The sequence below is a fragment of the Gymnodraco acuticeps genome, unplaced genomic scaffold (genome assembly GCF_902827175.1).
Source record: "Gymnodraco acuticeps unplaced genomic scaffold, fGymAcu1.1, whole genome shotgun sequence".
Lineage (NCBI taxonomy): Eukaryota > Metazoa > Chordata > Actinopteri > Perciformes > Bathydraconidae > Gymnodraco > Gymnodraco acuticeps.
The window spans coordinates 659,193-1,235,908 of NW_022991451.1; the positions used below are offsets into that span (position 1 = coordinate 659,193).

Consider the following 576,716-nt stretch of genomic DNA (forward strand, 5'->3'; position numbering starts at 1 on the left):
ATATGGAGAATAAAAGTGGACCTAAAACAGAACCTTGGGGAACACCATTTGCAATGTTTAACCACTCAGAAGACAGCCCATCAAAGTGAACACATTGGGACCTTTCAGAGAGGTAGTTTACAAACCACCCCACTGCATGGCTGCACATGCCTATACTGGCTAGCCTCTGCTTTAAAATGTGATGATCGACGGTGTCAAACGCTTTTGAAAGGTCAATAAATAGAGCTGCACAATTCTGCTTATTATCTAAAATACTCGCCACATCATTCACCACTTTCATTGTGGCAGTGATGGTGCTTTGTTGCTTTCTGAAGCCTGACTGATGTTTAGACAGGATGTCATTTGTACATAAAAACACCTTTACCTGTTTACTCACTAAGCGTTCAAGAACCTTAGCCAGAACTGACAACTTAGAGATTGGCCTATAGTTATTTAATAAGGTGGCCTCCCCTCCTTTTAGCAAAGGCAGGACATACGCTGACTTCCACAATTTTGGAATTGTGTTGAGGGAGAGGTTAAAAAGAGTAGTGAGAGGTGGAGCAATAAAATCTGCAGCTATCTTTAAAAAGAAAGGTTCTACATTGACCGGGCCAGCCGGATTCTTCGGATCTAACTTGGTTAAAGCTTCACGAACAACATCAACAGTAAAAGGGGTAAAACTAAAAGGGTTTTCCAACACACGTTTTTCAGAGTCACATACTGTAGTGTTCACAGAAGCAGAGTTAGTAACAGAATCAAATAGAGAACCACAGGACACAAAATGCTCATTAAAGCAATGTAGCATGGTAGCCCTGTCCGATATAGAGCCAGATGCTGTGGTAATGCACGGAGGTAGCTCATTACGGATATCGCCGGTGGATAACGATTTAATGGCTTTCCAAAATTTTCCAGGATTATTCAGATTCTTTGTGGTTACTGACAGATAGTACTTTGATTTAGCACTTTTGATTTGCGATGTGAAGCTATTCCTTAGCTGCCTAAAACGCAGCCATTCTACCTCTGAGCCTGATTTCCTAGCCTTTGCCCAGGTCTTGTTTCTCTCATGAAGGAGACTGGACAGATTAGCAGAAAACCAAGGATTGTCTCGTCCCTTTACTCTAAATGTACGCAGGGGTGCATGTCTATCAATGATCTCCATAAAACCAAGATAAAAATAAGACCATGCGGTTTCTACATCAGCACACAGATCGATTTTACCCCAATCAAAATCAAACAGATCATGCACAAAACCCTGCTCCACAAAATGTTTTTTGTCTCTCTTAATGATAATGCGAGGTTTAACCTTTTGGACCTTAGTGTCCCTAATTGTGGCTACAACACAGTGATCACTCAGATCATTTGCAAATACTCCCACAGATGAATATTTATGGGGAACATTAGTTACAATGAGATCAATTAGGGAGGATTTATTAGGGGACTTAATGTTAGGGCGAGTAGGACTGTCCACAATCTGAGTAACATTTAAAGAGATACAAAGGTTTTTAAAATCCTCTGACACTGCAGTTAACCAGTCCCAGTTAAAATCTCCAAGTAGCACTAATTCCTTGTAGTCTAGTTGTGATAAAATATTTGCTAGTGAAGACAAGGAGTCTTTGACAACTGAGGGGGGGGGTCTGTCACAACTCACTACCATGACCTGTTGACCCTTTGCCACTTCTATATTTATGGCTAAAAATTCAAATTGCTTACTGATCGATTTGGAAACTAATGTGGTTACACTGAACTTGTTCTTAACATAAATGGCAACGCCACCACCTTTATTAGGCCGGTCGGTTCGATACACATTAAAACCATTTAAGGCAATGTCAGAGGCCAAAATAGATTTGTTTAGCCATGTTTCTGATAAAACAATGACGTCAGCGTCAGTTGAGCTCGCCCAGATACGGACAAAATCTAGTTTACCTAACAGACTGCGCACATTCAAGTGGATGAAACCCAACCCAGACCTAGCTTTAAAATCAGCAGGAGTAGCGATCTGACTACTACTACTGGGCGGACCAGGGTTAGGTTGTACATTTCCTGACAGTAATAACAACAAAAAAACCAGGCATCTTTTCCTCTTAAACGACACACATACATTGTCATCTAATTTAGAAACACCGGAAAAGTCTGTGAGAGTGTGATTTGAGCTTAAGAAGCAGTCCTGAAGAACCATCATCGCAGGAAAACAAAAAAGACAAACATATTTTGTCGAGCAGATTGTCTGTGACAAGGCAACCGGTAATTGTTTGAGCAACACATCCGAACCTTTGCAGGGCATGCCCACTGCGGGTGGCAGAACAGACCTGAATCCAGTAGACTTCTCAGAATGACTAGAGATCTTCTCATAGTCCAAAACAGTTAACAGGCACAGCAGAATCCCGATATGGGCCATTTTCCCAGACCAGCGCACACAGTATCCGCGATGTTCCTGGAGCAAAATCAGCACAGCAGCAAAGGACAGGCGAAAACAGCAGCGTGGAAGCGCTCCGGTCCCTCCGTGGTATCCCCGGGGTGAAAGCAGGCCTCTGCAACAGCAGAACCAGGACAGGTGGAAAGCAGGCCCCAGCGGTGGTAAAATCCTCCTCCGTACAGCAGCACACGCCCGGTGGAAGCAGGCCAAGCCCGAAGCGTGGATCCACTCTGTCTCTCCGCAACGACTCCGGGGTAAAACCCTCTCCAGTACAGCCGTATTCTGGTGGGAATAGGCCTCGGCAGATGTGGACCCTGCACGATTCACACAGGAGCTTCTGAAGATACCCATCCCAGAGGACCTGTGTTCCCAATATGAGCGACCTGACAGGGAGGAGGTCATCTCCGGGTATGCTACACGGTTCAATTTGACTGTCTGAACCCAACATAGACATTTCGCGGATCAGGAAACTTCCTGCGAATCCTGAGGACAACGCAGGCCGGAATCACCACTCTGATCCTGCGTCCAGGGAAGCCCCAGCACCAGCTCACAAAGCTTCTGTAGGCTAGATACCTGTGACGCCTGAAATCATTAAAAAATATATTTTGTGTCATTTATACAAAATACAAGTACATTTAGTTTTTTTTTATGGGTTCAAAGAACCGTTGAGTTTGACAATAAAGTTCCGAGTTGATATCAAATGTGTCGTGATTATTCATGTTTGGATGGGTAAAGAATATTCTGATTTCAAAAGCATAAGGTTGTGTGTGGACTTTTTTTGTCGTACACATGGGTGTGTTATGCCATTGCTGTGTAATAATATATATATATATATAATAGTACATGTACAATGAAAGATTGCACAAAGCCATATACACCAGTATTTATTTCCATTAACAATATTAGCATTCGTTTTACAATTTCAGTCAAAACAAACAAACCACTCACTGCTCTATTTGCCTCAACTGTAGTCCACCATGTTCAGCTCTGTAAATATTCAATGCATTCTGCAGGGAGAACACATTTAGGCACACAGGCTCCAATCCAGGATGGTCCACCATACAGGTTACAGAGTCCTCAAGTTCCTGCATCCGTCTTGACACCTAGTGTGATAAACATATATTGAATGACATGTGAAAAATGTATTCTCTAAACAGACAACTTAGTGAAGCTATCAAAAATGTTACCTGTGGTATCTCCATGCAGCACACATTCTCCGGTTCAGAAGGCATCGTGGCGCAATTTGCACATGTACACCTGTAGAAAGAAGTCAATAACTGAGCTTTTAAAAACACATGAAACTACACACATTGCTGACAACTGAGGTGTTGTTGGAGTTATACTTTTTTCACCCTAAGTTATTGAACTTTCCAACGGTTGTTGCACGATGTTCGAAGAAAAGGACTGTAAACTATTAAACGCAATGAGGCCATTGTATATATGCTGAAAATATGAATGTCTCCCTTTATAAATATATATATGTATTGCTATTTTTGCGTTACAAACTCTAAGTTACAAACTGTACACATTGCATTCTTGCTAATTAGCCAACATATGAACGGAATAAGTAGCAAGCATCGTAACAAACAGAGTAAAATAAATAGGGACAACAGCTTGTCAACTAACCATTCAGAAACGTCCTGCTGCAACCGAGATGTTTGCACCTCCACCAAAACCTCCGCTGCTTCAGGGTCAGTCTCTGGATCAAATTGATAATACGCTTGAACACATGCATTGCTCTGAGATGACATGTTTATTCCACACTCGTAATCACAGCAAGCATGGTAACGTGACTCTCGCCGGCTCATGCCCCGCTCTTCTGCAGGGGGGCGTGGTCAGCTGCTGCTCAGAATTTTCAAAGACAGGCTTGGAATAGAGCGAAAATGAGCGAAACGAGGCATGGCTAAAAAATGATCTGTTTGGTATTTTGAAAAATAAAATGTATAAATATACCTTATATAGGTATGGTCATACACTATATCATTTAAATGGGAGAAACCTCAGGGACGGACAGACGTGCAATAGATGCCGTGTGTAAATCGAAAAGATAATACATTTACAACATATGTAGACCAAATGTTTGGAAATGCATGTGTCTATAATAAGAAGATGAATCCACGAGGATGTCAGCAATCTTGTGGGAGCCATCAGGGAAGTAGTATGGTGAGAGTCAGGCAGGACCGCAGAGACAGGTTCAGCCACGACTCGAAGTCCAGGACTCAGATCTAGTACTCAGGATAGAGGATCCAGGACACACGACCACAGCAACAGGATTAGCCTCGACTCAGGATCCCGGCGCATATATGGACACAAAAAAGAGATTTTGGGGAAGCTGGGTTAATCGGAACATGAGAGAACACAGGTACAAACAGACAGAAAGACGGAGTAAGGTGCCCCCCCAACAGTCCAAGCCTATAGCAGCTAAACTAACGTGTCTACATACATCCACTGCCTTAGGATAGGTTGAGGGAAAAGTGTAGCAAGTAAGAAGTAGGAAACAGAGGTGGAGAGGCACACGCAGGGAGAAAGGTCCCCACTGGAACCTGAATTGGTTAGAGGTAAGGAGTAGGGGTAGGTCTGTGGCTACGTTCCACACTTCCGGGCCGGGCTAGGCCTTCTCTGCAACCTGTTACCCTCTAATAGAACCTCGAGAGGTCAGAGAGGGAGGTTTTGGATAAAGTTTTAAATATAAGTTTTTAGGATTTAAGTGAAAGAGTAAGAACTAAAATGTATAGGTGAAGAGGCACAACATATATAGGTCAATGCACTCTTATTAAATTATTTTATTTTATCACTATAAGCTTTATCAAAAAGGAAGGTCTTAAGCGCACTCTTAAAAACGGATATGGTGTCTGCCGCCCGAACACAAACTGGAAGCTGATTCCACAAATGTGGAGCTTGATAAGAAAAGGCTCTGGCTCCCATTGTACCTTTAGAGACTCTAGGAACAACCAACAACCGTGCATTCTTGGAACGCAATGCCCTAGTAGGACAGTAGGGTATAATGAGTTCTTTAAGGTAAGATGGCGCCTGCCTATTAAGGGCTTTGTAGGCGAGAAGAATAATTTTAAATTCTATCCTGTGTTCTATAGGGAGCCAGTGTAAGGCAGCCAGAACAGGAGTAATGTGGTCCCTTTTCCTAACTCTGGTTAGTACACGAGCTGCAGCATTTTGAATCAGCTGAAGCGACTTGACTGACTTCTTGGTACACCCTGATAATAAAGAGTTACAATAATCCAGCCTAGAAGTAACAAATGCATGGACTAGTTTCTCTGCATCGTTTTGAAGCAAGATATGCCTGATTTTTGCAATGTTACGTAGATGGAAGTAGGCGGTCCTTGAGATTGATTTTATGTGGGTGTTAAAGGATAAATCCTGATCAAATATAACACCAAGATTCCTTACAGTCTCACTGGAGGCCAAATTAATGCCATCCATAGTTAGTATATCTTTAGATAGTTTGTTTCGTAGATTCTTTGGGCCGTGTACAATAACTTCAGTTTTAGCCGTGTTTAACATCAAAAAGTTTAAGGTCATCCATGTTTTTAAGTCCTTGAGGCAGTCTTGAATTTTATTTAGATGATTAATTTCATCAGGCTTGATGGATAAATATAGTTGAGTATCATCCGCATAACAATGACAATGTACAGAATGATTCCTTATAATATTGCCTAACGGACGCATATATAATGTGAACAAAATAGGTCTAAGCACTGAGCCCTGTGGCACTCCATGGCTAACTTTGGTTTGCATGGAAGATTCATCGTTGACACGTACAAACTGAGAGCGTTCATATAGATAGGACCTAAACCAGCCTAAAGCAGTTCCCTGTATGCCAACTAAGTGCTCTAGTCTTTGCAATAAGATATCATGGTCGATAGTATCAAATGCAGCACAGAGATCGAGCAAAACAAGAATAGAGACAAGTCCCTTGTCTGAGGCTATTAGAATATCATTTGTGACTTTAACCAGAGCTGTCTCTGTGCTATGATGTGTTCTAAAGCCAGACTGAAAATCTTCAAATAAATCATTGTTTTTTAAGTAATCACACAACTGTTTTGCGACTGCTTTCTCAAGAATTTTTGAGAGGAATAGAAGATTAGAAATAGGTCTATAGTTGGCTAAAACCTCTGGATCGAGGTTGTGCTTTTTAAGAAGCGGTTGTATCACTGCTACTTTGAATGATTGTGGAACATAGCCTGATAATAAAGACATATTCATAATATTTAATAAAGAAGTGCTAATTTATGGAAAAACTTCCTTCAACAGCGTAGTTGGAATTGGGTCTAACATACACGTTGATGGTTTAGAAGGGAGAATCATTTAATTTAATTGTTCAAGGTTTATGGCTGAAAAGCATTCTAGTTTACTATCTAGTGTAATATTAGAACTTACGTTTCCGGGAGCTGTTGATAACACTATACTGGTCAAAGGCAAGAGGTCATTAATTTTGTTTCTAAGAGTAACAATTTTATCATTAAAAAAGCACATAAAATCATTGCTACTGAGTGCTATGGGAATAGAAGGCTCAATCGAGAAACGTTTTAATCTGATGTTCAAAGAACCTTTTTAGGATGTTTATTTTTTCAAATAATGTTCCTATAAGGTTTAAGGTTAACTAAGACATAACTTTTTAACTGCAACATTCAGAGGATGTTTTGAGGATGTTATTGAGGCCTGAGATGACAGAAAGTTTATTTATAAAACGTTCCTTTAATGTGATATGTTAACAAAGGTGGAACGTTTTCCTTGCAACATTCTAAGGATGTGTTTTGGACGTTGTTGGGTAACACATTAAAGATGTTCTTTATAAAACGTTCCCTCAATGTTACATGATAACAAATGAAGAACATTTTCAAAGCAACATTCTGAAAATGTTTTGAGGATGTTATTGAGGCCTGAGATGACAGAAAGTTTATTTATAAAACGTTCCTTTAATGTGATATGTTAACAAAGGTGGAACGTTTTCCTTGCAACATTCTAAGGATGTGTTTTGGACGTTGTTGGGGTAACACATTAAAGATGTTCTTTATAAAACGGTCCCTCAATGTTACATGATAACCAAAGAAGAACATTTTGAAAGCAACATTTGGATAATGTTTTCAGGAGGTTATTATTTTTTTATAAAATGTTCCTGTGATGCAAAATATTAACAGGGTCATGGTCAACGTCAGATGTATTTGTAGAGCGCTTTAAAAAACAAACTTGCTGCATTTCTTTGAAAAGGATGTACTTCTGAAAGGTAGGATAACGTTCTCTAAAAACATTCTTAAAATGTTTGGTGATAACCTTCTTCAAATGTTTTTGATAACATTGTTAGAACACAGTGTGCAACTCGATTTTGACAAGAAAGCTACTGGAGACTTCTAGAATTGTGTGAGTAACATTGTGTTTTTAGACTTATCTGTTTCAGTGTGTGTACTCTGTATCAATGCTCTGTAGTTGATCTGACTGGAATTGTGATTTCAAAACTCAAAACCGCTACAGTATCTGTCAGGCAGAAACTTGGGACAAGTCATTTGACTGAAACCTTAAAAGTGAACTAACTGACTGCTAGGGTTAACTTTGATTTAAACATTTGTAGAATACTAAGAGCTTTATTGAGTAGGTGTAACTGTATTAAGGGTTACACTCATAACTTTATAACTTAGGGTTTAATGTAATTGACTTAAAAGACAATAACACATCAGGAGGAAGCCAGTCTAGATTTCCTTTTGAGGGCCACCAGCTGCAGAGTTAACTAATTAAAGGGACGTTGCCCCACAGCTGTGAGAACTCAGCAATCAGGTGTCCATTTTAGGTAGCACTTTCCTGGAGCCTCAGACAGGCTAAGACTGGCAAAGACATTAGAGTCCTGTGGGAGTCAAAGACTGACAAAGACATTAAAGTCCTGTGGGAGTCACGAGGGAGGCAACTAGGAGGCAAATCCTACTTTGATTGAGTTAAGTATCGCTGGTGTTTTCTTTTATTATTTTATTTGGTTGTTTAGCCCCTCATGCTATAATCATGTGTATTTTCTCCATTCCTGTTCATGTGTCTTCTCGCAATTATCACTGGCCCCGTGTATCTCGTAATCGATATAACCGGCCTGCTCTCGTCTATCCCACATGCTCCACTGAGATCCAACATCTAGTTTCAGGTGGCCTGTGGAACTGCCAGTCAGCTGTTCCTAAGGCTGACTTCATCTCTGGCTACGCCTCCCTGCAGTCTCTGGATTTCCTTGCTCTCACTGAGACCTGGATTACTCCATCCAACACATCCACCCCAGCAGCTCTCTCCACTGCATATTCCTTCTCCCATACACCCAGACCAACTGGCAGAGGAGGTGGCACTGGTCTCCTGCTCTCTCCCAAATGGAGCTTTTCCCTCTTCAAACTACCTAACTTCACTCCTTCCACCTTGGAATTCCATGCCGTCACAGTAACCCATCCTATACAATTGACCATTGTTGTTCTCTACCGTCCACCAGGTGCCTTGGAGGAATTAGATAATCTCCTCTCACACATCCCTGAAACTGGCCCTCCCGCTGTACTTCTCGGAGACTTCAACCTCCAGACAGGGAAGATAGACGAACTAACATCTCTGTTAACCGCCTTTGCTTTCTCACTGTCTCCGTCCCCACCGACTCATAAAGCTGGCAATGTCCTTGATCTCATATTCTCAAGGAACTGCGCTACTTCTAACCTCTCTGTAAACCCGCTCCACACATCCGATCACTTCTTCATTTCATTCTCTCTACCCCTTTCCAAACATAACAAACTAATCTCTTCTCATCCTGCACTTGTCCGCCGTAACCTTCGCTCCCTCTCCCCCTCTACCTTTGCCTCATCGGTGCTCTCAGCCCTCCCTTCCTCTGACTCGTTCCAACTCCTGCCTCCAAACTCTGCTGCAGAAACTCTCCTCTCTACTCTCTCATCCACTCTGGACTCTCTCTGTCCTCTCACATCTCGGCAGGCTCGTCAGTCCCCTCCTGCTCCCTGGCTAAATGATGCACTGCGTGCTAATAGAACCGTCCTTAGGGCAGCAGAGCGGAAACGGTGGAAATCCAAACACCGTGACGACCTCCTAACCTATCAGGCTCTCCTCTCCTCTTTCTCTGCTTCGATCTCTCAGGCAAAAAGCACTTTCTTTCAAGATAAGATCCACTCTTCCTATTCCAATCCTAAAAAACTATTTTCCATCTTCTCCACCCTCTTGGACCCTCCAAAAGCCCCTCCCCCCTCCTCACTTCTGTCAAGCGACTTTGTTACCCACTTTGAAAAAAAGGTTGATGATATTCGCTCTTCTTTTTCTGACTCACCTTTACTCACCGCTGGGTCACCAGACCCTCCTTCCACCAACACACTAACCTCCTTTTCCCCTCTCTCTCCAAGTGAGGTTCTTACCCTCATTACCTCTGCCCGCCCTACCACCTGTCCTCTGGACCCTATCCCTTCAAACCTCCTTCAGACTATCGCTCCTGATATTCTACCGTTTCTCACCCATTTCATCAACACTTCTCTAACTTCTGGTCACTTTCCAAACAGTCTCAAGGAGGCAAGAGTAAACCCTCTCCTAAAGAAACCCACTCTCAACCCGTCTGATGTTATAAACTACAGGCCTGTCTCTCTCCTCCCGTTCCTGTCTAAATCACTTGAACGCGCTGTCTTTAAACAACTCTCCTGTTATCTCAATCAGAACAACCTTCTGGATCCGCACCAGTCTGGTTTCAAGGCAGGTCACTCCACAGAAACTGCTCTCATTGCTGTCACGGAGGAACTGCACACTGCCAAAACTGCATCCCTCTCCTCTGTCATCATCCTGTTGGACCTGTCTGCTGCATTCGACACGGTGAATCATCAGATCCTCCTTCGCACTCTCCAAAAACTTGGAGTTTCAGGCTCTGCACTTTCCCTCCTCACCTCATACCTGAAAGACCGTACCTACAGGGTGACTTGGAGAGGGTCTGAGTCCGACCCTTGTCAATTAACTACAGGGGTCCCTCAGGGCTCTGTTCTTGGTCCCCTCCTCTTCTCCCTGTACACAAACTCGCTCGGATCAGTCATTAGCCCGCATGGTTTTTCTTACCACTGCTACGCTGAAGACACCCAATTCATTCTGTCTTTTCCCCGCTCAGAGACCCAGGTCGTCGCACGCATCTCTGCTTGTCTAGCTGACATCTCTCAGTGGATGTCTGCTCATCACCTCAAGCTCAACCTTGACAAGACTGAGCTGCTCTTCCTTCCGGGAAAAGATTGTCCCACTCTTGACCTAACAATCAACATCGGCACCTCAGTTGTTTCCCCGACTCAGACTGCAAGGAATCTGGGTGTGACCCTAGATAACAACCTGTCCTTCACTGCAAACATCGCTGCTACAACCCGTTGCTGCAGATACACGCTTTACAACATCAGAAAGATACGTCCCCAGCTGACACAGAAAGCGACTCAGGTTCTGGTCCAGGCTCTCGTCATCTCACGCCTAAACTACTGCAACTCCCTCCTGGCTGGTCTACCTGCATGTGCCATCCGACCTCTGCAGCTCATCCAGAATGCAGCGGCTCGTCTGGTCTTCAACCTTCCTAAATTTTCCCACACCACTCCGCTCGAATCCACTTCAAGACACTGGTACTTGCTTACCATGCTGCGAATGGATCTGGCCCTTCCTACATCCAGGACATGGTTAAACCGTACACCCCAGCGCGTGCACTACGCTCTGCATCAGCCAAACGACTCGCTGCACCCTCGCTGCGAGGGGGACCCAAGTTCCCATCAGCAAAAACACGTGGGTTTGCTGTCCTGGCGCTCCAGGATGGTGGAATGAGCTCCCCATTGACATCAGGACGGCAGATAGCTTGCACATCTTCCGGCGCAAACTGAAAACTCATCTCTTTCAACTCCACTTCGAGCGATAGAACTATTAAAGAAGCACTTTTATACTAATAAAGGACTGGCTTATCTAAAGCCAGTTGAGTAGCACTTGAAATGTTTGGCTCTATGAAACCTGATGTACTTATATGATTCTGTTTTCTTCAAGTTTGTATTTTGTTGGTCGAACGCACTTATTGTAAGTCGCTTTGGATAAAAGCGTCAGCTAAATGCAATGTAATGTAATGTAATGTAATGTAACATTATGCCCTACTATAATTAAAACGTTTTCAGCGGGAGGTTTTATTTTGGTTTCCAGAATGTTCTTCTGAAAGGTAGGATAACGTTCTCTAAAAACATTCTTAAAATGTTTTTGCTAACATTGTTAGAACATTATGCCCTACTGTTCTTAAAACATTTTCAGCAGAAGCTTTTACTGTGGTTCCCAGAATGTTCCCAGCATATTTAGTGAAGTGAAGTATCAGCCGGGGTAAGACAAGACATTTTAATAATTAAGACAAGAGGAGATATATGATGAATAGGAGTGGACCCAGTACTGACCCAGTACTGACCCCTGTACTATTACTGTACTACAGTGGCGAGCCGTGACTTTTATACCTAGGCCCTCTGACTGAACAGGCAGATTCGAAGGATTTATTTCTTTGAAATATTATTTTAAAATACAATTAAATCAAGTTATTTTGGTAAAACTAATGAAAAATGTAACAACAACTAAATATTAAAAAATATATAAAAAATAATTTTTTTAATGTTTTTAAATATTATTTTTTAGAATATCTTAGGCCCTCACAGAGGGCCTAGAGGGCCCTGACGGCTCGCCACTGCTGTACTAATATCCACATGTCTACCCTACTTTTTCGAATCATAAATCTATCGATTAGATTCAACTTTTGAAACTACAGGACTTTTACAAAAAAGTCATAGAGATTTTTGTCCAGAAGGATAGGCAAATGGACTTCATCTTCAAGTCAAGGTAAGACCGCAATTTAATTGAAAATGGGATATTACTAAGAGAGAACAATTCAATATTTAAATGATAAAATTACATTTTTTGGGTATCCTTTTGTTGAACTGTTTGTTTAAAATTAATCGAAGCATCAGATAAAAAACGGTTTTGAAAATGATATATTTTGATTAAGAGTCAGTGCCTCACTAGCCATGAACCTCACTGCAGAAGCTTATATAGACATCTAAGTTTGTTGTGCCCCACCACTTTTGTACATATAAAAACGCCACTGCATACGGGGGCCATTTGTTTTTGTCAGACGGCTCCTCAACACGCTCTTAATGTGCTTCCAGCAGGCTGCTACCAGCTTTTCCCTCAAGGCAGAAATCCATCCTAATTATTCACATTTTGAAGTGAGCTCCATGGTGAAGACCTTCTCCCATGGTGCATCCAGCGTCACATACATCTTAATAACTCACCTCCCTGAAAACTGCAGCTGATCCGCCACACACCCCAAACAACTCTTCGTATATCCAGTACACACTGTGTGTGTGTGTGTGTGTGTGTGTGTGTGTGTGAGTGAGAGAGTGTGTGTGTGTAAGAGAGTGTGTGTGCATACATGCGTGCATGACAAACTGAATAACATGGTGGTACTCAAGTTCAATTCTGTTTATGCAAGAGTGACTGGGTAAGTGTGTGTATGAGTGTGTCTTGCCACATGTTTGAAGGGTTGTGCGAGCCATTATTCATGCTGAGCCTCTCACATACATCTCCCTCCCTGCTGCCCCATCCTGCACATGGTAGCTCTAGCAGCACTTCTGTTAGGTAATTTACCTGAATATACAAAACATTCAAAATACACTATGAAGTACAAACTATAACGCTGAATATTAACAATAATTAAGTTAAACTGTGGTGTGCTTTGTAGTTAAGTTGGTTTGTATTACTTTATTCACAAACCTTTGCTTAATCTACTGAAGCCTTAAAGAGACCCTAAAGGCTTTTTTGTGTTTTCCCTTTCCTGTGTGTTATATAGGTTTGTGTGCATGTAAATGGTCTGCAAAGGATAAAATCCTTGTGTTCCCTCCAGAGGGAGTTTCTCTCCCACACACTCCCCCCCCCATTGTGTGTGTGTGTGCATGTGTGCGTGTGTGTGTGTGTTCTGTTCATTCTTTCTGACTCTGGACTCCAGGTAATTTGTAGGAAGCTTGTCCAAAAGACTGGGCTCTGAATTATTCACTTTTTCTATCTGAAAAGGTTATTTTTTTCCCACTCCTGGCTTTTAGTGTCCAAATTGAATTCTCGGTGGGTGCACTTGATTTAACCGAGGGTTTATTTTTTATATTGACAACTCTATTTTAGGTAGTACTTGATTTGACAATAAGTGCAGTCAAATAAAATGAAAGGCAATGCAATATGATCCACTGTGCCAGAGCTTTGTGAGAAAGAGGAATGCAGTCAGACTCAGTCCTCTTCAAAGATACAGGATAACCAAGGCATCCTTAATTTAGCTCAGCTTCAAGTGACAGACTTTTCAATAAAATAAATGGAATCTTAAGTCTTACAAAATGTAAGATCCACCATACAGTACAAAGCATTGTATACTGCATACTAAAGGCTAAAATAGGCCTTACATTGTGGGGCTTTGTTGATGAAATGGTAGTGAAGGCTTCTTGATGTTTTTCAAATCCAGCAGCAGTCTATGTACTGGGTGGGTAGTACAGTGTGCAGGGTCAAAATAACTGCTTCTTAAGACAAAGACTACTTTAGGGAGTTTGTTTGCATTGTACTATGTACAGGGTTGCACATAACTGGTGCGCATGCGCACCCCCCGCCAAAAAAGGAGCACCGGATCATTTGAAAAAAGACGCATTTGTGCGCCAAGATTGAGAGAGAGAGAGAGAGAGAAAAAAGAGAGAAGAGAGAGATAGAAAAGAGAGAAGAGAGAGATATTTGCGAGTTGCATTAGAACTGGTAAGATAGCAGGGTTTCCCACACATAGACTTTACTTGGGCGGGCCGCCCAGGTATATTAACGGCCGCCAAAGTATAATTCGCGAGCCATTTAGGTTTAATTTTTTTAATCCGTCCGCGACCACGATGGCATCTGTGATCCCTCGCTCTACCCCTCGCTATCGCGTGAAGGGTCTGCTTTATGCGCTCTGCACAGTAACCCTGCTGCGAGGCACGGGCGAACAGTTCATGAGCGTCCTCACTAGCGCACCTAACTTCCTGTCAACAGCGTAAACTCGCCTTCAAAAATAAAAGCATCTAAATAGTCAAAGTCAAAAGTCAAAGTCAGCTTTATTGTCAAGAATTCTACACACTGAAAAAAGGTTTTCGAGCTGTACTCCATCCAATTTATAATTCTCCTTTCATTCAATTTAACATTATTTGTTTTATTTTTTCAAATAATAATTTGTTTTTCAATATTTTTTGAATGAAAATATTTTTAATTCAGAGCTCAACTAAGAAATATCCGTTTTGACCAATATACAATTTTAAGGTTACGCATAGGCCCGCACATGCGCATTAAACAGAAAGCTATAAAACAGGACCGTCTTCACACAACCCGGGCCGCCCAGGAAGAGAGCCATTTCTCAGCACGACAGATCTTTTCCTACACCGGAGAGACAGAGAGCAACCATTACATTGTGGTAAGTGAAAACAACAATTTAATTATGCTGCTGTATTTCGTAGCATACTGTTATTTCCATGCTATATATTTTGCCATTTCTCTGCAAACGTACTTGGTAACATTATTTGATGTCCACGTTGGTAAGTCTTAAACTTAGTTTAGTTTAACTTTACACTTGGTAACAATACGTGATGTCGACGTTGGTAAATGTTACATGAATTAACTCATTTTATCCGTAACTTATTTTACAGCGGTAACGTTAATTAGCTAGCTAGCAAGCAGCTAGCATACCACCATGTTATTAGCTGGCTAGCTAGCATACCATGCGTCCCGGCCCGCATGGTGGTTCTAATTCAACTTCAAGTTTTATTTTTCCGTGCTATATATTTTGCCATTTCTCTGCAAACGTACTTGGTAACATTATTTGATGTCGACATTGGTAAATGTTAAACTTATTTTAGTTTAACGTTACACTTGCTAACATTACGTGATGTCCATGTTGGTAAGTCTTAAACTTAGTTTAGTTTAACTATACACTTGGACTTGGTAACAATATGTGATGTCGACGTTGGTAAATCGTTACATAAATTAACTCATTTTATCCGTGACTTATTTTACAGTGGTAACGTTAATTAGCTATTAGCTAGCTAGCAAGCAAGCAGCTAGCATACCACCATGCGGTCCCGGCCCGGCCCGCATGGTGGTTCTAATTCAACTTCAAGTTTTATTTTTCAACCTCGCTTTTTGGACCTGCAGTGCATGTTTTTATCTTTTGGCATGCTGAGAGATTTTTTGTTTTGTTAATGGAAAATGTTTTGCAGTTGGTTCAAAGACTCCTGCATATAATGTAATTATCTTAATAAGATGCTGGGTGGTGTGATTTCCAATATAATACATCCTGAAAAATAAGTGCACAGTATGTTTTATTAATTTAATTTAGTGATAAACTTAGCGGTTACTCCTGAGTTTCATTTGTTTGGCACCCTGCAACAATCTGGGTTTCTCATTTTGCCCCCCAGGAAAAATAATTGCCCACCCTGCTAATAATATTAACAACTAAGATGGGAGGTGAGAAGAGTCTGCTCTGATCTGAGCATCTCAAAATGATAAAGACAATGGCGCACCCAGCAATTTGTAATGTAATGTCAATTTGACAAACAAGATATGAAATTTCCAATCGAAAAACACTGTTAAGTTAACCTTACTATAGGTGTGTACAATCGTAGATACAAAATATAGCTAGATGAACGCACACAAAGGTCTTCAACAACTATATTGATTGCATTAAAGTTAAATCATATTCTGCCATTGATTTGATCATTTATATTGGTGATGTTTTTGAAGACTATGAGTTAATCTCTCTTTTTTTCTCCCTCTTTCAGACTCCTCTCACTCCTATCTAGGATATTGATTTTCTCGAGTGGAAACATCTATATATTCAGCCTCAACCCTCTCATCGCTGCTGTTACGGTTGGACATACAGTAGAAACTTTTTGGGGATTTTTGCTTTTTTGGGGATTTCATTTTTCAATGGTGGTGGGGGGAGTTATTGGTTATTTGATGGATGTGGAGATGCAAGGACTGTGGCTATTCATGTACCAGAAGATCTGAACTGCTAAAACATTATAGACTAGATCATCAACATTATGGAAGGCACCATTCTTATCCCTGCCTATATGAAAACTGCCCATTTTCATGTAAAACATGGAATGCACTACTGAAGCATCTTTGTACACAACACCCTTCTCAGCCATCCTCAAGAGCAGATATCTCACATTTTAAGTGCCATCTTTGTGACGAAAATCAACTTACTACTGAAACAGACTTTTTTCACCACATTGGCCAACATTTGAAAAATAATGAATTAGTTCCTTGTATTTATGTTGATTGTTCATATCAAACCAACATATATGGAAGTTTCCACACTCATAAATGGAGAAAACACAAAGTGTGTACAGTTAGAGATTTAAAACCTGGAATAGTTCACAGATCACTCTTCAATCCTTCTGCTTTGGAGTCAGTTAACAGAGACACTGAGTTAAATGAGGATTTACAATTTGAAGAACCAACTTTTGAAGAACCTAGAGATTTGAGAAAAGATGTTGAGCTAAAATTAGCCTCAGTTTTACTGAAATTGGAACATAGCTACCTGGTGTCAAGTGCAGCTGTAAATATACTCCTTGAGGAACTGCAATATCTCATTGGGACTGTGTCTGTGCCGGTCACTCAGGAGACTATCACACAGTTTTTTGTGGATCATAACTGTCGGGTAGATGAATCACTTGTCCAGGAGTTAGCGACAGAACTCTGTACCTCACATCCTATTCAACTTGTTATTGGAAAAGAAGGCCCATTATCTACTGCATGGAGGCGCAACAAATATCATAAAAGTAAGTTCTGTGTAGTGGAACCAGTAGAATATGTAATTGACCGAAAGAACAGAAGGCCTTTTCAATATATTCCTGTACTAAAAACGTTGCAGCAGGTTTTGAATTGTGAGACTATCCTCAGCAATGCAGTTAATTTAAAAGAGAAACTTCAATCAGTGTCAAGTGAGAGGCAGGTATACAGATGTCTCTGGGATGGTGCGAACTTTAAAGAAAACAGTCTTTTATCAAATGAGTGTGCAGTTTCATTAATTCTGTACATAGATGATTTTGAGGTTTGTAATCCCCTTGGGACTTCGCGCAAAATACATAAAATCTGTGCCATATACTGGATTTTAGGCAATCTTCCACCTGGTTCACACTCTTCATTGTCATCAATCTACTTGGCTGCATTGATCAAAAGTGATGATGTAAAGTTGTATGGATACAAGGCAGTTCTTGAACCTTTGATTAATGACATCATTATTTTAGAGCAACATGGAATATTTGTGGCCAAGTTAGGAAAATGTGTAAAGGGAACAGTGCAATGTGTTGTTGCTGACAACCTAGGTGCTCATAGTCTTGCTGGTTTTGTGGAGAGTTTTTCGAGTGCTTATGTTTGTAGGTTTTGTACAGCTCGGAAATTAGATTTTCAAACGAGGGACGTAGGAAGTGGAGCATTCTCTTTGAGGACAGAGGAGGGTCACGCAAGACATCTTAAAACACTTGAGGAAGAATCATTGGCCAATTGTTTTGGTGTTAAGAGGAGGTGTGTTTTGTCGGAAAAACTTGCTCATTTTAATGTCACAACTGGCTTTCCTCCAGACATCGTTCATGATCTATTTGAAGGAATTGTTCCTCGTGAAATAGCTCTTTGTCTCTCTGTGTTCACCTCGAAGAAGTACTTTACTTTGGAATTTTTGAATGACTCTATAAAAACGTTCCCCTTCAAGTGGACAGATAAAACAAACTGTCCCCATCCTGTGCCTCTTACCTATGCAACAAGGAGAACAGTTGGTGGCAATTCTCACGAGAATTGGAGTTTGATCAGGTTTTTGCCGCTCCTCCTGGGACAGAAAGTGCCTGCTGATGAACCTGCCTGGAATCTCCTCACTGACTTGAAGGACATAGTTGACCTTGTTGTCACACCGGTGCACACTGACGAAACGATAGCTTATTTGAATTTCAAAATCTCTGAGCATAGAGTACGGTTTAAGGAGGTTTTCCCAGACTCCAACTTGCTTCCTAAGCATCACTTCTTGGAACACTACCCACAGCTAATCTATCAGTTTGGTCCTCTAGTTTCTCTCTGGACTTTAAGATTTGAAGCCAAGCATAGCTTTTTTAAGAGAGTTGTACGACACACTAGCTGCTTTAAAAACTTGTTGTTGTCCTTGGCAGAGAGACACCAGTTATCCATGGCACACCAGCTCTACTCATGTAGATTTCCTAAGCCTCTACTGGAAGTGAAAAAGTTCTCAACTGTTAGCATTGACGTCCTGAAAGATGATATTAAACAGGCTGTCAAACACAAGAACCCAAATGTGAAGGAAGTTTCTTTGGCCGAAAATGTCATCAATAACGGATTTAACTACAGACTTGGAATGATCCTTGCTCGTGGATCAATCAGAGGGATGCCTGCATTCACGGAAATCATCCAGATGGTGGTTCTCAAAAAGGAATTGGTCTTCATTGTTCGGAAACTAGGCTCTTGGTACATGGAACACTACAGAGCCTATCAACTCGAAATCTCGCCTTCAAAGGAGATTGAAGTTTTTGAGGCATCTCAACTGACCGATCCTTACCCCCTGGCAGACTACACAGTTGGGGCCATGCGGCTTATTACACTCAAGCGATATATTCAAGGTTAAGGTTAGCATAAAGTAATATCTGTTTGGGGTGGGTCAGAAGCAAAGTGGATGTGATGAATTATGCAGGTTAATTTTGTTTTCATTGTAATTAACATGAATGATCATATCATTTAAATTCAACAAAGCTAATGTTGCACGTAAAACTATTTGTTCATAGCACACAATCATTAGTCAACCATGAACAAAGCACATCTCTAATATCTCTTTCTCTCTCTCCAAACCCCACCCTGCTTTCTTTCCCTCCCACTCAGAGGATCTCCAAACATGGCGGGCGTCACGCGGCTCCTGGTGATTTTAGAAGAGGACAGTCGCATCAAGCTGGAGCTTCCTAATGGCATCCCCTCCTCGGTTGACGAAGTCATCCAAGAAATAAATAATTCCTGTGGTCTAACTAATGAAATACGGCTTCAATACAATGACCCTGATTTCGGAACTTGGGTTAACTTAACTTCAACTTCAGAACTCAAGCATCTTGCCACTTTGAAAGTTATTAATGTAGTACCCAGTGTGACTTTATTCTTAGAGCCAGTGGATAAGGCTAATTTTCAACGCCAAGATGATTCCAGTATGTCTTCATCTGCATGCTCGGGTGACACATTACCCGTAAGCAGCCCTTCTTCGGACACCTACAGAAAGGAGCAGTGGCCCAAGGTGTTCCTCATCCCTACTTTCTCTCATTCAACAGAAACACAACTTAGGGATGGAAATGCAGAGTACCAGAGAAGCCAGGTTAGACTCACTCCCAGCTCTAAAATGCTTTCCAACATACTGGAAACGCTCGCTGACAAAGTCTATTCATACAAATCCTATCCTAGCGATGCAGACTTCAGTGAAGTGGCAGAGGCACTCACACAGACACACCCCTGTCTGAAAGAACCTGGGTCCTTCAACCACAGTTACGGATGGAAACAGAGACTCAAGACGAAGATGTACAACTATCGCACATACCTGAAATCACACAGTTCATCATCTGACGAGCTGACTGTGAATACTCTGAAAAGAAAGTTGCTGACTGATGCCCACCCAGCAAAGAACATAAAGAAACCTAGGCGAGCTGAGTCTAACCATTACCCATCTCTGCCTTTCAACGAGACACCAGAGTCCATGGAGCAAGAGAGAGTGGCCCTCTTGTCTGAGGTAAAGAAAAGGAACAATGTCCAAACAATAAGACAGAAGATGGCTCGGACGTTCGCATTTCGGAGGCAAGAAATTGTCGACAAGAAAACATCTTTGCACGAAATGATCGAGAGATGGCCAGCACTCTTCGAAGTTCAAGAGGTACACTAACTTTACTCATAGTATGTATGTATGTATATGTGTGTGTAATCAAATGTACGTAAAGCTAAATCACATGCTTTTGCATGAGGCACATATCCTTTGTCTGTTTTTGATATATATATACCTATACTACCTATATTCCCTAGGTGAATGAAGAATTCATCAGAGTAACCACAATACCCCTTGAAGCAAGGTTCATGCAGAAACTTGACGAGAAGTGCAGTGAACTAATTCAAGTCGTCAGAAAGAAGGGTGGAGCTATCCGGGAGAAGACAAAGCTCCTGCCATTTGTGGAAACGGTATGTACAGATGTTTTTTACTTTACTGCTCACTTACATATGCCTCAATAACAATAGATATATCTTTCAATACATAATCAATTATTTATAGCATTGGTCACTGATCCGACACAGCAACCTTTTAGCCAGAGGTTTCATAGACTTGGCACATTCATTCTTCATGTTCATCTACATGTTTAGACATTCATTTTGGCGTAATGGGAATTCTTGGCTGTTTTTTCATGGCCTTAATATGGTTGACACACTAATTGACTGATATTGTAATCATTATTTTATCGACTGATATGAAAGTGTCCAGCCCTACCTTCACGCCAAACTATGCTCTTTTTTCATGTCTCTACTGTCTAAATGCATCCTTACTCATTTATCACCTAAAGCTCATTCCCATGCATTCATTCCTTCATACACTAGCTCTCAATCCCACATTAAGAAACCGTGGCACACTCGCACTGATTGAATGGACGAACTGAACAATTAACATTAATTATTGTGACTGTCTTCATGCAGGATACTGACACCACTACAAAGAGGGAGATTGCTCTCAAATGTCTCATCCTCAACATGGGAGAATCGGTGGAGGACCTGATCAAAGAATTCCTGGTGAGGCAAGATTACTGTTGAGGTGTTAAAATTCTAGCTAAGGCTGTCCATTTTATATGATGTGTGTTACATTTTACATAACATTTTAGTTATTTAGCAGGTGCTCTTATCCAGAGTGACTAACAACAAGTGTAATAGGAGTACAAGTCAAATTCACATGTCACCAACACAGCGAGTAACCAATAGGCAGTCCTAGTAGTGTTTAAAGACGTGCTCAGACAACACATCCTCACTCCCAGGTCGGCCTATGTTGACGTTATGTCAAGTCCCCTGCCGGCTTTTTCCAACGCAAGGGGGGGGCCCTTAGCGTCCATTTTCAACGCAAGGGGGGGGGCCCTTAGCGTCCATTTTCAACTTTCCGGGATGTCCATATGCTTCTATGGACGCTCATGGAAGCACGGCATTCGTTTGTGTCGACTGCCCTTAAAGGCAATGAGAGCGTCCATTCTCATTGGATAACGGAGAATTGTACACCCGGAAGTAAGTATTCCCCTTACTGTCGATTGATTTTACAGTGATATCTGCACTACTCGTCGACTAAAAAACACCAGATTATCCTTGTTAATTACACAACATTGATTGGTTTAAATTGTGTGCAATGCTTTTGTATTTTTCCCCTTCGATTCGGAGAAACATATCTTTTTTCGGAGTAAAGGATGGCAGAAGACACTACACTACCCAGAATCCCCAGCTATCGTTTGGACCCACGCCATGTGCTCTGTTTGACAAACCCCGTGATAGTCCTCAAGCTCTGTGATTGGAGAGTGTGCTCCGAGGGTTACCGAGCCTCGAACAGCACTTGAAATGGGATGGAACCACGGCAGACTGTTCAAAACTGGATTTGAACGGGTCCACCGCGTCCCCCCCTCCCCCACCCTGTCCCCAGAACTACAAATGCTGGCTATTCTGTTTCTCAACATGTTCTCTATATGGCACGTCTCTACTGGGAGTTGTAGTTTTAAAAGACGTTTTCGTATTTCCCATAATAAGAAGTTGCCAGTATTAAACTTAAGCTGATCAATGGCTACTGCCATATTTGCAAAATTTGCCTCTGAACCTTGACAAGTGCATGTTTCAGGCTTATCAATTAATGTAATGTAATGTAATGTAATGTAATGTTATCAATGAACAAGAGGAGGGGTCACAAACATAAGACCAGCTGTTAAATAAAGCTCTTCTGACCTTAGCTGGCATGTGTGTATATTAATGCTGCCCATTATGGGCACGAGCAATTTTCACCCATTTATTAATTATATGTTAAATGTGAGTGTTTCCTATCCCCTAAACCTCCAGGGATGTACACAGTTTAATACTGGCAACTTCTTATTATGGGAAATACGAAAACGTCTTTTAAAACTACAACTCCCAGTAGAGACGTGCCATAGATAGAGAACATGTTGCGAAACAGAATAGCCAGCATGTGTAGTTCTGGGGACTGGGTGGGGGAGGGGGGGACGCGGTGGACCCGTTCAAATCCAGTTTTGAACAGTCTGCCGTGGTTCCATCCCATTTCAAGTGCTGTTCGAGGCTCGGTAACCCTCGGAGCACACTCTCCAATCACAGAGCTTGAGGACTATCACGGGGTTTGTCAAACAGAGCACATGGCGTGGGTCCAAACGATAGCTGGGGATTCTGGGTAGTGTAGTGTCTTCTGCCATCCTTTACTCCGAAAAAAGATTTGTTTCTCCGAATCGAAGGGGAAAAATACAAAAGCATTGCACACAATTTAAACCAATCAATGTTGTGTAATTAACAAGGATAATCTGGTGTTTTTTAGTCGATGAGTAGTGCAGATATCACTGTAAAATCAATCGTCAGTAATGGGAATACTTACTTCCGGTTGTACAATTCTCCGTTATCCAATGAGAATGGACGCTCTCATTGCCTTTAAGGGCAGTCGACACAAACGAATGCCGTGCTTCCATGAGCGTCCATAGAAGCATATGGACATCCCGGAAAGTTGAAAATGGACGCTAAGGGCCCCCCCCTTGCGTTGAAAATGGACTCTAAGGCCCCCCCCTTGCGTTGGAAAAAGCCGACAGGGGACTTGACATAACGTCAACATAGGCCGACCTGGGAGTGAGGATGTGTTGGCTCAGACAATAGCTACAGACAAGAGCCAAAGCTATGCATCACGATACAATTCCTTCTTACAGCCAATTATGGCCTTCCAGGACGTCCACGATATGTCTTAACAGTTAGGCTATTCATCTGGGGGGAAACCCGAGCTATATTGATTTCAGATTCTTTTTTCCTAAATTATTTTCCAGGTGTCGGAGAAGGATGAGGCTGGACAAATTCTTCAGCGGGAAACCATCGCAATCTTCGTCATCAGAGATGCACAAGCCGCAACCGAAGACATTGGCATCATTCTTGAGGGACAAGAGGTTGTGAATAAGTTGGCGTCTGTTGCAAATGCTGTCGCCATTCTCCTGGGCTTCCTTTATGCTCTCAATCTGGAATATCCCAAGACATTAAAATTGACATTTGAATATATCCAGAAAGTCTTCATGGAGCTGGACCCGAAAGGCATGGCCACCAAGGTCAAGAAGCTCTATGACCAGCTCTACAATAGAGCTTAGTTCAGGTTTCCTACACGTCCAAGTTTTCCAGTAATGGAAAATTATAAAGACAATAACAAGTCACAGAAAACGTATGTGACTGTCCTGGAGAATGAAAAGGTTACACACCTGTTGTGTGACTAGTTATGGTTCGTCATTCTGAAGTTCAACTGTTTGAAAATATAAAAACTGTCATAGCAATTACCCTGTGGCACTGATGGGCTCTGCTCTGGCTGGTAGAGTACGCAAGTTGCGTACGCATTTGGTTTCAAAGGTCAATATGTTTGGCTGCCAGCTCTTCAAAGTTCCAATCTGACCCTTGAGAAACTTGACTGTTTTCTGGCAAGAATTATTTTTCATTTTTATGCCTTTAGGCATACAACTGCGGTGCAGTTTTTCTATGTATTTTAAATTGTTACATTTTATTTGAACAATGCAGATACCCTGTAAATTTGTTTGTTTTATAAGTAATAAACCCGTTATTAAATATCACAATGTGTAATGAGAATTATTGATGTAATCTATATATTTTTGGATTAGATTAAATGAGAAAATTATAGTTTAACAAAATGTATACATTTTTGATTGGATAAAACAAATAATATTTAGTTAATTTTAACGAGAAAAAACTGTTTGATAAAATCTATATTTGTTTGTTTGGATTAAATATAGAATTTAAATTAATTGACTTCCTTCAACAAGAAAATATACTTTGTGCCAAGTCTTATATAATAGTTTCCATGGACATAAGAAATATTGTTTGAGGCAAGTTATTTATTTTTCATTGGCTCAAGCTATAGAGTATAGATGTGAACCATTACCCTACATTTTTTAAATTGGTTGAATGAAATACTTTTATCAGTGCATGTTGTACATCCAGAAATATCGAAATATCGTTTCTCGAGGTCCTACAGTGTGACATATATACATCAAACAACAACAAAAACAAAAAGTGTGTGTGTGTGTGTGTGTTAGAGTCCAGGACCATTTGGGGCAGGGGAGAAAGGTCGGAGGCAGGGTGGAGAGTTCAGGGGAGAGATGTCAGAGGGGGGGAGAGAGGGAGGTAGGGAGGGGAGAGAGTTCAGCATCCTGACCGCCTGGTGGAGGAAGCTGTTCCCCAGCCAGACGGTGCCCGAGCTGAGGCTGCGGAACCTTCTTCCTGAAGGCAGGAGGCCGAAGAGGCTGTTGGAGGGGTGGGTGGAGTCACCCACAATGCTGAGTGCTTTGCGGGTGAGGCGGGTGTGGTATATGTCCTGTAGTGAGGGGAGCGAGGCACCGATGATCCTCTGGGCAGAGTTCACTATGCGCTGCAGGCTCTTGCGGTCGGCGGCGGTGCAGCTTCCGAACCACAGCGTGATACAGCTGCTGAGGATGCTCTCGGTGGCGCCTCGATAAAAGGACAGCACGATGGGGGGTGATGCTCCGGCCCGCTTGAGCTTCCGGATGAAGTACAGGCGCTGCTGGGCTTTCCTCGCAAGTGCGGTTGTGTTGATTTTCCAGGTGAGGTCATCAGTGATGGTCACCCCAAGGAATTTGGTGCTGGTCACCTGCTTCACAGCAGCACCGTTGATGGTCAGGGGGAGAGGGGGCCGACGGTGGGTTCTCCTGAAGTCAACAACTATCTCCTTTGTTTTCTCCAGGTTGAGGAAGAGGTTGTTATTTTGGCACCACAGGGCGAGCTGGTTCACTTCCTTCCTGTAGTTAGTCTCATCGTTGTTGCTGATGAGACCCACCACAGTAGTGTCGTCTGCAAACTTCACGATGTGGTTGGTGCTGAAGATGGGTTTGCAGTCGTGGGTCAGCAGAGTGAAGAGAAGGGGGCTGAGCACACATCCTTGGGGGGCCCCCGTACTCAGTATGAGGGTGTTTGAGGTGTTATTGTTGACCCGTACAGCTCTGTTAGGAAGTCCAGCAACCAGTTACAGAGAGAGGGGCTGAGTATATAACACAGGAAGTTAACCTAAATTACATTTAAGACATATTTACAACTGCAACGAAAGTAACAAAAACAATCTAATATCCTTTTCAGCTTCACAGAACACAAATTCGGTTATTTACTCTTGTATTGCACTAGGTAACAGCAACAATAGGTTGTAGCATTCAAATCTGCTCATGGACTTGCAGTGGTCCTCACTTTTTTTATGTCTCTCCAACGAGTTACGCAGGTGCTTCAAGTCTACATATCCATCCCTCATAAATGCACCTTTCTGGGCTGGGGAAATGTCTGCACATTTTACAGAAAATTGCGTGCCTACTTGCGCTGTATTCCACCCAGGGAAAATCTTCATACCACCTCAACCAGTTTTTACCGGAAATTAGTTCCGTTCAGAGGATAAAACACATACAACATTAATTCAACTCAATATTTGTTCACTTGAATTTCACTTTGAATGCTTGGATATTCTCAATGGGTGAATACAAAAATGTATAGTAATAATACAAAAATAAATAAAAATTACACCAAAGCTTTCTCAGGGCGGGCCAATGAGTAAACTGGGCGGGCCTGGGCCCTGGCCCTATGGTGGCTACGCCACTGCTTGGTAGGTTCTGACAAATCGGTTCCTCGCATAGTGAAAGAGTAACCTTTACATGTATCTGTCAACATGTAAACAGTCCTGTGTCCAAGGTTATTTTTCCACTTGAACCAAACATGGATGTATTTATTCTACTGTTGGAATAAAAGTCTGATTGTGACACTCAAAGCCGAAAACTCACTTTTACCCATCTACTATTCTCGAAATCTTCATAAAATACAAAGAGGTAGAGTAGGTTCCTGCAGCTGTGGTTGATTTGTGTTGCTGTCCAGTTTAAATAAAAGATCATGAATGATAGAGGGTTAAAGGAAAAATAAAATTGTAATTGATTTGCAGTGTAAATAAAAAGCCAGGCTTCAGAAGTTTTCTCTGTGCGTGTCTTTTTGAGAACTTTATCAAACATATTTACCCAGAATGCCACTAAAAGCAGAAGGAAACACTTAGACACTAGTCGCTGTGCTTGTGATTTGTAACTTATAGCAATGTCTTGCTTAGAAGATATCTGTTTGCATTTTCAGATGATCAATTTGACAGAAGCTAAATAAACAGATTGATTTAAGCCAGAGAGCGCAGACGCCGCACTGCACTGAGAAACTCCATCAATCAGCGGCACAATTGCTTTCTTTGGCTTGTTGCAGGTAAGACACACTCCATCACCTCCACAGAGAGAGCAGTCACACTACCAGTAGCAGGCTGCACCACACACACGCCTCACACTGCTACAAGATCTGTGCACCATCAAAGCAGACCCGGCGCCAGAACAAATCTACAGAGAGGGCATATGATTTTCATGGGAGGGCACACAAAACCGTCATGTGCAGCGGCCAGTGGTGGCGCCAGAGATTTTCTTTTGGGGGTGCTGTGGGGTAGCTTGACGTTTCATAGAGGGTGCTCAAACATGTAGGGTTTCCCATTAATGTACCGGGCGCTACAGTGGACAACACTTCCCACACGCACATACACAGTATACCCGCGACTGTTACAATGAAGGCTCGATAATCAGCTCACGGCATATAGGTGTAAGCAGGGGTAAAGTGCCATTTTTTAAAGTTGGGGGTGGACCTCACCTCTGCTAGGGGGGTCCGGGGGCATGCTCTCCATATGAAACAGAACTGTAAACAGATTTTCTTTTTCTTTATGGATATTTTACAAATCACTCTCCTTTTAAACTGTATTCTTATTTTACTGTCATATCGTATTTTATACCTGTTTTTCATGTATTACTCTTATATTACTATCTGACATCACATACATCCTAGCATTAAAGTTCACAGTTTATTTATAATTAAAAAAATAAATGTTTTATACATAAAACAAAACGTGTTTATTGGGGGAGGGCAGGAATGTCAAATGGCCCTCCCACGGCGCCGGGTCTGCATCAAATCAAAATGTACAATTGTATATTTGAATATCACTGAGACTTGACCATGGTAGGCTTGTTAAAATCGGGTATGATAATAGCAGGGTGATCTGATCCTTAGCAGTTTTGCTATTTTCGGGGTATTGTAATATTGGTTAACCAACAAGAAGGAAGTATCTCAGCAACTTATGAATTGATTGCTGTTAAGTTTTGGAAAAACATTCATCATAATGGTCCCTGCTGATCCCTTTACTTTTTCATCAAGCCCTGAAGTCATGTTATTGTACCACTGTACCAGTGCAGTGTCAGATCATTTCAAAATGCTAATTAAACATAAAATCAGATTTATTTATTTTTTAAATATGGTGATGGATAAAATGCACCAGTAGTTTAATCACTTGATTGGTAGAAAGAAGAACATACATTCTCCTGTATAAAAGTCAATGGAATGCCTATAGTTATCATCAATATAACCCAAGACGCTAATACTGTAGACGAAAACGCCTGGAAAACGCAACAATAAACTTGTTTATAGAGCAAAGAGTTTTCCTGCCGCGGTGAAACCAGCTCTTTTGTTCACAGTTCTCCTCCACCATCACTGGCTTTCAGACTGTAGAGGCATGTGGTGTCTAGACATTTATGTTAAGTTAATTCATTTAGTTCAGTCTTTTTGTCTTGTGAATTCCTGTTTTATTTTGGAGTAACCTTTCCCTCTCGTTTCAGAGCCATTCCTGCCCTTGTGTGTTTTTCCCTCCAGTGTGATTGTCAGCCCCTCCCTTAATTGTTGCCACCTGTGTCCCCTTACCTAGTGTGTATATATAGTCTGCGTCTCCCTTTGTCCTGTGCCAGTTTGTCTTGTCTCGTCAAGCCTGCCAGTCATTCCTTGAACTTGTTAAGTATATTTTGATAGACTCCTTTGGTTTCAATTTTGATAGTCCATGTCAGAGCCGGCCCGACCCATTAAGCGACATAAGCGGCCGCTTAGGGCCCCGCAGCCACTAAGAGGCCCCCTAGCAAAAAAAAAAAAAGTTTTTTTTTTTTTTTTAAATAAAAAAAAAAGAAATCTCAGTACACCGTCGCCGTGATATGTAGGTTTAATTAATTGTGTTAATATGCCTAGATTGCCTACTTTCAAAGTCATGTATTATATTATTGAGTCAATAATATAATACATTAACCGTGCTTTACCTGAACCTCATCATGACACTAGAGAGGACGGCAGGATTGTAATTTCCCGTGTTCAGTGAATGCAACAGAGGCAAGACACCAGACCAACCAGAGAGTTGAATGGAAATAAACATCTGATTTATTGGCTGACAGGTACCAATCCTGTGAGCTGTGACAATGTTTAAAATAAACTGTCAGTGGGACTCAGAGTTTTTGAAGATGGACATAAGAACACTTTTTCTTAAAAAAGACGACAATTCTCAAGTGGTGGCTCACACAACAACCCCAGAGCCACGACTTGAGCCAGGTAAACAAGGTATGTAAATGTCAGTAAACTTCCAAGTTATGCGAACATGTAAGCAAAGCATACATTACAGCTACGTTGACGTTACTTTGAATCGTGGGGGTAAGCTAAACCGTTAGCAAGTAGCTATAGCTAGCCAGATATATTAAATAAACACTGTCATACAATCTAAATGTAATGTTTTTTAGCGTTACCTGGTGATTTCAAAGAAAGCTCTCTGGGAAATATTGACTTACTGTTCGACATGAAGCTAGAAGCTACCTTACAGTACACAGTTGATCCTGAGTCCTGTAAGTTAAAGTGTTTCATAGTTAGCTTATCTAAGCATAAACCTAGCACTGAAATATATGGATGTTATGTGACAGTATTTCTGAGAAAAAGTCAGCTGAAATGGTGGCATAGTTGCCACTGCTTTACGTGTCAACAGCATGTTTGAACGTATTTCCAGCAGTAAATGTCGCAGTTTGGCCACTGACGTTGCCATAACAACACCTGAATTTAAATGTACAACCTCTTTTTGTGACAGATTTTTGCAAGAAATTATAATTCTTCTGAATGATATTCCTATTGACAGCTAGTTTCTATGTGAACATTATGAGATGGACAGCCAGAGAGAATAAATGAAAAACAGTTATGAAATACTATGACAAAACAAGAACACAGTTTAAGTGATTTGTAAAATATCCATAAAGAAAAATCTGTTTACAGTTCTGTTTCATATGGGTGTTGAGAGATGTATCCATAGATCTCTCAATTTTGCTCTCAAAGTGCACCAGATTGATGCTTTTAACATCAATATTTTAAAAACAATCTTCCCGGGGGAGCATGCCCCCTGACCCCCCTAGAGGAGGTTAGGTCCACAGTGTTTACATGCTTATTTATACAATATGTGTGCTTATGCTAACATCATAAGACAAAAGTTGGTTCCGTGTTGTGTGTGGTGAGAATGCGCTAGAGTGAGAAGCCAAAGCTCGCTTACGGCCCCCAAAAGTCTAGGGCCGGCCCTGGTCCATGTAGATGTTTTTGTTTAGAGTTTTTGATCCTCCTAGTGAGCGTTTTGTGTTTTGCCTTTATTAAAAGACCTTGTTAATCCTGACCTGTTTCTGGTGTTGTGCGTTTGGGTCCTGAGCCTTGTGACATTCTTAACAAGGCAGGCAGAAACACAGACGGTATAACCCTTGTTACACTGTTATGGAATATGTCTGTAGCTCTCACATCAAGCTTCTGGTGGTGCATTTCAATCCCTAAAACCTGCCCAGAAGGGTTGTCCATGCTTTTGTTGTGAATAGCAGGCTTGTGAAGTCATCACTAAACATCTGATCACCAGATACAACAACCCAGTTTCTTAATGGCAGTTTTTGGAGATTTCACAGGACTGTTGCCAACACCCTGACAAAGTTCAGATTTCAGACACCGCACCATAAGCTTATAGCTAACAGCTCCATCTCTGACCATAACCCGGTTCATTTCTTACCACAATGAAAGCCTTTTGTCCAGCAGTAATCATTGGGTCACAGTTTTGGAAGGAGGTTGGACCCAAACCGACAAAAAGAGGCTGATATATTTAGCAAAAAGTGAGCATTTAATTATCAAAAGCTGATGGTACAGTGTGCCTCGAAAACAGGGGAACCACGAAAGGTAAAACAAAACAACGGAAAAACTGAATGAGTACTGACAAGGAAGAGCATGAGGAACAAGGGCAGGAACACAGGGAATCACCACACATCAGGAACCAGACAGTAACAAAGACGACAGACAGAGAACACAAGGGAAGACATGCATATATGTATATATACACCGGACTAATCACAGACAAGACACAGCTGGAGAGAGCAGGCAAAACCACAAGGGCAGCAGGTGAAATCAGACAGTCAAACAGGGGGGGAAACACAGAGATAGGAAGTAAAAAAAGACAGACAGGATTAAATACATTTCAAAAATAAAACACTAGAATTAGACACATTAGCTGTATCCCATGTCGCTAAACTTGCACCCATATTTCCCTCACTTGCTTATTTCCCTTGCGTCTAAGTCCCTCCCACCAGAGATTCATGGAGAGATGCAAGGAGACCACTCGAGGGGGAAGAAGCAAGGAAATGTGTTTAAGAGCAATGGGACATCCTATGAGGGGCCGTGTAGGCCAAAATTCAAACTCACCTCACACACACACTACTGAAAATTAAGCCTCACACACACACTATTGAAATCCTCTCACATTCACTACTGAACACCTCACACACACACTACTGAAAACATCTGGCCTTGCACACATACTACTGAAATACTCTCACATTCACTACTGAACACCTCACACACACACTACTGAAAACATCTGGGGCCTCATTTATAACGCCGTGCCTAGGATTCACGTGGGAAGGTTGCTTACGTAGTAGAAATCCCAAAAATAGGTACATAAATGTTCCGACATTTTCCGATTCACCAAACATTGCGTACCGGCGAGGAAAGTGCGTACAGCACTTCCTACGCCGGTTTCCCTTTATAAATCACAACCGACTCGAAATGCGGTGCAGCTTTTGCGGGCTTCACGTAAAGCCCATATTTGCCTATAAATAGTCAAAGAAACGCCCATTCATTCATTCATTCTGACTGACTTTATGAAGAAGATCGCAGGAAATGACGACAGAACAGCTAAAAAAGACACACCGTGTCAGATTTTGGTTATTTTGTGGAGGTCGAGATAAATCATATTGTTTGGTGGATGCCGTTTGAACCAGAGTAGCAGCATGGAGGTCGGATCGTCACCAAAATAAATAAATAAGTGGTCCGAAAAAGGTTCATGACAAAAAAAATACACATAGCCTTCCTCAGGCAGTGTGTTTGTACCGGGGACAGGAGACCCCCCTTGATGAGAGACTGTAAGAAATGATCGGGGAATCCCTCCGGAGTGGAGTCATGACGACTGGATCTGAATTATGTTTTCGTATTTGGTGGTTTGTGTTCCAGCTGTCGATCAGCTGTGCGCAGCGTCTCCACTGCAGCAACTCTATATCCACCAGTTAAAGGAAATACAACTAATGTGTTGTGTTATATTAGCTGTACAATTGACCACATATGGTGTTCTTAGTTTCCATACCTCTTGTGTTTTATGAGCGACTTATCAAGTCTTAGCAAACGGCATAAAACAACCTATAGAAATGCAAAACCGCATCATTTATGAGAAAACATTTCATAACATTAACACAACATATTCGAGGTGGTTTTAAATAACATATCCGTATTTATTTATTTATCCAAGTATAATGAATGCAAATAAACTACTTCTACTAATAATAATAATAAATTCAATAATATAAATACTACATTATTTTATTATAATATAGTCAAGACAAAACATGCTTATGACATGCTCAAAAACTGATATTTCTTAAATCTGTATTCAAATGTAGTTCCCTCTGTCAGCAATGTATCAACAACTACACTAGGGCTGCACGGTATTGAAGAAAACTGACATCGCGGTTTCCCCCCCCCTGCGGTATATATCGCGTTTTTTTTAACCTGTTAAATCCCAAAGTCCCGGCGGGTACTTTACTTTTTTTTTTCACGACAGTGTCTCAGGGGATCGTAATATTTAAGAACCTATTAATGTGTTATACCAGATTAACGGAAATAATCTCAGCTAACTGACGATACAAACCATTTTATACCAAAACAAAACACAAGTCTCATAAGAAGCATCTAAATGACCCCTGAGCGAAAAATGCTAACGCACTTTGGCACAGAACTCAAAATAAAAGTACCCTTATTATTACTTATCATAGCTGCACTTACAAGATATCCGATTAAAGCTGAGGTTCCACAGAGTATTTAGGTATTATCATCACTGAGTGATCTGAACTCGGACAGGGGAAGCAAACACAGACATCACAACACTTACCTTTACGTAGCTTCGAGGGGAGATGTCTCACCGTAGCTGTCAATCTGATCAAAAGACGTGTTCAATGGCATTACAACGAGAAAGAAAAACGCGGCTGAATCGGTTAATCCATAGGTTTTTAACGTCTCTGTATAAAAAAACGATTTAATTTATAATCCATAATTCCATTTTAATGTAAATCAGGGTTGCCAACTTTGGGTACCTGGCTGGAGTGAGATTTTGATATCATGGGTTTAATTATACATATGCGCACGAAATGACTGCTATCGTGTCAGCAGCGGGACCATAGCATATATATACAATATATACAAATACACAATATTGGACACAGACTATAAAGGACACACAGTTTCATTCACACATGTTTGTTTCTACTGTTTTATTGTGTGCCTGTCGCGATAAGCAATTAATTGACTTATCGTACGATAAATAAAATGAACTCGATACATTTACATTTACATGAGGATGTGTCTAGCAGTTTGAAAGGATGTACTTGAATTATTATTATATATTATCATTATGTCAGTGGTCTAAAATGGTCATACAACGGTGCCGACAATATTATCGTTTATCGCAATAATTTCCGGGAAAATGTGTCCAACAAAATTAATTATCGTGAGAGGCCTATACATGAAACACACACACACACAAACAAATCTACAGACTTACTCCAAACTGCCAAACATATTAATTAACACACTCTCACTCTCATATACTCGTTGACTCTATTTTGGCCTAGTAGAACAATAAGCAGCAGACTTTTACTTTGTTATAATTTCTACTGGATCTTAGATCTGCGCATGCGCAATACATGTCGGCAGTTGCGAGAGAGTATTTGTGTTGGGTAATCTATGGTAGGGATAACCCATACAGTGGTGGGGCTCAAGTCAGTATTTGCAATGTAATTACATACACGCTCCCCTTGACAGTGAAACGCCACGCGTGAGGTTTAGATTATTTCCCTGTCTCAATCCAAATTGAACTGTATGAAATAAAAAGGCACATTTGTCTTGTAGTAAATAAAAAGGGCAACCTGGAGCCAATCCTGCAATTTCCCCACAGGTGAAAGAGTTGACGTGCTGAAAACCCAACCCCTGCAGGGGGGTCTGGGGGGATTCTCCCCCAGGAGATCTTTTGAAATACTAACATAAAATACACATTCTGGTGCTCTCTTGAGAAGAAAAATAAATAAATCTATTACTACACGACATATTTAAAAAAATGAATGCCATTTTAGTTTTTTCTTACTTTGTTCTGAGAGCTGAACCTGCTGCTCCTCACAGAGAGAAGAGGGAAGAGGCTGTGAATGACTTTACATTGTGGATAAGGGTGGATAGCCCCCATTGTTCTGTGTGTCAAAATGAAAGACAGCCCACACACCTATCAATCATCAAACCGTGGGGTCTTATTTCATTACGTGTTGATTTCTATCAACACGTAATGTTGTATCGATGTATAGAGATGTACTACAGCAAAAGTATTCTCCGTCGGGACTTCCTGCAGCAACACCACGCCGTTATCTTGATTCTGATTGGCCAGAAGACATTATCAAAGATGTTCTATTGAGAAGACGATCACTACCTGACAAAAGTTTTCAAAACCGTTTCTAGTCTTCGGTATTCTTGTTTTTGGCGTGATAATAGTTTGGGCAGCGTGAGAGCGTGAGATTGAGAGTGAAAGCGTGTGTCACACGCCAGATGCGTGAGAGTTGGCAACCCTGATGTAAATATCGCAGAGCAAAAGTTAGCTGCTAATGGTAGCCACCATAGTGGCTACTGCTTCCGGTCTTGGCAATGCGGAAGTCTCTCACACACACATTACCAAATAAGGACTGTGTGATTTCCCCTCGATTCCATTGGCTCTGACGGTCAGAAAGAGATGTCACATGTCAAAATCCAGCAAGGTGGGCCAGAGATATGGAAAATCCACCCAAATGGCCCCAAAAGAGGGTTGTTTGTGCTAAATCTGTCTAAAAAGGTCAAATATCAGGGGAAGTTCTACACACACCAACACATGAACAAATAAGGAGTGAGAGTGACGACGCGTAGCCAAAACCGGAAGCTGCATACCACCAAGGTGGCTACCATTAGCAGCTAACTTTTGTGATCCGATTTTTACATACAAATGGAATTATGGATTATAAACAATTGCTTCAAAGCCACAGATACATTATTAACCTATGGATCAACCGATTCAGCCGCGTTTTTTCTTTCTCGTTTTATGCCATTGAACACGTCTTTTGATCAGATTGACAGCTACGGTGAGACGATCTCCCGTAAAAGCTCCGTAAAAGGTACGTGTTGTGATGTCTGTGTTTGGTTCCCCTGTTGCGAGATCGGATCGCTAAAATACTATACTTAAATAATCTGTGGAGTCTCAGCTTTAATCGGATATATTGTATGTGCAGTTTCGATAAGTAATAAGGGTATCTTTATTTTGAATTCTGTGCTAAAGTGCGTTAGCATTTAAAAAAGAAGAAGAATAAAACCGCACGTCCCTGCGGTGTGAATACCGCGCATGCGCATACCGCGGTTATCGCCATGACACGGTATATCGTTCAGCCCTAAACTACACACACTTATATCAGTATTTCTCTGTGTGGTGGTTGACATGATGATGACTGTTAGCAGGGGAGAGGCTGAGCATCACCATGAAATGTGCAAATTGACATAAAAGGGGAACAAATGCTCCATGTTTTTTAGGCTGTAAACTTTAACTGTTATGTAAGCCAACTAGACAGACAGTTTATCACTCTTCCTCCTGTACATTAGCAGATAAAAGGCATCACATACTTGAATGAATGTTAAATAAAGAATGCTGGAAATAACTGCATCTCCATTAGCCTATATGCTATGCAGAGACCGCCTTCTTCATGTCGTGAATTGCAGCTGATGTTTTAATATGGCAATTGGCAATTTGACTTATACAACATTCGCAAGTTGTACATTTGACTCATACAATAACCCACCTTCGACTGATGCTCTAGTTTCTTCATGTTTTGTTTTTTTCCCCTCTTGGTGAAACTGTCTTTTCACCGACATCGTATCAAAGCCGTGATTGGTCAGATGTCGATTCATTGCAACGGTGTCGGGTTACAGACGTGCTCCCCTTGTCACCTCTCACTCTCGCGGGGGGTGTGCGGAGAACTGCACGGAGAACTGCGCACAGTAGCTGAGGCCCTCTGGGCGGGGCCCCCTGGGCAAGGCGGGGCCCCATGCAGCCTGCATGATTGACTTGTAGGGAGGGGCGGCCCTGAAACCAGCACAGTTACTGAAGCACAGCAATTGAGAATCATCATGAGCAACAACTGCGTCTGCGATTGTCCCTCATTTGGCTCTGGGTTCATAATGAGTTATGACCAGCAGAGATAAAAGTAATATGAGAATCCTGCCTGGGGTCAGAGCACGCGTATGCGGCTCTAAACCAGCAGGTAGCATGCACACACTGCGCTCCCCTCCCCTCGGGCGACAGGAAGCGGAGAGCGGACGCTCTTGCTGCTGCGGCCGAGGAGGACGATTGGCCCGTCCAGGCTTACGAGCCGCGGATGGGGCCTCGTGTCCCTGGGGCCGAGTGCCGGGCAGGAGTCCGAAGAAAAGCAACTCCTGCCCCGCCTCCCTCCACGGTTCACCGTGCGGTTCTCCCCTCCCTCCTCTCCTCCGGACGGAGGAGACAGAGTCGGAGCAGGGGGCCAGCTTGGCGGCCGAACATGCTTTCCCCCTCTCCGTCACCACAGCGCGGCGGCGAATAACATCGCGCTGCTCTACAACTCGGTGGTGACACTGGTAGAGCGGTCCACCACCGAGGCAGAGGAAATCAGCAAGGCGGCCAGCACGGCGCTCATTCTGTGCGTGTCCGTTGCTGTCTCCCAGGCGAGGATTTCCGCGTGGGTGACACAGGTCCAGCGCCACCTCTGGCGGAAGCAGGCGTCTGTTACGGAGACGGCCAGAAAAGTGCTACTGGACGCTCCAATCAGCCCGGACGGGCTGTTCGGACCCCAGTTCCACGCCATGGTGGAGTCCATGAAGACTCGCATTCGCCAGCATGTACAGCTGGCTCCAGCCTGCTGAGCGCCCACAGCGGCACCAACGCCCACAGCAGCTGCGGCATCCACGCCGGCCACAGGAGGCCGCAAGCGGAGAGACGCCCACAGCAACCGCCTCGGCATCAGACTCGCCCTTCGGCGGGTGCAGGGGCTCCGTCCCACGTCTCCGCTCCCCCACCACCCCAGAGACAGGGTCTCCCGGCGGCGAGTCAAAGGGGAGTGAGGCTCCCCCGCTCCTGGTCTGCTCCGCGAGAGCCTCCGAGGAAGCAGAGCCGGTAATTAAGCCAGCTGATACTAATCTGTTGATCATAATAACCCATGAGCGCCGTTATAACGCCTCATGTGGACAGCACTGTGCACACCTCCACTCATCCCCTGAGCGTGTACACGCCTCATGATGACAGCCGGAGTGAAACGCAGCGTGTGGAGGCTTCCTCGCAGTCCTTTCGCCTCAAGAAGCGCGAGCGGCGAGGGCGTGGCTCGTCACCATGACGACCATTACAGCATATCTCAGAGAAGCCTCTCCACCCGCAGTTCCATGGGATACAAGAAACACTCCTGTCATCCCAGGAACAGTGTCTTGCGCTCCATTCAGCGCTGCTGGAACTCCTGTTGAAAGAGGATATTTCAAGGGTTCCTCAAAGGGAAGAAAATCAGGGGTTTTCACTCCCGTTATTTTTCTAATCCCGAAAAAGACTGGGGCAATGACACATCCTCGATCTGTCAGTATTCCACATGCTGACGATCAAACAGGTGCTGGAATGTGTTCACCAGGACGACTGGTTCACTTCCACCTGAAGGATGCATACTTCCACATACCCATCATCCTGAAACACAGGAAATTCCTGCGTTTTCTCATTCAGGGAATATCAGACCAGACAATCGTCTGCCGTTCGGATATTCGGAACTGTTTACAGTTCTGTTTCATATGGATGTTGAGAGATGTATCCATAGATCTCTTCATTTTGCTCTCAAAGTGCACCAGATTGATGCTTTTAACTTCAATATTTTAAAAATAATCTTCCCGGGGGAGCATGCCCCCAGACCCTCCTAGAGGAGGTTAGGTCCACCCCCCACCTAAAACATGTTCACATGGATAGGATACTAAATACATTTGCACACTTTTCATATGGTGGCCTATGTCCATATGTTTCTGTTTTGGTGATCGTGCCACAACCGTGCATGCACAGGTCATAGGTGCGCTATAAAATAGCACTACACCCCTGCAATGTGTGTGAGAGACAATAGCTTTACAGCATGTTTTTTTAAATTGAAGTTGCGTTGGTGTTTGTGTATTGGTTGTTGACGGCAGTGTGTGCCCCCCCTTGGTAAATGATTGCCCCCCCATTTGATTTGTTCTAGAGCCGACCCTGCACAGGCATATGTCTCCTCTGGGGTGGAGCCCCCGGAGAACATCAATGCGCACTCCACCAGAGGAATTTCCTCCTCCACGGCGTTGCACGGAGGAATGTCATGGAAGATATTTGCACTGCTGCATGGTCTTCCCCCTGTTCATTTATTCATTTTTATTTGAGGGATTTCTCCCATTCCTCTCTGACACACCCTGTACTGGGTGTCCTGTCGGAGTGAGTGATGTCAGGGGGCCAGCTGTGCGCCTCTCTCCTGCCTCTCGGCACGCGGAGAGCGGCCCTTTTCCCCTCTTATAGGAGGGAGGTTCCTTTTTCTTCTGACACACTTTGTACGGAGTGCCTGGTCAGAGTGAGTGACGTCAGGGATCCAGCTGGGCGCTCTCCTACCTGTCTGACACGCAGAGAGCTGCTGTTCCCCCTCTATGATCGCTGGACAAGGTGGGACCTTCGTCTCTACTTTCTCACAGCGGCCGGTAGATAGGCATGTTTTGCTATGTTCCAGGGACGGTGATGCGCCATTACGCATGGCACAACAGGCAGGGGGTGTTATTGAGCAGGTGTGTCTGTGCTTCTCGTGCCGGGCGGACCCAGTGGGGTGCAGACTACATCATGCTTCGCCCTTAACCCAATAGCGATAGCCTTAGAGGGCGAAGCCATATACGAAATAGAACTAAGGTTACCTACTGTAACCCCAGCTTCTATGAGTAAATGGCGCAGCCCTCTAAGTGCTGGGCCCCACTGGCTCTACGAATAGCTGGAGAAAAGTTATTTTGTATGGGAGCAGATTGCCGGGCCTCCTTCCTATTTATACCGGAAGGAGGCCCGAGCGTGGGGCCCACCTTGCGGGTGGGCGTGGACTACAAGTTTTCAGTGCTGCGCGGGGGCGCAGGAGGATTACCCAATAGCGATAGCCTTAGAGGGCTTCGCCATTTACTCATAGAAGCTGGGGTTACAGTAGGTAACCTTAGTTACTAGTATTTATCATGTAAACAGGGAACATGAATAACCCGATCTCTCTGTGCTCATGCAAACACCATATCCCCAATATGATCATAACCGGGATAATACTCATAAACGGCTTACTGATGTTCATAGAGACGCAGTCAGTGTGTTTTACTGGAGCCTCAGTTCGATAAGAGATTATTTTCTGAGTTCTTTAACTTCGGTACTCTCTCTCAAAATGGTAATGTGCATTATGTTTTAATTATACTTCTTATCATTCAGAAGCTTTTTGTGTGTGTTTATGTTTTACTCAGTGCTTATAGGCAATGTCCATCCCAGTATTCAGTTAACTATTTATTTTCTGTGCACATTACATAGACTAGCTAATATTCTACCTACTGCTTGGGACTTTTGCCCCTTTCACACCAGCGCTTTTTCAGCTCCGGCTCGGAGCTGGAGCCTGAAAAGTGCCGGTTTTTCCTGTTCACACCGCAGCGGCGCCGGCTCTTAGCTCCGGAATCCGGTTCACTTCCAGCTCCAAAAAATTGTCGGTCTAGAGGCAAGAGCTTCGGAGCTAAGAGGTGGCGTCGCTTACGTCTCTCTTACATCGAGGCGTGCAGGAAACTAAACCCACCTCCCCTGAACATGGGTCGACTGTCATGCCTGCCTACAAGCAGTAGTGCTTATAAACACACTTTATAAAGTCAGGCAACACTAACCAGGCTTCGTGTGATTCTGTTTATTTGTACCTTACTTTGACCATCCGTTCACTGTTATTGATCATTGTGGAGAGAGGCAGACGTTTTGTTTTGTATTATAGCAGCTATCGGATGGAATCAATACATGGGCTGCACAGGTTGTCGTGTCCGACTATCACAAGTAGAATCATAATAAAAATACGCCGGTAAAATGTGCCTGTAGAAAACGGTTTATGCCACAATAGGATAGCAATAGCAAGTAGTCAGTTTAGCTTTGGTTGCTATGCTAACATCACCCATTTTATACCAGAGAAACTTTCATAACAGTGTATACCAAACAGCGTCAATTCAGACTGACACACATTCACTTAGGCTAAGGCGAACTGGGGATATGTATCAGCTGCTTGTGTGAGTCGGACAGTGAATACTTTAGAGCGGCCGCTGCAGTGTGAGCTAACCGGGAGCTAACGGAGGAGAATAAACTCCCGTGGAAGAGCAGCCAGCACTGCAGTGGTCGGTAAATGCTGCAGAAACACATTAATAAACAATGAACCACGGCACTGTGGAGAAAAGTATAAAGTTGGAGAAGTCGTTATTCAATTTATTCTGGCTTTGTGTGATTAAAAGCAACACGATCATCGACCCGACGCAGTTCCCCGTTGTTGTTGTTGTTGTTGTTGTTGTTGTTGTGAGCGCCGTAATGCCGTTGGGGAGCAAATCAGCGATGTAAACGGTGACGTCATGACGCAGCAGCGGCAGCACCAGTCGGGTGCTGGGCGGTGTGAACAGAGCGGGAGCAGAAAAGGGAAACCGGAGCTGAACCAGAAAAGCTCTAGCTCGGAGCTAGAAAGGGAAAAGCGCTGGTGTGAAAGCCGCATTTGAGTCTTCAAAATGTCCAATATCACAGACTGGGACTTACTTTAGAGTCAGTTGTATTTACATTCAGTATGACTTGTTATGATTCAATGTGAAAGAGTATACTGCTCAATAAATAATGATCACTTCACCACCTCTCTTGACATCTAGGCGCTTGAGAGTGAGTCAGAGGCAGAACACAGGGACAGTGGAGAGAGGTCCGTTGCTGAGGTGAGTGATGAAAGGGAAATGACAGTTTAGAGTAAATTGCGATGTGGAATTTTAAGGAAATCAGTGGGGATATTGAACAGGAAACATTTCAGTCAAGGGGCATCATATGACCAATATAGACAGAAGAGCAACATTTATTTGAACATTTAAGTCGATACCATTCCCAGGTGAACTTAAGATCTGTATGGAGTCAGATCAGTCTCAATATTAATAAAGGATTCACAAATGTATTTTGCGATTTATATATAAATGACTCTCCACAACAATATCTCTCAATGCACTCATAAATATTTATTGTTGTATATAAATGTACAAAAAATGGGCATTTAAACTGCTTTTCTTGTGAACCTTCGCATTTGTGTTTTGTTTTTTTGAAACTTCCCTGACGGAAATGACAAATGCATATTTTTTTAACAGGAAACTATGGAAATTATAACTAATTGTGGTTTTATTTTACATTACTTAAAACAATAAATATTTATATGTCAGAAATATACCAATATTTGTGAAACTTTTTTTATCTGTGGATTTTTTTACATTTACAGTGGGGCAAAAAAGTATTTAGTCAGCCACCAATTGTGCAAGTTCTCCCACTTAAAAAGATGAGAGGCCTGTAATTTTCATGTGATCATTATTTATTATTTATTGAGCAGTATACTCTTATCAATACTTTTTTACCCCACTGTATATACAACAATAAATATTTTTGTGTGCATTGGAAAATATTTTCGTGGAGAGAGTCATTTATATATAAATCCAGAAATACATTTGTGAATCCTTGTGTGCATTTATTAATATTGAGACTGATCTGACTTCATACATCATAGGCTATGCTCACTTTCAAACTGTAAATCCACAATGCACCCTCAAATCATTTTAATTTATTTACACACAATGGCAGAGAGTGTAGTCAAGTGCTTTGAAACACAGCCCGGCGTCAACATATGATACAAAATGCAAATATTATGTTTTAGAACATAAACTCAAGGTTTAGTATCCAGAATACCGGAAATCTATTTTTTTTTTTGTGGGAGAGGACCCCCACCCGTTAAAAATGTCCCCCCCACATTCAGGATGCTTCCTACGCCCATGAAATAACCCAACTTGTGTTCTGTGAAACTGAAAAGGATATAATATATTATTTTTAAGGCGAGTTGACAGGAAGTTGTTGTTCCTATGGAAACAACATTACGGAGAAAACGTAATATCTTCTACATATAAAGATGGAAAAAGTAAAGAACAAAGTCTGAAAATATCAGTACAGTATCATAGTACTTTAACATAATTATTTGTGTTACTTTCGTTGCAGTTGTATGTCTTAAATGTAATGTAAATGTTGCCTTCGTGCGAAATTCACAATTCCATATTCGTGTGTCCATCGGGTGTCAATTTCGGGACAGTGTGACAGGGGCTTTAAGGTGGCGCACCAGAACAATTTCTGATTAGAGCGAGGATTGAGGAGAGAGGAAATTACAAATAAGAGACTTGGCATGCAGCTATAGAGGGGCTGGGAGAACTGACTGAGCACACTGGTGAGGATATTGAGGTCTGGACACAGTGAACATCATGTTCTGAGATTCACCCATTCCTCTAACAGCATCCAGCCTCTGCTGTTAGGAGACAAGATCAGGCTTACCTCCACTTGCGTCCTGGATAACAGATGACCTGACTGGCAGGCTACAGATTGTAAGATTGTGCTACTGCGTGTCAGGAACTGTGATGAACAACAAGGCCCCCCCTCCCCCAGGGGACCTTCCTCTCCCCCTTCCTGTTTAATGTACACACCTCCGACTTCACGTTGCGTTCCCTTTACTTTGGAAGAATTTCTTTGATTGTCATTTCACAAGGTTACAAAAAAGCACTTGCTGTGACAGTTACATTAAAACAGAAAGATGGGATATTACTTTTCTGGATATTGCACAGTAGTAATGACTCCATATTCAAGTAATAAATAATAGTGGAATGAAAATGTAAAAAGTTATAAGTTGTGGTTTGAATATAAACATCTGTGTAACTCCGAGTAAAGTGGTGCTACATCTTTTCATCGACTCTGGGATAGGGTTGGGAACCGATTTTCTTTACAAACAATCAATCTTTCAATCAATCAACAATCATAAGAGGGAAGTCATTTTACTCCTATATCCTCATTCGGTTTTGTTGAGATCTCCATATTAGGTTGAATACTTAAACGAAAGTTAGTTATAATCAAATATAATCAATTATATTCTTGTATAACCCAAAATGAAAATGCTTCATATTTTATGATTTTCTATATTTACAGTATAAACAAAGTGGTTTGTTAAGTTGAGTGTAAGACCTATTATGATTTATGGGTGTCACTGATAAGGGAGGGGAGACAGTTTCTTCCCTCTTCCCTCACAGCAGTACACAGGGAGGGGGGCTCCTGACTTTTTGGAGAAAGACTGAGGCCCCAAAAAGGTCTTTCTGCGATAGCCGAGAATAATATTTTGCAAGTCCTGCACACTAGAGGCCATGCCCAGTTTCCACAAATATGGGTATGGAGGAGGTGTCTTTAGGTTTTTCTGTCCTGTTTCGAGCATACAAACACTGGCAGAGAGGGAGCAAACTCGAGGGGGGGGGGGGGGGGGGGGTTCCCCTGGTATGCTCTCTCCCTGGAGAGCTGGGTTTTCTCTCGGTAAGGTTCTCTCAAACTTGGTAAATATCGCTTGAATTTCTTTGTTGAAAGCTGAATGAATTGATGTGTGTTGAAAGTTTAGCACCCTGCCACCTGTGAGGAAAGGTCCTCCAAATTCATGCGGGACTAGATGTGTATACGAAATGATTTGTTGAATGCGGAATGAATTGATGTGTGTTGAAAGTTTAGCACCCTGCCACCTGTGAGGAAAGGTCCTGCGAATTCATGCGGGACTAGATGTGTATACGAAATGATTTGTTGAATGCGGAATGCATTGATGTGTGTTGAAAGTTTAGCACCCTGCCACCTGTGAGGGAAGTTCCTCAGAATCTTGCTGACGTTGGTGGATCTGAGCCAAGCAGTAAACTTACAGAGACTCAATAACTTCTGTTAGGTCAATTAGTAGGTCCAGGTAATTTGCCGGAATAAATTATCAGGCCCCCCAACTCCAACAGTTTACAAGAGGGTGGGATTCAATGAAATTTTTTTCTCAAACACCAAGATGATGTGAAGTTGAGGGCCTACACAACATGGCACGAGAAATGCATGAGTATATCTGACTGCATTTGAAAAATGAGTCAGAATGTGTGAATGCTGACTTGTATATGTAAAAGAGCTTTGAGCGATCCTAAAGACTGGAAAGCGCTATATATAAATGCACTCCAATTACCATTATTCCCAAATGGAGGCGGCTAATTAAGTGTTACAAATATCTGCTCCATCCATCTATGTAATGATTGTGGATGTCTTCGAAATGTTTTTTGAAATCATTTGGTTTCAATTCATTTGAATAACTATCAATTGAACATTTATAAATGTATGTCTATCATAAAGTGTTACTCACTTTCATTATGTTTCAAGCTTTAATTTGTCTTATCTGTGGCTAATTATTTCAGAGAACCAACCTGAACCACGAGGCAGTAAAGAATGAGGTGCACACTTTTTTATATAATATATAAAAAGAATCACTGCTCTTGTGGTTGCTTTTCACCAATTGTCTTAGTTTTCTGGTTACACAAAATTGACTTTGTGTTAATTTGCATTTCTGATGTGTGTCTTCCATGCAAGGTGTTTCCCCCGCAAGGTGATAGAAGTGTAACGCTGTTATAAATATTTGCTAGATGATGCACCTGCAAACTGCAACCATTCAAGGCTGCTCACTGGCAGGATTGATGGTAATGTTTCCATCCAGGCACATCTCAATGATTATGTTGTTTTGCTTTTCAAAAAAGACTGTAGTGTAGAGCTTGTAATTACCAACTTTATGGTGTTTAACTTCTACTACTGAAATCTATTAGCATTTTGAGCATGAATAGGTTTTTTATGCAGTCTGTAGTTTGTTTTCTTCATTTTTAATCTAACTGCTAAACTGTGTTGTGCAACTGAGAAGAGTTTACAGCTGTCAATCACAACATACATATCATTTGCCCTTCAGATATGTACAATCCTCCTGCAATAAATGTGTTGAATATGAGTGTCTGAAAACAAAACTGAATTTATTTCAGCTCAATAATGTTTCATGTAGCAACTGTCATGCATCAGTTGTCCCAGCCAGTCTCCATCTGCATTTAAACAGAATATTCCTGCCAATTAGAAGACAACTGGCATTTCTCCCTGCAGCTATCACTGTGAAACCACACTCCTTCCAAAAACTGAAAATATGTGAATGTTTCTTACATATAAACAGTGTTTCTCATCTATCAGAGGCCTATGAAATATAACAAAACTAGATAACATTTGAAAAAAATCCTTTCCTCACATTGCATGTTAGTCATTACTGATTGTTTTATTTTCTATCTTCGATTAAGATGAAGAAGAGTTAAACAATTCAAATGTACATCCAGGGGCTGTTTGCTTTTACCTGCAGCAAGTATAATTCACTTGAAATCTTTCTACTTACAGTATAATGTGACTTTGTTAAAAACTCGATTCTTATTGGTCAATTTGAACATTCCAAACAGACTGCTGCTAAGGAGGGGGCTCTGATCAAAGGACTACAGTATGTACTGTAGTCATATACTTCCACAAAATGAAGTCCGGACAAGCTAGCGTCAGCTGTGCACATTAAACATTAGTTTTCTCCATCAGAAACACCACTGAACACTTTTTAAAGATTATTTTTTATATTTGAGGAGAGCACACATGTTTGGATTCATGATGGCTAAACTGACCCCAGTAAAGAAAAGAAAAAGAGAACAAAAAGAGGTATGGACGTTACAGCATGGATGTATAATAAGAACTGGATACAGCGTGGGAGGCGGAGCCTCATTCATTCCTATGAGAGCTGCTCATTGGCGCCTGAAGATAAAATGGGCCAACTTTTGAGAGAGCGAAACGTCACAGATTACCCGTCATGCCTGAGAAATACCTGTATGTGCGCTCATAGAGCATGCGCAACTTTAACCACGCCCCCCTATTTCGGTGGTCTATAGATATTTAGGAACAGAGCTCGAGAGGAGCATTTCAGCTGAAGGGCCACATATTCAAAAGAAGCAAAGTTCCCATAAGATGTCTTCCTGCATTGAATGGAATCATTGAACAAAATAGCAACTCCACCCCCTTTCTTATGCATTCTTTCCTGACTCATAAAACTAAAGTTGGGAGGGGTTGATTCGATAAGAACAGCTGCACTGTTATTTTGTTCAATCCAAGTTTCCGTTAAAAACATAAAATCGAGATTGTGCTCAGTGATACAATCATTAATTAAAAATGTTTTTCCTGCCAAAGACCTGACATTTAATAAAGCTAGTTTAAGTTTGTTAGATACACTATCAGTAAGATTTTTTTGTGACAAGCTGTGGCTGACATGGAATCACTGCTAAATTTGATAAACTCACACAAACGCTTGAGCACTTCCTGTTTCTAAGCTGATTCACCGCTCTTAATCTATTACCTATCAACACAGATATCGGCAAAGCTACTGGCAGGCAGGGCCCCGGCATGTCCTGGAAAGAGTTGAGAGTGCCATACGCCCTTGAGCCTGGACCCAGCACATATCAGTTTGTTGCGTTTTGTACACTCACATCCTTATCAGGCTTCGGAGACTGCAGATGCTTTCTTGAAGGGAGGGGAGGTGGTTGACGTAGGCACGGTGATGAAGACGGGGGAGATGGTGCGTGTCTCTGCAGTGATTTTGGTGGGCGTCGTTGAGGAGCGGGGGTAAAGGACATGGTGCCAACCCTGCGTATCGCCTTAGTTTGGTCTTTGAACTCCAGGAAGGAATCGGTGCCAACCCTCTGTATCTCCTTTGTGTGTTCAGCGATCTCCAGGAGGGTGGGCGAGGGTGAAAGGGTGAACGGAGAGCTGTGGGGTGAAGGAAGAGTATCCTCAGAGGTGATAGGGCGGTGGAGACTCCTCCATTTGTCTCCCATAATCAAGACATTCCTCAGGCGGGTGCAGTGATAGATTTTCAAGGTTTTCTGAGCTATTTTTCTGAGACAAACTCCATTTTCCTTAAAAAGATGTCTGCGGTCCCAGAAAAAGTGTAAAGTTGTCAATAAAATTGACAAAATGGTCAATACAGACAGTTGAAAGCCACGTGTTCAGTGCAAACAATCTGCTGAATCTCTCCACTCCTCTTCTGACTGGCGGTAGAGGGCCACTGATGAACACCTCTGCATTTAGAGAGCTGACCGTTTCCAACAGACATTTAAAGTCTTTTTTCAGCACTTCTGACTGTTGTTTCACAACATAATTTGTTCCAAAGTGCAGTACCACATTCTTCACAGTCTGATGTTCAGCCCCAATATGCAGGATCTTCTCAGCCAAGTCAGAGACCACATCCTTGGGAAAACAAGTACTTTGGTGTTGTTCTTACTACACAGACTTTTTACATCTCTTGCAGCAGAGTCACCCACAATCAGAGTTTCAGGCCCAGTCGTTAGCTTTCCCTCTAGCCTTTTACTTTTGGAGTAGCTATTGGTCCTTACCCTGCTGTGTGAAGAGGACAGGTTATCCAGGTCATCAGAAAGAGATCTCCGGTTCTGGGCCAGTGGGTCGTATCTGTTCTGGATTGGCACACTTGGTGGTTTAGGAGGATTGTTTGTAATTCTCCCTTTAGCAGCTGTCCACTGCTGTTTCCTAGTAGGAACAGGGGTTGAAGAGGCGCTCTTCCTGGGTGATAACAATGCAGGCCAGCCGGTCGCATCACAGATTTCAGAGCGTTGGGCTCTGCCTGTTGTTCGTCCTCTGCCTGTTGTTCGTCCTCCCAAATCCCATGGAAATAAAAAAAAAACAGCATAAAAAAGTAAGCAGAGGCAAGAGCAAGCAGAAAAGCATCTGCACTGTAAGAAGGCTGCACTAGTCACCCTCTCTCTCTGGTCGATGAAATGGGGAATTGAAATTACGGGCCAAAAGTTGTATTTACAAGTATTAAAAGTAAGCATAGGACATCAAACCAACTGAGACCCGTCTGTCCGCCGCATCTACGCACTGTAATACACACACCTACAGCTCCTAAAGCATAATCAGGCTACAGCCGTTGTGTATTTTATTATGTGAAGCACTAAATGGTCTTAGAAAAATATCTACTCTTTGTTTGTAGTTATCTACTAAACTACAGCATAGAAATACAGAGTAATGTAGCCTGTTATACTGAGTGATGTATATTTCACACACTGCTCTGCTTTCTGCACGGACCTCACAGCTGTTCTCTCTGTAAACATTGCGTCGCGATGAAAGCAGTTACTAAAATAATATCCAGGGGATGCATGCAGAGCTGTCATTGGCTGAGATAAGTCCGGCCGTGCGTCACGCCTCCACCGTTCCCGGAAATGTATCCGCGGAGGAGCCGTGGAGGACCCATCAGTGTATCCTCGGTTATAGCTCCTCCAGAGAGCCTCCTCAATGCTCGGTTCTCGATGTGCATTTAGAGAAATTAGATGTACTTCAACATTGCGCGCTGAAATCCATTTCCGGGTCACTACCGGAGGACCGAGGAGTCGAGGAGTCGATGAGTCGAGGAGGGGAAATTAGAGTATTGAGAAGCCTCTACAGCAGTGGTTCTCAAATGGGGGTACGTGGACCCCTAGGGGTACGTTGGAGTACTGCAGGGAGTACGTGAGATTTATGTTAATGAAAAAACAACACAAGTAATACATTTAAACAAACTACTAATAGTAGATTAATTACTTTATTCAAAAGTTTACAGTAATTCTGGATAATAAAATGGGAAAAATAAACAGGGTGCTCTCTTTTCCTCTCTCTCTCTCCTGACAGCCCGTCAAGCCTGTCAATAGCTAAGTGTGTTAGGTCTTACTCTTATGCCCCTTTCACACCAGCGCTTTTTCAGCTCCGGCTCGGAGTGTAAAAAGATCAGTTCAATGCAACTAATGTCATCTTAGTGTTATTGCATGATGTTAAAATTGGTTTGCCATGAATTTAGTGATGGATTGTAAACATTTGAAATGTAGCATTTAAGTGTTTCTCAGTTACAAGGTTGTTGTTTTAATAAATCAGACACTGATGGTGCAGCACTGTACTGTACCTCTTTATATAGTGAAGTAAATTGAAGTAAAGTGTTACGGCAGAAAGTGTAATACAGCGTATTACAGGTAGATTCATTTTAATGTCACCTGATATATAAGAAGTGTGTTTTTATATATTCATGTGTGTACTTAATTACTTTGTATTTAATAGTAGCAGTTTGTATAAACAAGAAACTGGAGATATGAGAAGTGAAAACTTCCCTGTTAGGAGTAAGGGAGAGGGGAGAGATGAAATATCCTTATATGGATACAGCGTGGCAAACATATGGAAGATAGTAGAGTAGAATATGTGTGTGTTCCTTGCAGTAGCCATATATAGGCTGTATAAGAACTGCTCAATTATACCGGTGTTTGTGTTTTATTGATTTCTTTCTGTTTTATTCTTTCAGGTTGTGAGTACTAAATTGCCACAACATTGTGAAGTAGTTGGCTTAAATGTGCTTAATTACTCTGTGTGAAATAAGGAGCAGGTTTGCATGACAGGAGACTAGAAATGATGGGGGAGGGGGCCAGAGAGGGAATGTGTGTGTGTGGAGGCTTCCACCAGATAACGAGCTTGTTATTCAGAGCAGGTTCGTGCCGGACACCAAATGTGTCTGTTTTACCTCAAATGTTAAAAGACTCTTGTTCCCGGGTCCTCGGTTGGCTCGCGCTGATTCGCTACGAAAAAGCTCATAGTTTTTATATCACCCAATGAATGGACTCTATGGGAGGAGAATCCGGCACAACTCCTCCCCGTTCTTTTTGCATGTAAGTCTGTTGTGTCCTTAGATCGGTCTCTTTCCTCCTGCCGTCAAGATGATGGGATCTCCTGGCATTAGGACCAGGGCAGGGGTGGGCCTACCCCTTTTAAAAGTGTATTGTATTCTTACCTTTTATCATTAAAACAGATTATTGTTTAACCCTGTATCTGGTGCTTTGAATTCCTTCTTTTATGATCTGACCCAGCTCACCAAACGACACGCGGAGCCGAGGTGGGTTTCAGACCCCTCCCACTCTAACAATAGGCATTTTGTCCCTAACAAATCGTTTTTGCGCTGATCAGGGGGTACTTGGTTGACATTGTTTTTCAAAGGGGGTAAATTATTGAAAAAAGTTTGAGAACCACTGCTCTACAGTATGGGCTCTGGCCTGTGGCGGCTGGTGGAAATTATTTTAGGTGGGGCTATTGTAATGGTGAATAAACCACACGGGGAACATTTTGAGAAATGACCCCTTAAATTATGACTTCTGGTGATGTTAGAGATATGAGAAGACTGATCAATACCTCCATAATCTTCAGTGTGGTTAGCTATGAATCTTCCAAAACTTCCAAATACCTTGTCCTGGACATAGTTTCTACAGTAAACTGTGCAACAGTACAGTAGGCCCACACAAACTGCACAACACCGGTTCTTTGGGAACACTCAAATGATTTAATTCCCACTAAATACAAACATTATATGCAGACACAGACGTGGTTCAGAAACACAGAAATATTAGAAAACAGACCATTAAGGCAAAACATCTAGTTTGATGGATGCTGTCAAAACTCAACTATATACAATAATATGTGTGTGTGTTTATTTATCACGGGCACATAGTATCTGTCCCCGGCTGTTTGAAGAGCAAGCATGGGAAACAAAAGACAGCGTTTACCTGTTTGCATCCAGCTAGTCACACACACAGTTACAATCACACTCCCTGTAATTGACATAATTAATAGATAGTTTAGCTTCTCACCATAATTTGCTGTGGCCCACTGATGTTAACGATCGTAACTGAAAGGCTGCCTGTCAAACGTAAACATTCAGCCACGTGACTCGCAAACTCTCGCGAGAGTTTCACACAAGACGGATCCTTTCTAGTAGGGATGCACGATATTGGTTTTTTGAAACCGATACCGATAACTTCCTGCTTCTCAAGACCGATACCGATAACCGATAATAATATAATATATATTAAATGTACCTGTAGTTTTTGCACACCTGGTGGTAAAAAAAAGACTAGTAGTGGGCAAATTATATGACATCATGACTATGATGAAGTTAGAGATCGTTTTAGCCCTGGGGTCGTCTCTGGCAAACTTCTTGCCTTTTTCAAAAGCCTCGTCGATAGGTAAAAGTGCCTTTGCAGCTGGCTTTGGATTCGCCGCTAGTTTAGCAGCACAGGCGTCTTCGTACGCTTTTAACACACCATCGTAGCGATGGCGATGTTTCAGGTGACTAATCAGGTTGGAAGTATTATAGCTTTTTCCCTCCTCGTGGAACTTCTGCATTGCATTTGTTAATACAAATAGCAAGCGAACTATCTAACTCTGAAACTTTGAAATAGTCCCATACTACCGACGACATTTACGTCACAGCCAGGCATGAGTTCGGGAGCGCTGGATTTGTGAAAAAACTCCCCTCTTCCTAAACCACTAATACCACAGTACTGGCAAAACGGGAGGAGCCGAGTGAAAAACAAGCGCCCCTCATCCCAATCCACCCACACCGCAGTATTTTTTCTTTTTTTTTACCCAAAAAATATATTGTATAATATCGGGGCTATTAATACTTTTATCGGGTTTATCGGGATGACGTCATAATTCCTAATATCGGACCGATAATTATCGGCCCGATAATTATCGTGCACCACTACTTTCTAGCCATAACCCTGCAACGGGCGCTGACATTGGCGCCCGGTGATCATCAGATTTGACGACGCTGATTGGCTGAAATTATGTTTCGGAGGCATAGTTTACAGATAGCAACAGTCAGCTGCTAGTGGATGCTGCTGCACTGGTTGAGGGCTCCTCTCTTAGCACCCAGACGAGAGGGTAATGATACACGGGCAAGGCCAGGAAGGAAACATGTGACTTATCAGTAACTTTAGACATCGTAACACAATTGTAAATGAGATTTTATTGTAGAATATACATTTTATGATACCAATTATATAATATTTACCTTTTTCATTAAAAAAAAATATATATATATTTTTTTTGTAATGTGGAAAGAGGTGGGGCGGCGCCCCTAGCGCCCCTATGGGCCGGCCGCCACTGGCTCTGGCAATGTTTAAAGACTGGTTAATGGAAAAAGAAATGTGAACAGACTTGGACAGTTACAGAAAATCTCCATCAGTGCTGTCGCCGCAGTTCCAGACATTGGTATGCTGTGGAATAGACTGATTTTCTCAGTGGAAGCAAAACGAACATTTTTAAAACGGTAAAAAAACATTCTGAATCAATAATGTGGGTCAACTTGCTTATTTAGTATGTAACTGTGTAAAAAGCAGGATCAATCGCAGCGGGCAGTCATTAATGAAAAACAGAACACCGACAGGGTCAGAGTCAAAATCCTGATCACCCACTTGGTGTTCTTACACACGTCTGCTGCTGACATCCATAACATCCTTTCACAGATAGGACATATTAAGTATCAGCAAACAGTAAAGAGGCTTTGGAAAAAAGCGGCTAAGAATGCAAAATTATATTTCATTCAGTGAAAGATTGCAAATCATAGACACAAATTGAGATATGTAAAATGGTATACCATAAACTATGGTAAGTATGCTTTGCAACAGGGGTCCAGACACTAAACAGAAAGATTTAAAAATATGTCTTTACTACACGTCTAGAATTAGAAAGAGTTTGTGTATTATACATGAACATTTACAACCTTGAAAACACCAAACATTAACCAAACACCCTTCAAGTAAACTAATCTAACCCTAAGTACTAAATGGTTCCAAAATGTATTTCATCAATTTGGATATTGGTTTGCATAGGTAAATACTGTATATTAAACAGGGAAATATGACAAATAAAAAAAAATCATAATACAAATTACATTTATTTCAAAGTAGAACAACTTGTTTAGAAGTCTAACTATGGATACAGGATCATGTTTCTCGGGTCAACATCATGATGTGTTTTCGTGTTTCCGGTTATTACTTCCTATTGGGGGTTTGTATTTTAGTGTTGCCTCTGTGTTTAGTGTCCTGTCTGTCTGTAACTTTGTGTGGTAGTGTTACCACTGAACAGGTCTCTCTTGAAAATGAGACCTTGTGTCTCAATGAGATCTACACCTGTATAAATAAAGGCTAAAAAAAAAAAAAATTCCCGCCTGTTTGATTATCTGAATCTTTTCACCCAGTGCCCTTGTGTTTCTCCTCCCCAGCTGTGTCTTGTCCTTGTGATTAGTTCTGCATGCACAGTATTCAAGTTCAAGTGTTCTGTTAATGTTTGTCAGATTCTTGATTATTCTCCGTCTGAGAATTTTGCTTTGTTTTGGCCTGTCCCGTCTGGATTTAAACCTTGAATATTTGTTTATTTGTTTATTAGGATCCCTGTTACGTTCCCTATTGGGCTAGGGGGACCAAAGGGACACGACACGACCAGATTGGATTTGGTATATGTTACCGGTGGTTTATTTGTAACCCAAAACAATGAACACAATAATATACACACGAACAGCCTGGACCAACAACGGACCAAACTGTTACGGTTTAACAAAAGAAGACTCCAAAAGAGAGTTGCACAGTATGCTACAAAAGAAAGAAAGTACCTCACTTCGAAAGTGGAACGAAACACTAAACAAAAGGAGGCTGTGTGGGAACACAGCTGTTGCTGATCAACCGGTGCTAATCACCGGGGTCCAAGCAATACTTTCACCAATGCTGATCTACAGGCGCTAAGCTAACCTGGGTCTAAGCTGTTTCACAATGTCAATATCCTAAATGCGGTTCTACAGGAGCTAAGCAACCTGGATCTACGCAATACACACACACAAACCCTATATTAGACACAGAATACTACGACACACTGCTAATCAGTGTGCATGCACAGAACCCTACTGAACACACTGCTAGACAGTCTAAAGAAGCACAGAATACACACTGCTCGGCAGTCTAAGGAATCACAGAAAATGGCCTTGTCACAATGAGAGGGTTGAGGCGTCTGTCACACAATACAGAGCCTTCCGAATGGTGTCCGTGCCCGGCCTTTATACTCCTCCCCCGGATGACGTGGCAGAAGCGGGCGGGGATTGGGTGACGTCCGTCCAATCACCGCGGATGTTGCGAGGTCGGGACGGCCAATGACAGCAGAGGAACTGCACAGCTCATTTACATACCCACACACAAACAGAGTTAAGGGCACAAGGTAACAGCGGCTGTAACACCCTCCCCCTTAAGACACAAACCCCCCAGGGTTTTTGTGAACCATAACACACAATAACACCATGACCACAGAACACATCACTACAGTCTGGACAACGCATCTGCGAACACATTCTCTGAACCTTTCTTGTGGCGGATTTGCAGGTTGTAGTCCTGGACGATCAGAGCCCACCGCATGAGACGCTGGTTGTGATTGTACATGCGGGACAAAAAGACAATGGGGTTATGATCGGTAAACACTGCAACCGGCAAATAACTGGACCCGACATAAACCTCAAAGTGTTGGAGAGCTAACAAAACAAAACAAAAACAAGGGTCTCCTTTTCAATGGTAGAGTAGCGGACCTGGTGTTTGTTGAACTTGCGGGAGAAATAACAGACAGGATGATCAACTCCATCCGCATCCTCCTGCAGTAAAACAGCACCGGCCCCCACTGCACTGGCATCCACCTCGAGTTTAAAGGGTTTAGCAAGATCGGGAGCAGCGAGCACAGGAGCGTGACTTAAGAGTGTCTTTACACACTCAAATGCATGTTGGCACTCAGGGGTCCAAACATAGTCCACCTTGGGACTTATCAAATTAGTTAGGGGTTGGGCTACAGTGGAAAAGTTGCGGCAAAAACTGCAGTAGTAGCCTGCCATACCGAGGAAACGGCGGAGGTCACTCCTGGTGACGGGCACCGCACATTCAGCCACCGCAGTAACCTTAGCTTCCACTAGTCGGACTTGGCCTTGCCCAACCTGCTTCCCTAAATAGGTGACAGTAGCTTTACCAAACTCACATTTGGCCAGATTCAAAGTAAGCGACGCCTGTGCGAGCCGGGTGAATACCTGCCCCAGGATGTTCATATGCATCTCCCAGGTGGGCGTATACACAATAAGATCATCCAGATACGCGTTAAAATTACTTATCCCTAATAGGACGGTGTTCACCAATCTCTGGAACGTAGCAGGAGCATTACACATACCAAACGCCATGACTGTGTACTGCAGAAAACAGTCAGGCGTAGCGAAAGCGGAGGTTTTTGAGGCACAGTCCGTTAAAGGCACCTGCCAGTAACCTTTAAGTAGGTCCAATTTACTGACATATTTCGCAGAACCTAAATTGTCGATGCAATCCTCCATTCTCGGCAATGGGTAGCAATCTATCACCGTAACAGCGTTCACTTTACGGTAGTCCGTGATAAAGCGCGGAGAACCATCAGATTTAGCCTCTACAAGGCACGGAGAGCACCATGGGCTAGAGCTCTGTGTCGCCAGGCCATTTGATACAAGGTATTCAGCCTCCTGTGTCATAAGCGCGCGCTTGGTCGGATTGGCACGGTACGGATGTTGTTTAATCGGCCTCGCGCCCTTTACATCGATGTCATGCGTTATCACATTAGTTTGTGTCGGGACATCATGGAAAAGGCTTGGGAAACGATCCACCAACTGGGTTATATCATGCTGCTGTCCCTCCTGCAGATGACCTAACGTAGTTGGTAATGTCTTTACCATCTCCGAGTTACATAACCGAGCACCCGGCTGGTGATGTGAACGCATCACCAAACCGTCGTCAGATGGGCCGGAACTATCTGTAACTATTAATGCGGAAGCAGCTACTCTTTGATTAGCCAAGCCGGCCGGCGGACTATCAGTGGCAGTGCGTGAATAATAACGCTTCAACATGTTCACATGACAGATGCGCGTTTTACGTCGTCTCTCTGGAGTACCAATCACATAATCTGTGTCACTGAGACAATCACGGATTTCGTACGGGCCGAAGAATTTTGCTGAGAGCGCAGAGCCGGGGATAGGCAAGAGTGCGAGGACCTTGTCACCTATCTCAAAGTGCCTAGGGACAGCGGCACGGTCATAATTACGCTTCATGACAGCTTGTGAAGCGGATAGCGACTCTCTAGCGAGTGAATTTGCTCGGTGCAAACACTCACGAAACTGACTAACGTACTCCAGTACGTTCTTATCTGGAGGAATATCAGTCGAAAGAAACTCATCGTGAAGAATTTTAAGTGGACCGCGGGGCGTATGACCGAAAACGAGCTCCGCGGGACAGAATCCTAATGACTCCTGAACAGCTTCACGGGCTGCGAACAAAACGAAGGGAATTCCCTCATCCCAGTTTTTTTCTGTTTCCATACAGTATTTTCACAGCATGCTTTTTAAAGTCTGATGCCACCGTTCTAACGCCCCCTGCGACTCAGGATGATACGCACTGGATATAACATGTTTTACATGTAAGGTTTGAAGAACCTGTTTGAACAACTTCGATTTAAAGTTTGTCCCTTGGTCACTCTGGATTACTCGCGGAATTCCAAATGTAGAAAAGAACTTCGTCAAGGCCTTAACTACAGATGCGGAAGTAATGCTACGCAGCGGAATAGCTTCCGGGAAACGAGTCGACGTACACGTAATGGTGAGCAAATACTGTTGTCCCGTTTTTGTACGTGGTAAAGGGCCAACACAGTCTATCAACACCCGGTCAAAGGGCTCACCTATAGCAGGTATGGGATGTAACGGAGCTTGAGGAATTTTTTGGTTAGGTTTACCGACAACCTGACACACATGGCAGCAGCGGCAAAAGCTAGAGACATCCTTCTTTAAACCTGGCCCAAAATAAATGCTTGAGAATGATTTGATAAGTTTTAGTCACGCCCAAGTGTCCCGACCATTTGCTTTCATGCGCTACAGATAGTACATGTTGGCGGTATGGCGCCGGCACGACTACCTGATGCACTACACTCCAGTCAGCTTCAGCAGTAGCAGTGAGGGACCATTGGCGCACTAATACCTCCTTATCCAACACATAAGCTACCTTCTCACCCCCTGCTTTGTCATTACTCACCACCTGCTCGAAACACTTCGCAAGCGTCGGATCCGCCCTCTGCGCGGCGAGTAAACACTCTCGGGTTACCGGGAGTGTGGAATCGTCAACAGCTGGGCTTGCAGGTTGCGCTGGCGCAGCGGTCACAGCAGGGAAAGCGGAAATCACCACTGCTGGCTTTTCCGCCGGCATTTTGTCATCTGAAAACATGGTCCCAAACATAGTATCATGTAAAGACACCTCCGAGTCACTCTTACCCGCCTGCGCACGAGTGACAGCACAAATGGGAAAAATGTGAGCATTTGTTACCTCAGACAGTACAGTCTGAGGAGAATCCAATACTTCAAGTGCGGGAGTTACCTTACCTCCTGCGATGTCATTTCCCATTAAAAGGACTATAGGCCTACCCCGTATGGGTAATGCTGGGCACACAGCAACAGGGAAAAATCCAGTAATTAACTTAGATTGTATGTGTACATTGTGTACGGGACGGGGCACGTAACCCATTTCAATGCCACATAATATTGATCCATACCCCACACGCTGACTGGTCTGAGAATGGCAGAGCCGAGGCCACAATCACTGACTGTGAGCCTCCAGTGTCTCGTAGAATGCGGACGGGTCTCTGATCGTCTGACTCACCTGTTAATGATATCAACCCCTCGAACACAAAAGGCTTAAAACAGGGATCTATTTCCTCCTCGTTGTCAGATGCGGAAATACTGAGTGAGTTCGTGTTAATTAAGCCGATGCCCTTCGGCCTGGTCATGTTTGGTGGCTGCTCCTTCCGCTTAAGAATCATGCAGTTAGCAATAACATGTCCAGGCTGATGACAATAGTGACATTCTCTCTCCTCTTTGTTCCTCGTAAATACTCTCGCTGGCTGACCAACAGGTGCACCCGGCATGCGGCGAGAGTTCTCAGCAACAGCCGGAGAAAACACCGTTTTATGCGTTAGCACATATTCGTCTGCCAGTACAGCAGCTGCAGAGAGAGATTGCACTTTCTGGTCATTTATATGCCCTACAATACGGTCAGGCAATCCCCTCTTGAATTCCTCCATCAGCATTAATTATTTCAAGGCAGAATACTCTGCAGCGTCACATGAGTCAATCCACTTAGTGAGCAACATCCCTGGCATACTCGACATGTGTTTGATTAGCCCCCTTTCTGTGATTCCTAAACTTCTGCCGATAAGCTTCGGGAACTAGCTCGTACACCCTAAGTATGGCACACTTCACCAGGTCATAACTTAGGCTGTCCTCTATTGAAAGCGCAGCAACCGCCTCCTGGGCTCTCCCGTGAAGTTTACACTGGATTAACAGAGCCCAGGCCTCAGCCGGCCACTGTAACGCCGCTGCAATGCGCTCAAACGCACCGAAATACGCATCCACTTCATTCTCCCGGAAAATCGGCACTAACGAAATATTTTTACCTACATTGAAGGCAGGTGGGTGAGAATGAGGTGAGGAACTTCCTCCGACATGGCCAGAAGCACCGGAGGCGCGCAGCTCGGAGTCTAGCTCCAGCTGACGTATCCGCACTTCCTTGTCAATTTCTAACTTTCGGACTTCCTTGTCCATTTCCAACTTTCGTAGCTCCAGTTGTAACTGCCTGGCTTTCTCCCTGTCGTTAGCTTCCCACTGACGCTGCCTGTCCTTGGCTTCCAACTGGAGCCGGACGAGACGGACTTTGAGTTTAGTCCCCTCCCGGGAATCTGTACTACCAACAGGAGAGGGTGGACATCTGTGATGCGGCGTGAGCGGTGCCTCACACGGCTCGCCCCCCTCGCTGTCACTACCCCTTCCTTCAGTAAACATAAACTCTGCCTCAGTCCCCGGACGCAACAGGCCCTCAGTGGGAACATCGGACCCTGGGAGGCCAGCTGGTACAGCCGGTACAAGTACCTCTCTTCGCACCATCTCATCCACCACCAATGCCTTCAACTCCTTCTTTAACATTTGCCGATTCACCACAAGACTGAAGTGCCGCGCTATCTCCATTAAATCGTCCTTTTTACACCGATCCAGCTGCTCATAGCACGGCCAGACCAAGAACGCCTCTATATCGAACGATGCCATACCTGTTACAAGTTTTCAGCCACAAAAAAACACCTATAACCCCAGGAATTAATTTAAATGTCCCGGACGAGCCCCCACGTGTTATGTTCCCTATTTGGGCTAGGGTGACCAAAGGGACACGACACGACCGGATTGGATTTGGTACCGGTGGTTTATTTGTAACCCAAAACAATGAACACAATAATATACACACGAACAGCCTGGACCAACAACGGACCAAACTGTTACGGTTTAACAAAAGAAGACTCCAAAAGAGAGTTGCACAGTATGCTACAAAAGAAAGAAAGTACCTCACTTCGAAAGTGGAACGAAACACTAAACAAAAGGAGGCTGTGTGGGAACACAGCTGTTGCTGATCAACCGGTGCTAATCACCGGGGTCTAAGCAATACTTTCACCAATGCTGATCTACAGGCGCTAAGCTAACCTGGGTCTAAGCTGTTTCACAATGTCAATATCGTAAATGCGGTTTCTACAGGAGCTAAGCAACCTGGATCTACGCAATACACACACACGAACCCTATACTAGACACAGAATACTACGACACACTGCTAATCAGTGTGCACGCACAGAACCCTACTGAACACACTGCTAGGCAGTCTAAAGCAGTGATTCTCAAATGGGGGTACGCGGACCCCTGGGGGTACGTTGGGGTACTGCAGGGGGTACGTGAGATTTAAAAAAAAAAAAAGGTTAATTAAAAAAATAATCTTAGTAAAATAAGTTAAATAGAAAACGCAATTGTATATAAAACATTCTTAGAACCACCAAGGGGGTCCTCATATAAACATGTCAAATGTGTGTATTGTATTTTATAGTTTTTCACAATAACATATTACTTAAATTGAAAAACTCCTTGGAAAAATCTGTTTTATAAAAGTGTTATGTTATTTTTTTATTTCATGCATAAAATGAAAATATCCTTAGTTTGTTGTAATGCATACCACGAAGGAGTTAATACATCACACACTGAGGGAACATCACTATATTGTAATTATTTATATAGGCTTTTTCGATCAAAAATGTTCGGGATCGGTCAGGGGGTACTTGGCTGAGAACAAATTTCAAAGGGGGTACATTACTGAAAAAAGTTTGAGAAGCACTGGTCTAAAGAAGCACAGAATACACACTGCTCGGCAGTCTAAGGAATCACAGAAAATGGCCTTGTCACAATGAGAGGGTTGAGGCATCTGTCACACAATACAGAGCCTCCCGAATGGTGTCCGTGCCTGGCCTTTATACTCCTCCCCCGGATGACGTGGCAGAAGCGGGCGGGGATTGGGTGACGTCCGTCCAATCACCGCGGATGTTGCGAGGTCGGGACGGCCAATGACAGCAGAGGAACTGCACAGCTCATTTACATACCCACACACAAACAGAGTTAAGGGCACAAGGTAACAGCGGCTGTAACATTAGCTGGTGCATAACAACAGCTAATCTTCCTGGGGTCCACAAATAACATAAAACATGACATTCGACAGTACATTACAAGACAATGATACAAATCGTGTACGGCGTCAATTTTCCTTCAAACAGTGACTTTCATATCAACCATCACATACAGCTTATTTTCTGATTCCCCATTTCCTTGGAAAGAAAAAAAGAGAAAAGAATAATAATAACAGTGATTTTCCAAATGTCTCCCTTCGCTTCTTTTAGAGTAAAAACAAACTAAATAAATACAATCCTCATCATAACTGTGAAAGGCTGTGTGTGTGTCTATGTTAGCGAAAGTACCATATTCCTGCATGTGTTTAAAAAACCTATATGAATATGTGTGCTGCTGTATGTTTACCATAACCTGTCTGCCGCTTGTGTAATTTACAATCTTTGGGCTTCTCGATGCCTCTTCAATCGTCTTTTGAAGCTTGCTCTAGTTGTTTCTTTAGAAATCTGATCTGGCAGTGTGTTCCATGCAGCCATGGCTCTATACAGCACTGTGCTCTTCCTAGACTCTGTTTTGGCTTTAGGGATTTGATAGCAACCTCTTGTGGCATGTCTCGTTTTATATGTATGGATTTTAGAGCTAGGTGTAAGTTGCTTATATAGACAGGTTGGATGTTTCAGCTCATTTATGTTTCTCAAAAAGACAAGGAGTGATACCATCAGCCTCTCCGTGACTAATGTCCAGGAGAGCTTGACATGCATTTTGTTTACATTATGTCTTGGTGTACACCTAAGGGCAAGCCGAGCTACTCTGTTTTGAACCAGTTGCAGCTTTCCCAGGTCCCTCTTGTTTGCCCCTGACCAGATCATTGAGCAGTAGTCCAGTTGTGAAATGACTAGAGTCTCAATGACTTGTTTTGTCAGTTGCGATGGTAAAAACACTGAGCACCTCTTGATGACAGATATATTCCTCCCCATCTTTGCCACCACTGACTCTATGTGTTTCGTCCATGATAAATTGTTCACTAGGATGAGTCCCAGGAGCTTTGTTTCCTCCACCTGCTCAACCTCTACATTATTCAGCATCAGATTCAACTGCGGTTTAGACCTTAGTACGTAATTTGTGCCAAATACAATACTTTTTGTTTTTTGAATGTTGAGCACTAATTTGTTGCTGGTCACCCATTCCATTACTGTTTTCAGTTCTCACCGATTGTGGGAGCCTGTGTATATATTGTCGTGTCATCTGAGTACATAGAGACTTGTGCTTTTTCAAGAGCTAATGGAAAATCATTTGTAAAGATTGAGAAGAGTAAAGAACCTAGTGAACTTCCTTGTGGAATTCCACTTGCAACACATCTAGCACTAGAGATACTGCCATTAAAGTATACACTTTGAGTTCTGTTATATAGATAGCTTTCTAGCCATGATATCGCCTTTGGGGCAAAACCATAGCACTCCAATTTGTCAAGTAAAATGCTATGGTCTATCAAATCAAAGGCAGCGCTATAATCTAATAGTACTGCTCCCACCATTTTCTTCACATCAATCTCTTTCATCCATTGATCTGTCATTTGTGTTAATGCTGTGGCTGTTGAGTGACCCTCTCTATACGCATGTTGATACTCACTCATCAGACTGTGAACAGAAAAATAGCATTGTATTTGATTGAATACAATTGTTTCTAGTAGTTTGTTTAGAACAGGTGACAGGCTTATTGGTCTGCTGTTAGAGCCAGTGAAGGCATTCTTTGCATTTTTAGGGAGTGGAATAACTTTAGCTACTTTCCAGATTTGCGGGCATGTACCTTCCAGACTCATTTTAAAAATATGACAGATGGGTGCAGCAATGAACTTGGCTACATTCTTTAATAGCTGACCGTCTAAGTTATCAATACCTGGTGGTTTATCATTATTGATTGCCAACAATAACTTTTCCACCTCTTCTGTCCTAACTTTACCCAGCTCAAAGGTGCAATTTTTATTTTTCATAATACGTTCTCTAATATTAACATAGGACGACTCGCAGCTAGATTTTGGCATTCCCTGCCTTAGCTTCTCCACTTTATCAATGAAATAGTTATTAAAATAATTGGCAATATCTAGTGGTCTAGTGATGTATGCCCCCTCTGATTCTATAAAGGATGGTGTTGAGTTGTTTTTCCTACCCATGATGGTATTCAAGGTACCCCAGAGCTTTTTTCCATCATGCTTTATATCATTTATCTTAATCTCATAATACATTTTCTTCTTCTTTCTGTTCAGTTTTGTCACATTATTTCTTATTTTGCAATATAACTGCCACTCAGAATGATTGCCGGAATTCATTGCTGCCCTTTTTGTTTTGTCTCTATCAGCCATACATTTCTTTAGCTCCTCGTCAATCCATGGTGCCTTTACTGTTTTAACGGTTAACTTCTTAACAGGTGCATGTTTATCCATCACTGGTAACAACAATTTCATGAAAACATCCAGTGCCGCATTTGTGTCACTCTCTTTAAAAACATTAGACCAACATACTCCCTTAACATCCTCCACATATGAATCACAGCAAAACCCTTTATATGATCTCTTCAGTACTATTTTCGGTCCTGCTTTTGGGACTTTGGCTTTCCTACATATTGCTACAAGGTTATGATCGCTGAAGCCAATTGGTACTGATACCGCTTTTGAGCACAGTTCACTTGCGTTTGTGTATATGTGATCAATGCATTTGGATGATGTTACTCCAGAGCTATTGGTGATTACCCTGGTTGGTTGATTGATCATCTGATCTAGGTTACATGCACTTGTTACCGTCATCAATTTGTTTTTCAATGAACAGTCTGATGACAGAAAGTTAATATTCACGTCACCCAATAAATATATCTCCCTGTTTTCATCACATGCCTTCTCAATCATTTCACACAATTTATCTGGATAATTACTATCAGAGCTTGGTGGTCTATAGCAACATCCCAGCAACATAGGTTTTAAATGGGGCAGGTGAACCTGCAGCCATACCATCTCTACCTCACTTAACATCAAATCCTCCCTATACTTCACAGGAATGTGACTTTGTACATAAAAAGCCACTCCTCCCCCATTGCAGTTTCTATCCTTTCTGTAAAAATTGTACCCCTGTATTGATATTGCACCGTCCTCAAACGAGTCATCTAATGGCGCGTTTCCACTGCAGGCCTCGCTCGGCCTCGCTCGGTTTGGTTAGGCCTTATTAGGCCCGGCTCACTTTAATGCTGCGTTTCCATTACAGTTTAGGAACTGGGGCAGTTACTATAGTAACGCAGTGTAGGCGGAGCCGTGACGTCATCTTCAATGAGAGCCCCAGAAAAACAACACAGCCGTTAGCTCTTAGCACTCAGAGCTCACAGCTCCTCATATCTGTTCAGAAACTTGACAAAAGTTAAACAAGTACAAACCACAGACTGCCTGTGTCATGGCGAATACAGTCGCTGGTTTATTTATGTCTGTATAGGCCGTTGTTGTGAGTGTGGACGGTCGGAGCATATATAACGTTAGCTTAGCCAAGCTACATTTAGAAAACACGCATTTTAAAAGGGTTTTTCGCCTGCCGTCTGTCTGCAGACTTGTCAAAGCATTAATTCATGGTTTTTACTAACCGGTATCAGTATGTTGTTACTTCGGCATCATTTTGAAACGTGTATTACAATTAATTCACGGTCAAATATGTTCATCTTGTTGTAGTTGTAGCCCCTTTGCCAGCGATTCTCTCTCTAATTTAGCATACTCAGCCCGACTCAGCCTGGTTGTTCCTGGCCCTAGAACCACGATTTAGTCGGGCCAGAAAAAAGGTGAAAAAGTAGCCCCGGGCCAAAACTAGGCCAAGTGGAAACGCAACCAAAAACGGGCCCCGCACGGCTCGGCACGCTTAAAGCGAGCTACCCGCTGCAGTGGAAACGCGCCATTAGTGAGTTTCAGAGATGGCCAAAATATGAATATTATTTGATATCAACATATCCTGAACACACTGAACCTTATTTCTAAGGCTGCAGATATTCAAGTGAGCGATCTTTAGCCCTTTCTTAGGTAGTTTAGCATTCACTGACATAAATAGAGATAGACTAACAGAAAATTAAGCACAATGTCCATTACAGTTCTGATGCTAAAGTGCATGTTTGTGTGTGTGTATGTGTGCATCCCTTGTGTGTGCGTGTGTATATGCATGCACCAAGCTACGAACCCCTTCTGTCTCTTTAGTTCCTTTTCTCAGTCCTCTGAGATGAGTGGCGTGAGTCCGTTCTCTCAGCCCTTTGGGAGGGGGGGATCGGGGGATGGGTGGGGGTTTGCGGAGGATGAACAATTAGTCTGTCGTACCTAATGTAAGCAATGTTCCCTTTGCTCCTTTCGGCCTTCATGGCAGGGATGAGTTCCTTTCTCTTCTGGCATACCGCTTCAGGATAATCCTCGTTGAGGAAGATGTTCGTTCCTTTCAACCTGTTTCGTCTCCCCATCACAGCCGTCTTGTCCTTGAAACGCAGAAACTTCACAACAATCTGCCTAGGCTTGTCTGCGCCCCTGCCGTTTCCCATTCGATGTGCCCTTTCCACCTCGATCCTCTCCTCATCCATCTGTAGTTCTGTTCTGAGCAGCTCCCGGACCTTGTACTCCGATTCCTCCCAACTCTCCCCTGGAGACTCTGGGATTCCATCAATAATTTAATAATAAATAAGTTTTTGCGTTTCGATTGGCCCTCTAGATAGTCTGATTTTCCACTCATTGTCATAACAGATTCACGCACAGTACTAATGTCTGTGCGTGCATCTTGGCTCTTCTTCTTCAACTCCTTACAAGTCTCTTTTAGTTCATCCACTTCTTTTTGGGAGAACTGTAGACTGTTCTTAAGGTCCTGCTTTTCCTTCCGGGAAAAGATTGTCCCACTCTTGACCTAACAATCAACATTGGCACCTCTGTTGTTTCCCCGACTCAGACTGCAAGGAATCTGGGTGTGACCCTAGATAACAACCTGTCCTTCACTGCAAACATAGCTGCTACAACCCGCTGCTGCAGATACACGCTTTACGACATCAGGAGGATGCGTCCCCAGCTGACCCAGAAAGCGACGCAGGTTCTGGTCCAGGCTCTCGTCATCTCACGCCTAGACTACTGCAACTCCCTCCTGGCTGGTCTAACTGCATGTGCCATCCGACCTCTGCAGCTCATCCAGAATGCAGCGGCTTGTCTGGTCTTCAACCTTCCTAAATTCTCCCACACCACTCCGCTCCTCCGCTCCCTTCACTGGCTTCCGGTAACTGCTAGAATCCACTTCAAGACAATGGTACTTGCGTACCATGCTGCGAATGGATCTGGCCCTTCCTACATCCAGGACATGGTTAAACCGTACACCCCAGCACGTGCACTCCGCTCTGCATCAACCAAACGGCTCGCTGCACCCTCGCTGCGAAGGGGACCCAAGTTCCCATCAGCAAAAACACGTGGGTTTGCTATCCTGGCTCCAAAATGGTGGAATGAGCTCCCCATTGACATCAGGACAGCAGAAAGCTTACACACCTTCCGGCGCAGACTGAAAACTCATCTCTTTCGACTCCACTTCGAGCGATAGAACTATTAACAAAGCACTTATATACTAATAAAGGGCTGGCTTATCTAAAGCCAGTTGAGTAGCACTTGAAATGTTTTTGCTCTATGAAACCTGATGTACTTATATGATTCTATTTTCTTCAAGTTTGTATTTTGTTGGTCGAACGCACTTATTGTAAGTCGCTTTGGATAAAAGCGTCAGCTAAATGCAATGTAATGTTAATGTGGATGGAGAAGGGTAGCAGAGACCACCTGTGACATGCTGCTACTCCCCTCTTGCAACTGTGAGCAAGAAATGAAACAACCAACTGAATGCAGAGGCCAATATTCTGTCACTGCAGATACATTTTTGCTTGCTTCAAAAAAGGTCCCTGAAATTACACATTTCATATTTTCATTAACAGCACCCGTATATTTTGACATTCACAATTTGTTCATACTGTTGGACATACTTCAAGATTTTGACCTAAATGTATACTGGAAGTAAAACTACTGAACATCTCCTTTAATCAGTACAGTCAAAACACATTGAGGAATGTAAATGTTGTTATATTTCCACAACATCCATGCATGCTACTGTATGTAGCTCTATTAGAGGTGTATCTATCTATCTTTAAAATTGTCATTGAGCTTCGGTCAAATGTTTTGTGTATCTCTTACTGTGACATTTGTGTGTTTGTCTGTAACTCCAGCAGTTTGCTTTAGTCACGCTCTTTGTGCAGAGCAGCTGGGGAAGTCGAGTCAATTTCCCATAATGCTGTAATGCATCTAACCTTCATTTGACGGGGGATTTGCTGACTGCCAACTCAAAGGGTATTGTCACTGACTGATAGTTTGTAACTGAGTCTATCGTTATGTCAGTATAAAGATAACTGTGAAGGATTGATAAGTGTTTTATCAAAACAACACGTACCACCTTAGCTGAATGGAATTACACAAGGAAATATCTACAAAGAAAAATCGAATGTGTACCAGTGAACCTTTCAGGGTTAGAGTTCGGCTTATTATTCTGAGCTGGAGATATTTTTGGAAGTTTCATATAGTGGCTATTTCCAGAGAAAAATAAAGCCGTGGTTGTCATAATCATGAGAGGATAATCACAGGGTGACATGCTGTTCTCTTGTCAGAGGGAATTCTGGAGCAGTATGTGGCTAATTCTAACCTTTAAAAATACCCTATATAATAATAGTAAAATGAGAGGAATTAGGAAAGTATTAAATAGCAGACTAGTAGTCCAGGAAAGTGAAGGAAAAGAGGGAGCGATAAGGAGATCTGGACGATGTAGAACTGCCAAAGTGAAACAGTTAAGAGGTCATGTTTGTCCCTGCCAAATACGGGGGCAGACAGGGGCAAACATGCTTCAACTGCTGCAAAAAATGTACATTCTGAGAAACGTGCTACACTTGTAAACATATATAAAAAAGAATGTTCGAAAACACATGCTGTTAGTGCAATTAATGGCTCACCAACTTTAAATGTTAACACAGACACAGATATGGTTCAGATTAATTATTATTCAGTTGCGCAACAACAAATAACTAGAGAATGCAATTCCTGAAGAAATTGCTAGTGGGAATGCTTTATGCTGAAAAGCTGAAGCTGAATTGCTATTCTGAAATGTAATATGTGAGAAGAAAGTGAAGAATTTAGATTGAAATGATACATGAACACTGGGGGCTTGAATGTGTGATAAGAGAAGAAAAGAAAGTAAAAAAGCTTGGAAAAGCAGCAGAATATTTGAACTGCAAACTATTGAACTAACTTGATGACGAATGATCTGTAGCCATGGCAACGGTATTTGATGACACCCCATAATACGCTTAGATGTGTTGATGGCTGCATCGTTACCAAACCTGTGAAGTTTTGGGCCATTTGGAGCATTTTCACTGAAGTTATGAGAAAACCGTGTTTCATAGCGAGCATTGTGTTGCCATGGCAACGGCATTTGAAGAAAACTCACTAATGGCACATAGACATGTTGAGGGCTGGACCATTAACTGTCATCTGAAGTATGGTGGTGTTTTGACCATTTTCATATCAGTTAGGACAACATCGTGTTTTTTGGCGAGGGATGCATTTAGATGGAAACAGCCTATGGTGAGAGCTCAGATTTGGCGTAGAGCTGTTGAGGCATGGACTGGTGATATACAAACGAAGTTTGGGGATGATCGGACCGTGTCCATTGGAGTTACAGCGACATCGTGTTTCATGGCGAGGGATGCGTTTCCATGGAAACGGCATATGATGACACCCCATAATTGACATAGAGCTGTTGAGGGCCGGACCATTAACCATTATCTGAAGTCTGGTGCTGTTTTAGACCATTTGCATAGGTATCACAACAACATTGTGTGTTATGGCGAGGGATGCGTTTCCATGGCAACAGCCTATGGTGAGATCTCAGATTTGGCGTACAGCTGTTGAGGCATGGACCGGTGATATACAAGCGAAGTTTGGGGGACGATCGGACCGTGTCCATTGGAGGGATGCGTTTCCATGGAAACGGCATATGATGACACCCCATAATTGACGTAGAGCTGTGTTAACCATTATCTGAACTCTGCTGCTCTGAGCATGTCAGTTGGAGTTATGACATCATCATGTTCCATGACACAGGTGTTTATATTTGAGCTAATGACGTGTCCAGAGATCAAAGGTTTCCATGGTGATGTGCAGTAATCAGTGAGAGCAGAGCATTTGCATTGTTCTTACATGTGAACGTTTTATTGAAGAACCGTAACAGATATCGGTGAAATTTCAAAGTGTGAAGCATGCCAAGGAACTTGAGCATCTGAAGTGTACTTTTTGTGTACTTTCGGGTTAATAATGTGGCCTTTTTGTGTACTTAACCCGAAAGTACACAAAATGTACACTTCAGATGCTCAAGTTCCTTACTAAAGGTGTGCGGCTGCTGTGGTGGGGAAAGATGAGGCTGAACTTACAATGGGGTTTAATGTTGAAAGTTTGTGTCACTTCATGTCCTCAAGAGGCATTTTTATTTTTCAAGCTACGAGATGTTTTCCTACGTTTCTCATGAAAAATTATGTCTCAGGAATGTAGGGTTTGAGAATTATGGCAGGTTTAAAAGAAAATATGAAGGCAAAATTAAATCTGTCCTCCACTCTAGCTGTGACATCACACACTCTAAAATCTGAAGAAGGCCTCTTTACCAAGGTCTGAACAATGTTTAATATCTCTAAAAGTACGAATCAGATTTAAAAGTTGTGTTACACGAATAATGTCAGAAAGATGTGTAACATTTTAAAGTTGGAATGAGGTTTCTGAGTGACAGTATGAAGGAGCAGTTAGCAGTTGAAGTTGCATGAAGATTGTTCAAGTCTGAAGTTTCTTCATTGACTTCCATGTTAAAAAAATTGATGAATTATGGGATGTATCTCTGGAATTATGAAAGTTATGAATAAGAAAAGTAATAGCCAATGATTCCCGACCGAGCTGAAAGTTTTGATATTTGAACAGAGTTTCTGCGATGTGGAATGTGGCAGAAGAAGAGGTGCAAAATAACCCGGCGGAATAATACAGAATTTGGTGCGTCGCATAACAGATAGTTGGAATGCTGTATCAGCATTCCCACTAAATAATGGAGTACATCACCTTGCTTCAACAGAAACCAATCGCAGAAATCCCCCAGAGTAGAAGTTTCACACAGGCATATATAGCTACTGTAATTCATATCTTGTCAGAATATAAATCACCTAACTAACAAACTAACTGTATTTAAACTAATCAGGGCCTCTTTGTACTTCCTCTGACCTTGGCGTCAGCTACCTTTAAGTGAATAATTAGCAAAGAGACGATGAGCCTCTCTAAATCTGGAAACTGTAATTCAATAACATACAGTTATTATATTGACTAGGTAAGACTGATATAACAATGCAGAAGAAGAAACATCTTCACCAACTTGCCGAAACATGAGCAGCATTAACTAATAGCACTGCATAAACAAAACCCTGCCACTAAAAAACGCTGCACATATGGCGGCAGCGGCGAATAATCTGGTTGGGCGTGTCGCTGATTACTCCTCAGCAGGACGCCCTCGCCTCTCCATCTCAGGATCGGAGTGATTATTTGGACCGCAGCATCGGGCAGATGAATAATCTGATTCATGGTGTGGCCGCCGCAGCTGGCCGTGTAATGTCCCTGGCCGCAGTGGGATCACGCCACGTCTGTCTGGGACTCACGGCTCTCTCCAGTAAGGACCGTGATGATCTCCTAGGGCAGGGGTATTCAACAAAAATTCAACGAGGTCCAGTTAGAGAAAATGTCCCCATGCAAAGGTCCGGAACTTCAAAATGTCTAACTTGCTTTATGAATTAGTGTGATATATATTGAAGTAGCTGCAGCTTTATCAACGTCTGCATGTAATCAACAACTGACTGCCAATCAAATAAAGAAAGTACAATTCAAAAACAACAATATGTATTGTCTATTAACATTGAACTATACAGATATACAGTAAATACTGTGGATATGTGTAATGTTCCTCTCGGGCTGCATTTCAAAATAAAATAGAGAAAAAAGATAAAATTGCTTTTGAAAATATGTGCATCTTAAAGTGCTTAATTTTAGATAAATAAAATAAAGTGTAGCAGCAGCTTGAGTTTCCCTTTTTCTTTGTTAACCGTTTCACATCATGACTTAACTGTTTCAGACGATTATAGAACAATATCAGTCTTTACACATCATAACAATTGAACAGTTTTAAAGTTTCTCTTTCTTTCCCTCTTATATTGCAGTCCCTCACTCACTTTTTTTAAATTCAGTGCGAGAATTGAGCTTGTCCTGCCAGGAGTTTGTAAATCTGGGCTGAAATGGTGTCAGGGCTGTATTCTCATACACATGCAGGTGCTCATTGGTTACAGTGATGCAAACATAGATATGGTGAAAAAAGAGAGAACTATTCGAAGCAGGAAAAAAACAGCGTAATATACCATCTGACAAAGGCCTGTGCTATAATGCTTCAATTAACTGGCTATTCTTTATAATATACTCAGATCAATAGGAGACAGAGATGTTAAGTTATAAATCAAGGGTTTTTATTATTATTTACAGCAGGGGTGGGGAACCTTTTTCCTTTAAATTTTTACAACATCCTCCGAGGGTCGTACAAATTATTGAACTCAACCTCTGCTTAAAAAAACTAAACTCACAGCCCATTCATTTGGCCTTTCTTGCATGCTGCGCAAAGAAAAAGCAACCAATCCAGATATCTCACCATGACTCACGTATGCATGCGGTGCACGGTGTGGCATGACCACCAAAACAGAAAGATATGGACACAAGATGTGTGCAAATGTATTTAGTATCCTATCCATGTGAACATGATTTAAGTGGGGGGGGGGGGACCTAACCTCCTCTAGGGGGGCAAGTTCCCTCGGGAAGATTTTTTTTTAAATATTGAAGTTAAAAGCATCAATCTGGTGCACTTTGAGAGCAACATGAAGAGATCTATGGATACATCTCTCAACACCCATATGAAACAGAACTGTAAGCAGATTTTTCTTTTTGGATATTTTACAAATCACTCCCCTTTTAAACTCTATTCTTGTTGTTTTTAACAACTTTTTTGTTACTGTCATATAGTATTTTATACCTGTTTTTCATTTAGTCTCATTAATAACTATAATGATCATATCAAGGTGTGCCTTAACCTCACTGAGCTGAGGTTATTTGAGCCTCTCAGGAGAGAGCTCTCTTCCACCTGGTTGTAGAAAAGCTCTTTAAATTCGTTAGCATAGCTAGCTAACCAGATGCTAATAACAACAGATCGCCACTGTGCTTACAACTAAAGACACAGCCACGCAAACACTGCGGCATGTGGACGGCTCCTTATGGGTACTGCAATATTTGAAGGGCTGGAGCGGCGTTCCGGTGCTCTCTGTCAGCACTCCTTTCAGACGAGACATATACCAGGTGAAGACACGTTACGCTCGTGTTGTATTCAAGTAACCTGTCCTTGGCCAGGAAAAACAGGTACTCGCTTGTTTAATTATTTTTGCGGTCTAGATTTCTTCTTTTTTGAAGTGAGAAGTTGTCCATCAGTCGGACTGACTCCCCACCCCCAACACGAAAACTCTTCGGTTCTCTACGAATTACACAAGTCACCCAAATCATCGTTAAAAAAGCGGGAGGTGCCGAAAAATCACTGCGGTCAAGCCAGCCGTCTTTCACTTCTGCGTGGTCAAACCAGCCGCCCCTGTATTTCGAGTGCGCGATTAGTTACAGGTTTACGGTAATGCAATAAAAACAACCCTGGCTGGGAAATTTCTAGTGCCCGGCCGTACACTTCTCCCGTTTCGTATGTGCAGTATTATATATTCGACCACTTTAAAGCTACAGAAAATCCCACCGAGGAACACTTCCGGTGAGGATTTCTAAGTAAAGGATGGCATGTGGTTCATTTATATTATTTGCGATTGAGGAACAGGGTAATTTATGAGAATAATGTTAGGATTTATTGCTTCATAAACTTGTTGCACAAATACTATGAACTACTTTTACTGTGTACTTTTTGAGAATGGCAAAATTCCCTCCAGAGAACAAGAATGAGCATTTTTGTCAAATTTAATGTGGGATAACAAACATTTCTTTCATAAGTAGTTTATGAAACTGCCATGTTTGTACTTAGTACTTCTAGTACTGCTTGCAAAAATAATATGAACTACTTTTACTGTGTACTTTTGAGTAATTTGAGTTTCAAAGTCCTCTCCAGAGAACAAGAATGAACATTTTTGTCAACTTTATTGTGGGATAAAAAACATTTCTTCCATAAGTAGTTTCTGAAACTGCCATGTTTGTACTTAGTACTTCTAGTACTACTTGCAAAAATAATATGAACTACTTTTACTGTGTACTTTTGAGTAATTTGAGTTTCAAAGTCCTCTCCAGAGAACAAGAATGAGCATTTTTGTCAACTTTAATGTGGGATAAAAAACCTTTTTTCCATAAGTAGTTTCTGAAACTGCCATGTTTGTACTTAGTACTTCTAGTACTACTTGCAAAAATAATATGAACTACTTTTACTGTGTACGTTTGAGTAATTTGAGTTTCAAAGTCCTCTCCAGAGAACAAGAATGAACATTTTTGTCAACTTTATTGTGGGATAAAAAACATTTCTTCCATAAGTAGTTTCTGAAACTGCCATGTTTGTACTTAGTACTTCTAGTACTACTTGCAAAAATAATATGAACTACTTTTACTGTGTACTTTTGAGTAAACTAAACCCCCCCCCCACAGTGTGTGGGCTATTTTGCCACCTAGAACCACTGGTGTCTTTAACTCTGCCAAACAACTCTCCACAGAGGCAGGGGCAAGCACATCTGTTATTATGGACGCTGCTTTTGTACGACCACATGACATTTTCTTTACTATCTCAGAGTCTGGAAAAATGGTCGGCGCTAGCTTGTTACCACAGTCATTTGACCGGTATGATTGGGAGTGTTGCACTGTATGGTAAACACTGGTTATTTCTGCTGCTGTTACCTTGTCTGAGTGGCCATCATTTTTTGGTTTGAGTAGGAATGTCTCCATAGAGTGGGATGTCTCTTTTTGAGCGACACGTTTCTTGTGAGAATCGCATTCTCTGTGTCTTTTGACGTCGTATTCACCGCCATGTGAAATTGTAAAAATTGCTCTTGCAAAGATTGCAAAAAACTCTCTCTGAGAGTCGCCCTGCACTGGCTTCACCCACGGGTAAGTGTCTTCCCAGTCTTTCTTGTATGTGCATCTTCTTTTGTTCTTAGCTGTAGTTTCAGTTTCCTCCATTTTCCATAACCTGCTGCGTCGCCTGCATTATTGACTGACCCCTAGTTTTCACTGGGTCCGTCTGCGGCGCGTTGCGGTTGCGCCGCAGCGTCCGCAAGGATCGCGGCCACTCTAGTCAATGGGTGCTATTCCACCAGACGCGCCGCGTTACGGCTCAGAGGCGTCCCAGAAGCGTCTCGCCGCTGGGCTCCGCTCGAAATAGCACTTGACCAGCACCCGCCGTGTGTTACAGATTGATTGACAGCAAACACACCCCCGTGATGATAGCCTTCCCTGCTTTCTCAACAGCCATTGGATAAATCTGATGTTAGAAAAGCATTTTAGCCAATCAAAATGAAATATGCGGGACATCGTCTCAATTTGTGGGACGCACCAAAAGTCGTGAAAATGCTGTGCAGTCCCGCGCAAAGCGGGACATCTGGTCACCCTAGCCGTATGCTGCCGCTGGCTCTTCCTCAAAGAGGAGTCACGGTGAGAAGGAGGGAAAGGCGCCAGTTTAGAGCACCCATGGCTCAAGTTGGGGGTTTGGTATTCAGACCAATTAGGCTCTACCTAGCCAGGCCCGGTTCTACGGGGGTGCATAAGGGTGCATTGCACCCTCAGTTGAGTTGTTATGTACCCTCATTTGAAAAATTAAAAGTGAAAAAAATAAATAATTAAAAGTGCAAAATATTACATATATAACAACAATTAAAACTGCGGTCGCACTTGTGCGCGCAGTGATGAGCGGGCCCTCGCGTCCGTGCGCCTGTTGGGGAGGGCAGCCGGTCCTCCCGGCGTCAAGCAGATGCGCGCGAGTCCTGGGAAATGAGCCGTTTCTCATTTCTATAATTTTCGCGTCCAAGACTCCCAGGTCCTCCGGCAGCAACCCGGAAACGGATGTCTGCGCGCCGTCTCGAAGGAAAACAAATTTCTCTAAAGGCTCGTCGAGGATCGATTATCGAGGAGGCTGTCTGGAGGAGCCGTAACCAAGGATACACTGATTTAGAGGAGAGAGGAGAGAGGAGTGTCTCTAGAGGAGCTATAACCGAGGGTACACTGAAGTATTCTCCTGAGACGATTTCAGCCAACAGTGATGTTTAAAAGAGGTGTGACGCATGGCTGGACTTCTGTCAACGAAGCACAGCTCTGCAAAGTGTTCCCGTTGTGATTATAAGTTATTTGAGATGATCAAATGTGCATCAGACTTTCTGCCCTTTACCGTTTGTTTACTCACTAATCACATCTCCCCTGGATGTTAGGCTATTTTTTTTCCCGATACAACTGCTTTCATTGTGACGCGATGTTTACAGTGAGAAAGCAGAACAGTGTGTATAATATATATCGCTCAATAATAAATGTAACAGGCCTACATTTCACACTTTATTTGTAGGCTTTAGGAGATATCTACAAATAAACAGTAGGGTTAGGGTTAGGGAATGCTCCGGTATTGGGACAAAATTAACATGGGATCACTCCGGTCATTGTACGTACTTCGTCTCACTGGAATATTAACGGTCAGATTGAATACAACATCGACCCAATTTCACTTTGAAAGTGACAAAACACTGTTTTCACACATTTAAAAACACTTAAACAATTAAACAATGTTTACCCAGGATTCAGGCACCTTCCCTGGCTTGTAAAATGTGGTGATGCGCCCTGGAGGTATCAGACTATTTAAAACATGTATACCCAGGATTCAATCACTTTTCCTGGCTTGCAAAGTGCTGTGAAGCAGCCTATTCTCTGGGTGTGCATGGAGGGGTTTAGTCCGAGTGAGGAGTGCTCAAGTGTGGGAGGATGTGTAAGGCAGAGGAGGGTAAAAAAAAAAGTTAAAGTGTGAACCTCCAGCAGGGCAGGTGGTGCTGTGAATAAGGCCGAATATGGATGCTGGTGGGCGGACAGTAAAGCACCGCAAAATCCACCACCTTTAAGTGTCACCAGGGGCATGAGGTTCTGGAGGGTGTGAACATCTGGGTTTAGTCCGTGGGGGAGTGCTTAAGTCCTTAAGGTTCCCAGGGGTTGATACAGTGCCAGGTATCAGACTATTTAAACAAAGTTTACCCAGGATTCAGACACCTTCCCTGGCTTGTAAAATGTGGTGATGCGCCCTGGAGGTATCAGACTATTTTAAACAACTGTTCCCCGCCTTTGAAACACTTATTCCTGGCTTTTAGCCTGTCATTTTTCAAGATATGATTTAACATTGAAGCTCTCCTGAAAATTGACATATTCCGTCCATCTCCAGGAGAGCTTCAATGTTAAATGATATCTTGCAAAATGACAGGCTAAAAATCTCTTCCAAACATTTAAAAACACTTTCCCCGACAATTTAAACATTATTTCTGGCTTGTAAAGTGCAGTGGTAGTATCAGACTATTTAAAGGATTACCAGGGCGATGAGAACATCCTCCACAGGAGGGTGGGTGGTGCTGTGAATAAGGACGAATATGGATGCCGATGGGCGGACGATAAAGCACCGCAAAATCCACCACCTTTAAGTGTTACCAGGGCCATGAGAACATCCTCCACAGGAGGGTGGGTGGTGCTGTGAATAAGGACGAATATGGATGCCGATGGGCGGACGATAAAGCGCCGCAAAATCCACCACCTTTAAGTGTTACCAGGGCCATGAGAACATCCTCCACAGGAGGGTGAGTGGTGCTGCTGTGAATAAGGACGAATATGGATGTCGATGGGTGGACGATAAAGCACCGCAAAATCCACCACCTTTAAGTGTTACCAGGGCCATGAGAACATCCTCCACAGGAGGGTGGGTGGTGCTGTGAATAAAGACGAATATGGATGCCGATGGGCGGACGATAAAGCACCGCAAACTCCACCCCCCCTTTAAGGTTCCCAGGGGCACGAAGTTCTTGAGGGTGTGATCATCTGGGTTTAGTCCGTGGGGGAGTGCTTAAGTTCGGGGGCCCGGGGACCCAAGGTGCGCGAGGTTATGGAAGTACGCATGTCAGGGAGAGATGCTGGAGCTGCTTAGTCCGTCATTTGGGGGTCTTGGAGCGGCCACAGAGGTGCTTTTCGCGCTCTGTCTCCTGGTAGTGTAAAATAGCCTGTTTGCTCATGTGAGGGAGCGATGCTGGAGCTGCTTAGTCCGTCATTTGGGGGTCTTGGAGCGGCCACAGAGAGGTGGTTTTCGCGCTCTGTCTCCTGGCAGTGTAAAATAGCCTGTTTGCTCATGTGAGGGAGCGATGCTGGAGCTGCTTAGTCCGTCATTTGGGGGTCTTGGAGCGGCCACAGAGAGGTGGTTTTCGCGCTCTGTCTCCTGGTAGTGTAAAATAGCCTGTTTGCTCATGTGAGGGAGCGATGCTGGAGCTGCTTAGTCCGTCATTTGGGGGTCTTGGAGCGGCCATAGAGAGGTGGTTTTCGCGCTCTGTCTCCTGGCAGTGTAAAATAGCCTGTTTGCTCATGTGAGGGAGCGATGCTGGAGCTGCTTAGTCCGTCATTTGGGGGTCTTGGAGCGGCCACAGAGAGGTGCATTTCCCGGTGTATTTCATGGAAGTCTGACATAGCCTGTTTGCTCATGTAAGGAAAAGGTCTGCCTTATGGACAGAGTTAACATGGGACTTGTCCTTCAAATGTACACATGTCCGCACAATGGAAATGTAATGTCAACTTTCAATGCAAAGTCCCTGCCACCGGCAGGACACATTTTACCAACTGTAAACCAACACTTGGGGGTGCTCTATGCATGTGTCTGAGGGTAAAATAATCATCATTCTGTATATAAATATGTTTGTCAATATCATGGACATTTCCTTTTAAATTGGGGTCCACGAAGCTGACACAAGATACCCGCAGATAAGCACTCATCTCGGACTAAAATCCTCAATATATAGCAGTTTTAATGGCATTTTTGTTATTCAGTGTTACCAGGGGCACGCACTTCTGACCGGTGTTCCCTCTTGGTTTAGTCCGTGGGGGAGTGCTTAAGTGTGGGTACACAGGTTCGCCTGGTGCACAAGGTTATGGAGGTGGGGGTCTTGCTGGTGCTCAAGTGTCCATATACGTCACTCCATACTCTACCCGCCTTAAGAGACACTATTTTGGGATACAATTTCTCAATTTTCACCCCTTTTCTCTGGTTCTTCCAAAAGTTAACTTAGACTTTTTCTGACCCATGTGCATCACCCTGGATCTCTGCCTATGTACCTGCGAAATGCCTGTGAAATGCTGCTCTCTCCCTCTGTTCACATCACTTTTACCCAGCTTTCACACACTTATTCCTGGGTAATTAAACCAGTTTAATGCACTTTTTAACACTGACATACCCAGGATTTAAGCTTCTTTCCTGGGTTACATAGTGCTGTGAAGCAGCCTATCCTCTGGGTGGGAGAGCGAGGTGCTGGAAGGAGCTGCTCCCTCCCCCCCCTGTATTCACATAACTTTTACCCAGCTTTCACACACTTATTGCTGGGTAAGAAAGCCATGTGCATGACCCTGGATCTCTGCCTGTGTGAGTGTGGGACCCTGCTTACAGTCCGTCGTTTGGGGCTCTGTCACTTTGGGTAACCGCACCACTGTCAGACGTCTCCTGAGAATGGACATCCATTCTCTCTAAATAGGGTGGGAGAGCGAGGTGCTGGAAGGAGCTGCTCTCTGGGTCACAGCCTGCCGCTGCTCTCTCCCCCCCTGTATTCACATAACTTTTACCCAGCTTTCACACACTTATTGCTGGGTAAGAAAATCATGTGCATGACCCTGGATCTCTGCCTGTGTGAGTGTGGGACCCTGCTTACAGTCCGTCGTTTGGGGCTCTGTCACTTTGGGTAACCGCACCACTGTCAGACGTCTCCTGAGAATGGACGTCCATTCTCTCTAAATAGGGTTAGGGTTAGGGAGTGTATAGGTGTCTGTTGTAATGAATATGCCGCCAGCAAAGGGCGTTGTTGGACTAACAGTAGGTCTGTGTGCGTGCGTGTGTGTGTGTGTGTGTGTTTGTTTGTGTGTCTGTTGGTGTGTGTGAGAGTTGATGTGGCAGGCAGACAGGCAGGTCTCAGTAGCTTATCTGACATATAATTGGTCAAAAATTGTACATTCTCCGTTAGCCTAGGAGCTCCCCGTTTGAGCGAAGGACTATTCCTTCTCAATGTAGGATCCGGAGTCATGGATGATCCTGCGCTCCTCTGTCCTGGATCTTGAGTCGTGGCTGTGGTCCTGGATCATAGGTCCCGGATGGATATCCTCGTGGATTCATCTTCCTATTATACACACATGCATTTCCAAACATTTGGACTACCTATGTTGCAAATGTATTATCTTTTCAATTTACACACGGCATCTATTGCACGTCTGTCCGTCCTGGGAGAGGGATCCCTCCTCTGTTGCTCTCCCTGAGGTTTCTCCCATTTTTCCCTTTAAACTGTGGGTTTTCTTCGGAAGTTTTTCCTTGTACGATGTGAGGGTCTAAGGACAGAGGGTGTCGTATTGTCATACTGATATTTTGTACAAACTGTAAAGTCCACTGAGACAAATGTAACATTTGTGATATTGGGCTATATAAATAAACATTGATTGATTGATTGATTGATTGACATTGGCCAGGGGCTGAACCTGTCCTGCATTGGAATTTTTCCGATCATTCCCCTAGGAGGAGTGCGCAAGAATGTGCTGAAAATGCATGAAAAACGCACATTTTTCCAAATGGCCGACTTTCTGGGGGGCAAGGCTAATGGAAGGCAATTTCAAATATGTGTGCAATCATAATATCAATATGTATACAGCGTTTCGTGAATATCGGAATAACTATATCCGAGTAGTTTGGAGTAATTTGCGACATGTAAATCGTCAAAAATGGTGTATTCGCTGTTAGCTCAATCGTGGAGGTCGTAAGCTATCAAAAATGTTCTTCTCAATTTAGCATCATATTGGATAGGGGCTGAACGTGTCCTGGATTGGAATTGTTCCGACCATTCCCCTAGGAGGAGTTCGCAAGAATGTGCTTAAAATGCATGAAAAACGCACATATTTCAAAATGGCTTACTTTTTGAGGGGCGGGGCTAATGGAAGCCAATCACAAATATGTCCGCAATTCCATGACGAATGTCTGTGCCAAAATTCGTGAAGTTCTGAGAAACTATATGTGACTATCACACAATAGGGGGCGCTAGTGAGCAGTTTTTTAGAAACATTACGGGTTTTTTTACATTCTCGAAAAGGTCGTGGGCTCTGACGTGTGTCCCAAGTTTTGCGTCCGAAGCTCATTTTATGCTATCGCAATTAAAAATATATATATAGGCCACGCCCATATTCTGAATTTGTTGCGACACTTTAAATCTGAGTTTGTAGTTACCCCGAGAGTATGTGTAAAAAAAATAAAATAAAATGTGTCCATCCGCTCTTGAGTTATAAATTGGTGGTGTTTTTGGTGCCCCCTATAGTCCAAAATGGAAATGCTTTGGTGTGCCTATTCCCCAAAACAGACTGAACCTATCTACGAAAATATGTGATGTTTGGATACATTGTTGATGAGTTATGAGCATTTCTTTCTAAGCCCCGCCTTTTTGCGAGTACGTTTTGTTTGACGGCGGCAATATTTATCGTCCTAACAAGCTCATTTTCCTCAAGCTCTCAAAAACAGGTCGAAAGCGCAGAAAAATAATAAGAAGAATTCCTCCAATAACAATAGGTTCCTCGCACTTCGTGCTAGGACGCAGTTGGGTCCTTGCGCTCCGTGCTCGGGCCCTAATAATAATAATAATAATAAGAAGAAGAATATAGTTGAAATAAAATAAATTGTAATTGTGGTTAAATAACATTGTCTGCTGCATTTATTTGGTCAATTTGAACGGTAAGTAACGTTATTATGTCAGGCGCGCGTTCGTCATCTGCAAGGTGCTTACACAGCACTCAATGATGGACATCAGAAAATGGTTAAAACAACCAGCCCTTATCGCCAGCAGTAACACTGCATCTACTGTCTGCAGGCAATAACAGTTCAGATCATGGACATTACGTTACCCGCGGCTACTGTCGTGGACACTAACGTCCTCCTGCCCGACTCGCTGGCTTTGCCCGCCTCGCCCACGGAGGTGGAACAGCCGCAGCCGTCTTCGTTGCCCCAAACACCGCCACCCCTCAGCGGCCCGCATGTGCCAGAGGACCTCGGCAGAACAGAGCCTGCCCAGGTATATTTAAAAAAGTACCCAACTTGCCTGTAAAGTGGGGTAAGGCGCTTATTTTGCAGCTCATGGTTTCAAAACAGAGATTGGCTGGAATATTCATGTAAAAAAGATGCCATCTTCTGCTATGCTTGTAGACATTTCGGTTCAAGTACGTCAGATGCCTTCACCACAACTGGCTACAACAACTGGCGCCATGCTCTTGTACGTGATAAGGGACTGGGAAGGCATGAATCAAGCAAAGAGCACATGAAGTCAGTGGCTTTGTGGAAGGAGAGGTTCTGAAACAGTTCTGTTTCATATGGGTGTTGAGATGTATCCATAGATCTCTTCATTTTGATGTCAAAGTGCATCAGATTGATGCTTTCAACTTTAACCGGGGGCATGCCGGGAGCATGCCCCCGGACCCCCCTAGAGGAGGTGAGGACCCCCCTAGAGGGTGTTAGGTCCACTCCCCACTTATACAAATAGCACTTTACCACTGCACCCTCTCTAATCTCAGATGCACCCTGAGTCATTTTGCTCTGGAACCAGGCCTGTACCCAGCCAAGTAAGCTGCGGCCCCGACTTCTACACGGTCTCAACCGGGTGATAGGAAGTTGTGGTGCGGTGGCTGTTAGCCAAAGGCCGGTCAGGGGCAGTGTGGTGGGTCAATGTTGTGGGACGACAGGGCGTTTATCCATCGGGGCTTGTGCCTGTGTGAGATAGAACGGTGGGTTACGTATTGTAACCCTAGTTCTATAAGCACAGGTGGATCCCTCTACCTAGGGGCCCTGTCTTTCCTATGCTGCTCGCTGAAGAGGGTGTAGGATGACAGTCAGGAGGCGTAGCAGCCTTATATACTGTGAGCTGCGCGCGCATTCACGTGGGCTCACTCTGATTGGCCGGCTACGTTTATACAACTTCAGTGTGTGAACGCTCGCGTATCATTGATGAGAGTAGTACCCATAGGGTCTAGAGGGCTCTGCCTGTGCTTATAGAACTAGGGTTACAATACGTAACCCACCGTTTTGGCACATTTCAGTTTTTTAAACTTCAGCACGTTCCTCCCAATGCAAGTGTTTCGGGCCGTTGTAGCGCATTTGCAAATGAAAAAGCCAAGTCATATTTCTTTAATAATGCTATGAGTAATATTATATATTCATTCACTGTGTGTAAGGCCTACACACATAAACATATTTATAAAATGCCGAACAAAAAACAACAACGATGAAAGAAATCAATTATATAAACAGAATTTATATTAAAAATAAATAGAAGATTTTAGATTTGGCTAAAAATACACTAATTAGTAAATACCTTTTTGTACTCTGAGGTCTTTTGAGTACTTTTTCAAGTTTATCTTTTAATGAACACAGATTAGTTGTTAAGGGCGCTGCAGATTTCTTCGGGTTAGATCTACAATCTGAGTGACCAGGAGAATCCTCAGATATTGGTCTCCTCTTCCTCCTCTTCCTCCTGCTTCATCCCTCCCCTCACCTCCTCTGCCTGTTCACAGAAGGCCTGAATTAAACATGGCTTCATATAATGTAAGAGGCGATTGCACAGGCCGGTCGATAGGCTTTTAATCCGTCTCCTGCTCCCCTCTCATCCCCATTCTGCAGTTTTAGTCCTGCAGCTAAATACACAGTGGCTCTCATCTCAATGTCCTTCAAGCCTTTCCTTTAGCGGCTCAACACTTTGGCCGTCTAAACGCTTTCTCTCATTCTTCTCCAGCCTCGCCCTCTCTCTGCTGGGTGTCATCCTGTTCTCCTCCAGCAGACCCTTTGTAGTCACTGTTATTCTGCCTGTGTGTCTGTGTTGTATTTGGTTAAAGGGACAAGCTGACTAAGAGTGCTCGCTCTCAACCTACAGTCTGTGCATTTCCTAAACTACCGCACCGGACTCACTGCTTCAGATAACCTCACTGGTAGAAGCTAATAACTTAATGCTTAATGTTTTTTGAGATTCAAATGTTGATATGCACAGTAGTAGATGTGTTGGCCTATCAAGTAATCCATATGTCACGATCCGTCTGTGTTTTTTATGTTTCATTTTGGAATTTCATGATCTGTGTGTGTTTTTCGGTTTTATTTTGAAAAGTGTTCACCCCCTGTGTTTTTACTTCTTATCTGTGGTTTCCCTCCTGTTGACTACCTGATTATGGCCCAATTCCAAACCGCCCCCTACACACTACCCCTCCGTTGGCGAGGGTCCGCCACATTAAGTGCTTTTCCAAACCAATGAGTGAGGAGGGGGAGTGGGTTATCAAGCCCTCAAACAGCGAGTCTGTATCGGTCCTGACTTCACCTGCTGCACTACGGCCCAATTCCAAACCACACCCTACCCACTCCCACTCTGTGACGGAGTGAACTCGGTGGCGGAGTGACACTCGCAGCTAAATGAGGCTCCCTCCTGTCAGATGGAGGGTGTAAAAACAGCAGCAGCTTTGGGACAAACTCCCCTTTCAGTCAGAAACAGGAAATGCCTTAACTGTATGTAAAAAAATATGAGGTTATCATGAGTTAACATCGCAATTTATCAGTGAATGTTTGCAGGAACTGTTTGTAAACAGCTTGTTTCCTGACGGACACACACAGCGTTGAGTCCGGTCAGGTAGGACAGCAGGTGAAGTCAGGACCAATGCAGACTCGCTGTTTGAGGGCTGGATAACCCACTCCCCCTCCACACTTGTTGGTTTGGAACAGCACTTAATGTGGCGGACCCTCCGCGGGAACGCGCAAACGGAGGGGTAGTGCGTAGGGGTAGGGTGTAGGGCAGGGATCACCAACTACATTTGTCCAAGGGCCAAAATGTATGGAAGCAAACAAGAGACAGAAGTATTTGAATTGTATTAGACACCGAATTTATAGCATTGAAAATAATTACTTTGAAAATCATGTATCTAAATGTTTTTGCTCCAAATGTACCTATGTGAAATAAAAATGTAAAAATTCAAGTGAAAAAAATTCGAATGTTCAAATTTAGATCCCAAAAATTCGACGTCAAAAAATTCGATGTCAAAAAATTCGATGTCCAAAATTGCGATGCAGCATCATCCGGGCTACGCAGACAGGATAAGCAATCGAGCCCTAATGCAACTCCGACTTCTGGCCTATCAGAGCATGGCTTTGTCAGTCATGTGATCACAACAACCCGGGAGAAAAATGACGGAGAACAGTGGGGCTCGGGTAAGTAGTCAGTTTGTGCTCTTTATTTTACAAGCAGTGAGGGCTCGACAGCATTTGTATCTTACATTAGCTAGCTAAATGAGTGAAGTAGACTTGTGCCTTGCTGTTAGCAAGCTCCGTTACCATTAATTGAAGTGAATCACAACGTGTGTGTGTGTGTGTGTGTGTGTGTGTGTTGGTTGGTTGGGGGTGACGGTTTGCAAAGTAACGTAACGATCACTTCGGTTAGATAAGTCAAGTAGACCATGCTACACTATACGAAATACTCTCTTACAAAAGCCCTGCATTTAAACATGTTAATGTTACTTTAGTAAAAGTATGCTAGTATAATTAGGAAAGTGTTGTTAAAGTAGACACAAGTTATACTATTATATTATATAATTTGATTTATTGTTATTACCGATGCACGAGTTGACTTAACTGTTGTAGTTGGAGCTCATTTTGAACAATGAGCTAACTAATTATTACTTTCATAATGGTGTAATGTGCCAACTATTTTCTACATGAATAGATGAAGGTCTGGTTTGTTCAAACTCTCAAAATAGTAGGACCAGAGACTCTAGGGCTCTGAGTAGGACATGCTGTCATAATTAGTCCGAAGTGACACCTTTACAATGTTAAAGCTGTTAGATAAATGTAGTGACGTAAAAACTAAAGTATTCAAGATAGTGTAGTGGAAAAGAGATGTTTTTTTTTTTTTTAAACGTTACCAAAACAAAATCTCTTGTTTTGGACTGACAGTAATAATTCAAGAAATAGTAGATAAATAAATACACACATCAATTTGTTGTGGATGGAACACAACAAATGGTGCTCTTACCTGTGATGCCTCCTCCACACATTATAACCAGACTGTATCATTCAAACTATAAGTAACAGTTCTAGCTACTTGACTTCAGACAAACAATTCAAAAGACAAAATCAACACAATTTATTGAAAGACCAATCTTTATTTCTCTCCTTTTGTTTGTGTTCTTAAACCCTGTCAATCTAAAAAACTGAGCAACTCAACAGTTAACTTTATATTTCTTATTGTCCAAAGCATCTATTACACTATTTGTTCCCCTCTCATATTCACAGGATGGATGATTAGAGACTTTGGGGGAAACCTCAGCTTTATGAACTTCCTGTCTGTTGCTTTGGCCGGAGAGGGCTGAGGGTCTTTCCCTGCGAGGAGTCCTCCTCGCAGGGAAAGACGCTCTGAAGTGAGGCTCCACTACACTAAAAAATAAAAAGACAATTGGGCACAGTGTTAATAGCTTGCCACAGGCATAGCTCAGTTAAAATAAAGCACAACTATTGTGCAATACATTTGTATTGCATGTATATTTTTTATTTGTAACAATTTCAGTTAAAGCTGAAAAGAATAAAGATATTTTTGTTATCTAAACGTTTGACCTCTTTCTTTTACAATTTTGGAATCGAAACGGGGAATCGATAAGAACCGGAATTGATAAGCAGAACCGGAATCGGAATCGGAATCGATACATTTCAAACGATACCCATCCCTATGTGTAGGTGATCTAGTATTCACTCAGTCATGTTTAATGGCATGTATATCAGTGTATTAGAGTCATTACTTTATGCATTCTTTGCAAAGTATGAAAAAGGTGTACCTTGGAATCCGTGCTGAAGGTCTCTGCTGCTAGGAGTCCAGATCTGTCTCTCCTCCTTTGGTCCAGCCTGTCTGGATCACCTTAAGGACACTTTGAACAAACAGATGTAAAGTTACATGCGTGGGTTACAGACTTCTTTACATGCAAACTACTTTTTATCTTATTTTAAAAACAGGTCATAATCTTATTGTTATACTTAAGAAATTGCTGGATATCACAGTCCTTATACTGTATCAGTTTGATTGAGTATTATTGTGTAGGTCCTTTTTATGTTACTGTTACTTTGGATGAGGTTTTCATGAGTCAGTCAAATTAATCTGTTTTCATATGCAATATTCATATGTATCACACACGTAAGGGTAACACACAAACCTATTGAACAAATGCAATGGATAAGATTAATTTCCACTGAAGTCACAGATAACGTCATATCTAATATTTAAACAAATCATTTCCTTGTCACTAAAGCATTGACTACGCTATTCATCGTCCTTAAATGCAGGCATTAAGTTACATGTTCCGTTCTACAGCCACGATAAGGCTGTTTCTCAAGTGTGATGATAATACAATTAAAAGAGGCATTGGTAATAATATTAAAAACAACAATGTTTGGGTCGTTCGTCGGATAGGCGGCTAGCTGCAATAAATAACTCCAGTTCAACAAACCATATTACAATATCTAAGGGAGCGTTATTTCTGGACCATCTTGAAATGTGACGTTCATATTTTAAAGATACACACATTTCATTGTGAGGTTGATTTAATATACACTAAGCCTCTCTTCAACAATACGTTGAAGTTAGCTAGTCTATTTTATGCTATAGTAGAGCATAGCGAATTTAAATGAACCTTAACAATGCATACAGTAACCTAAATAGCAAACTAACTATCTAACGTACAAGGATGACCTTATTTTAGCAACCTCGCACAGAAGCCTTTTGGTATACAGTAGCATCCCACTTAATGTTTTACACTCTTGGATGCTACGCATAGCATCGTTAGCACAGATGGAGCTACGATTGCTCAAATGCTAACCCAACTCTAAACATTCATTAACGTTAGCTTAATAAAAACACCAGTAACATAACATAAAGTACGCAGGGTTGACTTACCGAAGAAACTGCATTCATGGACGGTCTGTTTCAACCGCAGATAAATCCTATATTTGCAGGACGAATAGTTCACCAGGAGCCAACACAACAAACACGGCCGAGTTCAAGTAGTGTTCTCCTCATGAGCTGAGCCGCTGTAGCATCACGGAGCTAACGGAGCTAGGAGCAGCAGTCCCGTTGTCATGAAGGGGGAATCTAACTATATACAGAATATGTTTTTGTAGATCCAGACTAGAAACATGTTCATTTTCTTATGTTAAGTTGGACATTTTAACATAGGGTCTACGGGAATTGCTCCCATCTGCATCCATCGCCTATAGTTTGCAGCATTGGGCTTCACCGCACTGTCCCGGGGTTTGCCGCTTGGCTCTGATAGGCCAGAAGTCGGGTTGATTGCATTAGGGCTCGATTGCTTATCCTGTCTGAGTAGCCCGGATGAGGCTGCATCGCAATTTTTGACGTCGAATTTTACACACCGAATTTTTTTACATCGAATTTTAAACACCAAAATATTTGACTTCGAATTTTTTTCACTTGAATTTTTGGGATCTGAATTTGAACATTTGAATTTTTTTAACTTGAAATTTAACATTTTTATTTCACATAGATAAATTCGGAGCAAAAAAAATTCAGATTCATGATTTTCAAAGTAGTTATGCTATAATGCTATAAATTCGGTGTCTAATACAATTCGAATACTTCTGTCTCTTGTTTGCTTCCATAAAAATGTATCCAATAGACACTATCGCGGGCCAGCGATTTGTGTCAGTGTTCTGTAATCAGTTACTGAATACTGAATACATGGCTCTGAAAGTAATCAGAATACAGTTACAGTTACGTGTCTTAAACGTTGGAATCGGGTCTACTTTAACGTATTCAGATTACTTTTAGAATACTTTTGGAATACTTTCTTTTTCCATAACAGATGGGTATGTTTTGGTGAACAAGAGACACGTATTTTACTGTTTTAATGGCTTATCAAGAACTCAAACACAACATCTTGGTGTCATTCTGGACAGCTCCCTCTCATCTGCACCACACATAAAAAACATCACCCGGACTGCATTATTTGTACTGTCTTAAAACCTTTCCTTAGAATATGTTATGAATTGTAAGGTGTCCTTGGGTGCTTTGAAAGGCGCCCCTAAATAGAATGAATTATCATAATTATTTATTTTCTGAAACGATGTTATAACTTTTCAAACTTTTTCCAGTCACTTGCCCCATGCATTCAGCAGCAGCAGGCCATTCACTTTGATTTGATCCCGTTATGAAATGTCATCATTTCGACAATAAATAAATTCTACATAAACGTTATCTTGCACATTTATTATCTAACCATCTCAGTTTCTAACTTTCAATATATTTTAAAAGAGATCTCTCTCTCATCTGCGTGCGGGGGCGGGGCCTCACAGACGCACTGCATCTCTCTCTCGCTCACAGACATGCTGCAGCGCCGTGCAGTGTGCACACAGCTCTATTACATTTTGTGAGGACATTTTTCCACCAATAATTCCAATAAGTAGTCCAAAATGTATTCACTTCAGGTTTATGAAAGTAACTGTAATCAGATTACTCGTTTTTCAAATGTAACGCCAACTGAATACAGTTAGCCTACTTGATTTTTGTATTCTGATTACGTAACGCCGTTACATGTATTCCGTTACAACCCAACCCTGCTTCTAGGCTACTGTCCCGCAGCTCCTGCCTCTCTGTTGGACTCTGTCGCAGCAGGGCTACTGCTGTGGTGCGGAGCGCATTAACCAGACTCTTCACAACGAAGGACCACTTCTTCTTCAAGTCAGGGAAGGTTTTGCAGTACGCAGTCTACTGTCCCGCAGCTGCTGCCTCTCTGTTGGACTCCGGTACTGCACACAGTAACCACGCCGCAGTCACCCCCGTCGTGCGGGCCGGATGAGAATGTCTGGCGGGCCGGATGTGGCCCGCGGGCCGCCAGTTGGTGGTCACTGGTGTAGGGGGTGATCGAGAGAGATGAGTTCGGACCGGAGGTAATTACAAACATCATATTAGCCCCGGTCTGTTGCGACGACCATCTCTCACCGGGTCAGAGAACAGACGTTGCCTCTTTGCAAGGGCAGTTTGCCGATGTGTTCTCCCCGCTGCCATGGCGGGTTACCCACCGCATAGAAACTCCCCCGGGCGTGGCAATTCGTTCACGGCCCTATCAGCTGCCCGAACACAAGAGAAAAAATGTTCAGGCGGAGCTTCAGGCCATGCTAGAGATGGGAGTGATAGAAGAGTCCACCAGTGACTGGTGTTTCCCCATCGTGCTGGTACGTAAGTCAGACGGGTTAATCCGGTTATGTGTGGACTACCGCAGGGTGAATGAGGTGTCCAAATTCGATGCTTATCCAATGCCCCGGGTCGACAAACTCCTGGATCGGCTAGGCACTGCTCGCTTTTACACGACACTGGATTTAACCAAGAGCTATTGGCAGATTCCCCTTTCTCCAGAGTATAAGGAAAAAACGGCCTTCTCCACTCCGTATGGTTTGTACCAATTTGTCACACTTCCTTTCGGGTTGTTCGGAGCTCCAGCCACCTTCCAGTGGCTCATGGACCGAGTCCTGTGTCCCCACTCTGCATATGCTGCTGAAAATCGCCCAATGCATCATCGGTGTCCCACTCCCTGTCATCGAGGACATACAAGGGGATACGGTGTCTGCAGAGGGCGCACAACATCTTTAAAGACACGTCTCAACCTGCAAACTATCTGTTTGTCCTCCTACCCTCGGGGAGGAGCCTCCGGTCCAAGACCAGCATGTTCAGGGTCAGCTTCTTCCCCAGGGCTGTTACCCTGCTAAACTCTGCTCCCTGATAGACTCAAGCCCATACCCACCACCCACCTGTTTATATATTTTACTGTCAATGCCGTTTACACTGTATATATTCATCTGTTTATAGCCTATTTATAATTATTCTATTTATAATAATTCCATTTATAAGTATTGTTATTATGTAGACTCCTGCACTGCTATTATGCACTTCTGGTCAGATGCCTAACTCACATTTTGTCACTAGGACATGTACTATGTAATGACAATAAAGTTGAATCTGAATCTGATACACTCCTAACTTCTCTCTCGAAGAGTGGGGTGAGGGTCGTTTTGTCCCAGCAGGTAGAGGGGCTCGACCGCCCCGTACTGTACATTAGCCGGAAGCTGGCGCAGCGTGGGGTGAACTACAGTGCGGTGGGGAAGGAGTGCCTTGCCACACGGTGGGCGGTCGGCGCCCTGCCTTACTACCTCCTGGGGCGCCCTTTCACCATCTGATCGGACCATGCCCCGCTCCACCGCATGAAGGATGCCAACGCCCGGATCACTCGCTGGTATCAATCAATCAATGTTTATTTATATAGCCCAATATCACAAATGTTACATTTGTCTCAGTGGTCTTCACAGTGTGTACAGAATATCAGTATGACAATACTGGTGTATTGTGTTACAGCCTTTTAACTTCAAGGTGGTCCACAGGCCGGGTAACCAGATGGTCGTGGCTGATTTCCTCTCTCGCTCGGTGGAGGGGAGTCAGCTTTCGGCCGGCGGGATCCCGGCCTGAGTCGGGCGGTGGGTGGCAGCGGGGTGTGGTTAGAGCGCCGGCTGCTGGAAAGATGGGAGTGGCTTGGCTGGACACCAGACAGCTGACCAGAATCAGGTAATCAGTCACTGAATAAAAGCATGTGGTAACCTGGTTCTGGGCTCTCTTGCAGTAGGCTGGGTCCTGGGAGGAAGTCCTGGCCGCATGAACGTACACGTTTAAGGCGACACCACGCCGTGTCTGTGGTCCTTTTGAGCTACGTATTCTGTTTGGAATAAAAACCCTGAACTGTCCACCTGACTCCTTCTCATTCTGTCCCCTTTTAAACCAGGGAGTGAGTGGAGGTGCTCACTCCCAATTGCGATTCATGTCGAAAAATACAAGTAGACAGAAGGGAGAGCATCAATTTAGTTTCACTTGCCATTCATTTTTTTAAATTCCCACCTTGGTAGTGAAGAGAAATATTATCAACTGTTGTCCGTATTTATAAAGCCCTAATGAAACAACATAATAAGAAGGCACAGGGAGAAATATAAGATGTTTTTAGTAATCCCTCCAATGAAAATGTTAGTTTTCCCATAGCAGACACACATCAGTAACGTCCATGCCAGTGTCAGTGCAGTCAGGTTTATTTAGCAAGGTGGTGATGAACTCTCTGTCACATCTTCCCTCCATTCAACCACAGCCTGAGGTTGCTTTTCAATTGTGCAGAAAACTTTATTAAGAAGCATCAGAACAAGTTGTATATCCTTTCTCACAGTCTTACACTCTCTTGCTCATGATGACCTCTTGATGAGCTCGCGGAGCAACTCTTTAACAGAGTCTCGCCCCACTTATTGGCATGGTGACTACATTAAGGGAAATATCCAGTCTCAGTTCACTCTAATCTGAAGAGGCAACGTGCAGAGCATTTCTAATTAGTGTCAGGGTCATCTAATTATAAATCTGCAGAAACCTTTGATTCCTCACAAATAAGCGAGAAGAGCAGGGGACAAATTAAGACAGGTAACACTGGTACCAGCATCTTTCTCTTTATGCCTTCTCTCTCCTTTCAACCTTTTCACACTTCTCTATTATCCCTCCTCTCTGATGCATCTCATCCCATGGCTGCTTGGTTTTGTCAGTCGGGGACAAAGCGGGCAGTGTGCTTGATCTGCTCTGGTATTTAGAAAGCTGACGTCAGAGGCATGGCGGTGGCCCTCTGTCTCATTAAGATGGAGCCGGCTGCTCCGCCTGAACCTCCTCTGGAGAGCACCGCAGTAATTGGTAATCAAAAAGGGACGGAGCAAGGCATTCCTGCTGTCTGCGCGACCTCTCCCTGATCCTGGATGCCAATGTATGTAGACTGCTGCACCTCGCTTCACAACATGAGGGAACCTTGTACCTGACAAGTGCCTGCACTGAAACTAAAGCTGCTGGATCTGGACGAGGTTTCAGCGCGGGCGGCTTTAAACAGTCTATACAAATCACTGGAAACCGTTTAATGTTTCTATAATAGATACAAAATGTATAATAAATAGAGGGCAGTAATACAAATATAGATAGCCTATCAAGACATTTCCATATTTTATGATATTTTTTTAGCGCACATTATACAGAGGGGAGTCACAGCGGCTCTCTGTGACAGAAGCTTTGTCAATGCTTTAGCTAAGTGTTGTGATATTCATGCCAATAATTGAGAAATCATCAAAATGTAGCTGAGATTTAGAGATGTGGTTAAAAACCCTCTCATTTATCTTAACAGTTTGTCATGCATTACTTTTTATACCACATTTGTTTTATCTCACCACAAAATACAAGAAAATACAAGTTTTTTTTAACTTAGATTTAAACATGATTAATCACACATATATATTGTTATTAACTTGATTCATTTTTTTCATAGACTTCACTACTACTTTAAAGATATTATTGATGCTTAGAGATCCGTAGTTTCTGACTTCTGTTTCAGTAATGCTGACTACAGAAGCAGCAGACCGTAAGATTCCAAGTGCAATACATTGTTAGTTTATTTCGATTTATTTCGATCTGTCTGTTATCAAACATTTTTTATTCAATCTGTTGTTCACCCATCTTCCTGTAACTGATTGTTTATGTTGATGTTGATGTTGTTGGATTATTTATTTTGTGTGTTGACATTTAAAGACAAATCAAATGTCACTATCTGAACCCACGTAATTGATGCTGAGTTGGGTGGAATTGAAGAAGTGAGCTATCGGAATTTTTTTTTCTTCGAAAACCTTCATAATGAAAGACATTATACCCAACCTTAAACATTCTTCAACATTTTATTTTCCATCAAAACAGTGACAAACAGTGGAAGACATAATTGAGCTGAAGGACTTCAAACGAAGGGAAAGAAAATAGCCCGGCCATTTCTGTTAGGAACGTGACTATAATACTTGGACTCAAATGCAAAACTCAAGACAAGGTTCAACATTTAAAAAACTCTTCACTTAAGAAAGAAACAACCAAAAATCCCTCATATAGAGGCATCACGTAGCAAACTAAAATCACTTGACTGGAAAATAACAACAAAGATTCTTGGCTTTCCTTCAAGCACTAAGTCTCTTGAGGACACAAGACACAAGACGAACTGGCACCGGACAAAGGGAGACGAGGACTATACAAGAGATAAGGGGACACAGGTGGAAACAATCAAGGGAGGGGCTGACGCGAATGATTTGAGTCGCAGGAGAAGACTGTTTGTGTCTCAGTGACTCATCAACTCTCAGAGCACCGTCTCTTTATCCGTTCACCTTTCTGATTTGCCTTTAATGAGAGTGTTGTTTTCCTGAAATGACAAGAACCAATCCCCCCCAACATATATTTGTTGTCTGCAATCAATGAAAAACATGTATTTCTATTTTTTCAGCTTTTTTTTTTCTTCACTCACATATCTGCGACCCACTCGAAACGGGTCCAGTTGAGAACCACTGATCTAGAGCAGTGGTTCCCAACCTTTTTCGAGCCCCCCCTAACCCGGTTCCAACCGATATTGGTAGAGTAAATTGTATATAGTTGTACAAACATTACATTTTCTCTGCTAATAATAACAAGACAAAAAGATCCAACTATCATTTTATATTTTATTATGGATGAACATGAACAAAAGTGCTTGTATTGGCAGATGATCCTGTGCCAAATAACGAGGCCTAATTGAAACAATTACAAATACGTTTTTATCGATCCGGTACTTTAACAGTTTTTTACCACTGGGATAATTGGGTCCCCTTTTAACATTTGCTCCCGTTTAGCATTATGGGCGTCATAGCCATAGACTATAAAAGTCTTACCCAAGGCTGAATCATAAACTAAACTGTATATATATACATATATAAAGGCGGTTACGTCCTTAGCTGGCTAATAAGCTATAACAAGCTAAGCTAACAAGCACACAAACACCTTCTAACATGTATAATATTATCATTTTACTCAACGAAAAAAGCTGAGAGTAGACTTCTTGGAAGTTCTGTTAGTACATTCAAGCGCACAGCACAACATTTTAATTATCTGGTATTTGTAACAACATTCCCTAAAAGGCACAATCACCACGAACACGGCTAAAGGGTCAAGTACAGTAACTACAACTAGCTAACGTTGTAGCCTAGCAGAGTGGACAAGTTGCTGTTAGCTGACAGTGAGGCACTACCTGTCCATCAAAGTGGCCACGCCCTAATTTATGCAAAAACTTTAAGACCTAATATAAATATATATATATATATTGTGGTGACACGTTATGGGACATAATTCACCGTTGACATTATTGTGTTGCAACCCGGACCTGTTAGTGAGGGTACTGGGGTTTGGTGTCATTCATGCTAGTTTGACATGCAGAGCAGCAAGTGTACTTACCTTGTCTTGATTATTAATGGATAATAAAGTATAGAGTTCCATACTGAACACCGCCTCTGACTCCCTTTCATCGGCTCTACAATATATAAATAAATATAAATAAAAGGGTCGCGTTATAAAACAATTCACTCAACAATTAATAATCATTAAGGTGGAATCTAACTATATCCCGAATAATTTGTATTGCATCCAGGGGTAGAAACATGTTTATTTCTGCTGAAAGTTGGGCATTTTAACATGGGGGTCTATGAACTTCCTCCTATCTGCAGTCATCGCCTATCGGCCAATAGATGAACTGCAGTTTGTGGCACTTCCTTATTGGCGTCCCGGATCTGCCCCAGAGTTTGCCGCTTGGGTTTAACACGATAAGGAAGTTGAAAACGGTGCATTTCTCCGTATGAATATGATGCCTTTTGGCCAGCTGATGGACAGATTGCTCGTGTTTCCGCGAAAATACTTATGGCGAATGAGCATTGACCACATCGAGCTCTCTAGATTGTCACTTTTGAACGCTCTGTTCTCCACCTGCGGATCTCTGTGTGCACGGCGCTGCAGCGGGTCTCTGAGCGAGCTGCCCCCCCCCGCCGCACAGAGAGAGAGAGAAAGAGAGAAAGAGAGAGAGACATCTCCCCACCGACCACGTTAGATGTCAAGGGAAATGTATGCCTCATCGTACTTTGTTGATTTGGGCATTATAGCTGAAAGGCTTGTCGTGGGTTCATCCACTTTTCTTTTAACCGGGTGTTTTTGAATGCAGAATGAAGACTTCCTTCTGCATTCAAAAACACAATTCAGAGCTCATCTAAACCCTCAAATTAATCGTAAATATTCAGAATCACTGAAGTGGGTATCTTCCACTAAGATAGACTTTGTAGTACAACATTCCCTTTTTTTAGTGACTATCCCTCTGAGATTTCCCCTACACAAAGAGCCAACATATATTTTAAGCTCAGGTGACAAATAGTGCAGTGCCTACTAATTTGACAGTCAAATTGCCATCATACAATGTTCTTTTTTCATTGCAATGTCCAATTTCCATTTTCTTTTTAATAATAACTTTAAAATGATCCTTAGGAACGTTAAGGCCGTCAAACAGCAAATTCATCATTGTGGTGCTTAATCTATTCAAACACTTGGGTATTGTGGGATGTAACAAACCCTGTACTCAATGGGGGACATGATTCTTATTCTATATACACACACAACTGACACCCCTCAATCTGCATTACAGAAAACCCACAAAATATCCAAAGTATCTGCGAGGCTCTGAACAGATGACAGTGAATTGCGGTGACATTGAGAAAGCCCTCGGAGAAGAAAGGCCCGGTTGTTTACCTCGGCGCTGGAGCGATTTGTATGGTCACTGAGTAGGCCTATTTGTTTCCTCACTGACGTTGGGGACGGTACGGTGTCGCCGCCAGTGGAGACGTGAGAGTCATCAGGAGTTTCCTGTTAGATGTCGGAACAGGCCCGACTCCAAGGACAGAGTGATGTTTACTTTATTGTGTGGGACACAACAGAAATTCACTCTTTATTTCAAATAAACATAGAAACAGGACAGGAAGTAGTTCTACCTTGTGCAGCAACATTCATAAATGTCACCATTTGAAGGGGACTGTGATGTTTAACTATAGGCAACAGAGAAGTGTAGTAAACAGCATGCATTCCATTATACACTAGCAGTGAAGGGTTCATTAAAAAAATGTATTTTCTTACAATTATTAGTTACATGAAAAAGAAAATGTAATCAGTGACCAAGATATTTTGTTTGAAAAAAGTGTCCTAGGCCTACAGAATAGTATAGTTAGTAGTACAAATGTTGTTTTAGCTTAATATTTAAATAAAAGCAAGTATTGTGGTTTAATAAATCAGTTATACAACTATTGCTTTTAAAAAATATATATTTAACATTTAGAAAAATGAAAGAGGCCTAAATTAAAACTCAGTGTGTCAACCTATTGATCTTTATTATAACGTGTATTGTAACATTGTTATCCTGCTAGTAATCCCCATATTAAGAACATGTCAAATGATCTGATAACACATTTTTGAAATGTTAGTGAAAGGGAAGGGGCAGTTACTTTTTTTTAAATCCTGTTTACATAATCCAGTAACATATAATCTGTTACTCCCCAAGTTTATACACCAGCTACAAGATCTGTATTACTTCTCCAAATGTACCTACAACAAACACACTGATGATGGATAGCTCTTTACCTGACCGTTCCCCAAATATGTGTTTATATATTAAATGTTGAACTGACCATCAGCACTGTGTATGTTACTGTTGAATTGATCTGACCTTTTTGAAGTAGCTCACTCAGAAAGAGCTGGAGCTGCTCTGTGTTTCCATCAGTATCTCCGTGTGAGTTGTGTGTTCGATGACGCAGCTTCAAAATAAGTGCAGTGATTCCCCGGACAAAGTAAGATCAGACTCAGATACTTCACGACCGTTTGGATAGCGAGCCTCGAATGTATATATTAATGTTTTTGCTATTAGTCGAAGATGTACTGTTTTTCAGTAGGCAGACAATAACGTATTCTCCTATAAGTTTGTGTAAATGAAAAAATGACAATGCATCAATGAAATTGTGACTCTGTAAAAATATATATGTTTATATAATAAAAAAAATATTTGAACAAAGAGTATTACCTTTTTATTGAATCCTTGGGGATTTAGAGTCAGGATCAGAAATCCTATATAATCCCACAGCGGGGACATTTACAATTTACAGTATCAGGTATCATCCAACATCTACATTTATTTAAAACTTTTATTGCAATTCTGTATTTATTTGTAACAAATCTGACTCCGTTCTAGTGGACCAGTACTGAGCCTGGTTTTGATCAGGTTCTCCTCTGCTTTGGATTCATCTCACCTCTATCTAGTTCAACTCAAAGCCCTATATTTCTTCTAGAATGGTCCTTCAGTGAATAAAGACTGAAGATCCCAGCTCCATTTGGACTGCTTACTTCATTAGGGCCTTGATTTGTTTTCTGAAACAGTAAATCACTCTAAACTAGTCTGTGGCAGAATGAAAGGCTGAATCAGAACGACTCGACTCTATAGAACTTCCAGCTGTGAGACATTTTAAAGCAATTATAAAAGCACTTTGACAGGGCGATGGACCAATTATGTGTGCGGCTGAATATATAAAAAATGACCCTTTTAAGTCTGACACTTGATGATTTTTACATATCAGGGTGTCAGCCCGAGAGAAGTGCATTGGTGACTGAAGCAGGGACGCTGCTGATCAGAGCTGGGCTGAAAACGCCTGAGTCCTCTCTGTCGCGCACACACACACACACACACACACACACACACACACACACACACACACACACACACACACACACACACACACACACACACACACACACACACACACACACACGCGCACACACACACACACGCACACACAAACACAAGTTACTCAAATCTTAAAGATATGGATGTTATATAAGATAAGAACAAAACAAAACAAGGCATTGCACATAAGTAGAAATAAATAATACTAGAATTTAAACATCTCAAATTCTAGTACATATGTTTCATTTATTGTAATTCCGTATTTATTTATCTAACAATTGGCTGAATAAACTGTTGGCAAGTTTAATTTAAAACAAAAAATCATATTTTCAAGTTGTATTTTATTTAATCATATGTATACTTTTGCCTGCTATTTCTTTCTGTCAATTTTTCCTTCAGCTGTATCAGCATAGTTTATACATGGAAAGAAAACATGGTTTACAAAGACACGGAAACACATTTGAAATGTTTTATGCAGAAATCCTCAAGTAACTACAGTGAAGCCATAACATACTGTAAATGTAAAGTTAAAAGTACAATATTTATATGTACAGTGTTTTGATAGTAAATGTATATTGTATCCTTTTCTTTCATCACTTTTCCTGTATTCATCACCAGGACAATGTGGGATCATTTTCAGTTTTTGAAGTATTTTCTTTATGTCTTCATGTATACAGTACATTTGAATAAGCTTTTCAGACGGCTCCTTAACTTCCTTTATATCATCTGCAGTGTCGCAGATCCTGAGGAGCACTGGTAGGTTTCTGTGTGAAACTGTTATATCATGACCTGCTGATCTCTCTCCCTGTCGCAGCTGTTTAAAATCCATTTACAGTAACAGTTACACATACAGGAAGTAACATGCACTTTATTGCAGCTTGACTGGATAGGGAAGAGTAGCTGGGCTATAATCAAAGAGATTGAAGAGTACAGTACACACAGAATGCAGCTTGTGTCAATGTCTCATTTACATGTATTTTGTTCTCAAAGCCATAGATAACACAACACCTGCATAAAGCATGAATTCAGTTTCATTTACATGTGGTCTCTTGATGTTTTGTAGTCTGTGAATGTTTTGTAATTCAGTCCCCAAATCAGTTTGGAATGTTGCAAATTGAGAGATTGAGGGATTTTAGGGTTATTTAAGGTTTTTGTTCATCATGGCATAAGATTGAAGATTCAGCTTATTGTCATTACGTAGTACAGGTACTATGTGACGAAACAGTTTCTCTGCATTTGACCCATCCTAGTGTTAGGAGCAGTGGGCTGCCATTATGTACGGCGCCCGGGGAGCAGTGTAGGGAACGGTGCCTTGCTCAGGGACACCTCGGTAGCACATGGTCTTTCCGGGACTTGAACTGGTGACCTTCCAGTTGTCAAGCCAAGTCCCTGTGGACTTCGTCACCATCACCCTAAAAAAAAAGCAGAGGACAAGAACTGTAGAAGAAGCAGAGCAATACCTGCAGGAATGGCACAAAAAAATGTGAATTCTCTGGGCAGGTCATATTACAAAATCCACATCAGGTAAACCTTATCTTATCTAGTTTTATCTTATTGAATTTTATTTATCTCATATGCAGGGATTCCAGCCCCCTTTATGTCTCGTGGATGAGAGTAGTAGAGGTTGTTGAATCACAGAGCTGTCATTGACTATTTATTTGTAGCCCCACAATTCAACTTTTCATGCAGCACACTGGGGGGGTGGTGGGTGGTGCTGGTGGTGTGTGGGGGGGGATCAAAGCTCCCTTTCATTACAGCTCCAGACTGTGGCTCATAGATCAGGCCTCCATTACTGCAGGGATGTGCTCCTTCAATGCGAAATTGTGTCCTGTGGCAGTAACTTGTGTCTGATGGCCTCCCTTTGTTCCCGTCATTCCTGATGCTGCCATCTGATTGGCCCGATATACTGACACAAACTGAGAGGAGTTTTCATTTTCAAAGAATTCTTATTTGAGTAATTATTCAGGTGAATCTGAGTGACTTGGCCAAGTCACTGCATTAAACATTAAAGATTACTTTAAGATAAGCTCTTCTTTTGAATGAGAAAAAAACGTTGGGGGTATCAACATATAAATATTAAGTCTGACAAAGTACTTAACGTCTAATATATTGCATAGTTTATTTTGGCACTTGACAATCACCTTCCCTGAATTTTACTCAGGTGTAACTAAAGTCTGGGTTGTTTATATTTCACATCATTAATCAGAATCTGCAAAGTAACTAAAATACATGTTGTGGAGTGGGCTAGACCCATTCGAGTCCAGTTTTGGATAATCTGCCGTGGATTAATTCCATTTCAAAGAGCTCGGCGTATCCTTGGTGCATCCAATCACAGAGCTTGAGGACTAATCACAGGGGTTTGTCAAGCAAAGCGGATGTTGTAGTCCCAAATGATAGCTGAGGATTATGGGTAGTGTAGTGTCTTCGGCCATGCTAAACTCTGAAAAAAACGATTTGTTTCTCCGAATCGAAGGTTAAAAACACAAAAGCATTGTACACCATTTAAACCAATCAATGTTGTGTAATTAACAAGGATAAACTGATGTTTTTTAGTGGATGAGTAATGCAGATATCACTGTGTAATCATTTGATAGTGAGGGGAATACTTCCGGTTTTATTATGAAAACTTAGAGACCGGAAAAATTGTTTTCACCCTGTGAGGGTTGACGCCAACTTTACATGGACGCCAAAGAAAGACATCAAACCTCAAATCCTCTTCGTAATATCCATCAAACTATAGATCCTATACATCTACTGGACGTGGATTCTAAAAGTACAATATACACTTCTCGCTAGAAATCAAATCAAAGAGCATTTTAATGGCCAAACTATCCTACAATTTGGGATTAGCCAGAGAGGGTTATTAGTGAATATACGACCCTCCGGAGCGTTTGCAATCAACGGGAGCATATGCCGCAAATTGTTGTTTCTTACACGACCACTAGAGGTGCTAAACTTTAAAACGTATAGGTCGTAATAAGCTGCTGAACAATCGACCTATTTGGTCGTTTTTCGGAGGAGGACAGGCTGGCGACCGCCTATGTCACCTATGCCACCTATGCCACCTATGCCACCTATGTCACCTATGCCACCTATGCCACCTATGCCAAAAACCGGCCCTGTCTGACTCCTCCCCCAACCACTAGCTAAAGCCTTATACCTGTGAGTAGTGGCACAACATTTAAATGAATCGTTTGTATGCAGTATGGTGAGCCATTTTTAACTTGTCATTTTACCTTTTTGGAGGTTCACTGTTAGCGTATAACTGTTTTGCTTGGAGTCATTTTGTTCAGCATTTCGCTTCTGTTTTGGATAGCATTTAGCTTTTGATTAGTTATTTAATTTAGCTTATTGATTTGCTTGATTCAGTCTTGCTTATACCTTTTGCTTTGCTTTGTTGACTACATCTGGTGAGTGTATACGGTAGCACCCTGGTTTCACTTACAGTAGCCTGCCACCCCATTTTATGGCCTCAGCCCACTTTAGTTTTGGTCTTCTTTTTAAAATTCATATCATTTGTAATATTAGATTTTAAATGTATATTTCAAACATATTTTGTCCGTTAATGATCTCAGCTTTGACCAGCAGCAGTTTATACAAACATGTATTGATACATTTGCTAAACACAAGTTATGTTTTTTGAAAGTTGTGTCGCTATCAACTTGGCAAGGTTTCTTATCAACGTAGCCCTCAGAAATGTGATGTACATTATTATACAATAATGTGTGTTCATTTACATAAGTTCCACCAAATACCTCGCCTCTGCTTACAGTTTTTAGCACTGACATAAAGCATGCTTTGTCGCTTTTCTAATGCTTTGACAAAAAATGTATTGTGGCATTGAATTAACTTATTGAAAGGTTCTGTAACAAATGCATACTGAGTTGCGTCCTGTGTACAATAGTTCAGACTCAGAAGAATGAATGGGTGATTGAGCAGATAAAGATCATTTAAAATACATTTTTATAAGCAACACTGTTCCACTGGGTTTACTCTCTGCTGCCTGTGAATGTCTCTTATCATCTGTAAACTGCAACATTCAGATAGCTGTCAATGATCATGTATTCAATTAGCATTATTTTGCAATTGCTTTAGACTCTTTAAAATGTTCTGCATGTAACCGTGTAAAGGTGTTTACAGTTAAACATGAGTTGTCCTTTAAGACAATGTGTTCATGGTCCTTTGTTTATGATTTGACAAGTGTAGTTAACTTAGGTACAGTAAATGACCAAACCCCTGGCAGTTGGTTATGTTGCATCATTATGACTTATTAAAACCTGCCAGACTCTAAAACTGCAAACCATAATGATAACTGTTGACTTGTTTTGCTTCTGACTACTAAATATGTAATATATTCAGCATCCACACTCAACACTTTTTTGCACACTTCATAAACTGTGTTTGAGAACTTTATTTAGTTTTTCACAAATAAAAAATAAACGCCATCCTGAACAATAACCCAGTCTGCCTAAAGAATTTAAATATATGCATGTTACTCCCCTGAGATTCATTTGCAAACCTGCAAACCTGCAGTAACATCCATTGGACTTCTCATAAATGCACATTAAACTGCATCCTGCTAACATTATGTCTACAATTCTATATTACAGGGGAGTGACGGCTGAATACGTTATGATATTATATCATTTAGTTATTTTGAACAAACACATGACAATTTATTCAGATTGCTGACATCTGTGTGAGACTCACCCATTAATGGACAGCACCACACTTTTACTCCCAACTACCACCTCTGTTTTAAAACTGTAAGGTCTGCATGCAATGTAACAGGGGAGGAACAATCCGCGGGTAAAGCAGTGTGATGAGCTTCAGTCCGACCTGACAACCAGTGTCCTCAGCCTGGCGAATCTGCAGCCTCCGTGCCGGTGAGTCCCCTGTCCGGTGTGCTTTAAGCAGTGCGTCCTGCCGTCCGACAGGAGGCGTGTCTCCCCTACGGCCGGAGCGCAGCAGCAGATGCAGAAGCGGGGGAAGCGGCGCGGCTCCTCCATAGAAACAAACCAACTTCTTGTGCTGCTCCGGTGACTCTCCGTGCTCCAGCTCTACCTCGGGTAAGTCCATTCCTTTCAAACTTCACATATCTTAACATACTGTTTCTGCCTTATGTGTGTGTTGTTTTCAGGAACTGTTATTTGGAAAAGCTGAGATTTGTACACTGCAGCGCGCAGAAAACACCGTTACGCACCTCACAGCCAGGTGTGAAGTTCATCCGCGAGTTCATAGAAGCAAATCCGACTTTAACCAGAGGACAATAACATAAACATGTGTGAGAAATAGCCTCCGACGAGTGGTTTAATATAGGCTTGGAGATGTGTGACCTCCCGCGTCTTTGGCCGCCCTCTATTTGGAGACGCTTGGCACCTTTTCGGGTTCCTCCTTCTGCATCCTCTCCTCCTCCCCGGGCTCAAGGCTTCGCTGCTAGGGGGTTATGAGGGTTGTTAAATGCCTTCAGTCAACCCCCCTTTATGAATGATCCGCAGATAACGGGGCTGGATGGGGAGCTCGCGGAGACGAGTCGCGCATTTAAATCCCACAGCTGATGAGCCCGCTTTAAATCAACTTTATAATCGCGCCGCGTTGCTGGGTGGAAGGACTCACCCCAGCCTGGTTTAAACCCCTTTCTTACATAGCTACTGAAGGGCATTTATTCTGCTGTTTTTCTATCTGTAGAAATAAATCAGACCGGCGCCTATATTGTTCTCACCTGCTCACCCCGCAGACCTGCGGCTTTGTCCTCTTATTTACCAGCTTCTCCCTCTTATAATGTGCGGATTTCGGCTACTCATTGCACGCGGGAAACAATCAAATCTCAGACACGTTTTTCTATTCTTCCATCAGTCACATATTGGCTCAGGCTCAGGAATCCAACTGACTACCTCCAAAATTAGCTGCTAAAAATATATTAACAGACGGAGAAATGAACTTCCACAAGTTCTTCTGCATGCTGTTCCAAGTGCAACTAATAATTATAATTATCATTCTTAAATTAACATAGGCCTATTTCCTTAAAATGTTAAGCAGTCAGCCTGGGTACTTATTTGGGTGTTGCCCATAAGACATGGTTAATGTGGAGGCTGGCGGAATAGTGATAATATTTAACCTTTAGGCATTAACTGTATCATCACATGGATTGGGTCCAAACACAATGCCCCGCTGCTAATTAATGAGGCAAACGAGCGGGGGGAGCTGACAGAAATGGGAACATAAGGGGCCGCGGAGCCGCTGTCTGTGCTGCTTGAACAGTAGAAGCACACACACACGCGCGCGCGTGCACACATGCGCACGCACACATACACACACTGATTTAAATAGAGTCTGTCCGTGGGGCTGAAAACCCCTCAAAGCTGAGACTGGTTTAAAGCAGATTCCATCAGCTGTGGCATAGCCGTTTATTTATTTAGAGACTCTCTTAAATATCAATAACAGAACTGACCATATTTCAGTCTCAATGTTTTCTAAAAACTCTGCTTATTTAATTTAGTGCAGCATGAGCTTGTCAATCTTTGAATTTGCTCCTTGTTTTAAATCAGCGTGACCTCTACAAACGCATACTCTCTATCCAGTCTAAATGTGGAAGTTTAATCAAGGAATATATAATATTTAGAAGTGATGCATCAGATTAAACAACCAGAATTTGACCAGAAACCCACGCATATATGTGCCGACCTTGAAAATAAAACGTGCTTCTGAATATAGGCCTCGCAAAACTAATGGTTATAAAATGGTTATGGAATTTAAAGATTTGTTTGAATAACAGCTCGGAGGCCACAGAATAATCTAGAGGAACAAGTTGACCATGACAGTAACATTTCTGCGCCTTTCAGTGCGTAATTCAACAGTCATAGAAAGGAGCGTATGCGATCACGATAAATTGAATTAAAATGTTCGGGGCTGTCTCTGATCTAACAGGCTGTACAGGGGGACTCGCAGGAAAAAGTATGAAATCAAAAAAAGTAATAATTGAGCAGACAGAACTGAAACAGTGCGGTCTGAGCGGCTATTCATCATGCTGAGTGTTCCCCGACAGCTCGGCTTCACATGAGTCCAAGCCTGAGTGACTCCGATCAAACGGGCGATGTTTTCACATTCATAGATCGGCTCGTACACGTCCGTGCACGGGCGGACAGTAACGGCCATTGGACCGGAACGAATGGGAAAATCAGTGCACGACATTGGGAAAAGAGGGGAAAGGGAGCGGGGATAGTGCATGAGCTGGTTTTCGGCTGGTGATATTGTGGTCAGCAGCAGGAACATGCCCGGTACCCCCTGTGCGCTCCCCCACCGGTGCGACGTCAGAGGAGTGTGTGCGGCAGTGCAGCAGGAGGAGCTCACACACACCGCCGCTCCGCTCTCACACACTCTCGCGCTGGATCTCACCCCCTCTCCAATCTCTGTCTTTCAGTAGATGGATTTCTTCAAGCTCTGCCCTGCCTAACATGGACGCCCAGCCACCTCCGCCGCCACCCCCTCCTCCATCCCCATCAGCTGAGTCGGAGGGCTGCTTCTCCTTGGCGCAGTGAGCTGGACACGCAGTGCTGTTTTTCTGCTGAATGGATGTTAGGGAGAGCGTTACTCTGCCCGCCGGTGGTGCCCAGTCGCCCTGCTTCACGTTAGAGAGAAAACACTTCTGGGGAATATACGGATTCAGGGAATAAAGCTCCCGCGCGACTCAGCAGCACCATGAAGACCACCTCCCTGCTCATCCTCACTGCGAGGGTCCGGAGCTCCGTCAGGCTGCTGCTGCTGCTGCACTCTGTGGGATTTTCTCATGGGATGCCACACGTCTTGAGATTTGGTGAGCTGCTTTTTTCCCCCTCCTCTGTAAAAGTTTGTGTTTTTATTACCATGAAGCTTGTTGCTCTCCCCCGACCTGTTGGAGACTCTTCCTCCATGTCCTCACGTGTGGGACACTTCTGACTCTTTATTTGCTCTGTAACAATGCATGTAAGGAGCAATAGCGCAAGAATCCAAAGAGTTAGTAAACACGTGTGTTGTGAAAAGCTGCCAGTGAGTGGAATCCATTGAAGGATGATACTAAAGTGACCTGTAACTTGTTGCTGTTTGGAAAGTTCCAAATATCAATGCTCCCCACACAGAACCATGCGTGTGTACAGTGTCAGCTGCTTGTGACCTAACATCGGTGTGTGTGTTAGTGTGTGTATTGTAGGTGTGTATGTGCAGTTATTCAATTATTCATATAGGATAGCTAATCTAAATGTTGAAGTGGTGTGTCCATAAGAATGTAAGAAGAAAAAACAAAGAAACACTTTTAATGTTCTTTTTTCAGTAAATTTACTTTTATAAAAAATATATATTGTTTTGTCAGAAATATGCTATAATGGAACTTTTTACATGACCCTTTAAACCACAATTCCCCCCTTTATTTGCTGCTATAAAGTAGGAAACATATATCTTATAATACAATGTGTTTGCTCCAACACATTGTAACGATATGACGCTTACAGGAAGCATTCCCCACCAGCTCCACACTTTAATAGTTGCGTCATTTTATCAAAGAGAAACATCTAGATGTGTTTTCATTTCATACACAAATGAAGGTATGTGGGTATGTGTGAAGCTGGGGGCAGCAGTCAGAGGTGAAAGCCTGCAGACCACCCTGAGCAGAACAGCAGAAAGAAGAGAATAACTACATTATTGTTAGATTTCATTTATCCTAAAAAGTCATGTAATTGAACCGTAATCACAAACCCTCACTGCAACCACAAAATAAAAAGATAGCCTACTTCTTTAAACCGCATGCTGACAGTTAGGTTGATTCATCCGATTGGAAGAAACAGCGCTCATCCTACAGTATCTAGAGGAATATCCTCAGTAATTAAATACACATTTCTTTCATTCAGATGAACGAGGTGCACAGAGATGTTTCTGCTCATGGAGCTGTAGGATCTAAATCAGAGTGGAGATGATAGAAAGGTGAATCCTGTGGTCCTGCAGGGCGTCAGCAGTCTCTCCACATCATGGAGACTGACTCCAGGTCTGTCATTGTGTCCATATGTAGAGGGGACAGTGTGTGGAGGGACGCTGTATCCTATTACTTCATCAGGCCTTCGTTACTCTGTTGAATAGGCAGCGTTTCTACACACCAGTAGAACGGTGCTTAATCTTTCTGTCGGACATTTCCTCTCTTCAGTAGCATTTCCTCAGCTAGCTAATGGCTAATAGCTAATAGCTAATAGCGCAGATCAAAGTGAAATCACCTCAGATCTTTTCAGATCTGAAAAGGTGATTTCACTTTGAATTGTGAAAACATTCAGCATTGATTGAACTGCAATAAGAAACATGGATCAGAATGTAAATACATCTGAATATTAAAAGTGCACTCCAGTTTAGTATTGCACTTTAACAAATGAGGGGTAACGTTTGAAATCTGAGCTACAGAGGCAGATCTTTTGATACTTGTAGAGTCAAGCTGCAAAACCCTGAATCTACATTTCCCATGATGCAACTCAATTGTGACTTACACTTGTCCCTTCCAGCCTTGGTACAGTAAATGCCAATGTTTCTCAAACTCCACACCCCCATTTTAACACTCAAAGATGTTTCAAAATGCAAATTGAAATTGGATTGAATGCTATAACCAGGACACAGCACGGCCCTCACAATATTAGCTACATGTTACACGTTTACTGCACGTCCACTTCCACTGACAAAGCTGCTTTATCTCTGCCAATTGAATTTGAACTTCCCAAATGGGATTTCCTCTGCTTCTGGAGCAGCTTTGACTAAAAAGGAGCTTGTAATATAGCAATAATCTCAACATTAACATCCGGGTGTCGCTTCACCATTTAGCCACTCTTCAAAATACTGTCAGAGCCTGCAAACGGTTGAACTCGTTCAGCCGTTTGAAGACTTATAGTGCAAGAGTGATGGATGGCTAAATTGGATTTCCATTTAGAAATTCAAGCAGAAGAAAAACAGCTCAGAGGAAGAATGCCAAAGCTGTTGTTTTCAATCAATCTGACCAGATCCTGTGATAAAAAACGATTTTATAGACTCTAATTGTGAAAGAGCTTCACAGCAGATACACTGTATATGGTGACGATTGTTTTTGAAACAGTTGTGCTGGCATTAAGGACATGAAAGCAGGGAAGAGCTCACATGGTGTGATTGTTCAGCAGTTTGAGAGAAAGAGGCTCATATATATGCTAAAAACCTCTGATGATAGAGAGCACATAACTGAATCTCCATTGAAAATAAAGCTGGATACAGACGACCTGCCGCTCTGCAACTCTGCCTGCAGCCGGCTCTGTTTCTGAGGATGTGTTGCAGACAGGTGAGGTCAGGAAATGGGATAACTCGTGTGAAGGAGAAGCCACATTCAGGGTCAGAATATGTTTCTCACCAGGGGCGGTTCTAGGGGGGGCAGGGGGGCCAGGAGGGGCCAGTGCCCCCCTAACACTGACCTCTGACCCCCCTAACAATGAAAAGTTTATTTTTTATTTTTTTTAAATGTATATTTTCTGGTACTCGGTTTGCCAAAAACCGCAGGATTTTGTTGCTGTAATGTGAGATTGTGCAGACACCCTTATGTAAAGTAGAGATGTAACTGTTCATTGCCTTTATTTTTATATAAATATGGTGTTAGTGCAAACATTGCACTATAACTTAAGCTGAAGCTAACAGTAATAACTATAAGATCTATCTGAAATAAATAAGTGTACTGAAACAAATACCAATAACTGTATTGCATTGTTTCCTTATGCGCAATTACTTCATACTGTCTAGTTCTCTTTTTCGTCCTGCATTTATTGTGCCCCCCTCAGAAAATAACTGCCCCCCCAGTGGCCCCCCCAGTCAAATTGGTCTAGAACCGCCACTGTTTCTCACACATGCTGCATGAGCGGCATCTGGGCAGCACATGCACTTTAGAAAAGTAGCATTGTCAAAAAAGTTGAGGTGAAGGAACCAGCAGACGGTACGGAAAGTCATTGATTTGATTCAACATCATTGGCAGGGAGTCATGGTTATTCCACGAGTTTCCTCACATCTAATCGAAGCAATTTAGTCTGTATATCTATAAATGCATCACTTTATATGTCTCTGGGATCTCGGCAGTGAAGGTTTTGATCAGGTGTTCCCCGTGGGTCGGCATTAGTGTGAAGGTCAGCATCTAATGGGGAGGATGGACTAAATGTTGCAGGTCGAAGGCAGAAAAACCCTCTTTAGAAAATAACTCTCTGTCAATAACTGAACAGAGAAGTTGACATTATCATCCCGGCTCTACCCCCCCTCACAGATGAATAGTAAAGAAGGGGATTTGCAGGGAAATCTGCGCTGCGTGGAAACAATGGGTGGCTAAGCGGATCATTGTGCAATGGAGAGCATTAGGTATGAAATGGGAGGTGATAATCACAGCATCCTTCAGGGAACAAGCTCATTTCCTTATTTGCTTTATCAATGTAGCTGAAGTAGTTTTGTGAGGAGACTGCTACTGTAGGAGATGTCACTGATTAGGTGACAAAAATGTGTATTAATCCACAACTAAATATAGTTCCTAATAAATGCATCATTTCAACCTCATTTAGTGATGTTACCAATAACTTTAAAGCTTTATTTGAAGAGGACATATTATTCTCATTTTCAGGTTCATATTTGTATTCTGTGTCTCTACTGTGACATGTCTCCATGCTTTAATGTTCAAGAAGCTCTTTATTTTTCTCATACTGCCTGTGCTGCAGCACCTCTTTTCACCCCCTGTCTGAAACCAGAGCTGCTCTGATTGGTTAGCTGGCCGGCTCTGTTGTGATTGGTCAACCACTTAGAGATGTCCCGCACCTTAGCCTATCAGATACAATGTGTTTGAGAAGGGATGCACTGAAAAATGTGAAACGTTGACTCTGATTAAATGTATTTTATCAACCGATTTCACATAACTGTATTAGGTAAGTTGAAATATCAAATTTGAATAAAAACAATATTGGGTTCAAACTTAATATTATATACAGTTATGTGAAATGTGTTGACATAATACATTTAATTAAAGTCAACGGTTCACATTTTTCAGTGCATCCCTTCTCCAACACATTGTACCTGATAGGCAATGTTTAGGTGTTTTCATTGTATCATTATGTTACTGAGTCCAATGAAGGCGTTTCAGGGCGGTGGGGAAGCTAGAAACTACCGGCTAACTGGTGGTGTTGTTCTTTACATGGGAAAGTAAAAGAGAGAAACAAATCAGCCTTGAACAGAGTCAAATCCATACCCTACTCCTAATGAAAAATGGCCTTCTTATACATTCTGTCACTACTTTACTGACCCATATCACCTTACTGCCATCCCACGGAGCTGTAATAATGGATATATTGCACATGTTTGCTGTAATTCATCATTTGTAAAATATTATACTACATGGGCTGTATGATGTAAATCTTGTACCGTAAATGTTGTATTAAATAAAGTTAATATTACCGACGTTAGATTAACGTCCCTGTAGCTTATTATTGCACTAAGAAGCTTATTGCACTATATATATATATATATATATATATATATATATACAGTACAATAATTATTTCATGCTAAATGAAGCTCTGTTGGATATCACTAGATCCTGTTACAGCGTAATATAAGTACATAACGATGTACATTAGCATAATTACTAGCTAGCCGCTAGCTGCTAACTGCCGCCTCGTTAATATCAAATCCATCATAATAACAAATCATTACCATACTGTCATGAACGCACGGTGCTGTTACGTGTACGCAAATTGACGTGCTTGATGTGAACGAGCATTTTGGTTAAAGTTGCGCATGCGCTATGAGCGCACATACGGGTACTTCTCAGGCATGCCGGGTAATCTGTGACGTTTCACTCTCTCAAAAGTTGGGCCATTTTATCATCATGCGCTAATGAGCAACTCTCATAGGAATGAATGAGGCCCCGCCTCCCACGCTGTATCCAGTTCTTATTATACATCCATGGTCTAATCCCTTCTCTTCGTGTGGCCGGTCTCTTTTCTTATTCGTGTTTGATTATTTGACAGATAAGAACCACACAACTGCATTAGCGGCCGCTGTCGCCCTCTGTCGGCCGTCAGCGCAACTTAAATGATGACGTTAAACTATTCTTTTAAAAGGGCCGGCCGGCCGTCAACGGCCCTTGACGACCGGCCGTTCTGTGGTTCTCCAGATTCTACAGATGGCCAGTCCGCCCCTGGTTGTAAGGCTGACATTTTGCAGTGGCGAACCCTGTCTATCACAAATGGACCTTCTGTAGACACACACACCCCCCGCCACCCCCCCACCCCCCTCCGCGGCATTATAATGTCCGTCTTTTCACTGAATTGTCGTCTTGAAAAGGGTACTTGCAACAATTCCGCAACAACTTCATATTCACCTGTTGCACTTGTCATTTCAACGTTAAAAACAATAAAACGGCATGAATTGCTTCGTCGCATTCATCTAGATCCGAGCCAGTGAACTAGCGGGCCTTCTAGAGTACCCTGGAACCGAGGGAAACTCTGAAAGAATACGCCCATTGGCTACAAATCAATATATGATTGGTTGATCAAACTGTCAGTCCAAACGTACGCTCTCATTCAGTGCAACGGCCAGGGCATTCGATCAAGGATGTAGAATACCTTGGTTGAAGGATATTCTACCCAGAGACCCAGAACAAGATCTGATTGGTTGCTTTCTTTTCTAACACAAAACCACTGAAATGCGTAGTGCATGGTCCGAGAAGGACAAACAAATCAACGTAACACTGTAATATATTACAGATCAACAACACGGATATGATTCTCATTTATTCATTTTATTACATTTTATTTATATAATTAAATCGATTTTTTGTTTGTTTTATCTGAGTGTTCCAGGGTATTCTCTGAATACCTTGAAGGCCCTGATGGTTCGCCACTGCATTTTAGGCTTGGAGGTCAGTCGATGGATAGGAATGTTTTGCACCTGCAATGTTTTTCTTGAGAGACTTGATGTATATTAGGCTAAAAGTTGAATTTGAGATAGTAAACACTATGAAACCACTGCGTTGAGGTTGCCATCATTACCCCACAGATGCTAATGCCAGTGCTGCAGATAGTTGATCATGTATAATACAGAATGATGCCACATCATCACATGGATCCATAGAAACAGCCCACTCTTTACAGCAAATTGAACCATGATCATTTGATTGTTATGTATATTAGACGTGTCAGTAGCAACGGTAGAGACTGTCTGTGGGCAGTCCTCTGTGCATAGACTCTGCAGTAACTGAGAACATTTAAATGCATATTGCATATTTTACACAAATTCAACATGTAATGCAACACATTTTACAACTGGGTTTTCTTTTTTTCAATCATTTTGTTTAAAATGCATTAATATTTTTTTCTTTGAAGCTACTGTGAGTCAGTAGACAGTGAAAGCACAGGGAGAACAATCTGCAGCAAGAGAGAGGCAATTATAAATTCCATGTTTAATATTTGAGCTGCCACACTTGCTGGATTATGTTTACTGCCTGTTTGGTCACACTTCCTACATGTATGGCCACATGGGAGCTGAAACTCTGCAATATCTCCTCCCTGTGTCTCCTCCTGTTGATACACTTTTTAGGCAGTGCTAAAAAGGAGAAGAGATGTAAGCATTCCGATTCTCTGCAGCGTGAGGGTGTGTGTGTGAGAGAGGGTTCAAATTGTTTTTTGGATTCAGCTGTTGGAGCGGTTCCCCCTCTGGGTGTATATTTCAGTGTTTCCAGTCAACTGCAGCCACATCACACTCGCTGGTAAAGTGAAACATTAAATCTTGAACATAATCAATACTCATGATGAAAGAACAAGAATCAAAAGAATAAAGAAAATAAGGTTTAGATTTGAAAAATGGAGCAGGTTATGGATTAGGAATTGCAGTCCAGTCACAGCGGCTTACATCAAAGGAGAATGTATAATTCATATACAGTATTTGGCAGTAAAGACTCTGTGGTTAAGCATATTCTGAATCCAAGCAGCATGTTAAAGATTCAGCGGGGACCAGGATAAAAACGCTCCGGGGTATTGAACAGAACCCAGCGGAGAGAAAACACACAATGCAGAAGATACATTGAGAATCAGTTCAACGTTTAGGGACATGTTGTTATTTGCTTTGTTTTTAGACATTTCAATGAGAATGTATGTACTGACAACAAGTGGAAGACAAGACAGAGACACACGAGCTGGAGACAGGACAGTTAGCCTAGCTTAGCATAGAGACCGGAACAGCCTGAATGAGAGAATGTACAATATGAGAATATACATAACAGCTGAATATCTTGTTTGTTTAATGGTGCTGATGAACATGAGTTTATCCATCAGCTGATCATATCTCTGATGCATGCTGACCACACACTCTATGGAATAAAACACATTCTAACCATAAATTGATCGTTGAATAATTTAATAATTATGTTTCACGATATGATTTGGTGGCACCTGATTAATTGATCGATCAAACAGCTTGCTGGATGATTTCCAGATCTGATTTTGCACCAGGAAAATGTGGTAGCTAACTGTAGTCTGGACTGAGACTGCTGTGATAAAAATAAAACGGAGCTCATAACAGACCATACTGTCTCCATCTTCAGCCATCTGTGGCTCCATATTCTGTTTTTCTTCCTGCTTTCCGTCCAAAATACAAATTGATAAAGTAATGCAGCCTTCCGTTCTCTTTTTTGTCATCATGGTCATCAAATTCAGACTACACTTTAGTATGATGAAAATAGTCTTATATTCAGCGTAATCACTCACAGTAAGGCTGGTGTATTGAACCATACAGTGTATGTGGTGATTTGGTGGTTTTGGAGATGTGTCTAGAGTTAATGTGAAGGACTACAATAAAAAGTCCAAAGTGAACCTGAACGCAACATGCATAAATCATTTCAAACATAGTCTAAAATAAACTTATGGACACTTCAAACCTCCACCCTGCTCTTGCTTGGGGTGCCTGATGAGCCACAGTTAGCCTGTGTTCAGGCTGAATGGTAATGGTACCCCTCCCACCATGATGACAAGACCCCTGGAAGCTAGGATTGTTATTTGATTTTCTTTGTAGGGGTGGTATGGTGGCCCTGAAGGTCAAAAATAAACCAACCTTTCAGAGAGAAACAGTTACAGAAATTGCTTAGCAGTTAACTCAGCTCTTTCATGTTCCAAAATGCAATGTGTAATTGTTGTTCATAATTTGCCCTTAGAGTGACTGGACCCTACACTCTTCCATAAGTGGGTCAAAAAGGACCTGTATTAGAATAGTATGTGTTTTTATGCCATTTTTGTCATTTTGGTTAAGAAAAATCACTTGTATAATATTTAGTATTATATTCTGGTTCACACTAGGAATATTTTATATTTAAGTTTTCACTATTTATAATTTTAGACATTTTTTTACATTTAGAAAAAAAAACGAAATCCCATAGAAAATGCATGCGGGTCATTTTTGACCCACTTATGGAAGCTTGGGGTAGTAATACAAAAACTACGATATTTTTTATTTAAAATGTGATTGGCATGATATCCAAAACATGTTTTTTGAGGAATAGCTGGAATATGAAATGATACAAAAATGTAATTACAAAGATACTCTAAGAAAACCACCTCACCGGGTCAAAAAAGACCCACTTATGCATCTAAGGGTTAATTGTGCATCAGTGTGCTCTGACTTTACCTAAGAGATGAGTAACTGCACATATCTGGCTGCGAGCGGTGTGAGAACAAGTGTGGGAGTCATGAGCACTGGGATGTTCAAAGGGCTTACCAGGTACATACTGGACATGTTCAAGATGTGTTCAAAAGAATGTGTCTGCTCCTTTAGATTCAGGTTCTGAATACAGTTACGCACAATGAAAATGTGTCTTTGGCACTGGGGAATAAGATAGAATACCACTCACCATACACAGTACAACATACCATTCATACACACAAAAAGAGGTCAATTGCATCTTAAAGTCACTAAATGGCAGTCTTGATAAAAGTGGTTTGTTCCGCCACTGGCTCGGGTCCATTCAAATATCAGTTGTAATATGGAGTTGGTCGCAAAATATCCAAAGAAGTATCTTGAGGTTGAAAAGGGGGCTTAATGTTGAGTCCAGGTTAACATTGATTGATTGATTGAAAAGTTTATTAACAGCTTGTATATTGGGTACAGTACAGTACAGCTCAAAACATACAATTGTTAAGGGGATGCAGACCAGAGAAAGACTTTCGTCTTGTTTACATCAGGGTCCCCCATTTCCAATTCATCAACATCTTCATTTTGAATCATAAAACAGCAAAGTTGACTTCTCAACCACTCATTAGTCAGCTCTATGCATGATGGGAGTTTAACAGAGGAAGTCTATTGTTTTTCTCTTGTGCTTTTGTGTAATGTGAAATGTTTACATTTTCTAAATGTCTTTGTGTTTAGCGACACTGCGTCACTTTGTTCTGAGCAATGTTGCATTATTTCATAGAAATATTTTGTGAAATTGCTGTATTTTTACCTGCAGGTGTCCTTTTTGTAACATGCTCATCTTTAAGCCAAGCTAGCAAAATACCATCTCCATCCTTACTTCCTCATATTCTGAACTATGTGTGAGAAATCAGCACAAATGTGAGCTGTCACAACAGAAACAACCATTGGTCTGTGTTCACCATCTCACAATCTCCATTCGTATTCAATCTGCTGCGGTGCTTTGCCAAATCGTCACACTCATTCAGCACTCACTCGCTGCAGCAGTCGTGCTGTATCCTCATGTTTAAAAGGCAGATTTTCTGCTAATTAGTTTACCAGCTCTACTGTACGTCTTCCCTACTTGAATGAGCAAGCTGAATTAGAAGAAGTGTTGGAAGTTAAGGTTATCTGGAGCTAGCAGAACACGATCATTTCAATTAGACGCATGCAGATTGAACTACATTTGACCTCAATCAGAGGAAGTCATTTTAAGGAGAATATATTTTTAATGAGAAGATACCTTTAAACAAGGAAATGCATTTCCTGCATTTTCTGAAAATGTGGGAAAAGCTATCTGTTGCTAGAGTTATCAGTGTAAGACTAAAGCGCATTGCCATTGTTGTAATTCAAGGCCATTTTAATGAAACATTAAATACAACCAGAATAAATTGGACAAAAGCAGAATATAATCTCCTAGCTTTGATATTTTTAAGAAATAACTCCTTTTGCTGTTGCAGATTAATGGGGGACTTTCCTATTTGATTTTTTCTCAGCTTCAAAGCTCAGACTTAACCTGAAAATAATTATCTTAGAGTACACTTTCTTGCAACCCTGTCTCACTGTATAATTACAGAGATTAGACTAAATCTGCTCTCACTTGTCAGTATACGAGAGAATATGCACCTATACAAAACCAATAATGCTGAGCATAGGTCTTTTATATATTTAGCCTGAAATTCAGTGCCGCTCTTCAAGTTCCTTTGTGTTCCATCAGCACTTCTTCCACCAGTAAGTGCTTTGCAAGACAGGTCTTTCACTCAAAAGTATTACTGCATTTGATTGTAAAACATGTATTCATTTCTCTTGAACTCGATTAACAGCAGGCAGTGTTGGGCACGGGCAGAGACTGCTTCATGACATTGGGACGAGGACATTTCTTATCTGATGCCAAATAATGTATCTAACATCTTTGGATGTCATCATGCAGAGATGGCAGGGTGATAAACCGGCTGTAAACCCAGCTCCAGCCCCAACAGCATCAATCTGAATTCCATCTGAAGAAAGGAAATGTTTGAGGACAGCTTTGGCCTTCATTCTTTCATCCATCCTTTGTTTCCAAGCCCTCTGATTGTCAGACTGCTTGTGTTTCTGCTTTCCCACCTCGGTACCGCAAGTAAATACCTCTAGTAAACCAAACCTGAAGTGCTTATGCTAACATGCAAAATTCTTCCTTTCCTCCTCTAATTGTAATGGCCAAGGGACAGGCGAAACAGGTGGGTTTTCAGTTTGTCAAGAAACATGAAGACTTTCTGCTGTCCTGATATCAATGGGGAGCTCATTCCACCATTTTGGAGACAGGATAGCAAACAGGTGTGTTTTTGTTGAGGGCTACATGAGTTCAAAATGCAGTGAGGGTGAAGCAAGCTGAAGGAGGTTGACCTGTTGGAGTGTCCTGGATGGTTTAACCATGTCCTGGATGAAGGAAGGACCAGATCCCTCACAGCATGGTGAGCCAGTACCAGGGTCTTGAGGTGGATTTGGGCAGACACTGGCAGCCAGTCAATACGGTTTTATAGTTAGTTATTAGGTTCAGAAGAGATCGCTGAAGGCATTTTGAGCCACGATGCAACTTTATTAACCTGAGGCAGCAAATGAAGCACGAGAAGACCCCAGAGTCTAGGCTTGGGGGTCGGTTGCGGGGGTCGAACTCTGAAACCCTAATCTTCGTAGTTCTTCAGGCCTCATTTAAAACAGAAAGTCTTGCTTTTCCATTGCTATCTACTCTTAACATTAGATAAAATACTGAATGCAATTGCTGTGAAGGTCAGAAGGTCACCAAACTTAAACTTTGTTATATCTGTCCTATGTATTTTCTTATATTAAACTATTCATTACACTGCACTCTACTGCTTCTTTTGCACTTCCGGATAGATGCTAACTGCATTTCTTTGTCTCAGTACTTGTACTCTGTGCAATGACATTAAAATTGAATCTATTCTAATGTAATACAAGTTCTGAGTTTGACTGAGAGCTGTGGAACCTGCGTTGTAGCCAAGTGTTGGATCAATGAATAAAGAAGAGTTGCTAAGATATTTACATTGATCTTGGACCAAAATCACAGACATCTCTAGGCACTGTTTACTGAGTGGCACACATGGTTGGTAGAAATGACCTAAATGTCAATGCCTTTGGGATAAAGACAGTGGGAGTATATTTTCTTAATACTTGAGAACCTGTTTTCAGCCAGTAGGCATGTTTGCTGAGACGGAAAGAAGTTCAGCGGTTTCGCAGAATGGCAACACTCATCGTATCATCCTTCATTGAGGGTAACTCAAGCATATGATGTGTCACTGACTCTTTTTAGGCCCTTGGCAGCAGAGCACACGGTATAACATTGCAGCACTTCCCCTTCACTTGTTCTTTCCGTTTATGATGATTTCCTACTAAGAGGTGCAGCTTTATTGGCCTTATTTAAACAGATGTACAGTTTTATAATGTTGAGGTTCCCCGTGCCTGTTCCCTGGCAGCCATATGTGATGGGTATGATGAAGATACCAACACCTGCTGCTTTCCTGTCACTGATCATAAGGGTGTTACGCTGGTATAAACCTCTAGTTTTATATTGTAATAAACAGATGTCATGTTTTAGTGTATTTAGAATACTGTAGAAGTAGAAACAGTTGGTGAAGTCATTCCCCAACAACACACATTTAAGGTAATAAGGTTTGCAGTCCACAACACATAAAGTGTTATTCAATGTGATGTGAGTGTGTTATCATTTGAAGTGTATTTGGTTGCAAAGATCATTTTGGGACTGTTAATCCGTTATCTATGATTATTACGTAGCTTGGTTGAATACTTGATTCTGATTGGTCAAGTTGGACATTCAGCGCTCTGGATAATGTGAATCATATCATTCCAGAGGAAGAAGTCACTTCACTTTAATATCAGCTGTGGCCACACCATGGTTTTCCTCCATCAGGAAACATAGTCAAATACTTTTGGAATATTAAATATTATATTTGTGGAGAGTATGAAACTTTGAATCATGATGGCCGAACTATCCTCAGTAAAGAAAAGAAAAACAATGAATGAGAAAAGAGCCCAGACAGGGCAATAAGACCCTTTGCTTAACCTTCGAAAGACAGTAGTCATTTGGAGAATCCAGTTTGACTTTTTATTAGGAAATGTAAACCATATCACCTTGTCTTCAATGAGCAGTTGGGTTTTATTAGATCACATCACATGGCCTTCATTAGGAATGGAATTTGCACAGCTGTCATGAAAATGGAGATGTTCAAACGTTGCACAAGAGTACGTTTGGAGGTGAACACATATTTATTTCAAAGGAGTTTTGAACACTACGTTTTAACATGTACCCATTTTGAACACTACGTTTGAATATATACAGTCTAACATGTGGATGGTTGGATATACAGTCTTCTAGTCCTTTTTCTTGGTAAAATCTGAACAAAAGTACATAATACTCAAAACTTCACGTATACTCGATAGTATATCGTCAGTTTCTAAGTGAAACCAGGCTTGTTCATGTCTGCCAACAACAAGGACAAGTCTAAAGCCAAAAGGCGCGTTCACACCAAGTACTTTTCCCACAAAGGTTAATCAGAACTCTTTAGTTCTCATGAACTAAGTACAGATCGCGTTCACACCGGAATAAGTCCCTGGGGGAGGATTAGGCAAATGAAGCCGCTGACGTCACTTCTTCTTCTTCTGCTTTGGGTTTACTGGCAGGCCACAAACCACTTCACGGCGTATACTGCCACCCAAAGTCCCCGGCCGGAAGTCTCTGGGGTTGGGGACTGGCTTCAGTAGAAGCTGCTGGGAGTCCCAGCAGCCTTCCGAGTAAATCACCAGAAGACCGACACCTCCTCATCTCCACCGCTCCCATGTCTTCTTTTGTGTTGTCATAAGTTAGTCTCTCTGCGTTTCTGCGCTGGGCTAATGCTAATAATGCAATGCGAGGATAATAAAATGGCGGCTTCACAAAAGTTTTTGGGAGTTTGACGGGGCGTGGTTTGAAATCCGCCCAGCCAATCAGACATAGGAACCTTTTTCTCCCACGAAAGTCCCTGCTCTCTAGCAGGAACTGAAAAGGGGGTAAAAAAGGTTCTCATGAACTAATTTAGTTCCTGGGGCTTTTTGGTGTGAACGCAAATAAATCGTAGTTCTCAGGAACCTTTGTGGGAAAAGTACTTGGTGTGAACGCGCCTATTGCCCATACTGTCTGTGTTTTTGAAAATGTACCCAATAGGAAGACGCGCTATAGAATAGGAAGTGATTTGCACTGGTCTGGTCGTTGTGTTCTCTCTGCCTTTCTCTCTCTCTATGCCTACTCATATCTGCATTATACTCCTTGCTATTTTTACAAAGCAACAGAAAATGAAATATTTTTCTTTAATGACTTTATTTGCCTTAGCGCTGCCAGTCTGAATTATCAGCTTTCTTAAATTGTGTTTAGCAGTGGTGGCTTTGTGAGCATTACACTGTGTCTTGGCCCACAGCCAGCACACTGCTGGTAAATATATTTAAATCAGTGCTAAGCTGCTTAAAATATTCATATTTCACTCATAGCTAGTTTATAGAAATTTGAAACTATCTCCGGCTGGCAAAATCAGTTACATGGATAAGATATATATATCATTTCACATTTTCAGGGAACAAAGAGCGCTGGTGAGTGGTGGCGAGGCGTTAAGCCCCGTGCACAGTGTGTGTTTTTCTGATACGGCTGGCTTTAGATGCTCTGTCTCTCCGGCTGAGAGGCAGAGGGCCGTGTTCCTCTCCGCCTCATGATACTGCCGTGCGTGGAGATGGTTAATGTGCCATGTGAAATGATTATTCTAAAAGCCGCTTCTCTGCATCCTTCCCTCGGATTGAAACAGAACTCTTGGTCCTGCCAAAGAGGGCATGTTTTGGCCAAAGAGGGCATGTTTTGGCCAAAGAGGGCAAAAGAGGGCATGTTTTGGGATGCAATTAGCTGAGTCTTAGATGCTGACTGGCTGAGCTGGAGGTAACTCACGGTGCAGACTCTCAGAGACGCTCTGTTCCTGCTGTACTGGAACACTCTGAGAACAGGAGTGACCAGATCCCTTCCCGGTATCACTCTGACCGTAATACGAACCAGGACATCTCACTGTGTCCTCTGCTCTGACTGGTCTATCCTTGTGGTTTGTCCTACACTTGATGCATGGCGTCCTTGGACCTGCATCCTGTTGCCATGATGACTGAGCACTTCAGGGTCATGGATTACATTTCCTTAATGCTTTGTTTCGCCTGATTCAGAGTGGCCTCTCCAAATTCTGACGTCTTAAAGTGCATTTAAATGATCTTAACCATATTCAGTGTGGTTTTATTAAAGGGACCCTTTTATGCTTTTGAGGGTTTCCCCTTTCCTGTAGTGTGTTATACAGGTTTTTGTGCATGTAAATGGTCTGTAAAGGCTAAAATCCCTGTGTTCTCTCCGAAACACCCCCCTTCCTGAAACGCCTTCATTGGACTACATCACTATGTAACATTTGTTCTGCTATTGGCTAGCGCTCCAACACATTGTACGTGATTTGCTAAGGGTATATATTGTAAGTGAAGGGCTTTGATTGTGAACGGCACAAGAGAAATCTCTCCAAGTCAATAACTCATTTGGAAAGGGTTTTGAATTAGAATGATCTTGCTAAGGGGAAGGTAAACTCCAGCAGCATCCCGCCTGGAGTCGCTGAAGAAACTGGAATAATAATCCTGCAGGAAAATCGATTAGTCGGAATGCAGTGCCACAGGGAGAAATACCGGCACCGTCTCCTTTCTGCACCATGCGACTCTTATCCGTCAATCGGCTGCATTTCTGCTGAAATGCCATAAATCCAATTCCTTAAAATGTCATATTAACATTTCAGGCCATTTAGATTGGCTTGTGGATGGAGAATGATGGCTTCCCTCTCCCAGGGGCTGGGATTATATGTCAATAATGTCCTCAGTGCCAGGGAGGTGCTTTCATTAGCTTGTATTCAGATTGAAGTGTCATCCATATTATAAGAGCCTGCTACTGCGTCTCGGTAGTGTGTGTGTGTTTCTGTGTGTGTGTGTGTGTGTTTCTGTGTGTGTGTGTGTGTGTGTGTGTGTGTGTGTGTGTGTGTGCGTGTGCGTGTGTGTTTCTGTGTGTGTGTGTGTGTGTTTTTGTGTATGTGTGAGTGTTTCTGTGTGTGTGTGTGTGTGTGTGTGTGTTTCTGTGTGTGTGTGTGTGTGTTTCTCTGTGTGTATGTGTGTGTGTTTGTTTGTGTGTTTGTTTGCTTGTACAACAGGCTGTCTCTCAGCTCTACACCCTAATAGAGTCGTCAGTATGATAAGTCAGCAGTGTGATGTGTTGGAGATACACAGTGTGTGGAGTGTGTTACAGTGTGAAGGTGACTGAGACCCCCCCCCCATATTTGGAAGTAAAAAGGTTTTGGTTCAGCCAATCCCCTGAAGTTGTATTATTATGTGAAATAAATCCACTCAAGAAGTAGGTTCAATTTAACGTCAGCTGTGCACAACACATATTCGTTTTCATCCATCAGAGAACACCATGGAATGCTTTTTTAATGTAAATTAAAACTGTCCCCAGAAAATAAAAGAAAAAGAGCTCAAGAGAAGGAAAGAGATTAAAATACAGACAGGAAGTAAACACTAAAGGGAACAGCAGAAGAAGACAGACAGGAAGTAAACACTAACAGACACATGGTATAGGCTCTGGCAGTGTTAAATGTGTTAATGGAAAAGAAAAGTGAACAGACTGGAACAGTTACAGAAAACCTTGATCAGTGCTGCCGTCATTTTACATCACGCTGCTGTCGCCGCAGTTCCAGTTGTTGGTACGCAGTGAAATAGAGCATTTTTTGTTAGCAGAAGCAAAACGATAAGTTTTAAATCAATGACATCCTTTTTAATCAATATTGAAAGTCAAGTCGTTGGTTTATTTAGTAGGTAGCCTTGTATTAACTGGGATCATCTGCAGCTATGCGATGGGATCCTGTTGTTTTTATGACCGCATAGCTGCACATTGTCCCTGACGTAGCATGATGAATGCAGCAGTTTGTTCAAACTGTATAATCATATCTCTAGCTATACTAGCTACAAGTCTGATCAATAACACAGTTTAGAAATGGTACAATGGTACTTTTCATAAAGAAAGATTATGTGCAATTTTGAATATCACATCTAGGTTTTTGTCTGTAAACCCATGCTTCATAGTGACTGCCAACGCTCAACTTCAAACATGACTGAAGTTGTTCAAGTGTTTGTGATCAGATATAGCATTTTAGAGCTGAAACTCTGGTGCAGTACTTGGCAGTAGACACTCCTTATTCTTCTTCTTGCCTCTCAGATGTAGTAATGTCGCTGCAGTCCAAGATCTCAGCCATTTCTCTGGTGAGCACAACATTATTTACATCTTTAGAACCCACCAACAGCATGTGTCGGTGCAGTTTGCTTTCAGTGATCACCTCACTAAGCAGCGTGGATGCTGTGCTGATGTTTGACTGCGTTAATAGAGTTACGGAGCTGCTGACTCTCTGCTGCTTCGCCCTCCAGCTGAAGCTCCCAACAACACACAGTGTGCTTCCTGGGTCAGTGGAGCGTTTGCCATATGTATCCCTCTGGGTTGCTCTCTCTGTTTGAGTCATATCTGGGTTACAGGTCGAGTGATTTAGGGACAACGTGGTCTGCCTTCAGGTGCTTCGGTGCTTGATCAGCCAGAACCTCCAAAGCAATGATTTGAGGATTTTCTCTGAAAAGAACACCTAGAACATTGTTGTTTTTTTTTTAAATCCTTCAGAATATCTCAATAAAGAACTCTTTCTAGACCCTCTGTATACAAACAAGCTGTTTGATCCTCTATAGCTTTATTTTCAGAAATAATGCGTGTTGATTCTTTCTAGATTTAAAGTGTTCTAATCTCTGAATAATGTGCTATCATAACCCATCACTTGACAAGTTTTCATTGCAGGCGGGTATGACATGCTACATGTCTGTTGCTATTAACAAACCAGAGGAATCATCACATCATTATATGGCCTCCAAGGCACTCTGAGTACATTAGTTTCAAACTATTATAGTAATGTTTCTTGTTTTAGCCCCCCACGGCATTTGAGTTGACTGACCTTTAGTAGCACTATGGAGCAATTTTGTTTTAATGCATCTCGGTTGTGTTTGTGTTGAATGAATCAAAACTTGCGGTATTCAAATGTTGTCCATGCAAATGTCGTTTGAAGGAGGAAATGCATTTAAGACGTTTTGTTAGAACTACATGCAACTACATTTTGTGACTACAAGGAGTATAATCACAGTTGGTGTTGGTTTACTAGAAACCTCCAATAGGGACCTTTCAGTGTCAACAAATCACATGCACTACATTTTGGGACCATTTTCCAAAGTTAGCCCAGCAGCAGGTTTCAAGCATCTCCAACCTTTCAGTGAGCCTTTGATTCAGAACATTTCAGATTGAGTCTGGTTAGTCCAGCTTCCAATATGTGCTTTGCAATGCTTGTAATGCAATCTCATTTAGCGGAATGTTGTTCCGTTACTCAATGACTGCACATACAGACGTTCCTGTTCCTTGGATTTAAGAGACGTATGCAGAGAAAGTTGCTCTCAGAGGAAGTCTCACACTCTGCTGACTGGAGAATAAAGAAACACTTCAGGCATTTCTTGGAAGTGCTGCGACAACACAACCAACAGATCACTGGTTGTGGGTGGGTACCTTATCTGCACTTCTACAGGCTGTGTGTGTGTGTGTGTGTGTGTGTGTGTGTGTGTGTGTGTGTGTGTGTGTGTGTCTGTGTGTGTGTGTGTGTGTGTGTGTGTTTGTGTGTGTGTGTGTGTGTTTCTCTTTAAAACTTTGTATGTGGGATCTTTTCTCATGTGTGTGTCCCCCCCCCCTATTTTGTCCGGTTCCCCCTGTTACACAGTGATTCTCCTGATGTGTACTTTACTTTGTAACTGAGGGCATATGTGTGCATCTCTAACATCAGCTCACTGTAACTTCTCATTGTCTGCTATGGTTCTGAGTTTCCACAAAGTGTGATTGTGCGTGTGTTTTCATGCGGGCTTGTATTCGTACAGTGGGAGTGGAGCCACTTTGATTTCCCAAGACGTGTCGGTCAGGCCTCATCGCTTTCAGACAGCAATCTCAACTTAAAGCGGAGAGAAGGGATGTTGGGAGGATCGAAAGAGCAGAGAAATGAGCGAGTGCTTCCTTGCGTGTGTGTGTTTGAGATGAAGGTGGGCGAGGATGTGATGAAGGTCAGTTGGGAAAACTTTGCAAAAATATGAAGACACTTTAGAGAGAAGGGAGCAAATAAATAAAGGATGTTTCTCCTGAATTAGACATGACTGTAAACGGCGGCAGGGATAGGGACCTCACACTTAGTTCTGGTCAACAAAGAACTACACTCCACGAGCCGGGTGGGACACTGCCTTTCTCTTATTTATCTAAAGTCACAATCTGTGTCTGATATCATGGCTGCTGTTAGTGAAGTGCACCTCATTAAGGATTCTCAAGGTTTAACACAATCAGGCTATTATTTCTGCAGATTATGCCACCAGGCCTGTTGGTAATAATGAAAATGACACTCGACAAGTTAATTACCAAGTTAATTAGTGAGAACTGGAAAATGGGAAACATTACAAACAAGGCAAGAACCACCAGCAGTCAGATAAACTGTTAAATTATTAAGTCTGATAAAGGAAGTTAACAATCATTGACAAAATAAATTATCGCTAAAAGTAAAAAATACAGCCATAAGACAGAATGACAATATGTAAAATTGGACACGCTATCTGAAGCTTAAAATGATTACTGACATGTTATTAACATAGCGTACTAATAGAGACTGTAGAGTCACATCTCACGCTCTGCATCCTCTTGGTGCTGTATTGCAATACTCATAATAATAATAACTTTCATTTATATAGCGCCTTTCATCAACCCAAGGTCGCTTAACAAAGAAACATATAAGGACAAGACATAAAACAGGGAGCAGAAATGGAAGTGTTACATTGCAGGAGGGGGGAAGAGTGAGTTAATGTTGGAAGGCTTTGTTGAACAGATGATCATGTGTCTTCGTGTTGTATGTATTGTCAGGTCTTTGTTTTCAACAACATTGATGCTAATTAGAACTTTAAAAATCACAGTACTTGCATCACTAGGTTCATGTTTTACCATTTGATGAATATTTTTCTACAATCTAATGAACTGTGTTCATTGAAATCAATCACATACCATTTAAGTGTGTTTGGCATACCAAGAACGTATACTAATTGAATAATACAGGGAACAATAAAACCTGTTTCTAATAAAGAAAGTTATCCTTAATGAGATTTATACTACATTAATTACATCCAAGTACATTTTTAACAAGGTTAAATCTTTTTGAGCAACTATTTAAAACAGGAATTAAATATGTTTAGTAAGCTATGATTCTTTAAATGCATAGGCATATTCTCTAGAGGCTGGATTGAAGACATTTAACCTGTAAAAGGGGACCTATCATGCAAAATGCACTTTTTGATGTATTTTATACATAAATATGTGTCCCCCGTGCGTCAGGGAACTCACACAACGTCAGAAAATAAAACTCTTTCTCTTTTCCTCCGTACCCACATCTTTTGAAAAACGGGGTACAACGAGCGGATACAGATTTGCTGCCGATATTACGTAATTTCGGATGGTGGACCCACAGAGAGTTGCTATCAGAAACAATGCCTGACGTGTTTTGGACGTAATCTCGTCTTTGTTTACATTAGCAAGCTTCGCTAACACTCAGAGCTAACCTCTACTGGAGAGCACATGTGTTTAAAAAGCAGGAAATAAAAAAAGGAACTCACCTTGTGATAAACCATTTGAGCTCCATACTGTTTCAGAAATAATCCTTGATGTGGTTTGGAACATGATGGCGTTTAATCACAGCAGAATTTAACTTTATCTCCGGTAGAATTCTGATCAGGCATTAGCTCCGCCTCCTCATATATTTTTTTCAAGCTAAGGACCCAAAATCAGCGTTTCTCTAAACAGGGCTGGAATAGAGGGGTATGAGGGATGTCTAAAATGCATGATCTGTTTGTATTTTGAGAAAAATACATCATAGACATGTTTTTATATATTTGTATATATCTGAGACCCATAATATATGCCTAAAAATAGCATGATAGGTGCACTTTAAGCCCTAAACCTGTTTTTCAGGTCTCAGGCTCGAAAATGACATTCCCAGAACAAATGACTATATCTTCACTTCTAAAAGGGGTAAATTCATAATTTTAGGAATCCAAAATATAACATGTAATAAATACCCTGTATCAAGAATGATGCAAAACAAGTGACATTTGACCTTTTTAGAGAGATTTAGCACAAAAAAACAAAACCCTCGGTCGATTTTGGTGATTGACACCACTTTTGAACTATTAGAGCCAATAGAATCGAGGGGGGGTTCCTAAATCCATCTAAACATTACCATTGGTGAATGAGAGTGATGCGCAGCCATTATGCCCAAAACCGGAAGCTGGGTTACACTCTATAGAAAACTACGTTTATTGCCATAAATATGATGATGGATTATCAGTAATCATTTCAAAGTGACACAGAGACATTGGATTAACCTTCAGCCGCGTTTATATGCGTTTTAATGCCCTTGAACACAACTTTGGATCAGAACATAGCAAAGGTAAAACGTATTTGCCGTTTTGGCCCCGTAAAGTGAAGTTGTGTGTTGTCTTTGCTGGCTTTCGCTGCCGTGGGTTTTGGTCGCACAGTGATGATACCATTGGTACCATGATACCATTGGAATCTGTAGAATCTCAGCTTTCATATGATATATAGTTTGTGCAGATTGCATAAAGTATAAAAGATCACTACCGTGAGTTATGTGCTAAGTGCGTTAGCACCCTTTCGCTTAGTGCTCATTCAGAGGCTCGGCGTTAGACTTGTGTTTTTCGTCAGTTAGCTGAGTTTCTTCCCGTTAAGTGGGTATGACAAATTAATAGGTTGTTAAATGTTAAGAAGCCCTGAGACACAGTTTCGTGAAAATAGTTTTGTTTGCCCCCACCGGCGGGGCTTTAAGAGATTGTTTCTTCGTGTGAAAATTGAAATACAAGCTCAGCTCACGGTGTGGTAACTACACAACTACATTTAGCAGTTGCACATCCTTTCCATCCTCTACCCCAGTCTGAGTCACAACCTGGAATAAAAGAGAGGCTGACTTAGACTGGGAGGAAATGTGTAATACTTGATCATAAGCATAATTTAATTTGAAGAGCATCTCTATTAGCCTTCCATAGCTTTATCATCAACAGTGTTCAGACACAAACATGGATTTGAATAGCTTTATTCACATCACGCAGCATTCTTTTGCACTGAATACTTCTGTGTCAAATGCTATTCCACATGTATCCTGTGTTACTATAGCGGAGGACAGCTCACCCCCCACCAGCATCACTTCAAAGGCTCCCCTCTCTCCTCAGAGCTGTTAGGGGCTGCAGAGGAAGTGCTGCAGGAAGTGCATTTCAATATCCTCGCTGCAGATCTGCACACACTTTGTCCATTTCCAGGCAGGCTTTAGTTCTCCTTCCTGTTGACGGATTGTTGGATGCATGTTCTGAGACAGCAATGTTACGGTCAACTGCACGTGCCGCATTCGCTGAAGTCGGGAAAATTAGTGAACCTCTAAATATAAATAGCATTAATTGGCAACATTCAGCATGCATCCAATGATTTGAATCAGGGAGGGTTGTTCAACAGTAAATGATATGGAAAAGGTCTATTTTAACAAGCAAGCAGGCCATTTCCCTGTGAGGGTTACAATTACCCTAATTGAAAAAGCTGCACATGGATTGAAACTGGCAGTCTAATTAATGGACTCATTTACAAGCTTCCATATAAAGCCCTGTTCAGTAAAATACTTACGCACATGGCTGGCTCCATGCTAGGTCTGTGTGTGTGTTACATACAGTATTTAGCTGGCATGTGTTGGTATCCGTCATATGGATTTTTAGTTTTTTTGAAGATACAAAGATTATGTGGATGTATGGAGCCTCAATCGTTAAGTATTAACTAAATGAATAATACAACATTCTGAAATCAACAATGATCACTTTGGGTAAAATAAGGAAATTGACCAATAAAACGTGGTATCTCCTAGCTCAAATTTAGGAGCATAAAACATATGATAATAATTTGACTATTCGTGTTGATTTTGTATTATTCCTTGAACAATTGCAGAGTTTGTTGTTCATGTATAATTCATTATTTGCATAATCTTTTTATTGAATAGGTGGTAGTTGTTTTTGAGGCCTTTTCATGAGCTCCTAGAACTGTTATCAATACGTGTAATTGGCTTCCCTGTTGTTTTTAATTTTTTTGTTATTTACTTTATTTTCTGGGTCTCTTCTGAATTGTTTTCCCAATGACAGCAAATTGATCAATCACAGGATCCTGCTGTTCCCTCAGCATTTCCTTCACCGCAACATGATTTTATGTGCAATATCAAATCATGCACATTCGGAATTAACCACATACAGTGCTTTACTTAAGATTTGATATCGCAGGCTTTTTCTCATACATATTTATGTGTGGCATTTGAGCTGGGACATAAAAGAAAACAACCTGAACTGGTAAACAAAATGTAGCGCAGGATACATTTTTACCAATAAAAAGGCCATACGTTTTGATGTCTGTTCCCTACATAAACTTTGCTGTTACAGCTCTTTTGGCAAACTTGTTAAACAATTTGTTGCCATTGCTAAATGAACTCTCCCTGCTCCTTCTCAAACACAGCGGCAGTGAATTATAGTCCTTGTTTAGTCTTTCATAGAGATGTTTAATCAATCTGGTGTGTGTGTGTATGTGTGTGCAGCTTTATTCTTCGAATACTCTTACATCAGCATTCAAGGAACAAAAGTGGGGGAATGTGTACTAGAAAAACTCCCTCTGGATGGAACACAGGAATTGTGGTCTTTGCAGCCCATTTACATGCACACAAATCTATAGAACACACTACGGGAGAGGGAAAAGCCCAGAAAAGCACAATAAGGCCTCTTTAAACCTCACACCTTCACTTTATGGCATCAGTTTCAGTCTTTACGCGTCTTGTACATGTGTCTCTTTTCCTGCTCAACAGTGAGAGTAAGACCACGAGTGAGTGAGCATTTACATATGTCTGTGACTAAGCTCATTGGCACATCACAGTGTGATGCAGGGCTGCTTGCTCACTGTGCCTGCTGTGAGTGTAGCTCTCTGTGTCCTGGTTGTAATCCTCAGCACTGTCCCTGGGGGAGAGCTGGCGATGCTAACAGCAGCCAAACTGCAGATTGCAGCTGGAGAGAACAACAGGTCAGTCTGTCCTTGCTTCCCCACAGGCTGCTTCAACACTCCAGCAGCACCACAGCACTCTAAGTGATGCACAGCGCTGAGGATATATGGATAAAAATGACCAGTTTATGAGTTAGACTGATGCGTTGGTTAGGTTAGAGGCTTGTATGGGTTCAGTGGAAGTGCTTGATGATTCAAAGAACATTAGGTACTGAGAAATACAGAATACACACAGTACATACAGAATGTTAAGAGTGGTAATGGTTTTGGCAAGTTTGTTTTCACATTACATTGCATGCAAGTGTCATTAATGATTAGCAATTTGGCTTCTAAATTACTAACAAGAATGCGAGAAATATAGCCGGTTTAAACTATAAGGTACTTAGGCACATTATCACTAAGTGGCAGTCTCTAAAGACTCTCATGCTGAAGTAAAAAAAACTCAACTTAAATTAAGAATTGAAGATTTATAATCCTCTTTTTATCGTCATTCGACACAAAATGTAAATCTGAATTTAACTCATACTAGTATTAAGGCAGAGTGGGCAACTATTACATATACTGTACACCGTAGAAGAGCAGTGTACCAGGCCAAACCAGGTCTGTATGAGGACATGAACTGGTGACTCTCCAGTTCCTAAGCTGAGTCCCTATAGGGACACAACTACAGCAAATACAAACATGTTACCCTGGTACAGAAAATGGTTTTGGAACTATAGCTAATGACCGGGGGTAATTTTTGTATTTAACCATTTTAATTCCACAAACCAGTAGATAGGTAGTTTCATCCCCAACTCCTTCAGCCTGTTGAAGTGCCGTTGAGTAATATACCATACATTGCTACTGATGGCTAGAAATGGTTGAGTGTTTGAGAAGGAGCATTAGATTAGATGATGAGTGGCTTCGTACCTTGATTAGCAGCCCTGCCATCAGTGTATGAATGGATGTTTTGGGGGAATTTTGTGTAAAATTACACCTTTTATCGTTTAAATGTATGCATATGGTTTTGATAGCTTTCGCATCAGTTTGTATCATGCTACGTGCTAGTGGCTAGCTGTGTGATCTTCTGTCGTCACCACGGCCTCAGCTCCACTGAAGACCCAACTCTTTGCATCTTTCATGATTAACTAGGAGTTAGCGGGAGTCGGCACTACCAAGCAGGCGAGTCCCCCGCATTAAGCCTCTCAATGGCTCTTGAGAAACCTATGGGGGATTTAACAGAGAACAGAAACATTCTCCCGTTATCTACAATCTGTTAATATTACAGATAAAGATATTAACTTAGCACTTGAAGTCAGGCTTGAACCGTCGACTCTCCTGTTCCTCAGTGTTGTCTCTTACAGCTCCATTGCACAGACCCCTGCCCTGTTCTGTCTCCAAATGAGTCAGACAGTGTAGTACTACACAGGTCACCACACAAGGGATCTTATCTTATTCATTAGGAACATGGACGACAATTGGAGAGTAAATTATTCATCCAAAATTGGCAAGTAGGAGACTCTCTGGCATCTTATTCACTGCCCAAGCCACTCAGTCCTGTTCAGAAAAGGTGATGAGTGATACACGTGACTCATGCTGCATGTACAATGTGAAGCAGCCTTGGGGATGCTGCAGGAGAAAAGGTGAAAATAGGCATTGTGGATCCGCTGAGAGGCAGGAGTGTTGTCAGGTGTCCCATATTGAAGAGTGTGAGACGACCCCATGCTGCATGGCATAGTGAAGGAACAAACACACAGGTTGGATGAGTACCTGCATAGTTCAGGGACTGAAATGTGATGGAGGTCATAGAGGAAGGTGAGAAGACACTAGACTAACTGGGAAAACCTTAGTGAAGAAAGCTCAAAATTGATTAACACTCGTCAATCCATTGTGATCACCAGTACATGACGGTCAGACATGGTATGACAACCCAGTCTCACGGCATTTCGTGTTATCACGACATGTAATCTATTGATTCGTGTTCACCAACACGATTTTCCCCTTTTTTTTCGTGTCACACAGAACGATTTTAAAAGCAATGTATTTCTATTGGTAGTATGCTTCGTGCCTGCAGCACGTATTTTTTTCCGTTCGGGTCTTGGAAGACCGGAAGCTGTGTGGTTCATAAAAACATGTTCTTACTCAATATCAAGCCACCATTATTGTTTTTATTTTAAATCGTATAATGTCTGACTTTTTTGTCGTCTGTGAGGAAAATAAATGGGGCTCAGAGCCTCAGAATACTGAAATCTGTATTTTTTTAAATCTTTTTTTCCTTCTAATTTGTTATTCTAATAACACACTGTTATTTACTCACCAATAACACACAATTTTCGTTCGTTTGTTTTTATTTATTTGTTTAATTCCATAATCTCTGTCTTTTTTGGCATCCATCAGGAACCGAATTTCTAAATAAAAATAACCGGAAACAGACGTAGCATCATTGCGATACACAGCCACTGAACTGATTACCCAAGATAGTAGTAGTTCACTATCATTTCTCATAAAATACAGTATTTTCTTTCAAGCAGTGGCAATGCACATTATCATCCTGTCCATCTTATCCATCCACATCGTACTTAGTATTGTATCATTTGTTTCTGCTACAATAACATTCTTTAATCAAAGAAAGTGCTCATAACCTATAACACATTTTGTAGTGACTTGACAAGGCGTGCTATTTCTGAACGTGACTTGGGTCAGCACAGCTTTAGAAGGAGAGCAGTCCATATTGACTCCAATCACGAAGGTAAAGCTAGGCTTATCTCCAGGAATTAGCCCTGACCAGTATTGTTCTGTCTGCATAGTATTGAATTGTTGACGTTGTACTGCGTTAAATTAGGCCAGGTTGCTAAAACTGTTGAGGCAACCTCTGTGCACTAGCTAGCTAGCTTAACCTTAGTTAGCTGTAACATTAGCTAGCTATAGCATGCTGCCAGTAAAGTTAATGTTATCAAATGTGATCGCTAGTAATCGTGTGATGATGTACGAACTGGAAGATATTCAGAATGGAGTGGGGATCAAACGACATGGAACGGGCCGTCGAAAGGGGGCTGCAGAGGGCCGTTGTAGGCGTCGTGGCGGATGAAGCCACCCATGGGCCGATGAAAGCATGGGCGACGTCCGAAACTGTCGAGGCGAGACGGGGTCCAGAAGTGCGCCACCCAGGCGGCGATGAAAACGTGGGCGACGTCCGAAACCGCCGTTGAGGTGGTGAAAAAGCGAGAGCGTCCACACAAGGTCGACTGTCTGATCGAAACCTCCTCTCAGGCACTGGAAAAAGCTCAAAAGGGTCATCCTGTCCACGATCAAAAACAGGTGGGCGAAATTGTGAGAGAATCCACACGAGGTTAACCAGGCTTGGTCGAACCTCCTCTCCGGTAGGGATGGGTACCGAGCCCCGGTATTAAACGGGCCCTGGATCTGAATTATTAAAGACCGTGGTACCGTTAAGCTCCGACGTTATCGGTCTTTTTATCGGTACCGGAGACATGTAAAAAATATATGTCGTATGTATTATTGCTACACAAACATTATATTTTAGTTTTAGTGTCGCCAACTCAGTTTATAATACGCAAAAGGACTGCAAAATGCCTCTATGATTATTTTTAGTATTTTCGATCTTTCCAATCCAGACGAGATCTCTCTCCCCCGCCTGCTTGCGAGGGGGAGGGGCAGTTTACACACACGCAGCTGTTAGTCGTTGTTAGACGTTAGCTGTCGTGGTTAGCTGTTAGCCGGTGTCGACGGCCGCTAGCTGTAAGCCGGTAGCCGTTAGTCGATGTCGTTGGCCCCGGAGCCTCTGCTAGGCAGCTTGCCTCTACCAGGAAAGGTGCCGCTGCGTGTAGTGGCCAGCACCCCAGGGGTAAATCGTCGGGCGGTCAGGAAGAACCGGTCAGCTTCTTCGGCTAAAGCGTGGGGCTCTACACTAGCCGTGTTAGCGAGCGCAGTCCGGACATGTAGCCGCATGTCCCGAAGAAATAGTTCCATGAAAAATAAATTGGGCTCTTCCGTACCTAGCAGGTCGTATATGGAAGGCTTGCTGTCTCTCAGTGCCGAAACGATGTGGGAATGGAAACTTCTGCAAGACTTATGTCGGGGTGCCAGTGTAGTGCCGAGAGAAGGGAGTCAGAGGCGGTGCATCGAAGGTGCAAAGTTGGCTTCATTAAGCAGGAGAAAAACATATGTTGTCGGGTCGCAGCCCGGAAAGACAAGAGGAAGAAGAAAGGGGGGCACACAATAAGTGGTAAACATCATATGTGTCCGTGTGGAAACAATACCCCCAACCCGTAGTTCCATGAGTGAATTATGTAACATGAGTAAATTAGTGATCACTACAGTACTCCATTTGACCAGCTACATTGAGTTACATTATTTGCTTTACAGACACTCATTTATTATCTGTGATTTAAGATATTAGCTTACACATTTACAAGCTCTTGTTTCCAAGACCGACTGTTACATTTCTATTTAAATTCACTTTCTGAGGTTATGCTCATAAATTCATCAAAGCCTGCATTAATGATTGTTTTGGAGATCTCTTCCAAGCATGGTAATGCAGTATCTTGTTTTGTTACTAAGATAGCTGTACATTTGATTGAGGACATGGACTATCATTTAATGCAAAAGTAGCAGAACGTATTTCCTTTATAAATAAACATTACAATTCAGTCATATATTGTACAATTACTCTACAACTAAATATATATTATAAGGATGTGAGGCTTGGTTTCCTAAAGGGAACTTTCCCCAGTTAGATGAAGCTGAAAATATACCTGCAAGCAGCACTTCCTGTATCCAGCAGGACACATCAGGCCCAGAACACTGCACACAGGTACAGGGAGGACATGTCTGCCTCTGAGCAAACTGTGATCCTGATTGGAGGAAGCAACACATCAATGTGGCCCACTTCCTGGTTGTTCCTACCAATTTGAAGGGTTTTCAATGGATTACTATATAGTTAAAACAGTTATCTCACAAACATAGGATGCTGTTTCTGCATCTTCCTTAACACATGTTTATTTTAAGAACACTGTTACAAATATGTTAATAAGCCATAATGAAGACCTGCAATTTATGTGTCCTTTTGTATATGTTCAAAACATTAGAGCTGAATGCTATAAACCTGATATAAAATACCTATTTACAAATGTAACGTAAAGGATGATTGAAAAAATGTTGCGCTCCTATAAAGGAAGATATGGTTTCATGCCCCTTTTATATAGATTTTCTCTTCATAACTTTACTGCATTGTATAGGTACTGTGCCAGTGACAATTAATTTGGATCTTGTCTTTTAGTACGGGCTAATGTGCAACAAGGCGGTCATTAATGAAAAGGTCATGGTGTTTTCTGATGGATGAAAACTAATGTTTGCTGTCTACAGCTGACATTAAATCATTACATTTTTATTTTTCTGTGGATTAATCCGACTGCACATAGTCCCTTGATCCTCCCTAGCAATGGTCATGTTATGCTTAGCAGCGGTCTGTTAGCGAGTATTAACAACCTCTGAAATGTCTAAATGGTCCAATCAGAATCGAGTATTCAACTAAGCCGTGTATTGACTTGTGATAAGACAAATTCAGCAAGTCACAACACCTGGTGTCACAACATGGCATCCAAACAACAAGGACAAATCACATTGTTTATGAATGTTCTGCCCAGTCACTTTTTCTGCTTAATTATTACCTGTATTGTATACCTTATAGTTAAAATCATAATTGTTCATAGTTGTGTGATAGTTAGCAAATTAAAAAGTTATTTTTGGAAATCAAAGTAGTGTATTATTTGGTTCTCTTGCTCTGTCTTCTCTCCCTCTCCTCCTTGCTTCGTGCTCTGTAAGCCGACCCTCTGGAGGGCGACGGTCTAAAAAAAGAAACAGACGGTTTGGCCCTCGGCTCTTTTCTCTTTTAATAGGCCTGGTATTCCTGGTGGAGCAGGCAGGAGTTCACCTTGAAGTCACATAACAGCGGCAGGCTCAGGGCTCAGGCCTTCTCTCATTGACTCACAGTTACAGAGGACAGAGGTGTGTGGGGGGTCAACGAAGCAACCTACTTTTAATTGTTGAAATGTTTTGGCTCTATGAAACCTGATGTACTTATATGATTGTGTTTTCTTCTAGTTTGTATCTTCTTGGTCGAATGCACTTATTGTAAGTCGTCAGCTAAATGCAATGTCATATAATGTTTCATCTGCCAGGTTTGCTGTGGAGGGGCAGTGTGGTTTTATTTAAACACTGTTTGTGTGATGTGAGCATATTGCTAAAACACACATTCATATATTTTGTGATTTATGTTGCTATTGTTTGGAAATACTTCCTTATTGCTGCAGGGTATTGCGTTGTTTCGTCTAAGAACTCACTAGAATTAGCTCGGAGCATCACAGCTTATGCCAACTACTCTATTTTCATTCTTGTCATTCTAAACAAGCAAGGAATAATCTCATCACCTTATTAATTAGTCCTGAGCATGTATAGGTCTGGATCAGGGCTCCAGTAGCTCTTAAACCGTATCTTCCATCGTACTGTTGTCTCTGATGGACTGTGTCATTCACACACATCCTCCCTGCTCTACAGCTGTCAGATTGAACAGTGACTATCTGATTACATGATGACAAGCATCTTAAAGTTGGTGCTCATAGAGAAAAGACAATGTCGAACAAATAGATTGTAGCCCAAATAGATATTACAAAGCAAAGGGGCCATGCGAGAAAATTATATGGTGGTCGAGATATCATCAGTATCACAACTCAAAATCAGTGCTTCATCTGGTGCTATGTACAAAGCAAGAAAAACAATCAAATTAAATGATGCAGAACTGCCATCAATCAATCGTTCGTAAACGCTTCATTAATTCTAGGCATAAGTTATGTTTAAGGACATATTAGAACAAAATAAATATGTATACAATAGTTCCACGTTAAAGTAAAGTCATACTACTAATATATCATGTATGTATTGTAACATCGACACTGCTAGCCAAAGCATTGATTCCTTATGACAACTTTAGCTAGATCATAATTTAGCTACTTGTCAACCTAACTTGGCTAACATGCATCCTTCACCAACATAGACATGAACAATCAGTCCGGTTGCTGTTTAACTTCAATTAGATTATTTTGGGATATATTTGAAGACTTATCTGCCCATGATTTATTGTTTCAACACTTAGCTATCTGACAAGTTCCCACAGAGTGATTCCTTCCTAACATCTTCATGTATTACTCTTACTCTATTGTAAGTTGAAAGGGAAAGGGGTTTCCTCTCTATGCATTACTTCATACCTTATGGGAGGTGCTCATATGATTGGTTGAAAAGGAGGGAGAAAGCTGATCACAGATTCCCTGTTGAATGAAGCAACCCTCACACAAATGTAGAGAAGTTCAAACACTAAAAAGTTTTTTTAAATGCAGGTTGTAATTACAAATGTTTATCAATATATGTTTTGGATGAACATTACAAATACCTTTCAGTACATATAGTTGTGGATTTCTATCAAAGTTAAGCTAGAAATATTTGTCTGAGCATCAGAATTATATGTTTTTTTTAAAGGTGCATTTGTTTTTCCATTTATTCACACCTTGTATGTAGTTGGAATGAAACAAATATAGTTTGGCGTGAACATCCATGAAGCCTGAGCACTCCCCTTGTGGCTCTTACAATAAGTCAAGTGGAGGTGAAACCCTCAGTTGGCAAGAGATGTGCGAGGGTTTTAATATCACATAGGACCTTTTTTTGCATTGACTTGTGGTTTACTTGTCTGCCAATTTCTCTATAAGCACATCAGGTCATTGGTTCAGGACATTACATAGAGGAGTGCACATATGTTAGTGGGATCATCTTGAATTTCTCACCATCCTCTCTCTCTCTCTCTAACACACACAGAGTCTGTTTTTCGGTCTCTTGCTGTTTGGACAAACACTTGACCTGAGCGTCCAGCAGGCCAGACAATCGATAGCAAATGCCCATGGCTAAATCAAATTACTTCTGCTGGATTTGTAGCTGGGGACAAAAGAAAGAAGAGAAACATATAAAACAGGGCTATTTCCAGGGTCAGTGGCTGTCTGAGGCTTTTTTTGTCTCTGTCTGGAAGGAGGCAGCTCTGAGTGGAAGTTTGGAGAGGATCACTGCGGGGGGGCTGTGATCTCTGCTGGCTACATCCAGCTGATCAAGTGTTCAACGCATGGTGGATTTTTGATATACTGTCATGTCTCAAATAGGACATATTCATCTTGTCAAAATGGTAGAGTCTCTTGTAGTCAGCACCAGTGATGTACATTTACTCAAGTACTGTACTTAAGAACAATTTTGAGGAACTTGCACTTTACTTGAGTATTTACATTTGTTTGCTGCTTTGTACTTCTACCCCACAGTTCAGAGGTAAATGGTGTACTTGTACTTCACTACATTTATTTTATACCTTTAGTTACTAATCAAGTGTTAAATCAGACTTTAGTTCCACCTGTAGTAAATCCACCAGCTACCCTGCAGTATTCAAAGTCATTCAAACTAGCTGCACCTTTACCAGCTTTGAGAACACTTTCATGATCAATCATTATAAAACATATCATATATATTATTCTGACATTTACCAATCTGTATAGATGCTTATACTTTTTTACTTTGACTTGTAACAGAGTATTACTACACTCTGGTACTTCTACTTTTACTGAAGTACAAGTACTTCTCCCACCAGCAACTAGTCCCACCAGCACTAGTCAGCACTAAAAAAAAATAGGTAAATGACAAACTCACAGACACAGTTTTTGACAGGACAATGATCATGAAAATGATTGAAAATCAAATCCATGATCTCATCAACCTTTGACCAATTTATAAATATATTTACCCCATTCCTGCCTCCCCTTGTATCACATTGTGCCATCATTATTCGGGTCCATATTCCTTGTGCTTGCCTCCGTCTGCAGTCCTTTGCCCCCCCCCCCTGCCTCCAGGGCCACTTTGACAGTACATGTTGCAGGTGTCAGGCTGCAGACACTAAGCTATCCATTTCTCTTTCTAATGGAGTTATGGCTGGCCTCTGCTGACCCTTAAACAGTTTGCGGTGGAGGAGGCGACCACTGTCAGTTTGTGACATTCTCTCCCTGCAGCCTGTTTGTTCTCTGCCTGCTGATCTCATTTCAAGGTGGCAAGCGGGATTTGACAAAGAAGGACCTTTAATGCAGGGGACTGATTGATTCAGGGGATATCTGGAGGTGAGTTCCCACATACGTCTTCAGGCAGAGCTGGTTTCCATCCAGGTTGTGGCCTGGGGGCTCAGCCTTACACCCCCCAGCTCCGTCTCCTCCTCTGATCTCTGGCTGCTTTGCTTTCTCTGCCAGCTCCAGTGGAAGTAGTTTGCATTTGCTGCATCATGCATTACAAAAGGAAAAATAGCAGTTGCTTTACCTGAGTCATCAAAGAGTTTTTTGTCAGAATCTCTTCAGACTTTTAGAAAAGATCAAGCCTTCCTGAAGAACATGCTACAAGTGTGAGACTATTGATCTTTTCAAAGGAAGAGCACAGCGCTGACACCTCCTGCAAAGGTCATGAGCAGCTTACATATTTTAGAGTCTGTGATAAAGCCAACAACATGGAGTGATGGAGCCTCTGACGGAAACACATTGTAGGAAGCAGTTAGTATCCTAAATGTTGGAAAAGCAGGATGTCTCTGTAAAAATGTGGGAACATTTCCCCTACGACCAGACATCTGCAGGACGTGAATGTAGTCCAATAGCTTTGGTGCTGCAGTAATTCAATGAGAAAAGACAACAAATTCAATGTGTCAAAGGTCATGTTATTGCATCTTCATACCTGCATTGTTTTCTTACTGCTTGTGTTTGTTTTTTAATCAGAATTTGTTTGCAATGTCGCCATGTTTCCAGATCTCAGCTTTGTGAGCACAATGCTTTTAATACTAATGGGATGGATGGAGACTAGCTTCACCAGAATGAGATAGATAATCTTTGTTTAAGTTTAACGGCGATGACTTTAGATCATATAAAGAATAAATGTTCCCTGAATAGTTCACGTTATCATAGCGCCTGGAAGAGTACATGGGCCAACAAAGGTTGTGATTTATACAGCGCCTGTTGTTTGCAACATTCCAACAGTCAATAATTGTGGCCCATATCGAGAATATTTACTCAATGCCTCAGCCAAAAATGTTTATTGTTTACCAAACCTTACAAAACGTTACCATTGGTTGTGGATCAGGTGAAGCTGATTTAGGCCTTCAGAGTTTTTGTTTAGAAGGAAATTACAGATTTGGTTGAAAGTTGTGAAAGTGGACCATGAGTTAAGAAAGCATGCTGTAGGAGCCTCGTGTAAGGTCTCTGTGATATTTTTCCCTTATTACTGGCGGTGGGCATTTCCCTGCAGCTTGTGGTGGAGGTGGAGATGCTTTCACATGATCACTTGGGTTTTTTGCATGGACAGTGACGGGGGGTGGAGTTACATTTTCAGTACCATTTTCTGTTGATTGGAATTTTTCACCGCAACTGCAATTCCCAATCATACTTTCGTCGCAGACCTATTTGCAGTAACGGTCACTCGTACTGAATTGATGGTATTTGTACCTGTTTGTGAAAGAATAAATGGTCAAACGAATGCAAGGAGCGGAGCCAAACAATTTACGTGCATCAAAGTGTTTGTTCCCTTGTTTAGCCCCTCACGTTTATTTGGCCAATAGCCGCAATACCAACCATGCATTATATTATAACTGCGAACAAAATATATGATAAATAACCAGTGTCTTACGCAGCGTCCACACGGCGGCGTGCGTTGAAGCTTGCCGGTGAGCTTGTCTGAAACTCGACCAACAACCAATCACATGAATCTCCCGCCCCGGACACACAAGCACGCGGTTTGATTGGCTAGAGCTTGTAATGGCATATGATTTGATTGGCTGACGCTTCCGTCGAAGCTTCAAAAGTTGAACATTGCTCAACTTTTGAAGCGGGCAACGCGAGCAAAGCGAAGCGACGCTCCCACAATGCAGTTCGGCAAAGCGTGACGTCACCCCATTCAAAGTGAATGGGATGAAGCGTTGAAGCTTCAACGCACGCCGCTGTGTGGACGGGCCGCTAAGGCAACAATGATACAACTGTTATAAAGGCCCTTCACAGTTTGGGGAAGCACATACTGTTTCTCACTCCTTGGGATGACAACAGCAAAGGTCTCAGGAAGATGCAAACAAGATTTACTCACTGAGCAACAAAGTGCTTTCAAAATAAAAATAAACGGCCTGACATTCACATTTTCTGTTTGTCTCTTACCTGCAGATTGGGCTCGAGCAGACTCAGTGTGGATGCAGAATGGCCCGCTGCTACTTGTGTTATTTCTGGATAATGGAGGTTTTTATCCTTGCAGGGCTAAAGCTGTTGCCATCTCCTGCAACTGTATTCTCTGTACAATTTCTCCATCATTCGACTCTTCTGTAATAACCGTTACACTTTCTGTTAAAACGCCTTCCCTCCTCCAGACTAATTATCACCAGCCTGCTCTGTCTTTCTAAATAATGGATGCCAGGAAACATTAAGAGCTCATGTACTGAAATTAGCGCTTGACCCGCAGCCTCCGAACTGAGATAATGTCTGCACACTTACAGTAGAAGGAAAAGAAAATCGGGGGGGTGGGTGTGCTGATGGAAAGGGGGGGGGGGGGGGGGTTGTGGTGGAATACTGTGATCTCTTCCTTTGCCTTTTAAGTGCTGAGGTAATTGAGAGATAGTCTGACTCAAAAAGCGTGGTGTCTTTAATCCAGAGAGAGTGAGATAGGCAACGCAGAGACACTGAGAAGGAAAGGGATCAAGAGGGTAGGCGAGGAGAAGAAAAGCTGCTCTCATCATCCCTCCTTCTCACGTTCAGCGACCATCATTACTGCAGAATGTGTTCTTGTCCTCCCAGCATCCAAAAACACCGCTCCACGGTTCACATGCGACGGGGATGTTTCATATGGAGAGTAACAGAGAAGAAGAGGCAAAAAAGGAAGCATTTACCAACTCTTAACATGATAGAGGGAAGACAGAATGAGCTGCAGATTCTTCATTCTTTAAAAGGTTAATGTCATTATGGAGGTAAATCTGTTCCTTCAGATTTTGAAATGAAAAAGCCATTGATATTTTGGCACCATATTATTAGGCATTAAAGTTATGTATCTGATTTTGTTTTGTTTGTGTTGTTTTGCCTGCATTTTTAAGAACTGATTTTCACTTTGTTCCCCAACAGTGCTTCAGTTAGTATATTAACTGTACTATGTGCTTTTCAGTTTTTCACTAAATATAAAAAACAAACTTGGCTGGATTTGGCCAACCTAATAGATTTTTAACGATTAAATTCACATATATAATTTCAATGCATAATTATTCAGTGCTAGAAATTCAATGGCTTTTTATTTTAAGATCAGATGGGACATATTTACTTCTGTAGGGAAGTGTTAAAACGTTTGATCATTTGTGACAACTATCATAAAGATAGCACTAGATGATTTTTCTATTCTCTATTTTCAATTCTTCTATTCAGTTATGTTGTTTATCATGCTTCTGCTTCACAGGGGTTTTGAGTCAAGTCTACAATTGGTTGATCATTTTGTCCCAGAAAAGAGAAACGTTTGGTGTTCTTCTATACCATCATCTCAACTGCCATCTTGGATTTCTGCAGGTTATATTTCATAAATATATTTCAGGATTGTATAGAATCAAAGACATGTTTGTTTTCCAAAATCAGAAGTGTATCTCAATCCTACTGAGTCTTGTGTAAAATAAATGACTGAAAGAATCACAATAATTTGGAACCAGGTTATAAATCGAATAATGTTTGTTATTGTATAACATCCCTTTTCAGCTGTTTTATAGGATAAGTACTGCTTTATACACAATAATCATCTGTATTGTTTTTTCTCCTCGAACAAACTACTTGCTTTTGACCCTTTTGTATGGAAGAGGCTTAAGAGTCTTGTCAGTCGGCTAACAATCTACAGCCGGTCCTAAGACATGGGGTCTTATAAGAAAAATACTTAGAGAGGGGTACAAAAAAAGAATGTGCATAATCTCTCTGATTTGGCTATGGGCACTAGGAACTTCCTTATCTTGGCATAATGACGAGTCATTATTATAATATGTTGGAGCTGGAGGCTTTGGATTCAGCAGGAAGTCTTATTAGCATAGCATGGCTGCAGGACATTTGCCTCACACTTGTTTAAAGGTGATGAAGAATCATCTCATAGAGAGCGTGCTGCGATCAGGCTGCCATCTGTTACCTGCTAACGCTGCTCACCCCGACACTGAAGAGAAGCTGGAAACACTACACAGCCTCACCGAGCTGTGTTCACTCAGCAGCTCTTAACAAAATGATCTATAATCTGTTTTGTGGCTGACATTCTGTTCACTGCTCACCGTTGACATTGTATCTTTCTTCTTGTCTTCCTGTGCTGCTTTGACCCTCTCTCTGATTTCTATTTTTGTTGGCTAATAATGAGTTTTAAAAATGATATTTGAGCATGTTGATGTCACATGTATGATCTTTAGTGGACCCAGTTCATTTCAACTGTAGTTTGAATACAAATCAAATTCCCTGAGAATATTAATATATGTATTAAATAAATATAGGTTGGTTAAGAGCCATTCTCCAAACACCATGAAGGTAGTTACTGTACTCATAACAAGGCTTTGACATCCAAAATGTGAATCATCCTGCCATGGACAATTTGGCAGTCTAACTTAGTGACTAGCTGCTGGCCAAAGGATAACATCTAGGGCCAGTTTGTTTCCCCGTGCATTGAGAAAAACCCAACCATGGGTTATTGTTAGGGTTACACATCATTTGGGCATAACCATGACTTGGTGAGGTAAAACATGTGGCCCTGTCCATTGTCAAAAATAATATACACATTTAAAGTGGACCTATTATGCTATATTTGAAAAATATATTGTAGGGCCATACCTATACAAAACATGTCTGTGAAGTTTTTTGCTTAATATACCAAACACAGATCACCCATTGTAGCCATGCCTCATACTGCTCATACGATATGAGCAGTATCAAAATCAACGCTGATTTTGGGTCCTTAGCTTTAAAAAAAAAAAAAGGAGGAGGCGGAGCTAATGCCTGATCAGAATTATACCGGAGATAAAGTTAAATTCGGTTGTGATAAAACGCCATCCTGTTCTAAACCACATCAAAGATTATTTCTGAAACAGTATGGAGCTCAAATGCTTTTTCTCTTGCGGGTTTATCACAAGGTGAGTTCCTTTTTTTATTTCCTGCTTTTTAAACACATGTGCTCTAAAGTACCGGTTAGCTCTGAGTGTTAGCGAGGCTTGCTAATATAAACAAAGACGAGATTACGTCCAAAACACGTCAGGCATTGTTTCTGATAGCAACTTTCTGTGGGTCCACCATCCACCATCCGAAATTACGTAATATCGGCAGCAAATCTGTATCCACTCGTTGTACACCTGTTTTTAAAAGATTTGGAGAATGGAGAAAAAGAGAAAGAGTTTTATTTTCTGACGCTGCGTGAGTTCCCCGACGCACCGGGGACACATATTTATGTATAAAATACATAAAAAGTGCATTTTGCATGATAGGTCCCCTTTAAGTTCCACTTTTTAACAGTTTATTTTCAAATGTTCGTTACACAATGACCTTTTTATAACAAATGTTCTCAAACATGAAATAAAAGTAAAAACAAAATAAAAATAAAGGCATGAACCTGCTTCCAACGTTTTTAACATCTCTTTTGGGTAGCTTAGGTTGAGTGAGTATATTAGCTCCATTAGCATGGCACAGGCTCTTGTCGCATCCGAGATTTGAAGGACTTCTGTTCCTTCAATCAATATTCTTGCATCCGCAACCCTGGTCAAGTCAATCTTCAGCACCTCATTGCTAACTTCCACTTCACCATCCTGGAATAAGTAGATTAGAAAATTCATTTCAGTGTTTTTGTTGCAATCAGATTTGAAAACATTGCATTGTGTTTCAGGTTAACACAAGTTACAGTATGATTTAAGCATCGTCTTTACTTACTTAAGCTTTCCTTGAAGAGATCCTTCTTTTCACGAAGAAACACCACCAAGCAACAGATAGCAACCTCTTTTATTCTTTCCACCGAATCATCCTTAAAAGGAGAACATTTTAATGTTGAGAAAGAAAAACAAAGGCTTGTTTGCAAAAACGGAGCATGCCGGGCATTGTCAGTTGTTGTTCATATTTATTTTAAATCAGTTTTTATCAAAGGTCACGTTAATTCTAAAAAGAAAAAAAAATACTGTATTACAAATAATGAACTTTGACTGCAACTGTGAAACAAAGGATACAGGAGGATACAAACAGCTAGCTAATCAGTATGCTATGCATGCTACAGTAGCTTAAAACAAGTAGCTAATGACTACCTTACAGCTTGTGTTACACTGTATGCAGCTGTTGTAAATGAAGCTGAACCAAAATGCTTACCAGGTAACTTGATAGATTATTAGGTTAAAATCTTGTTGTTCCACTGCTTTCAAGTGTTCCGCTTCCAGGATGAACGCAGATTGCTCCAACTCAACATGCGGTCTAGCAGAGTCTGGGCAAGTCCAAGCGTGTGTTCAGTTTTGAAACTATACCGTTGAAACTCAATAGACATGAGTTACTCTAACTTAGTATTTCCCTATAGTTGAGTGAACGCAGAAATATTTTTTATAAATTTGTAAGTTACATTTTTTTTGTTCTTTTTCAGTTTGACAGACTTATTCAAATGAGTTGTAAACTAACTAAAATAAGTTGAGGTAAAACAAATGTTATGTTAAAAACGTATTTATTTTTAAGTGAAATCTACTAGCCCCATGAATCGTTTTTTAGAGTGTGTGGTGGTGTTAGGTTTTCTTTATAATGTTGTATCTCTTTGAGAGCATGAATATGTTCAGCATATAATAGTTTATTAGTTATCTTGTATATCTGTTGATGAAACTGGAGAAGAAGAAAAAAAGGGTCACAAAAACATTAGGGTTTATCCTCTAGAATGATCTAGGAAACCATTTTATTTAGCCATTGGTTTTGGACAGACTCTGTCATGGACCAGAGTTTTCACTGGTGGCATCAGAGGAAAAGTCATTGGAGGACCATTTTAATTCTCTGGAGATCATGAATTACAACACAATAATTACTTGGCAATCTGGACACTAGATCCCAGATATTACACTTTCATTTTATTCACTATTCTAACAAGACACAATTCCCCACTGAAACGTTTATCGAGAGCTTATGTGTGATTTAAAGCATTTTATTTAGAGACGTGTTACTGTGCCTGGAATTTGAAAATAAGATATTCATCCTGCTGTCGCCAATGATTTCCTGATCTGTCTGTCCGCATGGTAGACCTGAAGCTGCACGCCAGCAATCATCTTGGAAAGATTTCCATTCTGGCCCCTGAGATGTTTGTTGATGAAAGAGCAGAGGGCCACACTTATCTTTGCTTGCTGCTTCTTGATAATGCACCGTGGGCTGAGACATGTTTTGCTGCTCGAAATATTCCCAGATATGTTTTCAATGCTTCAGCAACAGTGCATACAACAAGCTCATTTGGATTAATAATGGATGGAATTACATTTTTCTGGGAGACAAGCATTTTCATATTGGAAATACGGCAATCAGTAATCATTATTCATTAGAAAAAAGAGAGAGCTGCTGAAATATTATGAATCAACCTTTAGGGCTCCTTCTGTGCTTTGGCAAGTGGTTTATTGTTGTTTTGTTATTTTCAGTGGAATTATCCAATCTGCTGTAGATTGTGATATGAACAAACAATTATTTCTGATATGTTAATGACCACAGCATTTTGTGTGTGGTTCATATAAATCCATTCCGGCCACAACAAAGGAGAAGAAAATGGATTCCCCGTGTTTATTTCATTTGTGGCGGTCATACCACGAGACAAAAGGGGAAATCATTTTTCATGGAGGAATAGTTATACTTTGTGGTTGTTTGAGATGTTGTTGCTTTTGCACTGTCTTCATCCTTTGTTATGGTAGATCCAATTAAACCTGCTGCAGACATGAGAAATGAGCAAAGACGAAATCAATACCATATCGAGTGTAAATTCTACCCTGCTCTATTTTGGTCTTCCTTTCAAACATGGCTGCATGCACACACACAAACACACACAGATCAGTGTGAGTGTTAGTTAACAGAAGGCTGGTATCGGGGCAGTGAGGTGGTGAATATTGATGCCAGTAGTATTGATTGAGGACCTGTAGGCGTTGTCTTCTTGTATCCAGCGAGCCATCTGCCTGTCCAGCATACTTTACAGAGCATCCTGTCGTCGCCTGGCTGCACATTATGAGAGGTACGGAGGAGGCCTATTAAAGGAGCTGAAGAAACACACTTATCATACACACAGCACAGTTAAATCATAGCACGACACTGCGGAACACTGATGTTACGGCATATAATGAGCCACAACGTGCTCCCTCCTCATAATATAGACCCCAGCTCAGACAGGCACTATATCAAGTTCTTTGTTACCAAAGGTAACCACCATACAGCCACACAGTTATACAGCAATCTTTTACAGATGATGAATATCTGCAATGCAAACACTGGGGAAATTGTTGTACCTGCCGAGCAACTAAGTTACTACACAGTATCTAATAGAGTGGTGCAGTGATGACGTTAACATTTCAACACCAATTTCGTGATTTCTGAAGCATACATGCAATTGCTAGAATAAAAAGCTAGGACTCACTCCTGCACCTCTTTATAGCAGTATGGCTCTATGGAGGCGATGTGGTCACTAATGACTAGGGATGGGTATCGAGAACCGGTACTAAGTCAATACCGGTACCTGATTGGACGGTATCGGTATACGCTAAGCCGCTGGACAAACTGCTGCTATCGGTATATGTGTTACATCTACTTCCTTAGTTTAACTTTAAACAATTCTGGTTGGTTGGGAACCCTCATCCCGTGTGATGTATCCGGTTTGAGACCCCTCTGATTGGCCACTGTAAATGCCACTCGTCATCTCTCTCAACAGCGCTCTTATTATTGTTGTGAGACTCCCGCAGGCATGGCAGACAGAGCGAAGCGATCGAAGGTCTGGGTGCACTTTAAAAAATGTAATGGCGATAGTGCAAGGTGCAATCTATGTACTCAATTAGTTGCTTGTAAAGGGGGTAACACAAGCAACTTAATGAAGCATTTTGCAAACGAGACACTCATTGAATCCAAAACGGTGCAGCGTATTTGACAGCCTAAACAATGTGGCTGCTAGTGATACTGCTAGTGCTAATAGTGCTAGCAGTAGCACGCTAACAACGTCCTCCTCAGTGCAACCTGATACGATTTGCGGGACAAATGTAACGGTATTTTAAAAATACTAAACTGTCGGTAACTATAGATGCCGTTTTCGCGTAGTACCCCTCAATGCAGTGCGCAATGCCTCAATGAGCTCAACGTGGGCGCAGTGTTGCCAACTCCATAGTAAGGAAAGTAGCTATTGGCTGTCCGAAAAATCGCCAGAAGTCCCTAAATGACTTCATCGCCTAATTTGCATATCATGTTATCGCGGTAAAAAAAAACGTTCTTCCACCCCCTTCAAGGATCAAAACTTGAAACCACCAGAGTAAATCCAGAGGACAGTAGATCAGATATGTTTCTATTAGAAAAAGTAGAAATAGTTTTAGTAGTTTTTAGTAGAAATCTCCCTTACAATAAAGGCAGTATAGTATGCCCGTGTGTCATATCTCCAATAAATGGCGTCAACGATCCTTTAAACTCAGGGTTTGATTCCCACTCCTTTCTGTACTTTTGTGAATACAGTTTAGACTGTGACATGATGACCTACGTGGATGTTTAGCTTGTCACAGAGAGGCACACACACAGTGGACGAGGTGATTAAGTGACTGAAGCTGTCTCGACGCAGGAGTGTGGCTGTCTCCTCTCTGCTCTGACTGCAGCTGAGCTGCTGCGGGAGGCAACTGTGAGTCGGCGCGCCTGTGAGTACTATGGGAGGGCTGAGGGGCTCACGGCAGCTCGTTAACTGCAGAACAATACGTGAGTCTCCAAAGACCAGAAAAGTCCCTAATAACACCATTACAAGTCGTTAGATTAGTCGTTAGTCGCTTTTGACAAAAATAAGTAGCCGGAGGGTTTGGAAAGCCGCCAAATTTAACGACAAAGTCGCCAAGTTGGCAACACTGCGTGGGTGGGAGATCAACCTTTGAGGCACGTGACGTCCCGACTCCCGTGTTGTGTACTTACCCAGTCACAAAAGTAACATATATCTTATATTATTAATATATATATAATTCTGATGTTTGTGGTTATTTAAACATTCCCTGATAAACGTTATTTCAGTCAATAAATGAGTGTTAATCTCAGTGTGTTTAGTGTGCAACATCACATGTCATTTCACCTTCAATTCACGGTTTTCAAAACGTTAGCCACATGCTAATGCTTGCCGGAAATGAAGAATTTTCAGAATAAAAGTGTTAAATTAATTAGTGTGAACTTCCGGTTTTTTCAGAATAAAACTGCTTTAAATTAAAACCCTGTATTTAAATTAAATTACGTCATATCAACATTGATTTTAATTTCTTACAGCAGGAGAGGTTTTGGGAGGGAGGAAGGAAGATTAGGATTAGGTAAAAAGGTAGGGAGTGGTTAGGGTTAGGATGGGGGGAAGGGAAGGGTTAGATTGAAGGGAGGGGAAGATAACTGCTACCCGGGAAACAGGATGCAACGCGTCATCTGTGAAGCTCCGCCCAGGTTGAGCTCCCGCCCACATCTCGTTTTAGCAGGCTTCAGACACGCCGTGTGTAAATGTGACCTGAGCGAAGGCTCACAGGCAGGTTAGCTGCTGCGCACGGGTAATATGTTTTGTTTACCTGAGTGAAGTCTTGCAGGCACATCGCCTTGTCTTTTTTTAGTTTATTAACACTGACCAGTGGCGACTGGCGAGCCGTGACTTTTATACCTTGGCCCTCTGATCAAGCCAAACCAAGATGGCCGTCACTACTGTCTTGTCAACAAAACGATTGACTACCCTCACTATCACCACAATGAAACACATCCAGAAGAATGTCATGCAAAGCTGCCTGCCTGCCTTCCTTTGATTCTCTCTGAACTGCCTGGTCTTTTTAATGTTTAATGTCAACCATTTGTGCAGATAGCATGAAGTAGAAAAGATTGGCGATCGGCGATGCTAGCGTTAGCATTTCTCCCCCGGGCTTAAATTGTGTATTATAGAATGATCACACCGGTGACAGTACTCTTCAAAGGGTTCACGAAATATGACTACTACTCTTACTGTTTAACATTTTGGGTTACTTAATGTTACATCATATTAAGGCTAATACAAATGACAAGGCTGTAATGCTAACTAACGTGCTAGCTACTAGCTAGGTAGCTAACTTGATCCAGCCACTCCTGGTCCTTTCATCAGACGGGAAGTGAAAGAACGAGCAAGACCCATTGCTGGTATGATAACAACCTGGTACTAAGCACACAGGCATCTTGTTAAAGTTATCTTATTTTAGCCAGCGCCATATAGATAGATTATATATATATGGCGCTGATCATAGCTATCTCTTAGTGGAGGAAAACAATTGTGACATCACTTACGCGACTCTGGGATTTGTAGTCTTTCTAGTTGCGTATTTTTCATAGTCTTATATTTCAACAGTTTCACGACAAACTGTGACTTTTTTGACATGGAAATAATTTGTTAAGATTGACAAACATCATATGTGTAATTCATGCCACAATTCAAACGGGATCGAAATATACATTTTCTCTCTCCATTGACTTCAATACATTATTTTTCCGAAATAAGGTCCCATGGACCGGAAGTAGGTGGGCGTGACTTCGCCACTCTATGGACTTCACAGCGGGCAGAACTTGTCATAAAGTCCGCGAAAATAAAGCCCGCCCATTTAGAGGGAATATATGATTGGTCAACTGTACTGTCAGTTGACATTACTCTCTCGTTGAGTTACTATAGCGGGCCCTCTGTGAATGTAGAGAGGGACCAACAAGCTCTCCCGTCTTCACAGTAACGGCCCCTACACACGGCGGCGGGCGTTGCCGCTTCAACGCTTCTGCCCATTCACTTTGAATGGGGTGACGTCACGATTCGCCGAACTGCATTGTGGGAGCAAAGCGTAGCTTCTCTCGCGGTGCTCGCTGCAAAAGTAGAGCAATGTTCTACTTTTGCCGCCTCGACGGAGGCGTCAGCCAATCAAATCCCGCGTATACAAATCTGACATTACAAGCGCTAGCCAATCAAACCGCGTGTATGTTGGGAGAGCCAGACCGCAGTTATTTCCCATATGTCAAAAAATGGAGGAGAAAATGATCGTGGCGGTACTATATGACCAGTCCCTCTTTACATACAGGGATACAAACCGGAGGATTGGCTGCCGCCTCGACGGAGGCGTCAGCCAATCAAATCCCGCATATGTAAATCAAACTGTGTGTATGTTGGGAGAGCAGTTATTTCCCATATGTCAAAAAATGGAGGAGAAAATTATCGTGGCGGTATAGGAATCACCCGGTATATGACCAGTCCCTCTTTACATACAGGGATACAAACCGGAGGAGCCAGGCATGGGGGGAGGTGGCAGAGACAGTGGGTGACACTGGTAGGTTTTCGCCTGTGTGGGGAGTTTATATCCAGTGTACTTCGTTTGAATGGACAGCTAGCAAGCATAGACAGTATATTTAGCCAGCATGGATGTAGCGTGAATGCTTTGCTTTGTATGTCCGGGGCGGGACATTCATGTGATTGGTTGTTGCTCGCGTTGCTCGCGTTGACTCCCCAAGCTCAAGATATGCCCACCGCCAAGCGGCAACGCACGCCGCCGTGTGTAGGGGCCGTAACAGCCCCTACACACGGCGGCGTGCGTTACCGCTTGGCGGTGGGCGTGTCTGAAGCTTGGGGATTTTTTACGAACAACGCGACCAACAACCAATCACATGAATGTCCCGCCCCGGACATACAAAGCAAAGCATTCATGCTACATCCATGCTGGCTAAATATACTGTCTATGCTTGCTAGCTGTCCATTCAAACGAAGTACACTGGCTATAAACTCCCCAAACAGGCGAAAACCTACCAGTTTCACCCACTGTCTCTGCCACCTCCCCCCATGCCTGGCTCCTCCGGTTTGTATCCCTGTATGTAAAGAGGGACTGGTCATATAGTACCGCCACGATCATTTTCTCCTCCATTTTTTGACATATGGGAAATAACTGCGGTCTGGCTCTCCCAACATACACGCGGTTTGATTGGCTAGCGCTTGTAATGTCAGATTTGCATACGCGGGATTTGATTGGCTGACGCCTCCGTCGAGGCGGCAAAAGTAGAACATTGCTCTACTTTTGCAGCGAGCACCGCGAGAGAAGCTACGCTTTGCTCCCACAATGCAGTTCGGCGAATCGTGACGTCACCCCATTCAAAGTGAATGGGCAGAAGCGTTGAAGCGGCAACGCACGCCGCCGTGTGTAGGGGCCGTAACTCGCAGAGACGGCATTTAACCCTTCACATTCCAACAGAAACTGAACAGGCAGATTCAAAGGATTTATTTCTTTGGAAATGTTATTTTAAATACAATTAAATCAAATTATTTTGGTAAAACTAATTAAAAATGTAACAGAGGGCCCTGACGGCTCGCCACTGACACTGACAGTGTATTAATGTGAGCTCCTACACCTATAATAATTTGGCCTTTCATTGAATGCTTTATAAACCAGTTAAACTTACAGATGTCATTGTGAATTGGAAAACTGCAATTACATGTTGTTAAAGGTCAACGTTTCAATGTATGGTTCAGCAATTGTTGGTCGTTTACTAGGAATTGACATATTTTAAGCTCAAATACTTTGTTCTATGTTTAAACCTTCAGACACATTTTGACGTGTTTCAGTTCAGCACATCATTTATTTTGTGATGATTTAAAAGTACAATCCAGAATAATATACATACTCGCCTTTATCTTTTTGCCATCTTAGCCTTTTTACCAATTTCTTCATATCACAGTTTTGCATGATGTCTTGAAAATCAGACCCGTGCAGGACTCTGCCATGAGGCCAACAACCATTTCAAAGGTGATACAACTGATGGGATCTAAAGACACAGGTCACACTGTTGGTATAATAAGTCCTCCATACCACAATACCTTCCCAGGTCCTTTCGATTAAGAAAGACTGTTGGGATTTGCAGGGTCATATTAAGTACTTCATCTCCAATCTGTGTCATTTATTTCCCCTGTTTGTTTTATCTTGCATTAAGATCCAGACTGTTTTTGAAATGTGATTTTGAGACACAAAGATAGTGTTGGACAGACAGTTTGAGTGGTTTTCAGGATGTTAGAACTGCTCCGTTATGAAGTGCTGTTAGTCGCCCTGTGGGATGCCAGCCATTGGATATTTGAAGCCTTATATAACACCAACATTCAGCATTAAGTGGTACTCTCACAGATTAGTGCAGCGCTCAGCCGAACTACCTGTTTTCACAGCACCGGCAACCACTGAGTGGAGAGCATGGGTGATGCATTATCTGCCGATTTGTGATTTAGATCATTTGTGATCTTAATGGCCAGGAAACAGCCTTTAGATGTTTGTGCCAATTAAGGATGTAAAGATAATGTAAATTATCAAATTATTCACTGACACCTTAAGTTCATAAGAAAAAAAACATATATAAATGATGAAAAAAATCACCTCTATGATATTACATTTCAAAGTTTGATCATAATTATGCTTATAAAGTATGTTCATTTGAAATGTAGATGTAGATTTACAATCACTATGAACAGCGCAAGCTAAAGGAATTGTACTGTTCTTTTGCACTGAAAAGTCAACACTCCTCTGCACTTAACTCCAAGTCAAACCTCTGCCCTTGTTACTACATGTGCTCACAGGTTAAGAGGCAGTGGTCCTCCCTCTGGACCACCAGATGGAATATGGCTCATTACATTACACTTTCTTGCTTTGAAATCATCAATTCATGATGTTTTCCAAATGTTGACAGGCCAAAAAGGCTGTGTTTGGCATTGGGATCTATAATTGGGATGATCTCTGAGTGATCCCAGCTCTTTGTATGAGGATGAGGTTCAGAGAAAGGAGTTAATTAGAGAGCATGCTCAGAGCCTCAATTAGACCTCAGTCCCTGTTAACATGCAGCCTGTACGATGCAGGAGGTGAACAACATGTAACACACACCTCTGCTGGTCCATTCACTGTTAGCTTTACAGAACATCACAACACAACCACATGTCGGAGGATATCGAGGTTCTGTTGGTTCTGACCAGTGGTGGAAAGGAAACAACAACACTTAAATGCTCTTAACAACAGGATAATAGAATAACCATAATATTATATTACTGTGAAAGGATATTTTCTGTATAAGGAGTACTGTTTGTAGATTTTGATGATTATATCTTTCTACTTGTACTTAAGTAACATTTTGAAACCATGACCTTTACTATTAGTCAAGTATTTTAAGACCATAGTATTTGTACTTTTACTCAAGCAAAGGATCTTCGTGCTTCTTCCAACACTGGTTCTGACATCTCCTGATTGGTGCTCTAACTTTCTCTGAAATCATACCCTGATGATGTTGTGTTGATAGTAATTTGGAGGCAACATAACTTAAAGGTCCCATGTCATACTTTTCTGGTTATTACCCGTCCCCTTGTGTGTTATGAAGGTTTTTCTGCATGTAAACGGTCTGCAGAGTCACAAACCCTTAAAGTACACCCTGTAGGTATACAACTCTAGCACAGAAAATACCTGTCTATGCTGCCCCAGAACGCCTCGTTGGGGATTTCTCTTTTTCTTCCTGGGTACAGTGACGTATTTGGGTATAGTGACGTAACGTAACGGCACACACTCAATCTTTTTTCAGCTGCGGCTCCGCCTGTCACAATCTTAAGGAGAACCCAAATGCAGCACTCGAGAAACCAAGGAGAATTGGTAATAAACTTTATTGGAGATTCCACTGGATCTGAGGAATACCAACCGAGCAGTTTAACGCACCGGAGGACAGCGGGCAGAAGGTGAGTCAGGGACAGGCAGAGAGTCAGGGAGTAAGCGAGGCGGTCAGCGTAGATACAGGCAGGGTCGGATAACAGGCCAGACAGGATAGTCGAGGGACAGGCAGGATCAGGGAACAGGCAGAGCAGGCAGATCGAGGACAGGCAGGGTCGGAACCGGGTAGGCAATCTGGTATCAAACGCGGGAAAGACAAGCATGAGACAAAGTACAATCTGGCAAAGAGTGTGTGTAAGGTGCGGGTTTAAATACTGGCGGAAGCTAATGGGTGCAGAAGAGAAAGAGAGTGAGCTAACGAGTGGGTGTGGAAAACAGGTGAGACAGGTGAATGGAAAACTACTGGTGAATGATGGAGCAGACTATGACACCGCCGATTTCTTCGCCTGAGACGGTGGGACGCGGTGAGGCTGTGAGTCTGTGTGTGAGCACACACACAGGGTGTTTCTCAATGTCGAGGACGCTTGCTTGGTAGCACATGTCTTCCGAGTCACTTGCTTCAGAAGCGAGGCAAGAATCCTTCCTAGCCTCGGAAAACGATTAATTGTGGAACAGGTGTGCAGGTGTGCGTCATATGCAAGGCCTCGCCTTAAATGGAGCGCGATTTCCGCCAAAGATTTGGAAATTGGTCTGTGCGCAAAGCATTGTGGGGATTTTAAGACCGCGGAGTCTACACATGTGCAGCCTCGAAATGTCTCTCTACGAAGTACGCTGGCCTCGGTAGAATTCCAAGTATGCTGGACATTGGAACAGTCCTTCGGCGGCACTCGATGACGTAGTATGCTTGAAATAGTGGCTCTGGAGCAGCTTTACTCGACATTGAGAAACACCCACACACTCCCAGCCAGGCTACTGTGGGTGTGTGTGTGTGCTCGGGCTGGGTTTCGCTGTGTCTCGCTGTCTCGCAGACGGCCACTGGGCTCACAGGGAGTGGGGGGGCAGGAGCTCCAACAAGGCGTTTAGGACAGAGAGTGAATACACATACTATACAGAGATGCTGTATGAGAAACCAATGTGAGTTTGGAAAATTGAACAATATAAATCTATTCTAGTAGACCTCAACAATGGAATTATGATCAGTAGAAATGGCCATGTCATGGGACCTTTAACATGAAGATTCTTCTTTCCTCACCGCATTCAAAGCATCACTCAAAACCCACCTGTTCAACACTGCATTCAACCACTGACCACCCCCCCCTATTTTCTGTTTTGTTTATCTCTTTTTGTATTTTTCTTTTGTTTTGTTTTAATTTTGTTTTATTCTCTGTCAAAGCGTCTTTGAGTTTCTAGAAAAGCGCTGTACAAGTCTCATGTAGTATTATTATTATTATTATAAAACAAGATGTTAGCCAACGGTCCTTCCACAGCTCCTCCTGGTAAATGTTCCCCACAGTATGAACATTTCCTCACTGATGGACTGTTGTGTCCTTCAAGACAATGCAGATGGACACACACACACACACACACACACACACACACACACACACACACACACACACACACACACACACACACACACACACACACACGCACACACACACACACACACACACACACACACACACACACACACACACACACACTCACACACACACTCACTGACTTTATGTGCAGGCTTGCCTTGTTAATGTTTTGTTTCCACATATGCAGTTCCTCCGGCTGAGGAACAGGGAGGAATGTGGCGCTGTAATGAAATGCCTGTAATTACTTCCTGAATTATTATAAGTGCCTAATGTTGTTTAAGATGCTGCCTCCCTGCAGAACCTCAGGCTGAGCGTTCCCCCTGGTGTTAAACACAGACAAAGGATAACCTCTCATAGTATTGATCAGATACAAATCAGGTATTTTATTTATCATTAATCATGTTTGTAATTATGTAAGACAACAGAACAATGTGACTTTAGAAAAGAAGAAACCAAGATATTTAGGATCAGAAATGATTGTATTGATAGAACTTGTCTTTCACTCAGCATATTCAGGCAGCAGACTATACACCAACACATGAGCACATATACTTTAACAAAGCAGAAATAAAATCTGAGCTGACAGAAAATGCTCCGTTTTAGTTTAATACACACAGTTCAGCTCACACACACTATTTTATGAACATATAGGTTCACCTGCTGAATTAAAACAGAACAAATGAACCAAAGAAAGTGAAAACCACAAAGCAGATTCAGATTCACCTAAAATAACATTAACTTTAATTGATAAAGAACTGATACCTAGATACTATTGTATTTGCACTAAACAACCCACTATGCTTTTCTTTTCTTTCTGATTGATTTCAGTTGAACTTCATACAATTCTAATTACACACTTTCAATCTAAGTGGAAGTATGATTTAGTAACTAGAGATTGTCTTCACGCAGGGATTGGATCTTTTAATGACTGAACTTGTTTCAAATATCGCTACTTTACAGTCATTTGATTGTTCTTTCTGGGCTGATGCATGTTATACTGTTTCATTTCTGCAGCACATCTCTAGAAAGCACATCCACGAAGCCTTGGTGTGTTTTCATCTTTGACACACATGTCAAAACAAAACCATGTCCAACTGTCTGCTGTTGTGTTCTTTTGTGTGAAACCTCAGCGTTCCACAAGCTGGTGAAATCACTGAGACGAGCATGTTTTCCTGGATATTAAGTATTGAAGACAATTATATTCTTTACTCAACCTTCATCACTCCCCTCCCTCATCACAACACGCTCTTTGTTTTTCCGCCTCCTGCTTTGTATCCTGTCAGAAAGGAAAGCACATGCCTGTTCCTTTAGCTGAAGGGACCGCTGAACCTAACAACAAAGAGCTGCAGTGTTGTCTGCGTTGTGTCACAAACCCCTTATGTCGATTATTTTTACCTGCTCTATTTATAATCTCTCCTCTGTCCTACATATGTCTGAGACATCTCTGCTGGGAGGTCTTTGTCACCAAAAAGTCTGCCGCTGTCATTCTGTCGGCACCTTTTGATTAGGTCACAGAGTGAAAGGACTCAAAGCAATCTTTTCCTTCTTTCATATTCTGAAGGAAGACCAACAGAGCAGTTGGTTTTTGGTTTTGATGCAACGATTGATTACAAAGGACATGTGATGTTCAGGTGTATATCAGTATGTAGTGTCTCTACTGGGACATGTCTCCATGCTCTAATGTTCAAAAAGCTCTTTATTTTTCTCATACTGCCTGTGCTGCAGCACCTCTTTTCACCCTCTGTCTGAAACCAGAGCCCAGTCTGCTCTGATTGGTTAGCTGGCCGGCTCTGTTGTGATTGGGCAACCGCTATTGGTCTTAGACTTTTTTTATGTTTTAATGTATTAATGGTATTGTGTTTATCAATATGAGGAGAGTGAACCCGTCTTTCCTCTCTCTCTGATAGATGTGCAAGGTTGGTGATGGATTTTTGTTGGCTATACAGTACCTAACTATAAACACTTTTTGGACCAAGCAAACAAAATACTGATCGTTGCTTTTCTTCGAGCGTTCCCAGTAAATAGACTATAGATTTGTTCTAGATTGGGTCCATGCTACAGTAAACATCATGATCCTTTCAATCCAAACAGTTCTTATTCTTGGGAAGAGTTATGGTCTTTGAGGAGAGTGTGAAACTCCACAAGATGTACACGTTTTGTGAAACAATGCATATACTGTGCTTAGGGGTTCAAAGTGGGAGATGCTCTTTATCACGGCACATTTTTTTCGTAAATCGTTTTTTTGGTACAATTCTGCAGTTTAATCTCCTTCTCCACTGACCGTCTGGACTCATACCTTCCAAATGTTTACTCTAAGCACACAGCCTGTTAGCATGCTTAGTTGTTTTCCAATGCACCATCCTTACAGCCTTTTCTACATGATGTGTTGGACAGGAAGATGTTCCTCTTCTGTCCTGGGTGAATGCAACCTTTCCTGTCCAGCGGAAAGTGTGGTTGACTCACCACTAGGACAGCATTATATCCAATGACATCCTTCCAGGGAGCGAGGGACCCGTCATGTGTCAGCCCCCAACGTGTGATGTCAGTTCTGACCTTGCCTGCTACGACCTGCCAAACCTCACCCCTTTCCAACCACTATTCGGAAAATGAACCAATCAGACTAATCATAGCAATACCAACCAAGGAAGCCCATGTTCATGTAACGTTCCCTTTGATTCTGACAGACAAACATTATAATCTCACAAGTAATAAATGATTGACTTTCTCTGTCCCTTAGTGTTAAACATTTTGGCGTGTATATAACACACAAAAAACAACCTGACTCTACAAAACATCGGTACTGGAATCCCCCTCAGTTATAGTTAGAGGATGGTAAACTGGTCCACATATGGCAGGAGAGGGTGTTACGTTTTGGTTGTTAAGATTTGTATAGGGGAGAAAATCCTGCTTTCTTGTCTTCCCCTCCTTTTGGCTGGTGGCCCCATCCTTATTCTTTGTATCGCGCCACTGTTAATCCCCCACCCTACCACCGTAATCCCCCCCGCCTGTACCCTCTCCCACCAGGAGCTCTTGGCTGCCTCTGATTATTCTACCTGTGGAGATTCATGTCACATTCCCCTCACACTCACATGAGGCGTCTACATCTCACAGAGAAAGTGAGAAATATTCCCACCATATTCCCACCTATAGCAATAATATAACGTTTACACCCCCTCACAGCTTAGCACTTTTAGGGAAGGGTGTCTCTACGACTAAAGTGATAAATGACAAGTGATAAATATGCTTTTCGGGGTTTTCTCTTTCCTATAGTGGGATCTATAGGTTTTTGTGCATGTGAATGGTCAGCAGAGGCAACATTTGAATAAGTTCCCTCCAGAGGGAGTTTGAACTGGGGGGGGGGGCACGCTGTGCAGTAATGGATGGTGGTGTTAGTGTGGAGTGTGGGTGGGGATTCTGAGTGGAACCCCAGCTGGTGTTGTTGGATGCAGATCTTGTCCTGGGTCTGTGTGAGTAGCACAGTTTGATTGTATTTTTTTTTATTATTGGAAAGACATTGAAACATGTTATTGAAGAAAGGTGTTGAAATAACTATTACCTCGCATAAGGATCTCATATGTAAAATATGTGTAATTTTGAAATGTGTCGGTGTGGGTGAGAGTTAAGTTACTGATTTGAAGTGAGGGATTTTTTTAGCTTAATTAATTAATTAACACTAATTTGATTTATTAATGTACAAATGTTAAAACTGCAGCTTTATAAAGGCGGAGTTTCTAACATGTTCAAAGAACTTGTGAAAGTATCTTTAATGATTAACAAGGTTAACATTAAGTACATAGATACATTTCCACACACGCTGTTGAGATGGGTGTCGACATGTCTCATTGAATTAGCGGTATAATATGACCAGTAAAACACCTCGCTCCTCATTAACAGCTCTGAGAAATAAACAACTGCAAAAACACAACATCACGCACACACACACACACACGCACACACACGCACACTCGCTCACATATTCCCCAGTTGTGAGGCAGCTGGCTGAAAGCAGTTAGAGAACAATTTCCTGCCATGTACGGTAATGTCTGATATAAATAAGCTGCATTATTTATAAAAGGGAAATGATGACCTGCTTTTAAAAGCCTTTATGAATATTTATCAAATGTTTCTGTCGCCACTTATTTCCCTTTCCACTTTTTGCATATTCAGTCTACGGCTGCTAATAGAAACGCTCCTGTTCCCTCTCAATGTTTGAACACAGACGTTCACATTAATGCTTTTAATGCTTTGGCTTTCAACAAAAAAAAATACCTTTGATTGCTGGTTGAATTTTCATTTCTCATGGAGATTTATTTAGTGCTTTTAGGCCTTTTTGTGCTTTTACTCGCGAGCCTGACAGCACTGAAAAAACTGAAATGTTGACTTTAATTCAATGATTTATGTCAACATCATTTTAATATAACTGTATGAGGTTAGTTGAAAGCAATAATATTAAGTTTAAACAAAACATATTAGGTTCAACTTAATAATATTGCTTTCAACTAACCACTACAATTATGTGGGCTATACAAATAAAGTTTGATTTGATTTGATGTGGAATCTGTTATAATACATTTAATTAAAGTCAATGTTCATTTTTTTCAGTGTAGATAAATACTTTATTTATCCCAAATTATGGACAATTATTTTGTCACAGCAGCAGCATTATCAAGCATTACATGAGTTACACATATATGAAAGACACAATAAGATACCGATATAATAAAAATGCGGCAAGTATACATAATACAAATGTAAACTAAATAATACATTTAATTAAAGTCAACGTTTCAGTCTTTGCAGTGTAGTGTGAGTGACTTTTATGCATTAAAGGATGCTGTAGGCAGGCGGCTGTGTTCCCCCGCCGGGGGGGGGGGGGAGATTAAAATATAGAGGTAACTTTTCTGAGGGGCTTTTCCCTTCAATGGCCTCATCACGATCACTCCAAATGAAACCATTATCTCAACATTAGTGCCCCGGGCGCTCTCACTCTCACTGTTTTACTCTTTCTTTCTTCTGCACACACATTTCATCTGAACTTTTTCCTCTATTTGGAGCGGAGTTTCGGAGAGGGGAAAGGGAGATGTGAAAGGGAGAGGGGAAAGGGAGATGTGAAAGGGAGAGGGGAAAGGGAGATGTGAAAGGGAGATGGAAGACAGAAGATGGAAGGTGACAGCAGCAGAGAGATGGTGGATGTAAGGAATGGAAAAAAGGGGGAGTAAAAGGTTGGAGGTGTCGGGGGAGGAGGAACCAGCAGGGAGGGAAGTGTCAGAGATGAAGGAAGCGGTGGTGTGTGTATGTGTGGTGGTGTGTGTGTGTGTGACTCCTAATTCATCCAGGGAAGGCTGAGATTTGGTTTGCTTGTCATAACAGATGCCTGAGCCTGCCCGGAGGGAAAGCTGTTCTCCACCTGCCGTGATTCAGTTGGAAATGTCTCTTAATGTATTAGTCGGCCATAATGGATCCCATGGCTCATACCTGCAGACATGCCTGCCTTTTATCTCCACACACACACTGCTACCCCTCCCCCCCCCCCAAGGAGCAGAGGGGGGTGACAAAAGAAAGGACAGAGTGAAGGAGGGAGAGCAGTGATCACGGTGCTAACGGTGAATGATGGCGCGGCCGCAGGACTCGAACACATCACCTGGAGATGATTCCATTACAGCCTCAGAGGAGCTGTTCACTGTCTGCCGCTCTGAAGCTGTTCTCAGGACACAACCAATGAAATGAGAATTGAATTATGTTTATCATCCTGTTATAGACATCGGAGCAGGGATCCTTTTATTCCATGATTAGATCTGACTGGATGTGATTCTGTGGTTCTGAGGGAATTCTATCTAACTCTGACTGCTGGATGATGGGTTTTTTATTTTGTACACAAATGACAAACATAACATTTAATTACTTTGTTAGGTTAAATAATCAAATTAAGAAAAACCCCTTTACTGCCATCCCGTTCCATGGGGACAAAGACATTAATGAATTCATAGTTAAATATAAATGAACAATGTATTTGAAAGTAAGCACAAAAAAAGCACAAAAGGCAAGACAAGTTTATTTACATCACAACAATTAAAGAGCAATACGATATGGTGCAAGAGAAACACATTTGAAAATTACATTTAAATACATTTAGAAAAGCATTAAAAAGCCAAGAGAGTCAAATAAAATAAGCCTTAAATAGAATAACACTGATATAAAATACTAAAATAAACGTTGCAGTTCAGTGTTGGATATGAATGTGATTTCATCAAAAGCAGCAGCGGTAAAAGAATAACTCCAAACACATTGTACACAAATGTATCACTTTTAAATCTGCAATGAAGAAAAGAGATGTCAGTTAGGCTTTAAGGCAAAAACAGTTTTTTTTAATGCAGTAAAGAAAGACCATCATCTGTGGTTTTATAGACAGAAAAAAACGAATTGGATTATTGTAAAAAGTATTTTTTCACCTGTTATTGCAAAGTAAGAAACTTTTATGAATGTTTATTCTAACAATCTCATGATATTGTTGGAATGTTGAGGCGTGGTGCAATAGGACATTGTAATTATATAAAACATAAAATCAGGAGCCTGCGGAACAAATGAGATAAATACTGTTGTCAAGGAGAACATAACATAAAATAAATGTTATTTTATACCAAAAGAAAGTATAGTTTAAAGATCATATGATATTAGTCTAGACTAGAACTCATCTTTGAGACAACATTTTTAATTTATTCTAAGCATCATTGGGTTTATTTCCGATTCTAAATACAGAACTAATTATTGTTCTATGTGACAGGTAACCATCAGTTATGTCGGTAATTTTCAAAACAATTTGTGATACATAAAAAATTGAAAACCATGAATAAATAAGAGTTTCAATAAATATTTTTAGATAAGTCGCAAACATCTTAAAAGGAACAGAGGATTGAGGAATAAAAGTGTGAACTACAAAGAACAGCTGAGCAGATTAACAACTAGATGACAGCTTTAAGAAGATACAGCACAGGGAAGAACATCTGACTAAGCTCTCTCTAAGAAATATAAATATACAACCGGAAATTATTTGAAGTATAATAGGTCGTTCTAGGAGAATTATTTAACTTTTCAAAACTCATCAAATACAATCTGATATTTTTCAGGTAAATTAAATATATTATAACTTTACGAGTTCTATTTGTTTGTCAGAGTTTTGGAGCTCTATAGCCTTTTACCTCTGCTGTCTGAGTCCCTGCTGAGGGAACACTGCGGGGGGTTCTAATGTCCTTTGTATACACATTTTTACATCTCTGGTATCTATCCCAGCAGTTTCACTTTGGTATTTTAGCAGGATTCTTCTCCGGGAAATGTTCCCTGACACATATTTAATTATTTTAACTGCAATGTCAGCTTGTGGCCACTAAATCATGATAAGTGATTCCATTGTTCTGTTTCGGCAACTCAATGCACTTGTATAGGGAAAGATTCTAGTCATAAATATTAAAAAACCTATAAGTGACACAAGGCGGGAAGAGTTTGCCTTCATTTGTCTCCCTGACATAGTCCCTTTGTAACCACACTGACCCTGGGCTTCTGAGATTTGAAGGAGCATCAGAGAGAAGCACTTCCTGGTTTACAGTCAGTATAAACATGATGGCATGTCTTTTTTCAATAGTATGGTTCTGCTATACTTCACTCAACCCAGCTCACATCGGCCAACATGGTGCATTTTTCTGTGTTTCATTTCTGCTCAATTTAGGCAGGATTTTCAGTTTATCGCCATGTGAAACGTCGGTGACATCAGGCCCGGGAGGACCAGGCGGTTGAGCCTGTTAAGAGGCCTGCTGGCCTGAGGATTTGTTTGTATGTATTGTGAACCCAACGCTGCGCAAATGTGGGTCTGACTCTGCCTCACAGAGGGTGACTGGCTCTCTACATGATGTGGCCTGCCGACATGACCACTTCCATACAGATCATACTAATGCCCTTGATTGGTCTCTGTGTGTCATTAAAGCTCGGGAGGGTGTGTGTGTACTGTATGTGTGGCGCGAGCGAGCGAGAGAGAGAAAGCGCACGCACCTGTTACGTGTATTGTTGTTGTTAGCATCTGGTGCTAGCTAGCTGCGCTAACGGATATAAGGAGCTGTTTCAACACAACCCAGTCTCACGGCATTTCGTGTTATAGTCACGACATTTAATCTATTGATTCGTGTTCACCAACACGATTTCCCCCTTTTTTTCGTGTCAAACACACTACCAATAGAAATACATTGCTTTTAAAATTGTTCTGTGAACACGAATCAATAGATTAAATGTCGTGACTATAACACGAAATGCCGTGAGACTGGGTTGTTCAACACCAAGGTGGGGGAGAGTCCTCTGCTGTCAGACTGAGAGGCTGATAACCTCAGCTCAGGTGAGGTTAAGGACTCTCTGAGTGTTTAGATAGTTAACTTAGTCTAAGTTCTCAGTGGGTCTCAAACGGTTTGGTCACCATTTATGTAAACACATATTTCCATTTGAAGGGGGAGTGATTAGTAAAATATGCATGAATAATAATTAAAAAAAACGTTAACTAGGTGAAAAAAGGTAAGATAAACTATTAAAACTTGTTGAGAGCTAAAACTAGTCTTTGCTGCTGCCTCAAAGAGGAGCAGGGGGAGAGGAGGGAGACGAGTGAGGCTGGTTCAGGAGCGACACACTCATAACTATAAATGAACCAAAAACAAATAAATAAACAAGTTTCAATGTTTTTTCATTTTGGATATGATATGTTGTTGGTATTATGGGCATGTTCTTATGATTTTATGATTATTTAAATGTATACAGTTCTGTTTCATATGGGTGTAGTCTCTTTATTTCCCCCTCAAAATGCACCAGATTGATGCATTTAAGTCCAAAATAAAAAAAGAATGAGGTCCACCCCTACTTAAAATATGTTCACATGAATAGGTTCCTAAATAGATTTGCAATTTTTTTTAAATAGAAACCCATGTCCATATGTTTATTTTTGGAGTAGATTTAGAGGGCTATCACTACGGGCAGCAACGCTGTAAATATTGACATATAAATCCAGCAAAATGGCACAAAAAACTGGTAGTGGCCTGGCTGGGTGTATCATTCCCGGCCTGACTTATTGTCCCAGTCCGGCCCTGGGTGACATCATATTTAATCTAACACAACCAAACAGAGGAAGCTCTGCACTTGTTGGTGTAGTGTTTGCCTGTTTTCCCATCTTTTATAATATGGTTGATTCAACAAAAAAGCTAAATGTGCTATTGACATAGCTCAACTGTTTTCAGAGGTGAAAAATGACTCACATCATTGACTGGTAGTGGTCATATCCCACTGTGGAAATATCAATTATAAGTGAAAGTCCTTGATTTTAACTGTACTTAAGTAAAAGTACGGTATTAAGTATTCGCATCAAAATATACTTTAGTAAATATTGCCATTTTGGAACAGTATATATTTTATTAATGGATTATAAATGATGTAACTCAGTTTAACTTCTAGCTGGTATAGACGGAGCTGTAATGACTTTTTTTACTGCCAGGTATATTCATTAATTACAGTACATCATAATTCATACGTGGACTTATATTTATTTTTGATAATATCAACCTGCAAGGTAACTAGTAACACAACTACATGTAATAGTAGACAATTAAATGTAGCTCCCACAATGTAGTGGAGTATAAGTGTAAAGTAGCATACACTTGAAGTAAAGTACAAATACTTCATAATAGTACTTAATTACACTACTTGAGTAAATGTACTTAGTTACTTTCCACCACTGGCTATTTTAAAAGGGAGGGTTTGTGCATGTTGTCCTGGGTGACAATTCCAGTGATGGTTCTATCTGACCAATCAGTGCTCTTCTCTCACTTAACTCCACCTGCACCTCTTTAACCTTGATAGTTTCCTAACATACCTTATCATGAGCAGAACATATATGATAACATGTGAAGCATATTCAGACCCTTCAGAGGGCTATGAGAAACAATGTATTGTGTGGTTAGCACGCCTTAATGAAAACAGGTGGAGGCCAATGGAAACCATCATGTGTTTATCATTGAGGACAGAGGGCATAGCAGCCACGAGAGGTGATTGGAAATGTGGTGATAATTCTATCAAACATTAACATTACTATATCAGTTAAAATGTTATTATAGCAGCATACACGTCTTGATCTTATGCTGGGACTTTGATTAACTTACAGGCTGCACAGGTTTGGTAGAGCTAGGTCAATCCCCCCCCCCCCTCTTGGTTCTGTGTGGCAGATCAAATGGAACAAGTTCATTACAGGGAGCAGGCGGATGGTTCCGCTGCATCCATCATGCATCCATCATGCATCCATCAGCCTTTAGTTCTGTCTCCCAGATTCCCAGAGAACCTTTTTGGGATCAGGGAGACGAAGCAATCAGCCTGCCCCCCCCCCCCCCCGCCTCTGAGAGGGAGCTGGAGTCTTCCATGAAGCCGACCCCTCTGTGACCTTGAGGCTGCAGCATGATTTCATTACAGGGGAAGTTGAGACAATAGAGGCGAGGAGTTTTTGGAGCTGCTCTCTACATGGGGAGTGCAGTGAAACATGATGATTCCATTGTGTTGGCACTTAGTGAAGACGTGTAACAATATAAAACACAATATGTGCACATGGCAGACACAGTGAGGTGCGAGAAACACTGATAACTGATAGGATCCCGGGTCAATAAACACAACAGTCCTGTCAATAACGTCTTGAGAAAGACTTCCTCTTTTCCAGCTCATTGTAAAGGATAAAGCTGTGTAAATATTTAAGACATTGCTGTATTAATCTCTGTTGAAGTGCAGGCTTTTTGGCTTCTAAATATTAATATACATTATTCTGAAAATAGTTCCTGTTAGTGTTTACTTCCTGTCTGTCTTCTTCTGTTGATTTCTCTGACATCTTTCACCTCGTTCCTTCGCTTGTGCCACATTAAATCAAGCCCTGTAATAATGAACACTATTTAGTATATTTTCCACAAAGGAGAGTGCTGTCACATCAGTAAAAACAATATCCAGGATTACTTATTTTCACCTCAGCATGTTCTCCCGTACACTATGTGGTCATCTATTTAATCATTTATGAGACAGAATGTAGTATTCTGTTTTCTATTTGATGCAGTCTGACGGGGCCTGACAACGTTACAAATTATAATATCTGTATTTGCTTAATGCAGGTAAAGCCTAGACATCCATAGACATACATGGCAACCTGCAGTAGCTACTGCCATGTGTTTTCAGCATAAGCAGATGGAATGGATGATGTTTTATGAGAATTTACTTTTGATTAATGTTGTATTTGCTATCCCAAGAGCTCTACCATCTGCAGTCAGGGTGACCAGGTGTCCCGCGGACTGCACAGCATTCCCACAAATGTATACTATGTCCCGCATTTGAGTGACAGTCGCACAGAAAGTTGAAACTTGGCTTTTATCCAATGGCTGAATAGAAAGCAAGATAGCCCTATCACCATTGCTTGTGTGAGATGTCAATCATTCAATCAAAAGTTAAACCCACGTGGGAAGACTCGCCCGCCTGTCACCACCCGGCATCCTGGCTTCCTCGTTGCCTAGGTTACACGGAGCCCCTTTACCGGCATAAAATAGAAAAAAATAGCGGGATAAACTTTTGGTGGTGTAAAATGGAGCTTGGGAAAAAGAAAATGCAGCTACAACAAAGCCTGGGCAGGTACTTATTATTGGGTGAAACCGGTGGAGGGAGAGTGTTTTGGCTCGGTTCGCTGACAGGCGACAGTTCACGAGCATCGACATTGCATTTACATGTCCCACATTGTCCCACACAAACATACTCTCTGTCCCACTTGTGGCTTGTTGGCACCTGGTCACCCTATCTGGTCACCCTATCTGCAGGTGAAGCCATTTAATCGAGATAGAAATATTTGAACAGCTATTGGACTATCTTCCTTTTTTTTTCAAGACTCTGGACCCCAGAGAATGACTCTGGTCTCAGCAGCACATTAACATTTACTATCGCAGTGGTAATATGTCAACATCATCTAGACTCCTGGCTCTTCTCACTTCTTTTGCTATCATCTGGTCAGAGTTTTAATTGTATTTAAGTGATCAAATACCTGTTTAAGTAGTGACATTTCCACCAGCCTCAGCTGTGTGCACAGCTTAAAATAACATGTTCAGCAAAGTCAACATTTCCTGGTAAATGTCAGGATGTTAACATAGTCATTTGGAGCATGTTAGCATTTTGCTAAAGGCTTGTTGTGGGAAAGTACAGCCTCACAGTGGGTGTTTCTCAATGTCGAGGACGCTTCCGTGGTAGGACATGTCTTCCTAGTCACTTCCTTCAGAAGCTAGGCAAGAATCCTTCCAGGCATTAGGAAAACGAAGAGTGGAACAGGCGAGCAAGTGTGCAGGTGTGCGTCATATGAGAGGTGCCTTACATTTTCTGCCACAGATTTGGGGAAATTGGTCTGTGCGCAAAGCCGCGGAGGATACACTTGTGCAGCCTCGAAATTTCTCGCTACGAAGGACGCCGGGCTCGGTAGAATTCCAACCATTGGAACAGTCCGTCGGCGGGACTCGATTACGTAGCATCCTTGAAATAGTGGCTCTGGAGCATCCTTCCTTGACATTGAGAAACACCCAGTGTGATAGTATGGCAGTAGACTCCATCCTACGGTGGCCAACAAGTACAAATGCACTACATGCTGAAACATATGTAAATAAAGCAACATCTTCACCAACTTGACAACACATGAGCTGCATTTACTAAAAGCACGGCATACGAAAAATGCTGCAAAAATGAAACCCTGTTGTGTGCATCACTTTTTAGTGTCCCCTGATTTTGGGTTTTGAGCTTTTTGCAGCGTTTTGTTTATGCAGTGCTTTTAGTAACCGCAAATGTTTTCTTAATGCTGTGCATGTGTTCTAAAGTTGGTAAAGATGTTTCTCCCTTTGCATGTGTTTTGGTACATTTGTGTTTTTATATTTGCATCGTTTTTGAAGGTGTAGCGCGCTTCTCATTATGGAAAATGGTTTGGGCCTTGTAGCGTGTTTGCACCTATCGGCCACCGTACGTATATCTGACATAAAACAAATAATGAAAAAAAACTGTGTACTAAATATAACTGTGAGTATAAACTGTACCCTCTATGACAGGGGTCGGCAACAGGCGGACCGCGGTCCTGATCCGGACCCAGACGCCGACCTATACGGACCCGGACCTATAATCAATACATTAATAGGGGATTTCAATTTTGACGGGGCGATTCTATTTTAACCGCTGCCGACAGGGGGCGAAAGAGACGAGTGAGCGATACAGGGAGAGAAACACAGAAGAAGAGACGAGAGCGCGGCAGAGAGAAGCGGAGAGGAAAGTGTGAAGAGAATAATTAGCGATACAGGGAGAGAAGCGGAGAGGAGAGTGAACAGGCGTGTTAGCGGCAGACAGGGAGAGACAAATAATTACACATGGCGCTCTCCAAGAAGAGGAACGTGGACAGTGAGAACAGAGCTTTTAACCCTGAGTGGACGGACTCATTCATGTTCATCCTGCTGGGAGCACTGAACCAGTGTGTCTCGTTTGTTCAGAGACCGTGGCGCTCATTAAAAGTGTCAAAACGCCACTATGAGACAAAACACAAAGTGTTTGACCAAACATTCCCTCTCAAGTCAGAACTGAGGTCACAAAAATAAATATCGTTCCAGCGCAGGCTAACCAATGAGCATGTGTGTATGAGAATGGCCCTGACACCATTTCAGCCCAGATCTAAACTCCTGGCAGGACAAGCTCCAGCTCAATTCTCGCACTGAATAAAAAAAAGTGAGTGAGGGACTGCAATATAAGAGGGAAAGAAAGAGAAACTTTAAAACTGTTCAATTGTTATGATGTGTAAAGACTGATATTGTTCTATAATCGTCTGAAACTGTTAAGTCATGATGTGAAACGGTTAACAAAGAAAAAGGGAAACTCAAGCTGCCGCTACACTTTATTGTATTTATCTAAAATTAAGCACTTTTGATGTGCACACATTTTCAAAAGCTATTTTATTTATTTTCTCTATTTCATTTGTAAATGCAGCCCGAGAGGAACATTACACAGCCACAGTATTTTACTTTATATCTGTATAGTTCAATGTTAATTGACAAAATATATATAAATATTGTTGTTTATGAATTGTACTTTCTTTATTTGATTGGCAGTCAGTTGTTGATTACATGCAGACGTTGATAAAGCTACAGCTACTTCAATATATATCACACTAATTCATAAAGCAAGTTAGACATTTTGAAGCTCCGGACCTTTGCATGGGGAGATTTTCTCTAACTGGACCTCGTTGAATTTTAGTTGAATACCCCATATTGCTATTGTCTAAAAAGTTAATCGTGAGACCAACATGTCAAATATCTCTCACACACCACACACACCAGAGGTCATGTTAACCGAATATTTTCCGTCTATGACGGATTTTTTCTAACAATGACGGAAAAATCTGAAAGCAGTCCGTCATTTTGACAGATTAGAACACAACTCGGAACAGCGCCAAAATGTCCACAAGCGGCCCACATTATATTACATCCTTAGTGGCCAGGTAGACTGAGGGCGATCTACTGTACTCTACTGTAGTCTGTAACTATTATTTAGTCACACCCCTGTCCAGTTGGTGGCGATTGTGTATATATTAAGTAGCTATTGTCTAGTCTTGTTTTTGACCTCATTGATTACCTCGTTGTATAACCGGCTTTAGCAATCGCAAAATGTCACGGGAGCTGATCGTCCGAAGCTTTTTTAATAGAGTGGCAAAGTCACGCCCCTCTACTTCCGGTTCATGGGACCTTATTTCGGAAAAATAATGTATTGAAGTCAATGGAGAGAGAAAACGTATCTTTCGATCCCGTTTGAATTGTGCCATGAATTACACATATGATGTTTGTCAATCTTAAAGGTCCCATGTCCTGGCCATTTCCACTGATCATAATTCCATTGTTGAGGTCTACTAGAATAGATTTACATTGTGCAATTTTCCAAACTCACATTGGTTTCTCATACAGCATCTCTGTAAAGTGTGTATTCACTGAATTTCCCTCTCTGCCTTTAACAGCTCGTTGTAGCTCCAATAGCTCCAGCCCCCACCCTCCCTGTGAGCACAGTGTGCTCTGATTGGCCGGGACGTTGTGAATCGCGCTGAGCTCCGTGGAGGTGTGGTTTCCTTGTTTAGCGATACACAGCGAAACACAGCCAAACTCACCCTGAGCACACACAAAGTCACAGCCGAAGTAAAAACAATATGTGTGGCTTGATATTGAGTAAGAAAAGGGTTGATAAACGCTGTGAGAATGGGTCTGCAGAGAGAATGGGTCTGCAGAGAGAATTTCGCCGCGATCACAACTGTCTGTTATCAGCCTGCAGCCAGGGAGGAGAGATCAGCAGAGCTGCATGCACTGAGTGTGTGTGTGAGGAAGTCCGTGGATTGGTCAATTTGGACCAATCAGCAGGGGCTTAACGTAACGGCTCCACGGATTGGTCCATTTGGTTCCGGGTAACGCATGACATCATGCGGTACCCGGAAGAATCAATGGACAGTGACGTATCTCCAACGAGGCGTTTTGGGGAGGTATTTTCTGTGTTAGAGTTTTACTCGCAACAGGGTGTACTTTGAGGGTTTGTGACTCTGCAAACCGTTTACATGCATACAAACCTTCATAACACACAAGGGGACGGGTAATAACCGGAAAAGCATGACATGTCAATAATTTCCATGTCAAAAAAGTCACAGTTTGTCTTAAAACTGTTGAAATATAAGACTATCAAAAATACGCAACTAGAAAGACTACAAATCCCAGAGTCGCGTAAGTGATGTCACAATTGTTTTCCTTCACTAAGAGATAGCTAAGATCAGCGCCATATAGATATAATCTATCTATATGGCGCTGGCTAAGATAAGATAACTTTAACAAGATGCCTGTGTGCTTAGTACCAGGTTGTTATCATACCAGCAATGGGTCTTGCTCGTTCTTTCGCTTCCCGACTGATGAAAGGACCAGGAGTGGCTGGATTAAGTTAGCTACCTAGCTAGTAGCTAGCACGTTAGTTAGCATTACAGCCTTTGATTGATTGAAAAGTTTATTAACAGCTTGTATATTGGGTACAGTACAGTACAGCTCAAAACATACAATTGTTAAGGGGATGCAGACCAGAGAAAGACTTTCGTCTTGTTTAGATCAGGGTCCCCCATTTCCAATTCATCATGTCATTTAAGACATATAAGACATATTTGACATACAGATGGCTTATTTACAATTTACATACAGGTGTTTTTTTACATACAGATTGCTTGTTTACAATTTTCATTGTCATTTTTATTAGCCTTAATATGAAGTAACATTAAGTAACCCAAAATGTTAAACAGTAAGAGTAGTAGTCATATTTCGTGAACCCTTTGAAGCAACCTGATCTCACCAGAATGCGTGACTCCACCACGACTCCTTAACACCGCATTGCGTGGTGGACTCACGAACTTTGTTACATTTACGTGCTGCACCACGCAAACAACCCCAATGTAAAGTGAATGAGGCTCTTTTGTCGTGGTGCACACACGCATTTCTACAACGTCCTGCAGTGAGCTTTAATTATATAAAACGTTTTTTAAATCTACTTTATAGCTTGTAGTAACTCGAGGGAGGCTTCTTTTATTTTATTTGTATTCATAATCATTTTTTATTTTTCGTCAGAATGTATTATGGTGCATTAGTTACGAATTTTTGTTCTCAAAAAACAGTGCATTGTGTGTAATACAACTGTGATTTTTATTAAATTAGTTAGTTTTTAATGAAGGCCAGAGCTTCAGCTGTGTCCAATAGATTGTTCCCTTTACTTAACGTTATTTAAAAGAACATTATATTCCGATTTTATACTGTCCCCTTTATTGTATTACGGAGAGCAATGTGAGCATCCATTCCCATTGGATAACGGAGGGTTTTACACCCGGAAGTGAGTATTCTCCTTAAAGGGATAGTGGAAATCCGCGAATTTTGGGTTTAACTTATGTATTTTTATTAAAAAGAAGCATATTAAACAATTTTTTTTAATTTCATCCGCCTAGTTTCATTTTATTTTCAATTTTACTGCGCCCTCTCAATGAAACGAAATACTTCGGGAATCGTCGGGAATCTTCGGGTGATGACGAGAGCTCAGGAAGACGGGCACAAACAATGGCGGACATTCAATAGCATTTGCATGTGAATAGCCGACCTTTATTATGGTGAATAGATGTGTTTTGTATGGCTGTAGTGCGACAGAAAAATTCTACGTGACACAACGACATTGGATTAACCTTGAGATGCGTTTTTATTCCGTTGAACACAACTTTTGATCACAAATCAAAAAAGGTAAGACGTAATTATTGTAATATTTTTGGAACCGGATGTTGTTTACTTTCTCTTTTCTGGCTGATAGCTCCAGGAATTCGAGGTCTTACAGTGATGACATTACATGTGTGGAATCTGTGGAGTCTCAGCTTTAAATCGTATATCTTGTTTGTGCAGTTAAGATAGTAATAAGGGCATTTCTACCGTGTGTTGTGTGTAAAAAAGCGTTAGCATTAGTTAGCATTGTTTCGCTCAATGCTAATTCAAAGGCTTGGTATTACTCTTGTGTTTTTTCTAGCTAACAATTGTTCTTATTGTCAGTTAGCGGAGTTTCTTACCTTTAAAAGGGTATGAAACATTAATAGTTTCATAAATGTTAAGAAGCCCTGAGACATGTGAGAGAAAAAAAACTGTGGGAGGGGTCCACTGGGGGGACCTTCGGCCTTAACTGGTTAACAATGATTAATATTTGTAAAGGCTACAGGTGATCTTAAGATGCGTGAGCTATGCTTAGGGACCTACCAGTCAAGATTATTTGTGCGTAGGGGTGCATCATCTGGCGCCTGGTCCTGGTCATCCTCGCCATTGCCCATGCCGTGAACCATCACCTCGGGCTCGGGCTCGAACAAATAAGGACGTAATGGTCCATCGTCTGGCTCAATATTGTCACCATCGTCGCTTACTGAACCGGATTCAGATTCAGTTCCTAAAACGACATTTTCGTAGGAAAGCCGAGAGGATGTTTCTGACTCGCTATGATCACTGGATACCTCGTACAATCCTTCTTCTTTGTCTGGTATATTTGCCCTTCCACGTTCATTCTGCATAGACGCCATGGTTTGTTATCGTATCGTCTTCCTGAGTTTTCGTCACTTCCGGTTAGGCTGAGAAACATTTCGTTTCTAAAAAACTTTGGGGAAGCTGCAATAAAGTGCTTCTAACATGCGTAAGGCAATTATTATATTTTTTTAATCAGGTGTGATTGTTTTGGTACGTAATTATGCTTGTATATAAGTTAAAACGAAACTATTTGAGGTTCCATTTCCACTATCCCTTTAATGTCGATTGATTTTACAGTGATATCTGCACTACTCATCAACTCAAAAACACCAGATTATCCTTGTTAATTACACAACATTGATTGGTTTAAATTGTGTACAATGCTTTTGTAATTGTTTCCTTCGATTCGGAGAAACAAATATTTGTTCAGTTAAGGATGGCCGAAGACACTACACTACCCAGAATCCTCAGCTATTGTTCCGCGTTGCCTCAAGCTCTGTGATTGGTTGACCTCCAACTGCATTCCATATGAAAAAAACGTTTCGTAAAAGATAAATCATACTTTATTCAGCAGTGCTTGCTTTACTCTTTGAAAGTCATCACATGAATGCATTGTAATAAATGGTTTGGCTGCATTAAATATTACACATCTGTCGTAGTTCTTTATTTATCTACAGAGATCGGGCCTCAAAATAGACCGGAAACTATTCTTTTACCGTTCTGTTTTAATTTCACAATAAAGTTAGTAGTAATAATTTGTTTTGATATTATTGTTTTTTATTAACTACTAGACCGCTGGGTCATGTTAAGACCATATTTTCTGTGTTGCTGTGGGTTTTTTCCATCGCTTTTGTGTTACAAATATCAAAACAATAACAGAATATATCCGTCGTAAACTAAACCAGAAACAGCAGTATATTTTATTTTGTTAACACTGTAAACTTGACAGCTTTTTAACCCAAACCACCTACTGGTTAAAGCACGTTATTACACGTTTAGAGTAATATTGAAATCTTGAAAAGGGATGTCCAAAATAGCAATTATATACAGTTTTTAATTAACTATTTGTAGAGAATAACGAGTAATGTATATACTTTATAGGGATCTGCAGATAAATATTTAGTCTTCTCAAGCACCAACAATCATTACTTTACATTGCATTTAGCTGACGCTTTTATCCAAAGCGACTTACAATAAGTGCGTTCGACCAACAAAATACAAGCTTGAAGAAAACAGAATCATATAAGTACATCAGGTTTCATAGAGCCAACACATTTCAAGTGCTACTCAACTGGCTTTAGATAAGCCAGTCCTCCAATCAAATATCTCTCCTGATTGTTGGCACTTGACAATCACCTTACCTGAATTTTACTCAGGTGTAACTAAAGTCTGCTTTCAGGGTTGTTTATATTTCACATCATTAATCAGAATCTGTAAAGTAACTAAAATAAATGTAGTGGAGTAAAAATACCAGGTTAACCTTAAAGAAAGCCCTCAGGATTATAAAAGACCCCAGCCACAAACTGTTCTGTCTGCTGCCGTCTGGCACAACAGCCGCTTTCTAGGAGAGGATGTGGCTGTTGTGGAGGACTACAAGTACCTGGGAGTGCACTTATGGGCTGAACTGGAGGATCAACACTGACGCTGTGTACAAGAAGGGGATGAACAGACTCTATTTTCTGAGGAAGCTGAGATCCTCACGTGTGCAGCAAGATGCTGGAGATCTTCTACCAGTCTGTTGTGGCCAGTGCACTCTTCTTTGCTGCGGTCTGCTGGGGGGGCAGCATCAGAGCCGGTGACACCAGCAGGATCAATAAACTGATCAGGAAAGCTGGGTCTGTCATCGGCATCGAGCTGGACCCCTTTGAAGCTGTGGTGGAGAGGAGGACACTGAACAGGCTGTTGTACATGATGGATAACCCCACCCATCCTCTCCACCTGCAGCTGGACAGTCAACGGAGCTCCTTCTCCAACAGACTGCTGCAGCTCCGCTGTCACAAGGACCGATAGAGGAACACATTCCTGCCCACTGCAATAACTCTGTACAATAAATCACCTCTGGCTGGAAGAGAACTCTCTGCTCCATAGTTTCTCTTGTAATACAACCTCGCTGTACATTTTACACATATAATCTGTTCAATATTTGATATTCCATATTCCATTGTCATATATTTTTGAATATATATATTTGCATATATAATATCTACATGTATATTTTCTATTTCAACACGTATATTTTCTATTTTCTTTTCTTTCTATTCTTGTTTATTTGTAGTTTTGTTTTATTGTAAAATGCCTTGTCTTTTATGCTGCTGCAACAAAAACAATTTCCCAAATTGGGATCAATAAAGTACCATCTTATCTTATCTTATCTTACTGCAGCATCCGGACTAAAACCACCAGATTCAGGGACAGTTTCATCCCACAGGCAATAAGACTATTAAACACCTGAACTTTGAAATAACATCCATAGCATTAATCTGGCTGCAGAAATGATTTGTCTAATATATCATATTCCAATCACTTGTATTGACTCTTATTGCACTATTTCACTTTTTACTATTTTTCTTTTTGTATTGACTTGCACTATTTTTTCTGTGTATCTGTTTTATTGTGTTGCACTGTTGGAGGAGCCTGTGACCTAAGGGGGGGGGGGGGTAGGAGACGTTCGATTCCTGTTTTGAATAGTGTGCCGTCGATGGGTTTCATTCCATTTCAAAATGCTGTTTGTCGCTCAGCGTAAACTTCGCGCACTGCCACTCCAACATCCAATCACAGAGCTTGAGGACAATACACGGGGTTTGTCAAGCACATGGTGTAGTCCCAAACGATAGCTGAGGATTCTGGGTAGTGTAGTGTCTTCGGCCATCCTAAACTGAACAAATATTTGTTTCTCCGAATCGAAGGGGAAAAATACAAAAGCATTGTACACAATTTAAACCAATCAATGTTGTGTAATTAACAAGGATAATCTGGTGTGTTTGAGTTGATGAGTAGTGCAGATATCACTGTAAAATCAATCGACAGTAAGGAGAATACTCTCTTCCGGGTGTAAAACCCTCCGTTATCCAATGGGAATGGATGCTCACATTGCTCTCCGTAATACAATAAAGGGGACAGGATCAAATCGGAATATAATGTTCTTTTAAATAACGTTAACTAAAGGGAACAATCTATTTGACACAGCTGAAGCTCTGGCCTTCCTTAAAAACTAACTAATTTAATAAAAATCACAGTTGTATTACACACAATGCACTGTTTTTTGAGAACAAAAATTCGTAACTAATGCACCATAATACATTCTGACGAAATATAAAAATGATTATGAATACAAATAAAATAAAAGAAGCCTCCCGCGAGTTACTACAAGCTATAAAGTAGATTTTAAAAACGTTTTATAGAATAAAAGCTCACTGCAGGACGTTGTAGAAATGCGTGTGTGCACCACGACAAAGGAGCCTCATTCACTTTACATTGGGGTTGTTTGCGTGGTGCAGACACGTAAATGTAACAAAGTTCGTGAGTCCACCACGCAATGCGGTGTTAAGGAGTCGTGGTGGAGTCACGCATTCTGGTGAGATCAGGTTGCTTTGAAGAGTACTGTCACAGGTGTGATCATTCTATAATACACCATTTAAGCCCGGGGGAGAAATGCTAACGCTAGCATCGGCGATCGCCGATCTTTTCTACTTCATGCTATCTGCACAAATGGTTGCCTTTAAACATTAAAAAGACCAGGCAGTTCAGAGAGAATCAAAGGAAGGAAGGCAGGCAGCTTTGCATGACATTCTTCTGGACGTGTTTCCAGTGGCGTTTTTATATGTACAAAAGTGGTGGGGCACAAAAAACGTAGATGTCTATAATATATATAAGCTTCTGCAGTGAGGTTCATGGCTGGTGAGGCACTGGCACTGACTCTTCAGGTTTACAAATATTATATTTTGACCTAAATCAAAATATAATATTATTTTCAAAAGCTTTTTTTGTCTGATGCTTCAATTAATTTTAAACAGACAGTTCAACAAAAGGATACCCAAAAAATGTAATTTTATCATTTAAATATTTAATTGTTCTCTCTTAGTAAGATCCCATTTTCAATAAAATTGCAGTCTTACCTTGACATGAAGATGAAGTCCATTTGCCTATCCCTCTGGACAAAAATCTCTATTACTTTTTTGTAAAAGTCCTCCTTATGTTCTTGTAGTTTCAAAAGTCTATCATAAATCTAATCTAATCAATAGATTTATGATTCGAAAATTATAAAAGTAGGGTAGACATGTGGATATTATCCGGCTGAACAAAACGTGCATTTATCTAACAGGTTTGTTTCCCACAGATCTTATTTGGAGCTATTTTCTAAAATCCTATGGAGAAATATCATTGCTTTTTTGTAGAGGGAAGCCATGCGCAGTTTACTTCCGGGTTTTAGGACGCGTCACTGCAGCTCTCTCGTCTCCTCTTCACACACCAAACTTTTCGCGGCACACGTACTTACAGCCAATCAGCTCTGAATTATGTGAGATGACGTATGGTGGGGATGGCAACACTATGCCCCGATGGTCATTATTTTTTTGCCACACACATTAAATAGGACAATACTCTGAGCATGCGCAGTGTAGTTTTTACAGTCACCATTGACTTAAACAGGGAGAGGGAGGGGCAGAATTGGGTTTTGTCCCACATGGCTCTAAACAGCTCAATAGGCACACACTAGACACTAATTAGAAGAACACTGACTAAAACAGCAATGTACAGACGAATCAGATGATTAAACATGATCTTAAAATTAGGGTCGGGAGTTTAACGCGTTAATTAAGATTAATTAATTACACAAAAATTAACGCGTTAAAAAAATTAACGCATTTTAATCGCACTTATTTTTGCACCGCGGAACGTTTCTCACTGGATGAGTTTCAGGCGTACCGATTATACTGGAGCACCAACTAACGTTCATGACTTCAGACAACAACAAACCACAGTGAACAATAGTGGGAAATGTTGTTTTAAAAAACGGACGGATGGAAGCGTCGATAAGAGCACGGTTGTGTGCAAATTATGCAAAAAGGAATTCGCATATCACCGCAGCACATCAAGCCTCAAGTATCACCTCAATGCAAAACATATAGCAGCTAGCGTGGACGTTAGCCTCTTTTATCGCGTTCACACCAAAAAGAGCCGGTACTAAAATGAGTTCATGAGAACCTTTTTACCCCCACGAAAGTCCCTGCTAGAGAGCAGAGAGCTGCTAGAGAGCAGGGACTTTCGTACGGCTCTCTTGTGAGAAAAGAGCTATATTTCTGATTGGCTGGGCGGATTGCAAACCACGCCCCGTAAAACTCCCAAAAAGTTTTGTGAAGCCGCCATTTTTTTCCCCATGCATTAGCATTATTAGCATTAGCCCAGCGCAGAAACGCAGAGAGACTAACTTATGGCAACACAAAATAAAACATGGGAGCGAGCGGTGGAGATGAGGAGGTGTCGGCGTTCTGGCGATTTACTCGGAAGGCTGCTGGGACTCCCAGCAGCTTCTACTGAAGCCAGTCCCCGGGGACTTCCGGCCGGGGACTTTGGGCGGCAGTATACGCCGTGAAGTGGTTTGCGGCCTGCCAGTAAACCCAAAGCAGAAGAAGAATAAGTGACGTCAGCGGCTTCATTTGCCTAATCCACCCCCAGGTTCAAAGAGTTCTCATGAACCTTTGTGGGAAAAGTACTGCGGTGTGAATGCGCCTAATGGTATACTAAAATCCATGTGAAAAAAATTGCTTCTCACTGTTCTTAGGTCAAATATTTATATGTGATTAAAAATGCGATTAATTTCGATTAATTAATTACAAAGCCTCTAATTAATTAGATTCATTTTTTTAATCGAGTCCCGGCCCTACTTAAAATATATTTTATATATATTTTAATTATTTTTTTGCATTTTTTTTAATACTTTCTGCTGACACTCGGTGGGGCTGTGCCCCACCTGCCCCTAATGACCAGTCGCCACTGCGTGTTTCATTGTGGTGATAGTGAGGGTAGTCAATCGTTTTGTCGACAGTAGTGACGGCCATCTTGGTGACGTGTGTTGTTCTGCGAGACCAGAGATGTAGTTAATTTAGCGTTTCACACAAACAAATGTGTTACTTCACAGTTTTAGGACACTTTTTTTTTTTTTTACTTGCAAAATTATCTTTTTTTAAATTGACAAACATCATATGTGTAATTCGTGGCATGATTGAAACGGGATCGAAAGATAATCTTTCTCTCTCCACTTGAATACATAATTTTTTCGAAATAAGGTCCCATGGAGGTCCACCGGAAGGGGAGGGACTTCGCCTCTCTATAAACCCAGTAGTTGTGATGGTGTGGATAAACGAGGTGAAAAAAGAGGGATTGATGCGGTGGAGGATGAAGGACAAGCCAGTAAGACTACAACTGACAGCGTTCAGCCAGCGGCAGAGGGGCAAGCAAGTGGCAAGGAGTTCAAGCGGGAGTACCGGGTTCAGTGGGAGCAAGAGTTTAAGTGGCTGAGGAGGGAAGATGGCAAAATGTTCTGCGACATCTGTAGAAAAGCTAAGATGAGTAACGGATTTGTCCGAGGGTGCACGATGATGCAGAAATCAGCGTTCAGGCTACAGCAGGTCAATTGAGTTGTTCTTGTAAATGTTTTGTTCATATTCTGATTGTAATTGTCTCATTTAAAACGATGGCATTGTTCATATTTGCCTGTTTAGGCACAATGGTCGTGGTGTTTTTAGCGGCCTCTGCCCCCCTCTGCTGTGCTGTCAGTGCAGGAACAAATAAATCATTCATGTTCGTGTTGACATGAAAAGTGACCACACGGTCGGTGTCTCTGTTCATCTTTTTGTTTCTCCATGCTCTTAAACGTTCTGTATGAATCATTAAAACATGAATGAATGAACATTTGCTGCTCAGTACTCAAACATACATGTTAAATATATCTCATCTCATCATTAAAACATGAAAAATAAAATGACGGGTAATAATGGATTATGACGGAAATTGTACGATCCTGACCGTCAAAATGACGGACAACGAAAAAGTCTAACGCAACCACTGACACACACACACACACACACACACACACACACACACACACACACACACACACACACACACACACACACACACACACACACACACACACACACACACACACACACACACACACACACACACACACACACACACACACACACACACACACACACACACACACACACACACACACACACACACACAAGCATTCAGATGAGTGATGCAGCTGTGAGGAGATTTGTTTAAAAGACATCCCATCCTCTCTGTTATCAGCGAGCGGCGCCGGGCTCTCCCACCTTCCAAATGATCTTTTTTTTCTCGACATTATAATTCAGTGCACACTGGAAAGAGCTGTTTTCCCCCTCAGACAATCTAATTTCTGTACATTTGATTTGCTTCTCTTTTTGTTTTCTCATTATCTGTAAAACATGTTGTGTTCCTCTCCACCCATTTATAACCCTGTACAATTTCATAGAGAAAGAAGAACATGAAAAATCACGCCACATATCTTCATATGAGAGAGCCCAGGTTCAATTTTCCTCCTTCCCACTTTTCAAAATATCTCTAATAATAAAATAGGCCCTGGCCGCAATTCTTTGGAAAAGGAATTCAGAACATGATTATGAATGTGCGTGGAATAATTCCCTGCATGATAAAAGGAGGGAACTTTCTTTCTGAGTGTAGTAGGCTACAGAGAGCTGATTTCTCACACTGCATTTAAGTATGGTAAAATAATTAATTTTAACATTTGTCTCCTTTTAAACCCGAACATTAGACAGACATAGTGATATACTTGGTTGTGGATAGGGATGCTCCGATCGCCAATTTCGGGGCCGATCGCCGATCGCCGGAATCAGTATCGGCCGATACCGATCGCCGATCCGATCGAGTGGGCGGGACCTAAATGGAAGATTTAAACATCACTTTAAATCTTCCATTTAAAGTGATGTTTAAAACTCAGTTAATGGGGCTCATTCACTGGAGCTTCCACAAACAACAATCAACTTAATTATTACATTCAAATGATGTACATTATTCAAGTTTACATTCACTTTGGATAATAACACGGGAGAAATTAGCGGAAGCGCTCTCTTTTCCTCTCTCTCTCCCTCTCCTGACAGCCTGTCAGTATCTCATGCAGCTCACTGATCCAGTAATGAGTGACCCGACAATGAAGAATAAATATATTTATAATAACTAGTTTAGCTTGTTCCAGAGGTAGATAAAAATAACTAAGTGTGTTAGGTCTAACTCTTACGGAGCGTCCACACTACAGCTCCAAAAAAAGCTTGGAGCTGGGCGTGTCTGAAGCTTGGGGATGTTATTCAAGCAACACGAGGCGTCTCCGGCGTCAGAAGTTGAACATTGTTCAACTTCTGTCGCCTGAGACGCCGGAGACGGACCGCTCTGCTACCCACAATTCAGTTCGGCGAAAAAAACCGGCAACGTGACGTCACCCCATTCAAAGTGAATGGGCAGATTGAAGCTCTCGACGCTGCAGACGCTGTAGTGTGGACGGGCCGTTACGGTACGTCCACACAGCAGCTTTTCAAAAATCTTGGAAATCTTGGAGCTGGGCGTGTCTGAAAGCTTGGGGATTTTTTGCGAGCAACGCGACCAACAACCAATCACATGAATCTCCCGCCCCCGACATACAAAGCAAAAAACCCCGGGTATTTTATGCGAGCAATATATATATATATATATAAACTCCCCAAACCGGACGAAAACTTACCAGTTTCACCCACTGTCTCTGCCACCTCCCTCCATGCCTGGTTCCTCCGGTTTGTATCCCGTTAATAGTTCTGGTCGTAAAGAACCGGGTGATTTGCTACCGTAATTTCTCGTTTGGAATATGAGGAAATGAACTGCGGTCTGGTTCTCCCTGTGTGTGTGTTTCGCTGCGCTTACCTGTCCGGCGGGCGGAGCTGCAGGATTTCTGCTTCACACACGTTGCATACCGCTATTTTACTGTCTTTTTCGGACACCTTAAAATAATGCCAGACCGGTGAAGCCATTTTGGCGAGCTTGTTTTGCCGCACACAGAGAAAAGTGTCATGTATTTTACGTCATGCGATCGGCTCTCGCGATCGGCATGTTTAGAGAGCACCGATCGATCGGTAGAGAGTGAGTATCGGCCGATATCGATCGGTGACCGATCGATCGGAGCATCCCTAGTTGTGGAGGATTTTTGCAGTAAAATGTGTACCTCATTTAATTACAAATGGCTGACTTCTAAGATTCATAATTAAAAGGTGTTGAGAATGACCCGGAGATCCTGATATATTAGTAAGGTTTGATCTTATTAACAAGCTCATAAATGTTATAAGGTCTCGTCAGTCCATTTTTTTAATTATCATTTTTGAAAAGTATTTACAACAAACAAAAGTAATACTTACACATAATAAAGTGGAAACAAAATAACATCTGACTGTGTAACCGTTATGAAAGTATTCAAACAACTGGAGCACAATGTGGAAAAGAAGGAGACCAATAACAATGAAACTAAATGCATAAAATGACATTATGTGCCCAATGCAGTGCATGCTGGGAGAGTTTTCAACAGAACAAACTCATGTTAGCACAATCACATGATTATTACTACGCCAATCAATGTTGCTCATGATTTCATTTGCCTCATTTAATAGTGCACTGTTATCCGTCTTCATCCAGCATTTACAAAAAGTGCTTGAAAGCACCGATTATCTGGAGGAGAAAAACAACATTAGTTTGGTGTGATATCTGCTTGTTAGCCTGAGTTATTCCTGCAGTCCCAGGTTGACAGAGACACGGCTCCATATGAATGCTAATGCTGCCGATGTCTGCCTGTGAGCGCTGAGTAGACTTCTTAAGGTGATAATGTGTCTGATATGTGCTCACAGTTTATTCCAACACCCCAAGTGGCATAGTTTTTATTTATTGGATGCTTTAACCTTTTGAAGTCAAGCTAGGTGCCAATATTTCATGAGCCAATTTCACAAAGAATAAGACATAGGGTATTCAGTATAGTTGAACGCTTGTATAACTGAAGTGTCCCTAGTGTTTAAAGCTACAAATAGTAAGAAAAAGCTGATTTTATTGAACTGATATTATTAAGTGTGGTGTAGACAGTTTGCTTCAGCTGTACACTGCTGACATTTCCCTTCTCCTGTGTTTTCTGCTGTGCTCAACAGCTTATTGACAGTTTCTGTTAACACTTAGTCTTTTGTTTGCCATGAAACGGGAATATTGGCACAAACAATTGACTTTTGGCAGCTTAAATTCAAAATCTGTTGGTCAAGCAATCGGCAGAAAAGCTGAAAACAGAAGAAAGGGAAGGAGGATGGATGTACAGAGCAGGAAAGTGGGGGCATGTAAGATCTATGTCTCCCGAGACCTAAAGCAACCTCTATTCAGGGCATTAAAGATCCACCATTGATCCCATTATGGCTGGGAGACTGAATAGACAGCTCTGCATCGGAGCCATCAAGGACTGTATGTCTTAATTCATCTGAAGCGCAGACAGAGAAGGAAGCTGCTGTTTGTGTTCCTGGTCGATCATTGGCTGATGTTCCCTCCTTCCCCAAATCAATGACTCTGTCCAGATTCCTTCATATCTCATCAGAGGCTTCGCTGATCCCTTAAACGGACTGGGATTGCAACACAATGGGGGGGTCAAGGGGCAGCAGGTGCAACATGAGCAAATCTCCTCTGGAGGATTGCGCCGCTGACCCCTCATCTCCTTGACTCGAGATAATATCACACATTTGACTGAGCACCGGAAATCAATATGCCTCAGCTAAGTTCAGAACCAAAGCTGCTCATTAGAAAAGAGTATTGGTCCAACACGGAGAGTTAAGCTACAGGGATTGTTATCATTGTTAAGCAAATAGATCCACAGAGGGAGAGATAGAGAGGAGAGGAATAATAAGATGTACTCCCTGTGCTATTTAGCAAACTGTATCTTTTAGTAGATGGATGGGGGGGGGAGCCGCCCCCTCCGAGAGACTGAATGCCTGCCTCAGCACACAGGGAATTATAGCTAACTGTTGATATGGAGGTGGATGAGTTGCAGAAATAAGCTGTGCTCTCAGACTGTCCTCTGAACACCTGGCTCTCAGCGAGGCTGCACTTTATTGCCTCCACTGTTTGGGGAATGCAAAGTGATGCACTGGAAGACAGACATAACCATTTCCTGGGGTAATGAAACCGATATTGGTTTACATTTAATAATCTACAATTCTGTTTTACAAGGGCAGATTTGGTGCACTGCAAGGCTACCGTAGCAGAGATGCTAGCACAATCAGCACTACTGAAACCGATAATCATGACCAAAGCACATGAAATTAAAAAGAGAACAAATGAGCCAAAGACAGCGAAAACCACAAAGCAGATTCAGGCAGTAGGCGTATAGATTCACACTGAAAGTATTATCCTACAGAACAGTACAGCTGACAGAGAAGAGAGAACATCTGATCCTTTGCAACAAACACTGTATGCTCTTTTTAGGTTTTTACTAACACTGTCATCCTACAGTAGTAATGCCCATTTCTTTAAATCTAACAGTAATCTGATACAGTTACCTTTTTTTCATCTTGATTACGTAATATGTGTTTAACTCCCCAACCCTGCATGTATAGTATTGAAAGTCAACACCCACCCAACAGAAGTCTTTCCCTAAAGACACACCAAGCTGATTTTGGCCGTCAGTGGGCGTCAGGCTGACGATGAGCGTCGACACGCCCTACTCAGATTGGTGTGTCCCGCACCGTTGGGTCTTTTCAGCCGTGCCGACACCTTTTCGGCCGAAAACCCACCGATTCAACATGTCGAATCGGTGGGCAGTCGGCCAAAGGCTGTCGGCAAAATAAATCACTCTGATTGGCTGTTCAGCTAGCGCATCAGTGCATGAGAAGCGAAACAGAAGCGAGGGACCCAAACAAACTATTAAGAAGGCAAATCTGAGATTTCATTTAACTCCAGCTCTCGACACAGGTTCAGGAAAGCCCCATGAGCTTCTCGCTGTAGAGGGAAAATGGAACGCACACGCTATTTGTTGTTTGTTTATATCACGCAGTCTGTTCTTCTTCTCTCGGTTATCCGAGTTATTCCGGTTGTTGCCTCTTTTGAATGACGAATACACACTACCGCCACCTGCTGGTAAGGAGAGTTATTGCCACTCACGCACGTGCAGTTCGTACGTGCTTCTTGGCTGTCGGCTGAAGTCTTTGCGGTGTGTTCCAGTGCGACACATGGCCAAGACGCAGGAGACGTGAGGCGACGCAACAGTCAGTTCTTTGGTGTCAGCTTGGTGTGTCCGGGCCTTAAAATGTCTCTATATTGCCAACTATTTGCAGTGTTACAATCTTGTCATAACAAATAGTTTGGACCCTGAAGGAACTGGAATGTTCCACATTATGGAAGGAATGCCTATGTATTTACTTATTAACTTGCCGGATTGTTCATGCTTGTACTAGTGGTTTTTAAATCTATTTTTTTTGTATGTGTCACAATGGATCCCTTGTATTTTATCTGCAAACCATATCTACCTTCAGGTACAAATTAATTACCTGAACCTGACAGTAGCGTGGCGTGGGGAACAAATTAGGGGAAGCCAATAATACGTCCTTTCTTTTGGGTCGGGGGTGTGGTGGTCAATGTAATAACGTAACCAGATGAGTGATTACAGCACCCGGTATCATTTTACACACATTTGTATCATACAGATGCAGGACTTACACACGCCTGTTATCTAACCGACAGGTCCGCACGCACTCTCCAGCCCAAACTCTAATAAGCATTCATTCACAAACTAAATCAGGAGACCTTTAACGTTTTACGTCCGATTCGCTCCTTTTTTCGTCGCTGTACACAGCTCCAGTTTGGGCATTGGCCTGTCATCAGATTGTATTTGTTGTTGCTGCTGTAGCGGAAGTTTAGTAGCCTACAATTATTTTTGATGAAATACTCCAAATCTCCACCCTACATAATTGCACTTGCTTCAGTTGCTTGCTACTTGCTAACGGCGATGAGAGTGATGCAGTGACGCTATCTATCTTCTATCGATTCGATTTATGATTTGAAAATTATAAAAGTAGGGTAGACATGTGGATATTATCCAACTGAACAAAACGTGCATTTATCTAACAGGTTCGTTTTCCACTGACCTTATTTCAAGCTATTTTTCAAAATCCTATGGAGAAATCCCATTGCTTTTTTGTCGAGGGAAACCGAGCGCAGCTTACTTCCGGGTTTTAGGATGCGTCACTGCAACCCGAAATTGATGCGATTTGATTGGATTGTGAGGCAAGGGAAGCCAGCCGCCTCTGGCTTCCCTAGGCATGGCCCTGACTAATCACAGGTTGGCAGGGGCATGACGTGAGCCTTGTCTGATTGGTCAATCTCTCCATTTTTTTTCACCAAGGGAAGCCAATTTTGGCTGGCCTCCTCTCGCAACAGAGAGTGCGATCTACTGTTTCACCATAACATCTAGAGGGGCGCTGTTTCACTCTTTGTAAAATACTCAATGAGAATGGGGGAGAGACGGGCCGGCAGCAACACACAACAAAGAATTTCCGAAACTAAACGAAGTGTTTTTATTTATTTATTAAAATTATAACTACAATCCGAAAAAACAGGGGAAGCCTGGCTTCCCTTGGCCTCCAGGAGAAAACGCCACTGGAACCTGAGCACCCATAGCTCAGGGCTAGAAGGTTAAAGAAATGCTTATTGTTCCTTCACTCAAACACTCAATGTACTCTCACCCTCTAGCAGCAGCAAGTTAGATTGCATTAGAAAGAGAGTATTAGCTCTATGCCTTCATTCTCTATATGGGAATGTTTCATTTGTTCACATCACATTACATTTGACAATGATGTATTGATCTTAACAAATGTATCACCTTTAACACTTTACCCATTTCCATTACCCATGTGGCCAAATGTATCATATAAATGTGTGGCCTTTGCCTTGTATGGGTGCTGACATGGGTCACAGGTTTGCAGCAGCAGAGTGGATGAGTTTCTCTGTGCTACGTGACCACGACTCCGCACTAGATCTTTATAGGGGATTGGAGTGTGCTTTGTTTTCTGCCTTCTAAGAATTTGCTCCCTCCCATTGTGGTTTGCTCATTGACATTTCCAGATGTGAGCAGTTCACAAAGGCTGTGACTGAGAAGAGAGACTGACATTTTGTGTCTCTGCAAGTGTTTGACAATGGCTGAGAAGCACTGACATTTGTGAAAGTGCCGCGAGGAGCACTCCTCAGATTTTCTATTATGAGAAAGAGAGGAAAATTACACATTACACACTCATATCTGTTGCCGTAATCTGTGCTCACAGGATGTCAGATGGAAATGAAACGGAAAAAATGAGTAGTAGGGAAAGAGGAAAAACAAAGAACAGGAAGAATGTGAGAGAAATAAGAGAGACAGCTGAATAAAGGACAGATGATAGAATACATACAACAACCTAGTTGCAATTCTCAAGTGGCTCACTGTGTGAAAGCGTCTCCACTCCTTTCCTTCTAAACCTCCCCCAACTGCTGCAGACATCTCCCTGAAGTACAGAAAGCCTTTTGCTGTTGATCTTGTATGAAAAAGGTACAAAGTGTTCTGCACAAACAGACCATGGAATAATAATGACGACGCTCTGCCAAACAAATCATGTGCCTGTACATGATTTGCATTGCCTTACAGAGATAAAACACAACCTGAACAAAGATAGCTAGAGTATAAGTAACACTATTAAACAGTTCTATTCCACAATTGAAATGTTCCGTTAACTATTTAAATAAAAACTCCATCATTGAGAATTCCAAAAACTACTAAAATGCAATATTACTGATGCCTGAGACCCTGTTCACCATCAGTGCTGGTCCAGTTTAAGCCTAATTGTATACAAGAGGAAGCAAAGCTGGTTGTTATCATGTAGATCCACATCTAGGAATAACTACTTCAAACTGACCACTCTTGTTCGACAGGCATGTATGGTGGCCGACGAGGGTCAAATGCTTTACAATGTCCAAAAACACTTCCATTATGAGAAACGCGCTGCAGTTTCACAAACGATGCAAGTAGTGTGTGGTCTTGGGAATACTGTAACTGTTTGAAAAGCCTCGTTCACTCCACCACAAAGGCAGGGTGCAAAGCATGTTCAGACTTTCATATCACTCAGTTTGAAAAGTGCTAAAGACTTGCATTTGGTTGTTCCCACAAAAGTTGCCAGAAGTTACTTAAATAGACTGAGCCTCCAGGACCACTTTGGTACCTCTAAAACCAAGTCCTCCAACCCTGTCTAGAGGCAAGTGTTTTTAGCTTTAAGAGTTGGAGTGAAACGTCTGCGGTAATAGCCTCTTCTGCCTCTCTCTAACAAGTCTGTGCGTTTTGCTAGCCTTCGTAGTTCTGATGCAATAAATCATACAAATGAGGATAACAGACCATCCGACAGTTTCTCCCTTGAGGCATTGCACTTTGTAAAAGCCAAAAGTAGTCGTGTGAAGAATGAAAAAGGCGAGCTTGACAGAAAAGTTGGTCAATTGTTGCGTGTATTGAGTTTGACTGTCGGATTGTCTGTTTCCAAAGGAATACAGCTTGTCCTCATTCTGCTGTCAGAAAGGGGAGGTGTTAGAAGATCCACGAGTACTTAGCTTAAAGAGTAGTGAAGTGAAACGCAGCTGTTTGGCTAACCTTCTAGCCACAAGTCTTGTTATGTCAATCAATCAATGTCCCTTTTACCTTACTGTTCTCCCTATTGTTTGGTTTGCATTCAGACATTTTGCCATAGCCTGTTCTTTTTTCTGTATCGCCTCTATCTGACCACTTCCTGCCCGCCATCGCTCCCTCTCTCCCCCCCGCCTTGTATACTGAAGCAGAGCCTCAGCTCTGTTAAAGACGGAACATGATCTCGGAGCTCGTCATGCTACGCTTCCTGTTCTGCAGCGCTGATATTCTGACACTGATCGCCATCAAACTGTCAACAACAGACAGGGAGCGAGGGCTGAGGATGGGCGGAGGTGCCGGGGGAAGCTAACGTATTTTGCCTCATAAATAATTTTCGCTCAACAGAAAAGATGAGCTGAAGCGGAATTTATTATTAATTTCTATCCTTTTTTTTCTGAGGGAGAAAATTGAGATGGATGTTGCCCGGTGTTTTCCGGGGCCTGATGCAGAGACGTGTGAACGGCCAGCCTGTAGCCTTGCACGGTCCTGCGTTTAGTCATAGCCCAGTGAGGCGGGATTAGATAGGGCCTTTATCCACTCTATGGATAGGGATTAGGCTGACACGTTGTTTATGAATTTACTCAGAGGAGTACAGAAGTCACATTAGCATTTAGCACTGTCCAGGCAGTAAACCAATCACAGCAAAGAGAAGGTGATCTGTCCTTTGCTATCTCTTTGAATTGAGCTGGATATGTGTTTGCAATTAACTGTCACATCCCAGGTATTGATCTAGATGCAAGTAGGGGCACAGTTGTTGGGAAATCCAGCATTTGTTCAAAAGCATATTATTATCTTTCATTGGCAGATTTGCTAAACTATGGAAGTCCACCGTTGCTCTTGAGATCGAATCGATTCAAATCAAGAACTGTGATATTTACTGTATATCCACATTCTGCGTAAATCTGTCTTTGAATTCTGCTGAGCCTTAGAGTCTGTCAGTCTCTGTGCTCATCATGGCCTTCACCCACTGACGGAGGAGGAGCAGGATTGCACCAGGCAGAAAGAGCTGCTTGAGCAAACAGCACTAATGTTACCAGTTGACAGGTGTACTCAGCACCATTAATAGGCATTACAACCTTTTTTATACAGCACAAACACATGATATTTCCACCATAAGTGTCAATATAACCAACACATGTTTGCTCTATTTATTGTTTCATCAAGGATGTGAATGATAGTTAGTCGGTTGTTCCACTCAAAGATATCTGTGCAACTATTGGCCATACAGTATGGTGGCTGACAGGTGAAAATGCGCGGCAACGGCCCAAAACACTTTCATAAGGTAGAAACGCGCTGCACTTTCAAAAACTTTGCAAATACAAAAACAATAATGTGGGAAAACACATACAAATCAAGAAACATCTCCACCAACTTGACAACACATGCGCAGCGTTTAATAACAGCACTGCATAAACAAAAACGATGCAACCAACTGTGGGTTTTCTTCTGAAGTGTTTCCTTGTACGATGTGAGGGTCTAAGGACAGAGGGTGTCGTATTGTCATACTGATATTTTGTACAAACTGTAAAGTCCACTGAGACAAATGTAACATTTGTGATATTGGGCTATATAAATAAACATTGATTGATTGATTGATTGATTGAACCACAAAATGCTGCAAGAAGCTCAGAACATAACGGAAACAGGGACAGTAAAAAGTGACGCACACAGCTATGACCGGAGAGCTTGTTCACGTTCAGGGATTATAAAGTTGGCTCACTGTCACTGTTGGCTGAGTTAGTCTGTTTCATAATTTGAAGTGTTTTGTCAGTATATTTGAAATGACTAGGTTAGCCAAGTTAGCAGATCTGCAATAATATCGGAAGGAATCATTTGATCACATTGTTAAATGAGCCGATTAAACATTTTAGGTAATTTTAGAGTGACGGTGATAGTTGGCCAACTTTATAATCCTCGAACGTCTACAACCCTGAGCGTACTTGCAGCGTTTTGTTTATGAAGCACTTTCAGTGAAGTTACAGTTCGTCAAGTTGGTCATTTGAAGATTTTTCTTCATTTGATTGTGTTTTGGCACATTGTTTTAATATTATAATGTTTAAAGTGCAGTGTGTTTCTCCTAATGTAAATGTTTTGGCCCGTGTAAATAATTTGCACCTGTCTGACACCGTAGTATTGTAGCGATAACGTGTTCATATAGTTTTGATCCATTATTTCTCTGCAGTGGACAGGTTATTATGACCTTTGAGTCCTCCTAGTGGCTGTAGGGATAGTGAGCTGGGTTAGTTGTCGGGTCCAACACTTCAATAAGTCAATGGGTTGCAATAGAAATGTGGTACAGACATCGATAAGGGACGATGTGAGCATGAATGCAAAGACTATTCTGATGCCTGACTTTTATCCTGTGCCGCCAGAAAAATGTTATATAAATAAAAGAACATGTATTGGCTGAAATAAAATGCACTGATGGTGTTCAGATACACTCTTTACAAACCTACAGTTGAGCAGCATGTCACCAAATGATTGAACTGATCCCCGATGTGAATAATTGAACACATCAGCTAACACTAAATGATAAGCCTTCAGCAGCAGATGTGTTTTTGTGGAGATCCGCAGTGATTCATTCTGTCCCTGCTGTACCACATACTGTGTTGTAGTTCCTTGTATAACATGAAATGCTCCTGAAAAGGAAGTTCGCATTTCTGCTAATGCCAATATCCCCTGCCTGGCTCTGACAGTTATTTATGGGTGTAATGATTACACTGACTTCAATGCTACTACCAGTGTCATAATTAATCATTTATATCTTAGGAGGGGGTTCGATCGATGAGGGAGTATGTGGTGGGGAGAGAGTTTAATGCATGGCCTGATTAAGACATGGCTGTGTGGTTTAAGGACACATGTCCATGCAGACTGAACAGGGACTTAATATATCAGTCTCACCCGTGTTGGTTCAGTCTTTGAGCCACCAGGGACCTCATGTTCAGTGGCTCAGGGCACCTGTCACTGTGTCTGAATACCAAGGTGATGCTACTTTCTGCAGAACCTCATTTGTGCAACAGCCTCATTACTGCGCTAATAGATACAGCAGCCCTGGAAATATAAATACTTTGCCCAATAGAACTTGTATATTCTGTAAGCTTCCAGAAGATAAATAGGTTAAGATAAATATCCAATTTAAGGTTGGTGTTAAATCCTCAATGTTTACAGGAGATAGTGACAGCAGGAAGCCATATGTCTCAATTTACCCAGTTTCAAGATATAATGAAACATTAAACAGATGGTCTGAGAAACATCAATAACAGTTTTCCATCAAGTCAGCATACTAACATCAGAGGAAAAATCTTCCAACCTCTATATTAGGTGTTGAGATGGGAAATCAATTGAATTTATTATTATTTTCTGGATGAGTAGATTAGTACTGCCAATGTAAAAAACTGATCCAAAGTCAGCCACATATAAACAAATGTTTTTTTGGGGGGGTCATACAGACACATACATGTTATATATTAATTAAAAAAATCATTTTGAACGGAATATATACAGTACTCCGATTAGTTTGTGATCTTAAGGTAAACATGAAGCTTTAATGTTTTAGTCTCAGGGTATCAGACTTTCAATATAATCAGAACATGTGATGTTATATCTACAATGATTTACACACTCACAAGAAGAACATATTTATTTGAATAAAAGTAGCAAAAGTGTGATTCAAAAACACTGACTCACACACGCTGCTTTCGAAACATTGTAAAAACCTCAACTGCAAGGTGATTGCACCCATTAGATAAGCACAAATAATTGTGAGTGTAAAACACATTATCAACTCTGAGATATTCTGAACTAACGGTGAGGCTTGCCACAATCGATGGGAAAATATAATTTGGTACTTAACCCTGCTGTCAATTACAAAGCATATGTTTTGTGACAATACGTGATTGAACTCGTGTCATTTTGTACATTGTATATGTGAAAACCAAACGTTTTTTGTATATATTAATCATAAGGATATATCCGCAGCTGTTCCCTCCTCTTGGAATCCTGCCTTACTGGTGCCATTAGCATTTTTAAACGCAGAAGCTTGGCCCTGAGTGGCTCATCGCTTAAGTACTGTCCTGATCGATCATGGAGCCATCATAAGGTTGGTCGTATAGGTTTAACTTCCATTGAGTTCCCTCTCTGTTGGGATGGTGATGCTTCAACAAATCCCCAGGATAAGTAAAGTGGGTGGCGATGGCTGTGAGCGCGGTGCTCACTGTGTGTCCACTGTCATTTGATCAGATTGATGAAGTGCAGATGGATTTCTCCCCTGACTGATCACGGCTCTGGGTACTGCAGCGTGCCTCTGAAGGACCGTTACTGTAGTGGTTTTTTCACACACACAAACACACACATACATTTAAGAGTAAGTGACTGATCAGCTGCTAAAGTGCCTATTTACAGTGCCAAGAAAAAGAGAGTGAACCGTTTAATTACTTGAAATGTTTTAAACATTAGCTTTTAAAATATGGCCTAATCTTTTACTAAGTTAACACAAAACACAAACACAATCATTTTTAACTAATACCACACAATTACTGTATTGAATACTTCATTACATCAAGTGTAGGCTGGATAAACTAAGTACAATTAATGCTAATCACAAAGGCTAAATTACCTCAGTAACTTGGTGTCCAATCAGTGTAATGAGTCTAGATGTGTGCATTACAGCTACTTTTTAAGTGATAAGAAACACTCTTTGTAAGTTTGCTATTCACAAGACACCTCATCTGATGTGAACCTGCCTTGAAGTAAAGACCTTGCAGAAGAACTTAGATTAATAATAACTGATGTATATAAAAGTGGGAAGGATTGCAGCGTAATCCCAAAGATCTTCAACAAATTTAGGCGACTCACAATTTGTAATTCTTTGTAGAAGTGGACTCCCAGTAAAAATAAGTGCAAGGGCACAAAGAGGAATGCCATATGAGGTAAACAAAAGAAAAAAACCAATGGACCAAAGAGCCACAATAAACAAGTAACAAATGGAAATATCTCCATTGAAATTATACTTGCATTTGACTCTTTTTGCACCAAAGTCTAGATTATTTTTTTATATACTTTTGCTTGCAGCCAATTACCAAAATAATAATAATGTATTGCAACTCATTCAGATGGGATTGCCTGCACATGGCTCTCAACATGGAGATGGCTGAACCTGCCGTTAGCAGCTAATGGTGTTAACAGCATGCACAGCGCTAACAAGCACACTGCAGATTAGCTTGCCATCGCACACAAACATAGCCTCCATTCACAAAATAGGTACCAAATGAAGTAGTCTTTCGTATTGGTATCAATGTAAAGCTACTGTTGTTGGTACAGGTATCTTACCTTTAAAAAACATAACAACCAGCCATTGTGGAGGTAGAAAGCTGAACACTTGACCAGTGGTCGTGTTAACCGAATATTTCCCGTCTAGGACGTTTCTTTTTAACAATGACGCAAAAACCTGAAAGCAGTCCGTCATTTTGACAGATTAGAACAAACTCAGAAAAGGGGCCAAAGCTTCCCCGCAGCGAGGCTCTGGTGTTATGCATGCCCGCCAAAAAGGAAATGATATATTTTCCAAACCCAGTGGCGAGCCGTCAGGGCCCTCTAGGCCCTCTGTGAGGGACTAATATATTCTAAAAAGTAATATTTGAAAACATTAAAAAAAAAACCTTTTTTTTTTAAATATTATTATTTACATTTTTTTGTTGTTACATTTTTCATTAGTTTTACCAAAATAACTTCATTTAATTGTATTTAAAATAATATTTCCAAAGAAATAAATCCTTCGAATCTGCCTGTTCAGTTTCTGTTGGAATGTGAAGGGTTATATGCCGTCTCTGCGAGTTATGTGAAGACGGGAGGGCTTGTTGGTCCCTCTCTACATTCACAGAGGGCCAGCTATAGTAACTCAACGAGAGAGTAATGTCAAATGACAGTACAATTGACCAATCATATCTTCCCTCTAAATGGGCGGGCTTTATTTTTCGCGGACTTTATGACAAGTTCCGCCCGCTGTGAAGTCTATGCAAGTGGTGCAGTGACGCGTCCTAAAACCCGGAAGTAAGCTGCGCTCGGATTCCCTCGACAGAAAGCAGTGAGATTTCTCCATAGGATTTTGGAAAATAGCTTGAAATAAGGTCTGTGGAAAACGAACCTGTTAGATAAATGCACGTTTTGTTCAGCCGGATAATATCCACATGTCTACCCTACTTTTATTATTTTCGAATCATAAATCTAATCGATAGATTTATGATGGATAGATTTATGATTAGCATAAATTCGTTCATGATGGCTCACTTCAGTGATAGTGATGACATTTTTGCGAAATTATTAACCGAGTCATTTTTTAAATTGAGTTAGCATACAATGATAAACTGGAGTGGCAAAGGATCAGCTGAATGACCCGCAAGTGCTTCATCCAAAAGAACAGGAGGATGGACTTTGTGTTTAAGTGATTTGATCATCAAAGGTAGGCCTAAGTCATTTTCAATGTGGGCCGCTGTGCCGACTTAATTCATTTGTAATTGTTACTTGGCTGTGGGTGCCCTGTCATGATAGGTGTTTATATAAATGGTGTTGTTCTGTGTGGTAGAGGGTCGCTGTCATTGATGCGTTTTGCACCCCTGGCCGCTGTTTTGATATTCCGCTGAGGTATAAGCTGTGACGTAATATCGCTTATTTTCTTTCGAGGGAAGGGGGGGGGGGGTCAGAGGGCCTAGGTATAAAAGTCACGGCTCGCCACTGTCCAAACCGTACTTTGCCGTACAAATCATTGAATAGTCTGGGAGTTTCTGCTTTACGCTGTGGCGCGCTCCTGCGAGGTGCAGTGGGCATGCATAACACGGCCCTAACAGTTCACGAGCGTGCGCATTGACGGAAATGTTACAATCCTGTCCGTGACGGGCAGCGAAAAAGTCTAGCGAAACCTCTGCACTTGACACTCCCCAACACTGATTGGACTGCTTTGCTACCTCATTTGCATTGCCGATTCATGGGCAACAATCATTGATAACTTTAGCCAAATAAAAGCCAGACCTCAACGTGATAGAAATGTTGTGGATAGAACTCAAGTGAGCCATTCACAGCTGACATCCATAGAGCCTGGAACAGCTTTGCAATGAAATGAGCACTAAAGGTCTGATCCAGAGCTCCTTGAAGAGTTGGATCGAGGTCCTTATTACTGAGTGACGTTCAAGCAGAAGTTTGATCCACTGATTTAAGGGAGGGGGTGGGGGCTGGGGTTGGGGTGGGTGGTAGGCATTCAGAGTGCAGGGCTTTGATTCCCACGACTAGACTAGCATACGATTAGGTTTAGATAACAAAAGCTCCTTGTTTAAGGTTTAGTTATGGATTGTGATTACAGTTACATGTTATAAAGCAATATAATAAACATTACATTACATTACATTGCATTTAGCTGACGCTTTTATCCAAAGCGACTTACAATAAGTACATTCGACCAGGAAGACACAACCTTGAAGAAAACAGAATCATATAAGTACATCAGGTTTCATAGAGCCAAACATTTCAAGTGCTACTCAACTGGCTTTAGGTAAGCCAGTCCTTTATTAGTATAAAAGTGCTTCGTTAATAGTTCTAACGCTCGAAGTGGAGTCGAAAGAGATGAGTTTTCAGTTTGCGCCGGAAGATGTGCAAGCTATCTGCCGTCCTGATGTCAATGGGGAGCTCATTCCACCATCTTGGAGCCAGAACAGCAAACCCACGTGTTTTCGCCGATGGGAACTTGGGTCCCCCTCGCAGCGAGGGCGCAACGAGTCGTTTGGCTGATGCAGAGCGTAGTGCACGCGCTGGGGTGTACGGTTTAACCATGTCCTGGATGTAGGAAGGGCCAGATCCATTCGCAGCATGGTAAGCAAGTACCAGTGTCTTGAAGTGGATTCTAGCAGTTACCGGGAGCCAGTGAAGGGAGCGGAGGAGCGGAGTGGTGTGGGAGAATTTAGGAAGGTTGAAGACCAGACGAGCCGCTGCATTCTGGATGAGCTGCAGAGGTCGGATGGCACATGCAGGTAGACCAGCCAGGAGGGAGTTGCAGTAGTCTAGGCGTGAGATGACGAGAGCCTGGACCAGAACCTGCGTTGCTTTCTGTGTCAGCTGGGGACGTATCTTCCTGATGTTGTAAAGCGTGTATCTGCAGCAACGGGTTGTAGCAGCGATGTTTGCAGTGAAGGACAGGTTGTTATCTAGGGTCACACCCAGATTCCTTGCAGTCTGAGTCGGGGAAACAACTGAGGTGCCGATGTTGATTGTTAGGTCAAGAGTGGGACAATCTTTTCCCGGGAGGAAGAGCAGCTCAGTCTTGTCAAGGTTGAGCTTGAGGTGGTGAGCAGACATCCACTGAGAGATGTCAGCTAGACAAGCAGAGATGCGTGCAACGACCTGGGTCTCTGAGCGGGGAAAGGACAGAATTAATTGGGTGTCATCAGCGTAGCCGTGGTAAGAAAAACCATGCGGGCTAATGACTGATCCGAGCGAGTTTGTGTACACGGAGAAGAGGAGGGGACCAAGAACAGAGCCCTGAGGGACCCCCGTAGTTAATTGACAAGAGTCGGACTCAGACCCTCTCCAAGTCACCCTGTAGGTACGGTCTTTGAGGTATGAGGTGAGGAGGGAAAGTGCAGAGCCTGAAACTCCAAGTTTGTGGAGAGTGCGAAGGAGGATCTAATGATTCACCGTGTCGAATGTGGCAGACAGGTCCAACAGGATGATGACAGAGGAGAGGGATGCAGTTTTGGCAGTGTGCAGGTCCTCCGTGACAGCAATGAGAGCAGTTTCTGTGGAGTGACCTGCCTTGAAACCAGACTGGTGCGGATCCAGAAGGTTGTTCTGATTGAGATAACAGGAGAGTTGTTTAAAGACAGCGCGTTCAAGTGATTTAGACAGGAACGGGAGGAGAGAGACAGGCCTGTAGTTTATAACATCAGACGGGTTGAGAGTGGGTTTCTTTAGGAGAGGGTTTACTCTTGCCTCCTTGAGACTGTTTGGAAATTGACCAGAAGTTAGAGAAGTGTTGATGAAATGGGTGAGAAACGGTAGAATATCAGGAGCGATAGTCTGAAGGAGGTTTGAAGGGATAGGGTCCAGGGGACAGGTGGTAGGGCGGACAGAGGTAATGAGGGTAATAACCTCACTTGGAGAGAGAGGGGAAAAGGAGGTCAGTGTGTTGGTGGAAGGAGGGTCTGGTGACCCAGCGGTGAGTAAAGGTGAGTCAGAAAAAGAAGAGCGAATATCATCAACCTTTTTTTCAAAGTGGGTAACAAAGTCGCTTGACAGAAGTGAGGAGGGGGGAGGGGCTTTTGGAGGGTCCAAGAGGGTGGAGAAGATGGAAAATAGTTTTTTAGGATTGGAATAGGAAGATTGGATCTTATCTTGAAAGAAAGTGCTTTTTGCCTGAGAGATCGAAGCAGAGAAAGAGGAGAGGAGAGCCTGATAGGTTAGGAGGTCGTCACGGTGTTTGGATTTCCACCATTTCCGCTCTGCTGCCCTAAGGACGGTTATATTAGCATGCAGTGCATCATTTAGCCAGGGAGCAGGAGGGGACTGACGAGCCTGCCGAGATGTGAGAGGACAGAGCGAGTCCAGAGTGGATGAGAGAGTAGAGAGGAGAGTTTCTGCAGCAGAGTTTGGAGGCAGGAGATGGAACGAATCAGAGGAAGGGAGGGCTGAGAGCACCGACGAGGCAAAGGTAGAGGGGGAGAGGGAGCGAAGGTTACGGCGGACAAGTGCAGGATGGGAAGAGATTAGTTTGTTATGTTTGGAAAGGGATAGAGAGAATTAAATGAAGAAGTGATCGGATGTGTGGAGCGGGTTTACAGAGAGGTTAGAAGTAGAGCAGTTCCTTGAGAATATGAGATCAAGGACATTGCCAGCTTTATGAGTCGGTGGGGACGGAGACAGTGAGAAAGCAAAGGCGGTTAACAGAGATGTTAGTTCGTCTATCTTCCCCGTCCGGAGGTTGAAGTCTCCGAGAAGTACAGCGGGAGGGCCAGTTTCAGGGATGAGTGAGAGGAGATTATCTAATTCCTCCAAGAAGTCCCCCAAGGCGCCTGGTGGACGGTAGAGAACAACAATGGTTAACTGTATAGGATTGGTTACTGTGACGGCATGGAATTCAAAGGTGGAAGGAGTGAAGTTAGGTAGCTTGAAGAGGGAAAAGCTCCAGTTGGGAGAGAGCAGGAGACCAGTGCCACCTCCTCTGCCAGTGGGTCTGGGTGTATGGGAGAAGGAATATGCAGTGGAGAGAGCTGCTGGGGTGGATGTGTTGGATGGAGTAATCCAGGTCTCAGTGAGAGCAAGGAAATCCAGAGACTGCAGGGAGGCGTAGCCAGAGATGAAGTCAGCCTTGGGAACAGCTGACTGGCAATTCCACAGGCCACCAGAAACTAGATGTTGGATCTCAGTGGAGCACGTGGGATAGACGAGAGCAGGCCGGTAATATCGATTAGGAGATACACGGGGCCAGTGATAATTGCGAGAAGACACATGAACAGGAATGGAGAAAATACACATGATTATAGCATGAGGGGCTAGAAAACTAAAGAAAAGATAAATAAGACACCAGCTCAATCAGAGTAGGATTTGCCTCCTCTTTGCCTCCCTCGTGACTCCCGCAGGACTCCAATGTCTTTGTCAGTCTTCGGCTGTCTGACGTCTAAATAAGTCATTTATATTTATATTGCTTTGGTGACTACACACACACACACACACACACACACACACACACACACACACACACACACACACACACACACACACACACACACACACACACACACACACACACACACACACACACACACACACACACACACACACACACACACACACAACTACCTAAATATATATTAGGACCCCCTATTTAAAAAACACAGTGAATTGACTTTTTTGCATTTTTATAATGATTATGATCACATTCATAAACATATCTCCTTTCCTGTTATCTTATTTGAGGAATAAGGAAACATTTGTATATGAGGCTCACCAACTGACTTGTATAAACCCAGAGACCTTTAGACACTGGTTTGAAATAGAATAATGTTGGATTGTGAAATTACTCCAAATTCGAACCCATGACTAATTAGGACGAGTATTGGAGGATCTTCCCTCTCTCCTCTTTACCTCCCCCTACGTATCCTGCTTCATTTCCATATCCCGTGTCGATGCAGACCAGCGAGCAACTTTCTTGTTGAACTCAGTGTGTATTCATATTCAAACTTACCTACTTAGACAGTCCCCTAACTAACCTCTCTGCACTGGTTCAACTCCACATCTACAGGCCTCCCTCCTTTCACTGGAACAGGCAGAGATTCTCAGCAGGAAATAAGCATTTCTCGTGTGTGAACGGAGCCATTCCACACGCTCAGATTTCCAATTATAGTACATCCCACTTAACTGATAGCTTATTAATTCCTTCAAACTCATTACGGCAAGCAAAATCGGGCTCACCCATGAGATGAATACTAATGAAAGGGAAAACTTCTCGTCGGTGCTGCTGCTTTCTTTTTGTTTAGGCTTTTTGTCTGCTTTAGGCTCCGGCACACAGACAAAATAAATGGCCGTGGAAAAAAGAGCATTTCTTAAGCGTCCACCGGAGAAATCACTGTAAGGGAGCATTGATCAGAATCAGCCTGTCCTGTGGTAATCGCTTGTGACGGGAAGGACCTGCAGTACTTGTGCCATGGTGTGTATGGATTACGTCTAGACTTCAAGAAGGTCCTACAGTGCTTGTAGTTGGAGTAAATAAAGCTATCTGACTGACACTGAGCCAGCACAGGGCCAACCAAAACAAAACACTTCAATCTCTACTGCGTCTCCCCAAGGGTCTGATTGATTGATTTACCGGCCAATCAGAGTACATTGATCTCAGATCTCGACCCCCCCACATCCACAACTCCCCAGGCCTCCGCTTCGTCCATTCATCTGTTGGCTGTCAGAAGTATTCACTGGGGTGCTGTACTGTAGTTGTGGAGACCCGCGCTTTAAAACACACATCTGCAGCTCTCAGAAGAAAACGCTTTGCAGTCCCTCTAACTGTATTGATCCCTCACTGGGTCCGGCTGCTGATGCATCATGGGTCGCTCATATACAGGGATATTCAAAGTTTGCATAGTTGCTATGATGCTCACTGCAATATACAGTTTAGCATCAAACGTCATTCAGTCAATTGCTGTCTGATAAAACAAGAACATTTTTTTTCCCAAAGAGTCATTGAGTCGAACCCTCCCTATTAGAACTAATACTGTCCTGAACGGTTCGGAAACAATAGGAACCCACGCTAACAGACTGAGGAACAGCTTCTCTCCTAGAGCTGTGGTCTCCATCACACCCCTCCCTGCCCAACCACAGAACCCATTTAAATAACTGTGAACACACACACCAAGGTTTATGACACACACACCCGTCTCAAATGTATCAAACACCTATTTATAAACACCCAAACTAAATCTGTAGTGTTGTACCTTTACCTGTACATTTTAGCAGTGGAGAACCGTCAGGGCCTTCAAGGTATTCAGAGAATACCCTGGAACACTCAGATAAAACAAACAAACAATCGATTTAATTATATAAATAAAATGTAATAAAATGTATATAAAATGAATAAATGAGAATGGTATCCGTGTTGTTGATCTGTAATATTACAGTGTTACGTTGATTGGTTTGTCCTTCTCGGACCATGCACTACACATTTCAGTGGTTTTGTGTTAGAAAAGAAAGCAACCAATCAGATCTTGTTCTGGGTCTCTCGGTAGAATGTCCTTCAACCAAGGTATTCTACATCCTTGATCGAATGCCCTGGCCGTTGCACTGAATGAGAGCGTACGTTTGGACTGACAGTTTGATCAACCAATCATATATTGATTTGTAGCCAATGGGCGTATTCTTTCAGAGTTCCCCTCGGTTCCAGGGTATTCTAGAAGGCTCGCTAGTTAACTGGAGAGAGACAGAGGGTGTTTCTTAATCGGTTGGGGGGGGGGGGGTGGTAATGTGTGTCTACAGAAGGTCCAGTTGTGATAGACACGGTTCGCCACTGCATTTTAGTAAATTAAATATAAAAATAGTGCCTCCTATTTTTTGTATTCTTTTTGCTGCTGTTACTGTTTTTATCAGTGCTTTTATTTATTTGTTTCTAATGGCCTGCAAAATGTAATCTTACACATGTAAAATGACAGTAAATGTATTTTGATTCAGATCATCAGGTGTCGTGGTATCATTTCTGACTTTCAAAGTCCAACCAATCCATGGTCCGAAGCACCAAACTGGACCTGCATTGGGTGCTTGTCTGTCAGAAACAGTTTTATCGAAATATAATGTATAATACTAGAAATATTGAAAATGGGACAAGCTCTGTGTATCACCACACAACCTGTACACATAACTCCAGATTGGTTATCCTTTGAAAGATGCACCATTTAGAAAAGTGGTCATAAATGCTCATCAGTGAATCAATAAGAGAGTGTTGCATCTTCCCGCGGGAACATCTTTGAGAGGGAAAGTTTGCAGATAGACTGGGTGTAGATATACCAACAAAAATAATCTAACAAAGAAATGTAAACATGAATAATTATCCTTAGTATTTGTTTTATCAATATAATGTTTATTCATAGTGGGCTAATACCTGTAGGTAGCAATGTTGTAAACAATGACAAGCACTACTCCCAGTAGTCATTTCAGGTTTCTTACAAGGACTAGAACCGGATCAGTGGAGGATTAATATCATTGTCATTAATGTTAGGGAAATAATTATCATAGACGCCAAGATGTGACATACAGGACAAACCTTGACGTCTGTTTACCCCCTTTAAGGACACAGGCTGCTTCAGCCAATAATGTTATTGTTCCCATTCTGTGACTGGTCAATACTGGGTCACAGATGGTCTGTATTGTGGGTACACTGGGACACTTCCTTCTCTGGTGTCTGAGGACTCCAGGGCATGACATATGCAAGGCCATAAGTGGCGGAAGCTGGTAACTTAGTGTGCCCAAACTATCTAAAGCTATCTTATCAAAACATGTTGATGACTCTCTGTGGAACCAGTTAAATGGGCTAGCAAGAGAGAGGCTCTCCAGAATTTACGTGGCAACCCACCCGTGCAGTCTCACCGTGACTCTCGTGACTTGTGATGTGAATACTCTGGCCAGGAACTCCAAATAAATCACAGTGGTTTGACATCAAAGCTCCGACTCCTCCCGTGTCTCCTTCCTGAGTCGGTGACTCCACTGCATTGCTTACACAGAAGTTTCCTCTACAATTAATATGCAGGAAAGAGACTGGTCTGTGTTGCTGTACAGCAGGCCTATTCAAATGGCGGCCCGCGGGCCAGATGCGGCTCAGAACCAACTCCCGAGTGGCCCAGCCTCCCGTAGCCAAATTCCTACACTAGTACAGACCATGAACGCAACACTCTGCGTTGCATAGAAACCACTAGGCCACAACGCAGCACGTTTTTTGAAAGTGCATCTAGTGGTGCTAGTAACGGTGGTCCTATGATAGCAACTCTAAAACATGTCTCTCTCAACTCTGAAGCGTAAACAGAGACAAAACGGTCATTGATCTTGTGGAGCAGATGCTCGCATTCCAAGTCAAGCTGGACCTTTTCGCGACCGACTTGAGTACGGGTCGGATGCTTTTCCGACGCTCCACAAACACATCACATCCCCGGCACAAATCACGGATGTGATGACAGATTTCATTGCGAGGTTGAAAGAGAACTTTGCCGGTCGATTGGATGGACTTGCTCTGCCCACAGAGGTGATGGGCTTTGTCAGAGACCCCTTCACTGTTGCAATAGAGGGGGACGTATCAACCAGAGCAAAGGAAGTGGTCCCCTGCATCGACGAGGGGAAATTTATACTGGAACTTATTGACATGCATTCATCCGTAACCATGGCACAAGAGCAGCGCACTAACGGGCCAGCAAAGTTTTGGAGTGATGTCAAAAAACAGCAGATCCCTTCATTCAGAAAGTAGCGATCTGTGTGCTCAGTTTGTTTGGATCAACATACAAATGTGAATCAAGCTTTTCACACATGAACTCAATAAAAAGTAGCACTCGCTGCTCCCTGACTGACAGCACTCTTCACCAATGTCTTAGGATTGCATTGACATCCTATGAGCCAAAAATCACTGCTCTTGTTCAAAACAAAAAAATGTCACTTCTCCCATTGAGAAAGTCAGCGATGACAAATCACAAATGAGGTGATAGTAAGCACCTAGTTTACTATAGTAGACGTGTAGTGTAGTATTCATTCATATGTTAGTTACCCTTATTCCTTGTTATGGGTTTGTGCACTGAAGGGTTTGACAGTTCTTTTTGTATTAATTTAAATGCACTTTGTAATGTGTCTGGGTCAAATGTGACCAAAACTTATGATTTTTTGTTATTACTTGAAAAGTGAAAAAATAGTATTGCTATAGTAGGCTACTACCTCTTTGTGTTGGAGCTCTTTAACTGTTTGTTAATGCACTTTTTGATGTGCATGTATGTATCCAATTTTATTTTGTATGTGAGGACATTTATTAAGACTTCTATTATTGTATTCAGTTAAATGCACTTTGTGATGTGCCTGGTTAAAAAAAAAAAACCCTGAATATTTGACTTCTAAAGCAAACAAATGTAATGCTACAACGTGCACTTTTTTCAGATTCTGTTAAATTAATACTAATTTGTTGTGTTTTATGCACTTTTTGACGTACCTTTGTTAGATGAACAATGAATAAAAATGGCATGTTTTTCATCGCAGTAAAATTTGTTGGTTTAAAATGTGTCATTACCCGCTTTTTACATGCCGCTGAATGTCTGGCCCAGCTGAATTTTGTAGTTATAAAATCTGGCCCAACTGAATGTGTAATTGAATAGCCCTGCTGTACAGGAAGTACTTGGAGTTATTGGCTTGACTTTTTCCTTTGCGCTATCGACAAACCCCTTGTTATCACACAATGCTACCTTGCTAAGTCGCTAACCAGTTGTGTCTCTTTCTTTGACAGGGGGAATATTCGAGTCCATTGAAAGCGGCCCATCCGGTGCTGAGGAACTAGCCTTTAAATTTGCTTTAAACACAATCAACAGGAACAGAACCCTACTGCCAAACACCACGCTCACCTACGACATCCAAAGGATAAACATCTATGACAGCTTCGAAGCCTCCAGGAAAGGTATTTATGTGTTTGTGATTGGAAGATTTGTGTGTGTGTTCCTGTGTGTTTGTGCGCACATATGCTATGCTAGCTGCTTTGCATTGTAAATGTATTCCCTGTTGCAGACTTGTGAGCTGCTGTGGCTAAGATTGTGACAATTAAAATCAGGCGAGGGAGAAATGGCTGAGCACTTCAATGTAAACAGAGAGAATTGATTGGTTCCAAGTAATGACTCAGCGGCAGTAATTCAAAGACCAGTTTGGTCCCCAGAGACAGCCAATAAAGTGCTATAATCTATCAGTTTTGTGTGTGCATCAGTCTGACATTTCAAGTCTCTTATCAATTACGGGCCATTATATGCTGTCTCAGTGATTTATCTGACTGCCTCGTATCAAACAAGGTGATTAAAGTGCACAGTGTAGCTATTACAAAGATATGCGGTTGTTTTGTATTTCCTCCAAATACAATTTAAAGAAAGCTAATTCAAAGTGGTCACAGCCTTAGCCTCAGTTTCAGCTTTGTGCTTTGGACACTTGTGTTGTGGATATATTTACAAAATACATCAACATTAAAAAATGAAATATAGCCCACTACCATCAGTGAGGTTGGACATGTGTAATTATGTTTGCACATATGTGTGCAATGTTTTTTAATGTTTCATTTAAAATGTACACTTTTGAGACCAACGCGACACACACTCAATGCATTTACTGCCAAAAATAGTCAGGGAGCACAGCTGAACCCTGCTGAGCTGCTTTCTGCTGACGGCTCTCTTGTCCCCTGCAGCTTTTGACTTTTTGACGAGTGAGCAGGTCAGGCCTCATTTTGTGTCGCATATATGCACTAAGCTGGACTGGCTTCAGTTAAATTAGGATGAGAAATAGACAAAGCAAAAACTGAACCAAAATACTTCAGAAATGAGGGTCCCCAATCCATGTCCATCATGATTTGTAGTAGTGTACATTTATTGTTGATTTGGATCCGTACATGAGATTTGTTGACAATAAGAACAACCTAACCTAACATACCTACAGACTTGAAATAAAGCTTTTAACATACAGTGCATCCTTAATGCTGGATTGTTGCATATGGACATCATCCTGCAGCCTTGTTTACATCACACAAAGACTCTGTACTGTGGTGGTGATCTTGGCACAGGTCATCATGAACATGCTGCATCACAGCAGGACACAGCTAACAGGTCAAATGTCCCTCCCCCCTTCTCTAGCCTGTGACCAGCTCTCTCTGGGGGTGGCGGCCATCTTCGGGCCCTCTCACAGCTCCTCAGCCAACGCCGTCCAGTCCATTTGCAATGCCCTGGGGGTGCCACACATCCAGACCAAGTGGAAGCACCAAGTGTCGGACAACAGAGATTCGTTCTACGTCAGCCTCTTCCCAGACTTCTCCTCCCTCAGCCGGGCCATCCTGGACCTGGTCCACTTCTTCAAGTGGAAGACGGTCACTGTGGTTTATGATGACAGCACTGGTAAGAGCACATCACTTCCTACTGGTTCATTTAATCTGTTCACTTCTGACTGGTGCAGCAGAGACCAGGATGTTGTTAACTTATTTATTCCAGAACTATTTAATATTGCAAAATGTGGATATTTTTTCTACATTTATTCAAACTTCTACGTCTGTGGACTTCAGTTTGAACACATCAAACTGTATCCTTTTTTTTGTTAAACTGTTGATATAATAGTTCAATACAATTTATATTTGTTCTTGTAACGACCTGGGCCAAATATTTTCAAGCCAACATTTTCACCAAACTGACTCATGACATATGCATTGCATGTAACTGTAAATAGAGAAAATACAAGTTACAGAATTATAGCAATAAACATATTTTCAGAAACTGAAACTAGATAATGTAGATAACTTTGTGTTTGATAAAAATCATTTTACACAAAAGAAACAAAATAAATCCATCGATGAATATATTATAAACCCATCTCATCATGCTTAGCGAATAGTAAATCCTTAATAATCTTGATTTGTATCCCATATTTGAAAGTATTAGGTGTGTGTGTCCACAACCAATAATGCAACTATTTAAAGGAAATGAAGAAACCCAGACATTGTGACCGTGATGAAGGTCATGTGAATGACATTTGTCCACATATTGCCTTTTTATGGTGAAATAACTGCAGTATCACATTTGCTGAATTGCAGGGCAATCCACTCATCAGTTGTTAAGACGTGATTTAAAATCTTGAATGTCAACATCAGCTAGGTTCATGAGGAAAGTCCAGGATCCCCAAAGTCAGGCTCTCCCTCTGGGAACAGTGAATGTCCAAACTGCTGTGCAAATGCTGTGCCTATTCATCCGTCCGTCTTGACCAATAGCGTGTATGTCTTTCTCTGCCCTGCAGGTCTTGTACGAGCTTTAGGGAGGAATTGATTGTTGCTGACCCCCGCACCTCTGTTAATTAAGTTGTAAAGTGGACATAGCTGGTTCACTATGGGGTTAATAGTGGCTTGATTTTCTGTCTTGGTGATAGGAAATGAGATCCTTGCTCGAGCTGTAAACAGCTTTACCTTCTCATTGTCGCCATTTACACAGATGACCTGATAGCGAGGACAGATAGCATTGATGGCGCAGCGTCTGATCTGAATGGAGTTCTAGAAGAGGTTCAGCCAGGATTCTATTTCATTTGAATCTTTTCTTCTCTTGTTTCAGCACAAGAGGCCCATTACCTGATGTACTGAGCAAAGTCAATGCAGCAGAACATTTGTATTATCATACCATTCTCATGTGTTCTCCCCTGACCCCCCACCCGTTGTTTTAAATCGTGTCTGCTTTTCGGGGAATGGGATATAAAGGAGGTAGGAAACAACCTCTCTCTTTGTGCTGTTTCTCCACCAAGCGGGAAGCAAACAAGCAAATCAATAACCATAATGGGACTCCTCTAACGGCTCAACTTTATAATGGCAAAACTGAGATGGCAGCAGCATGTGTTATAGCTCTGCCAGCCAGCCATAACATCCATACAACTACCTGCAACACTGCTGCCACTGATACAGTTTGATTAGGCCATCAGGGAGAACAAGCCACCATACAATAAACACTGGCTGGGAAACAACTGCTTTTTTATGATGTTCACAGTATGGCGTCCATACATACCTCTCTCTCTTATGCCCCGGCCACACGAGGACGAAAACGGTCGTTTGCATTACTGTTTAGTGTCATATAGACCGTTCGGCCACACGAGGACGACCGAATACGGCACTAAACGACTGCGTAAACGATAACGGGTTTCAAGGTGGATAGAACGGCATACGCAACGCTCTGGGGGGTCCAACGGCTCCGTGTGTGCGCCCTATACGATCATTTTCTGATAATGATGAGGCAATAGCCACGCCTCTCCCCACCTCTGCTGCTCACCCCCGCGTCAAAGTAAACACTGAATTCAGATTATTTATCTTTCTCTCGATATGGACCTAAACGCGAGTGAAGTCTAATCTGACAGGACGGAGACACGCAGCTCTGCTCACCTGCAGCTCCTCCCGCTGTGATGCGGCGGTGAACGGAGCAAAACACACACTTCAAGTCCGATCATCACCCTTAGCTATTTTAATTACCTCTCAAACTACCTAAACTAGTTATAAATATGTTTATTTTTACTGTTGGCCGGGTCACTCATTACTGGATCAGCTGCTGCATGAAACAGACACTGGCGCTGTCCGAAGAGAGGGAGGAAAAAGAGAGGCTCCATGTATTTTATTATTATATTATATAGAGTCGTTATTCATTTGTTTTAAAGCTCAATAAATAACAAAGAAGACCTTTGACCGGCACTTGTATAATTTTGTCGGAAGATTTCAACTTTAATACACGTTGACTGGCGAAAAACTCTGCCCGGTTCCCTCGGCCCCCACCGCGGAGAATAAACAGAAGGGCAACCATGACAACCATGCTTCTTCGCTGCTTTTGTGGAGGAAGTTACAGCGCCACGTACAGGCATTAGTGACCAAAACAATCCAGTGGAGGAACGCAGCTTCTCGAGAGAACGTCTACAGACACACCTCTGCCCAATTTGAATAAAACTGATAAAGTAATAGAAAATATATTTAACCTGATAACTGAATAAATTAAGAAGGACATTCCGGTTAATTCCCCCGAAATGTGTGGTGGTCAGGATTCTGTGCAGGAAAATGATACAGTAAATAGTCAAACAAAAACAGCTAAAGACATTGAATGCTGTGTTTTCAACTGTGTCAGTGACTGATCCCAGTCCCTGCAGTCAACATATAGCAAATTCTTGGACAAGATACTTAACCTCCAGTTGCTCCCGAGGGCGTGGCCAATGGTGCATGAATGTTAGATTGAACGAGTGGCAATGTTTTGCAAGAATCAGGTGTGAATGGGTTAATGATGACTTGTTATGTGAACAGACATTGTTTTTCTTGGTTTGGACCCTTAGCGCTTTATCCAGTCTTATACAACTCCTCAAAGAGCTATATAAATAGTCCATTTAGCATTCCCTTCTTTGGTGATCCAAGAAAAACAAACAATATTTGTTCACATACTTGTGTCTATATAGTGTATGTTTCCCCTCATTAAAGGTTATATTTAAAAGGTCTGGTCTTAAAGATTACCATTACCATTATAGTTTGACTTAATAGTTTCTGTTAAGACTCCTTTGGTTCCTTCTTCTTCTTGTTTGTCTTCAAATACACTACACTTCAATATCTTAAGTTGAAAGACAGAAAACGAACGTGGTAAAATGTTGCTATTTCTAAAGCCTTCCTTGCAGTTTAACTGACCCCATGGGTTTGCTCGTCGATGATTCAAATTCAACCTGAAACTCTTTCTACTTTTCTTGTATTATGCATATGTCTTTTATAACATATAAAGCGGTGGAAAGTGTTGAAAAGTAATAAATTAAGGGCCGATACAATTCTCTTTTGGCGCCCATGTGAAATATGTTTGATTGATGTCTACACAAAGGGTTCGTACTTTCCACAATTTTCCAGAAAATATATTTAACACCAGACATTGAGGGGATGCAGTACAGTGCATGAATACAAAAGGAAAATCCCTAAAGATTAGATTTGAATATCTTTTAAAGAGATTTTTTTTGTCATTTTGCATATTCCCGAGATACTTTCAAATCAAATCAAATCAAATCAAGTTTTATTTATATAGCACATTTATAAACGATTTTTGGTCGAGCCAAAGTGCTGTACATATAATAAAAATAGCCTACAGTAGAGACACTTTACAGCAAATACAACAGCACAGATTGTTCAGAATATCAGTATGAGAAAAACGACACCCTCTGTCCTTAGACCCTCACATCGTACAAGGAAAAACTTCCAGAGAAAACCCACAGTTTAAGGGAACATGGGAGAAACCTCAGGGAGAGCAACAGAGGAGGGGTCCCTCTCCCAGGACGGATAGACGTGCAATAGATGACGTGTGTAAATCGAAGAGATAATACATTTTACAGCATATAGACCGAATGTTAGGAAATGCATGTGTCTGTAATAAGAAGATGAATCCACGAGGATGTCAGCTACAATCCTGTGGAAGCCATCAGGGAAGCAGCATGACGAGACCCAAGGCAGGACCGCAGAGACAGGTTCAGCCACGACCCGAAGTCCACGACTTAATCCAGAACTCAGGATAGCGGATCCAAGACACAGGACTACAGCAAGAGGATCAGCCTCGACTCCGGATCCCGGCGTAGATATAGATACAAAACAAGAACAAAGATTTGGCTGGTTTAATCGGAACAAGAGAATACACAGACACAGACAGAGAGGGAAAAGGTCATTGGATAAAAGTCATTCTTGATAACCCTCTAGAAAGATCTCATGAACTTCCCCACTCAATCTATCAGGACCCGAGCAGTTCTATTAGATATAGGATAAGAAACAGAGATAGGGACTTTGTACATGTTCATATAAGAACATTTTAATACAACTTTTTTTACTTCTTAAGAAATACTAGTCTTTGTATTATGTGACAAGTAAAGCTTCTACGGGACAACATATGACCTGCATTAACAATTACCTTTTACTGCCAGGTTATCATTGACTGTGGAGCACACATCGAATAGTGTCACACTAACATTATTTTGGAAAGCAAAACAAATCCATGTTATATTAATTTATTTACCTCAGAAAATAGTTAATTTCATCAAATATTTCAACAACTAATTTGCATATTCATAGATATTGTGTCATTATCAATTACCATCAAATGTATCTTTGGTTCTATGGTTAGATCCTGGTAATGGTCAATATGTTATTCTTCTGTCCACTAACATCTATGCAAGTTATGAACATTTATTTTCTCTATTCTATGAAACACATTGAAGTCTAATAAGGGTCATACTTGTGTGTCAAGGATAACATGGATGGAAGGCAGTTGGCCCCAAACACAGTATAAAAAGTATAAATAAAAAAGGGCGAGCTTTAATCAAAAGCTGGACTAAACAGGTAAACACCAAACTGAGGGAGCAGGCAAGTTAATACAAAACAAAGGAACAGCAGCAACAACTGAACAAGATCACATTGGGCAGCAAATAAGCCGAGACAGAGAAGGAAATATTGACGGCAGAACCACAACAGGGACCGGTGCAGGAAACATTGCCAACAAACTGACAGAGAGCACAGTAAGACATTATATCAGACACACACACAGCTGGAGAGGGCAGGAGAAACACAAGGCCAGCAGCGTCATTACAAACAGGATAGAATCAGGGCGGGGCAGACGATCACAGAAAGGCGGGAAAACACAAACAGGAAGTGAAACCAGATCTAATTGAATCATCTGCAATATTCATTTGAACAGAATTGGGAATTGTTGAAATCAAAGAGTTACAACATTTGAAAATACTGAAGTTCATTGATGGTTATTTGTAAGTTACTAGTAAAATGATGGTGGAATGTAAGTAGCCGGCATTTACTCAAGTACAAGTCAAATGTTGCACACCTTTACTCTACTTGAACATTACAAGCATAATGGTGAACTACAGTGGCTACCAGGTTCTGTAAAGATGAGAAAGGCCCGCTCCAGAGCCAATGAAGTTTGTCCGTTCTGAGCTACTGTAGAAACATGGTAGTGCAACATGACAGACTCTGTTCAACATCACCAGCTCCATATGTAGATATGAAGGGCTAATTTAAAGCTGCTAAAACTATTCTGATCATCAGGTTATCATAAACTACTGAACACAAAGTTATGAATATTCAATTCCACTAGGAAACAAGACAGAAAACAAACAACTACTTTCCATACATTTTCTTTTTTATATTTGAAAACATTTTCAGGTTTCAATTTCTGAATTATTTACCTGTCCTGAAAATATATACTTACAGAACTTACATAATTCAGATTCCATATCCTATCTCTTTCTGGATGGGCTGGTTGAAATAAGGATGACTGCATCATGTAATTCCAGTGGTCGTATAAGAGAGGCAGGTCAATGATTTAGAGCCATGTCTGACAGGAGGAGATGGCATTCAGAGGGGGGGCATGTCTGATCTTTGTAAATCCTGGTGGGGTGTTAATGGACAATGAAGGCAGTAACAGGGAAAGTAGTCAGAACAGCAGTGGCAAAGTGTCAGCGGTTACAAGGGGGAGAGCTCTGTTTCAACCCACAAGGTCAAAATCTAGTAAACAGATCATCTTAACACAGCTCAAATGAACAAGGCAGTCAAAACAGCATTGATGTTAAAATGAGAGTCACATTTGTAGGTATGATGTCACAATGTTTGTTTCCTAAGAAAAAAGGTCTGTGGATTGGGCAGGCTTTCTGAATTTATCAGGACAAATGACTAAATTGAAAGATTTTCATTGACACTTTTTTGAATCAAACCATTATAGAATGAAGTGGATCCAATTTGCGACTGCGAACCATCATTTTACGTTATCGTGAATTGAGCAAGGCCTTTTTGTGGGGGGTTTGCATTGTGAGAAAACAGCAAATTTAAAAGGAATCGCAAGATAAAATATGTTGAATAAAATATAGGATCACTGTTTGAGAATAACGTGTACTTACAGTGTTAAAGAGAGTATATTTATATTAGGGCTGTCAAGTTAACGCGTTAATAACGCGTTAACGCAAAAAAGAATTAACGCCACTAATTATTTTTAATGCGATTAACGCATGTGTATTTTTTTTCCTCGACCGCCCCGTGGTTTCAGAGCGCATCGAGTTTAAAATACCATCTACAAGCTGATGCTGACAGCCCCGCTCCTGCCGCCCGCTTGCGGCAGATCACACTTCCACGCTCACCAGCAGGCACCGACTGGCCATCTGGAGGACCGGGAGGGTGTGTGTATGTGTGGCCCGAGCGAGAGAGAGACCTTACGTGCATTGTTGTTGTTAGCATCTGGTGCTAGCTAGCTGCGCTAACAGATATAAGGAGCTGCTTAAATGAAAACAGAGGAGCGACATTTCGACACAACTGCGCCGAGCACTTGACTTTATGCAGGAAGCCAGACAGTGGGACATTGTACGAGAAGTCAGCACGGATAGTGCGCGCAACATGATTGCAGCGTCCAGGCAGCTCCCGTTCGAGCATATGCCTTGAGTTGCACATAGCTCCAACGATCCATCACACACACACACACACACACACACGCACGCACGCCCGCACACACACACACACCATTTGTATTGTATTATTGTATGAGAGAGGTTCCAGGTTGTTGTGTTTAATATTCATGAGAATATTTGTCATTGTTCAAATGATAATAAACATTAGCATAAAGCATATTTGTCCACTCATATGTTGATAAGAATATTAAAAACTTGAAAAAATATTCCTCTAAGGTACATTTAGAACAGATCCAAAATGTGCGATTAATCATGCGATTAATCGCGATTTAAATATTTTAATTAACTGACAGCCCTAATTTATATATATATATGTAGTACTACTGAGAGCCCTGTCAGAGTACTTCACAGTGAGTCCCAGGACCCCTCCAGTAATCTCTTTCAATTGAATGTGTGTGTGTGTGTGTGTGTGTGTGTGTGTGTGTGTGTGTGTGTGTGTGTCCACACCTATGGTCCACACCAGCAGTCCCAGTCCCATCACACGCTCCACTAGCACTCAGCTGCCTGTTTAGAGAAGGGCTCACTGACTCTTCACAATTCACCATGCTAATCCCACTGTTGCAGTGCTGGAATAATAATGGCAGCTGCTGTTTTCTCTGCTCTCCTTCTATATTATAGTCTTATGTGTCGGTCTTAGAGAGAGTCCAAAATTGGATGCTGTTGTCAAATAAACCTTTGTTTCTACTGTTTTATAATCAGAAATGTATTTGCTCACAAATTCAGTCACAAATGAAAAGGGCATTAGGCAAATCAAATCTAAAAACTACCTTGAAGAGCGTCTGACATGAACATGAATAATCTAGTCACAATGAGCAAGCTAATTACATAAGATGTCCAAAAGAAACACACTGTAGGTAATATTAGCACCTGGGGCCTAAATGTGACAATTGAAGAAAAAATAAGATTTAAATTGTATTTGAATCATTGTTAATGAGAAAAGAATGATTTTCGTCCTGCATTATTTTTAAAGTCTTCTAGAAATGCCTCTTCTATATGCATTCCATCAGATTTTATTTTGTCCAATTTGACCTCAGTGTTTAAAGTCAGCAGTAACAACAGAAGTAATTCATATTAGTACCACATCGCTTCAAGACCGTAATAAACATGTGCTTGATAAAACACAGAAACGATAGCATTTGATAAATGTGCGCTTGTGTAAATGTTTGTATTTAGTTGATGAAGAGACGTCTGTTATTGCCACTGTTGGTTTGTGATCCAGCTAAGGCATCACACAGAGCCTTTGCTCTGGTAATACAAATTCAAAATTCAAAGGTTTTATTGTCATATGCACACTGGCAATGCACACACATAAGCTACACTGGCAATGAAATTCTTCTGACCTGAATGAAAAATGCAGGACACTCATGAAACCCTTTAAATCCTTTTACAATGTAAGCCTCCTTAACATCTGATTATATCAAAGTAGAGAGTTCGTTGTAAAATATTCTCCTGATATGTCTTTAGTTTTCTTCAGCTGCCTATTTGGAGATGAGGGTGACACTAATGAAAACAACATCTGCATCAAGTGCATCACACACACACACACACACACACACACACACACACACACACCACACACACACACACACACACACACACACACACACACACACACACACACACACACACACACACACACACACACACACACACACAAAGAAATGCAACACTATGTGTATTAATGAGGATGTGGGTTGTCTCACTTTCACACATTTGTGAAGCTACCGTAACATGTACTAGCTTTATGAAGTAATGACAGTATTTGTCATCAATAACTTCAGATAATATGCAATAAAAATAAACTGAAGAAAAATATGTCTTTAAATAATACAAACATACAATACAAGCCAAATGGCGTGGAACTCCACATTGTAGTATGTGGATCTGTAAATGCATGTGCTTTACATCAGACCGATGCAGAGCCCTTAACTGTGTGAGCATTAAGTTGTCATTTTCACGCCCAGTGCCAACGTGTTCTCGTGTGTGAGCCTCTGGGCGTGCTGCTCCCACAGCGAGGTGGGGCGAGGAGCATCATATCTGGAGGCAGCAGAAGGGATTGAGCCGTCCACCTGTATCTAAAGTGGATGTGGTAGAAATGTACTGCCATCATTACAAGTGAGATAGAGGAAAACACAGGTGGCAGGAGACAATTTAAAATATAATGGAATATAATGAAGTAAGATCCTCTTTCTGTATTACTCAACCTACAGTACGCTCTCAGAGCTACTCGCTGACTGCACTCATTTCTATAGCAGCACATTGTGTCTGTCACTCAGAGGATTCCCCCACACGTCATATTGAGTCTGTGAGTGCTATTTTACTGTAAACAGGAAAATGACTTAAACGCCCTTTTTCTGTCCTTGCTCAATGCCTCTGTAGCAGTGACCGCCTGCAAACCTGTCTCGTAAATTATTTTATTAATTAAAACGTATCAAAATGATGATATTTAATATAATTAAAGGCTCATGTGGACATGCATTGCACCCTAGGTTTACAGTGCATTTCTCAAATAAAATGCATATGACGGAGGAAGAAAGTCCACAGCCCTGGACCACAAACATCTGCTGGCACACTTTTACTTCACGCATTAGCAGGTCCGCTTCCTGAGCCATTTAAATGATAACAATCCATCAGGAGAAGGCGCATGTGCTTATTAAAGGGAATGGTAGATGACCCTCTCATGGGTTTGATTCATTGTATGCCTAAAAAAACCCTGTGATTAGTTAAGAAACTGAAAATGTAGGGTCCAAAAGTATTTGCTCACATTCCCAATTAAATTACTTTCAACTCCTTTTGTGCAGAAAACTTTTGTAAAGCCACTGTTGCATGTGGCGAGGGAGATAAGTGCAGTGTAGAGCTAATTGCAGAAAAATAGAGTGGTGGCTCCGGTGGTGGACTCTTTTCAGCTCAGATGATTTAGAGCCAGGAGGACTATGGGTAGCTAATAACAAAGACAATGTCTACTGTTGTGACTGGCCCACATTCACACGTTTATTTTTAGCGAGGGAACAGCGGCATGCGTTCCTGTACCTTTTGACTGCAGGCCTACTTTCATTTTTCACCAACATGTTACATGCATTTAATTGAACATAAATCAGCCAGCCGATGAAGAAGGGGTCATATTAAACTTGACACCGGGAGTCTGCCGCTCAGCGACAAATCAGCCATTACTCCCATCATGCAGCGCTGTGGAGAGGCCTTCTCAGCGAATCACTTTAGTGACTATGCGAACGATCATGATTGAGCAGCCCAGTGAAAGGAACTCTTCTTCCGTGTTGCCCTGCACTCGGAGGGGAGTTGGCGAGGGAACGCTTGAGGGGCCGTTTCCTTACAAGGATATTTATCACAGGCAGGCCAATCTGTTTTACACTCAGGAGGCTCCCAGACGGCCTCCTAATAAACGCTTAGAGGGGATGAAATATTCATGTGGAGTTAAATATGGATCCTAGAGCAGTCGCTGCGCATTAGACACCGTCAATACTGATCAGCGCTGACACCCCTTTTCACCCACTCCAGTATTTTTCCCCTCTAGATTTCTCATCGCCGCGCCTGTAGATTTTGGAAAGGAATGAAGGAGGATTCAGCCATGCAGAATGGAAGTCTTGGGAGTGAGAGGGAAAGGCAGAAAGCTCTGACATGTGTTTATGATGAGCAGGTGCAGCAGTCAGATGTGTCGGGCTGCTTTTATCGATGTTAACTAACTAACTAACTAACTAACCGTAAAGCAGCTATTGCTACTCCAGCAGTGGAAGCTGTTTTTCTCCTGAGACAGCTCACGCAACATCAAGCGCTCATATGAGATTGGACTGAAGTCACGTTTAACACACACACATTGCTGTCTGTATACATGCAAATTAAGGCCCAACTCAACACCAGGCCCTACACCCTCTCACTCTGTGAGGAAGTGACTGCAGTCGTCTCACTCTCTGCTGAATGGAGCTCCCTTCTTTAAGGTGGATGGTAGAGTTACCCCTAGATTCCACCGGGTCCGTCTGCGTCGCGTTATGGCCGTGTTACGGCCACATTACGGCCGCGTTACGGCCGCGCCGTCCGCAAGGATCGCGGCCTCTCTAGTCAATGGGTGCTATTCCACCAGACGCACCGCGTTACGGCCCAGAAGCGTCTCGCCGCTGGGCTCCGCTCGAAATAGGATTGAAGTCTATTTTTCAACGCGACGCAGCCGTAAGGTAATGTCGTGCAGGAAGTGGAACGGTGACAGCATCCGGCCCAACCCCCAAATAAACTAATTTGCAGACTCCCCTTCACATCACTACATCGTCTCCACAACGACACGCACAATGGACGACGAAGTTTTTATATTGGAAGTGGAAAAACACTTGATTTTATATGACACAACGAATCTTTTTTACAAGGACAACACCAGCGTTCTCCTTCGGTTTACAGGCACTGTGTGTACATTATATAGAATAATTATGATGATGAATGCATTTTTTTTTACCACTAAAATACAGCAACCCATCTTTGATTCATGTTGTTTTTAACTGGACTATTACAATTATTATTAATTATGTCTGTAGTCTACAACACAACAAAATAGGAAATAACAACAATAAACACGATTTAAACAGACACAAAAATAAACCATTTAACTACGTAGCCTACTTACTTTCTTGTAGAAGTACAAATGTCCAGGAAATATGCCCAAATCAACAAGAACTGCGAGCCGGCATGCACGACGCTCCGCTTCCGTAATGCTTCTGAAATGCTTCTGAAACGCGCCCAGTAGGGTATGACGCCGGAGGAGGCCGGACCAAAACCGCGGCGCAGCCGTAACGCGCCGCAGACGGACCCGGTGGAAACTAGTGGTCCGTAGTCTTTCAAGTAGGAGGAGATATTGAGGGGGTATTGAGTGTTCTGTAATCAGTTACTAGATACTGAATACATGGCTCTGAAAGTAATCAGAATACAGTTACGTGTCTTAAACGTTGGAATCGGGTCTACTTTAACGTATTCAGATTACTTTTGGAATACTTTCTTTTTCCATAACAGATGGGTATGTTTTGGTGAACAGGAGACACGTATTTGACTGTTTTAATGGCTTATCAAGAACTCAAACACAACATCTTGGTGTCATTCTGGACAGCTCCCTCTCATCTGCACCCCACATAAAAAACATCACCCGGACTGCATTCTTTGTACTGTCTTAAACCTTTCCTTAGAATATGTTATGAATTGTAAGGTGTCCTTGGGTGCTTTGAAAGGCGCGCCTAAATAGAATGAATTATCATTATTATTTATTATCTGAAACGATGTTATAACTTTTAAAACTTTTTCCAGTCACTTGCCCCAGGCATTCAGCAGCAGCAGGCCATTCACTTTGATTTGATCCCGTTATGAAATGTCATCATTTCGACAATAAAGAAATTCTACATAAACGTTATCTTGCACATTTTATCTAACCATCTCCGTTTCTAACTTTCAATATATTTTAAAAGAGATCTCTCTCTCATCTGCGTGCGGGGGTGGTCTGTGAGGCCCACAGACCACCCCTGCACGCATCTCTCTCTCGCTCACAGACATGCTGCAGCGCCGTGCAGTGTCCACACAGCTCTGCCGGTAATGCATATTACATTTTGTGAGGACATTTTTCCACCAATAATTCCAATAAGTATTCCAAAATGTATTCACTTCAGGTTTACGAAAGTAACTGTAATCAGATTACTCGTTTTTCAAATGTAACGCCAGCTGAATACAGTTAGCCTACTTGATTTGTGTATTCTGATTACGTAACACCGTTACATGTATTCCGTTACAACCCAACCCTGCTTCAAGGCTACTGTCCCGCAGCTCCTGCCTCTCTGTTGGACTCTGTCGCCGCGGGGCTACTGCTGTGGTGCGGAGCGCACAAACCAGACTCTTCACAACGAAGGATCACTTCTTCTTCAAGGCAGGGAAGGTTTTGCAGTACGCAGTCTACTGTCCCGCAGCTGCTGCCTCTCTGTTGGACTCCGGTACTGCACACAGTGGTTACTGCGAACGCAGTAACCACGCCGCAGTCACCCCATGGATGTATAATAAGAAGAGTCACCCCCGTCGTGCGGGCCGGTGTCAGTACCAGATATGTTCGGGCTACCAGATATGTTCGGGTGTATTTCCGTCGCATCCGTCATCCGTCATATCCGTCATATACTCACCTCCCTCTGCTCCCAGCGCTCTGCTGCCACACACCGGCCGTCTGTGGAACTGCAGCCGGAGGAACTCGGGACAGCTTGTTATGTGTGGCGTGCTATGATGGGGTCCCATGTACTTGTGCACATAAATAATGTTTCTAATTATTTACAATTAAAAAAATATATATTCTGCGTTACTTTAGCCAACACTTTTATAAGGCCACTAGATTAGATAATTACGAAATGTGTAGATGGAATACATATATTTCAGGTTGTTATTTTGTCATGATGTTTAATGTTTTATTTACCTTTTAGTATTTTTATATAGTATCTGAACTTTGGAGAGGAGTTGGGAGACACACGACACATCAAATCACATCTACAGATCAAGGCGAAGCGAATGGAAGTACTCCCATACTATATATACTAGCGTGAAAACGTGTGCAAAGTCTCCGAAAATCCTAAAAATAAGCTCATATTTTAATTCCCCATAAAAAAAACACATCATTCAGTAAAAACAAGGCCCCACTGATCATCTACTCTCTGAGACGATTCCAGGGATGTCTGGCTTGAGTTTCGACCACCAGGGAAAGTGGACAAAAGTGCCCGAGATCAGCCTCTTAATTTACCCAGGGCCTAGTGCTTGGTTTTGGGCATGAAAATTCAGGAAACTCCCCTGAGTATTTTATTAAATATCTGAACTTTGGAGAGGAGTTGGGGGACACACGACACATCAAATCACATCTACAGATCAAGACGAAGCTAGTGGAAGTACTCCTAGCGTGTGAAAATGTTTGTGAAAACGTGTGCAAAGTCTCCGAAAACGGAGCAGTGGCTGTGATGCTAGCTTTGCAGCCAGCGGTTAGTTGTTATTGTTTGAAGTTGTTGCTATGGAAACAACATGAAGGAGAAAAAATGAATATCTTCTACATATAATAACGGACAAAGTAAAGAATGAAGTGTAGGCTATGCCTGTTTGAAGTTGTTGCTAAGGAAACAACATGACGGAGAAAAAGTATAATCTTCTACATATAATAACGGACAAAGTAAAGAATGAAGTGTCGGCTATGTTTAAATGTTCGGAATTTGACCGTGATGGCCCTCTTGAGTTGCCGTAAAATATGACGAATATGACGGATGACGGATGCGACGGAAATACACCCGAACATATCTGGTAGCCCGAACATATCTGGTACTGACACCGGATGAGAATGTCTGGCGGGCCGGATGTGGCCCGCGGGCCGCCAGTTGGTGGTCACTGGTGTAAGGGGTCGGTTTGGATTGAGCCTGAGCCCGGTCAAATACAGCTGATTATTCAATATCCCAGCAAGTGGCAGCCATTTTTGAGCTGCTCTACTCTCACTTCTTGGGCATATCAACCATCTTTCAAGCATGGTGGCTACCCCAGTGGAATCATGGGAGGGACTAAATGGATCAGCATGGCTCCATCTGTCCATGTGTCTCTCCATCTGTACTGTATATCAGATGCCACTCACTGGCTTTTGTTTAAGATTTAAACAGGACTTGTTTTTAGTATTTAGTATTTGCGTAAAGTGGATCAGATCTTTCAAGACTCAAGAGTTGTTGGTGTGGAAGTCTAAACAGAGTTGGAAGTAATTTTGATTTGGATTGACACACCTCTGGCCCTTTGCCCACAGTGAGGGGTCTCTTCATGCAGCACAGAGAGATGGCTTGAATGAAAAATAAATAAGCTCAATTACTGGTGGAATAAGATAATTGTGGAATTACAATTACAATTAAGTTCACACAAAAATAAAGATGATTACAATTTAATCTGTCCAAAAATACATGAAAATAACACAAGATGACAACTGAGCCAGAGCAGTCGCTGGGCATTAAACACCGTCAATACTGATCAGCGCTGACAACCCTTTTCACCCTCTCCAGTATTTTTCGCCTCTAGATTTCTCATTACTGTGGAAAGGTATGAAGGAAGATTCAGCCACGCAGAAAGCTCTGACATGTGTTTACGATGAGCAAGTGCAGCAGTCAATCGAGGCAAATTCATATTTCTTTTTTAATTCTCAGCAATAAATATTTCCTGCAAATATCTGTATTCGTACAGATCAAAACTACAGAGCTAAAGAGAACAGATTCAACAGTAATGTATTTGAAAAACAATGTGGTCCTTTTTATAGGGATCCCAGACAAGAAACATGTATTTTATCACTTAAGTTTGAGGACTTGTTGCACCTTTTTGAACATTGCACAGCTGACTAATTTCCCTTCATGCTAAGCTAGCTTAGTTTAAGTCTGACTCCAGCTCTTCTGTTAACACGTATGCTGTCATTAAAACGGAAATAAATGAGCATGTTCCCCAAAATGTTGTACTATTCCTGTCGGAGATTAAATATTAAAATGCAGTATTGTTCTTCAGACACATTATTTTCATAACAAGGATGCATTTTTCTTTTGTAGTGTGTGAACATTTCAAAAACGTCCTAATGCATTAAATCCATCTGGTATAGGCCATGGTGCATACAGCAGTGGCGAACCGTTTCTATCACAACTGGACCTTCTGTAGACACACACACCCCCCGCCGCCGCGGCATTATAATGTCCGTCTTTCCACTGAATTGTCGTCTTGAAAAGGGTACTCACAACAATTCCGCAACAACTTCATCTTCACCTGTTGCACTTGTCATTTCAACGTTAAAAACAATAAAACGGCATGAATTGCTTCGTCGCATTCATCTTGATCAGGGGTGGGGAACCTTTTTCCTCTCAAGGGCCATTTCAATGTTTTCAACATCCTCCGAGGGCCGTACAAATTATTGACCTAGCTTAAAAATACTAAAATCACAGCCCATTCATTTGGCCTTTCTTTCATGCCGTGCAAAGAAAAAGCAACCTCTTAATCCAGATATCTCACCATGACTCACGTATGCATGCACGTGCACGGTTGTGGCATGACCACCAAAACAGAAAGATATGGACACAAGATGTGTGCAAATGTATTTAGACTCCTATCCATGTGAACATGATTTAAGTGGGGGGGACCTAACCTCCTCTAGGGGGGTCCGGGGGGCATGCTCCCCCGGGAAGATTTGTTTTTTTAAATGTTGAAGTTAAAAGCATCAATCTGGTGCACTTTGAGAGCAACATTAGTAGATCTATGGATACATCTCTCAACATCCATATGAAACAGAACTGTAAGCAGATTTTATTTTTCTTTATGGGTATTTTACAAATCAATCTCCTTTCAAACTGTATTCTGGTTTATTAATAACAACTTTTTTTACTGTCATATAGTATTTTATACCCGTTTACTTTATTCTCTTATTTGTTTTATAACTATAATGATCATATAAAGATGTGCCTGCCAGTAGCTTTGCCGATATCTGTGTTGATAGGTAATAGATTAAGAGCGGTGAATCATAGAAACAGGAAGCGCTCAAACGTTTGTGTGAGTGTATCTAATTTAGCAGTGATTCCATGTCAGCCACAGCTTGTTACAAAAAACATGACTGATAGTGTGTTTAACAAACTTAAACTAGCTTTATTAAATGTCAGGTCTTTGGCAGGAAAAACATTTTTAATCAATGATTTAATCACTGAGCACAATCTCGATTTTATGTTTTTAACAGAAACTTGGATTGAACAAAATAACAGTGCAGCTGTTCTTATCGAATCAACCCCTCCCAACTTTAGTTTTATGAGTCAGGAAAGAATGCATAAGAAAGGGTGTGGAGTTGCTATTCTGTTCAATGATTCCCTTCAATGCAGGAAGACATCGTATGGAAACTTTGATTCTTTTGAATATGTGGCCCTTCGGCTGAAATGCTCCTCTCGAGCTCTGTTCCTAAATATCTATAGACCACCCAAATACTGTGCAAGCTTTTTTGATGACTTTACTGAACTGCTGTCTATAGTGTGTATTGACTTTGACCGTCTAGTCATTGTTGGTGATTTTAACATCCATGTTGACAACCCCCAGGACAGAGGGGCTAAAGAACTGTTTTGTGTTCTTGATAGCTATGGACTGACTCAGCATGTGACGGAGCCCACGCACAATAAGGGGCACACTCTGGACTTAATTATCTCAAAGGGTCTGAATATCTCTAAGGTTGTGGTGACTGATGTTGCACTCTCTGACCATTCCTGTGTTTTCTTTGAGAGCTCTATTTCTGTTCACAAAAATGTTCAAAAAGAGGTAACCACAAAGCGATATTTAACTGAAAATACTAGGGAAATGTTTACTCAGAATTTCTCTTCCACACTTGCCCCTGCCAACATCTCAGTAAATGAGCTAGTAGATCATTTTAATTCAAAAATTAAAAATGTTATAGATGCCATTGCTCCAACTAAGGTAAAGGAAATGTCTGGCAAGAAAAATATCTCCATGGAGAAAGGCCATGACCGTGAAAACAGAAAAAAGAGAATGTCGAAAAGCTGAACGCAGGTGGCGAAAAACAAATCTCCAGGTTCACTTTGAAATCTATAAAGAGAGACTTGGCCTTTATAATTTGGAATTGAAAAACGCACGACAATCGTTCTTCTCTGACATCATTACCAAAAACAAAAACAACGCACGTGCCTTGTTTGCTACCGTCGACAGACTAACTAACCCCCCAGTGTCAGTAGCCTCTGAATTTCTATCCACCAGGGCGTGCAATGATTTTGCCTCCTTTTTCACTGACAAAATTCAGAAAATCAGACAAGCAGTCAGTGCCTCTGCATCAGGAACAGCAAATGTGTTGTCCCTATCTCCACTTAACATCAATTCAGACATCATGACACAATTCCATCAGATTAATGATAAAAACCTAGAGGACATTATTCAACTTCTGAAATCCTCCTCTTGCTGCCTTGATATTATTCCAACAGGATTTTTCAAAGATGTTTTGCCTTGCATGGCCTCAGATCTACTTCATATAGTAAACAAATCTCTTCACTCAGGTATTTTTCCACAGGCCCTGAAAACTGCAGTCATTAAAACGCTCTTAAAAAAGAATAATCTAGATGCTTCAGTAATGAACAATTACAGGCCCATATCAAACCTGCCATTTCTAGGTAAAATCATTGAAAAAGTTGTTTTTCAACAGTTGAGTAATTTCTTGCATTTAAATAACTGTTTCGATGTGTTCCAGTCAGGCTTTCGTTCAAACCACAGCACTGAGACTGCTCTTGTAAAGGTCTTTAATGACATCCACTTAAACACAGACAGTGGCAGAACTTCAGTGTTAGTATTATTAGATCTCAGTGCTGCGTTTGACACTGTTGACCACAACATATTACTAGATCGACTGGAAAACTGGGTGGGACTTTCGGAAACAGTTCTGAATTGGTTTGAATCCTACTTAAAGGACAGAAACAACTTTGTTTCTATAGGTAAATACACATCTGAGTTGACAAATATGACATGTGGGGTTCCTCAAGGCTCCATCCTGGGGCCTCTTCTCTTTAACATCTACATGCTACCACTGGCTCAGATAATGAAGAACAACAAAATAAGTTACCATAGCTATGCAGATGACACACACATTTACGTAACAATTTCACCAGGAGACTATGCTCCAATTCAAACACTGAGTAAGTGCATTGAACAAATCAATGACTGGATGTGTCAGAACTTTCTCCAATTAAACAAAGATAAAACTGAGGTAATGGTTTTTGGAGCCAAGGCAGAACGTATCAAAGTTAGCGCTGAGCTTCAGTGTGCAATGTTCAAAACAACAGATAAAGCCAGAAATCTAGGTGTAGTCATGGACTCTGACCTGAGTTTCAACAGTCACATTAAAACTGTTACTAAATCAGCCTACTATCACCTAAAGAATATATCTAGGATTAAAAGACTAATGTCACAGCAGGATTTGGAAAAACTTGTCCATGCTTTTATCTTCAGTAGACTCGACTACTGCAATGGTGTCTTCACAGGTCTCACTAAAAAATCTATTAGGAAGCTGCAGCTAATTCAGAACGCTGCTGCTCGAGTCCTCACTAACACTAAGAAAGTGGATCACATCACTCCTGTTCTGAAGTCTTTACACTGGCTTCCTGTGTGTCAAAGAATAGATTTAAAAATACTGCTGCTGGTTTATAAAGCACTGAATGGTTTAGGCCCAAAATACATTTCTGACCTCCTGCTAAATTATGAACCATCCAGATCTCTCAGGTCTTCAGGGACTGGTCAGCTTTCTGTCCCCAGAGTCAGAACTAAACATGGTAAAGCAGCGTTCAGTTATTATGCTCCAAATATCTTGAACAAACTCCCAGAAACCTGCAGGTCCGCTACAACTCTGACTACTTTTAAATCCAGGCTGAAGACTTTTCTTTTTGTCGCTGCTTTTAATTGAACTATTCATATCTTAGACTGCACTGTAACTTTTATCCATGTACTTTTTTCTTTTAATGTTTAATTGACAGCACTGTAACTTTTATCCATGTATTTTTTCTTTTAATGTTTATTTTATTAGCTTTTCTTTTTAATGACTGATTTTAAATGCCATTTTCTTAATCTCTTTCATTTTTTGTAAAGCACTTTGAATTGCCTTGTGTTGAAAAGTGCTATATAAATAAACTTGCCTTGCCTTGCCTTTACCTCACTGGTTGTAGAAAAAGCTTCTTATATTCGTTAGCATAGCTAGCTAACCAGATGCTAATAACAACAAAGTTATTGACTGTATGATGACAGATGAACAGATCGCCACTGGGCTTTCAACTAAAGACACAGCCATGCAAAAACTCAGTGGCGGGCCGTGCATTTCACACCTAGGCCTTCAGTGATGTCCGACACAGTCCTACCTGAATTATTCCACCTCTTAATACCATCATTATGACGCCATGGCTCTAGAAACTATACATTTAGACAGAAACGCAGTATAACCGGGCGTTGCATCACCTTAACATAGTCAAGTACAACAGAGTTATATTAATATTTCCGAAGCATTTATAATCAATATATCCGCATTTACAATTAAGAGTGTTAAACTACCAGCTTTAAGATCGCTTGGATACTGTCAAAACTTAAAAATAAAAGGGCCTTTTAAGGCATTAGTCTACAAAGTTTTATTAAGTCCACCAAAAGTATGTGAGCTTTAACAAGTTTGTTCACTAAACAGCGCATTGTCGCACCCAAAGCAGTTTCATTTAAGAAACGTGACGATAAAGACACAAACTATTCACTGAAAATAAAAGAAAACAAACAATTAATTTGCATTTGTTCATGAGGATATATTTGCGACAGTGGTGAAAGTGTATTCCTAGCCCTGAATGTCCACTTTGATAAAGGTTAAACCAAAACAATTCAACAAGTCTCCTTGAGTACTTTTACTGCACAGCTGAGCCAGTGCGCCACACACATCTTTATATCTCTTGCAGAAGCATCAAACATTTATTTTTTATATATTTGTCATTTTAATTACATATATATTAATTCGTTAATATTGATTTAATATTAACGACATCAAATGACAAAAATATATTAAAATAAAATAAAAAATAAAATGCTTTGTACTCACCAAAACAACTGATTATTTGAACACAAAATCCATCCTCCTTTCTTTCCTCAAGAAGACTTCAATGACTCTGTTGTACAGTTTATCTGTGCGTTTCAGTTCCACCAATAAGTCATTTTCTATAGACATGAAGGCTAATGATGAAAGCCGAGTCTGTCCAGTAGAATTTCTGGCATAAGTTTTAATTCGCTTTAAGGCCGAGAATGACCGCTCGACAGAAGCAGTGGACACAGGGATAGTCACTGCCACACATGCCAATGTGTAAAGCTGCCCCATGCTCTCACTCAGATTTGTCTGCTTAAGGAAATCAAGGAGATCAGTGGGACTTTTCCCTTCAAAATCAGTCATGGCATACATTACAGTCAGTTCTGTTTTTAGCCGGGACAGATCGAACAGTGTTCCGTGACTCTGTGTTAATTTGGCTAAGGCTGTTTGCGGGAATTTTTTCCGGTAGGTCTGAAAGTGCTGGGGGTCCAGGAGGGAGAGAAACATTACTTTTTCGTGGGCTTGAAACCTACTCCGTATCTGGCAAAGAATGTTGTCCAGAATATTGCTGTGGAGTTGTTGGTAGTAAGCACGAAGGTCTCCTTGTGCTGTACGTGGGCCTCTGCGTGCGCTCGGACCATTTGAGATGCGCGCTGTGTCCTCGTAGATCTGACGAAACTGGCACCTGTCTCGCTCAATTGTGTCACAAAACTCGTTCACCCTTGTCAGACAGAATTGTACATCCAATGTTTGTTTCTGTAGTATTCCAAAGAGCACATCTGAATGCTTAAAAATCCCATTGAATGTTTCAAGCAAAAAACAAAACTCAAAATCATCCAGACGTGCATTAAATCCATCAGCGCTAAGCATAGTATCCCCATCATACTCCTCATGATGTTCCAGTATGTGGTCAAACACCTCCTTTAGGGAAACTCTCTTCTCAAAGACTGCATTGACCAATCTCGATGTATATTGCCACCGCGTTGGTGCAACATTAGGAAGACGACGCTTGCAAATGTCATCCAGCAGTTGCGTGCGCTTAGGGGATCTGGAGAAAAATGCTGCAAGGCCATTGAGGCTGGCAAAAAAGACCTTGCATTCTTTAAGCTTTGAGGCCCCTTGAGTCAGCACTAAATTTAGTCGATGTGCATAGCAGTGAATGAATAAGGCCATAGGTGCCCTCTCCTTAACTTTAGCCTGCACCCCATTTAGTCCAGATGCCATGACCGCTGCGCCATCATAACACTGTGCCACAACTTTATCCAGACCACATTCATATTCCTCCATGAAACGAAAAATAAGAGCGGCAATGTCATCAGCTCGCTTGTAACATCTTCAAATCTGACAAACCGCTCCTTGACACCTGTGTCCGTCACATAACGCAGGACAAGTACCAGCTGTGCTACATTACCCACGTCTGTCGTCTCGTCCACCATAACAGCGACAAAGGGTGCTTTTTTAATCTCCATTTTGATCTCTTCTCCCATCACTTCAGCAATAGCATAAATCAGGTCGTTTTGTATTTTGCCTGACGTCCCAGTAAACACTTTGTTTGTGGACAGGTGGTAATGCAAGTCTGTGTTGTTCTCAGCAAGCAAAGAAAGAAGCTCCACGTAGTTTCCTCTGTTTCTGGACTCAGCGCTTTCATCATGTCCCCTAAATGAAAGTTCCTGTTTACCCAAAAACAGGACACAATCAATCAGTCTTTTCAATATTTCCCTATTTTTGTTCACCCTTTCGTTGTGGAGCTCCGTTTCCCGGCGCACTTGTTCGTTGAGCTGTAGATCCACTCGGGTGTCCCCAAAGGTTTTCAAAAGCACCATTGCTTGTAAGTGCCCAGCCGTGCTTTGGTGTCTCGTTGCTGCCTTGGTTAGACAACTCAAGTTTGCAAATCCAGTGTGGCTCCAAACACCAAATCGATCATTTGCAAATAGCAGGCATTCCCAGCAGTACAATTTGCAGTGCCTCTCGGAGGCTGTGAGCCAGGGGTACCGCTCGTAGTTAGTGATTTGAAAGTGGCGGACAAACCCTTTCCCCCGCTGTGATAGGCTCGCTAGCGTCGGGGTTGGCCGTTCTCTTCTCACAATGTCTAGCTTTTCTTGAAAAGTTCGTCTTGAAAATGGCGTTGTAATTATATCTGCGACCAAATCGATCTCTTCTCCTCCTTCAGCCATTGTGGGTTGAAAAAAAACAGCTTGTAGAAATCTACACAAATTAGCTCGTTCAAATTCAAGTTCAGTTTGCTAGCTCTACATAGCTCTGCCTCTCAATAGTGCGTATCCAATCAAAAGACGTGCACGTGCTGACGTCATCGTACGCCTGCTAGCTGGCCCGTTGTCGCCAACTCAAAATCTGATTGGTTAACGCCACAGTTTTGTTTCCGTTCAATTTAAGCTACAGGCGCCCGCACTGTTGATTCTGAAGGCCTAAGGGCAGATTTCTTGGACCCTGGCAACACATTATGGCTGAAATATGATTGGATAAAAGCTCTAACATAAAAGCCAGCCCTCCAAATCTTGTTCTGAGGCTGGAAGCAGCGCAACCAAGAGGAAAGCTATGAAATGAAAATAATAGACTATGGGGAATAATTTAATACATATTTGTGGAAAAAATATATCAAAATTAAATTTATATTCTGATGATGTTTAGGCCAGCAGAGAAGGCCTTGCTGGCCCTGACGGCCCACCACTGCAAAAACTGCAGCATGTGTACGGCTCCTTATGGGTACTGCAATTTTTGGAAGTGCCGGAGCGGAGCGGCGTTCTGGTGCTCCCTGTCAGAACTGCACTCCTGTCAGACGAGCCATATACCACGTGATGACACGTTAGGCTTGTGTTGTGTTCAAGGAACCTGACCTTGGCCAGGAAAAACAGGCACTCACTTGTTTAATTATTTTGCGGTCTAGATTTCTTAAATTTTTTTCTTTTTTGCGTTTGTTTATAAATTACCTCGAGGTCCACACCAAATGGTATCGCGGGCCGTATACGGCCCGGGGGCCGGAGGTTCCCCACCCCTGATCTAGATCCTCTGTCTCGAGCCAGTTAACTAGCAGGACTTCTAGAACACCCTGGAACCGAGGGAAACTCTGAAAGAATACGCCCATTGGCTACAAATCAATATATGATTGGTTGATCAAACTGTCAGTCCAAACGTATGCTCTCATTCAGTGCAACGGCCAGGGCATTCTATCAAGGATGTAGAATACCTTGTTGAAGGATATTCTACCCAGAGACCCAGAACAAGATCTGATTGGTTGCTTTCTTTTCTAACACAAAACCACTGAAATGCGTAGTGCATGGTCCGAGAAGGACAAACAAATCAACGTAACACTGTAATATTACAGATCAACAACACAGATACCATTCTCATTTATTCATTTTATATTCATTTTATTTATATAATTAAATCGATTTGTTTGTTTGTTTTATCTGAGTGTTCCAGGGTATTCTCTGAATACCTTGAAGGCCCTGACGGTTCGCCACTTCCATACTGTATGTCTTCAAAAGATATGAGCAGGTGACAAGATTTGTTGAGCTTTGTGGTTGTGAAATGTAAAATGATAAATTGGCTTTTGTTTGTCTTTAACCCCACTGTATATCCATTGGTGGAAATCTCACTGATCAAATGATGCTTAGTCACTCATTACTGTATAAACTCACTGCTACACCACATCAATCACATGTTCACACTGTTGTTTTACACATATTCACACACAGCTGGTTCCCGGAGCTCTTTGACACAAGTTCAAACCCTTATAGTCTGCTTTCTTTATATCATACACTGTGTGTGTGTGTGTGTGGTGTGTGTGTGTGTGTGTGTGTGTGTGTGTGTGTGTGTGTGTGTGTGTGTGTGTGTGTGTGTGTGTGTGTGTGTGTGTGTGTGTGTGTGTGTGTGTGTGTGTGTGTGTGTGTGTGTGTGATGTTGTGAACAGCTGAGGAGTCACTTCATCACGCTATGGTTAAATGGAACACTGCCGGTGTCTCACAGGTCAACACTCGGGGGGGGGGGGGATCATCAGTGTTTGATTTAATGAAAGCACTGACTGGCTGCGGGCTGGTTTCCCACAGTGCATTGCACTCATTTGGAAGCAGGAAGTAAACAAATAATGCCACAGGGCAACAGCTGGGGACAGTGTGCCTGGGCAAATAGAGACACACACTGCTGAGCGGCCGACGGGACTTTTTGTAGATTTAGGGACTGATGGCTGGCTAGTATTAAAAATAACATCTGGTTTAGTCAGTGTGAATTCACTTAACAGTAGTTTGATTAATTACCTGTGATCACTTAAGGCTTTGTAATTAGAGTCGGGATGTATGGCAGTAACTCAGCACATTTGTTTTACAATGAATTACATTTCAGCACTGATGACAATGATCGTACCTTTAAACACGGTCCAGACAGAGCTCTGTGTGTTTCTTCCACTCTTTGTATAGTTGGGTCAGGGCCTGCTGATACTGACGTGAAGCATACTGCTGAAATGTATTATGTAAAGTATTAGATGGACAAAGAGGACAGGGACAAAGATGGTGAAAGAGGAAATAGAAAGGCACTGAAAGAAAAATGTTGTGTTTACTCTAGAGTAGGGGAGGGAAGGTTAAAGGAAAACGATTTTGAAATAAACTGACGATAGAAAAATACCCCTGCAGCTTTCTTATCCTCAGTCTAATTAAAACAACTACTGCCAAATGAATCTGTAGCTGTTACCTCAATTACTGTGTAAATGTATGTACATATATTTAAACTGTCCGATCAGGAGAATATTGCCCTCATGGGAGCAGGACTGTACCAGTTTCAGAATGTTGTCAAATAACACAGACTCTTCAGGCAAACTAAAACATCCTTTTTTCCTTTGTTGTTTTCCCGACAGGTCTGATTCGGTTGCAAGAACTCATAAAGGCTCCGTCCCGATACAACATCCGGCTAAAGATCCGCCAGCTGCCTGCAGACTCTAAGGATGCTAAGCCGCTGCTGAAAGAGATGAAGAGGGGGAAGGAGTTCCACATCATCTTCGACTGTGGCCATGAAATGGCTGCTGGGATCCTGAAGCAGGTGTGTGTGTGTGTGTGTGTGTGTGTGTGTGTGTGTGTGTGTGTGTGTGTGTGTGTGTGTGTGTGTGTGTGTGTGTGTGTGTGTGTGTGTGTGTGTGTGTGTGAATAACTCCTAAAAGATGGGTTATCTAAGGCACACTTCACTGTAGCCTACACTGTTTGCACACATTTATTTTCAACACACACACATTTGCAATTGCCTAATCGTGTTGAATACGTTATAATACTGAAGATCAGGCCAAATTGTTTCCTTTTATTAAATATCAGAAACATTTTTTAAAACATTTGATAAGATTGAACGCCCTTATACTGCAACTATACATTGCAAATACTGCTAAGCTCATAATCAGTGCCAATACAGTCAATTTCCTTGAATTGTTATGTTGAATTTATTACTTTAATATTTCATGTGTGTGTATACATTTCTTCAAAAAAATACATTTCTCATTCATATTTTTTTAATAATCTTGCTCTACAATGGGACCAAATGTTACAGTACCAAATGTACCCCTTAGAGATGAATAAAGTACTTCTGATTTTGATCTATTTATATACTGAAATGGGAGTATATGGTGTGGAGGTTGAGGCGTTTGAGGAATTTGTATGGTACAACGGAGCTGATCCAGATTTGCGTCCGATATGACGTACTATCAGAAACGTGGGCTGGCTTTATGCCCACGGCCCTATCAGAAACGTTACTATCAGAAACAATGCCGACGTGTTTTGGACGTAATATGGTCTGTGTTTACATTAGCAAGCATCGCTAACACTCAGAGCTAACTTGTACTGGAGAGAGTATGTGTTAAAAGCAGGAAATAAAAAGGAACTCACCTTGTGGTAAACCTGAGAGAGAAAAAGCATTTGAGCTCCATACTGTTTCAGAAATAATCCTTGAAGTGGTTTGGAACATGATATGGCGTTTAATCACGGCATCCTGTAGCTGTATCTGAGCAGAGCAGACAGCTCGTCACAGACCTCACAGTGTGCCTGCTGCTCAAAAGGGGGCGTGGCCAGCAGAGAATCAGCACTTCTCTAACAGCGCTGAAACAGAGGGATATGAGGGATGTCTAAAATGCATGATCTGTTTGGTATTTTGTGCAAATCACATCATAGACGTGTTTTTTATATATTTGTATATATCTGATACCCATAATATATGCCTAGAAAATAGCATGATAGGAGATCTTTAAAGTACATTCCCTCTCATATGTAATAATATCACAGGAAGTAAACATAGTTGCTAATAATAGTTTTTAGATCAATTATGTCTAAATGACGACTCAGTCATCTCATTATGCAATCACTGTGTGTCATGACTTAATGATCTGATTATCATAATGGTCATGTTGTGCTGCTGGTAATTGTGCTCCATCCTCTCCTGGGATCCTCTTCTTCTGCATGATGGAAATCTCTTGGACAGACCATGAAGTAAATACAGCAGCCTTGAACCCTGTCATAATAACACACTTACGTTGAGATCACAGGAAGCATCGTCTTATCAAATAATATTAGTATTAATGCCACAATTACACACAACATATCAACACATTGGAGAAAACAGTATTTGAAATAACTCACACAAACATAAATGTACTTTCTGACATTTATCACATTGAAATGACAACCTAATTGACTTTGCTGTGCATGTGTCAGCCACATTTTCTTTGCATGTGTCAGCCTGAAATTCTTTAAAATGGCTATTCTCTGCAGATCAGAATACCATGTGGCGTACATTAGGGAATCTGCAATGAGTAGCTCAATTAACAAGAATTCATATTTCTTCTGCTTTCAGGTTTTATCAAATATTAAAGACAGTATGACTTCCGCCCCAGGCTGTCACTCAGGGTTTAATCAATGCCGGGTGGTAGATTGCTGCAAGGTCAAGGACTCCTTCTATTATTAATGTCAGAGAGAATCCCTGCTAACAGGAAGGAATAAAGACTGTCCCGCTCTGATATTCTCATTACATGACACACCTTTGAGTTAGTCATCATAAGTACTTCACATCAGCCATTGTCAAACCGTAACCCCCAAATGTAGACACAACAAGGAGGACAACAGAGAGGATACATAATATACCTTTAATGTCTGTAATGTATGACACAGACTAGCATTTCACTGATTTGTTGAATAAATCATTAAAAAAACACTTATATTTACATGCTGTATATTTAGTTCACTCATTCAATAACAGTGACCACCTTTCTTGTATCAGACAAATTAAGGCTTCTCATTTTAAGCAGATGACATCATATTGTGTGGCATTGCCTTGTGCGAAATTATGATCTGCGTCTTTGCATCACCTTTGTAAGTTAAGGCCATGGCTCTCTAAGACTGTAACCTTATATATAGATACAGACAGATCTGTGTCAGACCAATAAGACAAACAGAGGAGAAAGCTTGGATAACACCTGAATGTTTCAGAGCCTTTTTAAAACTTAAAATCATAAAATGTGTGTAATGTATATCAAATAAACCCTGATTCTGGAAATGGATGTCGCTGCCATCTGTCTTTGTGAGGCTATTTTACAGCAACACTAAAACACTTAACACACTCTAATGTTTCAAAGTCACTTCTTTTTATGTTGTCTCACAGGGTTAAGCAGTTTTTTATTCGAACAAAAATACTCTGCCATGGGTTGAAGTGTAGCTCAATTCTAACTTTCCCCTCAAATTGTCCCTACAGTAAGTGAGAGACACATTTACAGAGGTGGGATGGAACTAAGTACATTTACTCAAGTACAGTAATTAAGTACAATTTTGAGATACTTGTAATTTACTTGAGTATTTCAATTTTGTACTACTTTGTACTTCTACTCCACTACAATTCAGAGGTGAATTGTGTACTTTTACTCCCCTACATGTATTTAATACCTTTAGTTACTTCACAGATGTGGATGAATGATGTGAAATCTAACCAAGTGTTGAATCAGACTTTAGTTCCACCTGGAGTAAATCCACCAGCTACCCTGCAGTATACAAAGCCATTCAAACTAGCTGCACCTTTACCAGCTTTGAGAACACTTTCATGATCAATCATTATAAAACATATATATATATTATTCTGAAATGGACCAATCTGCACAATCACTACTTTTAATATTTGGTACTTTAACTATATTTTGATGCTAATAATGTTGTACTTTTACTTGAGTAACCTTTTGAATACAGGACTTTTACTTACCATTCCTACACTCTTACTTTTACTCAAGTACAATAGCTGAGTTCTTCTCCCACCTCTGTACATTTATCATGGTCACACTGGTCAAAGAATGTCTGGACAAAAAGACCTACAATTAAAATAAATTAAGTAAATGATTTGTTGACATTTGTCTGATTTTGACAGTATTTCCCAGCTGTATCTAACAGAACCATCCTTGTAATATACTTAATCATGATTAATCGTGCAATTGGACAAGGAATTGGCAGAGAATGGATTGATTTATATATGGTTGAAAGGAGGACAAGTGGCTAATGATAATAATACAAATATTAAAGCTAGCCTGGTCGGAACATAAAAGGCTGTAGATCAAAATAAATGTGGTGAGTTCAGGCAGATTTTCCATTGTGCGAACACCATCATCATAGACTAAAGAGAGTATTTCAGGTTATCAAACGTCATTATTTTAGCTGGATTAGACGCACCAAGAAGTGTAACCAAGAAAAAAATCATGTGAATACATTGAACAGCATATTTCCTTTCAGTTATATCAGAATCCACCTTCAAGCTACAACTAAATTAGGAAGTGCTTTTTCTGTCGTTCACAGTGATTATAACTGAACAGAATGTTTTTCTCCATTGATTTGCTTTTTATAAATGACATAACAAATTGGAACATAGATACATAAGCATGGAAAGGTTTCCAGCATTCCTCTGGTATAAAAAGGTTCAGGAAATGGCACCATGTGAGTCACTGGTGGTGAGTGGGCTGATCCTCAAACAGAAAGAAGGCTGGAGGAGGCTTCTCAAGGTCCCCCACCTGATCCAGGCTGCATGATCACTTCCTGTCTGTTTAATCATCCTCTACACACAGTCCTAGTCTGGGATATACTTCAGTTTAGTGAGACTTTGACACCACCATCGAAATCTAAAAACAGATAGCCTCTTGATGGGGTGAATAAGTACATGATTCTGTGGTAACTCATTTGTGGTAGCACATAAGATTTGCAGCAATCAGAGGCAGATGACAACTCCTCCTGAACAAGGCAGCCATTTAGAGTGACTCTGTTCTAATCAACATAAAATACAAATGTAACTGCAACAGAGTCTTGTTTACCCATTCATCAAGTATCTCTCTGTGCTCATTCTATTCTAGTTTTCCTTCCTCTGACTCCCCACTAAAGTCACACCGGTCTATAGACACCAATTATTTGTGTCTATAATTCAAGTTCTGCTCCTAGCATTGGGTAAAACTGGCAAAGTTAGGGTTAGGGTTAAGCCTTCTCCAAAGCCATGTCTTCCAACTCTCCAAGATGTTCTCAGGTCAGATAATCCCTGCTGCCTGGTGTGGTTCTGTCCAAGGGTTTCCCTCTTCTCCAACTTCTAGAAAGCTGGATTAAATCCATGGAGGGCATTCAGGGTGCATCCTAATCTAAGGGCCCCATCAACCTCAACAGCAATTGTACTACAAGTCTATTGGATGGCTGAACCCCTTTTTCTTTTTTATTTGAAGCTGCATTCAAATAATCTGTGATCTTGTAAAGAGTAGGAAAACATATCATGTTAGATATTATTGAAATGTAGATTGTCAAAATAAAAGTGGACCCAATTGTAGAGACTTGAAGGAAACCGCTCTGGTCAGACTGTCTTTTTTAATAATATGTCATTCACTAAACATGTCTCAAGGCAAGACTGTTGAAATCTAAATTCTGAAACCTTGTTCTAGGCCATTTATTTGATCAAATGTGTTTTAAAAACGGTTGAAAAGGGTTCAGAGTTAATAAAAACCTTTTATTGCAGTTCCGGTGCATACAATGGAGTGTGTAACACACCCATCACTACAATGACCTTTTTCTCTGCGTTTCTCTACATAAAGGACACACTCCTTCACACATTAGCACTGAATGTAAACTGTTATGTGCAGAATCATCAAATGTTGACATATTTATAGGATATGTGGCTGCTTTAACATATCCATCTGTGTGATGAAAGCACGCCAACAAATACATGTTGATGAGCTGCTTGCACCTTTCCTGGTTCACAGCGCTGAAAGTATTTTCCACTCAGAGCCAGTAGCATCATGTTATGCTTGTATATTCACACTTTCATATCATCAGCATAAGTATCACACCACTAGTTGTTTTTTTACACAGATTGTTCTAAACGCCAGCTTCTAAACTATTTCCCACCTCATTATTTTAGGATGACTTCCTTATATATGTTTTCCAGATGTCCCACTTCTATAGGAAGATGCATTATCCCCCACATCCCCTACATATGCCAGATAGGATGAGTCTGAGCTCTGTCTTTTGCTTTATTTGGCTTATGTCCTTTTTCTGGTGGGTGTTTGTCTCTTATCTCTGAGCCTGTGGCTGCAGCAGTGTATATATGCCTCTTCACATTACATGGTAATACAGACACACATGTGGAGGAATGTGTGTGTGTGTGTGTGTGTGTGTGTGTGTGTGTGTGTGTGTGTGTGTGTGTGTGTATGAAATATGACAACATATTTGATCCTCCCTATTCATTTATAAATCTCTCCCTCTCTCTCAGGCTCTCTCCATGGGGATGATGACAGAGTATTATCACTATATCTTCACCACACTGGTAAGTAGAGAAAGAGGCTGAGCTGCACAGTCTCTGTGTCATCAGGTCTAACTCAGAGCTCCATATCCCCATGAAGATGTGTTGCCCAAAGACGAGATGGCGCCGCTCTTCAATCTTCATTTTCTCAGCTATTCATTTTATTACCTCGGATCGTTATTTTTTCCTTTAATGTGTTTCCAAGAGCCAAAGAAAATAATAGCATAGTACTTTGTGACATTAGGATAACTGAGATTTGTTTCTTCTTTTCAATCCTTTTCTGCTGTTTTTGAACATTAATGCTCTTCTTCTTCTTCTTCGTCATTATTTTCCACAGTTATGTGTTTCTCCCCCTTTTCTTCCTTTATATCATAGTCGCATCTTTCTTATAGAGTTTTTAAGAATGCTTCAGATTCCACATACTGACTGTACTGGCCGACAGGTGCAAACACGCTACAACAGCCCAAAACATGCCATTAGGGGAAATGCACTGCCGCTTCAGAAACCATGCAAATGTATAAACACAGATGTGCCAAAACATATGCAAGTCAAGAAACATCTTCACCAAACTGACAACACATGTGCAGCTTTGACCAAAAGCACTTCATGAACAAAATGATGCAATTAGAAAACACTGCAAGAAGCTCCAAACACAACGAAAACCAGGGGACACTAAAAGGGTCATTCCAGAATTGGAGGACAATTTAGACACCAACATTTTTGAAAAATGAACCTTTTATTTTATAATTATTTTTTATGTATTTAGGAAAAACAGATAATAAACCATCAAAAAAAGTGATTTGCCCAGCTAGGCATCAAATGTATATTTTCCAATGAAGAATTATCCCTGTTACTCTAATTATAGTACAGGGTTGAAAATCCATGCTAATGTTAGCTTTAACCTCAGGAATTATTGCTAGATGTAGCATGTAATGCTACTTTCAAGGCAAGGACAAACTTGGATATCTAATGCAAGAAAGATAACTTTGAAATGAATATGCTTTATTCTGATAATATGAGTAACAGGGTTGAGTGGGTCAGAGTGCCACACTCTTTTAAGACTGAAAAGATTGTAAAAATATGAAAAATAAAAGAGAGGACTTAGTTTTGGTCTACCCATGGCACTAGCACATGGCTTGCTGATGTCACTTCCTGTGTGTCATCTGATTTACAGTTTGTTCACTTCCTCTGCCAATCTAAAAAGGTGTGGGTAACAGGGTTGAGCGCATGTTGAGGGACACACCTTCTGTGCAAAATTACTGTTATCTAAAATATGTTTATGATTTAACAAATTGATTTTTACCATTACAAGAATAGAATAATACCAAAAAAAGTAAATAAAATCCCTATTTTAAATGTTATATTTGACATGCAAGTTGGTCACCAAGAAGCAGGGACAAGAGAAAAAAGCCATTTTAGGGGATGTTCGAGAGCTATTTGATAATTTAAATAATATTTTAAAACCACTTCTTCTACAACTTTATATACATTTTGTCTCAATACAAGTATGTTTAACACAACAAGTGCATGTTTTAGCATTTTGGGCATGGATTATTAGATTTTTTTATATGGGGGACATGAAATGTCCTCCAATTCTGGAATGACCCAAAAAGTGACACACACTGGAGAGCTTGTTGATGTTTGGGGATTATAAAGGTGGCCAAGTGTCACAGTCAGCAGAGTTAGTCCGTTTCATAATTAAATGTTGTGTCAGTATATTTGAAATGACTAGGTTAGCTACGTTTAACTATATTTTATTACGGTGTCCTTCAAGATTTATTGTTTTATATTAGATTTCTTGTTTTATATTTTATGTCTGCACCATGACATCAAGTCAAATTCCTCGTATGTGTGAACCTACCTGGCAATAAACCTGTTTCTGATTCTGATTGCTTTCAGCATCTGCGATAATATCAGAAGGAATCATGTGATCACATTGTTAAAATGAGCTAATAAAACTTACATTTTAGGTAGGTTTCCAACAACAATTACAGTTGGCCAGCTTCATAACCCCCGAACGTCTACAAATACTCCGGGCCTATCTGTTTGCGTTACCTTTTAGTGTCCCCTGCTTTCCGTTGTGTTTTGAGCTTCCTGCAGAACTGTTTATTTGCAGCGTTCTTTATGCAGTGCTTTTAGTCACCGCTGTGCATGTATCGTCAAGTTGGTGAATGTTTTCTAAATGCTGCACATTTGTCGTCAAGTTGGTGAAGAGGCTTCTTCATTTGCATTTGTTTTGGCGCATTTATGTTTATATTTAAATTGTTTTTAAACTGTAGTGCATTTCTCCAAATGGAAATGTTTTTGACCGTTTTACCACCACATACTAGCTTATTCCCAATGTCCATACAAATCAACCCTCTAGAGCAAAGAAAAAGGCTTTTTGTAAATTGAGCAGATTTATATATCATCTAATTTATTGAATTGATGCCAGGCACAGATCTTTTGCCCAAGGACACTTCCACATGTTGACAGGAGCGGGGGAATAACAGACGCTATGACCAGTACCTCTCAACCTACTGAGCCACAGCCAACCTTCCCCATAAACCACCATAAAGGGGAACCTGTAAAACTGTCGACAGGAAAACTGCAAACATATATTGTTACTCTTCTTTTATTATTTCTAACATTTTTGACGTTAAACAATTTGAGTCTCTCAGGGTAAAGACTGAGCAGCCGTTGCCAGGGAAACTCTTACTGAAAGTAGAGCAGGGTGGACCCAAATTGCAATAGAAAACCACCTTTATTTAAAGGCAAAGAGAGGTGACGGTCAAGTGTTAGACAAAGACAGCTGAAGACGTCAGCAGGAAACCTTTCAGTGAACAGTCATCCACAAAGTTCATCTTTAAACAAGGTCAAACACAACTGCCCTTGAAGAAAAGAGTCCAACCCTTTCAAGGGAAACTTCTGGTAACACTGTTAATCATTCTACCTTCATTTAGTTTTGACAGGCCAAACTCATGTGATCCTTGAACACATACATCAAAAAGACTCAAATCAAATCTGAGCTAACAGAAAATGCTCCATTTGAGTTTAGTCAGTAGGCGTAAAGATTCACACTTAAAGTGGCTACAGAACAGAAAAGCTTGCAGATAAGAAATACAATCTGCTTTGTAATATATTGTTCTTTATTGAAAATATGTTTTAACATTGTGATCCTACTAGTAATCCTATCTTTTTTAAATGTAACATTAATCTGATTACATCTTTATTCATGTAACTGTAAGGGAATACACTTATGTTTTTGTATGTATCCTTATTATGTATTCCTTTAACATGTATATTGTTACGTTAGGTGAGGCAGAAGCTTGTCATTTGTCACACACACACACACACACACACACACACACACACACACACACACACACACCACACACACACCACACACACACACACACACACACACACACACACACACACACACACACACACACACACACACACACACACACACACTAGTGAGTGTTATTCTAAGCTCCCTAAACGTTCTTAGTCCATGTTCCACATCAAGGATTTGACTCAGTCCCATCCCACTGTTGTCCTGAAGAGGCTGCTTGTGTTAACTTGTATCAAAACACACTCTCTTTGTGTTCCGCCTCCCTTTACTTTTTTTAATGTCAAGTTCCTTTGAAAACAGAATGATTCATTCTTCAACTGTCTGTGCTTTTCATCCTGGCGGCTAAAAGCGATTTGAAATGGAACATCTAAATGTGCATACAAATCTCTGCAGCCATTCTGTGTGGCCCAATTTATGTGATATAATTAAATGTCCCTCTGGTGTTTTCCGGCAGATGAAAAGTAGAATACAAACATGAATGAGGCAGTGGAGGGACAGTAGTAGTTGTCATTTCCCACTGTTGTGTTTGGCAGACAGAGTCCGGAACTGACAGCATCATTCTTCCAGCACAGTGAACCAACCCAACATACTGAGGCCACATATGGCAGCCATTTAGTGCCAGGTTTTTTATTTTCTCTTACTTATCGTTTGTTAAAGGTGGGGTAGGTAATTCACTTCAGAAACACTTCTTGTTGTATTCCATGGAATGCTCTTAACATCCCGATAGCAATGAATACATTAAATGCTTTAACAATAAATACATTAAAAAAATTAATCTGTGGAAGCCGTGGCGCTGTAAAAAGCACGACCAATCATCTGAGCCGGCCCATCATTAATCAGAATCTGCAAAGTAACTCAAATAAATGTAGTGGAGTAAAAATACCAGGTTAACCTCTGAATTGTAGTGGAGTAGAACAAAGTAGTATGCTGCTGTAACAAAAACATTTCCCAACTTGGGATCAATAAAGTATCTTATCTTAAGATGATCGATGGCTACTGCCATATTTGCAAAATGTGCCTCTGAACCTTGACAAGTGCATGTTTCAGGCTTATCAATTAACAACAGGGGTCACAGACATAAGACCAGCTGTTAAATAAAGCTCTTCTGACCTTAGCTGTCATGTGGGTATATATTAATGCTGCCCATTATGGGCACAAGCAAGGAGGGGGGGGGGGCTGGGATGGACCCGTTCGAGTCCAGTTTTGGATAGTCTGCCGTGGTTCCAAACTTGTCACACTGCCACTCCAACATCCAATCACAGAGCTTGAGGACTAATCACGGAGTTTGTAAAGCAAAGCGGATGTTGTAGTCCCAAACGATAGCTGAGGTGTCTGGGTAGTGTAGTGTCTTCGGAAACTCTGTAGTGTCTTCGGAAACTCTGTAGTGTCTAAACTCCGAAAAAACTATTTGTTTCTCCGAATCGAAGGATAAAAACACAAAAGCATTGTACACAATTTAAACCAATCAATATTGTGTAATTAACAAGGATAAACTGATGTTTTTTAGTGGATGAGTACTGCAGATATATCACTGTGTAATCATTTGACAGTGAGGGGAATACTTCCGGTTTTATTATGAAAACTTCGAGACTAGAAATACTGTTTTCACCCCGTGAGGGTTGACGCTAACTTTACATGGAAGCTGCCCCTTATACAGTCCTCCTGGTGAGACCTCAAATCATCTTCGTAATATCTATCAAACTATAGATCCTACACATCCACTGGATGTGGATTCTAAAAGTACAATATACACTTCTTGCTAGAAATCTAATCAAAGAGCATTTTAATGGCCAAATTATTCCACAATTTAGGATTTTCCAGAGAGGGTTATTTGTGAATAAACGACCCTCCGGAGCGTTTGCAATCAACGGGAGCATGTTGTTTCTTACACAACCACTAGAGGTGCTACACTTTGAAACGTGACTATGGGTCGTAATTAGCTGCTCAACAATCGACCTTTTTGGTCGTTTTTTGTAGGAGGACAGGCTGGCGCGTTCGTATGTTGGAGGAGGGGCTCTGTAAGGAAGTCTGAAGGAAGGGGCAGATTTTTCGGCTGCGTACTTTCAAATTCTAGCGCATTCGAGCTGGTTTCTCCATTCTTACCTACCCTACATTTAAGTGTTTTGTTGTTTTGATATTCACAGCTATTTTAGATGTCTTTATAATTAAGATCAGTTTTAGTCCAGTTTGTATGCACAGTTTGTTGTTTGATTCAACAACAATGTTATATTGAGTCCAGTTGTAATCTCCTCAATGTTACAACATTTTAGTCATTACTTTTAGTAATTTTTTTCTCTCAATTATTTCAGCTATTTTTTGTATTTAGTCTTTTGCTAATTCCTGGGTTATACATATTTTAGTAATTAGATTATATGGAACATTTCAATCAATCTAGTGTGTCAGAATAATTTAATGCAAGATGTTGTCTTTTTTTTTTTATCTGATGGAAAACACAGGTTGAATGAATAAGAATGCAGCTTTGTTACTCTGAGTGAGAAACAAAGACCTTTAAAGAAAATAGATTGAAAAAAGGTTGACTTTTTAACTACATTTGAGCCTAGCATTATTTTATTTTTTTTGCGCCGTTTGATCTTATTTATGGAAAGAAAGGACAGGTTTACAGGACTCTTTACAATTAAGTGCTCTGCTTTGATCTGATTTTAATGTCAACTTTGTTTTTTCGAGAAATGTATTTTAGCACAGAGCTTTATGATATTACAGAAAACCACATCATGTGAAGCTCAATGTTTTGAAGAAACTTTTCTCTGTAATGTTTACATTGACAGACTAAATGTAAAGTCTGTCTGCCTTTTCTTACCTTTTAAATATTTCCTAAAACCGCTATTGATCTTTATCATTGATGATACAAGCAGATTGCCCCGTCCTTTTTAGTGTCCAACTGATACAGTACAATGAAAAAACAGCTGGAACCCTGTTCAGTGCCCAACACAACACCTCCCTCTTTGCATGTGTAATAACAGTTGACTACAAAATTACCAGTACAACTAAACAGCATTGTCAATCATATTTCTCGGTAAACACATGCTGTGTTTATTAGTTAATGATTATATTAGTTAATGTTTCTAATCAAAGTTCACAAAAGGGTTGGATCGGTAGGACGAACAAACACAGGAGAAATACATATTCCATTTAATCAAACATTTCCTTTTATCTAAACATAACCATTTCATTTCGTTTTTTCTAAAGCTAAGTCAGGGGTTTTGTTTTATGTTCTTTCTATTTAGAATGTAAAACTGTATCTAGGATTTTTTTTAAAAGGCTTCCCTGAAACATAACTGAAAATGACCATTTTGTTGGAGACATGGTTTCAAAAGTTATTAAAAGCCCCAAATCTGTCTTAACATTGGGGTGTAATTGGTTTGCTTGTTAGCTCAGTAGTGGGGTTTCAGCTTTTAGCTTTTTATCAGTGGGTTTCAACTGCAGGGATGTTAATAATGGAATCATAATCCTTCTCTTCTATCTCTAATGTATTTTCTTTATATCCAGGATCTGTTTGCGCTGGACGTGGAGGCGTATCGATACAGTGGTGTGAACATGACTGGCTTCAGGATCCTCAGCACGGAGAACAGCCAGGTGGCCTCCATCATCGAGAAATGGTCCATGGAGCGACTCCAAGCACCCCCCAAACCTGACTCTGGTCTACTGGACGGCTTCATGACCGTGAGTCTCATGCACAAAACAAATTAGCAGCGAAGGCTTCGGTTAACTTGTTCTAGAGCAAAATCAAAACACAACAAATTGTTCTGGTCTGGTTCGTGTTCATTGGTGCACGGTTATGGCTCGTTTTGAAAGTCATGTAGCCACTGCCAGTTAACACTCTCAATCTAACGTCAGCAAAGCAGGAGAGTCAGAATGTGAGTTATTCTTACAATATCTGGTCCACACATTTGCTATATAGGTTGAAATGCTCCTTGAATTCATGAAATCCATGCAGTAATAATAATAATAATAAATGGAATTTATAAAGCGCCTTTCACAGGACCCAAGGTCGCTGTACACAGACAAAACAAAACAGACAATGAGGAGCGAACAAAACAAGAACAAATACAATAAAATAAAGGAAGCCAGGGGACCAGGAAAGGACTGGGGTCCGAAGGCCAGGGTGAACAGGTGCGTTTTTAGTGAGGATTTGAAGATGTCCAGTGAGGAAGCGTTCCGGATCTCGGGAGGAAGTGCATTCCAGAGGGTGGGGGCCGCAACACTGAACGCCCTGTCACCCACAGTACGAAGGCGAGAGCGGGGGTTGGAGAGCAGGCCCGTGTCTGAGGACCGCAGACTCCGAGAGGGGGTGTAGGGATGTTAAGTACTGGGGGGCGAGGGTATGGAGGGACTTGTACGTGAGGAGGAGTGTTTTGTAGTGAATCCGGGACTTGACCGGCAGCCAGTGGAGGTGGATGAGGGTGGAGGTGATATGTTGCCATGGCTTAGTGCGGGTGAGAAGCCTGGTGGCAGTAGAACCGTGGTGGGGGGCAGCGCCTTCACTTTCATCAGATCGCCTAAAAGATGAATGCTGGCTGCTACAGTTTGACGACACAGAGCTCGACACACATCACGCTGCTCTATTATAACTCCATATTCTGCTTTTTTATTGAGACGAGCGGTTACCAGGGCATATCATGGCCTCTTTCCCGTCTCTTTATCAAAAGTATAGTCTCATATTTTATCACTGAAACCCAGTGCATGCAGTGCCATCTATGCAAACCATTTGTATTGAGTTTTTTATTTTAAGCAATATAAGCATAGCTTCCTGTATTTGATTGTGTGTGCTAGACACCGGTTCTCATTCCCAGAGGAGTAGGCCTTTTATGATCCTGTGACATTTTGGCAGGGGAGTTCATAAGATGCATTAAAGGCGAGACACCCCAGGTGAATAGGGTAATTTGTTTAACTTAAAGGTATCAGCTAGACATTTCTCCAGTTAATTACTTACAATAAGGCAATTGTTTTTTGTATTACAAGTTTTCTGAAATAACATGTTTAAATATGCAAATTAACCATTATCTCAATAAATATGCACATATTTTAACACATTTCAGGAATCGAAATCTGAACTTTGGATAAAGCCAGGTTCAAAATTATTGTTTCATTTTGTAGTCATATTAGTATCTAAGGCTTTTACAGAAGGGATATTGGATATCTCTTTTTATCACTCCATAAATCAGAAAATACTGTCAACAGCCCTAAAATATCCATTTTCGCCATGTTTTTAGGTATACAATGTTGTATAATTCAGGCTATGAATGATATATGAACAAACCCTTCTGTAAAAGCCTTCATAATATTGATAGGAATATAACTGGAAGGTTTGGTGTCTCTACGTGCTACTGAAGTTGAAATTTCGAACTCAGAGTAGGAGAAAAAACTCATTTTGAGAAAACGACCTTTAAAGATTGCAGTGAGGCGCTAGCTAAACCCTCTGTTCTTTGGATGACAGCTTGCGCCTCGACGCACTACATGAAGGTATTTCATGTTCGGGGTCTTTTGTTTTTTGTATAACCTTGCTTCGTGCAAGTGACAATTGTTGTCGGCTTCTCTGTGAACGTTTTTTTCGCCGTTCTTTTGCCATTTTGAGATTTAAATTTCTAGCGGAAAGCTAACCAGGAAGTGTTTTAGCACACCACGTGACGCATCTGAACGAATCACGTTGTCAGAAATTGACACCAGCCAATGAGATTTCGTTTCTTGGTTTAAGACCCCTTTGTGCTTTCACGATTGGTTGCTGATACAAAGGAAATGACCATATTTGGATCCGATGAGATTGTGCAGGAGAGACACAGCTTTCCAGCGATACGTCTGTTGACATGGTGCACACAGCTGTCGCGGTACTTTATGTTACGTTAGAATGCTAACTTTTGGTGAATTTAGGAGAAATCTACAGACGCAAATAGACAAACTATAGTAAAATAAACACTTAAATGTGTATTTTGTACGTTTTCCTTCCAAATGCCTGAAAGAAAACATGTTATAGAATCAAAATAGCACAACATCTCAAAATTGACCAGTACTTGAAAAACGATGTTTTTGCCTGCCGTGTCTCGTGGAAACGCTGTGCGTAAAATGTGCCCTGCAATAAAATAATCAACTTTATCATAAATATCTACCTTAAAGTGAGGTTATAGAAGACAGGAAATATATCTTGCAGCTGTGATTAGTTGTTTGTAGTCACTTGCCAAGCGGGGCGCGCGTCTGCATTCCAAAAAACCTTTAAATATACAGTGCTTTCAACCAAGGGCGCAGCCATAGTGCCCTGAAGAATAGGCGGGTTTACTTTACGGCCCCTTATGAGGATTGCGAATATTATTTTTCCTTCGAAAATAAGTGCCGTATGTATATTTATTACAAGTAATGACAACAGCTAGGAACAAAGCATCTGAACATAATGACTCATACACTGCTCTGATCTCATCTTTATTATACACTGTATTTGTCCAATAGCAGCTTGTATCTATGACCAACCCAGTCTCACGGCATTTCGTGTTCACCAACATGATTTTTTTATCTATTGATTCGTGTTCACCAACACGATTTGCCCCTTTTTTTTTCGTGTTGCACGGCACGATTTTAAAAGCAATGTATTTCTACTGCCTGCAGCACGTCTTTTTCTCCGGTCGGGTCGAGGAAGAGCGGAAGCTGTGTGGTTCATAAAAACATGTTCTTACTCAATATCAAGCCACAGTTATTGCTTTTATTTGAAATCCTATAATTTCTGACTTTTGTTGCCATCTGTGAGGAAAATAAATGGGTCTCAGAGCCTCAGAATACGGAAATCTGTATTTTTTAAATCTTTTTTTTCCTTCTAATTTGTTATTCTTTTCAAAATAACACACTGTTATTTACTCACCAATAACACACAATTATCCTTGCTTTTATTTATTGGTTTAATTCCATAATCTCTGGCTTTTTTGGCCTCCGTCAGGAACTGAATTTCAAAATAAAAATAACCGGAAACAGACGTAGGCATTTCGAGCGATTACCCAATATCCTCAGCTATGGTTTTAAGCTCGTTTATTGGATGTTTTAGCCGCAATGCATGCTGGGATTTGGTGTTTATATGATATGAAATCCGGAAAACATTTTAAAAGAATAAAATAATACTTAATTCCAAGCGCTCTTGCTTTTCTCTTTGAAAGTCATCACATAACGGCATTGTAATACACGGTTTGGCTGCATTGTATATTACAGATCTGCCGTAGTTCTTTATTTATAGAGCCCTGATGAGAAGACCTTTGGAAAAACTGAGAAAATGCCGCCGAAACTGAATACTTGACGTGGATCATAAATATATTCAACAATTAAACAACATCTTCAATTTCTCTTCACACAATACGTCTCCTTGCAATATTAACACTAATTTGGCTGACTTTTACATTTTATCTAATTCACAGATAGGTTATATTTACACCATAACGGTGCACAGCTGATATAAAAGGACTGTAGTTTTTAAAGATATTATTGATTTTCTTTGAATGTAAGAATGTAAATACTGAGTCTGAAATAGTATAGCAATATGCTGTAAAATTATGTGAAAGCATGCATAAAACTACACATCTACAGATGTTGTACGAAAACACAAGTGTCCTACACTAATAATACAAAGTTATTATGGCTGTGTGTACCTTGTGTGCACCTCCTAGTGGTTAAAGCACGTTATTGAATTATTGTGTTTTATTTGATTAAAAAAATATTAAGAGTACATACTTTCATAGGAGGAAAGTATACATATAGAATATAAAAAATCAAGAAGATACTATAAGTGATCTCTACAATAAAACAGTTTAGTGCAGAATGTACAAAGATATTAATAGGAGGAGGTGCAAAACAGAAAAACGAATGAACCTTTATTTAAACATTAAATAACAGATTAAGGTCTTCTTTTAAATAAGAAAAAAACTTTGGCGGTGTCTATCTACAGATAAATATTAAGCCTGACAAAGTACTTAACGTCTAATATATTGCTTTCCTGCAATGTTAACTATGTTGAAGCACTTATTTTAACTGATATTATACATATGAATTATACTCTTATGTATGTAGATAGAATAAGAAATGTGCAGAATATGACAGTTTAATGGTGGAGGTTCACACATATTGATAGATGTCTGTTGAGGAACCTGTGACCCAAGTGTTTCATTCATTGCATAACTACACCGTAGTTGTGTATATGATATGTCAATAAACCTTTGAAAATCTTGAAAGGGATGTGCAAAATAGCCATAATATACAGTCTTTAATTAACTATTAGTAGAGAATAACGAGTAATGAATATACTTTATTACTCATTTCCATTCATGTCAATTTCAGATACATGTTTTAGTCTTCTCAAGCACCAACTATCAAATATCTCTCCTGATTGTTGGCACTTGACAATCACCTTCCCTGAATTTTACTCAGGTGTAACTAAAGTCTGGTTTAAGGGTTGTTTATATTTCACATAATTAATCAGAATCTGCAAAGTAACTCAAATAAATGCAGTGGAGTAAAAATACCAGGTTAACCTCTGAATTGTAGTGGAGTAGAATTACAAAGTAACAATGAGCTGTCATGTGGGTATTAATGCTGCGCATTATGGACACAAGCGATTTTCACCCATTTATTAATTATATGTTTTACATTTGATAACACCAATGTGTTTAATACTGGCAACTTCTAATTGTGGGAAAAACGAAAACGTTCAGTAGAGACGTCCCATAGAACATTTTGCGAAACACAATAGCCAGCATGTGTAGTTCTGGGGGGGCGTTCGATTCCAGTTTTGGATAGTCTGGCGTGGTTTCGTTCCATTTCACACAGCTGTTTGACACTCTGCATAACCTTACGGGGGACTGTAGTCCTAAACGATAGCTGGGGATTATGGGTAGTGTAGTGTCTTCGGCCATCCTAAACTCAGAAATGTTGACAATCGCAATGATGCTCGAAATGTCCCTTATAGGCCTACGTCTGTTTCCGGTTATTTTTATTTTGAAATTCAGTTCCTGACGGACGCCAAAAAAGCCCAATATTATGGAATTAAACCAATAAATAAAAGCAAGGATAATTGTGTGTTATTGGTGAGTAAATAACAGTGTGTTATTTTGAAAAGAATAACGAATTAGAAGGAAAAAAATATTTAAAAATACAGATTTCAGTATTCTGAGGCTCTGAGCCCCATTTATTTTCCTCACAGACGGCAACAAAAGTCCGAAATTATACGATTTCAAATAAAAGCAATAACTGTGGCTTGATATTGAGTAAGAACATGTTTTTATGAACCACACAGCTTCCGGTCTCCCACGACCCGACCGGAGAAAAAGACGTGCTGCAGGCAGTAGAAATACATTGCTTTTAAAATCGTGCTGTGCAACACGAAAAAAAAAGGGGCAAATCGTGTTGGTGAACACGAATCAATAGATTAAAAATTGTGTTGGTGAACACGAAATGCCGTGAGACTGGGTTGCTATGACACGTGAAATTCACTTGGGGATGTTCATAAATCCTACATTTATATACGATTGCTATGATTTGGAGAAATAGAAATGTATCTTTTCTCTGATGCTAAAAATATGCTGGCAGTGTCATTGGATAAGAACCTTGTTGAAGCACATGGAGTTTTTACAGCAGTCGACCAATGAGACAGCCAACCCATCACTTTGTGAATTTTGGTTGTGTTTCGCCATCTGTTTTTCTGCTTCTTGGTTTTAGACAGACATAAAGTCATTTAAGAAATACATTGTTGTTCTGGAGATGATTCGCTATTACAATGGATGTGCAGCCTAGTAGCCTTCCAGTGGTCCTGAGGGAGTCAGATGGAGAACCTCGGTGCTCCGAGTTGTTGGCCCCGTGTGTGATAAGAAGAATCTCTGTCACTGTGGTGTGAAGCCTCTCTGATCAGAGCACACTGCCTATAATAACTGTTCCTCCACGCTGCTTTCATACCACTCTCTTATCTGGGAAACTTGCCAAAAAACATCAACCCACAAGAGACAAGGAATGGAAAGGAAAAGAGAGTAATGGAGGCAATCGGAGAAATGAGAGGAGGGGGATGAATGTTAAAGAGAAAAAAGAAGAAGGACAGACAGTGGGTGAAGGGGAGGCAGAAGTGAAATCAGAGTCCTTGTGTTTGATTCCCAGTTCGACTGTTGAGGTGTTAAACGTTAGGCCGATGATTCCAGTTGGAAAGCACTGGCGGTGGCAGCGGCAACATGTTGGCTGCTGATTGAAAACAGGGGCTTACCTCTGGGGAGTAACACATTCTCTTTTTTCTAAAACAGCGAGGTCTTGCTGAGTCATGTTTCTGGATTGATATCGGAGAGTGGGTGTTACTCGGTTTAAGCCCCTTTTGTTGGATTTGTGGCTCAATCAATACTCGTTCCCACTTGAGACCTGTAATTGACTGTGTGTGTAATAACTGTACCTTTTCAAAACACAAAAAGCTCACAGTGTCTTTATAGCTTCCAACACGAGCTGATACACGGAGTCTATTTGAAGTCTCCAGTCCAGATTAACAAGAAACGAGAGAATATAAAAGATCTTTCTCATCATTCTCTTGTTGATTACCACCTCTTTAACTTCATTCTGCGGTGTAGAGAGTCGTCAGGCGGGCAGAACTAGGCGGTTATTTTTGGATCAGCGACAGGCGAAGATTTATGTGTGCGAGGAGTGTGCTGTGACCCTGCTCATCAGTGAATTAATGGCATGAGTTTGAAGGTGGGGATTGATTAATTAGACAAATGGCAATCAGTCAGCAGCTAATGCATATTGACATGGTGAAAGGTTCCGTAAAGGTTTGATTAACGGCTTAATTTGTGTGCTGTATTTACGGTTTTGTGTGCTTAAGTAGTGAATTGCTGATGTGCTGTAACTTATGAACTCGCAGATCATGACAGATTGCACTGAGTGAGCAGTCCAGCCACTTCCCTTTCTCACTCCATTCAGCACCATTGTTTTTACATTTAGTGATTGAAATTGCCGTTTGAACAGTATGGCTTTGCACAACAACAATCTTGGGTTTGGTGCCAAAGTTAATAATAAGATTGGAGCCAACTGCAGTGTTTGACTTCAAAAGCAAACATTTAGAAGGTTCTACTTTCCATCAAATTGTGTTCTTGGCAGCTAGCAAAAACCTCTGTAAAGCATTATAGATCTAGAATAAATAGCCAACGTATATTTGATCTATCCTGTCAGAGATGGACTTGGTCGCTTAACCAAGCCAAGCCAACCAGGAAGTGAGCCAGGCATTGAAACACATTTTGTAGTGGGACTAAAACTTATGTGCGAGTCTGTGATGTCTTTTGGCCCCAATAAACTATTCCTGTTGACATTGGGAAAGAGACGTCATCAGCAGAATCAGCAGATATATCTTTATTTAAATCAACTTCACAGGAGAAAAACACTTGAATAGCCCATATTAAAATCTTTAAGGCCTTATAGTTGTAAATGATCTAAAAAGCTTAGTTTCAGAGCTCCTTCCCCTCCTCCTTTCAACTGACTGAGCTGAGACCGTACGTTACGCCGCCTTAAATGCAGCAGGCAAAGCTTAAAGAGGCCCTATTGTGCTTTTGGGGCTTTTCCCTGTCCTGTAGTGTGTTAGGTCTTTGTGTATGAAACTGGTCTGTAAAGGCAGATGTTTCTCCCACACCTCCTTATGTAAAACTATTTTTGCAAGCACTATAACACATTGTATTTGATACGCTAAGGGGTGGGACATCGCTAAGTGGTTGACCAATCAGAGCAGACTGGGCTCTGGTTTCAGACAGAGGGTGAAAAGAGGTGCTGCAGCACAGGCAGTATGAGAAAAATCAAGAGCTTTTTGAACATTAAAGCATGGAGACATGTAGAGGCACAGAATACAAATATGAACCTGAACATTAGCACATGTCCTCTTTAAGGAAAGAGCATGTGCACATGCTTTAATGAGCAAGATTCAGGTATTTGTGCACTTAAAAGTCATTTTGGCATTATGCGCCACTGAGCGACTTTTATAGGAATGAAAAGAGCCCCGCTACCAAAGCTGTATCCAATTCTCTTAATAGATCCATTGTGGAATCAGCATTCACACTGAAAATGACCTCAACAGGGTACTCCCTAAAATCTTCAGCATCTTGTCTCATTGCATCAAATCATGAAAAAGGTGAAATGAAATTTGGTGGAGGGACCGTTTTGTTGTTGTGGGAGAAATCAGGTAAACTAATTCTGCACCTCATTTCTTTGTGCTGCCTGCAATTAATGTGGCGTTGGAGAATCCCTGCCCTCAGTCGTGGCTTAACATGCACGACGACAGTGACCTTACAAGCTCCGCGCTCTCATTACCATAATGTCTGTCCTTGTTAATTGCTTAAGCTGCTGTCTGATTCATGGTTAAAAAAAAAACACTCAGGCATGACTGTAATTTCTGCGTTTATCTCTTTGTCATAAGTCTGAAAGCCAGAGACGTTCACTTTTACCTTTCTCCTGGCAGACAGGCTGACCCCTCCCTCATCAAGGTCATCTCTTTGTTTGTTGCAGCTCCACCACACAGTTGGTATTCAGAGCTGAAGCATTGCTGCAGAATCCTTTATTTTGCCATATTAGCATACATATGCTACACCTGTGGTACATTTAAATAGGGCAGTGACGGAAAGCTATTTCCTTTTTGACAGATATCATTTAAAGCATGATCCGAACAGAGTTATGTCACACAAACATCTGACACATTCCAGGTTTCATATTATCTGAGCATCAGTCAAACAGACCGTGAGCGGAGAGGATGAGTCATGTTATTAAATATCAGGAAGCGCTTCTGAAGGCTTGCCAGACAGAAATGTGTTTGCACTTTGTAATTATTGTGCCAATAAACCTACTCACACCTACTTTCACACCATTTATTTTATATTTTGAACAAGCATTGCAGGGCATTCATAAAATAAACACTGTCATCTCCACATGACATATTTACTAATCCCCTCCATTAAGCAGTCTTTTTGTTTTATTCTCTGTCTTGGCAGAACATAAGGTCTTTCTTTTTATAGTTATGGTCTCTTATTTGTTATTTTCTTTCAACGCTGTCTGATTTGCTGCTATATAGATATATCATTTCCCTGCTATGAAAATGTAATTTGTCTTAGTGGGACTTTTATAGGTAACGTTTTTTTAAGACATTGTCCACTGTTTTTAGCAGGATCTTTACTCCAGCGTCAGAGCCTGATTGTTGTTCATCGATATAGTTACCATACCTGGTAGGACATTAAATAACATGATTCATGAGATGACAATACAAGGCAAGGCAAGTTTATTTATATAGCACCTTTCAATGGTGCAATTAGTGCTTTACAAAAATAAAAGACATTAAGAGCATTACAAAATAGTGCAGCGGAAACACATTATAAAATTACATTAAAAAGCATAGATAATAAAAAAACATAAAACATGAATAGCACAGGTATAAAATACATGAATAAAGTGTCTATATTGGTCCACACTGTTTTGAGTTAAAACTACACTTTTGAAAGTGTTAACAAGTTTACACTTGGGCAGAGTTCCAGCAACTCTCTCTATATTTAAAATGTAACTCTGGTCAACACCGGTCAGTGTTACATGTATGTAACACTAGCTTGCAGAGTCAAAAGTTAACACCACAAGTGTAATTTTTTGTAACACTAAATAGAGTTAAAGTAATATTAACACTATTAAGGATATAAAATGTAACTCAACTCTTTAGAGTTGATTCATATTTTTTTAAAAGCACTGTAGGGTGTCAATTTGTAATCTCACCTACACACAATGCAACATTATTTTAAAAAACGATATAAAAGAAAGACACAAGCCAAGTTTCAAAGTTTGCAGTTAACAGAGGCATGACAGGGGGGGGGCGAGAGACCAGGAGAAAAAATTGTTTTGAAAAAAATCATAATTGGAAAAATTATTGATTCGAAAATAATATGATACAGTACAGTACAAGTACGTCTGGGTCTCTGTGTTTTATTCAAGCTTGGCTCTGTGTGTGTGTGGAACGAGCCATTGTGTGTGCGTGCGCGAGCGAGAGAGAGAGAGAGAGAGAGAGAGAGGAGAGAGAGAGAGAGAGAGAGAGAGAGAGAGAGAGAGAGAGAGAGAGAGAGAGAGAGAAGAGAGAGAGAGAGAGAGAGGAGAGAGAGAGAGAGAGAGAGCGCATCGCCGGTACCGGAAATCGTTGTTGTTAGCTTCTGGTGCTCGCGAGCTACGCTAACGGATATATGGAGCTTTTTCAACAACAAGGTGGAGAGAGAACTCTCGCCTGTCAGACTGAGAGGCTCAGATAACCTCAGCTCAGTGAGGTAAAGGACTCTCAGTGTTTAGATTACCCACTGAGATTAGTTATCTCAGTGGGTCTCAAACGGTTTAGTCACGATTAATGTAAACAATTCTTTCCGAGGCACACGTTTATATGATCATTATAGTTATAAGAAAATAAGAGAATAAATGAAAAACAGGTATGAAATACTATATGACAGTAAAACAAGAATAGAGTTTAAAAGGGTGATTTGTAAAATATCCATAAAGAAATAGTAAATCTGTTTACAGTTCTGTGTTGAGAGATGTGTCCATAGATCTCTTCATTTTGCTCTCAAAGTGCACCAGATTGATGCTTTTAACGTCAATATTTAAAAACAAATCTTCCCGGGGGAGCTTGCCTCCGGACCCCCCTATGTGAGGCAGGGGCGGATCTACCGGGGTGGCATGGGGTGGCAACTGCCACCCTAAACAATAGCCTTGCCACCCCAGCTGCCACCCCAGTTGGCATCTTTGTTTTGAAAGAAAAGTTGTGGCTCATCGGACATTTATGAGAGAAAGTCTCTAATGTCCGAGTGCAAGTGAATGCAGCACAATATGCACGTCATGTAACCCCTCCCCCGGTCCTGGCGCGAGAGTGGAAATATGATTGGTGGCGAATTCACTTGAAGGTGGGGACGGCGCAAAACGAGAAGCCTTTCGGACCCAAGCACTGAAGGAATGAGGTATTTGCGGTCTACAATGACAGAGAAGAGACTGTCAGTTTGGCTGTACTCAGCATTGAATCAAAACGCACTACAGCTGTTGATCTTAATAAGTTTGTGAGGCGTTTTGCTGAACAAGATAGTAATCGCCGCATTCAGCTGTAATAGACATGCCAACTTGATGCTCTGCTCACGGATGACTCGATGAGAATAACAAACTGTTAAGATGATGACCTTGTATGCGTGTATATATTTTTTTCTTTGAGGGGGTCTGCCCCCAAAAAACAGTTTTAAGTCCTGAGAAAGTAAAATAAGACGGTGTGTAAAACTACACTGCCCAGCCAACAGAAAGTAACCACTTTGATTGAACTAGGCCAGTAGGTAAGGACCTTCCACTGGATCATAACTGCAGCGATGTTTATGTTTTAGCTGAATACACGTTTTTTAACCCTAACTGATGCAGTTAGTCACTTCTTTAATGTTTGTTCTTTCTGATGTAAAGTCAAGGTTCTAACTGTATATCAATAATGATATAATTACTTGTTTTTCAAATTTGAAGGAGGCTGAGCAAGCATCTTGATGAACATTCATCATTAACTCCTCCAAAAAATATAGTTTATTCAATAATAAATGAATATGTGAATTATAACAGTTCTTCACTATATCTGTAAAGCGTCTTTGAGCACCTGTAAAAACGCTAACAAATTAAATCTATTATTATTATTATTATTTATTAACAGTGATTGACAGCTGATAGGAATAATATGATTGTTAATAGTATCATATTCATTCAGACAAACATCAATGAGACAGTTAATTAATGTACTTATTGCAGCAGTCTGCATAGATTTGGTACCCCTGCTGGTCTAAGAGTGAAACAAACTCATTCAGTTATTGTTCAGTTAAAATTCATTAAATTACATCTGCCACCTTGTAAGGCTTTACTGATGTGCCACAATAATATCACCTATGTGATTGAGTTAAAATATTAATATTGTGGCTTTCCAAGTTAACATTGATTGTAGGGGTGTAACGGTTCACAAACATTTCGGTTCGGTACATACCTCAGTTTTTAGGTCACGGTTCGGTTCGGTACGTTTTCGGTATAGCAGAAAAAATTATCACAAAACATTAAATATTTTTTTAAAATTATTATTAAACTGTGACTAATGTATTCAAATAAATACAAAATATAGTAAAATAAACATTAAGGTGCAGCATTTCGATGAACTGAAATAATCTGTATTTGAACTGTACTAGTACCTAAGCAGCCAGCTTGACATTAGAACTTGCTTGTCATTGTATTTTCATGTTGTTTAAAGAAAGATTAACTTGTCCACATTGCTTGCTGAAAGGGCAGATCTGCTGGCAATAACAATGTCTCCTGCTGTGGATAACACCCTCTCTAGGGACAGTGGCAGCAGATACAGCCAGGTAGCGCTTTGCTAACATGGCAACATAAGGATATTTGGCGTTTGTAATAGCTTTGGCTCGGTCTGAACTCTTTGCGAGTGGTGGAGGCTTAAATGCTAGTGGGAGTTGGGTTTGCACTTCAGTCTTTTTTCTTTTGGTACCGGTGATATTCGGGTGATGCCTTTTCAAATGAGTGTGATGTATTGCCAGCCGCGTAACCAATGTTAGTTGAACAATGCCGACAAACAGCTTTGGTTCGGTCCACCTGTCTTTGTCCTTCATCCTTGTACGTAACTGCGAAATCAAAATGTTCCCAAACCGGAGACTTCAATGATGCTGGAGGATTTTCAGCTCAACTTTATCTGCGTTCGCCATTTCGACAGTTCCTCAAATTACTGACTACATTTGAACGCATCCCTGTGACTAGCTCTCATAGTATGCCTCTCGTCCAATGAAATGACTTGGTCGCTCTATGATATAGATTACTTCCAGAAAGTTGTTCATGTTCTCAATTTTTTACGTTTAACGCTATATTCGTTCGGTACACACGTGTACCGAACCGAAGGGCCCGTACCGAATAATTTCAGTACGGGTACGTGTACCGTTACACCCCTAATTGATTGATATGATTGCGATTTAAATCAGCATATACTTCTGTCAGGGGATGCCACCCCTCAAAATCTCCTGCCACCCTCTTGCCACCCCATGAATATTTGTCTAGATCCGCCCCTGATGTGAGGTCCACTCCCCACCTATAAAAATAGCACTTTACCCCTGCTTACACCTATATGCCGTGAGCTGATTATCGAGCCTTCATTGTAACAGTCGCGGGTACATTGTGTATTTGCGTGGGGAGTGTTGCAGTAGAACATTCCACTGTAGACCGGTACATTAATGGGAAACCCTAAATGTTTGAGCACCCTCTATGAAACGTCAAGCTACCCCACAGCACCCCCAAAAGAAATCTCTGGCGCCGCCACTGAGCCTGCAACCCCGTTTTGAAGAAATGTGCAGTGCGAAACAGGCTCATTGCAGCCACTAATGCTGTGATTGCAAAGTGGCAAAGTATTATAACTTATTGTTCTAGTAAAGGGATTGCACAATTGTAATATGTATTTATTTTTTGAGCACACAGACTTATGGAGCATTGTTTTATTATCACTGTTCTAGCAAAGTGTTTTATTTTATTTTTTTGAAAGGAATGCTCACGTTCATATTGATGTATTTTAATAGATGTTGACTTGGCCCATTACGTGACTATTTGTTTTGAGGGGGCCCGACTTTTTTTTTTCTCCAAAGGGGGGGCCTGACAGAAAAAGTTTGAGAACCACTGACGTACAGCATTGGCTTACATTAACATTCCACAGTATGTCCATTCAGTCCTTAACAGCACAGGTCACACAATATGACAATGTGGCACTATGTATGTTTTTCCATCCATCTCATTAGAAAACTGTTTGTCATAGGGTCTATAACAGGGATCACCAACTACATTTGTCCAAGGGCCAAAATGTATCACAATAGACACTATCGCGGGCCAGCGATTTTTATATAGTCCAGAATTTTGAAGTTGTAGACCGGGGGGGGGGGGGGGGGGTATTGAGTGTTCTGTAATCAGTTACTAAATACTGAATACATGGCTCTGAAAGTAATCAGAATATAGCTACAGTTACGTGTCTTAAACGTTGGAATCGGGTATACTTTAACGTATTCAGATTACTTTTAGAATACTTTCTTTTTCCATAACAGATGGGTATGTTTTGGTGAACAGGAGACACGTATTTTACTGTTTTAATGGCTTATCAAGAACTCAAACACAACATCTTGGTGTCATTCTGGACAGCTCCCTCTCATCTGCACCACACATAAAAAACATCACCCGGACTGCATTATTTGTACTGACTTAAAACCTTTCCTTAGAATATGTTATGCATTGTAAGGTGTCCTTGGGTGCTTTGAAAGGCGCGCCTAAATAGAATGAATTATCATTATTATTTATTATCTGAAACGATGTTATAACTTTTAAAACTTTTTCCAGTCACTTGCCCCATGCATTCAGCAGCAGCAGGCCATTCACTTTGATTTGATCCCGTTATGAAATGTCATCATTTCGACAATAAAGAAATGCTACATAAACGTTATCTTGCACATTTTATCTAACCATCTCCGTTTCTAACTTTCAATATATTTTAAAAGAGATCTCTCTCTCATCTGCGTGCGGGGGCGGGGCCTCACAGACGCGCTGCATCTCTCTCGCTCACAGACAAGCTGCAGCGCTGTGCAGTGTGCACTAGAGATGTTAAGATTCACCGATTCGCATCGGTGCACCGGCATAAACGTTCAAGATGCGAGTGCACCGGTTGAAAGAGTGCACATCGGCTACAGTTTGGGTTGAACCGGGTTGAACTCGCGATGCATCGATTGCGTAGCGTCTTTGCATCGGTAAAAAACCGATTCATCATATAAAATTCCCTCATCTTGTCAACGCTCAGCAGAGACGATTTTTGATATTTGCTTCGCCACTACGGAGGCCGAGAGTCTCAGTTATCAACACACACGGAAGTTGAGGGGGAAGAGAAACACAGCGCACCGAAAAATACCTACAAATCAAACGTTTGGCAACACTTCGGATTGTTCAAGAAAGACGGTGTAATAGTCCTTTATGCTAGGCTACATAGTTGACCGCAGGTCATGGAGAGTAATAAGGTATCCGTAGACCTTTGTATGAGGTATCTTTATTACTTAACAGGTCTACAGCCATGACACATAGATCCGTCCTAGATGCGGGCTTGCATACACACAGTATCACTCCGCAGCCGCACCCCATCAGTAACGTCCTGATGGTATATGTGCGCGGCACTATATACTACAGACGGTCAACTTGAAAAATCGCTCGCAAATTGTTAACGATTCCGAGCCGCTTTAAAGTACACAAGTAGTACGAGGAACTTAGCGACGCACATAAAGAGGCGACATGGGGTCTGCGGCTGAAAAGAGAAACATGAAAGTTAGACATACGAGTTAAATCACTCAGTGAGGTGTTCTGTCAGAGAGAGTGGTGTTTAGTTTACAGCAGCCTGTGACGGCCAATAATAATGTAAATGTCTTCCTTACTGTAAGCAGTTATGAAATACCTGTTTGTGAAAGGTTATTTGTATTCTTTATTGTTCATATAGAACCCACTGCTTTCTGCTCACTGGTGAGTTAGCCTATGAATGAGTGTTAAGCACATCAGGCTGGCAGCTGTATGGGCATTGCACTATGGTAGCTGTTATTTTCACATTGTTAATCATGAGCAATGCATCCTTACATTGTTGGATGTGGACTGTGAGGTGTTATAGAATTGTACTCTGGAAAGCTTTTAAAGGCAACAAAATAAACGGCATGATGGGATGTGCAGTACCAAATATGTAAAGCACTTTTTTGTTAATGTATGATTTGCTGCATATAAGGAATAAAACAAAAATCCTCTGTCATACCATATTGAAGTATCATTATTTGTGCATCGTGTTGAATCGCATCGTATCGCACCAAATCGCATAATGTTGAATCAAATCGTATCGAACTGTATCGCAACAGGGGTGAATCGTATCGTATCGCATCGCCTAGTGTTTCAAATGTATCGTTAATGTATCGTATCGTGGCAACGTATCGAGATGCGCATCGCATCGGCCTCAGTGATGGAGATGCACATCCCTAGTGTGCACACAGTTCTGCCGGTAATGAATATTACATTTTGTGAGGAAATTTTTCCACCAATAATTCCAATAAGTATTCCAAAATGTATTCACTTCAGGTTTACGAAAGTAACTGTAATCAGATTACTCGTTTTTCAAATGTAACGCCAGCTGAATACAGTTAGCCTACTTGATTTTTGTATTCTGATTACGTAACGCCGTTACATGTATTCCGTTACATGTATTCCGTTACAACCCAACCCTGCTTCTAGGCTACTGTCCCGCAGCTCCTGCCTCTCTGTTGGACTCCGTCGCAGCGGGGCTGCTGCTGTGGTGCGGAGCGCATTAACCAGACTCTTCACAACGAAGGATCACTTCTTGTTCAAGGCAGGGAAGGTTTTGCAGTACGCAGTCTACTGTCCCGCAGCTGCTGCCTCTCTGTTCGACTCCGGTACTGCACACAGTAAACACGCCACAGTCACCCCCGTCGTGCGGTCCGGATGAGAATGTCTGGCGGGCCGGATGTGGCCCGCGGGCCGCCAGTTGGTGGTCACTGGTCTATAATAACGCTAATCATCAATAGACATAACAGAAAATGAATCAATTGTCTCCTCGATACAGTATGAACTATTGTGTTCATCAAAATACAGTCTGTCCACTTTGCAAATCAAAATGAAAGCTTGATCTTCATTTAGAATGATATTATTGATTTTTCCAAAACAGGAGTTTCTTTATCAGTTCTTATCAAAACAAACATTCCAATTTGATAATCAGTTCCATAGTTCTTTACCCAGTTAGTAGTTGACACGTCGCAGTATGCATTCACATTAAATGCAGCACTTAAAGCCTCACCACCCTCCAAGCTGTCAATCATTTCCTTCCTGACTGGACCAAACTCGAACCTCTGAAAATAAAAATATTCCCAGTGATAAGTGTTGTTTTACTTAGCTTTTTGGCCTCAAATCTCATGCACCATACATGGAGGAGTGGACCTATTTTTCAAATACACTTTGGGTAATGTATCATAAGATGATGCTTTGGAATAAGTCTTCTGTCAGAAAACAAAGATTTGAACAGCTTGTGGTGATAAATGATTAAATGCTTTTAACAGTGGCGGCTCCAGAGTATTTGTGTTGGGTAATCTATGGTAGGGCTAACCCTACAGTGGTGGGGCTCAAGTCAGTATTTGCAATGTAATTACATACATGCCCCCCTTGACAGTGAAACGCCACGCGTGAGGTTTAGATTATTTCCCTGTCTCAATCCAAATTGAACTGTATGAAATAAAAAGGCACATTTGTCTTGTAGTAAATAAAAAGGGCGACCTGGAGCCAATCCTGCAATTTACCCACAAGTGAAAGAGTTGACATGCTGAAAACCCAACCCCTGCAGGGGGTCTGGGGGGATTCTCCCCCAGGAGATTTTTTGAAATACTAACATAAAATACACATTCTGGTACTCTCTTGAGAAGAAAAATTAAATATATTACTACACGACATATTTAAAAAAATGAATGCCATTTTAGTTTTTTGTTACTTTGTTCTGAAAGCTGAACCTGCTGCTCCTCACAGAGAGAAGAGGGAAGAGGCTATGTGAATTACTTTACATTGTGGATAGCCCCCATTGTTATGTGTCAAAAAGAAAGACAGCCCACACACCTATCAATCATCAAACCGTGGGGTCTTATTTCATTACGTGTTGATTTCTATCAACACGCAGTTAACCTCTTAAGCCCCAAGCCTGTTTTTCAGGTTTCAGGCTCGAAAATGACATGCCCAAAACAAAGGACTATAACTTATCTTCTAAAAGGGTTATATGAATAATTTCTTTTATCAAAGCAAGGTCACATCTGTGAGTTGGATGTAGAAGTGTCAGAATCAATAAAGATGTTTCAGTATTAGAGTAAATCCAGATGGAACATAGTCAAAAAGTGTACATTTTTGTCTCCGCCCAAATAAAACCCATTACTTATAGTGAAAACCACCCTTGGATGATGGGTTAGTAGCCTAAAAGCTTTAGGAATCCAAAGTATAACATATAAGTACCCTGTATCAAGATTGAGGTAAAACAAGTGAGAATTTACCTTTTTAGAGAGATTTAGAAGAAAAAAAGTCCAAGCGGACTAAGCTTTGGGCACATTTGGTTTGTTTGTATAACATTTAATTATCACTATAGGTATTCATTCCATAAAAAAATAAAATTATTATTGTTAAAAAAAAGATTAAGAGTGTGTGTGTGTGTGTGTGTGTGTGTGTGTGTGTGTGTGTGTGTGTATAGTGTGTGGGAAGTTCCCTCTTTGCATGAGATGCATGTTACTTGCACAATAACAATTAGGAAACTTAGGAAACATTTAACTCCAACTGGAGCAGATTTATTTAAAAAAATTAGCAACACACTATACAACAAGCATTTTTTGGTAAAAAAAAAACAACTTTATACAAACCCTGAATGTTACAGTATTACTCCAGTAAGTCATGCCATGCCCTGTAACAGTTCTTTTTGGCAGTGAAGCACAGAGGGACCTGACACTTCCTGCAGTACACAGGTGTCTTCACCCTTCAGTTGCCAGCATCAGAGCACCTCCTGCAGTACCTCCTGACCTTGGTTGCATCTTCCCCATAATCTCGGGCATCCAGAAGCCATATCATCATCGCCTCCCTCACTGTGAAAACAAATGTGGAAAAAACAAATAGATTAATTCTCTGGCTTGTACTTTCAAAAATGTAACTCAAGTCAGAAATAATTTCTCTACAACAACAGCAGAACATTAATTTTGAGTGTGTGAAATAACATTATATCACTCAAAATGTATACCGTGTAAAATATGTGAGACAGGGTTCATATAATCTTTTCAATATGTAATAATATTCCGTCTGTCATATATTTATATTAGTGCTGTCAAAATTATCGCGTTAACGGCGGTAATTAATTTTTTGAATTAATTGCGTTAAACATATTTAACGCATTTAACGCATGTGCAGAATGGCCCGCCCCATACGTGCCACCAGTGGCAGCGCCAGGGTATGGCTGGGGTAGGATACACCCATACCAAGAAATGGCTTAGCCCCACCATGAAAAATGATGTTAAAGTAAGCAAAATAAAGTCTGCCAACTCGCGCGGAGTAAATTGCACAGACAGCACGGTTTTGAAAACTTTTGTCACGTAGTGATCGTCTTCTCAATAGAACATCTTTGATAACGGCGTGGTGTTGTTGCAGGAAGTCCCGACGGAGAATACTTTTGCTGTAGTACAGGGGTGCACATAACTGGTACGCAGGTTATGTGCGTAATCTGAAATGCGTACCGTCACTTGTGTCACAAAGCGCATTTGCGTACCGACGTACTTGTGAAGCTTTTCCAGAAGGCGGTTAGATCACCGGACGACAGAGTCGGTCTCCGTGTGCACAGACAGGGCTGCTGTTAACGTCGGTCTGTACAACGGAATTGTGCCAAAACTACGCCAACCGGCTGCGGAGGGAGACTCCCCCCCTTCACTGGAGAACTGCGCTAAAACAGCTGATCACAACGTTCACAATAGGCTTGTTTGAGACAAGCGAGACCTGCGCAGATCTGCGCAATTTCGATCAACGTCTTGCTCGTGCGTTGCATGATGGTTAGTCATTTTGTCCGACTTGCTCTGGAGGCTCGCCTACATGAGACGTTGAAATTTCGCGGGACAAAGACGCCCGCAGCCTTGAGAGCGAGGCGCGGCGAGGCGGCGTAGTTCCTCTCCACGGGCTGCGGAAGCGAAATGCTTGATGGGAAACGACTCGCTGGTATCTCGAGCTGAGCGCTCATTGGTGGTTTTTTCCACGTGCTGGTGATGAAACTCTCCAATTGGCTGGGCAAAATGTTGTTGTTGTTTTGTGTCAGTTTTACGTCGCCACTTCCATTCACATTTTTCATCATTGTTCCACAATATTTATCATCATTAAATTAATATCCATATATTTTATACTATACTTGCATTGCTTACCGTTTTCATACTTTATATATCTTAGCATATTCATACACACTGTTCATACTGCTCTCAGGCTGCTGTGTATATCTAGTATTCATACCCCTCACTGTTTATTCATCATTCAATTCATTCTATATTTTATTCTGTAGATTGTGTATATTACTTTTCACTTTACTGCTTGTTGCACCTGGTTAGAAGCTAAAGTGCATTTCGTTGTCTCAGTACCTGTAATATGTGCAATAACAATAAAGTTGAATCTAATCTTGAGCAGGAACAAATGTATTTACTTAGTACATATCTGACATTAACGATTAAACACATGTGTGCATTCTTTATAAATGCAAACCGAGTCAAGCCGAGTCCGGAGGTGGCGGTATGCACCTTAAAGTTGTTTGCAATCCGCCAAAAAACCGAGAGAAGAAGAAGAAGACGAAGCCGACTCCGAGCATGGACTCCGAGCTGTCCGACTTCAGGCGAGCTTTTTGAGACCTCCCCCGGCTGCGATCGGCTATTCTCGTCTACTTTCGAGGCGAGCCGCAACGCGTCTCAAACAAGCCTACTCTGTGGTCAAGAAGTACTCCACGAGCCGCCCCCCCCCCCCCTCTGTCGACTTTCCTGAAGTAGTACTCCCCCGTTGATAGAAATCAACACGTAATGAATTAAGACCCCACGGTTTGATGATTGATAGGTGTGTGGGTTGTCTTTCATTTTGACATGCAGAAAATGTTATAATAAACATAGATACTGTATGTTAAATGGATATATCCGCCTTCTTTCCATTCCCACAACAATATACATAAAGAAATGGCATATTTTGGAAAATAGTTCGAATGGTGATTAATCATGATTAATTAATTTTTAAGCTGTGATTAATCTGATTAAAATTTGTAATCGTTTGACAGCCCTAATTTATATATGTATATTGTGTATACATATTATGTATGCATGTGTGTATATATATATATATATATAATATAAGTAATAATTGTAAGTCGCTTTGGATAAAAGCGTCAGCTAAATGAAATGTAATACCGTGTTAAATTCAACACGTATATGTCTTGTTTATTTCAACAACAAGAACAAGAAACGGCATCCATCTTCTTTGTTGTTGAGTGTGTGAAAGAACATTATATCACAAGATGGATGCCGTCGTGTTATTGTCACGTGTGTGAAATTACTATAGATGAATACACTCTTACACCAAATAAATAACAAAAAGATAAAAACAGATGAATACTCTTACACCAAATAAATAAGTAATAGATACAAACAGAGAGATTACATACCTTTCCGGTGACTGAGGTTCATAATCAGAGTCATTACTGTCCCCTTTATGCTTGAGGAGATCACTATCTTCCGACGGAGAGTCCTGAAATACGATGTCCAATGCCTCCTCGACGGACAAAAAAAGTCTTCTTTCTGGCTAGCAATGTTTCAATGAAGACAAAGAAAACAAATCCTGCTGTTTCGCTGATCGATCTGCCGTTCTCTGCTCTCCTGTCGCCGTGGGACATGCTATGCTATGCTATGCTATGCTATGCTATGCTATACTATGCTGCGTAAAAATAGTGGGCTGTGCGTAAACCAGCTATACTGCCTTTACTTATACTTACGCAAGATCCTATCTCTGGAACCCATTGGTCGATTTGGGTGATTGACACCTTTTTTTAATCGTTAGAGCCAATCGAATCGAGTGGCAGTTTCAAAATACGTAAATACGTTACGCCTGCGGAGGGGGAGCTATGCGTAAACTGCATCTCCCGCAGCTGACGCCACGGACTGTTAATCGTTGGACCTACTCTTCTGCCGTGAATGAAAGGATTGATTATCAGTAATCATTTTAACCTCTTAAGCCCCACGGACACGAGCTCGGGTCCGAAAATGCTATATATGTAGCAACAGTGCTATATCTGAAGTGTCATTCATGAAACTATTAATATTCCATACCCATCTGACCGGAGGAAACTTGGCTAACTGACGATACGAAAAAAAAAAATGTTTTTCGAAAAATAAGTCTCACAAGAAGCCTCTAAATGAGCCCATGGCAAAAACGGGCAATTGCTATTTCTGCTCATAACTCACAAAAACGATCATTTATAATTCATACTTTCTGCACAAACAACACATTTTCTGAAAGCTGAGATTCCACAGATTCCATGGGTGTACACCCCATCACTACAGGCACAACATTAACCGAGCTAGCAGCCAGAACATAGCAAGTAAACAATATCAGTTTTCAAATCCATGACAATAATTAGGTCTTACCTTGGCTGTTTTGTGATCAAAAGTTGTGTTCAAAGGAATAAAAACGCTGCTCAAGGTTAATCCAATGTCTCTTGTCACTTTAACATGAATGTCATAATGAACATTTTAAGCAAAAAATAATGTCCAATGCCACTTTATTAGAACCAGGATGTGTGTACGTGTTGTCACTTGTGTTTTATTCTGAGGGCCCGAATGAAGAGATAAATTGTAAAAAAAACAATTTATTGGCAGAAAAAGAGAGAGAGTTAACTGGAATAAGACAAGGCTGGTGTGGGGGAGAGAAGGTGGGGTGGGGGGGGGTTCTCCGTGTTCATCCTGCCTGTTCCTGTTCCCACCTGTCAGTCACTCTTCTCTCTGGAGACCTCTCTGAGTGGCAGAACAGGCTGGGAACATGGGCTGGACCGGTGTCAGGGCCCAATGAGTCGGGGAGGGGTGCAGGTTGGTTCTGGGGTTTGACCCCGGGCAGAGTTCAGGTCTGGATTAGGTTGGGTTGACAGACCTGTCAAAGTCCCCACAGTCAGCAAACAGCCAGCACAGAGCAGCCTGTTTAAAACCCAGATCATCCTCCAGGCTGTAGCCTGGCTCTCAGCTTTGTGTTGCATTATGGGATATCCCCTGATGAGGCTGGTGCTGTGGCTTCGTCTGTAGTTCGAACATTTTGAAGGAGTTTAAAGAGGCTAATATTTGGTTATTCCGCATATTGGCTGCGGCCCAAACTTGGCGCTGTGATGAAGCCCCTCTCCTCCGGGCTCCTCTCAGATTATTTACTCCATCTGCTGCTCTGTGAGAACCAAGCCTTCTCCATTGAGCCGGGTCTGGCTGTAGTATTGTCCAAATGTTGGGAAGGGGATTTGGGTGTGACATGTTGCTATAGCATGATTCCGGCAGCTGGTGTTCCTGGTGCAGAGGCTGCTGGTGCTGGGGATGAGCAGCAGTCACTCTGTTGAGCCCCCCCGGAGAGACCCTTCAACCCAGTTCCAAACCAACCCCTCCACCCTGCCGGCACTCTGCTCGCATGAAGGGTCCCCCACATTAAGTGCCATTTCAAACTAATAAGGAGGGGAGGTGGGTTATAAGCCCTCCAACAGAAGGTCTGTATCAATCCTGATCAAAAATCCGGTCAAACTGTTAATGTGGCTTATGAAGGTTCCTAATTGAGGAAAATTACCCGCAAGCATGGGCGTAATTTCCACTGGGGACAGGGGGGACATGTCCCGTTTAAAAATCCCGTTTGTGTCCCCCCTACTTTTCAAATGTTTTTTTTACGCAAGTGGTCATGGGCACGGAGGAGCGTCTGTGTGTGTGTGGCAGGAGCGCATTTTGTGTGAGAGAGAGAGACAGAGAGACAGAGAGAGAGACAGACAGAGAGAGAGACAGAGAGACAGAGAGACAGAGAGAGAGAGACAGAGAGAGAGAGAGACAGAGACAGAGAGAGAGACAGAGAGAGTTACGGGGGTTGTTGTTAGCATATGGTGCTAGCTCGGAGCTAACGGAGATTAGAAGCTGTTTCAACAATAAGGAGAGGGAGAGTCCTCTCCTGTCGGACTGAGATAACGTCAGCTCAGGGAGGTAAAGGAGTGATTGGATTAGATTAGATTAGAAACTTTAGTCTAAGTTATCTCAGTGGGTCTCAAACGGTTTAGTCTACACAAATATTTCCATCTATTTAATATAGTTGTTCAAAATAAGTAAAAACATTATTCCAATGTCAGTAAAAAATTAAAAACACACAGAAAGGGGAGTGATTAGTAAAATATGCATAAATAAAAGAAAGAATGCAGACTAGGTAAGATAAAGATAGGAGAGAGGAGTTGATCAATGATGTGTTATTGGTTGTGAGCATATTCTAATGGTTTGGAGTATTGAAATATATACAGTTCTGTTTCATGAGTGTTGAGAGCTGTATCCATACATCTCTTAATTTGTGCACCAGATTGATGCCTTTAACTTAAATGTAGATGCCCCCGGACCCCCCTATAGGATGTGAGGTCATCACAAATAAAACAGGTTCATGGATAGATAAGTTTGCACACTCATTATATACACTACACATTTTTCTTGGATTAGTTAACACCATAGTCCCAAATATATATTTGTAGAAAGGCAGGAAATGGAATTAAATCGAGAAAATGTTTCATTGCGGAGGACCCCCTGTTTTGTGTCCCCCCCACTTCTCAAACCAAAGTTACACCCATGCCCGCAAGTACCTAAGTGATAAGAGCTGTTTGGATTCTCTATATAGATGATAGGAAAGGAGCTTCAGTGTTCCTTTATAATCAGTTTTATCCGAGGATGCACTGGATCATCCTTTATGAAACGAAAGAAGAAAATGCTTTAACATTTAATGTCTCACAACATTCGGCCGTTTACGGAAACAGCCGATTGGGACAGAGAAACTCGGATCATACTGTTAGCTGTGGTGCTTATTCAGCATTTTACGATAAATCAGCAATTTTCTTAAGTGCTTATTTGTTTAGAAAATGCAACAAAAACATTATGATAAAGAGATATGGACGTTACGCTAATTACTGTAAAAGGATTAAATAACGTCAACATTTGACAGTATTTACTGAGTTTCTTTGGGTTTCTGAAACTTTTTTTCAACATGCGGAAGTTTGCCTTTGTTTGCATTCTGATCGATCCAACATGGTAGTTTTTTGTTGCTCTGCAGTGTGAACAGCAGCATGTCAGGGTTTGAAGAGTGGGCTGCAGATTACAGAGCCTCCAAACAGGGCTCAGCTCAGATCCTGTTCCTGTTCCTGGCAGGCCTGCTGGAGTGGCTCTGCATGCTGTCAGTTAAAGAGGCAGCACGAGGTAACATCAATCTGATCATCTGAACTCTGGATTCAACAGCACTGTGGGGTCATTGGAGGCATTTAACCGTGGAAACAAGCGCAGGGAGGCAAAGCGATTTTTGCGTTGCTACTAGATCAGCGAATGAGAAGCAGATGTTTCTCTTTGTGTTTAAAGAAGGAGTTTGGGAGTTGGAGTCCGACGTGATGTTGGTGTTCCTCCACTCTCAAAGAGGAGACATCCTTGAGCTCTTTGGTCTTATTAAAGGAACAGATTTTCAGTTTCAATTGACGTTGAAGGGACAGGAATAGAATCATGACAACCACAAGGATTACAGAGTAAGCACCATTCAGTAAAGAGAAGTTACCCATACTCCACTTATGTTTTCTAAAGTGTTTGAGCTGGAGCAAAATGTTTGAGCTGGAGCGAAATGTGACAGTTGTGGGTGCTTTGAGGTAATATGACATCCATCAAGGGATATTATACCAACAAAATGACCACTCAAATATCAATTGCTCACCTGTGATACCTTGAATTCTCGCCCAAAAAAAAGCCAGCACAAGATTGAGACTTTATTTGCAAAGTGTAATTATTTATATATGATTTCTAGAGCTAGAGAGTTAGGGTCCATTCACACCTAATAGTCCGCTTCTCTGGTGCGCACCAGACGACAGTTTGTGACATTGTTTCATTTTTCAGAAGGTTCGGTTTGTGTTCACACTGGCAAAACTCAAACGGACTATATACTTTAAACACAAGTCATGTGCTCGGAAATGCTGTTCAACCATTGGTCAGACATTAAGGGGGTAAAAACGCAAATCCCGGCAATTTCTACCGGAGCCTCCGCCATGGAGCATCGGCACTTCGGCAGGTTATTCTCATGCTGCTGTTAATCTGGAGATCAACAGACTAGCGGCCCGCGCATATGATTATATAATCAGACAACGTGCGTTAAAAAACATTATAACATAATGAGAGACGTTCTGCAGTAAGGAGGGCGTTTCACCGACGACGGGTGTTCTTACTTTTATGTAGCCTAGCTGACGGAGAATTTTTACTTTACACGACACTTAATTCTGCTTCACTCTTTAAATTAACAACCGCGGATCTCTTGAAAGACTCTTTCGCTAAAATTTTTGAAGACATCCGCGTTCTTGTGACACGTAAATACTACGCTTCCTATGTTTTGGTGCGGACTGCGTTCACACCAGCAATGAACCGCTCCAGAGTTCGCAAGCAAGCGCTCCGAGACCACCTATTTTAGCGGACCAGAGTCCGGTTGTTTACTTCACTTAAGAGGTCTCGGACTGTGTTCACACCGACCCAAATGAACCGCACCAAGCGGCTAAACGCACCAGGGTTCGATTCAACCGGACTATACAAGGCAGGTGTGAACGCACCCTAGACACTTATATCATCTATCTATGGATAACCATTTATAACTTCATTACTATCAAAAAAGGGTTCGCATCGGATCAAGGACTTTTCGAAAGCTGGCAGCACAAAACATGTAGCCTATATTGACTTATACAGCTCTATCAAGCAGTGCAGGAATGGGTCCTAAAACCTAGAATTTAGTTAGCATCTAACCACTTCCAGTCAACTTTCATTTTAAAGGTCCCATGTCATGCTTTTCCAGTTATCACCCGTCCCCTTGTGTGTTGTGTAGCTCCAACAAGCCGGACAGAGAGTGAATACACATGCTATACAGAGATGCTATATGAGAAACCAATGTGAGTTTGGAACATTGCACAATGTGAATCTATTACGGCCCGTCCACACAGCGGCGTGCGTTGAAGCTTCCAACGCTTCTGCCCATTCACTTTGAATGGGGTGACGTCACTTTTAGCCGAACTGCATTTTGGGAAGCGACGTGGAGCGTTGCTGGCGTAGCTGGCGTCAAAAGTTGAGCAATGTTCAACTTTTGACGCCTCGACGGAGGCGTCAGCCAATGAAATCCCGTTTATGCAAATCTGCCAGTACAAGCACTAGCCAATCAAACCGCGTGTATGCTGGGAGAGACTACGCAGGTCATTTCCCTCATATTCAAAAAAATTGAGGGAAAATTTATTATAGCGGTAGTGAATCACCCGGTGCTGTATGATCAGTCTCTGTTGATCTACCGGGATACAAACCGGAGGAGCGAGGCATGGAGGGAGGTGGCAGAGACAGTGGGTGAATCTGGTAGGTTTTCGCCTGTTTGGGGATTTTATATCCAGTTTACTTCGTTTTAAACATTGCTATTGCTTTGTATGTCGGGGGCAGGAGATTCATGTGATTGGTTGTTGGTCGCGTTGCTCGCAAAAAATCCCCAAGCTTCAGATACGCCCACCTCCAAGCGTCAACGCACGCTGCTGTGTGGACGCTCCGTTATACCTCAACAATAGAATTATGATCAGTAGAAATGGCCATGACATGGGACCTTTAATATGTTTTTGGTTAGATGCCTGATATAAGGTCTTTGGGTAACAGGGTAAGGGTAATGATGCTTATTTTCTACAGACACAGCTACATCTTGTTATTTCTCGTCTGATCAGTGCCCGACAAATGTGTAAATGATGTATAACAATGAAATAGTTTTTTTCTAGACTCCTCGTATCAGAGGAGAAAAACAGAAAAACACAACATTGCATAAAACAGTGTGTTTGGTGTTTAGCTGTGTGGCAGCAATGGGTGAGGCTGGGTGAGGCTGGGTGAGGATGGGTGCTGCTGTCCCCCACAGGGTGCAGCATCAGCACCAACAGCTGGATTAATGACTCGGAGCCCCGCGGCGCTGCCTTCAGGTTCCTGTCTAGACGGGCTTCCCCTCAGATAGGTTACTGCGAAAAAAAACTGCCATAATCTGGATGGTGGTAACAAATGAGGCATTGCTGACTCATAACCCCTCAAGATACCCAACCACTGCTACCCCAATGCCTTCCACATTCCTCCATCCTCAAACTGCTGCCATCTTTGGTTCCCTGAGCAACACATCCTCACTCCCAGGTCGGCCTATGTTGACGTTATGTCAAGTCCCCTGTCGGCTTTTTCCAACGCAAGGGGGGGGGGCCTTAGCGTCCATTTTCAACGCAAGGGGGGGGGGGCCTTAGCGTCCATTTTCAGCTTTCCGGGATGTCCATATGCTTCTATGGACGCTCATGGAAGCACGGCATTCGTTTGTGTCGGCTGCCCTTAAAGGCAATGTGAGCGTCCATTCTCATTGGATAACGGAGAATTGTACACCCGGAAGTAAGTATTCCACTTACTGTCGATTGATTTTACAGTGATATCTGCACTACTCATCGACTAAAAAACACCAGATTATCCTTGTTAATTACACAACATTGATTGGTTTAAATTGTGTGCAATGCTTTTGTATTTTTCCCCTTCGATTCGGAGAAACAAATATGTTTTCGGAGTAAAGGATGGCAGAAGACACTACACTACCCAGAATCCCCAGCTATCGTTTGGACTACACCATGTGCTCTGTTTGACGTCACGTGATCTTCAAATTTCTCCCTGCAGAAAAAAAAAACATGGCCGAACTTCGTTTTATTCTCGGTGGAAAATGCCTATTTTAAAGTTAGTTTGGCCATTAAAATGCGTTTTGATGTCATTTGATGCGAGAAATATGAGTTGTTATTTCAGATTATGTGTGCAGTGGATGTACATGATCTTTAGTTTGCTAGTTATTACGAAGATTACTTCAGGAAATTGCGTCCATAACGTTTTCATTGTTACCAAGGTGGTTGCTAGGGACGCTGCTATCGATATTATTTCTGTTATGTTGTGTAACTGTTTAATGGTGTTATCTTTATTGCTACCCCCTTCCCCGTCAATGTATAGTGTTGGTCCACAGCGCAAACATATTAGTTTAACAAAATCCGCATCTAAAGATAGCCTACGTTATTTTCCCCTGTGCAATTTCAGTCTCACATCTCACAGCACATCGTCATTAACAAATAACGGAAACAGACCGAAAACATTAAAAAAAAATACAATAATACTTTATTCCGAGTGTGCTTGCTTTTCTCTTTGGAAGTCATCACATAACGGCATTGTAATACACGGTTCGGCTGCATTACATATTACATATCTGCCGTAGTAGAGCCCTGATGAGAAGACTTCTAGACAAACATGAGGAACTGAAAACGTGACGTGGATCATAAATATATCAGCCATTAAACAACATCTTACATTTCTTTTCACACAATACGTCTCCTTGCAGTATCAACACTAATTCGGCTGACTTTTATATTTGATCCAATTGGTAGATAGGCTGTATTTACACCATAAAGGTGCACAGCTGATATAAAGGGACACCTAGTGGTTAAAGCATGTTATTGAATTTCATTATTTTTATTATTAGATATGAATAGGATCCCTATAAAGTATATTAATTACTCGTTATTCTCTACTAATAGTTAATTAAAGACTGTATATAATGACTATTTTGCACATCCCTTTCAAGATTTTCTAAGGTTTATTGACATATCATATAGGCCTACACAACTATGGTGTAGTTATGCATTGAATGAAAAACTTGGGTCGCAGGTTCCTCAATAGTGCATTACAAGACATCTATCAATATTTGTGCGTACCTCCAGCAATGTTACCTATGTTGAAGCACTTATTTTAACTGATATTATACATAATGTATTATACTCTTATAAGATGTATGTAGATATTTAATCTCCGACCTTGTCAGGTATTGAACAATCAATAAATAAAGAACACAGAATTGTTGAATATAAAACACAGAATTTGTGTGATTATACTAAATGATTTACAAATAAACACCACTGCATATTTAACTGTTACACATGCTGATGTAATGCAAATGTTCCAACTTGAGATCAATAAAGTATATCTTATCTTAAGCTGATCGATGGCTACTGCCATATTTGCAAAATGTGCCTCTGAACCTTAACAAGTGCATGTTTCAGGCTTATCAATTAATGTAATGTAATGTAATGTTATCAATTAACAACAGGGGTCACAAACATAAGACCAGCTGTTAAATAAAGCTCTTCTGACCTTAGCTGGCATGTGTGTGTATATATATATATATTAATGCTGCCCATTATGGGCACAAGCAATTTTCACCCATTTATTAATTATATGTTTTAAATGTGAGTGTTTCCTATCCCCTAAACCTCCAGGGATGTACACAGTTTAATACTGGCAACTTCTTATTATGGGAAATACGAAAACGTCTTTTAAAACTACAACTCCCAGTAGAGACGTGCCAAAGATACAGAACATGTTGCGAAACAGAATAGCCAGCATTTGTAGTTCTGGGGACAGGGTGGGGGAGGGGGGACGCGGTGGACCCGTTCAAATCCAGTTTTGGACAGTCTGCGTGGTTCCATCCCATTTCAAGTGCTGTTCGAGGCTCGGCGTAACCCTCGGAGCACACTCTCCAATCACAGAGCTTGAGGACTATCACGGGGTTTGTCAAACAGAGCACATGGTGTAGTCCAAACGATAGCTGGGGATTCTGGGTAGTGTAGTGTCTTCTGCCATCCTTTACTCCGAAAAAACATTTGTTTCTCCGAATCGAAGGGGAAAAATACAAAAGCATTGCACACAATTTAAACCAATCAATGTTGTGTAATTAACAAGGATAATCTGGTGTTTTTTAGTCGATGAGTAGTGCAGATATCACTGTAAAATCAATCGACAGTAGGGGAATACTTACTTCTGGGTGTACAATTCTCCGTTATCCAATGAGAATGGACGCTCACATTGCCTTTAAAGGCAGTCGACACAAACGAACGCCGTGCTTCCATGAGCGTCCATAGAAGCATATGGACATCCCGGAAAGCTGAAAATGGACGCTAAGGGCCCCCCCCTTGCGTTGAAAATGGACGCTAAGGCCCCCCCTTGCGTTGGAAAAAGCCGACAGGGGACTTGACATAACGTCAACATAGGCCGACCTGGGAGTGAGGATGTGTTGCCCTGAGAGGATGGAGGGTCTTAAACTGGGGATGTTTGAGTAACATACAACAAAGCACAAAGACGCTATTTCAGTTTCTTCGTACTAAATCTGTCACTTCGACCCTGAATCATATTTTGATTTGTACACTCAATGATATCCTTATTGTGTTTGCTCTCCAAATATGCAGCAACATCTTAACATGAAGACTGTTATCAGGGCACGCTTTTGAGAAAAACTCCTTTAAAGATTGCAGACTAAGCCAACGTTATTTTAAGATGGATCAAGGCTCACTATTTAGGGGACATATTGCCCCTTGACCCCCTTAAGAACACCATTACATTAGCTGTGATTCTGAAATGGTTGTCATTCTGTAACAAAGCTTATCATCCTCTCATAATGTTCAATAGAGGTTTTTTTCAAAGTGATCCATCTATCATATTGATTACTAACTCTTTTAAAGCTATGGGTTTAGCATAGACAGTGAGAAAGTTATTTTACTTGGCTGAGGAAAAGATGGGTGTGTGTGTGTATGTATTTTCCATGGAAACACACAATACATGTTGTAATGCCTCTGCCGTTAAGTTGCTCCGTTCGCCGCTCGTCTTCAATCATCATCAAATACAGTCGGACCAATACTGTTCAAATGTAATTAGGGAAGAACAATGCGATCCACAAGACCGGGTAACGTGTCTATTTTTGATTTAGTGATTGCAGAGGATATGACCAGTGGATTATGCTGTTATATATTGAGTTAAGAGCAATGATCTGAATAATACAACTTGTCCTTTGTATGGTTTTATACCTGATTCTTTAGATAATCTTGGCAAAAATAACCGGGATGCTGTATGGAATGGTCTCAGTTTTAAAACTGTGATGAGTTAGTTAAAGCTTCTGAGAAAAATATTAGCAGTTGACGGGAGATTAGAAGATGTTTTGGGTAGAAGATCAAAATCCGGGAGTGTGTGTGCCTTTATTAGTGTTCCATTAGTAAGAATGTATGAACTGCCTGACCTCTGCTTTTATTGCCAAAAAATACCAATCATGTATCTTTCTCCATAAACACTGAAATGCATATTATTCCTCTTAATTGGCCTAATGCATTTGCATTAAAGTCCCACCTATACTGTGCTACCTTTTGCTTTTAGTAGAATATGAGGTATGTGTTGGGAAAGTTGGATTTCATGGCCAGTGGACTTGTCTTTTAACTTCGTCTTTAATGCGGTTATGGGAGTCACATACCTTGCCGTCCGTAATGAGCTGGTTCAGCCTGGTCATTGCCATGAGCTATCATTAAATCTGTTACCCATGGTGCAATGTTCCTGGCCGAGCAACATGCAGCGGATCAGAGATGACTCAGTGGAGGAGAGGGTGGAGGAAAGGTGCTGGTGTTAGATTGTTAGGAAGAGAAATACTTTTGAGAAATATGTTCACCTCACATATCAACAGAATGTTGTTGTGCCAGCTAGCTGCACTCTGGATGGTCTGACCTTCAGCCATGGGTCCTGATGAATGGCTGCCATGTGTGCATTAGGAGAGTTAGAAACTGAGATTTATGGATGATCAGCATTTCCAACACTCAAGCTTAAGCAATGTTCACAAGCTAGCAACTACAAACATGTACTGTACATTAGCTTAATACAGCTACATCAACCAGCCATGAGTTACCTGGTTCAGGAATGAGTCCTTAAATTGGGAAATGAGTATTTAACCACTTCTGGTTCCCTCGTCTTGAAGTGAATGGTTTTTTGAACGTGTTAGTGGTTAGATGCCTGAAATAAGGTCTGTGGATAACACAAGCTAAAGTAAAATACCCCACTTGTGAATGTCCAACACTTCTATGTATTATGAAACAGCGGTTGCTAACAAGTGACTTCATGAACTACTTAACGCCATCACACCGTCACAAGTCCGCCAAGCTTAGCAGACTTAGCTTAGCGGTGGTGACACTTAGCCATGCGCCCAGTATGTCGTTTTTGTATAGCCTCACTTAGCATTTTACTCCTGGCCATTACATTTAGGCTAAAAAAGAGTGTTAATATGTGGAGAACTCATGGTGGTGGTGGATTGTTAGGAAGAGAAATACAGTATATTGGAAGGAATTGGAAGGAACTGTATACTCACCTCACATATCGACATAATGTTTTTCTTTCATTATTATTATTACATTTAATTTGTTAGACACTTTTATCCAAAGCAACTTACATTCAGTACTGTGGACAATCCCAATCATTTGGGGTGAAGTGTTTTGCCCAGGGACACAATGACATGCTGACTACAGTGGGACTCGAACTTGCTACCCCCTGATTCGAAGTCAAGCACTCTATCCACTGAGCCACAGCCTGTCTTGGTGATTTTAAGTCACATCTGTACACACAAACAGTCTATTGTTTCCCTATCGAAGTCAACACACTCCATATTAAAGCCTACAGCTAATTTTAAACTCCTCTGGTTGCACAGATCCTGCCTGGGCTCAGAAAGTTTGCAGACGTTGCGAGGGGCCTTGTAGCAGATTCCTTTCTCTGCTCATTATCTGCTTGCTGGGAAAAACTCATCAGATTCACTTGAGTGTTAAGACGATTAGTTCTCCTGACAGTGTGTCTTAGTCACGGGACAGTGGATTCTGCTACTAAAGCAATATGGCAGAGCTCTGCTCAGAGTCACGTCTACAGTCCATTCAAGGCTCAGGCATTAGTATGCCTGACAGAGTAGCAGCCTTTTTAATTAGCACAGTTACGCTTAAAGACTTAAAACTCATTCGTGTTGCTTTGAGCAAGATCAAATACAACACACTTGGTGTTTTTCTTTTTCTCTCACCGCATTCTGCAGTAGACTCTCACAGCAGAGAGAGACATATCAGCACACCAAACATCCTCCAATGGGCTGTGGCAAGCCGCTGTAGCACATACTCAGCACACACTTACAGTGGGTTGGAGTGATGCAGCTGCAGACATGATGGGTTCTATTGTTGTGTGTAAATGTAAAGCTTAACTTGAAGATTACTCCTTATAATTAACATGCTGAGGACAAGGAATGGAGGATCAAATTATATTAAGAAATGTTATATCTCAGTTTGCCTTGCATTAAATGCAATCTATAATGCAGATGAATTGGAAACTAATGAAAAGCAAACCCTGGTTTTTGTATACATTTGACATGCATAATACAATTATTGCAATCGTCAACAACGCATAATACGATCACACAAAACAATCTATTCTCTTTGTGAAAAGATGAATTACTATTGTAAGAGGCAGAGATACATAATAGGGAGTGATTTCATTAAAGAGGCCCTTGTGCTTTCTGGGGTGTTCCCTTTCCTGTAGTGTGTTATATAGGTTTGTGTGCATGTAAATGGTCTACAGAGGCTAAAATCCCTCCTCAGGGAGTTTCTCTCCCCCCCTGCCTGAATCACCTTCATTGGACTCCTTTGTTTACTTCTATATTATAGTGACATCACTATGTAACACTCACGCTTCTATTAGCTAGTGCTTCAACACAGTGTCCCTGATAGGCTGAGGGGTGGGACCAGAGGTCGCGTTAACTGAATATTTTTCGCCTATGACGGATTTTTTTTAACAATGACGGAAAAACCTGAAAGCAGTCCGTCATTTTGACAGATTAGAACAAACTCGGAACAGCGCCAAAGTTTCCCCGCAGTGAGGCTCCGGTGTTGTGCCGTGTTATGCATGCCCTCCAAAAAGGAAATGATACCGTTTCCAAACCTAACTTTGCCGTACAGATCATTGAAATGTCTGTGAGATTTGGCTTTACGCTGTGCACGCTCCCGCGAGGTACATTGGGCATGCATAACACGGCGCACCCCCCCTCAGAGTTGTGTAAAGGCCGACGGGTAATTCTGTATTTTGACGGAAATGTTACGATCCTGTCTAGGAAAAGTCTAGCGCAACCTCTGGTTGGGACATCTGCAAGCAGTTGACCAATCACAACAGAGCCGGCCAGCTAACCAATCAGAGCAGACTGGGCTCTGGTTTCAGACACAGAGTGAAAAGAGGTGCTGCAGCACAGGCAGTATGAGAAGAATAAAGAGCTTTCTGAACATTAAAGCATGGAGACATGTCCCAGTAGAGACACTACAGACTGATATGAACCTGAAAATGAGCATAATAGGACCCCTTTAATGTTTTGTACAGGGAGATCAATTTCCTGACTTTTGAAGCAACAAAACATGACACCAAAATTACCTTTTCTACAAAAACATGCAACCACATAAAACACAAATGGAATATTGTTTCTTAAACTGTTTCCTTATCTTTAGTTTAGTGTCTTTTAATTGTCTCAGCCCTGCAAGGTCCAACACGCAGACATCCACTCTAGAATTGATATTAGTAAAACTTATTTGAATGACTTCTACCTTGTCCTCTTGGCAGGTTCTTTAGAGTCCCTTTGCTCAGCAGCCAGTTACAGTAATTAAATGGTACAGTCCATCGCCCTGCTCTGTGTCCTGTGCTGTAAAGGACATATTGTCTTTTAAACGCAGAGGTCAGGGAATGTATCAGAAAAGCTAAACTCATGTTCCCTAAAAAACATTGTTACCATGGAGTCATCAGTAGCTCTCATTATCACCCAGGTCGTGGTGCATTGTCAGTGGAGATCAAACAGTGGAGATGAGTGAGACTCAGGCCTGAAGATATTCAGACATACTTAAACACAAAGGGAGCTCAAACCCCAGGCCTCAGGGCTGCTGCTTTCTTACCTTAAAATCAAAAAGCTTCCAAGCAACCAAGGTATTGTGCCGAGATGTTCCCCTTTAGGCATAATTACACTATTCATCCCTTTAATGTCAAAGAGACTCCTATCAAAGCGCTCCCTCAACACGGCTCTTTGAGCAGGTAAATATCTGTTTCCTCAGCCTCCTGCCTCAGGGACTGAAGCTGAACCATGAGGATACACAATCAACAGGGTCAGTGCGAGGTGTTATTATGGTCTGTCACCACCATTTCTCATTTGCAGGTTTTTTTCAGCCAAGTATGCCGCTTCACTACCTGTTGAATAATACACGGTCTGATTTATGTGTTGAGCTCTCTCGCGATGCAGGCGTGGAACTAAAGATTTACTGACAGTGAATAGTAAAATTGGTATTATGTACAAATGTATTATGTATGTAGTGATTTTCAGTATGGGTTCTACTGAAACTTTTGTCATGCTGAGTAGTAAGTACTTGAGTAGATGTTATCACTACTGAAATGCATGTTTTAGGGCCTGTATTTTCAGACCTAATTTGCTTCTGATCATATATCCATTACTTCTTGCATTTTTATCAGACGGGTTGAATAATTTTATGAAGCTCCATAAATGTACATTTGGATTTTCAAAATATTAGGGAGCAGTGTAGATAAATCACAATTCCTTCAGATTATTACATTTATTTTACAAGCAATGGTTTTATAAGCCTATATGTCTACATTGAATTCCAATCCACATTTGTCATTTTTAAGTGCTGGTTTAGATTTTAAAATATGGACTAATTGTAAACCTTTCAGTAGACACATGGGCAGGACACATGGGCAGGACACATTTTATGCAGTCTGTGCTGTTTAAAAGTTAACAACATCCAATTAAATTACAACCCACTCAAGATACTCAGCTGCCAAATCCACATGCAGAAAAAAACCTGTTTTTATTCAGGCAAATTTCAGTTGTGCAAAGAAAGTGTGATCACAGTTCTGATACCTCAACTTGGAACTATTCAGATCTAAATAAATGCTGTAATAGGAGACAATAATGATTTAAAAATGTTATAGGATTGAAAAATTCCACATTGAGATATCTAGAGATTTAAAATAACTATAGGTACCTACCTATAGTAACAAAAGGGTAAAAATGGAGTTGTTCATTCAGATTATTTATATAAATTATACATTTTAAAAACGGCTAGGTAGCCGACTAGCTCCAACATTTTTAAAATGTAGCAGGAAACTTGCCAAGTTGGCAACACTGGCATTCCATCCCATAATGCCTGCCCTCAAAGCCTCTCCCCAAAATCATATTTATGAACGTAAACATATTTAATTATTGTAAACAACAAGTAGGCTATTGTTAGTACTCACATTTGTCGAGCTGGCATCTTGTGGAGGACGTGCGATGAGTGCACACAGGCAGGGAACTTTTCCATTTAGGCCAAATGATATAATTTGGTTGACAGATATATATCTACCTCGGCCCTCTTTGCTATTCACAAGAATACATCCCCCATGTTTTCCATCCCAACTGATGCCCAACAGTTTGATTTGTCACAGATACCTTTTATGTTTTTCTCCAGTGTGGAAAATCAAATCACAAGCTGAAATAAAAATAGATGAGGCGTGTCGAGTGAAATTGTATTTAACACGACTACAACAGCAGCACTTAAAAGAGTTTGAGTTCAGTAAAACATGTAACATCGTGAAGAATAGAATAAGTTATGCTTGGGTAGCATGTACACACAGTCAGAGCATTCTTCTCCTCCACTCCCAAGCCAAGGGAGAGGATGGGGGATCAATTAGCTCTACTGAGAGGATAAATGGTGCTGCCAGCCCGATGAATCACAAACTCTTTCAAGCACTTCGTCCAGAAGAAAAGAGTCCGACTTTACGACTTCATTCAACACTGTGTTAAAAAACACACAAAACACAATCACAAATGGGGAGTGTTTTAAAATCAGCTCAGCCTCTTTTAAAGCCATAACGCTTGATGACTTTCCTCATGAGTTAGGCCATTAACCGAAGCAGTAAATGGATGAGTTAATCTGGGCAGAGAGACAGAGACGGAGCACCGTGTCTGGGTGGGGGTGCAGGCAGAGGAGCTGGAAGTGGTGATGGGCTGTTTTCCAAGTTTGAGGGTTCTCTGCAGTCGTCTTGTCAAACTGCTAATGGAGACGTCCCGCTGAGACGCTCCGAGTGTTTCGCTGAGAGAGACGATGCGAGGGCACACAGTCATCGCAAACCCAAATGTCCCATTGTGAACACGAGGCGTAAACTGCCCGCAGTATATGAGATAACCTGAGGGCTTGAAGAGCCATGATGAGGAGGAGGAGGAGGAGAGAAGAGAGGGGAAACAAAACACAAGTAGGGGGCTGCAAAAGACTGCAAAAAGAGGGGAGTGTGACATTTAGGCGTGCAGAGTTTTCACGAGGGTTTAGATGAAAACAAAACACAGAAGTATCACTGGACAAAAGGCTGCTCCAAATCAAGTAAAGAAATAAAAACAAGGAGTTTTTCTCTTGTAATGAATAAAACATATCTGCCAATAGACCAAGTGAACATTTGCTTGCTAAGATTTCTTGAAATAAGATTAGATATTTAGATAAATTAGATCTTGTAATTTGCGGGGAACATTTATTTTGGGCTACATTTTTACCAGAATCAGGAAATAAGCAAGAAATGCTCTTCCGTTTTCTGATGTTGGTGATTTTGCAATAAAAATGTGTGTTCTAAAATAAGTTTGATTTGTTTCTTAAAACCAGATGATCCATCTTTTAAAAATACCACAGCAGCTTAAAACAACTTGTTTTATCTGAGATCCAATTCAAAATAACTTTAAAATTGTCTGACAACAAGACCCTATATCTTACTGCATTGTTACTTCTTAAGTTATTGTGTCGTATATCAAGTGTAAAGACATATTCTGACAAGAAATTAGACAAATATACTTGGCAAGATTTTAAAGTTTTTACAGTATGAGATGCAGGAGGGGGACAGCAGCCTATGAAACAGCAGAGAGAGATTGATCACAGTTCTGATACCTCAACTTGGAACAATTCAGATCTAAATACATGATGTAATTGGAAACAATAATGATAGTATGCTACAATGGTTAACATTTCACATGTAAAATCTATCACAACTTGTTTAAAGGATTGCAAACATTCACATTACACACTTGAGTAGTTAGCAAATGAAGCTAACAAGAGATAGCTTAACAATGTCTGCCCAGTTTTGACCCTCTTTCCCACTGAATGAGGCTAGCACAAAATACTGCAGTATACGAGATAACCTGAGGGCCTCAAGAGCCATGATGAGGAGGAGGAGAGAAGAGAGAAGAGAGGGGAAACAAAACCCAAGTAGGGGGCTGCAAAAAAGAGGGGAGTGTGACATTTGGGTGTGCAGAGTTGAAGATGGGGGGGGGGATTTAGACGAAAAACAAAAAAAAACAGAAGTAAAGAGACGCAGGAGGGGGGGACAGCAGCGAGAGAGCAATGACAGCAGAGAGAGAGCAATGACATTAAATCTGTGGCTGAAAACAGATGATTTCCCATTTAACACTCCATTGAGTTCTCCGTTATCCTGGGCCCTGCCTGCCACTGCTTTCCTTCTGTTTCACAATAACAACCCCTCTAACCATCGCTCTCTACACACCCCCTCCCATGGTTTATCTACTGTACTGCTCCATATCCCCACCACAGAGGCTTCCAGGACATTATTAGACAGCCTGCAGGAGACCGAGTGGGGGGGTGGAAATGGGGTTAAGGGATGGGGGCGGATGGTGTCCAAATAACAGCAATCTACCACCCACGCCTCTCTCTGTAGCTCCAGTAATGGACCACAATGGACTCAATGGGAGGCACTGTCAACAGATGTTTTTTTCTTTAGTTTTCATGGGGGAAATGATCAGACAGCAAAGTGGATGTTCTCACTTGTACGGAGAGGAAAACACACAAACTGCAGGAAGTGGGGTGGAATTGTGTGTTTCTTCAGCCTCACACACTCTGTAGACATTCTTAGACTGGAAACCAAAGAGTACATTGAGGGATGATCTAAGATGTGTTGAACCACCAATCGTTTGTCTTTATTTAATTCCCTCCATCTGGTATAAGGAGGGAGTGGCCAAAGATGCCGGTCATTTTCAAACACCAGTAATGATTCAGCAACCTTTGAATTAAAATGATCAGATTTGTTTGTTAATGTTTCTAGGCCATTGATTAATCAATGTTTTACTTTAATATATAGTAGCATTTAATGTTTTTCAGAAAAATGGCTCCCATCAATTGTGCCTAGATCTTTTAAAGGTTTGCACTACAGACATTTGGAGGGTTTCTTCCACCAAAGTTTGTTGATTTTATATTAGTTGCCTCGTTTTATTGTGGATAACAAAAATAATTAGTGTGTCTTCTTTTAACATTTCTTAAGTTTAACTTATTAGGGTACAACATAAATGACATATTATCCTTATCTTAATGAGTCCAATTTAAAAGGATAACACTGATGTTATTCTGTTTATATTATACTTAAATTCCATTAAGCGACAAAGAATGTGTCATGCCAACAAGTCTATGTCGCTACACTACAAAAACTGGAAATCTTGCCAAGTATATGTGTCTAATATCTAGTCAGAATACAGTTTGTCTCTACACCTGATATACTATAAGACATAACTTCAGAAGTAACACTGCAGTGAGATATAGGTTCTTGTTTTTAGACAATGCATCATCTTGTTAAGTCAAATAATCTTATTTTGAGTTGTATCTCAGATGAAACACATATTTTTTTACATATTTATTAGAAAATCACCAACCACCACCAGCTTTTGAGCATTTGTGGCTTATTTTGTAACACAACATTTCCTGATTCTGGTAAAATATAGTTCAAAATGAGTTCTCTCAGCTAATTACAAGATCTGATGTATCTAAATATCTCTTCTTATTTCAATACATTTCATTACATTACATTACATTTAGCTGACGCTTTTATCCAAAGCGACTTACAATAAGTGCGTTCGACCAGGAAGATACAAACTTGAAGAAAACAGAATCATATAAGTACATCAGGTTTCATAGAACAAAAACATTTCAAGTGCTACTCAACTGGCTTTAGATAAGCCAGTCCTTTATTAGTATATAAGTGCTTTGTTAATAGTTCTATCGCTCGAAGTGGAGTCGAAAGAGATGAGTTTTCAGTCTGCGCCGGAAGGTGTGTAAGCTATCTGCTGTCCTGATGTCAATGGGGAGCTCATTCCACCATTTTGGAGCCTGGATAGCAAACCCACGTGTTTTTGCTGATGGGAACTTGGGTCCCCTTCGCAGCGAGGGTGCAGCGAGCCGTTTGGTTGATGCAGAGCGGAGTGCACGTGCTGAGGTGTACGGTTTAACCATGTCCTGGATGTAGGAAGGGCCAGATCCATTCGCAGCATGGTACGCAAGTACCATTGTCTTGAAGTGGATTCTAGCAGTTACCGGAAGCCAGTGAAGCGAGCGGAGGAGCAGCGTGGTGTGGGAGAATTTAGGAAGGTTGAAGACCAGGCGAGCAGCTGCATTCTGGATGAGCTGCAGAGGTCGGATGGCACATGCAGGTAGACCAGCCAGGAGGGAGTTGCAGTAGTCTAGGCGTGAGATGACGAGAGCCTGGACCAGAACCTGAGTCGCTTTCTGTGTCAGCTGGGGACGTATCTTCCTGATGTTGTAAAGCGTGTATCTGCAGCAACGGGTTGTAGCTGCGATGTTTGCAGTGAAGGACAGGTTGTTATCTAGGGTCACACCCAGATTCCTTGCAGTCTGAGTCGGGGAAACAACAGAGGTGCCGATGTTGATTGTCAGGTCAAGAGTGGGACAATCTTTTCCCGGAAGGAAAAGCAGTTCAGTCTTGTCAAGGTTGAGCTTGAGGTGATGAGCAGACATCCACTGAGAGATGTCAGCTAGACAAGCAGAGATGCGTGCAACGACCTGGGTCTCTGAGCGGGGAAAGGACAGAATTAATTGGGTGTCGTCAGCGTAGCAGTGGTAAGAAAAACCATGCGGGCTAATGACTGATCCGAGCGAGTTTGTGTACAAGGAGAAGAGGAGGGGACCAAGAACAGAGCCCTGAGGGACCCCCGTAGTTAATTGACAAGGGTCGGACTCGGACCCTCTCCAAGTTACCCTGTAGGTACGGTCTTTGAGGTATGAGGTGAGGAGGGAAAGTGCAGAGCCTGAAACTCCAAGTGCTTGGAGAGTGTGAAGGAGGATCTGATGATTCACCATGTCGAATGCAGCAGACAGGTCCAAAAGGATGATGACAGAGGAGAGGGAGGCTGCTTTAGCAGTGTGCAGTTCCTCCGTGACAGCAATGAGAGCAGTTTCTGTGGAGTGACCTGCCTTGAAACCAGACTGGTGCGGATCCAGAAGGTTGTTCTGATGGAGATAGCAGGAGAGTTGTCTAAAGACAGCGCGTTAAAGTGTTTTAGACAGGAACGGGAGGAGAGAGACAGGCCTGTAGTTTATAACATCAGACGGGTTGAGAGTGGGTTTCTTTAGGAGAGGGTTTACTCTTGCCTCCTTGAGACTGTTTGGAAAGTGACCAGAAGTTAGAGAAGTGTTGATGCGCATCAGCGCCATTACAGTCTATGGTGTTCTATTAATGAAACACCCATTGCCATATTTGTGACCAACTCTGACAGTATATACGGTAGATGGTCATGGAAGCAAATACAGTACATCAAACACAAAGACAGTGATAATTGGTTGGGATGCATATGTATTACTGATAATCTGAATATGTGTAATAATCAATAAAGTTGTCAGATAAATGTGGTGGAGTTAAAAGTATGATATATGCTTCTAAAATATAGTGCAGTAGAAGTATAAAGGGGTATACAATGGAAATAATAGGAACTTATTAAGTAAAATAATAGAGTAAATGTACTTCAGTATATTCCTCCCCTGGATTTTGACAAACCAGGCTAGGCAAGGTGATGCCCATCGTTTTCTCTCAGAGTTGTTTCTCTCTTATTCACATGCAGTCTTTTTCCAGTGTTTAAGGAACACTAATCTAACGTTAATTTAGTCAATATCCAGTAGTGTGCCTGTAGTCCAACAATTCCACTGCTAGCTTTAACCATACAGTATGGCTACTAAACATAAGTATGTTTAAGTGTTTTGAAAAACATTTCGGACTAAAGGAGCTGGAATATAAAAATAAGATTTGAGGGTTTACTAGAGACAAAGTGTTGACGGCATCTGGAGTTAGATGTTGTCTGCTAGTGCTCCCTTCAGATTGAACCTAAACATTGAGTCCGCCTATTCAACTCCTTTTGGATCGAATACTATTGTAGTGTGGGGTTTCTCTGGGGTCTGTTGTCACAACCAATTCCCAATCCCGGGAATATTAAACAAACTTTATGAACTTTTTTCGTCTGTTCTGTCTGTATCACAAGCTGCAACCGGACACACAAATGGTAGCGCACATGTCACATAGTAAACAACTTACTGACTGACTCTGCTAACAGGCTGCACTTTTTCAACGTGTTGACTCTGGGGTGGGGGGTTAATGTCCATCAGGCTGTCCGTGCACCAGACTGAAAACTCTCAGCAACTGTTTTGTAGAGACAGTCATGGCATTAATACTGACATATGGTGCCATTGTTCATTAATCCAGATAAATATCCAAACAGCCATCATTGATTCTTACAAATAAGTGAACACACTAGAAAATGTAGAATAGCTCACCATATGGCTTTCATTTTATCTTACCACTGTGTTTGAACTTTTAGTAATGATTGTAACAAAACAGGTGTCTTTTGAAAAACGACATGGGTTTACTCCAGGGGGAGGGGCTGGGTGTGGAGGGAAAAGGAGAAAGGAGGTGGAGGAAGGCAGACGGAGACGTGGTTGGAGTTGTTAGGCACTGGCTCCAATGGTGGGTGTCAGTAATGAGACGCAGTGGCAGTCTTGGCCTGCTTCAGGAGTGTTTGTCAAACAAAAAGTGTTAACTCAATTAAAGGCCAGATTTCCCCCAGGAAGAATAGAAAAGTGAAATTATCCCTGCTTGTTAAACCTGCCACTTAATTTCACTCAAATTATTACTTATGATCCCAAGGACCGCCAGGCTAATTGTTTCTCTCCCTGCCTCCCCTCGCCCTCATTTTGCCTTCTGTTTAGTTCGCAGTGACAGAGAGAAACTGTTCCATCAGCTCTGGTAAATGGTTCCATCAGGGAGCCGCTGTGAGCCCCTTTGCTCTGGAGTCATCTTCAGCAGCATTGTGTCATTTTGGATAATGAGCTCAAGCTCGGGAAATCACATTCACATAATATGTGATCCTAGCAATTTAGACACCACATTTTCTTAAGAGTCGCACTAAAGATCAATTCCCCCATGACTGACGAACGGGTTGTATCCATAAAAAAAATATGGCGCTTGCGGTTCTAGATGGATAGAAAACCACAGTATAGAGTCCAAAAACATTTTTTTTTTATAGCTGTTGAACTTCTTTTAAACACACCATGTTAATAGAAAGCAGGACATTGAGTTTGAAAGATGATTCCAAGCGTAATACATGGAGGTTGTTTTCATATTTAAAAGACAGAATGAAAGATTCAGTGATGTGTTTGGAAAGAGGAATACATTGAATGGTCGGATGTGGGGATGTTAAAACTTTTTTTGCATTGGAAAAGCTTAATGGACATTGAAGGCTGAACGTTTTTTAATTGAGATTAAACTGAAGACCTAACCGAAATGAAAATAAGAATGCTAATCTCATAGACACTCAATGAGAGCGCTTATTTGGATTCTCCTTCTTTACAAGTTGGTCTTTTTAGAATCTTTGACCACAGTATAGCCTTAGACCGTGGGGTTGTCTCATGTGGGATGGTATCACTGGATGCAACATTGCAGAATGTATCCCTGGATGATGTCACACCGAGTCATTTGTTTGTAGTTGTTTGCTCGAATGGCACTCTTAATTTTAAGGACATTCTAATGATATTGTAAAGTTTTACCAAGGTTCCAGCATTGGGGAGATACATATTGGGTAGTCATGTTCTATGTGTCGGTATCCTGTTCACCCTGTCTGCGTAGTTTTTTCATTAGTGACCACCTTGCTGCACATTATCCTGCTTATTACAAAAAAAATAGTCTGTTCGACCACGTACTAACGGTTGGAACAGCGGCGACAGAAACGTAACTGAAAATGGCGGCAATCTGATTTTAAGTCTGTTCACATTTCTTTTAAGAAATGCTAGAGCCCATAATGTGCTCCCTTAAGTGTTTACTTCCTGTCTGTCTTCTTCTGCTGTTCCCTTTAGTGTTTGCTTCCTGTCTGTCTTCTTCTGCTGTTCCCTTTAGTGTTTACTTCCTGTCTGTCTTCTTCTGCTGTTCCCTTTAGTGTTTGCTTCCTGTCTGTCTTCTTCTGCTGTTCCCTTTAGTGTTTGCTTCCTGTGTGTCTTCTTCTGCTGTTCCCTTTGGTGTTTGCTTCCTGTCTGTCTTCTTCTGCTGTTCCCTTTAGTGTTTACTTCCTGTCTGCTTCTGCTGATTTCTCTGACGTCCAGCTTTCTATCTTTTAGCCTCTTTAGTACTCTTTGCGCTCTTTTGCTTCTCTTTACCGGGGACAGTTTAGCCATCATGAATCCAAAGTGTTTTGCTATCCAAAAATATTAAAATATATATTCCAAAATATTTCCACTTGGTTTTCTGGTGGATAAAACAAATGTTTGTTGTCCACCGCTGATGTTAAATTGTCCGAACTTCTTTCTGCTGATTGTTAGGACTCTTCAAACTGTAGTCTCTTGACCAGAGCGTTTTCCTTAGTCTGATCTCCTTAGCAACGGTCTGGTAGCAAAAAATGAATAGACCTCTGAAATGTCCAGATTGACCAATCAGAATCGACTATTCATGTACTAAGGATGGAGGGTTAATTATCTATGAAAACAGACTTGGGCTGACATGAGGCTTTTTCATTGATTCATGTATTCTGGAAATTAAAGTTTAGAGAAAGAGTTTTTCAATTATAAATGCAACTTGGATATGGACTAACATTACATTTTGATTAATGGTAAACATCAAAACACGTTTGATTGACCTTACATATATTCCTTGTATTGTCATCATGTAACACTTTGTAGGATTGGAGGGATTTCTCCCCAATAATTTCCATAGACATGCTTGATATATGCAGATGATCAGTGTTTTCCATTACCTTCTCCCTGTATCACTTGGGTGGGGTTCAGTGGGTTCTGTGCAGTGGGTTCTGTGCTGTTCATCTTGCATGGAGGTGGTGGACTGCACACATGACGGACAAAGAGCAATCATTCAGCTCAGTTCTAATTAAAAGGCTCTCTAATTGCATGCGGAGGAAGTGGATATCGGTTAGTTTGATGAAACGCAGCTTTGACATTGAAAGGAAAGGCTCATCCTGATGAAACGCCGCTCTGACATTGTGAGGAAGGCTCGTCCTGAATGTCACCCGCAGCTACAGTATGCCTTCACAATAAATCACCATTTCAAGGACTGCAAATGAAAAATAGCGTTGGTTCATTTCTCACAGGATCACGGATTTGCACAGAAATCCAAATGCACCTCTCTTTATCTGCCCTGTTCCTCACACATGTAAGCTCACTGTCTTTCCTGGGAAAACAATTAATTTACACACCAAACACACACACACACACACACACACACACACACACACACACACACACACACACACACACACACACACACACACACACACACACACACACACACACACACACACACACACACACACACACACACAGTGTTCTGACCTAGATCACAGGGAACACATGCCTCCATACGCCTGCAGAACATTTGTGGAGCACATTCTTCCTAACATACTCCCTCGGCAGTGTCTTCAATCTTCCCACCCTGAGGAAATCTTAAGCAGAGGATTAGCTTTTCCAATTTGTGAATTGTAACTTGTATCATTGTTCTTATTTAATCAGGCGCTTGTTTCAAATTGACAACACAAAAATGCTTGAGGAGGGGAGAGTGGGGCATTGTCACTGTGTGCTTTACAGAAAAATGGATTCTGAAATAGTATCAGCCGCTAAAGTAATCTCACAGAAGAGAATGAGTGAAGACGCCACTGAATAGAGAAAGAACATCTATTAGGCTTTGCTAATGAATTTAAGAAGTGATAGATCTGTTCCTCTGAGGTGAATATGCAGTCTGTGAAAACATGCTATACTGTAGCAGCAGAAATGTTATGCTCTGTTAGTGTTGCCCATTATGTAAGGGAGGCGAGGTGGTCATTAATAAAAATATATAATTGTCAGGGTGATCAGGATCACAACAAAAAATATTGATTTTAAATGATTTGATTGATTTAACATAACTTAAAATGTTGCCAGCAATGACCAAGATTTTCTGTAACTATCCAAGTCTGTTCACATTTTCTCTTCCACTCACCAGTCTTTAAACACGGCCAGAACCAGAACTTTATAATCCCTCAATGTCAACAAGCGCTCCGGTTCCCGCTGTGTGTGTCACTTTTTAGTGTCCCCTGGTTTCCGTTGTGTTTTCAGCTTCTTGTAGCGTTTTGTTTATGCAGCGCTTTTAGTCAACGCTGCACATGTTTCATGGAGTTGGTGAATGGTTTCTAAATGCTGCATGTGTTGTCAAGTTGGTGAAAATGTTTCTTCATGTGTGTTTTGGCACATTTGTGTTTCTATATTTGCATCATTTTTGAAACTGCAGCGTGTTTCTCCTAATGGAGATGTTTTTGAAATGCGTTGTAACGTGTTTGCCCGTGTCGGTCACCGTCGGACAACCCACACTTATTCAAGCCACAATTATAAAGATAAAAACGATTGTGAAAAGTAAAAAACAAGACAAAAAGGGCTTCCCATCGACAAAAATATTTGTAGTAGTATGGTATGTGTTACGATGACTCAGTGGTTAGCACTCTTTCCTCTTTGCCAACAGCACTTGTTAGCACCATGTTAAATGAACTTGATACTCCAAATTGTTGTTCTGCGTGTGTTAGTGATGGGAATTCCGGCTCTTCTTGGTGAGCCGGATCATTTGGCTCGGCTCACCAAGAAGAGCCGGCTCTTTCGGCTCCCAAACGGCTCTTCAGTTTACCACTTATTATACCTTTTAATTAAATCAAATGTAGCCCTGTTTTGACTAATTATATGTGTACACATCACTTAAATTATTCAATACATCCTTTGTACTGAAGTATTCAAAAGTAAAAATGACATGTTTAATATAAATGATTTGCTGTGGCCAAATGTTTTCATTGCATTTACAGACCCTTGTAACTCTCTGATCCCACCCAATGAATGCACTGACTTGCTTGTCGAACCACGCTACACAAAACAGATAGCAACACCTATAAAAACTATTTTAAAAAAGGGGCTACTGTATCGACATTTTAAAATTATATTTAAAGAAAAGGCCCTGACAAAACAGCAGGGCTCTATTTCAGTAACTATTAGCTATAGAAAAAAAGACAGCAACAGCTGACATCAAATCTTTGCTGAGCCTAAGGATAATCATAAATAAATAACATAGTGAAAATAAATATATTGCAATGCTCAAAACAGCAGCATCCAACCGTCTCTAATCCTTGGATATTACATGTCACTGCATGCATGCACGAAGCAGCTGTAGCGCAGAGATCATCATCATCATTCTGTCTTGTATTACTTAAAGTGGACCTATCATGCCAGGGGTGCCCACTGCCCACACTTCTTTGGCTGGTGAGCTACTTTTGAAATGACCAGCTCACCGAGGTCTACCAACCAAAAATAAAATCCAAAATTGCAAGGGTTGCTGAATAACACGTTTTATTTATACATGGGATAATAGGGCTGCAACAAACGACTAATTTGATAATCGATTAATCTATCGATTAATGAAACGATTAATCGACTATTCGGACTATTACTGTATGCCTTGCACAATTTCTCAAACGCTCTTATTTAGCCATCAACTTTTAGATTTAGCTTGAGGTTGTTTTAGGCATGTGGAAACTAACAATGAAGACAACAAAGATGGATACTTGATTCAAAAATACATATATTATTAAATTAACTAAACAAAAATTGTGAACAAAATTAACATAAGCCTAGCTTTTTATTAATTAAATCAATAATATTTCACATCAAAAGAAACAACAATGTTTTAACAAATCGTATTAAATAATCTGATGACAGAACTGTAAACAGAATAGCTGAAACTTTAACAAAATAAGTAACTCAGTTACCTCTAATCATTAACCCATGTTTGAATCATTGAGTTACCTGCGTGTGTTGCTGCTAGCATACATAACACCTGACGTGGAAATGTTACTCGTGGATGGGGGGGCTACAGAGCTGCTAGAAAGACAGTCGAACCCGGTGCATTCCTCCGTCTGGATGTGCTGCACTTTTGCTAAATGTTTAGACACATTGCTCGTGTTACCGCTCTCACATGCTAAACTCTTATTGGCAAGGAGCATTGTCCACCTCAAGACGGGTAACATTTAACCACACCTTGGAGCGCTTCTCTCCGCCATCCCCGCCGTGTGTTGCTGCATGTAGCAGCCGCGTGTGTGTAAACTGCCCCGCCCCCTCGCACACAGACGGGAGAGAGAGAGATCTCGTCTCCATCGGAAAGATCAAAAATACACCGACCATAGACGCATTTGTTTGTCTTTTTGCATGTTAGAAACGAGTTGGCGACACTAAGACTGCGAGATAATGTTTGTGTGTAGCAATAATACATGACCTTTCTCAACTCGCTACTCGGAGGGAAGTCGCTGTCATATGCCTTGTGAACACTCCGATAATGCCTCTGCACGTTACCTTTCTTTGGCAGAGCGACGCTTGCTTTACAAATAACTAAGGCAAATAACCTTTGAATGTGACATCACAAACAAATATTCTTCCTCCCACTCTGGGTGGAAGTGGTATGTTTTTAGCTTTTTGCTCGGTCCCGCGTCTCTTTAAATCAAGTTGAGTTTTCCCAGCACTTGACTGATTTTGTATCGCTTTGCATTCTGGGTTAACAGACTGGAAAGCGATAGGTCGCTTTTTCTGTCAATCAAGTAAACTCCTGAATTAAGTGGCAGGGAGGCCAAGGGAGGAGGGATCAAAACCAGTTTTGTCTATTTTAACGGAGTTGGATTTTTTTTAATGAATGACTCGCGATCTACCAGCATTGCCCGTCGACGTACTGGGCACCTCTGTATCATGCTTTATTTGAAGAATATATTGTAGGGCCATACCTATATTTCGCTCTATTTGCTCTTTCCAGCGCTGTTTTTGCAGGGGGCTGATTATGTGAGCTGCAGCTGACCACGCCCCCCTGCAGGAGAGGGGAGCGTGCTTTGAGATCAGTGATGATCATTACAGTGATGAACACTGATGATTAATGATTTAATACAATTAAAAAAAACGGAAGTTCACACTATTAACTTAATACTTTTATTCTGAAAATTCTTCACTTCCGGTTAGCATTAGCATGTGGCGAAATGCTACGTTTTCAAACCGTGAATCGAAGGTGAAATGACATGTGATGTTGTACATTGAGCACGCTGGGATTAGCACTCATTTATTGACGCTGAATAACGTTTATCAGGGAATGTTTAAATAACCACAGACACCAGAATATACGTAAGTGCTAGTTTTTTTGCGAGTCCAAGTACCGGTTCCCGACGTTCCGGTTTTAACCGGACTTGAACCGAAACTTTTTACAAGTCCAGTACCGGTTCGGTGTACCGGTACGCAGCACTACCCACAACTGTCATGTCATCTAAGCGCACTTATTACTCCATATTATACACCCACCACTGGTCCGTTACAATCCCAGCTGTACCAAAAACCTGGAGTGGATTCCACTGCCCTCTTCTATGAGCTGGTCCAAATTCCTGGAGTGGATCCCACTGCCCTCTGCTCAGAGCTGGCCCAAATACCTGGAGTGGATTCCACTGCCCTCTGCTCAGAGCTGGCCCAAATACCTGGAATGGATTCCACCGCCCTCTGCTCAGAGCTGGCCCAAATACCTGGAGTGGATTTCACCGCCCTCTGCTCAGAGCTGGCCCAAATACCTGGAGTGGATTCTACTGCCCTCTGCTCAGAGCTGGCCCAAATTCCTGGAGTGGATTCCACTGCCCTCTGCTCAGAGCTGGCCCAAATACCTGGAGTGGATTCCACTGCCCTCTGCTCGGAGCTGGCCCAAATACCTGGAGTGGATTCCACCGCCCTCAACCACCAAAAACTGCTAATAACACACTTCCTTCCACCTCCTCTCCGCTCCTCCCCCCATCTCAAATTCCTCCCCGCACTGTCAACCTGGACAACCTCTTACCTCTTCAGCCTGTGACCACACCACGCCCCTCCCACTCAACTAACATTGCCCTCCTTAACATCCGATCACTCAACAAGAAAGCCCTCATCCTCCATGAACTAATCTTGGAAAAATCCCTTGATTTCCTTCTGCTCACCGAAACCTGGCAACAGCCCGATGACTTATTCTCCCTCAACCAAACATCCCCCCCTGGCTTTAAATACATCACTAAACCCCACCCCTCCCGCCGTGGTGGCGGCCTTGCTGTAATCCACAATCAGAACATCCAGATCACAGAACTAACCCTCCCCTCAGTATCATCCTTTGAATTCATTGCCTCACTGACAGTCATCCTCATCTACCGGCCTCCTAAACCTCATCCCTCCTTCCTCTCTGATTTCACTGAATTCCTCACACTTGCCTCATCCCTCTCTCAACGTCTGTTACTACTTGGTGACCTCAACATTCACATTGACTCACCCACCTGCAAGCTGGCTACCAAATTCACAACCCTACTGGACAATTTCTCTATCACCCAACATGTCACCTTCCCCACCCAAGACAAAGGACACATTCTTGATCTCGTCTGCTCTACCAACCTCCCAGTGATTGACCTCCACCCTTGCCCATTTCCCCTCTCCGACCACAAACTCATACAATTCACCATTGCCCCCCCCCCCACCCGAAACCCCTGCCCACCCAGAAACATGAACTTCCGTAATCTACACTCCATTGACCATAACCATCTCTCCGAACTGCTATCGTCTAATCTCCCCCTGGACGCAACCCTCAGCTCACCTGATGATCTGCTCAACCACCTCACCTCCACCCTACTCACCTCCCTCAACACTTTAGCCCCCCTCAAAAATACCTGGTTACCCCACTTGAAATATTCCATCCGATCGGTTCCTCAAATCCCACAACCTGCTCTCTTGACCCTCTACCCACTCCTCTCCTGAAGTCCTGCCTCCCCGTCCTCTGCCCCTATCTTGCTAACCTTTTCAACTCCTCGCTGTCCCATGGAACCGTCCCCTCTGCTTTCAAAACTGCTGCCGTTACTCCAATCCTCAAAAAAACCTGGTCTTGATCCCTCCTCCCTCACTAATTACCGCCCCATCTCCAACCTACCATTCCTCTCAAAAACTCTTGAATGCATTGTAGCCAAACAAATTCACTGCCATCTCCAAACCAACCATCTTTATGAACCCCTTCAGTCTGGATTTCGTCCTCACCACAGTACAGAAACTGCACTCGTCAAAGACCTCTGCTGACCTCCTCACCTCTGCTGACACTGGTTCCCTCAATATTCTCATCCTCCTCGACCTGAGTGCAGCCTTCGATACCGTGAGCCACAACATCCTGCTCACCCGACTCAGGGACATTGGTATTGAAGGTATTGCACTCAGATGGCTCCAGTCCTACCTCACTGAACGATCCCACTTCATCTCCCTCCCAAACCACTCCTCTGCCACAGCTTCAGTCACCCAAGGCGTTCCTCAAGGATCAGTACTTGGCCCCCTCCTCTTCATCATTTACATCCTCCCCCTCGGTCAGATACTCCGCCACTTCAACCTCGACTTCCACTGCTATGCTGATGACACTCAGATCTACCTCAGCACCAAATCCCTCCATAACCCACCCCTTACCCACATCGATTCCTGTCTGACAGCTATTACAACTTGGATGCAACATAACCTCCTCAAACTGAACAGCGACAAAACAGAACTCCTCCTAATTGGCTCCAAATCCACCCTCAGCAAGGTCACTAACATAACACTCACCATCGATGGCACCATTGTTTCCCCCTCCAATCAGGCACGCAACCTTGGCGTAATCTTTGACCCCACCCTCTCCCTCGAACCTCACATCCGGCAAACAGTCAAAACCTCATTTTTCCACCTCCGCAATATTGCAAAAAATCCTACCCTCTCTCACCTGCCCCGCAGCCGAACGACTAATCCATGCCTTCATTTCCTCCCGCCTTGACTACTACAACTCACTTCTTCACAGCATCAGCACTACATCCCTCAACAGACTCCAACGGGTTCAAAATGCAGCTGCACGTCTGCTCACGCATACCAAATCATGGCATCACATCACCCCAGTCCTCAAAGACCTCCACTGGCTTCCTGTCTCCCATCGCATCAACTACAAAATTCTGGTCCTCACCTACAAAGCACTCCACCATCTGGCCCCCCCTTATCTCACAAACCTTCTCACTCCTTATCAACCCCCACGGTCCCTCAGATCCACCGCAGCCGGACTCCTATCCATTCCCACATCCACACTCTGCAGCTTTGGGGACAGAGCCTTCTCAGTGGCAGCACCTAGGCTCTGGAATTCCCTCCCCTAAGATCTCCGTGACTCTGAGTCCCTCACAGTCTTTCAGTCCCGCCTCAAAACACATCTTTTCAACTCTGTCTACCCATAAGCCCCCCCCCCCTCTCAATCAACTTCCTCTTGACTGCCTTTTTATTTGTTACTTACTTGTTTGCCTGTCCTTGTTTGTCTACCCTCCCTCATACTGTAAAGCGTCTTTGAGTTGTGAAAAGCGCTATATAAATAAAATGCATTATTATTATTATTATTGATTTGGTAGATGTTTGACAGAAGTTCAGCTTCCTGTCAGAGCCTCTAACTATTGATGTTCTAACTTGTTCAACAGTAATCGGTTCAGGCGTTCAGTAATAGGATCATGGTGTTGGCTTTTTTCCACAGCCATGCCTTAAACCCAGTGAGTTAAAGCCTTTTGTGTCCTGATTCCAATCAAGTGTCCCGATTCAACGCTCATATCCAGCCTAGCTGTGTGTTATGGCCGTAAGCCAGTCGTCATCTCTATCACTCTCATTGGCAGCCAGCAGTCATCTTCAGGACTCATTTCCTGGCGTCATTTGAGGGGCGTGTACGCTGATGGGATGTGGAGAGACACATATTGTCATTACAAAGGAAAGCCAGCCATCGTAATGATTCGGTTTTACACAGTCAATTTCCTCTCCTATTGAGGCACATTATTGTGGCTCAATAGGAGAGGAGATTCTACGGCGTAAATGGTGAGGAGCTGTCATTCTCCACTCCCGTTTTTTCCTTTGTAAGTTCCTGCTCCTTTTGACTCACATTTATTCTCCCCGACGCAAAATTATTTTTAATCTAACAGAGCTTTCTATATATGAAGGGAGTGGTCACTGGAGCCGAACGAGGAAGGGGAAAGCGGTTGCCATGGGAAAGATTTGGGAGAAAACATTTGATTTGTGTGAAGTGAAAGAGTATAAAAGCCATCTGGAATCATAGCCGCAGGCAGAGTTGCAGAAATAAACAAGAGCCTGGAGGCAGGCCGCTCTGCTCCCATCTCGCAGTCTGCTCCTTTATTTCTAAAAGGTTTTCTGTTTGCTTTGCAACTTGATGGTGTATAAAGGCTTTGACTGATATGGGCTTTTGACGGGTGATATCCATATTATGCTTTCAGTTTAAAGCTGCCAAAAGACTCTTTTTGAGTGGGAACCAATAAACTGCTATGCTGTATTACAGCAGGCACAATTCACGGTACCAGAATATAAATGTTTTGTTTTATTTCTCATTTTATCCTATTATATAATAATCAATGATCTCCATCCATGACGCAGCATGCAATTCCTTTTGGTTCTATGTAGCACATTTGATTCAAGGAGAGACACATTGAGCCGAATATTTGCTTATTAAGCCTTCTTTGTGAGGTTTGTGCGTACAAGTGTTCCAAGTCACATTCAGCAATGTCTCCTAACTGCACAAGCACATCATGAATAATGTCAGCCTGGTGAATACGACTGTAAATGAGGAGGTGTATGTTTGTGAGGTTTGAACATTTGTATAATTGGCCCCAACAAAGTTGCCATATAGGGCTGCCCTTTCTGCTCCATTTGCGAGGAGTTTAATACTGTGGCCGTCAGTGCAAACGAGCCACAAAGGCTCCAAACACTTCCATTGGGAGAAACGGGCTGCACTTTCAAAAACAACGCAATTACAAAAACACCAATGTGCCAAAACACATGTAAGTGAAGAAACATTTTCACCAATTTGACAAACCATGCGCAATGTTTACTCAAAGTGCTACAAAGGAAAAAGGGGGACAGTAAAAAGTGATGCACACAGCTGGGGCCGGAGCACTTGTTGACGTCTGGGGATTATAAAGAGGGCCACTGGAAACATACCTACAATGTAGCTTTTAGTGGCTTAGTTTAACAATGTGATCACGTGATTGCTTCTAATATTATTTCTGATCTGCTGTGAGCTAACTACCTAACGTAGCTTTCCATAATTAACAAAATGTTCAAACATTATAATCCCCAAATGTCAACAAGTGCTACGATCCCAGCTGGTTTCAGTTTTGTTCTGAGCTTCTGGCAGCATTTTGTTGGTTCAGCATTTTAGTAAACGTTGCGCATGTTTTGTTGAGTTGTTAAATGTTTTCTAAATTCTGCACGTGTTGTCAAGTGGGTGAAGCTTTTTCTTCATTTGCACATTTGGGTTGTTTTTTTGCATTGTTTTGAAACTGCAGTGTGTTTCTCCTAATATAATATGTTTGGCCGCTACGCAAGTAATCACAAAAGTATTACGGTCGATTAAAATAAGTGTTTATAGAGGACAGAACAAAATAAATGTAAGTCATGTTTTCCCAGAATGAGAGAAATAGTTGTGTCTACATGGAGAAGGATGTGGAAGTTTACTTTCTTTCTAATGTAAAGTGATCCATGACAAGTTCCGTATGTGCGGAATGCAAGCATTTATTTATTTATTTGTATTCTATTTTTATATTTTGAGTCCGGTCCTTGAGTGCACCTGAATTTGTTGTATATTTGTATCTATCTATCTATCTATATATATGGTATGAGACAGTCACTGAAAGAATGTTTAACAATTTGTTATTTCAAACTTGCTTGTTCTGTATTTTTTTTTTATCAAACCAGCTGTATTTTAATGAACTTGGAAGATTAGGATTCTTTTAACCAAGATTCATGAGACAAAGAAACGTCCACTTGCTCATTTGTCCAGACTTTAAGATCAGCAGCGTAACCCCACTGTGGCTGCATGGATACCTGAGAATACTGCAGGCCCTCTCTTACAGTTCCTCCACAGCAGAGATATCCTGGTGCTTCACATGTTTCCTCTGCCCTCTGTCATCAGCGGGGCATTTGGGCTGACTGGGTTTTCCAGACACTGTGTGTGGTGAAATCCCATGAGGCACTGCGCATCAAACCCCATTCAGAGTTCAATGAATCAGTGTCTGGCCCATTCTGACACTGAAAGGAACAGTGGGAATGTCTTTTTTAAACATCTTTTGTTATATTAGTTGAAATACGGTCCGCCTGGTCTGTCTGTGTGTCTGCCTGCCTTAATGACTTCTCCACTGTAACATTGCCAAGCTTAAAGTAGTCAGAGTACAGTGAACTATCTCTCAAAACATTAAAATGGTCCAATCAGCAGACACAATCAATTAAGGTGCCAATTAGTGAAATAAGTCTTGTCTCTTGTCTCCCTCGTAATCAGGGTTGGGAGAGTTACTTAAATGTTATCCCTTACCATTACTAGTCACCTGTTAATACATGTAATCAGTGACCTTATCTGAGTAGCAAAATATAAAAGTAATGTAACCTGATTACTTTCCGTCACTTTTGGATTATCTCAATATCAAATCCAGTGCAAATAAATACGAGAAAATAAATATCAATAAGATGTTTTTAACTTTTTTATTAGACATAACAATGTGGCCTTAGAAAAGAAGAAACCAAGATATTCAGGGTCAAACATGCTTTTATTTGTTGGAAAACCGGCCTTTCATTCAATGAAACACATGAGCACATCCTATAATTACAAAAACAGAAATAAGATCTGAGCTGACAGAAAATTGCTCCGTTTTAGTTTAATACACACAGTTAAGCTCACACACAGTTCTGTTATTACTGTTTTTAGAAACATACCAGTACATTGATTACTTCTTTCTGTCTTTTTTTAACTTTAAGTGAAAATATTTTCCTTTTTTTGTATCCTAAAAGCATACCCATTACTCCCCCAAACCTGTTCGTAATCCACACATCGTTTCTCAGTTATACAACACATGTCCACTGTCCCAGCCACATCCCTAATGGGATGCTTTTTTTCAGAACATCAAAACCAAACATATGCATTACATAACTGAATGGGATCATGTTCGAACTTTTAGTGCAACACGTACTCCAGGTACATAGGTTCCAAAGCCTTTCCACATAGAACAGCATTATTACTCTCATGTTAATGCATCAGTCATTTTATAGGATTTGTTTTATAGGCGTTTTACAGCTATGAAGTTATGCAGGGAGACCATAATGAACAAGCATAACAGTTACAAGTTTGTTACAATAGTGCACAGGTGTTTGCATGTAAAGAGTCTGGCCTGAATTTGTCTCCTAAAGTCCCCGGGGCCACGCTGCAGCATCATGTGGGATGAGAAGTGAAAGCTACACGGTGCAGGATGGAAATGAGAGGGGAGCGTGAGGGCATCCAGACAGAGGCTGGCTGGTGAGAGCACATTTTAATAAGAGAGGCTGGTAGCAACAGCAGTGCGGCCCCTGGGGGCCCGGGCATCACATCACATTATAACCCAGCCCAAACAGAGGCCAAAATGGCCGGGCCTGAAATAACAGATAACCCTGCCAAATCGCATCATCATCCAACCCGCTGCGGTCTTAATCTGCTTCATCCTCCCGCACTAATGAAGCTAATGGAGGGAATAAGTGACATGCTCTTTCTTCTCTCTCTCACTGTCACTGCGGCACTGTAACGGTGGAGCTTCTGATGTCTGCTCCTCCCTGTCGGTGTTTATCTCAGGGTTTGAGCAAGAACATGAACAGGAAAATAAAAGTCTGCTAAAAGCAGATATCTGGGTCATGGTCACATATATTTGTTTAACCAATAGCAAAGCTAATGTTACCTCTTATGCTCTTTTGTGGCTTTGAGTGATTTGTATTGAAACGACTCCATTGTACTCATTGTTTTACTTCCTCAACATAATGACATCACTATGTAACACTCGCGCTACTATGAGTTAGCTCCAACACTTTGTACGTGATATGGTAAGGGGAGAAACATCTTTAAGCGGTTAACCAATCACAACCGAGCCGGCCAGCCAATCAATCAGAGCAGACTGGGCTCTGGTTTCAGACAGAGGGTGAAAAGAGGTGCTGCAGCACAGGCAGTATGAGAAACATAAAGAGCTTTTTGAACATTAGAGCATGGAGAGATGTAGACACTACATACTGATATGAACCTGAAAATAGAATAATATTTCAATAGCCAACAGTTTTCATGATATTCAAAATCTTTAAATATGTTATGTTTCCGCATACTTTTTGTGCTACTGTGAATATATAATTGTTACAGTTAGTCACAGACATGGATCCCTCATTTAATAATGAATGGCTTGAGTCACAATTTCTCATGAGAGCTTAGTAACTACTCAGCATTGTAACACTAAGTGAATCTTTCTAAGTCTTCCCACAGGACACATCAACATGCTTGACCCACTCTTAGTCATGTTAGCTTTTTTCAGATTTGCTACAAAAAATTGCAGCAAACTCACAAATGATCAACAACTTGATTTTCTTTCTTGTCTCCTCTATCCTGTTTCTGTTGCATTTGCTTTCATTCAGTTCATCGCGGCAGTCCTTTTCTAGCACTTATTTTGTTTTGTTGCTACATTTTTGCAAGTCAAGTACATTTTATTTATAGCACAATGTTACACAACACAGAGTGCCCGAGTGTTTTGATCAATAGACATAGCTGCTCATCGTGGGTTCAGTTCAATATGCTGGTGTAATAGATCCATTCCCACATGATGATTCACTCGATCTTCTAATGTCTGCCATCTGCAACACTGCCAGTGTGTAACTTCCTTAGAACGACCCTGTTCCTGATTGAAAATAATAGAATACATTTTGACTTCATGATGCTGTACAATTAAAATCCAGTTTGAGTTAAAGATCTTGGACACATGAAGTTAAGTTAAACTTCATCTTGTAAATGTTTTAGACTTCTTTTTAGCTTCAAGAGCTGTCATTGCAGTCTGATGTTACCACAACATCAGCATTAGTGTTTTCGTATAAACACGATCCGGGAAGTGAGTGTGAGCAGAAACAGCTCCAAATAAGTCATCGCCAAGCAAATGCAATAAAAAAGTAGGGAAAGATATAAACTCCTTCATCAAGGTGACCTCTTTGCGTTATAAATAGAGTGAACATCTACACTGCCTCTCAAAGGTAAAATCACTCCAAGATGAAAGTCGAGCAGATATGCATTTGACTATTCTCTCTTTTGGAACAGAGCATTTTGATAACCTAATTAATTGTTGAATCTGATCATTTCTGAAACAATATGTTGGGCTGCTGTCGATAAGGAGTTTAAGCAAAGAGACAAATGTTAATTTCAGGGATAATTGTCAATAATGAATAAAGAACGCCGACACAATCCACAGCTGACGTTACATTGACCGGACTTCTTTCTGTGGATTGATATGACTGTACATAGTCCCTTGATCCTCCTTCGCAACGGTCTGTTCTCCTTGGCAACAAACATGTGCACTCCTCCGGCATGTGCAAGTTGACGAATCAGAATTGAATTAAACTAAGCCAATACATGGATACATACTAAATGAACCAACGACTTGACATTCACTATTGATTTAAAATGATTATATTGACTAATAAATGATTGTATTACTACCGCTAAGAAAAATGTGTCCATTCCACTGCGAATCAACATTTGTTGCCCAAAGCTGACGTCAAATTGACCAGTGTTCTTTTTACGGAATGATTTGACTGCAAATAGTCCCATGATCCTCCTTTAGTAACAGTCTGCTCTCCTGTTAGCAACAATTAGAAGACCTCTGTAATGTCCAAATGGACCAATCATAATTAAGTACTCAATTAGGCCGTGTAATAATTGTCTTTACACTTAATATCAATATAGATATCCACTTCTGTAGACATGACACAATGTCTTAATCAGTCCTATGCTTTATTGAGGGTCATCACAGCAAGAGATACCGAGCAAATGCAGTGTTATAATCAGTGTTGTGCTAGTTACTGAAAACCAGTAACTAGTTACCATTACTAGTTACTTCATGTCAAAAGTAACTCAGTTACGTTACTAGTTACTTACACCCAAAAATAATGCGTTACTGTGAAAAGTAACGTTTTCGTTACTTGAAAAAATGTCTCCCATTAATGCCCTTATAGCCTTCATTTCAGTACTGTTATTACATTGGAGAATAATACAATCTGTTGATCAACTTGACATGCATTATATGCAATCTGGATTGCATCGATATTAGCTGGCTTTCCATTTTTGTATATTCTTTCTCCAGGTAGTTGGAAAAAGTGTTCCATGCCGTGTGCCGCTCGGACATGGTATCATGCTAACTAGCTCCCTGAAAGCGGGTGACTCCACTGTAGCAATAGCCTGCATGTGTTCTACAACATACCGTGCAATGGCTTTATCGACTTTTCCCTGGCTAGCAGTCCCTTGGTTAAAATCCAGCCGCTGTTGCTTAGGTGGAGGTGGAGTGGCGTCGGCTGAGTCTCTGTGGTCTTAGCTACTAGCTTCGTCCCAGCATGTTGTTTTTGCAGATGTTTTAAGAGATTTGAATTAGTGGTTTGGGCAGTAGATAGGATCTTTGACCCGCCAAGACACAACTTACATTTAACTAAAACGTTCTTTTCTTTGTGATCGACAAAAGTGAAATAGTGAGAATATCTCCAGGTGGAGAAACTAGACTTGAGCTCCGCCGCCGCCATGATAGTCTTGTTAGTAAACAACACAAACACGCCCACAGCGCGTCTCCGCATGTGACACAGGAAGTATCTAAGTACATTTACTCAAGTACTGTACTTAAGTACAGTTCTCATCTCTGTTCGCCTGGCTGTTGACTATATAAAAAAACTAACGCAGTAACGAAGTAACGCACCATGTAGTAACGGTAACTACGTTACTGAATTTAAAATGTAATGCGTGCGCGTACTAGTTACTGCTAAAAGTAACGCGTTACTTGTGACGCGTTAGTCCCAACACTGGTTATAATACAGCTGACCTTTAGGCAGCAGATGTCTTTGCAACTTTTTTCTGAATGACGTCACCAAAGCTTTGTACTAAACATAGCACAGAAGTCAATTGGATTCAGATTGAATGCACTAGTCTATTTCCGCAGTTTTCTTTTTCTAAACACCTGTATTGTTTTTATTGCTGGTGGCGGATGGCGGTTGCCAGGGGGTAAACAGGATGTTGAGTTGTTTTTAGAAGTGAGTTTTATGTTTGGCACTTCTGATTTGGTAGCCAGATCTTTGGTGTTTATTTCAGTATTAATAATTATGTTTACTTGAAAAAGATATATATGATGGTGGCGTGGTTCACAACACATGTCATGTGTTTGTATCGTTAGGATTTGATTGGTACCAATACCAATGCTGCTTATCATACTCTCATCGATACCATTGAGAGTTGAGGTTCAGCATGGTAAATAGTTGGAACACTTTGTCACATGATCTTCGAGTTTCTCACCAACCGGGCGCTATACAAATACCAATAAAAGCACCGTTAGTCCATCAGCTTATTGGTATTTTGGTACTGACCATTCAGGTACCGGTACCAATTTAGTACTGGTTCTTTTTACCCATCCCTAACATGTAGTGTGCACATTGAAATGCTTGATCCAGAAGCTGTTTAAAAGTTTATTGCAGTCAACTTGGCGGATGGTAGATGGTGAATTGTCTCTGTAACATCCAAAAATTAATAATCATAATTACACACAAACTTCTCTACTTATTCAGGAACAATCAATAGGGATCTAACAATTTAGAAACACAATTTGTAACTTTCAAACTAAACATAAATATCAATTAATTTCGATACATAAAAGTGAAAAGTCAAATTGGTTTGTTCTGCCTGCAGTCTTTGGAGGGAAAGAATGGCGTGGTAGGCCTGAAAGGGCGGAGGTTTGTATTGTGGAGTAGGGGAGTGGCCTATACTTGATTGACAGTATATGTGGTGATGCAGGTAGGGAGGGGACTTCTAATTGTTAAGAATACTTAATCTGGCAGTAAAATACATGAATTGATTTTTTTGGTTGATATTCAAGCCAATTGCAGTGTTAGCCTTTGTAGGGATCACTGTAACCTGTAATATATACAACAATCTCCATAACTTCAGAAGCCATGCACAGAAAAGAGGTAGCTGTACTGCTTTCACATGTCACATGTCCACTAACTACTTTATTTTTCTATAGTTGAACAATCCCTTTTCATTGGATTGTTAGGATAGAGAATATTGGGTGTTTATTCAACACTAGTCGGCAACCCCCAGTGTGTCTTTATTTTTTTATAGGAATCATATCATCATCCCACAAATCAGTATTGACGGCCAAATGATTTGGTGTGTTTTGAATTGAAGTGAAAATCATGATTGAATTCAAATTAAATAATTATAGAGTCCTCTGAAGGAGGCGTCCCACAGTCTGGTGCTGAATGAGGCTCAGTTTCAGTCTGCAGGCTGCAGTTATTAGGCTGGTGAATTATTATAATTTTCAATGAAATATACCATCTCAAAAACTCAGCGCCTTAAATCATGATACATGAAGAGATATGACTTCATTTTAGCTACTCTCTTGCTCCTCCTGACACTAGAGAATGTTCCAGTTTGCTGTGGATAAACTAATGTGTGACATATCAGTGCTGAGAATAGCGAGGATGGCTGATGGCAGTGAGTGACCTCGTCATGACTGAAGCCTCTGAGATTCCAAAAGAGAACAAAACATGCTCAATTTTTAATCCCTTCAAGTAGCAGGATAAGGGTGGGTGAGAAGCTACAGAGGAGGGAGGGAGGCTACTTCGGTCAGTCCGCCTAGTGTTACACCGCCCCCCCCCCCCCCCCACACACACACACACACACCATGTATACATCACTTCAGGGGACATTACATTGACTTACATGCATTTCCTGGAGACTTATCCTAACCTTAACCATAACCAACACATGCCTAACCCTTACCCTTACCCTTAACCTTACCCTAACCCTAATCCTAAACCTAACCAAGTCTTCACCCTAAAATTAATGATTCCCCTCATGGGGACCTCCAATTTGTCCCCATAAGGGAGGCGAGTCCTCACACATGACTGTGTAAACAGATTTAGGTCCCCACAAGTATAGTAATGTTAGGCCACACACACACACACACACACACACACACACACACACGCACACACGCACGCACGCACGCACACACGCACACACACACACACACATTTATTCTAAACCTCCTTTCCCTGGCTTGTTCCCGAATGCGCCCTCATCTCTGGAGGTGTTTATGTTTCAATCAAAGGAGGCACAGCGGTGTGACCAGCTCTCTGTGAGCAGCGGAGCTCCAACTGCAGCACTACCCTTCACCGCTTTAGGAATCAGCCATAACCCTTGACTACCGATTATAAAAAATATTCTAAATGTAAGCAGCAGACCATTTACAGGCACAAAAACCTATTTGACAGGGACAACCGCAAAAAAGAATAATAGGGCCTCTTTAAATGTACTTAATTGAAAAAAAAGGTTAAGGTTTGAGAATTGCTATATTCTGAATTAGTCTTGAATACTAACACATGTCCTTATTAATAATCTCATTGGAGATGCTGCTTTAGATGTTTCTTGTTTGGTTAGGTTGTGACATTCAAATCTAGCATAGAATATGAATAGGTTAAAGCTAGAGAATACTGACGGTGGCTATTTTCAATTCCCAGTAGATTGGTGTTATATTAGTGTTCCTATGTGAGCCTTAATTCTAAAGGAAGTACCTTCCCTCTGTAGCAGGCTCTGCTCTCAGTGCATTCACAAAGAGAATTGTGCGAACCAGCGTCAGGAAACGATATAACCCCAGCCCCGGTCTGGTGAGAAGCTATTTCTTGCCACTTTGTTTCCATGGCAATTTTGATGAGCTACTTGGTTAGTGCAAGGGGGGGTGGGGTGGGGGGCATTGCAACCCTGCAGGGCTGAGACACAGTTTCACGAAACTGTGTCTCAGGGCTTCTTAACATTTAAAAATCTATTAATGTGTCATACCCACTTACGGGAAGAAACTCAGCTAACTGACGATACGAAAAAATTTTACCGAAACAAAACTAAATGAGCCCTTTTTGGGGCCCTAATGGCATTGACCGGTTCACGCAGTCTTCAAAGTAACCAAGCAACCTAAATTAATTTGTCTGTCCAATGACCTTGCTCCCTTTCATGTCAAGTGATACCTTGCGTCAGAGTCCTGCACGGGTCTGATTTTCAAGACCCGCTCCCGTCCCGCACCCGCGACGTGCAATACCGAACCTGCCCCGCTACCCGCACATATTTGCCAATTAGTTCCGCAACCCGACCCGACCCGTCGGCACAAGATCCGCAACCCGACCCGAACCCACATAGCCTATGAGCAGTGAAAACGTGCAATTATTAACACACGCAGTTGCATATTTGTCTCAAAAAGCGTGGGATGTTGGTTCTTTCCTCATCTACTGTAGGAACCAGAAGCCTCCAGACGCTGGATTTCGCTCTTGAGGAAGTGTTATTGAAAATGCTGTATCCTCCGCTAGAGAGCTTCACCTCAGCCATTTTGAATGTGGCGCGCACAGCAGCAGATTGATGCGCTGCAGAGGTTATGATTATGCGCGGTCCCGCGGGGGAGAGGTCTGAGGATTTAAACATTAAACTAAATTATTATTATTTTAATATATTTATTATGCAATACCCACGACCCGACCCGCATCATCTTTGTTTTACCCAGAACCGAACCCGGAAAAAAGCGTTTGAAAAAATACCACCCGCGAATCACCTTTTTTGCGGGTCACCCGTCTCTGCCTTGCGTGACGAGCGAACCGTTCAATCAACCTGTACTGTACTGAAGCTAGCAGCAGCAAGTTCGGTAGCATTATAAAAAATCGAATAGTTTGCATTTATAATGTACAGCAAACCAAAGCACAAGAGCAGCGCTCAAAAGAGAAAGGACAAGAGAGAACAAGGAGATGTAACAGCTAAACTGACAACATTAGAAAATTGTCATACATCGTCCTCGAAATCGAGCACTAACGTTAGCAATGTTGACGTGCAGCGGCAGCCGGAGCCGGAGGCTAACGATAGCTCACCTGCCTCACCACCATCATTGCCATCTAGCTCCACAAGTGAAGCTGTATCAGTGGCTGTGCGACCTTCTTCTCCAGCCAGCCAGGAGGAGAGGCTGGATGTGGCTGTGCCCGGCGGTGGTCCAACAGTTCCCCCAAGGGCCCCAACCGATAGGGGAGTCTATGGCGCTATTGAGACCAAGATCAAAAGCTATATTATAGCAACCGGTCCATGTAGGCCTGCCGGCCCATTCCCCAGAGACAAACATCAAGGAAACAGGTGTAATCCTCTTCTTAGTTCGCTGTGCCGTTGTCAGGCTGTGGTGGTCTGAGGCCAGGGCAGGCTGTTGTTGATAGCCTACACATGTGGCGCTTCTGAGTGGTTGTGTATGTCCGTGCGTGTGTGTGTACCCTTATTACATATTGGATCTGTACAAACAAGATATCGATTACCAAGCTGAGATTCCAAAGATTCCAGAAATATAAGTATCATCACTGAGCAATCAGAACTCGGGACAGGGGAAGCAGAACAGACATCACAACATGGAGCTTTATGGAGCAAACACGGGACATTTGTCTTACTTTTTGCTGTTTCTGATCAAAAGTTGTGTTCAATGGCATCAAAACGATAAAAACGCTGCTGAAGGTTAATCCAATGTGTCTGTGTCACTTTGAATTGATTACTGATAATCCATCTTCATATTTACTAGTTTGAGCCTAGGTTTCAGTTTTTAGAGCTTAACATAGCTTTCGACTGTGTGCGTGTCACTCTCACTCCTCAATGGTAACGTGTGTGTATGTGAAACTTCCCCCTCGATTCTATTGGCTCTAACGGTTCAAAAGAGATGTCAATCGCCAAAATCGACCAATGGGTTCCAGAGAAACGGCAAATCCACCCAAATGACCCCAAAGGTGGGGTTTTTTCTTCTTCTAAATCTCTCTAAAAAGGTCAAATTTCACTTGTTTTCCATCAATCTTGATACAGGGTACTTATTATATGTTATAGTTTGGATTCCTAAAGCTTTTAGTCTACTATCCCATCATTCAAGGGTGCTTTTCACTATAAGTAATGTTTTTTTTTTGGACGGACACTATAATTTACATTTTTACAATAATACATATTTTATTATTGTATTATCTTTTCAATTTACACACGGCATCTATTGCACGTCTGTCCGTCCTGGGAGAGGGATCCCTCCTCTGTTGCTCTCCCTGAGGTTTCTCCCATTTTTCCCTTTAAACTGTGGGTTTTCTCCGGAAGTGTTTCCTTGTACGATGTGAGGGTCTAAGGACAGAGGGTGTCGTATTGTCATACTGATATTCTGTACACACTGTGAAGACCACTGAGACAAATGTAACATTTGTGATATTGGGCTATATAAATAAACATTGATTGATTAATTGATTGATTGATTGATATTATGTTTAATCGGAATTTACTTTAAAATAAAAACTTCTATATTGATTCTGACTTTTCTACATCCAACTCACGGGTTTATCATTACTTTGAGAACAAAGATTTTTAATTTTCCCCTTTTAGAAGGGAAGATATGGTCATTTGTTCTGGGAATGTCATTTTCGAGCCTGAGACCTGAAAAACAGGCTCAGGGCTAAACAGGTTAATAAATCTCTCTCAGTCTCTCTGAGAGAGGAGCAGGAGAGAGATAGAGAGGGAGGATGCAACAATGAGGGGAAAAACAGACAGCGTCAGGGGTACGCTCATATTGGCTGACACAAGGGAAAAACAGCTTTTAAAGCATTTAGCTTTAATTTCATTCAGGAGTGACATAATTGATTTTAATGAGATGTTTAGAGAGTGAAGTGCCGGTGTTGCTAAATCATTTGCGAGTGTGCCTGACGGGTACTTGTGAGCCTTCCACCAGGGAGATGCAGACAGACAGACACACACACACACACACACACACACACACACACACACACACACACACACACACACACACACACACACACACACACACACACACACACACACACACACACACACACACACGCCTCTGCTGCCAGAACTCCTGCAGCAAGCCTCCACTCATCCTCACCCACTGAATGGCTGCTTATTTTAATTAAGCACATATTTAATTCATGAAATACTTTCTTAACTTTGACTCCGTATTGACTGAAGTGCTTCGACTGGAATATTTTCGCCAGTTTATCAGGACTATGCCAGCCGAGTCCGAGCCATCTGGCTGGGAACACAAGTTAACTCTGATGGTTCTACACATCCCGCTGACTTTTATTGTTCCAATATCAGTGCTGGGACTGACAGGGTGTTACATTGCTCTTATGAGCTGCCCGCAGGCCTGTGTGGTTTATAGCGGAGAGGATGGATGGCAGTGTGGACAGAGCTCCAGCCTTCAGCACTGACAGGAAGATTGGCTTGGAAAGACTTCAGTGTGACTGCTAGCTTCATGGCACCCAAACATACACGGGGTGTTGAACTAATACAGGTGTATGAAGGCCAATATCAGATATGTTGTAAAGAAAATCATGATTTCAAACACTTAAAACTGCATATGTTTACATGTCTTGCTGAAGATGACTATCCTTGTTGTTTATCAAAAGCCAAGACAAACCTGAGGAGAAGGTCAGGTTGGATATCAGGAATTTGAAAACCAATCTCATAATTGATGCCATCTTCATACCTGTAGCTTCAGAGGCATACTGTATGTGTCATTCACACTGGGGGTGCTCGGGAATGAACTCACAACTTGCTGAAATGGCTGTCTTTGTCTCCACCATTTTATGATTTGTTAAAAATGTTCTGCTAAAGGTCTAAAGAAGTGTTAACAAACTAAAGAGAACCCTTCAATGCTAGAATCACTAAGGTGGTCATTTTTAACCCCCTTCGTTTTCAAATACCTGTAATTCTGGTCCAATACAACCCACACATCTCTAACTTCATGACTTTTTCTAAAATGGGAATAATCATCGTAGACGGAATTTTTTGTTGGGTGTGGGATTTACTTTTTATTACGTTAGGTTGAGGCGCCCGAACTACATGGTTAGGTTTTTTGGAAAGATCATGATGATAAACAAATAATGTTACATTAACCGTGTACCTGATGCCCCTTAGCTAACATAGGATACACCACGTTATATAACTATAGCTCGGTGTCATGCCGGGCACCAAAACTGGACTCCTACATTACTGTAGTTCAAAGCCCTTTGTTTGTTCTACCAACCAATCCATATCCCCTACCTCTCAATGCAAGCAGTCTGCCTTGATCCTCATAATACAGCTCTGGAAAAAAGTAAGAGACCACTGCAGCACTATCAGTTTCTCTGGTTTTACTATGTATAGGTATGGTTTTGAGTAAACATAAACAAATCTTATTTAATTCTTTAAACTACTGACAAATACTACTGTTGGAATTCAACAGACACTGGGATGTAATGGTTTCCATACATTCAGAGATTGAGATTTTGGTGGTCTCTTAATTTTTTTCAGAGCTGTATGTCTCAACTTTCTCCATGAGTACAGAAAGTAATCCCTAAAGTACACAAATTAAACAATAATTTAAAATGAATTACCTACGTAAGTACATCCTTGATCCATCGGATTAATCCCATTGATATTGGACACACCACACACAGGATCAACCACATCGCAAACAAGATTTCAATGGCTACATTTTGTATGATTTTGTGTGGAATACTTAACCCTACTGATCATGGGGATTCCTATTCTCCTGTCAGGTCCATACACCAACATCTTCACCTGCAAACAAGATAGTTTAAATGTAGCGTGATCAATTTGACCACCAGTGGTAGTTCTGTCAAAGTGGATCATATCCATCCCATCATTGATGGTTGACACCCGCACATCTGCAAAACGATCCTGCAGACGCACACTTACACGTAAATGCAAACGAAACGCAAACAAACCGAATACGATATCAAAAAAGTCTTCCGTTCACACGAGACCGCTCGGAATCGCTGGAGACGCTGTAGTACATATGCCGGGCCTGTAAGTGGCGCTGTACTTCCACCACAAAATACATCAAAAGCAGTGAAGAAGACCCCCGAGCATGGTTGCCATGGTTGCCCTTCTGTTTATACCCCGCGGTGGATTTAGCAACATGTAGTTCATGTAATTCTCCATGTCCACTTGGTTGTGGTAGAGGAGCTGTAGATTTTGCACTAACAGCTGTAGCATGGTCAGTAACAGTAGCTACTGAAAGTAGCTACCGCGTTTCCGTTACGGCCTATTGTGAACGAACGGGCTATACGAAAGAGAAAAGTAGCGAATACAACCGTTTGCGTTCTCGTGTAAACAACACCTTAACAGCCTCCATGTGACACCCACACTGCAATACATTCACACTCCCTTTGATTCAACACCTTCTCCTAACACAGATTATTAATACCTCACACTCCTGCGGGCACACACTGAAAACAGTAGGAGTTTCTAGAAACGAGCTCTCTGACTGTGATTGATTTTGAAACGTCTATGGACATCTCACACGCATGTGGAACAAGCCACACACACGAAAAGTCAAAATGGCCACTGAGTGTCTTCCTAACGCCATTACAGCCAAAGGAACAAGTTAAACTGCCATCTTTGGAAGCCCAATCAGAGCTCAAATGGGGGAAATGAAAGGTTTAGGAGTGATTTTTTTCCTGAAGGACGATGCTTCCCGGTCACCTCAGGGCACGATTTCCATGCAACAACTGCGGAGAGCTGTTTTGATTGCTTTTCAATCAAGCGAGACAAACACTAATTAGATTTTTCTGTTTTGAGGAACTGCAAAATGATAGGCTTCTCTCATGAAGCATGGATGACTGGTGGCACTTCTCTGATAGCTTAGCAGCTAGCTTAGCACTCCTCTATTTAGAGAAATATATACCAATAATATAAAAGAGAGCTAGAAAAGGCAGCACACAGGGTTCTTTGTGTATCAACTTCAGAGCCTTTTTGTTTATATCCTTTGCTTGAATATCACATCCATAGTTATACTTATCTGTATATATGTAAACGCCTTTAATTTAAATGATTACTGTTTTTTTAATTTTCACATCACATCTGTCCTATCCTGTGCTTGACTTGTATTTATGTTGCTGCTAGGACACCTGAATGTCCCTATGGGGATCAATGAAGGTTTAACTTATCTTATCTGAATGGTTTCTTATTGCTGTATGACCAATTTGAAGTGACAATAAGTGGTTATTGCTGTCACTTCAACTCACTGCTCCTATATCACTGTTGCCTTCACTCACTTAGGGGGCATTGTGACGTCCACCTCAATGTGTGCATCCAGCATGTATTCATTGTGAGAACATATTGCAGAGAGCATTCTGGTCGCAGTGGGAGTTTGGTCTTCCTTCTTGTCTGAGCTAGGCCTTTGAAAATGAGTATCTAGCAGAGGATTACTTTAACAATTGAATATGTTACAATTACTAGTTACATGTAAAAAAATATAATCAGTAACCTAATCACAACAAGAAAGTAATTGTTTGGAAGTAGTTGTATATCAAGTAGTGGTAGTAGTAGTAGTAGTTATGAAGTTGTAGCATTGTTTGGATACTTTAGAAGCTTTTTTTATGTGTTAGAAAGTATAGGACGGATCATGTATTTAATATTACATTTATTATTTGCATATTATCTATACATGTGCAAATATTTGCATGAATATAAGATAAGATAAATAAGATAATATACACTTTATTGATCCCAAATTGGGATATGTTTTCATTACAGCAGCATGTTAAAAAGGCATTGCACGTAATGTGAAAAATAAAAAGTGTGGAAAATAAAAAAACACAACATATAAACATCTCAGAAAACAAAACAGAACTAAAAAGAAAAATACATAAAAGTTGACCTTGAGAGATACAAATTTGAGGGACAAATTACAGCTAACACAATTTGAAAGTATTATTTACATGAAATGTCCAGTAAATGGCATATAAATGTAAAATGAACAGTCTGAAGAAAAGTCCTGTCTGTTTGAGAAGGAGCCTTTAATCTCTCTCCTTTATTTTTAAATGTTTTCTCTCTCTACTGTCTGTGCTCTGGAGCCGGGCCCCTGGGTTTTAATGTGAGGCTTTGATTGTGCCATCATGACATTGATATTCTCTGATTCTGAGAAGATCCATGCCTGTGCCCGCTGATTCTCTGTGTGCCGTGTTCCATGTGAATGACGCTCTGTTCCCCCCCCCTCTCTGTTTGCAGACGGACGCCGCGCTCATGTACGATGCCGTGCACGTGGTGGCCGTGGCTGTGCAGCAGTCTCAGCAGATCACTGTCAGCTCGTTACAGTGCAACCGACACAAGCCCTGGCGCTTTGGGAACCGCTTCATGGCCCTCATCAAAGAGGTAGCTGCTGCTATACCTGCTTCCCCCCACCATACACACACCTTCACACACAGCAAACACATGCTCTCAGCAGAGCAGACCCGCAGAATGCAAATAAGGCCGAGGCAAAAGGACTGCGATTAAATAGAGATGATTTATCTGTGTATTTATTCATATGGATACCTTTTGTTGTGTTTACATACATACTCCCATGAGGACGGCAGCCATCTTGAGCCTGCTCTCAGCGTTAGTCAGCCATGCAGAAACAAAAAACAGAACATTATGTTAATATTTGGTAATTGCCCCACAGTTCGCTGCGTTTCTGAATCTGGGATGGTTAATCCGGAGCTTTCTTTCCGTGGAAAGGCTGAGGATTAGGCAAACTATATTTAGGGCTCCCTTTACGCTCTGTTCATGAGAACACTGCAATAAATAAACCATTTGGTGAGGGTTTGCAAATTGGAACTATATGCATTTATTTTTATTAAATTCAACAGTTTTCACTATAGATGTTTTGATGCTCTGTTTATTTTTCCTTCCACAACCCTTACTTTTCAAAAATGTTGAAGTATACTCAAGTTTACATGACACCATCTTTGAAAAATACTCATCAAAATACACCATGTAAAATAAATGTGTTATGCTTAATTCATATTTATTTGACGAGATAGGCAAGTAGGCAAATTAAGATATTTAATTAGATTTGATTAATTGAACTTTATTTTGAACAATCCAAAATGATCTGAAATGATGATCCTTTACTAGCTACATCTTTTGTAGAACTTCACAAAAACACTATGAATGGTCGTTTCCCAGCTCTCACCCCCCTTAAAAACGTGTTGCTTGGTTTCAAATATACAGTATATGTTTTTTTCTGTGGTTGGTCATAAGGGGAGTGGGCCTTGGGATAATTTAAGTCAATAACCTCTGAGCAGCATTAATATGCTTTTACTCCGGCTTGTTTTAAAAAAAAAAAGCAACTCAGAACGCCAAGGGTCATTTTAAGGTGGGTCTTGAAGAAGAAGAGTTATTAGGAGATTGGCAGCTGGGGTTCATCCTCTGTGGAGCATGAATGTGAGCTTAAGAGGTTTTAAGGCGAGACACCCCAGGTGAATAGGGTAATTTTTTTAACTTAAAGGTATCAGCTAGAAATGTCTCCAGTTAATTACTTACAATAAGGCAATTGTCTTTTGTATTACAAGTTTTCTGAAATAGCATGTTTAAATATGCAAATTATCCATTATCTCATTAAATATGCACATATGTTAACACATTTCAGGAATCGAAATCTGAACTTTGGATAAAGCCAGGTTCAAAATTCTTGTTTCATTTTGTAGTCATATTAGTATCTAAGGCTTTTACAGAAGGGATTTTGGATATCTCTTTTTATCACTCCATAAATCAGAAAATACTGTCAACAGCCCTAAAATATCATTTTTCGCCATGTTTTTAGGTATACAATGTTGTATAATTCAGGCTATGAATTATATATGAACAAACCCTTCTGTAAAAGCCTTCATAATATTGATAGGAATATAACTGGAAGGTTTGGTGTATGTGTGTGCTACTGAAGTTGAAATTTCGAACTCAGAGTAGGAGGTATTTCATGTTCAGGGTCATTTGTTTTTTTATAACCTTGCTTCGTGCAAGTGACAATTGTTGGCGTCTTCTCTGTGAACGTTTTTTTCGCCGTTCTTTTGGCATTTTGAGATTTCAATTTCTAGCTGAAAGCTAACCAGGAAGTGTTTTAGCACACCACGTGACGCATCTGAACAAATCACGTTGTCATAAATTGACACCAGCCAATGAGATTTCGTTTCTTGGTTTAAGACGCAAATAGACAAACTATAGTAAAATAAACACTTAAATGTGTATTTTGTACGTTTTCCTTCCAAAAGCCTGAAAGAAAACATGTTATGGAATCAAAATAGCACAAAATCTCAAAATTGACCAGTACTTGAAAAACGATGTTTTTGCCTGCCGTGTCTCGCCTTAAATCATTTAAGTTTACCAATTATGACACATCAAAGTCTGCAGGAGTTCTCCTCTTGGGACCATGACTATCTAGGATCCATGAAATGGTCAACAGTTGTGAAGAAGATTAAGTGACAGACTGTATAGTAACACATTGACAACACAAGTTGACAGATTTAATATATGACTTGGTAATTGTAAAAAGTAAACTCTCTTTTGGAGTGATATGCAAACAGCACTCTGATTATTAGAGGTGTATGAATCAAAGCCTCATGAAAAAGGCTTTCTAGCACAGCAGACTGTACAGAGGAAGAGATCTTTGGCTCCTACTCTTCTGACTTCAGGGCCTGAAAATCTCTGTGATGATTTGCTGAACCTGAAAAAAAGGCTTTTCCTGCTCTGAACCACTTTCATGCTGCATTGTATCTTATCACACCCCTGAATATCTGTAAAGATTGCGGGATTGCCTTCACACGGTTACAAATGCAGCCTCAGAGTGTAGAGCTTCAGATGCCAGGAAGCTGTACAGACAGAACCAGTGTGTGAGAGGTAGAAAAAGAAAAAGTGTGTGTTCTGACTCCTTGGCGGCTTTGCTTTGAACAGCGACATCCAAAAAGGAAAGATTAAGACTTGGTACTGATTGTTGAATAACCCCCCCCCCCCCCCCCCCCCCCCCCCTCTGTCTTTAGGCCCACTGGGATGGCCTGACCGGAAGAATAATCTTCAACCGGACCAATGGCTTGAGGACTGACTTTGACCTCGATGTTATCAGTCTGAAGGAAGAAGGGCTTGAGAAGGTAGTGTGTCTCTAATGTGTGCATCGATTCACCTGCTATGACAATGTGAGGATGAGAGGAGACATGTCAAATCAATGTGCAAATGTATGGAGAACGTCAATTGTGACAGATGAATGGATCTCGCAAAATACCCATATAACTTGTACTTGAACTAGTATCTGCGGTCCATTAATTGAAGGCTTCTACGTAACTCTAATGCATATCTAGGATGTCAACTCACTGCAGTTCATTGTCAGTGAATGGCATATTTTTAAGCTTCATGTAGGTATTCAAACAGAATAAAATAATAAACCATTAAGTTAAAGAGTGGTGCAGGAATGAGTTCTACAATCTGAAAAAGACTTAGCATTTTACCACTTCCATTTCCCTCGTCTCCAAGTCAACCGTTTTTGTTTTACTTGCTTGTGGTTAGAAGTCTGTAGTAAGATCTGTGGTTAACACAAGCTGAAAACATCAGTTAATGCTCCACTGGTGAATGTCTGAAGCTTCTCTTGGTCCTAAAAATGGCGGTTACTACTAAATGTCATCACACTGACATGCGACCGTCTTTAGCTCAGCGGTGGTGATGTGCAGCCAGGAGACCGTGATGTATTTCCTTTATAACTTTACATTAGCTTTTTATTCCCGCAGATTACGTTTAGGCTTCGAAAATCATAAAGTGGTGTTAATATTTATGTTTTTATAAGTATCATAAATGTGTGTTGGCCGCAAAGCTTATTTTCTTTAATGTACTCAAATCCAACTTTGAAATCCTTTTTCTATTTGTCGAGGGAACCCTTGCAATGCTAACTTCAAGGGTGGCCTACAAAAATATATCATCACTTCAAGAGTTGATAATTTTACCTGTAACTTAGATTCAAATAAATAGTTTGTCTTCTTTTCAAGATAAGAAGATATATATGTGTGTTAAATAAAGAGCTAGAGTCAGGAAGACCAAAACTAAAACTGTTTATAACTGACCATCAGTACGGACAATCTCACCCAAACATATCCTTGTGGTCTGGGGATTGAACCTACAACCTTCAGATCACAAGCTTGTTGACTTGTTGTCAGGACTTCCAATCTATTTAAGAAGAACAAGCCCAAAGTGTACAAAAAACATATACAAATATATAAAAAACATGTCTATGAAGTGTTTTGCTCAAAATACCAAACAGATCACGCGTTCTAGCCATGCCTCATATCCCTCTATTTCACTCCTGTTTCAAAAGTGCTGATTTTGGGTATAAAGCTTTTAAGGTCCCATGTCATGCTTTTCCGGTTAGTACCCGTCCCCTTGTGTATTATGAAGGTTTTTATGCATGTAAACGGTCTGCAGAGTCACACACCCTCAAAGTACACCCTGTAGGGAGTAAAACTAAAGGACCAGTCTATGCTGCCCCAGAACGCCTCGTTGGACATTTCTCTTTTTCCTCCTGGGTACAGTGACGTGCCCATACCCAAATGGACCCATTGGTCCAAATGGACCAATCCGTGGAGCCGTTACGTTAAGTCCGTGGATTGGTCCAAATTGAGCAATCCGTGGACTTCCTCACACACACACACACACTCAATCTTTTCTCAGCTGCAGCTCCGACGATTTCTCCTCCCTGAGACGGCGGGACGCGGCGAGGCTGTGAGTCGGTGTGTGTTCGGGCTGGGTTTCGCTGTGTCTCGCTGCCTCGCAGACGGCCACTGGTCTCATAGGGAGGGGGGGCAGGAGCTTCAACAAGCCGTTTAGGACAGAGAGTGAATACACATAATATACAGAGATGCTGTATGAGAAACCAATGCGATTTTGGAAAATTGCACAATATAAATCTATTCTAGTAGACCTCATCAATGGAATTAAGATCAGTAGAAAAAGCCATGACATGGGACCTTTAATAAAAACAATTGATAAAAAAAAGGAGCGGGCTGAGCTCATGGACCCGGCATCTACTGTCTAAACTAAATACTGCCGTGATGAAACGCCATATCATGGATTATCAAGGATTCTCTCTGAAACAGTATGGAGCTCAAAGGCTTTCTCTCTTGCCGGTTATACCACAAGGTGAGTTCCTTTTTATTTCCTGCTTCTTCACACACATGCTCTCCAGTACAGGTTAGCTCTGAGTGTTAGCGATGCTAAAGTAAACACCGACCATATTACATCCAAAACAGTCGGGCATTGTTTCTGATAGCAACGTTTCTGATAGGGCCGTGGGTCCACATTTCAGATATTACGTCATATCGGACGCAAATCTGGATCAGCTCCGTTTTTAGAGATTTGGGTACGGAGGAAAAGAGAGAGGGTTTTATTTTCTGACGCTGCGTGAGTTCCCTGACGCACCGGGGACACATCTTTATGTATAAAAGACATCAAAAAGTGCATTTTGCACAATAGGTCCCCTTTAACACCTCTTCTGCTCAATTAACGAGTTAGAATGAGCACTGAATACATAATTATATTGAAGATAATACAAGACCTTGACTATATTTGTTGGATGTTTTACTTTAATTTCAACATTTAGACTGAAAATTGTGGAATAGAAATACAATTTGTATGTATATACTGGAGACTCAGTTTTAAAGTTATATACAATATATTTAGTTCAATCTAACTCAGCTTATTGGGTCAAGACAAAATAAAGAAATAAGACACATTTCAGATATAGCTGACTGCTACCAAATATAAGGCTTGCATGTCTACTGTATATGACCGTTGAAATAGCTAGTATTCTTCCTGTCATGGCCATAAAGAGATTCCATGCTAAGGCATCAACGCTGTGAAGGAGAGGGGAAACATCCAGTCTGAAGAAGCCCAAGCATATTGATGTTTTTGGTTGTTACAATCTTTTTTAGTGGGGTATACCATCTTAGTCTCCCCATTGAACTGTGTGTTTCTGCATCGGCTTATCAAGACGTTTTCAGTCTCAGTGTGAAGAAAGATTTGTGTGGGAATTTGACTGCTGGAAGTTTTTTTTCATGCAACACAAATGACAAGTGACAGCCAACATGACAGACAATATATCCAGTAAGCCAAAAATACATTCAAACCAGGTGTGTTGCTTGCCAGGAACTCAAACTTCTTTATCTCCTTTTTTTACTCAGATTGTTATGTTATGGGGCTTTCAGACCAAGAACAGAGGCTTGAATTACGACCAAAAGATCAGTTATATATTATAAGACCAATAGACCTGCGTTTAAGGGCTTATCAAATACACAAACACTAGACGGTGAAGAGTTTACAACTTAAACGTTTTTGAAGGTATAGAAAAGGTCGTCCAGTAATCACATTTTTGGCAGTTTGATCACTGGCTCCTCTGGTCTACAAGTTAAGTGTCCAGCCAAACGCTGCACACTGTCCCTTTAAAATATATACATTTAATTCTGCCCAAACCCTACATTTAATATCACTTATAATTAGGGATGCACCGAATATTCGGCCACCAAAAATTATCGGCCGAAAATGGTTAAAAAGGCCCTTTCGACTTTCGGCCGAAAGGGTTTTAGCACCGAAAAAATATCACCGAATGTCAGAACAGGCTTACGTTGGTAACCTAACGTGTTGTTGTGATGACGTAATAAAGACGCGGCGACCATGCTCGCGGCTGGCTCACAGGGGGGGGGGGGGGGGGGGGGGGGGGGGGGGGGGGGGGGCATTGACCTTTGTCATCGAGATTGCCCTGAGCCTTTAACAAATCGTATTAAATAATCTGATGACAGACTGTAAACAGAATAGGTGAAATTTCAACAAACTAAATAACTCAGTTTCCTCTAATCATTAACCCATGTTTGTATCATGTAGTTAACTCCGTGTGTTGCTGCTAGCATACATAACACCTGACGTGGAAACGTTACTCGTGGATGGGGCTACAGAGCTGCTAGAAAGACGGTCGAACCCGGTGCTAAACTCTTATTGCACTTATGGTAACAAGTATTCTCCACATCGAGACGGGTAAAGTTTAACCACACCTCGGAGCGCGTTCTCTCCGCCATCTCCGCAGTGTGCTCCGCTGCATGTAGCAGCTGCGTGTGTGTAAACTGCCCCGCCCCCTCGCACACAGACGGGGGAGAGAGATCTCGTCTGATCGAAAATACATCATAGACGCATTTGTTGTCTTTGCATATTAGAAACGAGTTGGCGACACTAAGACTGCGATATAATGTTTTTTAGCAATAATACAAGACATATATAAATGTACTGTATGCATTCAAAAGTGCTGAATAAATGTTTTATGGGCCAAGAATTTCCCATTCGGTGCACCCCTACTTATAATGCATCATAGCATGTCATGGTATCCGTGTCAGGTATGTCTGTGTACTCATACCAATAGACGCCCCTATGTTTCAGATTGTTTCCTAGGAAGCATCTCCAGTGTTCAGCAGCCAATTTAAGATTCATGAGATTAACAGCCGGAAGGTAACCTGCTTACACTGCCGATACAAATAATATTCTCAAATGCAAGCGCAAACACTTCACACTTCACACTTCAGCATCCTCACCGGTACTCGCCTCTCAGAAGCTCCTGACCTCTGCTCTGTGTGCGCCTGCACCTTGATGAATAATTTACTCTATTAATAAAAAAACCTTGAGAAGCTCTCCACTCTCATGAAGCCTGAATTAAAGTGTTGATTTGCAATTACAAAGCCCGTCTCCAGCCTCGTACGGGGCACCAGAAGAGCACTGAGGAGTGTGTGGCTGGTGTTGGCTGGAGCGTTTGCGATCCCTGGGCTCAGGTTGGGTTGGAGGGGCTGCACGAAGTCGGAGCTAGAAGGACAAGAGAAGCCTAGAGGCACGATCCAACAATCATCTTCTTCCGGCGTGCTTCCCCAGGATGCGCCCCCTCCTTCTTTGAGCCCTCCTTAGTGTTGTCCTCCACAAACCCTCCAAAGAGCCACGGGGCCAATACAGATCCTAGATCATCTCTAACATTATTCCCTGTGGGAGTCTAGCAGAAAGTGCCCCCTGACAGTGTTCAGGGTTCACATGGCTGTCAACAGTTTCCTCAGGGTGTTGCACATTATCCTCTGTATGTATCCGGCACAGAAAGAGAGGAGAGAGTCAGTATGTATCCATACAGTACATGTCTGGCTGTGTATTGGGTAATGTTACCAATTTGTGTTATCCTGTTAAGATACACATGTCATATCACGCAATACAACAAGTCCTATGTCAATCATTCAACGAGAACAAAGTTAAAAGTGTGCAGGTTTTGTGGTGGCTGCATTAGATGTGAATATACAATTGTCACCAAATCTTTAAGTTATTTTCTCATAATGAGGTTGTCTGCTGATTTTATTAATGTTAATGGTTACCATGATTGGCAGAGGGTTGCAGAGGTGCTGACAACATTTCATTTAAAGACATATTATGCTCATTTCATGTTATTGTGTGCTTCTACAGATTGACATGCTTCAATGTTCAAAAAGCTCTTTATTTTTCTCATACTGCCTGTGCTGCAGCACCTCTTTTCACCCTCTGTCTACCGTATAGTGATGTGTTGGAATTGTCTCACCCCTTAGCCTATCATGAACAATCTGTTGGAGAGCTGGCCAATAGAAATGCATGTGTTTCACAGTGATGTCATTATGTAATGGAAGTAAACTAAAAAGTCCAATGGAGGGGGAGAGAAGCTCCCTCTGGAGGGAGCTTTGGGATTGTAGCCTGTGCTATATAAACACTACAGGAAGGGGGAAACCACAACAAGCATACTAGGGCCTCTTTAGTGACCTTGTGCAGAAAACAAAGCTGATTGGTTAATCAAAGACATCATTTTACAAACGAACAATAAAGCTTCAAATAAAAGGTAGAATTAAAGGTAAGCCAAAATTAAAGCTTAGTTTTTTTCCCGTTTTTTTTTTCAAACTGCAAAAACACAATCGTGCTTTGGCACATTGTTCTGTTTGCCATCTGAATGTTGGCCCTGGAGCCAGTTAGAAAATGAAACATTTGTATTTTGCTTTACAGATTGGTACCTGGGACCCTCCAAGCGGACTGAACATGACGGACAACCAAAGGGGGAAGACGACCAACGTCTCTGACTCCTTATCCAACCGCTCCCTGGTCGTCTCCACCATACTGGTACTTTATGTTTTCAATGGATCTATTTGTTTTCTGAAATGCTGCTGTGGCAACACTTTGCAACAAACGAGTTGGAGTCATTATGTGACCTTTGATATCGAACTTCAGCCAGCTACGCACCTGAAACAGATCCAACATGCAGGGCTTATCTCATGTTCTGGTCTTTGGTGAAGAAATACCACACAGACCTACTTGGTATACATACAGTACACAAACCCATTAGCAGTTCAAATCTGTAATCTAACAGGATTTCAGAGTAATGAAGCCTGCAATAGTTACCTCTCGATTCCATCTTGGGCCGACAATGTGCAAATTAAATATTGCAGCTTTAAATGTCTGTTTATAGCTAAATGAAATTGTAATGGTGCTTTATGTGGGACCAATTATAGAGGCATAGAACAGCACTCAGCCATAACAGACTCTCTCCAAAGATGTCATTATTTTTAAGCTTTTCCTCTTGAAAAATTCTTCACTGCTTTGCCTGGACTGCCCTTTCTGCTTAGAGCCCTTTCCTGGGATGATGCTTTCCGACTCAATTGAAGTAGAGTACCCCAAAGCACTGCTCTCCCAAATTGCCAGTCAACTTCCACACTGAGGGGGACTACCAATTCGGTAGGAAGTGGCTCGTGTTGGAAAATTGACTGATTGATTGTTCAATAAGAATTCATGGTTTACGGCTCTACCGCCTACCATCAGATTTATCAAGCATTGTCTCTCTTGCCAATGGTGTCAAAATCCAAGGGTTCAAATCTAACTTTGAGAAGTAGAAGTACAATATGTAAGGGAGAATGTGTAGGGAGCTCGTCGTTAATGAATACAAAATAGGATGTTGATCAGCACTGATCAAGGTTTTCTGTAACTGTCCCAGTCCGTTCACATTTTCTTTTCCATTAACCAGTCTTTAAACTCGCCAGAGCCCATACTGGGTTTCTGTTAGTGTTTACTTCCTGTTGGTCTTTTTCTGTTTTGCCCGTTAGTGTTTACTTCCTGTCTGTCTTCCTCTGCTGTTACCATTAGTGTTTACTTCCTGTTTTCTCCACATAGTCCTTTGATCCTCCTTAGCGACGGTCTGTTAGCAAGAACTAACAACCTCAGAATTGAGTATTCATCTAAGCCGTGTGATAAGGTTGAGTTATATAATAAAGTAATATGATTATTAGGACAAGGAAAGTAAACACGTTATTATTGCGTTTACGCATTAGTTAATTAAAGCCGACAATAATTGTATTGCGCATTAAGTTTTTTTATTATTATTATTATTTTGAAAGTCTGTTGCTCACTGGCTCTGAATACACATACAGGCCGTTTCTCAATCTCGAGGATACTGGCTTCCAAGCCAATATTTCAAGGATGCTACGTCATCGAGTGCCGCCGAAGTACTACTTCCAGCATACTTGGAATTCCACTGAGGCCGCGTCCTTGGTTTGGGGGAAATTTCGAGGCTGCACATGGGTAGACTTCGCATCCTTAAAATCCCCACAATGCTTTGCGCACGGACCAATTTCAAAAACCCTTGCGGAGAATGGCTGAACCGACGCAGCACACATTTAAATGTAAGTATGTAGTGGCGTAGAACATGTGTTGGTAAATATGTTACATTTGTTTGTTATCACCATAGGTTATCACCATAAATGTGTTCCGTGAAAGTAAAGCAAGTTCATAATTAGATAGACATCGTGAGGTATTTATTTTCGGTACAGTTTATGTTGAAACCGTTAGAGAGAGTGGCACACTTGTTAGCCTGTTCCATTCTTCTTCGTTTTCCGAAGCCGTGGCTTGGAAGCATACTGGCTTCGTTTCTGAAGGAAGTGACTTGGAAGTACGCGACTACCAAGCCAGCATCCTCGCGATTGAGAAACGGCCACAGACAAACCCTGGGTCACAGGGGGGGTGGGATGTTGATAAGTATTGGATTAGGATGGCGTCTCAACCAATGAGAGCATGGGGGGCTGGCCTAAGACTGCTGCAGTGCTCACATGATCGGAAACAGAAAGAAGTGGCGGGGACAGAAACATAAAGAAAGGTCCCGAACTCTGACATGGACATTTTACATCTCTTCAGACGGCGTAGTTGATAGAACCATAGTTATTTGTAACCACTGCAAAGTTCAGTTTTCTTATCTCTGGACTCGATAAAACGTTAAAGCCCTGGCAGTGGCAAATATCTTTGGTTTTATATTTGATTTTGATTACATTAATTCATGTTTAAGTTGAGATGTACAAGAAATATTTTAACTGCTACTGGGTAAAGGGAACACTACCGTAAAAAGACCCAACTCAAGGTTTACCTTCTAGTTTGTACTGAGCTCTCACCAAGATCATTCAGTTTGTTTAATTGTCATGGATATTGATCTGTTGACATGTAAGCTCCACCTGTTATGTTTCATCCAACATTTAGGACTGTGTTGTTCTGTATTGGCACAAAAGTACAGCATCAGAAGTTATTCTTGACCATACTTTCCTTAATAACTCAAACAAAGTTGTTGGTCTGTTGCTAGTCACAATCACAAATGATTCAGGTGAGCTGAGCTATGATGGGAGAATTGAAACTTAATTCAAAAGCAAGCATTCAATTGTATGTTGAAAATCTAATTTCAACACAGGGTATAAACCTTGCGAACATTTTATTAATCGAAACATCATTTCTGGGCATTATCTGCTTTCTTTGGTGACTAAAGGTTTTTGGGAAAGCCTCTGCACACATCTGTCATTCACCAATAAAAAGACCCAGCATGTAGCTCCCTCAAAAATATTTTGAAAAAGGAGAAACATTATGTGAATGAGTGATCATTTGGATAGGATAAGCTAAACTAAGCAAATCTAAAAAATCTCTCAGTTCTAACCTATAATGTTAATGCCTTCAGCGGCCTTCACATTTTATTTTCAATAATGCAATATATAAGTTACCACAACGTATTGCAATATGGAGGACCTGGAGCCTTTTTGTTTTCTCTCACTGAATATGTACTTACATTAAATTAACATATCTGAAAAGATGCCTTCCTGTACTCCTGGAAACAGTAGGCACACACTTTGTGCAATGTGAGAACCATGACAGTGGAGGAAACTCGTAGAAGCGAGCCAAATTAAAGCCATTAATGATCCTGTTATTGAGGAGGCAAGCGTAAAAATAACAATATCAAGTAAATTGCGGGTTGTCATTATTTATCGTGGGCCTTTTTTCCTTCCGTGCGTGCTGTGAAGTGATTGGATTGCAGTTATTAGCGAAGACTCTCCACGGCTGTAATTGCCATATCAGGACTGAGTCATGGGGAGATGTGTGATGGCTGTGAGCAGCGCGGAGAGGAAGGGAGGGCTGACAATAATTGGGTTTGTTACATTTGATTGATGTACACTTTCATCCAGATTCTCATCATTTTCTCAGGGCTTATGTACTATAAAACATGATGTAATTACTGTTGAGATCTTGGCCTATCAACAGTTTATCTACTTGGGAAATCACTCCCGTAATGCTGCGGTGGAAATGAAGTACCTTTAGGCTAATGGCTGGAGCTGCAGATAATATAGTGTGTAATGTCTCAGAGAGAGCAGGGAGCACTTCCATAGAAACAACCCATGTTTTATTAGTCACTGCAGGAACAGAGTGGAACTACCTGCTCTTAAACACAGGGAAATGAACCAACCCAGGGTTTGTTTTGCAGTATAATGTACTGTACATGTAATTTAACATTGTATCTGTTGCAACAAGAAAAGGCAGAAACAGATACCCAGCAGCAGAGGCTTCTGTCTTTTTAAGGCATCACATTTAAAGATTTCAGAGGCCCTATTATTCTGTTGGGGGTTTCCCTTACCTTTAGTGAGTTAGATTGTTTTTGTGCATTGCTTTACTGGTGTACAAAGGCTACAATCCCAAAGGGAGTTTCTCTCATACTCCCTCCAGTCCTCAAGCAGGAGGGAGTATGGCCTTTGTTGGAAGTGAGTATGAAACCTTTTTGATGCATTTAAAAAAAAATATGTCTGAAAGTTCTAAAGTGCTTTTGCACTGTTGGACAAACATAAACGCATTGAGAGGAATACGTTGTAGAAAACAAGCAACACATCGAATGAAACTATTTTAAAAGCTATAATAACAAATTAAAACAAGATAAATGCTTACACAAAATAAAGGTACGCTGGCACATCATTGACACAACCCACACACACACACACACACACACACACACACACACACACACACACACACACACACACACACACACACACACACACACACACACACACACACACACACACACACACACACACACACACACACACACACACACACACAGGTATTAGACTTTAAAAAACGAGATGCAGTGAATCCCATGATTAAGACATTTGGCTGAAAAAAAACCATCCTGTGGTCTCACATCCGTTTGGCTGTCAATAGTGAGGGCAACTGTTCTTGGAGGAGACGGGGGGGGACAAACGACAGTATGGGACGGGGCCCAGAGAGCTGACATCACATTCATTAAAAAGAGACAGATGTGGAGAGATAATGAATAAATAGCACCAGTTGCGTTAATCACTATTTGATACTAACACATACTGTAAGTATTGTAAAGGATCATTCAACTAAAAGCTAGAGCTATCAAACACATGTTAGAATATCCCAGCCATCTCATCAATGAGAGCCCATGTGGAGCATATGTTGGACATAAAGCAGATTGTATTCAGGCTCTGAGAGAACATATTACATTATCAGTTTACAAAAAAGGTAACTGTATTCCCTTACGGTTACATCAAAAACATGTCATTAGATTACTGTCACATTTCTAAGAATTGGGGATAGCAGGATTTTAATGTTACTAAAAACCTCAAAAGAGCATCTAGTGTTTGTTGTAAAGGATCAAATGTAATCTCTTCTCTGTTAGCTGTATAAGAGATAAGTAATCACACTAATACTTTCAGTGTGAATCTATACTTCTACTGCCTGAGTCTGCTTTATGGTTTCACTTTCTTTGCTCATTTGTTCTGTTTTAATTCAGCAGGTGAACCTATATGTTCATAGAATAGTGTGTGTGAGCTGAACTGTGTATTAAACTAAAACGTATATCAGGTTACGTTACTTTTATATATTTGTTTAGGTTACATTTTTCTACCGATAACTAGTATTTGTAACGGAATGCATTTTTAAAGTAACAATCCTAAACCTGATTATATACAATTATATTATCTGAAACATCAGAACAGATGGTGTTTTATGTCCTATCCATTCAAAAAAGAGAATGTCTTGTCATGGTCCACTGCTAGGCTTTAATACTCTTTTACAAAAGAATGTTGATAATTGTAATCAGTATTTTTTGTCGTATTCTTCTTTTGCTTAAAACCTTAGCCACGACATGACCCATAATGCAAATGGAAATTGCAGGGACAAGTGCAGAAAACGTTCAGGGGGAAGTGGCACTGTTACAGACAGCACTGTAAACATTTTCATAAATCAATTTAGATTCTTAAGCTAACGTTATCATACGCTGTAATAAACTCAGTTGCTCTGAGAAACCATGGTACAGATTCCACACGCAGTGCAGCAGCAACACATGAATGATATCCTATTGTAAAACATGCTCATGTGTCAGATTATGCACTTGGCCTGAGTTTATACGATACATTGGGCTTTAAAGCAGCTGGAGAACCATGCCATTAAAACATTTTGAAGCTGTGATTCATACGTGACAGACATGGCTAAATCTTGTTTGGTCAGTGTTGGCCTCAATCAAACCAGATTAAAACAAATTGCATGAATGCTTGCATATGATTTGATCAGAAGATGCTTTGCTGACTCATAATCACATTTGTGCCAGTGCTGCATAAACCAAATGATTTGTTATCTCCTCTTCTGCCATTTCATTTTTAATTGGACCACAGATTTTGAACAGCTAAGTGAAAGTCGTGGGCTAATTTCGTGAGTATTTTGTGAATTTTGTAAAAGTAAAAGGTATACAGTTATTTTATACTGTGGCTACTTATCCAACAAAAAAGAAGAAACGATTAAAGCCCCTCCATCCTTTCCGGTTCCACAGATGGATGATGAGAGCTTTTATAATGTCCAGAAATAACCACAGGTACGGCTGACAGTTCCAGCTGCTTTATGGGTAATTTGCTCAGCGATGCTTTATTATAATTAAAGTATTTCACAGTTGACAGAGGGTGAAAGGTCACAAGCTGCTGATGGGCTGGAAAACAGAGGTTCCACTAGTTAACATGGCAGTAAAAAGAGACTGGGAGAACTTAGTCAAATTATAAAGACAGGAATTAAATTATAATATGGAGGGGCTAAATGGATGAGTCAAACAAACACCAATGTTTCTTGTGTTTTATATAAAGATATTTAACTAGTTATGTTGCCCTTTTGTTTTGTACAGAACTTCATCTTTAAAACTTTGACCGTAAACCAAGAGAACATATGTTTCCCTGGGAAGTCATTGAGAGTTTTAGTTAGTTTGATTGGAACATATTGTATAGGAGACAGTGTGGGAAAGCATCAGGTGAGGAGGCTAGCAAATACCATTTCAAACATGTTCATATCTGAGCTAGATTTGGGTTCTAGGCCAATATTCCCAACTAAGGATGTTGGAGTAAAAAATGAAAAAGATAGTTCTTAAATGAACACACTTTATAAAGAACACGGTGGAGCCACAGGAACCAAGTTGAGTGGATGAACATTCTTTTACCATTTACCAGAACACAACATGTAGTGTGGTCCAATCTTCCTGGTCATGATATTCACCATCTAATATTTGCTACGCTAACAACCCACCATGTTGCTGGCTACATTTCTCTAACCCTATGTTAGCATATATTTGAGGTCCAAGACATGATAATTCACACAAAAAAACGTTCAACTTAATTCCAAATATTTAAGTTGAACGGGACCTTCAGTAAAACCTCTGCTGAGTTTCTGTCTTTACAAAGTGCTCGCCTTTAAGAAGATGGAGTCCAGATGACATAAGCAAAAATGAGCACACATGGGAAATGATGATTGAAGATGATCCCTGCTGATTTCTGTTGGAGACCCCATTCTCTGCCCGAAGCGAGACCAGAACCTCAAACCTGTAATTTAAAGTTATTGCCAGCTTAATAGTAGTTAGTAGTTGAAAGAACTGCTTTGATGTAGCAAGCAACACAATTCAAATGAGTTTTGTTTACTTACCAAAACAAAAAATCATTTTTAGGCCATACATTTTAAGTCTTCATTTTTAAATGGGTGTCTATTATTGACAGCATTCATCTTATTGGTCATACTGTATTGAAAGGTCGGCAACACGGACAGCACTGAATACGTTCCTTCTGGAATTGTGATTGCTTATGCTTACTCCCAACAGTAACCGTATGTTTAATTTGTGATACTATAGATTGAGGATTGACTACACTCACAGAAAAGGAGTTAAACCCAGACCCCTCTATTCAGCTGTGTAGTACAGAACAGAGATTCCTGCCGTGCAGTCGCTGTGTTCTTTCGTCCTTCACTGTGATAGAGAGCAGGGTCACGACGAGGAGAGGCAGTGTGATGTCTTTGTTGGACGTGTGTTACTGAAAAGGAGATTACACTTCCTTTCTTCAAGTTGCTTTATGTTGTTTTCTCTACCGCATCAGAAATGGAAGGACAACATATAGAGCACACGCTGACCAATCACAGCTCTCTGGTGCTGTAAATATGGGAAAGATTCAAACTATAAATATAAACGTCTACGGTGTGTCCTTGAGCCTTGAGCTTCAAACTGAAAATAAAAGGCTTCTTCTTCTTTCGTGTAACGTTAGAGGTCCAACTCGGTGTCGTGTAGCCATGCCCGCATCTCTGGTCCTAGGTCGAAGAGGCTGGCTTCCGAGGGTGGTCTATATAAGGGGCAGATGGTGATTATATGGACAGCGGTCTGCTCAGGGTCGCCGCACTCGCATGCCGCACTGTCCGCCAAGCCCCACGTCTTCATCGATGTTTTAAAGCGACCGACCCCAGTTATAATAAAAGGCTTTTTAATCTGTGGTACAAATTGATGGAGACGGATTGATTAACAAGACAATTTCACAATTTAGAATCATGTATCTAATCCACCAATTTGTGCGTCAACCCTAAACAAGAACAAACTAAAATGTCTGCAGCAGAGGGAATCACAATAATGGATTCACTTTTCAACAACTCTTTTCAAAAGGGGCTCAAGTTCTATACAAACAGCGAGTGATACATAACCCTGAAGTCAGCGTGGCTGAAAAGGAAAGGATAAAACAGCTTTGAAAAGAGGAAACGCATCCCTCCGACAGAGTGTGTCCTTCTGCACACTGAGAGAGCCTGGAAAACTACCTGGGCGGATTCAAAAAACCTTGGCATGCTCAACACCACTGAAGCAGTTACCATGGTGATGGGAAGAAAGGAAAACACCGCTGCTATCTTGGATGTGAGACACACACATATTATACACATCGCCTGCTGTCCCGCCAACAGAAGCCCCCCATCATCTCTTATATATATTTTAGTGGTCATTGTCTCCTGTATTTTGGATGCCAGTGTAGAGGTGTGCACTCCACCTTCATTGACGGCCTGTACAAACACACAGCAGTGTGTTGGGGGTTTGTACTGTATGTCTTGACATTTCAGCGCTGGTATTGATCTGTATGTGGACAGTGCTTTCTGCACTTTCATCAAGATTACATCAGTATCATGGCAGTCCTGCAGCTTCCGAGCTGTAAGACGCAGGACAGGAGCCACAGTGGGTGTAGCTGTAGATGTGTACCGGGTGTGTCAGCAGTGATTATTGATGGCAGCTTAAAGGGAGGATACACTGTAGCCGATAGTATCTACCCTGTGTTGGTTTTTGTGTGCATGGCAGCAATGGGAAGTAATTACAATCTTCGAGATGACAGACAATCACAGAGAGATGGTGATTTGCAGTGATAATTGTAGTTTTGCTCAATGAAATAAATATATACTAATTACCCATGGTATTTGATTGTTTTGAATGCACAGGGTTGCGAGGATTACTTAAAGGTGCATTGAGGTATACAGTAATTACAAGTTACCAGTACAAAATAATTATTTCATGTTTTAATTTAAATCATCAATTTAGCGCAAACACATTTCTGAGAGACGTTTTCTAAATACACTATGATCTATGGAAACAGCCTTACCATGTCAACTGAAGTCTCAAAAGGCCTTTGTAGTATTCCCATATACGTGGGGTTTAGCTTTTGTGTGTCATATTAGATCATTATAAAGAAACATGTAGTATTGAAATGATTCTGCGTTAACCGCATGCAATGTGCCTTTTGTTTGTGACATCATTTTCACATATCAAATATGTCACATAGCTTCACGGACATTTCATACGTATGGAAGATAATTAGGGCCATTTTCATAAAAATGTTTACACTAAAAGTGATATTTGTTTTTTAGTTCTGAAGTCAGAATGAATATCAGAACAACATTTTTTTTTTTGGTCAACTCAAAAAAACAACGACACATTTGGCCCTTATCCTCTTCCACGTATGTGATACTGTGCAGGATCTCAAGTGTGTTGTGTGTTCGAAAAGAAGTAGACACATTGAAACACAAGTATTTCATGAAAAAGTCAACACAAGGTGACATAATGATATGACTTCATATGTATGCACATATATTATATCATGTATCAGAAAAGCTGCTGCTGAGGCTACATGTTTCGCTCATTACTCTATCCATCCTCTCAATACTGTGCAGGGAAATCATTATCCTAAACATCTGTCCACTACGATGCAAACGTGCCATACACCGTTAAGGAACGCCTTTTTGTTTTTCTTGCTGCTCCTCGTGAAAAGGAACACTCTCTTTGTTTCTTGCTCATGCAAACACCTCAAAGCCTGCATACTGTTCAAACTCAGCCCGCGAAATGTGTCAAAGCTGTTATCAATCTTTAATGTTTTTTTCTTTCAGTCACGGAACAGTTATATTATAAACAACACCTGTCTGACGATATATTTCTGGATTTATTTGTCTGAGAGAGTCAGGGGAGTCGTAGAAATGAGGGACGAGGACGAGCATCTAAGGCTAACAGAGACAGATGGTGCAGGAGGAGGAGGAGGAGGAAGCAGGGAGGAAATAGGGGAGAAGGACACGGTGGAGGAGACGCTCAGTAGGCGGGAGGCAGAGAAGAGCAGTATTATTATGATATGTCTTTAGGACCATGCATAAGAATACATTGAGATGCTATTAGAACTCAAAGCTCATTCCCGTCTGCACACACACACTGAAACAACTGAAACATTGACTTGAATTAAATGTATTAGGTCAACACATTTCACACAATTGTATAATGTTAGTTGAAAGCAATAGTATTAAGTTTAGTTTAGGTTCAACTTAATATTATTGCTTTCAACTAACCTAATACAGTTTTGTGAAATCTGTTGATCTATTACATTTAATTCAAGTCAATGTTTCAGTTTGTTCAGTGGAATCATCAAACATTAAAACACGTCCTGGTGGCTATCACACAAACAATTATAACAGATCAAAATACATTTGTATAAATATTAAGACAAGCACATTTGTTAATATAAATATAATTTCACAATTAATTTAATCTAACATCTCAAATTGCAGTTAAATTAATTTTGGCAAGACTGGTTGCCCAACATACATTTTTTTGCACTATTGGAAAAAGCTTGAAAATCTAAGCAGATTGTAAACACAGCCGGAAGCATCTTCCAGTGTTTGATGTCCGTAAAGAGAAAGCAGATTGTGCAAACGTAGAGGGTCTCGGCTGGTTGAATCTGCGTTTAGGGCAGATTTAGAAATCTTTTGAATTTGCATGTCAGAGTTGATCTCTTAATAAATAATCAAACACATAACAGCAGGAATAAATATGTGTTTATGACAATTTATAGGGCAGTTGCAATGAGTCTGTGCCCGTATGCATTAGTTCAGATTTAGTTATCTTATTGCTCATGATCAAGAGGTTCTCCCCGTTTGTTCGGAGCTCGAAACATCTTCTCAATGGAGGACAGTATCAAAGAAGACATGGGTAATCTCCCCAGCTGTTGGTGTGAGCAGAGGGGGCGGCGCTCTCTCTTTGTGTCCGTCTATCAGCATCTCTTATCTTATTGACAAAGCGTGCGGTGTCCTGAAAGCCGGGCCCGGGCCCAAAGCCAGCCTGCTGAGCCTGAGAGGAGCACAGAGTCATTGATATGGGGATTATCTCTTATTATGGTCATGCCTCACTTTGCACCCAGCCTACCTCACATCACAGGACTGGGCCTGCTGGCTCACACACACACACACACACACACACACACACACACACACACACACACACACACACACACACACACACACACATACACACACACTTTACTCCTCCAGCCAACGTGTAGCTCAAAAGCCTATCTCACATATCAGACACCCTTCAGATAAGCCTTATCTGAAGGTAAAAGATGCCAAGTGCCGTGGAGACGTGGAGACTCACCCCCTCCTCTTTTTCACTTGACAGGAAGAGCCATATGTGATGTTCAAGAAGTCTGACAAGCCGCTGTACGGGAACGACCGCTTCGAGGGATTCTGCATAGACCTGCTGAGAGAGCTGGCCAGCATCCTGGGCTTCACGTACGAGGTCCGCCTGGTGGAGGACGGGCGGTACGGCGCCCAGGACGAGAACACGGGCCAGTGGAACGGCATGATCAAGGAGCTCATGGACCACGTGAGTCTCTTATATCTTCATTAAAGACAATGCATGAATATGTTCCAAGCAAACAGATGTTAAGTTCAGACCAGTGGGTGTGATTATATTCTACGTTCCAAGTCCATTGGAGAGGTGTGGAGAAGTTTGTCCCATCTGAAAGCTATTTTTTTATGTTTTCAGATATCAGCAATTTGTTTGGGGAATAAAATGTTATAATAACTCAGATACGTGTGGAATAAACCTGCAGAACTACAGTTTTAGTTGTAATAAACCACAATGACTCGTTGAAATAAACAGCATTGAGAACAAGCTGCACAACAGGGGAATACACAGGATGAAATTAATCAAACGTATTCGCAAATTAAATGTTTTGGGTTTAGATTATATGTTTGGTATCTATTACAGCAATTATTGCTTTCAAAGTGGAATCAGACTGTTATTTCCTGCAAATTACCAGTACTATCTTTGTGTTTTGGACTATTAATTCAACAGAACAAGGTACCAAAATGTAGAATATATTATTGATCCAAGTGCAAAAATAACAGCTGTCACAAAATAATCTATTAATTGGAGTTTCCTTTTTTTATTTCTTATGTTTTTTTTCTGGTCTTTATCGTATTGAAACACATTTAACAGATTATAGGAATAATTGTGTGTTTGGATCCATTTTGTTCAAATGGAATTCACTCTAAGATTGCTCTTGTGTTCTCTGTCAAGAACAGGTTTTAGCAAATGGAAATGTTGATGTTGACATGTTACATATCACATATATGACTTTGCACTTCTAGGGCCCAGACTACGTGCTAACAGTGAGAGTTATAAGTCTTATAACATCAGCAAGGTCTTGCTAACTAACAAAGCACTAAACTAAATGTCCTTATTTCCCACTACAGTACAGTGTAGTAGTGAAACTAGTACAAAGAGCTCTTTTGTCTGGTTGTGTTTGTCCTCTAAAGCTCTGATGACCTGTCCTATATGTCTCCCTACATCCCAGTACATCGTATAAAGTTTAGTGCAGCCATCCAAACAAAAGAAGAAAGTAGGTAAAGAAAATAAATGAATGCTTTGATTTAGGCTCCAGGGGGAAAATGGTCAGTTTAGTAGCGAGAGTATACTTGATGAGTGGAGAGGGCTTGAAATGTCTCGCTAGGTGCCTTGGGACAGACTCTGTAGTGTGTAAAGACCCTGCTTTCTTAATTGCATTCACCTCAAGTATGTTGTCTAGTTCTGTGTCAAGAACACGTTTTTTTCATGACTTGTACATTAGTATTTATTGTCATATCAACATCTATTACCATCGAAATGTTTGAAAATTACCCAAAAATAAGATGTAGGATAATGACGGATATTTCACTGAAACTCACTGAGAGGAAAAGTAGAAAAAAGAATGTGAAGATAACAAGCAGCACAGTTTGAGGGTACAGTGATGCGAGGAGAGCATAGATTCTGTCGGCGCGCGTTTCCCCTACAGAGCTTATTAAAACACACACACACACACACACACACACACACACACACACACACACACACACACACACACACACACACACACACACACACACACACACACACACAATCTGCCGACAGTGTAGATCATTACAACCGACAAAGTCTCAGAAAGGATAAACTGCATGGGCATAAAAATAGCAGCCGCTGCATGGCCAATGGTCAACATGTGACCCAAGAGGGGTCAAGTCTCCCCTAACTGCCTCTGCTCCTGATCAGTGGAGTCATCGGCCCAATCCCCTGCCCTTCAGTGTGGGCTGAGCAGGGTGCGGGATGACAGGGAAAGATGGTGATCACAGCGGAGAGGCCCTCAGATCAGAAGGAGTTTGTTTGGAGAAGACATGCTGAAGTTAGAGCTGAACAAGTTGGAAACACCCTGTCAGAGGACTTTAGCAAAAAGATCTTTCTAATGTTCAAAGTGGAGATAACTTTGTGGAGGGTTGTGTCAAAGATGCCTAGACTATCTTTCAGAGGTGGGAAGTAACGAAGTACATTTACTCAAGTACTGTTCTTAAGTCCTTGAGTATTTCAATGTAATGCTGCTTTGTACTACTTTGTACTCCACTACAATTCAGAGGTGAATCATGTACTTTTACTCCACTACATGTATTTAATACCTTTAGTTACTTCACAGATGTGGATGAATGATGTGAAATATAACCAAGTGTTGAATCAGACTTTAGTTCCACCTGGAGTAAATCCACAAGCTACCCTGCAGTATACAAAGTCATTCAAACTAGCTGCACCTTTACCAGCTTTGAGAACACTTTCATGATCAATCATTATAAAACATATATATATATTATTCTGAAATGGGTTTATCTGCAGAAGGAGTATATTCTACTTTTGTACTTTTACTTGAGTATCATTTGGAATGCAGGACTTGTACTTGTAACAGAGTATTCCTACACTACACTGGTATAAGATATGAGTACTTCTCCCACCTCTGCATTTGTTACATCCCAGCTGCTAGCAGGAAGCTTGCTCCGTTCATCTTCGAGTGATATATGGCAACCTTCACAAGACAAAAAGGATATATCTTTGAGAAAGGAGCCACTTGACCTTGCTGTAAATGTTTAGCATTTATAGTCACAATGCAGCTGGAGATTTATTAACTGTCAACAGAACTGCATGGTTTTCACCCCAGATATGGTAACATGACTTTCCTGGGAAGGCTCTATACATCCCGCTCTATATCTCTAACGCACATGTCTCACATATAATCACGGCTTCTGCCAGAGAAGGGATTATTCAGTATTATAAATAACTCCGGGAGAAATCATGTTAATGCTCAGTGTTTGGAGAAACCGTTGTGTGTATATAGAGCAGATTCAGATGTTTGCCACTGCAGTTAATCAAAAAGAAAAATGCACTACATTTGATGTAAGTGTTGGATGTGAATTCAGTTAATTAAAGCAATACTTCCTTAGTGAGTGCTATATTGCGCAAGAAAGCTAAGCTTACAAAATCGGTCTCTGATTGCTTTCATTTGATGTTACAGGGACGTATTTGGATGAAAGAAAGAAGTACAAGCTTTAAAGTGGTGCAGTGATGGCTATAAGATATTTGTGTTGGCCAACCAGGAAGTCGCAATGACTCCCTCGACAAAAAGCAACGGGATTTTCCAAATTGGATGATGGTATATTACAGAAAAGAAGCTCAATGTCAAACACACATGTATGATACTTAAAACGTTTTGTTTAGCAGGGTACTATCCATACAGTATATTCTGACGACTTTGTGATTCTTGAAGCAGAAATACAATAGCTGCATCAACACCGCTAAGCTTAAGGCAGACTTGTGTCTGCGTGATGAGGTTTGTTAGTTTATTTAGTCACTTGTTGGCAACCACCATTTTTATGACACAGAAGCTTCGGACATTCACCAGTGTGGTATTTACTGACGTATCTTATGTTATCGAACAAAACGAGGAAATATCTTCAACTTCTGTCAACCACTGATATTATTTCAGGTGTCTAAAGAAAAGCCAAAACCGTTAACTTCGAGAAAGGAAACCGGAAGTTGTAAAATGCTAACTTATTTCAACAGTTAAAATGGCATCCCAAAATATGGATGTACTGGATGGGGATACATTTTACAATGGAACATTTAATTTGACTTTTTCAAGTGTTCAACCGGAGAAATGACACAAAGAAAGACCGAGGCTGCATTGTCCGTGTAAGAGGACATGGCAGCAGGGACCCTCTGTTTCAGAACCTCACTTTCTTAGTCAATATAGCAAACACTATTGTATTGCTTCAATTGATTACACCATCACCACTGATTGGACTAATCTAGACTGCATACAAGGTGGAAAGTATTCCCTTTAACAAACCATTAACTGTAACTCTTGACAAAAGATAACCTCAGATATAGCAGTTGTCAAAGGATCTGCTTTTGTTTTGCTTGGGTTTGGTTGGTTGGTTGATGAGTAACTGGACCAAATGATGGCATTGTTTAGAAGGTGACCTGAAATAAGTTCCAGGTTCTTTTGATGTTTGTTAAGTGCTGCAAAGAAGGTATGGGTCATCAATCAAGAATGACTACATGGAACAGTAACCAGAATTTCACCAATGCATCTTTAGCTACCAGAAAACCAACACTTGGGGGAAAGAAATCTATGTTGTATGAACATTTATGGAAAGAAACAACCAAAACAAGTATTACCAAAAATGTAAGTTTGTAAAAAACAATGTCATTAGTTTTTGTAGAGGGAAAGTCATTCAGAGGGAGCAGGTTCAGTAGATAAGACATTTAGCAGAAATACTTCCAGGTGGTGCCAGGCACATGATTTGATTGATATGCCCTGCCATGGCATATCAAGTGTTTCACATATTTATGTACATTATAATGAAAATCAAAGACAAACATATTCAACATTGCAGTAATTGATGTAGGAATAACTTACTACCAAAGCCACACAAGGTTATTCAAAGTGCATGTCATTTTAAACCTGGGGAATGGGTTAAGTTCTTGCAGCGCACACACAGCCAAAGACAAACAAAAAAAGAATGTGAGAATAGGTCTCAAGTTAATTGCTTCCATCAATGATCCACCCTCAATAACTACCCACGATGTAAATGTCAGAAGTATTATCAACATTTCAAATGACAGATGTATTAGTTATTTTCAGTCTGCTAGGGAATAGGAGTTGCAACTGTGGCAGTGCATTGCATAGAATATGTTTCAAACACTGAGTAGATGTAGCATAGTACATGGACTGCCTTTGTTTGGGCTTCTCTAGTCTTTGTGAAACAGCTTTTCCAACACTTCACCATTCGCCCATACAGAGGCAGGTTCAGGGTGCCACCAGCTCGTCAGGAGAGATTACTATTCACATATCATTGGCTATACCTGTGGGAGAACATTGGAGTTCAGTGTCTTGCCCAAGAACATGCAACCTGTCGAGCAAGGGACCGGGATCAAAACCCCCAACCTTCCAACTGAAAAAAACATCGCTACCTCCAGGTCCACAGAATTGGTATGGGTTGTAGAGATATTCAAATATATACAGTACCGTTGCCTGTTACACAATGAGCTAGTAGAAGTATATCCTTATCATATATGTTCTTCTCTCTGGGTGGATAAGTACCCTACTCTCCAAACATATCTCTAATATTTAGGATTTTTGGTGAATTTGTCAGAATATGACTAAAAGCTTGCTGAACAATTGTATCATTGAGCAGTAAAGAGAAAAACACACCGGTTTGCTGAGAGGTGTTGTGTTTGAGGTGATGATTGGATGCCTTACTGACAAAGTCAAGGTGCAGTAGACAGAATTTACCAATGCACGATGCTAATCTAGTACCAATTCTGTTTTGTTATTTTATAAAAGTGGTGTATCAAGGACGCAGAATCACAGAGTGCAGGCACTTGGCAAGAGTCTGATTAGTCTGAGTAAAGAGTGCTTTGTCCATGTGTTCTTTATCTCGTTGGCCACACCGGAAAGCAGAACTGCTTTGTTCTATCATTCATTGTTTTTTGGAAACAATGTTAAAACAATCCAAAATATGTTGTTACTGAGTGTCAAGGCCTAAGAAGGATTTAACAATTGTGAGTACAAGCAGATTCCAACAGTTAATACTTCTCCATTCTACTGTATACTGGGTGTCATGATTATTAAGACAGGGTCCAATAAAGTTATGCTAAAATGTTCTCAATAGTCATATGCAAAGCATCCTGTTTTGCCTTTATAAGTCAAAGTACGTTGCTGTTGTACAAGAATATCGTGGACCAGACTGGACTTATAGTCTAGAGTTTTGTTATATGAGGTTTATCCGGTTAACAAGACCTTAGAAAAAAAGCTAAACCAAAAGTTCCCTACAGTCCAACAACCGCATCAAAATTATTCCAAAGTCTTTTTGTCCTCTAAAGCAGGGGTTTTCAAAGTGTGGGAAGGTGAGCCTCCCCTCAGAGAACATAAGAACAGAGGGTTAATCTAACCCTAACCCTTTAACCCTCAAATCAAGCAAATCCCCTCTCAGATTCCACAGCAACCAGAAGAACATACATACTGGCTGGTGATTTGATTCATCAGCTTTGTGATGGAATAAAAAATGCACAGTGCATTTCCTTAGCTGTGGGTGAGTCCACTGACACCACTGACAATGCTCAGTTGCTGGTGTTTGTGAGTTGTTATGATGAGGCAAAGGGGGAGTTTGTTGAAGATGTGTTGGGCCTGACGAACCTCAGTGGACACACAAGGGGGAATACATTTATAAAGCAATAATGGGAATGCTGAATGAAAGAGGGTGCAGCTGCCTTTATTCATAACTGTGCAGCTCTTACACTGCGACTCTGAGGGGTCAAGCACAGACACAATAACAATGAAAACTGCTGCACAGATTATTTTTGTTTTTGCAACCTCGTGTTAAGAATCTTGTTGCAATTGTTTAAAAGTTTGAATGACCGTAATAAACGGACCTTTGTCTTATTGAAAAAAATGTTTTGGACCTTTAAGATTTGTATTTGAGTACCCCTGCTCTATAGATTGCACCTATCCCAACAAAAGGAGAAAGTAGTTATAGCAAATAAATGAATACTTTGATTTAGGCTCCAGGGGGAAAAGGTTGAGTTTACTAGCGAGAGTATACTTGATGTGTGCAAAGAGAAAGAGGGCTTTAAATGTCTTGCTAAGTGCCTTGGGACAGACTCTGTAGTGTGTAAAGACCCTGTTTTCTTAATTTGATTGCCTCTAAATCCTTCCTGTGCCTGTGACTTATAGCCTATTTCTCTTCTGTTTTTATGTTTCCTGTTGACAGAGAGCTGATCTTGCAGTGGCTCCCCTCGCCATCACATACGTGCGAGAGAAGGTTATCGACTTCTCCAAACCCTTCATGACGCTGGGTATAAGTATACTGTACCGCAAGCCAAACGGGACCAACCCTGGGGTCTTCTCCTTCCTCAACCCCCTGTCGCCTGATATCTGGATGTATATTCTGCTGGCTTACTTGGGTGTCAGTTGTGTGCTGTTTGTCATAGCCAGGTAACATGTCACTTCCAGTGATCACAGCCTCACACACAGACAGAAACATGCTTAGCTTCCATCGCTTAGCCCCGCCCATCGGACTAACAGCAGGCCCATCTCAGTAATCACAGGATCTGCATCCTGAGCACTCTCACACAGTAAAAGCCTTCCACTCAGTGACAGTGCTGACACTAATCAACAGTCATGTATCAAATGTCAGCCCTAACACCTTTGCTGTGTAAAATGCTAAATGCAGTTTAACCGTTAAGGATCACATGAATATTTGCCTTTTTCAAGTTTCCAATTCAGTTGGTGCTTGGCTGCTGGGTTACTCCTGGTCAGAGGTCGCGTTGACAGAATATTTTCCGTCATTTTGAGAGATTAGAACAAACTCGGAACAGCGCCAAAGTTTCCCCGCAGCGAGGCTCGGGTATTATGCCGTGTTATGCATGCCCGCCAAAAAGGAAATGATACCGTTTCCAAACCTAACTTTGCCGTACAAATCATTGAAATGTCTGCAAGTTTTTGCACACGGCGCTAACAGTTCACGCCTCCCCCCGTTGACAGTTCACGAGCGTGCTCTCTCGCAACCCCCCCCCCCCCCCCCCTCGTCAGAGTTGTGTAAAGGCCGTCGGGTAATACTGGATTTTGACGGAAATGTTACGATCCTGTCCGTCAAAATGACGGGCAGCGAAAAAGTCTAGCGCAACCTCTGCTCCTGGCATATTTTTGGTATCAGTAATGAAACCACAGGAAATTCATACACACACAATTAAACCACAAGACCTTAGATAGAGAAGTTGTAGGCCTATCAGCCGTTCGAGGGTTGTGTGTACATGTCAGAGAGAGTGGCAGAATGCTTGTGCTCTCATATGGATATGTGTTGGCGTAAGTGTGTGTGGGATTTGTCAAGCTCGGTGTGAACACTGCTGCCCTTCTCCCACCTTTCCCTCACTATCCCCAGTGTCTCAGAGTTCATGCCGTCTCTTCTTTTTCCTTCACCTTGCTTCAAGCACGACAACTGGAAAACAAACGACAGAACAACAATCATCTGGTTTAAAGGAGTTTGTTGCTGTCACCCTAACCCATTCATTGTAATGCTTCCAAGGTGTTCATAGCCACTGACAACCCTTATCTAAATATACGTTTACAGATGACTTTCCTATGCAGACTTTTAAAGGCGTTGTGTTTTGTTTTACCCCACCAAATCAGACATTTGGGTTTTTTTCTTTAAATGACTCACTTTGTCACTTCTGCAACTTTTTTTTCTTAAATTGGAGCTATGTTTTACAATTGTAGGTCTCTCTCTGCAGTTAATTGTTTGCTGTCCAAATGACATTGCAAGTGTTTAAAGACAATAAACCCAAGTGCTGCAAAGTTTGTTTGTAAAGAACATTTGCTAAGAAGTGCTAGAACTCATTTGTAATTGGATTTATGGTTTTGGTAATTGAAAGCAAAGAACTCTGTTCTTAGTTCTTTTATTTATCTGATTCATAGTCAAAAGCCTGGTAAAAGAATAACATGCCTGATATAAAACCGAGCTTTAGATGAAAACATAAACACCTATAAACAATCAGAGATGTTTTCTAGGGTTAGGGTTGACTGACTGACCAAAACACCTTGAATACATTGGATTAGTAGGTGTTGTATCTATCAACACAAGCAGCCCTTTATTACAGTATTTGCTTCTGTGTTTTTCCACTCAACAGTTTAATTATGTAACGTTAAAAGAATCCTGTGGCTGATGAAACCATCTAAAATATGATTTGCACAAGTTGTCTTTTCTCTTAGTGTCTCTGCTTTGACAACTCTTTCAGATTAAACCTAGACCAATGACTTTGACGGTTGACTCGTGATCTCGTCGTTCTTGCTTGTGGCTGCCATTTGAAGCATGGTAAAGAAAAAAAAGAGGAAAATAAGTTCATGTTAACTCTAAAACTTTCAGGAGACATCGGCTCTCTTGCAGCCGTGACCTGACAGTTTTACCGTTAACGCACATGTGTTTTCTGATGTTACTGGCAATATGATCACACACAAAAATAAAAAGCGGCAACTGTCATCTAAGTTGGCTCAGAATATGCACCTATCTGTATATAATATCTTTATAAGTAAGTGTTTGGGTAAGTGTATGAATTCCCCCTTCACTTTATTCCTTATTTTTTCCTGTACACACAATGCATGCTGGGCTACAGCGGCATGTGGTTGATGTAGTAGAGTGTAGCATAAGCACTCTCACTGAATCTCATGAAATGTGAAAGGCAGATTATGTAATGTGAACAGAAGAGATTACATTCCTCTACCATTATATATGTGACAAGAGCATTTTAACATGTCTTGTCAGGTGATAAGAGCCTCTGTGGTTGAACTACCCTGGTAGTGTACACGTCAAATATCTTCCTCCCCCGTGCAAATAGTTTTGGTGCCTTGGTTGAATAAAATGGAGATGACTTGAATTTAGTTTATACTGCTCACCACAGGAATTCAAAAGGCCCAAATCGTATTGGAAAGAGTTTCCCTGCTGTTCTAGTCAACAGCTGTCACTGAAGCTACATTATACAGAATAAATGCCCGTTTAAAACACCACTATACTGTCTACATCAATAGACTCAACAAGGGGTAAGAAAGTGAACCAAATCTAAAAATACAATATGCTAGCATATGGTTTTATCAGGTTGACCAAGAAGGAAAACTGGTTTGTTGTTCATGGTTCAGAATTCGATCAGTAAAAAAAAAAAAGACAGTCAAAAGTGTATACAATAAAATACTCTTGCTAGATAAACTAAAATGTTTAGGACCAGTGACCTGAAACCAGTGAATACAGTTATAGGTTTTAGGTCTATACTGTCTGTATGATGTCTATACTGATCAATATCATTGCAACTCATATTAGTGTTGTAGAGAACACTAATATGAGTCTGATGCCCGATGGAAAGAAAAGTGCCTTTAACCAAGTTTGGTCAGGTTAAGGCACAGTAACTATTTTGTCAGGGACATATAAAGGGGTAATGTAAGGGCTCAACAAGCTACTTGATTGAGCATAGGGGACGATTATAGTTTAGGTTTTTTTTTTTTTTAACCCCCCTACCACCGCACCTTAACCCTACCAAGCTTTGTGTCCCTGAACAATGTCTCACTGTTTTTGCTTTTGTTCTATGCAGAAAAAGTAATCCATCTCAAGGTGTTATTACCCACTAAACTGTAAACATACATCAGGCACAGTGATATTTCTTTGAACAATCTGCTTATTTACACTCATAAAAAGGTGTATTGACAGCATGCCCTGCATTTAATCCTTTAATGGTGAGGAAATGTATTTCTCCAACTTCTGTTCACATTCATCATTTGTATGTTTAAAAGTCAAGCTAATTTCATGAAACTTTGTGAGACTAAACCATCTAATATAGTGAAGCACATACAATTGACAAGGAGTTCCACTGTGCATTAATATACTGTTTCTGTGTGTGTACACATTACACATTTTATCTATGTATGCTTGTGTTCGTGCTGCGCTGTGTGACTGACTGTTGGTACGAGTGAGAGACAGAACACTGGGACTGACGTACACACGGTTAGAGCAGCTTCTCCTCGCCACCGATAGGCCCCTTCCACACGGGTGCACTGCTAACACCACATGATCCCTCTGTTGTGTTGCCAACTGCCCTGATATCTCCAGTTACTGATGTTAATGTCACTGGTTATCGCTTATTTTATGTTCCTTCTAATGACATCAGTCGCTCTGCTGCTGCTTCTGCACAGGTGATGAAGCAAAAAAAGCTTTATAGCACATCACACCTCTGCTAAAGCCTGTGCATTAACACCTTGTTACACTTTGGGGAATTCCCTACATCATACACATGAAGGGATTTTATTTGCGAAAAGCAGAGGTTTAGCTAAGTGACAGTAGTCAATCAGAAATGTCATCCAGAATTATAATATTTCTATATGAATATTTCTCATAATACTGATATGAAGTTCTCTCTTTCCTTAAATCAAAGTGTATTTTGTCTTTTGAATATTAAACATTTAGTTAATGAGTGCTCATATTAAAGGTACAGTACATCGTGTGGTTTGAATGCTCCTCTGAATCCCATGCACCTTTTATATATTTTTGAGGCAAAAACACAACTGAGGTATAAAGTGGTGCAGTGATGATGTATTTGTGTAGGCCGACCAAGGAGTTAGCATCACGTAGGGGTCCCTCATCAAAAATTAATCTGATTAGATTTAGTTTGATGTACAAAAAAAGCTTATGATACATATATATATTGGCAATAAATCTACAAGAGATTGTACAGTGCATCAGAGAGATACAGTATGTCCACGTTTTTGAGCAAGTCCACAAATCCAGTCTTTGTCAAGTCTGTCACCACCTTAGCGCGTAAATGCAATCGCCATAAGTAAAAAAGCTAACCTTGTGGCTGCGCATCAGCACCGCTAAGCTAAAGATTGCTAATGTTCGTCGTGATGACGTTTATTAGTTAATTTAGCCACTGTTTAATTACATTTTTTATTTTCTAGAAGGGAAACGTGTAATTATATTAGACTTTTAAAAACCAAAGCTCTTCTTGGAGGCTTCTTACTACAAACATGTTCAAAGACCATTGGCTTCAAGTGGAATGAATCAGAAGTGGTAAAATGCTAATTCATTTCCCGGTTTCAGGAAACGTTTCTGCACCACTCCACTGAGTCTTAGATCAAATATATGCCGCTACCAATACCATGTAGGGCAGCGGTTTTCAAAGTGTGAGGCGCGCCTCCCTGGGGGGGCGCCAGAGCGCTTCAGGGGAGGCGCAGCATGAGAAAATAACGAGAACAATCACTATCCCCCCCCCCCTTGACAATTTAATAGCGGTAATTACTTGCGGTACCGAGGTGGGCCGGCAGTACCGAAGTGGGCCAGTCGAGAGTCCCGGGTGATTTGTAGATCCTGCCTGCACGGGTCTGATTTTCAAGACCCGCCCCCGCGATGTGCAACACCGAACCCGGCCCGCCACCCGCACATATTGCCAATTAGTTCCGCAAACCGACCCGACCCGTCGGCACAAGATCCGCAAACCTACCCGAACCCGCATATCCTATGAGCAGTGAAAACATGCATTTTATTTACACACGCAGTTGCGTATTTGGCTCAAAAAGCGTGGGATGTTGGTTATTTCCTCCATCTAGGATGACACCATAAGCCTCCCAGACGTTGGATTTCGTTCTTGAGGAAGTTATTTACAATGCTGTATTCTCCGCTAGAGAGCTTCACCTCAGCCATTTCGAATGTGGCGCGCTCTGCAGCAGATTGATGCGGTGCAGAGGTTATGATTATGCGCGGTCCCGCGGGGAGAGGTCTGAGGATTTAAACATTAAATTAAATTATTATTATTTAAATATACATTTATTATGCAATACCCGCGACCCGACCCGCATCTTCTTTGTTTTACCCAGAACGGAGCCCGGATTTTATTTATTTTTTTAAATACCACCCGCGAATAACTTTTTTTGTGGGTCACCCGTTGGGTACCCGACCCGATGCAGGACTCTGATCCCCGCAGGACTCTGATCCCCGCATCATCCGCCTGTGCGCATCAAAGACGCAGACTCATTGTTCCCAGCACTAAAGTAGGGGTGAGTGTAATAAGGAGGCAAAGTTGATGTTCAGTGTGTTGCCACGAGCATACAAGGATGTATCCACGATGTTGAAAAAAAATAAAAAAAACATTTTAAAACATAAAGATAAAAAGGTTTTTAAAAAGTTATTTTTTAATATTTTTAGGAGGTGACGCTACTCAGCCAATCAAATCGGTGCAGTCCGTGAGTCAGCACGATAGATTCAAACATACACACAGAGACGAGACAAGAAGAGAGAAACAGTCGGAGTATGAAGTGCTCAAAAAAGAGAAAGGTAGACAGCGAAAACAGAGCATTTAATGACATGTTCTCTTACTGGACCTCTTTTAAATGCAATTGAATACCCCTGCATTATAGCAACAACAACAACAATAATAATAATAGCAATAATAATTGGGAGGGGGGGCGCGGCTGTTCTCATGTTCTCTGAGGGGAGGCTCACCTACCCACACTTTGAAAACCCCGGATGTAGGGTATACCAGAGTTAACAAATATGACTTGCACATATTGGTTGAGCCTGAAAATGTTGCCCAACATTTTTTGCCAGTTTTAATTGTAAGTGTACACAAAATATTAAGCTTGCGATTTTCATTAACATTGTCCAAGCCACACCACCACATATTGTGTTTTTAAATGTAATCTTACTTTCCGATAGTCTCTCATGCTGGGACTGAGCAACAGGACCGTTCTCTCGCTGTTGATTCATCTCCTCTGACATTGGCGTTATCGTGCCCATCATCGCTGGAGCTTTCTGCTGGGTGACCCTAACCCCGTAGGAAGATAAAAGCCTCACATTGTTTCTGTGCAGCTGGTGAATTACCAGCCGTTTATTTTCCGCCCGAGCTTATCTCTGCACTGACCTTGCTCAAAGTTTCTCCCTCTGCAGCACAGATGATCTGAGATAATGTAAGGGCAGTGTAATTGGATCAAAATGACAGCAGGCGAGCCAGGCGAGGCCACAGTGAGAGACGGGTTAAGCCGTGGTGTCTGCTGTAAACGGCAACGGTTTAGCATTCTGTGACCCAACCAGCAGCGGTCCAGCCCGCCACGATCCGGCACATCGCTGACAACTTCGCTCATCCATGTTCATGGCGAGCTGTAATTGGCTTTTCCTGACATGATTGGAAGAAACACACGCGGAGACCTCTGCGCAAGAGATTGGGTCACACATGCCACGACAAGGTCGCAGTTCAGATGAACTCAATTTGGCATTGCAAATTGACAAGCAAGCAAATCTGGGGCAAATTGAGTGAGTGGACAGATTGATTTAAGGCCAAGGATTCTCTTAAAAGAGAAATAAGGGGGACATTCAGGGGTCCTTGAGCTACACCACACAATATCCTCCCGTGTGTTATAGGGGTGAAAAGAAACACCACTGCTAACCACTTTATAATGGCAGAGCCCATTAGTCAATGACAGCGTACAGTTATGATGCTGTCATTTCATCCATACAGCCATACGTCTTCATATAGAGTTGTGTATAACAGTATTCTACCAAGTACTACTGTATTATAACAGAGGACAATGGAATAAAACCTTGGCACCCGGCGGTGTAGCACTTTCATCTGCATTATCCTGCGTGCAGATGTTACATGCACTCAAGGTTACCGCTTTGGACTTCCAGTGCAGTACGTCTACATTATGCATTGCAATTTGATTATTCAAACCCTTGTGTCTGTTTAACAGCTTGAGTCAAGATAGGGCCCCAGTTCCCCCTCTACCCCAGCCCAAACCAAATCAGGTCAGAATGCTTAATTGTAGACCAATCAACCTTTACTAATGTAATGTCACTTTTATTTGATATGAATAAATGAGAAATCTCTCTGCTTGAGGAGTGTGTCGAGTTAAGGGGAGCGCCGGGCCGGCGTGGGCATGATGGGAATTAACCGCTTGATCTGCTGAATATGAATGCGCCTCAAAGATTATAAGGATTATTAGTTCTTTTCTTGGCTGACAATGGAGTTATTTTCAGACCCTATCGATTAAATTACTGAGGGGAACTGCCTTTGATATGAGCACTCCCACATGAGAAGCCACCTTTGGAATATGACTGGTGTTAAAATCGGGCCAAGGATCGTATCTTATTACAATTTAACAATGGAAAAGAGAGATTCAGGTGAGCAGACATTTTTGAGGCTTTATTTTGACTAATAGATTATTCAGTAAATAAATCCTTATCATCATTTTACAATAATTCATTTTTTAATTTACTAATCCAGTTAGCAATAGCATTCTAAGCTATGTTCACGAAAACAGAGCAGTGCTTCTTTATCAGGGACGTGTCCTCCGGCAGGTTCAAAGTGTTTCATATGACTAAGTAACGTTGTTTTTCTCTCTCCTGTCTCCCCAGGTAGGATGACAACTGTGTCTTTATGCAACTGCAATAAACATCTGTGTGTGTTCTCTGTTAATGTCACAGGTTTAGTCCCTACGAGTGGTATAACCCCCACCCTTGCAACCCCGACTCGGATGTAGTGGAAAACAATTTCACCCTGCTAAATAGTTTCTGGTTTGGAGTTGGAGCTCTCATGCAGCAAGGTAGACGCCTCTGCCTGTCCCCTTTTTTCTAGCACATGTCCCACTTTTTGCTGGGGGTCAAACCTTGCTCTTGGACCAGGCCCATGACCATGCATGGGGGCCTCTGTGCATGATGCTAGATGCTTTTCTGGTAGAGTCCAGCAGAATGGACTGAGTGGAATTTGATGTGTGATGATGTGATCGATGAATGAGGATGGTGCACCTGCATGCTACCCTTTTCCTAACCCCTCCCCTACCTTCCCCAACCTATCTACAGCATTCGAACAGGTAAGTGTACCCCCCCCCCCCCTTCCCAGGATACCTGATATTGAAGGAATGATTGAGATTGAATGTGAATTTAGGCCCGTCGGCCAAACCAATGCCATATCTTCTCAACTAGTTTGCATCTTAAGACTGAAAAATAGTTTATAAGAAAAAGGAATGTTATTATTTTAATGATACAATGCATGCCAGAATGAGAGATATGTTGCATTTTTAAATGTTGTCAATAAAACAAATAAGCAGGTAGATGATTGTAGGGCTTGGAAAGCATGGTATAAAGTGTATGTGTCACAGCATCTGGACAGTGCAAAGAAATAACTAGCTGCCATAGTCAAAGCTGCTTTAAAGGGTCAGTTCACATCCAGCTATAAAGATTTGTTTTGGGTTGTATACCCCCACGTTTTGAATACCTTTCTTTGACAATAATGCCTTAATTCTCACGCAGTATTGAACAAATTAATTAGAATATTTTATTAAATAACTTGGTTGAATACTTGATTCTGATTGGTCAATTTGGATGTACCAGAGATTGTTAATTATTTGCTAAAAACCGTTGCTAAGGAGGATAAAGGGACATTAGCTTTCATTGATCAGAAAACACCATGAAATACTTATTGAATATTCATTTTTATATTTGTGGAGATGATAAAACTTTGGATTCATGATGGTAAAACTGTTTATATAATACTTTCAAAATCAACTGAAGACCTTATAGTGAAACACAAGGTTTTATATGAATTAATACCACAGAGTTTGAAAATTATCCTTTTGAATTAAACTATAATTACTTGTGAACGTTTATTTTCAACCATAGAAAAGTTGTTAAAAGAAATCAAGGTTAAGTCGTTTTTTCAACAGATTTAATTCAGAGGCCCTGAAAGTATTTGTTATTTAATTATATGTTCAAACAGTGTTCCTAGCAGTCTGAATAATCCATTCCAAATTTGGCCTCTACCGTTGAAGTAGGTGAGTGAAAAGAAATTATCTGCATGATAACATATCAGGAGAGGTCAGTTAGAAAAAATGTTTTTGGATGAAGTGACCCTTTAAGTCTATAGACAATCTTTCTTCGGAATAAGTAACGTATCCCTTGTTGGCTGGTTGCATGCTAACTTACTGTACAGTATACTGCAAGCGTACTAATATCCCCAAATTAGCTACTAATACTTCTTACAGATTTGTATTTATTTGAATCCTAGGATGCAAATGATTTGACATCAAATTGATGGCTGGTTTGACAGAATCCGTGAAAGATCTTTGTAAATGTCATGCATTTTAGCAACTCCGAATAGAGAATAAAGTAGTGTTGTTTGTTTGACCAGCTAGCAGCACATACTTGTAGGGTTGACCAGTTGAGAAGATTTGGCTGAGGCCCAGACGGCGGTGGGATAGACTGACCTCACGGTGTCTTCATGGCACCGTGAGCTCTGCACTGTAGAGAGGCTCCCCTGCCCGGAGGCTTGCCCCGCCCCCCAGAAAACTGTGGGATGTGCTGTTTGGTCATGACGTTACCTTGGGTACATGACAGTCAGCACCAACCAGGCTCTGTTTGGGTCAACTCGCTCCTCTGAGTGGGTTGCCCCTCTTTTCTTTTCTTTTCTGGTTTCTGAGGAGGAAAAGGAAAAGAAGCATGGAGCTGGTAACATGTTTTAAACATACCTGCGTCTGATAACAGAATATGCAGAATCCTCTGCTCACAGAACTGATGCATATGTTTGTGTTCATGCCTGCTACCTTGATTTGTGTTTGTGGTTTTATGAATGGGCAGAGTGGGTGGCTGTTGCCAGTGCTGGGTGACTTCCATACTGTGGTGGAGCTACTTGTGACAGTGTGGATGGCTGGTGGCTAATAGAGTGAGGCAGTGATGACGTAGTTCTAACCCGAACCAAAAGTTAGCATCGCAAGAGCTCCCTCGAGAAAAAGCAATGGGATTTTTACATTGGATTTAGATTTTTTTTAAGAATATAAGCTCTTTGGCCAACACAAGTTTATGAGACTTACACGTTTTGTTCAGCAGGATAATCTCCACACATTATGATAAGATAAAATGTACTTTATTGATCTCAATTTGGGAAATGTTTGCGTTGCAGCAGCAATCACCATAAGTAAAAAGCTAACGTTAGGCTATAAATGAACTACATCACGTTTGCAAGGTTGTGTTTCACAACCGCTAAGCTAAAGGCGACTAATGTTCGGCTTGATGATGAGTATAGTTGAGAGTCAGTTGTTAGCAACAGCTGTTTTTATGACACATAGAAGTATCTAATTATAAAGTAGGACAAAAAAGCTTCATATCTTAAGATTGTGTTAACCACAGACCTTATTTTTGGTTTTTAACCAAAAAACTATCAAAAAAACGTTGACTTTTGAAGTGCTAAATAATAAGTAATTCCTGCACCACTCTATGAGAGGTACAACCAAACATTTGTTTTCTAAGGGGGGCTCTGTGTGAATAGCAGTAGGATGGGTCTTTATGTTGAAATCACACAATTATTGCCTAAACTCTAAATCACTTTCAGTTAATGTATTTGTGAAATATTTTGGCATGAGAAATGGCAAACCATATTGCAAATTAGAGCTATGATCCATCTACATATTATGTTGAAACCATTCCAGATATGTTTGGTTTTTTAAAAAACATCAGATCTGAGATATACAGTATATGTTCTTTAAAATGCAGTGATTTAATCAATGTATAATCAACATACTGTGTGGTTTGAAGGCTAAAACTGCCAAATATATTAATTTAACACCCCATAATTAAAAAGTGGCATCATGGTGCTACAAAAGAGTAGGTGTAGTGCCATTGCTCCATTATTTGAGCATCCTGACAGTAAACACTTCCAGCTACTTGTGAAAAGACAATTGTTTTCATGTTGATGAATTCAACCAATGGTAATTGTATGATATCAGCATGGTGTGTGCAATCAGTTATGATTTAACAGGTAAGTAAGCCAATGTATTCCTAAAAACATGATGTGCTCCTGGGTTTAAACAGTAGGAGGCATGCCTCCCCCCCACTCCATGCTGTCATTCCCTCTCCATTGCAGTATCAATAGCAATGGGCTCGGGCTGCAGGTGACTGTCATGTCTCTCGCTGCATCCTCCCTCTACTAGACAGCTCACTCAGGGGACAGCGAGAGAGACAGAAAAAGTTTGATGAAAGGGAGTCTCTCACAAAAGGGAGTGGAGTACAGAGTTCTTAACCTCCTATCTCTCTGACTCTTTATCGGCTTTGCTTCTGAGTGAATGTGCGAAATCCCAGCTTTCAATAGCTTAAGCCGCTTGAGGAGAATAGTCCTGATATAACCCAGGTCCACCTCCTTTTCTTTGGACAACAAAACTCCCTACCTTATACTCTACCCAGACACACATGCTCCCTAATGCTCTGCATACATTGTGAGTAAAACTTGAATGTTAAACAGGTACATTAACTGTAAGAGGAAAAATAAGTAACTAATGCTGTGCAAAGCTAAACAACATTATATTGTTAAACCACCAATAATGTCAGATATGTTTCTAAACCAAATACATTAATTTTGTAAAAATGGCCACAACCAATGGAGTCATTTGCAAGTGAAGTAAATCATTAATAGGTTGGTATCCTCTTTTTTGGGAACAGAGAGCTGAAGAATCTGAAATAGGGAGAAGTTATCATTTTAGCTGTGTGCGATCCAATTTTATTAAACCCTGTAATATAATAGTATACTGTCACAGCACTAGTAGTACTGTTAAAGTGATTTGTTTTTTGGTTTTGGGATAAGCCTTATGGCAGTACCAGCTACTTACAGTCCATCCCATATTCTAAGTGACACTAGCTCTCTACCTCTGTGTTAGCACTCAGGGCTAGCGCATGTATCGTTAGCAACCAATCAATAATGACAGATAACAACCTGTGACAGTGAGGTGTCGAATAGTGAATCTCCAAAAGAGTGCTTTAAATGTTTGTCCAGCAATCAAATTGGCAAGATGAATTCGTTGGCAGACTCAAAAATAACTAGCTAGCAAGTTAGCGGTTAGCTTGCCAGCAGTAGATCACCAAGTTCTAGAAGTAACTTTGTCGCAGAAGTGTATTGCCTTCAGCACTTTCTGGCAGAGTGACTGAGTGAATAAATATTAGTTTTAGAAGAGGCGGTGCAGTAATGACACACAGTCACTCAGTCACTAGCACGCAGGAAGCTAACGTCAACCCATGAGGCTGCCCACTCTGCCCACTTTCTGTGAATGTGAGTGTGTGATCCAGGCAGAGTGCTGCCCCCTCCCCAGCCTGATGCTGTCCCGGGCTTCACCACCCTCCTTTGCTCCTCTCGTTCAGGGTCTGAGCTCATGCCCAAAGCCCTCTCCACCAGAATTGTAGGAGGAATCTGGTGGTTTTTCACGCTCATCATCATCTCTTCTTACACGGCGAACCTGGCGGCCTTCCTCACCGTGGAGAGGATGGAGTCGCCCATCGATTCTGCTGACGACCTGGCCAAGCAGACAAAGATAGAATACGGGGTGGTGGAGGACGGCTCCACCATGACCTTCTTCAAGGTTAGTTACAACTGGATAACATTCAACTAAATACAGTCTTTTCTTTTTCTACACTGTTGTGTTTCACTGCTCTATTACCCAGAATTGTACAGATAACAATATGGGTATGACAAGGAATATGATCAACTTTGAGCTGTTTGCAGAGGCATTCAACCACATCATTTATACAGTACACAGACATTGCTACAACAGTACCTAATATTTGACATTAGATAAGATACGAGATAACTCTAAGAGGCTTAACCTTTCTTATGTGTGCTGCGCTATACAATTGATTTAGTATTATACTTTGATTTTGTTGGGGCATTAGATCCTTAATTTACCATATTGCATCTTGGTATTGACTCTCCCTAGCTGGTAAAATAGTTTTTCAAACCATACATGTTTTTTGTACATCAGTCATGCGCAAATGCGGCGCACTTCTGCGCTCGCGCTCTGCAGTAATCCCGCTGCGAGGCTCCGGCAAACTAACGGCCCGTCTACACTACAGGCATCAAAAAATCTTGAAGCTGGCGTGTCTGAGGCTTGGCGATTTCTCGCGACCAACAACCAATCAGGAATCTCCCGCCCGCCCCCGGCATACAAAGCAATAGCAATGTTAAAACGAAGTAAACTGGATATAAAATTCCCAAACAGGCGAAAACCTACCAGTTTCACCCACTGTCTCTGCCACCTCCCTCCATGCCTCGCTCCTCCGGTTTGTTTCCCGGTAGATGAACAGAGACTGATCATACAGCACCGGGTGATTCACTACCGATATAATGAATTTTCCCTCCATTTTGTTGAATATGAGGAAATTACCTGGGTAGTCTCTCCCAGCATACACACGGTTTGATTGGCTAGCTCTTGTACTGTCAGATTTGCATACGCAGGATTTGATTGGCTGATGCCAAGCATCGAGCCTCAAAAGTTGAACATTGTTCAACTTTTGATGCCGATAGATGCTCGTGAATCTTGCAAAGCCATGCCATGCTCCCCACAATGCAGTTCGGCGAAGTTTTAAAATCTTCTACGTCACCCCATTCAAATGAATGGGCGAAGCGTTGAAAGCATTTTTCGATGCCTGTAGTGTAGACGGGCCGTAACAGAACTTACGGAGCGTCCACACTACAGCTTCAAAAAAAGCTTGGAGCTGGGCGTGTCTGAAGCTTGGGGATTTTATTCGAGCAACGCGACCAACAACCAATCATGAATCTCCCGCCCCCGACATACAAAGCAAAAAACCCCGGGGATTTAATGCGAGCAATATATATATATATATAAACTCCCCAAACAGGCGAAAACCTACCAGTTTCACCCACTGTCTCTGCCACCTCCCTCCATGACTGGTTCTTCCGGTTTGTATCCCGGTAGGTGAAGAGGGTCTGGTCATACAAAACCGGGTGATTTGCTACGGCAATAATTAGTTTCTCCTCCATCTTTTTTTGAAATATAGAAATGAACGGCGGGATATCTCTCCCAGCTTAGACGCGGTTTGATTGGCTAGGGCTTGAGCTGTCAGATTTTCAGAAACGGGATTTGATTGGCTGGCGCTGGCTACTCCGGCGTCTCCGGCGTCAGAAGTTGAACATGTTCAACTTCTGACGCCAGAGAAGCCGGAGACGGACCGCTATGCTACCCACAATTCAGTTCGGCGAAAAGCGAGGCAACGTGACGTCACCCCATTCAAAGTGAATGGGCAGACACGTTGGAAACCGTTTTTGAAGCTGTCGAAGCTGTACTGTGGACGGCCCGTAACAGTTCACGAGCGTGCTTCCCCCCCCCCCCCCCCCCCGGCTACCACCACAAGTATATTTCAGATCTGTGGGAAACACTGATAGACGTAAAGCAGTAGAAACACTTTCGCAAGCAAAGAAGAAGAAAAACTGAAGCCCTTAAAGTTAATAGTGTATAATATCCATGGGCGTAATTTCCACTGGGGACAGGGGAGAACATGTCCCCCCCACTTTTCAAAATCCCGTTTGTGTTGTTGTTGTTTTTTTATGCAAGCGGTCATCGCCACGGAGGAGCACACAGCGTCTGTGTGTGTGTGGCACGAGCGCATTTTGTGTGAGTGTGCGAGCGAGAGAGAAAGAGAGTTAGCGCACCAGTTACGGGGGTTGTAGTTAGCATCTGATGCTAGCTCGGAGCTAACGGAGATTAGAAGCTGTTTGAACAATAAGGAGAATCCTGTCAGACTGAGAGGCTGAGATAACGTCAGTTTAGGTGAGGTAAAGGACTCGCTGAGTGATTAGATTGTAAACTTGAGTCTAAGTTATCTCAGTGGGTCTCAAACGGTTTGGTCATCTATGTAAACAAATATTTCCATCTATTTAATATAGTTGTAAAAAACAAGTTAAGAAATCATTCCAATGTGTACTATAGGTCAGTAAAAAATAAAAAAAACAGTTTAAAAGGGGAGTGATTAGTAAAATATGCTTAAATAACAAGAAAGAATGCAGAGTAGGTAAGATAAAGATAGGAGAGAGGAGTATATCAATGATGTGTTATTGGTTGTGTGCATATTCTAATCTATATTGAAATATATACAAGGCAGGAAATGGTGAAAAGGAATCTAACTTCGATACAACCAATGTTAATATCTAGGCCGTCTCCGATACCGAGTTCCGGTGCTGGTAAGGCTCTGGAAAACGGCCGTCCAATCTTTTTAGGACTAAACCCCCCAGAATCTACACGCAAGATCACCGTAATCTGTTTAGGGGGGCGTTTACAGTGCACTTTCGGCCTCGGATGTCCGACCGCCAGGATATCAAAACGGAGTGTATAGTGTAGTAGGTGTTGGTGGGCTGGTAGAACCCCAGAGCAGTATCTAAACTGCCCCTGAAGGAGAAACCCTGTGTCGTTGGGAGACCCCCTGGTAATTAGGGCAGCTTCAGGACCCACAATCCCTAACCCCCAATTTTGATCCCCAGTTATACCAATCAAAACAATGCAAATGTAATATCAAACACAGCCAGAGTCAAACATTAATATCACATCAGCAGAGCATATGTCATATTTCAACATTAATCAAAACCACATCAACCAACGCACTAACCAATGTGAAACTATAGTTTAACCTTAACAGAGTTTCTATTCCCCTTAAACAATTTCAAATCCAAATGATCAACTACTGTCAGCCTTTTCCAAGGAAGGGTGTTCTTACCTCACTCTAAGACCAAGCAGATACCTTCAGAGACCACGAGAGAGACCAGGAATTGGGTCGAAATGTACAGAGTACAAACCGGTTTTATTAAGGTTTTAACTCAAATAGAGGATTTACAAGAATCCAAAAAAATAACAAAGACACAAAGTCAAAATACAAAAGCAACAGGTTCACAAGTTAAATGTCCTAAAGCCGTCTCGTTTCTTCTTCTCCATCCTTCTTTATAGTCTTCTTCCTCCTCCCTCTCTTCCTCATGGGTCACAAATGTTCGACTTTTAATTATTGAACATTAAAAAATGTAAGGTTTAAAAATAAAATAAATAAAGACTTATAGTAATGATATGTCATTTTAACGTGAGGGAATATGAACATTTTTCATGAAAGCAGAAAACATTGTCAATGTCATGTTTAGAATCAAGTTTTTTCTTTAAACATTTCAATTTCAAATATGCAACCTTTATACTTTAATTCATTAACAGAGACTTCATTTATTAACAGAGGCAACAGGGACAGCTTGTCTCTAAGATTCGCTGGCCCAGGAAGTTTGATTCGAATCTTTGCGTAGGCCGCCTGCATCCTGTGCTTATTGTTGTCCTCAACCGTCGTAACCTGTAAATAATAATAAAACCCCTTGATTTATAACTTAACATCTCTGTCTCCTATGGATCTGAGTATATTATAAAGAATAGCCAGCTCATTGAAGCATTATAGCACAGGCCTTTGTCAGATGGTATATTACGCTGTTTTTTTTCTGCTTCTAAATGGCACATTTCCACTGCAGCGGGGTAGCCCCGTTTAAGCGTCCCTAAGCGTCCTCGCTCAGGCCTCGGGCTGCCTCGCTGGCCGTCCGAGGCCGTGGCGCATTCCCATTACAGTTTAGGACCTGGGGTAGCAACGCAGTGTAGGCGGGGCGATCGGCTTTGTTGTAACGTCGAGCTCCCGCTGGATTTTATCATCCCCAATGAGATGTAGGAACGTCGTCACCTCCTCGGTCGACCACGGTGTGCTTTTCTTTGACGTTGCCATCTTTGTAGCTCCTCCGTTTACAAAAATGCTGTGTATAAAAATGCTGCAAGCTTGCTTCTAGATATGCGACGCTAGGGATGATCTCGCGTGCGATCTTGTGACGATTCTCTCTGACCAATCAGCAGTCGAGAGTGTTGACGTCACTAGTTCAGCCCTGGCCCTGGCCTGATAGAACCACGATTTTATGGGGCCGGAAAAAGAGGGAAAAAGTACCCGCTAGCCGGTGCTAGGCTATATGGAAAGGCCACACACTCTCACTTCATAATCGTCCAGGAGCGACGTTTGGTCAGTGTCCGTGGCGTCCAGTTGTGACGCTCCTAGGCTCCTTCAGCTTCATAAAGGGACGCAAATAGCTTTCAACTGATTGCAATGTATTCCCATCTGCGGCGGGATTTGACGCTCATGGAAGCACGGCATTCGTTTGTGTCTGCTGCCCTTAAAGGCAATGTGAGCGTCCATTGCCATTGGATAACGGAGAATTGTACACCCGGAAGTAAGTATTCCTCTTACTGTCGATTGATTTTACAGTGATGTGTGCACTACTCATCGACTAAAAAACACCAGATTATCCTTGTTAATTACACAACATTGATTGGTTTAAATTGTGTGCAATGCTTTTGTATTTTTCCCCTTCGATTCGGAGAAACAAATATTTTTTCTGAGTAAAGGATGGCAGAAGACACTACACTACCCAGAATCCCCAGCTATCGTTTGGACTACACCATGTGCTCTGTTTGACAAACCCCGTGATAGTCCTCAAGCTCTGTGGTTGGAGAGTGTGCTCCGAGGGTTACGCCGATTCTCGAACAGCACTTGAAATGGGATGGAACCACGGCAGACTGTCCAAAACTGGATTTGAACGGGTCCACCGCGTCCCCCCCTCCCCCACCCCGTCCCCAGAACTACAAATGCTGGCTATTCTGTTTCGCAACATGTTCTGTATCTATGGCACGTCTCTACTGGGAGTTGTAGTTTTAAAAGATGTTTTCGTATTTCCCATAATAAGAAGTTGCCAGTATTAAACTGTGTACATCCCTGGAGGTTTAGGGGATAGGAAACACTCAAATGTAAAACATATAATTAATAAATGGGTGAAAATTGCTTGTGCCCATAATGGGCAGCATTAATATATATACACACATGCCAGCTAAGGTCAGAAGAGCTTTATTTAACAGCTGGTCTTATGTTTGTGACCCCTGTTGTTAATTGATAACATTACATTACATTAATTGATAAGCCTGAAACATGCACTTGTCAAGGTTCAGAGGCAAATTTTGCAAATATGGCAGTAGCCATCGATCAGCTTAAGATAAGATATTGATCCCAAGTTGGAAACATTTGCGTTACATCAGCATGTGTAACGGTTGTAAATATGCAGTGGTGTTTATTTGTAAATCATTTAGTATAATCACACAAATTCTGTGTTTTATATTTAACAATTCTGTGTTCTTTATTTATTGATTGTTCAATACCTGACAAGGCCGGAGATGAAATATCTACATACATCTTATAAGAGTATAATACATTATGTATAATATCAGTTAAAATAAGTGCTTCAACATAGTTAACATTGCTGGAGGTACGCACAAATATTGATAGATGTCTTGTAATGCACTATTGAGGAACCTGCGACCCAAGTTTTTCATTCAATGCATAACTACACCATAGTTGTGTAGGCCTATATGATATGTCAATAAACCTTAGAACATCTTGAAATCTTGAAAGGGATGTGCAAAATAGTCATTATATACAGTCTTTAATGAACTATTAGTAGAGAATAACGAGTAATGAATATACTTTAATGGATCCTATTAATATCTAATAATAAAAATAATGAAATTCAATAACATGCTTTAACCACTAGGTGTCCCTTTATATCAGCTGTGCACCTTTATGGTGTAAATACAGCCTATCTACCAATTGGATCAAATATAAAAGTCAGCCGAATTAGTGTTGATACTGCAAGGAGACGTATTGTGTGAAAAGAAATGTAAGATGTTGTTTAATGGCTGATATATTTATGATCCACGTCACGTTTTCAGTTCCTCATGTTTGTCTAGAAGTCTTCTCATCAGGGCTCTATAAATACAGAACTACGGCAGATATGTAATATTTATCCAAACGATAACTGGGGATTCTGGGTAGTGTCTTCTGCCATCCTTTACTCCGAAAAAATATTTGTTTCTCCGAATCGAAGGGGAAAAATACAAAAGCATTGCACACAATTTAAACCAATCAATGTTGTGTAATTAACAATTATAATCTGGTGTTTTTTAGTCGATGAGTAGTGCAGATATCACTGTAAAATCGACAGTAAGGGGAATACTTACTTCCGGGTGTACAATTCTCCGTTATCCAATGGGAATGGACGCTCACATTGCCTTTAAGGGCAACCGACACAAACGAATGCCGTGCTTCCATGAGCGTCAAATCCCGCCGCAGATGGGAATACATTGCAATCAGTTGAAAGCTATTTGCGTCCCTTTATGAAGCTGAAGGAGCCTAGGAGCGTCACAACTGGACGCCACGGACACTGACCAAACGTCGCTCCTGGACGATTATGGAGTGAGAGTGTGTTGATTAAGGACGCTTAAACGGGGTGCGCCATAATAGTTCTCTCTTTTTTCACCATATGTGTGTTTGCATCCCTGATATCTGTAGAGTATCTCTTTCAAATATACAATACGAACATACAGAATTGACGTCATTGTACTATATAGGCTGATCTACAACTAACAGAAAGTAAACATAAGATACTATTTACAGTACGTGTGTAGAGTAATTGCTTATTAATGTAAGAAGTACGGTGTGAGATTGATATATACAGATACATGAATAAGTGTGTTGAAAGTTGAACAGGTGGAGTCCGGTTAAGCAAAAGGCAACTTAAGAATGATGACTTCCTGTATAAGTCTGTGTGACAGTGGAGTTAAGTTGAGTTCTGTATTAATCCAGCCCCGTTTGAAAACGTCCCCCGGCCTTAGATCTCTTTGATTAGAGTTTCATTTATTATTTTTTCTCTCTTGCAATCCATCCATGGCACTAGGACGGCTTTGAGATGTAGCTTTTTTTCACACATCGTTTTCATCCATCTGTGCAGTAGGCACCATGCGTTCGCAGGTACTGTTCACACACAGGGACACGGCTGTGATTAATATGTTGGAGTGTGTTCCATCTCAACTAAAACACACTCCAGCGATTCATTAGAAAAGTGCTGTGGTGAGAGTTGCACAGTCTCTTTATCATTTCACTACACCATTGAATGAAAACAACAGTTGGTGTAAGACGCAGCATATGTGCTTGTTAATCATCCTACCCATCCTGAGGTCCCTCTGCAGCCATAACTTACTGTTGGTCCAAACCATGTGTGCATTATGGGATAGGTTGGTATCCCCACACGGGTGATACCTGCTAATTGCAGCTTTTCTTTCTTAGTGTCAAGTTGGAGAAATTACAAAATAGCATATACTTCTAACATAATTGCATGACAGTGTCTACAAATACATGCTGTGATAAATAACTTCTCACCAACGATAGAAAAACAAAACCACCTTTCTCTAGAACATCACACGTTCACAGGTGTAATGTTGATGAAAGAAAAGGAAATTGCCAATGTTGTTGGCAGAGTGGTTACTACTCCATATCTGTCCTTTCATTTATCTCAGGTGGCTGACATTCATCGACATCACACCTTAACTAAAATGCTTCCAGGCCAAACCCCTTTTTTCAAAAAGCTTTGGTTTTAAATCTCACTTCATATACCTCCTGAGCGTGTTGTGAATATTTGTTACCAATGGTTGTGAAAAGCGAAGAGAATGTTGTGAAGGGAACCGAAAATCATTAAAGCTTTGGTTCTAATACATTTAAAATAAATATATTTGTACATTTACCTCCAGTGGTATATAACCATGCAGATGTGCGAGAGTGTCTGTTTCTGACTCAATTCAATGAAGTTTGATGGATGTTTTGAAACCAGAAAACAATGGGAAGTTTCTGCGTAGGACTGCATTATGCACCAGAATATTATAATGTTGAATAGTGCTCTGTCTACCCCTCCCTCTGTAGGCTTCCTACCCACCATTGTCTGTCTCACACTTTAGCAGTGTATTTTCCATGGTCATGTTTCCTCTCTCCATTCCCCTGCCGCCGTCACTCAGATGCGCGGGCTGCATCTTCACAGCAGTAAATGCTATTTTCAAATTAAAAATGGTTCTACTGCTGATACTTTAGCTGAGATGGTTCTCAGTTTCATTCTGCTGAAATCATTAGAACTCTCAATAAACAACTGTGTGTTTTGCTCTCTTTATACAAAGAGATATTGCACACCTTGCAGCCAACCATAATCTAAACTTCTCAATGGTAACAGTATATAGTGGGTAAGACTTACCAATATACTAAAGGGTATACAGTACGCGTACTGAGTAAACTAAGCACATACTTCCACAAAAAGCTGTACAATACTACCTGTAAGCGAGTTAGCTTTATGCGTTGTGTTATTTTGAAGGTGCAATGTGTACGATATTCCAGAGTTTAAACTTAAGGTATTAAATAAATGTTTTTCTGGGTGTTGAGTTGTTGGTAGCTCTGGAAATAATAAAGCTACAGTTAACAGTTAGCTCAAGTTTTGCGACAGCAACTATGGTCTAACCCCCGGGAACAGCCATCTCAGGGTTTCCCACACATAGACTTTACTTGGGCGGGCCGCCCAGTAGGGGTGTAACGGTTCACAAACATTTCGGTTCGGTACGTACCTCGGTTTTTTGGTCACGGTTCGGTTCGGTACGTTTTCGGTACAGCAGAATTTTTTTTCACAAAACATATATATATATATATATTTTTTATTATTATTAAACTGTGAATAATGTATTCACTCAAATAAATACAAAATATAATAAAATAAACATTAAGGTGCAGCATTTCGATGAACTGAAATAATCTGTATTTGAACTTTACTGTAGGCTACTAGTACTCACAAAACATAAACTATTAGTTTTGGGTTTTTTATTTTTTATTAAACTGTGAATTTTCACTAAAGAAAATACAAAATAAAATAAAATAAACATTAAGGTGCAGCTTTTCGATGAACTGAAATAATCTGTATTTGAACTGTACTGTACTAGCACCTAAGCAGCCAGCTTGACATTAGAACTTGCTTGTCATTGTATTTTCATGTTTTTTTAAAGAAAAATTAACTTGTCCACATTGCTTGCTGAAAGGGCAGATCTGCTGGCACTAACAATGTCTCCTGCTGTGGAGAACACCCTCTCTAGGGACAGAGGTAGCAGACACAGCCAGGTAGCGCTTTGCTAACATGGCAACATAAGGATATTTGGTGTTTGTAATAGCTTTGGCTCGGTCTGAACTCTCTGCGAGTGGTGGAGGCTTAAATGCTAGCGGGAGTTGGGTTTGCACTTCAGTCTTTTTTCTTTTGGTACCGGTGATATTCACATTCGGGTGATGCCTTTTCAAGAGTGTGCAAGTTTGATGTATTGCCAGCCGCGTAACCAATGTTAGTTGAACAATGCCGACAAACAGCTTTGGTTCGGTCCACCTGTCTTTGTCCGTCATCCTTGTACGTAACTGCGAAACCAAAATGTTCCCAAACCGGAGACTTCAATGATGCTGGAGGATTTTCGAGCTCAACTTTATCTGCGTTCGCCATTAATTTTCGACATTTCCTAAAATTACTGACTACATTTGAACGCATCCCTCTGACCAGCTCTCATAGTATGCCTCTCATCCAATGAAATGACTTGCTCGCTCTATGACGCGTTGAACCCAATGTGAGCAAATTACTCTGAATGCTGCGACGCAGCACCTGAGATTACTTCCAAAAAGTTGTTCACGTTCTCAATTTTTTACGTTTAACGTTATATTCGTTCGGTACACTTCGGTACACACCTGTACCGAACCAAAGGGCCCGTACCGAATAATTTCGGTACGGGTACGTGTACCGTTACACCCCTACCGCCCAGGTATATTAACGTCCGCCGAAGTATATTTCGCGACCCATTTAGGTTTAATCTTGTTTTATCCGTCCGAGAGCACAACGCCATCTGCGATCGATTAACTAACCCTCCCGTACCTGTTCGCTCTGCTATCGCGTGAAGGATTTGCTTTATGCGCTCCGCAGTAACTCCGCTGCGAGGCTCCGGCGAATAGTTCATGAGCGTGCTGCGTGCTCCACTAGACATTTTATCTTGATGCATCACTGAACAACTTTTATATGTTTTAGCAGCGCCCCGCCTCCAACGTTGTATTTAGTTCTCTTTATACATCCATGGTTAGACCCAGCGTCCTAAAGAGAATAAGTATGAATATTCCAAAACTCAGAATACATTCAATATGTATTCTATAACAATACAATTTAAACATACTCATTATAGTATCCTTTTTTTGTAACTGATGATGCAATAGGCAAGGCAAGTTTATTTATATAGCACCTTTCAACACAAGGCAATTCAAGGTGCTTTACAAAAATGAAAGACATTCAGACAAAGGCATTTAAAAATAATAAAGGAAAAATAGTGCCCCATATTTATTTGTAGCAGGCTGCTCAGCACTACACCTTTAACTGCATGCATCATAGTGGACTATAACTAGAAATGTTGCCAAGTAACAACTAAAGCAGGTAGCTGTTTTCATACATGAATGCATGAAGGAGCTGAAGCCCCACTGTGTGATGATAATGTACATGCACCAGCCAATCAGGAACAACTTCTCTGTTTGGTTGTTCCAAAAACCACAAGATGATGTGTCCACACATAACAATTACTATTCACAGCCAGGAAAACAAGACAACATACTTAATGTTTTTCTAATGATTGACTTCTGCTGCAAAATACCAGTGTAATGGTGGATAATTATGGAGATTGTGCGCGGGATAGTCTCTGAAGCATTAAGGCTTGTCACTCGTCTCGAACAGGGACATTCGCTATGGACTGTCGCTACAATAACACTGAATAATTTAATAAGCAAACACACACCACTGCTGTGTCTTGCTTGTTAGCTAATAAAATCACTTCTTAAAAAAGAGGTTGCTGTTTATTCACCTTCTGTGTATACTGTGGGGATATTTTGCTGCAGAGACAGTAGTCCCTCACATGGCCGTGGCACTGAGCTGCATGTCCCCAGGCTACAAGCATCAATTGTTTTGCATTAGCCATGGGACAAATGGGGGGAACACCACCAGCATGGTGATTAAATCCCACACATAAAGCTTATTGGGATGATGTGCTTGATACGTGAGAGAGCAGAGGGGGGGAGGGAAATAATCATTTATTTCTGACTTGCTCGAGCTCATGGCTGTATGATGCCAAGATGTTATGATCCATCCATAAATAATAATACTAAAATGTGCATTTATATGAGTTAACGCTTAATCCAAGTCAGTCTCCTTTCATAGCAGTTATCCCAGATGGGACTGTTGGTATTTTTATTTTCTGTAAATTCCCATTTCACAGGGTTCTTACGGTCATTGAAAACCTGGAAAAGTCATGGTAATTCAAAATGCTAATTCCAGGCCCTGGAAAAGTTATGGAAAACAATATTTTTCCCAAAGTTTTGAAAAGTCATGGAAATGTAACTAAAGTTGCATCAAATATAATTTATATTTTAGCTAATTGCCAAAATAGTAATACTATAATGATAATAAATACTGTATGGTAATGAAACGTAAAATGGCATTTAACTGACGAGGTGTTTTGCTGGTAAGAGATTTGAGTTGCTTTAGCGTGTAGAAGCTAGTAAGCCTATTTGATTTGTTTTAGATAGGCTCAACATGTTTCAGATGCAGACCTTATGTTCCTGTTTCATGTTCAAATAAACCATTTTCAGTGGTACCGCTGAGAAAGAGTAATGTTTTTGGTCATGGAAAATAGGTAAAGGTCATGGAGAAGTCATGGAAAAGTCATTGAAAATCATTGGTGAAAAAGTGTATGAACCCTGATATCAACTCAGTAACAAATGAGTCAGTTTTTGTGTCATCATGGCAGAAGTGAAGAAGGCACACACAGACGGCTATTATTTTTCATTTTCCAGTACCGCACTAAACATGTTTTCGATTATAAGTCGTTATGTGAAACAGTCTGTGATGGATGAGAGTGAAAATGGAACGCACACTATTTGTTGTTTGTTTATATCACAAACTGTTCTTGAAAGATGAATACACACTACCGCCGCTTGCTGGTAAGGAGAGTTATTGCCACTCACGCATGCGCAGTGCGTACGTGCTACTTGGCCGTCGGCTGAAGTCTTTGCGGTGTGTTCGAGTGCGACTGTTGACCAAGACGCAGAGACGTGAGGCGACGCAACAATCGGGTCCGTCGGGACGTGTTCTTTGGTGTCAGTTTGGTGTGTCAGGGCCTTTAGACTCCTCATAGTGCTTTGTACACATACAAATCATAAATCACCCATTCACACACATTTATACAGAGACATGCAAGTTGCCACCTGCTCAAGTAAGCTAACATGCACACACATTCACACACTATTGACCATGCCATAGGAAGCAATTTAGAAGTATTTTGCCCAAGGACACATCGACACGTTGACTAAAAGGATAGCCATCAATTTAGTAATTGGCACTTTTTTTCAGAGAAATTAGTCAGTGTATCACTGCCTCTCAATCTTACTTTAGCCTAGCTAGCTGCCATTGCTGTTGTGAAGAAGCTAGCCAGAGGTGTATACTGGAACTTTACCAATGAAACCATTTAACCAATGAAAATGCATCAGAGCTTCTGCTGATCAACCCCAAATCTGAAAATAAGTAATTTACCCATTTGAACCTGGCTGACCGTATTTACCTCATAAATCTACTCCCTATTGTTGCATTACTGTTATCCGTGAAGGATAAAAGTGCATACATGGAAAAATAGGAACGATATAAAAGATTTCAATTTTCAGCTGTTTTATTATTGCTTATGCCATTGGCTACCAATTATTGTTTGCTACCAAGAGGGAGAGAATACATGTTGATTTGCCCTTTTTAGATAGCAGGGATATATTACCCCTTGTATTATTGGTAATGATGTTGGTGTAAAAAATATAATATCCCATGGATGTAGATAAAGTTTGTGCTGTATAACCTCTAATGAATCTGTTTTACACTGGTTTTCAAAAAATGTAAAACTGTTATACAATAAATATATAATAACGAGCCACGTAACTTGTTTGGAAAAGCAATCATGATAATCAGTATTAGACTATCATATACATATTTAATATAGTCAATATTTTTTTTATTCATTCAAGTTTTTTCTTTAATAATACATTTTATTTTTCAAAGTGCAACAAATAGTGGTGTTCCTTTCATATATCTATTGTGTTCAATGTATTATAAACAGATTGTGTAAAATATGGTGTAAGAGAATATTTGATAAAAGCAAAGAAGTTTTTATGCTGACAATAACATAGCAACACTTCCCTCTGCTCTCTGGATCCTTTGATTACGGCCCTGTGAACAAATATGCTAAACACTATGGCAAGCAGCGGCTCCCCGTGTTGACAAGGACCAACATAGTGTGTGTCTGATGGCAATTCAAATTCACACACACACAAACAAACGTTACCCCTATGTGCACAAATGTGTAAGTAAGATCAAATGTATGATACAATTTAAATGTAAACACATCAGTTAAGACAAAACCATCTTTAATCTCATAAATCCTATAAATAGCAACACGTATTGGTAAATATATGCAATACAAACACCACTAATTACAACTCCACACAACTTTTCAAGAACCTCTTTAAGCCTTACAAATTAAACCAATACTCATCAAAATAAGATATTAAACTGAATAAAAAAGCCCTGAACTTGGTTCATTTCATGATGTCATTGATGACCTTAGAAAGCAGAAATACAAATATTTTAGTGTTAATGAAATACGTTTGAATTAGATCACAAAAATATGAATTACAAATATTTTAAAGAAAACTAAGGCGTTTCCAGATTAAAATATAACAGTAAACAGGCTAAACAAACAATAGATGGGATGACGATGGGATTGAAGTTATAGTAGACCTGATCAGCTGTGAATTGGTGTAATAATAAGACAGGGTTTTCTCTTTTTTAAATTCTGCACACAATGAATACTTAACCCTACAAAGCTTGTAAAACAATACACATCTTTTTCAGTAATTAAAGAGCATCCAAACTCAGAAACAAACGGCCCATATGAGATATTGGTCCTGCATCTCCCTTAATGCTAACCGAGCATTCACAGAACTGTGTGATATTGCTATATGCTGTGAGGTGGAAGGCAACAGGCAATGCAATAAATTAGGACCAGAAGTTAACATGATGCCATCTATGTGCACAGCCATTTTATTCAACTAAGTTTAGAAGTGGATTTAATGGTAATTTACCGATAAAAAAACGTCATATACCATTTTTTTTATTCCTAAATGGAGCAGTGATTTTGTTCGAATGTAAACGCTTTTTTTATTGGCACTGTGTTTCCTATATTTGGCTATTTTGGGTTCATAATTCCAAGAAAAAACCATGATGGAAAGAAAATGTGTGTTTTAGTTATTCAACATGTAGTGTCTACACTTTCAGGCTTGTATTTAAAGAACTAATGCAGTAGCCCACACTCTTCTTGATGAATATCATACAGTAAATATAGCCCTGCATCTCTAACAACATTAACATGTTGAATGAGTCTGCCCTCTTTAAGTCTGCTATTTGATTTAAAAGAAGCGAGATGATTAGTGTGCACTTTTGTTTCTTGCTCCCGGGGGTCCCGGAGCCCAGCTTTAGTTTGATTTGTTCTTTTGTTGACTCTGCACTGTTGCTCAGAAAGTGGGCTCCTGAGCTACTGTAAGCTGTTACGTGATGTTTCAGGACTTGCTGACCCAAACCCACTCCCCCCTTTACTCACACAGCTCAGAGAAGTGAAGCAAATAGAACAATTAATGTCTAGCTTACAGTTGAGCTGCATTTTCTGTGGATGGATGGTATAGCGGTCTGAAAGGGCATGCAGGATATTTCTCTGGATCGGGAGTAGGTTTTTTCCAGGAACGTAAATGTATGTTTTTCTGGATTAAATAGAAAGCTAGTGCTGTGAACTGTAAGTGAATTCAACCAGTTTTTTATAGAGCTAGCATTGGCAAATAGCAAGAGAACACTTCAAACCCATAGCATTGAGAGCAAGAAGAACCGTAAAAATTAAATAAATCAGTATTCCAGCTCAGACTTTCTTCGTCCCTGATTATGATTACTATAATTAATTTGAGAATTTTACAACTCTTAAAGTCTGCATTCATAGCGTATTACCTCCGCCAAGCAATTGTATCACTTAAATTGACCAATGACACAACCCAGTCTCACGGCATTTCTTGTTATATTCACGATATTTAATCTATTGATTCGTGTTCACCAACACCATTTTCCCCTTCTTTTTTTTTCACGTCACACAGAACGATTTTAAAAGCAATGTATTTCTATTGGTTGTATGTTTCGTGCCTGCACCACGTATTTTTGTCCGGTCGGGTCTTGGAAGAACAGAAGCTGTGTGGTTCATAAAAACATTTTCTTACTCAATATCAAGTCACGATTATTGTTTTTATTTTTAATTCTATAAAAATCTGACTTTTCTTGACTTGTCTGACTTTTTTGCCGTTCATGAGGAAAATAAATGCGGCTCAGAATACTGAAATATGTATTTTTTAAATCTTTTTTTCCTTCTAATTTGTTATTCTTTTCTAAATAACACACTGTTATTCACTCAACAATAACACACAATTATCCTTGTTAAAAAATATACTATCAACAAAATTGCGTTGCCAGGCAACAGCTTCGGGTGAAAACAGTATTTCCTGTCTTTGTTCCTGTTTTCATAGTAACACCGAAAGTATTCCCCTCACTGTCAACTAAAAACATCAGTTTATCCTTGTTAATTACACAATACTGATTGGTTTAAATTGTGTACAATGCTTTTGTGTTTTTCTCCTTCGATTCGGAGAAAAAACTGTTTTTTCGGAGTTTAGGATGGCCGAAGACACTACACTACCCATAATCCTCAGCTATCGTTTGGGACTACAGTCCCTTTGCTTGACAAACCCCGTGATTAATCTTCAAGCTCTGTGATTGGATGTTGGAGTTGCAGTGCGCCAAGGTTACGCCGAGCGTCAGACAGCACTTTGAAATGGAATGAAACCACGGCAGACTATCCAAAATAGGTCTCGAACAGGTCCACCCCAACCCCCCAACTATATTTCTATCATTGACCTTCTACTTTCCCCCTATTTTGTATTTACTCTTAATATTATAAATAAAGAATTACGGTAGATGTGTAATATTGAATGCAACCGAACCGTGTATTACAATGCCATTATGTGATGACTTTCAAAGAGAGAAGCAAGCACACTCGGATTAAAGTATTTGGATTTCATATCGCATAAACACCAAATCCCAACGTGCATTGCGGCTAAAACATCCAATCACCGAGCTTCAACCATAGCTGAGGATCTTGGGTAATCAGTTCAGTGGGTGTGTTTCAAAATGTCCCGGAAATTCAGTATTCTGAGCCCCATTTATTTTCCTCACGGACGGCAAAAAAAGTCAGATATTATAGAATTAAAAATAAAAACAATAATCGTGGCTTGATATTGAGTAAGAACATGTTTTTATGAACCACACAGCTTCCGGTCTTCCAAGACCCGACCGGACAAAAATATGTGGTGCAGGCACGAAACATACTACCAATAGAAATACATTGCTTTTAAAATTGTTCTGTGACATAAAAAAAATTGAAAAATCGACTATAACACAAATGTGACTATAACACAAAATGCCGTGAGACTGGGTTGAATGACAACAGAGTTACACTTTTTTCAATTGAGTTGATTTGTAAAAGACACTTTTTAGCTAATTTCAAACCAAAACTCAAAACATTAAACTGTTCCGGGCTACATCAAGTATGCAGAATATTGCCATGCTCCACTTGTCCTGGAAAATTGGTATTTCCAACTTCCTAGTTCCTATTTGAACTGTAAAGCTGCACTCACATGATACATGGTTTACTCTTGGCTCAGGTTGGGTGCAGAGCCTTGCCGTAAAAACAACCAGTTGAGTTTTTTTACTACAGTAACCTCCCCTGCTAGCTTGCAGGGCTACAAACATAATTAATGTCATTGGTTGCACAACGAAAAGTCAGCGGTAAACAAGGTCAATGTGGAAGTAGTTTGAACTTTGAGCATCGGGTAGCGTTTTCGCCTAGTTGGGCAGCACAACTTTCACCGTAGGAACACAGCTAAACATCAGTGTAGAGCAGGGTTGCCAACTCTCACGCATCTGGCGTGTGACACACGCTTTCACTCTCAATCTCACGCTCTCACACTGCCCAAACTATTCTCACGCCAAAAACAAGATGAACCGGCGATCGTTTTTGGTTGGTTATTTACAATGTTGAGTTGACAGCTGTTCAAGCTGTCGATCAGCTCCCTCCCCGCCCCCACCACTCTTAACAACGTTAAGACAGGAGAGCAGTGGGAGCCGGTTGGTCAATCCCCTACCCGTATTGCGCATGCGCAGATCTAAGATCCAGTAAATAATAATAATAATATATAATATTTTTATAGCGCCTTTCAGGAAACCCAAGGTCGCTTTACAAGTCGGGTAGGGGGGGGGAGTAGGGGAAAAAAGGCAGACAGGTTAAGGGGGTGGGGGCGGGAAGTAGCGGAAAAATAAACCTATTAAACTAACTATACAGTGGCGAAAGCCTTGGTAAAAAGGTGCGTTTTGAGGGCTTAGAGTAGAAATGATAAAAAGTAAAAGTCTGCTGCGTATATGAGAGTGAGAGTGTGTTAATTAATATATTTGGCAGTTTGGAGTAAGTCTGTAGATTTGTTTGTGTGTGTGTGTTTCATGTATAGGCCTCTCACGATAATTAATTTTGTTGGATACATTTTCCCGTAAATTATTGCGATAAACGATAATATTGTCGGCACCGTTGTATGACCATTTTAGACCACTGACATAATGATAATATATAATAATAATTCAAGTACATCCTTTCAAACTGCTAGTCACATCCTCATGTAAATGTAAATGTATCGAGTTCATTTTGATTTATCGTACGATAAGTCAATTAAGTGCTTATTGCGATAGGCACACAATAAAACAGTGGAAACAAACATGTGTTTGACTTTCATTAGTGAATGAAACTTTATGCCCTTTATAGTCTGTGTCCAATATTGTGTATTTGTATATATTGTATACATATCCTATATATATGCTAAGGTCCCGCTACTGACACGATAGCAGTCATTTAGTGCGCATATGTGTAATTAAACCCATGATATCAAAATCTCACTCCAGCCAGGTACCCAAAGTTGGCAACCCTGGTGTAGAACCGTCTGCCACTAATCATGTAAGTGCAGTTTAAAAAGACTTGAAAGGTCGGAAACATCATCGAACCCAACATCAACATCCAAGATGGCTGCTCCTCACAGCAACAGTGTGCAAGCATTTTATTAGCACTTGCATTAGCATTGTCCAACTTCTACCTGTGGACATGTTGATATGATGTTTGTGTGTGTTAGATACAGTGTAATACATTGTGATCAATGGTGAGCACAATATAATTTCCCATGGCTATCTTGTTTAAAAGAGAGCCATTAAAAACTCTATCTCTAGGCTCAACATACCCCACTAACACACTTATATCACTTTGTTGTGCATTATACTCGGTTTAAAAGAGAATCAATTTGGGTTCAAATTAAATAAGCGTCAGTTGGCCTATATTTCTGCTGCTTACTGCAGGTAACCCATTACTCTAAAGTGCTGCTGTTGGCTGAAAACTTCAGTTGAACTAGTTTGCTGGAGCTGAATAGGCTGTTTATATAACAAAAGGCCACTATGAGCTATATATATATACTGTATATATATATATATCTGTGTAGCTAGGTAGTGTTGAATACAGAACATAAATATGTGGGATGGCACAAACCAATACAAGTTTGATATTTTTTTTGTGGGGAAGCTGACTTGCTTTTGGAAACTTTGCTAAAATGAAGCCTCCGTATTGTTTTTAATCTGACTGATGTTGGTAATCTGCTAATTTAACAACAGAGTTCTCTTAATATTGTGGGTTCAAGGTATGCAGTGTGAGGACTAAAGGATAAGACGCCATATTCTGGTTTTTTAGGTGTTCCCTTTCCTGTAGTGTGTTATGTTTGTGCATATAAATGGTCTTCAAAGGCTAAAATCCCTGTGTTCCCTCCAGAGGGAGATTCTCTACCACACACTCCCCCCTTGTCTGAAAGGCCTCCATTGGACTCCTTTGTTTACTTCTGTAACACAGTGACATCAATATCTAACTCGTGCTTCTATTGGCTAACGCTCCAACACATTGTACGTGATGGGCTAAGGGGCGGGACATCTCTAAGCGGTTGACTTATCACAACAGAGACGGCCAGCTAACCAATCAGAGCAGACTGGGGTCTGGTTTCAGACAGAGGGGGAACATAGGTGGTGCAGTACAGGGAAAACTAAATAACTTTTTGAACATTAAAGCATGGAGACATGTCCCAGTAAAGACACTACATACAGATATGAACCTGAAAGTGAGCAGAATATGTGTTAGCAATTACATGACATGAACCAGTTAAAACACAATGCAACAGTTCACCCAAACTGTAATAGAGAGTATTACTCACCACCATGTTGATCTAACTGAGGCTGATGGGGGTTTTGGCTTGTTCTTTTCTCCCCCTCACCCCACATGACTCACTGCTGCCGAACATACAGCTGGGGGCCGTACAGCTCTTGAGAACAGTGACTGCGTTACAGGAAAAAAATGAATACATGTGTAAAATCTACAGGGTGAAAGCATGCTTACCTTCAGCCACTTCAATTTGATGACAAGGTAAACCAGCAGAAATGAGAAATTGTGTAAGGAGAGGACTGGACATACAAACACTGAGTACTTTTTTTGTTATTGCTAGAATATTCTGATCAATTAAAAAGGATGTAGCACATTCTGAAATACTATGGATGGATTTTCTTGGACTTGTGTACTATTTTGGTCTGACAGCTATTCCTCGTGTGTACTCGTTGCGTTTTGAAAGATCTCTTGTGAGTGCAATCTGGGAGCCCTCCTCGGCTCGGTGCCTGACTGGAGTGTAGGTGGTAATCTGGCTCACCGTGTATTCACAGCCACTGCTCGCGCCTTATCAGCAGTCTAAAGCTTGCATGCTCAATCGCCTGATTTGTCAAGGGTGACTCCAAAAGATTCTGATAGGCACTCCGCAAATCACCCAGTTGATCTAAAATATCGACCAGCCACAAAAAGTCATTACACACAATAATGGCGGGCAGGACCTTGAAGATGTGACTTAATTAGGTTTAAAACGGCTTCAAATCTGCTCCCCTGGAGAGTAATGCGCTCTTGGATTTTTCTCCGTGATTACAGGTGTAGAAAGTGAAGCACACGGCTGCTGACAACACCACTGCTGACCCTAACTATAGGTGATAGCAGCAGCACAGACAGAGATGAACGGTCATACAGAAAACACACAACCTATTTCTATATTCCCCTCACCTATTGTAATGACTGAGGCAGACAGAAGGCATAGAGCTCTGCTGTAGCATATGACGTGTTTTCCTAATGAAATTTGGAAAAAATTATTGAAATGCAAATGGTTTTGATAGAGCTGCATACATTGGCAGTATGTAAATGAGTGCTTCGCCTGCTTCTAAAATCGCTCTGAACATAATAACTGCAGAGGCAAAAATAATTCTTCTTTAACCTCCAGCATAGAATGAATGAAAACTTTATTACAGACTCAGGGTCCAGATAAAAGACAAGACATTACATAGATAAAATACAAGGCATTACACATAATAAATTACATACACAGCATAAAAATAATTCATAGTTTAAGAATAATTTAAATTAGTGTCCTACAAAGAGACAACTATACCAATGTCTCCACAGCTGTGATTGGTAGCGTGTAGTACTAAACCTTATGTTCGATAAGGCCAAGAGGATTTCATTATCAGAGTCATTAAGCCGGCAAATACATTTATACATAAGATTTCTTAAAACAGCTTGTAGAGTGTTGACTCCTGCAGCCACAAACATTTCACTTGCACTAGACCATCGAGGTCTCTTCAGCAATATTCTCATGGCATAGAACTTTACATTTATGGAAACTCAGTATATTTTTTACAATTAATACAAATGTGACGATGATCTTAGGGTTTATTTATGTATTCACAATGCCATTGTCTCCCCACAGAAAACCAAGATCTCCACGTATGATAAGATGTGGGAGTTCATGAGCAGTCGGAGGCACTCGGTGATGGTGAAGGACATCGAGGAGGGCATCCACCGTGTGCTCACCTCGGACTACGCGTTCCTCATGGAGTCCACCACCATAGAGTTTGCCACCCAGCGCAATTGCAACCTCACGCAGATCGGAGGCCTCATTGACTCCAAAGCCTACGGGGTGGGCACCCCAATGGGTACGTATGCTGCAGTTTTCCTGAAGCGAAAGCTAATGCCTGTAACAGACCCTACATATGCATTAACCTATCATCAGTTATGCGTTGTAATGAGATGTTGCAGGCAACAGCAGGATGTCCTTTTTGAATTGTGATTCCTTTGGGTCCTTTATATATCTGTAGTAGCTAAGTTGACCCACTGGCTGCTATGTGAATGCATTATGTTGCTCTGAGTGTGTACAATCTCATGAGTTTGCATATGCCATATGTTTTCAGGTGTTTTTGCATAATGATTCTCTTGTTTAAAAAAATCAAGTGCATCAGTATCTCAGTCTTTGGGGACTTGGCTTGGAAACCGGAAAGTTCAAGTCCTGAATGAATGAATAACATAATACGAGTGTGGACTACTTGCACACGTGCTTGTTTAGCACTACCAAGGTGCCAGTACGCAAAAAACCTGATCCTCACACGGCTCCCAGGGCTATGCTGCTGTTACTATGAGGGTTACACATGTCTAAGTTTCAGTATATCAGTATAAACAAAGGTTGATTAGATATAAATCAACTATTTTCAAGCTTAAAAGCATTAATGCATTGCATACATAACAGTCGACACATATCATCATGAACTGACTATACAGCAATTTATTTAATTTCAAGATTTGAAATGCAAGGATTTATGAAATGTGGTTCCGATCAAAGGGGATATACTGTAGATCTTTGTATGTATGGTTGGACGCACGGATGGATCTTATTAAATAGGGAAATAGATCTGATCTAATCTAAACCGAGAAAATGTATCAATTGGATGTGTGAACATTATTTTCCATTTCACATTTTTGACTTCATGTGACCTGCTTGTCAGACTTAAAGACTGTCTAGCTAATGCCGATGCTGAAAATAGAGCTGTTGAACACTGTATTATCAAAGAGCCTGTTCTACCAAAAGATTCTCAAATGTAAAAAAAATGTTTTCGATGAAGTCAAGGAAGCCTATATTACATTTGTGACATTACAGTGAAAGTGGAGGCCACAGCCTGTCTACAGTTGAATTGAGCTTCAAAAACCTTGACTAAAGTTTATGGGTTATGGTTTCACTTGATGTGTTTCTTATTTAACCACAACCCTGGAAAGAGTGGCGAAGTCCCTCCCCTTCCGGTGGACCTCCATGGGACCTTATTTCGGAAAAATCATGTATTGAAGTCAATGGAGGGAGAAAGATTATCTTTCGATCCCGTTTGAATTGTGCCACAAATTACACATATGGTGTTTGTCAATTTAAAAGATAATTTTGCAAGTAAAAAAAAAAAAAATGTGTCGTAGAACTGTGAAGTAACACTTTTTTTTGTGTGAAACGGTCAATGAACTACATCTCTGGTCTTGCACAACAACACACGTCACCAAGATGGCCGTCACTACTGTCTTGCTAAATAAGGGATTGACTACCCTCACTATCACCACAATGAAATACGTCCAGAAGAATGTCCTGCAAAGCTGCCTGCCTGCCTTCCTTTGATTCTCTCTAAACTGCCTGATCTTTTTAATGTTTAATGTCAACCGTTTGTGTAGATAGCATGAAGTACAAAAGATCGCCGATGCTAATGTTGCGTTAGCGTTAGCATTTCTCCCCCGGGCTTAAATGGTGTATTATAGAATGATCACACCGGTGTGACAGTACTCTTCAAAGGGTTCACGAAATGTGACTACTACTCTTACTGTTTAACATTTTGGGTTACTTAATGTTACTTCATATTAAGGCTAATAAAAATGACAAATGCTGCGTTCACACCGGACGCAATGCGAATATTCGCTTCGCTCTAATCGCTCGAGTTTCACCGCGGCTGCCAGAGCTGGCAGCCGCTTGTTTGAATGATGCGAGTAAACACAGCTCTGTGTTTACTCGCATCATTCAAACAAGACGCGCTGGCTCGGGAGCTACAACTACCACAAAATTAACATATTTTACCGTGATTAAATTGTAATACACGTTTCTAAATGATGCCGAAGTAACAATATACTGATACCGGTTAGTAAAAACCATGAATTGACAGTAGCGTGGCGTGGGGAACAAATTAGGGGAAGCCAATAATACGTCCTTTCTTTTGAGTCGGGGGTGTGGTGGTCAATATAATAACGTAACCAGATGAGTGATTACAGCACCCGGTATCATTTTACACACATTTGTATCATACAGATGCAGGACTTACACACGCCTGTTATCTAACCGACAGGTCCGCACGCACTCTCCATCCCAAACTCTAATAAGCATTCATTCACAAACTAAATCAGGAGACCTTTAACGTTTTACGTCCGATTCGCTTCTTTTTTCCTCGCTGTACACAGCTCCAGTTTGGGCATTGGCCTGTCATCAGATTGTATTTGTTGTTGCTGCTGTAGCGGAAGTTTAGTACAATTACTTTTGATGAAATACTCCAAATCTCCACCCTCCATAATTGCACTTGCTTCAGTTGCTTGCTACTTTCTAATGGCGGTGAGAGTGATGCAGTGACGCTATCTATCTTCTATCGATTAGATTTATGATTATAAAATTATAAAAGTAGGGTAGACATGTGGATATTATCCGACTGAACAAAACGTACATTTATCTTACAGGTTCGTTTTCCACTGACCTTATTTCGAGTTCTATGGAGAAATCCCATTGATTTTTTTGTCGAGGGAAACCGAGCGCAGCTTACTTCCGGATTTTAGGACGCGTTACTGCAACACTAAGTTGATGCGATTTGATTGGATTGTGAGGCAAGGGAAGCCAGCCGCCTCCAGCTTCCCTTGGCATGGCCCTGACCAATCACAGGTTGGAAGGGGCATCACGTGAGCCTCATCTGATTGGTCAATCCCTCAATTCATCACAAGTCACAAGAAAGTGCTATTTCACTGGGTGTCCCCCAGGGGTCAGTACTGGGTCCACTCCTATTCATCATATATCTCCTCCCCCTGGGCAAAATCCTCCGTCACCATGAGGTTAATTTTCACTGCTACGCCGATGACACACAGGTCTACATTTCTTCCAAACCCACCACTGCCCTCCCCCCAACCTCCCTCACCACCTGCCTTGAGGACATCAGGAGCTGGATGAGCAGGAACCTCCTGAAGCTTAACGGTAGCAAAACTGAGGCCCTGCTCATCGGCTCCAAATCCACCCTCACCAATTCACATATCACCCCAGCATCAAACATCATCATCGACGGCTTCCCCATACCATTCGCTGCCCAAGTGAAAAGCCTCGGTATCATTCTGGACGGCTCCCTCTCATTCGCACCACACATAAAAAACATCACCCGCACCGCCTTCTTTCATCTTCGGAACATCTCCAGACTCCGCTCATCTCTGTCCCAACCCAGCACTGAAATCCTGGTCCACTCATTCGTCACATCCCGGATTGATTACTGCAATGCACTTCTGACTGGCCTTCCCATCAAGCTCCTCAATAGACTGCAAATAATCCAGAACTCTGCTGCCCGGATCATCACCCGCACCAACTTATCCGACCACATCACCCCCATTCTCACTCAGCTACACTGGCTTCCTGTACGCTACCGTATTGACTACAAAAACATTCTACTCATATACAAAGCTGTCCATAACCTTGCCCACATCTACATCACTGACCTCCTTCAGGAGTACACCCCCTCCCGCACCCTCCGCTCTTCGTCCGTAGGACTTCTCACCGTCCCAAGCTATCGCCTCAAAACCATGGGTGCTCGAGCTTTCAGCTGCTCGGCTCCCAGACTCTGGAACACCCTGCCACTACACATCCGACAGTCTGATTCCATAACAACATTCAAAACCCAACTCAAAACCCACCTGTTCAAACTGGCATTTTCTTTATAATCTGTACCCTGTGTCCTTTTGTAGTCAATTTCCTGTTGTTTGTCTTGTCTTACCCCGGCTGATACTTCACTAAATCCACTGTTTTAATTTGTAAGGTCAAATTGTAAATGTAAATTGTAAATCTGTAACCCTGTAAGGTGTCCTTGGGTGTTATGAAAGGCGCCCCCCAAAATAAATGTATTATTATTATTATATCTATATGGCGCTGATCTTAGCTATCTCTTAGTGGAGGAAAACAGTTAGGACATCACTTACGCAACTCTGGGATTTGTAGTCTTTCTAGTTGCGTGTTTTTCATAGTCTTATATTTCAACAGTTTTACAACAAACTGTGACTTTTTTGACATGGAAATTATTTTTTAAGATTGACAAACATCATATGTGTATTTCATGACACAATTCAAACGCAGTCACTGTTCTCTCTCCATTGACTTCAATACATAATTTTCCCGAAATAAGGTCCCATGGACCGGAAGTAGATGGGCGTGACTTCACCACTCTATACTATTCTTTTATCAAGTACTGTAGTAGCAATGTATAATGATGCAGTAATGTTGTAGTACCCTAGTTTGATGTCTATTAAGAAAAACGGTCATATTTATATAAAATGTTTAACATTTCCTTGTTAACTAAAAGTTGTGAGAACTCTATTCTAGTATATTTTATGCTGCAAAACATCCCAGAGGGTAACCCGTGAGAAGGAGTATAAACAGAGAAAATCTCTGGCTGACAGAACAGTGTTACATAAATACAGGCATGAATAGGAAGGTGGCACATTACACTGTGTGTGTTCAGAGGTGCAACATTTGATTGCGGGGCTTAGCAGTAAATTGTCATAATCCAGTAATAAACCCAGTGAAAAGAAAAACTATCATTAAGTACCTGCAGAATTATAACTGGCAGACAACTTCACATGATGACCTCACGCAAAAGGCCGCTCGTAATCACATTCATTCACAGAGAGGGGATTGTAAAATAGTTATTATGGTGTTTATGCCCGTGCAAACAGGGCTTTTGAGCAATATGCTGTCTCATTAAATGTCAGTCTAATAAACCATAAGCTTGAAAAACTACTTGGAAAGACTATCATAAATGATGCTTCTAGTTTATTGAATACCTACTTCAAATACATTGGGAACATAGTACAGTAAATAAAGGATGAAGCCTCAGTTAAACTCGTGATCCTTATGCCAATACATAGTATTGATGATTTACAGAATTGCTGATATATGCTGTAACACCTGCAGCAAAAACGTCTCAACACAGATGTTTGATTGTTGTGAACACCAGACATTTTACATTGTGCTTTTATCTGGTTGGGTCCAGCAAAAGTAGTTGTAGTTTTTTCAGCACTATGTATCTCTTTCAATGTTTTCCAACTTTTTCAAAGGATAAGGCTTAAGTTACTTTTCATTATTCGTATTGTGAAGAAATCCCATGAAAGACCACAAACAACAATATTCAATACGTTTTTGAATCTCTCAATACCTCCTGACTTCTGTAACCTGTCTTTGGCTCTCAGCTCCAAGCCTTTGGTTCCTTCTGTTTACTTTTTTTATTTTTGTATTTAATGGTTTATTTGGCGGGGACAATGCTCAGTAATGAACACTTAAAACATTCAAATGTGTCAAGCGTAACAGTGCCAGATTTAGCTTTGAGCTCATTTCCATCCGCACCCTCACATAAAACATTTAAGAAGTTTACATTTTACAAACATAGCAAAAACAAAATACATGATATGCAAAAGCTGCAAAAGAGCAAGAGAAGCATACACAAGTATTTATGACATGGTAATACAATATAACAGCTACGACATATAAAGTGCAAGAGAGGATACAAGAGCTACCTAAAGTGCAAGAGGAGATACCCCTGTGTTAAAGTGCATTTAGTTTGTTTCTCAACCATTCTTTGAGTTGACCTTTGAAGCTATTGAGAGTGGGACAATCCCATATCTCAGTTGGGAGGCTATTCCACAATGAGCTTCCTTTAATGGTCCAGTGTCTTTTCTGTGGATGAATTCCCCTAAGGGAGGGGGGGGCCAGTCCATGTAAACATTTATAAAAAAAGCACATATTCTTAAAAGACTTAAAATTGTCATAGCTCAAGAAATTGTGTTTTTCAAGGATGGTACAGTGGTGGTATGAATTTGGCTTTCTGTCAAACACCTTGATAGCTCTCTTGTAGGGAGGCTGTGGCTCAGTGCGCTGATCTTCGAATCAGAGGATAGCAAGTTCGAATCCCACTGCAGTCAGCATGTCGTTGTGTCCCTGGTCAAAACACTTCACCCCAAATTGCTCCTGTGGGGATTGCCCACAGCTTTTTTATTCAGTTTAATATCTTATTTTGATGAGTATTGGTTTAATTTGTAAGGCTTAAAGAGGTTCTTGAAAAGTTGTGTAGAGTTGTAATGGGAGGCGTGTTGTGCAGTGGGTTGAGCGTTGGTGTTCGGATCAGGGGGTCACAGGTTCAAACCCCACTGCAGTCAGCATGTCGTTGTGTCCCTGAGACACTTCACCCCAAATTGCTCCTGTGGGGATTGCCCACAGTATTGAGTATGTAAGTTGCTTTGGATAAAAGCGTCTAACAAGTGACATGTAATGTAATGTTGTACAGCTGTTCTATGGGTTTCAGGTTTGTGGCACAAGCAAACGACCAGTTTGTGAAACAGTATTCAATGTGGGATAGAATCATACCGTGGAGGTATGACTTTGCAGCATTGACAGTTAAGAAAGGTCTAATTTGTTAAAAATGTTGCAAGTTGAATTTAATGCTATTTGATACTTTCTTAATATGGTTTTTAAAAGTCAAGTTCGAGTCCAGTATGACTCCAAGATACTTGAACCGGGAGACTAGTTATATTTCTGCTCCGTTTAAAATCATGTTGGATCCTTCGATTTTGACTGGTCGTTTACTGAACATCATGCATACTGTTTTTTTTACGTTTAACTGTAAGCAAATGTTGTTCAGCCAGTGTTGAACCTTGTCCAAAGCATTAGAGACTAAATGCATAATTTCAGTGTTTTTCCCGTGTATAAAGATGACCGCATAATCGGCATACATTTGCACATTCAACTCAGGACATACATTAGGCAAGTCATTAATGTACAGTGAAAAAAGTAACGGTCCAAGAATGGAACCTTGTGGAACCCAAACAGAGTTGACAAGGTAGGGGGATTTGGCATCGTTGACCAAAACACACTGTTTTCTGTTCGATAAGTAAGACTTAAACCAATGCATCGAAACTGCCGAAAAATTGAAATGAGTCAGCTTTGTAAGGAGCACTTGCAGGTCAACTTAGGAGGTCAACTGTGTCAAATGCCTTCCTGAGATCAAGGAAGACAGTCCAACATACATTTAACCTTTTCCACAAAGACACAGTTAGCTGTCTCAGTGGAGTGGTGTGCACGAAAACTAAACTGCATTGGGTGGAGTGGAGCGAAACATTTGTCTAAATGTTTGGTGATTAGTTTTGACACCCATTCCTCAGCTATCTAAAGCCTCTTACACACCAAACTGACACCAAAGAACACGTCTCGACGGAACGTCGCCTGCGTCCTGGCCATGTTTTGCACTGGAACACAACGCAAAGACTTCAGCCGATGGCCAAGTTGCACGTACGAACTGCGCATGCGTGAGTGGCAATAACTCTCCTTACCAGCAGGCGGCGATATTCGTCATTCAAAAGAGACAACAACCGGAAGACAGACTGCGTGATAACCGAGAGAAGAAGAACAGACTGCGTGATATAAACAAACAACAAATAGCATGTGCATTCCATTTTCACTCTACAGCGAGAAGCTCATGGGGCTTTCCTGAACCTGTGTCGAGAGCTGGAGTTAAATGAAATCTCAGATTTGCCTTCTTAATAGTTTGTTTGGGTCCCTCACTTCCGTTTCGCTTCTCATGCGCTGATTCGCTAGCTGAACAGCCAATCAGAGTGATTTCTTTGGCGGAAGGTGTCGGCACGGCAGAAAAGACACGACGGTGCAGTACACACCAATCTGAGTAGGGCGACACGACGCTGATCGATGGCCCAACATCTATCGACGCCGATAATCGGCCGATAAACAGCTTTTAGAGACACAGGGGAGGATGCTGATAGGTCTATAATTGGACATCATTGCCTTATCCCCAGATTTAAAGATCGGTGTCACCGTGGCCACCTTCCAGGATGATGGAACTTCCCTCGTGCTGATAGATTGATTCACTAGCATAGTAATTGGTTGTATTAGAACAGCGGTGCCCAACCAGTCGAATCTCCCCGCGATCGACCGGTCGATCGCGGGATGTGTCTAAAAATAGAACAACAATATTCTGTTTTATCGTTAATGTCCTATAACATAATTTTCCTGTGCCAGAATAATGCACTTGAACGCATCAAAGCTTTGTGATTGGCCGGCGTGAACCCATGTGTCGGGGGGTGGCTGGTGGGAAGTGGGCACTATTTCGCTGACGTTGTCCGTGTCAACAGGAGTGACAGTCCGCACACACACAAGACCGCAATTATGGCAGAAGCAAAAAAGCCCAAAATATATAATTTTCACTCCGAGTGGGAGGATGATTATTTTTGTATTTATTCCAATTCAAAGTCCATCTGTCTCATCTGCAATGCGAGCGTGGCTTTATCGAAGAAGGGTCATTTAGGAGCGGCATTTCAAGACAGTGCACAAACGCTACGAGACGGAATTCCCTCCTAATTCTGCCCTACGCTCCAAAAAGGGGAGGGGCCTGAAAGGACAGCTAAATGCACAGCAGTCAATTTTCACCAGGCCCAACAACAAGAGCAAGGCTGCTACCATAGCATCTTATCGTGTCAGTCACGTTCTTGCGAAACACATGAAGTCTTTCAAAGAAGGCGAAGTTGTGAAAGAAGCATTCCTGGAAGCTGCCGACGCGCTTTTTGTGGACAGTAAAAATAACAGTAGCATTTCAACAGGTTTTTGATATAATAAAAACTCAAGTTAGATACCGTTATTAATCAGCTTTAAGTTTCAGTTTGTTTGAACTTATTCATTATAATTATTGTACAAAATGGTATAATAATGCAAACTTAAATTGATTATAGTCTATTATCAATTCAGGTTAAGAAACTAGTGTTGCTTGCATCCTATTTTAAAGGGATTTATTTTTATACTCTACTAAAATGCAACAAAAAAAGGTTTGATTCTATTAATTTTGTCTTTTTTATTGCACTTTGACAGCAGATTCCTGTGTAGCTTCAGATCTGAGTTGTCTTATTAGTAAGTAATTTATACTTTTGTAGCAACACTATTTTTATATAATGGCAAAGAAAGGGTTCAGAGTATTTTGTTTTTTCCCTGTGTCATATGTGGCAGCACTGTTCAATGTTTCTTGAAAACATTACCCACTGACGTGACGTGACGTATGTGACGTGTGAATAAACTCCAACTCTGTATCAACAACATTGTTGTGTAACTTCAGTTAAATACTTGTATTTGTGTAGATTAGAAAGAGGTAAGATAAAGGATCTGCATTATTTTATGAAGTATCAATCGTACAAAGGTCAGTTTTATTCAAGTAGAAGTGTGTATTTACCTGGTAGTAGGCTGTCAGTAACTACGCCTCTCTATTTGGACTGGTAGATCTCGGCAGACTGGCAACTTTAAAAGTAGCTCTTAGTTAAAAAAAGGTTGGGCACCCCTGTATTAGAACGTCGATATGTGTTTTTATAAAGTTGGTGTCTAAATCATCTGCATCCCTAGCCTTAGAACCTCTTAACCCTCAGAATATATTTTTTACCTCAACCTCTGTGATTTCCTCCAGGTCAAAAACGGGGTGTGTATCCACAGTCGGGCTATGGGAGACCTCAGATGACGGGAAGAGCTTTGTAATGTCCAGAGCACTATTTAAGAAATACTCATTGAGAGAGCTGGCCAACACGACAGGGTCTTTTATCAGGGCATCATTGATTTTTTAATTCTAGAACATTATTTTCCTATTTGGTTTGTTTACCTAATAGTTTATTTAAGATTTGCCAAACGTTTTTTACCGTTTCCTTTCGCACCTTCAATTATGTTGATGAAAAAGTTAGCTTTGGCCTGTCTTATTGTTTGAGTTACCTTGTTACGAGCATGAGATAATTTCTGTCTATCAGTGGATAGTCCGGATTTCAAGCTCTGCTTTAGTAATTCATAATAATAATAATTCATTTATTTTATATAGGCGCCTTTCAAGGCTCTCAAGGTCGCCGTACAAACACATAAAAAAACACGTACAAACACATAAAAAAAAAGATACACAATACATAACACCAGCATAAGAGACATAAACAAGACAATGCAGTATATCAATCAATCAAATAACCAAATAAATAAAAACAGAGGATGTGTGATGGATAATGATCAGGGTGGATATGCGAGTGTGAAGAGATGTGTTTTGAGGCGTGATTTGAAAATGGGGAGAGAGTCAGTGTTGCGGATGTCAGGTGGGAGAGAGTTCCAGAGGCGGGGTGCAGAGCGGCTGAAGGCTCTAGACCCCATGGTGGTTAAACGGAAGGGGGGTGCAGTGAGGGTGAGGGAAGCAGAAGATCTGAGTGTGCGGATGGGTGTGTTGATGTGCAGGAGGTCGGAGAGGTGAAGCCTGAGTGAGCCTGAAAGGCCATCCAGTTGGTCTCTAGATTGCATTAGATTCCTGCATTGTAGATTCAGCCAGGGGAGATGATGTTCCTTCCTATCCCTAAGGCACCCTCTCCTTGAGAAGGAAGACATTGTATCATTCATTTTAGATATAAACAGATTACTGTTTTCACCAATATCTTCAGAGGAGAGAGTCCCCCCCAATCAATCATTTTCACTGCATCCATAAAACGTTGTTGCAGATTTTTGGGGATGAAGCGAGAAACCAAGGCAGGGGTTTTAGGTGTGACCAAGAACCTTTTTTTTGTGAGTTTCCTGGTAAAAATAATAAGATTATGGTCAGAAAGACCAGTCAGTAAGTTGTAGGTTTTAACTATTCTGTCAGCTTTGTTAGTAAATAATAAATCTATCATAGTCTTGGAGGTTTTGGTTATTCTAGTCGCTTGATCCATTAGTTGTATTAAGTTGTGATTATCCATGATCCGTTTTAAGTTATTTCTATTTTGTTTTGTTTATATTTATATTTCTCACATAAAGCAACACACCCCCTCCTTTTCCCTTCAGTCTGTCCTTCCTAAAATGATATCCTGACATAGATACAAGAGTGAATGGTGACGACTGTTTTAGCCAAGATTCCGATAATCCCAAACAGTCAATATTGGACTCAAGGAGGAGATGTTCTGTTCATGTTTATTACAGATGCTTCGTAAATCGTAAATGTCCACCGAATAGTCCCTTCGGCTTGCACCGAGGATCCTACACTATTTTTGCTTGATTCACTGTTTGACATTTTTTTGTGTAACAGTGTTTTTTAAATACCGGATCTCTAGGCTTTACCTCGGTGCCGTTGTTGACAGTGGAGCAGTCAGAGCTAGCTGTTGGTTTGTGCTTCTCTGTCGCTAGGCTGCTAGCCATCGGCACGGACTCACAGTCCTCCGACAGAGCTAGCTGTTCAGCTAGCTTGCCTCGTCCGAAGCCAGCCGGCGAGAGCCCACAGAGATCCTCTGGCAGAGCTATCTGTTTTGCTAGCCGGCCTCGTCTGAAGCCAGCCGGTGATGCATGGTTCTCCGCTGCAGTGTTTTTAGCTCTCGGTGCGGGCCCCCAGTCCTCCGATGGTGTGGATGTTGGTCCTGCTGCTAGGCCAGCAGCCGTCAGAGACCACAGAGACCCGCCGGCAGAGCTAGCTGTTTAGCTAGCCAGCCTCTTCTGAAGCCAGTCCGGTGGTGAGAGAATCTCCGCTGCTAGGCTGCTACCCCTCGGCGCAGACCCGTAGTTCTCCGAAGGTGTGGAAGCTATCCGGCCTCCTCTGAAGCCAGCCGGCGGTGTGTGGATCTCCGCACCAGCTTGGTGTTTTAAAACACATTTAAAAAACAATTACTTCCATGCGAGGAAACTGGAAGTGGTATAACTAACTCATTTCAGGGTTTTAGGACTCATTCCTGCACCGAACTGGTTTGAGTCAAAAGAAACCACGGTGTGTGATCACGGTAAGGAAGGAACATGTCACCCGGTGCTACTATGAGACTCATTGATGTGTTTTAAAAGCTTGTGGACTACAATTATATTAAACTAATATCCAGTCTATTTAGGCACCTTTCACTTTTGGGTTGCATTAAGGTGTCAACATAATTGTATTGCACATTATCTGACAGTATGACATATTGAGAATCAGGTCTTTGTTGTTTCTACATTTTGTTTACAGTCCGAGAAATAAGCAAACTACACTGTCCATGTTTTTATGGCTGCAACATGCATGAATTGGAAATACTCCCCATTCCTCCAAAACACAGCCTGGCATATTTGGCACTGTTGTGATCATTTCTGGAATAAAACATAGTAAATAATGAAATACCCAGACATTTTGATATGAAAATGGCCACATTTACACAGTAGAAACGACCTATAATCGGCAACAACCAAATATCATCACCATCATCTGCCTTCGGAAATGTCTACACGGAGGATAGATGATATCTGGTGGCTGTTTCCTCGTGACGAATCAGGGAGACGTCCTCTGGGACTGTGAGTGTTGGCAAGGTCGCGCTGCTGTTTGTGTATGCTCCGCTGGTCAGCCACACAAGGTCATTTGAGAGACTGTTTTGCTGTGTGTGAAAACAGTGGAGGTAGGCTATACTTGCTTTGGGTGATTGCATTTCTTGACTGATGTGCTCCGTTTGAAGGTTTGCTGCCGTGTGTGTGCAATTTCCTGGATGCATTTGCGTGTGTGCCTGTATACTATATCTATCCTTAAGCAATGTGTGCATGTCACTGAAAGATAGAAAGGTAGCTTTAAAGGGTGAGTGTAATAAAGTGGGGGCTGGCCTGTGGCATCGCACAGACTGTCCGTACTGAAGAAAGGAGCGGTGTTAGCATCATTACTCCCTGGTGGCCCGTTTACAGGCAGTCAGAACAAGGTATTTAAATTGCTAATCCTACCCTTTTAGTACCCTTTACCATATGCAGCCTGTATTCCCATGTATCCGGGCCATTTAGCATATATCTCATTGACTTGAACAGAGAGTAGGTGTCAGCCTGCATTAGCACTCGGGCGCTGATAGAGCCGCAGCACTCAGCGAATGCCTCATGGCAGCTCCCTCTGCTCTGTAATGGACAGACTGAGATCACCTCCCAGCTGTTCGTCATAGCTCATTCTAATGGTGTGTTTACTACATGAAACCTCTGCTGGCAGCTTATGGTGACTCTCAGGACAGCGTTTAAACATGAAGGGGCGTTGTTAAATAAAAAGACGATCCCGAGTGAGACAAGAGAAGTCACTCGTTTATGAAGTACCTCTTTTGAATCCACAAAACAAATGCCACAGGTAGTGAATCAGGGTAGACACAAATGAACGACAGAAAGCACACTACAGACAATATATTTGTTCCAGGCTTGATCCGGACTAGGCAAGGCGAAACAGAACTTACTGTTCATGACAAATAACGACATACAATGATCCACCCAAGACTAACAGAAATGTAAATATATAATTGAATACAAGCTTAAAATAAAAGGGGATAGTGTGCAGGTGTACAGGAAGTCAGGTGACTGCAGGGCCAAAGGGGAGCCGGTGAAACTAAGGCGAAATTCCAAACCGACCCGGACACCCACCCAGTTCAGCTCAGTTGGCGTGTTTGCCGCCACATCAAGTGCCGTTCCAAACCAACTATTGGGGAGTGGGAGTTGTAAAACCCTCCATCGGCCCTGACTTAACCACCTACACTACCTGACCATGTGCAACGCTGCTTGTGTATGTTATTATGGAAATAACCTGATTAGATAACAATATATTCCCTTGTCAACACGGCAAATTCAATATCTCGCATCAGCCCCAGTGACAGTAGCGTGGCTGTCTGCTGGGATCCAGGTCGGGGAATGTCTGCCGTGCACAGTCTGGAGTGTGAAGCTTGGATTAGTTCTCCTCTTCTCTCTTCAGGCTTTTGTTTTTGGCCGTGTTTTCTGTTCTGGATGTCGTGTAGAGGAGAGAGGCCCCTAAGCTGGGTGTTAAAACGTGTTCTTACCATCTTTCCTAATGACACCGTGTTTATGCGCTGTTTCACACATAAATGCAGCGACTGCCTGTACAGACATCTTTAATCTGCCCATTGTGAACAGGGTGGGCAGCCACAGTCTGCTCCTCTACCCTGCTGCTGTCTCAGGAGGCGGTTCTCCAACCTTTTAAAGGATAAGGCTTAAGTTATTCTCCATTCTTCTTATTTTGAAGAAATCCTTTGAAAGGACCAAAACCAACAACATGCAATATGTTAGTGAACGACTCCACTTTTTGTAGTTATTGCTACATCGCGGTCGCATCTTTTCACCTAAAAGATGCGACCGCTAAGCTAAAGGTGGCTATTTTTGCCGTGATGACATTTAGTAGAAACCGAGAAACTTGAAGCAAATTATTATGAGACGTAGAAGTTTTAGACATTCATCAGTAGTGTATGTACTGACGTATTTTGTGCTGTGGAACGAAAAATGAATATCTCGCTCAGCTTTTCTTAACCACAGTTTTTCACAGTAGCAAAATCTGTAACTTCAAGGCGAGGGAACTGCAAGTGGTAAATTGCTAACTCATTTCAGGGTTTAACGACTCATACCTGCATCATGGTAACGAATTGTCCCACAATCTGTGGTGTGCAGCCACAGTGCTCCTCTGCCCTGCTGCAGTCTCAGGACAACACAGTCTCATGGCATTTCGTGTTAAAGCTTTTATTTAATCGTTCTGTGTGACACGAAAAAAAATGCGAAAATCGTGTTGGTGAACACGAATCAATAGATTAAATACATTTCGTGACTATAACACGAAATGCCGTGAGACTGGGTTGCTCTGGAGGCCATGCATTATGCAGCATCCTCCTCTCTCCCTGATGAGTATCAATCTTCATTTAGCTTCATTAAGCTGCATTAATCAAACAGTGTTAGGGGGAAGTGTGTGTGCTGCGTGTCAGCAGGCTGCGGTCCCTCCGGGCGCCTCCGCCTCGCCTCATAAACAGGAAGCCGGGAGAGCATTTCGGGGAAATAGGAGATCTCCAACGCTGTGACCTGCGGCGACTTCCCCCATGTCAAACCTTAACCCACAGCCCCCCATCACTTTACCACCTCCCAGGCACACTCTGGGGTGTGTGTGAGAGAGAATGAAAGGATATTAGACAGAGAGCTCACACTTAATGAAGACGCATACATCAATTCTTAAAAACACGAGTACAGTACCTGTTTGGGATGTGCTGCTGCCACTACACATCATGAGTGATAAAGCTCCATTAAGTGTGTATGACCCAGGTTTGATGGACACCACATCAATCAGAGTCTGAAATCACATGTGAGCAGACCAGTGAGGAGAATTCACAATTATGACCGAAAAAAGGAGGCATAAGAAAAGTGACATTACTGATGCATGTGAAAAAATCATTTCTTTTGAATGCAAACTGCTGATTTGTAGCACAAAACAAGTATTACAGTACATATCTGAAAATTATAAAACAGTCTTAATGAAAAATGCAGATATTATTTTATTTATTTATTAATGTCACCTGCAATAATGTATTATGATTTAAACCATAATTACTGTTCGTTTAAAGTTATTACTATTTTCTAATATACAATCCAATAGATTCATATTTATAATATTTGATAACCCTTATTAAAGGCAAACTCAGGATTCAGGGTGTGTTCTCTTTTTTAAATGTTTAAAATAAAGCTTCTCCAGTAAATGCAGGGCTCTGTTCAGAGCTTTGTATGGGCTGAAGCTCTTATTCAGCATCTTTGTATTCCACCTACACCACACGACACACAGCAGCTGCACACTTCGCCCTTTTCTCAATTGAGCAGGAAACTAGCCCATTCTGCCTGACACTACATAATATACCTACATGTATTACAAGAGCATTAACGTAATAGTACAAAGTTGGACAGAAATCAAACGTGTCATATCTACCGCCCCGATTCCAAAATTCCTTATTCAGATTGCATCGGTAAGACTTATCCAGGCTTGGGAGAGTGACCGAAAGTAATCCGTTAAAATGACTAGTTACCTGTGAAAAAATGTGATCCAATCTAAGTTTCACACTATAAAAGTAATGTTACCTGATTACTTTATGTTACTTTTGGATTACCTCAATATCAAATGCAATGCCAAAAAACACAAGAGAAAATAAATATTGATAAGATGTTTTTTACATAAGAGTATTATGTAAGACAACTGAACAATGTGACTGTGTAGAAAAGATATTTAGTATAAAAAATGTTTTTATAGGAAAACCTGCCTTTCATTAATTATATTAACACAATTTAAAAAAGCAGAAATCTGAGCTGACAGAAAATGCTCCATTTTAGTTTAATACACACAGTTAAGCTCACACACACTATTGTACAGTATGAACATATAGATTCACCTACTGAATTAAAAGAAGTGAAAACCATAAAGCAGATTCAGGTAGAATCTGATTACATATTTGATCATGTCACTGTAAGGGACTACAGTTAGCTTTTTTTGTATCCTGATTACGTAATGGCATTACATGTATTCAGTTACTCCCCAAGCCTGGATTTATAGCACTATGAAGTTTAAAATTATTGAGACTGGTTGCCAAATATATTTATCGGACAGAATATAAAACACTACCAAAATCCTCAGGATATATGCGTTTGAAATATTTATTTGCTTTTCTTCGTGATTGTTCCTGGTGTTAGCATGCGAATCAAACCTTTGGATGTTTTACAAAGAGCAGCACTAGGTGGGCTAAAAATACACATGTTCAGAGTGTAAGACATCGCAGCACATTTGAATTAAAATGTTTCCTTCATTGAGAGACAATGCATCAGGGATCTGTGTGCTATTACTCCGCTTTGATCTGGCAGATAACATCTATGTGTCTTATTCTGGATTCAGAGCGGCCTGTCACTTCGCTCCACTGTTCCTCCACTGGAGGATTAAGTGGCTGCTTTATAAGCACACGCAGCTCACAAATTAACATATTCTGTTAAGCACTGACGAGGAGAACAGCACATTTCTCCATCCATCAGCCATGAGAAAATCAGGAGGAAATACCACTAGATGTTCATGCATAGTGTCTTTGATGACACTTTAAGTACACCTTCGTTATTACCAAGCAATGGGTGCAGTATCATATTTATATAAAAAATATCTTGCACGTTTATACAATTTATTTTATCTTTATTGGAGATAATACTTTAATTCTTTATGTTTATATAATATATTTTATTAATTTCTTCGAGTTTATATATTTTAAAAAGGAACATGGAAAACCAATTTCCCCCTGGGATTAGTGTATTATTTCTGATTCTGATTCACACATAAGCTAAGTGTCCTTATTTTACATTTCTTTGTCCTTTGTGAGCACATATGATGATAACTACATAAATTCCCATCACGACTACGAGGATAAAATAAGTGAAATTAGATTCTGAGCAATAACGACTTTCCTTCATGTAACATTTAAACAACTACATTTGTGTTTGAGTATGAAAACTGTGTGTTTTATCTTCAAATAATGCCTTAAAAAATACATTCCAAGCCAAATTCTCTCTTGCCCTGTCGGAGAGGAATCCATCAATAAGTCAGCATCAGGATGAAGTGGTCACATGAGCTGCAGGTAACACCTCCGCCAATTTAGCAAAAGATAAAGAGAGATTCAGATCTTCTCACTGACATTTAATCTAGGAAGCCTAAGAAGTCCTCTTTAGAGCTTTCCTGTAGTATATCCAGTACTCTTTTCCTGTCTGAGGTCCAAGTCCTCAGCACTAGGGTAGAAGAGTTTATGGTTGCAGACATGCATTGTTCTCACATATTGGCCTGCATCCTCCAAAACGACCTGGTAATTTAGGAGTCCAAGTTGTTTAACTACCCGGTAGGGACCTTTCCACATTTGGCGAGCTTTGCTGCGAATTTGTCCTTCACACTTGACTGAGGGAAATTCCTCATCCAGACCCTTGGTTTGGGTTTGAATCCCACAGTACTCAACCCACCGGGTAAAGTAGTCCACCACAACCAACAGGTATTCGTGTCTCTCAGGACTTCTTGGTAGGGTGCCCATAATGTCAATACTTAGCATCTCATTAGGTGATTAGTTGGTGCAGGATAGGATCTTATTGCTTGGACTTTGTCAGGATCCACGCTGATTCCTTTTCCAGGGACAATACGACCAAGATACCTTATTTATTTCGGAGGGACTGGGTTTGGGAGACTTGGTCATTGAATGTCTGGCTAAAACTCTGCATCCTGGTACAAAAGTATACTGTGATCGGTTCTTCATAACCATAAAAGCTGTGGATCAAATGCTGGAGAAGCAGGTATACCTGACTGGTACAGTAATGAAGATCCAAATCACTGAAGCACTGTCAAAGCTACCAGATGACAAAACCATGAAACAGCAAGGAAGAGGTGCCTCAGCATCAGTTACCAGGGGAGATGGTGAAGTGGTATGACAATTAACCAATTTGGATTATTTCCTCTGTTCAAGATGAACAGCCAGAAGATACCTGCCAGCGATTGTCCAAGAGTGACAAACAATATGTGACTGTCACACGACCAAGTATTGTGCACGAGTACAACTCCAAGATGGGTGGGGTTGACTTGGTAGACAGGATGATGAGTTACTACCGAATGAGCGTTCGAACCAAGAACTGGACAATTCGGATGCTGATGCATTTCACTGACCTCACTTTAGCCAACAGCTGGCTACTGTATCGCCAATACAACACTGAACGTGTTACACCAAGAAAGGACGTAATGTAGTTCCTCGAGTTTTGCCTGACAGTGTCTCAGACATACTTGGCCAAGCGTGACACTCATGTTGAACATGTACAGGAAGAGAATGCACACCTTTCGCTAAAAGGCAAAAAACATCAGGTCACTCCCCGTGTCTCAGTCCGAAAAACCTTAAAAACCCAGTGCGTTGCAGAAAAAAGACTGCTCTGGGAAATCCTGCATGGTGTGTGACATGTAATGTGTTCTTACGCTTGCACAGTGAACGCAACTGTAATAAAAGTCAAAGTTATTCAAATGTGTAAATATATGTTATATAGCAATGGAAACATGACACAAGACTCACATTCACATCAACCTACTACTCTGGTTATGATGCCACTGGCAGTGATATAAAAGTGAGGCTGCAACACTCTCTTTACCTTGTTGACTTGAATTTTGGAGGTTAACAGTTTTGGTATGCAGCATTTCTCACAGGCCAATAGGTTTGACTTTTCAGGCATTGAAATAAAAGTGTTGTACTTTGTGATACACTGGTGACTTTATTGGGTTAGGGTTACCCTAACACACACACGCACACACACACACACACGTATAAAACCCATGCTTAGGTTTTATACTTATTAGGTCCTACTAATCCCAAATAGTCATGAAACGTTAAAATTGCATACCAAACAAGTATAAACAAGTATGTGTGTAGGAAAGTAGAAACACATATGAAGACGATGGCAGAAACCAACAGCACAGGATTAAAAAGTTGGAAAGAGTGTGTAAAGACGTTTTTAGATTTGTAACGTTTATTAGAAACGAGAACAAAATGGAAGTACTGTTAAATAAAAAAGACATAAAGGAAAATTACAAAGGAGAAAAAGTCCATACTCAAAGCACAGCTCTCAAGTTTAAAAACCTAGGATTATAGAATGTATCATAATGAATGTGTTTTATCTTTGCCTTAATTGTTCTAGTTTAGCTGAACATTGTGGATCTTGTTGACACATGTTCTAGCCATGGGCAACATCCCGTCATCCCAGGTTTGCTTTTTGGCACTGGGGGGTGGGGACAGGACAGGATGTTGGAGAAAGTTAGCTGTAGCAATGGAACAGTGAGGTGGGAGCTGTTCTGATGATGGAGGCTTTATTTGTAGAGAAGCACTTTGAACTGAACCCATTGAGAGACAAGGAAGCAGGACGGATGCACTTGAGTTCATTAAGGACCTCGGAGGATGGAGCGTCAAGAATGCCGCTTCAGTAGTTGAGTCCGGATGTGATGATGCATTCATCAGAGTAGAAAAAAGGGTTGGAATTGATTTATTCAAGAAGCATGTTGAGGTTTTTATTTAAATGAAACCAGAGGATTAGAATGATCATGTGACACTGCCGCTCTGACTTAGTGACTAGACTAACAGATCAGTTATTTGAACAGAGCACAGAGGCTGTATTTATCGGGCCCTGAAGTATCACGGCCGAGGGCCAGCCGTGTAATGCCATCTGCTTCTCTGTATGAAAATACAGCAGGATCTGACGGTGTGCCTGTGTGTTTTACAACTCTAATATAAAAGCAATTTGCAAAGGCACAGCATTGCTCCATTTTCAACTCAGTGGGTGAGGAGGTACTAGACCCATTTCATGATGGTGTCAGTGCGTGTTATGACACTTTCCCAAAGCGTTTACGGCACAGTCCTGCCTGTACGACACCACGCTCCTGTTTTTCTTCTAGCCAGTCCTATCTCAGTGGAGGTCTTTCAATCTGTTCTGATCGGGCAGAGCCAACGCGGTCTCAAGGCCTCCAGCGTCTTTGTCGTAGGGAGTGATTCATGTGACGCACAGTGGCTTGTTGTTCCACTCCGGAGTTGAAGGAAAGGTATCTACTGATGGCAATGAATAACTTTAAACCAGAGTGCAATTCTCATTCAACATCACCATGGTGATAGATGCTTTTGAAGCATGCTGGGTGCTCGCTCTGAAATACATCGTCAGATAGCAGAAAACCCTCGGGCAGAGATGAAGGACAGGAGATGTTAAAGAGTGTGAACACGGCCTTGTGACTGCAGCCACATACAGCCACAGTCCAGGGCTGCGGCTCAAAGGTTTGTGGGGGGGGGGTGGGTGGGTCCGTGACCGCCCCCTAGTGGTCCGTGAGTATATTGGTAACATTTCACATTTGAAATAAATAAATACATTTAAGTTTTCCGCACTCTCGTGGGAATATCTCCGCAATGGAGCGAGCTTAAGTTTCACTTTTTGATTGCATGATATAGCCCAGCGCAACACCTTCGTCACACATGTTGCCACCTGTTTGTACCATTTTCAGGTGATTTGTAATCTGTTCTAGAAAAACCATGTGTTTTTTTATATTTGTGGAGTTAGGTGGTCCGCGAGTGTTTTTTTATTGGTTAAGTGGTCCTTGGTATGAAAAAGTTTGAGAAACACTGCACTACATAACACTGTGGAAAACCAGCTCTGCATACTAACTACCAATCACTGAGACAGTGGAGCTAGCAGAGATGGTAAAAGTACACACATCATTCACTCCAGTAGAAGTACAGATACTCGTGTTTAAAAATAAAGTAGAAGTACTGACTAGACTTCTTTACTCAAGTAAAAGTAAAGAAGTATGGGCAGAACAAACTTATATTTAAAATTGTCATACTGTCATCGTCATACATACACCGATCGCGTTTTTAGGTTGGAAAAGGCGCACAATGACTCACTGATTGATCACACCAAAAAATGTTTGGAAAATGATAGACGTAGAAAGTACAGGTATTTGTGTTAAAAATGTAAGGAATAAAAGTAGGAAGCTGCCAGAAAAATAAATAGTGGAGTGAAGTACTGATACCAGAAAAAAACCACTAAGTACAACAACAAAGTATTTCACTACTTCCCACCTCCTAGCCAATTGATAATGTTTCCTGTTGTCATATAAACATATTTTCATCCACCGTGCTCCTGGGAGAGTTCATCCTGTGTTTGTGATAATAGGTGTATTAGTATTTTAAATAATTCGATCCGCATTAACATTGTGATTACAGTGTATTGGCTGTACCGCAGGGAGGTTTCCTTTTTTTCTTCTTTTTAACAAGGCTTTATTTACCCTTCAGGGTTAATCAGGGATCTTGACATGTGACTGGCTTTGATCAGCAGAGCAGAGGAAGGTTCTGCAGAGCCTCACCTGAGTGGAGAGGCTGCTGGGAAAACAGAAGAGAAAGGAGGGGGGGTGTCATTGAGCATTCTGCAGACATCTCACAGGCAGGAGGGAAGATTTCAATGCTCGCTTTGAGGACGTTAACTTATTAAGCCAAGGTAACAGCTCGCAGTGAAAACATTAGCGCAGATTAACCATGGCAACGGGTCCTAATCAGATAGCTATGCAGGGAGACTGAGTGGAGATATGAGCCCACTAGCTTCATTAGTTTAGTATTGTTGGGCCCGTGGGAGCAGTGAAATGGTAATGCAAAAACGTTAGCGTTAATATTTTATAATGTTAAACACGAACAATGAAATATACTGGAATGCAGAATGGAATTTATTGAATGCTCACTCAACTATAATACTATAATTGTTTATGTTGATTCAATATTTTGTAAAGCAGTTTGAAAAACACAAACAGTTATCAAATTAGAGTCAATGTACTTATTTAAATACATAATGGGTATATATTCAATTGGTAACCTTTTTACAAAGAATAAGTGTTATTTGTTCTCCTGTTATCTGCATTAAGGAATACTGTAAGACCTAAATGCATTATAAATGCTTTAAAATGCATCATTCTTTACATGTGTATGTCAGCCAAAAGGAAGGCAAGTCAAGAAACAAAGCTTAGCAAGACACAGTCAATAGCTACAGTGTATGTTATCAAATGCTTTTATTGAATTCTTTATACAGTATATGTTCGAAAGTATTCTCTGAGAAATGATTTAGTGATGGAGGCAGTGGAACCAGTCCCCCAAAGTGAGCAGACACAACAGTTGTACGTCATTGAGTCTAAAAAGACTCCATTCCCATTAAATAAAGTACACATAATGAACGCTTGAGTAGCCCTTTTAAATCATTAGGTTCACAAATGCACTAAAAGATTAATCTACTTTCACTCACTATTTATTTGGCTAAGCCAAGACCGGAAGTGAAGGAACGGTTTGGAGGTGGGGTTTAAGGAAAAGTTCACGGTTGATCCGGGTAGTTTTCTGTTCCTGTCAGTCTTTTTTAAGTTATGCCACATCAAACAAGGCCCGTGCCTCGGGTATCATCTCATCGCTTCAATGCGGTGCCAAAGTTGCTTGTTTCTTTTCTTTCTAGCCTTTCAATCCCTTGACATCCACACTTAGCCTTACGGCCCGTCCACACAGCGGCTTTGGAAAAAGCTTGCCGGCGGGCGTGTCTGAAGCTCGACCAACAACCAATCACATGAATCTCCCGCCCCTGACACACAAGCAGCGGTTTGATTGGCTAGAGCTTGTACTGGCATATGATTTGATTGGCTGACGCTTCCACCGAAAGCTTCAGAAGCTTCAAAAGTTGAACATTGCTCAACTTTTGCAGCCTGAAATGCCAGGAATGCTCCGCTCTGCTTCCCACAATGCAGTTCGGCGAAAAGTGACGTCACCCCATTCAAAGTCAATGGGCAGAAGCTTCCAACGCCGCTGTGTGGACGGGCCGTTAGCCTTGTGTGGCGGAGTTAAACTCATGTAATGCCGTCACAGCTGTTTATTTAAAAAATATTGAAAAAAGTCTACCCAATCATGATCAAAGACCAGAACGATCTGCTCAATGTGAAGCAAATAATATGAAGAAACAAATGCCTAACAGGCTGGATCTGTGTACAGCTACTGCACGCTAAAAGGTTAACCATGTGCTATAGTCATTCAAACACACAGTAGACTGAGTCATTAAGGAAAACAGATTAATGACATTTGGTTTGTGTTATTATGCTTTCAAAATATTAAATACCTGCATTTGCTAAATGTATACTTTTTACAGGTTCTTCATTTCTGTATATGAGTAAATAAAATATGATACATATTGGTGGTCATGCAACAACATTCTGTTAAAATGATGAATTGTTATTAACCATCTGAGTCTGCTATTAGCTAGATCTCGAGCATTGCCACCAACATGAGTCTGTAAGAAGCATAACTGTAGCAGTGGGTACATTGAGGTGCTGTTCAATAAAGAAGGCATTTATTGGATTTTCCTGAGTTTGAGTACTTGTGTTTAAAATATAAATAAAAGCATCACAGAGCAATACAGTATGTTCGCATTCAGCAGCTGAACCAACACCTATCATCCCCCAAGGTTTTTTATAGTCTGTGATCAATAAACCAATATTATATCATTAGCCCACAAATGTTATATTCAATCTTTCTAATTACATGTAAAAATATAACCTACATTTGACTGTATGATATTCCTGTTCCTTTATTTGAAACGTTCTATTTGTTTGACGTAACATGCATTGACTGTGAAAACAACATGTCTTTTTGTATCCGACTGCTCTTGACCACTCAGTGTATCTCTCTTACCTACTGTAAGAGCCAACACAAGAACACATTGGTGAATCCCATAAGTCATAGGTTTTACAAAATGAGAACAAAGCGTGGGTACAAAGAAAACCAAGAGGAGATTTGGTCTTGTGTTTCTGAATCTTTCAAACACTAAGCATGGTGAGTTTAGGAAAGAACAACAGCATATTATCTATATACGATTATGGAAGTAAACAGTTGTTTCTCTACACAACGCTGACCTTTTGTCCATTATTGCTTCAGGGGGTAGTAAATAAGATACGATATACTTTATTGATCCCAAATTGGAATTGTTTTCTTTCCAGCAGCATGATAAAACAAGGCATTGCACATCATTTGAAAATAAAAAATAAACAAATAGAAACATCTCAAAATAGAAAATGCTATATATCCAAGTTGACCGTGAAAACAAAAAAAGGTGGACTATCAGTCAAGCAAACACTATGAAGGGCCAATTACAGGTAACACAATGTTAAAGTTGTATATTATTTACAAATCAGATGAAAAAGCTATCAATAATCAACACGGTGCTCTATGTTAAGTTGCTCACGCTGAACCCGTGTGTTTTGGTCCTTCAGGCTCTCCGTACCGAGATAAGATCACTATAGCCATCCTGCAGCTTCAGGAGGAGGGCAAGCTGCACATGATGAAGGAGAAGTGGTGGAGAGGAAACGGCTGTCCGGAGGAGGATAGCAAGGAGGCCAGCGCCCTGGGGGTGCAGAACATCGGGGGCATCTTCATCGTGCTGGCTGCCGGACTCGTCCTCTCCGTGTTCGTGGCCGTGGGGGAGTTCCTCTACAAGTCCAAACAGAACGCACAACTTGAGAAGGTAAGAAATACTCCTGACTTCTTTGTTACTTACAACAATGATAGCAGAATTTCTTACTATAGTCACATATGCTATGAAATGCATTGTCTCATAGCAAATACATGCAAATGCTAACAAAATGAAACAAAATATATGCTAAATAATCACACTATAATTACATTGCTATATCATATGCAGCAAGATAAGGGTTGGTTTCTTTGCATTTATTCACTTAGGCCCAATGGCGACAACGAGATAAGAAACGTGAGGAATTCTGCTGTCACCATGGATCCAAGCTAGACTTTAACCACCATCTCAAATGACCTCAAGAAAAACTCCAGAAACTTGTTTTCTGTTGTAATCTAACATGATCTAAAACTTCCCAAAACTATTGAACTGTTTTTATTTGTTGACACCCCCGAGGGAATGGGAACACTAAGAGCAGTTTAATAAAAGGAAGTTTGAAATGCTGGCGGTAATATACAGTTGGATCACAGGCCCTTTGCTCTGCTGCATGACCCATGACCTCTACACACACACACCCACTAACACCCCCCCCCCCCCACTGCTGCTGCTGCTGTCCATCTCCATCTCCTGCTATCAATGATGCTCACTGTGCACATCTGAGGCATTCAGCTCATCCACTAGAGCTCCCAACACCATCCTGACACTGAGAATGTGCTGATAGAGACGTCAGAGAAATAATTGGGGCAAGTAGTGAACATACATAATGGGTGAAATAGTGAAATATGTACTTAGGTTGTCATAAATGCTCAGTTTCACATACTCACTTGTTGTAGGACAATAATCATAATATATATCTTAATCCAGACCTATTCAGCTGCCGATCATACACGGCAAAAACTGAAACGTTGACTTTAAATAAATGTAATTTTCTCAACAAATGTCACATTAGGTTAGTTGAAAGCAATAATATTAAGTTGAACCCAACATTGTATATTTAAAATTAATATTATTGCTTTCAACTAACCGAATAGAGTTATGTGAAATCTGACACAATACATTCAGTTAAAGTCATGGGTTAAGTTTCTTCAGAGTATTTAAACTGCTTCACTCATTTGAAGCCATGTGTTGTATAGGCTAGATGCAGCTGATCAAATGGATTATAATACACACAAATGTTGTGTGAAATTAATCATTTTGTACATAACGTATGTCCTCAAACGTGACACTGTAAATGTATACTCATTTTCGTCACAATTGAAGGATATATATACTTAAACGTTTTTATATGAGTGTTTTTTGCATTAGCAGATCAAATAGCAGCTATTTTATACTCGGCTGAAAGACTTATGGTGAAACAGTAGAAGCACTTTAGAAGCACATTCAAAGCTAACTGTTAGCATTAAGCTATGCCAAGAAATAAAACAAATGTGACACTTTTATTATGTTTATTTATTTGTATCATCATTGTTAGTCATTACTGTGGACAGAGCGGCATCATGCCAACAATATACATGTATCATGTTTGGAGGTGGAGAAAGCCATGTGTTTTTTAGTGGAGACAAATAAGAAACAAACACAACAGAAGGAACTCTAGGTTATTTTAGATTAAGAAAATGCACATTCTAAAAAAACATAATAAGGTAGTTAATATATTGCGTACTGAATTAATAGTGTTATAACTTTCTGCATAAGCACATGACTTATATATACAAGTTGTATACATGATGTTATATGCTGCTGACCAGTTTAAATACTGCACAACATGTTAACTTAGTATATTTAGTATATCTAGGTCATTTTATACAACTTAATCAAAACATTTTTAGGAAGCTTTTTGTATATATTCTAATATCAAACTGTCAGAGGCGTGGACTGATTCTTAAGACATATCTAAATGTTATACAATATTTAAAGGGAGATTACCCAAAGAATAGTTATCCGATAGTTTAAATAGACATGTTGTTCTGTCTCTCTAGAAAAAAGAAGCATCCATTATATTCTGTGGAGCTCCACGCCACTTATCCTGGAGAGTCCACAAACAGCCTCCTCTTACATCTGATGCATTGATTGTACAGAGTTCAGCGTGGCCCACTCACCCTGTATCCATTGATCAGATGCCCCTAGCGTGTCATTATGAACAGTGAAAACACTCAGATATGCTAACATGTAATAAAACATACATATCGTTTCAATACTGTGAAGGCCATGGCCCCAGACTTACTCATGTTACTTTATCACAGTAATGTTTACCTGCTTATGGGTCTATGAGATCATTCTATTACCATTATTAAAAAGTGACCGTGAAAAGGCATTTCTTGAAGAAAATACATCTAAAACATCTTAGATGATGATTGTATTTGTGTAAGTGTTTCCCTCTACACAGTTGTGCAAAATAAGATACGTAAAAAAATGTGTATATTGATTAAATCTATTCAAATATTGGATAAATATGTTTTCTTAATGGAAAAAAAACGATTTACAAATGTGCTATAAGTCTTAAACATGGATTACTGTTGTTAATAAAAGTACAACTCTACATTTTAACTGCAATTAGAAATAGCTTTGTATGAAATTGAAATTGTTATCTTGGTGTTAACGGTGAAATAAGAATTCAGGTCCCAGAAAAAGGGTATGTACGTGATTTCCGTATTCAAGATTTGCATGTTCCATGTGGTGTTCACGTTGAAGAAACACATTGTACAAGTGCATGAACGACTGCGCAACTCAAGTATGAATTCATTCAGAGGGATGGCCAAATAGAAGACTGGTCAAATGTAGCAGGACAATCCCAGGCATAGCATCAGCAACCCAACATATTTCTGAAACATACAACAGGAAATGTAGGTGGGCAAAACACTTCAAGGGGACATTATATGGTGCTTCAGAGAAATATAATCTGCCCCTGATAAGCTTATTGTCCGTTTTTGTATATCCGTCAGTACGGTTCCCCTCAAGCATCATATCATGTACACCATGTGTGGTACATGGGGATTGGTGGTACTTCCACTGGTGTTTTCTAAGATTGGTGCAGGAGTCATGTAAGCATCAGTGTTCCCAAACATAATAACATGTTTGTTCATCCAACAATATAATGGAGCAGGTTATAATGGAGCATGTACAGTATGAGGGTGAGCTCCATAGCAACAGTGCTCCAGCACACGGTAATTCCTACACAATGTAATCCATCTATTCAGAGCGAGGTAAATAAAGACGGAAAGGATAAATAGACCCAGCAGGCACCTCGCAGGCAGAACTGATAGTCTTTTTACATTCTCAAGGTTTCTTCATTCAATTGACAACAACCCCCCTGTTTTAAACCTTCTACAACACATTGCTTGCACTCTTGTTTCCCGCACAAATGCCCCCACCATCACATGTTATGCACTCTGCAATGTGGACATGCCCTGGATTGGAGCACATGGAAGTGGGCAGAAATTGACAACGTCACATGTTTGCTTTGGATTGCTCACAGTGATTTAATTAGTTTGTACACAATACAAGTATCCATAGACTAGAATAAAGTAGGGTTCAACTTCCAATTTTTCGAAAGCTGTTTAGAAGCTGCTCGTGTGCTAAAAAAACGCTTCTGACTGAAAATACTTATTTAGCCCATCATGGAGGACCAAAGCTCTCCACTGAAACCCAGACAAATGAGTTTGAGATGGTATTCAGCTAGTTAATGGAAGCTTCATTTCTGATTCTTAATTCCAGATTTAGCTTCTGGTCTATGTAGACCACAATATTTAAATAAAAGAAATAAAAAAAGAAATAAACAATGGCTAAGGTTGTATTCTTGCTGAGGTTGAATAAAGGTCATGATTACAGTTTTCAAATAGCAGACATTAGCTGTTGGATTGAGAGAGAGCATGAACACTGTTGTACACCTCGTCCACATTGCTACTGTTTCCTGCGTACGCACTAAATGATGGCACAGGAACCAAAAAGTGGACAGCAGATTAGCCACAATCTTTAGGCAAAATGATTTGGTGCCCAATCAATACGAGCATCCATCACCAAAAGCAATGCTTACCCCTTTTCAGCAGGGTTAGGGTCAGGGTGAGGGTTAGGGTTAGGGTTAGGGTCAGGGTCAGGGTTAGGGTGAGGGTCAGGGTTAGGGTCAGGGTTAGGGTTAGGGTCAGGGTTACAGTATAACAAAAGGTAAGACATTATTGCTGGGGATATAAAGGTTCAGTACTAACCAGCCCTATGACTGATGGTAGAAGTTGGATTAGAGGTGCTTACATAGGTTACCACAGTTGGGTACAAAGTAAGTATTGTGGCCATGAAAGACATGTTCCCCTAGTAAACACACACCTATATTCCAAAAGAGTACATTCTAGGAATACATGTATGGATGTTTCAGAAAACAATTATACAATACAATTATAATTTACAAAGATTTTGTACAGTTTTGGACTGGACGGAAAGAATTATAACAGCTGATTATGACTCAGAATTGTTCATTTAAAATATTATTAAAAAGCCAATAATTAAGAAAACAAGATGTGTGTCCAACCCTAACCTCAGCCTGATTTTAGTCCATACATCCATTTAGAAAATAAGATCCACTATGATGTGTAGTTTATGCATCTCACAGTCCAGTGCTAATCTTTATCAGGCCAATCTGTGAAATTATCTTTTTTTATTTATTGTGTAAATCAACCATATATTTTTGTTGCATTGCTCCAGACTCCACATCATTGAATACCACCTACTTTTCCATTGTTTTCTAACTGAAAGTGTCAAGTTGAAAAATGTGGTGCTAAGCATCTCTTTGTTGTGTTTCACATGCTTGATAGCGCACACCCTGCAATTTGCATTTTATAATTACTTCTGTAACATACAGTAAGGAGCAAAAATAGCAGCTAGTCATTCATATAAAAGGATGAGCCACACAGCCTCTTATACAGTAGAGCAACTGTTAATAGTTGTATAAAGGTTTAATAGACATGTTATTGAATATAGTATGTGTTTGAGAGATTACTGCATTTACTAAACAGATTGTAATGCCACAAGATGAGCGTATTGTTAAAGACACTTGTTAAACATTTTAATAAAAGTATTAATAAACATTTGATAACTTTACCAACTTTAGACTTCTTTAGGCTTGTCATTTTGATTAATCCATGACTATGACACTTTTATTTTCTTGCCTCAATCATGTTCCCTGTACAATATATAAGTACATTTCATCATCGCTGCTACACGCTCGCATGTTGTCTTTACAGACGTTTGTGAAATATTCATGTTTGCCTTCAAATCCATAAACAGATAAGAGGATAAATCCAATACATGTCTGTGCACCTACTACAGAGGTTACTCTGGGAACTGTTTGGCATAGTGTATTGTGAAGACTGTAAAGAAAGCTAGCTATCAAAAGTGAAAAACTATTCAAATTGCAATTTTCCGCAGATTTAAACACATCTCTTTCCCAATGGTAATCAATGGGAAAACGCCCAATGACGTTAGACAGATGGAAGTTGTAATCCCACTGTTTGGCCACTACGAAAATGTGCTTGAATGTCCATAACACTTCCTAGGGACTTTGGTTTTACAAACTATAACTGCCTTACAAGAAATAGTAGGTGTCCAAACTTTAAATAAAGTTTCTTGCCACAGATCCATCAGTATCCTTTGGCGAAATGATCATAAGTCTCTCCCAGTACACTCAATTTGTGATCATTCTTCCAGACATCATATCTCCGCCTGGCTCAGGTGACACTATCATCTCTGTAATGTTTATTTACAAGAACATGTCATTAAATATAACAGGATGTTAGGCTATATGCATTTACAAAAGAAATGTATTGACTGGGAGCAAACTGTTAATTTCAACTGAAACCAAAGATGGAGTTAAAATGTTTCTTAGTAGCCTGGACAATAGATGTTGACCTCACAGGCCAGCACCAGATGATCAATCTCCCCCGGCTAACAGTCCCTCACAATTTACAAAATGTTGATTGAATTTTCAAGGAATTATTGTAAAATGAATTGATAAACTGAACATATTTTCTAAATCTGAATGGTTAATTATCACCTACATGACATCGAACCAAAATGTTTTGACAAAAAAACAATTACAGTTAAAATGAAAACCGCTGTGTTTTTCGCTAACCTCCATAAATACATTTCTATTATATTTCTCATATGTTGTTAGCAGGCAAGCTTGCCACCCAGACTGCAGGAGTCATCTAAATCTTGGTTTTCTGGGTAAACAACATACAACATGTTGACAGCGTTGGCTTTGAAGGAGCTAAGCTAGCGCCTATAAAGCTACTTCAGCTAGCTAGCTACACTGATAAATGCAACACTTTTGTTTTTGCTCCCATTTTTCATGAGATGAACTCAAAGATCTAAAACATTTTCTATATACACAAAATAACCATTTCTCTCAAATATTGTTCAGAAATCTGAAAAAATCTGTGATAGTGAGCACTTCTCCTTTGCCGAGATAATCCATCCCACCTCACAGGTGTGGCATATCAAGATGCTGATTAGACAGCATGATTATTGCACAGGTGTGCCTTAGGCTGGCCACAATAAAAGGCCACTCTGAAACGTGCAGTTTTGCTTTGTTGGGGGGGTCCGAAAACCAGTCAGTATCTGGTGTGACCACCATTTGCCTCACGCAGTGCAACACATCTCCTTCGCATAGAGTTGATCAGGTTGTTGATTGTGGCCTGTGGAATGTTGGTCCACTCCTCTTCAATGGCTGTGCCAAGTTGCTGGATATTGGCAGGAACTGGAACACGCTGTCGTATACGCCGATCCAGAGCATCCCAAACATGCTCAATGGGTGGCATGTCCGGTGACTATGCTGGCCATGCAAGAACTGGGATGTTTTCAGCCTCCAGGAATTGTGTACAGATCCTTGCAACATGGGGCCGTGCATTATCATGCTGCAACATGAGGTGATGGTCGTGGATGAATGGCACAACAATGGCCTTTTATTGTGACCAGCCTAAGGCACACCTGTGCAATAATCATGCTGTCTAATCAGCATCTTGATATGCCACACCTGTGAGGTGGGATGGATTATCTCGGCAAAGGAGAAGTGCTCACTATCACAGATTTTTTCAGATTTCTGAACAATATTTGAGAGAAATGGTTATTTTGTGTATATAGAAAATGTTTTAGATCTTTGAGTTCATCTCATGAAAAATGGGAGCAAAAACAAAAGTGTTGCATTTATCAGTGTAGCTAGCTAGCTGAAGTAGCTTTATAGGCGCTAGCTTAGCTCCTTCAAAGCCAACGCTGTCAACATGTTGTATGTTGTTTACCCAGAAAACCAAGATTTAGATGACTCCTGCAGTCTGGGTGGCAAGCTTGCCTGCTAACAACATATGAGAAATATAATAGAAATGTATTTATGGAGGTTAGCGAAAAACACAGCGGTTTTCATTTTAACTGTAATTGTTTTTTTGTCAAAACATTTTGGTTCGATGTCATGTAGGTGATAATTAACCATTCAGATTTAGAAAATATGTTCAGTTTATCAATTCATTTTACAATAATTCCTTGAAAATTCAATCAACATTTTGTAAATTGTGAGGGACTGTTAGCCGGTGGAGATTGATCATCTGGTGCTGGCCTGTGAGGTCAACATCTATTGTCCAGGCTACTAAGAAACATTTTAACTCCATCTTTGGTTTCAGTTGAAATTAACAGTTTGCTCCCAGTCAATACATTTCTTTTGTAAATGCATATAGCCTAACATCCTGTTATATTTAATGACATGTTCTTGTAAATAAACATTACAGAGATGATAGTGTCACCTGAGCCAGGCGGAGATATGATGTCTGGAAGAATGATCACAAATTGAGTGTACTGGGAGATACTTATGATCATTTCGCCAAAGGATACTGATGGATCTGTGGCAAGAAACTTTATTTAAAGTTTGGACACCTACTATTTCTTGTAGTTAAGTGTTGCATTTATATTTTTGTTCAGTGTAGTTTCCTCTTCCTAGCCTAAACACACCTTGCACCTCCAAGTATGAAATCCAAATCAATCTTAGCTGGTTGTGGGTAAGATGGCAAACAAGAGGATTTCTCAAACTGTTTTTTTGTATGTACAAAGTTAAGTTTACATTAAGTGCGTAAGGTGGCTTTCACGTTTTCACGTTATGTTTGGATAGATGGAAATATTAACCTCTGCTCCGTAATGCCTGGTATCAAAGGAAGAGCACAGTCAAGGCGAAGGAGACAGATATTGTTTCCTTCTCAAAAGATGTTTAAAAAATGTTTTAAAAGTTATTCTTTGTAATTTAAGCAAAGTAAGATATTTTAGAGAGCTAATTTTGGACTCCATTATGTTCAACTAAATGTCATGCCTCATTGACCTTCAATGGAGCATTTCTTTGTCATCTCCATGCTGTCAGATTTCCATGATTACCATGGTTGTCCCCTTCCTCCCTCTCCTCCTCCTCTACCTCCTTTTTCTCTTCTCCTGCCCCCCCCCTCCCTCAGCTCCTCCTCCGCTTCCTTCTTCCCCTCCTCCTCCTCCCGCTCCTCCTTCTGCTGCTGCTTTTTCCTCTCTTCCTGCCTGCTGCTGAGGCTGCTGCAGACTAACCTGGCTCTTGGGGTGCGGGGACCACCAGCTGTGTGTGAGGAACCCATCTCATCAATCCAGCACAAACACACACAAACATGCCTGCATGCATTTAGATGCACACACACATGCACGCGTAGATATGTCTGTGCGCAGAGGAAGAGTCTACAGGTGGTTGGTCTAAGTTATTTGGCAAGTTTTTGTAAGTTTTAAAGATTTCTCAGAGGAGGAGCTGCTTTAGAGGCAGAAACATATATAGCTGTAACCTCCTGGACGCTATAGCTTTGTCTCATATCAGCGTTAAAACAGACCAATGGGACTATCCATCTCCAAAGGCAGGAGACCAAGTAATGCAGCCTTCATTCACTACAATCTAGAAGATCCTCTGTGTATCTTTGGCCAGACAAGTATGTCAATAATGGACAATTCTTCAAATCAGTTTATTTCACTATTAATGCCATTATTCAACAATTCAAGCTTTCTATAATCTCTGCAAAACAAAGCTAAGGTATGGTTAATATTAAAGAAAGATTATAGTTTGTAGAAAGTTAGAAGTTAATCACAGGTACATGACAGGAAGCAAAAGCAAAACGAGACATGCTACACCATCAAAGACAAACCAAACGGGCACTAAAAAAAGTGCCGCCTTGGGGGTACTTTGGATCGCCTCACGCCGCCTGCATCAGGGCCAAAAGGTTGTACTTAAATACATGACAAAGACTACAGCCAACGGCAACCAGCAAGTAGGTTTTGCGTCTGTCTGATAGCAAATAACTCGACACGGTTTAGTTGAATACTTGTTCTGATCCATTGTGGTCAGCTTTGACTTAATGCAGTCTATTATTTCTGTAAGCAGACTGCTTATAGGTATAGCAGACGATTTTATTCTTCTGTCATATGGATCCGCAGAAAGACGTCTGGTAAGTTAAATAACAGCTGTGGTCAATTCGTTGTTAGTCCCTTAATGGTCAGAAGGCTTAAATCACTCTGTGAATGCAACGTTTACAAATTCCATCTTAGGTGACTAGTTTATTTCCTGCTCACCCTGTCGAGGTTTATTTCGCAGTAATGATCAACTCGCTGTAGATTCTGCTTGCATAACAGCAGGCGGTGGTAGGTAGTACTTCAAAATGGAAATTCAGAAACGTAGGGCTGTGGCTCAACAGGCTGTTGTTATTTCTACATCAAACCTTCTCACCACAACCCTAACCCTAACCCACAATAAACAAACATGATATGGCTTTGGCGTGATTCAACATGATAAATCTAATAAACGTGCTAAATCTATTAAAGATGCTAAAGAAGCCAACAAATGTCGATTTTGGAAATGGTGCAGGACACAAAGTAAGTAAGGCAACCAACGCTCACGGACAGCCGACATTGGCCGACCGTTGGCCTGGTGGTCGGGGTTTACATGTTTAGCTTCTCTACATGTTGGACAGACACTCCCTGACTTGGCCTTTGATGTTGGATCTGTGTGTAAGTCATGAAGTGCTGATCTGCTGAAGGAGATGTAATTTCCCTGGGTGGCATCATTAAAGATTTATGCCGACACAGAGTAAATGTAGGATTACAGCACCGCGCCCAATCCCATTTGATCACAGCTTCACAACTGTTCCTTCTCCATTCAAACTAACCAGAGCCCTTTAGTTGACTCTCACAGGTGAGACCTCCTATATGCTGGATTTAGAAAAGACATTTTCCAGATTACAATTAACCTTCTAAACAGGACTTCCATAAATGACTTTTGGATTATTGCAGCTATAAAAGACATATAGAATGAGATGACACCAACTGGTACCCGGTAATGTCTTCATGATACACAGTTTAATTAACTATTATTTAAGTGTATCAGATCAGGCCTGTGTAAATAATGGCATCGACTAAATGCACATTTTTCTTTCGATGACTGCTCTCAGCATTAGATTTACGACCCTTCCGTTGTCCTCAAAGCAGGCAGGCCCCTTCCTCTGAGCGATCCCATATTGCTGCGGCTGATTGTTGAGCATCATAAAAACTCTAATCCAATGACCCTAAGCAGCAGCCATCAATCCAGGCTGCCAGCAGCAGGCAGCCATGATGGCAGTGTGTCGACTGAGTGCCAGCGGAGTGGACCAGTGTTCCCCAAAGCCTGCAGCTACACAGCTTTTACTGGTAAAAGAAAAACTACAATGCCATTTAATTTTACAGGGGGGAATCAATATTATGAAAAGCCAGCATGTTGGGGTTTAGATTATCAGCAGTCACACTGTGACAAACATTTGTAGGCATTTCTTGTGTTAGCTGCAGGGCATAACATACAGTAGTAGTAGCACTATATAGAAGATGCCTGCAAAAACCACAGAGATGGAGGTTTGATATGAGGTTTTACAAAAGTCAACTTAAAGGAGCTGAATGTAGCATTTGAACATCAACAAATGATTGTTAGACCTAAATGTGATAATTATTGTTCAAATTAAACAATGGCCCCTATTTAACACCCCAATGTTACTCTTAATGTTCCAATGAACTTTATCTTAAAAAGGGTTTGACTGACTAAGTGTAATTATAAAAAAAATGTCCATGCATTGGTAACTCCAGAAAGAAAATCCACAAAACGATTTGATTATGGCGTATTTTAAATCTCATCTATCAGTTTTTTAAGCAGCAGCAGGCAAAAAATAAACCTAATGTACGCCGTCATCTAGTGACTAGACGGTGAACATTTAGCAGTTAAAGATACAGTTATTTGTATCTCTAAGGGTTGATGGAAATCAAAGCAAGGCTGAGAAAGAGATGAATATGTATTTTGGAATGGAAATTGATGTCTGAGAGACATGTTCAGATTTGTGTGATTCCCAAGCAGATTGGGATGTAGCTTCAGAGTAGCAACAGGCTGAACCTGCACCCTCACCTAATGTGAGGTCCACAGAGACCTACATTTTTGTCTTGACTGATATTTCTTGTCATAATCAAAAGGTCAAGTTGATGTAAAATGGCCGACAACATTTAACTTGTGGCATGTGAGTTGTCATTGGTTGCTAAGAAACATAGATGAATACAGCTTCAGCCTTGATTTATTCAAATAGGTTGTCTTAACAAAACATATTATGGTAAACGTTATATAAAATACTGCCTTTATGTCACACCAGTTACATTGTTACTGCAATTGTCGTTTCCGCATGTAGTGGAGCTACGAGTGAACTGCGAGCGCCGGAGCCTCGCAGCAAGCGAAACTGCGGCACGCCTAATTGGGGTGCATTTGCGAATCAGATGAGGCTCCCTCCGCAAAATGAGGACCCACGCAGTCTGCGTGATCTGCGTGTAGTGGGGCCTGATAGTGGGTACATTTCATTTGTTTTGGTTTATACTATCAGCTAGATTTACCATGTGCAAAACTTTGGTGAATCGTAGCATAATAAAATCCATTCTACTTTTCACTTGGTTAGCAGCATGTTGATTGGTGCAACTAAAGCACCAGTAGTCAGGAGGTTTAAAGCTAGGGAGATGATAGACAGCAAGAGGAAGCTATAGATTTAAAACTCCGCCCAATGTTGCCAAATCTCTTCCAAATAAAGCAACAAACACTTGCTACAAAGTTGCTAAATCTAGTGAAAAAGTTGGCAACACTGACAACCCATTACTTGATCTTCCCTCAGAAGCAATGTCTGCTGGCTGCATGGCTGCTGTTAGTTTTCACATATGTTAAGGTAGCTAGTGGAAGTGTAAGACTGTCCTGGCAGAGTGCGTGCAGATAGGCATCAGGTCATTTGACAGGCATGTTGTAAAATCATTTCATTTCAGTGGAATGAAAGGATTTAATGGATTCAGATTTGTATTTTATTGCCAGACCATTTTATTCATTTATTGCTGTATGGATTTAAAGAGTATTTGTAATAATAATAATACATTTTATTTCTATAGCGCTTTTCTTGAACCCAAAGACGCTTAATACCCACGATAGCTTCAACTGTAAGTGTACTATTGTCTTAGAATCAATGTGGTATAGATTTCCTGATGTTCTGAATCAATTGCAAAAAAGTGTAAATGTTCTACTGCATTTCCACTCTGGCTTTATCCATGAATGTCACCATCAATAGTCAGAGGAAGATTAATTGCAGAGATAGGGCTGGCCTTTAGGTAAATCCCTGAATTAGCCTCTGAGGGATTAGTATACACACTGGAAGACCTCACAACCAACCACATCCACTGTGTCTGCTTCTAATTGGTATGTTACTATAATAAAGATAAGTATACACTGGGCCCAAGTACTAATCATGGCTTTGAAAAACTGAACACTTTGTTAGCTACATTAAACAGCTTTTAACTGGAAGCACACACACACACACACACACACACACACACACACACACACACACACACACACACACACACACACACACACACACACACACACACACACACACACACACACACACACACACACACACACACACACACACACACAGTGTCTCTCCTGGCAGGAGCAGGACAGTTCCATTAGCAGATGCTGATGTTGTTTCCCTCAGTGTGCCACAGTAGCTGATGGGAAAAGAGGAGACGATGTGAAGAAACAGCAGTTTAATTGAGCATGCAGCGACAAGGATATTCAGTCTGATGACATACAATGTGCATCAATAAGTGATGGTGTTCTATGGGCCTGTAAAACCCACCAGGCTCACTGAGAGTGTGTTTACGCACATGTGGAGATGCCTGCCGGGGTTGTGTCTGTGCATAGATTTAGTTCAGCTGGCGTCTCGTGTTCCTGAGTGGATATTTACGTGAGTCACTACCCCACAAAGAGCACGTATCCTGCTAACCCTGGTTTATGATGAAAAAGGTTAAGGTACTTAACATGATCGGCTAAAACTGTCATGTCTTACTTTCAAACCTAAAATCATTATTGCAGCCTTCAAAGCAAATTAAGCAAAACCAGGTAATGTAATAAACACAGGGCCTGATGGGATAATAACTCATGCCAAAAAAACTAATGTCCGCCCAGGTCCATGTCCAAACATTCACATCATGAAGCAATTTGGTAGAACATTTTGTACTGTTAACATATCTTTTTAAATGTATTCTTACACACAAAACTACTTCAACAAACCAACATTTAAAACACACAAACAGCTAAGTGTCTTTAGCTTCCAGCATAAGCAAATTGCGCTTCCATCATTTATGCTACAGGAGTAAATATTCATTAATACAAAAATCTGCATAGTTTTAAACACAAACCATGTCCCTCTTTTTTTATATATTCATTTGTTTTCACTTTACCAATATCAAGCTGCATTTTCCTCCAGGGTTTTTCCCAATGTAATCTCCGCTCTTTGTCTTTCTCTCATTATCTCCCCAGTGCTGCTATTGTTTTTCACGCTGCTCAGCCACACACTCTATGCACTGAACGTTTGATACGGGATAGGACTCACTACCAGTTTCAAAGCAGCCTTGCTGACATCAGACAGTTCTGTGTATCGTCTTTGCTTTATTTACACATTTCATTTTGCTTTATTTACACAGTCATAGTGTCACAGTCTAGACCGACCGTCTGGCCAGGGACTTCTCCTAATTCTCCAAACATCCAGTCATGCTCTCTATAGAAAATATTCTTGCAAAACACGTTGTCAGACGCAATTCATCAGACCGTTATTTCTCTCAGTATTCAATCACCACATCCCGCTCAGAAAGCATTTTGAAGATGTGTCTCATTTTCATGTTCCTGGAGAGAATTGAGATCACAGTCTGAACATCACAGCTGCAACATTCCATTTGAGAATCTGCTTCTCTTTAACGGGTTGCACGGAATATGGAAACATTGATCATTCAATTATATATGAATCTCTGAATTGACTACGTATTCATTGCCAGTCAGGCTGTATGGTGAAATGTGTCCAGATGTTGGGTGATAGTCACAGAATGTGGATAAAGCTGCACTCGGCAGTATTTACATTTAAATCTGTATTCACATGTACTGTATACTGTATGATGAAGTTAGGTTATTATAAGTGTGTGTGTTATCCCCACTGGAGATGTAGCTAATTCTCCCTGAAGTGATTCATTACTCAGTTTACTCAACACTAGAGAATAACAGTTGATGCATAATTCTGATTAGTATGTATCAACTGGTTTACTTGCCAGCTTTATCAACTTTAATCCATGGCTAATTATCCAGTGGAATTGTCATTGTTATTTTGCTTCACATTACAATATGTCGTTTTGCAGATTTTGTTTTAAAACAGACCTTGAAAAATGACAGCATTGAAGGTCTATGTAGGAAAGAGATCCGGGTGGATGGATGAAAGGATATTAAATAGTACGCATTGTTTCTGGAAATTAAATGTTGTGATCATTTCCAGTCATATTAAATGCACCCTACTGTACTTCCAAACAGCAGTATCACAGCATTAACTATGACCTTATCAGTGAAAAGAGCATCAGGAGGTAGACTTTGCTGTATTCCTGTGGGGTTTTCTTTTGCTTTTGGAAACTATCTTTGCCCACACTACAAGACATGATGACACAGAGATGCAATTTCAGGACAGCACTGTCACACAATGAAAAGAGGAACCTTGTTCGTCTGTCAGGTGTGTATGCATTGATATTCAAAGTAGTTTCTGATAGGTCACATACTAAGTTGTACCAATCAATCCTACACTGGGGTTCCAGCCCTGGTCAGTTTGCTCTTTTAAACAATAGGGTAGGAGTGAAGTGAAGGTGTGAGAAGGTAAAATGTCCTGCTTTGCCTTGATGAAAAAAGGCTCCACTCTAATCCTCATTATGTCTGCGGCTCTTGCTGAGTGTTCCTGTGTGCAGAAAAGAACCCTGTGTTAATTGGAACACACTGACATTTGACAATGAGCGGTATGTGCATTTCTGAGTCAAGAGTTTACGTCCAATTACAAAACCTGCATTGTTTGCTATTTTCTACCTGCAACCAGGACTTTTTATGAACTTTATATTTGCAATAGCTGCATTTTTTTCATGTGGGTTGCTATTTGCCTTTAGTATAGGAATAAATTATCTTAAAAATCTTTGCATTATACGTTTACTACAAATAAGCTAATTGCTAATGTCAATGTTATTATGCTTACAATGACAATGCTTAGCAGGTACATTGTATACCACGTTCAATATCTTCTTTGTCCATGTTACATTAGCTCATTAGCACTCAGCACAAAGTATTTCAGTACATTTTATTTAGCTGAGGCTTTATCCATGGAAACGTACAATAAGTGCAACGAACAATGAAAAATACAGCTTTAAAGTAGCAAGAATCTAAACCATATTCAATTCTACATACAGAAATGAGACATCTGTTTTTATTGGCCTTGGTGCAGTGGTAACAGGTGGGTTTTCAGTCTCCAACGTAAGACGGGTAGACCTACAGGTGCATTCTTGTTGAGTGGTACCTGGGTCCCACTCGCAGTGAGGTGATTGGCCAGTGCAGAGCTAAGTGCACATTCTGGAGTGTTTGGTTTAGCCATGTCTTGGATGTAGAAAGGACCTGATCCATGGTAGGCCAATTCCAGTGTATTGATGCGGATTCATGCAGCAACTGGTCACCAGTGAAGGGAGCTGAGGAGCAGTGTAGTGTGGGAGAACTTAGGAAGGTTGTAGACCAGGAGGGCTGCAGCATTCTGGATAAGCTCAGACCAGCCAGGAGGGAGTTTCAGTACTCAAGGTGCGAGTTTACAAGAGCCTGAACCTGAACCTGTGACTCTTTCTGGGTCAGAATGAGCCGTATTCTCCTGATGTTGGAGGTGTGTGGCGCAGTGGGCTGTGCGTTGGTGTTCGGATCAGGGAGTCACAGGTTCAAACCCCACTGCAGTCGGCATGTCGTTGTGTCCCTGAGACACTTCACCCCAAATTGCTCCTGTGGGGATTGCCCACAGTATTGAGTATGTAAGTCGCTTTGGATAAAAGCGTCTAACAAGTGACATGTAATGTAATGTTGAAGATTGTATATCTTCATGTGTGGGATGTGATTGTTGTTGGCAGAGAGCAACAGTTTGTCGTCCACCAGTAAAGTTGAGGCTAATAGGAATAGTTTTTCACGTACTTGGTCACAAACCAAAGAAAATGAACCAAAACAAAAGTCCTGATCTGATGATGGTGCCATACCTAAATGTATATAGCTAGCATGGCTAAAGACTCATTGAAGGCAATTTTGCTGAACTTTCCAATATTGACGCTGAGTTCTGAGATAAAAGAAACAACCTCACATTGTTCTGATACTGTGGAAAGATATTATGGGACACATTGGCTATTGCTAATGTGTCCCAGATAGTAGCCGCCCAAAGAATATGAAATGCATAAACATTCAAAATACTACTGACATGTATTAAACATTACAGATTGTCCAATGTCCAACAAGTACAACATTTGATGTTGGAATGAAGAATATCTTGCAATATGTCACACACTGTATGCATCAAAAGCCTTGCATGTGCAGCAACAAGCACAGATTCACTACTGATGTATTCTGACACTATTGTGGAGTAATTCCTTCACACCTTCCACTCGACTACACAGCCTATGGACCTGCACCTCCCTCCATCATTCCTCGTACCATGTTCCCATCCAGCATTCCCTCCATTCCCAGCCTGATACACTGTATATTTCACAATTTTCCCCTTTGGCAGTTCTAAGCTGCAGTGGTGGGTGGGGGGGGGGGGGGGGGCTACAAAACGAGGCTGCCCTCAGGGAGAACAGGCCTGTTCACTTGCCCATAATATTTGGACCGGGGAAGCAGCCTGAAACCCATTCTGTTCTCCTTTTTCATACGCAGAGGTCCTTCTGCAGTGCGATGGTGGACGAGCTGCGGGTTTCCCTCAAGTGCCAGCGCCGGCTCAAACACAAGCCCCAGCCCCCTGCCATGGTGAAAACAGAGGAGGTCATCAACATGCACACCTTCAACGACCGCAGACTCCCAGGGAAAGAGACCATGGCCTAAAATGGGATCCTCAATCACTTTATCACCCTCTCTCCTGCAGCGAGGAGGTTTGCAGAGACACTGGGGTAAAGGGTGGGGGTAAATGGTAAGGGGGGTTTTTAATGGTGGACAGTTGGGTTATTCCGGAGGTGCTTGCTTGAGTATATTGACAACATGTTTCTTTATAAATAGCTACGGATAAGAGATTTAACAATATTTCCTGTGGAAATAACTTGAACCTGGGTGAAATTTCAGCGAGTTACCTCAGTACTCTTACAGGTGCCAGGATTGTTGAAACCCAGGAGTCAGAGAGAGAAGGTATGGATATCAATTTAAGTTGGGACAAAGCTGGTCCCCTAAAAAAGGAAAATAATCGGACCTATTTTATTTAGCTGCTGCTCAGTCAGTCTTTCGCTAAAGAGGCTGGTGGAGCAGCATTTAGAGCATCTCAGAGATTATGATTTTATAAAAGATGCTTACTGGGGGATTAAGGAGAAAAGTTTGTACAGGATTGTTTATTTTCAAAAGTTCAGCTCTCTAGAATTAAACCCGAAGCCCTGAAGATGAAGGCGGACTGCAGCGAAATGTACAGAGAGGCACTGCGCAGTCACATATGATATTGATCGACTTCAAAACGGATATACTGTATATCATCTATCAGGCAATAAGTGATATCATTTATTTGTGTTTCAGAGTACTAACCCTTTGAGTCTTTAATGTAGGGGAGGGGAGGGGGGGTTATATTGGGAGGTTCAAGCAGAGGATGGAGTAGAGGCAATATAGTGAGCTGCCGATGTATCAGTAGTCACTTAAAAACGATCCTATGGAGGAACACACTCTTAATGTTAATAAGGAGGAACCGTGGAATGGGGTGGGCACAACTCACCAAGTCTAAATTCATAGCAATCAAAACAAAAAAACACAAACTCTATTTATTCAAAGTATTTATTGTTTTATTTATGAGACTCCTTATTTATTATCTCTACGGACTGAATTTTCACTACTGCCGTGAACACACCTCACTTTACCTCTGTATGGGTACACACAGTTTCCTACCATTTGCTCTGTGTCAAGTCTTCACTTTCATTTTGTACTCCTGTGGCTTTGATTTCGTTCTTTGGCAGTAAAGCTCCATATTTACTTGTGCAAATGCAATTTCTATGAAAACGTGTTTTTGTACGAAGAGAATCAACATTTTGTAATGATTTTTATCAAAACAAACGCACCATGAAGAGTGTATTCAAACGCAGAGAGGGGGGGGGGTCCTTCAGGCCGGGAGTTCAGGAGCCTCTCCTAGACACTAGACAGAGCCAACACAGACACACACACATATATGCACACAAACACACACACAAACACCACCGAGAGTGCACACATCCTCCATGGAGCAGATTCACACCAATTAGTTCTTTTAGTGAGAGAGTTCTGGGAAGCATCAGTGACATGTTGTTTTGCAGAAGAAGAAAACAGAAAGTATTTTTATCATGTAAAGGAATCATATTTAAAGAAAGATATTTTTACTTCACATGAAAGAAGTGTAATGATTTGCTGGTTAGAGCAAATACTTAGTGTACACACACGGAGAGGGAGGAAGACTGCTGATGATGCTTATGGTTATCTACGCCCCCAATTACTGATAGACTGCTAGAATCCAGTGCTGAGCAATTGTGTGTAAATGGTTTTGAAATGGAAAAATATGTATTTAAAAAATAAAATTAATAAAGAACACTTAACTAATTTTGAACTTGTTGTGAAAACAAAACGGAGTGCACACAGTTTACCCTTTGAAGTTGATGCACAAATGTAAAGAAAATAAAAGAGTATTCACAAGTTTCACCTCTTCTGTGTCTTTATTATATATTAGCGCATGGATCAAGTGTGGCAAAAACAGAGTGAACATGACAGCAGGTTAATTAGAAAACATGTATACACTTAACAAATAGCAAACTAAAAGGCCCCTGTGGGCCATTTAATAATTGAATACATGCTGGGCCTTATTTGGGAGGGGTGTGTCCAATTAAAATGAGTTTGAGGTATTTCTTACGGAATCTGCATTAAACTTGGGGACTTTCTTAATCTGGCAGAGCTGGTGTCATGGCTGCCGGATTTAGCACCCCCTCCGTTTCTTTGGCCGGGATGGTCACAATCTCACCAAAATCACAATGGTGTTAGCTATTTCCCTCTACTTTAAGCAAAACAATTCATTTTAATCTGGATTCATGGTGTAATGAAATGGTAGGAGGGCATTCTAAATCTGGCTGAGTTGGTGTCATGGCTGCCGGATTTGGCGACCCCTGGGTTACTTTGGCCAGGCTGGACATAATCTCTCCAAAATCACTCTGGTGATCAGTTTACGGAAGCAAAAGCATTTACTCTGAGCCTGTGCTGCAGCACCTCTTATCACCCTCTGTCTGAAACCAGAGCCCAGTCTGCTCTGATTGGTTAGCCGGCCGGCTCTGTTGTGATTGGTCAACTGCTCAGAGAGGTCTTGCCCCTTAGCCTACAGGGGGTGGGAGAGAAACTCCCTCTGGAGGGAACATAGGGATGTGAGCCTTTGCAGACCATTCACATGCACACAAACACAATAACACACTGCAGGAGAGGGTAAACTACAAAAAGCATGAAAGGGCCTCAATAAGTTTAACCACTATATAATGTATAGTAACATGCAGACAAACAGGTTGATCAAGTCCTACAAGTAAATAGGCTCCAAATGTCCAACATATTGTCAGCTAGCCAACGCCGATCTGTGCTTAACTGACATCTCCCGTCCAGCTTTTCTCCATCTTAGCAGGGAAATGACATCTTTATTGATCTCTCCAGCCATGTTCCAATAGAGCACACTTCTAATCAGCCAGAATGACGGAAAACACATGGCTGTGCACGTAACTTTAAGAATTATTAATCCCTTCAACAATTCTTGACATGCTTTTGAAAATAAGGTCAATAAATAGGTGTCTTCTATTGCTAGTGTGTAATTAAATGGAACCCTTGTTAGTAATCATTCTCAAGAAACAGGGTCTCTTATTGTTTTAACTGACAATTTACAAGGTAATATTATGGATCATGAATGGGTAACGAATTGGCCCCAAGCGGGATATCTGTTAGTTAGTCTATTAGTACTCTTTAGCAATTCATAAGGGCATGGGGTCTGGATAATATAATGACTATAATAATAATAATAGACAGTGTGTGGGATAATTAGATCAAGGTCACAGGTAGTCCCCAAGTGGGGTTTAAATTAGATGTATACAGCGTAGATAATTAGCTTGTTGCCCGAGTCATTAACAGATAATAGTAATAATAAAGGTCCCCCTTGCGAGACTCACATGGGTTTAAAGTCTGTTAAAAAATGGTCTGGTGCAATCTTATTAATGTTCCATTTCTCTCTTAATTGTAGACACTGATGCTGCCATTTCTAAACCAATAATAGTTCTCAACCTGCATTCACATGATCAGCAGGAAACTGCTCTGCACTGAAGTTGCCGTTGTTTTTCTACGGAGACAGCGTTGCTGCGGTGCCGTCCGACTTGGTCGTGAAGCGCTACCCTCCGCGCTGCACTCAGACTTCATATTATTTCATCTTTGACCTCGTTTATCGCTGACCTTTCAACTGGAAACCAATCAGGAGAACCGTTTGAGTAGCCATAGAAAAAAACGTAACTTGCTGTTTTCATCGGCGTAAGCTTAGAGCAAATTTCCTATAATGTGAATGCAGCTTAACAGAGATAATATTTCAACAAACAATGACCTCAGTCTAGGATAATGTCTACGGCAGCTCTAACCCCTAATACATGAGGGGTCCACATAAACCCATCTTTGTGTTATTAACAGAGATAGCAAAAGTACACACAACCTTAACTCGCGAAAAACAAATCTCCAGGTACACTTTGAAATCTATAAAGAGAGACTTGGCCTTTATCATTTGGAATTGAAATTTGCCCGACAGACTTTCTTCTCTGATATCATTGCCAAAAACAAAAACAACGCACGTGCCTTGTTTGCTACCGTCGACAGACTAACTAACCCCCCAGTGTCAGTAGCCTCTGAATTTCTATCCACCAGGGCGTGCAATGATTTTGCCTCCTTCTTCACTGACAAAATTCAGAAAATCAGACAAGCAATCAGTGCCTCTGCATCAGGAACAGCAAATGTGTTGTCCCTGTGTCCACCTAACATCAATTCAAACACCATGACACAATTCCATCAGATTAATGATAAAAACCTAGAGGACATTATACAACTTCTGAAATCCTCCTCCTGCTGCCTTGATATTATTCCAACAGGATTTTTCAAAGATGTTTTTCGTTGCATGGCCTCAGATCTACTTCATATAGTAAACAAATCTCTTCACTCAGGTATTTTTCCACAGGCCCTGAAAACTGCAGTCATTAAACCGCTCTTAAAAAAGAATAATCTAGATGCTTCAGTAATGAACAATTACAGGCCCATATCAAACCTCCCATTTCTAGGTAAAATCATTGAAAAAGTAGTTTTTCAACAGTTGAGTAATTTTTTGCATTTAAATAACTGTTTCGATGTGTTCCAGTCAGGCTTTCGTCCAAACCACAGCACTGAGACTGCTCTTGTAAAGGTCTTTAATGATATCCACTTAAACACAGACAGTGGCAGAACTTCAGTGTTAGTATTATTAGATCTCAGTGCTGCGTTTGACACTGTTGACCACAGCATATTACTAGACCGACTGGAAAACTGGGTGGGACTTTCGGAAACAGTTCTAAATTGGTTTGAATCCTACTTAAAGGACAGAAACAACTTTGTTTCTATAGGTAAATACACATCTGAGTTGACAAATATGACATGTGGGGTTCCTCAAGGCTCCATCTTGGGGCCTCTTCTCTTTAACATCTACATGCTACCACTGGCTCAGATAATGAAAAACAACAACATAAGTTACCATAGCTATGCAGATGACACACACATTTACATAACCATTTCACCAGGAGACTATGCTCCAATTCAAACACTGAGTAAGTGCATTGAACAAATCAATGACTGGATGTGTCAGAACTTTCTCCAATTAAACAAAGATAAAACTGAGGTAATGGTTTTTGGAGCCAAGGCAGAACGTATAAAAGTTAGCGCTGAGCTTCAGTGTGCAATGTTCAAAACAACAGATAAAGCCAGAAATCTAGGTGTAGTCATGGACTCTGACCTGAGTTTCAACAGTCACATTAAAACATTTACTAAATCAGCCTACTATCACCTAAAGAACATATCTAGGATTAAAAGACTAATGTCACAGCAGGATTTGGAAAAACTTGTCCATGCTTTAATCTTCAGTAGACTCGACTACTGCAATGGTGTCTTCACAGGTCTCACAAAAAAATCTATTAGGAAGCTGCAGCTGATTCAGAACGCCGCTGCTCGAGTCCTCACTAACACTAAGAAAGTGGATCACATCACTCCTGTTCTGAAGTCTTTACACTGGCTTCCTGTGTGTCAAAGAATAGATTTCAAAATACTGCTGCTGGTTTATAAAGCACTGAATGGTTTAGGCCCAAAATACATTTCTGACCTCCTGCTAAATTATGAACCATCCAGATCTCTTAGGTCTTCAGGGACTGGTCAGCTTTCTGTCCCCAGAGTCAGAACTAAACATGGTAAAGCAGCGTTCAGTTATTATGCTCCAAATATCTGGAACACACTCCCAGAAACCTGCAGGTCCGCTGCAACTCTGACTACTTTTAAATCCAGGCTGAAGACTTATCTTTTTGTCGCTGCTTTTAATTGAAACTGAGTGGTTGTGTTTCGTTTTTGGTTAATGAACATTTGGGGCTAGTAACCCCAGGGAATCAGTGTCTGGGGACTTTGTCCTGGCTGGTTTTCTCTGTGTATGCTGCTCGGGACGTATGTGCCATAACAGCGTACACAGCTCATGTTCGGAGAAACCTTAAAGAAAGGCATCAGTAAAGTGGAACTTCTGTGTGAACTATTCATATCTTAAACTGCACTGTAACTTTTTATTCATGTACTTTTTTCTTTTAATGGTTATTTTATTATCTTTTCTTTTTAATGACTGTTTTTAAATGTCTTTGTCTGAATGTCTTTCATTTTTGTAAAGCACCTTGAATTGCCTTGTGTTGAAAGGTGCTATATAAATCAACTTGCCTTGCCTTGCCTTAACTCAAGTAGAAGTACAGATACTCATGCTTAAAAATTCTCTGGTAAAAGTAGAAGTACTGACTAAACTTCTTTACTCAAGTAAACGTAAAGAAGTATGGGCTTTGAAATGTACTTAAGTAAAAAGTACCCATAACTAGCAGCTGTTTTAAAGAGTACCTGACCTCCCTTTATATTAATAGAATAATAATGTCATTGTTAGCTAATGAATGCTGAACAACGGCAACATGACAACGTTTTCATTGGTCCCTCTTCTTTAGGGAAGACCAGGAAATGATGGATACACGGATCGTGTTCAAATCAATAGGCACGCAATGACTCTAAAAATAATGATCACGCACCAAACACACATTCAAACTAAAGTAACCAGCCTCTTTTGAAAATGTAAGGAGTAAAAGTACAGGTATTTGTGTTAAAAATGTAAGAAGTCAAAGTAAAAAGTCGACAGAAAAATAAGTAGTGGAGTAAAGTACTGATACCAGAAAGATGTACTTAAGTACAGTAACTAAGTATTTGTACTCCACTACTACCTGTCTCTGGTTATTAAAAGGGGTTTCGGGTTATCTTTATGAGAGGACAAAAAACTGATTTCTAAAGTCGTCAGGGCTGCTGGCAATCAGGCAGGTTTCAGAAGGTTAAAAGCAAAAGAATAAAGTTATAATATAAGTTTCCTGCCCAATTTGTTGTTTCAATTAGTATATTTCTCAATGCATAAATAGATTATCACACACAAAATGTACCCATTGTACTATAATCTTTCATCTTTAAAAAAAAAAGTTCAAAATATGCCATCGTCCCCTAATACAGTTAAAAGCCTTATTTCATGTATGTGAACTGGTTACATGGTTGGAAATTCACTCATAAAAACCCCTTACTCAGCAGACACCGAACCCAATGTCAAAGCGTAACCAATCCGTGACCTCCGTCTCCGTCAGGAAATCTAGTCAATGCTAGCCACAATGACTCAGCAAAACGGCAGCCAATCAGATTAAAGCGCCCGTCCTCCTTGCCCTGACCCCAGAAGCGACTCAGAACCAAGGAGAGGAGGTCATGGGCGGGGGGGGGAGAGATTACATTACACACATTTGTACTTAGTTTCCTGTCCTGGTCTCTGGAGAGGACTGTGCCCCCCCCCCCTCCTCTGCTTGACCTCACAGTTTGGCTGTTAGCTTCATGTGTGTCTGCAGCACGGTGACCCGGGCATTAAAGCGCCATCAGTGCATATTTGAAGGTGCTCACTAACCTCTATGATGATGTTAGACTTCTGGTGAGCACATATGTAACATACATACAGTATACAGTATATTCATCTAATCAAATTTCTGGTGAATATTCCTGTGTATAAGGTTTACTGGCAGTGAATGTAGAGGGATTACTTTAGTCGTTGTTATTGCTCTATTTTTTCTAATTATTTTGTCTTTTCTTTGCGTTCCTCCTCTTTTTACCTACAACATAATCAGTGAAAACTATTGTTTCATTTGTATAGGCTTATACCTTCCATGCTTTCCATTGCCAAATGATAGTATATTATCATTGTGTATGCACTTCTTTAGGTTGTAATGTCAAAACTTTGGTTATGCACTGCAACCTTCATAAAAAGAGCTGAGTTTCATGGATACTAAAATTATGTACTTTTTCGACCAATCTAAATAGATATTTTATATTGTTTGAAGTACCATTACTACTACCTTTATATTTCAGGTGCATCAAAGTCAATCCCTTGCATGTAGGCAGGGTCATATGATAAAATACATATGTTTTCTTTTAAAAAGTCAAATGAACCATTGGTAGTTAATGGAATGATTCACTTATTATACTGTTGTAATATCAAACAATATTTCAAAGCAAGGACAAACATACTTCACCTTAATTACAAACCCAACAGGATTTCAAAAGCAGGCCTGCTTTAATTTAAATGATTAGAATCTGTGTGAACAATATCTAAGCTGTGAATGATTCAGAGTATGCTAAAAGACACAAACTAACTATATGTTTGATAAAAGTGAAAAGTTATGATTACATTTTGAATCAAATCCCCCGTCCTCCTTGCCCCGAGCCGCCTCTGGGGTCAGGGCCTCCAGAGAAAGTGCCCTTTATTTTTTATAAATGAATATGTATCTACTGATGTTTGCGCACAGTTTCCCTTTGCAAAAATATATTGATTGAATACAAAATAAAAATATCAGGTCGGGAGATTAGACTGTGAAGTTCCGATGCTCTGTCTACCCTCCCTCCCTCCACGTCTCCTGCACAGCAATGCGGACAGTCATCGGCAGTCACTTCAGACAGACAGGTAGCAGCAGCTCCCACTTTACTGTCCCATGTTATGCCGGCTTTTCTTGGCTTATTTTGAAGGTGAGTGGAGATGAACACATTTCTAAACTGCCAGTGCCTCAAGTTTACAGCTAATCAGCTAAAAGACAATAACAAATATAGTTAACTAGGCTACTAGCTAATGGATAAGTTAGCTCAAGGTTTAGCTAAGGCAATTTATCATGTACAATGTACTGTACTTAAGGGGAGACACTTAAAGTAAAATGTGTATCTAATAACGTCATCACAATCGTCACATTGATATGTAAATTAGGCGTTAACTAGGCCTAATTAAAATGCGCTAATTTGCATGCCAAGGCATTGCAGGTGAAAAGGATCAAACGAAAAAACACATCACCTCACAACTTCCCCAGATAGTTACTTACGTCAAGTCAGTATTTTCCCCTGAAATGTAATGTTTAAATGCAGATTAGCTTTAAATCTTTAGATGAATTCAGACATGGTAGTAAGACGAACACCATTTATATGTGTTTCTTGGAAGTTTTATTTCCATTCGAGAGAAAGAAAACATGGAAGCAAAATAGACCAAAATAACAAAATGTGCATGAAAAAACGATCTTTTTGCCTGTAATGTCCTTGAACAGTAACTTCATAATTTTGATTGTTGGCTGCTCATTTAATAACTATAATCGTTTCTAGTTTGTTTTCTGCTCTTGTGCATTGTGAATACTAAAGAAGACCATTGTCTCTGTGTTAGCTGATTATTTTGTAGAATTCTGTTGAGTATTAAACAATTGCGTGAGTGTGAGGGTATTAAAATAAATTGGTCAGTAAGTCAGAGATGTGCAACTATATTTAACTGTTTGTTTTAACTTTTTTTAAATAAATGATTATGGGAAGTGCCCTTTTTCTCACTTGAGCACCCGCCCCCCAAAATGTCTGTGCACATCCCTGGTCTTGAGTCATTCATTCGCTTATCCCAGCTTACTACTCTCTCTCTTCTCAATCAGTGATCGGGGGCATCAGCATCACTCCAGCTAAACCAATCACTTTGCCTCTATTCCCACAAGCCTATCATAGTACATTGCTAAACCTTTCAAACTGCTCTCTCCCCTCCTGACAGCTGTCATTTCAGGTGACTCAACGCAGCCCTCCTCCACCCCTTCCACCTTCTTTTCTTCCAAATCCAGTGTACTGTCTATCTCCCGACAGTATGGGTGAAATCAAGATGGACGGAAACAACTCCTAGTTTTGATAATTTAATCAAATCCAAATAGGTTGTTAACCTTAGAAGAAAAAGGACAACAACGATACAACAATTAGGATCACACATATCCCATACAACTTAAATCACATTCAATATAATAATCACACTTACTAGTGGCCTCTCTCCTGATTCCTCAATCTCAATGACGTTCATTTATTTATCCCCTCTATTTATAATATATCAATAAACCCTGCAAATCTCCATCCAGATTTAAAGTCACACTCACATAAACTGAACCCCATTAATTGGACCCTCACGCATCCAGCACAAACCATGAGTTTACAGCACATCCAGGGTCAAGCTTAAACCACTCCTCTTCAGACCGACCTCCATCAATCCCTTCATGCCTCCACCACCACCAGTGTCTAGACCCCAGGGGGGTTTCATTGGTTCGGTTTTCCCCCTCCCCAATGATATTCCAGCACAATGGGGTCTAATCTCCAAACACCATTACATGCATCTGTGTATTCCCGGTAATAAATATATGTCATTACATCAAAAAAACTGTCTCTCCTGATTGAACTCAAGACGTCTTTGTCTCCTGTGGGAGAGAAAGACCTCTGGAGGGAACACAGGGATTTTAGCCTTTGGAGACCATTTACATGCAGAAAAACCTATATACCACCTACACACTACTGAAAAGGGAAAACTCCAACAAACATAACCCTAACCCTTTAGCGAGAATCGTTCATTGCTGGTTTCAGTCAGCACATGTTTATAGGAGATCACCAGACGTATACTTTAAAGAAATATTCTGCTCTTTAAAGCTGAAAATGTAATGTGTTGTGTGTCTGGTGGAGGAGAGATCCCACACTTTTTGGTTTTTTTGCACACACCCTCCTTAGCTCATTGACTATTTAAGATTTTCATGATTTGTTCAAAAGATCCAAGGCTCCGACTCGAAAATGACCCGCTGGTGGTAGAGGGCAGCATCTACCGTGACACAGAGCTCAGCTGTAGGGGGTCTCCACGCTTTTCAAAAGGTAACAACAATATTCAAAAGATAAGGTTCCTAATGCTTAATTCATGCAAAAATAAATCAAAGTTGCTGTTTGTCCACCCTACTGGTCAACACCTGAGTGGTAGGACACACAACACAGTCACACACTCTTCCTTATTGTGTCAATCATTACAATGTAGCCGGGGGTGATTGCCTTCTTTGTGTATTTGTGTGGTGTCAGCCTCTCCTTTATCCCGGTGATGTGTTCACACATAGATACATTCACATGAGACGTTTATCCTCAGCTTAAATGCTACATCTCATTAACAGGTTAATTAAGAAGGCTGCTGAGGAGTGGCTGGGTCTGGACATGGAGGCACTGTCTCCCTGGCTGCAGCTGTCCATCAACCAACAGATTGAATGAAGCCTTTAACAGAGATGCAGCTCTTCAAGACAAACACTAATGTCTGATACAGTATACTCTGTCCACATTTGTCTCTGATGAAGCCTCACAGCTCTACAACATAGCAACCTTTTAAAATCATATCTCATATTCTTCCAAATCAGTTGTTAGAGTAGAGAGCTTCCTGCAGCTCTCTGGTGCAGTCCAAAGGAAACACTCAACATTTGGGATTTATGAGAAAATAAAAAATGCAATTAAATTGTTATTTGTACTTCCTCTAAAACGGTGTGCATTTATTGTACCATATTTATTGAAAATATATCTAAAGTAAAATTATTTAACATTTGTCTTTAATAACTGAATGAATTGGTTGTCATTGTAACATACGTTTGTATCCCTAAATGTTTAAAATAAAAATAAAACAGACAACAAGTTGAAGTGTATTGAATGTCAGTGTAATGTAGCATAAACTTCAATACTAAAGGCAATGCAGCAACATTAGATATAAGGAGGAAGTGCAAGGCAGTCGGTATAACCAGTTGCCTTTTCATGTCCGATAAGATTCATACTGCTGAAAATTGTGACCCTCGCGATATAACCCTCCTTTAAAAAACGTGACACATAAATAAAACCACAATATTGTATCAAATATCGTTAAAGCTGACGTCAATAAAACACATTTAATTATGCATTCACACCAAAAGTAAAGCAACTTTTTCCCCTTGCGATTACCTAGTTACAAAGATTACAAAGTCAAAGCAAAGACACGGATAGATGCAAATTTGGCATCACTCGCTTCATTAACAACCATGAACTAATGCAGGCATCCTCAAAGTCCGGACTCTGGTCCGGATCCGGACCGAACCACAACTGTCTCTGGACTCTGAGCAAATTATACTTTTCATATGTATTATCTGTATTATCTGTGTTATCTGCGAGACATCGCCACAACGCAACGAGTCAAAATGATCCGCTATGTCCATAGACTGCAAACAGCGCTGCATGTCCTGTTCCACTAGGCTTGTTTGAGACAAGCGAGACCTGCGCAGACCTGCGCAATTTCGATCAACGTCTTGCTAGTGCGTTGCATGATGGTTAGTCATTTTGTCCGACTTGCTCTACATGAGACGTTGAAATCTCGCGGGACAAAGACGCCCGCAGCCTTGAGAGCGAGGCGCGGCGAGGCGGCGCAGTTCCTCTCCACGGGCTGCGGAAGCGAAATGCTTGATGGGAAACGACTCGCTGGTATCTCGAGCTGAGCGCTCATTGGCGGTTTTTACCACGTGCTGGTGATGAAACTCTCCAATTGGCTCGGCAAAAGTTTGTTGTTGTTTTGTGTCAGTTTTACGTCGCCACATCCATTAAAAATTTCATAATTGTTCCACAATGTTTATCATCATGACATTTTGAAATTTTGAGAAAAATCTCTGGAATCCATCGATCTGATTGATTAGGGGAGCAAATGATCAAAAGAGTATGGAGGGAAGATATTTTCGTTTGGATTACTGGTCTGGGGGAAGCTCAGGAGTGTGTGTGTGTGTGTGTGTGTGTGTGTGTGTGTGTGTGTGTATACATGTACGTGTGTGTGTTTGTGTATTTTTGCGTTTGTGTGTATTGTGTTTGTTTCTCGGGCAAAACACTGACGAGAAACACCGGCTGTTGTTATGCCTGCTGTGACATTAAGTTACTCCGTTCTCCGCTTGTAATTATGCCGTTACAAGCTTCAAAGTTGTATTTATCATCTGAATTTGCCGAAACAAGTTTAATATTCTGAAAGCCAAGACTTTGTTTATTTGAAATCAGATGAAAACAAACTGTAACGGACCCTGCCGTGTTATATATGATTAATATACTCTTACATTCATAATTTCAGCTGAGGGAGGGGAAGCGGCGCTGTGGAACAGCAGAGTGGCGAGTGAGAGCTGTCATCTTCCCTTTACAAGCTTCAAAAATGTATTTATCGTGTGATTTTGGAAATAAAAGTTTCATATTCTGAAAGCCAAGACTTTGTGTATTTAAAGTTTTTAAAAAACACCCAAAATTAAAAAAAGTAAAACATTTTTATTTATTTTTTTATTGGCTCATGATAGGCCCCTGGGCTTCAGCCCAGGTCAGCCCGTGCATTAAGGCGGCCCTGTTTATAGCTCCTGGTGTTGGCTGAAAACATGAACATATTTATACATCTTTTATGTTGAATGGTTTATATATTCCCTGAGAGTAATCCAAGACGAGCATTGCCAAATTGAATGGGGGGGAAAGGGGATGTTTGTGGAAGAAGGGATTTGGCTAGTTGTGTGTGCTGGAACAGTACACATCCTGAGGTGTGATGCTGTGTTCAATTAGGTAAAATTAACAAGGTCTAGCCAAGCAGATCATGTAACACAAACAATGGCAGCACCTTGGACTCTGTCAGGAAAAGGAGACGAAACACAGCTCGATCCTCACACAACTGTAGGGGAGCAAAAGAGTCTGGGATCAGAAAAAAAAGGGGATCACACCAAGCAGAATATGCTGCTGAATCTGATCACAAACCATTTGTTCCCTGGTCTATTTAGATGGAAATTTAGAAAAAATCGAAGCGGTTAGACTGTGTGTCTTGGCCTGTGTGTCACTGGAGATTATTGGCCCGGTAAACACAGGGCTGAGCTGTTCAGTGGGGCCGTGAAAAGAGAAAGTCGCAGGCGTTTACTTGCCTCTGATCCCCACCACAGGAGCTTTACAGACATAATCCCAAATTCCACTAAGGGAGAACCACACAGACTTTACAAGCCATGACCTGATTACACAGATTGAGACCAACGGAGGGCTAATAGAGCGTGACCAGATTACGGCCCATGAGATCCACCTGTGGGGAGAGTCCCTCTATAGAAGAGGGGCCATATTGCCTATTCTTCTATGGAAGATACAACTACCCGGTGTTCTTGATGTACCCATTTTGTTAAGGCAACCAGCTTCCATGGTGGAACATCTGAAACATTATTTTACTATATAAAGCTTTGATATTTAACTCTAGCAATACATACAAAAAAAAAAAAACAATGTTACCTAAAAATGTGCACTGATGAAGACCAGTGATGTAAAGTAACCAAGCACATTTACTCAAATACTGTATTTAAGAACAATTTGGAGGTACTTGTACTTTACTTGAGTATTTCCTTTTTTGCTATTTCTGCACTACTACTATGCAGAGGTAAATTGTGTACTTTTACTCCACTACATGTATTTAATACCTTTAGTTACTTTACACATTTTGATTAATGATGTGAAACTCCTGCCACCTTTGATGAATACAGGTAGGCCTGCATTGTCATCCTCAGTGAGCTCAGTGGCGGCTGGGGGTCCTGGCCACCCTATCGGCCACCCCAAACACCCTCACCAAAAAAATGTTTAAGTAACCTTTCATCATTCATCAATAATTAACATCAATATAACGTTATATTGATAATGTACTCACTAAACTTACAATTCATTTAACTTATTTTCTTCCAAAAGTTAATTATCCAAAGCCTCTGTACACCCCCTTCTATTTACATGTAATGGTTTGGTCCCGCCTCCGCCTCCAAACGGCACTTTCTAGCAGAGAGTGAGAGCATGTGAGCAGGGATGCTAGTACTTACATGTGTGCCAGAGCCGTATACGGCTCTGATGTGTGCCATTGTGACAGACAAGAATAGTACATTCTGAGAGATAGATGTATCCTGCTGTATGGGTTGATTGTGCGTTAATCTGTTGGTAATGCCTTGGGGTTCCAGTGGGAGGGATCACTGCGCTCTTCCTCGCTCGATTCAGACGAGTGAAGGCGGGAGCTGCGTGATTGTATGTCTTCCCTTCTTTCACTCACTATTTCCCATTTTAAGGGTACAACCAGTGCTGGAATTGGGCCGGTACTCGCCGGTACTACCGGCACTTCTGGTTCTGACCCATGGAGTACCGGCACTTCTTGCTCAGTACCGGCATGCTGGCGGTACTCATGCACCGTGCCAGTACTCAACACTCTCCCGCCGTTCTTATTATACATCCATATATATATATACAGCCGCCCGGTACTCAGTAGATGCGTCATGAGGTGCCGAACGGACATTCTCATCGCTCTAACCGCTGGAGTTTCACAGCGGCTGTCAGCTGTTTACTCCTGTCATTCAAACAGAACGTGCTGGAGAGGGGGCGGGGCTTATCTTCTCCATGTAAATACTGTGGTGGAAACGACTATGTCAAAATTAACCTATTTGACCGTGATTTAATAGTAATACACGTTTCAAAATAATAATAATAATAATGCCGAAGTAACAACATACTGAAAACTGTTAGTAAAACCATGTTTTAATGCTTTACAATTTACATACCTAGATGCACGTGTGTTGTGTTTATGCAGTGCAACTCCCACCCAGTGGGTGGCTATGTAGAGTGATAGAACAGAGCAGGCACGCCCCCGAGAGAAGGAAAGCAAGTCACGTCACAAATTAGCATTTCTAAAATGTTAGCGTGGATTAATAAAAGTGCAAAAAGACAGCGGTTGTCGCCGGAAGAAACTTCAAATACAGAGAATGCTGTGCCTGTGTTGGAAATTGTGTCTGATGGGGAGCTTTCTTTGGTTGATCCTCCTGCTCCAAGTTCTAGTGCATTAGCACTAGCTCCGCCGCCTCCTCCAGAGCCTCTAACGTTAGCTGCTGCTGGCGCAACTGCCACCACCAACACCGGGCAAAGCGATGCACCTAACTGCTGGACAACGGACCAGGTGCAATATTTTTGCAAGACCAATGCATGGCTCCTTCTTAAAGATAAGAAGCTAGGATGTCGGATATGCAGAGATGTCAAATCTTTGGGAATACACACTGGACAAGGACTGAAACTGTCAACTGAATGGGGTGAGTGTGCAGTGTCTCATTTCGGTGTTGACAAGGGCAAACAACAAGCTAGCCTGAGAAAAAAAATCAAAGAACATAAAGAATCACAAGCCCATGTAAAAGCTGCTGACATCCTTACATCTGCTTCACGTGAAACTATTCAACATCAAGTGCAGTCTATGCATACATCTGAATTAGACACCACTATCAGAGTTTTTCGAACGGCATATCAAATTGGCAAACATAGCCGGCCATTCACAGACATGCCAATTGATTTGAATGTACAGAAACTGAATGGGTGAACGTGGGCAGGGTTTTGCACTCCAATAAAACCTGTGGCGAAATCATCGACCACATAGCTCATGAGCTGAAGAAAAAAATGGCAAAAGACATTACAGAAAACCAAAGAAAACTCTGTGTTTTGGTCGATGAATCTACCACTATTAGTGGTAAAACGGTGCTTGTTGTGTGTCTACGCTCAGCATTAGCTGATGCTGAGCCCGAAACGTTTTTTTGGGAGCTGATCGAGTTGGATGGAACAACGGCTGATGACATCACAAAGGCGTTAATGGAGTGTCTTGGAAGAGATTTTAACGAGGACTTTTTAGGTCAGTGTTTCGTTTCTTTTGCATGTGATGGGGCTTCAGTCATGCTAGGGAAGAGAACAGGCGTTGCTACCCAGTTGTGTAGTAAATTCCCAAGCCCGTTTGTGTGGCACTGCTCCAATCATTGTCTAGAGCTGGCAGTTGGGGATGTGGTCAAGGAGGTCTCAGGGCTCAATCATTTCCAGATCTTTTTTGACAAACTCTATTCCTTGTTCCATGCCTCCCCCAAAAATCAGAGGCAGTTAGCGCAGTGTGCGCAAGCAGTCGGACAGCGTCTCCTGGTGATAGGGCGTGTTTTGTCCATCCGCTGGGTGGCTTCAAGTGAAAGGAGCGTCAGAGCAGTCTAGGAAAACTACTGAGTGCTTCATGATCACTTCACAAATGCTGCAAACGACACGAGCAGGGATTCCAGAGACAGAGCAAAGTACAAGGGCCTGGATGATGTGCTCACATCTGCAACGTTTGTCAGCAATCTGGGACTGATGTACGATGCGCTCACAGAGCTCAGCGACCTCTCTCGGCAACTCCAAAAAAGAGAGATGACACTGCCTACAGCAGATAGGCTCTTAACTCGAGAAATACGAGTTTTTGAATCCATGGTCACCATGCCTGGCCCACACATGACTACAGTTCATACAGCTCTAGCTGAGAAGTCCTTCAAGGGTGTTGCCCTGCGTGAGAATGGCAGGCTTGTACAGATTCATGCAGGTCAGTTTTTCCGCAGTATGGTAGAGAATCTGAGACACAGAATGACTTCCACAACCTCCTCTCATGTCAGCACAAGAGAAATCCCATTACATGGCCGGGAGGCCCGGGACAATCAGCTAATCCAGGACATGAAAGTTATCCATCCTGGAAGTTGGCCTGAAGAGGAGTTAGACGTACAGTATGGGGACGTAGAGGTGCTACGTTTGTGCAAAGTGCTGAAAGTGGACAGAAGAGAGACTGTTCAGGGCTTTCGCGAATACAAGGAAACCAGGGCATCCCGTACACCTGCTGCCATGGAGCCTCTACTGAAAGCAGTCCGAACCATCGCTGTCTCCACTAGTGAGTGTGAGCGGGCATTCAGCTGCATGAACGATATCCTTACTGCAAAAAGGAATGCTCTCTCTGTCAGCCGACTGTCCAGCCTGGTTTTCATTAAATGTAATGGACCATCACTAGGACAGTTCAATCGGGAACAGTATGTGAGGTCCTGGCTGGCAAAGGGAAGGAGAAGTGCTGATGAAAGAGCCTGTCCAGCTCCAGCCCCTGATACTGATGTCCCCAAGGCCTTCTGGAGCCTTTTCTAACAATGTGAAGTATATTGCAAAGCAGCTCACCCAGTGAGAAGACTTTTGGCATAATGTGCCGATTTGTACAGATCCTGGAGATAGAAGGACTTCAGACCAACCAGGGAGTTATCTGATCAGCTTGGTGTTCAATGTAACTCTTTACCATGGCTCAGACTTTGTTACTTGCAGTTACAGTTTCTCATTTTAGATTGTGCAAATTTTGCATTTGTTTTTACATGTTCTTTGTTCATGCTCTTTATCATTTTTCTGAGTTGGAAAGTTAGATTGCATCATAGTTTACTTTATACATATTTGTATTCTTCAGTGGTGAAGTATATTGCAAAGCAGCTCAGCCGTGTGAGAAGACTTTTGGCACTTTTTCGTTTTTCGTTTTCTGAGTTGGAAAGTTAGATTGCATTCAAAATGTACAGAAATACTTAATTTTGTTAAAGCTTTTTATAAAAAATGCTTCTGACCAGAGCTTTGTTTCCTTGTCATTAATGTTGAACACCACCAGAGGGGCTCTCACCTGAAAGGTCTCTGCTTCATGTGTCTTCAGCAGAAGATCTAGACTTTGATTGCTATATTTTCAGTTAATATTGACCTTACTGAGCTTTAGCCATATCCGCTGCCTATCATAAAAAATGTTAAGTACAGTGAACCTTTCTAAAATATACAGTAGTAAAGAGACAAACCCACCAGCATTATAGTAGCCAAATTCTTGTTTGTGGGCTGTATATATAAAATTGACTTGAAAAAGTTGCTGATTTTAGAGTACTGGCACCTTTTTCATTCCAATTCAAGCACTGGGTACAACACCATGTCTCAACGACTCACAAAGTCAGGCTTTCAAAAAGAAAAGAAAGGAGAGAAAGAAAAGAGAGAGGGACTAAAGGGCGACAGCAGTGGTGTCGCCTGGCCTGGGCATTCGGGGCTTTAGCCCCGAATGTTTATTCTGTAGATCCCCGGACAATTCTCCGTCAATAATATAATACATTAACCGTGCTTTACGTGAACCTCACCATGACACGAGAGGACGGCAGGACTGTAATTTCCCGTGTTCAGTGAATGCAACAGAGGCAAGACACCAGACCAATCAGAGAGTTGCATGGAAATAAACGTGTGCTTGTGTCATTCAATCTCGGCTCTGTGTGTGTGTGGCAATAGCGCATTTAAGTGTGATAGAGAGAGAGGGAGAGAGGGAGAGAGGGAGAGAGGGACCGGTGCCAGCAGGGACCGTGTTGTTAGCATCTTGTTAGCTAGCTGCACTAACGGACATAAGGAGCTGTTTGTTCCACGACAAGCTGGAGGAGAGTCCTCTCCTCTCAGACTGAGAGTCCTCTCCTGTCAGACTGAGGGACTCAGGTGAGCTAAAGGACTCTCTGAGGGTTTACATTTAGATAGTTAACTTTAGTCTAAGTCAGGGTTCTCCAACACGTCGATCGCGAGCTACCGGTAGCTCGCGGGCAGCTTTTCAGTAGCTCTCCGCTCGCGGTTCACAGACTGTGTAGAACAAATCCGACTACAATAAATGCACCTGAATCAGTCCGTGTCGCTGCGGCTCAGACACACATGGATTTATGTTTTTAAAAGATACTCGCGTTAGCACCATGTCAGGTTTTTGGTGGATTTAATCAAGTCTTGGATTGCAGAGTATGAATGTCCTCTTGCTATTTTCAGTTCAGAAATACTTGTGTAAAGTTTGTGAAGGCAGTAGGAAAAAAGCTTCCGCGATCACCGTCTCCTCTGTTCCTCCAAACCCTGCCCCCTCCCTAAAAATAATGAGTGACAGGCTGATAGTAACCTGATAGAAACTTTATTATTCACTTAATCACTGAGATATGATGAAGCTAACTTAATCTCATACATTCATGGGATTTATGTAACAGTGAGACAGAGAATGTAAGTGTGCACCCACATGCAGTATTTTAGTTTTTATATGCTGTTGTAAATACTCCTGTTGTCTGCTGTGTTCAGACTCAAGTCATGTGTGTGATGCCATGCCACATTCAGTGTCCTTTTTTTAACAGAAGACTGTTGCTAGAAGCTGTAGCTAGACTGCAGAAGTATTAGTTTTAGTTTTTTACAATTGATTTATTATGGTTTACAATTTCATGTCAAGACGAAGGAAAAGAAGAAGATGGCTGAACTGTTCAGTGTCAATCCTGTGGAGATGGAGATCGAGGTTATAAATCTCCAAAATCATGTTCAGCTTAAGTCTCAGCAAAACTCACAACATTTCTGGAGCCTTGTAGACCCAGAAAACTATAAGAACATTCACCAAGCAGCACTGAACATGTCTGCTTTATTTGGCTCTGTTCTACATACCTTTGTGAAGCAGCTTTTTCTGACATGAATGAAATCTAAATACAGAACAAGACTGACGGATGAACATTTAAGTGGCTCTATTAGAGTGAACCTAAGTTGGTACACTCCAGCATACACCTCTATGGTGCAGTGCCAGTCATCTCACTAACTGTGAAAATTATTATTATTTTGCACATGTGCCATAAGATGCTTGTAATGTGGTGATTAAGGTGATGTATTTACTATGTGGGCCATAATAAGAAGTGAAAAAATTGTCTTTTTTTCTTGGACCTTTATGTGAATTTGAAGTGATGTTTACTATGTGGGCCATAATAATATGTGAGCAATTGTTCAAAACATTCACGTCAATAAATCCTTTACAAACTATTATTGTTGTCAGTCTTATATTTGTATCATATTATTATTAATATGATGTCGAGTCGATTTTATACCCGTTTATACTTTCATACGGTCTGTTAGTGAAACATACAATTGAACAACAGGTGTACAGACTTAATTCATTAATTCATTTGCGCATGGGTCCAGTCTATATAAATTGGATTAACATTTCGCCATGTTATGAGGTTAGTGAGGAGATAGCGAGATACAGAGATACAGATATAGAGAGAGAGATAGATAGATAGATAGATAGCGATAGAGTGATAGTGAGATATAGTGAGTGATAGTGAGCGTTGCCTGTGATGGAGTGATTGTCCTGGTGAGTGATTGAGGTGCGACTGTGTGTATTTGAGAGAGGCTGGTATTGTAGGTTTGCGTGTATTTGTCACTTTGTTTGTATTAATTTGTTTGTGTGTGAATAGGTGAGGGTAAGTAGGAAGTAGTAGGAGTTCAGGCGAGACAGGTGGAAGTAGGTGGAGTAGAGTAGAAGGAGGGACAGAGAGTTGAACATGGATACCAGAATTGTGAAACAAATGTGACTGTATATATATTTATATATATCATTATTATTATTATTATTATAAATACATACCTACTATTATTATTCATTACATTTTCGATTGTATACCCCTGTAAATAATTACTGCACTTTATTCCTTATATGCTGCGTGTATTTGTTTTCTTATGTTGTGATGTATTTTGTTTTGATGGTACCTTTTCAAAGGGAGAAGCATTTCTTTATTTTTCTCTATTCTAGTTTAAAATATAATATAGCACATTTATTTGCACTAAATATTAGTCATAATTTTGAAATGAGGTTTGTCTGTTTTAGATTGCTCAGTGTCCACAGTGCCAGGCCAAGAGAGCCAACATAAAGGAGAAGCAGGAGTACAGTCCGATAGAGGTAAAATAAACAATGGTATACTGGTATTGTCAGTGTAGAAACACGTCAACAGTGATTTACTGTAATGCTCATGTATTTATTTCCCCCGAGGTTACGGAGCCTTTGGAACTGGTTGGGATGGACTTAGTGGGTAAACTCACAGTAACAGATGGTGGCAACCAGTACATATGTGTAATAGTTGACTATTTCACCAAATGGGCAGAGGCCTACCCACTAAAGACTAAAACAGCAGAAGAGGTGACCAATTATATCATTGATTTCTTTTACAAATTTGGTGCACCTCAAAGACTGCTAACAGACCAGGTGTCACGATCTGTCTGTGTTGTGTTTTGTCTTGTCTTTGGTTTCCTGTTTTATTTTGAAAAGTGTTCAACTTCTGTCTTACCTGTTGCTTTCTGTCTGTTTTCCCTCCCTGATTACCCGATTGTGTTCACCTGGTGCCCCTGTGTTTTCTCCTCCCTCCTCACCTGTCTCTTGTTTGTTTGATTAGTCCTGTGTGCATTTAGGTTCTGTGTTTTCTGTTAGTCTTTGTGAGTTCCTTGTTGTTGTTGTTGTTGTTGTTAGACCGTATTCACTGGGAAGAGTTCTGTCTGTAACCTTGAAATAAAGGTATTTTCTGTTAATCTGCATTTGGGTCCTGCTTGCCTCTCTCAACCCTGACAGAAGGAACTCACTAAGGATGGGCCCAGCAGATTCTTTTGATTTCTTTTTCTTTGGCTGGCTGCTCTGATAAGTGGAGGGGAGCGTCTGGAGTTCAGCAGCGAGAGGCTGCTCTGGCTGAGGCACACCAGATGGCTATGGAGAAGCCAGGTTTAGTGAAGTTCTTACCTGGCTGGATTTTGGACTTCCTCTCGGTGTGTGATTCCCGGCCTGCTAGCCCCAGGCATGCTAGCACCCTGCCTCCCAACTCCCAACCTGGCGCCGTACGCCTCGGTGTGTTCCGTCTGGAGTCGGCCTTTGCTTCTTTTCCAGTTCCTGCTCCTGTCCAGGAGCCATTCTCTGGAACTCGTTTGGCTTTTGGAGGTCCACGGAGCCTCCAAAAGGCTCTTAAGAGAAGGAGTCGCAGGTCCAGGCTAGCAGCCCTAGCCCCGGAGGCCATGCTTTGGGCTCCAGTACAGGCCCCAGCAGCCATGGTTCCAGCCCCAGCAGCCATGGTTCCAGCCCCAGTTCCGGCCCCAGCAGCCATGGTTCCAGCCCCAGTTCTGGCCCCAGCAGCCATGGTTTCGACTCCAGCCCCTCGTCTCCGGCCGACGCCAGCTCCCCGTGTCCTGTCGGTGTACCGGCCGACGCCAGCTCCCCGTGCCCTGTCGGCATTCCGGCCGACTCCAGCCCCCCCGTGTTCTGTTGGCGAAGAAGACAAAGCCAGCAAGCTGGTCGAACGGGAGGAGATCCATGAAGGCCTGAAAAAACAGGAGGCTGTATTCACAGAGGTAAAAAACAATATGAAAACAAGTCAGGACAAGGTCCGCAAAATAAAAATAGAAAGGGGCCAGGAGGACAACTTCCAAGTAGGAGATCAGGTGTTGCGGAGGAACGTGTGACAGGAGCAAAGGAAAGGGGGAAAGCTGGAAGATGACTGGTTGGGACCCTACAGCATCCTGGAACTAGACGGGAAAAAGGTCATTGTTGGTAAGGGCACCACAAAGTTGCAGACCAACATTGACCATCTAACACATTATTTCCAGCCAGAGGAGAGGATCCCTGCCAAACTACAAAAGTTGTCCGATCCCTCTCCTCTGGCTGGTCCACAACACACAAAGACACAAACACCCCTCACACAAACACCCCTCACACAAACACCCACCACACAAACACCACATAGCACCTCCATCCATGGACTGCGAGGCCCAAATGGCACCAAAAGATCCTGAACTTTGTAAACAGACAGAAAGTACACTCCAAATTATGCATTTCACAAATAACTGCCATTGCTATATTTACAGTAATTCGACAAATATGGACAGGGAGGAGAAAACACACGCTCTGGTGCAAGTTTGGGCCATATAAAGTGTACATGGAGAACCTCATGGACTTGGCCCCAAGGAAGTGGTTGGAGGGAGAGGAAAATTACAAAACAAAAGAATATTGGACTGATATTAAGTTATTTTTGTACTCTTAGATCATCAATTCATATTTAGCCATGGTGGGAAGGAAAACTGGCGCTCTAATCATAGACTCCTATCTAAAGACGTCGCTCTGGGAGGGAACCCACAAAGGTTATTTGAGAAGGGTGAGTAGGACTATATAGTAGGATGATTGTACATAAGTAGGCCTATGTATTTGGGGTATATGTACTGTATGTTTGTATGTCCTTACACACAAATACATACTTATGTTAGTGTATACATTAGTTGTAATTATTAGAATTTGTTTTAGTTGGACCTTTTCAAACACGATGTGGCAGTTGGAGCGGTCTGCCACAACGGACACTGGACACTGATTGTAAGTAATCTTCAACGTAAACAGATCTAGACGGAACCATGACACTATCTGATGTAGGGGTTGGTTATAATTAGTATTTGCATTTCCATAGATCATGTACCTAAAGGAGAGGTGGTCCCTGTTCTTGGACCCATTTTTGGCCAAACAAGGACAGATCGACAAATGCAAGGATGTAACAGGGTGAATGAAATGTCAGCTTTGATGTGTGCATTAGACAAATACATGTATTCATACACCATGGATCATCTTTTGGGAGCAACAAAAAGGTCATTCAAGCATTTTTGTCCTTTAACAGGATTCAACTGATCTTGAATTAAATGACTTTAATTGGGCATATGTTAAAATTGGCAAACTGTAATAAATGTGTTTTGTGTGTAGAGCATTAGTCCGCAAAAAGTGTCCGGGAATAGGGAGCTGGGAATGTGCAACCGTTGCTCACCCACAACAAAATGACTCGTCATCATGCGGGGTGTTTGTGTGCAAGGTAAACATTTGATTATATCTGTTGCTATTTGTCATTATTAAAAAGTCCTCAAAATGATACTTATCAGACACTTTTTAGCTTGCAGAGCAGATATTGTCTGGGGAAACCGTGGCATATCCAGTTGACGCGATGGGTGTGGACATGTTGCGGATTCACATGGCAATGTCTCTGGTGACAAATTCAGGTATACAGAACTCTACCTCTAGGTATACTTCAATGTGTCTATATTAGCATTAAACTACATTATCTTCTTTTTTGCAGATGACCTATCCCAGCTCTGTAGGGCTTGTGGGGAGCTCAGCTCGTTGGCTGAAGGGGACATTGATACGTGGGTATGTAGAGAAATTCATGTCCTTCTGCTGGAAGACTGGGATGCCCCTTGGATAGGTTACCTCAACATGGGTGAACACTCACTATCACACAGCTATTGCAAATGTATAGTTGAATTCACCTAACTTGCATGTCTTTGCACTTTCGGTGGGCACTGGAGCAGCTGAAGGAACATACCAACACAGACTCCAAACAGAAAGGACCACAGCTAAGATTGTAACCCTATATCTGACACCCATTGCCATACTATGTAAATAAATCATGTCTAAGGAAGTTAAAACGGCTTAATTTGACATCCTAATCAGGATGATTGTTGTGAACCTGACAAAATGTTTGACAGTATTCTAAGGTATTTCTCTTTTTCCCTGTCAGATTAAGTGCACCACCTGCCAAATGTGGTATCACTTAGGATGCGTGGGACTGGCCTCCCCCACAGAGGATGACTACTTTTGTCCTTCCTGCAAATCGTGATGGCAGAACAGAATATGTCTCCTTGGGAGGTGCGAGGTCCCAGACACACCCTGTCACCTGTGGTGTCCCTCAAGGGTCGGTCCTTGGGCCCACTCTGTTCACCCTGTACACTCTGCCCCTTGGCCGTGTCATCAGCAAGCATGGAATATCATTCCATTGCTACGCTGATGACACGCAGCTATATATTAAGACAGACGCTATCCCACATGCTTCCTCACTGTCACTGTTACGTCCCCACTAAGGTCTAGGGGACCTGGAGACAATAACATACAACCAATAATTAATGAGGGAGTCAGCGTAACAGTTTACAAAAGGTTTATTTTCTTAACCCAGAACCGAACAGACATGTAACTGAAACCTTAGTTGGTGAGGAGGAGGAGGAGTCAAAGGATTGCGCCAAACAAAAGAAACAAGCATAACAAAACCAGGCCTATCTCTACATCTATCCTTTGAAACCAAAACTCAACCAAAAACCCTCACTAACTAAACTACAAAGACTTTGACAAAACAATATACAGGGGTGGCAACAATCCGCTAACCTAGTGTGTCTAAACATTAGTTAGCTACGTGGTGAGAAATGTACAGGGTACCCCAGACTTACCTAACTCCTCCACCTCTCAACACTCTTTCAATAAGGTCAGACAATACAAAGAAATGTAGTGGCTAAACACTGCAGGCTCCTTCATCAGCAACAGGCCCAGAGTGAGAGAGCGAGAAGACTTCCTGGGTGCCTCCTTTATGGTCGGCCCTGGCTGCTGATAGGCCAGCTGAGGGTGAGAGGATCCAATCAGCCATCAGACTCAGGTGCACAGGCAGATACCGATCAGCTGCTGATTAGCTGTGCAGAAGACAGGGAGAAGAGAGAAACACAGGAGGGAAGGAAAACCACACCAGTACAGCCTGCCTGGCACGTAACACCCCCACACATATAAATCTAAACAGTATGTTTGGACCTTACAATGAACATTTTCTATTTACATAGCACGAGATAGTGCATCGGCAAGAACATTATCGGAGCCCTTTTTATGGCTTATGTCAAGGTTGTAGTTCTGGACAATCAATGACCACCGCATAAGGCGTTGATTGTGGTTGTACATCCTTGAAAGAAACCAGCGGATTGTGATCAGTGTATACCTTAATAGGTTTTACACTGGAGCCAAGATACACCTCAAAGTGCTGCAAGGCAAACAATAGAGCTAAAGCTTCTTTTTCAATAGTAGAGTACTTCAACTGATGTTTGTTGAACTTTCGGGAGAAGTAGCTCACGGGGTGATCGATAGCCTGTGCATCTTCTTGTAGAAGAACAGCCCCTGTCCCAACTCCACTGGCATCGACCTCGAGCTTGAATGGCTTCGAAAAGTCTGGTGCAGAAAGAACAGGAGTACAACACAGAATACCTTTTAGGCTCTCAAATGACTGTTGACACTCACCGGACCAAACGAAAGGCTTTGAGGGACTGGTCAACGTAGTGAGTGGGTCCGCCACCGATGAGAAGTTTCTGCAGAAACGGCGATAGTACCCTGCCATTCCTAGGAAGCGGCGAAGTTCCCTCCTGGTGGTTGGCACTGGGAGGGAGGCAATTGCCCTGATTTTTGCATCAGCAGGGCACACCTGCCCTCGACCAACCTGCTGACCAAGGTAGAGAACGGTACCTTTTCCAAACTCACATTTGGCAAGGTTAAGCGTTAGGGAAGCGGCCGACAAGCATTTAAAAACTTCTCTTAAGGTAGACATGTGGCTAGACCAGTCATTAGAATAGACAACAATGTCGTCCAGATATGCCTTACAGTTTGGAACATGTCCTAATACAAGATTTACAAGCCTCTGAAAGGTGGCAGGTGCATTACACATACCGAAAGGCATCACAGTATACTGAAGGAAACTGTCAGGTGTCACAAAGGCCGAGATTTCAGAAGCACGCTGTGTTAAAGGAACTTGCCAGTATCCCTTTAACATGTCCAGCTTACTGACAAATTGTGCAGGACCAATTTCATCGATACAGTCATCAATGAGCGGTAATGGGTGTGCATCGGGGACAGTGACAGCATTAACTTTGCGAAAGTCAGTGCAGAATCTGGGACTTCCATCTGACTTTGTGTCTAGCACACAAGGGGAACTCCAGGGACTGGAACTAGGCCTTGCAAATCCGTTTTTAAGTAGATACTCAACTTCCCTTTTCATAACCTCTCTCTTAACTGGGTTAACCCTGTACGCACGCTGTTTGAGGGGCGAGGGGTTGGTCAAAACCACATCATGAGCTAGGACAGAAGTTTGTGAGGGAGTGTCATTAAAAAGACATGCAAAGTCAAATATCAGTTTCCGTATCTCACTTCCTTGGATATAAGGAAGGTGAGACAAGTAATTGGGCAAATCAGCCAATACCTCAGTATTGCTTAGTCTGGCCCCCTGTGGTGTTGCACTGCGCATCACCAACTCATCCTCATCCTCATTTGAGCTCACTTTTGAAACTGAAGCCATAGGAGAGACTGTTGTCTCCACCTGGTGAGCTTTTGGAGACTCACTTTGGTCTTCCCTGGTGCAGTACTTCTTTAGCATGTTGATATGACACACTCTGGTAGGACGTCTGCGGTCAGGTGTTTGAATGACGTAGTTTGTTTCACCGAGCTTCTTATCTACAACATAAGGACCAGCAAATTTAGTAGACAGAGCAGACCCAGGTACAGGCAATAGAACCAACACCTTGTCACCTGGCTGAAACAAGCGCGCTACCGCCTTTTGGTCGTAGCGTTTTTTCATGTTCCCCTGGGTAGAAGTCAGAGCTTCCCTAGCCAAGGAGCAAGCACGATGTAGACGATCCTTAAGTTTGGCGACATACTCCGGGATACTACAAACTTTTTTCGTTGGCATGATCAAATGCTCTTTAAGAACTCTTAAAGGACCTCTGACCTCATGTCCAAACACTAGCTCAGCAGGACTAAAACCTAGAGACTCCTGAACAGCTTCACGGGCAGCAAATAACACCAAAGGAACACCGTCATCCCAATCTTTATGAGACTCGTGGCAATGTTTTCTTAACATGCTTTTCATAGTCTGTTGAAACCTCTCTAATGCCCCCTGACTTTCAGGAGGATATGGGCTGGATGTCACATGCTTGATACCTAAGGTGTCAAGTACCCGGGCAAACACTTTAGACATGAAGTTGGTACCTTGGTCTGTTTGAACTACCTTCGGTAGACCAAACATGGAGAAAAACTTCAGAAGTGCCTTGGTGATGACCGGAGCAGTGATTTTCCGTAGTGGGATGGCTTCTGGGAACCTAGTGGAAGCACACATGACAGTTAAGAGAAACTGGTTTCCAGTTTTAGTTTTAGGCAAGGGTCCCACACAATCCACAATCACCCTTTCAAATGGCTCTCCCATTACTGGAATAGGAATGAGAGGAGCAGGGTGAATCACCTGATTCGGTTTACCAACAACTTGGCACACATGACATGTTCGACAATAAAGAACTACATCAGACTTTAGTCCTGGCCAAAAGAAGTGTTTTAAAACTCTTTCATACGTTTTTGTTACCCCCATGTGACCCGACCACGGATGATCATGAGCCAAGGACATCACCTGAGAACGATAGGCTGTTGGCACAACAACCTGATAAATTGCCAAGGAGTCCAACTCCTCACAGGCATCACTAATCCAGCGACGCATTAATAGGTCATCTTCCATAATGTATGCCATCTTCTTTGACTTGGCCTCTTCCTGACTGATAACAGAAGAGAGACATTTAGAAAGTGTTTCATCACTTAATTGGGCTGCCATGAATTCTTCCCGAGTGGCAGGCAGTTGTACCAGCTCTGAGCTGTTACTGGGTGATCCAGCACCAGCAGACCGGGCCTCCTCTGGCAGTCGGTCCGACTCAGTCACGTCCTCAAGAAACTGCCCTGTAGCAAGAAAAGAATCAGACAAATCCTCTCCATATTTCTTTGACTGGGCCCTTGTAACAACACAAGCAGGAAAGATTTCGGGAGATACTTCAGCTGATTTCTCAGCGTCTAAACTTAGATCCAGAGAATCAATGACCTCAGGTACTGGCTTAACTTTGCCCCCAGCCAAGTCATTACTGAGGATGAAATCAACACCTTTGATGGGTAAGGCAGGGAGGACAGCAACTTTAAAGAATCCTTTGACAAGAGATGAGTGAATATAAACATTGTGCAAAGGAGCCGCACTTAGTGTCATGCCTACCCCTTGAACAACAGCACTTGATCCACATGATTTTTTGGAGGTTAAAGGTAAGATGCCTTCTCTAATTATGGACTGAGAACCTCCTGTGTCACTAAGTACCTGTACTGGCAGCTGGTCTTTAGGATCCCCTGTTAAAGAAACAAAGCCCTTTGAAATAAAGGGTTTGAAACAGGGATCAGGTACATCATCTTCCTGGGACATTTCTATGTCTGATAGGGAAACTCCTTTAATGAGTCCCATTCCTTTTGGCGTCTGAAAGCGTTGCGAAACTTGTTGCTTACGCTTTAAGAAATGACACCCTGAAATAAGGTGTCCTGTTTTATGGCAGTAGCTACACTCACGGGGCCCCCGTGGAGGTGATGGTGGTCCTCTTGACCTTTCAAAAGTTGTTGGGCCAAGATCAGGTCTTCCGGTTTGTGATATTGAAGCTCTATCTGGGCGCAAGGGTGAAGAAAACACAGTCTTGTGAGTGAGCATAAATTCATCTGCTAAAACAGCTGCTTTAGCCAGTGAAGTGACCTTTTGTTCATTTAAGAATATCACCATTCTTTCAGGCAAAGAATTCTTAAAATCTTCCAAGAGAAGTAACTGACGAAGACTCTCAAAATGATCCTTCACTTCATTAGCCGCACACCATTTATCAAAGAGAATGCCCTTCTCTCGCGCAAACTCAACAAATGTCTGCGTAGCAGACTTTTTATGGTGTCTGAACTTTTGTCTGTAGGCCTCCGGCACAAGCTCATAAGCACGCAAGATCGACTCCTTAAGCACTTCGTACTGCAAGCTTTCTTCCAAAGAAAGTGAAGATACCACTTCCTGAGCCTTACCTACTAATTTGCACTGAAGTAGGATTGGCCACATGTCTTTAGGCCAGACTAGTGCGGTAGCAATTCTCTCAAAAGAACAAAAATATGAGTCAACCTCTGACTCTCTAAAAGTTGGCACTAAAGCAATATTTTTACTAACATCAAAACTTTTTGTATGCGAAGGTATTGACCTCTCAAATGTCTGCTCTGAAGAGATTCTCAGGGCATCAACTTCAAGCCGCTTTAACGTGATTTCTTTCTCAGCTTCTATCTCTAACTTGCGAATCTGCAGTTTGTAATCATAGTCTGCTCTACGCACCATTTCCTTCTCCTGGACCTCCAGCTGAAGACGGGCAAGACGAACTTTTAGTTTGGCATTACTACTTGCACCTAAACTACCCGGAGAGAAAACCTCTAACCTAGGAAGCGTTGCAGGAGGAGCTTCAGGACTAAACTTGTCAACTCTAGGTGTAGCTAATACACCTTCCCTATCATCTTCAATAGACTCTTTAGCCCTAGGCTGAGTTGACATGCTTGGGATTACAAGAATCTTTAACTCCTCTAGTTTTTGCAGGATTTTCTCTCTTATCTCTTTTTTTACTTTATACTTGTCTACTGAAATGTTAAAGTGAGTTGCAATACATAACATGTCATCTTTGCGACAGGAATACAACGTATCAACACTTGGACTTTCAATAAAGTCCTGTAAGTCAAACCCCATTTTTCAGCCTATGCACAACACCTACAATGACTTCTCAATTATTGGTTGTTTTTAGCTCAGGAAAATAGATTTCCCGGTCGAGCCCCCATTTGTTACGTCCCCACTAAGGTCTAGGGGACCTGGAGACAATAACATACAACCAATAATTAATGAGGGAGTCAGCGTAACAGTTTACAAAAGGTTTATTTTCTTAACCCAGAACCGAACAGACATGTAACTGAAACCTTAGTTGGTTAGGAGGAGGAGGAGTCAAAGGATTGCGCCAAACAAAAGAAACAAGCATAACAAAACCAGGCCTATCTCTACATCTATCCTTTGAAACCAAAACTCAACCAAAAACCCTCACTAACTAAACTACAAAGACTTTGACAAAACAATATACAGGGGTGGCAACAATCCGCTAACCTAGTGTGTCTAAACATTAGTTAGCTACGTGGTGAGAAATGTACAGGGTACCCCAGACTTACCTAACTCCTCCACCTCTCAACACTTTCAATAAGGTCAGACAATACAAAGAAATTTAGTGGCTAAACACTGCAGGCTCCTTCATCAGCAACAGGCCCAGAGTGAGAGAGCGAGAAGACTTCCTGGGTGCCTCCTTTATAGTCGGCCCTGGCTGCTGATAGGCCAGCTGAGGGTGAGAGGATCCAATCAGCCATCAGACTCAGGTGCACAGGCAGATACCGATCAGCTGCTGATTAGCTGTGCAGAAGACAGGGAGAAGAGAGAAACACAGGAGGGAAGGAAAACCACACCAGTACAGCCTGCCTGGCACGTAACACCCCCACACATATAAATCTAAACAGTATGTTTGGACCTTACAATGAACATTTTCTATTTACATAGCACGAGATAGTGCATCGGCAAGAACATTATCGGAGCCCTTTTTATGGCTTATGTCAAGGTTGTAGTTCTGGACAATCAATGACCACCGCATAAGGCGTTGATTGTGGTTGTACATCCTTGAAAGAAAAACCAGCGGATTGTGATCAGTGTATACCTTAATAGGTTTTACACTGGAGCCAAGATACACCTCAAAGTGCTGCAAGGCAAACAATAGAGCTAAAGCTTCTTTTTCAATAGTAGAGTACTTCAACTGATGTTTGTTGAACTTTCGGGAGAAGTAGCTCACGGGGTGATCGATAGCCTGTGCATCTTCTTGTAGAAGAACAGCCCCTGTCCCAACTCCACTGGCATCGACCTCGAGCTTGAATGGCTTCGAAAAGTCTGGTGCAGAAAGAACAGGAGTACAACACAGAATACCTTTTAGGCTCTCAAATGACTGTTGACACTCACCGGACCAAACGAAAGGCTTTGAGGGACTGGTCAACGTAGTGAGTGGGTCCGCCACCGATGAGAAGTTTCTGCAGAAACGGCGATAGTACCCTGCCATTCCTAGGAAGCGGCGAAGTTCCCTCCTGGTGGTTGGCACTGGGAGGGAGGCAATTGCCCTGATTTTTGCATCAGCAGGGCACACCTGCCCTCGACCAACCTGCTGACCAAGGTAGAGAACGGTACCTTTTCCAAACTCACATTTGGCAAGGTTAAGCGTTAGGGAAGCGGCCGACAAGCATTTAAAAACTTCTCTTAAGGTAGACATGTGGCTAGACCAGTCATTAGAATAGACAACAATGTCGTCCAGATATGCCTTACAGTTTGGAACATGTCCTAATACAAGATTTACAAGCCTCTGAAAGGTGGCAGGTGCATTACACATACCGAAAGGCATCACAGTATACTGAAGGAAACTGTCAGGTGTCACAAAGGCCGAGATGTCAGAAGCACGCTGTGTTAAAGGAACTTGCCAGTATCCCTTTAACATGTCCAGCTTACTGACAAATTGTGCAGGACCAATTTCATCGATACAGTCATCAATGAGCGGTAATGGGTGTGCATCGGGGACAGTGACAGCATTAACTTTGCGAAAGTCAGTGCAGAATCTGGGACTTCCATCTGACTTTGTGTCTAGCACACAAGGGGAACTCCAGGGACTGGAACTAGGCCTTGCAAATCCGTTTTTAAGTAGATACTCAACTTCCCTTTTCATAACCTCTCTCTTAACTGGGTTAACCCTGTACGCACGCTGTTTGAGGGGCGAGGGGTTGGTCAAAACCACATCATGAGCTAGGACAGAAGTTTGTGATGGAGTGTCATTAAAAAGACATGCAAAGTCAAATATCAGTTTCCGTATCTCACTTCCTTGGATATAAGGAAGGTGAGACAAGTAATTGGGCAAATCAGCCAATACCTCAGTATTGCTTAGTCTGGCCCCCTGTGGTGTTGCACTGCGCATCACCAACTCATCCTCATTTGAGCTCACTTTTGAAACTGAAGCCATAGGAGAGACTGTTGTCTCCACCTGGTGAGCTTTTGGAGACTCACTTTGGTCTTCCCTGGTGCAGTACTTCTTTAGCATGTTGATATGACACACTCTGGTAGGACGTCTGCGGTCAGGTGTTTGAATGACGTAGTTTGTTTCACCGAGCTTCTTATCTACAACATAAGGACCAGCAAATTTAGTAGACAGAGCAGACCCAGGTACAGGCAATAGAACCAACACCTTGTCACCTGGCTGAAACAAGCGCGCTACCGCCTTTTGGTCGTAGCGTTTTTTCATGTTCCCCTGGGTAGAAGTCAGAGCTTCCCTAGCCAAGGAGCAAGCACGATGTAGACGATCCTTAAGTTTGGCGACATACTCCGGGATACTACAAACTTTTTTCGTTGGCATGATCAAATGCTCTTTAAGAACTCTTAAAGGACCTCTGACCTCATGTCCAAACACTAGCTCAGCAGGACTAAAACCTAGAGACTCCTGAACAGCTTCACGGGCAGCAAATAACACCAAAGGAACACCGTCATCCCAATCTTTATGAGACTCGTGGCAATGTTTTCTTAACATGCTTTTCATAGTCTGGTGAAACCTCTCTAATGCCCCCTGACTTTCAGGAGGATATGGGCTGGATGTCACATGCTTGATACCTAAGGTGTCAAGTACCCGGGCAAACACTTTAGACATGAAGTTGGTACCTTGGTCTGTTTGAACTACCTTCGGTAGACCAAACATGGAGAAAAACTTCAGAAGTGCCTTGGTGATGACCGGAGCAGTGATTTTCCGTAGTGGGATGGCTTCTGGGAACCTAGTGGAAGCACACATGACAGTTAAGAGAAACTGGTTTCCAGTTTTAGTTTTAGGCAAGGGTCCTACACAATCCACAATCACCCTTTCAAATGGCTCTCCCATTACTGGAATAGGAATGAGAGGAGCAGGGTGAATCACCTGATTCGGTTTACCAACAACTTGGCACACATGACATGTTCGACAATAAAGAACTACATCAGACTTTAGTCCTGGCCAAAAGAAGTGTTTTAAAACTCTTTCATACGTTTTTGTTACCCCCATGTGACCCGACCACGGATGATCATGAGCCAAGGACATCACCTGAGAACGATAGGCTGTTGGCACAACAACCTGATAAATTGCCAAGGAGTCCAACTCCTCACAGGCATCACTAATCCAGCGACGCATTAATAGGTCATCTTCCATAATGTATGCCATCTTCTTTGACTTGGCCTCTTCCTGACTGATAACAGAAGAGAGACATTTAGAAAGTGTTTCATCACTTAATTGGGCTGCCATGAATTCTTCCCGAGTGGCAGGCAGTTGTACCAGCTCTGAGCTGTTACTGGGTGATCCAGCACCAGCAGACCGGGCCTCCTCTGGCAGTCGGTCCGACTCAGTCACGTCCTCAAGAAACTGCCCTGTAGCAAGAAAAGAATCAGACAAATCCTCTCCATATTTCTTTGACTGGGCCCTTGTAACAACACAAGCAGGAAAGATTTCGGGAGATACTTCAGCTGATTTCTCAGCGTCTAAACTTAGATCCAGAGAATCAATGACCTCAGGTACTGGCTTAACTTTGCCCCCAGCCAAGTCATTACTGAGGATGAAATCAACACCTTTGATGGGTAAGGCAGGGAGGACAGCAACTTTAAAGAATCCTTTGACAAGAGATGAGTGAATATAAACATTGTGCAAAGGAGCCGCACTTAGTGTCATGCCTACCCCTTGAACAACAGCACTTGATCCACATGATTTTTTGGAGGTTAAAGGTAAGATGCCTTCTCTAATTATGGACTGAGAACCTCCTGTGTCACTAAGTACCTGTACTGGTAGCTGGTCTTTAGGATCCCCTGTTAAAGAAACAAAGCCCTTTGAAATAAAGGGTTTGAAACAGGGATCAGGTACATCATCTTCCTGGGACATTTCTATGTCTGATAGGGAAACTCCTTTAATGAGTCCCATTCCTTTTGGCGTCTGAAAGCGTTGCGAAACTTGTTGCTTACGCTTTAAGAAATGACACCCTGAAATAAGGTGTCCTGTTTTATGGCAGTAGCTACACTCACGGGGCCCCCGTGGAGGTGATGGTGGTCCTCTTGACCTTTCAAAAGTTGTTGGGCCAAGATCAGGTCTTCCGGTTTGTGATATTGAAGCTCTATCTGGGCGCAAGGGTGAAGAAAACACAGTCTTGTGAGTGAGCATAAATTCATCTGCTAAAACAGCTGCTTTAGCCAGTGAAGTGACCTTTTGTTCATTTAAGAATATCACCATTCTTTCAGGCAAAGAATTCTTAAAATCTTCCAAGAGAAGTAACTGACGAAGACTCTCAAAATGATCCTTCACTTCATTAGCCGCACACCATTTATCAAAGAGAATGCCCTTCTCTCGCGCAAACTCAACAAATGTCTGCGTAGCAGACTTTTTATGGTGTCTGAACTTTTGTCTGTAGGCCTCCGGCACAAGCTCATAAGCACGCAAGATCGACTCCTTAAGCACTTCGTACTGCAAGCTTTCTTCCAAAGAAAGTGAAGATACCACTTCCTGAGCCTTACCTACTAATTTGCACTGAAGTAGGATTGGCCACATGTCTTTAGGCCAGACTAGTGCGGTAGCAATTCTCTCAAAAGAACAAAAATATGAGTCAACCTCTGACTCTCTAAAAGTTGGCACTAAAGCAATATTTTTACTAACATCAAAACTTTTTGTATGCGAAGGTATTGACCTCTCAAATGTCTGCTCTGAAGAGATTCTCAGGGCATCAACTTCAAGCCGCTTTAACGTGATTTCTTTCTCAGCTTCTATCTCTAACTTGCGAATCTGCAGTTTGTAATCATAGTCTGCTCTACGCACCATTTCCTTCTCCTGGACCTCCAGCTGAAGACGGGCAAGACGAACTTTTAGTTTGGCATTACTACTTGCACCTAAACTACCCGGAGAGAAAACCTCTAACCTAGGAAGCGTTGCAGGAGGAGCTTCAGGACTAAACTTGTCAACTCTAGGTGTAGCTAATACACCTTCCCTATCATCTTCAATAGACTCTTTAGCCCTAGGCTGAGTTGACATGCTTGGGATTACAAGAATCTTTAACTCCTCTAGTTTTTGCAGGATTTTCTCTCTTATCTCTTTTTTTACTTTATACTTGTCTACTGAAATGTTAAAGTGAGTTGCAATACATAACATGTCATCTTTGCGACAGGAATACAACGTATCAACACTTGGACTTTCAATAAAGTCCTGTAAGTCAAACCCCATTTTTCAGCCTATGCACAACACCTACAATGACTTCTCAATTATTGGTTGTTTTTAGCTCAGGAAAATAGATTTCCCGGTCGAGCCCCCATTTGTTACGTCCCCACTAAGGTCTAGGGGACCTGGAGACAATAACATACAACCAATAATTAATGAGGGAGTCAGCGTAACAGTTTACAAAAGGTTTATTTTCTTAACCCAGAACCGAACAGACATGTAACTGAAACCTTAGTTGGTGAGGAGGAGGAGGAGTCAAAGGATTGCACCAAACAAAAGAAACAAGCATAACAAAACCAGGCCTATCTCTACATCTATCCTTTGAAACCAAAACTCAACCAAAAACCCTCACTAACTAAACTACAAAGACTTTGACAAAACAATATACAGGGGTGGCAACAATCCGCTAACCTAGTGTGTCTAAACATTAGTTAGCTACGTGGTGAGAAATGTACAGGGTACCCCAGACTTACCTAACTCCTCCACCTCTCAACACTCTTTCAATAAGGTCAGACAATACAAAGAAATTTAGTGGCTAAACACTGCAGGCTCCTTCATCAGCAACAGGCCCAGAGTGAGAGAGCGAGAAGACTTCCTGGGTGCCTCCTTTATGGTCGGCCCTGGCTGCTGATAGGCCAGCTGAGGGTGAGAGGATCCAATCAGCCATCAGACTCAGGTGCACAGGCAGATACCGATCAGCTGCTGATTAGCTGTGCAGAAGACAGGGAGAAGAGAGAAACACAGGAGGGAAGGAAAACCACACCAGTACAGCCTGCCTGGCACGTAACAGTCACCATCATCGTCACTGTTCCCATCAACATCCCTTAACACCTGCATTGAGGAGATAAACGCTTGGATGCGAGAAAACCTCCTGCTACTTAATAGCTCCAAAACAGAAGCTATTTTAGTTGGCACACCAAACCAGGTCCAGTCATCCCCCATAACCCACATTACCTTTTCTGGACAAAACATACCCCTCTCCACAGCAGTTACCAACCTGGGTGTAAGATTTGACAGACATCTGACCTTTGACACCCACATCAAACACCTGTGCAAAACCTCCTTCTACCACCTCAGGAACATTGCAAAACTCCGTCCCACACTCTCCCTGTCAGATGCAGAACAACTGGTCCATGCCTTTGTCTCCTCAAGGCTCGATTACTGCAACGCTCTCCTCATCGGGACTCCTAGCGGGAGCCTTCAGAAGCTCCAATACGTTCAGAACAGTGCCGTTAGGATCCTGATGAGGGTGAGAAAATACAACCACATCACACCCGTTCTTCATTCCCTCCACTGGCTTCCTGTCTCATTCAGGATAGAATACAAGATCGCACTACTGACCCATCAGTGCATCCACGGGAATGCTCCTCCATACCTGAAGAAACTTCTCACATCTCAAACCTCCACACGCAACCTCCGCTCCACTACCAATCATCGGCTTCGCCCCCCGAGGACCAAACTCCGCACAATGGGGGATCAGGCTTTCTGTGCAGCTGCTCCTCATCTGTGGAATTCCCTCCCAGACCACCTGAGGACTCCACAGATCACTGACGCCTTCAAGAAAGGCTTAAAAACCTTTCTTTTTAAAAAAGCTTTTGATGACACTTTTGTTTATTTTGTTTGTTTTTATTATGCCTCCTGTAGCACCTTGGGATTGCTGTTAGCAATGAAAGGTGCTTTATAAATCGAATGTATTATTACTCTGCAATAATCCAGTCTGTTCTCTGTACATCCATCACTGTGTGGTTTGGCTCCCAACAGGACAGAAAAAGGCTATGTTCCTTGTATGTGTATACATACTTGCCAAATAAAGCTGGTACAAGAGAGCTATCAAAGTGTTTGACAGAAAGCCAAATTCATACCACCACTGTACCATCCTTGAGAAACACAATTTCTTGAGTTTTGACAATTTTAAGTCTTTTAAAAGTATGTGTTTTATTTATAAATGTTTACATGGACTGGCCCCCCCTTCCTTAGGGGAATTCATCCACAAAAAACACACTGGACGCTGCACTAGGTCAGAAACCAGAGGAGACTGTGAAGTCCACCGCAGACGGACCACTTTTGGACAAAATGTCCTCTCCGTTAAAGGCAGCTCTTTGTGGAATAGCCTCCCAACTGAGATACGGGATTGTCCCACCCTCAATAGGTTCAAAGGTCAACTCAAAGAATGGTTAAGAAACAAACAGATGTGCAATCACCGCTAAATGCACTTTAACACAGGGGTATCTCCTCTTGCACTTTGGGTAGCTCTTGTATCTTCTCTTGCACTTTATATGTCGTTGCTGCTATATTGTACTACCATGTGATAAATACTTGTGTATGCTGCTCTTGCTCTTTTGCACTTTTTGCAATGTTTGTAAAATGTAATTTTCTTAAATGTTTTATGTGAGGGACTGCAGATGGAAATTAGCTCAAAGCTAAATCTGGCACTGTTACGCTTGACGCATTTGAATGTTTTAAGTGTTCATTACTGAGCATTGTCCCTGCCAAATAAACGATTAAATTAATAGATACTGAATCACATTGTTCTTTCCTTCTGTCACACTAATGAGTAAGTCTATCTACTATAGGCTACAGAAGCAAAGCTTGCATTGCACATTACAACATGAATTTGGCCACTGTTATTATAGTTGCAATATGTAAAATTGGCCCTTAGCACACCATAGGGGACGTGATGCCTATGCTGTTAAGTATTTTATTTTGGTGAGTCTGTCGCAAGACAGAAAAGACAGCCAGTATTGCTAGAATATAAACCTTTTTTTTAAAATTGCATTCTGTTTCTAGCGCAACACCTTTGGTCCAGGTTTACATCCTATCAGCTACTGCATTAGCAGACATAGCAAAAGGAAATGGGGGGCCTATTTAGAAAGTTAACGTTTCAAAATGTCTATATTGTGAGGCAAAATATTATATTGTACAGCATAATGTTGGCAAATATCACGAAACACATGGCCTGATTTGCATATTGGAAGTTAATGTTTGCACTAGAACACATTTATATGTAAAATTAACACTTATCACAACATAATGTGGGCTCGCAGTCTGATAAACTAGGATATCTGATCTCTGTGGGTCTTAATGAGGCTTAATTCAGACCTCAGCAAATGCCTACTATAATATGTATATTATATATTAAAGTGTACATACATTCGCTCACATTATTAATGATGGTCGGGTTGCATTTTTCTAGAACTTGTTGACAATGTTAATGTAACAAAATGAGATGTGGTGATCTTTTAGTAAGTGATGATTCGTGGCGCACTCATAATGTGCAGGGCATGATTGATTTTTACTGGTGGAACTCGGGTTTGAGTCCAGCATGAACTTTTTTGTTATTTTCATGTCGATGCACATTGAATATTATGTTTGAATAGAGGATTTGTAATATTGTTTGCCGACACCAACATTCATGACCAAGCAGCATTTTAAAGTCTAAATATCCCCAATGACATTTCTGCTGCTATCTTTGCAAAACGAGGTAACAGTCACATCTTATCTGGATGAGTGCTGCACAATACCGTTTTTATAAGGGATACATGTGTGGGTAGTCTTTCATATTAAACATGATCGCTGGTAGATAGCCACAGAAATCGTAACACAATTTAACCTGGGCGGGTCACATTTTAACCTGGGCGGGTCCCAGTTCCCTGGGAGGATCACAGTTTAACACAGATGAAGACTTCTCCACGCTGCTTTCAAACTGTGAGTAAACACCGTGTGCTTCACTTGGAGGCTGTCTGAAGGTATACACAGATGGACTTGGACATTAACAACGATATTCCGTAATAAGTCTGGCAACAATAGCTGGTTTAAATGATTTATTCGAGCAACTCGTTTGTCTTGTTGTAGTCCGGATATCGCCATCGTAATCACAACCTCACACACTGGTACTGGATGTGCATCAACGTCTTCCTAAGAAGCCAAATATACCAAAATATGTATGTAAACGACAGAAGAAAGCGATCGAAAAGTGTATTTCAGTCGAAACGAGTTGATCGGGAAACAAGTTGAACGGGAAACAAGTTAATCCGGAACACCGGCCCGGCTAAAATAACTGGATGGCCTACCTGCCTGTCAGCCTTCAAGGTAGTCTGAAGGAAGAGGCAGATTTTTTCCGGTTGTGTATTTTCAAATTCTAGGGCACTCGAGCTGGTTTCTTAATTCTTACCTACCCTACCTTTAACTCTTTTTAGGGTGCAGCTATATGTTTTATTTATTTCAAAGTGGGCCCATTTTAATTATATATTGTTTCCTTCAAATGTGCAGAGGACTCCCCAAGTGCTGCGTTTAATTTATTTTAAAGTAGGCCTGTGTATTATTTTTAATTCTCCTTATAAGAGTTCTTTGTTTCTTATTAGAGGTTAACCATAGGCGGCGCGTGAGGCTCAGGTTTGGGAAGGCTAAATAACTTTTTTTACCTGACGCTGCCCGCCTAGAAAATAGATCAACTCAGTGTGCGGAGTTTAAATCTATCATTACATTACATTGCATTTAGCTGACGCTTTTATCCAAAGCGACTTACAATAAGTGCGTTCGACCAACAAAATACAACTTGAAGAAAACAGAATCATATAAGTACATCAGGCTTCATAGAGCAAAAACATTTCAAGTGCTACTCAACTGGCTTTAGATAAGCCAGTCCTTTATTAGTATAAAAGTGCTTCGTTAATAGTTCTATCGCTCGAAGTGGAGTCGAAAGAGATGAGTTTTCAGTTTGCGCCGGAAGATGTGCAAGCTATCTGCCGTCCTGATGTCAATGGGGAGCTCATTCCACCATCCTGGAGCCAGGACAGCAAACCCACGTGTTTTCGCCAATGGGAACTTGGGTCCCCCTCGCAGCGAGGGCGCAGCGAGTCGTTTGGCTGATGCAGAGCGTAGTGCACGCGCTGGGGTGTACGGTTTAACCATGTCCTGGATGTACGAAGGGCCAGATCCACTCGCAGCATGGTAAGCAAGTACCAGTGTCTTGAAATGGATTCTAGCAGTTACCGGAAGCCAGTGAAGGGAGCGGAGGAGCGGAGTAGTGTGGGAAAATGTAGGAAGGTTGAAGACCAGACGAGCCGCTGCATTCTGGATGAGCTGCAGAGGTCGGATGGCACATGCAGGTAGACCAGCCAGGAGGGAGTTGCAGTAGTCTAGGCGTAAGATGACGAGAGCCTGGACCAGAACCTGAGTCGCTTTCTGTGTCAGCTGGGGACGTATCTTCCTGATGTTGTAAAGCGTGTATCTGCAGCAACGGGTTGTAGCAGCGATGTTTGCAGTGAAGGACAGGTTGTTATCTAGGGTCACACCCAGATTCCTTGCAGTCTGAGTCGGGGAAACAACTGAGGTGCCGATGTTGATTGTTAGGTCAAGAGTGGGACAATCTTTTCCCGGAAGGAAGAGCAGCTCAGTCTTGTCAAGGTTGAGCTTGAGGTGATGAGCAGACATCCACTGAGAGATGTCAGCTAGACAAGCAGAGATGCGTGCGACGACCTGGGTCTCTGAGCGGGGAAAGGACAGAATTAATTGGGTGTCGTCAGCGTAGCAGTGGTAAGAAAAACCATGCGGGCTAATGACTGATCCGAGCGAGTTTGTGTACAGGGAGAAGAGGAGGGGACCAAGAACAGAGCCCTGAGGGACCCCTGTAGTTAATTGACAAGGGTCGGACTCAGACCCTCTCCAAGTCACCCTGTAGGTACGGTCTTTCAGGTATGAGGTGAGGAGGGAAAGTGCAGAGCCTGAAACTCTAAGTTTTGGGAGAGTGCGAAGGAGGATCTGATGATTCACCGTGTCGAATGCAGCAGACAGGTCCAACAGGATGATGACAGAGGAGAGGGATGCAGTTTTGGCAGTGTGCAGTTCCTCCGTGACAGCAATGAGAGCAGTTTCTGTGGAGTGACCTGCCTTGAAACCAGACTGGTGCGGATCCAGAAGGTTGTTCTGATTGAGATAACAGGAAAGTTGTTTAAAGACAGCGCGTTCAAGTGATTTAGACAGGAACGGGAGGAGAGAGACAGGCCTGTAGTTTATAACATCAGACGGGTTGAGAGTGGGTTTCTTTAGGAGAGGGTTTACTCTTGCCTCCTTGAGACTGTTTGGAAAGTGATCAGAAGTTAGAGAAGTGTTGATGAAATGGGTGAGAAACGGTAGAATATCAGGAGCGATAGTCTGAAGGAGGCTTGAAGGGATAGGGTCCAGAGGATAGGTGGTAAGGCGGGCAGAGGTAATGAGGGTAAGAACCTCACCTTTTTTTCAAAGTGGGTAACAAAGTCGCTTGACAGAAGTGAGGAGGGGGGAGGGGCTTTTGGAGGGTCCAAGAGGGTGGAGAAGATGGAAAATAGTTTTTTAGGATTGGAATAGGAAGATTGGATCTTATCTTGAAAGAAAGTGCTTTTTGCCTGAGAGATCGAAGCAGAGAAAGAGGAGAGGAGAGCCTGATAGGTTAGGAGGTCGTCACTGTGTTTGGATTTCCACCGTTTCCGCTCTGCTGCCCGAAGGACGGTTCTATTAGCACGCAGTGCATCATTTAGCCAGGGAGCAGGAGGGGACTGACGAGCCTGCCGAGATGTGAGAGGACAGAGCGAGTCCAGAGTGGATGAGAGAGTAGAGAGGAGAGTTTCTGCAGCAGAGTTTGGAGGCAGGAGTTGGAACGAGTCAGAGGAAGGGAGGGCTGAGAGCACCGATGAGGCAAAGGTAGAGGGGGAGAGGGAGCGAAGGTTACGGCGGACAAGTGCAGGATGAGAAGAGATTAGTTTGTTATGTTTGGAAAGGGGTAGAGAGAATGAAATGAAGAAGTGATCGGATGTGTGGAGCGGGTTTACAGAGAGGTTAGAAGTAGAGCAGTTCCTTGAGAATATGAGATCAAGGACATTGCCAGCTTTATGAGTCGGTGGGGACGGAGACAGTGAGAAAGCAAAGGCGGTTAACAGAGATGTTAGTTTGTCTATCTTCCCCGTCTGGAGGTTGAAGTCTCCGAGAAGTACAGCGGGAGGGCCAGTGTCAGGGATGTGTGAGAGGAGATTATCGAATTCCTCCAAGAAGTCCCCCAAGGCGCCTGGTGGACGGTAGAGAACAACAATGGTTAACTGTATAGGATGGGTTACTGTGACGGCATGGAATTCAAAGGTGGAAGGAGTGAAGTTAGGTAGCTTGAAGAGGGAAAAGCTCCATTTGGGAGAGAGCAGGAGACCAGTGCCACCTCCTCTGCCAGTTGGTCTGGGTGTATGGGAGAAGGAATATGCAGTGGAGAGAGCTGCTGGGGTGGATGTGTTGGATGGAGTAATCCAGGTCTCAGTGAGAGCAAGGAAATCCAGAGACTGCAGGGAGGCGTAGCCAGAGATGAAGTCAGCCTTAGGAACAGCTGACTGGCAGTTCCACAGGCCACCTGAAACTAGATGTTGGATCTCAGTGGAGCATGTGGGATAGATGAGAGCAGGCCGGTTATATCGATTACGAGATACACTGGGCCAGTGATAATTGCGAGAAGACACATGAACAGGAATGGAGAAAATACACATGATTATAGCATGAGGGGCTAAACAACCAAATAAAATAAAACAAAATAAATACACCAGCGATACTTAGCTCAATCAAAGTAGGATTTGCCTCCTCCTATCAAGTCATATTACAGGATAAAGGAAATACAGTTTAAACTGCCGTATGCAGAGAAGACGCCGACGTGTCGCACTTATCATTCATATCACATCATCAATCAGATCATCGATCATATAATATCATAATGTATATATATTATTATATTATTATATATATATATATATATATATATTTCCTTATCTGAGTCAGCTTCTCGAGCCGTATCTGGCCGTGCAACACTTACAGTGTCACACTCACATACTGTCTGCAGAAGTATTATTTTAAGCAAAACATTAGGTTGACAAAACACTCAATTCAAATGTAATTAAAGTCAGATCCACTCGTGTCTTTTAGACCGGGCAGGGATATCATAAAACTGTTGTACGCTTTCAAACACTCTGTAGTTTATTTATTTTTTAACCAGTTGTTCTATATTCACCTTGTAGGTGCAACTATGTGGCTTGTATCCTGGATTATATGTTTAAATCATGGATGTTTAAAGTTCATATTTGTCAAATATTAGTTTACTTTTCATTAATGAAGTATTACGCTGCGCTGTCAGTACACTTGTCCCTGTTTGTGATTGGTCAAATGTTGCTAACCCCGCCCCTTTCACGTGAACGCGCTCTCAGCTGGAGAGAGAATCCCTGGCTTGATTTACCGAGTTGATAACCAGCGTCGTAGGACCGCTTAGCGAGATCTCATTTGTTAGGGTTAGTTTAGATAACTCAAACATATCCAGGGTCTGTTGAACTGGCTTCGTAGTACAGGGCACAGGTGGCTGCATAGCAGCGCTAATGTCAAAGACACAAACATTATACATTATAGTTTTCTTTTACCAGGATGCAGTGACAAAAATATTTGGGAAGGCTTAGCCTTCCCTAGCCTACAGTACCCGCCGCCCCTGAGGTTAACAGTTTTATATAATGTAATAAATAGTCTAATAAATGCAAAAAAAAATGTAGTTTTTGTCTGATATAACAATAAATACAACTTTATAAGCTATCAAGCAATGAAATATGTTTTGCGGCTCCAGACAAAACAATTTTTGGGAAAAAGGAGCAAAATGGCTCTTTTGGTCAAAAAGGTTGCAGACCCCTGGCTTAAAGTAATGTTGTAAAATTACAACCGGGGGCCTTACAGGGTTAAGGGCTATTGTTATTTACTTTAAGATGTTTATTCTTAACCAATAATTGAATTTAAAAACTCTTATTTAAATGATGTGTGTGTATTCCTGATGATACACTGAGAGAATGAGCTCATAGGGCTGCTGATCACCATAAGCTAAACAGTCTTTATATTGCATTACATTTGTATAATGTAAGCTTCGTTGATACTTTGCCTGTGGGAATAAGAAAAAAATAGTTAGATATACTGAATATTATTTGATCTATTCCACCACTAGCTTAATCCCAAATAATGTAGAGGTGTGTTGTAGGTGCCTTAAATAACCCCTTATTTTATAGTGAGATGTATTTTTCTGTTCATATAATAGTGATTTCAATGCCACCCCAAAATGATGGATGGATGGAACCATGGTTCCATCCTGGCCACCCCACTGAAAATGTCCTGGCTCCGCCACTGAGTGAGCTCAGATATATTTGGCAATAGCAAATAATACTGATAGATCAAGTACGTTATTGTTGCCTCTATATTTTTTCTCCTTATACTGTATGTATGGATCCTGCCAAAATCAATGTTAAAGCTCACCTATTACGCTAAACCAGTGGCGAACCGTCAGGGCCTTCAAGGTATTCAGAGAATACCCTGGAACACTCAGATAAAACAAACAAAAAAATTATTTAATTATATAAATAAAATGTAATAAAATGTATATATAATGAATAAATGAGAATTGGATCTGTGTTGTTGATCAGATATTTCTTTGGGTCTCTGGAATATCCTTCAACCAAGGTATTCTATATCCTTGATAGAATACCATGGCCGTTGCACTGAATGAGAGCGTACGTTTGTATTGACAGTTTGATCATATATTGATTTGTAGCCAATGGGCGTATTCTTTCAGAGTTTCCCTCGGTTCCAGGGTATTCTAGAAGGCCTGCTAGTTAACTGGCTCGAGACAGAGGATCTAGATCAGTGGTCGCCAACCAGTCGATCGCGATCGACCGGTGTGGTGCGGGTAGATCGCGGACCGTTAAAATAAAAAGTAACAAATTAAATAAAAATAAAATAAAAATAATAATGTTTGAAAAATACGTTTTTAGATGTAAACCTATCATCCACCACCCCGTTAGCAGGTGCCACTTGATTGACGTATATTTGAGACACCTCAATAATATAATACATTAACCGTGCTTTACGTGAACCTCATCATGACACAAGAGAGGACGGCAGGACTGCAGTTTCCCGTGTTCAGTGAATGCAACAGAGGCAAGTCACCAGACCAATCAGAGAGTTCAATCAATCAATCAATGTTTATTTATATAGCCCAATATCACAAATGTTACATTTGTCTCAGTGGACTTTACAGTTTGTACAGAATATCAGTATGACAATACGACACCCTCTGTCCTTAGACCCTCACATCGTACAAGGAAAAACTTCCAGAGAAAACCCACAGTTTAAATAGAAAAATGGGAGAAACCTCAGGGAGAGCAACAGAGGAGGGATCCCTCTCCCAGGACGGACAGACGTGCAATAGATGCCGTGTGTAAATTGAAAAGATAATACATTTGCAACATAGGTAGTCCAAATATTTGGAAATGCATGTGTATATAGGAAGATGAATCCACGAGGATATCCATCCAGGACCTATGATCCAGGACCACAGCCACGACTCAAGATCCAGGGCTCGCGATGCAGGACACAGGACCGCAGGATCATCCATGACTCCGGATCCCGGCGTATATAGACACCAAAAAGAAAGAAATGTGGGGAAGCTGGGTTAATCGGATCATGAGAGTACACAGGTATAGACAGAGAGAAGGAAGAAGTAAGATGTCCCCCAACAAACTAAGCCTATAGCAGCAAAACTAGGGGCTGAATCTAATCAGCCCTAACTATAAGCTTTATCAAAAAGGAAGGTCTTAAGCGCACTCTTAAAAACGGATAGGGTGTCTGCCGCCCGAACACAAACTGGAAGCTGATTCCACAAATGTGGAGCTTGATAAGAAAAGGCTCTGGCTCCCATTGTACTTTTAGAGACTCTAGGAACAACCAACAACCCTGCATTCTTGGAACGCAATGCCCTAGTAGGACAGTAGGGTATAATGAGTTATTTAAGGTAAGATGGCGCCTGCCCATTAAGGGCTTTGTAGGCGAGAAGAAGAATTTTAAATTCTATCCTGTGTTCTATAGGGAGCCAGTGTAAGGCAGCCAGAACAGGAGTAATGTGGTCCCTTTTCCTAACTCTGGTTAGTACACGAGCTGCAACATTTTGAATCAGCTGAAGCCACTTGACTGACTTCTTGGTACACCCTGATAATAAGGAGTTACAATAATCCAGCCTTGAAGTTGCATGGAAATACACGTGTGCTTGTGTCATTCAAGCTCGGCTCTGTGTGTGTGTGGCAATAGCGCATTTAGTGTGATAGAGGGAGAGAGGGAGAGAGGGAGAGAGGGAGAGAGAGGGACCGGTGCTAGCGGGGACCGTGATGTTAGCATCTGGTTAGCTAGCTGCACTAACGAACATAAGGAGCTGTTTCCACAACAAGCTGGAGAAGAGTCCTCCCCTGTCAGACTGAGGGGCTCAGGTGAGCAAAGGACTCTTGAGTGTTTAGAACGGTTTTGTCACAAATTATTCAAAAGATTATTTCCGCGGCACACCTTCATATGATCATTATAGTTATACAAACAATAAGAGAATAAATGAAAAACAGGTATGAAATACTATATGGCAGTAAAGAATACAGTATAAAAGGGGAGTGATTTGTAAAATATCCATAAAGAAAAAGTAAATCTGTTTACAGTTCTGTTTCATCTGGGTGTTGAGAGATGTATCCATAGATCTCTTCATGTTGCTCTCAAAGTGCACCAGATTGATGCTTTCAACTTCAATATTTTAAAAAAAATCTTCCCGGGGGAGCCCCCTAGAGGAGGTGAAGTCCGCCTCCCACTCGTAAAAAATAGCACTTTACCCCTGCCTATATGCTGTGAGCTGATTATTGAGCCTTCATTGTAACAGTAATTCAGATGCAATTAGCCTATATAAAATAGGTAGATCTCGCCTTTCACCTAGGCCGAGGTCGGTGATCTTGAGCTTAAAAAGGTTGGTGACCACTGATCTAGATGAATGCGACGAAGCAATTCATGCCGTTTTATTGTTTTTAACGTTGAAATGACAAGTGCAACAGGTGAAGATGATGTTGTTGCGGAATTGTTGTGAGTACCCTTTTCAAGACGACAATTCAGTGAAAAGACGGACATTATAACGGCGGGGGCGCGGGGTGTGTGTGTCTATAGAAGGTCCAGTTGTGATAGACACGGTTCGCCACTGTGTTAAACATATATAGGGCCATATCTATTAGGGCTGTCAGTCGATTAAAATATTTAATCGCGATTAATCGCAAATTAATCGCACATTTTTTATCTGTTCTAAATGTACCTTAGAGGGATATTTTTCAAATTTGAATACTCTTATCAACATATGAGTGGACAAATATGCGTTATATGTGTGTTTATTATCATTTGAACAATGACAAATATTCTCATGAATATTAAACACAACAACCTCTGAACATTACAAATATTCGCCTCAATTCAACCTGGAACCTCTCTCATACAATAATACAATACAAAGTGTGTGTGTGTGTGTGTGTGTGTGTGTGTGTGTGTGTGTGTGTGTGTGTGTGTGTGTGTGTGTGTGTGTGTGTGTGTGTGTGTGTGTGTGTGTGCGCGGAGAGAGACACTGTGATGGATCGTTGGAGCTATGTGCAACTCACGGCATATGCTCGAACGGGAGCTGCCTGGACGCTGCAATCATGTTGCGCGCACTATCCGTGCTTAGTGTGCTGACTTTTCGTACAATGTCCCACTGTCTGGCTTCCTGCATAAAGTCAAGTGCTCGGTGAAATGTCGCTCCTGTTTTCATTGAAACAGCTCCTTATATCCGTTAGCGCAGCTAGCTAGCACCAGATGCTAACAACAGCAATACACGTAAGGTATGCCTCGCTCGCTCGTGCCACACATACACACACCCTCCCGGTCCTCCCAATGGCCAGTCGGTGCCTGCCGGTGAGCGTGGAAGTGTGATCTGCCACAAGCGGGCGGCAGGAGCGGGGCTGTCAGCATCAGCTTGTAGAATGTATTTTAAACTTGATGCTCTCTGAAACTACGGGGTGGCCGAGGACAAAAAATACACATGCGTTAATCGCGTTAAAATAATTAGTGGCGTTAATTTTTTTTTAGTTAACGCGTTATTAACGCGTTAACTTGACAGCCCTAATATCTATACAAAACATATCTCTGATGAAGTGTTTTGCTCAAAATACCAAACAGATCACCCATTGTAGCCATGCCTCATATCCCTCTATTTCAGCCCTGTAACGAAAGGGCTGATTCTTGGTCAGTAGCTACGGGGCCACGCCCCCTTTGGAGCCACATGCAGCAGAGCTGCACAGAGAGAGGCAGATACTCAGCTAAATGCTCCCGTGATTAAATGCCATCATGTTCCAAACCATATCAAGGATTATTTCTGAAACAGTATGGAGCTCAAATACTTTTTCTCTTGCGGGTTTACCACAAGGTGAGTTCCTTTTTTTATTTCCTGCTTTTTTACACATACTCTCAGTACAGGTTAGCTCTGAGTGTTAGCGATGCTTGCTAATGTAAACAAAGACCATATTACTTCCAAAACGTCGTCCATTGTTTCTGATAGCAACGTTTCTGATAGGGCCGTGGGTGTAAAGCCAGCCCACATTTCCGATATTACGTCATATAGGTTGTTCACTTTTGATTTAAGTTACATAATAAATATATTAATTTCACAATTTACATTTCCCTGCTGTGGGATGGATAAAGTCCTCATTATGATTCAGATTCTTTTTTTTTTTTGTTACAGCATGTTGATCTATGGCAATGTCGTGGTGTTGGTATTTCAGTCCGCCACTTTGCTCCAGCCATAAATATCCCAGGAATATTGAGAAATGTACATGGAATCGAGTCCAGATATCAATGGTAACTCAAAGGATCCTCTACATATTTGGCAGTCCTGGTGGAGGAATCTCTCCTCCGTTGCCCTTGCTGAGCTTTCTTCCAATTGCATTCCCCCCTAGTCTCTTACTTTGGAATCACAGCTCAGAGGACAGAGAGTGCTAAATGCTGAATATATCGTAAAGCCCCTTAATGCACATTTGTGGTTCGTTTTATTGGGCTATATAAACAAATGTACTAGACTTGAATCATTGGAATCACTGAAGATAAAGCGATTGTGTACAGATACTACACACACCCATGTAACACACTTTAAATGAACCCGTATTCCTGCAGGTGTGTGTGTTGTAGAGAACACGGAGGAATATTTAATATCCCACTGGGTGGCAGGTGCAGTGCTACAGGGACAACCAACAGCAGCAGCCACACATTGTTTGTTCTATTAGCCAGCAGCAGAGTTACAAGCAAAGCTACTAAAACTGGGAAATCCATGTGTAAATCACTTCTTCATAATCTGTTACTGCAGCAACGAGCTCGGGCTGCCGCCGGCTGTGGGCTGAAGGAAAATAAGCCAAAGCCATCAAGGCGCTTCATCTGTAATCCTTCCCCAGGATACAGCTGACAAAACAACACAACAGAACAAATAAAAACTCTTGTCTTTGTTCCATGGAAATCAATAGGGTTGAGGTTTAATATGTAATGGTCAGGGTTCATACACTTTTTCACCAATGATTTTCAATGACTTTTCCATGACTTTTCAATGACCTTTACCTGATTTTCCATGACAAAAAAAAAATTACCACTGAAAATGGTTTATTTTAACATGGAACAGGAAATAAGGTCTGCATATGAAACATGTTGTGCCTATCTAAAACAAATCAAATACTAGCTTACTAGCTTCTACACGCTAAAGCAACTGTAGTCAGGGATGCAAACTCATCAGGTATGAAAAAGTCCGAGCCCCCCGACCCCACGGAATATCGGCTTTAAAATGAGGAATAACAGGATTTTAGCAGTCAGAACAACTAAAGCAGCAGGTAATAATAACAGAAACGTTAAAGCGTCACATCTAATAGAAATATATAAAAGCATTTATTAATTGTGTAGCAGTCAGTTTATGATTTTGGCAGCACTGTTGAGCATTTTGGAAATGTATTTTCATGCCTCTGTGCAAGGCGTAGTCTTTCTATCTTTATAGCCACTGGGGTAAAGTAACTAAGTTCATAAACTCAACAAGTAGCTACTATACTTGGGTACAATTTTGAGATACTTGTACTTTATTTAAGTATTTCAATGTTTTGCTACTTTGTTCTTCTTCTCCTCTACAGTTCAGAGGTAATACCTTTAGTTACTTTACAGATGTGGATGAATGATGTGAAATATAATCAAGTGTTAAATCAGACTTTAGTTCCACCTGGAGTAAATCCACAAGCTACCCTGCAGTATAAAAAGTCATTCAAACTAGCTGCTCCTTTACCAGCTTTGAGAACACTTTCATGATCAATTATTATAAAACATATTATTCTGAAATGGACCAATCGGCACAATGACTACTTTTACTGTCGCTACTTTCACTATATTTTGATGAGAATACTTTTCTACTTTTACTTGAGGAACATTTTGAATGCAGGACTTTTACTGAAACAGAGTATTCCTACTAGGGATGCTCCGATCGCCAATTTCGGGGCCGATCACCGATCGCCGGAATCAGTATCGGCCGATACCGATCGCCGATCCGATCGAGTGGGCGGGGCCTAAATGGAAGATTTAAACATCACTTTAAATCTTCCATTTAAAGTGATGTTTAAAACTCAGTTAATGGGGCTCATTCACTGGAGCTTCCACAAACAACAATCAACTTAATTATTACATTCAAATGATGTACATTATTCAAGTTTACATTCACTTTGGATAATAACACAGGAGAAATTAGCGGAAGCGCTCTCTTTTCCTCTCGCCCTCTCTCTCTCTCTCCCTCTCCTGACAGCCTGTCAGTATCTCATGCAGCTCACTGATCCAGTAATGAGTGACCCGACAATGAAGAATACATATATTTATAATAACTAGTTTAGCTTGATCCAGAGGTAGATAAAATAGCTAAGTGTGTTAGGTCTAACTCTTACGGTACGTCCACACAGCAGCTTTTCAAAAATCTTGAAAATCTTGGAGCTGGGCGTGTCTGAAAGCTTGGGGATTTTTTGCGAGCAACGCGACCAACAACCAATCACATGAATCTCCCGCCCCCGACATACAAAGCAAAAAAACCCGGGGATTTTATGCGAGCAATATATATATATATATATATATATAAACTCCCCAAACAGGCGAAAACTTACCAGTTTCACCCACTGTCTCTGCCACCTCCCTCCATGCCTGGTTCCTCCGGTTTGTATCCCGTTAATAGTTCTGGTCGTAAAGAACCGGGTGATTTGCTACCGTAATTTCTCGTTTGGGATATGAGGAAATGAACTGCGGTCTGGTTCTCCCTGTGTGTGTGTTTCGCTGCGCTTACCTGTCCGGCGGGCGGAGTTGCAGGATTTCTGCTTCACACACGTTGCATACCGCTATTTTACTGTCTTTTTCGGACACCTTAAAATAATGCCAGACCGGTGAAGCCATTTTGGCGAGCTTGTTTTGCCGCACACAGAGAAAAGTGTCATGTATTTTACGTCATGCGATCGGCTCTCGCGATCGGCATGTTTAGAGAGCACCGATCGATCGGTAGAGAGTGAGTATCGGCCGATATCGATCGGTGACCGATCGATCGGAGCATCCCTAATTCCTACACTCTGGTACTTCTACTTTTACTGAAGTACAAGACCTGTACTTCCACTTTTACTAAAGTACAAGATCTGAGTACTTCTACTTTTACTCTAGTAAAGATCTATACTTATACCACCTCTGTTTATAGCCTATGAAAAAAACTATTAGAAAACGAAGGCTAAAGCTAACGTTAGCAGATAGTGACAATGTATGCTAGCTAGCTAGCTCAACGATTCCTTAAATAATATTGCGACAGAAAAACGTTTCAGTTCACATCACGCTCTGCCGCTCTGCTCTGAACACCTGAACGGTCCGTTCTAACAGCTGTTCACCAGCGGCTCAGTCTGTGCCACAGTGACTCCGGACAGTTAACGAACGCACCGTAGATAATGTAGCTGACCCTCATCCCGGAGCAGCAGAGTTCAGCTGGCCCGACAGGCAGGAAGACTCGAGCACACAGCTGTAGCTTCATATATTAAAAAATAACACCATGCGCGTCATGATGGCACATAACAGCTCGCGACCGCACATTATTTCGGCGGTTAAATAAAATGTAAATTATATTTGATGCAACTTTAGTTACATTTCCATGACTTTTCCAAAACTTTGGGAAAAATATTGTTTTCCATAACTTTTCCAGGGCCTGGAATTTGCATTTTGAATTTCCATGACTTTTCCAGGTTTTCAATGACCGTACGAACCCTGAATGGTGCAGCGTAACTGTAAATATAAACTGGACTGGAAGGAGCAACAGCTTGGTTCAAGTTCTCTCTGAGATCACTGCAATTAAAAATGTGTACCATCATCTTTTAAAGAGGCATGCTTTTTGGGTAGTGTGTTTTAAAGGTCTTTGTGCATGTAAATGGTCTGCATGTTACGGTTTGCGGAAAATATAGGACCCAAATGCAGACTATAAAAAAGGTAAAAAGAAACAAAAACTAGCTTTATTTAAAAGCTGATGAACATAAACATGGCACTATAAAACACAAGTAGCACCAGGTAGCATTAACAAACAAAACTGACCGTGACCAACATGGAGGGAGACAGGAAAGACAAACAATGAACCGACACCAAACACAGGAAGAGACTAAATACAGGGAGGGGTAATCACGAGACGAGAAACAGCTTGGCAGGGAAGGAGAAACACAAGGGCAACAGGTGAACACAATCAGACACACCAGGGAAACTAACGACAGGGAGGAAAACACAGGGAGAAGGACCAGACAAGAAACAAGGAGGAAAACATGACAGGGAGAACAGAAATAACAAAATAATAAGCAAAAATAACCCCACAACTAGACACAACAAAACTCAAACCCTGACACTACAAAGGCTGTGTTTTGTCAAAAGGGAGTTTTTCTCCCACCCCACCAAGTATTTTTGTACGGCCCTTAATCACAAAGTCTCAAACGGCTTCACTAACTAAAGAAAAACACTGAACATCCCAGAGATTAAATAAGAACAAAGAAAATCCATATCCAGAGAGAAAGAGGTGAATATAAAGGAATGACTACAACCGTAAAAAAGAAAGAGAGGCTAGTAATATCGTTTTATAACAAATCACGCTGACAAATAAATACCACAATCAAGAGACCCTCCTAACTCGGCTCAGGCTGTGTCACCTTGGCATGTACATGAGCTGTAGTAAAAAACAATGTGTGACATGTACCACCATTAACATGTCCTATTAACATGCAGGGTGTCCTGGTGCAACACTGGCTAAACACACGTCTTCAAATCCCTTCCCACACATTTCCTGTCTGTCTATAGACTGTCAATATCTAATAACAATAAAGTAAAAAAACTAGCATTTTAGTAACATTCACATTACTTTTTCATCCTGCTACACATAAAGCCAGTCATTGGTGGATCCTTTTGCACACTATACTGTATAATGGTGTACAGTATGCAGACATTCCTAAAACCTTGAGAAGTCTTAGCCATCTAACACTTCCGGTTACCTTGTCTCAAAGTCAATGGTTTTTGAACGCACTTGTGGTTAGAAGCATGAAATAAGGTCTACGGTTAACACAAGCTGACATTTATTCAATGACATAAAATACGTCAGTAAATAATCCACTTGTGAATGCCAGAAGCTTTTATGTGTCATAAAAGTGACTAAATAAACTACAACATGTCAGCAAGCCGATATGAGTCCGCCTTTAGCTTAGTGGTGGTGATGTGCAGCCATGTGACCGCGATGTAGTTGTTTTGATAGCATTACGTTATAAACGTGTGATGGCCACAAAGCCTGTTTTCTACAATATACCAAAACTAGGTTATTCGCAATTTCTAAAAGAAAACAATTTCAATGATGTTTTATACTAACTAGCTATACACATTTACGTCAATCGGCTTGGCTAGAACTAGGTGGGGTTTATGTTTAAGTTTGATCCACGATACGAGGTCAATAAATCCCCACTTTTGTATCTTTCCGTTTAACTTCACTGCATGGAAGCTGAGAAAAATGCGTTGAAAGGAAGAAACATCGTTGCTCTACCTGGTGCAGCAGTAGAGTGGAAGATCCCTAGTTTGTTTTGATTGTATAAAGCAGGGGTTCCGAACCTTTATTGTGCCAAGGACCGGCAGATACATTAAAAAAAAATCGCGGACCGGTTGTCAATTTTAAATGATTTTAATATTTACTCACCAGCAGGTAGCAACAGAGGCTAATTGTATTTAACAGCCTGAACAAATACTAGAACAATATGCATCCAAAACATATTAACAACATTTAAAAAAAAAGAAGAAAAGGTGTGTGTGTGTGTGTGTGTGTGTGTGTGTGTGTGTGTGTGTGTGTGTGTGTGTGTGTGTGTGTGTGTGTGTGTGTGTCACTGGCATTTGTTTTCAGAAGATATTATGATAGTGGCGTTCATTCCGGTGCACTCCGACAGCATTTAGCACTACATCGAGATTAAGATTCAACTAATTCATTTTGGGAACACCCACAACACATGGAGTTGGCCAGATGACTGTAAATTACTGTTCATGGTAATTTGACAACAAATGCCGGTGTCACACAGACACAAACACACCGAACACATACACACATACACACACATAATGCGCCTTGGTGACCGGACATCTCCTTCATAACACGAGTAATAATCGGGCAGTTTGATGTGTGTAGGTGTGTGTGGTTAACAGGTAGCAGTCACTCTTAAATTGTTCTGATGAAGGTAAACACAGTGAAGGCGGTGCGTAAAAAGGCACAGCTCTTTACCCGCTGGTGCTATACTTCTCATAACCCTTTCACACCAATGCGTTTTCAGCTCCGGCTCGGAGCTGGAGCCTGAAAAGTACAGTTTTTTCCTGTTCACACCGCAGAGGCGCCGCCTCTTATGCGGCTTTCACACCAGCGCTTTTCCCTTTCTAGCTCCGAGCGGGAGCTTTTCTGGTTCAGCTTCGGTTTCCCTTTTCTGCTCCCGCTCTGTTCACACCGCCCAGAGCCCGACTGCTGCTGCCGCTGCTGCGTCATGACGTCGCCGTCAACGGCATTACGGCGCTCACAACAACAACAACAACAACGGGGAACTGCGTTGGGTCGATGATCGTGTTGCTTTTAATCACACGAAGCCAGATTCAATTAAATAACGACTTCTCCAACCTTATACTTTTCTCCAGAGTGCCGTGGTTCATTGTTTATTAATGTGTTTCTGCGGCATTACCGACCGCTGCAGTGTTGGCTGCTCTTCCACAGGAGTTTATTCTCCCGTTAGCTCCCGGTTAGCTCACACTGCAGCGGCCGCTCTAAAGTATTCACTGTCCGACTCACACAAGCAGCTGATACATATCCCCAGTTCCCCTTAGCCTAAGTGAATGTGTGTCAGTCTGAATCGACGCTGTTTGGCATCACAACGCTGTTATGAAAGTTTCTCTGGTATAAAATGGGTGATGTTAGCATAGCAACCGAAGCTAAACTGACTACTTGCTATTGCTATCCTATTGTGGCATAAACCGTTTTCTACAGGCATATTTTACCGGCGTATTTTTATTATGATTCTACTTGTGATAGTCGGACACGACAACCTGTGCAGCCCATGTATTGATTCCATCCGATAGCTGCTATAATACAAAACAAAACGTCTGCCTCTCTCCACAATGATCAATAACAGTGAACGGATGGTCAAAGTAAGGTACAAATAAACAGAATCACACAAAGCCTGGTTAGTGTTGCCTGACTTTATAAAGTGTGTTTATAAGCACTACTGCTTGTAGGCAGGCATGACAGTCGAGCGACCCATGTTCAGGGGAGGTGGGTTTAGTTTCCTGCACGCCTCGACGTAAGAGAGACGTAAGCGACGCCACCTCTTAGCTCCGAAGCTCTTGCCTCGAGACCGACAATTTTTTGGAGCTGGAAGTGAACCGGATTCCGGAGCTAAGAGGCGGCGCCGCTGCGGTGTGAACAGGAAAAACCGGCACTTTTCAGGCTCCAGCTCCCAGCCGGAGCTGAAAACGCGTTGGTGTGAAAGGGGCATTAGCTCCGGAATCCGGTTCACTTCCAGCTCCAAAAAATTGTCGGTCTAGAGGCAAGAGCTTCGGAGCTAAGAAGCGGCGTCGCTTACGTCTCTCTTACGTCGAGGCGGGGGGAGGGGCAGATTCGTCGTTGATGCTGAAGACACGACGCTGAAGTTGGCTTCCGATTCAGAGCATCCGATTCGGCAGTTAAGGGACATTTAATTTACAGCGCTGAGCGAACAATCCTCCGTGTTTGAACCTCTTAAATCGCTGCATAGCCGATTTATTTGGACTGGATTATCCCAGAGAGAGTCTAAAGATTCTTTATAACCCAGTTTGAGATTTGTGAAACCTTTATTCTATTTGTGAAAATACAAACAAGGGAGATGTCAGTGCTTTTTTCGCATCCTGACCACATTAGACCAGGTCCTGATCTGAAACCACTAGACCTACACTCATCAAATCTGGACTGGATTATCACACAGAGGCTAAAGATTCTTTATAACACAGTTTCAGATTTGTGAAATCTTTATTCTATTTGTGAAAATACAAAAAGTGAGATTTCAGTGCTTTTTTTTTTACATGTAGACCACATTAGACCAGGTCCTGATCTAAAACCACTAGACCTAGACTCATCAAATCTAGACTGGATTATCCCAGAGGGTCTAAAGATTCTTTATAACACAGTTTGAGATTTGTGAAACCTTAATTCTATTTGTGAAAATACAAACAAGGGAGATTTTGCTGCTTTTTTTCGCATCCTGACCACATTAGGCCAGGTCCTGATCTGAAACCACTAGACCTACACTCATCAAATCTGGACTGGATTATCACACAGAGGCTAAAGATTCTTTATAACACAGTTTGAGATTTGTGAAATCTTTATTCTATTTGTGAAAATACAAAAATTGAGATTTCAGTGCTTTTTTTTTTTACATGTAGACCACATTAGACCAGGTCCTGATCTAAAACCACTAGACCTACACTCATCAAATCTGGACTGGATTATCCCACGGAGGCTAAAGATTCTTTATAACACAGTTTCAGATTTGTGAAACCTTAATTATATTTGTGAAAATACAAACAAGTGAGATTTCAGTGCTTTTTTTTTTTACATGTAGACCACATTAGACCAGGTCCTGATCTAAAACAACTAGACCTAGACTCATCAAATCTAGACTGGATTATCCCAGAGGGTCTAAAGATTCTTTATAACACAGTTTGAGATTTGTGAAACCTTAATTCTATTTGTGAAAATACAAACAAGGGAGATTTTGCTGCTTTTTTCGCATCCTGACCACATTAGACCAGGTCCTGATCTGAAACCACTAGACCTACACTCATCAAATCTGGACTGGATTATCACACAGAGGCTAAAGATTCTTTATAACACAGTTTGAGATTTGTGAAATCTTTATTCTATTTGTGAAAATACAAAAAGTGAGATTTCAGTGCTTTTTTTTTTTACATGTAGACCACATTAGACCAGTTCCTGATCTAAAACCACTAGACCTACACTCCTCAAATCTGGACTGGATTATCCCATGGAGGCTAAAGATTCTTTATAACACAGTTTCAGATTTGTGAAACCTTAATTCTATTTGTGAAAAATTTACAAACAAGGGAGATTTCAGTGCTTTTTTTACATGTAGACCACATTAGACCAGTTCCTGATCTAAAACCACTCGACCTAGACTCATCAAATCTGGACTGGATTATTCCAGAGGGTCTAAAGATGATTTATAACACAGTTTTAGATTTGTGAAACCTTCATTCTATTTGTAAAAATACAAACAAGGGAGATTTTGCTGCTTTTTTCGCATCCTGACCACATTAGACCAGGTCCTGATCTGAAACCACTAGACCTACACTCATCAAATCTGGACTGGATTATCACACAGAGGCTAAAGATTCTTTATAACACAGTTTGAGATTTGTGAAATCTTTATTCTATTTGTGAAAATACAAAAAGTGAGATTTCAGTGCTTTTTTTACATGTACAGTAGACCACATTAGACCAGGTCCTGATCTAAAACCACTAGACCTACACATCAAATCTGGACTGGATTATCCCACGGAGGCTAAAGATTCTTTATAACACAGTTTCAGATTTGTGAAACCTTAATTCTATTTGTGAAAATACAAACAAGTGAGATTTCAGTGCTTTTTTTTACATGTAGACCACATTAGACCAGGTCCTGATCTAAAACAACTAGACCTAGACTCATCAAATCTAGACTGGATTATCCCAGAGGGTCTAAAGATTCTTTATAACACAGTTTGAGATTTGTGAAACCTTTATTCTATTTGTAAAAATACAAACAAGGGTGATTTTGCTGCTTTTTTCGCATCGTGACCACATTAGACCAGGTCCTGATCTGAAACCACTAGACCTACACTCATCAAATCTGGACTGGATTATCCCACGGAGGCTAAAGATTCTTTATAACACAGTTTCAGATTTGTGAAACCTTAATTCTATTTGTGAAAAATTTACAAACAAGGGAGATTTCAGTGCTTTTTTTACATGTAGACCACATTAGACCAGGTCCTGATCTAAAACCACTCGACCTAGACTCATCAAATCTGGACTGGATTGTTCCAGAGGGTCTAAAGATTCTTTATAACAGTTTCAGATTTGTGAAACCTTTATTCTATTTGTGAAAATACAAACAAGGGAGATTTCAGTGCTTTTTTTTTTTTTACATGTAAACCACATTAGACCAGGTCCTAATCTAAAACCACTAGACCTACACTCATCTAATCTGGACTGGATTATCCCAGAGGGTCTAAAGATTCTTTATAACACAGTTTCAGATTTGTGAAATCTTTATTCTATTTGTGAAAATACAAACACAGGTGGAAGGCTGACGTTGCTGCAGCAGGCCAGGATCAGGATCAGAAAGAGATTTTTATATAGCCCATAATTTTATAAATAGTATTCAGATTACTTTTGGAATACTTTCTTTTTCCATAACAGATGGGTATGTTTTGGTGAACAGGAGACACTTATTTTACTGTTTTCATGGCTTATCAAGAACTCAAACACAACATTGGTGTCATTCTGGACAGCTCTCTCATCTGCACCCCACATAAAAAACATCACCCGGACTGCATTCTTTGTACTGTCTTAAAACCTTTCCTTGGAATATGTTATGAATTGTAAGGTGTCCTTGGGTGCTTTGAAAGGCGCCCCTAAATAGAATGAATTAACATTATTATTTATTATCTGAAACGATGTAATAACTTTTTAAAAACTTTTTCCAGTCACTTGCCCCATGCATTCAGCAGCAGCAGGCCATTCACTTTGATTTCATCCCGTTATGAAATGTCATCATTTCGACAATAAAGAAATGCTACATAAACGTTATCTTGCACATTTTATCTAACCATCTCCGTTTCTAACTTTCAATATATTTTAAAAGAGATCTCTCTCTCATCTGCGTGCGGGGGCGGGGCCTCACAGACACGCTGCATCTCTCTCTCGCTCACAGACATGCTGCAGCGCTGTGCAGTGTGCACACAGTTCTGCCGGTAATGAATATTACATTTTGTGAGGAAACTTTTCCACCAATAATTCCAATAAGTATTCCAAAATGTATTCACTTCAGGTTTACGAAAGTAACTGTATTCAGATTACTCGTTTTTCAAATGTAACGCCAGCTGAATACAGTTAGCCTACTTGATGTTTGTATTCTGAATACGTAACGCCGTTATGTATTCCGTTACAACTCTATGGGCTCAGAACAGTCTCATAATACACACATGCACACAGAAGGATTCAAACTTGTATTTCCGGATCCATACTTGTGTTTTTCAATGCACACACAAATGTATTCCGTTTCATATACATGTAAATAAAATCCAAATACAGAAAAAAGTTTTACATATGTATTTTTGATCCTCACATATTAGTTTCCCGTTTAAATCCTCTGCACCTGCAAACACAAACCACTTTCTGTGCACGGATCGCTTTGCATTCGTGTGTGGGTTTTTTGAGACTCCCCTGACGGTCAGCCGATTCGTACTTGTAATTGTTTCTATCTATAGCCAATCAGATGTCTCCTTCATTCTAAGCCAATCACATGAGCGCGCCCCCACGAGGGTAAGATTACTTCATATACGCATTTTGCGCAGTCCGGTCAGCTCGCTAAACAGAGGGCGGAGCATCAGGTGATCATGCAGAGCTGCGTGTCTCCATCAGACTCAGCAGCTGATCTGATCTCTCTCTCGCGTCCGGTTACACTTCACTCGCGTTTATGTCCATATCGATCAGATCCAGCTCTCCTGATCGGCCTTTATAGAGAGCACCGATCAAACTATTAAGAGTGAATATCGGCCGATAATGACCGGCGGGGCTCCCCCCCGAGGTCACTGTCTAGCACTGGCTTCGTAGTGCACTGATCGATTAGGCTAAGCTAACCTGTAGCTGCTCCCTCCACACTCACAACAACTTCATACAGACATAAATAAAGCAGCTGTATTCGCCATACAGGAAACACACATTTAAAACGGTTTTGCCTGCCGTTTTTGTGTACACAAGCATTCATCAATGGTTTGGAAAGTGGCGCTGTACCTTAATAATATAAAGGCTTGTATTTGCGGGCATTTCCTGTTCGGAAAGTGGCGCTGTACTGAGAGTGGAGGGTGTCCTGAGATTAGCGCCTGCAGGCAGGCTCCATGGACCTGTCAGCTCCGGACTGCGCAAAATGCGTACATGAAGCGCTACGTCATGAACGCAATAAATCTACCCTCGTCGGGGCGCTCATGTGATTGGCTTACAATTGAGGAGACATCTGATTGGCTATAGATAGAAATAATTACAAGTACGAATCGGCTGACCGTCAGGGGAGTCTCAAAAAACCCACACACGAATGCACAGCGATCCACAACTTTTTTCTGTATTTGGATTTTATTTACATTTATATGAATCGGAATACATTTGTGTGTGCATTGAAAAACACAAGTGTGGATCCGGAAATACAAGTGTGAATCCTTTTGCGGATCATGAAATACAAGTGTGAATCCTTCTGTGTGTATGTGTGTATTATGAGACTGTTCTGAGCCCATACAACCCAACCCTGCTTCTAGGCTACTGTCCCGCAGCTCCAGCCTCTCTGTTGGACTCTGTCGCAGCGGGGCTACTGCTGTGGTGCGGAGCGCATTAACCAGACTCTTCACAACGAAGTATCACTTCTTCTTCAGGGGAGGGAAGGTTTCGCAGTACGCAGTCTACTGTCCCGCAGCTGCTGCCTCTCTGTTGGACTCCGGTACTGCACCTTACTCACGAGACGTTGTAAACAAAGAAATGGGTGGGGGGCGAACGCAGTAACCACTCCGCCAACGCCACAGTCACCCCCGTCGTGCGGGCCGGATGAGAATGTCTGGCGGGCCGGATGTGGCCCGCCAGTTGGTGGTCACTGCTATATATTATTGAATTACAAGATTAGATATACTTTATTTGATCTAAAATATTGATGTGTTCAAATGTTCTTCAAAACACAACTGAAATTCCATGAAACTTGTCTTTCTGTATTTGTGAATGAAGCGCCATCTCCTGGTTAAAACCTGAAATTGAAAATCTGGCAACGCCCTCTTGGAAAATAGTGGGAGGGCTTAACATTCGTCGATACTGGTCTTAGGCAGGTCGTAGGCAGGAAGCTGTAAGCTGGAGTCTGAAATGAGGTGCTACATCTGTAGGTGCGAAAATTAAACACTTAAACACACAATTAAAAACATTATGATAAAATATTTTTATATATTTATAATTCTGCAAATATTACGATATACTCACAGCTAGTGCTGCGTACCGGTACGCCGAACTGGTACTGGACTTGTAAAAAGTTTCGGTTCAAGTCCGGTTAAAACCGGAACGTCGGGAACCGGTACTTGGACTCGCAAAAAAACTAGCACTTACGTATATTCTCCTTTTTGTTATAAACCATCTAAAACCTCCCTCAAGGCAGGAGAGACTGAAAAGAGTCAAGGGAAGCTTATAAAAGTTAACAGCATTTAATTACACAAAAGATGCGGTGGTGTACAAATGAAATTGCAAAAGGAGGCGCTCTCCTCATCTCCCGTCAGCCCAGGTTGGTGTCTGTGGTTATTTAAACATTCCCTGATAAACGTTATTCAGCGTCAATAAATGAGTGCTAATCCCAGCGTGCTCAGTGTACAACATCACATGTCATTTCACCTTCGATTCATGGTTTGAAAACGTAGCATTTCGCCACATGCTAATGCTAACCGGAAGTGAATAATTTTCAGAATAAAAGTATTAAGTTAGTGTGAACTTCCTTTTTTTTCAGAATAAAACTGATTTAAATTAAATAGTGTATTTAATTCAAATTACGCCATATCAACATTGATTTTAATTTATAACAGTATGTATGTACATCACTATGTATGTAGTATGTACTGTATAATGTACACATGTAGAGTTGTAGAAAAGACATGGTGTACAGACAGTACAGTACACTCTGACTGTCCAGTCACTACAGTGTATACTGTATAGTAGGTGTGTAACAGTGTAATGCGTATAGTCTACTCTACACTCTACCATTCAGCAAAGTTTTAGGGATTTAGGCTCAGTCAGCTCAGGGACTGTTTGGTTACTTTAGTTTGGTAAATGAAATAAATGTTTGAACTTTGTAGTAGTTCACTGTAGTTGCTGTCATAAGTCATTTGTAGAATAAGTGGCAAAAAGTGTTTTTTTTACATTTGTACTTTGTAGAGAAATGTAGACACAAGTTGGAAGGGAGCACAATAAACCTGACGAGTTTGAATTTGAGTTGATTATGAGTTAATTTTCAATTGATAATTAGCTCACAATAAGTTCACTTTAGTTACTCACACAACTTGACACAAGCCATGGGTTCAGGTCCGGACTTATAAGTCCGGATCTGAACCTGAATCTCTGGACATGTGAGTCCAGGTACGCAGCACTACTCACAGCTAATTCGAGGCCCGGCAGTAACACCTCCGCGGCCCAGTACCGGTCCGCGGCCCGGGGGTTAGGTAATATGTTGAGTTGGCGCCTAAATGAGCAATTTATTTTCTCTTTTGTGTTATTGAAAATGCTGTATTCTCCGCTAGAGAGCTTCACCTCAGCCATTTCGAATGTGGCGCGCACAGCAGCAGATTGATGCGCTGCAGAGGTTATGATTATGCACGGTCCCGCGGGGGAGAGGTCTGAGGATTTTAAACATTAAACTAAATTATTATTATTTTAATATATTTATCATGCAATTCCCGCGACCCGACCCGCATCATCTTTGTTTTACCCAGAGCCGAACCCGGAAAAAAGCGTTTGAAAAAATACCACCCGCGAATCACCTTTTTTGCGGGTCACCCGTCTGGTACCCGCGGGTACCCGACCCGATGCAGGACTCTGCGTTGCGCCTCGGCTTGTTCACAAAAAAGACGCCAGAAGCGAAATTTGGAAGTATTTTAGCTATATCTCTGACAGTGAGGGCAAGCCTACGGACACCACGAGGCCTGTCAGTGAGAAATGTTGTAGATCCCTGCAAACCAAGGCAGCCAACACATCAAACTTGGCTAAGCACCTTGCCGACCGGCATCCAGAGCTGTTTTAAAGACAGACAGGTTAGCGAATATGATAGATAACATAATTACATCATGCTCAAGCCCATGCCCTCAAATCTAAGTCAAACCAGTGGAATTTATTTTGTGACAAATAAAGGCTTCGTAGTTTGCCGAGGCAATTAATGGCAATGATAACTGTCTACTATGGCTATCTTTTTAGCTAACTTACCAATGTGGTTCTGGAGTGGAGTGCACCAGCTGGGCGTAAGCTGGGCGTAACTCTACGTCCGACGTAGAACCGAAGGTTAAGACCAAACTAAAGTTATGACTAGTGCACCACTTAGACTTAAGCCCTGTATGCGTTGCACCCGGGTGTAACTTTTACGCCTAGTATGGAGCAGGCGTAAATCGGAAAGACAGACTAGTATCCATAGTAACATAAAACAGGCAAGAAGGATATTAACGATGGCAGGGCGTCTTGTTTACATGTTTAACAATGAAAGGGCATTAAGAAGAGTCTCAATTTCTCCTTCTCCAGCTCAATTTTTTCGTGTTCCGCTCTCAATTTGACGGTCTCCACCTCCACACGAACTATTTCTTTCTCCGTCAGTTCCCGCTGTAGCTCTGACAAATCCCTCTTTCTCTTTCGAGGTGTGGCCATTTGGGATTCCCCTTGAGTCATCGCTGACGCTGTGGGTGTGGGAATTCCCTCTTCTCTGCGGTCCTCTGAGTCTGTAAAATGGTAAAATGGCGTTGCTTGGCAACAATTACTGTTTCGCGTGTATTCACGTGGACGCGCATCTTAAGACCAGGCGCAGCTACGCCCGAGACTAGTCAAGCTTGGTGCACTCGGTGTAAATTCGAATCACTACATCGGACGTAGCTAAGCCCGACGTTAGAGTTAAGCCCTACTTTTTTACGCCCAGCTGGTGCACACCACTCCTGGTGTGAAATAAAGCACAACTCGAAAAAGAATCGGAATCGCAATTCTTGACTTGGTATCGGTATCGGCAGGGGCGTCGCCTGGACCTGGAAACATTCGGGGCTTAGCCCACAGTGGCGGCGCTACAGTCAAATGTTCTACTGCAAGACTCCCCACACGCACATACACAATTGCGCAATCTGGTGTCACAAACGTGTGCCTGCATTAGCTTTGTTACGGCAATGGATTGTGGGAGATTCTCATAGCACCTGAGGATCACTTGAGGGTAAGGTGCCTGTATTATCTCGGTGGACAAAATGTATGTTTTTATTTTATAAGGACAATAACGTACTGTTGTGTTTGTTTAGTTTAATGTTAATTGTTTAATGCTCACAGTCACAGCAACATGTTTTTAGTGTGATTGGCTATTTGTTTTATATGATTTATAAACGTGATCATCAATAGCTAATCTGAGCACCAGAACCCAGCTCACGTGTCCTTTTATGCTGTCCATTGAAATGCAGGTATGCGAGTTTTGTACACCAGTTTATTTATGTTTAATGTTTCACATTGCTCCACATGATGCCTTGACTACAAAGTCTTCCATGTTTCTACGCTTCTTCCTCTGTGTCACAGTTTCGGGAATATCAAGATCATTGCACAGGGCCTTGGTCTTGTCATAGACCTCATGTGCTTTCTCTTTACTTTGGTAACTTTTCAGTGTGTTCTCAACTGCTGTTTTGTAATCTACTGCCTGCACCAAGTCAAGTGTTTCTTTCTGCAGGTATTTGTGCAGGCCCTGAGTGGTTGAGAGCAGTGTCTGGAACATGACAGCATGTAGATGGTACTGAATTTTCAAAGCTTGCTTTCCAGTCCCTTTGCTAGAGGGGCTGAAAGGCTCCCTAAAGTCTTGATCAAAGCAGGGAGGTTTTTGACATGCCCAGCGAACAAGTTGTTTGTCCCCTATCTCTAGCTGTTTCTGAAATGTTTGCAATCTGATGGTGGACAAGAGATGTGGAGAAGAAAGAGTAGAGACACTCCAGGAGATCAACGCAGGTATGTGAGTTTTGTACACCAGTTTGTATAAGTTTAATGTTTCACATTGCTTGTGAAAAATATACTACCACTATACGATCACTGATGTTTTGTTGTTGACTGGACACTTATTTTGTAAAAGAGATAGCATGAGAGGATCTCTTAAGCAATGCAGCTCACGTGTCCTTTTTATATGCTGTCCATTGAAATGCAGGAAAGTAATCACCAGCTCTGAGTGATCTGTTGCCGAGGAGACACTACACCGGAGTTACATAAGCAGAGTGCTATTTTGGGGGGAACTCACCTGCTCTGGGGAAGACTTTTTTTAAATACTGAAGTTAAAAGCATCAATCTTGTGCACTTTGAGAGCAACATTAAGAGATATGGATACATCTCTCAACACCCATCAAAAAGAAATCAAAGAATCAGAATCAGAAACGGGTTTATTATTTAAAAACACTTCATTTTCCAATTAAATCATAAACTATGTCAAATTATTAGATGTTGTTAGTAATCAGATTAAACAGAAAAAAGGGATGGAAGGAGGAAATAATAATCCCTCATCACTTGCTGTTTGCGGTTGAAATGATCTCTTTTGCTGGCCAAACATGCTGGATGGAAAGCAGTGATATCTCACTTGCCTTGGCCCTGTATCTGCAGTCCCTAAATCAGTCATGTTACTCATTGACTCTTGTCTGTTCTGGTGTTCCTGTTCATTGTTGTCTCCATTGTCGTTCTTGTCTGTTGTATCTCCTTCTTGTGTGTCCCTTTCTCCTGTTCTCCTTTCTTCATCCTCTACTCTGTTTGGCTCATCTGTGATGACTGTGTAGGTAAACACAAACAAGTATGTATCAGTTTCCAGCTCTGTCAAATAAATGAATTTCAAGATACACACATTTGTCTTCATTAAAATGAGTGTCACCACACTGTCACAAAATGTAATACTAACCAATTGAAAATAGTTACATTTACATCTCTTGTAGATATCACTGTTAGAGTAGTTATCTGCCAATAGGACAGAATCATTCCTATACAAATGCAGTTTGAGTAATTCACTTAATATATTTACTTAAAACTTTAATATAGTCATTTTCACTTAATACTCTAATATAGTCATCTTTCTGCATTCAACACTAAGGAAAGCTGTACAATTTGACATGATAATGAGGAAAAAAGGCCTCCGATAATGCAGATCATTTTTTGATCATATCAATTTTAAGATGAGGGTCAAGGCTTAATATTTGGGAGCATAGTGTCCCTTGCCCCCTTTCAGGAGCCCCACTGGATTGGCTTTGATCTGAAATATTTGTATAAAAAGCTTGTTAGCTGGCTGTCCATCTCATAATGTTCACATAGAAACTAGCTGTCAATAGGAAATATAAATCAGAAGAATTATATTTTCATGCAAAATCTGTCACAAAAAGAGGTTGCACATTTAAATGCAGGTGTTGTTATGGCAACGTCAGTGGCCAGACAGCCACATTTACTGCTGCAAATACATTCAAACATGCTGTCGACACGTAAAGCAGTGGCAACTATGCCACCATTTCAGCTGACTTTTTCTCAGAAATACTGTCACATAACATCCATATATATATTTCAGTGCTAGGTTGATGCTTAGCTAAGCTAACTATGAAACACTTTAACTGACAGGACTCAGGAATCAGGATCAACTGTGTACTACTGTAAGGCAGCTTCTAGCTTCATGTTGAACACAGACAGTAAGTCAACATTTCCCAGAGAGCTTTCTTTGAAATCACCAAGTAACGCTAAAAAACACAACATTTAGATTGTATGACAACGTGTTTATTTAATATATCTGGCTAGCTATAGCTAATTGCTAACGGTTTAGCTTACCCGCGCGATTCAAAGTAACGTCAACGTAGCTATAATGTATGCTTTGCTTACATGTTCGCATAACTTGTAAGTTTACTGACAGATGAACCTTGTTCATCTGGCTCAGGTGGTGGCTCTGGGGTTGTTGTGTGAGCCACCACTTGAGAATTGCTGTCTTTTTTATTAAAGAAATGTCTAATGTCCATCTTCAGAATCTCCGCGTCCGGGGCTGACAGTTTAAAGTTTAAACATTGTCACAGAGGAGAGGTGCGTACCTGTCAGCCAATAAAACACGTTTATTTCCATGCAACTCTCTGATTGGTCTGGTGGCGTCGTCTTGCCTCTGTGTTGCATTCACCGAACATGGGAAATTACAATTCTACCGTCCGTCTTATAGGTAAAGTAGGTTAATGTATTATATTATTGAGGGAGAATTTGTCCGGGGCTAAAGAAAAAACATCCGGGGCTAAAGCCCCGGATGCCTACCCCAGGCGACGCCCCTGGGTATCGGTATCGAAACCAAAATGTTGGTATCGTGACAACACTACATTGTAAAGTGTCAACTATTCTGAGCTGATTAGTGGAACTGAAGTACATATATCCAGGAAACATGGTTTCTGGTAATTAACAACATGACCTCTTGTAAATCTAACTGGAGAATATTAATAATGTAAATAAGGTTTGTGCATGATGTAGATTTAAGGTTTACATATAATGTATTATCATTCTTCAAAACAGGATTGCACAACACAATGTCAATTATAGTCCCTTTACGCTAAACAAAGGGGATTAAAAACAGGACAACATTTCTTTCTTTAAAAAGAAGCAGCTCTGTTTTCTCTTGGTTGAGCCTTTGATACTTCTGTATTTCTTGCCAGACGGAAATAGGGTGGACCAGCTGTGGCTAGGGTGGGATTTTGGGATCTTTTAGTACATTTTGGGCTCTGCGTGGGTACCTCCCTCACGGATATAACAGATGCTTTGTGGATGGTAAGCAATGATGGGTGGTTTTAATTGCCGGATGCAGAGGCTGTGCACAACAATGCCAATTTGTAATATTTTGAGTTAGGATGCTTCATATTGCACCTCTGTAAAAGTTTACAATAACTTTGCTTTCTGAAGTTTCCTGAAGAAATAAAGCTGTTTCTGAGCTCTCTTAAGCAGGATAGAGATGTGATCACCATGTCAAGTTGTTTGTAATGCCTATTTCCAGGAACTTAAAACTGGTCCATTGATGTAGACAGGGCTGTGTTTCTTTGCCTACTCTTTCCCTATGATTAACAATCAGTTTGTTGGTTTTGATGACCTTGGAGCAGTAGGTTGCTCTCTCAGCACCAAAAAATACAGATGTATTTCTATCTTGTAAATAACACACTTTCTACGTCCTTCAGTCCCCTCTTTGGCCTGGTACTGCGTTGGTGTGGTTACAATGGGTGTATGGGTATATTGTATTCCCTGCTGTAGATCATTCCATTGGTACTTCCTTAAGCTGAGATGTTCTACAAAGGAAAATGTGTCCAGTGACAGTCAATGTCGACAAAGTTGTGAAACAGGGTTTTGTACCAATTCATGTCCTAACCCTAACCCATACATCCACCATCATTGTTCCCTTTGCCTCAGATGATGGTTTCTGAGAGTTTGCTATGTGAATAGTGGAACACACTGAGACCTGTTTCACAAAGAGAAGTTTTCCATCTCTTATCCCCTTTGTTGCAAGCCTAAAGGAGTTTTTTGGTGAGAAAACTTTTTGTTTTTGGGTTTCCAATCATCCTTCACAGTAGGTCCCAGATGCTCCAAATCCAAGGCCAGTCCGGCATGTCAAATGGGCTGGGCTGGTGTAGGAGTTATCACCGTTGTCATATTTCTCCATGCCTCATTTATCAGATCGTCTGCGGGGTCATTAATTTGCAAATTACATGAAATGGTTATGAATCTGTTTTTGAATCACTGTACATTTTTTCAAGATGATCTTGTTTGGTTTTCTATCAATGGTGTTCACGTTTCTTGTCATCAGAAAAGTATATCTCCATGGTGTTTGGTTGGTTCATATAGATTTAGTGGTGGCTTCACACCATGCTTGTGCTTTGGAGTGAACCCTGGGGTTTGAGGTGTGATGCCTTCACTGCCTCTGTCTTACCAGGTTTGTAGGCTTGGAGTGACATGGCCTTAAACCACGTCTTCTTCTTGGCTGCAATAGAGCACCATCATTTGATAATTGCTCTGCTGAGCATGGTTTTCAAGAGCCTTGTGAGGACTGGGGCAGATGGATGCCCTCCACTCTGTGGTCTCTGCTGGGATTGGCTGTCTGTTCTGGAGCAGTAGGGATGAAGCGCCCCATTCTTCCAATTTCTCTTTTAGGACTCTATTAAAGTGTGTGGCTGTGTTGGAGGTCCATAGATGATGTATGCAGATGATCAGGGGAAGCCTTTCTCTTCTTCATCCTCCTCCTTCTTTGTTGACTGCCCACTTCAGCATCAACAGCGGCATAAACATGATTATACATTGACTTTTTCGCTGGTTGATAATAATAACTCAAAGTGGTGTTCAAATCAAAGACACACACACACTTCCCCATCAAAAAACGCCTCTGCTATTGTTTGTTCTACTTTTCAGTCTGCCGCTCTACCACAACTGTAAATAATTACAAACTACCCCCACTACTACTTAATAAAGCTCACACACTCATGGGCGTGGATTGAAATGTTTTTGTTACAGTAAAAAATTGTTTTAAATAATTTCTTTATTTGACATACTATATACCAACCCAGTCTCACTGCATTTCGTGTTATAGTCACGAAATTAATCTATTGATTCGTGTTCACCAACACGATTTCCCCATTTTTTTCGTGTCACACAGAACGATTTTAATTGCAATGTAAATAATAACAAATTAGAAGGAAAAACAGATTTTTAAAAAATATGGATTTCAGTATTCTGACACAGAACGATTTTAGAAGCAATGTATTTCTATTGGTATGTTTCGTGCCTGCACCAAATAATAACAAATTAGAATGAAAAAAAGATGACAAAAAATACAGATTTCAGTATTCTGAGGCTCTTTGCCCCATTTATTTTCCACGCGGATGGCAAAAAAACTCCGACATTATGCTATTTAAAATAAAAGGGTTAGGCTTAGGGTACACTGTAAAACCTAACAGTACATCTTAATAAAGGAAGTAAGTTAACAGAACTGAATCCTCCCCAATAGCCGGAGTGACTCATTTTCATGACATTAACCAAACTCAAAAATAAATGTTTGAAGTTATGACTCAGTTGTTTTGAGTGCAACTTCATTTATTGAGAGTTTTAAGTATAGTTATTATGATTCCAGTTTGTTCCATTGACTCGCTTTCTTTGAGTTGAATTATTTGTATAATAAGTTCAAAAACCTTGCTATAGTGCTCAGTGCCGTTTAGAATATTTAATTTAATTTCATTGATCATTATATGGTGCTCAAGTAAATCAATGCATTCACCGTTATAATGGATATGATCCTTCTAAGTGTATGTTCATTTTCAAGCAAAAATTACAGTCTTTTTATACCGTGTGAAATGTGAATGGGAGGCTTTTGTATTCGGGAAAGTTTGTTGCATTCTGTCCAGTAACAGTTAGACCCTCCAGAAAAACGCGGGCAAAAATCCTTGATTATGCGATCAAACATGCAGGGCTTTATGTGATTTTATGCGGTGAAATTACAGGAAGTTGCGAAATATGCGGAAAGTTGCGAAATATGCGGAAAAAATAAATATTGGGCTGTCTTATTTATTTATTCTCTCTCACACACAACCTGCCACTAACGTTTAAACCACTTTACTATTCAATTAAACACAATCAATGTTTATTTATTGTAAAAGCAATTGGGCTATTTTAATTCTCTCTCTGTCTCTCTCCTCTCTCTCTCTCTCTCTCTCTCTCTCTCTCTCTCTCTCTCTCTCTCTCTCTCTCTCTCTCTCTCTCTCTCTCTCTCTCTCTCTCTCTCTCCTCTCTCTCTACTCTATCTACTCTCTCTCTCTCTCTCTTCCTTTACTCGTTCGTTATCTGATTAGCTTCAATCTTGTAGGCTACTCACTTCGTTTCTTGTAGCCCTCAAAAGGGTTTTGGAGGTTGATGCCTCGGTGAAAGTGAGTTGTTTGGCTTTCTTGTCCGCAGCAGCAGAGTGGGTCGTCACCGTCGATGTTCTCTTATGCTCCAACACAGTTGCACGGGGTGCAGAATAGTTTCCCCCCACTTTCGTGCAAGACATCGGGGTACTGCTTTGCCCGGTCTTTAGCAGAAATGTTCGTCGGTAAATGAGATGGATTAGATTTTTTCATCTTGGTGAAGAGAAACTCTCGTGTGAGCTCCACACGTTCACTCTACGGTGTTGTTTACCTTCTGTGATGCGCAAGCTGATGACGTCGCGCATCATCACTTCACGTCAAGACGAGTTCACTTTTTTTTTCCTCAACTTTGTGTGGAAAAATGCGGGGATTATGCAGCCTTTTTATAAATATGCGGCTTTTTAAAAATCTGCGCCATTTTGCTGATTATGCGGTAAATTCTGCGATCACAGAATCGCGTTTTTCTGGAGGGTCTAAACAGTGGAGAGTGCACCTCTTTGCACACGGCACGCTGCACTGAGACCAAGCGGCGAACTCTGGGGAACAGCCGGGACGCCAATCCGGAAGTGCCACACACTGCAGTTCATGCATGGGCCGCTAGGGACTGGCTGCAGAAAGGAGCAATTTCCATAGACCCCCATGTTAAAATGCCCAATTTTACAGCAGAAAAAAACATGTTTCTACCCATGGATGCAATAAATATTATTATCGATATAGTTAGATTCCACCTTCATGATTATGAATCTGTGAGTGAATTGTTTACTAACACGACCCTTCTATTTATATTAGGTCTTAACGTTTTTGCATAAATTAGGGCGTGGTCACTTTGATGGACATGTACATGCCTCACTGTCAGCTAACAGCAACTTGTCCACTCTGCTAGGCTACAACCATAGAGGCTACAACGTTAGTTAGTCATAGTACTGTACTTGACCCTTTAGCTTTAGCCGTGTTCGTGGTGATTGTGCCTTTTAGGGAATATTGTTAAAAATACCAGACAATTAAAATGTCGTGCTGTGCGCTTGAATGTACTAACAGAACTTCCAAGAAGTCTAAAATTATAATATTATACATGTTAACCCCGTTCGCAGGTGTTTGTGTGCTTGGTAGCTTAGCTTGTTACGTATTAGCCAGCTAAGGACGTAACACTTTATACATACAGATGTAGCACTCCAGATAGGACTCACATGGGTGTGCCCCAGTCAAAAGCCCAGCGGATGCCAGTGGCTGGGGGTGTTGCCAAATTGCTAGAAGGCGTTGCCAAATTTCCCCATTTGTTCAATTACAGGATTTAACCATGAGATAGCGCTTCATTCACAAATACACAAAGACAACTGGGTGTTGTAGAACTTAGTCTGTTTGCAATGTTTGCAGCTCTGCAGTTGTGTTTGCTGAATACTGTAGCATTTAATCACTTATTTGTTATGGTTTTCACAAGCTACTATAATGAAAAAACATCAATGTTTTAGATCAAATAAAGTATATGGTTTGCTTTATGCAGTATATTTTTTGTAATATTGTTGGGGTGTTTTTACACAGTACAGTAGATTGAAGTAAATCAACTTATACATTAAGATAAGATAAGATGGACCTTTATTAATCCCTGTGGGGAAATTCAGTAGTTCAAACAGCAACAGGGTAAGAGTGAAAAACAGGATAGCACAGATTTACACAGATTAATACAATCAAAAATAAGATGAGCGATACAAATAATAATAATGAGAAACTATGTAATAAGAAATGAATAAAACTAAAATATAATTATCATATCATATATTATATTATAATGTATTGTATTATTAAGTAATATCATACATTAACCCCATTATAGCAGATGCCACATTGAATGGATGAACACATTTATGCATCAATAATTACAACAGAGTATTTCTAAATACAAGTTGTAAAAATACTTATATGTATTTAATATTAATAACATAATGATTAATTTCAGATGATAATACTTTTCAGGGTTAGGTCCGGTCTGACAGCGCTTAGCTCTCTGCTGCAGAGAAGATCACTGCTCTAAACAAAGTCAAAAATCCTACATCCAAACGGAATAAATATAATTAATTATGATGAATACGTTAAGTCTTGTTCATAGTTTTTCACTTTTATTAAATGTTTGATATTTCCGGCACAGACCCTTTCATACCGGCAATGCGCAATAGAAACAACAGAAAGTGCGACAGTTTAAATATGCCAGTGTTAATTTCGTCAACGAAAACTATGACGAAAAATGTTCGTCAACAACATTTTTTTACATGACTAAGACGAGACGATGACGAGCTAAAAATAGATTCTTGATAACGAAAACTATGACGAAATGTATATTTAGTTTTCGTTTACGAGACGGGACTAAGGTGTTAATGGTGGACTATCGGACATTCAAAATGCAGTATATTTTTCCCCCAAGTGTCCATCTTGTCTGTCAAAATGCATCTTACGTTTCTAACTTGCAATATCATTATTTCCGCTCTCTTCACTCCAGAAAAGCGATCTCCCTGTGTCTCTCTGTGTGCGGGGGGCGGGGCCTAACAGACACGCTGCAGCGGACACAGAGATCTGCCGGGGACGGAGCGTTCAGAGAGTAGAGACACATTTTGACTAAAAGTTGACTAAAATGTAATTTTTCATCGACTAAAACTAAGAAGGATAGGAATGACTAAAATGTGACTAAAACTAATAACCATTTTTGTCTAAAGACTAAATCAAAAACAGCTGCCAAAATTAACACTGACATTTGCGAACACAAACCTACAGACTGGGGGTTGGGAGATCACAGGAGGGGGGGGGGGGAGAGCTGTGGAATGTGACCTTCCCCCTTTGGAGACTTACTCCACACATTACAATGGCCAATTAGTTTTAAACAAAGAGTGTGCAGCATACAGCACCACGCCACTTCCATTCATATTTTTCATCATTGTTCCACAATGTTTATCATGAAATTAATATCCATATATTTTATACTATACTTGCACTCAGACCCTGGCGCCAGAACAAATCTAAAGGGAGGGCATATGATTTTCATGGGAGGGCACACAACACCGTCACGTGCTGCGGGCCTGCGGCACAATATATATATCAAACAGCAAGGCCAACAGCATTGCGCAAAGACGCACACTTATCGCAAATACATACACAAATAAACTACTTTTGAAACATTGTGTGCGTGGCCAGCACAAACACTCGTAAATCACGAGCAAGGCATGCTGGTTAAGGATGGCAGCTTCCTCATCGTTGCACTCGGAGAGAAATAGAACTGAGAGACGGAGACGATGAACTGCTGTTAGCTCTATTATGGCATTGTGCATGTCGTGAGAGGTGTGTGTTGCTGTGTGGGGAATGCTTTCCATTATTTTGAGCAACTCTGCATCTTTGTGCAGCGTATACTCAAACAGCGATAGGAAGAGCCCACTGCCTGACTCGGACATGCTGTGGAGTGAATCGTGGTCACCTCTGAGAGGGAGTTGGTTGACAGCTAAACAATCTATAATATAAACGACAGCTGACACGTAATAACGGCTCCGTGCCAGCTGATCTGCACCAAAGTACTCATTTCCTTATTTGTTTCCTCCCGTATCTGTCTCTCTCTCTCCACAAACTCTCACATGAAATGTGTTCTTTTGATGCGGCATGCCTTAGCAGTCCTTTATCAGTCTGTAATGCGTGTTTCCAGTCGCAAAAACCTTTGACAGTAAAAGCCACATCAGATGAAGACGTATTTACTTTAAACTGTCTACAGGGATAACAAAAGGCTGCGTCTGCTTTTAACGAATATTCAAGACATGGTCTGTTGTTGTACCATGCAGTGGCAAAAGTGCGCTTCTTTCCTGAAAACAATCTCCCTGGATAACGATCCAGTTTCACCTTGGTTGGGTTTATTAACCCCAAGATCATCTGGGGTTGTTGGTCTTTGAGCGGTTGCTGGCCCAATAGTAGGCCTACCTGTTGATGTGCTGTAAGGTATACGTCTGTAGTGTAGTAGTAGTAGTGTAGGCACCGGCACGGAGGAGGAGGAGGATGCTGACGGGTGTGGTACAGGGTGTGGCAACGCAGGTGGTGATGGTAGGGGCACAAGGAGCTGTGTCTCGGGAGGACAGCGTTGGTGGCGGCCGCCTTGATGAGTCAAGGCTCGCTAACTCAGCCCCGGGGTTTGCCGAGGTCAAGCTTGTGACATTAAGGCGTGCTGCTGCAATGGCAGGTGCAGGGTCGCCAGCAGCACCATCGGCTGCAGTTCTTTCATCGCTATTTCGTTTTAATAAATCCTTAGACCTTTTGAGACAATTTCTGATGTCCATTGTGTAATTCAAAAATAAATGGGAGTCTACAGAATGCACAATAAACAATAAACAAATCCAGAATAGGCGGCAGAGTGTGACGCTGTGATTGGTCTAAATGTGGACGAATCACAACAGACACATGAATTTATTTGACTTAGCCTGCGATTTTTTTGTTTTAGTTAGTATCTGACATCACATACATCGTAGCATAAAAGTTCAGTTTATTTATAACAAAAAAAATTAAGAAAAATATTTTTTAATTTTTATAAATAATAAAAATCGTGTTTATTGGGGGAGGGCAATAATGTCAAATGGGAGGGCCTGGCCCTCCCTGGCCCTACCACGGCGCCGGGCATGCTTGCACTGCTTACCGTTTTCATACTTTATATATCTTAGCATATTCATACACACTGTTAATACTGCTCACAGGCTGCTAGTGTATTCATACCCAAGCTTCACTGTTTATTCATCATTCAATTAATTCTATATTTTATTTTGTAGATTGTGTACATTACTTTTCACTTTACTGCTTGTTGCACCGTTAGAAGCTAAACTGCATTTCGTTGTCTCAGTACCTGTAATCTGTGCAATAACAATAAAGCAGGCATCTTTATTGTAGCCTCAACAATCAAGTTCTAAGTAGTGCAATATGAAATAAAAACTAAAACGATCTTTGCTGTTGTATTTGCTGTAAAGTGTCTCTACTGTAGGCTATTTTTATTATATGTACAGCACTTTGGCTCGACCAAAAATCGTTTATAAATGTGTTATATAAATAAAACTTGATTTGATTTGAAAAACAACTACACTCTTTTGGCAGTGTTGTGGTGCCGAGAGATGGGAGTCGGAGGCGGGTATCAAAGGTACAAGCTAGACTTTTATTTAGCATCTGAAAACCATTGTACACAACTTCATTCCCGGGAAGCGAAGACTGGCGGAAACAGGAAGTCCGGTTCACTAAAATGTCCGTGCAGAACAATACCCCAACCCATAGATCCGTGGGTGGAAAATGTCAATCACCACAGTGTACACATTAACAACAACTACACTATTGTGGCAGTGTAACAATTAACAAGAACTACACTCTTTTGGCAGTAACAATTAGATAACTAATAAACTGTCAGACTGACACTGAAGACAAACAAACTATTTTCAGCAATCAATCTGTTTAGTTGACTCTGGGTGACATGTGGCGATTTTAAAAAATCGTTTTTTGGCTGTTTAGATGGTGTTGCTCCATCTGGGTCACTGCCGGTGGTTGAGACGGTGGGGTCTTTGGCGACTAGTTTTATAGCCTCATGTACATTAGTTAGGTGCTTCAGGAGATTGGCATTGCTGTTATTCGATGTGGACAATGCTTTTTGTCCTGCACACAGTTTACATTTGACCATAATATTTTGTGTGTCCTTTATCCCCACAAATTGAAAATAGTGGTTATATCTCCAAGTTGTAAATGCGCTGCTACTCTCGCTGATACTTGCATCTGCCATTGTGTGTGTGTGTGTGGTGAGCATTATATGTGTGTGTGTTAGCAAGTGTTTGTGTGTCTGTGTATTTTCCCCATAAGGCAAGACCCGCCCAACTCTGTCTCTGATTGGCTTACCCTGAAATGTTACCCCGCGTTAACCAATCATCACTCCTCTCTGGTTACTTTCACTTTTCCATGGTGCTGTGAGAGGTCATCGCTGTATTCGCCTGTAAGCTACATCCGCAGGGAGATTCGGTTCAGTTCCATCACATAATGTAACGCAGTAACGCACCCATTTAAATCACAGTAACTATAATGGCGTTACTGAATGGAAATAGGTAACTAGTAACGTTATTAGTAACCGCAAAAGGTAGTTGCGTTACAGTAATGCCTTAGTTTGTAACACGTTAGTCCCAACACTGGTAAACACACACCTGATCACATGAGAGCTGCCGTTTCATTCAGACTGTTTTTTTTTAAAAAAACGGTCTGATTTTAACAACTCAATGTGTGATTGTTATAGCAGTAATATTAGACACTAATAATACAGTAAACTATTAACACTGTACATATTATTGTTTGCCCGTGGTGTTAGGAAAACTTCTGTTATCAATGCTGAGCCAATGTTCTTGAAAGGAATGGAAGCTGGATTCGCCTTAGTCAATACACTGATATTTATTGAGAGACAAAACGGCCGGAGGATTAACAAAGCAACTCGCACTGTTTAATGCAAGCTGCCAAATTAACTCTGCCCACACAAAGACGGAACCGCTCGAACCTGGTCTCTGAGAAGGGGCGGAGCCTAGAAACGCGGGCCTTTACCCCAATCGATTCCAGATGAACAAACAAAGATGCTCTGTCTCGTAAAGGCGTCGGGCAGTAAACCCTTCCCCCACACAGGAAAAGAGTAGTCACTCATGTAAAGTTTCTCAGGACAGCTAAGAACACAAAGACATCAGACTAAAATATTCCTTTACACGTGGGATTAGGATGATTGGTAGTGAGAGCCGTGCTGCATTTTCCTCCAGTCGGATGTGATATAAAAACAAAGCGATTATTTTTGTTGTTGTAAACTCACGTGGATTAAACTACATGTATTAGTGCATTCATTTCAATTCGCGAACATATGATACATTAAATTATCGTGAGGATGATGATTGAAAATCGTTTGTTTGAGCCGGGCTGCATTTCCTGATGAAAAAACATAGCGATGGTTTTGTACTTACGCCTACGTGAATTAAACATTATTTTGTTAAATAAAAACATGGTGATGTTTTGTAAATGATTACATGTCTCTTATTTAGCACAGAATATGATCCTATCCGTGACATATGGATCTTAACAAATATCCGATCAGATACCTGTAGATCTATCAGCTGTTTATTTCACATGAGTTCCAGTGTGGCAGCTTGTCACGGCTCCCCCTGGTGGATCCATGATCCATTGCAGCTGGTTTAATTAAAATTACATTTATTTATCAAGGGGGCGTATCAAGTCCTGCGGGGGGGTTTTCCTTTTCAGCAGGGGCCCACCCCGTGCCGATCACGGACCCGCACGGGTAGGCGTCTGAAATGAAGCGCTACATCTGTACATATACATTTTAGTTTATGATTCAGCCTTGGGTAAGACTTTTATAGTCTATGGCTATGACGCCCATAATGCTAAACGGGAGCAAATGTTAATAGGGGACCCAATTATCCCAGTGGTGGCCGCCAGAGCTAACGGAGCCGCAGGGGGCTAGCTCCAGCCGGCGTCCCGGAGCTAGCCCACTGCGGCTCCGTTAGGTCCGGGCGGTGGAGTCCGTCGTTATAACTGGAGATCAAGGAATGCAGCGAAACGCAGACTTGGTTCGCCTGCTGTAGTATTAGCTAAATAAATTATGTTGAACAAGGCTTATTAAGCTGAACATCCCCACAATTGTTCTGCTATGTATCGGTACTTATTTTCTTAACGTGTGAATGACAAGCATTAAGAATAACAAAATATAGCTAATTCTCTTGCAGATTGTCTCATTTGATTATGAATGTAACGTTTATATAGGGGAACTACACTGTTACCAGTAACTTGGTATGCATGTATTTCATGTTAGCTTAGCTTCTACATTAGAATCGGCGATTTTTCCTACTTCATGCTATCTGCACAAATGGTTAACATTGAACATTAAAAAGATCAGGCAGTTCAGGGAGAATCGAAGGAAAGCAGGCAGGCAGGCAGCTTTGCATGACATTCATCTGGACGTGTTTCATTGTGATAGTGAGGGTAGTCAATCCCTTGTTTGCCAAGACAGTATTGACGGCCATCTTGGTGACGTGTGTTGTTGTGCGAGACCAGAGATGTAGTTCATTGAGCGGTTTCACACACAAAAAGTCTTACTTCAAAGTTTTACGGCAAAACATTTTTTTTTTTACTTGCAAAATTATGTTTTCAATTGACAATCATCATGTGTAATTCGTGGCACAATTGAAACGGGATCGAAAGATAACTTCTCTCGCCATTGACTTCAATACATAATTTTTCCGAAATAAGGTTCCGCGGAGGTCCACCGGAAAGGGAGGGACTTCGCCTCTCTATAAGAACTGGATACAGCGTTGAAGGTGGGGTCTCGTACTTTCCTATGAGAGCTGCTTATTGGCGCATGAGGACAAAATGGCCCAACTTTCGAGAGAGCGAAACGTCACAGATTACCCATCATGCCTAGCTGTCAGAGCAGAATAACCCGTATGTGCGCTCACAGAGCATGCACCTCTTAAGCCCCGCTCCCCGATCTCCCACTCTCGGCTCGGTAGAATGAATGGAGACAGAAAATAAATCTAGATTCGGCTTTTAGTGCATTTTATAACTTTAAGGGCCGAATTATTCTAATAAGGTCTATAAAATAGTTCATACTGGGTAGTTTATTTAGTTTAAAAAAGTATCCGCTGATTTACAGACGTCTCTTTCCCAATGTTAGTCAATGGGGGAAAGTCTTTCTGGGCCCAGTGACGTCACGGACTGATACGGAAATTGTAGTACTGCCGTTTGGACACAAGGAATATTGTCATCAGAGTCCGGCACACTTCCTGGGGGCTTGGGTTTGAACTGCTTGAGGAGGACACCGAGACGACTACCTGAACACTTCGTGTGTTTTGGATTCAAGATTTGTTATTTTCAGACTGTGTGGAGTTCTTCCATCTTCCCCGTGAGGTAAAGTTTCTGTTGTTTTATCAGTGCTTTGTCATCATGCTGTTTAAACTGCAGTAGCTAATCTAGCTTACTGAGTTGTGGACATGTTAGCTTGCAAGCACTGCTTTAGTGAAGTTATAGCTCTCATAGGCTCCACCCTCTACTGGACTCTATGGGTACTACCTTATCATGCAAGCATTCACCTACCGAGACTTCTATAGACGTAGCCGGCCCCCGGGGCGGGAGATTTTTAGAAATATTAACATATAAATTATGATTTCTGGTACACTCTGGGTAAGGGTAGATAGCTCCCATTGTTCTGTGACCTGTCAATCATCAAACCGGGGGTTATATTTCATTATGTGTTCATTTTGATCTGAAGTTGTACCCATGGATGTATAAAGAATAGTTATACCGCAAAGTTATTCGTGGGGAATTCCGGCAACTATCTTGATTCTGATTGGCCAGAAGACTCGAAAAAACATCAGCAAAGATGTTTTATTGAGAAGATGATCACGACGTGACAGAAGTTTTCAAAACCGTTTATGGTCTCCGGTACTTCCAGTCCAACGCCGACTGCATGCACAGCGTTCGAAAATCTGGGCCTTCAAAATAAAAGTTTGACTTTTTTCAACAAAAAAAGATCTTCCCTCACACATCTGTGACCCACTCGAAACGGGTCCGCCACCCACTTTTGGGTCGCGACCCACCAGTTGAGAACCACTGTTATAGACTATGCCAGGGGTGGCCAACCAGTCAGAGGTTAAGAGCCAATTTTTTTCTATTTTACTGCAAAGAGCCACATCAAACACACAGTCACTGATACCGCTTGTTTCAGTTTTTTGTTTTCTGGAGACAAGATTTCAACCACGTCAGTGATGCATTTTTGTGGCATTGGGATATATATTTTTTAAATCCTCTGGAGCAGAGAGAGGAGCTGTGGATTATTGTTATTGATTCATGCATCAGTGTTTCTTAGGGTCAAAAACACTAAACTCACAACTTAAAATGAAAGCGTTTAGTTTATTTAATAAAAGAGCACATGTTCAATGTGAAAAGTGACAGTAGTTATAGATTATTTGCAATTTGGTGCTATGTAGCCTCTATATTAAAAAAATAATAATAATTATATATATTTTTTAAACACCTTGAATTCCAGGGGGGGCGCGGGGCTCCGTTGGCGGGAAGCAGCGCCCCTCCAAGACAATGGTAGGGGAAACACTGGATAGTGTTTAATCAACGATAGATTTCCCCCCCCCCTCAAAGGTGATTGGTTCACTGCATCACAGGTATTATTGTGATTGGCTCTTGGGCCACATCAAAATTAGACGCGTTGTCATCCTCTCATACTGACTCCTGACACCACACATACACACGTAGGGAGAGCCGGGACGAAAGTAACACGGGACGAAAGTAACGGAGCGATTTTATCCGAGCCCAAACAACTTTGACCGGCCAAATTACGTCAGAATTATCAGCATTCAATACTTAACAGACCTACTAAATATCATGTTTAACTGTCAGGAGTAGCTAGCTAGTGTTGTCACGATACCAACATTTTGTTTTCGATACCAAGTCAAGAATTGCGATTCCGATTCTTTTTCGATACTTTTCTGAAAAAAAAGGGAAACAGTCTTAAATGTAATTATCGTGCTTTATTTCACACCAGAACCATAACCATAACACAAACTTTTAAACAATGAGAACAATAAATAAAACAAAATGACAATAATTTGTATTAAATCAAATTAATACATTTCTTACAGACGGGCCTCGTGGTGTCCGTGGCTTGCCCTCACTGTCAGAGATATAGCTAAAATACTTCCAAATGTCGTTTCTGGCGTCTTTTTTGTCAACAAGCCGAGGCGCAGCGGCAGTTGCACTCCCACTTGCAGCCATGCTTCTCGTTTTCTCACATTCTCTGGCAGCTAGCGCGTGCATGGGAGAGGGGAGGGACTTAGAACGTGCTTGAGAGGGGCGGGACTGCAAGCACGGCTGCAGTGCAGGGAATGGAAGCAGAGCGCTGAACACACACGGCTCTTATTAAACGGCGCTTTCTCACCGGAGTACTTTCCCCCGTCATTCTTAAAGTACCGATACTAATGAAACGGAGGAATAGTAACGTTTTTAACGGCAGGGTATCGCGGTACCTTTCAAGTATCGGTACACCGTGCAACACTAGTCAGGAGTCAGTGTCTCTCCCCCAAACTCACACATATACAATTCGATATGAACTGAAGAGCCGCATGAAACTAGGCAAAGAGCCGCATGCGGCTCGAGAGCCGCGGGTTGGCCACCCCTGGACTATGCCATGGCCAATATTCCACAATTTCCCCATTACCATGCCTGTATAAAAACGGTATGTGTACATTTAGTACGTATAACTCACTGAAGGTACATTTGTAAAGCACTGTTTGATTCAGTTAAATATAGTTTGTCTATTTGCCTGGGCGAAAATGTGTTTATCCAATTACACTCTTACATTGCTTACTGTAATGTGATAATGAATGCTGTCAGTTTATATTTTGTTAACATGTGCTTTTGCTTTTATTGCAGCTCTACAGTGAATTCCACAGGATCACAAATGTAATTTTGCCAAGTTCCTTCTTTGCTGCATTAATATACGCCTCAGCTGCTGAAGCTTTACAAAAGAGGGAGTCTTGGTGAGAAGATGAAAGATTGATGGTGTACAATGAACAGGTACAACTGTGTTTTTGTAAAGCTTAACACATAACTTCAATATTAAATGTGAAGTAGACACAAACACCCTCCAATTCAGCAGCCCTGGCTGGCCTACCCTGTACCTCAAGGAGGACTCGTCAGAGGTCTTCAAAACTTGCAAGGTATTTTTGTATTGTCCTTTTACAATTTCCATAGCTCAAAAACATCATATATTTTGTATAAATCACTGAAGAACAAAACATTGTGTCACTGCCTTCTACTGTGTGCCCTGTTGGCTGCCCTAAGAGCTGTGTTGTGCTAAATATAGATTTCACAATGCTAGGAAGCAACAACAAATTCCATTGTGACAAGTATTACAAATTCCATGTAAAAAAGTTTTACACAGACAATAATTATCTCAAAATAAGTATTGTATTGTAAGCTCTAAAATTCCACAAATGTATGCTTCCATGTCTATCCTGACGCAATGCTTACATGTCCATATCTCCTTGTAAAGAGTTAAGTGTCCTAATAATTCCTCCTGTCCATAATTGGCTCTAAAGACATCCCTTCCTGTCACGATCTGTCTTTATGGTGTTTTGTCTTGTTTCATGTTTTATTTTGTAAGGTCTTCACCTCCTGTCTTGCCTGTTTCTGCCTGCGTTGTGTCTTGTTTGGATTTGTCTGTGGTTCCCTGTCGTTAGTTCCCTGGTGTGTCTGATTACCCAATTGTGTTCACCTGTGTTTTCTCCTCCCTCCTCACCTGTGTCTTGTTTGTGTGATTAGTCTTGTGTGTATTTAAGTTCTGGTTTTTCTGTCTGTCTTTGTCGTTTCGTCTTTTGTCATGACTAGTTCGTCGGTGAGTGTTCTGTTCTGTCTGTTATCACCTAGCCTTGAAATAAAGGAACTTTCACTTTAATCTGCATTTGGGTCCTACCTGCTTCACACACCGTGACAGTACGAACCGACCAAACAAATGGACCCAGCAGATGATCCATGGGAGGTAGAATTACAGCATTTTACCTTCTATCTGGCTTGCTGCTTCGATTGGTGGAAGGAAGCGTCCAGTGTTCGGCAGAAGAGGGCCGCTCTGGTAGAGGCGCACCGGTTGGCAGCAGAGAAACTATGTTTTGTTGAGTTCTTACCCGACTGGATTTTGGACTTCCTTGAAACATGTGATTCCCGGCCTGCTAGCCCCAGGCATGCTAACTCCATTTCTCCCAATTCCCAACCTGGCACCATACGCCTTGGTGGGTTCCGCCTGAAGTCAACCCGTGCTTCTGCCCCAGTTCCTGCTCCTGTCCAGGAGTCGTATTCCGGAACTCGTCAGGCTTATGGAGGTCCACGGAGTATTCAGGAGGCTGCTAAGAGGAGTCGTCGCAGGGCCAGGCTGGCAGCCCGAGCCCCAACAGCCATGGTTCCGGCTCCAGTGCCGGCCCCAGCAGCCATGTTTCCGGCTCCAAAACCAGTCCACACAGCCATGATCCAGGCTCCAGTACAGGCCCCAACAGTCATGGTCCCTGCACCAGAGCTGGCCCATACAGCCATGGTTCCGGCCCCAGTTCCAGCCATGGTTCCGGCTCAAGTACCGGCTCCAGCAGTCATGGTCCCGACTCCAGCACCTCGTCTCCTGCTGGCTCCCCAGCCGACGCCAGCTCCCCGAGTCTTGTCGGTGTACCGGCCGACTCCAGCACCTCGTCTCCTGTTGGCTTTCCAGCCAACACCAGCTCCCCGAGTCTTGTCGGCGTACCGGCCGACTCCAGCACCTCGTCTCCTGCTGGCTCCCCAGCCGACACCAGCTCCCCGAGTCTTGTCGGCGTACCGGCCGACTCCAGCACCTCGTCTCCTGCTGGCTCCCCAGACGACGCCAGCTCCCCGTGTCCTGTCGGCGTACCGACCGACACAAGTTCCCTCTCAAGTCCCCTCTCAAGTTCCTACCCGAGTCCCCTCTCTAGTTCCTACCCGAGTCCCCTCTCCAGTTCCTACCCGAGTCCTCTCTCGAGTCCCCTCTCGAGTCGCCTCTCGAGTCCCCTCTCCAGTCTCCTCTCGAGTCCCCTCTCGAGTCCCCTCTCCAGGCTCCTCTCGAGTTCCCTCTCGGGTCCCCTCTCGAGTCCCCTCTCCAGTCCCCTCTCCAGTTCCCTCTCGAGTCCCCTCTCCAGTCCCCTCTCCAGTCTCCTCTCAAGTCCCTTCTCAAGTCCCCTCTCCAGTTCCCTCTCCAGTTCCCCTCTCAGGTCCCCTCTCGAGTCCCTTCTCGAGTCCCCTCTCTAGTCACCTCTCAAGTCACCCTTCAAGTCTCCTCTCGAGTTCCCTCTCAGGTCCCCTCTCGATTCTCTTCTCAAGTCCCCTCTCAAGTCCCCTCTCAGGTCCCATCTCGAGTCTCTTCTCAAGTCCCCTCTCAGGTCCCATCTCGAGTCCTCTCTCGAGTCCCCTCTCAAGTTCCCTCTCGAGTTCCCTCTCGAGTCTCCTCTCGAGTTCCCTCTCAGGTCCCATCTCGAGTCTCTTCTCGAGTTCCCTCTCGAGTTCCCGCTCGAGTCCCCGCTCGAGTTCCCTCTCGAGTTCCCTCTCGAGTTCCCTCCTTTAGTCCCTCCTCTAGTCCCCTCTCTAGTCCCTCCTCTAGTTCCCCTCGCGAGTCCCCTCTCGAGTTCCCTTCTCTAGTCCCTCCTCTAGTCCCTCCTTTAGTCCCTCCTCTAGTCTCTCCTCTAGTCCCCTCTCGAGTCCCCTCTCTAGTTCCCCTCTCGAGTCCCCTCTCGAGTTCCCCCTTAGTTCTCTTCTCGGTTCCCCTCTCGAGTCTCCTCTCGAGTCCCCTCTCGAGTCACGTCTCAAGTCCCTACCCAATGTCCTGGTCCGTTGGAGGTTCTGCTGGGGGTCCTGCCAACTCCATGTCCTATGCCGTTGGAGGCCCCGTCGACTACTCCTCTGCCGGGGGTCCTACCAATCGTATGTCTGTCCCGTTGGAGGTCCCGCCGACTACTCTCCTGCCGGGGGTCCTGCCAACCCCTTTGTCCTGTGCCGTTGGAGGCCCCGCCGACTACTCTCCTGCCGGGGGTCCTGCCAACCCTTTGTCCTGTCCCGTTGGAGGTCCCGCCGTCTACTCTCCTGCCGGGGGTCCTGCCAACCCTTTGTCCTGTACCGTTGGAGGCCCCGCCGACTACTCTCCTGCGGGGGGTCCTGCCAACCCTTTGTCCTGTACCGTTGGAGGCCCCGCCGACTAGTCTCCTGCCGGGGGTCCTGCCAACCCTTTGTCCTGTCCCGTTGGAGGTCCCGCCGTCTACTCTCCTGCCGGGGGTCCTGCCAACCCTTTGTCCTGTGCCGTTGGAGGTCCCGCCGACTACTCTCCTGCCGGGGGTCCTGCCAACCCTTTGTCCTGTGCCATTGGTGGCCCCGCCGACTACTCTCCTGCCGGGGGTCCTACCAACTCCTTGTCCTGTTCCGTTGGAGGCCCCGCCATCCTCTGTCTCGCCGGGGGTCCTGCCAATCCCGTGTCCTGGTCCTCTTCCGTGGGGGATCCTGCTGAGGCCTGTCCCACCAGCTCCGGTTCCTGTCCGGCCGACACCGGGTCCTGCCCGGCCTCCGGCGCTGGCCCGTCAGCGCCTTCCTGCCCGGCCTCCGGAGCTCTCTGGTCTTCGTCCTCGAGCCCGGCCCCCTGAGAGCCGTGGTCTTCGCCCGCGATCCCGGCCCTCTGTGAGCCGTGGTCTTCGCCCGCGATCCCGGCCCCCTGACTCTTCCTGCCGCTGCCCTCGTCCTCGAGCCCGGCCCCTTGACTCTTCCTGCCGCGGCCTTTGCCCTCGAGCCCGGCCCCCTGACTTTCCCGGCCGCGGTCCTCGCCCCCTGAGTTCGCCCGCGATGGCCTTCGCCCCTCCATAACCCCCACCTTGAACTCTGCCTTGCCCCCGGGCCGTCCGCCCGAATACCCCTTTTTGAACTCTGCCTTGCCCCCGGGCCGTCCGCCCGAGAACCCCTCCTTGAACTCTGCCTTGCCCACGGGCCGTCCGCCCGAGATCCCTTCCTGGTCCTCTGCTGTGCTCCTGGGTGGTCAGCTCAGTCCCGTCCTCCTGACCCCCTCCACCCACCCTGGTGGCCTAGTGATACGCTTTCACTTTAATCTGCATTTGGGTCCTACCTGCTTCACACACCGTGACACTTCCTAATGCTCAATGAAGCGGTCAGAGAAAGAATAGCCAGTTAATTGAAGCATTATAGCACAGGCCTTTGTCAGATGGTATATTACGCTGGTTTTTTTCTGCTTCGAATAGTTCTCTCTTTTTTCACCATACCTGTGTTTGCATCACTGGACTATACTAAACCAGCACAGCCACACACACACACACACACACACACACACACACACTATAACACCCCTTGCTGTTAAATACCAACCAACTATGTGCAATATGTGCTATTTGTGCAATATATATATGTGCCATTAATAACTGTGCAATATATGCCTGGCTGCTAAATCCTATGAACTGTTACAGGATGTGTATTTTGTAAATTGTGTAACCTTTTATTTTATTATATTTTTACTTTAATACTTTTTTATGCATTTAACATATGTAACATTAAGCTGTCTTTGTCTCTTTTCCTGCTGTAACAATGTACATTTCCCCTCTGTGGGACTAATAAAGGTTTTCTGATTCTGATTATTGAGGAGATCAAACTACTCGCCTCTAAGAACATTGTGACATATTTCCAAACAACAGAGCAGTGGATGGAAACCAGCTTTGTTGATGTTGGTGGAGATGACTTCCTGAATCAAGTATTTTTTAGACAGTGATGAGATAAAAACTGTTGAGACATGCAATGTGTTGCTCATCTCAATCATTTACTGAGATGCTCTGTCAGGCACACATACAGTATACTCCAGCAAAATGATCAGCTCCAACAAATATATATATCACTTGTTTGTTTGTAGCCTTTATTTAACCAGGTGAAAGCCCCTTGAGATCAAAAGATCTATTTTTCAAGGGTGACCTGCAGCGAAAACCCCCCTCTTCCCAATACCCCTTATGACCTCGACTACCCGTTCCCAACCCTGATGCCTCTTGTTGACCTGATCTGTGCGCTGTCAGCTGTCTGCTCCAGGTTATTCATGTCCACTTTGGAGCAGTTTAGAAAAGAACATTTGGCACAATTGCCGCACTTTTCCATGCTCTTCCATTCTCTATTGCACATTCACCATCCAGGCTGACATTCCAGTCATGAAAATGTTGAGTCAGTTTCCCTGCTGAAGGCCAGGCATATAAAACAAAGTGTGACAATCATTACAATCTGAAGCTACTTGAAGCATCTATCACACCTTCAGCACAGGGTTTTTATCAACTTTAAGGGGGTGTTAGGGGTGTTTCTTCTCAAAGAAATGCATCATGACAGGATCAGGACTGAATATATTCAAGTGATAAGTACCCTTTTAACACTAGAACCGCCAGAGGTCGCTGTATACCTAAAACCGCCAACGGGTCAAATTGACCCGCTATTGCTTTTCAAGGTACAATGTTCTTTTATTTATCATGTAGAACAGTGAGTTTTGATCGCACAGGGATGAAACTTATATAGAATCTGTGGACTCTCAGCTTTTCATATGATATAGTTTGTGCAGATAGCATGAAGTATAAAATATCGCTACCAGTGCTGATTTAAACGCTTGGTGTTAGACTCGTGTTTTGTTTAGGTACATATCTCTCTATCTATCTATATATCGATAACTATCTATCTGTCTATCAATCTCTCTCTCTATCTATAAGGAACCGCAGTAGACAAAAGGCATTGCTATAGCAACAAGTCATGTTTACGCTGCATTTCTATGAGGTAAATATTACCTGCTGGCGGATATAGGTATGAAGGGCAATTTCTTTGGCGATTTTTTCAATCTGACTTCATATTGACCATTTTTAACAACAGAGGGTGCTACATAACACACTTTCAGGAAAAGTCACGGACTGGGAGACTTTATTATTTTATTGAAAAAAAGTTACATACAATCAAAAAACAGCTGCGGGTAAAATTGACCCGTTGGCGGTTCTAGTGTTAAAATGTACAAATCATTGTGCTAAGAGCTTATAGCTGTCACCCGTTAACTGTCATGATCCTGGTGTTATTATGTTACCTGTTTTATTTGGAAATGTATTTTGCCTTATTTTACTTCCCGTCTCTGTGCTTTCCCCTGTCTGATTCTTTTCACCTGCTGCCCTTGTGTGTTTGCCTGCCCTCCCATGCTGTGTCGTGTCTTTGTGATTAGTCCTGTGTATATGTGCCTGTCTATGCTTGTTCTCTCTCGGTTCATTGTCAATGTTTCCCCGGTGTGGTTCCGTTTGTCAGTGTTCCTGGCTTCCTGTCTTCCTCTGATTCTTGGTTTTCCTTATGTGCCCTCCTTGTTCTGCCACCTGTGTTCTCCAAGTCTTCCCAGTTTGTTCCTCGTTTTGTGTTGCTGTCAGTATTGTAGTCAAGTCACCAATTCACGAGTCCAAGTCACTCTCGAGTCCCCACTTTTCAAGTCCGAGTCACCGAGGAAGAGTCGGAGTCGAGTCCGAGTAACCCAAGGAGTGTCCGAGTCGAGTCTGAGTCATCATTATCTGTGTTCGAGTCCGAGTCCAAGTCAGAGTCACCCAAGAAGAGTCCAAGTCAAGTCAGAGTCACAAGTCAAGTCAGAGGCAGATTTAGGATTGTAGGAGATCCGAGGCTTAGCCAGAATGTTCAAGTTGTTGAACGCCGGGGGGGTGCTAGTGGAGCACGCTCATGTACTGTGAACTCGCCGGAGCCTCTCAACGGGGCTACTGTGGGGTGCATAAAGTAGACTCTACATTAGGCCTATTCAAATGGCGGCCCGCGGGCCAGATGCGGCCCAGAACCAACTCCAGAGTGGCCCAGCCCCCCGTGGCCAAATTTTTACACTAGTACAGACCATGAACGCAACACCCGAGTGGCCCAGCCTCCCGTGGCCAAATTCCTACACTAGTACAGACCATGAAGGCAACACTCCGCGTTGCCTAGAAACCACCAAACAACAATAACGCAGCGCGTTTTTTGAAAGTACATCTAGTGGTCCTATGATAGCAACTCTAAAATGTAAACTTGACGATAAAAACCGTTAGTTTAACCCTGCCTGGACCGACAAATACTTGTTTATTCAGCCGTCAAATCCAAACGCCAAGCCGATGTGCTTAATTTGCAATCAGTGCGTTGCGGTACTTAAAGATTACCATGTCCGGAGGCACCACAATGAGAAACACCCGACTTTCCGAACAAACTTCCCCGAAGGATCTCAGGAGAGGGCGGTAAAAGTGCAGAGTTTGATTTCATGTTACAACCGGAGCTCTACCACGATGGTGCGAACATTCACAGCCCAAGAAAGAGCTACAGCTGCTTCCCTCCGTGTTGCATGGATCTTGGCAAAAAATAAAAGGCCATTCACAGACTCTGAAACCATGAAATAGTCTATGCTGGCTGTCGTGGATGAAGTACGTGTGTGACATCTGCTATTAAAAATGTTACTTTATCAGACACGTCAAACATCAGTAGGGTTGAAACTCTTGCTACAGATGTGTTTGAAACGCTGTTGGAAGAACTGAAGAAAGCCGATGTCATGTCCATTGCAGTAGATGAGTCTACAGACAAAACTGATACCGCACAATTGTGCATATATGTCCGTTTTTTCGACGGCAAATGCTTCCGAGAGAAATTGCTTGGATTACTGCCGTTAGAAGGACACACAACTGACGAGATAGAGAATTTCAGCCTTTTTCAAAGACAATGGTCTGGATATGGAGCGTGTGTGCATGCTTGTGACAGATGGGGCTCCATCCATGGCAGGGAAAATAAGTGGTTTAGCAGCACGTTGGTCCGCTGTAGCACCCCGGTTAACATCCTTACACTGCATTGTGCATCAGACGGTGTTGTGCGCAAAACTCGGTGGGGAGCTCAAAACTACAATGAACAATGTGATGGCTACTATTCATTTGATACGCTGCACATCAAGCCTCCAACACCGCTTATTCCGCAAGCTGCTGTCAGAGATGTCAGCTGAGCACCACGACCTGCTTTTGCACAATGATGTCAGGTGGCTGTCCAAAGGCAAAGCACTGGAGCGTTTCTGTGATCTCAGAGAAGAGATTATAACTTTTCTCCGCAGCAGCAAACAAAAGAAGGCAGAAGCAAACTTGCAACGCATACTGGACGACAGCTACATGGCAGATGTCTGCTTTCTGAGCGACATATTCAAACATCTGAATGACCTAAATGTGGTCATGCAAGGCAGAGACAAAACGGTCATTGATCTTGTGGAGCAGATGCTCGCATTCCAAGTCAAGCTGGGGATTTTTCGCGACTGACTTGAGCACGGGTTGGATGCTGCATTTTCTGACGCTCCACAAACACATCACATCCCCGGCACAAATCACGGATGTGATGACAGATTTCATTGCGAGGTTGAAAGAGAACTTTGCCGGTCGATTGGATGGACTTGCTCTGCCCACAGAGGTGATGGGCTTTGTCAGAGACCCCTTCACTGTTGCAATAGAGGGGGACGTATCCACCAGAGCAAAGGAAGTGGACCCCTCCATCGACGAGGGGAAATTGATACTGGAACTTATTGACATGCAGTCATCCGTAGCCATGGCACAAGAGCAGCGCACTAACGGGCCAGCGAAGTTTTGGAGTGACGTCAACAAACAGCAGTTCCCTAACGTTCCGAAAGTAGTGATCTTCACCAATGTCTTAGGATTGCATTGACATCCTGAGCCAAAAATCACTGCTCTTGTTCAAAACAAAAAAATGTCACTTCTCCCATTGAGAAAGTCAGCGATGATAAATCACAAATGAGGTGATAGTAAGCACCTAGTTTACTATAGTAGACGTGTAGTGTAGTATTCATTCATATGTTAGTTACCCTTATTCCTTGTTATGGGTTTGTGCACTGAAGGGTTTGACAGTTCTTTTTGTATTAATTTAAATGCACTTTGTAATGTGTCTGGGTCAAATGTGACCAAAACTTATGATTTTTTGTTATTACTTGAAAAGTGAAAAAATAGTATTGCTACAGTACTACCTCTTTGTGTTGGAGCTCTTTAACTGTTTGTTAATGCACTGTTTGATATGCATGTGTCATATGTATCCTATTTTGTATGTATGAAGACATTTATTAAGACTGCTATTATTGTAATTGGTTAAATGCACTTTGTGATGTGCCTGGTTAAAAAAAATAACCTGAATATTTTACTTCAAAAGCGAACAAATGTAATGCTACAACTTTTTGTATGCACTTTGAGAATCCTCAGATTCTGTTAAATTAATGCTAATTTGTTGTGTTTTTATGCACTTTTTTAAGTGCCTTTGTTAGATGAAGGATGAAAATTGCATGTTTTTCATCGCAGTAATATGTGTTGGTTTAAAATTTGTCATTACCCGTTTTTTACAGGCCGCTGAATGTCTGGCCCAGCTGAATTTAGTAGTTATAAAATCTGGCCCAACTGAATTTGTAATTCAATAGCCATGCTCTACATGCTAACAAAGGATCACTTATTTTTCAGGGCTGGGAAGGCTACGCAGTATGCAGGCTACTGTCCCGCATAGGGATGGGTATCGAGAACCGGTACTAAGTCAATACCGGTACCTGATTGGACGGTATCGGTATCAGGGTGGGAATTTCACGACGGCCATGGCCGTGATGCCCTGTGAAAAAAAATGCAATTCACGGCCAAAGTGGCCTTTGTGCCCCTGTCAAAAGTTCCAGTGTAAACAACACTAGTGAAGTCATACTAGTGCGCGCAGTAGGATAGTCCCGTGCCTGTGGATCAGAGCGATTGCTCTGCTGTGATTGTTCTGTCAGACATGCCTGTAGGGGCCCGACAGCCTCCTCCTCAGCCGCGGGAGCAAGACAAGCACAGGTAAGCAAGCGGACCAAACTGTTTTGATATGATTGAATTGAATGGGAAATACAGCTTTAATACGTGGGCGCGCGGCCTTCGTGAGAGTGGCCGCAGTGCGTTTAGGGAGTTTACGTTTGTAAACTCTAGTTCTAGAGTGATGTGTGTGTGTGTGTGGGAAAAATGCATTCAGTGAGAACGAGTGCATTTAAGAGTAAGAGTAATCTCTCTCCACAATTCCACTTTTTCCCATAATGTCCGTTTCGAAGAGACGGCATAGAGTGGCAAAGTCCCTCCCCTTCCGGTGGACCTCCATGGGACCTTATTTTGAAAAAATTATGTATTCAAGTGGAGAGAGAAAGATTATTTTTCGATCCCGTTTCAACCGTGCCACGAATTACACATATGATGTTTGTCAATTTAAAAAAAGATAATTTTGCGAGTAAAAAAAAAAATGTGTCGTAAAACTGTGAAGTAACACATTTGTTTGTGTGAAACGTTCAATGAACTACATCTCTGGTCTCGCAGAACAACACACGTCACCAAGATGGCCGTCACTACCCCTGTTCCTATAGGAAACAGCCGTGGACAGCTGCTAAAGGGAGAATTACAAACAATCCTCCTAAACCACCGAGTGTGCCAATCCAGAACAGATACGCTCCGCTGACCGAGAACCGGAGATCTCTTTCTGATGACCTGGATAACCTGTCCTCTTCACACAGCAGGGTAAGGACCAATATCTACTCCAAAAGTAAAAGGCTAGAGGGAAAGCTAACGACTGGGCCTGAAACTCTGATTGTGGGTGACTCTGCTGCAAGAGATGTAAAAAGTCTGTGTAGTAAGAACAACACCAAAGTACTTGTTTTCCCAAGGATGTGGTCTCTGACTTGGCTGAGAAGATCCTGCATATTGGGGCTGAACATCCGACTGTGAAGAATGTGGTACTGCACTTTGGAACAAATGATGTTGTGAAACAACAGTCAGAAGTGCTGAAAAAAGACTTTAAATGTCTGTTGGAAACTGTCAGCTCTCTAAATGCAGAGGTGTTCATCAGTGGCCCTCTACCGCCAGTCAGAAGAGGAGTGGAGAGATTCAGAAGATTGTTTGCACTGAACACGTGGCTTTCAACTGTCTGTATTGACCATTTTGTCAATTGTATTGACAACTTTAACTTTTTCTGGGACCGCAGACATCTTTTTAAGGGAAATGGAGTTTGTCTGAACAAGTCAGGAGTGAAATTGTTTATCTCTAACGTATTCAACTGCCACGTCATCAATCTGTTCCCTTTGCCAAGGACAAGCAACAAGAGGAATCAAAACAAGAGAAAGACACAACACATCGCTCGGAAAACCTTGAAAATATATCACTGCACCCGCCTGAGAATGTCTTGATTATGGGAGACAAATGGAGGTGTCTCCACCGCCCTTCACCCCCCCCCCCCTATCACCTCTGAGGATACTCTTCCTTCACCCCACAGCTCTCTCTACTCTCCGTTCACCCTTTCACCCTCGCCCACCCTCCTGGAGATCGCTGAACACACAAAGGAGATACAGAGGGTTGGCACCGATTCCTTCCTGGAGTTCAAAGACCAAACTAAGGCGATACGCAGGGTTGGCAGCATGTCCTTTACCCCCGCTCCTCAACGACGCCCACCAAAATCACAGCAGAGACACGCACCATCTCCCCCTTCTTCATCACGTGCCTACGTCAACCACCTCCCCCCCTGGCATCATGTCCTCTACCCCCGCACCATCTCCCCCGTCTCCATCACCGTGCCTACGTCAACCACCTCGCCTCCCTTCAAGAAAGCATCTGCAGTTTCCGAAGCCTGATAAGGATGTGTGTGTACAAAACGCAACAAACTCTTACTGATATGTGCTGGGTCCAGGCTCAAGGGCGTATGGCACTCTCAACTCTTTCCAGGACATGCCGGGGCCCTGCCTGCCAGTAACTTTGCCGATATCTGTGTTGATAGGTAATAGATTAAGAGCGGTGAATCAGCTTAGAAACAGGAAGTGCTCAAACAAATCAATGACTGGATGTGTCAGAACTTTCTCCAATTAAACAAAGATAAAACTGAGGTAATGGTTTTTGGAGCCAAGGCAGAACGTATAAAAGTTAGCGCTGAGATTCAGTCTGCAATGTTCAAAACAACAGATAAAGCCAGAAATCTAGGTGTAGTCATGGACTCTGACCTGAGTTTCAACAGTCACATTAAAACAGTTACTAAATCAGCCTACTATCACCTAAAGAATATATCTAGGATTAAAAGACTAATGTCACAGCAGGATTTGGAAAAACTTGTCCATGCTTTTATCTTCAGTAGACTGGACTACTGTAATGGTGTCTTTACAGGTCTCACTAAAAAATCTATTATAAAGCTGCAGCTGATTCAGAACGAGCTACGGGCGGTAGTGTTAGTCCTCCAGCATTTCATGCCCCTAATTCAAGGGAGACATGTATTGGTCAGGAGCACCACAGTGGCTTATATCATCAGGCAAGGCGGAGTCCGCTCCGCCGCCTTGTTGGCCACAGCAGAGAGGCTGTGGTTATGGGGGGGCCGACCTCATGTTGAGGGGCGGCCCCCTGCCAGCCGAATGGACGCTTCACCCAGAGGTGGTGAAGCAGATCTGGGCCCAGTTCGGGAGAGCGGAAGTGGATCTGTTCGCCAGCCGGCGCAACAGCCACTGTGCCATGTGGTTCTCCATGGCCCTGAGCAACGACCCGCCTTTAGGGGTTGACGCGTTTGCACACGAGCCATGGCCAAGGAAGCTGCTATACGCCTATCCACCGCTGCGTCTCATTCTCCCTCTCCTGGGGAGAGTGAGGCGAGAACGTCTGGCAGTCATTCTGGTAGTGCCGGATCGCGTTGGGGCACCGTGGTACTCAGAGATGACACAGATGAAGGTGGGCCAGCCCTGGGCGGCGATGTCTCAAGAGGCAGGTGCAATTGGGGCGTTACCCACTCTGGGCCGTCCTCTCCAGGCTTGGCTCCTGAGAGGGACAGTCTGAGACAGGGTGGATTGTCTGACAGCGTTATTCAGTCTATCCAGGCAGCTAGAGCAGGATCCACCACAGCCTGTTACAGGCCGAAGTGGCTGGGATTCCAGCGATGGTGTGCGGAGCGGAAAATAGAGCCCCTATATTGTGAGTTGGGCTCTATTTTGTCCTTTTTACAGTTATTGGTGGACAGAGGACTTGCTCATTCTACTGTAAAGTGTATGCAGCAGCCATCTCGTCCTGTCATGAGGGATTCAACGGCAGGTCAGCCTTTTCTCATCCACTGATGTTGTGGTTTTTACAGTGGGACCTGCCGTTGGTGCTCGAGGCTCTGGTCACAGAGCCATTTGAGCCTCTAGAGCTCTCCTCCCTGAAAGCACTGTCGTGGAAGATAGCTTTGCTACTTGCCTTAACGTCAGCGAAATGAGTGTCCGAGTTAACCGCTCTGTCGGTGCACCCGAACTGTTTACTGATTCGGGGTGACCGGAGCAGGGCGACACTCAGACCGAACCCCTCCTGTGTGCCCAAGAGCCTAAGGAGTGCGTTCAGGTCGAGGGCTATTCAGTTGGGGGGGATTTAGTCTTCCAAGGAAGCTAAATTACACCTCCTCTGCCCGGTGCACACGTTAGCATGTTATGTAGAGCGCACAGCTACCCTGAGACCCACTGAACAGCTGTTTGTGTGCTTCGGGGGCGGGGTGACTGGAAAAGCTCTGTCCAAGAAATGCCTGGCAGGCTGCCTTTGCGGAGGCATTGCACACGCCTACGAGCAGGCCGGGAGAGCCTGTCCCACGGGGGTCCGTGCGCACTCCACACAAGCTGTGGCTGCGTCGACAGCTTTATTCAACGGTGTGAGTGTGGAGGACATATGCACGGCGGCATCTTGGTCAACGCCAGGTCCCTTCATAAAGTTTTTTCTCTTGGATATGTCTGGCTCTTTCTCAGCATCTGTGCTTGCTGGGGCAACACAGGACTGGTGATGAGGGGGGGGTCAGTGGGCATCTGACCCCCTCCCCGGGCGTAAATGCGCTTACGTTTCTCCGAACTCCTGGAGGGTCGCGGGGTGACGTAATGCGCTTTGGGCCCTTACAGGGCTAAAGGGCTCCCCTCGCCTGCCTGGGGGCAGGAGGGGGAGAGCCCTCCATACTATAGTCCGTACACACTCTGCACGGGTCAGTGTCTGAGTGTGGGGACATAGGGGGAACTTGCCCTCTCCCTGTGCTCTGTAGGGACTCAGGAGAGAGGGTGCATAGTGAACCCATACAGCTGCGGACTTTCCCTATCTGCCTATAGGCGGACCAAGCGGCAAACTCTGGGCCACTTCCGGGATGCGAATCAGGAAGCGCCTCAAACTGCAGTTCATCTAGTGGCCAGTAGGAGCAGTCTGCAGAAGGGAGCAATTTCCATAGACCCCAATGTTAAAATGCCCAACTTTACAGCAGAAATAAACATGTTTACATCGTGGTTTCAAAACGTTTTATTCTCAGTATAGTTAGATTTCCCCTTCCTGTCTATGGATCCTGGAGTGAATTTTTTCTCAACTCATCTGTTTAATTAATATTAAGCCTTAAAGTTATGCATATATTAGGGCGTGGTCACATTGAGTGACAGCTCTGTCAAGTGACTGCTGCTGCTAGCTTCTTGTCTCTCTGCTAGCTGCTCCGTGAAGCTAGCTACAGGGACTCTGCCTGCTCAGCTCATCCAGGGAACACAACTTGAAGCCGGCCGTGGTTGTTTGTTCTTCATGCTTATATATCGGACAATTGTGACTCGCTCTGCAGTTAAAACAGACGGTGCATGAATGCGGTTTTGCGGTAAGTGAAATTCCAGTACTTTAATATACATAAATATTTAATTATGTGTTAATGATTTTAATCAGCTACATAAGGAATGTTAAGGCTTGGGTTAGCGTGTAAGCGAGTGGTAGCTACATCGGTGCTAACGATGCTAATCGTAGCCTCCAAGTTAAAATCATAGACTATATATATAAAGGTTAAAACGAAATAGACAAGTGTTAAGCGTTAAGTGAGATAATACTGTTGAACAAACGTCTTCTGTTTGAGGTTGATAAAATAAGGTCATCCTTGTAACTTAGAGAGATATTTTATTATGTAGGTAGGAACTGTATGTATCGCTAAGGTTAATTTAAATTGGCTATGCTCAAGTATGTAGACAAGCTAACGTTGAAGTAGTGTATGTGAAATCAACCTCACAATAAGATGTGTGTATATTTCAAGATGATTACTTAGATATTACAATATGGTTGGTTGAGCTGGAGTTCATTATTGAGCTTACACGTTAACGTCACAGTCATCTGAAGAACGAACCCAAACCTTGTTGTTTTTAGTAATTGTATTACCAAATGGGTATCAAATAAACAGTAAGCATTGGTAACACAACTTCCAAAGTTACAGTAAAATAAAAAGGACCCTGACTCGGACAATACACAATCCAACATGTTCAACAGAAGAGAATCAGTTATATTGTTTGTACATGGTACTTTACATATATATCTGTTTGTTTAAGGTGTCCAGGTGATGCAGACAGGCTGGACCAGAGAGTGAGAGACAGAACTGGACTCCTCACAGCAGTGAACTTCAGCTCAGGTACAAAGACTCTTTTTTCATACTGTACAAAGAATCAAGAAAGATATTGGTTTAAATAAATGAAGTATTGACTTTAATACACTGATATACATTCCATTAAACACTACTAAATACTAGATCACCTACACATCAGTTAAGTTGAGGGGTTTTTCCATGTAAAAAGTTACATTTAGATATTTAGCAATATGGTTTTGTCAGCTTTCTAATTTAATGTATTGAAGGCAAAGATATTTAAGACATCGTGAGAACTGCTACTATTTATCTCTCAATATTGTCTGAAAAAACATGGTAAAAGTTATTCTTTCAGTGAGACAACAGAGCAAGCTTCTACAGTTGCACTACGTTTTGATAACAGTTAAATATTATTTTGATAACATACATTTCAATGTATGAATGTATGAGCTGGTTGATGTCGCCAGGGAAAAGAAAGTTTGGGGCTCTCTGCTGGAACTGCTACCCCCGCGACCCGACCACGGATAAGCGGGAGAAGATGGATGGATGGATGGACATTTCAATGTTGATGAACTTCATACTGTTCATTCATAATCTGATTGTCTTTGTAGCTCACTGTTGAAATAAAACAAAAAACATTACAATAACAAAATAATTATATCTACAGCCCCTAAACACACAAACACACCGCTTTCATAAATAACACACTTGTTCTGCAATAATATGTTTTATGTTTCCTGTCATTTTTGTTAGGAAAGGACATGCCTGAAAGACAGGACATTTTCTCCTTCTCTGAGGGTCAAGAAGAACATCCAAGAGGAACATTAAAAGCTGATGTTATGAGATTTTAAGACCAGTACAGGACATTCACTAAGAAACTACTTTTATTGTGAAAACACAGTCAGCTGATCGAATGCAGCTATTTCCACATCTACACTCCATCAGCTGATTATTTCTATTTGCCTCACTTTATGAGCTTCACATCACTTGTGCCTTGTACCGCAGAGTTTGCAACGTCACAAATAAATGGGGCCAATCTTCAGTCAGATGTGAATGTGTAATCTAACATTTTCAGTAAGAATAAGAAACTAAGAAACTAAGAAAACTAAGAAAAACTAAGAAACTAATATATCAGGTTAGGAGGCACATTCAAATAAAGATTGGTCTTTAAATACATGTTGTCTTTTGAATTGTTTGTCTAAAGTCAAGGATATAGAGCAGTGACCACCAACTGGCGGCCCGCGGGCCACATCCGGCCCGCCAGACATTCTCATCCGGCCCGCACGACGGGGGTGACTGCGGCGTGGTTACTGCGTTCGCAGTAACCACGCTGCGTTCGCAGTAACCACTGTGTGCAGTACCGGAGTCCAACAGAGAGGCAGCAGCTGCGGGACAGTAGACTGCGTACTGCAAAACCTTCCCTGCCTTGAAGAAGAAGTGATCCTTCGTTGTGAACAGAGCCATATAATAGAATTATTCTATATATAATAATTCTATTATATGGCTCTGGTTGTGAAGAGTCTGGTTTGTGCGCTCCGCACCACAGCAGCAGCCCCGCTGCGACAGAGTCCAACAGAGAGGCAGGAGCTGCGGGACAGTAGCCTAGAAGCAGGGTTGGGTTGTAACGGAATACATGTAACGGCGTTACGTAATCAGAATACACAAATCAAGTAGGCTAACTGTATTCAGCTGGCGTTACATTTGAAAAACGAGTAATCTGATTACAGTTACTTTCGTAAACCTGAAGTGAATACATTTTGGAATACTTATTGGAATTATTGGTGGAAAAATTTCCTCACAAAATGTAATATTCATTACCGGCAGAGCTGTGTGCACACTGCACGGCGCTGCAGCTTGTCTGTGAGCGAGAGAGAGATGCAGCGCGTCTGTGAGGCCCCGCCCCCGCACGCAGATGAGAGAGAGATCTCTTTAAAAATATATTGAAAGTTAGAAACGGAGATGGTTAGATAAAATGTGCAAGATAACGTTTATGTAGCATTTCTTTATTGTCGAAATGATGACATTTCATAACGGCATCAAATCAAAGTGAATGGCCTGCTGCTGCTGAATGCATGGGGCAAGTGACTGGAAAAAGTTAAAAAAGTTATAACATCGTTTTAGATAATAAATAATAATGATAATTCATTCTATTTAGGCGCGCCTTTCAAAGCACCCAAGGACACCTTACAATTCATAACATATTCTAAGGAAAGGTTTTAAGACAGTACAAATAATGCAGTCCGGGTGATGTTTTTTATGTGTGGTGCAGATGAGAGGGAGCTGTCCAGAATGACACCAAGATGTTGTGTTTGAGTTCTTGATAAGCCATTAAAACAGTAAAATACGTGTCTCCTGTTCACCAAAACATACCCATCTGTTATGGAAAAATAAAGTATTCCAAAAGTATTCTAAAAGTAATCTGAATACGTTAAAGTAGACCCGATTCCAACGTTTAAGACACGTAACTGTAACTGTATTCTGATTACTTTCAGAGCCATGTATTCAGTATTTAGTAACTGATTACAGAACACTCAATACCCCCCCGGTCTACAACTTGAAAATTCTGGACTATATAAAAATCGCTGGCCCGCGATAGTGTCTATTGGATACATTTTGGCCCTTGGACAAATATAGTTGGTGATCCCTGATAGAGGCTTTGCATATGACGTCACGTTACCCGTGAAGTCAGCGCAACGGCCATACTGGTGTACCAAAACAGACACCGTAATACGCCATACCTGTTCAATGTTTGTTTTTTACCGGACATACAATGGTTAACTTCTGTGCCATTGTTGGCTGCGGCAACAGAGGTGATCGAAATAGGGGGCCGAAGTCATTTTACAGGTTGCCGGCGGTTATTATAACACACCAGGGTGAAGCAACACATGAACTTTCAAAGCGTCGCCAGGAAAAATTGCTCAATAGGATCAGACGGGAGGATCTCAAACCATCCAACCACAACTATACTCGCGTTTGTGGGGATCATTTCACGTCAGGTAAGTGTCGGGTTTTACATACAAACATTCAAAATGAACATATAACCCACGTACTAAGACATGGATCTTAACAAGGAAATAGGAATCCTGTAGTCTGTCATCGATCGACATATCAGATTGTGGAGTATCTACAAAGTAAAGTCATCCCTTGGTCATCTTCACACCAGTCTGTCAATCCCCTGCAGTGCTTCGTTTAACTGTAATTTAAAGTAATTCCTCCCCCTACTGACCATTTGATTATATGTAAACAGTAAAGGCTGTACAGTCCCTGGCACCTTTTTAGAGGCTTTTGGTTTCCTCAATTATTTGTCATGTTCCAATGTCTTGAAACCAGCATTTTAAATATATCTAAAGTCTGACTTGTCCTGTCAAAAGAGGTCAAATTTGTATTAATTAACAGTTCACCCAGGATATAACTGACCTACAAGTGGCACTTTTTGACAAAAATCATCCTGACTGGGCACCGTCTGTCAAATTGTGCCACGAGAAAATTACAGCACCTTCCCCTGCTACACATGCCAGTTATAAACGCGCCAGAAAAAGGTCATCCATCGCACTACTTGATCTCTACAGCATGGTATCTTATATACCATCTTTAGAAGAGCCCACACCAGTCCTGGGAGCCACTGGGGAAGAAGAAGGACTGATTAAACCAGAGACTGCCACTGCAACTCAGACTGATTAAGCTTGGGTAAATACATTTTGAAAAAAACAATTGAAAGGGCAAAGTATTATATTTATTACAGGTTTCCAATTTACCCAGTGAAAAACAAGTACATGCTTCTTTAACTGTAAGCTGCAGAGATCACCTCACATAACAGAGATAGATTAACATTGTGTTCATATTACAGTTATTTTCAATGCTAAAACACATTTTTTGAAAGCAGGGCTTATTTTCTCTAAACACAATTCACAAAACCATACACACAAAATGCAAAACACCTCATATATACTGCAGACTTAAGCACTACACCCAGAACTACAGAAACACTTACTAAAACCAAACTGTTGCACCAAATGGCACACACTTTATTCATAGTACAAGACATTTTGCAAAACCAACGACACACCATCGTGCTCAAGCACACTGTTTCATGGCGTTTGATATAGAGAATTCTGCAAATAAAGATTGTTCAAGTCTCCAAAATATGTGCAGAAACACAAATATACTGTTGTTATACTTTTACTTTTCAAAAAGTGGAAAGTTTAATTGCAAATTGGGTGCAGAGCTGAACATGTGTTTAGAGTTTTGGATATTTGAGCTGAGGTTTTGCTCTTTGAGTGTCAGTTTAAATAATGATGATTTTTGTGTCATTTTAGTGTGCACAACTTGTTTTGATTGTTACACTTACATTGCATTTAGCTGACGCTTTTATCCAAAGCGACTTACAATAAGTGCGTTCGACCAACAAAATACAACCTTGAAGAAAACAGAATCATATAAGTACATCAGGTTTCATAGAGCTAACACATGTCAAGTGCTACTCAACTGGCTGTAGATAAGCCAGTCCTTTATTAGTATATAAGTGCTTTGTTAATAATTCTATCGCTCGAAGTGGAGTCGAAAGAGATGAGTTTTCAGTCTGCGCCGGAAGGTGTGCAGGCTTTCTGCTGTCCTGATGTCAATGGGGAGCTCATTCCACCATTTTGGAGCCAGGATAGCAAACCCACGTGTTTTTGCTGATGGGAACTTGGGTCCCCTTCGCAGCGAGGGTGCAGCGAGCCGTTTGGTTGATGCAGAGCGGAGTGCACGTGCTGAGGTGTACGGTTTAACCATGTCCTGGATGTAGGAAGGGCCAGATCCATTCGCAGCATGGTACGCAAGTACCATTGTCTTGAAGTGGATTCTAGCAGTTACCGGAAGCCAGTGAAGGGAGCGGAGGAGCGGAGTGGTGTGGGAAAATTTAGGAAGGTTGAAGACCAGACGAGCCGCTGCATTCTGGATGAGCTGCAGAGGTCGGATGGCACATGCAGGTAGACCAGCCAGGAGGGAGTTGCAGTAGTCTAGGCGTGAGATGACGAGAGCCTGGACCAGAACCTGCGTCGCTTTCTGGGTCAACTGGGGACGCATCCTCCTGATGTTGTAAAGCGTGTATCTGCAGCAGCGGGTTGTAGCAGCGATGTTTGCAGTGAAGGACAGGTTGTTATCTAGGGTCACACCCAGATTCCTTGCAGCCTGAGTCGGGGAAACAACAGAGGTGCCGTGTACTTACATGTTCTTTATATAGATTTGATGTAAAAGAAACAAGTTCAATCAAATAAATATATACACTGTCATTCAGATTGATTAGTACTTCTGTTTCTTTTGAGAGGGGACGCCTTTTCCTGGGTAACTGTCTTGGCATCACGTATCCGTATAGATGTTTCTATGTAGAAAAGGAGAGATGCAACATGGGTACATGTTGATCCCAAACCAGCCTTGCAGTTGCAGTTAGCTGTGATGACCGCACCATCCTTCTTCATCAGTACCCACAGACATGTTGGCGGCAGCCCAATACTCTGAGAATGCAATACCTGAAAAATAAAATACAAAAATATTATTGGATTGTTGACTATTTAGAACCACCTTGTCATATGCTAGGTAGCACATAACAGAAGCTGACAACCAATAATAGGTTCACAACTTTTGGAATTTAAATATATTGCAATATATAATAAAGCTTTATTTATAAAGCCCTTTTCATAAAGCACGTGTAGCTCAAAGTGCTTTACAATCACAAGTTAAAAATAAACCACGAGAAATTCCCCTCAGATCAGATGTTAAGACCTTTACAGGTACATAGCAACAACATTTTAAAAGGTTAAGAGACACGGCGAGGTAAAAGGTATGATAATAAAAATACATAATAAGACACAAGACTAAGTTAATTGATGCAACAATATAAAACCCTATAAAATAAAGTAAACATATAGATATAGGTACAACAAAAATAAAAGCTGGTGTTTAAAAATGTCCAGAGTTGACCTCTGATATTTCTTGGTAGCGTAGTGGATAAAAGCAGCCTCACCCATTTTATTTTGGGGGACTTTAGGGATATTTAAAAAGCCAGATGAAGAGGACCTCAAGAAATATTTACTCACTTTTCCAGCTATTACAGCCACATCTCCTAGATATGCAACGCAAACGTTGCAGATCCACCCGGATGTGAACTCTTTATGTGCCTAGAGAGTCCTTTGTACGCCTTCATTTCCTCCATGGTGTACAATGGAATAGACGAAAAAACCAGGTAGTTCACGATATCACAGTAGGAAAGTGAAGGCCATTAATTTATATCGGTGCTGTAATCCTTGACGGGAATCAAATAAGGGTCCACCGAACCAATCGACGTACATTTTTCTCTGTAAACGGTCTTATCCTACGGGTTTAGTGATTCGTAATAGCCTTTCATTTTCGCCATTTTTGAACGCTGCCGCCAGTAGAGTGGTACTCCAAGAGGTCTGACGCGAAATCCTGTGACGTCATTAGGAAGCCTCTATAGAACTGGTACTTAGTTTTAATGATACAGTCTGGTTATAATGCTGTTTGGAGGAGGCCTCACAGGTAATAGCACTAACTAGCTACCATCACATGTACCTTAGCTTGACTTAAATGTATTAAACGTGTAATTAAGTGATATCAAAATATAAATAACTAATGTCATGCAAAGATATTCATATTTGATTCCAGTGTTGAATTTAGCACAATTGCATACAAACGTTAAGGGATTTTAAGATTCTGAAGTATTATGCTAAAAGCTCAATAACTTAGATTATTATTTATAGTTTTGCTGAATAGTTTCATGTCCGCTTACCTTAGAAACGTAAAATGCGACGGCAGTGTGCAGATGGGGAGCATGTTAGCTTAGCTTGGTAGCTTCATCTAGCTCTGGAACTTCCAGCTTGGTGGCAGCAGGTCCCGCCTCGGCTCCGCCTCTTTGCCCTTATTTGGAGCAGGCGGGAGTTGAACTCTGACGTCACTGTTGAGCCGTTAGTGGCCGACTCCGCCTACTAAGGGCTTCTTGGCAACTCTGCAGAATCCTATGGGTGACGTCACGGACCCTACGTCCATTTATATATACAGTCTATGAAGCCGACACAGGGGAGCCCTCAGCACTGTTTTCGAGCACACTTTTTTGCGAGGCAAGCGCGTCAGGGTGTGCTCTATCGGCCGCATGCTGGACTTCTCCACGGTTACAACAGAGGGAGAGGTGAGTGAGGCGCAGCGGCTGCTAAAGCCGGTCAGGGACAGTGAGGTGGAACGGTGTGCTGGACGACAGTGCGTCAGGGTCGGCTCTAGAACAAATCGAATGGGGGGGCAATCATTTACCAAGGGGGGGCACACACTGCCGTCAACAACCAACAAAACTTCAATTTCAAAAAACATGTTGTAAAGTCTATTGTCTTTCACACACATTGCAGGGGTGTAGTGCTATTGTATAGCACACCTATGACTTGTGCATACATGCACGGTTGTGGCACAACCACCAACACAGAAACATATGGACATACAGTAGGCCACCATATAAAAAGTGTGCAAATGTATTTAGTATCCTATCCATGTGAACATGTTTTAGGTGGGGGTGGACCTAACCTCCTCTAGGAGGGTCTGGGGGCATGCTCCCCCGGGAAGATTATTTTTAAAATATTGAAGTTAAATGCATCAATCTGGTGCACTTTGAGAGCAAAATGAAGAGATCTATGGATAGCCTACATCTCTCAGCATCCATATGAAACAGAAATGTACACAGATGTAGGGGAGACCAGGGACAGTTGCAACACTTTTTGGGGTTTTCCCCAATAAGTAAAAAAACATTTACAATAGGATAGCCATTTTGCTATATTATACATTATCAATATGTCAGCTACTGAAACAATGTATTTAAGATGTTTTTATGAAATAAGTACAGGTTGGAAAATGTATTTTTTTTTTTAAACTCAACTGTTACAACTGTCCTTGTGTACAGGGACAGTTGTAACACATGCCAGGCACGGTTGTAACATGTTAATAACGGTTACCTTTTTCACACTACAGGACAACAAATAGGGAAAGCTGTCAAATTCTAAGGCAACAAGATTTGAATGGGGTTTCACACATCCTCTAACAAACAATGAGCAATGAACAGGATAACAGATAACACACACAGCATCATCCTCTGTGAAGGATTAAACTGTTCTCTGAAAGGTGCTTCTACCTTAATTATGTAGACCTACCTCCTTTGAGCTGAGACCATAATATAAATCAGCTGCCTCCATCAGGTAGTCTCTCAAAAGCATCTCCTGCTCTGTTGAGAACACCTTCTTTGGTGTCTAGTAGCCTACTCTTGGGGGTGTTTGTGATCCCTGACTCTCCAACCTCAGCCTCCTCTTATGGAACCGGTACAGGGTGACATGGCATATATCCAGGGACTTTGCCACTTCCCTGAATGATTTGCCCTTCTCAACTTCATTTGAGGCCCTCTGCAACAGAGCAAGTGGCACTCCCCTGTCTGTCTTCCTCTTTCTGACATTTGGCATACTGTAAACACACACACTTTAGGCCTACTGTACAGTATTTTATTCTGTTTATTTGTACAGGGACAATGCACACCAATCAACAATACAACTGTATGCTTGAATGAACAATTGATCATTCAAGCAAATGAGCCATCATTGTAAATGTGCCATGTTACAACCATCCCGTTACCCCCTGTGAACCTGCCTGATTGCTAGCTTGACCCATATTTAGCTAGTTGTAGCTTACAAAACAGTGATTCTAATAATACTAGTTTGGATTCCTAGACATTTGAACTCAAGACAGTATCCAAAAAATACATCATATCATTTTAAATAATATTTTACCTTTGAAACACACTTTTGCTGATATCTTACGTGAGAAATTCAAACGTGGCTCCTTTTTTTGTCAGCGATCTTACCATCTAACTGCGCATGTGCAGAGTGAGTTTCACAGCTTGTTTGTGATTGGAGATATTGAAGGTGTTACAACCGACCCGTGTTACAACTGTCCCTGGTCTCCCCTACTTTTTCTTTATGGATATTTTACTAATCACTCCCCTTTTAAACTGTATTCTTGTGTTACTGTCCTATAGTATTTCATACCCGTTTTTCATTTATTCTCTTATTTTTTAATAACTATAATGATCATATAAAGGTGTTCCTCGCAAATACTTGTTTACATAAATGGTGACCAAACCGTTTGTGACCCACTGAGATAACCTACACTAAAGTGAACTATCTAAACACTGAGAGAGTCCTTACCTCTGGCTGAGGTTATACGATCTTCTCAGTTTGACAGGAGAGGACTCTCCTCCACCTTGGTGTAGAAACAGCTCTTTATATCCGTTAGCATAGCTAGCTAACCAGATGCTAACAACAACATTCCACGTTACCGCTCGCGCACTCACAAAATGCGCTCGTGCCACACATACAGAGCCGAGCTTGAATGAAACACAGAGACCCAGAAGTAGGCTACTTGTACTGTACTGTATATCATATTATTTTCGATGGCTTTACTGTATAATCAGTGTAACAGATGAACAGATCGCCACCGGCTTTCATCTAAACACACAGCCACGTAATGATAACAAAACAAAAGTCGGGGGTCATTGGTCAAGCAACACACCAATCAAAGAGCAGCAGTGAGCACACCTCAGGCTGTGTTTTATATTTGTATTCTTTATTTCTGACGTATTTCACACAAAAAACCTTTAGTGGAAACGTTTTCATTTATATGATTACAAACAAAAAAAAACGTCAAAGTGGCAAGGCTTGCCCACCCTGCGTTGGGAGGGGCACAGTGACTCATTTGGGGGGGCATGGCCCGCGAATGACCCCCCATGACGCCGACCCAGTGCGTGCATACATCGGGGCTCCGCCCACTGTACCCATAGAGTCCAGTAGAGGGCGGAGCCTGTGAGAGATATAACGCCGGATTACGTATTGTTATATTAGCACAGGTGGAGCCCTCTACCCTGGGGCACTGTCTGTCCTATACCGCTCGCTGAAGAGTGGTGAAGGATGATGGTCAGGAGGCGGGGCCTCCTTTTATACAGAAGTGAGATGCGCACGCATTCAGGTAGGCCAGCCCCGGGGACGGCTACGTCTATAGAAATCTCAGTAGGTGAATGCTTGCATGATAAGGTAGTACCCATAGAGTCCAGTAGAGGGCTCCGCCTGTGCTAATCAAGCGGCAAACTCTGGGGAACAGCCGGGAAGCCAATACGGAGGTGCCACACACTGCAGTTCATACATGGGCCCCTAGGGACTGGCTGCAGAAAGGAGCAATTTCCATAGACCCCCATGTTAAAATGCCCAACTTTACAGCAGAAAAAAACATGTTTCTACCCATGGATGCAATAAATATTATTATCGATATAGTTAGATTCCACCTTCATGATTATGAATCTGTGAGTGAATTGTTTTCTAACACGACCCTTTTATTTATATTAGATCTTATAGTTTTTGCATAAATTAGGGCGTGGTCACGTTGATGGACACGTACATGCCTCACTGTCAGCTAAAAGCAACTTGTCCACTCTGCTAGGCTACAACCATAGAAGCTACAACGTTAGTTAGTCATAGTACTGTACTTGACCCTTTAGCTTTAGCCGTGTTCGTGGTGATTGTGCCTTTTAGGGAATATTGTTACAAATACATGTACTAACAGAACTTCCAAGAAGTCTAAAATGATAATATTATACATGTTAACCCCGTTCGCAGGTGTTTGTGTGCTTGGTAGCTTAGCTTGTTACTTATTAGCCAGCTAAGGACGTAACCCTTTATGCATACATATACATTTTAGTTTATGATTCAGCCTTGGGTAAGACTGTTATAGTCTATGGCTATGACGCCCATAATGCTAAACGGGAGCAAATGTTAATAGGGGACCCAATTATCCCAGTGGTGGCCGCCGGAGCTAACGGAGCCGCAGGGGGCTAGCTCCAGCCGGCGTCCCGGAGCTAGCCCACTGCGGCTCCGTTAGGTCCGGGCGGTGGAGTCCGTCTTTTCTCAACGTGTGAATGACAAGCATTAAGAATAACAAAATATAGCTAATTCTCTTGCAGATTGTCTCATTTGATTATGAATGTAACGTTTATATAGGGGAACTACACTGTTAGCAGTAACTTGTTATGCATGTATTTCATGTTAGCTTAGCTTCTTAGCCTGAGCTAGCTCTGTTTCTCTTTGCAGCCAATCTTATTTGTTACAGTGTACCGTGCACCAGGTCCTTATTCAGAATTATTATCTGAATTCTCTGAGTTTTTATCAACTTTGGTTCTTAAAACAGATAAAGTAATTATCGTAGGTGACTTTAATATTCATGTTGACGATGATAAAAATAGCCTTACTGTTGCATTTAACTCTATATTAGATTCTGTTGGTTTTTGTCAGAGTGTAAATAAACCAACCCACTGCTATAATCACACTCTCGACCTTGTTCTGACTTATGGTATTGAAATTGAGCAACTATTAGTCGAACCGCATAATCCTGCTTTATCCGACCATTTCTTAGTAACTTTTGAAGTACTGTTACGAGACTACAAAGCATTAGTCAAAAGCTCCTGCAGCAGAAACCTATCTGTTAGTGCTATAGCCAAATTTAAGGAAGAGATTCCACCAATACTTAACTCGATAGCATGTCTGCATGTAAGGGAGGAAACTTATACAAAATGTACACCACCCCAAATTGATCATGTTGTTGATAGTGCTACAGATGCGCTGCGAATAAAATTAGACTCTGTTGCTCCTTTGAAAAAGAAGAAAATAAAACAACATAGACTAGCTCCATGGCATAATGCCGAAACCCGCAAAATAAAGCAAAAGTCGAGACAACTTGAAAGGATATGGCGTTCTACTAAACTTGAAGAATCTCGTTTAATTTGGCATATTACTCTCAATGAATATAAGAAAGCACTGCGTAAAGCGAGAGCAGCCTACTACTCTTCATTAATAGATGAGAATAAGAATAATGCAAGATTTCTTTTCAGCACTGTAGCCAGGCTGACAGAGAGCCACAGCTCGATTGAGCCTTCTATTCCCATAGCACTCAGTAGTAATGATTTTATGTGGTTTTTTAACGATAAAATTGTTACTCTTAGAAACAAAATTAATGACCTCTTGCCTTTGACCAGTATAGTGTTATCAACAGCTCCCGGAAACGTAAGTTCTAATATTACACTAGATAGTAAACTAGAATGCTTTTCAGCCATAAACCTTGAACAATTAAATTCAATGATTCTCTCTTCTAAACCATCAACGTGCATGTTAGACCCAATTCCAACTAAGCTGTTGAAGGAAGTTTTTCCATTAATTAGCACTTATTTATTAAATATTATGAATATGTCTTTATTATCAGGCTATGTTCCACAATCATTCAAAGTAGCAGTGATAAAACCGCTTCTTAAAAAGCACAACCTCGATCCAGAGGTTTTAGCCAACTATAGACGTATTTCTAATCTTCCGTTCCTCTCAAACATTTTTGAGAAAGCGGTCGCAAAACAGTTGTGTGATTACTTAAAAAACAATGATTTATTTGAAGCTTTTCAGTCTGGCTTTAGAACACATCATAGCACAGAGACAGCTCTGGTTAAAGTCACAAATGACATTCTAATAGCCTCTGACAAGGGACGTGTCTCTATTCTTGTTTTGCTCGATCTCAGTGCTGCATTTGATACTATCGACCATGATATCTTATTGCAAAGACTAGAGCACTTAGTTGGCATACAGGGAACTGCTTTAGACTGGTTTAGGTCCTATCTATCTGAACGCTCTCAGTTTGTACGTGTCAATGATGAATCTTCCACGCAAACCAAAGTTAGCCATGGAGTGCCACAGGGCTCAGTGCTCGGACCTATTTTGTTCACATTATATATGCTTCCGTTAGGCAATATTATAAGGAATCATTCTGTAAACTTTCATTGTTATGCGGATGATACTCAACTATATTTATCAATCAAGCCTGATGAAATTAATCATCTAAATAAAATTCAAGACTGCCTTAAGGACTTAAAAACGTGGATGACCTTAAACTTTTTGATGTTAAACACGACCAAAACTGAAGTTATTGTACTTGGCCCGAAGAATCTACGAAACAAATTATCTAAGGATATACTAACTATGGATGGCATTAATTTGGCCTCCAGTGAGACTGTAAGGAATCTTGGTGTTATATTTGATCAGGATTTATCCTTTAACGCCCACATAAAATCAATTTCAAGGACCGCCTACTCCCATCTACGTAACATTGCAAAAATCAGGCATATCTTGCCTCAAAACGATGCAGAGAAACTAGTCCATGCATTTGTTACTTCAAGGCTGGATTATTGTAACTCTTTATTATCAGGGTGTACCAAGAAGTCAGTCAAGTCGCTTCAGCTGATTCAAAATGCTGCGGCTCGTGTACTAACCAGAGTTAGGAAAAGGGACCACATTACTCCTGTTCTGGCTGCCTTACACTGGCTCCCTATAGAACACAGGATAGAATTTAAAATTCTTCTTCTCGCCTACAAAGCCCTTAATGGGCAGGCGCCATCTTACCTTAAAGAACTCATTATACCCTACTGTCCTACTAGGGCATTGCGTTCCAAGAATGCAGGGTTGTTGGTTGTTCCTAGAGTCTCTAAAAGTACAATGGGAGCCAGAGCCTTTTCTTATCAAGCTCCACATTTGTGGAATCAGCTTCCAGTTTGTGTTCGGGCGGCAGACACCCTATCCGTTTTTAAGAGTGCGCTTAAGACCTTCCTTTTTGATAAAGCTTATAGTTAGGGCTGATTAGATCCAGCCCCTAGTTTTGCTGATATAGGCTTAGTTTGTCGGGGGACATCTTACTTCTTCCTTCTCTCTGTCTATACCTGTGTACTCTCATGTTCCGATTAACCCAGCTTCCCCAAATGTCTTTCTTTTTGGTGTCTATATACGCCGGGATCCGGAGTCATGGATGATCCTGCGCTCCTCTGTCCTGGATCGCGAGCCCTGGATCTTGAGTCGTGGCTGTGGTCCTGGATCATAGGTCCTGGATGGATATCCTCGTGGATTCATCTTCCTATTATACACACATGCATTTCCAAACATTTGGACTACCTATGTTGCAAATGTATTATCTTTTCAATTTACACACGGCATCTATTGCACGTCTGTCCGTCCTGGGAGAGGGATCCCTCCTCTGTTGCTCTCCCTGAGGTTTCTCCCATTTTTCCCTTTAAACTGTGGGTTTTCTCCAGAAGTTTTTCCTTGTACGATGTGAGGGTCTAAGGACAGAGGGTGTCGTATTGTCATACTGATATTTTGTACAAACTGTAAAGTCCACTGAGACAAATGTAACATTTGTGATATTGGGCTATATAAATAAACATTGATTGATTGATTGATTGATTGTTTACTTCCAGTTCGGAGGCAGCAGGTCCCGCCTCGGCTCTGCCTTTTTGCCCTTATTTGGAGCAGGCGGGATTAGACTCTGACGTCACAGTCGAGCCGTTAGTGGCCGACTCCGCCTACTAAGGGCTTCACGGCAACTCTGCAGAATCCTATGGGTGACGTCACGGACACTACGTCCATTTATATATACAGTCTATGGTGCTAATATAACAAGGGTTACAATACGTAACCCGGCGTTTCTTACGTTGGTAATGATTGTATACAAGCAAGGGTGTGCAATAAACAGATACCATCAGTTAGAGAGTCTGACCATCATTCAGCCGGGGACGCTACAATTATTATAGTGAATGTTATTCGAACCATTAGCTGTTGTTCATAGTAGGTTGGCATATTACACTGAACTAGCAAACATAGGTTAGCAAATTAATCTAGCTGGCAAGCCAACGACCCTAAAACAACTAGGTTTCTCTAATATTTTGTGATTAGCATTTGATTTCGTCCAGCCAGATCAGGAAACTCCTGGCGTATCTGGCGGACAACACATGACGAGATGACCACTCGTCCTGCCTCGTCCTAAGAAGCCCCAGCACCAGCTTACAAAGCTGTGATAGGCAAGATGCCCGAAAACGCCTATAAGGGGAGGAATGGATGATATACCGTATATATATGTATATTTACTAGGGCTGTCAGTCGATTAAAATATTTAATCGCGATTAATCGCATGATTGTCCATACTTAATCGCGATTAATCGCAAATTAATCGCACATTTTCTATCAGTTCTAAATGTCCCTTAGAGGGATATTTTTCAAGTTTTTAATACTCTTATCAACATATGAGTGGACAAATATGCTTTATGCAAATGTTTGTTTATTATCATTTGAACAATGACAAATATTCTCATGGAGCTATGTGCAACTCAAGGCATATGCTCGAACGGGAGCTGCCTGGACGCTGCAATCACGTGTGCTGACTTTTCATACAATGTCCCACTGTCTGGCTTCCTGCATAAAGTCAAGTGTTCGGCGCAGTTGTCGGCGAAATGTCGCTCCTCTGTTTTCATTGAAACAGCTCCTTATATCCTTTAGCGCAGCTAGCTAGCACCAGATGCTAACAACAACAATACACGTAAGGTGTGCGCGTTCTCTCTCTCGCTCGCACCACACATACACACACCCTCCCGGGCCTGCCGATGGCCAGTCGGTGCCTGCCGGTGAGCGTGGAAATGTGGTCTGCCGCAAGCGGACGGCAGGAGCGGGGCTGTCAGCATCAGCTTGTACTGTAGATGGTATTTTTTTTATTTAACTTGACAGCCCTAATATTTACACATGTTCATTTTGTACATTTCTAAAAATAAAGTTTGATGGAAATACTTAGTAGCCTTTCTTCCCTGAATGATTTGCTCCTATAACATATCATTAATATATAGCAAACCATGATTAGATTTTTCATCAAACACAGTATAGTTTATTGCAGGTAAAAAATAACTAACTCTTCTTATCTTCCGTTCTACGCCTCAAAGGTCTATAGTCGAATTTATACATGTTATGGAGGTTCTGCAGGGTGTGGGGTATGTATGGTGTATATCTTGGCATATAATGTTGTGTGCTACTGTTGATGTTTTCAGCTAGCTGGCTACATAATGTTGTAACTGTCAGCTAGGCTACCTTTCTAATTTCTTTGCAACAGACGTTTTCCACTTTGGTAGGCATCATGGGCGCAGTTTCCACAAGTGCACCTAAATAACAACAGTTGTAGGTACAGTTCGGTTAGTTAGTGTATAACATATACGGCTGTACCGACGCCATCGTAAGACTGATGTTCCGCTCAGAGCGAGCCGAAAAAAGCACTGTTAGACATGGGCGGAGCCTCTCTGGTGGTTGACTAATCAGAACAGAGTGGTCGAGCTGACCAATCGGATCACACTGGGCTCACAGGGAGGGAGGGGGGGGGGGGGGGGGGAGGGGCAGGAGCTCCAACAAGCCGTTTAGGACAGAGAGTGAATACACATACTATACAGAGATGCTGTATGAGAAACCAATGTGAGTTTGGAAAATTGCACAGTATAAATCTATTTTAGTAGACTTCAACAATGGAATTATGATCAGTAGAAATGGCCATGACATGGGACCTTTAAACTCTGCACACGGAGCTCTGATTGGTCAGCTGGCGGTGCTTCCACTGAGTTGATCTCTTATCCTGGAACCTAACCTGCTCCGGAGCAGGTTTGCCGTTCAGCATAAGCAGGGTTGCCAACTTTGGGTACCTGACTGGAGTGAGATTTTGATATCATGGGTTTGATTACACATATGCGCACGAAATGACTGCTATCGTGTCAGTAGCGGGACCTTAGCATATATATAGGATATATATATACAATATATACAAATACACAATATTGGACACAGACTATAAAGGGCACACAGTTTCATTCACTAATGAAAGTCAAACACATGTTTGTTTCCACTGTTTTATGTGTGCATAGGCCTGTCGCGATAAGCAATTAATTGACTTATCGTACGATAAATAAAAATGAACTCGATAAATTGCCATTTACATGAGGATGTGACTAGCAGTTTGAAAGGATGTACTTTAATTATTATTATATATTATCATTATGTCAGTGGTCTAAAATGGTCATACAACGGTGCCGACAATATTATCGTTTATCGCAATAATTTACGGGAAAATGTATCCAACAAAATGAATTATCGTGAGATGCCTATACATGAAACACACACACACAAACACATTTACAGACTTACTCCAAACTGCCAAATATATTAATTAACACACTCTCACTCTCATACTCTTTGACTCTATTTTGGCCTATTCATTTCTACTGGATCTTAGATCTGCGCATGCGCAATACGGGGCGGCAGTGGCGGCCATGGAGTATTTTTGTTGGGTAATCTATGGTAGGGCCGGCTAACCCATACAGTGGTGGTGGGGCTCAAATCAGTATTTGCAATGTAATTACATACACGCTCCCCTTGACAGTGAAACGCCACGCGTGAGGTTTAGATTATTTCCCTGTCTCAATCCAAATTGAACTGTATGAAATAAAAAGGCACATTTGTCTTGTAGTAAATAAAAAGGGCAACCTGGAGCCAATCCTGCAATTTCCCCACAAGTGAAAGAGTTGACATGCTGAAAACCCAACCCCCAGGGGGGTCTGTGGGATTCTCCCCCAGGAGATTTTTTAAAATACTAACATAAAATACACATTCTGGTGCTCTCTTGAGAAGAAAAATAAATACATCTATTACTACCCGACATATTTCAAAAAATGAATGCCATTTTAGTTTTGTGTTACTTTGTTCTGAAAGCTGAGCCTGCTGCTCCTCAGAGAGAAGAGGCTGTGTGAATTACTTTACATTGTGGATAAGGGTGGATATCCCCCATTGTTCTGTGTGTCAAAATGAAAGACAGCCCACACACCTATCAATCATCAAACCGTGGGGTCTTATTTCATTACGTGTTGATTTCTATCAACACGTAATGTTGTATCGATGTACTGTATAGAGATGTACTACAGCAAAAGTATTCTCCGTCGGGACTTCCTGCAAGAACACCACGCCGTTGTCGTGATTCTGATTGGCCAGAAGACATTATCAAAGATGTTCTATTGAGAAGACGATCACTACGTGACAAAAGTTTTCAAAACCGTTTCTAGTCTTCGGTATTCTTGTTTTGGCGTGATAATAGTTTGGGCAGTGTGAGAGCGTGAGATTGAGAGTGAAAGCGTGTGTCACACGGCAGATGCGTGAGAGTTGGCAACCCTGGCATAAGTTACCATGGAGATCTACCCCGGTAAGAAGGGACCCAGCGTCGTAGGACCGGAAACCCAGAGTTAACCCTGAAGTTACCTCGCTAAGCGAAAATCCGGCTTTGTAGTAAAGGCCACTGGTCCTTCAGCTTTAGTTTAATAAAGCTTGTATAAACCTGCCACAATTGTTTTCTTCATTTGGATTCACCCTGCTCCCCTTCCCACCATAACATTCACAGAGCGTTATTCACCTTCTGTCCAATCTCCTGTGTCACTTCTGGTTGCAAACAAACAGGACACCCACAGCACAACTGTTGCCTGTTGTAGTAAACAACTTTTTTCCTGTACAAGGATTATATATAAGGAGGCATACAATTAAACTACAGGGGGATTATGGTATCTGTTTTAAAGCAGGTAGGGACCCTCTCCTATCAGTGATGACATCATCTAGCTGGTTTCTACAGATTCGTACAGGATCAGAGATGTTTTCAAGCCAAGCAGCGTTTGACATTCATATTCCTTATTGCTTTGGACAAGGAGAAATTACACTTTCAAAAATGATTTATAAAGGTCCTTTTATGCTTTTAGCTGTTTTCCCTTCCCTGTAGTATGTTTTTGTGCATGTAAATGGTCTGCAAAGGCTAAAATCCCTGTGTTCCCTTCAGAGGCAGTCTTTTTCAATGGAGTTTGGTTCACCTAGTCTGACAGGGTGGTCAAAATATGTTGTTGGCAGTCTTCTCCAGATTTTCTGCATGCAATCCTATTTGATCTTCCTTTTCCAACGTTGATGAGTGTATTACTCTCATGAGAAATACGAATTGCAGTAACAAAAGTGCCCCACCTGAATGTGCTGCTATCAACACGGTGAGGATAAAACAGGAAAGATCTATGGTGACAGAATTTCGAACCATTAATTCCGTAATAATTTACCTTGGGGTTTCACGAGTCCAAAATAAATTGAATACCAGTAAAGCATTTCAAGTAAAACAGAGGCTCGCTGCATCTTCACCAAGCCAGATAAATAAAAGTAAGGAGCAGGATAACTTGGCAGGATAACTTGCATAACTTTGATCATGCATTATGAATTCTGGATGTTTTATTCATGCGGGCGGAGAAGCACAGCTCGAGGATGTGGCCTTTTCCCCCTCTCCCTGCTGCTCGATCCTACATGAGGTAATACAGCCTTGTTTTCTCTCCACTGCTTCATCTCCATCTGCAGATCAGAGCACCTCCCCCTGAGACCTCATGCTCTCCACCTATCCACCAATCCGGCCTGCGCGAAGGCTAAGAAAAAGATTCATTGCAGATGAGGAACTGTTGGTGAGGCAGCAGACCCTCTACAACAGATTATTTATTCCACTGTGATGTGTCTTGAGTCAGCTGAGGAAATCCGCTCGGGATTCAGGTGATCAGAAAGAAAAAGGCTTGTTTTTGGGTTTGATCAATGCACTTTTTATAGTGAGAAACTCGGGCAAAACAAATAAGTTACAGCTTTAGTCAGGGCATGAATTGGACTTTAGAAGCATACAGGTATACTGGTCAATGCAGAACATTTATTTTGAGAAGGGTAGGCTTGCAATTTGAATTGTTTTTGTAGACTTTTATTGTATTCTAGATTTTCTTTTCTACGTCACAGGGTTTTTAAACACCAGTATAAAAAACTATTGGTTATATATACCTGTATCCATTGTTTTCTGCATTTGGATTCACCCAGCTTTACTCCCCACCGCAACTTTCACAGTCTCTTGATAACAGTTAATTGGAACCTGTTTGGATGCCAAAAAAAGTACCTATAAAAGTCCACTTTCCTCAAGGAAATGAAATCTGATGCTATCAAATTTAAAATGAAATGGTGGAAGACAATAAATGAGATGTGACAATAAGCGTCTTTGTTTGTCTACGGTACTCCCACAGCTTGTCAGATATGTGATGGAAAGGCACATCTAAAGCTTAATAATAACTATAATCTAGGGCCACAACAACCATTTGGCCTTATTTGCTATTCACTGTAGTGGCACTTCCCTGCAATCTATTTTACAGAATGATTTTCCTGTCTGAGGTTTAAAGAGCTTTAAACGCCACGGCTTTTTTAATGTTTTCACAATCAAATAAAACCATACCAATAAGGAGAGTTATGGCTGTGATGAATGTTTTTTGATCGCAGGGAGAGTGTCTTCTATGAATTAGTAAATGGAAATGTTTTATACACCAGTCATATCATGTCAATTGAGGTATAATCAGTATTCTATAACACATAGGTTTGAGCAAGCTCTCTGATTGGTCAATAGGCGTGTTTGATTCCACGATCAAACAACGATCAAATAGAACGTGCCTAATCACAAAGTATCCAGTGGCCTACACACGCCACTAGCCTACCAAAACTACTTCCATGAGCCTACATCGTGTGGTTTCCATAGCGACGTTTAGCGACACACAGCCGTTACACTGTTATACATTGTCTCTCGTTGGAAATCGGTAGTTAATTTAATTTTGATTTGTTGGGGGGCCTCAGTATTGATGAATGAACACTGCCCGAATCAGCAAAGGCTTTCTACCACCATCCAAGGAAGTCGGTGAAGCCTGGGGATGCGGTGTGGTATAGCATGGAGCCCTTGGGGGTGAACAGCCTGGGGTCCATGATGACCCGCATTAGTGAAGAGTCTGGCACTGCTACACGTTACACAAACCATTGCGTCAGAAGCACCTGCATACAGCGGCTGGCGGAGGCAGGGTTGGAGGCCAGAGAAATCATGTCCGTTAGCGGACATAAAAACGAGTCATCGCTTCGCAGCTACTGGGCTCCATCTCTAGACAACAGCAAGATGTGGAGCAACGCGCTTTTTGCCGGTCCGGGACACGCCATGAAACGACCACTGGAGGAAAGCTCTTCCTATAACGTAGTCCTACCCGTGAACACCACAGCACCACCTGCAAAAAAGTCTGGCATGGAGTTCATGGAGAGCTGTTTCAAGAATTGCACTTTTAATGGCAGCATGAACATCCACCTTCATTCTGAACCCAAAATGTTTCAGCACCATGGACAGCCTGATTTGATTTGTTCCGCTAATCCCACACAGTGATTACTCAGATATTTAAATAGCCTAATTCAAGAATTGTTTTCAATAAATTGTTTTCAATAAATTGGTTAATAATATATTATTTACTATAATTATATCAATAACTGTAAGCGGGGTAGCAGGAGTGTTCGATTGATCGGCTATCGTTACCATGGGAACTACTTTCTAGGAACTACTTTCTGACGGAGATTAACTCAAGCAGAAAGCGTAGGTTTGGGAGCAAATTAGCCCACATTATGAAATTATTTTACGATATTGTTGATTACAATGATAGTTTGTGTAAAGCGCCTCGGTCCTGCCGCAGTACTGTCGTACCAATATACGTTCAAGAACGGCCTCTCGTGTATGATTGCTTAATTATAAAACGGACAAGTCAAATCGAGCAATCTGATTGGTTCTTAGCCGTGATATACTGAGCGTATACCACGGGTAGAATTGTAAATTACTTTTCACAACAAGTCAGTATCCCTCCGCGTCTGAGAAAAACAGTATACCGTTGGGCTGGAACACGAGCTGGAACACGAAAGCAGCGGAGAAGTAACGGGGCAGAAACCCTCCTTTTTACGCAGCGGTCCAGACATAGACATTAAACGGCAAAACATATTCAGTGTGCAGTTCCTTTGGCATTAGGGCAGGGATATCTAGATACTTTCCAAGGTTTGACATAATGAATTTGGCTACTTTTAAAGCAAGCAACGATGTTTTCAAATCTGTAATCAAAGAGGTCCGCAAAAACACTATCGGCCAATCAGATTGCTTGATTTGACTTGTCAGTTTTATAAATATATTTACATTTCTTCCGTTACGAAACAAACTTAAAAGCATAAGATGGAAACATTTAAGATGAACTTCGACCTCCGGGGGGGTCTTACTATGGAGGAGTGGAGTGAGGAGTGCCTATCTCCAGGGGAAAAAAGCACCTAAACGACGACATGCAGAGCTACGTGAAGAGCAGGTAGACCCAGGGGCGCCGCCAGTGATTTTGGGCCCCATGAAAATATATCACATTGGGCCCCACCACCAGGCACAGGCCACTTTGTTTATAAATTACCTCGAGAGCCGTACCAAATGGTCTAGCGGTCCGTATACGGCCCGGGGGCCGGAGGTTCCCCACCCCTGCTTTAATATAATAACATTAGTATTAATATCATAACCAAAATGTCTGTGATTAACATTTTGTTTACAGACTGATCACTCAATGCTTCAAACTGTCCATCATCCTAAATAGACTAAAAGCAGTTTTTTGTTTTATATAGATCATTGGCTATGTGGGAAAATACTGTGTTTGAAATGTATAATTTAAATTAGATGTTAGCTTTTTGTTATATATATATATATAATATATATATATTGTATTCCAGTCTCCCTTCAGATATGTTAAGTGGCATGTCATTCAACACAATGCTGCTCACCTCCTTCAGTTGGGAGAAAAGCTGGTTCAGGTTCAGCCTTGTGGGGGGACAGGGCCAGGGACGGACTGGCCATTGGGAATACCGGGAGTTTCCCCGGTGGGCCGGTGCTGTGTGTGGGCCGGAGGGCCAAAAAAATAAAAAATAATAATAATAATGTTTTTTGTTTTTTTTTGCCTAAATCCTACCGGCCCACATTTGTAAGTGTTCCAGCCCAGCCCAGTGGGGTGTGGCCCACTGGGCTGGGCTGGGCCGTTTTGATAGGCTACCTTTGTTCTATCTATCAGTTTCAATGGGTTCTGGGTTCAGGGGGAGTGGCTGTACCCGTAGGATAGAAAAGGGGGAAGTGACGTCTGACTCAGAGGTCGCGCGGCTGTGGAGAAGAACGTGTTGCCCACATTCTGTTGCTGAGTTTAAGCTAGTTAGCTAGCAGGTTTATTGTTTTGGGTGCAGTCACTTTTGCCTCCACTTGCTGTTCAAATAAATGTTGAAAGAAAAAGTAAATCTGTTTACAGTTCTGTTTTATATGGGTGTTGAAGAAGAAGAAGAAGAAGAATTGGGAGGGATGAAACCCTCTTTAATGGTCACACATGCAGAGCACACAGCACACACAGTGAAATGTGTTCTCTGCTTTTAACCCATCCTAGTACCAGGAGTCTAGTACTAGGAGCAGTGGGCAGCTATTGTACAGTGCCCAGGGAGCAATGGGAGTGAGGGGGGAAGGGGGATGTCCGGTGCCTTGCTCAAGGGCACCACGGCAGGGCAGGAGGTGAACTGGGACCTCTCCAAGTAGAAGTCCACACTCCAAATGTAGGACTGGTCGGGGACTTGAACCGGCGACCCTACGGCTCACAGTCCAAGCCCCTACTGACTGCCATAGATTTAGTCCCTAATTTTGCTCTCAAAGTGCACCAGATTGATGCATTTAACTTCAACATTTAAAAAAAAAATCTTCCCGGGGGAGCTTGCCCCCGGACCCCCCTAGAGGAGGTGAGGTCCACCACCTGCCCACACCCCCTGTTAAATTCTCTCACCCACATTGAGGATGCTTCCTACGCCCATGTTTTATTCCATGTGTCAAGTCAGGCAAATTGGGTCAAAATGTTATTGCATCAATGATCTGTTAACATTAAAATCACTAAATATATGCTGTAACTATTTTGCTCTAGGCAACTCAAGGGCTCAGGTAATGTGATTACTATATGAATTGTCCAAAATAACATTAAATGCATAGGGTTTTTTGTTAAGTAACATACTTTCGTCGCCGGCCCGGCCGATACATGCCACGCATTAAGTCTGTCAATTAATCCCCGGGCCACTTTTTCCCCCCAGTCCGCCCCTGGACAGGGCTGCTGAGCCTAAAGATGGATCTGTTGGACCTGGCACCAGGGGGAGGGACAACTGATTTAGTATGAATAGGCGCTAAAAATGTACCTGCATTTATTAAAGGTAGGTAGGTAAGAATGGAGAAACCAGCTCGAGTGCGCTAGAATTTGAAAATACACAACCGAAAAAAATCTGCCCCTTCCTTCAGAGTTCCTTACAGAGCCCCTCCTCCAACACACACGAATGCGCACATGACCAATGAGGGCACGAGATAAGCTTGTGCACAGATAGAAGGCTGACAGGCAGGTAGGCCATCCAGTCATTTTTGCCAGGCCAGCTCAGATGATTGGTCGTGCTTTTTACAGCGGCACGGCTTCCACAGATAATATATTCATTGCTATCGGGATGTTAAGAGCATTCCATGGAATATAACAAAAAGTGAATTACCTACCATACCTTTAAATATCAGCTAAAAGAGCAGTGAAATGAAAGACCTCTGAATTTTCTGTAAAGATATTAACAGTACTTAATGTCAGCTTAGTAAACAAAAAAACATTAGCTAACAGACTAATTTCCACCACTCATGGACCACACCCACCTTTTCTTGTGAAAAACTGGGTGACATACTGTCGCCCTTTAGTCCCTCTCTCTTGTCTTTCTCTCCTTTCTCTTCTTTTCTTAGAGCCTGACTTTGTTGTTCGTTGAAACATGGTACAACACACGTATGTAGGCTAAGTACTAGCATCCCTCTTCACATGCTTTCACTCTCTGCAAGTGCCGGTGCCGCACCGCGTTTGGAGGCAGGACCAAACCATTACATGTAAATAGAAGGGGGTGTACAGAGGCTTTGGGTAATTAACTTTTGGAAGAAAATAAGTTAAATTTAGTGAGTAATTTATCAATATAACGTTCTATTAATGTTAATTATTGAGGATTGATGAAAGGTTACTTACTCTTTTTTTCTTAATGTTCTGAATATTTTGGGGCCCCTGTCAGTCACGGGCCCTTAGAATCGTCCTAACTTTTCACCCCCTTACGGCGCCCCTGAGTAGACCAACTGGAAAAGTACCACCATTCAAAAGCTTTCTGATGCGGGTCTTGAAACAAAGCAGAGAAATTATGACCGTTAGTGGCCACAGGTGCGAAAGCTCTCTCCAGAGCTACTGGAAGCCAAATCTCGGGGACCGGAGAAAGTGGAGCAATATTCTCACCACGCCAAGCAACAGCCTAGAACTATGGAGTCAGATTTGGGTCAATATTCTAGCGCGCAAAACAAGCTACTCACGGAAAATGTGCTTTTACACGCGCATGAAATGACCCTCGCGCGCAGATTAAACCCCCGCGAGTGGCTATGAGTATGGAACGCCCTTTGCGCCACAATTCGCGCCTTTATTGGCGCGTAGTTTCGCGCGGATTAACGGGGAGGTCCGTTTATTCGCGCGAAACTACGCGCCAATAAACGGGGAGGTCCGTTTTATAAACGGGGAGGTCCGTTTAAGTTCAAAGTCTCAGTAACCAATCAGTAAAGAGCAAAACCAGACCAACGTAATCTGTAGATGAAAAGTTCCTGACATTGTGAGGCTGTAAATTGTACGTTATTCCAGATTCAGGGGACAATGTATTAATTTGGCTTTCAATATAATAAATATATCAATCAATATAACCTGCCTTCATTGTCTTTGAAAAATAAAATCGCCTTACCTTACTGAAGTGAAGGGTATTTATGTCTCCTTAAATCACCTTTTAAATGTACTTCTTATAACATGGCATGGTGTAACATATCAAAATGTTCAATCTCTGGTCTTGCTAGAAATGCAATGTCACTCACCTTAGAGCACTGTCTTATGAGATACTTAGCTTAGAAATCAGTTATATTTCCATGACTCTTCCAAAACTTTGGGAAAAATATTGCATTCCATGACTTTTCCAGGTTTTTAATGACCGTACGAACCCTGACAATATCAGAACTTTCTCAACCAACTATTCATTATAAATGTAAAGACAGGGGGAGCAGTGCCATGGTCTTTGTCTGTCTTCCAAGACAGTGGGTCTGGCTGCTGTGTAGGTGGGGGTGATGGTGCATGGGCTGCTGGTGGCTGTGTCGGCAGGAGGGAGGTGTGCTAGGCGAGACTTCTTTGCTGGCTGGGTTGATTGTGATGGCTGTGGTGGAGGCCTTTGTACCGAGGTGTATCTTAATCTTGTGGCAGGCACAGATGGAGGTGGAGGCTGCTGTAGTGATGCTGGTCCTCGGTGGTGAAGGCCCTTGAGCCACGGTAGATCCAGGCACAGATGGAGGTTCTTGCAGCTGTGAAATCGGAAAGAAATACTGGACAATAATTACTACTAAGTTCATTAAAATATAAAGTTCAAGTAGAATGATGTTCTCTCTCTCTCTCTCTCTCTCTCTCTCTCTCTCTCTCTCTCTCTCTCTCTCTCTCTCTCTCTCTCTCTCTCTCTCTCTCTCTCTCTCTACACAATGAAAGTACACTATTACTGTAATTTTTACCTATCTTCAAATGGATCCGTGTTGTTGTTGCTGTATTCTCCAGGTTCTGATGCTCCATCTCCACTGCTGCTACTGTTACAAGTCCGCTGTGCTGGTAATCAGATAATAAGCCTGTTGAACAGGAGAAAAGAATGAAGCAGAGGGAAAGTTGCTGCCGTTTGTGTGGTTGTCCTAGCCAGAATTTATTAAACACATTAATAAATTCACTTACAAATTATATCCGTTTTCTCTATTTATCTAATCATTCTCTGGTTTGACGCCACATGTATCTCTGCGTTGTGTTGTGTGGTCGAATGAATATGGCTTCTTTCTTGCCAACCAGGTTTATTATCTGTGCAAACAGAATATAATGAAATGGCTTCACCAGCTTTCTACCTCAATACTGGCCTGAAGCTAACTGAGAATGTAAAAATACATTTAGCCAATCAAAATAACTATGTCTGACATATTTCGTTCCACTCAGTAACCCTCTTTGTTCTAAGACATGTGATAGTCTATACACTATCATCTTCTCCATCCATTTACACAAGTGTGATGTTACTGGGTAATGATCATTTCCTATGGTACAGTCACTTTTTACATACCATTCACACGATTTAACTAAACTATCCGTCACAAGTATGAGGTCCAAACATGATTCTGTCCCCCTATTCACGTCTATTCTTGTGTTTTGTCCATCATTAAGGCAAAAACAATGCCCTGTGAAAAAGTATCTCTTTAGCCCTTTCCAAAGTCCTTTAAAAACTCATGCAGCAGTTGCATCTCAAAAGGCCTTAAGGGAAGGTTTTGTTACATTTTAAGGCGTAACCTTTGACATTTAGGCATCAATCTGCATCTGCTCTCCGAGACGGTTCCAACAAGACCAAGCTCAAAGCTGTCGGACCTTCCTTTGTGCCGTAAAGGGCACCGTGCGGCATGAAAATGTGACCTCAGTTTTGACCTTGTTGAAGGTCACAGGGTACCCACATTTTGCAAGCGGGTTCCACACAAGTTAAGCAACACACTTTCAAAGTCTCTGAGCGCCACGCACCTTTTTTCAATTTTTTTCATTTTCTACCCCTCCCCCACCACAAGCCTGTCAGACCCTTAGCTTATGAGAGGATTTTGTGATAAAGTTTGACATTTAATTGAATAAACATTTCTGGGTGGGTTAGGGTTCCCATATTTCAGATTCCTGATCTGGGCCCTATTTAGAAGACCCTGAAGAAAAAATTAGGACCCCATATTGGGTTGACGGACACCCCCCCATGCAGTATAAGTACACACTAATGAGAAGAGCGCCATCTATGGTCCAATGCATGCATACACACTCATATGTTTGTGTACTCATTTAGACTGCCAAGTGACGGTAAAAAGCCAAAGCAATCCCATGGCCAAGTATGGTGTGCCCTCGAGGGTCAGAACCGACCATGGGGGCGAAAACAACTCTGTCTTATTGCAAAGACTAGAGCACTTAGTTGGCATACAGGGAACTGCTTTAGACTGGTTTAGGTCCTATCTATCTGAACGCTCTCAGTTTGTACGTGTCAATGATGAATCTTCCACGCAAACCAAAGTTAGCCATGGAGTGCCACAGGGCTCAGTGCTCGGACCTATTTTGTTCACATTATATATGCTTCCGTTAGGCAATATTATAAGGAATCATTCTGTAAACTTTCATTGTTATGCGGATGATACTCAACTATATTTATCAATCAAGCCTGATGAAATTAATCATCTAAATAAAATTCAAGACTGCCTTAAGGACTTAAAAACGTGGATGACCTTAAACTTTTTGATGTTAAACACGACCAAAACTGAAGTTATTGTACTTGGCCCGAAGAATCTACGAAACAAATTATCTAAGGATATACTAACTATGGATGGCATTAATTTGGCCTCCAGTGAGACTGTAAGGAATCTTGGTGTTATATTTGATCAGGATTTATCCTTTAACGCCCACATAAAATCAATTTCAAGGACCGCCTACTCCCATCTACGTAACATTGCAAAAATCAGGCATATCTTGCCTCAAAACGATGCAGAGAAACTAGTCCATGCATTTGTTACTTCAAGGCTGGATTATTGTAACTCTTTATTATCAGGGTGTACCAAGAAGTCAGTCAAGTCGCTTCAGCTGATTCAAAATGCTGCGGCTCGTGTACTAACCAGAGTTAGGAAAAGGGACCACATTACTCCTGTTCTGGCTGCCTTACACTGGCTCCCTATAGAACACAGGATAGAATTTAAAATTCTTCTTCTCGCCTACAAAGCCCTTAATGGGCAGGCGCCATCTTACCTTAAAGAACTCATTATACCCTACTGTCCTACTAGGGCATTGCGTTCCAAGAATGCAGGGTTGTTGGTTGTTCCTAGAGTCTCTAAAAGTACAATGGGAGCCAGAGCCTTTTCTTATCAAGCTCCACATTTGTGGAATCAGCTTCCAGTTTGTGTTCGGGCGGCAGACACCCTATCCGTTTTTAAGAGTGCGCTTAAGACCTTCCTTTTTGATAAAGCTTATAGTTAGGGCTGATTAGATCCAGCCCCTAGTTTTGCTGATATAGGCTTAGTTTGTCGGGGGACATCTTACTTCTTCCTTCTCTCTGTCTATACCTGTGTACTCTCATGTTCCGATTAACCCAGCTTCCCCAAATGTCTTTCTTTTTGGTGTCTATATACGCCGGGATCCGGAGTCATGGATGATCCTGCGCTCCTCTGTCCTGGATCGCGAGCCCTGGATCTTGAGTCGTGGCTGTGGTCCTGGATCATAGGTCCTGGATGGATATCCTCGTGGATTCATCTTCCTATTATACACACATGCATTTCCAAACATTTGGACTACCTATGTTGCAAATGTATTATCTTTTCAATTTACACACGGCATCTATTGCACGTCTGTCCGTCCTGGGAGAGGGATCCCTCCTCTGTTGCTCTCCCTGAGGTTTCTCCCATTTTTCCCTTTAAACTGTGGGTTTTCTCCGGAAGTTTTTCCTTGTACGATGTGAGGGTCTAAGGACAGAGGGTGTCGTATTGTCATACTGATATTTTGTACAAACTGTAAAGTCCACTGAGACAAATGTAACATTTGTGATATTGGGCTATATAAATAAACATTGATTGATTGATTGATGTCTGCCTAATGATGAGCATCTTCAGAGGCTCTCACAGAGGCAGTGCTCTCCGTGGAAGAAGCACCCACAACCAGAGAATAGAACGGCTCTGGGGTGACCTGTGGCGAGGTGTGAGCAATGTCTATTACGACCTCTTCAACTTCCTGGAGAGTGAAGGCATAATAGACATAGACAATGAAATGCACATGTGGGCCCTGCATTATGTCTATCTCCCATGCATAAACCATGACCTACGGGTTTTTTGGACCAGTGGAACAATCATGGGTTGAGGATCGAAAGACACCAGAGTCCCATACAACTTTTTGTCCAAGGTTGCCAGGAACGGCAGGGCCAGACCACTTCTGCCATGCAGAGCCTCTTTGGTGGAGGACAGGGAGATGCTCAGGAGGAGCCAGAGAGAGAGGGTAGAGCTGATGCAGGGGATGTGGCTCAGGAGGAGCCAGAGAGAGAGGGTAGAGCTGATGCAGGAGATGTTGCTCAGGAGGAGCCAGAGAGAGAGGGTAGAGCTGATGCAGGGGATGTTGCATTGGACTCGCCAGAGAGGGTCACCGTACCTCGAAACCAGCACCTGCTAAGCGATGAGGACATGGAGCAACTCACCGCACAGTTTGATCCTCTTGCTGGTCGTAGAGGAGATCTTGGACTGGACGTCATCCAAAATATACTGTCATTCATGGCAACATTGAATGTTGTCTGATTTTGTCACCGACAGCGGTTCCCCCGCAGGCTGTTCTTTGCCCTTTGAACTCACACTAATTGCCTTTTTTTTTAAACTACTACTTTGCACATGTTTCTAGTGTGCAGTGTATATATGTGTGTACCTATGTTTTTATGTTGTAGTATTCGAGTAAATGTTCCTTAAATAAATTACTTTGTTTAAACAATGGTCTCTGTCATTGGTGTTGTGCAGTTACTAGCCCCGCTTGTGGCCTGCACTTTGCCACAGTGACTAGGCTTTATATAGTCATCCATTGGGATGTGTTTTCGACAAATAACAGTCCAGACCTCATGGGGAAATTCAATAATAGCCACTAAATGTTTTTTTAAAGAAAACATAATGTGTTGACATTGATATATTACAAAACATATCCCTGAGTTTAACATTGTTCATTAGTGCCACGGTACATAAGCACATACTGTAGGAAAGCAACAAAAAAAAGCTACAGAAAAATGCACATATGTATTGCTGCCTGAGAACATGCACAGCTTGAAATGCTATTAATATCTGCATGAAGTTTAAAAAATGCTCTTGTTTATTTTACTAATTACAATGCTTTTCAACATGTATCTATCCATTTTCATTCAGTTGTGTGTCCACTTGCACTTCATCCCCTCGTCACCCTGTTTGTATATAAGTCCTGGTTTTCTGTCCTGTTCTTGTCGGTTCCTTGTTTGTCTATGTCATGAAGTTCTGTTTTTTCCGTGTTGATTGTTGTTACTTGAGTCCCTGTTCTGCCTGTTAAATATACATTTTTGTTAAGTTTTCTGCTGTCTCCAGTCTCTGCATTTGGGTCCAACCACTCCTTGCTTCACATTACAATGATTGATTTGTACTATATATCGAATTGCTATTTTTGCCATTATTGTATTGTTATTAGTGCTTTTGCAGGGAATTATTATTATTATTACTTTAAATCTCATAGATATTAACACTATTATACATATGGCTGAAATAATCATCATCATTAATTGTTTTGTGATATTATGGCCCTCTTGTTTTCATATATATATATATATCTTGCTATCACCTGATTCAAAGTCCAGTACACTACCCACTGAGCCACAGCCCCGCATTAAATACAAAGATTAAAAGTCATTCAAAACTACGGAAACCTGGAGGGTTCATAGAGAGAAAAATAAATGCCTTTTACTGTTTACTTCACTGCGTTTCCCTTCATTAGAACCGCTAAATAGAGATCGAGGCTGCTACGTTTAACCACACACACCTATACACACATCGAACTACAAGAGTATTCCCCCTCGCTTTATGAAGGAGATGTCCTGTCACCGGGGCGCATGATGTGTGTGGATGTGTGTGTGTGTGTGTGTGTGTGTGTGTGTGTGTGTGTGTGTGTGTGTGTGTATCCGACACCACCGGCATTTGTTTTCAAATTACCACGAACAGCACACACACACACACAAAACGAGGCCACGCTTTATTAACTCGTGCGCACGCTTTATTAACTCGTGCGCACGCTTTAGTAACTCGTGCGCACGTATTACTATAGTAGTATTACTATAGTATATGTTAGAGATTTGGAGGGATAACTGGTCCGCTTTTCAAATCTCCGCGCGTTCCTATGAAGCTGGTTATAATACAGGAAGGAATCCATATCTACAAAGTAACCGTTAACAATAATCTACTTTAATGGCAATATGACAATGCAATACAATCATTACAATACAACATGATATATTACAGTTATATTGTAATGCTTAAGGAGTAATGCCGGCTTACTCCTGCTCTGGTCCGCATACTGCAGAGCTACTTTCACCCGAGGGCAGCATGTGAAGAAGAGGCCGAACGCCAGGGATCCTCCGGATATATACCAGAGTAAGAAGGAGGGGTTTGGTGTTAGGTCAGCTGGTCATCTTTTCAGGTCATCTCATTGGGAGACGCAACGCAGCAGGAAACGCAGCAGGAAACCAAACAGGCTCACTTTACAACAAAAGGTCTCAAGGCCTGCATACCTACACCTCCCCCACAGAGCAACAAAACCCTGTTTACTCCAACCAGCCCAGAATGTTTATAGCCATTTGTAGTCCTTACATTTATGAAAGGATAAAACAGAGAAATCAATATAAAACACAAACACAGGTATTGTTTGAACAGTATTCACTTAACTGCTACTATTGATAAGCACCAGAGAAACCCAAGGGACCTCTCTTAATATCACAACCACTGTAGCTCGTTCTAAGTTGAATGCAAATCAGGACATGCTCTCACCTTCCCCCATCTTCCTTTGTCCTCAAAAACACATGTCAACAGGCCCCAAATGCAGCTCACAGTTTTACCCAAATTATTCCCATTTTAAGCTTATCCATAGTTTGCTAACATGAATAAATACAAATATAACTCTACAAATCCCCCTTTTTATCTCCTTCTCCAGAGATAAACTTAGACAAGGCATTTTGAAATATACCCACGGTCATTCTTTTCTACTGTGTCCGTAAATCCATCCGAAGCTGGTATTCAGAGTACTTGAAACCTTCATGGAGACCGAACACCACTTTCCATGGCAGTGAAGGAACCATGAGGGGGTAGCTGAGTGCTAGAATCATCAGCCCCCCCCCCCGGAGGAATAGCCCACAAGGACAGCTAATAGGGAGGGGGAGATGCAGCTTGCCCTTCACGGGTAGAACTGATCAGAGCGAAGTAGACTCCTCTGCTGCCTCGACAAGTTCCCTGTGCCGTCCTGGCTTGCCGTGTCTTTGTCCCCCAATCCGCTGACGGCAGCTTCTGGGCTGCCTGCTAGAGAGATGTCTTCCTCCTCCTCGTCCTCCGGCCCGCTGATGGCGGCTTCCGGGTCGATGCTGTAGAGATGTCTCCAGGGTCCTCCTTCTCCGGCCCGCTGATGATGCCTCCCGGGTCGTCTGCTGTAAGGATGTCTCCAGGGTCCTGCTCCTCCAGTCTGCTGCTTCCGAGTAGTCCACGTCTGCCAGGGCCACGTCCGTCCTGATGTCGTCCCCTGGTCCTAGCAGGTGGTTTCCCCGCCGCACACTGGCTCCCGTGGTACGAGCTGTCCCCCTTTTCTCCCAGGCAGACGGCATAAGAGGTCCGCTGGGTCACTCGGTCGGGGTCGGTGAGCCTGGGGTTGAGCCACTTTGTCCTCGTGCTTCTCGGGTCCCCCTTTTGGCGCCAGTGACCTGTGTGGAGAAATCTGATACAACTCCCTCAAGCCTACGCTCAGCTGTTTTGCCCCACTTGGAGCCTCTTGGTGGGGTGTCTTGAAACAACAGCCGTCTGTGAACAGGTTTTCCTAATTAATTGTAGACCTCCTATCTGCCAGTGCAGCTTCAGAATCTTAATACTTGGACTGTGCCAACTAAATAAGAACCTCAACATCTTTAGGTAAACTAAATAACATATTTCAATAGCTCTGAATTTCTGACAAGCATCCGTGTTTATTTTTAAATGAAATCCTATTTAAAATATAAATATAATATGAACTGCTAATGTTTCTGGTAAAGAAACACACTAATGTTATGGATTCAAAAACAACCAAAATCACGATGCTAACAAAGTGAATGATTTCCTGGTGATACTGCTTCTACCTGTCAGTGCTTAGATATTATCACGCTGAAAAAATGAATACAGAATTCCAACAAACTGTCATCAAATGTCTTTCTATTCTAAATTTAGATTAAATGTATATCCCTATAATGACCTAAACAATAAAGTCTATGGCTTTTACTTCTTTACCAGGCTAGTTACATGATGTTGTCTAAATTAAATTCTGTCTCATTACATTACTATGTTTTAGCTTTAACTGTAATATGTTCTTTCTACATTTCAAACCTCAGTTACTCTAATGTCTGTTAAAATATTACAAAATTGTTTAACTATCACAGGTCAACTTCTTCGGTTTCACAGTAGCCCCTTGGCCACTGCTTCTTTGTTACCTGTTATAATTCAAATCAATATTTAGAAACATCTCAACCTTCATCAAACAGTATCTTATCCCCAGATATGGAGCAGGTTAATTACATTCAATGCTCAATCCTTAAAAGAAAAATGTAAATTGTGAATTTTACTGCCATGTTGACATTTATACATTATACTCACTCCCCCCTTTTACACATGAAATCATGTGTAACAAAAGCCTGTAATGGGAGGGGAACAAAAACTGTCAGGTAATTGGTTAGGAACATAACGAACATTATTATCATTATTTCCACAGTGAACACTTCAGTGAAAAGAAGTGTTCCTCTCCGTCCTTCAGGCCTAAAAGAAACAGAATCTTCAGCTTTTACATTTGCAAACCACCAACTCATGTGAGAGGAAAATATCACATGTGCGGTTTCCCCTTTTTGTGGAATTTTTAGGAAACCTCTCGTTTCCCTTGGAGCTCCAAAATAATATGTTAGTCCAAAAACATGCTTGGTTAGTTATTGTTTTAGAATCATGCAGTTACACTGATCACATGTCGGCATTCATTCACACTCACACTGTCTGGTTGTCATGTCAAGTTTGGTCAGCTTCACCCCAGAGTCAGTCATCCACAGTGCCTTGTCAAGTGACACTGTCGGTCAGGGTCAAAGGTCAGTTGGTCTCCGTCTTTTTTGGCCATGTGTCGTGCTCTGCAGAGACTTTGACATTTCAGCATAGGCCAGTATCCTTTGTCTACAAAAATATGTCACGATTTCAACTATAATTTTCAAGATGATTCTCACTTGTCATTGGGACTTCCGCCTCCCACTTTTCCTGAAACTTGGTACAAAACTCACTTCCTTCGAGTACCACTACTACTTAAAATGTCTAATGATCTATTTCAGAAACTTTTGTACAATAACTATTATCTTGAGTCAAAACATTACTAGGATCTGTGTCGCTCTGCATTTCATAGCTCATTATAATTCTGGTCTACTTAAAAAACGATGTTAAAGTCTTTTAGCAGTGTGTGGAACCTTGGGTGTCCGAACATGCAACAATTACTCCCTCCTTTATCAAGGATTTAAAACCGAAGTCTGGTAATAACTATGCCACAATGGTGAAATCAACACTTTAGATTGGAATTTAATATGTGGCTTGGCACTAGCCATTAATACAAACAAAGATTTGTCCTATAGAGTGGTTCCTAACCAATGAGATCACTACTTTATTCACACGTGAATAAAAATGTCTTAAAGAATGAATTGTTAACATGATGAAAATATTGAAGAATATGGTTCTACTCTGTCAGTGTGTTTTAGGATGATTATCATTTTACTTTAATAGTTTCCTCTTTACTGCTATTTTTAATTTACCAAATGATTAATAAATCTTTCTGTCTTTACGTATTTATGAAGTTAATTCAAGTTATTTAAATGTGCGTTTTGTGAATAAGTGTGTTTATGTGTAACTCACTCATTCCCGTTCTCCTTTCCTCCTCCCCTGGTTTTCTCAAGCCGTGACCCCGGCCTCCTCACTTCTAATCGACCATGCCAACTCCTCTGATTCTGTCTTCTCTTCAGTCCATCAGCTGTTGAATCCATCCGCTGTAACTTTTGTAGGCCGCCATTGGCCCAGTCACATCTGCAGCCCCATCATGCCACTGTTGTTGCACTCCTCCTTTACAGTCTCTCTGCTGTTTTTATGGAGGGCGGATTCTGCTCTCATGTCTATTGTGCCAAATCTCGCGGCGCAGTTTGGAACTTCATGTCCTGTTTGAGGGACCGATGAGAGTATCTCTCTGTATGTCAGCATGCTGGTTTGGTTCTGGATGCCACAGGTGGAGATAGTTCTGGCTGCAGTCTTGATGTAGTCTTGTTGTTGTTGTTGGTTCAGCTCTGGTTCTCTGTCTGTACGATGGAGAAGGAGGAGTCTCCTGTTGGGTTAGGTCTCGTTGTCTGCTTGGAGGGTCGGGATCAAAGCCTTTCTAACTCAGAGGGGGAGTCCAGGTCCCGGTACACATTACCTATAAGAAGTCTAGCACACTGATGTTAAATAAATCCAACCCTTTCCACTCTGTCTCTTTCTAATCATACTATCTGTCTTAGTTGTTAAATGCCATCTAAACAACATAATTAATGTCTACTAATGATATTACAAAAACTCACTCCAAAAATTGTTTCATCCATTGTTACATATTTACCCAACACAACTCTGAAATACTTACATGTTTCCAGCATCACATATTCCACACACTATGAAAGAACATCTCCATATCTTCTCTCATTTTAAATCCCACTGTTACTTCGAACAATAGTAAACCTGCAGAGCACACCAATCGGATCACAGTAATGAAATTTGAATCAAGTGTAGGCCTATGTCTTCTTTCTGAACATTTATTTATATTGTCTACATTTGCAAACAGTTCGAGTGTAAAATGTGTTTTGCACAATGTATTTACACTCTACAGATTCTTGAGTTTACTCATCTCCTGGTGCTGTCGTTGTAAAAAATGTTCAATCCCTTATTGTTTTGTACCAGTTTTCCAAAATCCGTTATAATTAATATACTGGGAACGTGCTTCCCGTCTTCAATACCGGCCAGCAATGTAATGATTAAACTCTAAGCTCGCATAAGTTTCAAGGGTGTGATACCCCCTTTCAGCCACTAGATGGCAGCAGCAGAAGTTTCAAGGGTGTGATACCCCCTTTCAGCCACTAGATGGCAGCAGCAGAAGTTTCAAGGGTGTGATACCCCCTTTCAGCCACTAGATGGCAGCAGCAGAAGTTTCCAGACAAAGGGAAACGCTCTACCTTGGTTTAATATATAACAGACCTCTGGCTTTAAGCTTTTAGTATTGGTCTGTTATTTAAACCCCAGTTTTAAACGGCGACTCGATCTGATTTATCGAGTTTCCAGGTTTTGCTGTGCAGGAATCAAACCTCGCATAACAAACTGCACCATCTCTACGCCACTCAGGAATAAACTACCTGCAGATCCGCGCCAAACTGCTCTATTTTACGTCACGCAGGACTTTCGTCTACCTGTCGATCAACGTTTACGTTTTGTATATAACTTTCCTAACATAGTAAAATATGCATTGTATATTCCATTTAAACTATAAAAACACTGTGAAACGCCTACAGACAATCCTAAAGTTTTAGCGTATCCAATTACAGACAGGCGACTTTCATCGTCTGCTTACCTTATTTGCAAAGTTGCAGAGTCCTGCTGATTGTCTGAGATGTTTGAAAGCGTCTGAATTCTTCCTCAGCTTCGTTATAGACGTCGGGTCACCATTTTGTTAGAGATTTGGAGGGATAACTGGTCCGCTTTTCAAATCTCCGCGCGTTCCTATGAAGCTGGTTATAATACAGGAAGGAATCCATATCTACAAAGTAACCGTTAACAATAATCTACTTTAATGGCAATATGACAATGCAATACAATCATTACAATACAACATGATATATTACAGTTATATTGTAATGCTTAAGGAGTAATGCCGGCTTACTCCTGCTCTGGTCCGCATACTGCAGAGCTACTTTCACCCGAGGGCAGCATGTGAAGAAGAGGCCGAACGCCAGGGATCCTCCGGATATATACCAGAGTAAGAAGGAGGGGTTTGGTGTTAGGTCAGCTGGTCATCTTTTCAGGTCATCTCATTGGGAGACGCAACGCAGCAGGAAACGCAGCAGGAAACCAAACAGGCTCACTTTACAACAAAAGGTCTCAAGGCCTGCATACCTACACCTCCCCCACAGAGCAACAAAACCCTGTTTACTCCAACCAGCCCAGAATGTTTATAGCCATTTGTAGTCCTTACATTTATGAAAGGATAAAACAGAGAAATCAATATAAAACACAAACACAGGTATTGTTTGAACAGTATTCACTTAACTGCTACTATTGATAAGCACCAGAGAAACCCAAGGGACCTCTCTTAATATCACAACCACTGTAGCTCGTTCTAAGTTGAATGCAAATCAGGACATGCTCTCACCTTCCCCCATCTTCCTTTGTCCTCAAAAACACATGTCAACAGGCCCCAAATGCAGCTCACAGTTTTACACAAATTATTCCCATTTTAAGCTTATCCATAGTTTGCTAACATGAATAAATACAAATATAACTCTACATATATTACAAGAGTTGTGTCCTATAGTAAGTTTGTAGTGTTCTGTAGTATTTTTCACCAGCTATTGTATTACTATAGTTTTTTCTGTAGTGCCATTTTATTAGCTATAGTAGCCCTATAATAGTTCAATAGTAATACTCTGTATCTAGATCTTTGTAGTATTCCTATATTATTTTAAATAGTATAACTATAGTATAATATATAGTGTTTCTGTAGTTGTTTTTTAAACACACTATAGAACACTCCTAATAGCATGATATTGTCATAGTGAATGCATATTATTACTATAGTGTTTGTAAAAGTATTACTATAGTGTTTTTGTTGGTGTTTCCTTATTAAGACTATATTATTTTAAATAGTACTACTATAGTATAATATATAGCAATAGTATGATGTTGTCATAATGAATGCATATTATTAGTGTTTGTAAAAGTATTGCACTCCTAGAATTAATGTCATTTTTTTATATCAAATGAATTGAGATATATATATCTATATATATATAGATATATATATATATATATATATTAGCTGTACACTTTACGAATATAATAGTTTTTTATGGACAATTTTACCATTCAATCTCGTCCAACTGATCTTGTACAGTAGCTGTCACTCCTCGGCTCTTGGTAGTTCAGGCATTTATCAAACCTGGCAACTCCGGGGTTCCTGGCAGCTGTCAATCAAAGTCCAGTGGCTCCGCCCCAAAGTGTCAGAAACTTTTCACGCGCGCGTAGACAGACTCCGCGAGCGAATGAGGCTGACACTCCCGCGAGCGAGCAAGAGGGCTGTCTCTCTCGCGAGCGAGCACATAGCCGCTCGCGGGGGTTTAATCTGCGCGCGAGGGTCATTTCATGCGCGTGTAAAAGCACATTTTCCGCTCGTGAGTAGCTTGTTTTGCGTGCTAGAATATTGACCCAAATCTGACTCCATATAGAACAACCTCAACCTATACAAGTAACCAGTAAGCCATTCTACTGATGTTGGACAGTTTTTCAGTGGGTGCACAATAAACGGCAACATACAAATGAATGTAAATAAATAGCCAAATAATGGATCAACGCTCTCTGTCTAATATGTTCGCTAGCTGTTAGTGTTGTTGCATAGTAACCACCTCGCACTATGTTTCGTGCAGAAGGCAAGGGAGAGACTTTTATTTTGAAGATCATTATTTAATAATAAAAACTATTTAAATTAGAGTGTGTATTTTTCTTTCATATTGCCACACTTGGTAACCGTTTTATAAAAGCTAAGGAACGCTAAGGGACGTGGTTCGACCCTCCGCTTCGCGTCGGGCCGAACCACGCCCCTTAGCTGTGATATGAGCATATACCACGGCCTGTCGTGAGCTATTGCTTAATTAGACTTTTATTTAGAGCGGACATATTATGCTCTTTTTCAGACTGATATCAGTATGTCGTGTCTCTACTGGGACATGTCTCCATGCTTTAATGTTCAGAAAGCTCTTTATTTTTCTCATACTGCCTGTGCTGCAGCACCTCTTTTCACCCTCTGTCTGAAACCAGAGCCCAGTTTGCTCTGATTGGTTAGCTGGCCGGCTCTGTTGTGATTGGTTAACCGCTTAGAGATGACCAGAGTCCTAGAGATACTAAGAGTTACGACACTCCCATAGACCTTCGTTGTAAAAAATGGCGGCGCCTACTTCCGGGGTTTGGACATTGAAATAGTTCCAAATATTGTCATTTGGGCGTTGGACCTCATTCACTTACATTACGGCGCGTCGATTAGTTCCAGAGGTAAGTTGCTGAAATATCGAACTCTTTTGAATTGTCAACTGTCTATATTGTATCAGAGGCCCTTTATGATGCTTATACTTGTCTTCATTTGTATATGCACAGCGTAATTATCTATATTTTATCTTGGTTGTTTCAACCAATTTTGCTAGCATTGCCTGCTAGTTAGCTAGCGCGACTTCGTCAGCTTTGAAAGTAAGATTTCAGTAATGAATCGCTAGCAGCTTATATATCATTGATGCTGGGTAACTAACAAGCAGGATTTAGATTGATTATGTGTTTTTATTGTTATTTTGGTTTTTATCTGCTGAACCTGACCGTGTCAGCCATCCTTAGTCGGCTTTTTCTGTATGATATGACTTAACTGCTAGCTCTAGTAGAAATGAGGTGGCGTTTGTGATAAATATTTCATTTAATATTTCATTGAATTTTGGGATATACTAACATTTCATTAATTGACATGTTGACTGTACTTTGTTTTTTTTTGTACTGTTCCGTGTTAACTCATCTGTACTGTACAACTAGCCTAGCGCTACTTTTTAATGCTTGATGGCATGCTAGGATAGATTCCTTTGTATTGTAATATACACACTAGTTTAATGATTGTTCTTAAAAGGTATTATTCAGTCTTAAACAAATAATAGCCTACTGAATAGGCTACTCTACAGCAGTGAATGAAGGATGAGCCTAAAACATGGTCATGCATCCAATTTTTTTAACAAAATAAACACTTTTTTAAAAAAAAATGTGCACTTTTTTTTATTCAGCCTCATATGGCTGTTGCTGCTGCTGCTGAAGGAGGGTGCTGCTGCTGAAGGAGGGTGCTGCTGTTGGAGGAGGGTGCTGCTGCTGGAGGGTGCTGCTGCTGAAGGAGGCTGGTGCTGGCAACGGCTGCAGGTGATGACTGCTGAAAGAAGAGGAGGCTGGAGGCTGTTGACGGTGGACCAGGAATGGAGATGCCAAGTACATCGATGGCAACGAGTAAGGTGTTTGGCAGTGGCCTAGATGTTATGACCTTCGGTGCAGAGGTCTGTTGGGTCTTCTTTGCCTTCTTACTCTGACTCTTGCTGCCAAGATACCCTTTATGTTTATCCTTCCTCTCAGCCCTGATGCAATTTGATGCAATCCTTAACCTCAGCCTGATGTATGTTGAGAGGATTTTTTTCTTCAGGTCATGGCATGAGGGAAGGTTGCTGTCCAGCAACATGGCTTCTTGTTCCAGCTGTGACACTGCATTTGAGGACTCCATGAGGGAATCGCTCGTCCTCACACGGAACAGCTGCTCCACGTTCTGAACAAGGGTGAAAACCTCATCAGATGGACGGTAAAGTGCACCCCTTTTAAATTATTTTAATACCAGCAGACCAGCTCTCTCATTTTCACCATCACTGACATTTTTCACTAGGGCACACTGGCATTTGTCACAAAGTGAGAAGCTGATGACCCTTTTCACGATGTATCCTGCAAGGTGGTATAGCACACAGGACTCGGTTTTAGTGATGTACTGTATCACCTGGTGTTGTCAGGTCTACTAGCTGCTCCACTCTCAGAACGTCAGGAGGACTGCAGCTGCTGTTCTGCGTGTCCAGGAAGTCTGCCAAGTGGTCTGATCCATCCTCCACGTAACTGCCAGTATGCACTGGCGATAGGAACTGGCCCACGGTGACAGCGCGAAGTGCATATTGGAACTCTACAGGTGTTGGGACAGAGTTCCTCAGACGAATGGACGAAAATGTGTTTTCCAGGCAGTCTTGAGTGAAGCGGCTTGTGAGAACAAATGTGTGCCCTTGTCTCAACAGGTCATGCTGGACCTCCAGGATTGTTGTTGTGGCCATCACCAGTCCTGTCTGGACTGGTTCCAGCTGCCCTTGGGACCGATCTTCAGGCCCCGAAACAGATGGATGGAGTCCCGGAGGAAGCTGATGGCCTTATCATACTCCTCCATCTTGAAATGACTTAGGGCAGTAACAGTGTTGCGTGACGACATGAGGTCAAACCAGTGGTCCACCGTCTCCAAAAACCATGCAGTGGTAAGGTAGGACTCTGGTCTGTGCTCCTCCGCCACCATGTACCTCAGGGCAGCACTCGATGACTTGGAGAAGACGTGCATTGCTGAACTGACCTTCATTTTCTCAAAATGACTAGGCTCCAGGACGCCTCTAGACAGCTTAGGTGCCAGTTTTAGGGCCATTCCCTCTTGGTATGACACCAGATCCTTCAGGGGGCCAACAGACACCACACTGGATGGCAGCTTCTCTTTGTCCACCACATCCTGTGGTATGGTGATGACGTGACCATTCACCAAGGCACTCTTTAAATTCTTCACCACGTGTGGAACATCAGGCATGAAGTACAGGTGCTGGTGTGGCTTCACAGGATGTGCTGTCCACGGCTTGTGTTGAGAGTAGGTGAGGTCCTGATAATTTAATCCGGGAATAAACCTCAGACCTACTAATGACCTGACCGAAGTTACTGAGTCTATGTAAGTTTACTGCATGGCTCAGATCCACCAACGTCAGCAAGATCTCACCTCTATTAACTCCCCGAAGAACCAGGTTCAATTAACTGCTGTTTCAATTCAGACAACTCTCTTAAATCTGTTTAAGCGATCGCGAAGGATTTTGATATCAGTAAATGAGGTGTGTTCCTACCTAAGTGTGAGTGTGGCAGGGTGCAGTCTTACCTTTGAAGCAGGAGAGGAGAGCACAGGTGTCTTTTTAAGTTATCCCAGTCCAAAAGGTAGGATCAGTTTATTTGAAGAAAAATAGTGTAGGTCCAAACTAATACAGGGTTTTTGCCTTCTCTCTTTACAACATTACCGGCCCATACAGCCATGTTTCCGGCTCCAGAACCGGACCTTACAGCCATGTTTCCGGCTTCAGAACCGGACCTTACAGCCATGTTTCCGGCTCCAGAACCGGACCTTACAGCCATGATTCTGGCTTCAATTCCAGCCCCCGCAGCCATGGTTACAGACCCAGCTCTGGCCCCAGCTGCCACAGTCCCATCTCAAGTTTCCTCTCGAGTCCCCTCTCCAGTTTCCTCTCAAGTTCCTTCTCAAGTTCCTTCTCAAGTCCCCTCTCGAGTCCCCTCTCGAGTCCCCTCTCCAGTTCCCTCTCGAGTCCCCTCTCCAGTTCCCTCCTCTAGTCCCTCCTCTAGTCCCTCCTCTAGTCCCTCCTCTAGTCCCTCATTTAGTCCCTGCTCTAGTCCCTCCTTTAGTCCCTCCTCTAGTCCCCTCTCTAGTCCCTCCTCGAGTCCCCTCTCTAGTTCCCCTCTCGAGTCCCCTTCTCTAGTCCCTCCTCTAGTCTCTCCTCTAGTCCCCTCTCTAGTTCCCCTCTCGAGTCTCCTCTCGAGTTCCCCCTTGGTTCTCCTCTCGAGTCTCCTCTCGAGTCCCCTCTCGAGTCACGTCTCAAGTCCCTACCCAATGTCTTGGTCCATTGGAGGTTCCGCTGGGGGTCCTGCCAACTCCATGTCCTGTCTCGTTGGAGGCCCCGTCGACTACTCCTCTGCCGGGGGTCCTACCAATCGTATGTCTGTCCCGTTGGAGGTCCCGCCGTCTACTCTCCTGCCGGGGGTCCTGCCAGCTCCTTGTCCTGTCTTGTTGGAGGTCCCGCCGACTACTCTCCTGCCGGGGGTCCTGCCAACCCTTTCTCCTGTGCCGTTGGAGGCCCCGCCGACTACTCTCCTGCCGGGGGTCCTGCCAACCCTTTGTCCTGTGCTGTTGGAGGCCCCGCCGACTACTCTCCTGCCGGGGGTCCTGCCAACCCTTTGTCCTGTCTCGTTGGAGGTCCCGCCGTCTACTCTCCTGCCGGGGGTCCTGCCAATCCTATGTCCTGTGCCGTTGGAGGCCCCGCCGACTACTCTCCTGCCAGGGGTCCTGCCAACCCTATGTCCTGTCCCGTTGGAGGTCCCGCCGACTGCTCTCCTGCCGGGGGTCCTGCCAATCCCGTGTCCTGGTCCTCTTCCGTGGGGGATCCTGCCGAGGCCTGTCCCACCAGCTCCAACACCGGGTCCTGCCCGGCCTCCGGCGCTGTCCCGTCAGCGCCTTCCTGCCCGGCCTCCGGAGCTGTCTGGTCTTCGCCCTCGAGCCCGGCCCTCTGAGAGCCGCAGTCTTCACCCTCGATCCCGGCGCCCTGAGAGCCACGGCCTTCGCCCTCGAGCCCGGCCCCCTAACTTTCCCGGCCGCGGCCCTCGCCCTCATGCTCGGCCCCCTGAGTTTGCCCGCGGTGGCCTTCGCCCCTCCATAACCCCCACCTTGGACTCTGTCTTGCCCCCGGGCCGTCCGCCCGAGTCCCCCTTCTCGGCTTCTGCCTTGCCCCCGGGCCGTCCGCCCGAGATCCCTTCCGGGTCCTCCGCGGTGCTCTTGGGTTGTCAGCCCAGACCCGTCCTCCGGACCCCCTCCACCCACCCCACTGGCAGGGGTACAGGTGACTCAGCCGCTGATCCATGCTGCACAGGTTTCCTGGGTCCAGGAGTTGGCTTCACTTGAAGCACTGTGACTAAAGTTGTCCCGCTAGGCAGGTTCAAATCCTCTTGGTAGATTGCTGAGGTATAAATCTCAACAATATAGCTAAGATCAAGTATAAATTATTTCTCTGATTCATAAAAAGTTGTTTCAGTTAAAAAACTTCCCCAAGGGCTTTTTCACAGGGTCATGTATTCCATATTGCTCTGGAATTTCTATAGACAGCAAGGTGATTGTTTCTCCTCTTACTTAGTTGGCCTCTAATGGCAGAAAGCACTGGGCCATAATTTACTTTTATCAGTTTAACGACCTGACAGCCCTACACCGCCATGCTGTGTGAAAACCAGCAAAAAAGAAGGAGGAAGATGTGCTCAAAAAAAATCTAATTTAAATGAATACTGTTGTAGGGTGTAGGCATATAACAATTAAAAATAACTGAAAAGAAAACTAATAGTGGAAAATTAAAAAACAATGAGAAAAATAATATAAAGGTTATTTCCCATTTCCTCTTTGATACTGAGGTATTCTCCATTCAAGCTCTAATGATCCATATGCTAATAGACAGAGTTTTGTCTTGCCATCTTTCTTTGCATAATTCACTAAAGACTAACAGTTCTACTGCTAAATCCTTTGCATTTTAGCTATTGCTTGTTACTCAGATTTAAATTCCCTCTTTTGCTCTATCGAATATCCCTTGGTACAGAATTTACCAAGACAAATTCTAAATTATTGCGGGAAGATCCCACAAAAAGCCATCCTCTCCTGTGGAAGAAAGCACATTAACTGCCACGTGTGTGCGCAAAACCTGTCATGTGATGTGAGACTGATAGCATCAACAGTAGATGGGTAGGCCGCAGTCATATTCCTATCTGGATTCTAAACTCAGTTGGCTCGGGTGAACCGGTTCTCTCTTCTGGAGTGAAACTACGTTCCCAGAGATTGACTTCACTGTATCCAAACCTTCTGATTTAGTTTTAAGCTAACCCTTCTCTGGACTTCGCCCCTTTCTAGTCACCCATACACGATTTCTGAACTTAAACGGAAAAGGTGTGATAGTTAGATATGACCTGACCTTTGCCCTATAGTAGCTTTTCCATACATATAGGAATATATTCAGCCTTGTCAAATTGATTGGAATGTCCCAATTTGTTTTACAGTTTTTTATGATCCATTCTTTGGCTGCTCTAATGCCTGATACTTATATGGTAAAGACCAGATAGGTGTGATTCCCTTTATCCTGCAAGGGTGACAAAACTTTCTCATTTTTAAAGTGAGTTGCATTATCCATTCTTATTCTCTCAGTTTTAGGAAAATACTTATATGTTCCGCCATTTTAGCAGACACTGTGTTCCAGTTGCTCTGGTCAGAGGATAAACATGTTTATGACTCCCTCCATTATCAAAGGTCACAAGGAAATACTTATTCCCACTGGGAGTGCAGGTCAGAAAAGGACCTGCTATGTCAGCCCTAAAACTGATTAGTGGTTCTTCCTCTATTATTTTAAGATGCTCAGGATGAACTTTCTTGAACCCATCCACCTCTACACATTGAAGACATGTTGACCATGTGTGTTGTAAGTGCAATCGCAGTTTCGGTATGAGGATTTTATTGTGGAGACAATATTTTCTCATCCGAAATAGGCCCACATGGCCTAAACTGCTGTGTAATTCACGCACAACCTGAGGAGCTTCTTCAGGGGGTACGTGAATGCTTCCACCCTTTTTCCATATACTAGGAAATATGGCAGTCAGGTGGTTAACTCTTCCCCTGCTTTAAGCAAGGTAAAACTTCTCTATTACCCTGATAGTCAAATTCGATCTTATCTGTATGGCTACGGACATGATTCCACTCTAGGTACATGCCTGCCCTTAACTCTGCAATAAGACCCTCAATAGATGGGCATGTGTCAGCGCTTCACCTTTTACATTGGTCACCTGCCTTTGTTCCCAATTATTAAGCTCTTCTTTACCCGCTTTGTAACAATAATCACTATCAGTAACAATACAGATGTGTGTTATTTTACCTTTTTTAGCAAAAAGAAGTCCCTCAACAAATGGCCTTTTCCTCAGCAGTCTGTACTGTACCTGGTATTGCAACCTTTTGCTCGCACAGTACTTCACCTGAATTCGTTTTCATTATAAAGGCCCAAGTGGCTGCTTGGTCACCTTTTCGCAAACTCCCCTCTGTAAACAGTGTTATCTTTGGAGCAGCGGTTTCCTGTAAAGGTTTCATTGTATCCCTTTGTGGCTTACTTCCTGAGGTCCTCTACACTCCACATCTGGATCAGACATCATCATTTTCCATTTTCCCCATCTACTTATCATTGCTTTTGCTCCCTGAACAGTTTGTTTAGTAGCTTCAGATATTGAAGAATAAGGAGTGTATATGCACATTTTAGTACCTTGAGTCATTTCCCTCAGGGCTGGATATAATCTGAATGCAAGTGCAAGATGCTTCTCTTCAGGAGATAATTTTTCCTCTGTTCCTGGACAAGTCATGGACATGAATAACACAGATTTTCTATCACCCTGGTTCCACACCTCCTCCTAAATCATTCGTGACTAGATGAACTTCCCAAGCTTTCTCCATATCTCACATTGTTAGTTTCTGAGAATGGGTCACAACATACTCTTTTGTTTTTTGATATTGATCTTTTTGTTCTGGTGTTAAGATAATTTTTTGAATCTCCCTCTTTTCTTAACAACTGGAGCTATGTCTATTTTAGATCCGACTTGGTTAAGAGTTGATTTGTTCATTGGTGAGAGGACCACTATTTCCCTTGTGCTGGGGTGGGGGTGGGTAGCCTGCTTTTGGAGAGTTCCTTACAATCTCCAGATCATCCTCTCTGTGTTGAGGCCATAAAACTTTGAATGGGTCGCTCCGTGGTCTGCTCAGATTTTCTTCCCCTCCAGAGGTCACGCCTGTCTATGACCCCGTGTGCTGCGTTTTTCTGCAGCACCTCAGGAGCAGAGAAAGGGGGAGATTTTTTCCAACAGTGTAAGCACCTTCATAAGCAAAATAGCACCACATTTAACTCTCCCTGACTTCTCTTTAAAGCGTTCGTTAAGGCCTGAATTGAGTCTTCTGGAGTGGAGTGCACCAGCTGGGCGTAAGCTGGGCGTAACTCTTCGTCCGACGTAGAACTGAAGGTTAAGACCAAACTAAAGTTATGACTAGTGCACCACTTAGACTTAAGCCCTGTATGCGTTGCGCCCGGGTGTAACTTTTACGCCTAGTATGGAGCAGGCGTAAATCGGAAAGACAGACTAGTATCCATAGTAACGTAAAACAGGCAAGAAGGATATTAACGATGGCAGGGCGTCTTGTTTACATGTTTAACAATGAAAGGGCATTACTGTAAGAAGAGTCTCAATTTCTCCTTCTCCAGCTCAATTTCTTCGTGTTCCGCTCTCAATTTGACGGTCTCCACCTCCACACGAATGATTTCTTTCTCCGTCAGTTCCCGCTGTAGCTCTGACAAATCCCTCTTTCTCTTTCGGGGTGTGGCCATTTGGGATTCCCCTTGAGTCATCGATGACGCAGTGGGTGTGGGAATTCCCTCTTCTCTGCGGTCCTCTGAGTCTGTAAAATGGCGTTGCTTGGCAACAATTACTGTTTCGCGTGTATTCACGTGGACGCGCATCTTAAGACCAGGCGCAGCTACGCCCGAGACTAGTCAGGCTTGGTGCACTCGGTGTAAATTCGAATCACTACGTCGGACGTAGCTAAGCCCGACGTTAGAGTTAAGCCCTACTTTTTTACGCCCAGCTGGTGCACTCCACTCCTGTTGTGTAACGGAAAATCCCATTTCCAAAAAGGGGTCAAGAGCAAATAGTTTAGTTGATTTTGGTAAAGTATTTGAGCTTTAGCTTCGCAAAAAAAAAAAAACGTCCTCATATTAGTTTTGAAGATATTGTTGGGGTTTGGGGTTTGATATCTGCTGATAGTTCCCACATAGGTTTTTTCTTAAAAGTACATGCAAAACAACCTGTATTTGTGGGTCATCTGATCACCACATTGCCTTCTGTTAGTTTAATAGTCCTTATCATATTATCACTTTGCTTTCATGCTAGGACCTATTCTCTTTGCCAGAGCTATTGCTATTCCTCCTGCATTTTTTAGCTTCCTATTAGCAGGGTTCACTAACATGGTTTGTTGATCCAGTTTAAGATTTTCCATATCTGCCATTATTATTTCCAACATTCCTTTTCCCTGAATATCATGTCTAACAATGTGTTTTCTTCTAGGATTAGTAGATACTCATAAATGGCATTTTTGAGATTTTATCCCTATAGGGTGGAGGTAGGGTCTCAGACATTATACCACCTGCTTGTTGCTCTCTGTCCAAACGGTAGTCTGACAGGAAAGTATTTAGGTCGCGGTACGCCCGTGGGTCTGGGCTAAGCTGACCAGGGCGGGCAGAAGCTCCGGATTTTGCTTCTGTGTATCCCTCCCTGTGTGGTTGGTTCCGAGTCATTAAAAACTGCGTTCTAACCTCATCCGCCATTTATTTTTTTAACTTTTTTTAATTTTATTTAAGGGTTCAAGTTCACTCTTTTATACACATGCAAGTTCCTAGGCTATTACTCACACCGGATGAATCAGTCCGACTATACCGTCACTTGGTTCTAGGTTACTCTTTCTGGACCAGCTAGTACATGCGGATACCTCAACTTAAGAGTGTTATGTATCGAGCTTCGAGCTGTTTCAACAGCATAGGTACCCTTCAGACCTATGTTTATCTTTATTAAATCTCCTATTAACTCTTCACCACGTTATGTTTTTAATGCAAAAGTTCTAACCGCAGCTCTTTGTCAAGTCCTACCTATAAGTTTCAAAGTAATTGGACAGGTACTGAGCAGTGCTCCTACGGCTGACTTCACTACTAGCCACCAAACCTGTGTTAAAGGGACCACAGGGGCTTCCCAATTTGGCTAGGGGAAGAAGAACCTACTTTAGCTTCTTTATCAGACAGCAATATCCGATATAATATAACCCTCAGTCCGGTGCAATAGTATCAACTTAAATTACTACACTTTTAGGTTTAATTATATATTCTAGGATTTTGGGTAGGTATTTTAACAAGACTTTCAGCCTGTATTTCGCTGATTTGTACTCATCGACTTTTTTCACTAGGTCGTTTTGGTTCTTGTAGTTTTGACTCTGTAAAAGTATTACTTTTCACAGAGCCCCACGTTGGGCGCCATGTTGAGAGTAGGTGAGGTCCTGATAATTTATTCCGGGAAATTACTCTGACCTACTAATTGACCTGACCGAAGTTATTGAGTCTATGTAAGTTTACTGCATGGCTCAGATCCACCAACGTCAGCAAGATCTCACCTCTATTAACTCCCCGAAGAACCAGGTTCAATTAACTGCTGTTTCAATTCAGACAACTCTCTTAAATCTGTTTAAGCGATCGCGAAGGATTTTGATATCAGTAAATGAGGTGTGTTCCTACCTAAGTGTGTGTGTGGCAGGGTGCAGTCTTACCTTTGAAGCAGGAGAGGAGAGCACAGGTGTCTTTTAAGTTATCCCAGTCCAAAAGGTAGGATCAGTTTATTTGAAGAAAAATAGTGTAGGTCCAAACTAATACAGGGTTTTTACCTTCTCTCTTTACAACATTATAATCATACTAAACAAAATGATGCTGTGATCATGTTCAAATATGAAACTTTAATTCACAGTCTTACATTTATTACCAAAATTGTAATTTCAACTGCCCAATTCAGTTGTGATTTCTAAATCTCCCAATATAATTTAGAGGCATTTCCTCATAAATGACCGGTGATAATCAAAAGCACATTCAAACTTTCATTTTCACCCAATCAATTCACATCAATTTCATACCTTTTTTTCCGACACAGACGGCGGGAATAACATTCAAAAACCCATTCCTATCCGCATGAATTCGGAGGAAGGTCCTCACAGGTGGCGGGTACTAATATTCATACACGTTTTCCGACACAGACGGCGGGAATAACATTCAAAAACCCATTCTTATCTGCATGAATTCGGAGGAAGGTCCTCACAGGTGGCGGTTACTAATACTCACATACACATCTCAATTCATTCCACTCATTCACAAAGTAATTCACTCAGCTTTCAACGAAGAAAATCAAGAGATATTTACCAAGTTTGAGAGAACCTTTACCGAGATCTATTAACCCAGCTCTGAGGGCCAGAGCCTACCGGGAGAGAGTATACCAGGGGAACGCCCCTCTCTCTCGCTCCCTCCCAAAAAGACAGTCTCTTTATGCTAAAAAAAACAGGATAGAAAACCCCAAAAACACCTCCTCCATACCCAACCAATTAAACAAACTGGGCATGGCCTCTGATGTACAGGGCTGGACATGACCAGACATATTCCATAGCTTATGGCATAAGACACACCTTCCCATGTTTGTGTAAAAAGGGACATGACCAGACATATTCTATGGCTATGACATAACAACCTTTTTGAGGCCTCAATGTATTTCTCCTTAAGTCCGGAGCCCCCCTCCCTGTGTACTGCTATGAGAAGAGAGGGAAGAAACTGCCTACTCCCTTATCACTGACACCCATAAATCATTATAGGTCTTACACTCAACTTAACAAACCACTTGGTTTTGTTTATACTGTAACTATAGAAAAACCTAAAATATGAAGCATTTTCATTGTGGGTTATACAACAATATAATTGATTATATTTGATTATAACTAACTTTCGTTTTAAGTATTCAACATACTATGAAGCTCTCAACACCCTCTTTTTAAAACGCAAAGTTATCAAACAGCAACAACTAAAATTGTAAGCATACATACATATTCAAAAACCATCAAGAAGCATTCTCATTATGGGTTTATACAAGAATATGATTGATCATATTTTGATTTATAATTAACTTTCGTTTTAAGTATTCACTTCATATGGAGATCTCAACACTTGTCATAGGTCACCCCAAAGGACTTCCACATAGCACTATTGGGGCTCCCCATATCAGTGGTGATGTTAACCACATGAAGCCCTATAGATGCCGCTGCTTCAACGATGGTGAGTATTATGGGCCGGTACACTGCACCGTCAGTAGAATTACCACTGTAGTGGTAAGCCACAACCTGTTTCCACCGCGTAGTAGCACCAGCCAGCATGAATACTAAGGCATGAGTGGCCTGGCCTTTGTGGCCAGGTACTGTTGTGTTCCCAAACAGCCTCCCTGTTCCCAGATGCAGCTCCACGCTAGGGGTTATGGACATCTCATCCAAGGTGAGCACACATTTCTTCTCCATCTCACTCATGCCATCTGCCTTCAGCCTCAGCATATCAAACACCTCCCCCAACACTCCTGGCTCCAGTTTGACGTGCTGCATCCTCCTCTGAATGGTCCTGATGTCAGGCAGAGGCATATTCATGGCTTGGAGGGTTTTATATACTGTAGTGCCACAACAGAACCTTAGTTGTATTGCTTTTTTCACGGTTTCTTTCCTCCACCGTATCCCACCTTTTTTTGATTGCCCAAGTGCTCTAATTTGGTCTATGTTGAAGATTTTTTTAAACTTTAGATTAATCAAATTGTGTTGTTTTTTTTATGCCGAATTAATCCTTTTCTGGTTTACCAGAGCCCTCTCTGCTCTCTTTCTTAGTAATCTCTCCCTTCTCAGTTGCCTCATTAGATCCTCCACGTGAGCCCGGTCACAACTGGCCCTTGGCAGTCTGGTCCCTGGAGCACCTGACCCTGGCAAACTGGCCTCTTCATAGCTGACCCCTGACTGACTGGCTCCTGGCACACTGATCTCTGGTAAGGTGGCCTCTTGATTGTCGGCCCCTGACATACTGGCCCCTGGCAGTCTGCTGACATCTGTCTCACTCTCTCTGTCTGTTATGTCCCTTTCATTCCCTTGGAACTCCACCTCAATATCTCCCTGAATCTCTGTAACAATAACAAGGCAATTGCTGTTATATGTGTATGCTGCCTTTACATGTGCACCTATTGTCATTTAAGGGTACACTACACTCCTATAGTGACATTCATCTAAGTTCGTCTATTGGCAATGTTAAAGTATGAAGAAATCTGTAGATTATCTACATGTGGTATATGAGTCTTCAGAGAATCCCTTAACCCTGGTAGTTTTGAAGCTGTATAATCTGAAGGTTGCATTAGGAGTGTAGTCTATCCTTGAATTATATAACATGGGAAACATTGTTAGCTTCATATATCATACCAATGTTTGATGTGCCATAATGGGTGTGGTCATCATTCCTGACAGCTGGAGGCATACTCCTTGACGTGGAGTTCCTCCTTTTCGGCTTAGGCCGATGTATAAATACTGTTGGAACAGCATCTGGCCTCAACCTCAAATTTCCTCCTGATTTGTTGCCAATATATTGATCGTCTTCAAAGTGTACCTGTAGGTAGGTAGGTTTGATCAGTTTCCTCTGCACACTTCAAATGTCATTGAAGAGTCATAATTCTCTACACTTGGAAATATGATGCCCTTTAAAATGTTAATACAGATGTAGCGCTTCATTTCAGACGCCTACCCGTGCGGGTCCGTGATCGGCACGGGGTGGGCCCCTGCTGAAATGGAAAACCCCCCGCAGGACTTGAAATGCCCCCTTGATAAATACATTTAATTATAAAGAAACCAGCTGCAATGGATCATGGATCCACCAGGGGAGCCGTGATTAAAAAGCTGCCACACTGGAACTCATGTGAAATAAACAGCTGATCTACAGGTATCTGATATAGCGGATATTTGTTAAGATCCATATGTCACGGATAGGATCATATTCTGTGCTAAATAAGAGACATGTAATCATTTACTAAACATCACCATGTTTTTATTTAACAAAATAATGTTTAATTCACGTTGGCGTAAGTACAAAACCATCGCTATGTTTTTAGATTAGGAAATGCATCCAGGCTCAAACAAACGATTTTCAATCATCATCCTCACGATCATTTAATGTATCATATGTTCGCGAGTTGAAATGAATGCACTAAATGTAATCCACGTGAGTTTACAACAACAAAAATAATCGCTTTGTTTTTATATCACATCCGACCGGAGGAAAATGCAGCACGGGTCTCACTACCGATCATCCTAATCCCACGGGCAAACAATAATATGTACAGTGTTAATAGTTTACTGTATTATTAGTATTATTAGTGTCTAATATTACTGGGGATTTCGGAATGGTAGCCTACTGGATTTTGATTTATTGTATCGGCTTCATATCACAATATATTCCCGAAGTCTGAAATGCAAAAATGTCCCACATTAGGGCAATTCACCCTACATTTAATCATTCAAACGAAATCATATTTCGTTTCTTTTTAACGAAATAAATGTGGTTTAATCCACATAATTTACTGTGTTAATTGTTTACTGTAGTATTGTGCACATTACTTTTCGCTGCTTGTTGCACCTGGTTAGAAGCTAAACTGCATTTCGTTGTCTCAGTACCTGCAATATGTGCAATAACAATAAAGTTGAATCTAATCTTGAGCAGGAACAAATGTATTTAGGCTACTTAGTACATATCTGACATAAACAATTAAACACATTTGTGCATTCTTTAAACCGAGTCAAGCCGAGTCCGGAGGTGGCGGCACAATAAAGTGTGCACCTGATTGTTTAACTTGAAAGTGCCTTATGACATTTAATCATTCAAACAAAATCATATTTCGTTTATTTTTAACGAAATAAATGTGGTTTAATCCACATAATTTACTGTGTTAATTGTTTACTGAAGTATTGTTTAACTTGAAGGTGCCTGATGTGAACATTTCCAGAAGAACTCTAGCTTGAATGGCCTTTGTATGTATACAGTAGGCCTACAGTATAGCCCAACCATGTACACCTTCCTTTTTTCCCGTCCAAAGTTTGAATTGGAGAAAGGTAATGGTTGTCGATGGTGCTTTTATAGCCTATTGTATAATAACTGTGATTTATATTGCTTTTCAAATGCATATGACCACCCATTTACACTGCTCTTCCCGTCAAGAATATGAATAGAACTTAGATAGATCACTTTA

The 576,716-nt window shown here is 41.7% G+C and overlaps 2 protein-coding genes across 6 annotated transcripts; both read left to right on the top strand.

Annotated features, from left to right (window-relative positions):
- The first annotated feature begins 20,120 nt into the window (after positions 1 to 20,120).
- Positions 20,121 to 24,258, top strand: LOC117532917. Its single transcript, XM_034196521.1, has 4 exons — positions 20,121 to 20,357; positions 20,504 to 20,656; positions 21,164 to 21,256; positions 23,527 to 24,258. The coding sequence occupies exons 1-4, from the start codon at positions 20,184 to 20,186 to the stop codon at positions 23,836 to 23,838; spliced, it is 732 nt and encodes a 243-aa protein (XP_034052412.1). The 5' UTR covers positions 20,121 to 20,183; the 3' UTR covers positions 23,839 to 24,258.
- Positions 24,259 to 102,825: 78,567 nt separating this feature from the next.
- On the top strand, positions 102,826 to 424,304 carry grik2 (glutamate receptor, ionotropic, kainate 2). 5 transcript variants are annotated; one of them, XM_034196514.1, is made up of 18 exons: positions 102,826 to 102,937; positions 105,289 to 105,681; positions 206,183 to 206,350; positions 207,561 to 207,818; positions 233,370 to 233,551; positions 239,264 to 239,317; positions 246,138 to 246,311; positions 317,921 to 318,064; positions 320,707 to 320,814; positions 326,747 to 326,860; positions 338,319 to 338,525; positions 345,275 to 345,498; positions 353,516 to 353,634; positions 358,211 to 358,428; positions 379,847 to 380,072; positions 404,814 to 405,064; positions 405,280 to 405,307; positions 422,328 to 422,581. In XM_034196514.1, exons 2-18 carry the CDS (start codon positions 105,567 to 105,569, stop codon positions 422,579 to 422,581), a joined length of 2,844 nt encoding a protein of 947 aa, XP_034052405.1. In that variant the 5' UTR covers positions 102,826 to 102,937; positions 105,289 to 105,566. The 5 variants fall into 5 exon arrangements, with proteins under 5 accessions (XP_034052405.1, XP_034052407.1, XP_034052406.1 ...); XM_034196516.1 differs by having other exon boundaries at positions 102,907 to 102,937; positions 105,292 to 105,681; XM_034196515.1 differs by lacking the exon at positions 102,826 to 102,937 and having other exon boundaries at positions 105,029 to 105,681; positions 422,328 to 424,304.
- Positions 424,305 to 576,716: the final 152,412 nt, after the last annotated feature.

Bases quoted from the DNA above. Each gene is read 5' to 3' on its own strand.
- LOC117532917 (XM_034196521.1), top strand. From the start codon at position 20,184: ATGGAGCAAGAGAGAGTGGCCCTCTTGTCTGAGGTAAAGAAAAGGAAC. The intron at 20,358-20,503 runs GTACACTAACTT...TATATTCCCTAG, and splicing joins CACTCTTCGAAGTTCAAGAG to GTGAATGAAGAATTCATCAG. The intron at 20,657-21,163 runs GTATGTACAGAT...GTCTTCATGCAG, and splicing joins TCCTGCCATTTGTGGAAACG to GATACTGACACCACTACAAA.
- grik2 (XM_034196514.1), top strand. From the start codon at position 105,567: ATGAAGACCACCTCCCTGCTCATCCTCACTGCGAGGGTCCGGAGCTCC. The intron at 239,318-246,137 runs GTAAGTAGAGAA...CTTTATATCCAG, and splicing joins ACTATATCTTCACCACACTG to GATCTGTTTGCGCTGGACGT. The intron at 326,861-338,318 runs GTACTTTATGTT...TTCACTTGACAG, and splicing joins TGGTCGTCTCCACCATACTG to GAAGAGCCATATGTGATGTT.